We start from the raw sequence: 566,895 nt of genomic DNA, 5'->3' as shown, positions 1-566,895 counted from the left end.
ATTTCTGCGGCTGCTTAACCTAATGCGGACAAGAAATAAAGTGATGACACACTGGCGACTAAACTGAGATGAAGGATACCAGAGCACTTTAAGCAACTCATGATATTTTAGATACATATATGCTATTTATACTAAATAAGCTGTACAGCCTGAACACCCAAGTCCCGCCTCTCTTTATGTCACCAAATCCTGCAGCTAATCGCCATGAAAAGAACTTATTCCTAATTTTCTTTACATCCTCTGCCAAAAACTGGAAATAATTGATTAAGTAGCGTAGCAAGGGAAAGAGACGTGGGTGGAAAGGGGTAAAGATATATTTATAACGAGAGCCAATATTTTATCTCTTATCATCAACAAGAACAAACTTTTCTATCAATAGCGCAGCTTAAATATATACATTTTTAAAAGAGTCTCATGATCAGGGTATGTCCGTACGTTCTTACGTACATAGCAGATAGCTCTTCTCGTTAATGTAGCCATGTTAGAATTGTTCTATCGGTTTCAAACTTTGAATGTTGATTCCTTTCATAGTTTAGGTACTATTTGGAAAGCATTGCAACTCTATAATAGTTATCATTAAGTCTCTACGTTAATTTTAAACATACTGTTTTTTTTTTACTTTTTTTCAACAACTTTTATCCGTTTTATCTTATATTTGGATAATGATTCCTAGAACAACTAAGTACAATATTATAAGCAAAACATTTCTAAAATCAAGGCCTAAAAATTTAATTAAGTATTAAGTTTCATACAGGTAAAATTTATTGTAAGAATTACACATGGTCGGACAGAAATACGTTCGATAAATGCATGATTATTCTTAGCAATAGTTATTATGCCTGTTTAACTATAATTGTATTTAAAACTAACTATAAGGCATTGAAGTCACAACTTTTTAGGATGATGTTGGTAGAGTCGAAAAAATATATAATATCTGTAATTGTGATCAAGAGAGGAATTAATTTTCCAGTGACTTATCCCTGTATCCCTGAGTATAGATTACCTAGTAGATTACCTCGTACGGGCGGGATTACAGTCCAGGACCATTTCGACTTGGTGTACTGTCTAGGTCCTAGTCCAGCAATCCAGGAGAACTAAGGATGACTGTTACGCACCCTTCTCTGTCCAAACACCCAAGAATATTAGGTTAAGTAACATCCAACAGACAACCAACTCTCTGTGATGCACGACCTTTGTCTGAGAAGTCCCAATTGTGCATGGTAACGAGTTGCGCCTGTTTTGGGCCATGGCATTCCCCCTACTCTGACTATTTATGTCGCGCATCTGAACCATTTTAACGTCTGTAGTTATGACGCGGTGTCGGCCCGAGATTCGAACCTATCACCTTCCCGACGACGAGCAGATGCGCTACGTGTTGAGCCACGGTCGTGGGTATCCCTGAGTATAACAAAGCATAATATTTTTAATCCTTAAGCACACAAAAATAGATAAAATAAAAATTAGGAGAGAAAAGAATGGGTTTACATATGTTATCGTACCTAATCTCCATTTCATTTTATAGTAAAACAATATTTTTTACTTCAATTTTATTCATCTTTAACTTAAAATTTAATGCTTTTGCAATCTTCAGAGAGATACTATTGATTTTTGCAACATGATTAGATGATTTTTCAAAAAAAAAATTAGAGGATTTTTCAACATATTTAATTTTTCATAATTTCTCCATTTCTGTATAAAGCTTCTCTTTAACTTACATGGCTTTTGATCAAACCAAAGAAGTTCTAACGTATTTAAGACACATGGCGTAGAGCATGGGGAATGCCTTGGCACAAAAACAATCGCAACTAAACTTCGATTTTGGTAGTATAGCTTCTCTATAAGTTACCAGATATCCTATTTTTGATATTTCATGGTAAGTGGCGTAAAGCTTTGGCCAATAAACAAGCGCAACACAAACAGCACAAAAGTTAGGCATAGTTAAAAATTATCTTTCTCTCTTTCCTTTTCTCTCTCTCTCTCTCTCTCTCTCTTTCCATACTTCTTTCTCTCTCTCTCTCTCTCTCTCTCTCTCTCACTCTCTCTCTCTCTCTCTCTCTCTCTCTCTCTCACTCTCTCTCTCTCTCTCTCTCTCTCTCTCTCTCTCTCTCTCTCTCTATCCTTACTTCTTTCTCTCAACTCCACCCTCGAGCATTTTAGAATATAATCTTTATGTAGACCAGGTTTTCAGGGATAGGACAATGATGGTAAAAAAATCCACGACCCTTTCTCCTTTCTCCCTTAGAAATGCAGCAATGTACACATTACAATTTGGGGGGAAGATTTATTTCGTGACCCTGAATCCCTGTATTTTGAAAGCATGGCATATTTTGCTAATATAATGAAAATTTTTATGTGACAGCTACTTTCAAATCTTTCAGGGAAACGGGGATCGGCCAATGAATGATTAAATAATCTTCCTTAAGAATTAAAAGTGTTAAATTATATCCTTTGGCAGCTGAAATTTGGGGGAGAAAGGATTGCAGATTGAGTTTAGCAACATTCTCAACCCTACCTTGCAGATCTCAGAAACTCATCCGTTTTGTCCACGCTTCCTGACTATCTTTCTTTCTAAAAATAATTTCTCCTTTTAAGTTTTTTTTTGAAATATTTGGTTCTATTTAATATTATTTTGATTATGAACTCAAACAAACTTTAAAACTTGTAAAAGAAAGGAGAGATTGTAATACAGTTAAATATAGGAAATCATATTGTTTTATTCAAAAATTCAGCATAATTAATCTATGATAAGCAATACATTATTTACTTCATTTTTAAAATTATATTTTCTAAAAAAAGATTTATATAACTTATTCAATATTTAAGTTTATCATATTCGATGTTATTAGAATTTATTCCCTATTGTTTTCCAAAATATTTTAACCAATCCCCCCAATTCTTAAATTTCTATTCTAAATATCCATTCCCTATAACCTGCAGAAATGATGGACTATAGTTTGGTAGGTAAATTTACAGTTTGTTTCATGTATTTTCAGTACATTTACACAGATATACAATAGTCAGATTGTAATTTTTATTAAATCAGTGAAAAACAAAAAAGCTACTAAACCTAGACCGTTTTTTATTCATTACATTTTTGATCAGTTATGGCTCTGTAGTTATTTTTATGTTTTATTCAAAAAGTTTACATTCTAAAGTGAACAAATCCTTTAAATTTGTATTGTAAGTCGCATACATGCATTATGAGACATTTTATGCTCAATTAGACACTACAGTGCTTTCTAAGACTTAAAAGCATGGCTTGCCAGCCGCGCGATTCATGGTGCTTTGACTTCGGATTGTTGAAATAATTGTGGCTTGGGTGCGGCTGAACCACATGTATGGCGACTGACCTAAGGGTACTGCTTTAGCTGACCATGATTTAGCAGCTGAATATCATGTGAACTGCTACAGCCGCAGCTGAAAATTATAGTAGGCCGCTGCTTGAAACATTATCTTGATAAAGAGACGGCAAAACTCAGAGATAAGACAATGGTCGATATATTTATCTACATTTCCAATAGTGATACAAAAAATTACACCTTTTGTAGATCACCATAAGTGGTTGAAACGTTTGGACAGGCAACTTAATAAACCAACCAATCAAATTTCAATAAAAGTCCTCAAAATTGTTAAGCTAACCAATAAGAAAACGTTAAAACTGGCAAAATGATACAAACATTTTTTAACTTTCCCTTAGCTATTTTGAGATGCGGCTTCCGATTGTTGAAAAGACTCGGTAGAACGTGGCTGCGGCTGCCGAGTCATACTAAACATTTTAACAAAACTTTCCTAGAAAATGTGTAAAAATAAATATATAAGAAAATTAATGTATATTCATATACATATGTTAGTAGCAAAGCTACTCTTTAACTAGAGTATGTCCATTCGTCCGTCCGTTCCTTACCTAATCGCTAAGGTTGAGTGAAATCACTACGAAATTGACTTTATATTTATTATCTACAGGTAGATTTTAAACTTTAAAAAAAAACATAAATTACTTTAATTTAAATTAGATCAGTCTCATAGACAATGATTTATTGACAATATCTGCCAAAATTCTAGATTCTATTATATACTTATTGATATTATATATCAAACTATAAATTGTTATGAATTTATTTGTTCATAGGTATTATCAAACCTAGTTTTTAGTATCTTGTTTTTGTTGTGCAACATATGGAAATGATTGATATAAATGGTATTGTTCTTGCTGCATTACTTCTGGACCTAATTGTCCTTGTAATGTATACTAATGTATAATAATATGTATAATGTACACAAAATATGTAAAGTTTTGTTGACAAGTTTAGATATTGCTGCCGAGGATATGTAAATTCAGTCGATAATGTGAGGTGTTAAAATGCAAAATGGGACAGACCACGCCCACTTCACTCTTGTTCTCCTCCTTTCCAGGAAAAAATACTCTAAAAATACAGAAAATCTTGCAGCATATAATTTAAATGTTTTTTTTGAAACTAAGAAAATTGGTGGTTTTACACAAAGTGCCAGTTGAGCACTGAAGAACTCCTCTTTTATTTTTTTGATTAATGAAAATAAGGGGAAGATATGCCTCATCTCAGCGGAGTTTCCTAATCCTGCTGAGCCTTTAACAATATCGACTTATGTCACAATTATGACGCTTCGGGTACAAGTCATCTCCACGTCACCTTTGAACATACTCTGCATTTTCAATTGCAGTGTAACGCGCTTAATAGCCTATGTTAACCAACACCCATCAGACAATCAACCCTTTGATTGCAAGACCTTTGTCTGAGAAGTCCTAACTAACTGTGTATAATAATGAGTGTCGCATGTTTTGGGCCAATGCATTCCCCCTCCTCAAACTATTTATGTCGCGAATCTTACAATTTTTAACGTCCTTAGTTATGACGCATTGTCGGACCGATATTCGAACCTATCACCTTCCCGACGACGACGAGCAAATGCGATACGTGTTAAGCCACGCTAGCAGGTTTTATGATAAGAAGGATTGCATTGGGCCATCAACAGGCGCATCACCACTCACATGTCTTCTAGACAAATGGACGAACCCCAATCTGTCCTACTTTGAGAAAGACGATCCCAGTGACGTCATATACGTTTAGGGAAGGGGGGAAGAAAATCTCTTCCCTTTTCTCCCATCTCTGTTGAAGAGATTTTCTTCCCCCCTTCCCTTTTTCTTTCCCGAAACGTATATGACGTCACTGGAATCGTCTTTCTCAAAGTAGGACAGATTGGGGTTCGTCGACAAATGCCTTTCAATCAAATAGTTGGTTGGCTTTAGGGTGTCATTTAAGCATTATGATAGTCTCTGTTCCTTGTGGTTCAACAGTTTATTTAATCAAAGAACATTATAGTTCACACAAAGCACACAAAAATGGTTAACCGAAAAACAGCAAATTTAAAACAAAAATATTAGAGCAGAATGTTAATATTTGGCGATATTAGGGTAAACATCTTTGGTAATAATATTCTATTAGCCAAACACTTTTGGGAACTCAATTTGAGGGATTTGGTAAAATTCTTCAAGAGAACCAAAAGATTTAGTTATTTTGAATAAGTCTAAGCAACCATAATGTAAATGTATATGCATATTTTTTTTAGGTAAATACTGTAAACTCTTCTGAGAGAGGAGGAGAGGGAGAGAGAGAGAGACAGAGACAGAGACAGTGGGGAAGGTGGAGAAGATGAGGTATGCGGTGTAGGACCTAGTGTCTGGCCTTGGTGACCATCAAGTTGGCTGTACAGCCCAAGAAGATTACCACATCGCCCGAGGTTATCAGGTAATATTTGTCGATCAGAAAAAGAGAATAAAACCTCTACAAAAAAAATCATTTGTGATTTATAATAAGTTTCAATTACATGCATATATGTACATTGTACAATGTACTGTACATATATACCAAAATAAGAATGATATTATTTCAAACTATTTTTACTATGAGAATTTGTAACATGCTTGCACACTTTGGTTGATTTTGTTGTTGGATCCTGACAAATATTTAATTTGGTATGCATTCATTTACGCATAATATGCATAAAAATATTTCACATAATCACAGCAGGACCGAAAATTATTTCTAAAGCACAAACTTACTTATTATCATTGCTTCTCTCTTATCATGAGACATCTACTCATATTTTTTTTATATTTTGTTCCCTATTGGCAAATACGAACCATTATACGTATATATCAAGATACGGAATTGATAGCTAATCATTAAATGTTCAATAAACATTTCACATGAATGGGACAATAAAATAATCTTCTGTCTGATTTAGATATGATCATAATTCTGCCTTTAATAAAATTTTGGAAAAATTTATGAAGAAGAAAGTTTTGTAAAATTTTAAAATAATGTTTATAAAAATCACAATAGGATCATTTTATGTACACACATGAAAGGTCACTTGAGCGTTGCGGACTTACCATAAGAACGACACCAGTGACTTGTAGATTAGCTCCACTACTAACAAAACTATATTTTTTCCATATTTGTGAATATTTTGAGCATATAAAGCTGCTGCAATTTGTAGCTTTCTGTCAAAGTTAGGTGCGTACTCTGGAATTTTCAAAGAGGGTGCGCGAATTTGATGAAATTTGTAATTATTGTGATTTTTCAACTTCCCTTTAAGTGGCGTGAACAGGTTTTTTATTGCCAGGGGGTGTGTTTTTGTGGGTTTTTAAGAGTTAGTAGGAAGCCCCCCTAATTTCAAATTTAAAGGGGGTATTTACTTGGATAGGACTTGTAAATTTGGAAAAAGGAGGATGTGTACTTTCTTTGGGAAGGAGGTGTTGCAGCTCCCCTACACCCCTCTCTGACACGCCCCTGATGAAAGTGCTGTGTGCATATTCATATAATTTTGTTCATTTTTATCTGCAGCCCTATTTGTGTAAAATTTTGTTGCATTATGCAAAATTTTTAGCAAACAATGTTGCGTCATTCACAAATATTTACACGGCTCGGCAGTAGACAATTTTCGGGGTGCCTTTGGTACTCAAAGAAGATAAAGTATAGAATATAATCCAGGTAGAAGATTCTGCCTGGCTAGCCTGAAGTAAAATTGGAACTTTTGAAAGACCAAAACGGCTACAAGGCTGTTAGTAAATAACATGATTTCAGTAATTATTCAGAAAAAATATTCAAAATAAATTTCTTTTCCAATGATTTACTAAAAGCCATGTAGCCAAGAATCCAGCTTCCTCTTCCCTATACACAATGAATTAAAAATGAATCTAATGTGCATATTAAGCCTTAAAAAAATAATTATGTAAGAAAATTTACAAAAAAATATTGGTCTCAGTATTTATATTATAAAACTAGGTTGCGCTCTTATGTTTCTTATATTAGATGTTAATACAAATTAAACTTTTCTAGTTTTGTTCAACTAGTCATTGTGATTTGTACTTTCATCATTATTGTCTTTACTGCGCAAGTCAAAGATTCCTTCAAATTTCCCAGAAATATTTAGGGTTTTCATTTCTATTCCTCCTTATTCTATGTTGGTACTTTGGCTACTTTTATAGAATTTGATTGGTTGGTTACATACTTAAACAATCTTTTAAACCAATAATTTTGATCTACTCAGGGATAAGGGATAGGAAACCTGGCCATTAATTAGGTCCCGGCCTAGATTCTAAAGGGATATTGCAACTATTACAAATTCCTATCAAACTGGCGGACGCTCCCAAGTAGCTATCGCTCTAAACCTATAAGAATCGGCCTGTTTTTAACAACCAATCACCAATTGGCGGAAATTTTAAAAGCAGACAATTCTAGAAAAAATAATGATTTCGTCTGCTACTAAAAAATAAATATAAATGGTGTTAGATCACATTAGCTTAATTATTAAATCTGCTTAGAGTTAAACATTAAATAAGGGCCATATAGAAAAAACAAAAATAACGGGATTATTTTTTGGAAAGAAGGTAGCTACGAATTTTCATTTGGTAGTTTATAAATTAGATGTTGTATTTTGAATTTTAAAAATTTAATACGGAATTGATACAACACCTTAACCCTAATATATGTACAATACAACACAGTACAAATCTATCACTACATAATAGTATCCAAAGAACTTGATAGAATGTTACCCAGGCCAAGTGCATATTAATTTATTTATTTTGAATTTTAATTAGCAATGAAATTTTCAAATAAAATTTTTACTCATTAATAAAAATGCAAATAATACAAACTAAAATCTGTCTGAGGGAAACCCAACGATAGCTTTCTGACAGTTCAAATTACCAAAGTAAAAGATAAAAAAATTTTGGGAGAGAAAAAACTCCATTTTAACAAAAGCCATTAATATATAGGTTTATAAAAAGTTATATTTTTTACTTTGAACTAGCTACCTGAATTTGATTCTATACACACACAAACAGCTTTTTCATTAGCGTTTTATACGAACCACTGCGCCATCCCAAAACTGGTTTATTAGGCTAGAAATAGGCCTGAAATAATATTTTCCTACGTTTCCCATCCCTTATCCCTGGATCTACTACAGATAGGATAATTTTGTTGATTAACTTTTGGGATGTATGTTAGTTTGACATGAATTCTAAACAAAAAATCATTTTTTATTGTCTGAATAATACAAAGCAAAATGTAGATGCGGGTGCCGAGCCCTGATATCAATTTACAGAGTTTAATAGGCAATATTAGAATTATTAACATAAATATCTAGTTTTAAAAGAATTTTCTTTAATCTTTAACCATTTTATTACATTTTTTAGACTTGTTTTAAAAAAGATGCTTGTAGCAGGCATAGTCTATAAATTAGTCTTATATGTTACAAGGGTTAGTATACTGTTCTTTTCTTCACAAATGTTATACAAATATTTTACAAAGTATTTAGATTTCAATCAAAAGTTGTTAATATTATATTAAGAATTTGAATCTTTATTCTATTAAACCCGCACATCATGTCCAAAAATAGTTTTCACAATTATTTGCATTATTCAAAACGAAGCATTTATACATAAATATTGTGCCGTTACACCATAACGGATTGCTCAAAGTGTAAATCTGGAAGTTATAGTCGTCCTATTAGATTAAATTTTGCTTTGAAAGGGTTGGAGTAACTAAAAACTCATATTTATTGGGTCAACTTTGTTTTTAAAAATGTGTAACTTTACTTACAGAGCTGTACTTTTTGTACTATAAGCTTTCATATTCTTGATATTGGATCCTTTTTTCATAGTCATTGTTATTGCTGCGCTGCTAATAAACATAATTGTCCTTGTTTTTGATGTACTCTAACCTTGGCATATAAGTCAAAATTAACTATTCACTTTTAATTAGTTCACAAGCAACTAAAAACAAATGAAAAATTAAGAATCAAAACAACAACAAAAAATTTGATTTTTACAAGATTTCATTTTGATAAAAGTTTACTCGTAGCTATTCTATACTATATAAGTCCATCCGAAAAGCCTTACATTCAGACAATAACATTACATTTTTTAAATGTTAAGAACGCTATTGTGGCGGTTTCCCTCATATTGCATTTGGACCACATAAACGATTTTTTCATAGTTATTTATCGCATCGTAGCATATACAGCTTTCTGCGGATATTAAATAAAATATTATAACTTTTAATAGCCCCGAGGAACCGAAGTCCCTGGCTAACCAAACTGGTTTTACTTTTATAATTTTAATTCCAATAGTTGTTGAAAATTGTTGTAATGATTTTTTAGTATGTATGAGAACAGGTTCAAATCCAGCGGATATTGATTAAGCCATTCTGGAAAATGCTTAATTTAGGTAATGTCAGGACTCTGGAGGAGTAAAGGTTAGAATTAAATCCCGTAAATGTAATCTATTTTTGATTTGCTGTAAAATGTAAAAAATCTTTTGCTTGTATATGACTAATTGTCAAGTTAACTATTTCTAAAACTTAGGAAAATATAATTTGGACCTTTAAATGTAGGAGTTCTTTCAGGGTTTGGACCTTTAAATGTAGGAGTTCTTTCAGGTTAAGATGGATAAAAAATTTATAAATAAACTACAACTATGATTTTTTAATCTTCCTTTGGTAGTTGGTAAATATTGGGAGGGCTGTAGACTAATTTATTCAAGATTGTCCCCTCCCTCCCTGATTTAGTTAGTTTGAGGCTTTTAGGCTTAACATGAAAAGTGTGAGACGTTTTCAATCCTTAAAGTTCAGTTTTTAAAAACATATTTACCACATAGTTAGTTACTTAGTTAGATCTCAAAACTGTTTCTCAGCGAAGATAGTTTTTTATTTCTGCTTAGCTTTCTATTTGATTGAATAGGTCTGTCTATTTATATGTCTGTTAGTCTATCTATTTGTTTGTCTTTAAACTGTCTGTCTATCTATATGTCTTTCTCTTTTTTGTATGTTTCTCAAAAAAAGAAAACCCCTTTACTTAAAATGCACCTAAAAGCTAGAGGCGGAACTACTTTCAAATAATTTTTAAAGAAAAAAAAACGAAGAAAAAAAACGCTAATCCAGGTATAAAGCTGGGCTCGGCATGACTGCCAGGTGGCTCGTGTCACCAGAAGTATCATATTTCAACTTAAATTTTCAATACTCGCGCAATTTTTAACAATTCAAGCCGAAATGTGAAAATATGCCTAAATCAGCGAGATACATGTTTGGATTACTGAGTATTGTGAGCCTTTGCAATTATTTAAAAATTGAATTTTCTCCTTCTATTTAAGATACATTTACATACGATTGTTAGTAGCGAAACTACTCTATAATTCACTTTGTCCGTCCGTCAGTCCGTCCGTCTGTCAGTCCGTAACGCTATGGGGGAAATGGGATTTACTCAGCTCCTATAAAAGATAGAATGCTGAATTTTTTGACAACATTCCCATCATTAAGAAGCACAATTAAGTATAAAACTTCGATGGCGGTAGGACCGCTTTCAACAGGTTTTAGGCTATTTTTGTATTTTTCACATTTTTCTCCATATCTTCAGTGTTTATGGTGCGATTTTCATAATTTTTTCAGTTATAGATATATAAATTAAATTTCTAGTCGTTTCAAGAAAACAACTATGACGGTCAGACTGCCTTTAAGCAGGTTTTAGGCTATTTTTTTATTTTTCACATTTTTCTCCATATCTTTGCTGTTTATGGTCCGATTTTCAAAATTTTTTCAGTTATACATATCAAAATAAAATTTCCTGTTGTTTAAAGAAAGCAACCATGACAGTCAGACTTCCTTTTTGCAGGTTTTTGGCTATTTATATATTTTTTACATTTTCCCCCATATCTTTGGTCCGATTTTCAAAAAAATTTTAGTTAAAGGTATCAAAATTAAATTTCCTGTCCTTTAAAGAAAACAACTATGAACGTCCTACTGCCTTTCAGCAGGTTTTAGGCTATTTTTGTATTTTCCACATTTTCCCCCATATCTTTGGTGTTTTTGGTCCAATTTTAAAACTTTTTTGGGATATCAGTATCAAAATAATTTTTACCATTGTTATGAGCATCTTTTATGTAATTTACTTTGACCATCATCGTTTACAAAATAAAACAGGGTTTCGTGTTTATTTTCTCCAATAAATCAATTAATAAATACACTTCAAATCTACTTGTACATATTACCATCCATGATTTTATTTTTTGTGCTTCGCTACTTATGGATGTTGTCATCCTTGTTCATAATTATCTTTTAAATCAATGTAGAAATGAGAATCTTATATCTTTGCTTTTTAAAAATACAACGTTAGTTAAAATGCCGATGTAAAAAAAATATCAACCATTTTTCCTCCCAGGGAGTAACATTCATATTCTAAATTTGCCAACTTTTGCAGGAAAAATGTAATAGACGTTTGATTACAGATATATAAGCCCTCTCAATACACAGTAACCCATACTTGTACCTAACTGTAAATTGAAGTAAAAAATGCCTAAATATACATAATCAGTTGATCAGCAAACACAATATTTTTCTTTTTCTTTGCACCTTTTCATGTTCCACTTTAATTTGGGCAGAAATTTAATATTTATCTCTTTTGGAAAGTTATGCATTCTTACATTTGGGGTCGTCCGTACGACTAATATAACAGTTTATGGATCGAACTGTAGTGCTAGAAATGTCAAATCAATTTAAAATCATGTGTCAAAAGTTCGAGGGAAGATTGCGACTTTATAATTTGACCTGATACATTTATTATTTCTATTGATTGATTGATTGAATATATGGAATATTGATTCATAAGAATATTGGGCATGACGTAATAGCGTATTAAAAACGCCTCTATTTTGTTGTGCTTTAAGAATGTTTTCGTACTTGTTTTGCAAACAAATATCCTTTTGACATGTGTTAGTCTTTTTCTAAGGCTTAAGAAACACTAAAACATGAACAATTATGACCATATGAAGTGCAGCAATATTATGAAAAAAACATTATCTATGATTTGAAATAGGCTGTCTTCCGTTGAATGATCTTAATAGCTACTAAAAAAATTAATTTTACCATGTCAGGAAAATCGATCAAAAAGTGGAGGGGTGGAGGATAAACCCCCTAGATTTTTAGGGTCAGGTTTTAGACTATTTATGATTCTAAATCATAAATGGCACTAAACGGTAGGGGCACCTTATCTAGAAGGATTTGTTATACAGGTTATCATGTTAAAAGAGAAGAAACCTAATAACCAAGATAAAGCCTACCTGAAAAGAAACTGTAAATATTCACAGACATACAAACATACAAAATATTACCCTTTGATATTTAGAACTACTAAGATAATCTTTATAATCGTAAGAAGCGAAGATACTCTTGAACTCATTTTGCCTGTCCGTAAGTATCAATGGTAAATTTCTATTGAATGTCTGTAAAATATAACTATTATACTTATTTTTTTTACATAAACTCTCAAACAATTAGTTACACCATATTTCAAAGTAAAAAGATTTGGATTTTATTTTGTTTTAAAAATTCTTTTTTTCAAAGTACTTAATATTTTTAACTTGTTTTTTGTTAAAATTATATTAATTTTAACTAGTATGAGGCTTGTTGTTTTCTTAAGAATTTTTGCAAATATGGTTATTATTTTATAGAATTGAGAAGGCTTGAATAAAGCGAAATATATTTTCTACAAAGAAGTGTGTTCTTAAATGTGTAGTTAGCTCTAGCCGCGCGTTTTTTGAGATTATTTTTAAAGAAACATATTTACGTAATATCATATATGTACTGTTAATGTCTTTCGAAAAAGCATCCATTAATTTAAAATCTTTTATAATTTTGAAAAAAATACACTTATCTGATGATTTTGTGATCCTTGTTCTATATGTTTGTGACTTAATCCTGAGGACGCCTGCATCATTTCTCACACTAGTCATTTAAATCTTAAGAGGATACTTCAAGAATTGTTATTTTACCTCTTCGCGGAAGTTTGCATTTTATACCTTGTTGCACCTAGCCCCTTTTAAAACTAATTTTATCGATATGCAATTTCAAAGGTTTATGTATGCTATATCATTTTAACGAAAAGTGGTCATGGCCGATGTAATAAACACGACATGCTATTTTTGACAAACATTTTATGTTAAAGTTTGCGACTATATTGCTGTCTAATCTATAATACAAAGTAGAATGATGTCTGTCTGTCCGTCTGTCCGTCCCTTAAGATCTCGGTAACCACTGAACCGATCGGATTCTACTCTTCAGGGAATATGTGGTGGTTTTAGACTATTTTCTTGGGGGATTGGACACCCCCAATCCCCCCAAAAACAAAATCCCCCCATTTTTTTTTTGAAGATTTCCTTGGTCCTTTTATGAATTTCGCCAAAAAAAAATTTTATCACCTCTTGGGGCAAAGCCCCTAGAGGCTAGGGGCGAAACCGCTAGTGACTTTATAAACAAAAGTTGACGCCTTTCCTTCGCTTAGTAGTCAGCCAAGAGAACAAGGGGGCTGCGTCACTGCCCTTGCACCATCATCTTACTTGTTAAGATTCTAGCCAGACGACCTTTGATTGCAAGAACGTTTGTAGGATGTCCCAAGTACATGGATGAACCTTTTTTATCAATATACCTCTTGTTCATCCTCTGTGTAAAACATTGGAATATGAAATATGAATTGATTTTTGAATAATTTATTGGTGTCAAAAGTTTTTGTGTGCATTACGCAATAACCTTCAATATCCTCTGCACGCGCCTGGTTTGTTTATTAATTTCTTTGACTAAATAATAAAATAGAAAGATTGTCCTTTTAAAATCAACAATGAAACAATTAAATTGACTCTCTTTTTAATTATTTAATTACCCAATTACTAAATGAATCATTGGAATCAGACAATTTTGAATCTAGTCAACGATAAAATATTGTATGAGAAATAAAGTTCAGTAAATTACGTCATCCAGATTGTAACGCTTTTAAAGCACAAAGTAAAAAAGCATTCCCATATAAACGACCCCTTACATAGTGGATGTAAATATTCATTCCCATATAAACAACCCCTTAAATAGTGGATGTAAATATTCATTTATTTCCCGGAGGTAACCATTTATTTCCCCGAGGTAGTCATTTTTAGAAGATTTTCAAATTTTTTTTGGAAGATTTTTGAATTTTTATTAATTATAAAAAGAAACTTGATATCAGGGATAAAAATGATCATAGCCGGGAAATAAATGAAAATTAAAAACCAAAATTAAACCACATTTTAGCATAAAAAAATGAGTTTTTTGTTTAAATGAGAATGATATTACAAGACAGACGTAAGAACAGAGAGACGGACTGACCAACGTTTTAAAGTAGCTGAATTTCTAAAAAAAAAAATAGAATCTATAATGTTGTCATCCTTATTGGCTATGCTCTCTTTAACATTTATAGTGATTAGATAATAAGATTTTATCTAATATTTCTGTATTACATTTCAATCCTCTTTTTAATTTTCATACATATCTTGACTGTTTTATTGATAACTACAAAATTGTCCTATCATTTCATGAGTTTTTTTTTTTAATAGACCATTTGAATTTGATTACAGCTCAATAGGGGAAAAATTAACCATTTTCCAAATAGACAAGAGTAATTATGTGCATTAGTAGCAAAAAAATAAGTGAATCTAATAAAACAGTAAAATTTAATGTAGAAAATATGAATTTAAGTGGCACAGTTGAAGATATATGTCTTCTTATTTAATAATTTATTCCTTTAAGAACAAACTATACATAATTAAATCACATAGTCTTGAATTATTAATATATACAGTTTATAAAATAGCACATAAATTGTTAATAACAAGCGATATTATAATATATTGTAAAAAATTAACTAGTTATATTTGGAGACAGTTTGAAAATCAAATACTAAAATATTTTGTGTTGTCTTTATATTTCAAAACAAAATTAATAAATTTTTCAATAAGATATGTTGATATACCACCTTTATCTAATAATTTTGAACAGAATTGAGCTAAAAGCAATGTTTGAGAAAAATAATTGTTTTCATTCCATCTTGATAGACAAGGTTCTTTACTAATTTTTAGCGCCTTGTCTTTAGCTGCTAAAATGAGCATCGAAATTTGAGCAAAATCTTCACCTTTAAAGCATTCATAATAGATGTTAAAAAGAAAGAAATTTTCTTTAAGGAAAATGAACTCAGGGCGACCCTGAAAGTAAATTTCATCTAGAAAAATAGCAAGACAATGGGCGAAGTATTTCGGGAATTTGCAGAAAAAAATTGCATGATCTGAATCATTTTTTACATAACATTTAGTACAGATATCACTATCAATTAGATTCCATTTGAATAATTTTGTACAACTTACCAGTGTGCGTATGTATTGTTCAAAAAGGAATCCTTTATAATATAAAGTTATAGGTAGATCAAGAACAATCTTAAAACTATTTTGAAAATTTTCAATATCTGGAAACCATTTTTTATCTACCTTTCTAGTTTCTATTGAAGGATGAATACTGGCAATTTTTTTCTTATGCATTTGTTTGAAAAAAAGCGAAAAAATTGATGGTGTCTCGTATGTAAGATAAAAAAGAGGTTTTTCTGCATTTTTATTCTTATTCAAAGATAAACATTGTAAGGAACTAAACTCAAACTCATTTGAAATGTTTATAACCACCTCTTTTAGTTTTGCATAAATTTCCTGGTGATTGTCTAAATTTTCTATCAAATTTTCTTTAATAACAGGAATATAAAGATATTTTTGCTGAATTGTTATACTTTTTAATATAGAAGCAATAGTCTTTAAATTACATCTATCAAGGATTATACTTTCTCTACTGCTAAATTTAATGTCTTTAGACCAATAGGATGAAGTAATGGGCGATTGCAAGAATGTCTTTGGATTTTTTTCTAACTCTTCTAGAAAAATTTTAGATTTTTTAAACATTGTTTTCCCCTGAGGTGGGTATAAAGACATAAATTTATTACTGTATTTTTTCAACATATTAGAGCCAAAGTTCTTAAGAATAGAAGAAATAGGTACATGCTTTTGTTTTAGAATTATAGCTAGATTTGAATTAGGGTATTCGTTGGCATGTTTGAGGATATTAAAAAAGCTTGTTATCCAAATAGAAAAACTTTGCTGTTCTGGTAAAAGCATATTTAAACCGCCATCGTGAAACTCTGATTCAATTCTCTTTTTAGCTACTTTGTATCTGTGACTTGATCCATTTGACCAAAGAAATTTAGAAGTACTTTTCCATATTTTTTTGCATATCACATTATTTGGTGAGTAAATTCTATATATGTGCAAAGCACAGGAATTCATGAATGAAAGGCACAGATTTCTTCTCTTAAAAATATTTGTTCCATGGTTAAAATGCATATTTTTAGAACGATTATTAAGTTTATTCAATAATTCTTTATATGTTAAATTTAGAGAAGTTGCAAAATCAAAAGACAAGTAAACTCCTAAATGTTTAACAATATTACAGGGTGTTCCCACAGAACTTAAATTTACTGGACAGTTGCCATATGTTAAAATTTTTGTTTTTTTGAAGTTAATTTCTATATTTACTGTTGACTTTAGTTTTTTAAGTAAATCAGATAAAGAAGTCACATCTTTTTCAGTTTTTAGAGTTAAAGCTTTAAAGCCGTCATCGGCAAAAAATATGGCTGGCAAATTGTGTTTTTTGATCTTTAACATTAAGTGTGACATTAACTTACTGTTTAAGCAAGAATAAAATAAGTGATTATAAATAACAAATTTATTTGCACTACTAGGGGCACCCTGTGGAAATCCCAACTTAATTTCATATTGTTTTGATATATGATTATTTACAACCACCCTAAATTTGCCTCCATTAGAAATAGATGCCCAAACTTTGGCAAATTGTGGTGAAAAAATGTGGCTTAGTATCTTATCAGATACTTCGTATAACGTTTGATCATATGCTTTTTTTAAATCAAAGAAAACTAATTGGGAATCTATTTCTTTAGACTTTATATAGTTCATTATAGCAGTGATAGATATTGTAGCAGTAGCCATGTGCCGTTTCTTAATAAAGCCAAATTGATCAGAATGTACAATTTTACTCATGAAAGGAGCAATTTTATTGTTTAATGCTTTGTCCAAAATTTTTTGGCTGTTTTCAGATAAATAAATTGGTCTTAAATTATCCGGATTTGATGAATCTAAATCTTTTTTTGGAAGAAAACAAACATTTTTGATCTTAATAAATGAAAAATCTGAATTATCTAAATCCATGTCGTACATTTGATTAAATGCATTAGTTGCAAACTTAGGGACATTTTGAAAAAGAAACATAAATAAACTTTTTGGCTGTGATGTTGGTCCAGGGCTACTACGATCTTTAAGAGATTTTATGACTTTTTGAAACTCCTTTGTACTACTATATGGAGAAATAGTATTTTGTATTTTAGGAAAGATATCATCCAGCTTTAAATTAAAGGTTTCTAAAAGTCCGTTTAAATCAGCTTTAGGAATATCATCAGGACAGACAGATGAAGCATGAATTTTGCCTAGTTTATTTACAATTTTTTCAGGACAATCAGTCATTTCATTGTCTATTAGTAAATTGTAACTGTTCTTTTTCTTTGGTTTCATATTTTGATATGTAAGATAATTTGGTTTACCATCTAGCAGAAGATATCTCATATAATATATTTCTGCCCTTGAACTAACCAAATTCTTAAAATATTCTTGCTGCGTCTGAATAATGTCCTGAATGCTTTGCAAAGAATCTTTATCAGGAGAAGTTTCAATCTTATTATATAACATATTAATTTGTGAATCAAAATCTTTTGTTTTCTGAAACTCTTTGTGTCTCAATTTTGAGTAAAATACATCGTGTTTTTGCTTTAAATGTTGAATAAGATTGAACATGGTTCCTGTGTATTGATTCTTTGCGTTTAGAAAGGATAAATCATCCACTGAAACATTTGCCAAATTTATATTTTTGTCATCTGAGTTCTTTTTTAGAAACCATTCTGTTTCTGTTTTCATAATATCTAGAAAATTTTTATCTTTAAACAAAAATGGTTTCCATGTTTGATTTTTGTATTTAAATTTACTTTTTTTGGCAACTGTGACAGTTTTATGATCAGAAAAACTATTAAATCTAAATTCTATATGATTAAAGTAGTCAAAATTACAAAAGAAATAGTCAATATTGCTTTTAGAGTTAAATCTTTGCCCTGAACCGCGCCAGGTAAAGATTGGATTGACTGAAAGTTTATTGGCTAAATTAATCATATTGTGTCTAACTAAGAAATCATGCAAAAGCTTAGCCCTGTAAAAATGTCCAGGGTTGTTAAAATCGATATTGAAATCCCCAAAAAAGGTGAATGCTGTCAAATTATGATCCTTTATAAATGTAGCAATTCTATTTAACATATCTTTTAGCTCTAAAGTTGAACAAGATGGTAAATATGTAGGAATTAAATGAAATATACTGTCTCCAATTTTATATTTCAAATACATGCAATGCGTGGAAATTATTGTCCTTGTCTCCAAAATTTTAAATACATTGTCATGATACACAAAAATACCAGCTTTTGGTTCATTTCCGCTTGTTTCCCCCCCGTATACGCATCCCTTGGGAAGTTTTATTTCACGATGAGAGCTTTTTAATTTTGTTTCAAGACAAACAAAAATGCTAGGAACATAATTAGCTGAACACGTTAATTCTTTAATCTTAAAAGGAACCTTAGATAAGTTTAATTTTCCTTTTGAAAAAAAACCAAGACCACGGACATTTGAAAATTTAATATTTAAAGGAATATTTTTATTAGACATACGAATTATAAAACAATAAAAAAATGATAATTTAATTAAAAGAAAGAACTAAAAAAATTCTAAAAATCAATTTGACTTGACTTTTAGCATAAGCCTAAATGAATAAGCCCTTCGGTTTCTTACTTAGTATGAAAAAAGGGTTGAAACCACCTCCCTAAGTTGTGTAATTGTATTCTAAAGGTTCATTTAGCCAGCCTAAAAGACAATGAAATATTAACATTAAGCTATTTATCACTCTTGTCCCCCCCCCCCCCCCCCAACTTATATTTTACTTATTTGCAGACGTATGAGCATAGCTTCTCTAAAATTATGTACATATATTCTTATCTGTATAAATCTAAACTAATTCTCACCCTTGCCCTCCCCCCCCCCCCCAACTTATATTTTACTTATTTACAGACATATGAGCATAGCTTCTCTAAAATTATGTACATATATCTTGCTTTACATTTAAAAAAAATATTATTATAACTGCTTAATATCATATAACTTTTTCACTAGAATAAGGAAATTGTTTTTTAAAACAGTTGACAAAATTGATCAATAACTAGTTTGTGTTGTGATTGATGAATGCATGTGCTATTTGTAATAAAAAGTCCATGCTGTTAGGATTTTCCTGATAGCTTCCATATTGATGTGTTGGTGGTGGAATGCGGGCTGGCGGGCTGCGGAGTGGCGGATTGCGGGCTGGAGGGCTGCGGAGTGGCGGTCTGCTGGTTGGCGGGTGGTAGACTGGTGGGCTACAGGCTTTGTATCTTTCTCTATTTATGTATGAGATATTATGGGAGTGCTTAAAAAATTGTCATTTGAAACCAAAGGCAACTGTATTTATTTGGCAAATACAAGCATAAATGACTCCGTCAGACAGACAGACAGACAGACGGATAGTCGCTATTTAGTTAAAGAGTAGCCACGCTACAAACAAGCCATATTTGCATGCATATTGCATATATTTGTACAATAACAATCATTTTAATCTTTAATCTCTCTAGCTACAATTGTTCATTTTGATATATAGCATAGTTAGTATACAAAACAACAATTTTTCTTACTCTTAAAATATTAACATAAGAATGAAATGAATATACAATGTCATTTGGTAGATCTAGGTTTCTTAATGTAATGAATAATGCATAAATCTATCGTAAATATAAAGCAATTATTCTCCAATTAGAGCAAATGGCAGTTTTTGTTTCCAAAGGATTGACGGACATTTCGAATTATAGAGTAGCTTTGCTACTAAAGTAATTCTGCAAACACGGTACCAATTCAAAAATTTTATCAACTATCTGACCAAACCGATTTGGTATCTTAAACGGTGTTCTTTTTTTTGTTTCATTAAAGAAACGCCATTTTTATTAATATTCTCAAAGCTTTCAAAATATCTCACGCCTTTTGTTTAGAACTAAAATTGAAACAATACTTTATAATAACTACAATACAAACCGTTTATAAAATTTGTCCGCCTTATTGAAATGAATGTTTGTTTTCTTTTACAATTTACCCACCGCTTTGCTGATCTGAGGTGGATTCTTTAAAATAATTAGAATAGCTCTATCGGCGAGGGTCACCAGATCACAAAACTTTATTTTATACAAATTTATCTATAAAATTAAAGAAAAGTGTTTTTAAAAATCATAGAAGGGTTACAAAAATAAGATTTGATTTAATTTTTGTAGATTTTTTATATGATTTTGGACTATTTTTTACAGAAACAATTTAGGTAATATGGCGACCCTATTTTTTTAAGAATCCACCTCTGTTTTGATCTATGGAATAAATGATAGTGGTAAAAGAATTTTAACTGTGTGATTATATCGCATTTTTAATTCTGAATATTCAACGTTATCTTCTATAAAACAAGGATGACAAGATACATAAAAACGAAGCTTTGAAATGGTAGAACAAAAGAACATTAACACTTGTAAAGTGTCACAACTGAATAAGTAGAATTTAATAGTCGAAACAAAATTGTAACTAAATTTGTTACAAAACTACTCAAATACTGGATACTTGCATCTTTAGGTAAGGATCATAGCGATTCTTTGCTTATAACAGTGTACTTTTTTGTCCTAGGAATTAGTATTCCAAAATTTAGATGCTGCAGCTGATCCTATAGAAGAATGCGGCTGATTTGCGGGTGTGGAAGTTTATGTTTTGTCAATACAGATAGCCGAGGCTGTTTGGTGGCTACAGCTTGCCAAAATTAAACAAAATGGAACATTTAGCGAATCCTATACCAAAGATCATTGAAGTAATATAAAAATACACTCAATTGGTCAAAAAAAATAATCAACCCTAAAATTTCACTGTACATAAATGTGCTGGTTTGTCTTCCAAACCCAGAATAAACGTTATTTTTTCTCGGTGAATAGTCATTTTGTAAATGTTTTGGCATGGGTGTGTATGTTCGTCTGTCTGTGTGTGTGTGTGTGTGTATGTGTGTGTGTGTGTGTGGATGGTTAAGCTGAAGTCAAAAGAAGCTTAAGATCCATAACTCTAAAGTTGAGAGACATTTATTATGACATCAATGACAACCACAAAAAGGTTGAATTTGAGAAACAAAACCTTTCTCACGTAAAATAAAATCTACCTATCAAAATATGGTGAAAACAAGGATGACAATTTCTATAAAAGCGTAGCTCAAAATAATAAAAAAGGAGACAAATAAACAGTTACAATAAGGACAAATCATTGATTTAGATTTTATTGTAAATAGCTCAAAATTTGATATACCTATTTAAAGTTATTACTTTTATATACTGTATGGTTTCAGAAAAAAAACCTTTTTATTAAAAAATGCTAAGTATGATTCTAATAATGTCAAATTTCAAAATGGAAAATAACTAAATCTGTCGTATTTTACTTTTACCTTATAATTGTAATGCGTTTTAAATATAAGACAATTCTAACATGACTTATAAACCTAAAAGCGATCAGTTAGGCAACCGAATGGATGAACATTTATAAGTCTTTATCAAAAGAGTAGTTGCGCTACTAAAATGAGTTGGGTTTGTTTAGGGGTGGATAGGGGGTGGGTGGGTGGAGTTTTTAAGATTTTGTAAGATGAGATTATTTGGTGAGATATCTCGTGTTCTCGGATCATAAATGGCCAGGATGAATTTAATAACAATGTTTTATGCCAAAAAGAGTGGACATTTTACATTTGTAAAATATGAAGAAAAAAACTTGTGTAAAATAATATAATGTTGATTTATATTAGGGAAAAATATTGTGAGATATCCCTTTTCTTTAATCATAAATGACCAAGATAATTACAAAGCAAATGTTTTTATGTAAAGTATTGCAAAATCCATAAAATCGGAGCTCTAAAATCAGATGAAGGTTGCACAGGAGGGTTTTCTGTGTTCAACAGACACTAAGGGAAAGTACCATCAAGCAAATATCTAAAGTTTTGGGGACATTCTATTCAAAATTACTCTTTCTATGAAAAATAGAATTGATATAAAAGAGTGTTGTGCCCGCTACACACACACACACACACACACACCAGGGAGGTAGGGGACATTGGGCTCTTTTTTGCACTTGTCCCCAAAGTTTTTTTTTCACGTTTTCTTAATCGGTGAATTAACAACTTTGGGGACTGTAGTGAATTTTGATTGGTTGCTACATTAAGTTGAGTGTTTGAACGTTTCAACCACTAATTTTAACCTACAGAAGGGGCAATTTTATGTATCATCATTGGGGATGTACATCAATCTATTGGCCATTGTCTTATCCCTTTAGATCCCTGCACACACACACACACACACACACACAGATGTAACACGAGTTTGGTATTATATCCTACACATGATCGGGAGAGATTCACCAACAAGCAGGGACAAGGGAAGTATTCTCTGACCAAAAAGTCTATTAAAATCACGCAATCTAATCACGAAACCTTTATGAGTGTGTAATATTATTGATGATTCAACTATTATTAAAAGGGGCTTGTAGTAATTATGTCTGAGTATAAGTTCGCTAATCTAAATTCACTAAACCTCATCAAATGTTTGTAGATTATTAACAGGGATCGGCAGCCGCACGTAAGCCGCGTGTAAGCCTCAGTGATATTGTCATTTTAATACTATAATATTCAGCTGGATGTATAAAACTTCTCTTTAGCAGACAATCCTTCTTTCTGAAATTTCTTTTTCTGCTCACAAGCAGGTTTAAAAGTGAGGCTGAGGCGCGGCTGCCGAACCCTGATTATTAATGTTATTAGCAGACCGATTTAAAAAAAATAACACAGTAGGGAGATTAAAAAAACATTTTTAAATACTTCCTAAAAATAATATCTTTAAATATTTTTCCTACCCATAAAATTTGTAACTGTTTAAAGACGAAAAACAAAATATTTTGACAAATTTTTACTTTGGCTCATTTTCAAACACTTCCTAATTAACCCTTTAGAGCAAGTTAAAGTAAAAGTTTCAAATTGATTCAATAACTTAAAAACATCTTACTTTAAAGCTCAAAAATTAAATCCTTTGCTCATTACTTATTAAAACAAGGATGACAACATCTATATAAGCGAAGCTCTGAATTGGAAGGAAATCGAACATTAACACTTATAGAGTGACAGAACTGAATAAACTGAACATATGTCTATGCAAAATTGTAAGTAAATTTGTTGCAAAACTTATTAAATACATGTTACTGTTTAAGGACATACTAACGTTTTTAAGACTAGTTATAGAGAAGCTTCGCTTATAACACTATACCTTGTTGTAATAGGAATCAGTATTAAAAAAATCAGATGACTAGGATTATTTGAACATATAAAGATTTGTTGTAAAAAAAGTAAAAAATCAGCTTGTTTTAAATAGACGTACGGACTTTCTAGTAATGATTATAGAGTTGCTGCGCTTATCAATTTGTACCTAACTGCTATAGGAATTAGCATTTGAAGTTTGAAATCGAAAGGACAATCCTAACCTTTTAGATTAACGAAAAAAGCTAACTGTAACGAATGGACGTACGGACGGACTTACGGACCGACCCTAATTATAGAAAAGCTTCTTTTAAATAGACGTACGGACTTTCTAGTAATGATTATAGAGTTGCTGCGCTTTCGAATTTGTACCTAACTGCTATAGGAATTAGCATATAAAGTTTGAAATCGAAAGGACAATCCTAACCTTTTTAGATTAACGAGAAAAGCTAACTGTAACGGATGGACATACGGACGGACTTACGGACCGACCCTAATTATAGAAAAGCTTCGCTTTTAAAAATAAATGACCTAGAAACATAAAGAACTAAATTCTATTTGACGATCAACTTAATTTAATATAAATCATAAAAAACATATATTGGTGCCTTACCACAAAGTTGCCTATCAAGCACTGATCCCCCTCCTTATTTGAATTATATCTTTTGGTTTCTTTAATGCTATACCAAGACTCCCTCCCCTTTGGTCGTTTACAATTTGTTTTAAATTAATGGTCGGGAAAGTGGGGATTCTGTGCTCTACAAGGCACTGTGGGGGAAATTCCCCATATTTTAAATTCTGTGAAAAGTTTGTAAATGTTAATATTCGGAGAAGATTGGTTGTTTTTAGTATTGCAGTACATAATAAATGATGATTTCAGGGAAGCTTCTAATTTACATTACCCATTTCGCCACTTCCCTCCAACTTGTTTCACAATTAGAGGCAAGAAGTTGTCAAGAAATACCAAATTAAACCACAACATATATTATAAAATTTAGGATTTGGAAAAGAATAGTTATGTAGTTCAGAATTTTATTGATAGGTGTCGTAAAAACTTTTTTTATGTAAAATTTTTAGATGAGATAAATATCTAAACAATCTTAAATATTTTTGAAAATATTACAGCTATCCACTCTTTGGGATTTTCAATAAATTTTATTCACTATTAAACATATAATTTACGAGTAGTCTATGATTTAGATAAAATATATAAAATATGTAAAAAGCATTATTCAACTCGTTCATCTCAAAACTAAACATGGAACTAATCTCTGACTCTCATTTTTGCATGGCTTGTAGTAAAGTGAGCAAAAACTAATATAATAATGCTTGAGATTCTTATCAAATTCTGCCAAAAGTTGCATAATCTCATCATCTAGTTTTAACTGGAAATCTATGAAATCAGCTCTAAAGCATTGTTTGCCAGAATAGCCTTCCCTTGTCCCTGACCAACAAGGCAGGGAGAAAGGGAGGGGACAATGGATCGAATATCCAATTTTTAAGGAGTCTCAGACTTTGGGGACTGGCTTAAAGGGAATGTGCACGAATACAGCAGATTCTTACTGATTTTGGGGACTTGCACATCAATGCCCCGCTAACTAGCTGAGCTAGTTTTGAATATGCAGACAGAAAAATTTGTTATTTATCGCTTGTTTTAACAACTATTTTTTCCCAAGAAAATGTCTTTTCATGTATAGAAACTCTACTGTGATATTTATGTATTAAATAATCTAAGAACCGCTTGAATTTAGGGGTCAGTTATAAATATATCAGAAGGGTTGAGGTAGTTCTAAACAAGATTTTTCTAGTGATTAATTACAGAATGTTTACTACATTGTGATGTGTTGATAATTTAATTTTCAAGTAAATGATTTTTTTTCTTAGAACTAATTTTTTTCTAAATTAGGTTACCATGATCCCTTTACAATTTTGGTAACATTTTCTTGATAAATCTGGTTTTCATTGCTTTTCAGCGAACCCTCTTAAATTGAATTAATTGCCCATTGTCCCCTCCCTTACTCCCTGCCAACAAGGGGTTGGTTGGATGAAAAATTGATGTATCATCTTTTTTGGGGACCCACACACTTACACACACACACACGCAGGTCTTTGTGGGAATATTTTTGACAATGGAACGTCCATATTTTAGCCTAAAAGGTCGGGAAAGCGTGGTTATGGTCAATGTTGGGATTTAAAGAATCTTAAAAGCCAGCATCACAAAAAAATATTATTTTTTAGTTTCACATCTTTCATGAATCTTCATAAAAAATAAAACCTATTTCAAAAGAAAATAATAAAATATCCAACAATTTTAATACCATTTGAAGTCAACCTAATAAAACAAGAATGACACCATCAACAAAAACAGATGTTTTGAAATCGGAGTTAAAAAGAATATGCAAAATGATTAAAACGACCAAGCTAATATTGTTTGATTCACTTCTACAAGAGACAAAATTAATTGAAAATGATTGCTAAAATCGAAATTTATTTTCATATCTTAGAATAGTGTATTTATTATTAAGAATAGGTTAAAACATTCTAAATTTAAAATGAATTACAAGGATAATACTGTACATTAATATATAATAATTTAGTTGATAAAAGACAGTAAAGTGTAATGCATTAAAAGTAATGAAAATCTCGCAAAAGTCTTTGAGCCTTGAACAGTTGTTTTAACAGCATGTTAGTTTGTGTTCACCTCCCAAGTGTTTAATAATATACAATACACTAAAAAATAAAATCTGTAAAAAATAACAAAAAAATCTTGAAACTTTTATTACAGATGGAATTTTGTTTATCTGTGCATTCACTTCCGCATAACATCATATCATCATAATATTTTATAATTGCAAAAAAACAATAGCAAAAAGATTACTAACATTAGAGTAAAACACTAGAGGGATAAAGGGTTAAATAAACTGTATCTCCCCATCGCAACCACCTTGTGCAACCTTTCTATTAGGTCATTGAAAATCAATCAATTGTATCGCTTATATTAATACAGCCAAGTAGCAGAAAATAATTTAGAAGCAGGCGAAAGAGGTCTTTGAAAAAGGAAGGTAGGTAGTTGTCTGTATATACATCTATACTTTAGATCTGTTTTACTGACAATAGGAGTGTAGCAAAGGGAAAAGGGCAGTTTTTAAAATGCGGTTATGATGATTTGATAATGTGATACATATGCAGAAGTAAAGTCACACTAACTTTTGTTTATCTGTAAGTGAGAGAAATATTTAAGAAAACGGTCATTTTAGCATCTTTTTCTCGGTATCCTACACATTTCCCTAATTTTATTCCCACTGTTTAGATTCCCACAAACGGATTCCCTGAAATCTGATTCCCCTAATGTTAAATATCCTTTGTTATTCTTTTCCCAATGACACTTTGGCCTGATGCACTTAGCCTAAATGTCTTAAAGCAATGAGATCAAATTCCCTCTTCTACAAATTGCCGCATCTAAAGATATCCATTAAAACAACATTCTTTTATTGGCTCAAGTATTCTCTTTTGACATATGATTGTTAAATACTCTAATTACAAATCATGATATTTAAATGGCAGGAAATTTAATAAGTTCAATATGACCTTGCTGGGACACTCACACATTATTTACTAAGTATATTTGCGATATATAAACACTTATGGCTTTAACACAGCCAGAGGTGTGCATGAAACAAGAACTGTTGGAACTGATGCTCAGTTTGCTCAGTTTACTGAGAATATGAAAGATGATGGTGAAACCCGAAAGGAAGCTATCAACTTGATGACAGGACCAATAAGTTCTAAGCAAAGCTGTAAGATAGGAACCTGGAATGTTAGAACAATGTATGAGTCAACTAAAGCAGCCCAAGTAGTTAAAGAAATGACAAGTTACAATATCGGAATACTTGGAATTGCAGAATGTAGATGGACAGGACAAGGACAAACCACAACCAAAGATGGCCACCTAATACTTTATTCTGGTCATGAAAGTCAACATATGTATGGGGTTGCTATAATTATCCAAAAACGACATGTCAATTCACTAATAGACTGGAAACCTATATCAGACAGAATAATTAAGGCTAGATTCCAATCAAGGCACTGCAAGTTGACCCTTATCCAATGCTATGCCCCAACAAATGACAAAAGTGAAGAAGTAAAACAAGAGTTTTATGATCAACTGCAATCAATCAGAAACTCAGTACCCAAACATGACATGTGTCTAGTTCTTGGAGATATGAATGCTAAAGTAGGAACTGACAGGACTGGAGTGGAAAATGCAATGGGACACTTTGGCATAGGTACAAGAAATGAAAATGGAGAACTTTTACTTGAATTCTGTTTAAATAATGATATGGTCATAGGAGGTACATTATTCCAACACAAAAACATTCACAAATATACCTGGACAACACCTGATGGACAAACAAGAAACATGATTGACCATATTATGATCAATAGAAAATGGGTCAAATCAATGCAAGACTGTAGGAGCTATAGAGGAGCCGACATATTCAGTGACCATGAACTAGTTGTCAGTAAGATTAAATTAAAGCTGAAGCGTACTGGCCATGATAAAAAGAGTGAGATTGGCAGACAATATGATTCTTCAAGATTAAAGGACCCAGTGATAAAGAATGAATTTGTCTTAAAACTCAGAAATAGATTTCAAGTCTTAGAGGACCTAAATGACGAGACTGAGATCACTTGGACTTCAATTAAAGAAAACTTTCAATCTACTGCTAAGGAAATCCTAGGACACAAGAAACCAGAGAAAAAGGACTGGATCTCTGAAGAAACATGGAACAAAATAGAAGAGAGAAAGAATCTTAAAAACAAAATTCATAATGCTCAACATTTGGCTGACATGGGCAATTTAAGAGCTGAATATACTGCTAAAGACAAAGAAGTCAAAAAGCGCACAAGGAAAGACAAGAGAGATTACATTGACAATCTGGCTGAAAAGGCCCAGAGAGCAGCTGACTTCGGTAACATGAAAACAGTATACAACATAACCAAGCAATTAAGTGGCAAATATAACAAAAAGAGTGGTGAAACTATCAAGGCTAAAGATGGTAAATTACTCACTACAGAAAAAGAAGTTGCTGAAAGGTGGAAATCGCATTTTGAAGAAGTGTTGAACAGACCTGAACCTGAAATTACTGCTGAACCAGAACCAGGACATGAAATAGACATAGACACAAGACCACCAACTATCCAAGAAGTTAAAGCTGCTATACATAGTCTAAAGAACGACAAAGCACCTGGACCTGACTTGATAACTGCTGAAATGCTTAAGGCAGACATAGATCTTTCTGCTAGGACTCTGACTGATCTCTTTGATAAAATTTGGAGACAAGAAAAGATACCAACTGACTGGTCTAAAGGTATAATCATAAAACTACCTAAGAAGGGAGATTTGAAAAATTGTGATAATTGGAGAGGAATTATGCTGCTTTCTATCCCAAGCAAGGTCCTATGTAAAGTTATTTTAAACAGAATTGATGAGAAAATTGACAATAAACTAAGAGAAGAACAAGCTGGGTTCCGTGCTGGAAGAGGCTGTGTTGACCAAATTTTCACCCTTAGGACAGTTATTGAACAATGTGTTGAATTTAACAAGCCACTCCATGTAAATTTTGTTGATTTCTCTAAGGCCTTTGACTCCATACACAGACAAACACTCTGGAAAATACTAAGAAGTTATGGTATACCTGAAAAGATGATAATTATGATAACTAAATTTTATGACAACTTCCAAGCCTGTGTTTCAGTTGGAAACAATAAGACATCTGATTTCTTTAAAATAAGCACTGGAGTTAGACAGGGATGCATTTTATCACCTATTCTATTTATATTGGTCATTGACGGGGTGATGAAGAAAACCACAGAGGACAAAAAACGTGGTCTCCAGCTGGGCATACTAGGACACCTAGAAGATCTGGACTTTGCTGATGATCTGGCACTGATTTCAGAAACAATTAAACATCTACAAGCTAAGACAGATAGACTAGTCAAATACGCAGGACAAGTCGGGCTCTTTGTTAATGTCAAGAAGACTGAAATTATGAATATACCTACAAACCCTGATCAAACTATAACAATAAATGGTGAACAATTGAAACAAAGCAACAAATTCACCTATTTGGGGAGTGTTATCAGCAGTGAAAATGGCTCAAAAGCTGATATTAAAACCAGGATTGATAAGGCTAGGGTTGCTTTCAACAGTCTACACAACGTTTGGAATTCAAAGAAACTTGCTCTGAAAACAAAAATCAGACTTTACAACAGTAATGTAAAATCAGTTCTTCTTTATGGAGCTGAATGCTGGAGAACTGTGAAAACTGAAACAAATCAACTTAATGCATTTCACAATAGCTGCCTAAGAAGAATTTGCAAAATATTCTGGCCAAACAAAATATCAAACATTGAGCTGTATGCTAAGACCAAGTGCAATAGTATTGAAGCAGAAGTGAAATTTAAAAGACTAAGATGGCTAGGACATGTGCTCAGAATGGAACAAAATAGGTTTCCAAAAAAGTGCTTAAAATGGAACCCCACCACTGGTAAACGTAAACGGGGACAACCAAAAATGACCTGGAGGCGGAGCACTGAAAAGGACCTCTTTAATTTGAAATTAACATGGGGAGAAGCTGAAGCACTTGCCACAAAAAGGAATTCATGGAGGAGCAGGGTGGCCGTATTCTCTGGACTCCACAGTCCAAAAGAGAGACGCGACTGAACTGAATATTTGCGATTACTTTTATTTAATGAAATCTTCCAATTTTTAACATGTACAAAACGGCCTGCTTAATTGCTTCAAGATCCATGTCAGATCTATATAGGAAATAAATGTCTATAAACGAGCTCAAGTTTTCCAAGGAATATATGATTAAAACTCATAGTGCTCCAATAATCCATAATAAACTCTCATTGCCCAGAATGATAAGACCCATTATTTTACTTTATTAAAAATAAATTCATTTTTTTCATTTCATGTTGCTATTTACCTTATATTGATGTATTTAATTTCTAATCATAAAAAAGAAAATCTAAATTTATAATATGATAAATTTAAGAAAACTATGTTTTAAAAGAATTCGATAGTGGCGACATTTTGTGTGTTCAAATATTAAACTAAAATTGTAATCATCATCATTAACCCTTTGGTGATGGTAATGTAAAGAAAAAAATATAATTTAAAAAAATCTTTTAAAAATCATTTAAATTATTAAATATTTACTTTCTTTTAGATAGTAATGCCGGGTGAGGAAAATAGATTTATTGAGAAATAGATATGCATATAGAAAACTAGCCAATAGGGAGATAATTATATCGAGCCAACTCTAGTAATATTATAAACTCAGCAATTTTTAGTAGCAAAGCTACTCTATAATTCGAAATATCCTTTTGTCCGTACGTCTGAAACATTTCTTGTCTCCATAAAATATTTTTATAAAATGAATCTTCATTTTAAAATTTCCTTCAATATGTAGCATAATTAGGTAAACCATTGCGGTCGGACTGCTTTTAAGAAGGTTTTTAGCTACTTTTATATTTTTCAATGTTAAACGGCTCCTATAAAAGATAGTAATTTTAATTTTAGGGTGGGGGGGGGGGGGGTATTTACCTGCTTTTCTACTAGAAATTGGAAATGTTCACAAATATGTAATGAAATATAAAGAAAATCCTTTAAAATAATTGAGTGCAAAATCGGAAAATTATAGGCTTAACTCAAATTTTTGTCTGATTCTACCTTGTTAATTCAAAATAGTGAAGCTAATTAACATTAAACATTTTCCTACATTATGTGAGATAAACGGTAACTTAAAAAATTTTTTTTTTCACTTTTACCTGTACAGAGACCACCTGGAGGCCTGCAGCTCCTGAACCTGAAGGTCTATCCAAAAAAATTTAAAACTTCGTGAAATTCATCTTATAAGAATGATTTTATCTTTAATAACCTATCCTCTCAGTCCAAAGATAAAGCCTAGGTACCAAGTTTACGCAAATGTGTCAAAACTCCCCCCCCCCCCCCCACTTAGTTATGACACTCTACAAGTGTTAATTTTGCAATCCTTGTTTAAAATTAATATCAAAGAAATATAGTCCCTTAATTCTGGTGAGAAAAGATTGAATTCGTTAATGTTATAATAAAAGTATTAGTATGTCTTCACTTGCGCACTTTCAATTGAAAATTTAAAAACAAAAAAAATATGTTGGGGAGGTAATTTTGGGTGATTTCTAGTGGGAGATTGGTGGTACCCTCCCTTAAAATAGTTATAAACCTTCCTTGGACCTATGAGAAGCTACCTTGTAAAGGATAACCATATCAATTCAGTAATTAGCGAGATCCTTCGGTACAGACATAAAATGAGATACCCAAACAAAAATCCTATAAATTTATTATTCGGATTTGCAAAAAAAAACTAAGTAACTAGAACATATATGGTGTTTTTGGGCGAATGGAATAACTATTGTAAAATCTTGTTACGATTTTTAAAGTTTGATACATATGCGGAAGTGAAAGTACACCAAAAGTGTAGTGTTGTAAAAATAATTAAGAAGGAGGAGAAATAATGAGGATTTGTATAATTTGGTAAGACACATAGGAGAATTCTTGGCTCTACTTTACAATACCCGCCCCCTCCCCCACCCAAAAAAAAAATTAAAAAAAGATTGTGATTCTCCAGTGTGGTTTTGCGATTCACAAGTTTTTGGGATAATTCAACATGGTTAATTTAAGTCTTAAAGTTTTATACACAGTTGATCATGTTGATTTTTTAACTTTTTGACAATATTTTTATATGTTATATAATTATCCTATTTATCCGAATTTTTCAAATATTAATTCCCAGGACAACAAAGTACAATTTTATAAGCTAAGCATCTCTATAATAAGTCCTAAAAATGTAAGTATGATCTTAAACAATATCCTTTATTTAACCCTAATCGACCGGAGGATGTCGGGCGTTTTTGCCTTCTTCTGTCATTTTTTTGCTCTTTTTTTTCTAGGCATTGTACTTAATTATGCTCCATATTAAAAGGAATGTTAACAAGAAGTTTTAGCTTTCTAACTTTTATAGGAGATGAGTAAATCCCATTTCTCCCTAGCGTTATGGACTGATGGACGGACAGACAAAATGAATTATAGAGTAGCTTCGCCACTAAAAATAATAGTTAATATCAATCTTATTTTTGTTGCCATAACACTCTGTCTGTCCGTCTGTCTTTTCTTATATCATTATACTTTGTTGTCCTAGTAATCAAATGATTTTATCAGAAATCAAATGCAAAGTTTGAAATAGATAGGACAATTCTAACATGCCCCTATTAACGAAAAAAGCTAACCGTTACGGACGGATTGACGGACAGACAAACCTTACATTATTATAGAAAAGCTTCGCCTTAAAAAAAAACAAAGCTAGAAGAATTAAACAGTAGATTATAAAAAGTATTGGAAAACTGTATCCTCCGTCCGTAACGATTAGCTTTTTTCGTTAATTTAGGCATGTTAGAATTGTCCTATTGATTACTAACTTTGCATTTGATTCGTGTAGTAGTTAGGTACGATTTAGAAAGCGTTACAACTCTAAATTCGTTACCAGAAAGTCCGTACACCCATTTTAAACATGTTGATTTTTAACTTTTTTAACAACAAATTTTTATGTGATAAAATACTCAGATTAAAATGTAAGTATGTATACAATTACAAGGATGACAACATCCATAAAAGCGAAGCTCTGAAACGGTAGGACAAACGGATATTAACACTTATATGATGTCAGAACTGAATAATCAGTATGTAAATGTATAAGAGTCAAAGCAAAATTGTAAGTAAATTTGTTGAAAAACTGCTTGATACAGGATAATGTTTATGGACATACTTACATTTTTAGGACTTGATTATAGAGTTGCTTCGCTTATAATATTGTACTTTGTTGGTCCAGGAATCAGTATACCAAAAATCAGACCAATCGGATAAATAGGTTACATAAAAATTTGTTGTTAAAAACGAAAAAAATCAACATGTTTAAAATGGACATACGGACATTCTGGTAATGATTATAGAGTTGCTACGCTTTCAAACTCGTACCTAACTTTCTAACTCGTACCTAACTTCTACAGGAATCACCGTACAAAGTTTGAAATCGATAGGACAATTCTAACATGACTAAATTAACGAAAAAAGCTATCCGTTAAGGACGGACGTACGGACGGACCGACCCTAATTATAGAAAAGCTTCGCTTTTAAAAAGTGAAAGTGGACAGTGCTTAATTTTATCCTTTTCAGTCTTGAACATATACTTCCACTATTTATCTATGTAATACAATACAACCCCTTTCGAATAGGCAAATGAATGTAGAATTTGAGCAGTTTTATTGGTTTAGCCCCCCCCCCCGCTCCCTCTTAATTTAAAGACAATTAATAATTTCTAGGGTATTTAAGAAGGATATCAAGGACACGTGGAAATGTAAACTTTAGGATATATGATCTGTCGCCAAAGTGTAATTAGGATGAGTGCATTTTGGATATCATAATTTGGGGGAATAAATTTTAATGGGAATTTAAATTGGGGGAATCCGTCACTTTGGCAAAATGAAGTTTGGGAATTTAAAAGAGGGAATTCGATTATGGGGAATCGATTTGTGGAAAAGTACCTAGAACCCTTTTTCTCATGCCTAGGTTTTGTAGTAGCGCAGCTTCTCTTCAAATAACTCTTTGTCCGTCAGTCTGTCCGTCCATTCGTCCATAATTCAATTACCTGTCTACTAATTCATAATCTTATGAGAGACTGTGATTTCTATTGATAAAGGGCAATGGATGACGAGAAATTCTGCTTTTGGAAGCTGGTAAATTAAGGTTTTAAGACTTAAGTTAAATTATCCGGCAATGTCGCCTCCCTAGCTGTAAATTTATATTCATCAATATATAATTGTTCACTTTATTATCTATCTATTCTTTTTAAAATTACTTATCAATTCCGTTTTAGATTGTTTTATTGAGTCAATCATAGGTTTAATTCGTCATACATACATTTACTTTTCGATATTTATCTATTTTCATTCATTTATCTATCTTAAATCTAAATTTTTTCATACTATTTTTCTTTATTTTCCCCCTATTTATTCTTAAAAGCGAATCAATTTTCAAACTATTTCTTAAATAACCTAAAATGCGTTTTACATTTATTTTTTCATTAATTTTTTATGTAAATTAAAAGTGTTTTTTTTGCGTTCATTGAACCTTATATACAAAAAAAAGCCCCCTAAAAGCGCCTCAAAAATCCGCTAAAGCAATTTTATATATTTCTAGTATTTACCCCCTTTTTATAAACATTTTAATATACCACTTTTCTTTGGTCCAAACCACTTTTTTTCTCCCTCTATTATTGCCTGGCTTTTTAAATTATCTATCTATGTATCATTGTATACTATAGGTGCTCAAAAACGCTGTTAAAGTCGGGAAACAGATAATTATTAAAATTGGTTTTGTGGCAATACCATTGGTTATTGATATTTTACAAACTGACCTGAAATTTAAAGGTTCGACCCCCTTACCTCACTCAACCCCTACCCCCTGCTGCCTAAAGATCCTTGACTTTAACGTATTCTAATCACCCCAATTTTGTATTTTTTATGTTCAAAATTCAATATATGTATTACAATACAAGGCAGCCCAAGCCACCAATAAAAAGTTGGCCCCCCTACGGCTCCCCTAGTCTACACATATAATATCATTTTTTTCTTGAACAATTTAATATTTTTAGCGGCAAAATTATTGTGGTAAGATTGTTGCAGCCAATAGCAGGAGAGTAATATTTTACACAACAAGTTATGACTGAGGAAATATGAAAGTGTGTGTGTGTGTATGTGTGTGTCGCTGCGTAGAGTTCTTCAATAATATTTTTACGTTTATATTTGTTGCTCTAATAAATTTATTGGTATTTGCATAACCAAAAAGGATTTTTAAAAGTAATGCAGCTTTTCTATTTTCACGGCATGTCTGTAATTTTTTTGTGTTTACTTTATATTACATCTTGACCGCAAATGATTTTTGTTTTGAAAAATGTATTATTGATGCTTATTTTGGTAGAAATAAGGTGTTTTTTTTAAATTGCATATGGACAGAAAGACGAAATCATGAAAATTGAAAGCACCGATTTTCTCCGATTCAACGTCAAAGTAAGCTTTATAAAAGAATCTTTTTTTTCTAAAAAAATTTAAAATACTCTACAACAAAAAAATATTGGCATAATCTTATAATAAAAGTGAACAAAATATACAATTTTGTTTTATTTTCTATTATAAATTTTATGACCTTAACCTTAAATGTAGCATAGCAAAAAGTACAAAAAATTAACATTGACATTTAATTTCATGTATGAAATGACGTAACTGCTCTGCAAATATGGCATGTCTGTATGTCCACCATGGAGTAAAAATTCCGTTAAAAATTATGTAAATTGGATGATTTTACAAATATAAATAAACTATAAAAAAAAACTACAGTCTTTTATTGACAATACATGATCAATATTTGCTTTATTTTCTTTAACTTCTATTTATTATTTAATTTTAGAATTAAGATAAGTTTTATTATGGCTTTTTCAACAAAAAAGATAACTTATATTGCTGTGCTACTAATGGATAAATTTAACCTTTATATTATTTTCTAAAATAAATTGATAATCAGATTTCGATAATTCGCAATTTCGTACAAGTACATACGTTCTGCAAAAAGCATATCTAAAATCTATAAAAATACGTCATTTCTATCAATTACATCTTTTATAATAAGAAAATTAAATGATGCTGTGAGTATTGGTTTAAAAAATATGACGTAACAAAAAAAATTAGCCAATGAGAGGCCGTTATTGACCAATGGCGGCATGCGTAGTGGACTCTCATTGGCTAATTTTTTTTGTTACGTCATATTTTTAAAACCAATACTCACAGCATCAAATTAAATTGATTTCCTTCTAGTATTGAGAAATATACAAATAATAAGAACAAATTAGATTTTTTATAAAATTGTTAAAAATGATTTTATAGCCAAATTAACTGAAATTTTAATGAAAATGACAGCAAAAAAAATAATTGATATTGTCAAAAAATTACAAATAATTACACATCTATAAGATTGTTAATATAATTTTTTTTTTAAATAAATAAACAAAAAGGTAACTATTTACTTGCTTTATTTGACAAACAGACTGACTGACTAAGTAATGTACTTATGTATAGAGTAGCTGCGTTTCTTTAAAAAAAAAACAATTTTCTTGATGAATATTTTTTTTTTAGATATGATATTTTGTAAATAATTTTGTAAGAGGTTTCGTGATTTTTAGATTAAACATTTTATGATTCTAAGTGTTAATATTTTGTTCAATAAATATCCAAATATGAAAAAAGGAAGAGGTCTGACTGTTTATGTATCTGATGTCCTTTAAGATCTTGTAAATGACTTAATTTGGTTAGTTAGTTACATTCAGGAAGATTTGCAGAGTATATATACTGTTGGGATCATAAAGGATAATACAATAGACAAAAAATTGATGATTAAACCTTTTATAGATTAAAATTATTGGTTGAAAAGTTTAGACACTATAGTTTAGTACACCCCGATCATGATTTGATAAAAGTCCCCATAGCATTTAAGCCAACAAATGAGAGATCGTGTTTACAAAGCCTTGGATAAAAGTATAAATTACGGATCATGTTACTTGTCGATGCAGCGCTTATCACATGTTACTTGTAGATGCAGCAAACTCATACATGTTACTTAAGATGCAGCAATATCCCCGCTCCATTCCCTATAGAGATGCTAATATAATTATAAATAGAAACAATTAAGATTAATTCGTTAGCTAAACATTTATTAGTAATGGTTTTGAATATATGCAAAAATATTATTAAATAATTACACATGATATTGAATAGCAATCTGGTTGCACAAATTGTAAAATACATTATCATTATAGCGATCCCTCCACATGTATTCATCCAAATAACTTTGTAAGAAGGTTCAAGATGAAGGATGAAGGAAGTTGTTTGGGGTTTTGAAGTTCTTTAGAAATGACTAAAAAGCTTATTTTCAATAAAAAAATATAACTAACATTGTCTGCCTATCTCCTTTTTTAATCTCCCTTTAACATGTTACTTGTAAGTGCAGCAAAGTTAAACATGTTACTTGTAAGTGCAGCGCTGCATCGACAAGTAACATGATCCTAAATTACTGTACAAAGTCTTCTAACCTATTATGAATAAAATTTATATTTTTTTTAATATAGGCGAAATTTTTTTAGTTTATTCAAAAAATATGCTCTATTGAAGATAAAATTACAGTTTTCAGTTTAATGCCTTGATCCTACGTGTTGACCAGTACTACACAACCTCCCCTATTTAAGGGGTTTCAAAAAGTTGTTTAAGCCTCCATCGATAGCGTTAACACTTCTGGGCCCAACAAATGCTTGACTTGCATGGCACAACTAGCACCTAATAAAAAAGTATGTTTTTGGTCCTCTTTTAGTTTAAGGAGAATTTTCCTGTAATCCATTCGTGTACCTAGCTGAAGGACATTTCCAGAATTGTGGCGCACCAATTTGGCGGCCACACATGACCGCCAGGACGCGGGCACCTTGGCCAGAAATCCAGGTAAACAGACACAAATATATGTAAACACATGGCAAGCAGGGAGTGGGAGGACAATGGACAATGAATTGATCTTCATCTCAATTGTATGAATCTAAATTATGCTCGTAAAATTTTTTAAATATATAATAAGTAAGAACAGTTAACAGATTAATTTTTCTACACCAAATTCTACTTAAACAAGTTATTAAAGGTTATTATTTTACATTTAGGAGAATATTTTTTCATTCGGTGTCTTATACCTGTGGGAAGGCATTCTGAGGCATATTTTTGATTATTTTTGAAGTGTGGATTTTGTGTGTGGCAAAAGCAAACATTCTGTCTCTCCATATTTCAACAACAAAAGCGTCTTTCATGACAGAAATAAATATTAAACAAATTTTTGAGAATTTAATGACATGCATGTTATTTACATAAATAACCAGATTTTTCTGTTTTATTCTTATTTTGGCAATAATTTGTTGCCTTATTAGAATAATGGATTTGTTATTACTCGGATAATCAGATTATCATGTACTCAAATAAAGTGAAACACGTACCATGCTAAAATAACGACCACCCACACCCCATCCCATCCCCTCCTATTGTATGATCGACCTGACCAATAAAAGATGTCCATGTTAGCAACCTAAATTGACAAAAAAAAGTTACCCTGTCATAATATCCACGGAGAAAGCGCAAAATGGCAGCAAATAAATGACGTCATACAATAAAGTTGTCCAATGAGAGGTCAGTATACATTGCAATCGACTAATGGTAAAATATATACTCGCCTCTCATTGGTTATTTTATCGTATGACGTAATTTTTTTGGTGCCATTTTGCGCTGTCTCGTAGATAACATTATTAATTGTTTGTCAGCATATTTAATGTCATGCATTCAAATTGTATTTGAACATTATTGGCCAAATCCTATAAGTTAGCCTAGGAATCAAAGTCTTATGTAATCCATTTTATCTATATAAGTCTAAGGAAACCCTAACAGATCCTAGCCTAGCCAAGGAAATTGTTTAGAATTTTTTGTTTCCAATTTTGACAACAAGTTTTGATTTTATTTTATACATTTTGCAATGGATGCTTTTAAGGAAGGTTTAAAAATACAGAAATAAAATCAACTCAACACTAAAAATAAATAAAGGCTTCTTGTTAGTTTTCAAACTCAAACATGAAATTAAAATTTGATTTAGATTCAACAGGGGTTAACTTTACTAAAAGCCCACACTTAAATGTATCTAAAAGTATATAGCCGCACACCCACACGAGGACAACTATGTCCATAGATAGTGCAGCAAAAATAAACCAACCCCCCTAAGGTTTTTAGCATTAAAATAGTATCATTCAACAAACAGGGACCTAAAAGAATAAATTGATGTACATCCACAATGATGAAACACAAATGTAGATTACAATAAGTTGTTGAATTTTGGACACTGAACTTAATGAACCAGCTGATTAAATTTAATTAAGTTGTTAAGTCAACGAAAAAGAAAACCTAATAATAAAACTTTTGAGACTGTGGATAAAACAGCCCATTGTCCCTTTCCTGTCTTTCAAATGGTAAAAATACTCAACTTTTATCAAAAATCATTTTGGATCCATCCATTGGAACAGCCACAAACTCAATCAGGTGATTATTTTTTATCTCTTAATATGTATATACAAATGAACATATTCTACCTATAGAGTAGCTTTGTTACTAAAAAGAATTCGTCTTTTGAATGTATTTATTAATGTAAGGGAAACCTGGATGATATTCCTTAATATTATATTGGACCACTTAGTTCATATAACCCCACCTTTTGATGAAAAACTATGGGATAATAGGCTCTTATGATCCAATTAACATTAGCAAACCTTATCAAAGAACCATTATTATATATACGTTTTTAAAAGTTGGTTACCCCTGCTTTGCTTCTTATTGAATTAAAAATGTGTGTATCACTTTGCGATTGAAGGGATAGTGCCTTAACCTGTAACGGGTGTTTTGATACCGAATATTATGTAAACAGAGCTCTGCAGGGCCCCAGCAGGCCGCTGTGCCGGTGTCTGCCTGGCCTAGCCGTGCCGACAAACACGTTTGAGGCAACTTTTTTGTCCATATCTGTTATGATTTCCCTTCGCTTTTTTATGCAAACAAACTCTTGTATTTATGTATATGCATGTATGCAGGAATTAAGGTCAGTTGAATTTGAGTTGCCGATTGTGTACACAGTTTCCTCGGTGTTTCTTAATCCCATCTCAATATTTACTACTGGCTAAAAAACTTCAAACTTCCCAAAAAAATCTAAATTTAATTGTATAAACGATTTATAATTTATACATTATTCAAAATTTAAATTTTTCAAATTCTGTTTTTTTTTGGGAAGTTTGAAGCTTTTTTAGATAGTAGTAAATATTGAGATAGGATGAGGAAACAGTGTACACAATCGACAACTCAAATTCAGCTGACAGGAATTAATCTTCACACAACACGGCAAACAGTTGTATGCAATAAAATCTAGTTTTTTTGAGAATTCAGAATTTAAATGGGTTCTGTTTTATTAGAGGTTAAAAAGGATTAGTCAAATTATTGTCTACAATTATGGTTGTCTGTCAGTATGTTCATGTGTAATGAATAGCTCTTATATTAAATTTAGGCTTGTTTTAATCGTCCTATATCAATTAAAAAACTTTTTGGAAGATTCCTGTAATGATACCAACGTATATTCTAAACATGCTTATTTTTTTAAAAATTATATTTATAACCTAAGCTGGACCTTTAAATCATTTTTGTGGTGAGCCAGATCGGGGTGAGCCATCTTTCCACCAATGAGAGCACAGCATTTTATGAAATGCCGCGCTGTGATTGGCTGAAATTCGGCTCACCCCGATCTGGCTCACCACTAAAATGATTTAAAGATCCAGCTCTACTCATGACTGTCAGACGAAAATAAATTGACTTTTTTTTTTTTTTTTTTTTTTTTTTTTTTTTTCTTATTTAATAATTTATTCCTTTAAGAACAAACTATACATAATTAAATCACATAGTCTTGGATTATTAATATATACAGTTTATAAAATAGCACATAAATTGATAATAACAAGCGATATTATAATATATTGTAAAAAAATTATCTAGTTATATTTGGAGACAGTTTAAAAATCAAATACTAAAATATTTTGTGTTGTCTTTATATTTCAAAACAAAATTAATAAATTTTTCAATGAGATATGTTGATATACCACCTTTATCTAATAATTTTGAACAGAATTGAGCTAAAAGCAATGTTTGAGAAAAATAATTGTTTTCATTCCATCTTGATAGACAAGGTTCTTTACTAATTTTTAGCGCCCTGTCTTTAGCTGCTAAAATGAGCATCGAAATTTGAGCAAAATCGTCACCTTTAAAGCATTCATAATAGATGTTAAAAAGAAAGAAATTTTCTTTAAGGAAAATGAACTCAGGGCAACCTTGGAAATAAATTTCATCTAGAAAAATAGCAAGACAATGGGCGAAGTATTTCGGAAATTTGCAGAAAAAAATTGCATGATCTGAATCATTTTTTACATAACATTTAGTACAAATATCACTATCTATTAGATTCCATTTGAATAATTTTGTACAACTTACCAGTGTGCGTATGTATTGTTCAAAAAGGAATCCTTTATAATATAAAGTTATAGGTAGATCAAGAACAATCTTAAAACTATTTTGAAAACTTTCAATATCTGGGAACCATTTTTTATCTACCTTTCTAGTTTCTATTGAAGGATGAATACTAGCAATTTTTTTCTTATGCATTTGTTTGAAAAAAAGCGAAAAAATTGATGGTGTCTCATATGTAAGATAAAAAAGAGGTTTTTCTGCATTTTTATTCTTGTGCAAAGATAAACATTGTAAGGAACTAAACTCAAACTCATTTGAAATGTTTAAAACCACCTCTTTTAGTTTTGCATAAATTTCCTGGTGATTGTCTAAAGTTTCTATCAAATTTTCTTTAATAACAGGGATATAAAGATATTTTTGCTGAATTGTTATACTTTTTAATATAGAAGCAATAGTCTTTAAATTACATCTATCAAGGATTATACTTTCTCTACTGCTAAATTTAATGTCTTTAGACCAATAGGATGAAGTAATGGGCGATTGCAAAAATGTCTTTGGATTTTTTTCTAACTCTTCTAGAAAAATTTTAGATTTTTTAAACATTGTTTTCCCCTGAGGTGGGTATAAAGACATAAATTTATTACTGTATTTTTTCAACATATTAGAGCCAAAGTTCTTAAGAATAGAAGAAATAGGTACATGCTTTTGTTTTAGAATTATAGCTAAATTTGAATTAGGGTATTCGTTGGCATGTTTGAGGATATTAAAAAAGCTTGTTATCCAAATAGAAAAACTTTGCTGTTCTGGTAAAAGCATATTTAAACCGCCATCGTGAAACTCTGATTCAATTCTCTTTTTAGCTACTTTGTATCTGTGACTTGATCCATTTGACCAAAGAAATTTAGAAGTACTTTTCCATATTTTTTTGCATATCACATTATTTGGTGAGTAAATTCTATATATGTGCAAAGCACAGGAATTCATGAATGAAAGGCACAGATTTCTTCTCTTAAAAATATTTGTTCCATGGTTAAAATGCATATTTTTAGAACGATTATTAAGTTTATTCAATAATTCTTTATATGTTAAATTTAGAGAAGTTGCAAAATCAAAAGACAAGTAAACTCCTAAATGTTTAACAATATTACAGGGTGTTCCCAAAGAACTTAAATTTACTGGACAGTTGCCATATGTTAAAATTTTTGTTTTTTTGAAGTTAATTTCTATATTTACTGTTGACTTTAGTTTTTTTAGTAAATCAGATACAGAAGTCACATCTTTTTCAGTTTTTAGAGTTAAAGCTTTAAAGCCGTCATCGGCAAAAAATATGGCTGGCAAATTGTGTTTTTTGATCTTTAACATTAAGTGTGACATTAACTTACTGTTTAAGCAAGAATAAAATAAGTGATTATAAATAACAAATTTATTTGCACTACTAGGGGCACCCTGTGGAAATCCCAACTTAATTTCATATTGTTTTGATATATGATTATTTACAACCACCCTAAATTTGCCTCCATTAGAAATAGATGCCCAAACTTTGGCAAATTGTGGTGAAAAAATGTGGTTTAGTATCTTATCAGATACTTCGTATAACGTTTGATCATATGCTTTTTTTAAATCAAAGAAAACTAATTGGGAATCTATTTCTTTAGACTTTATATAGTTCATTATAGCAGTGATAGATATTGTAGCAGTAGCCATGTGCCGTTTCTTAATAAAGCCAAATTGATCAGAATGTACAATTTTACTCATGAAAGGAGCAATTTTATTGTTTAATGCTTTGTCCAGAATTTTTTGGCTGTTTTCAGATAAATAAATTGGCCTTAAATTATCCGGATTTGATGAATCTAAATCTTTTTTTGGAAGAAAACAAACATTTTTGATCTTAATAAATGAAAAATCTGAATTATCTAAATCCATGTCGTACATTTGATTAAATGCATTAGTTGCAAACTTAGGGACATTTTGAAAAAGAAACATAAATAAACTTTTTGGCTGTGATGTTGGTCCAGGGCTACTACGATCTTTAAGAGATTTTATGACTTTTAGAAACTCCTTTGTACTACTATATGGAGAAATAGCATTTTGTATTTTAGGAAAAATATCATCCAGCTTTAAATTAAAAGTTTCTAAAAGTCCGTTTAAATCAGCTTTAGGAATATCATCAGGACAGACAGATGCAGCATGAATTTTGCCTAGTTTATTTACAATTTTTTCAGGACAATCAGTCATTTCATTGTCTATTAGTAAATTGTAACTGTTCTTTTTCTTTGGTTTCATATTTTGATATGTAAGATAATTTGGTTTACCATCTAGCAGAAGATATCTCATATAATATATTTCTGCCCTTGAACTAACCAAATTCTTAAGATATTCTTGCTGCGTCTGAATAATGTCCTGAATGCTTTGCAAAGAATCTTTATCAGGATAAGTTTCAATCTTATTATATAACATATTAATTTGTGAATCAAAATCTTTTGTTTTCTGAAACTCTTTGTGTCTCAATTTTGAGTAAAATACATCGTGTTTTTGCTTTAAATGTTGAATAAGGTTGAACATGGTTCCTGTATATTGATTTTTTGCATTTAGAAAGGATAAATCATCCACTGAAACATTTGCCAAATTTATATTTTTGTCATCTGAGTTCTTTTTTAGAAACCATTCTGTTTCTGTTTTCATAATATCCAGAAAATTTTTATCTTTAAACAAAAACGGTTTCCATGTTGGATTTTTGTATTTAAATTTGCTTTTTTTGGCAACTGTGACAGTTTTATGATCAGAAAAACTATTAAATCTAAATTCTATATGATTAAAGTAGTCAAAATTACAAAAGAAATAGTCAATATTGCTTTTAGAGTTAAATCTTTGCCCTGAACCGCGCCAGGTAAAGATTGGATTGACAGAAAGTTTATTGGCTAAATTAATCATATTGTGTCTAACTAAGAAATCATGCAAAAGCTTAGCCCTGTAAAAATGTCCAGGGTTGTTAAAATCAATATTAAAATCCCCAAAAAAGGTGAATGCTGTCAGATTATGATCTTTTATAAATGTAGCAATTCTATTTAACATATCTTTTAGCTCTAAAGTTGAACAAGATGGTAAATATGTAGGAATTAAATGAAATATACTGTCTCCAATTTTGTATTTCAATTACATGCAATGCGTGGAAATTATTGTCCTTGTCTCCAAAATTTTAAATACATTGTCATGGTACACAAAAATACCCGCTTTTGGTTCATTTCCGCTTGTTTCTCCCCCGTATACACATCCCTTGGGAAGTTTTATTTCACGATGAGAGCTTTTTAATTTTGTTTCAAGACAAACAAAAATGCTAGGAACATAATTAGCTGAACACGTTAATTCTTTAATCTTAAAAGGAACCTTAGATAAGTTTAATTTTCCTTTTGAAAAAAATCCAAGCCCACGAATATTGGTAAATTTAATATTTAAAGGAATATTTTTATTAGACATGCAAATTACGAATTATAAAACAATAAAAAAATGATAATTTAATTAAAATAAAGAACTAGAAAAATTCTAAAAATCAATTTGACTTGACTTTTAGCATAAGCCTAAATGAATAAGCCCTTCGGTTTCTTACTTAGTATGAAAAAAGGGTTGAAACCACCTCCCTAAGTTGTGTAATTGTATTCTAAAGGTTCATCTAGCCGGCCTAAAAGACAATGAAATATTAACATTAAGCATATTTATCACTCTTGTCCCCCCCCCTCCCCCCCCAACTTATATTTTAATTATTTGCAGACATATGAGCATAGCTTCTCTAAAATTATGTACATATATTCTTATCTGTATAAATCTAAACTAATTCTCACCCTTGCCCCCCCCCCCCCCAACTTATATTTTACTTATTTACAGACATATGAGCATAGCTTCTCTAAAATTGTGTACATATATCTTGCTTTACATTTAAAAAAAATATTATTAAAACTGCTTAATATCATATAACTTTTTCACTAGAATAAGGAAATTGTTTTTTAAAACAGTTGACAAAATTGATTAATAACTAGTTTGTGTTGTGATTGATGAATGCATGTGCTATTTGTAATAAAAAGTCCATGCTGTTAGGATTTTCCTGATAGCTTCCATAGTGATGTGTTGGTGGTGGAATGCGGGCTGGCGGGCTGCGGAGTGGCGGATTGCGTGCTGGCGGGCTACGGAATGGCGGATTGCATGCTGGCGGGCTGCGGAGTGGCGGTCTGCTGGTTGGCGGGTGGCAGACTGGTGGGCTACAGGCTTGCTGGTTAACTAAATTCTGCCTTAGGTTTGTTTTTGGTATATTTCTAAACCTGTCATTGTGTTGTGGTTTAGTTGAATATCTTGATTTTGGTGTTCTATGCATATTATCATCCTTGTTTTCATGAATATAGGGCTGACCTAAAGATGTGTAATTAAACACCTTTGCCTTCCCTTTTCTCCTGCCACCTTCTCCCCGCGCCCCTATCCATTCTCCCTTGCCACCGTCTCTACTGCTAACACCTCCCCCTCCGTTGACTCCGTTATGCATTACTCTGACCCCTTCGCCTCTCCCCTGTAGCCCCCTACCCCCTGATCCCCCCTCCTGTGTCCCCTTACCCCCGCCATTTTTAACCTCCTTCCCTTTACCTCCCAATAGTGCAGTTTTATAAGATTTACTCTTCTTTTGTTTATACTTGTTAATGATATGTTGTTTGGGTTGGTTCATTGGTCTGTAAATCTTGCTGTCCTTTCTGATAACATCTAAATCCTTGCACTGCACCTTTTCATTTGCTGTAACTTCTATCTGTTTACTTCTTTTATATGTCACCTCAGTCCAGTTGTTGTCTGTGCCTGTCTTGTCTATCTCCTGTTCATCTTTTGGAAGCCTTTCATAAACAAATTCCCGAATAGTTTGTTTAAAAAACAAATATTCATCTGAAGTCATATCTTTGTCCTGCTCTGGTATGTATAGCCCAGAATGGTACAATGAATTGGTAGGGCATTCTTTGTACTCCGTTAGACCTTCGGTTCCAGGTATCTTTACAATGAACATAGGAGCCAAAAAATCCGCGTAATTGGTGGCCATAAAATCATTGATGTGGTAAAATTCAATTTTACCCTTATCTTGTAAATCCCTGAGAATTGTGGACAGAATGTGAACATTGTGTTTAAGAGTTGGGTATCTGAACAAACTGTACTGAATTGGAAGCGATATTTTATTCCTGTGGCAGTGTTGTTGAATCTTCTTGACTGCAATCTGTCTCTTTAGAGGTGATATGTACATAACATTTACAGGATATCTCAACTTGCCATTCTCCTCTACAGGTGGAAGCTGTATAATCTCTGTTATATAATCACACCCTGGTATGTCAGTACCACCTATGATCGTGGCCAGACTTGCATAGTGTGAATATGGTGTGCTCCATGATTTAGTATTAATTGGCACAAGCCTTTGTGCGTCAATAATGTGTAATGTACTAAAGAGATCAATAAGCTCTGGCGTTTTGTTGTGGCTGTACTTGTGGATAGGTTCCTCCTCGCTGCCAGAAGTAAAATCTAGCCTATTTAGAAGAGCCATAAACTTTTCATTAAGCCTAGAGCATTTAGCTTTCACTTGCTCTACATCAGCATGGCTACTCTTATTTAGCTCCTCAATTTGTATTTTAATTTCATTTATTTCACTTAGGCAATTTTGCATATCATTCTTTAATATGCACTTTTCACTTCCTTTATCACAAATAATTGCCCCATACTTAAAGAATTTATATTTGTTATCCATTGTGGAATCTGTGTTTTCACTCATGTTGCCTAATGGATTAGCCTCCATCACTAGATATGTTGTTAACCCGGGAAATATTTTATATTCAAATTTTATGAAAAGCAAACTACATAAAAAAACGAATTTTTGTTGGTATTATTGATGATAAGATAGTTCAATTCACACTTTTGTACATTAGGTGAAATTTTACATGCTTAATGCTATATAACATAGGCAAATAAGCCGGCTAAATGGGTAATTGACCTTAAAGCCGAACTAACATATGGGCTAGCTTAGCGGTCACGCGTCTTACCCTCACAAAGATAATGACACAACTGATTGACATTTTTTAAGATAAATTTTGTCAGACGAAAAAGTCCATCATTTATGTGGTCATTGATATATTTAGAATATTTGAAGTAAGAAAGCACATTTTGCTGACAAATATTTATTTTAAATCATAAACAACATATTCTTTTTAATTTAAAATAGAATTATAGTTTAATTTCTTACCAAAAATTTCTTGGTTTATTATTTTGTTATTTTTTTTGTAAATATAAATATAAAAACATAATTGCATAAGATTATTATTATTATCTTGCACATATGTACAGATTAATGTAATTATAGATATGCTACGTTAGTTTAAGAAATTGTATTATCTCACTAGAAGCTTAATATAGGTCCTGCGCATTTTGTTTTTATCCGTTTTGTAAAAGGTTTAACTCAAAGAAAATCGCCCTTCGAAAAATATCAATCACAAACAAAAGAAACCTAAATGAAAGGTTGTAATATTATTCTCCTAGCTGTTCTTTTTAGATGCCACTTTATGCTATGGGCGTAGCCAACAGTTCTTTCAAAAGTAAATGTAATCATGAATGACAATATACAAAGATTTAAACCCCACCGAAATTGATCCTTTGAAATGTTTATGGAAAAATTTCCAATAAAAAAGTTGATTTTCTATGATAAAGGAATACTTGAGATATTTCTATTTCAGACCAAGGATACAGGGATAGCACAATTAGCGATAAATTTGACTACCCCCAAAATTTTTGTAGCTTACAATTATTGAAGAAAAGAGGGATGTTGATTAATTTAACCGTAATTGTCCCAGGTGCTGTTTAAATGATTTATTCATATTATGGAAAAATCATACATAAAAAAAATAATAAAAATATGTCCCAGGTTTAAACATATTTCTCTAGACTATTGGATAAAAAAGATTGATATTTTCAGCTAAAGAGTGTTTATCAATCTGTTAACTATATTGGGTACTGGGTAGCCCCGCAGGGTTAGCACCAAAGCTATGGCCCCCCGGCCCCCCCCCCCCTGCAGGGGTTTGGGATAGGGGAAAATTAACACCCCTAGTTTTACTAATTAAAGATGAGGGGGGAGGGGAAAGTTCAGTGCAATAGCTACCTTTAAGAAAAGCACCCTTTAGATATATTACAGCTAACTGTTCGTTATTGTTGCTATATTATTTACTTACATAACTCCTTAGCAAAATTGTTTTTAATATTTAATTTAATATTATTTTGTCCCTTGCTGTAAATGTTGTATTACCCATTACAGTAATATTAAACCTGAAAGAGATACTACCAACACAATATTACTTTTTAGGAGCGCAGCTACTCTTTTAATATAATATTATGTAAATCCCTCAGTCTGTTCGTCTGTCAGTTTTTAGCTTATTTCTACGGTTATTTTTCAGGGCAATTAACAACAAATCAAACTATTAACTTTTTTTTAAAGCTGCATTAATACCTTACTATATATTCTAAAATTATCATATTTATTTAGGTTAAGCATTGCTTTAATGAATCTTATCATACTTGTTTTTTAGAATATTTACTTGTGATATGAGTAAAAGACTCTTATTATTGATCAAAAATTTAGTTAGCTTGTCATTGCTGCGCTACTTATGTACATTATTGTTCTGGTTTTCCTTCTATATTTTCAATCGTGAAAGAAATAAAAAGAGTTTGATGTTCTTGCTTTATTACACACTGTATACATATATAAATATACTGTAACAGAATACAGTATATATAAAATGTATTTGCTTTGTTTTTCTACAAAATAACACATTTTTGTATTTTTGTGGCGCAATTCATTTTTAAAGAGAATGCCCAAAAGTCCGTCAAATACTTTTTGGTGACTTAAACCTGCGGGCCATATACCTGAGATGCCTTAATCCTGCGGGGATGCATGCCGATTACCCATAATAACATAAGTTAACCTGACCTGAAGTACCTAATAAACAAACAAACAATCTCATGGATTAAATGTAATAATAAAATTGCATAAAACTATCCTGAATGCATCTAGGTGTTTAAGATCTTAGGAGATTGGTGGTACCCTCCTTAAAAATAATTACAAACCTTCTTAGGTCCTCTTAAAAACTATATTGTAAAGAATATTGTTCAGCGGTTAGCGAGATCCTTCACTACAGACAAAAAAAACTTTTTTACTTTAAAGAATTGGATATATTAAAAATCTACTTTCCCTTTATATAACAAATATTGTTATATATAAATATTTTATAAAATATATGCTATGATAGATATGGTTGGTATATGTAGAAATTATGTGTAGATATAATCTGTAATCTATCAAATATTTTTATTATAAAAAACCCTGTCCCCTTATTTTCAATTTATTTTAAAAATAAGGAGGGGGACGTGCTTGAATCATTTTGGAAAGAAATGATTTTACTCTATTAAAAGAAAGAACATACTTCGATTATAGAGTAGGTATTTAACTTATACTTTAATTTTTTTCAGTTCAAAAAAAAGCAAGGTTGTTAAAAAATCATTTAGGTATATTTCTTTATATTATGTAAATGTTGATAATATAGAATAATATTGAAAGCAAGCTTTGCAGCAAAAACTCAATGATCTACAATTCTCAAGACCTCCAGAGGTACAAGGATAGGTAAATAGAGGATAAATAAACCTACTAAGTAAAGAATCCATTACCTGGCCGAAAGATACCATATTCGAATATCGTCTCAAAAAAATTTAAAGTTTTTGGACCGGTCAAGTGAGGTAACGAAATTCACCGCTTCTCCCCCATTTTCAATCTTCCTAAGCTCGGCTAATTCTTCTTAACCTAACCTAGCCATCCTAAGCTAAGCATCTAAAATATCTTTTTTTGTTTGTTGTTCAATTTCAAAAGGTTATGTCCTACAAAAGGTTATGAAAGTAAAGTTTTTTTGTGCAATATCTAAAAAAACAGACTTGTTGAATATTTTAGACTTTTCCCATATATCTTTAATCTACAATAGGAGGAATTTAGCTAATCTTAATTTGAAAGAAGATTAATTCACCGTCCATTGTCCTATCCATGAATCCCTAGAATACAGACCCCACCCTTCAACCTCCCCCCCCCCCCAGTCTGCAGTAAAACTTCAATTTAGACCAATTTTTGTAAACATAAACGTCATCGGAAAATTGGTTCCAAGACAATGGAACAAACTTTAAATTACAGGGACGATACAAATAAATTTCAGTTTTGAATTGCTTTTTCTGGCCATTGCCCACCCCCCTCTCAATCGGTACCCCCTAGTGCTCGTACCACCTCCCCCAATCTTACTTACCAGTATTCTTTACTTACATTATTGTTAATAGCAAAGCTTTTCTACATTTATGATCTGTTCGTCCGTATGGAGTAACAGAAACCCATCCTGTAATCAAAAAATAAATTGACAATAAGCAGTTATGAGGTATTAAGCATAGTGTTTGTGTTACATTGGGTACACTGTAACCCTGCAGGGCTCGGGCCCCGAAGGGTTATGGCCCTCCCCAGGGAATAGGCAAAAGAAAAAAGTAAGGGAGGTCTGTAATTTTTGGCCCTTTGAGAAAAAGCACCTCTTTTTTTATAAGTATTCAATTTTAAACCAGTTTTCCATTTAAAAGCATCACTAACAGCTTTGAGAATCACCTTATTGATTTTAAACTGACCATGGTGATTCTTATCGAAAAAACATTATTGTGTCATCTTCCATGACTCTTGTCATCCTTGATACCTGTTTGCTCTTTAGTTTACCCCCTTATTTCGGCCCCCTGTATATACATCTATTTACAGGGTGCGCCACATAAAACCGGACTTTTTTTAAACGGTCATAGCATCAAAACTACTTGACCAATCAGGATGTTTGACCCAACTATAAAAAGCTTAGGTAATGACCTTTTAGCACAAAAAATCTTTGGACAAAGATGGGCTCGTACTGCGAGCTGGCCGCACTTATATTCAACAAGGCAGATTCGAAACGCGCTGGTGATATAATCTGGATTCTCGACTAGGGCCTACTAAATCAGACCTCAGCCCATCTGTAGATGAGGTAGAGTTATGCAACTTGCTGGGGATACTGTTAGATACATAAGTAAGACACTAGAAAAGACTAGAGCTCTCTATCTAAAATGGCTTGGCTGTAGTACTTCGGCAAAGTGAAACGTGGCAGATTTAGAGATGTCAAAAACGTCCAAAATCGTGTAACATCTTGAAAATTTCTCGGTTCTCGACGTTAAAGACCCATATGGAACTAAAAAACTCATTTTAGACTATGCATTGCGCTGACAACCCTAGCTGAATCTTCATGCCATTTCCAAAAAGGTATAGAACGTCGTTCTAGCTCAACTGTGGTCCAAATAAAGGCCTCCGTGTCAAATAAAGGGTAGCGTAAAGTAGGGTGAATTTGGATCCTGCGGTTACTCACAATCCTAAGGAAATGTGGCCTCCCAGCAGCCCGAACTTAATTCAATGGAATTTAGGGCCTGAAGCTACTTTGAAGCATGCACCAATAGACGTGCTCATACCACAAAGACCTCACTCATTGCCACTATCAAGGAGAACTTCGCCATCTTGTACAGGTACATTTTGACCTGGTACTGCCGGTGGTTGAGGAGGCGGGTAGAAACGGTGATTGATGCTGGCGGCGATTTTATTCAATGATCTAATAGTCATATACCTAGTTTGCTTGCCAGTTTTTAAAATTTAATAAAATCTTTAAAATTGACGATTTTATGTTCATTTGTTTACAATTTAGAAAAAGTCCGGTTTTATGTGGCGCACCCTGTATATTCGCTTTTTGAAACCCTATCTGAAAAAAAAGCTATTTTTTTGAATATATCCTAAAGCAATTTTAATTTAAAAACTAGAAACAGGGGTAAACAAACAAACAAATATTTTTTAAAACTATTAAATTTTTTTAGAAATATTGCATAAAAAAGTGAAAAAAGGTTCTTTAGAACTATTTATTTATTTATTTTTGCCCTGTAAACCAATAATGAGTTTTTAGGGCAATATTTTTGCCAATTTAAAGGAAAAAAGGTAAGCGCTCTCATACTTAAACATCTATCACCAAAACCAGAGCTAAATATATTCTACAGTAATTCAATAATTTTATTGTAGCTTCGCCAAATATTATTTATATATATTCAAAAACATTTTTGATAGTTTCAGAGAGGATAAGGGTTCGAATCTCTTTAAAACTGTTTCTTAACAGCTGACAATAAAGTTATGAATATGGATGCTTTGTCAGACATGTGAAAAGAAGTGAAAAAGTGCCTTAGCCCAAATATAGCCCAACCAAGCAGTTCAGGCTTCAAGACAAATGTATTGGAATCAAAAACAGGTAATTTGTCGTCTATAAAAATAAAACACTGCAAATCTGCCAATAAATCATGGTTGACCATTTGCATTGGTCAGAACAAGTCATCACTTAGGTCACAATCATAATCTTAAAATTGACAAGAACAAAAGTAGTTAGTGGAATGTTAATATTTTTATAATTTTAAGGGATGAAATGACCCCCTGTTTATGTTGGTATCTATCTGTATACTCGTCACACTGTTTACCTACAGAACCTGGATGTTTGAAAATTCATTGATCAATATTTTAAAAAATCAACATTAACTTGTTCTCTAAGATCTTTGGAATGACTGGATTGCTAGTTCTAAGATTTACAGAGAAGCTTCTACTTGGACGAATGAAGGCAGAAATGAAAAAAAACATGATTACTATTTTTAATGTTTCTGTGGCCAATTTGTATAAATGGATCAGATTTCTAATAATTCATCCATTAAGTTTATTTAACATATTTTGTCTGTCCTTAAAGTTCCCAAGAACTACCTACTGGACACTATTAACATATGACTTCAAAATGTGTAAACACCAAAAAATGCCCCTAAGATTTTGTTAAATTGAGAAGCAAAGCTATTTTAATAACATTGAGTTATGGCTCAAATCTTTATCAGCAAAAAAATCTTACAAGAAATGTAAAAATATTTATGTCTGTTGTATACCATTTGGTGGAAAAGTAGCTAGCTACTCTATAACATATGGTTTGTCCATACGTCCGTTTGACCATCTACTATCTTGCGGTACTCATGTCGTCGGTAGTTCTGTTTTTCGTCTTACCGACCTTTCACCCAAAATTGTCTTTATTTAGCATAATTATTTTCATAAAATCTTGTAATTGCTGCGCTACTTATGGACATAATTGTCCACCTATACATATACACATAAACCCATATCAGTAAATATAATCTTTGGTTGCAATCAATCCCTTTTCAACAACAGAAAAAAATTCATGGTCTTTTTTATTTGGGAGACTTTGAAGCTTCAAGGTCACGCGGGAACCAATTGTAGAAAATATTCGTACAATTATACTAAATGGATATTCAAAGTTGGGTGTTTCATCGCATCCGCAAAAATTTTAAGTTTTCTCTTAAAAATACTATTTAAAAAAACATTATAATATAAAAGATTTAAAAGCTCAGAATATCATATAAAAAGATTTGTTACTTTATGTTTACAAAGAACATTGCTTTATAAAAATAATATTAAAAGATTGCTAATATAGACCTCATTTATTAGTCAGTTCATCCAGTAGGAGGGGATGAAATGGGGGTATCATTGTTTCAGCCAGCTGCGAGTATCACTTTATTTGAGTACATGTAAATATAGTGCTATATCCAAGTAATGATAAATCGATTATACTATTACATTCTGCTATATAATATACACTTATTATTCCTGCACTCATGGTTAAAACATTATGCTAGTAATAAAACAACTGTGGAAGGGATGAAACACCCCGAAAGTGTGCATGCTGTTTATTACATAGCTCAATGCTTACCTTTATATTGTGGGGGGGGGGGGAGTGGGGTGCGCAATTGTTGCTTTCAAGAAAATAAATATATATAGTAGGGGGGTATGGTTGTTGTAGGATATATTAAAACAAGGACAATTATGACCAAAGGTTGCGCATCAATAACAGCTAATAATAATCAACAGATAAAGACAGTTGACTGTTATAGAGTCTTTAACCTAAACTTTAAAGACTCGTTCTGGTATTGGTTATTTTAATATTCTTTTCCTTGTAATGAAAAGAATGAATTGCTCCTTATAATCTACCAAAGGAGTAATTTTGATTTTGATTACACATTTTTTTTGTCAATAAATAAAAAAATATGGCAATTTGTAAATTTTCCTTTTAAATTATTTTTCTAATTTTAATAGAAATGTCCCCTCCAAATCTAGTCAAAATTATTATTGGAACAGCTGTCTTTGACGTACGTACATACCCACATAGAGTAGCTACGCTGAATGCGAAGACAGCATTTGTGGTTTTTATGCCGAAAAAAAGAGTAGTTTGGTCATTTCAAACTTTTTGGAATAAATGAGGAATAAAGGAGAAAAGGGAAATGAGACGATGGGGGGGGGGGAGAGGGGATAGTTGACCTTAAAAAAATGTTTACGATTTTAAAACTACTTTTTGGAGAATAGGGGTAAACAGGCAAATAATGATTATAGAGAGAAGGAATAATAGCCACGGTATTCTGGAATATAGGGATGGGTCAAGAAAAGATACATTATTATTCCTCATAAATCGAGTTTCCAAGGTATTAATCCTATTATATAAAGTAGTAAGCGTTTTTTGTCCGTCCCGAAGGATCTCGCTAACCGCTGAACCGATGTTGTTCTCCTTAACAGTGAAGCTTCTTATAGGTCCTGGGAAGGTTTTAAATTATTTTGGGTAGGGTGTCTTCACCCCCCTCCCCCAAAAAAATATTTTTTGTACTCTTTTGAAACTGAAATTTAAAATGGGATGAGTTCGACTTTTCCTACCTTAAGTGCCCCTAGAGGCTTCTAGGGGGCGTAGCCGCTAGTAATGTTTAAAGCAAAAAAATGGACAATTATTTCCATAAATTGCAAAGCAAATACATTAATGTATTTTTTTATATTAAATAAGAACAGTGAACAATTAAAGAGTACTAATAAAAACAAAATTTTCAGGCAAGTTTGGAAAATCATCTTTGAGAGTTTCATAATACTATCCAGGGAGGTACATAGGGGAGTGTTACCACCCCCCCCCCCCAAATTTTTTATCTTAGAGGGTTTCCTTCTTTTATTTATTTACCCAAAAAACATCCTACCACAATTGAAATTTATTGTGCTTACCAATTCTAATTTTATGTTGTGTACAGAAGGACAAACAAACATACCATATTTATAAAGAAGTTGCACTAATAAATTTCTAGGAAAAGTTTATTTTCCATTGACCTAGCCCTAAATCCCTGCCACAGATCTCTAATCAATTCCAAACAGATCTTTGAAAGTGTAATAAATTGTGAAATACCTGAACAAAAAAATAACATGGTCCTTTATTTTGGGCTTATTTCAGGGCTTTTCTAAATATTTATTAGACTTTTAATACTAAAATTCTAATTAAAATTAACTGTTAAATTTGCATATTTTAAATTAAATTTTAAAAAAGAAATTTATTTATATTCTAATGATTCCAGTTTTTAATTGAAATTAAAAATCATTATTATTAGATCAGCTTTAATACCTAAATTTTTTGTCTATTAATTTTGGGCGAATTTTATGGTATCTGGAATTAAATTTTTTTAGTTTTTTTTCGAATACATATAATTGTAATCATAAAGGAAATAGTCATTTTTTTAAATTTAGATATTAATATATAAATAAGTCAAGTGTCAAAATAAATACTGACTGTGACTTTTTCATATTTTAGCATTGAAAAGTTTATCCATTACTATTATCTTTCTTTAAATCAGACTGACACACAAACAAACAGACAGGTCGTAGTTATAAAGAAAATTCTCTAGGTAACGAAAGCGCTTCATAATCTTAAGAAAGATACTGTTGACAAGTAAATATAATCATACAATTTGTACACACAAGGATGACAACACCCACATAAGCAAAGCTCAACAACAAGAGGATTTTCAAAATTGCAAAGTAATTATAAAACATCTTTTATTACATCTTGCCAAATCATTATAAATAGATCAGTTATACGATAAAAAATGTTGGTTTCAACTTAGGTAAAAAAAATTTGATTAGATGTTTTGACTTGGCAATGATTATAGAGTTGCTCTAATACCAAGATCTTAAACATCACATTGTTATGTTAATTTTTCAGCAAGATTTAAAAGTATTGGGACATTCTAAACTCTAACTTATTATTAAAGATCATAGAGAGAATGCTCTTTTAGGCAAGTTTTAAATAAATAAGACAGTTCTATCGTGTCCAAATAAACTACCCGTTATGAACGAATGGACACCAGCCAAATTTTAAAAAGCTGCGCTTTTAACAAGAATGTGTAAATTACATTTTTATCAGCTCATACATATGGCCTATACAACATAAATCAAACAAGGTATGCACATATTATTACTAAGGTATAATCCCACAAGTCTTTATTTGACCCCCCCCCCCCCCCCCACCTCCCCATCACACTTATTTTCGTTTTTACATGGTTATTTGATTGGTTCAGAAAACATAGGATACAGAAAAATCCGACTGATAATCCAACATTTTCAGTTTGCCTAGACTCTGAGCGAAGCTTTAATCCTGCGGGGATTCCCTGTACCCAATTCAACTTTTTAAAATCCCATTGTCCTTATATAAAAGTAACAGGATCCGTGTGTATCTGTCTGTACCGAAGGATCTCCCAAACCGCTGAACCGATATGGTTCTCCTTTACAATGAAGCTTCACATAGAACCTGGGAAGGTTTATGACTATTTTGGGGGAGGGTTCCACCAATATCCAAAGAGAAATCACCCCTAAAAAATTATTCTCCCCCAAAAAAATAAATCTTTTTACTTTTTCTTCTTAAAACTAAAAAAGTAATTTAACTCCTACTCAACTCCTACTCAAATGCTCTTAGAGACCTCTAAGGTTTGAAGCCGCTAGTTTATATATATTTGAAAACTATAGAGGGCGTTTTTAAGTGTTTCAATGGGGACTTCTAGGAATATTGCACATATTATTACTACTCCGCTTCTATCACCCTCAAAGTATGTTCAAAATTGAGCTATAAATTTCATTTGTAACGACCGTAACACAAAAGTATTACTTGAATTATCATTTCTTTTCTTCTTGTAAGGAGTGCTGTAATGTCAACATTATCGTATGGCAAATGTGTTATAAAAAAAGAATTATTGCTAATGAGTAAGGTTGAAAAAGGGATCTATGGCTAGAAAAGTAATTTTACCCAATAAAGTAGACGAAAATTATACATGGATAGGTTAAAATGATGGCAATAAAGAAAATTATTTTGTTTAAAAAAATTACCATACGATAAATATATATTCTTTTTTTTTTTCTTGTCTTTTCTTCTGTAAGCCGCCGCCGCAGTTAAAAATAAATATTTCCATTATTACTCACTCTAAAAAATTAGCATTCGCGAAAACTTTGTCCAGATCTTAAAATTATTAGATCCATTAGCATTCACCAGACAACCAACCCTGTTTTATATCTTTTGAGGGCTGCTGTATTTTATGCTTCCCTTTTACATTTTGTCACAAACCCGACTTAGCAGCCGTATCAATTTAATACTTTTTACTATAACTAGCGGCTTCGCCTATAGCTTCTGGGGGCTTCGCACCGAGGGTGCAGTGGGGGTTCCAATACCTCGCTTATTTGAGTTAGTTTGGGGGGGATCTTTTCTTTTTTGGGGGCTGGGGTTTCTCACCCCCAAGAAAATAGCCTAAAACCACCACACGACCAATAGGTATATTTCCTGAAAAGAAGAACCCAATCGGTTCAGCAGTGCCCGAGATCTTGAGCTTCATACAGACAGACAGATTATAGATATAAAAAAAACAATATAAAATAATTTTGAACATTTTATTCATATTTTAAAAATTTTAAAGTGAATGTTTGAAATGTGTAAATATTATTGTTTCCCGCTCTTAATCAGATATTTCCCGGCACGTGCCTACCTTACAGTACCTAGAGTTAGGAGGTAGAACATATTTATATTCTCTTAATCAGATATTTCCTAGTACTACCTATAGTTGGGAGGTAGAACATATTTATATTCTCTTAATCAGATATTTCCTAGTACTACCTATAGTTGGGAGGTAGAACATATTTATATTCTCTTAATCAGATATTTCCTAGTACTACCTAGAGTTGGGAGGTAGAACATATTTATATTCTCTTAATCAGATATTTCCTAGTACTACCTAGAGTTGGGAGGTAGAACATATTTATATTCTCTTAATCAGATATTTCCTAGTACTTCCTATAGTTGGGAGGTAGAACATATTTATATTCTCTTAATCAGATATTTCCTAGTACTACCTATAGATGGGAAGTAGAATTTATTTATATTCAGTCCTTACTATAGTTAGGAGGTAGAACATATTTTATTCTCTTAATTAGATATTTCATGACGTGTGACTATTTCATTCAAGTGAAATAATTACCATTCTTAATAGAATAGAATTTATTATATTCCCCCTACCGTACTATGTAAAATATCCTAATCTTTATACCTTTACTTATCAATTCCAAAATTTTTATGGATTTTTTTTATTTTCGATAAAAATATTTGGAAATAATAAAAGTTCATGTTTCGTATTAGAACTAGCGGCTTTGCCGTTAGCCTCTAAAGTATTTTAGACACTATAAAGAGGCGGGGGAAATGCAGAAAGGGAGGAGACATGGGACTGTAAATTACCTGGTACCCAAATTTTATAACCAATTTATCTTATTGGTTGGCTTTAAAACTTTGGGTACTTTTATTGAATTTTGATTGGTTGGTTCCAAACTGAGGAGAGTCAAAACATTTTTCAACCAATAGTTTAAATTTATAGAATGGGTAATTTTGTATATCATTGCTGAGGATGTATTTCAATTTATCGTTCTTTGTCTTATTGGTAAAAGTAAAAAAATGGAAGTGGTAATAGAATCTCCAAAAATAGATATGCTTCTTTTTATTTTATGCTAACTAGTTTGATATATTAAAACTTGTTTGTTTGTTTAGCAGATAAAAATTAGCTGTAAGAAAGAAACACCTTACATGATATCCGCCCATAGGATTTGAGAAAGATTTAAAGATTTGATATCTCAATTATCTTTATACAGATCTTATTACAAATAATTTTCTTATCTACAATATATGATTTATTTATCATTTATGTATATTCTTTTATTGATTACTACCGGCTACAACTCTTAAAGGCCTCTAAACACTATATAATACAAAGTGTCTCAAATATCAGCCACGTGACGTCAAATAGTTATAAACCTTTACAGAACCTCTGAGAAGCTACCCTGTAAAATAGAACCAAATTGATCAAGTGGAGAATGAGATGTTTTGTTTCAGACAGACAACCTTGTTTTAATGAAATAATATGTTCTCTAGAAGTGCAGCTATTCTGTAACAATGGATTGTCCTACTGATATATTCCCTTAAATATTTAATTAACCATAGCTCTAAACAAAAAATCTTCACTAATGTAAATTTTCGTCTCTATTTTATGACCCTCTTTCTAAAAAATGTATAGATGTTTTAGTGTGAAATGATAAAAGAAATAATTTTCATGAATATCCCTAGTTATAAACCGTGGCCTAATTTTGAAGGTTGTCTTTTGTACCATGAAATCGACGGCTTCTTTTAACTTTTTACTTTTTTCATAATTTTAAGAGTACTACTATTAAAATAAATGAATTTTACTATTATCTTTAATAATTATCTACTATTTCTATGGATTTGCATTCAATAACAGCAGTTATTATCCTTCTATTTTTTTGTATATTCCAAGCTGCAGTCAGCTAGCCTCATCATGATCAACAGCCGCGGCTGGATGCCATTATCAACTATATTTAGTTCTGCCGCAGTCCCTTTCAAAATAAAACTTGGATGACAACGCCTCTTAGTCTGAAGGGGCGTTTCATCGTATTTTCACAGTGGCTTTTGAAAGGTTACTTTAGGTTAGGTTAGGTGATTGTTCCACAGTAATAGGCAATTGGCCCCGCAGGGTTAGAGCCCGTTGAAATAGGAAAAAATATCGAAAAGCCCCTTAAGAAGCGTTGTCACAAAAGGGACTATGCCCTAAAATTGGAATTACAGAAGCAACAGAAGGCTGATACTAGCCTTTGACAACATTCTAAAATTTTATATACTCAGCAAGTTGTTTAGTTTGGATTATCTGCAGCCACTATTTCAAACAACCTTTCTGTCCCCCAATCTTTTAGGGCAGAAATTTATTCATTATATAGAATTATATGGAGAAGGTAATTTATTTCCAATTGTCCTTTTAGGTATTCCTATATATTATCTGTCATCTATCTACAATGTACATGTACAATACTATTTCACCCCTAATAGAATTTAAATAGTTTAAACAAGAGCGTTATTTTCAAAAAAAGAAGAAATTATTTTAAAGAAGGTGTATCAACTATTTTTTTTATAGCTAGCCGGTTCTTTTAGTAAGTATTAGATGTAAAATTTTTCATAGAATTCAGATATGCAATCGGTTTTTTTGTAGACCTCTTATTTTTTAAGTAATTTAAGTTTAAAAAAAAAAAATTAAGTCGATTTTAAGGTACTAAAATGCAACAAAAAAAAGAAAGAAAATGGTCATTATGAACAAAAATAGTAAGATCTTTAATTTGACACCTTACTTTTTCAATTCTGTCAGGTAATTATTGAAAAAATCGATTTTTTTAAACCCACGAGAATAAAAACTTTGAACTTAATTTTATTATTTTACAAATAAAAAAATATGGGTTCATATATACCATTAGAATCAGAAAAATATTACGAATCCATTGTAAGCAAAATTGAAAAAAAAAGTTTACAATATAGTATATAAACTACAATAAAAGGAATTATATGAAAATATCATATTATGTTGTACAGGCAACGTCTTAATTCTTCAATTGAGTATAAAAATGGGAAGGGGGTAAAGAGGGGGTAAAGAGGAGATAAAAAAGGGAAGACAATAGTGTTGTCTGAACAAAAAAAATAATTGGCCATTTCTGTAATTTTTTAATTTTTTAATTTTTTTCAATTTTGCTTACAATGGATTCGTAATATTTTTCTGATTCTAATGGTATATATGAACCCATGTTTTTTATGTCTGTTTGAGAAAATATTTAGGTCTAAAGTTTTTATTATACCGAGGTTAAAAAAATAGATTTTTTCAATAATTACTCAACAGAATTTTAAAAGTAAGGTGTCAAATTAAAGATCTTACTATTTTTGTTCTTACTGACCATTTTCTTCTTTTATTTTGTTGCGTTTTAGTACCTTAAAACCGACTTAATTATTTTTTTTAAAAACTTAAATTACTTAAAAAATAAGAGGTCTACAAAAAAAACCGATTGCATATTTGAATTCTATGAAAAATTTTACATCTACTACTTACTAAAAGAACCGGCTAGCTATAAAAAAAAAAGTTGATACAACTTCTTTAAGAGTTGCTTCAAATCTAGAGTTACTAGTATAATTCACTTATATTTTTTTGTTTATTTGCCAATCTTAAAAACTTATATGACTTTTAAAATAATACAATTGAGATTTTGTAACCACTTCCTCCAAAAAAAATATGGTCGTTCTTGCCCCAAAGGCGCCCCCACCCCTTTTTTCATGCAAATTTCTTAGATCTATGTCCTAATGTTGTAGTAATTAAGGTAAGGTAAGTTTAGTTTCAGTTTAGAATACCTGCAAGGTTTTCTAAAGCCCTGGTGAGGTTTTTATAGTTGCGCTTCTTTCCTTAAAAGCGCCTTAAATAGGAGCTTTGTTATGCCTAGGAAAACAATTTCTATGGGGTCATCACTATCACAAAACCTGGTACACTAAATAAGTATTGTCTTTTTTTTGATTGAAAGCTTCTCCATAACTCACTTTATCCGATTGTACGTCCGTTCATCCGTCTGGAAGCAAAGCCCCTGAAAAATATGATCTTCTCGGCTGTTAATAAAGACAGATGTCTGACTTTTTTGTGCCTTTTATCATTGCAAATTAGCAACTAATACTTAGCTTTTTCCCATTAATGCTTAAATGAGATAAATATGATTTTCTCAATTTTAACTAAAGATAGATGTATAAATTTACAGTGAAGATTCCTATAACAAATGAGCAATAGACTTTCATCCTTCTGTTTGACTGTTTATGCTTTTATACAAGACTGTTTTATATTTTATATCCTTGTTTTTTCTCCATGTCACTTTCGTACCTCCTAAATTTTCTCCAAGTTAAACCTTCAATTTTCATCGGCTATGTATGTTATGTTTGTTTGTATGTCCTATCGTGCTATATACCCAATGTGGCTGCCAAAGAAAAGAATTAGTTAAAACATTTTTACAATTCAAAAATTTGATTACTAAGTATTAACTTTAATTTGATTTATCTATATTTTTTCGCAAATTGTAAGATATTATCAAATCAAACTCCTGGCAAAAAAAACACATATTGAATTGCAATTCAATTTTAAACATTGTACTAATAGACAAGAATACACCAGAACATTAACTCATGTCGATAATAAGTCAACCATGCCCAATTATAGTACACTTTTAAAAAAAAAACCTTCGTGACATGTCGCTATTGTGTCAGAAATCACTACTTTTATTTAGAACAGGAAATTCAATTTAAATTATGAAATATCTACACATAGCATTAAGTTTTGATATAAAAAATGAGAAATATTTGCGGACACGCTCGACCACCGAATACAAAACTATAAAATGTATAAGACAAAGATGGTTTGGACGTTATGGTGCTAGGAAAAGGCCTTTAACATGGTATTATTTCTTCCTTTATGGGTCCAGTTGACACAGTAATGGTTTTCTAGCCAAGGATTTATCTAATGTTGCAATTCATCCACCATCTCTCTCTTTCTCTCTCTCTAACACACACTCTCTCCCTCCATCTATCTCTCTCTTTCTCTCGCTCAAGCAGAATGTTTTTTGTATCTACTGATTAAATCATTAATTTTTCATTCTGTATTCACATGAGAGATTTTTATTATTTTATTTAATTTGAGTATTTAAACGTTATATACTGACAAAAAATCTTAATTTGAAGATCAACAGAGACAATTTTTGTTCAAAAATGGTCTTTTAAAGAAAAAGCAAATAAAAATATTGTAGATGTTAACCTACTTTAAAAAATAGGTTAAGGCCGGTTAATTTATCAAATTAAAAGGAGGAAATCAATAGTTTTTCGTTATTTGTTAGGTTAGGTAATATAGAGGTAATATAATGTGAAGGGTTAGGTCCCCGCCTGTATAGAGGCCTCACAGAGTTAGAGTTACTTGCATTGCAGTGATTAAGTATAGGAGAAAAATGCCCCCCTCGGGCCTCCCCCCACCCCTATTTTTTTATTTCAAGAATAATGGTTTCAGTGATCGACAGGCAGTTTTTAGGGATAGCACCTGTGGATTAAATATTGTTTAAAAGAAGAAGGTTTTTAAAAGAGTGTATTACAAATACTTTTAGGTTTGAATTGGATGTCATACAGACGGGTGCATGTATAGAAACACCCTATTTGTAGAATAGATTTGCTGTTAAAAGAAAGAAAATCAATAAATCCAAGAAAATACCGGTTCACCCTTAAAAATACAATTTTGATACCTTACGATACAAAATAAGTATATATAACAATGCAATGGTAAGAAAGGAGAGGAAAAAAGGGAACAATAAATAAATATTCAGGGAGCCAAGGATATGATAATGGACATAAATTAGTTTCCCCCCATTTTTATGTTTGCCATTTTGCTTTATAGGCTTGGAAGATAAAGTTGAAATTTATTCATATGCTATTATCCTTTTCCTCTCAGATATTTAACAACACACATAGACACATACACACACACAAACATGTTATAAATAAATAACTGAATGGGTTTATATATATTTACAGCTATTGATATTTATGTAATCTACAAATGTTTTTGGATATCTTATTCTACAACAAAAAGAATGAGTGTGTCAAAAGGTAAAGAAAACTATACATCCCTTATTTATTTCAACAATTCAGGGAAAGGACAATGAAGTTCAGAAGCAGATCAACAATTTTTTTAAATCATTCGAAAATAAAAATTTCATAGATATCTTTACTTGGAAGTACAGTTTTTATGTTGATGGTGTCCAAATTTTTAGATTGGTGGGGGGGAGGGGGGAGATCATCACTTTACCCGCCACCCCCCTCATAAACATCCTTGCAAGCCTATGCAATTTATGTTATTAAAATCAATCAATTTTAGGATCTACGTAGGTACATGCCTGGGTTATCCAACTAAACTCAAGACTGAAGAGGGTGCAATGTCCACTGAAATATATTTCAATAAATAACTAAGAAGTATCAAAGACTTTTTCACTCAGTGAATTTATCATTAAAAACTAATGTTGAACTAAAAAAAAAATTGAAATAAGAAAAAAACAGCAAAAAAACAGCCAGACAAATCAAAAACTGTATATAAAATAATTAAAGAACAAAAATAAGTTAAAGGAAAAAAAAACACTGCTATAATACAGCATAGCTTCACTTCTAAAAATTCCCTTACACAAAACATTGTTTCCTGTTTTTTATATAAGTCTAATTTTGACGTATTTGTTTCTATATTTTCAATGTATTTCAATGAAAAGACAATTTTGTTTTAAAAGGGTTCAAGATAAAAGGTCATAAAACGTTGTGTTAAAATGGGTTGTGTCAATACTGATTATGAAAAGAACAACAGTGAGGTGTCATATCAATTCCGCATAATAACCAGTTTAATAGAAACCCTAAAACGAGAATATCCAGACAGATAGACCTTCTTCACGCCATGCTACAATTGAATCAAAACAAAAGTAAGTGCCGAGCTCTGGGACCTATGTATGGTGAAATTAGACATAAAACCATATTGATTCCAGGTAAAACCAAAATATTTCAGCGGGATCATTTTGAGAAAATTAGATGTAAAAATTTTAAGTTCAATTTTCACCCCCTAGAAGTTGCCGTATAATCATGACAAGAAAAGCAAAGATTATTTATTTAAAATTTTAAACAACTTTGCTTTCATAAGGTCTTTCATAAAACCTCTCTATATATGATTTATTTTAGGCTAAATTTCCATGACCTTAGCAAAGCAACTGATAAAAATGGTCATTAATTAACTCCCTTTAGATGTGGTTTTATGAAGAACTTTATAAAAGCAAAGATGTTCAAAATTTTAAATAAATAATCTTTGCTTTTCTTGTCATGATTATACGGCAACTTCTAGGGGGTGAAAATTGAACTTGAAATTTTCAAATCTAATTTTCTCAAAAAGATCCCGCTGAAAAATTTTGGTTTTACCTGGAATCATCATGGTTTAATGTCTAATTTCACCATACATAGGTCCCAGAGCTCGGCACTTACTTTTATCTTGGTTCAATTGTAGCATGGCGAGTCTTATTTCATTTTTACACAAAATGAAAAAAAGAGTCCTAGGTTCCATTTTCTTGTTATTTACATTCTCTGGACCTATAACTGTAAAGAAGGACCATATCAGTTAAGCGGTTAGCGAGATCATTTACAAATAACATTTTGAAACTGTAATATCAACCTAATACTTTTTTATTGGCAATATGACTTATGGCGCTATCAATATTTATACGGAAATGATAGTACAACATCTAACAAATTGTCACCTGGAGTAGTATCAAAGTAAAGTTTAAAATTAAATTTAGATAAGTGATAACATTTCTGAGGTTGATCTTTAAATCATTTTAGTGGTGAGCCAGATCGGGGTGAGCGGAATTTCAGCCAATCACAACGCGGCATTTCATAAAATGCTGTGCTCTCATTCATAGGCGTCCAAGGGGGGGGGTAATGGGCCATTTGGCACCCCCAAAATTTTGTGAACAATACCCCCCCCCAAAAAAAATTACCCCTACCTTGGGGGTGCCGTAGGCACCCTCAACGATTTTGGGGGGGGTATTTACCCCCCCCCAAACCATTTTGGGGGGGGTAATTACCCCCCCCAAAATAAATGTTCTTTAAAAAAAAATTTTTGGGGGGGTATTTACCCCCCAAATTGAATGTTCTTTAAAAAAAAATTTTACTGATAGTTTATTTTAGGATAGGTTATATTGGTTTAGGTGATTGCCCCACATGGTTAAGCAATTGGCCCCCCGCAGGGGCTAGAAATAGGAGAGAAGCTTGTGTGAAAAAAACGAAGAAACGCCCCTTAAAGAGCGTTGCCACAAAAGGGACTATACCCCAATATAGTCCAACCAGTTAAAACAGTTCTTAACCATGATAACAAAAAATTTAATAGTTTGATCATGTTTTATTTGCTTGGGCCTTTATAAGGGCTAAAACCATCCCGGGGATCTATGATGTAATTGTAAAGCACTGAAGATTCCATAAAATAGATACCTAACTAAATTAAATATTTCATTAAATAATGAAAAAGAATTTCTATAGGCGATTTCTTTTGGGAGGATGTCAGGGTGTCTCAAAACTAGTTATAAAACTTACCAGGACCTATAAGACGCTTCACTTTAAAGTATAATCATATTGGTTCATTGGTTAGTGAGTTAATTATTGTATTTTTAGGTTCTAAAGAATGAGATACTACTATATATTTGAATAGTAGTGGCGCCCTTAGCATCTAAGAACTCGTGTTTTCTAAAGGGTAAAAAGGGAGGAGAAAAATAGCCTAAAACCACTCAAAGGATTGACCTATAATAGTGTGGAACCATCATGGGATCTATGTGAAGCTTTCCTAAAAAGGAGAACTCAGTATTAAAAGTAATGAAATCTGAAGCTATAGTCAAATAAACCTTACTTACTACTTTATGTTATAGGATAGTACTTATTAACTTAATAGATTAGGTAGTTGCTTTTTTTACATAATTAAATTACCCCCCCAAAAAATTTTACCCCCGGGGTAAATTAGTTTGGGGGGGGTAATTACCCCCCCCAACAGATTTGGGGGGAGTATTTACCCCCCCCAACAGACTTTAGGGGGGGTAATTACCCCCCCCAATCAAATTTTACCCCCGGGGTAAAAATTTTGGGGGGGGTAAAAAAAAATTTCGGCGCGCTTCGCGCGCCATTTTACCCCCCCCAAACACGAATTACCCCCCCCCCTAAAATTTTTTACCCCCCCCAAAAAAAAAAGCTTGGACGCCCCTGCTCTCATTGGTGGAAAGTTAGCTCACCACGATCTGGCTCACCACTAAAATGATTTAAAGATCCAGCTCGTTTTATGTTTTAGTAACGAAGCTATCCTATAAGTAATTAAGACCAAATTGCATAACCAATTTAGGAAGAGCATGATAAATGAAAGAAAGGTAGACACAAAAGAAAAACAAATGAGAACTGTTCATAGGTAAAATTTTTAATAGACGACATGTTGAAAAAATATATCTAAAAGGTTTCGTGAGTAAGAATAAATAAAAATACTAGGTTATTAAAATCGATATATAATTTCTTGGATATTGTACCAGATTTTTATCTAATAAAGTGATGCTCCCAGCTGGTTAAATAACGATACCCCCAGCTGGCAAAATCCCCCACATCCATCCCCATCACCCCATCCATCCCCTTCAACTGGATGAACGAACTGACTAATTAATGAGGTCAAATTAATTACCTAAATTGACGACAAATTTTCCCCGGTCAATACATCCACGTATTTTGTATCAATTGTTATTATTTACTCGGTAATGAAGGAAAATTAATCTGCTTGATTAAAAAGCCTAGTAAAAGCCTAAAATAAGGATAATACCCAGGTAATTCAGGTAAAGAACAGTGGAGGCTAACATAGACGTCCATGAAGTAAAGAAGTGTACCCCGCTCAAACCTTTAGACCTCTAATTTAACCCCAATCAAAAAAAGAGAGGACGTCATTTAAGGCTAATCAAACATTTCCTCCTAATTATTGGTTATTTATATTATATTTATATATTGATTTATGTAAATGATCTAAATGTAGTAATAATTTTATTTTGAAATAAACAACATTTTTCGCCGCAGAGTTTCTTTTGAAGAATTATCTCTGTAATCACCACGGGGCGTTAAAATATTTAAAGGACTCTCCGTCTCAAATAAATATCAAGCCAAAAATACAACGACTCTTTTACTTTAACCGGAAGAGGACAACAAATAAAAAAAATGTAATAAAAATAATTGCTTTAGGTTAAGGTAAGTTTGATATAAGAACCCCGCAGGATAATACCTTTCCGCAGGTTAATACTAATGCTAGGGATGTGATGTGGTCAACATGTCGTATCAAAATATCTTAACAATTTTTAAGCTGATTGAGAATGATTTTTTTAAAGTATCAACGTAGAGTCCTTTTAAATCCTTCCTAAATACAAATGTTAATTTTCTTGCTGTTATTGTTAAAGCATAACAAGTCATAAAGGTCATGCCAATAGCATGTGCTACCCTTCCAACTTCTTACAAGGGAGTGAGAACAAAACTTTTTTATAAACTATTCATTGATTTAAAGTAGAGATTGTCAGAGAGAGAGAGGGGACAGTGGCCTGTTTATTACACAAGTCTCCAAAGTTTTATGATAACGTTTTCTTATTCAACAACTTTGGGGACTTGAAGTTTAATTAGTTGGGTTATTTAATTGAGTGTCCATACGTTTCAACCACTTATTGTAATCTACAGAAGTGTAATAATATTATACATCAATAAGTCAGCCATTGTCTTTTAGATTCTTCGGTATCCTTTCTATACAATAAGAAGTCGCAGAAAGCCATCATTATTTGTCGGCTGCTAAGCCATACTAAAAAATATTTCTTCTCAGTTAGTTTAATGTTGAAAGGATGAACATAAGTATTTAAGGGTACTTATTCATTGAAAGGTATAAAGAATATTAGGCGTGATATTTCAAGGTCTCCACTTATTATTCAATTTTTATAACCGCTTTGTCGTTATTATTGATTTTTCAATTTTTAAATTTTAAAAAGTAAATTTTTTAATTTTTAAATTTTAATTCTACAAAACAAAAATCAAAGCCGCATCTGCTTAAGGCACCTTTTTTTATTGCAGTCTACATATTATTCTGCCTCAAAAATATAAAAATTGCAGCTGCGAGTCTGGCTTACAACAACGGACGGACCGACTCTAAATATAGAAAAGTTACCCTTTCAAAAATCAACTACAAAGAGCTTGATGTGACATTCTGACCCCTATAATATTTATGGAGATATTTTTTTAAACACTTAAGTAATAAAATAAGAACAAATTTTTTAGTAGAAGGAAAAAAATATGGAAAAAACTTAGAACACGATAGCAGAACTACTCTATAACTAGAATTTGTCCGTATAATAGAACTTACTTTGAGCTAATACCTCAACGTTTTTAACCAACAAATATGTAGAATCTAATGTGTTTGGGATTTAGTATAATTCACATTCATACATTGTTTCCAACTAAAGACACTTAGGGTGGTGAAGTTTTGAATATAACTCCCAATTTTTACTTTCTAAAATAAGAAGTAATATTTTTTTGGGGTGAGGGAAAAATCGACCAACCCACATTTTAATTTTAGTTTTATAACAAATTTTGAGGGTTATTTTTGAGGTTATATTTCCTTATTTTGAGGTTATATTTCCTTTATAGGGGCAATTCTTCTTGGGAGGATGTCGGTACCCTCCCCAAAATAGTTTTAGACCTTTCAGGGACCTATGAGAAGCAACCCTTTAAAGGCGAACCCGATTGGTTCAGGTGTTAGAAATATCCTTCCGTACAGACAGACTTTCATTTATCTAAGGATTACTGACTTACAAAATTGTCCTATCTATCCTAATATATAAAGTAGTAAGCTTTTTTGTCTGTAGGATCTCGATAACCGCTGAACCGATATGGTCCTCCTTTACAGTGAAGCTACTTATAGGTCTCAGGGGGGTTTTAGGCTCATTTTTATGAATAGTCCGGGTAGGTATGGTTTTAGGCTATTTTCTGCTCTTCAACATTACTTCGAATATTGAGCCCCTTGTGCTAGGGGCGCAGCCGCTAGTAATACAAAATAGAACGAAGTCTGTCTGTCTGTTTGTTTGTTTGTAACGAAGGATCTCGCTAACCGCTGAACCGATCGGGTTCTCCTTAACAGGGTAGCTTCTCATAGGTCCCGGGAAGGTTTATAACTATTTTGGGGGAGGGTAACACCAACCTCCCCGGAGAAATCGACAAAAATAAAAGAAATGCCCTGCAGACATTTTTTTCAATTAGCTAAAAACAAAACTAACACCATCTATCAGTGAAAAAAATATTTTTGGTAAATAGCTGATTTTAAAATTGATTGGAGAGAAACAATTTTACGTGTCCCTAGAGGCCTCTAGGGGCGTAGCCGCTAGTAAACTATAAAATCAAAGCCTAATACCTTAACAACCATGAAAGTGACCTTTTACCAAAAATAGGTCAAAATTTTAAACATTTTTTGTAACCTTGGTATATTTTAATGCGAGGTGGCAATAAAGTTTAATTTTCTCCGACAGAGGTGGCTTCACCCAGGGATCTAAAGGAATAAGACAATGGTCAATAAATTGATGTACATCCCAAATTATGACATAGAAGATTATCCCTTTTGTAGATTACAATTTACAATTAGTGGTTGAAATGTATGGACACTTAAATTAATGAACTAACCAATAAAAATCCAATAAAAGTTCCCAAAGTTTTTAAGCCAACGAATAAGAAAACGTTATTATAAAACTTTGGGGACTAGTTTAATAAACAGCCCATTGTACATCTCCCGCCCTGAGCTTCATCAGTAGTAGACATGCACACATCCCCTGAACAAAATTTTAGGTTTCATGGATTACAAAAATTTATAATATTGCAGCATTCTGTAACTGATGTAAACAATGAATGTAAAGTGTCTCAAAAATCAGCCATGTGACGTCATAAAAGTGAGGGATATGAGAGGAGAAGTGGGTTACAGAAAACCCCTAAAAAAGAGATGGATAATCCCTCATTTTTATGACGTCAAATTATTATTTTTTTAGACTCTTTGTAAGTAACTAAAAAATTATAGTGCCTCAAGGCTCAAATAAAACTTTATCAATTACCTAGAAGGGGATGAATGGCAGCTGGCATTCTTAGAAGCTGCAAAGTTGTTTGTTGACTACTGAAAAATTTGAAGAAATAAGATTCCAATTGTAACAGAAAGGAAAGACATACAAAAAAACCAGAGTTATGATTATCAATAGTTGTGTCTGAAGCAGAAGGAAATTAGCGAACAACTTTTTGTAGCTATTGGTTGATTTTTTTCAGATTCAACAACTGCAACATGACAGTTTTTGCTACATTAAACATTTTGATTAGTACAATTAAAAAATGCCAGTGGAGGAACATTTGAAAAAGCATGTCTTTTGAAACCACACAAAAAACAGCAGCTATGAATTTGAACGCTTTAAATCTTGTATGCATTATGATATAGTAACTTTTTTTTAAATCCAGTGTTCTATTAAGGAAGAGTGTGATTTAGGTGTTGTTAACCAATTGTTCTGCCTATAACATTTTTGGCTGTTTTAGTAATATACAAAATTGTTGACGGAGGTATAATAAACTTTTAAAGAAACTTTTTTATGTACATCTGTTTTTAATAAAAAAACAGGACATTTTTATAATTTGAGTTTTTGGCCAATAGTTTGTAAAATATGGGAAGGTTGCGTGATAAAAATCTTATGACTAATATACATTTTATTTAACTACTATTATCTTTGTGCCATTTGTTCCCCAGACATTCTTTCCCCTCTACATCCCTACGTATATAAGAGCGGAAATATTGGCAGTTATCAGAGGATCTATTGTGATACAAATAGTCATATTCTATAGTTTAGCATATGAACACAATACTGATATAATTAAGCTGAAATATTATCAGTTATCAGAGGATCTATTATGATACAAATAGTCATACTCTATAGTTTAGCATATGAACACAATACTGATATAATAAAGTTGAAATATTATCAGTTATCAGAGGATCTATTATGATACAAATAGTCATATTCTATAGTTTAGCATATGAACACAATACTGATATAATTAAGCTGAAATATTATCAGTTATCAGAGGATCTATTATGATACAAATAGTCATTTTCTATAGTTTAGCATATGAACACAATACTGATATAATAAAGTTGAAATATTATCAGTTATCAGAGGATCTATTATGATACAAATAGTCATTTTCTATAGTTTAGCATATGAAAACAATACTGATATGATAAAGTTGAAATATTATCAGTTATCAGAGGATCTATTACACTGTGGGCTACAATTGAATCAAGACAAAAGTAAGTGCCGAGCCCTGGGACCTATGTAGGGTGAAAATAGACATAAATCCTTGATGATTCCAGGTGGAGACAAAATATTTTTTTTTTGTTTTTTTTTCAATTTAAAGTTCTGAAAAAAAATTGAAAAAAATATGAAAATCTTTAATAAAAAACAAACAAAAAATAATTTTCAATATTTTTGTTTACTAAAAGATACAAACAACTTATATAAATACTATAAGCTTTAAAAAAATCACAATTTTCAAATTTAGACTTTCAATATAAAGATTTGTAGAAAAAACCTAACAACAAATTCTAACATATTTCTGATCAACATAGCAATAAAACGTCTTTTGCAAAATCTTTATCATCAAAAATAAATAGCACTTACTAAAGACTTTTTTTCATTTAAACTTATACTTTTCACATTAATTAACTTAAAAGATTGATTTTTTCTAAAAGAAAGGTTGCATGATTTTTTTATTCATAATTAATTGCCTAATTTTGAGATTCAGATAAAAAACCTTACTGCTTTATATCATTGGATACTCTACTACAGCGGCTACGCCTCTAGAGGCATATAGGGACCCTTAGGTTGGGGGGGAAGACGAACCCCCCCCTTACAATTACAGTTTTTTTTAATGAAAAAGTTAAAAACATTTATTTTGGAGAGTTAATTCTCTTGGGATAGTGATGGTACCCTTCCCCAAAATAGTTATAAACCTTACCAGGACATATAAGAAGCTACCATGTAAAGGAGAACCATATTGGTTCAGTGGTTAGTGAGATCCCTTGGTGCACAAGACTCACATAGAACGTGTTACTTTATTATAAAGATACATATATACACAGAAACTCTACAATCAGAGTATGTCTGTTTGTTCATCTGTCTGTATGAAAACATTACAGAATACAGGGTGCACCTCTACCCGCCCCCTAAACCGCCCGCCGACCTTGGTCACCATGTCCCTGTTCAAGCAGGCGAAGTTCTCCCTGATAGGAGCAATGAGAGAGGTCTTTCGGTATGGGCACGTGTATTGGTTCATGCTTTAATGGCGCTCCAGGCTCAAAAGTTCATTGGATTAAGATCGGTGCTGCTGGGAGGCCACATCTTCTTAAGGAGTGAGTAACAGCAGGATCCATATTAACCTATCTTTAAAGCTACCATTTGACACGGCGGCTCTCATTTGGGCCACAGTTAAGCTAGAACAATGTTTTATACCTTTTTAAAAATGGCACGAAGATTAAGATAGGGTTATCAGCACAATACATAGTCTAAAACGAGTTTCAAGGTTCCATATGAGCCCCTGAAGTCAAGAACCGAGAAATTTTCAAGATTTTTGACGTTTTTGACATCTTAAAATCTACCACAATCCACTTTGTCGGAGTACTACAGCCAAGTCAGCTGGGATAGAAAGCTCTAGTCTTTTCTAATGTTTTCACTAGGTATCTGATAGTATCTCCAGCAAGTTCCATTAGTTCATCTCACCTACAGATGGGCTGAGGTCAGATTTAGTAGGCCCAAGTCATATATCCACGGTAACTTATCTGCGCAATACGAATCTGCCTTGTTGAACATATGCGCGGCCAGCTCAGCGTACATGTCCTCCATCGTCCAAAGATTATCATGGGCAAAAAGGTCATTACCTAAGCTTTTTATAGTGGGGTCAAACGTCCTGATTGGTCAAGTAGTTTTGGCGCTATGGCCGTTTAAAAAAAGTCCAGATTTATGTGGCGCACCCTGTATATTTATTTGGTACTAGCGGCTACGCCCCTAGAGGCCTTTAGGGGCACTTGAGAGGGGAAGAAGTGGTTGAATTCTACAACTAGATTTTTATTTTAGACTTAAAAAGAAAAAGTTATTTTTTGTGTGTGAAATGGGGTCCTTTTTTAGGGGTTGATTTCTCCTAGGATGGTGGAGGTACCCTCCCAAAATAAGTTACAAACCTCCCAAGAACCAATGAGAAGCTACATAGAAAAAAAAGAACCATTGATCATTTTTAATTACTATTCAGGGATCTAAAGGGATAAGACAATGACCGCTAAATTGATTTACATTCCCAAATATGATACATGGATAACCCTTCTGTATGTTTCAGTTAATGGTTGAAATGTTGGGCACTTAATTTAATAATCCAACCAAACAAAAATCGCAACAGGTCCCCTAAGTAGTCAAAACTTCTCAGGACCATGAAAAACTTGAACCAAGAAGAACTATATCAGTTAAGCGGTTACAAAGAATCTTCAGTACAGACAGACACCCTCACACACACACACACACAAACAGACAGACACAGAAACTGTTACTTTTATATAAGGATTAATAGACACTAAACTACTCCTTAATATGTTGATCCTATTATCAGTCTAAAAGATAGGTCAATAAAGAAGAACCAAATTGGTCCAGCGGTTAGCAAGAACTTTAGGCACAGACAGAAAAAACACACAGACATCCTATCTTTTTTATACAGGGATATAACTTTTAAACCATAGGAAATTTTTTTTTTCCAGATGATATTTCTCTCCCTGCTTTAAAGCACTATTTATGATACAAAATAGATTGATGTCTGTTTGTCCATCTTTCTGATGCTTAAGAACTGATATGGTTCTTTTTTACTTTACTATGTAGCTTCTCATTGGTCCTTGGAAGGTTTATAACTTCTTTTGAGAAAGAGAAGAGAAATCGCCCCTTAAAAAAGGACCACAACACACAAAAAAACTTTTTCTTTTTAAGCCTAAAATAAAAATATAGTTGTTGAATTCAACCACTTCTTCACCTCTTAAGTGCCCCTAAAGGCCTCTAAGGGCGTAGCCGCTATAGCAAAATAAATATGTTCTGTATTGTTTTTATACAGATGGATGAACAAACAGACATACTCTGATTGTAGAGTTTCTGTGTATATATGTATCTTTATAATAAAGTAACAGGTTATATGTGAGTCTTTGTGAACTATGGTTCTCCTTTTTCATGGTAGCTTTTCATATGTCCTGGTTAGGTTTATAACTATTTTAGGAAAGGGTACCACCACTATCCCAAGAGAATTAACTCTCCAAAATAAATGTTTTTGACTTATTCATTTAAAAAAAACTGTAATTGTAAGGGGGGTTCGACTTCCCCCCCAACCCAAGGGCCTCATATGCCTCTAGAGGCGTAGCCGCTGCTATAAGATTATCTAGTAATATAAAGAAGTAAAGTTTTTTATCTGAATCTCAAAATTAGGCAATTAATTATGAATAAAAAAATCACGCAACCTTTCTTTCAGAAAAAATCAATCTTTAAAGTTAAATAATGTGAAAAGTATAAGTTTAAATGAAAAAAAGTCTTTAGTAAGTGCTATTTATTTTTGATTATAAAGATTTTGCAAAAGACGTTTTATTGCTATGTTGATCAGAAATATGTTAGAATTTGTTGTTAGGTTTTTTCTACAAATCTTTATATTGAAAGTCTAAATTTGAAAATTGTGATTTTTTTAAAGCTTATAGTATTTATATAAGTTGTTTGTATCTTTTAGTAAAAAAAAATATTGAAAATTATTTTTTGTTTGTTTTTTATTAAAGATTTTCATATTTTTTTCAATTTTTTTTCAGAACTTTAAATTGAAAAAAAAAGACCCCGCTAAAATATTTTGTCTCCACCTGGAATCATCAAAGATTTATGTCTATTCTCACCCTACATAGGTCCCAGGGCTCGGCACTTACTTTTGTCTTGATTCAATTGTAGCCCACAGTGATTATGATACAAATAGTCATATTCTAAAGTTTAGCATATGAACACAATACTGATATAATTAAGCTGAAATATTATCAGTTATCAGAGGATCTATTATGATACAATAATGGTCGTATTCTAAAGAATAGCTAGTGAACAAAATACTGATATTATAATACAAATAATTACCATGTATTATCACTCTTCTCTATATAATATAATATCAGTATAACCCTCATAAGCTTCAATAGAGCATATATTATGGTACAAATAGTTACCATGTATCATCACTCCTCTCTCTATATAATATCAGTACAACCCTCATAAGCAACACTATAGCGTATATTATGATACAAATAGTTACCATGTATCATCACTCCTCTCTCTCTATATAATATCAGTACAACTCTCATAAGCTACACTACAGCATATATTATGATACAAATAGTTACCATGTATCATCACTCCTCTCTATATATAATATTAGTACAACCCTCATAAGCTTCACTAGAGCATATATTATGATACAAATAGTTACCATGTATCATCACTCCTCTCTCTATATAATATTAGTACAACCCTCATAAGCTTCACTAGAGCATATATTATGATACAAATAGTTACCATGTATCATCACTCCTCTCTCTATATAATATTAGTACAACCCTCATAAGCTTCACTAGAGCATATATTATGATACAAATAGTTACCATGTATCATCACTCCTCTCTCTATATAATATTAGTACAACCCTCATAAGCTTCACTAGAGCATATATTATGATACAAATAGTTACCATGTATTATCACTCCTCTCTATATATAATATTAGTACAACCCTCATAAGCTTCACTAGAGCATATATTATGATACAAATAGTTACCATGTATTATCACTCCTCTCTATATATAATATTAGTACAACCCTCATAAGCTTCACTAGAGCATATATTATGATACAAATAGTTACCATGTATCATCACTCCTCTCTCTATATATAATATCAGTATAACCCTCATAAGCTTCACTATAGCATATATTATGATACAAATAGTTACCATGTATCATCACTCCTCTTTCTATCTTCCGGTATGGTTCAACAAGGATGAAATTATAAAAGTTAGAAATAGTAAAGAAAAGCTAATGACTGGGATTCTTAAGCTTTGATTATTAGAAAAGCTTTTGTATGTTTCCTGTGGTTTTCTGAGTTTTTTTCTACAACAGCAAGTAGAATGTATATTTTTGGTCTAAAGCAAAAGATCAACAGATTATTTTTTTTTTACTCTGATTATTCTTAGTTTTCAATACTGCACTGTCCTACTTTTTTAGGGGAGGGGGGAATACTGAAAAAGCAAGGGAATGTAGTTGTATTTGATTAAAACAGGTTAGAATCCTATCTTAATATGGATATTCTCAACCTTTAAGAGAGATAACCTTGTGATGATTATGTGACGTCATATCCATCAGGTTGGTGCTTCCGGTTTCATCCATATCTACCTCTCGGAGTTTCAAGGGACACTTCTAGATTTTTTAACAAATCTTTTTTTCTGCAGTTAGGTTGGTCCGTCCTTTCAAGTGAGAAAAGTCCTATCATTTTCAAAAAAAATGTTAGTTTCCTGAGACAGAAAATGTCCTGTTAACGTGATTTTAAAATGGTTAATTAAAATATGGATTTGATAATAAAAATATACATTTTTTTAAAATGATGAATCCTTGGACTAGTGTCCCCTTAACTTACGTTGAGAAATACGGCTGTATTTCCGATGTTATATCATAAATAGATGCTAAATAGAATAACATCATAAATATATGTCGTATTACATTACATGGGGATTACGAAGCAAAATGCAAATTTCAACCTACCTATCTTGTTACATTATAAAAATTTCTTTATTGAGCAAATCAGCCGTACTTTAATAAGTAAAAACAAACTTTTCAAATTTAAATTAACCAGCACAAACTTATGTTTAAAATGTAATACAGAAAGCACAACTGAACACGAAATTTTTGAATGCCTGTTTCCAAAAATTTTTAGCCACAAACTTGCACTGTTTCTTGACGTTAAATATAATGAAAGCAGGCCAGAATTTATATTTCTTAAAGATACATTTTATCTGTATAATATGTACTATGAAGATTTTTCAACCAATGAGTATATTCAATTATCACACCTTATATTAGCTGCTAAAGATAGATCAATGAAAATCAGTAAAGAAGAAAAATTTTTAAATTGGAATGAAAATAATTTGTTTGCACACTCTCTGTTAGTAACTCAATTTACCTTTAAACTTCTTGAGAAAGCAGGCCTAGAAAACGATCTCATATCCAATTTCTCAAAATGTCTAACTGCATAAGTCATAATATTATATTATTAAAATTACCATTTGTAAAACTATCTTGTTAACTTAACCCAAAATCTATAACCTTACTATTAATTTTTTCTTGTATATTGTTTCAAAATGAAATAAATATTTTAAATGTGAAAAAAAAAAACTTTTGTTTATGTCTGTATTAAGACGTTTAGATATTACAAGCGGCTACGCCTCTAGAGGAATCGGGAGACATTTGAGGGAAAGGGGGTGAGAAGTCAATTCTCCACTTTAATTTTTGCTTAAGAAGGAAGATTTTTTGGGGGGAGGGTCATTGTTTTTTGGAGGAAAGAAGTACTTACCTCAAAAATAGTTATAAAACATCCCTGGACGTATAAGAATCTTTACTGTAAAGAAGAACCAACGCTACCATAGACGTCCAAGGGGGGGGGGGTAAAGTGGGGATTACCCCAAAAAAAAATTTTACCCCGGGGGTAAATTTTTGGGGGGGTAAACCAAATTTACCCCTGCCAACAGATTTCAGGGGGGGGTAATTACACCCACCAAGCAAATTTTACCCCCGGGGTATAAATTTTGGGGGGGTTAAAAAAATTTGCGGAGAGCTTCGCGCGCCAATTTATCCCCCCCCCCCTTAAACAAATTTTACCCCCTCACAAAAAAAACTTGGACGCCCCTGAACGCTACACACTTATTGATATCCTGTTAGTTTAACAAAAGAATACATTAAAAACAAATATTTCAATTACAATTTTTAATAACATTAACCTTTTGTAGATGATCTTATTTGTGATAAAAATAGTTATGAGAAAGATAATTTCTAGTGATTCTTTAGTCTAGAAAAACAAGATCAATTTTATTTGAAAGTAGCATTGTAAATAAATCTTTATAAAACCAAAAACCATTACAAAAATCCCTAAAACCTTCCTTAATTTTGCCCAAAAGATGCATTTCTACATTTAATATGCATCTGTCTGTAAGTTCATATTGGATAGTCCATATCGTATATTTCGACGTGGTAAATAGTATTGAAAGCTTGGCAACTCATATCATAACTTTTAAGTTTTTTTATTGATTTCAAACATTGATTTTTGGATTTTATGCCCAAAATTGTGGTTGAAATTTTTGTAATATTAGTTTGAATTATATTTACGAGTCCTTAGGCGATTAAGCATTATGTTATCAGATTAGCCTCTCTATAAATACTTTCTTTGTCTGATTTGTTAATCTTCGCTTTCATGGATGTTTCCAACGTTGTCTTTCATTACTCTTTGCCATTGGTTTGATTTCTTACTATTTCGCAGACAGAAATACAGAATAACCGAAAAGCTTATAGAGTATCATCGCTACTCTATAACTGATGATGTTGTGATCTGTGTCTGTTATCCGGATATTAGTATCAATGTGAATGAAGACATATATAATCATTACATTTCCGATACACGTTCTATTAACACACACACATACACATACACACCAACAAACACACCCACATACACATACACACACACATACACACAACTAAACATATACAGTATACACACACACAAAAACACACAAACTAACATCTAATTCTACAAGAATAATTATGTCCATAAATAGTGCAGCTATAATAAGCTAGTGTACTTTTTATTAATAAAAAATATTAAAGTTGGCAATTTTTTGTCTAAAATCAATGACACCAATGTTTTGGTTAATTTTATAGAATTTTATTTTAAATCATAAAAATCCACGAACAAGAAGTTATTATAATTTTAAGGTAGTGCAGTTCGCGGACGTCAGGAAAATAAAAAAATGTGAAATGTGCTTTTTATAGAGAAACTGTGTTACTTACAATAATTTGTGTGTCATTATTACAATGAAATTTGCCATTGTATTTATAATCAAAGGCTTTGTTAATATCAAAGATACGTATTTTAGTAACTGTAATAAGTATATTATATGGATGTTGTGATTCTTGTACATTTGAAATTAATTGTTGCTCGTAATAGTTTTAAGAATTATACTTGTAATACAATAACAAGATATTTGTCTGTACCGAAGAATCTCGCTAACCGCCGAACCGATATGCTTCTCCTTTACAGTGTAGCTTCTCAAATGTCCTGAAAAGGCTTATAGCTATTTTGGGAATGGTTATTGGTTACCACAACACTCCCAAAAGAAATCGCAAAAAAAACATGACTAACCTATCTAACGTTCAAAAAATATTTTTTTGGTAAATATAAATTAAAAGAAAAATATTTTACATGCCCCCTAGCGGCCTCTAGGGGCATTGCCAATAGTCAAAAAAAAGCTAATAATGTACTATTGTTAATTGACATAGTTTTTATGCAGAAGAGTATTTGATTTTGTATCATGTCGGATATCCGAAAGATAATCTTCACATTATATTATTCAGGTAAATAACTGTTGGCTGAATGGGTAAGCAACCCCGAGGCCTTTACGGAATCTCAAAAGAGGGGGGAAGTCGACCCTCCACTTTCCAGCTTTTTTTTTATTTCTAGGGGAGGTATATTTTTCTAGGGGCCAAATCACCTGGGAGTGCGGAGAAACCCTCCCCCATAAACAGTTTAAAAATTCGGCCTGGAGCGATATGAACCTTCACTGTAAAGGAGAACCATTTCGGTTCAGTGGTTAGCAAGATCCTTAGCTACATGTATACAAACATACACCATGTTACTCATACATAAGAATATCCGTTCTGATCCTAAATAGTACATGCTTTCCTTTACATTTTAACACAATATTTCATCTCATTTAAGCAGACAGATGTTCTCAGCTTCAGGTGGACCAAATTTCAATTAATAAATTTTATTTTAAGTTTCAATTAAAATTATAATAAATCTTTAATATCTTATTATGATATATAAAAATTTAAGTGTCATCAAATCTTTAGACTGATTTATAACTAACTAACTTAATCATTTTAAAACCTGAAATCTGTAAAAATTATAAAAGTTTAATAATTTTTTGGTCCGCCTACTATGAAAATTTCTAGTTGCAAGTGCTAGATGGCCCAGTAAACAACATACAACTTTCCTTTCTTACCCCAAATTTTTTAATATTCTTAATTCTTACGCATTTTATTAAAAACTCTAGTATTTTAAAGACTTTATTTATTTGAAAATTTGAAATTATTGTTAGCTTGTTATTGCTGCGCTTCTAGTTATTTTATTATTTGATTTAAACAAATAATATTTTTTTAATTTGATGTAAGGTAAAATATTATCAATTTAATATTTCAAATATTACAATGAAAATGGTTTTAAAAACCTGGTATACATGGGAAAAAGCATTAAAAAAGTTGTGCATTAAGTTAATCAGACACACTGTGCTTCAAAACAAACAAAGTTGAAGTATAAAGTTTTCATAAACCTAAAGAAATCCACTGGATTATGAAGATGATGACGTTATACGATAGAATAGACAATGAGAGGCCAGTATACACTGTAATTGACCTATGGTAAAATGTATGCTGGCCTCTCATAGGTTATTTTATCATATGATGTCATAATCTGTTGAGGGACTTTAATAATCTTCCTTGATTATTGCATTTTAGTTTAGAATTTCTGATATTTAAAAAATATATAATTGCTTCACAAGATATTTCATATCTTAATATTCTATACCTTCTATTGGTACTTATTTTTTAATTTTATTTTTTTACAGTTTTTTTTTCTTTTTGCTTAACAACTTTCTTTCATAAATGCTTAGAATATGGCTTTTATTATATATGCATTGTTGATTTAATAAAACCAAAAAAATAATATCTAGGTGAATATTTGATTAACATAGTACATTTAAAGTTTTATTAGAAAATTAAACACCAAAATATAAGAATATTGACTTCTAAAATTCTTTTTAATGAGAAAAATATATTTGATGTTCTTAAGAATATTTTTTTTATGAAAAATCTGAATGGATTTTTGTTTTGAAAAATCCTAAACTCAAACATACAACTGTAGTTTTCTTTCGTAAAAAGGGTACATTCAACTTTTTTATCTAATAACACATCGTGTGAGACATAAAGAGTGTATAGTACGCGCACTCATACACACACACACACACACACACAGTAGCTAAGCAGAGGTCAAGCATTGACATTCACTATGTGCGCCAAGTAAACATCTAATTATAACAGTGCGCAAATATTAGTTTTTTCTCAAGTGTACATTGACGTAAATATGATTGAAAAAGCGTCAGTCGGTGATGACGCAAATGATAGTCTAGTGTTGTTGCCTCGCAATGATAATAGTGTTGATGGTAATATGAAGGAATTAAGTAATGGTGATGTTGTCTATGATAAAGTGGCAGAGGAAGGTCAGCCTATCAGGCCAGGTATACTATATTTTACTAAATATTATAATATCTATTATATAAAGTAGTAAGGTTGTTTTATCTGAAGCTTAAGCTTTTGATAACTACTGAACCGATTTTGTTCTCCATTCTTGGGAAGCTTCATATAGGTTATGGGATGGTTTAAGTTATTTTTCTGCCTCTCCCCAACCCTTTGAAAACAGATCACCTAAATTCTATGGGGCAGCCGCTAGTATTACATAAACTATAGAGATTTGATATGTGTCAAGTAAGATGTCATTACGGATGAAACTTAGATTATTTAATTTTTAGTAATGGCCAGGAAAGTTTTTGGCTATTCTGTTTTAGTTAAAATCCCTCAAATGACAATCAGTCTAATATGGTTCTAATTTTCTTTTCTATGAAACAGTTTTTCATACTTTTTTTCTTAACTGGTTATCTTAACAAAAAAGTGACCTTAATTAAAAATTAAACACATATAAAATTGCTTTGAATTAAGTGCAATATTATATCAAACAAAACTTTCATTTTGTTTTAACATATAAAACTATACTTTGTATAGCTATTTATGTCTGTTAGAAATTTTTTATTACTTTATTTTCATCTGTATTTTTTCAATTTGTATAATTGTATAGCTAAAGTTAATTTAAATTACAAGGACAAATAAGCCCATAGTTAAGGAAGCAAGGTCAACAACACAATAAATAACAAGGGGAAAATATAATAGCCAAGGTTAAATCTTTATAATTTTAGGTACAGTTAGGAAAGTAAAGTTGCATTTATTTTATAAAGACAACCGAATACAAATATAGTCAAATATATTTGAACTAATAGCTTCTCCCTTAGACTCGAGGGAAGGTCGGAGTATGTAAGGAAAATAGCCTAAAACCATCCCAAGACATTTATAAAGCTTCCCTAAAAAGTGCAACCAATTCGGACCAGTATTTTCCGAGATCATAAGCTTCAGAAAAAAAACTTTATTACTTTTACTTTAGGATTATATAAATTCTGCCTCACATATGTATATGTACTAAAGCTTAAATGCTAATTTTGATTATTTGAAAATATTAATTTAGGTTCTGTGCTGGTACGCTCAAAACCATTTGTTTTTGCAATACAACCAACTCTAAGAAACAAAGTCTGTGAAAACTGTTTAACATTGTAAGATTTTAAATAAATTTGGAGCACATCTACTCTAGAACTAGGGTATTCTGTATTGGTCCGTACTAACCTTTTTGAGTTTGCGATACAACCATCTCTAAAAAACAGAGGTCCAGATTTTACTGAAAGAAAACAGTGAGTACTAAAATAAGAAATTCCATTTTAAGTAGAATGGATTTTTTTGTTTTAATTGCCATCTTGGTTAATACATCTATTTGATGTGCAAAAATTATAATTAATTAATGATTATAAACTTGCTTTTATTTTGTTAAATTCTAGCCATGATGAGTGGAAGGGAATAACTCTCTGTGATAACTGCCATCTAATTGGATATTGTAGTGACAAATGTAAACTTCAGCATTTAGAACAACACAGGTAAAATTAACTATCATTTAGTTAATTTTTCTGAAAATTTATATTTTTATGCTGTATCTCTGTTTCTTAGTCAAAATGTACCAATCATAACATTTTAAATGCCTTTTCCTAATATTTCTTCTTAAACATCTTATACTACAACTAGCACAAAGGAGGTATTTAACTTTAAATGAAAAATAATATTGCCATTTGGATTTTAGATTTAAGATAAGTATAGATAAAGAAGAAAATTATAATAAAAATGCATTTGCTAACAGGGTTGAGTGCGAGTTATGTGTATTAAGAGAAAAGAAAAGTCTACCACACAAGTAAATTTTGTTGCTTTGTTATCAGGGAAACTATTCTAGAACTAGGGTTTGTTAGTCTGTATGTCTGTATGTCCCATCACAATATCTATCAATTGTTTTAGATTAATCTTTACAACAAAACTTCTCTCTCTCTCTCTCTCTCTCTCTCTCTCTCTCTCTCTCTCTCTCTCTCTCTCTCTCTCTCTCTCTCTCTCTCTCTCTCTTCTCTCTCTCTCTCTCTTTCGTCTTATTTTCACAGTAGATTTCCGCTATTTCTAGCTCCTGCGGGGGGCTTTAACCCTGCGAAGCAATCACCTAACATACCAAAACAAAACCTAACCTTTTTTTTATTTTCATAATTTGTACAATCTAGGGTGTGGTATGTAAGTCGGGCTGTATTACGGGTTCAAGTTGAAGGATATCATCAATTTGAAAAGATTAATAACATCAGATCAAGAGCGTTCTACGATCTTATGGACCGTAAGTATCACATGAAACAGCGTAATAATACAAAGTACCAATGATAGGCCAGTATAAATTGTAATGGACCAATGGTAAAATTTATACTGGCCTCACATTGGTCACTTGTATTGTTTGAGGCCATTTTTTGGCGGCTGTTTCGTATCACATTAACAATTTATCAGAACAGAAGGCTAGTCGAGCACTGAACCCAACCTCCCCTAATTTTGAAATGGCGGGGAGGGGTAGTTTTTCTTTTGTTTGTTTATTACTGTAGGTCAGGTAAAGTTAATACTGGGTAACCCCGCAAGGTTTGGACACGACATGTATAAATTCTGCAGGGATAGCCCCCCTACGGAGGGGTACAGCATAGGAAAAATTTCACCCCCCCCCCCCCACGAGGGGCAGTGCTCGATTGGCACTTTGAGGGAAAGAATCTCGAACCACATATTTCAACAGCAAAATTAACCTTTTCCCTTAGTTTCTCTCTCGTTATGAAACATTACTACTTTTCTATTTAATTTGTATTTTTTGCGAATATGCGACAGAATGCAGATTTGAGGAAGTAAATTTATTTTAGATTATGAGGATATTACAACAGATAAAGAAAAGAACAATTGTTATTATACAGTAAGCATATTTATATTTTCGCTGTTACTCTCTAACCAAGGTATTTTTGTCTGTAAGAATGGTTATGACACATTCATTGGTTTGTTGTAAATACTTTAAATATTTTTCATTGATTTTTAATAAACAATTAATTGTTAAGAAAATTAAAAAGAATGTTTTAAATATTTAGGAGGTTTCTGAGTTTTTGGGTTCTTTAATGCCTGAAAAAGAGGTAAGATTTTAAATTCAAGATTATTTAAGATCTCAGGAAAACAGCCACAACCCACACAACAAATGGAAGGGGCTGACTTAACCTAATCTAAAACAGACTAAACCTGCCCAGGATCTTTGAAGCTGTCATGAAAATATTAAATTAATTTGTCAAGTAGTTAGCGAGATCATAAGGAACATAAAGGCATAAAATATCTTATCTGTTTTGAGCAATATAACAAGGAAGGCGACTTTCAAAGAAATGTGTATAATTATGTTTCAGGAATATTTACGAATCTATGGAAGACTGGCGGTCAATTCATTTGCCATGAGGATTTCTAATAAAGGGGATGAAGAAAACGTAGGAACAGGTACAATGATTTAAAGTAACAGGATGTGTATCTTTTACTTTTTGTATATCTTTACCATAGACGTCCAAGCTTTTTTTTTTTGGGGGGGGGGGTAAAAATCTGTTAGCAGGGGAATTTAGTTTACCCCCCCCCAAATTTACCTCCGGGTTAAAATTTTTGGGGGGGGTAAATACCCCCTCCTAAATGGTTGGGGGTGCCTACGGCACCCCCAGGGTAGGGGAAAATTTTAAATGGGGGGGGGGTAATCGCCCCATTACACCCCCCCCTTGGATGATCTTTACAAAAAGCTTGATTAAATAAGATGCCTTTTTTTGGCTTACGTCAGCCCGACCGTCCTAACATTACAGTATCTCAGCATTCCAGACCCTCAGGGATCTAAATGGATAAGACAATGGCCATTAAATTGATGTACAATGTACATCCACAAAGATGATAAACAAAATTATCCCATCTGTAGATTACAATTAATAGTTGAAACGTTTGGACACGCGACTTATTGAACCAACCAATCAAAATCCTATAAATATCCCAAAAGTTGTAATCCAACGAATAAGAAAGTTATTATAAAACTTTGGGGAATAATGTAATAAACAGCCTAATGTCCCATCCCTCCCTTCTGACTCTACTCTGAATTTTGATAGTTTTCTGGACTTGCATTTTTGGTGCGCTGCTTGTCAACATGATTGTCCTTGTTATTTTTTAAGCATTGTACAGAGCTGCCTCCATATTTGATCATTCCTGTGCACCCACCGCCACCACAATTTTTGGTCCAGGTAAAATTATTTTTCACGGATTTACTTGGATCATCATTTAAGCAGAATAGGGCCCATGTTTATGTCATTGAATCAAATCAATCCTTATACAAAAGTAACAGAATGTCTATCTGTTTCAAAGAATCTCACTAACCTCTGAACCGATTTGGTTCTCCTTTACAATGTAGCTTCTCATAGGTCCTTGGAATTTTTCTTTTTAAATCTTAAAGAAGATGATTAAAGTTCCTCCACAGATTATGACGTCATATGATAGAATAGCCAATGAGAGGCCAGTATACACTGTAATTGACCAATGTTTGTTTGTTTTTGTTTTTGAAATGATTTATTCGTTTTATAGAAAAAAATCATACATGAAATAATAAGTAAAATACGAAAAAAGTGATAAAATATTAATAACTAACATATTAAACTAACTACACAATTAAAATATTAATGTTTCATTTGGTTTGATGTTTAAGTTTCAGTTTGTTAGATAGAGTTGATTGGTTTGATTGATAGCAAGCATTTTGGGCAGGAGTAGGTTAATGGAGTTGGTGGGTTCCAGTTTCAGCTTACTGGGCTCTTTTAGGGACTTACAAAATTGAGGAAAAGTCAAAATTGTAAGGCAGTCTTAAAATAAAAAGACTACAAAGGTTCTTGCCAAAGATTTCTTAAAATTCACAATAAGTGATCCCTGCTCCTTGGCACAGGCAGGTAACGGGTACCCCATTTTTGGGGGAGTCTCCAACAGAATAAAAGGGTAACATTTCCCTTTTTCACACCCTATATAGATTATAATTGGATAACAAACAATTCCAGGCGCGCGGGAAAAGCACATGATTAACACAGGTGTATAGAAGGGGTGATGGAAGTGTGGGTGGGGGGAGGTTGATGAGGAGGTGGACATCTGGCCGGTTAACTTGGCTTGGCTTGGTGTTATATTACCAAACAATGTTTCAAGAAAGTAACAAAGGATCTCAAAAAAAAATCTTGAATCGATAAAGCAGGAAAAATAGATTCAGGCAGACAGAAAAAAATACTGTTTCTTCTTCTCCAATGATGGCAGAAATCGTCTGTGGCCGATTACCAACATTTTCTTTAAAGCATCTATCGGAAAACTGAGAAGATTTTGTTATCGTACATATAACAAAGAATATTGACACATATAGCGCGTGTAGCGGTTAGAGCACGACACATGGTGCGTGTTACTCCTTCCGCATCCTATAGAAGACTGAATTGACCAATGTAAAAATTTATGCTGGCCTCTCATTTTTTATTTTATCGTATGACGTCATAATCTTTGAGGGACTTTAATAATCTTCATCTTAAAGCTAAAATTGATGAGCCGACCTCACCCACCTGCAACCTCAAGTGCTCATAGAGGCCTCTATTATAAAATCAATGCTAGTTTTGATGGCCGATGACTTCAGATCCCTCGGAGCCAACAAAACTGTAATTAATTTAATAATTTTTCATTTTACTATCCACGGAACGCTATCTATAATACGAAGCTATTAATAACTATTAAAAATCTTTTTAGGTGGAACCTTAGAAATAAAATCTGTGATCTCTAGTGATAGTTTAGATCTATCCTCCATGTTTATATCCTACCTGGATGAAGCTGACCGCCGGATAGCCAGGATGGCAAAGGTTACACTTTCATTTGTTTACTTTTCATGGTATTCTTCAAGGGAGATACGGAAAGTGTCAAGTGTGACGTCATAAAAATACGTCTAAAGATGAAGGATGAGAGGAGAAGTGGGAAGAAAACCTCTAATAAAAAGATGGATTTAGTCTATTTTTATGACGTCACACATGACACTTTCCTTATCTCCTTCTTCAAGTACTTATATTTGTTTTTTACATTGTTGGAGGGATTCTATAGTTGCTATTTGTTGGTCAGCCTAGTGTAAATTATCATGATTTTGAGGTACTCATTATCAGGGACGTCTAAGCCTTTTTTATGAGGTGGGTAAAATACGGGGTTTCAAAGTTAGAGAGGGGTAATCTCAAGTGTTTTTTTTGGTTCCAGGACAAACGCAGGAGTCCCAAACGTCGGAGTGGACAAACGCAGGAGTGTTAAAGTATTAATTTAAGTAAGTATTTCTATACAGGTTAGGTTAGGTTAAGATATGAATATACAAATAAGCCCCCCGCAGGTGTTAGGCATTTAAAAAACCTAAAATATGGTTAAAGTTGGTTAGGTTAGGTTAAGTGCCCACTCCTGCGTTTGTCCACTCTGACGTTTGGGACTCCTGCGTTTGTCATAGGACCTTTTTTTATTTGTAGGGAGGTAAAAGAAGGATTTTCAATGTTTGAGGGGGGGGGGGGGAATTAAACACCCTTTTACCCCTCACTTGGACGTCTCTGCTCATCATAAAAAAAAAAATATAATATGTTCATGTTTTAAATATTTTTCAGGCATTTTAAAATAATAAAGTTATGTTTTTTTAGTTAAAGAAGACATGGTACTTTGACTGCCTATGTCCCAGGTAAAATTATCCTTTAAAAATTTTATAGACATAAATAATTCCTTATTTTATTAAGATAAACTTCAAAGTTATGATTTATATTATTGCATTTTAAACTGAAGCAGCTTATAGTGCCTATAAAAAATAATGTCTTACAATACAAATGACCAAAAATAGCCCAGTTTACATTTTACCATTGGTCAATTAAAATATATACGGGTCTTTTATTGGTCATTTGTATTATATGACATCATTTTCTTATAAGGTACTTCTTTTAAAATAGTTGATTTTTTTGTGTTTTTAGATGCATAGATGAAGAATCTGAAATGTTGAATCATGCTGCTAGGTAAAATAATAATTTGGCTATCAAGTTAGACAAAAATCGTCTTCTACAGCTCAATTTCAATATCATTAGTTGTTACGAAAAACAAAATTCCCTGATGTTTTGACTCATGTTTTATTTTCTGAAAACATTTTTTGTTACTCCTCGTTTTTTTTTTCATCCTTTTTTATTTTCTATCTTCCATCAGGGAGGGAGGGGACATTGGGCTGTTTATTTCACTAGTCCACAAAGTTTTATAGTAACATTTTCTTTTTCGTTGGCTAAACAGCTTTGGGGATTTTTATTGAATTTTGATTGGTTAGTTTTTGAAGTTGAATGTCCAAACTTTCAACCAGTAATTGTAATCTACAGAAGGAGTAATTTTGTGTATCATCATTAGGGATGTACATAGATTTATCGGCCATTGTCTTTTCCCTTTAGATCCCTGATCTTCCATAGTGACTTTTAAACCACATATAAAGGTGACATATTGAGTGCTGAATTAGATTTTTTAAAACTTTCAGTGTTATTTGGCATATAGCGGTTGCGCCCCTAGCATCTAGGGGACTCTGTCTTTAAAGGGGTAAGGAGGTGGCAGAAAAATAGCCTTAAGCCATCTTAAGTCTTAAATCTAAAAATAAAATAGAATAAAACCATCCTATGTGAGTCTTCAGTGTAAAGGAGGACCATATCGGTTCAGTGGTTATCGAGATCCTTCCTATGTACAAAAAAGCTTACTATTTTATGTAATAGAATTGATGATGTTTCTTACTTTAGATGTGAAACAAGCACATGTTCAGGGGAAGTATTAGTAAATCCAGAAACATGGTCAACAAAACCTTGCTCAATATGTCACAAAAATCCAGGTATAGTAATTTGATTGCAATGACAAAGAAAACGTTTTTTTTTTATTTGTAGTTTGTAAAACTCCCTGTACCAAATTTACCTATTAATTACCTTCGAGGCTGCTGTCTTCGTCACTCTAAAGTCAGGTCTAATAACCAAAGAGCCAAATCTATCCTTTTCTGTCCAAGCACTTGGGTTATATGGGTAAAACACCCATCAGTTTGTGTAATGTGAATGAAGGTCACAAGCCCTTTAAATGTTAGTGGTATATGTTGTTAAACTTTAAAAAGATAATTTCCGAAAGTAATACTTCTGTATTATTTGATCCATGCTTAAAGCTTCCTCTTGATTGTATTCTATAATATATTTTGTAAAAGGATATATAGATATGTACATATATATATAGCTATTAAAGTTTTAATAAAAGTTCACAGAGACACTTTTTATACCAAAATCATTATAAAAAAGGCAAAATAAAACCCAGCAGCCAAGAAAAACGTTTCTTGGAAAAAATCATAGTAGGGAAGGTACAGCTACGATTTAAGTAAGAGTGGTTTTGAACTCACAATACCTTCCTAAAACACCCCTTCTAGTTAGTTTCTTTGTCGAGCTAGGATAAACCTGTACCTGGCTTCATCTAGCTGGATGAACTACGTGTTGCGCTATTAGCGGGTTGAACTTAATGCTCCTGTAATTTAAAATTGCTTTGGTTTTAGACTCTGAATACATAGAGAAGTACAAAGATACTTATGAGTTGGTGAGAACTGTTAATGATGAAAATGGTGGAGAATGTAGATGTAAGTATCAAAATATATCTCATTTTTTCACTATTTGATCATAGAAAATAGGCAAGGATCAAAGAGATAAGACAATGGCCTTTTAATTGATATACATCCTCAATGATGATACTCAAAATTACAACTTCTGTAGATTACAATTAGTGTTTGGACAATCAACTTAATAAACAAACCAATCAAAATTCATAAAAGTACACAAATGTTAAGCCACCAAATGAAAAACGTTATTAAAATACCTTGGGGACCCTTCCATCCTGGAAACTAATCTCTAAAGAGTTATAAGAAATTTTCATGTTATAAAACAGAAAAGATTTTATTTCTAAATATTGAGCTTATTTTTCTTGTGTTGTGTTGTTGAGTTGTATTGGAATCTGAGATTTTACTGAACACCTAAAAAATCTTCTTGTTAATATAGGATATTTATATTATATATTTTAATTTAATTTTTAGTTACTGATGTAGCAGAATTCCTAATAAGACAAATGAATCCAATATTTTCCCCCAGTGATGTTGATTATATGCAGGTAATATTCATTTCAACAAGGATGACAACATCAAATAATGCAAAGCTCTGAAACAGTAGTACTGGATAAACGGCCCTATCAATAAATGCGCGGGCAAATTGCAACTTAAATTGACAACAATTTTTCTCCTGTCATAATATTCACGTATATTCTACATCCATTTCTGTTAGTGTATATCAAATTTAACATTTCTGTTAACAAAATAAATGATTTGCTATTGTTGCATTCCATATTTTTGCAATAACTTATTGACACAAATTTTTTTTTTTTCCAGTATGGCTTTGAAACTGATTATTATATAGTTGATTAGAACTGGTTCTCAGGCATACTGAAATATCATATATAGCATCGTATTACAGACAATTTTCCACGAATGTTAGAATAAAAATCCAAAAATTAATGCCAGTTTTGTTATTGTGTGCCTTCGGTGCCTTAGGGCTGACAAAACTAATTTTAATATCCAGGTAAAGCTGTCTACAGTACGATCCGATAAATAACTATTATTGCAGGCAGCTATGAGTGCAGGACAAGGACACTATGAAGATAGGAATTGGCTCAAGTCTTTGCACTATTACCAGCTAGCTATTATAGGAATAAGGTAATTAATTAACAAGGATGACAATATCAATGAAAGGGAAGCTGATACGGTAGGACAAAATAACATTAAAACTTGTAGAGTGTCAGAACTAAATAATCAGAATATAAATGTATAGTTGAATCAAAATTGTAAGTAAATTTGATGAAAATCGCTTATAGAAAGGATGATATTTAAGGACATACTTACATTTTTAGGACTTTATTATAGAGAAGCTCCGTTCATAACATTTTACTTTGTTGTCCTAGAAATTAGTATTACAAAAATTAGATCAATCGGATGATTATATATCATAAGAATTTGCATGTTTGAAATGGATGTTTGGACATGTTCTTGGTAACGATTATAGAGTTGCTATGCTTTCCAAATCGTACCTAACTACTACAGGAATTGTTTGAACTCGATAGGACAATTCTAACATGCCTAATAGATAATTATATATTTTTTTATAGAAAAGTGTATAGCCTATATGGTGGATACACAGGACCAACTTTACAGAAGATGGCAGAGTGTGCCTACAATCTAGGACATTATGACACAGCTAAATCATACATTCAGGTAAAATTTATTTTTTTTTAAAAAGGGGATGTGCTTTTACACTTTTAGCAATCGGTGGAGGTTAAATAGTTCGAAGGATTTAGAGGTATAAGTCAGTGGCCTTAATGATAATTCTGTAGATAACATGCAGTGCTTAAACACTCAACTTAATGAACTTAAAGTCCCCAAAGTTGTAAAGCCAACGAATTTAAAAAAACGTTATTATAAACCTGTGGGGACTTTTGTAATAGATAGCCAAATGTCCCCTCTTTTCCTGTGTAGTTCACTTCTCCTGATTAAAACATCTTCAGTGAAGGAGAGAAAGAAAACAAAATGTCTTAAATGATTCCAGATCTTCAAAAATAAACTTTATGCCAAAAACTTTTAGCAGGGACGTCCAAGCTTTTTATTTTTAGGGGATAAAATGAGGAGTTTCAAAGGTTGGGGGGGGGGGTGGTTGTTTATAGTCTTTTAAAAAGAAAACATTCGACTAAAAAAATGAGTTGGTAAAAGTTTTAGGGGGAGAAACACCACTTCACCCCCCCCCCCCAATGGTTGTTTATGGCCAAAGGATCATCACAACAATCCCTTTCCTCTTGGTGATTTTTTAGCATTTTAAAACTTTTTACTTTTCAGGAATCCCATGAACTAATGAAACTGGTCCCTGGAGAGAATTCCCACTTGTACCAGAAAAACTTCCTACCTCTATATCTACAAATTATCAAACATAAATGACATCAATTTATTTTATCATTAATTAATATCATGAAAAGTACCAAAAATATATAATATATCTATCTATTAATACTTTTTGATCATTACACATTACAGAAGAAGCTCAATATTTGTTATTTTTTATGTCTGTCGTTTAGAAAAAGCAATGGTTTTGATCAAGAATAAAACATTTCAGAAAATACTTGTTAGAACAAAGCGAAATAGCTGGTAAATTATGGTTTATTTATAGTGATAAGAGCTAGCATTAAGTTTTAAAAATATAAGGGACAAGAAATGTCAAACTCAGCTGTTTTCACAGATGAATAATTCCATTTTCCTATGATGTAAAGAATGGATATGTTATTACTTGGATCTTACACCAGATTTTTGTGTTCTGTAATAAAGTGAAACATGCAGCGGGCTAAAATAAATATACCCCCAACCACTCCCCTTCTACTGGATGAACGAACTCGAGCTCGTTGGTCAATATTCTAGTCATAATGCTAGAAGCCAAGACCCTAGCCTGTTGGGAAACCTCTGAGAGCAGAAGGGTAAACCTCAACCACTTTCATTTTGCCTTTTAAAGAAAACAAAGTTTTACTTTACTTTATACACCATTTCTTAAATAGATCAAAACAGCCAAAAACTCATAGGAAGCTTTCATGTAAAGGAAAAGACAAAAGTTCATTAAGATTTTCGGAGACAGACAGACATACAGCATCTCAAAAAAAACACTGCAATCTCATAATTCCTTTCCTACAATAATTACCCTTCATAAGAGTTAATCTTTACAGAAGGAGTTAAACAATACTTTAATGCACCCCCCCCCCCAAACCACATTAGCAAACATAATGTGCACGTCCTTGGTAGGAAACTTTCTACTAGACCAGGGGCGTCCAAGCTTTTTATTTTGGGGGGGGTAAAATGGCGCGCAAATTTTTTTTACCCCCCACAAAATTTTTACCCCGGGGGTAAAATTTGCTTGGGGGGGGGTAATTACCCCCCCTGAAATCTGTTGGCAGGGGTAAATTTAGTTTACCCCCCCCAAAATTTACCCCCGGGGTAAAATTTTTTGGGGGGGTAATATAAATTTTATTAAATATATAGTATTAAAAATGCGAGCGAAGCGCGAAAAATTTTTTTTGGTAGAGATTTTTTATTTTGGGGGGGTTATTTACCCCCCCAAAATTGTTTGGGGGGGGGGTAAATACCCCCTCCTAAATAGTTGGGGGTGCCTACCCCAGGGTAGGGGTAAATTTTAAATGGGGGGGGTAATCGCCCCATTACCCCCCCCCCTTGGACGTCTATGTACTAGACTATTTTATCTTCTAATTTTATTGATTCTTTGATCTTACATCAGGTTATCATGAACTCTAAAAAAGTGAAACTTTTAGCTGGATAAAATAATAACCTCCCAATTACAACCTGTACATCATCCCCTCCCCTCCAACTGGATGAACAAACTGACCAATAAGTGATGTCTATGTTAACGACAATTTCTCACCTTTCATAATATCTTTGTATATGCTATATCCATTTATCTTCTAGTTGAATCTGTGTCTGACTCTGGGTTAATTAAGATATTTTTAAATTTCCCCCCCCCCCCAAAAAAAAATACTTTGGAGGTTAAATTTATACATTTGGGTTGGAGGGAGGTAGTAACACTCTCTAAAACATATGGGTAGGGGGGGGGGTTGAAAACCACATTAAAAAAATATGAGAGATACAAGTAAATTTATTTTCGGTGGGGCTTCATAATTTGGTCTATAGCATAGAACAGCCTATTATTTAGATAAATAACATTCAAGAATTAACTACAATCATTTAAACTTGACAAATGAACGCCATATTTATACAATGGATAAAGAATATGCGTGGATATTGTGACAGGGGAAAAATTGTTGTCATGGACATTATTTATTGGGCAGTTGTTCATCCAGGAGGGGATGGGGGAATCGTTATTTTAGCCACCTACAAGTTTCACGTTATTAGAGAACATAAGATAATCCGTGATTTATTCAAAGCAGGAAGAAAAAAATTGCTGATATACGCAATCTATGCTAATTTATCTATGAAGTAATCTCAGAGAAGTTTAACTACAAAAATGCATTTATTACATAAATAATGTAAGAAAATAATAAAAATGTAATTATTTCTTTATTTTTTGTGTTCATTAAAAAAATGAAAAAATATTCGCATAATAATAATGAAATTTTCTGTGTGCCGTAAGAAAAATGCGCGAAATTGTAGTTGCGCCCTCTGTATATAGCTGCTCTGCTAGGCTTAGAGTATGATCAGCTGTTTTTGTGTTCATTCTGCAATACCTTTGTTTCCTCATATACACCAACACTAATACTATATGCGTAATAAGCTTATTTTTAACATTTTTCAACATATTTTCATATATTTTACCCCAAAAATTGTTATTTTAATTAATAATCTTACTTAATGTATTTTTTAATAGTAATAAATAGTGATTTTTATTATGAAAAAGGCATTTTTTTGTAAAAAAAGAAATTGACTTTTTTTGTGAGAATTGTGAAACTAGGCCATTCAACCACTTATGGGTTTTTATTAGTTTTTTTTATATGCATAATTTCAAAATGTTCTTTTGACTAATATTAAAGAATATTTCAAGGTAGGTAGTTATCTAAATATATATAAATTAAATTTAAGTTTTTTTTGTATTTTTTTCAGATTATGTATAAAATGATATAGCAGATTTCTTCAATAAGAATAAATATACAAGAATTTAATATTAAATATAAGATAAGAAAAAAACAGAATAAAAATGGAATTTTCAGGTATTATTATTTTATTTGAATAATAAAACTATCGGCTAAGCCCTTAATACGTCCATGGGTTGGGGCAATGGGGTGTTTACCTCCCTCAAACTTTGAAACCCTTCAAATTACCCCCATAAATAATTTTAAAAATATAATAATAGATTAACCCCTCAAATCTTCTGTTGAAACCCTCATTTTATCCTCTTTAAATAAAAGTTTGGATGGCCGTGGCTGGGCCCCTAGTAATATCTAGGGATCTGTATTTGAATGGGGAAGAAGGAAGCAGACTTAAGTAAAGTAGCCCGAATTTATTCGATGATTTCCCAAATTAGAGAACCCAATCTCTTCTGTAGTCAGCTAGGAAACAAGATTTTGTAATTTTTACTAGAGGCCACCACATATCCTTTAGGTACCTCTCTATCTTTCAGTTTCCATAAGAAAATGTAAAAACATTTTGTGGGGAGAGAAAACTTCTTCTTTGTTTCTTGATCAAAATAGATAAAACCTGCTCTGAAGGTCATTCAAGGTTTTATCATTTGTGAGATTTAAATCAACAGAATGGCGGATAAAGTTTGAAAGATTTCACTATATCTGTAAAAACGATTTATCATGAATAATCACCTCCTTCCTGTTATAGAATATGACTACGGGTCTCCCAGTCAGAACCCCAACCTGAGCGTGGATGAGAGACTTAAAATTCTGTATCCGTTCGTCAAACAGGATGAGACCCCTCTACCAAGGTCTTGGTCTACTAAGGTAAGTGCTGTTAGGGTCTCCAGATAAAGGTCGTGCGATTTAACGTACATCAGACAAAAGTAAAGATGTTTTTTTCAAAATGTTTTATTCATATATCCCATGACAAAATTCTTAGGACAAAAAAATGCCAGCATTAGATGTACATTTGACATACAGGGGGACACTCATATTGGCTATTTATATAACTTTTCTTATATGTGGCAGGTGTTCTACATAACGTGACACATCTAAATTTATTCACTTAATAGATACCTATTATCATGTGCCAACGGAACTTTAAACAAAGTTTAATATACTTAATATTTCCCAAACAACATCATCAAAGTCATAAAATCAGATATTTACATACCTACCTAGTTAAGGAAAAAGGTTTTAAATACTTTGAATAATTTCAGGATAAATACAACTACATTGGCTTGTCCCAGAATAATCTACGTGTTCACTACAAGGGCCATGGAAAAAATCACAAGGTTTTATTTATTTTTACTTATTTGTGTCCCTACCTTGTGATCATATGTAAGTTTGTTTTTAAATAGATTTAGTACAAAAGGAATAATTTTTGGGCTATTTTGAAGGCAATTCTATCACGAAACCTATCTCCACATAATACCTACCCTTTCCCGCTCTAAAACGTTTTCAAACGGTTCTAGCCGGTAGTTGCTGGTACTAGAAATCTAAAAAATGTTTTTTTTTGTATCATTTCGCATGATTTAAAGCAAAAATATGTTTCAAAAAATTGATTCCTACGTAATTTATGACAGATTTGCCCTAAAAATAGCCAAAAAACGGCTAAAAGGCTAAGCCATTAGCCGTTACTTTTTCAACTTTTTGTTCGATTTAGGGGAAAAAACCTACCAAGGATTACTCGTGCAAAAGTTCAGATCGAAATTCGAATTCTAAGTGCCATTTATACATTGATTACGAGATGGTTGCACTAAAACCTCCCCCCCCCCCCCTTAGATAATAAGAGTTTATTTATGCTTTAAAAAATCGAGAAAGGGGATTGTATCTGCTTTTCAATGTTTAATAGGTAGGTAATCATATTTTTTTCATGAATTTAAAATTATCATATGTTGACCTAATTCATGCTTTTAATCTTTTTATATAATTCAAATACGTTGGTATATAATTCTCAAACTTTATATTTGGATAGTACTTGCATTAATTTAAATGTTTGCAATCATTTAGGATGCAAGCAGCGTCCGAGCCACGAACCCTATCCCCGCCTCCTGCGGCATCTACTACTTCGAGGTGAAGATAGTGAGCAAGGGGCGGGACGGGTACATGGGGGTGGGCCTGTGCGCCCAGTCGGTCAACATGAACAGACTGCCCGGGTGGGACAAACACTCGTATGGGTACCACGGAGACGATGGACACAGTTTCTGTAGCTCTGGCCAGGGACAAGCTTATGGACCAACATTCACTACTGGAGATATTATTGGTTAGTAATATAGTAATAATATAATAACTAATCTATAGGTTTTTTTCAAATTTTTTTCTTGATTTCACATGGAATCTTCTACTTAGCGTCTTTTTGGCACTTAAAATCAATCATGTGGTGACTCAATCAAAATGATTTAGTTTGGCATTAATTGGTTATTAGTAGTTATGCTAATTTTTTGAGAGGAGGTAACCAAAAATAAGAATTCCATCTTTTTGTCTAGTGATAAATTTTAATAGTAACACCTTGCTAAAATTAGTTTCAAAAACAAATGAAAGAAATTTATAAAAACTAAAACAATAACAATATTTAGGCTGTGGAATAAACCTGATAGATGGTTCCTGTTTCTATACAAAGAATGGTCACCATCTAGGTGTTGCTTTCAAAGGTGGGTGTTAGATAGATAGATAGACAGAGAGGTAGCTAGATGTTCTTGTTTCTTTACAAAGAATGGTCACCATCTTGGTGTTGCTTTCAAAGGTGGGTGTTAGATAGTTTAAGTTAGGTAGACAGGTAGATAGATTGACACAAAGACAGCCCAACTTATTATTTAATAATATCAAACATTCTACAGACGTAGGTACCTATTGACTTAGAAAATATTTATTGATTATCAAAAAAAAATGTTTTTGTTCAGACTTGCCACCTAACCTGTATCCAACAGTTGGATTACAAACTCCTGGAGAAATGATTGATGCAAACTTTGGTCAAGAACCTTTCCTTTTTGATATTGAGGTAATTTTAACTTTAAACAAGGAAATTTTTTTCCATGTAGAGAGCTGCTATAGCACACAATTTTGATAACAGTTAGTAAAGTGCCATAGAGGGGTATCAACAGTAACACCCCCCTTAAAATTAAAATTCTGAAAGTATGCCTTACTCCTTTTTCACCCCCTAATGGTTTCACGCCCCCCTAGTGAATCACTGCCCGTCGCTGATTGAAGTATACACCTAAAGCAGATAAACAAGTGTAGGTATAGAAATTAATAGAATTAAAATGAAAAATTAATTAAAGATAAGGACTTCCCACCCATTTGATTGCACAACCCTTGTTTCGAAGTCTTATGGGTCTAATCATAACTTATCTTCTCATTCTATATCATTTGTTATTCAAAATGCAGATATAGTAACTCTTTAATGACTTTAGTTTAGACACAATATTAGCTAAAAATCGAACCTAACACCCCCAATAAATAAACGGATGCGTCATTTCATGTTTATCTTATTTCATATTTGATTGTAGGGAGAGATGATTGAGCTGCGCCGTAGAACCCGTTCCGTTATCCGGGACCTGACCTGGCCCAAGAAGTATGGAGATCCTCAGACTGTCCTCAGGAAAATGGTTTCATCTTATCTGGTCCATCATGGATATTCACAGGTAATGGTTATATATATTGGCACAAGTTATTTACAATTCTAAAATACCTATATATAAATCAAATCTTTCTTCCCTCTCTTTGAAATAATTACTAGTCTCTTTCTTATTAATGCATAAAACACGTTACTTATATTCAAAGAGGGGGGGGGGGGGGGGAGAGAGTCTTTATCCTCCAGTACTATATCCCTATATCCCTAAGTATCCGATTATTGTGTTTGATGGTTTATGTGTAGCCATAGTTTCTTAGTGTTAAGTTGTCATGGAGTAGGTCAAGACACATTTGTACAGCCACGAGGACAATCTCAAGCTCACGTTTAAGAAACATTGTAAATTTTAGACACTATCTCACGGAAGCCTCTCTTTTTAACATCACTCTTACTTAGCTGCCCGTGTACTGTAACTATAGAATCTTGGAAAAATGAAATTAAAATACACAAATAAAGAAACTTAATTATTTTAGACTGCTGAAGCCTTCGCCCGTAGCACAGGAGAGGAGATATCTGAAGAGTTAGCGAGCATGCGCAACCGTCAGGCACATATTCAATGCCAGCTTACACTAACAATGAAATTAATTCAGAAAAGAATCAAGAAACCTATGCGTAATTTCAGCTGTCCTGGTATAGTAAAACTGACGACCTTCACATCTGCCCCCCAAATCTTATTTTAGATTTATTTCGCTTTTTGGTTATACCTACATATTTTAATTGTGTTATAAGCCGAAATGTTTTTTTTTTATTTTAAAGATAAGGGCTAGTTGGGTTAAAAAAAAAACAGATACATCCAGAAAGGTTTAACTCAATAAGAGAGATCCACAAAAAAATAAACCAACCTATTGTTGGTATTTAATTTTGTACTATCGGCTACGCCATTAGTGGCACTTTAAATGTTTTTTTTTTATATTTAAATATGTCTATGTTGCGTTTGACGTTTATGTTTTGTTAAACTCTCTTTGTTAAATCGAGAAACGTAAAAGAAATTTTGATTTTTTGTTATTTCTCTTGGGAGGGTGGTGGTATCTTCCCCCAAAATAGTTATAAACCCGGGACCTATGAGAATCTACCCTGTTAAGGAGAACCCGATCGGTTCAGCGGTTAGCGAGAACCTTCGGTACAAACAAACACACAGACACACAAACAGACATCCTGTTACTTTAGTATAAGGATGGATCCCACCCTCTTCCTCACCTAAAACTCGTACTGAATATATGTATACCTGTTAGGCCATCCAGAAACTTGTACTAGATGGCAGGATCGGAGAGGCCATCTCTCTCACACAACAATTATACCCAGGCCTTCTTAGAGACAATGTGGAACTTTTGTTTCGTCTTAAAGTAAGTAATTCAACATACCTACCTTATCAATATTTGTATAATTCTTATCCTATACCTAAAGTACTAAAGTTAAAGCTACTGACCTCGGAAAATAAGATACTGGTCCGGATTGGTTTTACTTTTCAGGGATGCTTTATATATGTCTTAAGATGTTTTTAGGCTATTTTCCTGACTTCCCCTGCACTATTCTACCATCATGTAAAGTAAAAGGATTTCTGTCGGGACTGATATATTTCTCCTTTACTATGAAGCTTCTTTTAGGTCAAGGAAAGGTTTATGACCATTTTTGATGCTGGTACCGCTGCCCCTCAAAGATATATCCTTCCTGTAAAAATTATCTTTTTTACTTTTTCTTTTTAAAACTAATAGAAAATTCAGGGGCTTACTGGTAAATGATATTTTTTTGTTTCAGGTTAGACAATTCATAGAGATGATATCTGGTGCTGACACTCTGGAGCTGACTGCTGCCAATAATACTGGTGCAGCTGCTGCTCCTGCTGCCAATAATATTACCGCTGATGATCCAACTCACATGGACACTGATGCCGAGACAGACAATATGCTTAACAATGGCAATACTATCAGGTTTGATCTTTGTAAATACATTGATGATAGAATGAAACAAGATGATAACAAACAACAAATAGTGTGACATGGTGACTAAACAGAATATTTTTACATTCATGTAAATCTGTCGTGAAATTTCTTGAAACATATAGGAGAGGAATTATTCCTAATATTGATGTACTTTCATTATTAGAATTAGGTTGGCTTAGGAGTTTGAGTGATAGGCCAATTAACGATAAATTGATGATACCCCTTAAAATTGTTGGTGGATGAGTTTGGCCACTCAAGGTTTTGTAAAGCCCAATCAAGATTTAAAGTAAAAAATATGAGACCCGGTGGTTAAAAAACTTTTGTGGCTAAAACAGAAGACTTTATTAGTTTAAGGCTACCTAATAAAGGTAAAAGTTTATACTTGAGAAAGAATTTCCAATGACATATGTCGAAACAAAAAATGATAACTAACAATTTGAAAAAGAAAAATATTTTTTATTAGCAATGGAAGCTGTGAAACCCCGAGTGAGAGTATGGATGTTGACTCCAGGTTTGCGGAGGCGGACTCCAACAGTAATGATACCAATGCAACCAGGAATTTATTTATCAATTTTAAAACATTTCACAGTTCCGTCAACGACAAAGAAATCATGAAATTGCTGTTTAAAATGATAGAAAAAAATGTTACTTCTATTATATTTGCAAAATTTTAGTTTTTATCACCAAACAAAATTTACGGATCATGGAAAGAAACGAAGTAGAAGGTTCGTCGTATTTACGCAGTAGTTTTTGTTCTATTTTTAGCCCCTGCGAGGAGCTCTAATTCTGCGGGGCCAATTTCCTAACCCTGTGGGGAACTCATTTACCTAACCTAACCTAAAATAACCTATTAAAAGCTACTGTGAAAATATGACTAAACCTGCTACTTCGTTTTCTTTCTAAATTGTATTATTTTAAGCATAAAAAATATGCATTTTACCAAAAAAAAATTGGAAGAATATTGATGTATGAATCCTGCAGAGATCCTGCAGTCCACCAGGCTCCAGGTGGAACAAATAATTCCAGCAACTCACAGCTAGAAACAAATCATAGCTCAATTCTTTCCAGGTATCATCCCGCTTCTTTCATACCTAGATAAGATTTTAATTCAAAATTGATTATTTTGGTGCTTTCTCACAAATGACCGGTTGAGCACTTCCCCCCTCCCCTTTTTTCCCCCAAATAAATTTAATTTTTTCCTATGCCTATCCCTTACGGGGTGTCCTAATCCTGCGGCGCTACTTAATACACAATATAACCTAACCTAAATTAAAAATCAGTGAAAACAAAAAACTATCTCTCCCTTATTTAAGGAGGGTGTTATCAGGGCACAAAAGGGTTCTTTGTATTATGACGCCAATATAGTTTACCACAATTAGTATCAATGCTTTTAAAAATGTTTTATTATAGTCCAACCAAATTTGAAGCCCTGTTGAAGTTTGGGCGTAGTTTACAAGAACTAGCTCAGCAGGTATGTACCAAGTCTTATAGTTAAGCAGCTACTAAAAAAAACAATGTTTGGTTATTTCAAAATAAGCTGTCACTTTTTATAGTAAGGTAATAATGGGCGAACAACCAACCAATTAGGTATGATTAGAGTTTTATACGGGGGGAGGGATTTGAAATTTAACAAGAGGGGGGGTTTGTGTAAAACAAGATTTTTAACCAAACCTACCCCTTCACCACCCACAAAATATCTATTCACGCACATTAATGTACAATAAATATTTATTTTTCGCAAAAGTGTTTTGTCATTTAAATTATAATTTTGCTACAAATTTTCATATTACTAAGGTTGACCAAGATCATGTGCAGTTGCTGCAGGAAGCTTTCTCCTTGCTGGCGTACGCTGACCCATGGGCAAGTCCTGTGGCCGACCAACTTCAAACCAAAGGCAGAGAATCTGTATGCCATTCACTCAATTCTGCAATTCTTGGTAAGTTTTTTATTTGTCCTTGAAAATTTTTTTGCATCTCAAAAATCTCATCATCAATCCAACAACGTTGAGGTATACACTGTAGAATTGACAGAAGACAGAAGGATAGATAATTCGAATTAAACAGATACGGTATCCTTTTAGACTTTGCCTAAGGCATCAGGTTCTTTTTATTTATTTTCCCGCCTCACTTTATTAGAGTAGTATGGTGCAAGATCCAATACATAATAAATCCATTTTACATCATCTAATTATAGGTACATAACATATGTTATATATCCAATCCGCAGTATATAAAAAAACTAACTCTGTTCAGAATCCAAGTGTCAACCTGGAAGGCCGCCGCTGGAGATTGCCATGGCACATTCCAAGCAGCTCATCAAACTCATGGCTAACAAGGTAATTATCACAGTGTATATTGCCACTCGAGAAGTAACATGTTAATCAAAACCAACAAGGAAGACATCATTCATTAAGGCGAAGCATAACAAATTGGGAGAATAAACGTTCGTAATAGCACATTAAATATTGCAGAAATAGATTTAGATATCGGAACGAAATTGTTGTAAAAAATCAACGTGTTGAAAATAGACGTAACTACGTACTTTCTAGTAATGGTTATATTGTTACTTTGCTTTCAAAATTATATCTCATTGCATTCTAGGTTTTAAATTGATAGGATGATTTTTAACATGCCTGGTTTTACGACCAAGGCAATCCGTTAAGTATGGAAAGACTCCAATAATAGTAATTTATCGTATCGTATTGTAGACAGATTTCCACGGATATGAAATTAAAAAATATAAATTAATTCAAGTTTTGTTGGCCCTAAGGTCAAAAGTGTCTATAATATATTTTACGATACATGATTTTTCAGTATGGCTCTAAATCGAGTTCTAATCCAGTGGATATTAAACGGTTTCGAAGCCATACTTGAAATATCTTTTTAAAAGAATAGTTATTTCTCGCATCATATTATAAACGGCACCTCGGGGCTAAAAAACTGGTTTTAATCTTAAAATTGTACATTTTTATATTCGTAGAAAGCTAGATATAATACGATGCTAGACATAGTTTTTTCGTATGGTTGAGAACCTGTTCCTATCCACCGGATTCGAATGAATACGAAAATAGTTATTTCTCGTATCGTATTATAAACGGCTTTCCGCGGATATAGAATGTACAATTATAAGATTAAAACTAGTTTTTTTTAGCCCCGTGGTGCCGAAGGCACCGGCTAAAAAAACTAGTTTTAATCTTATGATTGTACATTTCTATATTCGTAGAAAACTGGATATAATACGATGCTAGACATAGTTTTTTCGTATGGATGAGAACCGGTTCCTATCCACCGGATTCGAATGAATACGAGAAAGTATATTCTAATTTAATTTGTGTTTCAGGATCTTGGGGCCTGTGCTTTCGCGGACACACAAATATTGAATGATTAAAATAAAATAAGCTCACACAACCTTTTTTATACAGTCTTCTTCAAAATAAATACATAATATACAATGATACTTTACATGATTACATACTGCAGTTTAATATACAGCTGGGAGCGCGAAACCAAATATTACTGTGTAGGAACATTTTTAAATTAAAATAGGTTGGATAAATTCGCAAATTTCGCTTAAGTTACATAACAAACGATTCATTTTGAAGTAAAATCGCCCTTTTCAACCACAAAAAAGGGACAAAAAATCAAATACTTTTTGTTTTCATAGAATTATTTGGTTTCGCGTTATCAACTGTAATAACTTGGTAGTCAGGTTTGTGACTAGGGAGTTTGTGTACGTACAGTAACTTTATATTTCTCCGCTACAAGTTTTATTCTTGGTTAAATAATAGGAAAAAACATTATTATAGTGTTTTAAAAAAAGACAAATTATACATATAAGTAGCGTATCATCAACAAGCTAACAATATTTTATAATAAAAAGAAATATGAATTACTTACATATTGATTATTTGTAATTGTTATTAAAAAAGAAATAACTTTTTGCAATATAATATTTCCTAGGTATTTAAATTTATTTTTTGATTATGAAGCATATTTATGATAACCTGTTTTGTTTGTGCGTTCAATTTCGAATTATTGACAAACTCAAGTTATAGAGTAGCTACAAAATAGATTAATATTTTTTTTATAAAATAAGTGCCACTAAAGTTTTTCATTCTCTACACTAAAGGTTGTTTCTTACAGAAGAAAATTCATTTTTGAAAACCTGAAAATTTCCGTCGTAAGGCTTTTGATTTATTTTTCAAAACTTTCAATATTCAAGCTAGGATTTTATGGAACTGTAAATAGAAAAAATATTTTAATTCTAAACTGTAAATAAAATGTCTAGATAGATGTATTTTTTGATACAAATTTATTAGTAATCTTATGTTTGTCTTTTTTAATAATGATAAGATGTAAATTTTCTTGAGTCTATTTATGTTTCTTTAACTTTTTTTTTGTTGATTTTTTATGTTTGACTAATTAGTATTATAATGAAATTAATCTAAAACGCCAAATAATTTCCCTAGATACCCTTTTCTTTCTTTCTCTAACAATTTGTTTAACAATTATTTTTTTAATTACCTACCTAACAAATGTTTTTATATATTATTGTATTTCGCGCGTTTTTTTAAACACCAAAAATATAAGTTTTCTTGAAAAAACTTGTTTTTAAAATGTACCTAGGCAAATTAAAATAGGCTATTTCAACTGCTTAGATATAATTTTCATTAAAAAAACACTAAACCAAAATTATGATTAAAAATGGTTCAACTTTTAAATGAAGAAAAAAATATTTTTTTTAGTCCCATAACTGTAAGCCCTTAATGTAACTTTTTAAAACTCTAGTTTATTATTTGAAGCATGTTTAAAATGTTTAATTTAATTCTGAATAAAATATAGTATATTATGTATGCTTTGCTGTAAATGTGATTTTTCTATCTATAATAATATAAATAAGAATATTTCTTTTCACTATATAATATTATCGCCATCTAAATTTATAGTATTTACGTTTATGTAAATTTAAAATAAACTATAGACTGAAGTTCTTCTATATGATTATTATTTTAATGTTATAATAGTTATTTATTGCATCGCATTAAAGGCAGGTTTCCGCGGATAGTAATGTAAAATTTATAAGATTATTTCCTTCGGCCCCTCGGGCTAACTAAGGGGGGGGGGGTTAATGCAACCATCTCGTAATCAATGTATAAATGGCATTTAGAATTAGATTTTCGATCGGAAATTTTGCATGAGTAATCTATTTTTCCTAAATCGAACAAAAAGTTGAAAAAGTAACGGCTAACGGCTCAGCCGTTTAGCCGTTTTTTGGGCTATTTTATGGCAAATCTGTCATAAATTACGTAGGAATCAACGTTTGAAACATATTTTTGCTTTAAATCATGTGAAATGATACAAAAAAATATTTTTTTTAGATTTCTAGTACCAGCAACTACCGGCTAGAACCGTTTGGAAACGTTTTAGAGCGGGAAATAGTATTATGTGGAGATAGGTTTCGTGATGGATTTACCTTCAAAATGGCTAAACGGCTGAGCCGCTAGCCGTTAATTTTCCAACTTTTTGTTCGATTTAGGGAAAAACGACCTACTAAGGCCGGATTACTCATGCAAAATTTCTGATCGAAATTCGAATTCTAAGTGCCATTTATACATTGATTACGAGATGGTTGCATTAAAAAAAAACCCTTAATTTTATGTTTTTTTTATTTCATTATTTATATTTTTATTTGTCTTATATACGATGCGATACATGATTTTTCGGTATGGGAGAACCGGTTCTAATCCTGCGGATATTAATCGGTTTCGAAGCCCTACTGTAATTCAAATTATTAGTTTCAATTCTGATGGTGTGCCATTATTTCCGCCAATTGTTATTTTCGAAAAAGGTTTCAAAATTGTCTAAAATAATACAAATAAACTAGAGGAAGTGTTAAGCATTGAGGAATGGCTACTTTGTACTATAGTAATAATTTGCGATTTCATTATTTTGATAAAATACCAATAATAAAATTTAGCGGAATTCAAGGCACACCTAAATGGATAGGACAATACTATAGTATTAATCATCCTTCATATTTAAATTGCAGGGAGAAAGGGAACATGGGGCTGTAAATTACATTCTCATAAACATGATATTCTAGTCGAGGTTCGAAACCTTGAATTGAATTTTGATTTTTTGGTTCCAAACTAAAAGTGACCAAACTTTTTAACCAATAATTTAATCTACAGAAGGGGTAATTGAGATGTATAGTGTATACCAACTATTTATATTTTCCTTTATCCGGATTAGTTTGATTCTGGTATTTTTTGTTTTTTTGAATATTTTACCACTCTATAAAATCTCAATTATCAAGTTTCTAAGCCGTTTTCACACAGAGATAAGAGATATTTCATTTTGAAGACTTGCAATAAAAACTTGTTTTCATTTAAGATATTACATTTGCATATAGATTATTAATCAACGAAAAGAAATTTCACATTTCTTTCTTGTAGCTACTCTGTACATGTCATGTCTGTCCGGTGATTATAATTAATATTTGCCAATGCTGTTTAGCACTTTACTGTTCTCTTTTCAGCAAAAAATGTTTGCTTGTTATTGCTGCGGATTGCTGCGGATTAAATGTACTTGTTTCAGTTCCAATTAATATTGTATACTGCTAAAAATCTGTGAAAATGGGCAGGGAGGGAGGGTGCATTGGTCTGTTTATTACACTAGCCCCCAAAGTTTTATAACAACGTTTTCTTATTATATTATTCGTTATATTGCATTTTGATTGGTTGGTTCAATAAGTGTGTGCCTAAACGTTTCAACTGTATTGGGGTAGAAGGGGTAACTTAGTGTATTTTTATTGTAAATGTACATACATTTATCGTTCATTGTCTTATCCCTGGAAAATAGGGTCTACACAAAACATTATAAAGCACATGATCTTTGGACCCAAAACAAGTTATTTTCTCTACTCCGTTTGTATTCAAGTATTGGTCAGTCTGCCAATTTAATTCGAATAATTTGGTTAAAATTTACGTTATGTTGAAAAGAAATTGAATATAAAATTACCTAGTGATTTCAATATTTTGTTTACATTTCTTTCATGCGGTTTTAAAAATAAGTCTACGTTTAATTTATAACTACCTAATAATTGTTTTAGGTATCTCAGTTCATCAAAGCAACTAACCCAATTTACGAATTTAAATGTTTCAACATTTTGATAGAATTGGGCTATGGTATAAAAACTTGAATTATTTTAGAATATAAAAATGGCAGCTCTAAGAGGACTGGGGCGGATAAATGCTAAGACAAGTGCTGTATTTCTTTGTGATATGCAGGTGAGAAATTAAAAAAGGATGACGATATCCGCATTAGCAAAGCTTAAAAATATGACCACGACCTAATTTATCAAGGAGAGCATAGCAAAATGATTAATATAATAGACGTGTATAGTTTATAAGAATAATAACAAAAATGTCAGATATATGCAATAACTAGCGGCTAAGTCCTTAGAGGCCTCTTGAAGCAGGTACATTCCCCCCAAAATAGACATAAAATAAGCTTCATGGGTTAGACATAAGGTAGACCAATCCTTTGCCACAGACAAGTATTCTGTAATATTTTTTAATATAAACTATAATTTTTTGTCAGGCAAAATCACATTGTTGAACTATCTATAATACAAAGTAGAACGATGTCTGTCCGTCCGTCCGTCTGAAGCTTAAGATCTCAGTAACCACTGAACCGATCGGATTCTACTCTTCAGGGTATATACCTATTGGTTCTGCGGTGGTTTTACGAAATTTACGAATTTTACGAATTTTGCGAATTTAATCGCAAAATGTTTTCCTGCTGGGTAGGTGCGAAAATTTGTGATCCGTTCTGCTGGGTAAGTAATAGAAGATGTAATTATACCTCTTGGGGCAAAGCCCCTAGAGGCTAGGGGCGAAGCCAGTAGTCCTATTATATAAAGTAGTAAGCGTTTTTTGTCTGTCCCGAAGGATCTCGCTAACCGCTGAACCGATAGTGTTCTCCTTTACAATGAAGCTTCTTATAGGTCCTGGGAAGGTTTTAAACTATTTTTGGAGAGGGTGTCTTCACCCCCCCCCCCCTCCAAAGAAAAATAATTTTTTACTCTTTTAAAACCCAAAATTTAAAATGAGATGAGGTCGACCGTTGAGTGCCCCTAGAGGCTTCTAGGGGGCGTAGGATGCTAGTCCTTATAATAAAGTAACAGGATGTTTGTCTGTTTGTACCGAAGAATCTCGCTAACCGCTGAACTGATATAGTTCTCCTTTACAGGGTAGCTTCTCATAGGTCATGGGAAGGTTTATAACTGTTTTGGAGGAAGGTACCACGATCCACCACCCTTCCAAGAGAAATCACCCCAAAAAATAATTTTTTTGTTTCTTATTAAATCTAAATTTTAAAATTAGGTCATCTAATTCAAATTCCTCCTCAAGTGCCCCTAGAGGCCTCTAGGGACGTAGCCGCTAAATATTGATATTTCACCTGCAATTTGTTTTCAAGATATGTAAAGAAGCAAAAGTTTGTTGAATGTCAATCTGTATTTTAGGAGAAATTTCGGCCCATGATCTCCCATTTTGACCAAGTAGCGCACAACAGCAACAGAATTCTCAATGCCGCAAAAATATTTGAGGTGCCTGTCCTAGCCACAGAACAGTACCCAAAGGAATGAGTTACAAGAATTATTAGTTTTGACTTTTGTTTTGCCTGTTGATTTTTGTGTCTTTATGTAAAAGAATGAGATACAAACTAGGATATAAAGGAAATTAGTTTTGGTACGAGATTTGCGTCATGTTATTAAGCTCATAATTTTCCTAACAAGGCCTTATGGCAGGTGTAATTTTTTATTCTAACTAATGACCAGCTCCATGAAATCCGATCGTATACGACTCTAGTGAATAGCTTAACTCAAAATAAACTAAAGAAAATGAAAAGACTCATTAAACATAAAAAGGGGGTTTGCCTTCAACTTTTCTGCCTGTCGCAGTAACAATCGGCGGCTGCAGCGTTGTGGAGCCGGAGCCGTGGAGACGCCATATTTTGCTGAAGCCGTAATTTTCGTTAAAAAACTCCGGCTCGGGTTAGCTAAAACAGAGATTTTTTTATTAATTTTAATTTCGTTACTCTGTTGTGTCGTGTGCAAAAGCCCCTTTTAAGTTTTTCAAATCCATTTTTATCAAAATTTAACTTTTAAAACCTTCAAAAGTCAAAAATAGACTTCGCAAACAAAAAATGTTGAGTTTTTCTTGATTTTAGGTCAGAGCCGTCGTTTTCCCTTGCGGCGCCGGTGCCTCACCAAAATCAAACGGCTCCGCAACGCTGGGCGGCTGTCAAGCTCAGCAAATTATAAAAGGTTTAATCTGTTTGAAATAAATGTCAAAATTGTAACTCCTAAATCAGGGTTTGGGGCATACCGTACCTGAAATAGAGCTTGCCAAGTTTGACATCAAACCGCACGAGAAGACCTGCTTCAGCATGGTCATACCTGACCTCATGGCGGAGCTGAATGCCGCGCAGCCTGACACAAAGTCCATTGTGCTGTGCGGCATTGAGACGCACGCGTGTATTCATCATACCACACTTGATCTTCTTGAAAAGGGATATCAGGTAGATTTTAAGGTGTACGGAATGAGAAATAATTCATTAAGTATAGCTTTAAGTTTCTCTTTATATTTTCTTGTTGTTTTTACCTATTTCTTAAGGTACTAAAATTGAAATAGTATATAAGAATTAAGTAGAAATTTCGAAATTAATAGGTTCAACAAAGAAGCAGAAAAAAATTTGAAAGTCATTTTATTCAGCCGGTTGATGAAAGTTTTTTTGAGTAGTGTATTTCAAAAATGGTTCTTAAATGAGCTCTTTTTGTGTTGTATGCAGGAACTGTTGTATGTAAGGGGGGGGGGGGGGGGGGGGTTAATGCAACCATCTCGTAATCAGTGAGCAAATGGCACTTACAATTCGAATTTTGATCTGAAATTTTGCATGAGTAATCCTTGGTAGGTCTATTTTACCTAAATCGAACAAAAAGTTGAAAAAGTAACGGCTAACGGATCAGCCGTTTAGCCGTTTTTTGGATATTTTTAGGGCAAATCTGCCATAAATTATGTAGGAATCAACTTTTAAAAAACATATTTTTGATTTCAATCATGTGAAATGATACAAAAAAACATTTTTAGATTTCTAGTATCAGCAACTAGCGGCTAGAACCGTTTGAAAACGTTTTGGAGCAGCATAGAGTATAATGTGGAGATAGGTTTCGTGATGATTTTCCCTTGAAAATAGTTTTTAAAATGGCTAAACTGCTGAGCCGCCAGCCATTACTTTTCCAACTTTTTGTTCAATTTAGGGAAAAAATACCTACCAAGGATTACTCATGCAAAATTCCAGATCAAAATTCGAATTCTAAGTGCCATTTGCTCACTGTTTACGAGATGGTTGCATTAAACCCCCCCCCCCCCCCTTTTATTATTAATTTTATGTTTCAGGTTCACATTCCAGTTGATTGTGCTAGTTCCAGAACTGAAACAGATAGAAGGTATAATTTTAAAATATACTTTTTTTGTCAAAACTATGGGAGGTTAAAAAAAACTTTTGATATAAGTGTTTCTATTTTTTTTCTCTTCAATTTACTGTCATATTTATCTTGTATGCATCCAGACTAGATTGAAAAAATACACGAATCATCCCAAGACCAAAATCTATAAGTAAAATAGCCTTAAAAGATCGCACCCCTTATGTATATCGTCATTGGAGAACTCAATCGATTCGATCGATATTAGAATCTTAAGCTTCAGACAAAACAGACTACTTTATACAATTTTGTTACCTAGGTAACTAGTTAAGTAAGGATGTAAACATCATTATATTAAGATTTGCCTTGGCGCGTTTGCGGGATGTTGGAGCTTACCTGACCACCAGCGAGTGCATCATCCTGGGACTGGCAGCTGACAGCGCCCACCCCAAGTTCAAGGGGCTCCAGAAACTTGTGATGAAGTCGGCCCCTGATACCGGCCTTCTGAATTTTAACCCTCTCAATGTTTAAATAGCTAGTTTTATAATAAAATTTATCTTTAGTGTTTTAACTACTTTTCCTACTATTTTTATGTATTAATCAGAGATAGGACAAAGGACTATAAATTTAACTTTCTCTCAAATTCAAGTATGCAATTCTCTAAATCACGGGGCTATAGACAAATTTGTTGTTCATTGACCTTTCTTAACCCTATTTCCATAATTCCTGTGACAAATGCAACTAAACCTAGATTTGTGATCCATAATGCTGTGAGTAGTTATTAATAAATATTTTTATTAATATTTGGTTTTATTGTTGACTGTTCAGTCTCTTATAGCCATAGAATAAGGAGGAATAGAAATGAAAACCCTAAATATTTCTGGGAAATTTGAAGGAATCTTTGACTTGCGCAGTAAAGACAATAATGATAAAGTACAAATCACAATGACTAGTTGGACAAAACTAGAAAAGTTTAATTTGTATCAACATCTAATATAAGAAACATAAGAGCGCAACCTAGTTTTATAATATAAATACTGAGACCAATATTTTTTTTTAAATTTTCTTACATAATTATTTTTTTAAGGCTTAACATGCACATTAAATTCATTTTTAATCCATTGTGAATAGGGAAGAGGAAGCTGGATTCTTGGCTACATGGCTTTTAGTAAATCATTGGAAAAGAAATTTATTTAGAATATTTTTCCTGAATAATTACTGAAATCATGTTATTTACTAACAGCCTTGTAGCCATTTTGGTCTTTCAAAAGTTCCAATTTTACTTCAGGCTAGCCAGGCAGAATCTTCTACCTGGATTCTATTCTATACTTTATCTTCTTTGCTTATAGCTTATGGTAGATGAGATACACCACGAGATCTTCTTTTGTTGTATCTCTGAACTTTATCTTTGTTTCGGTACGCATGCCTTGCCGTACACGAAATCTTAATCTCCAAGCCCTCCGAATGACCAACATGTGAATGTTTACAAATGTGTATTTATTACCATGAAAACGGTGAATCTAAAACAAAAATATAAAAATTAATTACATAGTATTAATGGTTTATTATTTTTGTAGATCGAGGTTGCGTGATTTCAATTTAATTAAAAATATAAAATTTCTAAAAAACTTTAAATTGGCACGAAACATATTAAACAGCATCAGAAATTGATAATTTTAGATTCAAATGATCAATAAAATTAAGGAAAATATTCGTATGTCAAAAGTTAGCAGTTAAATGGTCTATTTGTTGAAAAATTAATGTTTTAAATTTCTTCGTAAAAAATACCATACTACACTTATCATTAAGAATTAAGATAAATTCTTACCACATTATGATGTCAAACTAAGCAGAAGGCTTATTTGAGATATTCCACACATCAGAGCACATGTATATTCAAGCAATACATTATTTTCAATCACGTAGCTCCTCATGTGGGACTAATCAAAGAAAAAGTGCGCGTTTCTTTTGTCTGTTTACAAGCCACGCGCCGCGCGGAGATAGTTAGGAATGCCGCGTAACACACTCATTCTCTAGGAAATTTGGTGTAAGGAAACAGGGATTAATGGGTTCGAACTTGCCAGGGAATACAAGAAAACATACCGAAACACACCCGTCTATTCACTGGGAATCGAACACAATACCTCATCTTTGCAATATGCGTGCAGACAGTGTCCACGAAATCACAATCTCACAACACATAAACCACAAGAGTTTAAAATGTTATGGCCATAAGGCCTAAAATTAATTATGGTAACTCGCGAATACCACAATAACTCAAACCGAGTCCACTACCACATAAGGATAGGAATAAGGAATGGGAAAAGCATTCAACATTCATGAAATGCACATTTACCACTCACACATCTCATTAATCATGGCCTCATAATCTCAATTAAAGTTAGAATTACAGACCATGTAATTGCGAATACATGAATTAATAATCAATAGTACCTAAACTTTGATTAGGTACCTACATAATAATAGGCAAATGATTTTTATATAAAAAATCGCATCAATAATTAAATAATCAACTCAAACTTTTAATCAAAAGAAAGAAAGATTAAATAATGACATTTTTTCTACTAAATCTTTTTGCTAGAAAAGAAAATAGAATTTTCATAAAAAACTTCTCAAAATTAAGCATTTTCTCCAGCGGAAAAATACTCGGGCTTACATCTAGACATTCTTAGATAAATAGGTAAATCCTTAAATCTAACATGTTTAATAAAATAGATACTTAAATCTAAATAAAATATGACTGTGAAAAAAATCATCAAACATCGGAAAATTAAAATCTCATAATTTTAAATCTTCGTGAATCAAAATTGCGTAAAATAAAATTGCAATTGAAATATGCAAATTAAATTACCAAAATAAAACAAAAGCTCAATTATAAGAAAAGAACTTCTCTAAATGCTGAGTTTGCAATTTCTCTCTGTTTTAAGAAGAAAGCAACTTGTACATGTTCATACAGTCAAAATTAAGGCAATTTGGGGCCTCAGTTAGAATGAACCCCTCAAGATACAAACTAACCAATCTTTCAAATATTAATAATGCCATGTTCCAGCTATCCTAACGGACGTTATGTCTTTCCATCACAATTTTTTGATACTGCATAATTTCCGACAGGATTTCTGGCGCAGGGCTCCATCAACTGAAAATAAACATAATTAGTGATGTTTAAATCAAATCAAAAATTAAAAGAATCATGAATAATTCAAGAAACTTTAGAATCATCAATCAAAGCAATCAAAATAAAATTATCTTATGCTTTAGTTTTGCCGTTCTGTAGTATGTCTGGCCGAGGTAACAGAGCTAAGATACACTATGGAGCGGTCTTATTAAGCTTAAATCTTCGAACTCAAAGAATCTACTTAATTCAAGACGAAAAAAAATCTGCATTTTTCTTTAGGTACATCGGTTAAGAGGTAAATAGAAATAATTTTAATATATATGTAATATTAAATTATCTATGTGATTATAATAAATCTTAAAGAAATATTTGTATGATGTAAAAAATCTCATTGTGTTACTTTTTATCATATCGAATTTCAATCAGACAAGGATAAAAATGTTCGTATTTGCGTAGGTACCTAGGAAAATTTCCGCGAAAAAAATCCCTGGTCCCGGAAAGACTTAAATCATTGAAAGAACTTGCGTAAACGTATAAAAAACTTAAGTTTGCATTTCAAATGAAAAAATCTTGCATCGATTTGAAAGTTTAAACGAAATTGTATCAAAATTTGCGTTACTTGTAAATCTTAAGAAATGTTACCCATTTCTTTTTTAAAAATACTGCTTCAATTTTAATATATGCGATAAAAATGAAGGTAGAGTTAATTTAAAATATGCATAGTTTATCTTAAATTAATTCTGTGATATTCAAATAAAATATTAATCAATATTTTAATAATATTACACATCGTGTTCATTATTATAAATGCTAAACATGAACGAAAAATATATATACCTAGGAAAATAATTGCTATAAAATACTTTCTCAAGGTTTAAAATTGTCCGAAATTGCTAGGTACGTATATTACTACGAATCTCTGCTCTCGGAATGAAAAAAAAATCTTTACGCGTGGATTAATGGAATCCCAGCTTCCGGAGTGAACAAAAAAAACTTTGTACATGAATTGTTAAGAATCTCTGCCTCCGGAATGAAAGAAAATCTTTGATTTGCTTACAAATTTAAACAAATATCTTGATTTTTTGCGATAATCTTTTAAAATAATAATGAGGAATATCTTAAACATTATCATAATAATATTACATGTTGTGTTCTTTACTTTAATGCATTATTTCATATGAGAATCTGAGAAATAACATTTTTTAAGTAAACGTGAACCATAAAAAAAAACTAGAAAAATAATTTGTAAAAATCTATCTTTCTCAATTTAAAATCTGCAAAAATCATTTCACGAACTTTTGCTTTTCAAAATCATACTTAAAGAAACAAAATCTTTTTAAAATCTGCTTTAAAAGTCTAAACAGTTTTGTAGAATTTTTGTGCTTAGGTATGAACAATAAAAATTAGTTGAATAATGAATACTTATTCTTTACAGAACCGATTTAGGTTCCTTTCACAAGCTCAACATAAAACTTGCAATATTTTTTCTTTAAAGATCATTGTCACATAAATAGTTTATGTTGTGGATTAGATATGTGTGGTTTGAAAAATTTCAATGACTTTCTGGCGGCAACACCCGCCATTTTTCCAACCGCCATTGGCAGGCCTCTTACCCTGCGTCGGGCGGCCAGCTTGGCAGCAACCAAGTCGATTCTTGATTCATAACACCACCAGGGCACGTAATAAAAGTGTGGCTGTCATAAAACTTAGAATCATCTACTGGCTTTTGTCCGGCCGGAACCGAAACTCCCGTCGGCTCTTGTCCGGCCGAGACCGAATATCTTATCGGCTCTTGCCCAGCTGGAACCGAAACTCCCGTCGGCTCTTGTCCAGCTGGAACCAAAACTCTGATCGGCTCTTGTCCAGCCGGAACCGAAACTCCCGTCGGCTCTTGTCCGGCTGGAACCGAATCATTCAGCGGCTCAACACCCGCCGTAACAAAGTTATCAACGACTACAGTATCGTTACCAATATCATCAGGAATAACTGCAGCACAACTAACATCATTATCAATATTAGCCACGGCAACACCCGCCGTAGCCATGTTGTCAACGGCTGCGGCACTAGCAGAACCAAAAGGTTCATCAGCCGCGTTACAAGCAGAACCAACAGGTTCAATAATAACATCACAAGCAGCACCAACAGTCGGCTGCGGCTGAACATCTGAGCAGACAACATACCTACTCTTTGCTAAACCATTAGCACTAACAGCAAAATATCCAGATCCAAACAGGCTGGAGTAAAGCATGGTTTCTCCTACTGAACGTTCAGAGTAGGGAAACATCGATGGGTGCAGGTGCCCTACGAGCAAATCAACCTGCCCATTAACCAAAGTAAAATCTTCAGGTTTCATATCAAACAAAACAGCTGCCTCCACAGGATTTATGGAGCAGATCGCCTCTTTTGGACCAATGAGAGGCACTACCACAGGTTCTAATATGTGATAATTTTTGTGTCGATCAACTAAACATAACTTGACCGTCGGGAGACGTTTAACTTCACCGTCAGCTAGAGAAATTCTTGCTGAACGTCCAGTAAAAGGTAACTGAAGTTTATTAACAAGTGACTGGGTTACCATTGTGGTAGTTAAACCAGTGTCCCACATGGCGTTCACTGGGACCTTCTGGTGATTAATGTCAACGACGTCTAACTGTTGTAACATTAACATTAGGTTCGCCTCAGGGGAAGTATGTACTTCATAAACGGCGGCGGCCATATCAACACTTTCATGCAAAAGGTTGTTATGGGCCTGACCACAGTTGTCCACTTTGCAGCCGCCTATTACATCTGCCTTCGGGCAATCCACAGATTTATGCCCTTTTTGCAAACAAATCCAACAGCATCCAGCACTCTCCACAATACTCTTCCTGTCTGACACTGACAGGTCATGAAATTTTGGGCACTTGTAAAGTAAGTGCATATCATTACAGCCATTTACAAAACATGACTGTTTCATCTTAGATTTACCAGGTTTACCTACGGCGGTAGCGGCTGTCGCAGGGTTACCTTTCTTCTTAGAGGGGGTGTCCATATCAGTCGAACACCTCATTAAAATGGCGCCACGCTGTTCTTCAATAATCTTTAACAGCTTTGGGACGTTTGGGACATCCATCGAGCCCAATGATAAATTGAGCTTATCTTGAAAATCACGTGGCAACTTCTTGGATAACATCTCAAGAAGTATCACAGTCAACCACTGGCTAGTGGTAACTTCATCATCTTCATCATCTTTAGTCAGCTGCTCCAGCTGGCTAACTGCTCCGCCAAACTCTGCTAACACAGTCACAATCTGGTTGGAGTCCGACGGTTTAGACTTCTTCTCCCATTGGTTGAAAAGGCAGAGCATCTGACGTGTTTTGGACTTAAAACGTGCGTCAAGGTAGGCCCACTGAGATTCATGCGATTGAATCTGAATTAACTGGAGTCTCAGCTCTTTATTTTTACAGACCTTTTCACTGCTTAACAATAACTGTAAATACGACGGGTCTTGTCCTACAGTAAGCTTTTTAAAAGTGTCTTTAAAACTTACGTAGGATGCTTCCAGGCCGTCGAAGCTGGGAAGAAGACGTTCGTCGACACGATTCATATATCCTGGCGTGAATATAGAACCGGCGGCGAACTGTGGTGTGCCAAACGGTGACACAAATGGCGATGCTGTCGAGGCACCCGCCGACGTTGTAGGTGGCTTCACAGGTTCAAGCTTAACCTCAGCCAAACGTTTCATCAAAGCAGACAAAGTGTTTATAATTGCATCAGGTAAGGGAAAATATGGCCCTTTAATAACTTTCACAATCTTCAAACATCGATCATAAAGTTCAGCCTGATGGTTAGGCAAATTATCACCAACGACATCAACAACACTTTGAATGTCACTAAGCTCTTCTATAGCATCAAGAGCATCTTTCAAGGCACTATAGTCTTTTTGTACAGTAACTATATCAGAATAAATGTCACTAAACTCATCAAGCTCTTGGATTCTCAAACCAAGCTTGCTAAAACCGACCATGATGCTGTCAAATGTCTCGAACTTGTCATGGACAAGGATTGATTCCTTAGTGAGATGTCTAACATTAAGTTCTGAAGTATCACTGACCAACTTCATCACTCTATTTAGCTCACTGGTTAGGGCATCAACGGCTGGACGCAGCCGCTTACTCAATTGTTCACCTTTATTCTTTTTAGGACCCATAATTGTCACTAAAGTTAACTGTACTGATTATGACTATAATAATAATGTGTGGTAAGGTATCACAACCAACACATTCACAAAACTTCACAGAATGTTCTTAGCTGCATCTGTTCTGTCTCGTTTTCATTGTTTCGGTACGCATGCCTTGCCGTACACAAAATCTTAATCTCCAAGCCCTCCGAATGACCAACATGTGAATGTTTACAAATGTGTATTTATTACCATGAAAACGGTGAATCTAAAACAAAAATATAAAAATTAATTACATAGTATTAATGGTTTATTATTTTTGTAGATCGAGGTTGCGTGATTTCAATTTAATTAAAAATATAAAATTTCTAAAAAACTTTAAATTGGCACGAAACATATTAAACAGCATCAGAAATTGATAATTTTAGATTCAAATGATCAATAAAATTAAGGAAAATATTCGTATGTCAAAAGTTAGCAGTTAAATGGTCTATTTGTTGAAAAATTAATGTTTTAAATTTCTTCGTAAAAATATACCATACTACACTTATTATTAAGAATTAAGATAAATTCTTACCACATTATGATGTCAAACTAAGCAGAAGGCTTATTTGAGATATTCCACACATCAGAGCACATGTATATTCAAGCAATACATTATTTTCAATCACGTAGCTCCTCATGTGGGACTAATCAAAGAAAAAGTGCGCGTTTCTTTTGTCTGTTTACAAGCCACGCGCCGCGCGGAGATAGTTAGGAATGCCGCGTAACACACTCATTCTCTAGGAAATTTGGTGTAAGGAAACAGGGATTAATGGGTTCGAACTTGCCAGGGAATACAAGAAAACATACCGAAACAATCTTGCTTAATCATTTAAAAATCCAAAACAAGGGTTTCTTGAGGATTTTTCATGGTTTTTCAGATGTGGAGTGATAAATCACAGACATCGAATACCGCTATAACAGCAAAATAAGTACGAAATGATGCAAATTGATAACAAACCAACAGTTTCAAGGTCCAGGGAAGGGACACAAGACTGTAAATTAACCTGGTCCTCAAGTTTTATAACCATGATAAATTCATTGTTGACTCAAATAATTTGGGCAGCTTAGTGGATTTGAATTAGTTAAGTATTAAATAATTTTTAACTGCAGAAGGGGTAGTTTTGTTTATTAGCATAAGTATGTATCAATTTGTCGTCAGTTATCCTTTTTATGATTATTTCAATTCTCAAAACCTTTAAAAAATGACAGCTAGTTCTTTAGGAAAATAAAAAGTAACAAATTCAGAAAATAACATTTATTAAAAAAATAACAAAATTTAATGTCTCCTCTTGTGTTTGTGCTTCTTTTTCTTCATATTCTCAGTTTCGTCCTCTTTGAACAAATTTTCCTTAAATAGAATTTTAAATTAACAAGGATGACAACATCAATAAATTACGAATCATTAAAATCTAAAAGAACGGAAAAATTACGAACCTAAAAAAGTAATGTTTCCCTTGAAGAAATAGGCATTACAGACTGACAAAGTATTACTTAGAATAAGCTTAAAAAATCGAATTATACATATCTGAGAGCATTACCGATTGAGTTATATTCTGATTGCACACTTATTCAGGGAATCTTCACAACAAATTTATCCACCCATTTAAAATCGCTGAAATCACGTTTTTCCCTAACGACTGACGGACGACAATTTTGTTCATTTTATTAAATTATTAACATGAAGAGAATAGTCATTTATCGCATCGTATTATTAACAGCTTTCAGCGGGTATAAAAATGTAAAATTAAAATAATTTTTTTTAGCCCAAAAATGCCGAAGGCATGCACTAAAAAATTGTTCGTTTCTTATAATTGTAGATTTTTATAATCGTAGAAAACTGGATTAAATACGATGCTAAACATAATTTTTCAGTATGGCTAAGAACCGGTTCTAATCCACCGGATATCAATCAGTTTGGAAGCGATAGTAAATTTCTTACATAGTCAGGGTTGTTCTCAAGTGGCCTCTTTTCTCCTGTCTTGATACTCAGGTTTCCTTCCTTGGTTGTAAGCAGGGCGTTCTGCCAATCGCTGTCTGACCCCTAAACATTATATAGAGAAAATAATAAAAGAGAGGAATCAAGGTATCTAGAGAACGAAAATAGGCAGTGGGCCGATAGGCCTTTTTCGCTATTGCCGCGTTAAATTAAATTGTTATTCCACCTCATTGGAAAAAGGGAGTATGTTAAAAATGATGTATATTCTAGATAGAGGGGGGCGGGGGGGGGGGGGGTCGTAATGACATTTAAACTTAAACCGTGGTCTAAATATTGAGCTAGACACTTGAAACTTGGTACATAAGCCTAGTTCTATAGATGAAATGAAAAAAAAATTATTTTAAGGTTAGGTAAGAAAACCCTCGGAAATGGGATTTTTAGGCCTTTTTGGCCTGTTTTGGTGTAATTTGATGTAAAAACTCACTTTTAATTGTTTTTTCTTAAGTTTTTTACTGTATGTCTAATCATAAGGACATTATTTAAGATGATTCAGCAAGTTTGGGACCAAAACTCAAAAATACTATATTTGATATCTGAAAAAATGCACTTCAGTCCTGCGAGCCACCCACCTAGCCCGCTGGGGTCGGTCACCGACTTGCTGAATCATCTTAAATAATGTCCTTGTGTATAGACTCAGTGTATTCTAGGGAAAAAACCTAATAAAAAACAATTAAAGGTAAGTTTCTAAATCAAAATATACCAAAAAGGCCTAAAAACCCCATTTTCGCCTATTTCCGCAGGGTTTTTCTTACCTAACCTAACCTAAAATAAAAAATTTAGACCATTTTGCTCACGGTCTAAGTTTAAATGTCATTACGCCCCCCCCCCCCCCTTTACATTGCCTGTTAAAAGCATACATCTGCGTTTTGAGAGAAATTTGTGAATTATAAATAATTCTGACTATAATGTTTATGAGTGTAAAGAGAATGAGACTTTTTATTGTTTTGTGTATTTTTTCACCAAAGGATTTTTTAGGATTATATAATGGATCACTAAATTTCAAAATATTTTTAAACCCCCCTCGTTAGTTAAGTTTAGTAATTGGTGAATAAAAATAGGAAGCCAATTACGCTACAACCATTATAAGATTCTAGTGACTTCGCCCTTAACATCTAGAAATTTGTGTTCGTAGGGGTAGGGAATGGCAGAAAAATTGCCTAAAGCCATTTGAATGGTTAAAATTAAAAATAAAATAGCCTAAAACCATCCAACGACCTTCCCTAAAAAGGAGAACTTTAGATATAAATTCAGTACTTATTGAAATCTTAAGCTTAAGACAAAAAACCCTTACTTTTTATATAACAGGAATAATACACACCTTGATAGCGAACTGTTCCAGGTCTTTAGGAATAGGCAGGTATGCTCTGGCAGACTTCATCTGTTTTTCCTCCTCCAGTTTGGCACCTTCCTCCAGCTCCTCATGTAAACCTGGCAACCTCTCTGCAAACATATCTTTTCCATTCTTGGTTGGGCCTAACACCATCCTACAAATTTTAAAAGATGATAGCAGATGATTAATATATGAGGATACTCATGGAAGGCATATAAATAAAGGTAAAGGGAAGTGTCTTCTTAACAGAAATTCCTATCAAAACCAAGATAGCAACGAACTCAAATTGTAATCGGTTTCGGATCAATCCGTAATTTTTACGAATTCGAAATCCACGATGACTATTTTAGAATGAATAGTGGTTCGCCCCTCGCATCTAGAGCAGCTGTGAGTCTATATGAAAAGGAAAAAGGAGAGGGGGGCAAACCAAATTCTTTTTAATGAAAAATATTTCGCTCAGAAAATTATATTACCCATAAAATTGGAATGCCTCTAGAAATTTACATACGAAATAAGTGAGATATGGATGAGATACTTAATGGTAGCGCTGAAAATCGTCAAAAAAAAGTTCCATCATCAATCTTACGGCTTTTAAATCCTATTTCTCAGGCAATCTGACGTAGTTATAAAGAAGCTTCGCTCCTAACAATGGTTTATATTACCTTGATGCAATATCCTGTTCAATAATATTTCTTAGGGCTGCGGACAATTTTTTGATGGCTCTGTTGAACAAGGCTAACAGCTGATTCGATGGCAATTCAAGCTCTACTGTCAAACTAAAAGAAACAAATTTAGAAATAAAGATGTATTGTTCACATTAGGTACAAAATATCACACAAGAGAATCTACTTTACACATCCTTATAATTAGTTTTAAAAATTAAAGGTACCAATATTTGTTCTCTTTTTCTACTCTAAACGTCCTTTTTAGTATATATACAAGAATTGCACTTAAAAGTTTTACGAATTGTGCTCAAATTGCTTTTTGGCCATTAGTTTATTCCTTTCTTTTTACAAATCACTCTCAATTCTGAATATACTCTTTCACGAGGAGAGTCGGACGAACAAATCGACCAAAAAAAGAGTAGCTCCGCTGTAAAAAAAACTTCTTACTCATCAACAGTTTTAAACTGAAGTCCAAGGCCAACCAGGATTGCCTGCTGAACAGGAGTCATTTGTACCTAAACAAGAAATTTCATACTAAAGTTATTATTGTATGCTCATTTCTCTCCTTTAACATGAATAACAGACAGACGGACGGATGGATCATAAAGAGAGGGGTAGGTTTCTAATAGAATCCGTAAAGGTATGTGTTTTAAGGCTTAAAAATAGTAAAAGAACGATAATATTCACTAAATATGTGATTGTGCATTTCTTATTGAAAAGAACTATAGACAAATTTTTTTTTAAAAAAGTTAACATAAATTTTTATCGTTCTACTACTGTTTTTAACTTATAACACATAACCTTTACGGATTTTACCCGAAACCTACCCCTCTCTTTATATACAATATATATACATCCCCTATGATGAATCTTTAGGTACTAGTGTAATTTACATTTCAATGTCCTCTCTCAACCTAGAAACTATATTATAAATCAATTTCTCAATTTAAAATGTTTTGGATATTTTATGGTGCATTACCTGACCAAACTGATCATTGACAAGACACTTGGCCAGGGCGGGCACAAGGTCTATGATGAGATGATAATCTACCAGGTTGTTGCTGTACATCTCCAGCCTCTTCACGTCGTACGGGGTCATTAGCACGTTTAGCTGGGATGGGGTCAGAATGGAGGCGGAGTCTTTACAAAAAAAAACAAGATTTTAATTCAAAAGCTGTTAATACTGGTTTTTTTATTCTAGAGTTAAAATAAAAAGTGACAATTAGCTGGACGTAACAGATAGATAAAAGGTAACAAGTTATCTGTACGTCTATGAATATAAATGGGTGTGACTTTGATGGGGAGGGGAGAAGCGAGGGATAATTTGATGAAAGGGAAAGTACGTAAAGACGTAGGGATCCTACTTATAAAGTAGCAGTGCTTTAATAGTTATTTCTTTCATCGTATTATAACCCACTTTCCGCGGATATAGAATGTACAATTGTAAGCCCGTGCTTCGGCACCTCGGGGCTAAAAAAACTGGTTTTAATCTAATGATTGTACATTTTTATATTCGTAGAAAGCGGTTTATAATACGATGCTAGACATAGTTTTTTCGTATGGATAAGAACCGGTTCCTATCCACCGGATTCGAATGAATACGAGAAAACAAATTATTATACCTGGCTTAGCTTCCTTATTATGAATGATGGAAAGAGCCAGAGTTGGGGATAATGTTCTCAATTCATAGCCAAGAAGAGATGAAACTCGCCGTCTATACAAAAATCATTACAAAACACAAAGAAATAAACTAAATGTCTATTATGATGTTAAGTCTGTAAAATGTACGGATTTTAATGGATCCGACAAAGGAGGATAAATGCATGATAAACAAAATTACCCCTTTTGTAAAATAGAATTTATGGTTTTAATGTTCGGACATGGTGTTTGGGACCTAAAATCTTAATTTCTCAAAAATACCACAAGTTTTAGAGCCATATTATATAGGATGATGTGGTTATAAAAATTTGTACCCCACTGTAGTTTGCATTGCAGTCAAATGTCCCCTTCCTCCCTTATAAACACAAGCGGGTTTAAATTTGAGGTTTTGGTGCGGCTGCCGAGCCCTGATTGTTGAAGTAACGGCGATGAGTTTTTAAAAATTGTATAAAGTTTGTACCTGAAATCTGAGAAAAATGCGGGCAACCATTCGGAGTTCTTGTTATTTGACAATGACTGAAATAAAATATGAAACTATATTTAATCCTAGCTAATTTTTTTAATGATAACAATGACAGCATGCTTCAAAATGATAAGGTTTAAGCAAACAATATATTTAGTCTCAACAATAATCATTTGTGACAGAGGTGATATATTTGCTTGAAAGATTTTCTTCAAAGGGAACCATCCACGAACGAGAGCAAGTGATTCTAAGCACCTTCCAGCATTGATTCAGTATTTTTTTTAGTGAATATATGTACTAGTTTTATTTTAATATTAGGTTTATCAACTAAAAAGTTAGGTTTCACCATGGTTTTATATAAAAAAACTTTGGGCAAAAAAAACATTTTTTGGTGCAATATCATCAAATGTTTTGAAGAGTTCAAACTATTTTTTAAAAGCTTTGACACAAAAGTATATTATTTTGATAAGGTAAAAATGTATTTTTAGAAAAAGGGTTGGTAACTTGTAGTATTGTAAACAAAACAGTTTAATTAAAGTACTTTTGCAATTTACAGCAATTTTCTACCGTATTATTTATTTTGTCCTTTGAACTCAACAAAGCATTTGATGATTTTGTATCAAAAAACGATTTACATTTCAAAGTTCTTTTTTTATATATAAAACCAAGGTGAAACGCAACTTTTTAGTTGATAAACCAAATATTAAACATAAACCTAGTATATTCACTAATAAAATACTATGGGTCAATGCTGGAAGGTGCTTAGAATCACTTGCTCTCGTTCGTGGATAGTTCCCTTTAAAATTAGTATTACATTAGTAGTATAACTACTCAATGACTATAATATGTCTGTCGGTTAATGTATATTCAACGTAAACGTTGTCTTTCGGTATAATTGTCAACCCTTCCATTTTTCAATCCGCAACGCTATAGAAAAATGTGATTTTCACATTAGAAGGGAAGCTACTCTAAAATTCACGTTGTCCGTCCGTCAGTCAGTCTTTGAAGATGGGTTGCTGAAATCTTTAGTGGAGATTCCTATTACATATGGGCATTAGGCATCTATTCTATATATTGATATGTCTGTCTGTCGGTCATGGTTCAAAAGACATAAACCTTGCTTTTAATTTTTGCATGTTATATCACTGTGGGCTACAATTGAATCAAGACAAAAGTAAGTGCCGAGCCCTGGGACCTATGTAGGGTGAAAATATACATAAATCCTTGATGATTCCAGGTGGAGACAAAATATTTTAGCGGGGTCTTTTGGTTTTTTTTCAATTTAAAGTTCTGAAAAAAAATTGAAAAAAATATGAAAATCTTTAATAAAAAACAAACAAAAAATAATTTTTAATATTTTTTTTTATTTAAAGATACAAACAACTTATATAAATACTATAAGCTTTAAAAAAATCACAATTTTCAAATTTAGACTTTCAATATAAAGATTTGTAGAAAAAACCTAACAACAAATTCTAACATATTTCTGATCAACATAGCAATAAAACGTCTTTTGCAAAATATTTATCATCAAAATTAAATAGCACTTACAAAAGACTTTTTTTCATTTAAACTTATACTTTTCACATTATTTAACTTTAAAGATTGATTTTTTTTTAAAGAAAGGTTGCGTGATTTTTTATTCATAATTAATTGCCTAATTTTGAGATTCAGATAAAAAACCTTACTGCTTTATATCATTGGATACTCTACTAGCAGCAGCTACGCCTCTAGAGGCATATAGGGATCCTAAGGTTGGGGGGGAAGACGAACCCCCCCCTTACAATTACAGTTTTTTTTAATGAAAAAGTTAAAAACATTTATTTTGGAGAGTTGATTCTCTTGGGATAGTGATGGTACCCTTTCCCAAAATAGTAATAAACCTTACCAGGACATATAAGAAGCTACTATGTAAAGGAGAACCATATTGGTTCAGTGGTTAGTGAGATCCCTTGGTGCACAAAGACTCACATAGAACGTGTTACTTTATTATAAAGATACATATATACACAGAAACTCTACAATCAGAGTATGTATGTTTGTTCATCCGTCTGTATAAAAACATTACAGAATATATTTATTTGGTACTAGCGGCTACGCCCCTAGAGGCCTTTTGGGGCACTTGAGAGGGGAAGAAGTGGTTGAATTCTACAACTAGATTTTTATTTTAGACTTAAAAAGAAAAAGTTATTTTTTTTGTGTGAAATGGGGTCCTTTTTTAGGGGTTGACCCTCCCAAAATAAGTTATAAACCTTCAAAAAACCAATGAGAAGCTACATAGAAAAAAAAGAACCATTGATCATTGTTAATTACTATTCAGGGATCTAAAGGGATAAGACAATGACCGCTAAATTGATTTACATTCCCAAATATGATACATGGATAACCCTTCTGTATGTTTCAGTTAATGGTTGAAATGTTGGGCACTTTATTTAATAATCCAACCAAACAAAAATCGCAACAGGTCCCCTAAGTGGTTAAGCCAACGAATAACAAATTCCTATATTAAACTATGGGGACTAGTCTAATAAACAGCCCATTGTCCCATCTCGCTCTGATTAATATATTTTTGTATCTGTATGTTACACTTCAAGATATTTTCTTTATTTGTATTCTTTTAAACTTAAAAGCTTCACTAATTATGGATGTTGTCTTTTTCCCTTGTTAAATCCAATTACCTAATTCTGGATATTCTTTGAGGTTGATAATTACAATTATATTTTATTAAATGGAAAAAGAACAATTTAATCATAATTCAAGATAAAAATTATTTTATCACTAGCGGTTTTGCCCCTAGAGGCATCTAGGGGCCCTTGATAAGTGGGGGGAAGTTGACCCCTCCCCTACTTTCAGTTTTAGTATGTGAAAGAAAAAGTTTTTTTTTAAATGTTGGGTAGGAACTAATTTTTTCTAAACTCAAAACTTCTCAGGACCATGAAAAACTTGAACCAAGAAGAACTATATCAGTTAAGCGGTTACAAAGAATCTTCGGTACCGACAGACACCCTCACACACACACACACACACAAACAGACAGACAGACACAGAAACTGTTACTTTTATATAAGGATTAATAGACACTAAACTACTCCTTAATATGTTGATCCTATTATCAGTCTAAAAGATAGGTCAATAAAGAAGAACCAAATTGGTCCAGCGGTTAGCAAGAACTTTAGGCACAGACAGAAAAAACACACGGACATCCTATCTTTTTTATACAGGGATATAACTTTTAAATGATAGGAATTTTTTTTTCCCAGATGATATTTCTTTTCCTGCTTTAAAGCACTATTTATGATACAAAATAGATTGATGTCTGTTTGTCCATCTTTCTGATGCTTAAGAACTGATATGGTTCTTTTTTTATTTTACTATGTAGCTTCTCATTGGTCCTTGGAAGGTTTATAACTATTTTTGAGAAAGAGAAGAGAAATCGCCCCTTAAAAAAGGACCACAACACACACAAAAAAAACTTTTTCTTTTTAAGCCTAAAATAAAAATATAGTTGTTGAATTGAATATAGCAAAATAAATATATTCTGTATTGTTTTTATACAGACGGATGAACAAACAGACATACTCTGATTGTAGAGTTTCTGTGTATGTATGTATCTTTATAATAAAGTAACAGGTTCTATGTGAGTCTTTGTGAACTATGGTTCTCCTTTACATGTTAGCTTTTTATATGTCCTGGTAAGGTTTATAACTATTTTGGGAAGGGTACCACCACTATCCCAAGAGAATTAACTCTCCAAAATAAATGTTTTTGACTTATTCATTAAAAAAACTGCAATTGTAAGGGGGGTTTGTCTTCCCCCCCAACCCAAGGGCCTCATATGCCTCTAGAGGCGTAGCCGCTGCTAGAAGATTATCCATTAATATAAAGTAGTAAAGTTTTTTATCTGAATCTCAAAATTAGGCAATCAATTATGAATAAAAAAAATCACGCAACCTTTCTTTTAAAAAAAATCAATCTTTAAAGTTAAATAATGTGAAAAGTATAAGTTTAAATGAAAAAAAGTCTTTAGTAAGTGCTATTTAATTTTGATGATAAAGATTTTGCAAAAGACGTTTTATTGCTATGTTGATCAGAAATATGTTAGAATTTGTTGTTAGGTTTATTCTACAAATCTATATATTGAAAGTCTAAATTTGAAAATTGTGATTTTTTTAAAGCTTATAGTATTTATATAAGTTGTTTGTATCTTTTAATAAAAAAAAATATTAAAAATTATTTTTTGTTTGTTTTTTATTAAAGATTTTCATATTTTTTTCAATTTTTTTTCAGAACTTTAAATTGAAAAAAAACCAAAAGACCCCGCTAAAATATTTTGTCTCCACCTGGAATCATCAAGGATTTATGTATATTTTCACCCTACATAGGTCCCAGGGCTCGGTACTTACTTTTGTCTTGATTCAATTGTAGCCCACAGTGATATATCTTTCTATCTAAGTTTCTATTATTTATTAGATATCAACATCTGCTCTAAAACTTATTTTGTCCGTTTGTCAACATAAATGGTCTTGTCATTACTTCTCGCACGCATAATTATCCTTTCTTTGATAAATAATAAGTAGGTAGCCTTGAAGAAAAATAAACAAACCTTGAGCATAATATTTGTATGCTCGCCAGTCAGAGCATTCTTAGTTTGTCTCAGATAGGTTGGCATAAAGCCAGCTTTCTTCCAGAATCTGAGAAGGTTGGCGGTCAACCCGTACGAGACACCCAGGTACTGCAAATCTTCTGGTGGCCTTTCACCTTAAAAAGGAAACAAAAATGATCACCTGATAAATTAATAAAAATTAAAAGCTCCTTTAAGATCAGATCTAAATCTAGATGGATATATACAAGTTTATTGAGTTGAAGGGTCGTAATAGGAAACTAAATTAGAGATACACACAATTTAGGTTAGGTTCAAATGGCAATTTTTACATGGATATCATTACCTATCAATCGGAGCCAAACTAGCCTTTAATTTAGGTCTTTCTGCTACATTTAAATAACATTTCACAAAGTAATCCATTATCAATCAATTATTAATACAATCATATTTACCAAGTTCAAGAAGAAGAGGGGGCAGATTCTTCCTAGGAGCCAGTGTCTCCTCGAGTAGGTCTACTTCAGTATCATCTACAGATGGTATCTCTGTCTCTGCGGAGGTCTTCTCTGCTAGGTTTACCATTTCTCCCTGAATAAGAAGTTAGTTTTTGTGTCCACGTCCAGTTTACAAAAAGACTTAGGTGTTTTCCCCCATCAAAATCAGAGAGTGGAGCATCTCTTGCTACATTTAACAGATGGATATATTTCTAAACAAGTTGAATTATTTTCACCGACCCCCTTTCTATTTTTTCCCATATTGATTCATATCCTATTATATATTATAATAAGCTTGTTTTGTCTTGAGCAAAAGATCTCGATAACCGCTAAAATTAAATGGTTCTCCTTTTCAGTGAGGCTTCTGTTAGGTCCATTGAATGTTTATAACGATTTTTGGGAGGGTATCTCCACCCTTCCAAGATAAATCACCCCTAGAAAAAAGTTCCCAAAATTAGTCTCATATTTTTGCAGTAAATGCATGATTCTAGAAATGGCGTTCCGTTCAACTTAGTTATAGAGATGTTATGCTACTAATCCTACCAACCTCATAATATTTCTGTAGAAGTTTCATAGTCCTTAATCCGTATCCCATCCTCTGGTACTCTGGATGAGTGGCTATCCGTACAATTCTGGCGCCTACAAACAATATTCTTCCTTGTTAATATTTCCCTTTCTGCAGATTTTAAGTGGCGGAATCATATTTTCGTTCATCCAATAGGAGGGGAGGGGATGGGGTAAATTGGATGGAGGGGGAGAATCGTTATTTTAGCCCGATGCGTGTTTCATTTTATTAGAGAACATGAAAATCTGATGTAAGATCAAAGTATATCCATTGATCCAAATAATAATATATCCATTGTTATAAGAGTATGTACCTTTCTTTAAATGTTATATCCAATACCTGACAACTGAGGGAAATTATCGTCCTGGAACTGTTGTGCCATGGTCCATGGAATGAGATCCCCGTTGGCTCTCTGACCTCTCCTGAGTCCTGCATTTATACTGTTCTTGGATATTTCACCCTCCAGGCATACTTGGACAACACACAACACCTAAAAAGTAATAATATTGTGCATAAACAAAAAATTAAATATGAACTTTGAGTGTCCAAATGTTTCAACTACTAATTGTAATCTACAGAAGGGAAAAATTTGAGTATCATCATTGGGGATGTACAGCAATTTATCGGTCATTGTCTTATCCTTTTATACCCCTGTTAAAAGGTACTTTATAAACACATGGACTTCCAACTACTTTAGTATATGAGATGTACAATGTACATACCTCTGGCAGAGAAGTAGAATTTTCAGAGATAGGACCCAGTAGACAAAAAATATGATGGGCCGGGGCATCTGATAACATCTGTAAGTCATTTGGAGAGTTCTTGTAGTGACTGGCCACAAACAAGGCCATTACCCTGAAGAATAGTTATTTCTCGTATCGTATTATAAACGGCTTTCCGCGGATATAGAATGTACAATTATAAGATTAAAACTAGTTTTTTTAGCCCCGTGGTGCCGAAGGCACCGGCTAAAAAAACTGGTTTTAATCTTATGATTGTACATTTAATTTTCTATATTCGTAGAAAACTGGATATAATACGATGCTAGACATAGTTTTTTCGTATGGATGAGAACCGGTTCCTATCCACCGGATTCGAATGAATACGAGAAAAAATTTTAATTTCTTATATAAAAAAATAATCACGTTCAACCAGTGGCGTGCAAAGGGTTTTGCATGAGGGGGGGGGGGGGGGGGGAACATCCATAGAAAATAAGAACAGCCAAACAGATGATCGAGTAGATTCACATTAGTTCGGCTCATCTTCACTTTAAAATTCGGCCGTTTATTTATCATAAAAATATGAGTAATGATGTATCCACATTAGAAAGATTGGACAAAGTTAAGATTGAAAGAGATTTGCAACAAAAGAAAAAAAAATAATAATGACCTGTGTAAAAATTCTTCGCTGGCGGCATGATAGCTGAACAGTGTATCTCTGTTGATGTAGTATAAATCACAATCCTGAAATACATTTGTTATAACCTATATATGACAAATTACATACCTAACCATATATTATAGTTTAGGGTATTATCCTCTTAGAAATATTTTTTCTATTTTAAAAATTTTTAAGGTAAAGGTTTACCACCAGGCAGATGTGTATTGGTGGCCTCCAGGCATAACTTACCTTTGGTAAAGGTGTGCCACCAGGCAAATGTGTATTGGTGGCCTCCAGGCATAACTTACCTCTGGTAAAGGTGTGCCACCAGGCAAATGTGTATTGGTGGCCTCCAGGTATAACTTACCTCTGGTAAAGGTGTGCCACCAGGCAAATGTGTATTGGTGGCCTCCAGGCATAATAGACTATCACCAACTTACCTCTGGTAAAGGTGTGCCGCCAGGTAAATGTGTATTGGTGGCCTCAAGGCACAACAGACCGTTCAACCATTTCTCTACCTCATCTCCACTTCTGTATCTTATACTCTCCTACAACAAATATAAATGGTTACTTTGAAATACATTTTTAACAATGATAATAACAAAAATGTTTAAATAAACCGAACATCAATGTATTGAAGTAACAGGATGTTTGTTTGTCTTTTTTTCTGTCTGTATGCACGGAAAGCTCATAGGTCCTGGAAAAGTTCAAGAGAAATCGTATAGAAAAATCCTCTCTAATTTTTAAAACTTAATCTTTTTAAATCTGAAATAAAAAATGGGTTATCGACTTCAAATCCCCCCTCCTCAATCAAACGTTTTACCTTAAGTTCACACTCGTGAAGAGTTCTAGTGGCTGATCCACCATCATTAGCCGTCACAGCCAGTCTGTTACTCTGCTGTCGCAGCTGTTCCAACAGCTTCAGACTCAAGCTGCGGCCAGTTCCTTCGTAGCCGTTGATGGTTGAGGCCATAAAGACAAGATAGGGACCAAGAAGCTTCTTGACCAAAGGCAGGGGGATGGCGGCTGCCTCGTCAATGACAACAAGCTCAGCTTGACTCAACTTCTCAGCATCTCCTGAAAGGGAAACAAGGATTATTTGGTAAGAACAAAATAAGCATAACTAGTTAGAAAAATAGCTAAACGTTAAGTACTAAGTACTAGACATTGACAGTTTTTACAAAATAAAAAAAGATTAATTTAAGAAAACTAGCGCTTTTGTGAAAAGTTTAGTATCGTCTTTTATGAAGAATGGAATTTTACATGGAATGACTAGAAATTCAATTCTAATAGTCTTATTACCAAAATCTATGACTACCTAATATTCTTAAATAACGGGCGAATTCACCTTAAAGAACTTTTGTTTCGAGACTTAAAATCTTTCATGTTAAATTATTTACTCATTGCTGTTGAATAAATTGAAATTTGTAAATAAAGTACCTTTTACAAGGAAGTAAAAGTAATGAATAGTTACCTGGATGTATGTATTGGATAGTTTGTCTGTGATCATGGAAGATATTTACTCTTACAACAGCCTATATATAAAATCATTAGCTTATGATAATGAAAGATATTTACTCTTACAACAGCCTATATATAAAATTATTAGTCTGTGATCATGGAAGGTATTTACTCTTACCCCAGCCAATATAGAAAATTATTAGTCTTTAATTATGGAAGATATTTACTCTTACAACAGCCTATATATAAAATTATTAGTCTATGATCGTAGAAGATATTTACTCTTACAACAGCCTATACATAAAATTATTAGTCTATGATCATGGAAGATATTTACTCTTACAACAGCCTAAATATAAAATTATTAGTCTATGATCATGGAAGATATTTACTCTAACAACAGAATATATATAAAATTATTAGTCTTTGACCATGGAAGATATTTACTCTTACAACAGCCTATATTTGAAATTATTAGTCTTTGATCATGGAAGATATTTACTCTAACAACAGACTATATAATATATATGATTATTAGTCTATGATCATGGAAGATATTTACTCTTACAACAGCCTATATATAACATTATTAATCTATGATCATGGATGAAATTTGTTCTTACAACAGCCTATATAGAAAATTATTAGTCTTTGATCATGGAAGATATTTACTATAACAACAGACTATATATAAAATTATTAGTCTATGACTATGGCAGATATTTACTCTTTGAAATAATATGAAATTATTAGTCTACAAGAAAAAAATAATATTTATTAGTGTATTTTTATTATTATTTTTATTTATTGGTAATATCAATAACCATGTCAAGATTAATAAACATAAAGAATATATATAGGTTTAATAATAACTGTAAATTGATATTTTTAGAAGCGTAGCTACTCTATAATTCGAATTGTCCGTCCGTCTGTCCGTTAGTCACGAGGTGGGGGAAACGTGATTTTCTCAGCTCCTATAAAAGATAGAAGGCTCAAATTTTCAGGGATTAAAATGTTAATATCCTTCATATTTTCACCTAGTTTCATTAATATTCGTCAATTAATTGGGGCGCTAGATCGATTCCTACATTTTTAAGTTTCAGGATTTTCCTAACTCCTATTCGAGATCGACAGCTGATATTTTTAGGTATTAAATAAGTTAACAATTTACATATCCCCACACAATTTCAATATATTGCTTAGTGGTTGAGGTGCTAGATCGATTCCTAGATTTCCACGTTTTAAATCTTACAAGGTTTCGTGATTTTTTTAGTTTAATATTTTTTTGTGAAACTGCTCTGTAGTTCATTTTTTTCTGTATATTTATCCATAATTTTTTAGCTTAGCTACTTATGAATATTGTCATCCTTGTTATAATATTATTTTCTTCATCTACTTTTACCTACACTGAGAGCTTCGCCCCAAGCGTTATTTAAATGAAAAACATGGTGAGGGGGGGGGAGATATTACAAAATGAACTTGACATTTTGCTAAAAATTGCATACTATAATTTGCTTTATTGTAATAGTTTTATAGGGTGCATAAGTAACTTGGACGCCCAAGGGTGGAGATTAAAGGGGTCTTAATTCCCCTTAAGAATTGAAACCCCTCATTTTACCCCCCTAAATTTCTTTAAAAATACATTAGATTACCCCTTCCTGAAACCTTTACCACCCTCAAAATAAAAAGCTTGGACGTCTCTGCATAAGTGGATGTTCTATAATGTTACCTTGTTGAATTCAGGATTTGTACTTTGTACCAATTCATAGTCCATATGTTCTTCATAATTCAAGGCATCGAATCCCTATAAAAAAAATTATATTAAATGATACAGAGTAGCGCAGATACCCTATAACCAAATCCTGCTTGTACGTACGTGTCTGCTAGTGAAATAACAATTTTCTTTTGATTTCTATAAATAATGAAGATCAAAGGAGGGGGGGGGGTAATGCAACCATCTCGTAATCAATGATTAAATGGCACTTAGAATTTGAATTTCTACCTGAAATTTTGCATGAATAATGCTTGGTAGGTCTATTTTCCTTAAATCGAACAAAAAGTTGGAAAAGTAACGGCTAACGGCTGGCGGCTTAGTGAAAATAGCCCTACTAAGGATTACTCAAGAAAAATTTCAGATGGAAATTCGAATTCTAAGTGCCATTTAATCATTAATTACGAGATGGTTGCATTAACTCCCCCCCCCCCCCTTTTTTTACTAGGAGGCGTATTTGTTTCATTATTTTCTTGTGTTGATTCCCTGAATTATATGGAAAGTTTCATTATGATATGACATTGACTGTCAGACAACTGCTTTTTTGGATGCTTTTAACGAAAGAAGAAAGATATATTGTAGTAGAATCTATGGGCGAAGCAACAAGGGAAAAAGAGTTAGGGATGGCAATCCGGATCCGGAATCCGCCCAATTTTTGGGCAAATTTTGGAATCCGAATCCGGAATCCGTTTTTTAATAGCGGATTCCGGATTCTTAATTGGTAGGCTAAAATTACAAATACAAATACAAATAACAGTTTTTTTTCAGACCAAACTTATTTAAAATGTGGCAGACATATACCTAAAAAGTATTTTATTGTTTCTTCGTAACTAAAGGTATATAATGGTATCTATCATCCAAAGTTGCGTTTTTTTGTAAGTATTTATTTTCATTTCACAGTTTTTCATGCTTCATTTATTTTTTTTTAAAAAGCCTTTTAAGATACTGCTAGAATCCGGAATCCGCCAAAATTAGGAATCCGGAATCCACCACTTTTTTGACGGATTCTTTTAAGAATCCGGAATCAGAATCCAGCCCAAAAATTCGACGGATTGCCATCACTAAAAAGAGTATTTCTTAATTTCTTAATATTTTACCAACAACAGATATAGTATAGGGACAATATAAATATAAATAATTCTCTTTGAACAGAACATAAGATTTACTTAACATAATATTTTCTTTATGTTTGGACATTTATTATATAAACGTCTTACAACTTTATCAAATAACTTTCTTCGTCAGAAGAGAAATATTTTTATATTTTAGGGTTAAACATAACCCCATAGCTTGTTACAACTTTGTTTTTAAAAGTGAAGCTTTTCATTTATTAAGGCCAGTCCCGTCTGTCACGGCCGAATTGCTCTTTTCGTTAATTTAGACACGTTAAAATAGATTTAAATTTGAAACAAGAATCATGTATCAGAAAGATAAGATTTAGGAAGCGAAGCAACTCTATAATATCAATCGTTATTAAAAAGTCCGTACATACATTTAAAACATGGTAAATTTTTACTTCTTTGACAACAACTTTTTTATATGATATAATAATAATCCCATTCATCTGATTTTTGAAGTAATAATTCCTAAAACAACAAGGTTCGATATTATATAGGCGAAGCATCATTATATTTAAATCCTTAACAGTGAAATATGTTCTGTACAGTATATTCTGACATTACAAGAGTTATTGTATGTCATTCCTTCCTAAGAGCTTTACTTTTATGAATGTATAAATCAGCGTTGTGGAGCCGGAGCCGGGAGCCGTGTAGCCGCCATATTTTGCTGGAGCCGTAATTTTCGTTAAAATACGGCTCCGGCTCCGGACTAGCTAAATAAAGAGATTTTTATTAATTATAATTTGGTAACTCTGTTTTGTCATGTGCAAATGCCCCTTTTACAAGTCCATTTTTATCAAAAATTGGACTTTTAAAACCATAAAAAGTCAAAAATAAACGTGAGTTTTTCTTGATTTTAGGTCAGAGCCGGAGCCAAATCCGGAGCTGAAGCCGCACCAAAATCAAACGGCTCCGCAACGCTAGTTGTCATCTTTGTTTACATATGTTACCAATTTTAATATATGATTTTCAATAAAAAGAAATTCAGCCAGTTAAAAATTCATTTAGGAAAAACCTACTTATATAGTAGCTGCGGCACTGACAATGTATATAAATGGTGTTAAACGGAGTTTCATTTTTAACAACGCATTTGACACAGTCAAACATGTTAACAACAATTTGTATTTTTCCATATTTAAATCTAGGCTTAGCTTCAGCATTTTCAAGTTTATAATGATTCAAGGGAATTTCTTTATGTGATTATGAGAATGAATAATACAGAAATAAATATAACAATTAAGGGGGGGGGGGGGTTAATGCAACCATCTCGTAATCAGTGATTAAATGGCACTTAGAATTCAAATTTCTATCTAAAATTTTTCATGAGTAATCCTTGGTAGGTCTATTTTCCCTAAATCGAACAAAAAGTTGGAAAAGTAACTGCTGGCGGCTCAGCCGTTTAGCCGTTTTTTGCCTATTTTCAGGGCAAATTCATCATTAATTACGTAGGAATCAACTTTTTAAAACATATTTTTGGTTTAATTCATGTTAAATGATAGCAATAACCAATTTTTAAATTTCTAGTACCAACAGCTACCAGCTAGAACCGTTTGATAAGGTTTTTGAGTGAGAAAAAGTATTATGTGAAAATAGGTTTCGTGACTTTTTTTGCTCTTAAGATAGTAATAAAATGGCAAAACAGCTGAGCCGCCAGCCGTTAGCCGTTACTTTTCCAACTTTTTGTTCGATTTAGGGAAAATAGACCTACCAAGGATTATTCATGCAAAATTTCTGATCGAAATTCTAATTCTAAGTGCCATTTAATCATTGATTACGAGATGGTTGCATTAAACCCCCCCCCCCCCTTATTAAAATGATAGCATTCGTTAATAAGTTCCATCCTATTACTAATTCGTCCAATTTTAAAAACTACATGGTAAAAATAGTAAAATTGTTACCTTAAAAACAAAGTCAAACAGAGTGTGCAGATTCTCCGGCGAGGGTGAAGTAACAAAGATGTTGGAATACCCAAAGCCGACAGCAGCTGCGATGGCCAGGCCTAGAGCGGCTGATTTACCTCTACCTCTAGCGGCTGTTAAAGACACTGTACTCCTGTGTTGAAAAATCAAACATTAGGACATTTCGCAAAATGAAGAAAACCAGTATTTGAATAATCATTGAGTTACTTAATATACATTTACTTTTTGCAAAAGCCCTTTTATAATCAGAGAAAAAGTGGATAAAGGGGGTCAATTAATCTACAGTCCTTGCATTATCTCAAACTTTGACTGTGTAAATTACACTGATACCATTATTATTTGCTAGCTCAAAATTATATATATTGAATTTTGATTGGTTCGTTCCCAACACGTCATTTCCAAACAAATATTCATCCCTTAAAATCTTTGAGTACAAAAGATGAAAAATTAAAATTCCCCTTAAATATTGTCTCTAAACTTCTGTCATTGGTGGCTAGTAGACATTAATAAGAACAATTCAACCTAAATTGTCTCCTTTCTCCTTGCACAATTGACTCTTTCTAAATTTATTCTTAGCTGGATTTTTAAATCATTTTAGTGGTGAGCCAGATCGGTGTGAGCTAACTTTCCACCAATGAGAGCACAGCATTTTATAAATAGCCGCTCTGTGATTGGCTGAAATTCGGTTCACCCCGATCTGGCTCACCACTAAAATGATTTAAAGATCCAGCTCTTATTCCTCACTAAGCATAAGCAATGTTTGATAAATTTCCTGAGTGTTTTCTCTGAAATGGATTCTATAAACTTTAAAAGTGATTTAGCCTGATCCAGAGTCCTAAAAATAAACAATATATATAATATCATAAAAAAAGTATTTAAAAATGTTAAGAATCATACGTACCTCATTTATTGTAAGTTACATTTTTCAGAAGAGTGGGTTTAAACATTAAAAAGAACTTTTTTGAATGATACAGTAAATTGTAATACAGTTAAAATAATGAGATGTTAAGAAAATTAAAGTTTAATGTTAGCACAGCTATTAAAGGTGTTCTAGTGTTATATAGGTTTAAACGGGTTAAAGCGGAAGCAAAGATTATAAACAAAAGAGATAGTTGGCTTACTTACTCGGACTTAATGACTATCATACGGTCTAATATAAGTTATAGAGTAGATATATGCGGTATTAAAATTCGAATGTAATGCTACAAAAAATGCGACCAGAAAAATGTAAATTTTTTTTGCATAGAAACTGAATAAAATAATGTTGCAATCATCTAATCATATATTTATTAATAACATACAGATACTGCATTATGTACTTACTTATACATCAACTATTTGACCAGTTGACTGCGACTACGTAAATTTATTATAAAATACTCAAAATACTATTAAAATATTATGGTCTTACAAGAAATATATAATAGTAATTTGTAAATATACTAAAAAAAAAATATGAACACTATTTAAAATATGTATATTTATTTTGTTGTAATTATAGATATGATTTTCAAATTCTAATATAACATATATAATATAAAGTAAGCTCTTATACAAACACATTACTAGCTTCAAATTCTAAAGATAGATATTTCATACACCAATATGCATTCAAGATTTAAGCACTGAATATGGGATTAAGCATAACAATAAGCAGTAATGCACAATATAAACATGTGCACAATTTTGGCGGGTAATTGAAAATAAACACGCGGCATTGTTGCAACCGCTGCGCTCGAGGTTGCAGGAGAGGCCGGGGGAGTGCAGTTCTGAATCTTGGTGGTGTTAAATCTGTAGGAACCCTGAATAATAAGAATAATAGATAATAGAAATGGTATGTATGGGTAGGTAGAGTGCATCCAAGGTAAGGTTAAACGCCAAAATCCCCCTCTTTGATTATTAACCACCCAGAAATCACTTCCCCCCCCCCCCCTTTAATTAAACAATCTTAAGATAAGGACAAGCATTATATATAAAAAAATTCCTGAAGGGAGCAATTTAGAAACTTCTATAAAGTAAGGTGGAGGAGGGAGGTTATTTTGAGTAGTCCAATTGTGTAATAAGGGATCCTACCGGTTTAACATATTTGCACACAAATTCAATGTTAAATTCTAAAAGTTAGGTTTGACATGTTTGCTAAAATTCAATATTAGGTTGCGAGGGACTTTTAAAATTTAAGTATTTTGACGTTTACGTAACAATGAAGTAAGGAAATGTCAAAACTTTTAGATTTTAGCACATTTAGTTAGAAATATTCATTATTATCAAAACTTCAGTCACAAGGGAGAGGGAAGGGCTATAGCAGAGATCACGTAATAATTTAAACTGTGTTACTAATAACTAACTTTTAGCTCTGACACAACATTCTATAAAGGGAAACAGGATTATTTTTATCATTCTTGGAATCCAAATTCTTTGAGAAACCTAGTTCTTCCAAGAAATTTCAAATGTGATTTCCTAGAAAAAGGTATGAAATTTTTACCTAATTTATATAATTTAAATTGACACCAATTCTTTGATTACGAGATCTATAAAATAGTCAACACCCCCTCCCCCGCCCAACTTAAGAAAATCAAATGCTAGTACCTGGATACCAGGGAGAACACTGTGCAGACACCTGGATTTGCCAGCTGACCAGGTAAAAATATTTCCCCCCAGGATTGTGTATACAAAGCAAGCACGCCTGGGTATACTCCTACCATCTAGCTCATATTCTATTATATCAGTTCTCTTTTACAAATATCAAATTCTAACATTGTAAAGATGATAGAAAACTATTTTAGGTGCACTATTTTATTTGAGGATAATTTTTCTCTCAATTTTTCACCAGTGAATAATAATAGTTGCATCATTCTGATATTGAATTTCATAGACAGGGAGAAAAGAGAGACCAAATAATCCTTTGCCATTCCCAATATTTTCAGACAAGGCGCCTTTACTCTTATATCACTTTTGATGGTATAAGAAACCCTTAGATGTAGAGGATAAAAATCTATATTCTTCCCTCCATTTTTTCTCCACAACACAAAAGATAAAATTTCACATTAAAGGGGGGGGGGGGGGAAATGTGGTGACTCGTGCCACGACATACCAGCAATTTTATTTTGGGTGCTACTCCCTTAGTTTTAGAGATAATTGGGTGAAATCTTTTGGGCTGGGTCACTAATTACCCCAACTAGAGGTATCTTTCAAAAAAAAACGGCGGCGGGTCCGCCGTTCGCCGCCATTTTCCGCCGCCGCCAAAAAAAAAATTTTATTGCATTTCTCGCCGAATTAGGCAATTTGGAATCATTTGAGACCATGTTATTTTTTTCAAAAATTTTTCCCCTTATAACCAACCCTGCAGGGGGACTTAGTCATTTTTTTCAAATTCTCGTTTATTAAGGTATATCTTAAATTCAGTGCCTCTCCTAAGCTTTTAAAGATATTGAGACAAAACCTTTTGAGGTAAATCAGTAAAAAATATTTGAATAAAAAATGGCGGCGGTACCGCCGCTCCCGCCGTCCACCGCCATTTTCCGCAGCCGCCGCCAAAATTTTTTTTATTGCATTTCTCGCCGAATTAGGCAATTTGGAATCATTTGAGACCATGTTATTTTTTTCAAAAATTTTTCTCCTTATAACCAACCCTGCAGGGGGACTCAGTCATTTTTTTCAAATTCTCGTTTATTAAGGTATATCTTAAATTCAGTGCCTCTCCTAAGCTTTTAAAGATATTGAAACAAAATCTTTTGAGGTAGATCAGCAAAAAAATATTTGAATAAAAAATGGCGGCGATACCGCCGCTCCCGCCATCCACCGCCATTTTCCGCCGCCCACAGGAGGGCTTGTAAGGGGAAAAATTTTTGAAAAAAATAATATGGTCTCAAATGATTCCAAATTGCCTAATTCGGCGAGAAATGCAATAAAAAGTCCCCCAGCAGGGTTGGTTATAAGGGGAAAAATTTTTGAAAAAAATAACATGGTCTCAAATGATTCCAAATTGCCTAATTCGGCGAGAAATGAAATAAAAAAAATTTTGGCGGCGGCGGCGGAAAATGACGGTGGACGGCGGGAGCGGCGGTATCGCCGCCATTTTTTATTCAAATATTTTTTACTGATCTACCTCAAAAGGTTTTGTCTCAATATCTTTAAAAGCTTAGGAGAGGCACTGAATTTAAGATATACCTTGATAAACGAGTCCCCCCGCAGGGTTGGTTATAAGGGGAAAAATTTTTGAAAAAAATAACATGGTCTCAAATGATTCCAAATTGCCTAATTCGGCGAGAAATGCAATAAAAATTTTTTTTTGGCGGCGGCGGAAAATGGCGGCGAACGGCGGACCCGCCGCCGTTTTTTTTTGAAAGATACCTCTAGTTGGGGTAATTAGTGACCCAGCCCAAAAGATTTCACCCAATTATCTCTAAAACTAAGGGAGTAGCACCCAAAATAAAATTGCTGGTATGTCGTGGCACGAGTCACCACATTTCCCCCCCCCCCTTTTTGATTTATCTACATTGTCCTATTTGAGATCGTATTTAACAAAGTTAATTTATTACTGAAGTTAAAAATAATTAAGAGAACTTTCCTGGTTGAGCAATTATAAATCCTAATGTTAAATCAACATATTCATAATCTTCAGATCTGATTAAAATTATAAATGATATTTTATCTTTGAGCTTGCACACAATGTAACCTATTGTGCATAGATAATTCCCCAGTCCCCTTATGTTAAAAATAAAAGAAAATAAGGGGGTTGGTTAATGGGTAGTGCCCAGGGTTTCGGATCCGCATTGATTTTATGCGGATCCGGATCTGGATCCTCAAATTTTGGTCAGTGCGGATCCGGATCCGGATCCGGATGCGGATCCGGATCCTACTGGATCCGGATCCGGATCTTTGACAATAAAAATAAAATCACCAAATTTTTCAAAAAAATTTTATTCTTTAATTCGAAGTCAAAAATACTTTTAATTTTCAAGTCTGAACCTAAACCTTAAAGATTGGCTCTCATCAAGAGAATGTCTGAGATTTTATATAAATTTAGGTAGATTTTTCCATTTTTTCCGCATTTTTTGGAGTCTAAGGATCCGCATTTTTTTGCGGATCCGGATCCGGATCCTTGGACTCAAAAATATGCGGATCCTTGCGGATCCGGATCCGGATCCAGATCCGGATCCGAAACCCTGGTAGTGCCACAGGGTTAGGGCCCCCAACAGGAGTTGGGCATAGGAAGAAAACACTAACCTTACTTAAAATTAATTATTTAATTCAGTTTATAGAATAGTTAAAATTAAATAAAGTAAATTATGCAGGTTAAGATTCTATTTTTGTTGGAATGCAGAAATTAAAGCAGTGGTAAATCGATCTCTAGTTATTAGAAATATTAATATGATATTAGCAAGAAAATTGGGCCAATAAAACATATTAAACTAATATCATTTTCATATACAGAGCAAAGTATATATAATAAGAAGTTAGTTATAAGAATGGATTACTTAAAAGGGAACAGCTAAAAAGTGAAAGAAAATTACAATTTCTAAACTACAGTCTCAAAAGAGATTCTATTATCATAGTTTTGAACCATGAAAGGCACATTGGGGTTGTTTCACGAATTTAGATTAGGTAATAGAAGTTTCTTCATAGCAATAACATAACATTCTTGCTTCAATCTATTGTAAATAATAAGTAAAGAAGCTTTCCTTATACACAATACTCCAACTGTGTATCTAACTATAAAATATGTTGATAGCATAAATATTGAGTATATTACTAAATAATTAGAGCAAAAATAAGTACAGAGAGAATATAACATTTCTTTCCCAATACACAATAGTCCAACTGTGTATCTAACTATAAAATATGTTGATAGCATAAATATTGTGTAGATTACTAAATGATTAGAGCAAACAGTGGAAGATGGATCAGAGAGAGAATAGATGCCTTGGCAAACATGTTTATTTACACGGACAGGGAGAGAGCCCAGAAAGATATTTTAGTGCCTCTAACTTGTCCGCCAGTAAAAATGATCATCTTATGTAACAATCTTATTTTCAAATGGCATAAAAGAAGTGTGAGGATGTTGATTTTAGATTTCTAAATGAATTAAGTCTCATTTGGTTACATATGCCAAATTGGAAAATGCCCCTCCCTTACATCTTTTAACCAATAAATGTCTCTATGTACAGTTAGCTTTTTTAGTCAAATTAGTTTTTCTTTAAGTGTAATATCCCTGAAAATGTTTAATTAGTGGTGTAGAGGAAATATTTCCTATATTGCATTTAAGGTTTGCTAATAGGAGGGAAAAGTAACACTACATTATTATCAGAGATATATAGATAAAAGACAAAAAAGTCTGTAAATGAAAAAAGATAATTCTCATAAAATTTAATGAACGCAATTAAGTGGGAAAACATTCTTTAATACTTTTGGTTTAATGGAAAAATTAGGTATTATATTCAAAAGACGTAAATTTGTAAGTTTCTTTTAAAACAAATGAAATTATGTTAAAAGCAAAAATGCCTAGACTTTATGTACAATTTCACATAATCTACCAATATAATATATATAAATAGAAAGAAAGGGAGAGTTGGTATAAGAAATCAAAGCTTCTCTTGGCACCGAACAATGTTTATGATTCATTGTTGGAAATGCACACACACACACGCACAAACAAACACAAAATTAAATAGATAACTATTAAACTGTACACAATTTTTAGTTCGCATCTAGTCTAAAAGTAGGGTTCTTTGTTCGTCAAACAGTTTGTCGTTCATTAGATGTCTTACAACAGAATCACAGAAATTTTTCTCTGTAAACACTTTTTTCGCTTTTACAAAATAACTGTATTTCAGTTAGTTTTGCGCTATCCATGTACAAACTTCTATATTTAAGAACTATTTTCTTAATTGAATTAATATCATTTAAATTGCCTAGAAGAGGCTAAAGATTCATGATGAGGAAGTTGCTGGTGTTGCTTTTTTCTTCTTAGTCTGTTCACAATTAATATGTATATATTTGTATTTTGCTGGAATTATTTCTATTAATATGCATGCTACATCCCACTATTGTCTTCTGGTGTGCTATCACTCCCACATATTGTAATTTTCTAAAAATTCTCATAGGACTAAAGAAGACTGAATGTTTAATGACGACAGTGGATGGCTGTTTGTGCTGTAGTGTGCTATTCTATTAGGTAGTTTTATAATATTAAAAATTTTGCATAAGTGAAGGCACACCTTATTTTCTATTCTTTGACACAGTTCTCTTGAGTTAAATAAAGGTTTTTGGAGAGTTACAAAAATCTCATGAAAAAAGTTCAATCTTATTTTAAAGTTAAAGACCTTATTGGCTTATGTCATTTTACCAGTTATATTGAAATTATTTACATTATTATGTGAAATATTTTAACTGTTTTTGCACTTTGGCCGAATACTGTGTTATCTTAATATCCCCCCCCCCCCAAAAAAAAAACCTATATATGATCAGAGTTACGTGAAATATAATTTTTCAGTTTAAATTGAAATTAATATACATTATACTTTGTTTGAATAAAGAAATAAAATAAAGATCCTGTACTTTAATAAAAACAGAATAAAATAATGTTAATTTAATTGCTTTATTAGCAGAACAATTAATTAGACTAATTAACCTTCATGATCATGAATATAAGAAAAAGAATACCTAGTAAATTGAATCATTAATTTAAAATATCAACATTAGTTTTTTTTGTTTACATACAGGCATAGTGCAAGAGAATTTAAAATGAAAGTGGCTTAGTTACAGAAAAATAATCAAAGAAAAATTTCCTAATATATAGATCTCAATAAAAACACAATTAATATAGCTCAAATTTTCATATGATTGGACTAAACAATAAACATTAAACAAGGACATACTTTTCACTCCAGGTTTTTTATATCTATTTTCATTTCTACTTCTTTTTTTGGCACTTATGGGACAATTCCTAATCGTTTTGCAATCATTTGTATATTATCTTTAAAACACCCAAAATTAGATTTAAGCAGTTTTAAAATTTTGTTATTTTGTTAATAAATACACAAATATCACTCTACAAAGGTTATTTCCTTTTACTTGTGTCTTTTTAATCAGTCGTGTATAATAATGATGTTTGAAGAATTATTCATCTTTTTACCTATCCTTTTAGCCTAGAGCAAATATACAAAAAGATTCCTTGCTGGTTGTGTCCAGGCGCCGATGCACAGATATGATGAGGTATTTGGATTCTCCTGACACTCACGAGAAAATTCAATCTCATTTCTCCTAACAAATCACAATATCATGACGGCGGTTGTACAACTTTTGTGCAAATAATAAAATGCAGAAAAGTTATGTCAAGTATCCAGTAAAAACTTTTAACTTGTTGTTTAAATTTAGAAATAGTTCAAAATATTGGACATGTGGTGACTATCCATTGTTTAAATTCAGACCAGTGGCGTGTATAGGATTTGATACTTCCCTTAAACCAAAATCGAGTAAGGTGAGTTTTAGAGGTAATAAAAAAATCTGAGGGTTGTTACCTATGTTTTGCTAGGTTTATGTCCACGTCAAACCCCCAACAAAATTAATATAATCAAGGGTTCTAAGAACACTTCTGATTGAGTCTGTATCTTTGAACATAAAAAAATTGTTTAAAACCACCTTAATTATTAATAAATCTCTATTCCTTAACTTGACCAATTTATTACCTCTTACAAGCAAATGCTAGTCGATGAAACCAGAACTGGTTACACATGTCTGAATTTCCAGCAATGTACAGTGAGGACAGGTTATGAAGCCCTTCAGCAAAAATATTACATAATTACAATAGAATTTTTCTACCAAAGCTTGGATTAGCATATTACATAACTGAAATTTCCCCTAGTTAAAATCGTACTGTAAAAACTATATACTTTAAGTCTTTAAATTAGGGATCTAAAGGGATAAGACAATGGCCGATAAATTAATGTATATCCCCAATGATGATACACATCGTTACCCCTTTGGTAAATTACAGTTAGTGATTGAAATGTTTAGACACTCAACTTGTCAACCAATCAAACTTCTATAAAAATCCAAGTTGTGGAACCAATGAATAAGAAAAAGTTATTATAACACTTTTGACTAGTGTAATAAACAGACCAATGTCCCCTCCATCGATGCTTAAAATAAATATTTTTTTTATAAATAGCGGAAAAGACAACACAGGTAAAATTTTGTTTGATCAGGTTCTTGAATAAAATTAAACTAAAGAAGTTGTATCAACTTTTTTTTTTATAGCTAGCCGGTTCTTTTAGTAAGTAGTAGATGTAAAATTTTTCATAGAATTCAAATATGCAATCGGTTTTTTTGTAGACCTCTTATTTTTTAAGTAATTTAAGTTTTTAAAAAAAATAATTAAGTCGGTTTTAAGGTACTAAAACGCAACAAAATAAAAGAAGAAAATGGTCAGTAAGAACAAAAATAGTAAGATCTTTAATTTGACACCTTACTTTTAAAATTCTGTTGAGTAATTATTGAAAAAATCTATTTTTTTAACCTCGGTATAATAAAAACTTTAGACCTAAATATTTTCTCAAACAGACATAAAAAACATGGGTTCATATATACCATTAGAATCAGAAAAATATTACGAATCCATTGTAAGCAAAATTGAAAAAAATTAAAAAATTAAAAAATTACAGAAATGGCCAATTATTTTTTTTGTTCAGACAACACTATTGTCTTCCCTTTTTTACCCCCTCTTTACCCCCTTCCCATTTTTATACTCAATTGAAGAATTAAGACGTTGCCTGTACAACATAATATGATATTTTCATATAATTCCTTTTATTGTAGTTTATATACTATATTGTAAACTTTTTTTTTCAATTTTGCTTACAATGGATTCGTAATATTTTTCTGATTCTAATGGTATATATGAACCCATATTTTTTTATTTGTGAAATAATAAAATTAAGTTCAAAGTTTTTATTCTCGTGGGTTTAAAAAAATCGATTTTTTCAATAATTACCTGACAGAATTGAAGAAGTAAGGTGTCAAATTAAAGATCTTACTATTTTTGTTCATAATGACCATTTTCTTTCTTTTTTTTGTTGCATTTTAGTACCTTAAAATCGACTTAATTTTTTTTTTTTTAAACTTAAATTACTTAAAAAATAAGAGGTCTACAAAAAAACCGATTGCATATCTGAATTCTATGAAAAATTTTACATCTACTACTTACTAAAAGAACCGGCTAGCTATAAAAAAAATAGTTGATACACCTTCTTTAAAAGAAAAGCTTATCATTATAATTGTCGATTTAAGTAAAAGCAAATTTGCATAGAGGTTTTTTCAATACTTTTAAATTCAATATAATAAGAAAAAAATAAAAGAATGTAATTATGCCTAGAAGAGGGCAGGCAGAGGAAACTGGATTGTCTTTGACAAGAGTGATTATTTTGTTATGTTTCCGATATGAATAAGATCCTGTTTCAACAGTATGCTTGTAACTGCCAACAGCTGTGGAATGAAAATTTGATTGAGCACAGGCGGCTAGCCTTACCAGTGTTTCATCACCCTCCTCTATCTCAACAATGTTCTCTGATCTCTTGGTAAATACTGTACACTTGTACAGGCTTTCACAGTTGGTTACAGTTCTTCAATAGCAAGATCTTTAATGTCTATTTGTATTCCTTACCATCTTTATCAAATTTACTTATGTGATTTAAGTGATAACTAGAATTATGATTAACTGACTTGTTTGGCAAACATATGAATGGATGAACTAAACAATAACTAGAATATTATGTTAAGTTAACCAAAGCAGCCAAAAATGCCTTTTATACAGAAAAAACATGCAACAAACCTACTTACTAAGTATTTATAGTAATTGTAAGTACTATTTAATCACACATGTAAGGGGGAAGGCGGATGTGCCACTTTTTGAAACCAAAAGTCAACAAAGGAACTCATCTAAAAAAAGAGTTACAGGTCTGAGATTTTGCATGGCAGTTGCTTTATAGGGGTACAATATGGAACTGTGAAGAAACAGCGGCGCAACCGCCGAAAACCGGCGTTTCCCGCCGATTTTTTTTTTGCCTTTTCTCGGCGGTTTTCGGTGGTTGCGCCGCCGTTTCTTTACAGTTCCATATTGTACCCCTATTAAGCAACTGCCATGCAAAATCTCAGACCTGTAACTCTTTTTTTAGTTGAGTTCCTTTGACTTTTAGTTTTGGTTTCAAAAAGTGGCACATCCGCCTCCCCCCTTTAAACAAAGGTCGTGAGAAATATCTCCCTAACTCTTTTTGTAAAGGAAAATAATAGAAAAATGAAAAATATTACAAAATCAAACATCAAAATATCAAAGTACATATGAAAGATCAAACCTAGAGATAACTTTAACAGACATTTCAGTCTCATCAACAATTTCAACACAAACTTCTTTGGATAACAACTTCTCACTTTTGTCAAAAAATGAAAAGTTTCTGATCTCAATAAGTGGACTGTGTGGTGAAAAATTGTACATGAATTTGTGATCTAATGTATAATATGTTCTAGGATCTGTTAGCCAGGTAGGAAATGAACACTCTGATGAATAGGCAGGTGAAGTTAGGTTGTAGGTTATAGATCCAAATGAATGGGAACTTAAACCTAAAGAAAATTATAAAGTCTTTATATTACTAACTTAATTGAATATCATATCATATAAAATAAAAATAAGTACAAAGAATTTATGTTCTTAAACCAATATACTAGGTTTACATTTATTATAGTTATAACGATTAAAAAAAAAGTTTTAAAATGATTTTAGATCAAAAAAACTTTGAAATTATAAGCATTGTTTGATGAAATATCATAAAATGTTTTGTTAAGTTCAAACTGTTATTTCAATAGCTTTGACTCAAAAGTATATTGTTTCGATGAAAAATATATGTTTAGAAAAAGGGTAATATTATTAACAGTTTAATTAATGTACTTTAGCAATATACAGCATTTGATGATTTTTTGGCATGTTATTTTATTTTGTCCTTTGAACAAAACAAAACATTTGATGATAATGCGTCAAAACATACTTAACAGTTATCTTTTATATAAAGTGAAACCTTATTTTTTATTAATCGATATAACTGTATTAAACATAAACCTAGTAAATCCACTAAAAAATACTAAGGTTCAATGCTGGAAGGTGTTAGAATCACTTGGTCTTGTTTGTGCATAGTCCCCTTCATTAGAACGCATTTAAGAGTTTTGATTTTATTGTATGAATATTTCCTTGTGTAATTATTTTCAAACAATAACCTTGACATGATGGACCTTCTGATTGCAATAATAAATATCCATTTGTAGTATTTTTCAACAGAAAACATCTTATTCTCTCCTCATCTCTAATCCTATTTCTGATAATGGAAATCATTTAGTATGTAATAATATGCAATATTGTTGTAATTTTATCCTTAACTACAAATAGATAAGTAATACTTGTATTAGTTTCATCCAAATTAAATTATCTATTTTACTTCTTGACCTATATAGGATAATATATTCTTTTCCTATTATATTTGAATATGTTATTATAGATACATAGCTAAAAAAATATTTCAAAAAAAAAGAAAGCTGTGTTAAGATTTATTTCTTTACAAATAATTGATAATGATATGATTCCTATGATCCCAGGTTGCCAAGAGAAATGTCTGTCCAGTGTCAGTTACCCAAACAGCTTTACATGTCATAATCTCATCTTCAATAGAATAACAATTAATTTCCTTAGACTTAAAATAGACAAAAGTTAGGCTTAATTTTAAAAATGCACTATTTTAGGGAATTATTTATCCTAATAAATTATTTAGAGGGTGGTTAACTTGTAATAAATCAAGACCCATATTTTAAAGATTTATTCAATGGTATCTGCAAATCTTGGAATCTGTATATTTCATAATCTTGAATGTTTTAAAAAACACCACATAAAAACTATAACCCTCCTTAATAATTTTAGCACTTCTAATAATTTGAAATAAAAGGTTGATAAAATTCCTTGCCTTTGCTGATTGAGAAATAATCTTCTTGACATGACTGGAAGCTGAACATGAGCTGTGAATCCTGGAGGCATTGTGACACCTCTGACTGGGGACTTCGACAACCTCCCAGACCACCTCTCAGAGTGTAAGAGAAGTCAAGAGGTCCAACAAATGGGCACTCTGTGTCAGGTCCATCTTGAAATTTTAAATGTAAATTTTAAACATTGATTTATTTTTAGGTATATCTTAGCTTTCATGTAAAATCTTGAAATTAAAATACCTAATTTGACAAGCATATGTTTCTTGTCATCTGAACTTGTAATGCATTGATTAACTTCATCCAAAGAGTAGAAGATACAACCACCAGCTTGAAACTCAAGCACATTGGGGTGAGGGTGGTCCACTTGTATACATCTGGGACACTGCTCTATCTCATGTTGAACAATGTATGTTCCAGACTACACATTGTAAAAAAAGGGAATATTCATGTTGGATTCATGTGTAGTTAGGTGTTTTAAGGATATTATTAAAATTTAAATTCTACATTACTTCTTTTTTAATTTTATGACAGTTAATAAACTAAAGTCAAATTATTTATTTAGTATCAAAGCTACTCTGTATCTCAATTAATAGGTCCATATATCCATTAGTAAATGTATTTTCAGTCTATAATTTTTACTAAAGATAAGTACTAAAAGTGCCTAAATAGTTTTCTCCATTTAATAAAAATTGGAGAAGCCAATGTTTTTATGTGATCTTTTTGAATGGATACCTGACTCTTGATGCATGAACCATATGATCCAAATCTATTCTCAGTAATGTTAAACCTTTTCAGTCAAAGATTCCTTTCAAACATTTCAAATGTGGAATTGAAAATTAGGATAAGAGATGAGAGGGGGGTGGTTGAAATTGAAAGGTACACAAAGTTTTGAAAGATTGTTAAAGTGAAGAGAATTCTTTTCCTTGATCTGTGACCACTGAAAAGATAAAATGTTTCAAGTAACTGACCTGACAGAGTTTTTATAAAGTTTAGAAATCAATGAATTTTTGTTAACACACTTAGAATCTAACATACCAAAATTTCTGTATTTTAAGGCATTATTTGAAAATAACTAATGAATTAAATTCAAAATAATTTACTTGAATAGCTTAAATATATAAACAGTTTTGATTGAATCACTTTTATCATTTTATAAAAAAAATTATTTTGATTTCAAAAATAAAATGAATTAGGTAGTTTTTATGTATTTTAGTCATTACCTAAGAAACCAGGAGCCAATCCAATCCTCTGGAAATTTGCAAACTAAGAAAATAAAACATTGACCATCTTAACTGTATTCAATAATAATTTTTTAAAATATTAAATTGAAGGAGGTCTTAAGAATACCTGAGCAGATTTCATGACACAGCAGTAACGTTAAAATTATCAATCGCATCTTAACCTACATTCTTTAAAGGATTTACAAATATATTAAAATATCATAACTTTACATATGGAGAAAACAATTAACACTAAAATGTGAATAAGTGAACTGTTCAATTTATAGAGAAATTAAACACAATTTTGAATCAACTTGCTAAAGCAATATAATGATAGTAATTTAGTATTATTTCAAAATAAACTTATTATAAGTAAGCTAAAAGGTTAAAAATGTCTAAATAATAAATCTATGTTTATTAATCACATTGTTAATTTTGGCATATTTGATAAGAAATCAAAACCTTTAGCATTATTATTAAGTTGAGAATTTTCTAACCATATAAAATTATTTGAATAAACTATAAGCAGAGTAATGTATGTGAATATTGATACATTAGTTTAATGCATACAAATTTGAGAATGTGTATATTTAGTAATGAAATTGTAAATGCTACATATTTGCTTACAAATGTAAAATCTATTGTGTCTCACAAATGAGGCAAACAAGAAGCAAGGGAGTAAGAGAGTATGCAGCTACGATCATTCATTTGTTGAATATAATTATAAAACAAATAAAATTATTTAGAATAACATTTGGCTAAGTCCATAAAGGCAAAAATACTTAGGAATAATTTCATTAAGTTGTTTTTAGCTTAAGAATGATAATATACTCTGCCTAATAATTAACTTTTAACAATTCAAAAAGACTAGATACATACACACCAAAATGTTGGGTGTTATGCCACTATTTGTTGAATGTAAACTGCAGACTTTATTCCGACAATATCCTGAGAGAAAATGAGTCTGTGAGTTGGGTATACTATTTCTAGAGGCCAAACCAGGCAGTACTATTGTACTCTCCCCATCTTTACAAATCTTACTCTCAATCTCACACTCTCATTTAATACAATCAAAACATTATGTTATATCAACAATGTAGACCAATTAAGCTTTAATTTACCATTTAACAGTTTTAAACAATATACAAATTTGCTTAAATGCTAACTAAGTTTTTCATTGGACTTTTTGGTGCTGTTTAATGTTTTGATAACATTAAAGGACATTCTTTTGAAATCCAAGCGCTTGTACCTAAATATATTTCTCAATTGAGACAATGTTACTGGATTGTTTTGCTAATTCTGTAGACTTATTTATTAGCACTGTTATCTTCCATATTGTCATAATTTATTTAGAACATAGTTTCTTTTTAATCTCAATCGTATTTGTAGTTTATAATAAACCTTACATCTGGGGGTTCTGTAAGCAAATGGGTACGGAGGGGCTGAAGTAAAGCCTAAGCCTAATCCCATCTTACCGACTTAAAAATAAAAACAATATAGCCGAAAACATTAAAGGACATATGTAAAGTTTTCCTAAAGTGGAGAACAACATTGGTTCAGTGATCAGCAAGAACTTTTGATAGACTTAAAAAGCTTAATACTACATATCATAGGATTACTAATAGTTGTAATTTAAAGGACTGTTCAATAAATACAATTTGTAGTAAAATCTTGTAGCTTATTCAGAAAAGGTTTAAAATAAATCGACATTAAATTGACGGACGAACATATTTTAAATATATTTTCAGTAAAAATTACAAATTATTTTAAAGCAAAGGGCAATGTAAAAAAATAAGCAATTTGTAGTTGTTTTAACGTTGAAAATTGTCTCAAAACTGTGCCCCTACTTAATCTAAAGAAAAAAGAATAAACCCTGTTTTATTTTAAGCAAGAAATGGTTCATTAGACTTCAATGTAATGACAGAAAAAAGAAAACAATAGAAAAAAAATAATCTACAACTCAATCCCATACACTAATTGTAAATCTTCTCTGGACTTGTGAGAAGCTTCACTGTATAGGTATATATTGGTATAGTGGTTAGCAAAATATCAATTTATAAATAGTTGTAATAGGAATCAGTATACCAAAAATCAGATGAATCGGATAATTTTAACAAACAATAAGGGGGAGGTCATTTTCTAGTAAATTCCGTAAAGGTGTGTGTGTTATAAGGCCTAAAAATAGTAGTAGAACGATAAGGTGCTCTATATATTTGTATTCCCTACTGAATAGAACAATAGGGAGCACCTTATCGTTCTACTACTATTTTTAGGCCTTATAACACACATACCTTTACACACCTTTACGGAATTTACTAGAAAATGACCTCTCCCTTTGTTGTCAAAAAAGTAAAAACTCAGTATGTTTTAAATGGACGTACGGACTTTCTGGTAACGATGATAGAGTTGCTGCGCTTTCAAAGTCATGCAAAGTTTGAAATCAATAGGACTATTCTAACCTATTTAAATTAACGAAAAAAGCTAACTGTAACGGACGGACCCTAATTATAGAAAAGCTTCACTTTTTAAAACCTTGTAAATGATTTCTATTGCGCCAGTCTTAATAGGAGTAATAAAAATATTAAATATTCTTTTGGTAAAACCACATAAATTCCGAATTGTAAGAAAATATATCACACAAAATATTCTTAAGATTTTATCCGGATTTTTAACAAGTAACACAAATTCTCCTCAGTAATATTTAGAATTCACCCAACTTTTAGTTTTATTTCTCTACGTCTAGAATCAGATTTAATAGTATTTCTAAAGTTAAAGAAGTTTTTATTTTAACCATTATAAAAATTTGTATAAGGAATAATGTTCAAAGCTATGCTAAGATAGATTACTATACTTTGAAATTTAGTGTAAGTTTGGTTTATCAATTATTGACCTATCACTGTTTTCCTGCATAGACCTTCATTCAAACATGTAGTCGGTACACGGATATTTCACCCTTTCATCTATTAATTGACAATCTAGTTATTCTAAATCTATTGATTATGCCCTGCCTGTCATAAATCTTTTATTCATGTCAAATACCAGGTTTAATTCAGTGGGCTGGTTGAACAGCCGCCAGGGTGGTGAAGAGGGCATAAAATAAATCTACATTCATATCTTCCTCTAATATCAAAAAGTTACTAAATGCAGTATGCGATCAGATAAAGAAAAATTAATCATCAATTGTCCTCTCCCTGTGTCCCTGCCAGCCACAAATCATGACAATAGGAATCATGTTCTTTGTCCGACTGGATTAAAGGATTTTTTTCCGTGAGGAATTCAGGTTAAATAACAAGATTTATGCACATTTCGAACTCAATTTGTCATTTTTCATACCTAACACAATCATATAAAGAGAGAGAAGGGACATTTCTTAAAAATTGTGTCTTTTCTACAGCTTTGATAAATGGTCTAAATAATACTGCTAAAATATAAAGTACCTTACACATAACAGAAAATACAAAATTAGTACATAATATGATATAACACATACATAAATAAATATAATACATCAAATTTTGATTGCAACATGATCTTTTTTTCAGAATCATTTGGAATATATTACTCAAAGAGTACTAATCAATTCAACTACAAGTGGACCAAAGACAAAATATTGAAAGAGAAACATAGAATATTTTTTTTATGTTATAGGTTGTTGATATAGTTCAACTAAATAGGGTTGGTTGGGACACCCCGCAAGGTTAAAATAGGGGGAAAGGTCCCTGGTCCACTTGCATGAATATTTGATAATACAACATCTGCTTCACTATTCCTGGCTGGCACTAACCTGCAACAGTTGACTAGAGAACCAACAGGTTGAGTGTCCTGGAGGCTTGTCTTCAACTCTGCCAGCTCATCCTCGTGGTCACTCACAGGCATCAATCCTAAGTATTTACAACTTATTGCCTAAGTTTATAACGCAAAAAATTCCTGTTCATTAGCGACAGGTTTAGTGAGGGATTTTGGTACATTTCCTCAAAGTACCTTTCGAGTATTGATACCCCTCCCTTTATTTCAATAATTAATGTTAGATTAAGTTATAATGGGTCAGAGTAGCCATGCAAGGTTTAGCCATAAGAAAAAATTATCCTTCCCTTATTTCAATTCATTTAATGGTTGGGGGGGGGGGGGGGGCGGGAGGGGGTTCTGTGCTAAATAAGAACTTTGAGGGAAATACAGTAATGGCAAGGAAAAGGAAAAATCTCTTACTTTATCTTCTACTAGCGGATTCGCCCCTAGCCTCTAGGGGCTTTGCCCCAAGAGGTTTGATCAAACCAATTTTTCGTATTTTAGATTTGAAGGAAAATTTTAAAAAAATATGGAGGGGGAGAAATTTTTTTTGGGGGGGGAGGGGGGACAGGGTAGACGACCCCACTATTTTAATTTAAGTTTTAGATCAAACCAATTTTTCGTATTTTAGATTTGAAGGAAAATTTTTTTAAAAAATTTGGAGGGGGAGAAATTTTTATTTTTGGGGGGGGTTGAGGGTGTCCCACCCCCTAAGAAAATAGTTATAATCCTTCCCGGGACCTATGAGAAGCTACCCTGTAAAGGAGAACCCGATCGGTTTAGCGGTTAGCGAGATCCTTCGCTACAAACAAACAGACAGACATCGTTCTACTTTGTATTATAGATTCACTGAGTGAGAAAAACTAAGCTTAATATAACACTTTGTGAACAACTAGCGGCTACGCCCGTAGCATATGATATACTGGCTCTGTATTCAAATGGGAGAGCATAATAGCTTTAAACCGTCCTAAGGCTTAAATCTAAAAATAAGAGTCTTAAATCATCACAGGACATATGTAAAGCTTAACTTAAATAGAGAACTCAATCGATTCAGTAGTTATTGAGAACTTAAGCTTCAGACAAAAAAATACCCTTACTACTTTATATATTAGGATACCAATGGGCAATTAATATGAAACCTGGTGGGCACTTCTCCAGTGTCTTGACATGGCTGGATATAGGAAGAATATTCAGCTTGTCATCAATGAAGAGAGAGGCGTGATTATTCGCCAGAGAAAGGATAAATCTCTCGTTAAATCTGTTCACAACGTCAGTATGGGATTCTGTTCTGTACCTAAAAAAGAAAGAAAAAACGTAATTAAAACCAAAACAGGATCAGTATATTTAATTCTTGAGCAGGGGTGTATATTTTGCACAAGATTTATTTTTTCTTGTTTTTTCATCAAGGAGGGGGGGGGGGGGATATGGAAAAAATGTTTTCAGTTTTCTTAATTTTTGATTTTTTCCCCCTCCAACCACTTATTTTTTATCCCCCCCCCCCTTCCCCCTGAGCTGGGGATCCCATGTAGAATATACACCCCTGTTCTTGAAAGAAAAAAATAATCAGTTGAGAAGTTACCGATATCCTAAGGTTTCAGTCGACCGTTCCATTTAGTATCATAAATTTGGATGATTATGCGATGTATATATATACGTATATCTACAATTTATTTAATCAGAAAACAAAAAGAAAAAGGGGGGAGGGGGTAATGCAACTATCTCGTAATCAGTGAGCAAATAGCACTTAGAATTCGAATTTTTGCATTAGTAATCCTTGGTAGGTCTATTTTCCCTTAATTGAACAAAAAGTTGGAAAAGTAACGGCTAACGGCTCAGTCGTTTAGCCATTTTTAAAAACTATTTTCAAGGTAAATCATCACGAAACCTATCTCCACATAATACTCTTTGCTGCTCCAAAACGTTTTCAAACGGTTCTAGCCGCTAGTTGCTGGTACTAGAAATCTAAACATGTTTTTTTGTATCATTTAACATGATTTAAAGCAAATATATGTTTAAAAAAGTTGATTCCTACATAATTTATGGCAGATTTGCCCTAAAAATAGTCAACCAAAAAAAGGCTAAACAGCTGGGCCGTTAGCTGTTACTTTTTCAACTTTTGTTCGATTTAGGGAAAATAGACCTACCAAGGATTACACATGCAAAATTTCAGATTCGAATTCTAAGTGCCATTTGCTCACTGATTATGAGATGTTTGCATTTAAAAAAAAAACCTCAAATATCTCATTCGTTTTTTTTAAATAGACTTTTGAATGTCCCTATTTTTACTGATCTGTGTTTTATTTTATGTCAATACTAAGTCTTGATATTTCACTATTTATAACATAGTTTAACTTTTAAGTAATTCTTCTATTTAAAACTATACCTATGAATAAATGAATCTAGTTGCGCAACATTGAAAAAAATATTACATTCACTAATTCTAAATCCACAATAAAAATGTGGTTCTGTTTAAGGAATGAACAATGTTTCTTTTAAGACATATGATATCAATGCTCATCAAAATAGTGATATCCGACAAAAAAAACTTCGTTTTAGGGTTTTTCGAAACAAAACAACCAGTAGAAGTAAAATATTTGTGCAATGTCAATGAATCAAAAAATACGTAAAAAAGTTTATACCTCGCATGAACATCCATGGTCATGGTAAACAGCTGTTTCAGCGAAGTAACATCCTAAAAACAAAAGAAAATATAGTATATAAAAGAGAAATGTAATTGAAACTCTTAGTTGTAAATCTGAGCTAGATCTTTAAATGTGTATCCGTTGCCGTTGCCGTAGCCATGTCCGTGGCTGTTTTATTATTTATAAAAACCTCAATTTCAATGGTCTTCCGATAAAAATATTAAAAGTAGCTGTCTTTGTGGACACGTGTAGCCAATTTGATTTAAAGATCGCTATTAGGTTAGTGGCTGTACCTCTGGCAGCGGCAACTGCTACACTACACATTTAAAGATCCAGCTTTGGTAATCCAGTCATCAGTTTTTAAGTCACATAGAAAAATCCAGCGAGCGAGGGAACAATGGCTATTTATTCACTAGTCCCAAAGTTTTTAAATAACGTTTTCTTATTCGTTGGCTTAACAACTTTAGGGACTTATACTAAATTTTAATTGGTTGGTTAGTTAAGTGTCCGAACGTTTCAGCCACTAATTGTAATCTAAAGAAATGGTAATTTTGTGTATACAATCTAGGGTGAATTTCATTGATAACGACATTTCAGACTAAATAAGATTCGTTTCTAAATTGTTAAAAAGTATAGATTTTACCTTCAATACGAGGACAATAGCTCCACCTCCCTCTACAGTTTCGATGGTTCTAGCCAACAGATTTGGTGTTAGGGCTTCAAAGTCTTGTAGAACACACATACCATAAGTATTACCTTAACAGAAAAAAATTGAATAATTAAGAAAAGTGTTTATTATCATTATTTTAATTTAAAATAATTTCTTTACTTAATTTAAATAATTATCACAATTTTCTGCAAAAACATAAGCTTTTCAGGAATGATTGAAAATAGTTTTTACTTAACTTATGAAAGAAGCGGTAAGAATATTCTCAACAAAGTAAAACACGATATGTTCTTAGCACAGTTATGGAATCTCGACCACAAAGATTTTTTTATCCAATCTTGACAAGTGAGGTATTTTTGGAAAGAGGAATATACATAGAAAACGCCTATGTAAATTAGAAAATCCGCAGAAATCATATTTGCAAGTTATTTGCAAAAATCTGCAATGTTAATTTGCAAAATTAATTTCATGCCTTAAATGACAAATTTAGAAAAAATCTTTTTATGAAATGTGTTTATCTATAAGTTTAGAACATACTTAAGGCCAAAAAAATTTCTTTAGTGTTACTTTTTTCACCTTATATATGAAAAAAGCAGTTTCTCACATTTTATGATAAAAAAAGGTATAGGAACTAAAAATATGTTTTTTCTTGATGTAAACACAATAATTGGCATAAAATATATCATCCTAAATGTAAAAATCAGATATAGAATCCTTTTAAGAGTCAATATAGTGCAAAAAGTAACCAAGACATTTTTGCAAAGTATGAAAATCTAAAGAAAATAGTTCTTTTTGCTTTTGATATACATATCAGATAAATGTATATAAAATTAGTGATCAAAAACTATAAAACATGTTGTAAGTTTTTTCAACACTGTCATTGATAAAATTGCACATTTAGGTTTAAGAATTACTGAAGTAGTGCATAAAAACTATTTTTATGTAGTAATCAAACAAAATAAATGCCAAAAAAACAACTACAAAATGGTCTACTGCATTATGAAAAAACGCCTAATTGTTGATTTAAATTTATTTTGTTTAATAACTTAAAAAAAAAGAGTTTTTATGTGCAATTTTGGTAATGAGTAAACCTAAAAGTGCATTTTAATCAATGATAGGGTTGAAAAAAGTTATAACTTGTTTTATAGTTTTTGATCACTAATTTTATATACATTTATCTGATATGTATATCAAAATCAAAAAGAACTATTTTCTTTAGATTTTCATACTTTGCAAAAATGTCTTGGTTACTTTTTGCACTATATTTGCTCTAAAAAGGAGTCTATAACTAATTTTTACATTTAGGATGATATATTTTATGCCAATTATTGTGTTTACATCAAGAAAAAACATATTTTTTGTTCCTATACCTTTTTATATCATAAATTGTGAGAAACTGCTTTTTTCATATATAAGGTGAAAAAAGTAACACCAAAGAAAATTTTTTTGCCTTAAGTATGTTCTAAACTTATAGATAAACACATTTCATAAAAAGATTTGTTTCTAAATAAGTCATTAAGGCATGGAGTTAATTTTGCAAATTAACATTGCAGATTTTTGCAAATAACTTGCAAATATGATTTCTGCGGATTTTCTAATTTACATAGGCGATTTCTATGTATATTCCTCTTTCCAAAAATACCTTACTTGTCAAGATTGGATAAAAAAATCTTTGTGGTCGAGATTCCATAACTGTGTTAGGTTTGATTAAGTTATTGTACAAATTGGACGACAGAATTAACTACTTTTTGTTATGGCAAGTTTTCCTTGCCTCTAGGCTGGAGGGGGAGGATAGAAAAAAGCTCAAAAACACCCTTAGACATTTCTTAAGTTTCTTTGAAAAGTACAACCAATTCGGACCAGCATTTCCGAGATCTTTCCTTCAGACAAAAAAAAATTGCTTATTTGTTTTAGTTTAACATGTAGCTGCTTTGCCCCTAGACGCTAGAAAACAAAGAAATTTAGTCTATTGTGGTAAATTCATTCATGTTAATGATATTATTATTATTGTTGCATCATTGATATGTTATGCATTGTGACAATGAGTGGATGGAAAGCTACAGAGCATGCCATACACTCATTGATCTTCATGTATAAATACTGATTGATGTCCTGATTTGAGTTTTGTCTTCTGGTAATTGCTACGTGCACATTATCGGATTGAACATAGGAGCTCTAACCCAAGTCAGGTTAGCCTCTTTTAAATGTTTAGTTTAAGCTATTACATGCCCCTACACTAAAATACATTCCTATTGCACCTACACTGTACTACTACTACTACTACTGCACTACAGGTGATTTAGATTATTAATATTCGTAGCAAAGCTACTCTACAATTAATACTAGTCGTTAGTAATAAGACTAAGGGGCGGTTTATCTCACTATAACAACATAAGGCATTTAAAAAGGATTCCCAGTTAATAAATCTTTATCGGGACAGCCATTTCCAAGATCTTCAGCTTCAAACAGAATAACCTTACTACTCTATATTATAGAATAGGCTCTTACCTTTTCCTCTAGAAGCTTTGTTATCAAGTTAAAATAGCCTAAAACCAACCAGTATGTGATAAAAATAAAACGAACCTAGAATTTTATGTGTCTCATGGTAGTAGGCATATCTGATGTTTGTTGACGCGATGAACAACTCAAATGGATTGTCTTCATTTATATCAACCTTTCCAGTCTTGATCTTCTTTTCTATCTTCTTCATTTTCTTCCTTCTAAAATGAATTAAGGTACTTTAAATTTTAACGCGATAAAAATCATAACATATATGTAGTAGTAAGTTTTTTTTTGTCTGAAGCGTAAGGTATTATCCTCTTAGAAAGTTTTTTTTCAATATTGAAAATTTGAGTACCCCCCCCCCCCCCCCCCCGACAGCGAACTATGAATTCTGGCCGCAGCGCTCGGCTCCCTAGCCTGCCTAGCCGCAGCGCTCGGCCCCCTTGCCTGCCTAGCCGCAGCGATCGGCCCCCTTGCCTGCCTAGCCGCAGCGCTCGGCTCCCTAGCCTAAAACCTAACCTAACCTAAAATAGTTGTTCGTCGGTAGTCGGGGGGGGGGGGGGGGGGGGGGGTACAAAATTGAAAAAAATTGAAAAAAAAATTTCTAACAGGATAACGCCAAGCGTAATATTTCGATAAATACAGGGGTGTATATTCTGCACAAGATTTTTTTTTCCCCGGCGACAAATTTTTTTTTTCTCCTAGTTTTTTCTCACCAAGTAGGGGGGAAAATAGAAAAATATATAAAGTACATTTTTTAATTTTTTTTTCACCAAGGAAATGGAAAAAATGTTTTCAGTTTTCTTAATTTTTACATTTTTCCCCTCCAACCACTTATTTTTTATTCCCCCCCCCCCCCCCTGAACAGGGGATCCCATGTAGAATATACACCCCTGAACTAAACTGATTGAGTTCGTCATTTCATGGAACCTTCTTAAAGGTGGTCCCTGGTTTTAACCTATTTAATTTTTTATCTAAGTTTGGATTTAGGCTATTTTCCTTTCTTTACTGCTTTAAATTCAGAGCTGCTAGATCATTATATTATATAGGTATTATAAAATCAAAAAAGATACGGAGACGTATTTGAAATGTAACATAGTTCGTATATATGAGTTTAGACCATTTTATATTATTTATAACTTTTTGTTACCTAATTGAAGCATTTAACTTTTTTTCCCAAATAAACTTGACGGGTATTTCTGGCACCTTTTTAAAGAATGGAGTATTTGATTAGGAAAAAAATGTGTAGGTAGAACAAAAGCCAGATTTAAAAAAAAAATTCTCATTACCTGTGGTACCCGAAGTCCAAGTCTTTCTTATAACACCATAGCACTAAACAAAAAGAAAACAGTGAAAAAAATATTAATATTAGTGCTTCATGTCTAATTTAATAATCCTTAAATAAAAGTAACCAATGTGGTTCTCCTTTACAAAGTAGCTTCTCATATGTCATTGGAGGTTTATAACTAATATGGGGGAGGGTACAACCACATTCTAAAGAGAATTCGCCCCGAGACAAAAAATTCCCACATTTTTTGATAACTAAAATTGAGAATAGTCGATTACTCCAAAAGTGCCCAAAAGTCCAAATGGCGTAAGCACCAAACAAACTCAATTAACTTTTGAGTTAAACAGTTTTCCCTAAATATTCATCGTGAAAACTTGATCTGAACTTGAATTGAATTGAAGAGTCAATAAGTATGCATGATATATAAACGGCTTTTATTCAGATTAAAATATCCTTTTTAAAATTCACACGAGTAAGGGAAAAATAAATGTTTTGTACCACTAATTTCCACTAAAAAAGTTACTATTTACAAGAGACAAGAAGTCACTTTAAGGAAAAACAAATTATCGTCCATTGTCCCCTCCTAGCAGATTATGATACATACCTGAAGGTCTAGCCTTTACAGATGCCTTGCTAAGCATATGATGAATGATGACCACCTGATCTTGGGCTTTCTCACCAACCACAGCAATTAAAGATCTGATATGAGCATACAAATTTTGATACTTTTATCAAATAAGGTGTATAGGTATTCTGCACAAGATTTTTTTCTCCTGCTACTGCAAAAAGTATTTCTATTTTTTGTTTCTATGAATGAGAGGACAAGTAGCTTTTGGCACATTTTCAAAATAATTGTCCAATCTTTGGTGTTTTTGGTCCGATTTTAAAAATTTTTCTGAATATTAGCATCAGCGGATGTTTTCGGTACACTTTATATCAGGGGTGTATATTCTGCATGGGATCCCCGGCTCAGGGGGGGGGGGGGAAGTAAAAAATAAGTGGTTGGAGGGGAAAAAATGTAAAAATTAAGAAAACTGAAAACATTTTTTCCATTTCGCCCCCCTCCTTGGTTAAAAAAAACTAAAAAAATGTGTGGTAGGAGGGATAAAATAAATAAAATATAGAGTTCTTTAAATATATTTCTATTTCTCCCCCTACTTTTTAAGAAAAATCTAGGGGGGAAAAAAATAAAAAATTTTGTAGGAGGGGAGAAAAAATAAATCTTGTGCAGAATATACACCCCTGCTTTATATTTTCATTAAATATTGTTTTAACTAGACTGTTCAGGAACCTAGTTTACCTTCTATAAGAATTATTTTTAAGCTTAACAATGCGAGGCATTTGAAAAACGTGGCTGCTGGCTGTCTAATTCGTATCTGCACTTTGTCGCGTCACAGTGTATAATCAGATGTTAAAAATTAAACCCCTTGCTTTTGTTTGATGCGAAACATCAAGAATAGTGGAAATGCAGGAGCAACATATAAAATTAATCATTAAATTCTTCCAGATAAAATCGCTCAGTAAAAGGATTAGTTGTGTGTTACGATTGTCTAATGTCTATATGGATAGAATGCTAGGTCGCTCGAAACGAAAAAACTTAGAGAGGGGGGGGGGGGGCGACGGGATATAAACTAACCCGTGGAAGGAGAAGACATAATTAAAAAATGGGTATGCTTCCCTGTGTCCTTTCTGTACACAATTCTCAATCAGAATCCTGATACGATTGTCAATTTTCTTCCTCATGATGCCGTTGATTTAATCAGTTATCACAAAATCAAGCTTACTCTTCCTTGTTTTTCTTCTACTAATGGTCGAAATAAGGTTAATATCTTTAAATCATTTAGTGCCAATATTAGCCTATAAAACAGCATTATGTCTGACCCTTATTTAAGTATAAGTTCAATAGCAAACGATGTTTTCAAAAAAATATAGAGTTGTAACCAAATTATTTGCCAATGACAATTTTGTTGACAAAATATATCTTTTATACTTTTTGTTGCTTATGATTTCTAACAAGATAGTTTAACTAGTAATAGGGCGTCAAAGTTGGAATAGGAATGAGTAGAATGATACGCGCGGTGGGACAAACTAATAATAACAATAGTCACAACTCCCAAAGTAGAGTTTAAATAAGAAAACAAAATTTGTGAGTTGTAACATTGTCAAAAAGTTAAAAGGGTGAGGTAGGTTGTGCTAAAATTTCGTAAATGTGTGCATTTTAAGAATTTAAAATGGAAGTACAACTCTAAAATGGAAGTACAACTCTAAAATTTTGCATGGCAGTTGCTTTGATGGGGTATGATGTGGATATGTATTATGTACTATATTAAAGCAACTGTCATACAAAATTTTATTGTTCTATTTCTGTTTAAAATTGTTAAAACTCGCACATCTACGGAATTTTAGCACAACCTACCTCCACCTTCATGTTGTAAATGGACGACGTAACTATTAGTGATAAATAGTACCACACTGATATCATGAAAAAAAAAAGACTTTATACGAACGAGAGAAAATGACGTCAAGCACCTTCCCGCGGTGACGTTATGCAATTTTGCAGGTTGATACATTGATTTTGTTTCTGTTTAATAGGGCTTAATGAATGAAAGAAAAAGTAAAGTTCTACAATAATCTTTTGTAGTAAAAACTTGATATTATAGATTAACCAAGGGTGACAAGTTAACATCCATACAAGCGAAGCAACGAAATAAAACGTTAGAACAAAAGAACGTAGCATGTCAAAAATAAGTATGCAGAATTAATATTAAAATTGTTGCAAACTAACGTAAATACAAAATCTGATTAAGAAATACATTTAGGGCCTTGAGTATAGAGAAGACTCGCTTAATAAATTGCCGTCTCTTATGAATCATTGCTTTTTTAACTGAAAAGGACAATTATATTATTTTTCATGCATAAAAATTGTTATCCAACAAGTTAAAAATATACATCTTAAATGTTCGTACGAACTTTAGTTACTTTAGTATCGGTTATAGAGCTGCTACACTATCTAATATATACTTAATTATTCAAAATTTTAAATCGATAAGACAATTCTAACATGCCGGAATTACCGATAAGTGCTAGTTATGGAGTCAAGCGAAACTTTTCATCATTCCAGGGGTGTATATTCTACACAAATCACCCTGCTAAGGGGGGGGGGAGGGGGGGGGGGTAAAAAATATATGGTTCGGGGAAGGATGTGAAACTTACAGGGTCAATTTTGCAGAATATACACTTCTGTAAAGAGCAATTGCTGCACGTGACAAACAAGTTTTCAACCTTTCCTGTTAATAATCCAATTCTTAGCAACTGCAGTAGACAGTCCAAAACATTTTACAATCCAATTATCTGAAATCATCAAGAAATAAGACTCAAGCATATCATTTTTATAGATATTTATTTACCCAATTGAGTTTACGGCATGTGTAACAAGATGTAATCATGAATTATAAGTGTGAAGGGAACAAAGTTTACAGGTAGCCGTAGGTCTTCATGATGGCCTCGTACTCTCCGACCTGCTTCTTGAACTCGGGATCCTCGGTCACCTCCTTCTTGATAGCCTTGACGGACAACTTTTCCTGGAAGTAGGCCTCGGATTCAACCTTTCTCTTGGCTTCCATAGCAGCAACAACGTCCTGGTACTTCCACCCGACCTCGTGGGCCAGTCTGCCAAGGACAGCCCATTTACGGCCAGGCCTCAATCTTACCATCTAAAAGTAAAAAAAGCTTTCAGAAACAACTAAGAAATGTCTTATCATATTTTGCACGAACATTTAACGTATGAAAAAAATCACCGAAGGAAAGAAGTTTAGTTTTAGCATGTGATCATATTTTGATAAAAAAAATTGAATAACCATTCCAGCATGATCAATATTACGATTAAAAAATATATTCTACTGCAGCTTCTATCAAAATAAATTTCTATTTATAATGTCTCCTAAAATACGTCTAAAGCCAAATAGTATTTTTCAATTATTTGAAATAATATAAAACTACTTACCCTGCAGGCGTTGGGGATGACCATCCTCTTCTTCTTGTCATAGGGGGCGGGGATACCCTCGAAGACAGAGAGGCGCTGGGTGATCGCGATCAGACCGCGCTTGGTTCTGTGGGGGATCATACCACGAACGGTACGCCAGAAAATCTTGGAGGGGGCACGGAAATGGAATGGACCGCGCTGGGGGTTAACGTTGCACCTTAACAGAAAATTTATCAATTACAATATTATATTTATCACTAGTGGCTTCGCCCCTGGCCTCTAGGGGCTTCGCCCTATAACGTAATGGAAAGTCAACCCTATTATAGGATTTTTTTTCAGAGTTATATTTTCAAAATGTTTTTTTGCCAAATTACTCTTTGGTAAAATTAATCCCAGGTTGTGCGCCGTATGCACAAAAAATTCAATTTGTAAAAATTAAAACCAGATTGTTCGCCATAAACAAAAAAAAATTAAAACTGTAAATTTTACTTAGTACCTATATGTGCAACAACTTTTAAAAGTTGTAAATTTTTAAGTATTGCAAAAAGCCCAATAATTTTTTTGGGTGAAATTTTTTTTTTTTTTGGGGGGGGGTTAATGGTGCAGTGGGGTTCCCCAACCCAATTACTGGCTTTTGTTAACAAATTTTAAAATAAAAAAAATGGCAATGGCAATTTTTTTTTTTTTGGGGGGGGGGGGGAGTTGGGGTATCCCACCCCCAAGAAAATAATCTAAAACCATCAGAGGATCAGTAGGTATAATCCCAGAAGAGTAGAGCCCAATTTGTTCAGCAATATGAAATTTTACAAAGAAAAATTTTTAAAAAAATTTGGGGGGGTGGTTTTTTTTAGTTTTTTGGGGGGTTGGGGGTGTCCCATCCCCCAGGAAAATAATCCACCACAGGACCAGTAGGTATAAATATTCCCTTATGAGTGGAGCCCAATCGGTTCAGCGATTACCGAGATCTTAAGCTTCAGACAGACAGAAAGACATCAAGCTAATTTGTAAAGTCTAGAGAGGTGTAACTGTAATAAGCAACAGCTCTTAAGTTAGCGTGAGATTTAAAATCAAGAAAGTAGGACATAATAATGTAACAAAATTAAATAGACATATTGACGTACTCTTGGAAAACATAAAATAAAAAAAAGACTTATCTTACCTCTTTCTCAAGAAGTCGAGGTACTTCAACTTGTTCCTGTAGAAGTTACCGGAGATGTTGATCTCCTCGCATCTAACGACAACGACGCGCTTGCCATTCAGGATCATCTTGGCAACATAAGAGGACAGGCGACCCAACATGTGGTCTTTGGCATCAATTATTACTGGTGCCTTTTTCTTAAATCCCGGTGATCTCGAAACATTTCTTACTCCCTTGGGTAAAAACTTCATTTTACTTCTGAAATTTTAATTCCGGGTTAAAGAGTGAATTTTCATGTAAATTACAAATACATTACATAAATATTTCCATAAACTTTCAAAAACGAATTTAAAGAACAATCATATTTTTAAAATTCAAAAAATAAAATCGTTTTTGCAAGGTAAGATTAGATACTAATAAATTTAATCATTAATGCACAATTTCTTGGCCTTTTTAGCCTTCTTAATCAACCTCTCACGAGCTAATCTAAACTCCTCTTTTCTTTTCATCAGTTTCTTTTGTTTTTCAGCTTCCACCTTGTCAGGATCGAGTCCCTTCTCAAGCAGTGCAAGGCGCTCGTGGACTTTTCTTCTCTCATCAAAATCTTCGAATCCCACATCAATCATACACTCTCGGACTATCGTATTCACCTTAACAAATAAACTCAAACGTCTAGATGTATGCAATTTAGTACAAATAGTATTATTTTCTAATGCATTTAAATGGTGTATTATTTTACATCCCCTACTAAAAGGGGGTGGGGAAATAAAAAATATGGGGGGAGGGGAAAATCAATAAAATAGAAGATAACTGAAAACATATTTCAATATGTCCCTCACTTTGGGGGGGCAATGAAAGTTATTGCAGCGGGGGAAAATTTTTTTGTGTAGAATATACACCGCTGTTGCATACATCTATCAGAAAATCAGGTGAAAATCACTCAAGGGCTTAATCTAATTTATAAGGACCATTAATATGGAAGTCTCTAAAGCTTTACGCAAGGGTTTATTCTTCATGGGATCCTCAGCGGTTAACGAGATCCTACAGTAGACATTTCCAGTTACTTATAGAATAACATAACTTGTATGTTCCCAAAAATATTGTACTTTAATCCAAGCCACTTACTTGAACCATCATTACTCCAATCTTAGAATCGTCCACCAGCATTTCTGTCATTCGAACCATGGTTAATTCTTCCACAGCTAATGTCAACACAACCTAATCAAAGTTAAATTAAAGAGACTTCTAATAACTAAAGTTTGAAATTAGCTCCTTATTACTTAACTAGTTATCAGGGGTGTATATTCTGCACAAGCTTTATTTTTTTCCCCGGCTACAAAATTTTTTATTCCCCCCCCCCCCCTAGTTTTTTCTCACCAAGTAGGGGGCAAAATGGAAAAATATTTAAAGATATCTATATTTCATTTATTTTATCCCTCCTACCATACATTTCTTAGTTTTTTTTTCACCAAGGATGGGGAGAAATAGAAAAAATGTTTTCAGTTTTCTTAATTTTTACATTTTTTCTCCCTCCAACCACTTATTTTTTACCCCCCTCCCCCCTGAGCCGGGGATCCCATGTAGAATATACACCCCTGCTAGTTATTAAATCGAATTTAATTCATTTTTCTATTAGAAAGACTTTTAAGTTTGTACTAAACAGTTTTGTTTGTAACCTTTGGGTTAAATCCTAACATTAAATTATTTTAATAGTTAATCTAGCTCTCGATTTAATAATCTTTACCAGAGAAATCATTCGGTTTCTAATTAAAACTATTTTATCAAAATTTAAATGTAAAAATTATACTACACTAATCTAAATTAGTAATTCTTGAGTCAGAATATTGAAAGAGTACTCTAGGGGCGTAGCCGCTAGGACAGAAAATATTAGTAAAAAGCACCTGTGAAGGATCAACAAGGGTAACAGATCTGCCAGACCTTCCAGCTCGAGCTGTTCTACCAACTCGATGCACATAATCCTTAAAATATTTAGTATTATACTAAATGTAAGCAAAATATAGATGTGGCTTGGGAGTATTTAGGGTGCTCTCTTGCTGACAGGGTGCATTGTTGGCCCTGCTAAAAGAGAAGGGAGGGGGGAGTGAAAATTAAGAGAAATGAAAACATTTTTCCATTTTCCTTCCCTCCTTGTTGAAAAAAAAAATAAAATAATATGGTGGGAGGGGGATCATATGATTATGAATAAAAAAAAAAAAAATTCTGAAAATATTTTTCCATCTCACCCCCCCCCCCCCCCTTCTTTGCTGGAAAGAACGAAAGTTGAAAAATTTTGCAGCAGAGGGGAAAAAAATTAATCTTGTGCAGAATATACACCCTTGCTTGCTGATCTTAACAAAACGGCAATTTTGATTCCAACAATCTTTCCTAGAACACTAGCTACAATCCTTAAAACGATACGTTAGTATCCCATCTTAATAGGTGTACCATAAATATAAAAACTCTGGCTTAGTGGACTTGTTTCTTACCTTCGGATCTTGGGGAACGTTGTGATTGATAACAAGTTGTACTCCAGGTATATCCAGACCTCTGCTGGCAACATCTGTACATATCAGAACCTAGGAAAAGAATGCGCTGATTGATAAGTTAATAAAGTTCCATTCACTTTAATAGGTTTAGGCAAGACACTTGCTATAATCTGATTAACCAATTAAATAGCGAAGAGATATTAAAAGAAAACTTTTTTTCTTTTGTATTCAATAATAATACAAGAAAAAAATAAATCTATAATCCAACTCAACTTAAAAAAGAATTTCTATGTTCTTATTGGTTCAATATACTACTAGTTACTTGGATCTCCTAGATTTATTATAAAAACAAGCCCTCATCTCGAAAATATATTGATAACAAATATTTAAAAAGTAAAACCTTGACATGATTGGATTTGAAAGAATTGAGAGCCTGTACTCGTTTCTTCTGTGACATCATACCATGCAAACATTTGGAGGATATATTAAGCTTTCTAAATAAACATGTTAATGTGAAAAAACTAAAGTTTTAATTTAAATTGAAACAAAAAAGGGGGAGGAAGGTTGTGCTAAAATTCCGTTAAAGTGCTGTGTGAATTTTAAGGCCTAAAAACAGTAGTAAATATTTCTTTTATGGTTCTTTTCAATAAGAAATACACATTATTTTTAGTGAATATTATCGTTCTACTATCGTTTTTAAGCCTTTAAACTCATACCTTTACGGAATTTTATCACAACCTTACTCCCCTTTATATGAAGCAACTTCTATTTAAAAAATAAAAAGTAAATAAATTAGCTTTAATAAAAATCTTACTTAAATGCTCTGTGCAAAACTTCGGCCTGTTTACAGCTTTTAACAAATATCATTATGGATTCTTTTGGCCGAGACTCCCTAAAAATATAGATATTGATAACAAATCATTTAGTTTCAATTTTTTACTTTTATCCCAAAAGGGTTAATTTCAAGATTATTTTATTAAAAATCTGCTATAAAAAAACGGATTCCGGATTCCAAAATTGGTCGGATCCCGGATTGCCAACCCTAGTAAAGAATTTTAAAGTATATGGCAGCAAGAAATTTTTAAAAAATACCTATTTTCAAGGACCAAATAAACCAAGTAGACATCCTTGGTTTCTTTCGGGGTTAAAATATACTTCTGGTCCAGTGTACCCACAGTTTTCTTCTCGTTCATATCCTCACTCTCGTACACGAACGGGTTGTTGGGGCAGGCAGCGATTGTCTCGCCGACAATAGGCGTGTTGGTGGCAGTGAACAGCAAGGTTTGACGTTTCTTTGGCAGAGCTCCAATAATTTTTGACAAATCTCTTGTAAATGTTGGATGATCTAAACAATATTATCAGTTTGTGAGATAAATCTTTAAGTATTTTGTTCAAATAAAATACCTTAGCTTTTAACATAGTCCTTGTATTATCAGAACTATCCCTCCTACCACACATTTAGTTTTTTTCACCAAGGAGGGGTGGGGAAATGGAAAAGATGTTTACAGTTTTCTTAATTTATACATTTTTTCCCTCCAACTCATATTTTTTATTTTTTTTTCCCCCAGAGCATGGGATCCCATGTAGAATATACACCCTTGTGGGATTATATGGAAAATATTCACCCCTGAAATACCCTCTCAAGAAGTAAAATTTGAGGCACTGACCTGCTTCCAGTAATCTATCAGCCTCATCTATAACCAGGTACTTCACTTTGTGTAGCGAAAATGTTGAATTTCTTTCCAAATGGTCCGCTAGTCGGCCAGGCGTTCCAACAACAATGTGAGGCCTTTTGTCCAAATTCTGAATAAAACGGAGTCTTTATTTACTATCACTCATAAATGTAAGAAAATAAAAATTAATAACTTAATGCAAGTTCTTAAAATTATGGTAATTGTAAATCCCACTAAAAATTTAAGCTTCTTGTGAACAAAACTAAAAATAGCTTACCATAGACTGTGCAATAGTACAAATACCACCCACTATCAGGGAAGTTCTTAATCCCATCGCAACACCCACCACATTCAGCTGATCATTGATCTGATAGGCCAGCTCTCTTGTTGGGGTCAATATCACCGCATATATGCTGTATGGGTCTTCGGAAAGAGTTTGTAGAATGGGCAGGGCGAAGGCTAAAGTTTTTCCAGAACCGGTTTTGGCAACTCCAATGCAATCTCGCCCGGCTAGAATTTCAGGTATACATGCAGTCTGTACAGCCGTAGGTTTGCGAATACAGATCTTAACATAAAACATTAATAATTCCAATAATTTTTGTTCTTTTTTCATAACAGCTATGTAAATCATTGAAAAGAGTAGTATGGATTTATTGAAGTCAGGGGTGTATATTCTGCAAATTTGACCCTCTCTACCCTATCTCTAGATAAAAAAAATGTTTTACCTCATTTAGCTGATTCTGAATCCAATTTCCTAGGCCTAACTTTCCAAACTCCATTTTATATTACTTCAGATAACGATTCTTTTCCACTAAAACATTTAAAATCTGAAAAAAAACAGAAAATATAATAATGGTTTCTTAAAACTGGATGCAATGTAAAAGTCTGCAGGATACTCTTATTTTAGTTCTCAAAACACCACTCCACCTATTTTTAAATGCTTTGTTGTTTCTTTGCCAAATATTTGAATATCCTCAAACTTTTTTCAACAAAGACTTTTCAACTCTATTACTTTGAGTGCCCATACCAGCCGTTGCCACAACCAGGTCTATACACCCCTGAAGTTTAGTCAACTCTTCTGAAAATTTTAACATTCTTTCCAACTTGGACTCAAACCGAAGAAATTTCCTGTTTATCACATTAGAATTGTTAGGTTTGCCCATATACATATCAATAACTTTACTTGCAACATAGACCAGCACTTGTTGAAATCTCAAATCAGTTATATTGCTTTCAATAAAGTCTAATAATTGTATTAAGGATTCATCAGTACGTTCGGCCAAGGCAACCTCAAGGCCTCTTCGTCTGATCAGCTCGTACATAACACTAACACAAATCGCTGGATTCCTGCTAACCACATTTTTGACCAGTGAATAATTTAAAGCTTCCGTGTACTCATAGCGCCTGAAGAGATAATCATGCTTTAACATCCATTTGTTACGATCCTGAACTAAGACATCGCCGTCAGAGGGAACAAAAGCGCCTTCCATAAATCGAGATTTTCTCCGACGCCCACCTTCAGGCCCTTCTTCAGTAATTTGAGTGTCCTAAAACAAATATAAATAATAAGGACAAGTACTTTCAGGCAGGGAAGGGGGAGGGGAGGTTAAAATTTCTTAATTTGGTGAAAAAAGCACAAAAATCCCCTGTTGCGCCAAATTTCCCCAGTCCCTCTTTGTCCCTGATGAAAAAGTCGCAGTTCTGTGCAGTGACACATTTCTTTATAATAGACAGCAGAGATGAAATCTTGAAAAAATTTGCCTCACTAAAATCAGTGAGGCTCAATAAAAATTTAGAGGGGATAATTTTGCCTCACTAAAAATTTTAGTGAGGCAAAAGTATTTTTAAGAATTCACCTCAGGTATATTTTGTAACAAATGAGTTTGTCCCCCTCCCCCTCTATTTTGTCCCCAAAATATTGAAAGGAAAGGGAAGCTGGGTAATTTTGTGTTTATTAACATATCATTTCAGCTATTTTAGTTTGCAAGCTACCCCCAAACACAAAATTTTTATTTTTGAGCTTACAAGCCCCTAGAAGTAAAGTGCAAAAATGTAATATGAGGTGGCTAATCAACTCATATGTAAGAAAAGGTTCCATTTAAATAATCAGCTCGATATTAAAAAATAAGCTCATAACTTAATATTTTAGTGTTTGGAGAGTCTTTTGCACCAATAGCCCCTTGAAGGAAAGTCCCAAAATTCAATTTTCAAAGTTTTACAGGTAGATCTCATCATATTTGAGAGTTTCCAAAAATAATTAGGTTGATAACTATAAAAACAAGCCCAAAATGCCAGGGCAAAATTTGATACTGAATTTTCATTTCCTATAAGAGTACAAGCTCCCTTCCCCCCCATACAAACCTTAGGATCTATGAGAAGCTACCCTGTTAAGAACCAGATTGATTCAGCGGTTAGCGAGATCCTTCGGTACAGACAAACATCCTTTTACTTTATTATACTTAATTCAGGTTTATTTCAGACCAGTGGCCTTACATGTAAAAAAAAGCTTCGTTTTTATACAAGAGAAAAAAAAAAACATAATATTAACCTTCTTCCTTTCAATTATTTGAACAAGACCATCCGTCATGCCAGCCACGACATACTTGTTCCCGAGGTCCACATCTACACTCAGCACAGAGCTGGGGAAAGCTAGAGCACCAGTGATTTTAAAATTTGATAAACTTATGCGTTTCACCTAAAATAATTGTAGCAATGTAGGTAGGGTTGGCAATCCGAATCCGGGATCTGCCCAATTTTTGGTCAATTTGGGAATCCGAATCCGGAATCATTTTTTTAATAGCGGATTCAAATTCTTAATTTGTAGGCTAAGATTATCATCATTATATATAATATCTTTTAAAATCTGGTTCGATTCTCGAAAGTGAATCATAGAGAACACCAAGAACATTAATTTTTAGGAGATATGTAGCACTTAAATTTTAAATTTTTTTAAAAAGCCTTATAAAATATTTCTAGAATCCGGAATCCTAAATCCAAAACCTGCCAAAAATAAGAATCCGGAATACGCCATTTTTTGGACAGATTCTTATAAGAATCCGAATCCGGTCCAAAAATTCGACGGATTGCGGAAGTAGGGTTTTTATTAAATCCCCCCCCCCCCCTATTAAATATTTTTAATTTTTCTTATCAAAAAGAAATAGATCGAATGTAACAAAGTTCATAAGTTTCTTTCGAATATTATCAAAAGAAATAAATAATACTTGCAATGGTAAATAATCTAGCACAGGACTGGCCAAATATTCAACTGAGTGAATAGATGGAATTCCGATATTCTATGCCAGGTGGCAAATCCAACAAAAAAACTTAAATTAAGAGCTACCATTATCGCTACAAAATGAAAAATTAAGCAGAAATGTACCAAAGTTCATAAGTTTCTTTAGAACAATATCAAAAAAATAAATAATACTTGCAATGGTAAATAATCTAGCACAGGACTGGCCAAATATTCAACCGAGTGAATAGATGGAATTCCGATATTCTATGCTAAGTGGCAAATACAACAAAAAAACATTAAATCAAGAGCTAAAATTATCGCTATAAAATGAAAAAATAAGCAGAAATGTAACAAAGTTCATAAGTTTCTTTCGAATATTATCAAAAGAAATAAAAAATTACTTGCAATGGTAAATAATCTAGCACAGGACTGGCCAAATATTCAACTGAGTGAATAGATGGAATTCCGATATTCTATGCTAAGTGGCAAATACAACAAAAAAAACATTAAATCAAGAGCTACAATTATCGCTATAAAATGAAAAAATAAGCAGAAATGTAACAAAGTTCATAAGTTTCTTTCGAATATTATCAAAAGAAATAAAAAATTACTTGCAATGGTAAATAATCTAGCACAGGACTGGCCAAATATTCAATCGAGTGAATAGATGGAATTCCGATATTCTATGCCATTCTTACCACTATTAAAGCAGCGAAAACAAGCTACTTGAAACAAGTTAAACATTTTTCCAAATATACTAGATATTTGTGATTTAAAAGACGCAATATAATAGTTAAGAGTAGCTGCGCTACTAATAATCCATGTAAAAATTACCTGTCTGTCTAAAGACCCAGTTACCAGAGACTGGCCGTTATCCGCCAGGCACATTGACGTAACCAACTTGTGATGGGGACTCAAACTGCGAAGCATTTTTCCGCCATTTGTAATATCCCAGATTTTAACCATGTTTCCACCAGCCGTTACGAACATGGAGTCTCCATTGAGTATAAGCACGTCTTGCACCTGTTATAATGTGAATATTACAAGCTGAATCGAATCAAGTATGTGAGGGAGTAAAAGTCCAGGGGGGGGGGGGGGAATCATAAACCATCCTAAGACACATAATACAACACTTTAACCCTAGTAATGGCCATAAGGACCAGAAGCAAATAAATTAAGTACTTTAAGGGCAGTTACAAGTCAGAGTACAACATAAAAGTTATTTAAGGAACAGGAAGATCGTAAAATGAAACAAACATAAGAATTACTAAATATTAAGTATTTATAAGTGATTTATGATTTTCAGTGTTCAGTATACTAACATTTAAATAAAGGCATTTTAATTTATATAGAACTAAAATGAAAGGATATACATTGTAAACGCCCTATGAGTAATCGAGATTCTTAGAAGAAAATATAACTTACTGGAGCTCCATGATTTACTTTCAGGACAGGTTCCTCTTTAGTTCTCCTATCCCACAGTGCAACAGTTTCATCATATGATCCAGACAACAGTAGATCAGAATTCGCATTAGCAGTAACGCCACACCTAACATACTCCTTGTGACCAGAAAATGTGTCCAGCCTAGTTTCCGTCGCAAGATCCCAAACACCTACAGTCTTGTCGTCACTGAATGAGGCTACATGAACATTGTCGGCGGTAAACTCGCACTGGCGTACTGCGGCGCTATGACCCCTAAACACTCTCAGCATAGTCTTGGTCGAAATGTCGAAAACTTTAACTTGTCCCTCTGTCGTTCCCACACAAAGCAGCTTGCCATCTCGACGAAATTTTCCACTGTAGGGATTGTCTTTAAATTTAGACAATGTTTTGAAAACATCTTTGATCACAGGATTGTAAATGAGAACTTTAGAGGAGCTGGTTATGGCAAAATAATTTGGCTCCACTGGTGAAATGCTGATTCTATTAATGGCTCCATATTCCTTGACAAAATAAATAAAAATGAAGGGGTCTATAATTATAGTTTAAAATATGGAGAGGGCGACCTTAAATAAATCCGAGCAGTATTTAAAAGGCAACATATTCAAAGAATAAAAACAATAGGTACTCCTTATAAAAAAAACGTAATTAGTCACACTTTTGCCATAAAGCCAATATTAGAATACTTTCAATGTTTAAAGAGATAGCTATTAATTTGTTTTTGATTCCATATATATAGAATTACATACCTGGATTGTTACTGGCTGTTCCCATATACCCCAATTTTTAGCTCCACCAGTCTTTTTTCGTGTTGTGTAATGTATAATCGGAGTTTCCTTGAAAGCAGTCATATTTTAATATTTTTTTTCTGAAATTGAATTGATACGATTTTTAACCTAGTCAAATACAAGTGGTGTTTTTTTAAACTTTCAAGGTCTTAAGGTTTTTTATTTTAGATAACAAGTTTAGGCTTGTACAGCAACAGGCTGCTGGTCAGGCTTCATGACCTTTGACTCTGAGGTGGGGGCAGCGGGGATGATCTCCTCCTTGGGCTCAACAATCTGGATATTGTCAGGCAGAGGCTTCTTGGGTCCGATCTTGCCAGTAGGGTCCCAGTTCAACATAATCTTGACCTTAATAACGAACAACATTGTAAAGGTGTAGTTTTAGGATAAGAAAAATCTTAAAGAGGCTCATTAAATCCAAATATGCGTACAAAAAAAAAAGAAAGATTATTATTAATAACTTGCTACCTAGCACAATTAAATACTTTTAGTAGAAGCTTCAATAATATTTTCTAATAATATTTTCTCACTATCTACAACATCAAATTAACAAGCATTAAACTAAACTTTGGCAAAATTAGCAATCAATCAATTACCTTGATACCAAGGACACCCTGTCTGAGCAGGACGTGTCTGCAAGCGCTAGACACATAATCGTGGACTGGGGCACCAGAGTGGATCATAAGACCATCAACGAACTTCATGGACTTGGCTCTCTGACCACGGAGCTTGCCAGAAACAACGACCTCGCAACCCTTGGCTCCAGACTCCATGATGAATCTGAGGACACCATAGCAGGCCCTACGCACAGCCAGACCTCCGATCAGCTTGAATCTTAGAGATTCAGCCTAAATTGTAAGTAAAATATAATGTATGTCAAAAGTATAATGTATCTTATGAAAACGCTTATAATATTTAATTAATATTTATCTAGGTTTCCTTACTAAAACAGAACATTATAAAACTACGATAGAACGGTTAGAGTTGATTTGGTTGCATTACAAAAAAAAAATATTTTAATTCATAGAATAATAACTAAATAATATACCTACCCTAAAAATATAATTTTTTGGAAGGTGTCACTTGAAATGTATTCATTTTTTTTGCAAAATAATTTTAAATTAATAGTCTTAACGCCCTCTAAGTAAATGCAAACATTTCTTACCTGGGCAATGGCGCACAGACCTCTGGTGGCAACCTTCTCGGCGTACAGCTCAACGCTACCCTCGGGGAAGCTGAATCTCTTCTGGACGACAGCGGTCAGCTCTCTGATTCTCTTGCCCTTCTCACCGAGGACATTCTGTGTCCTGGTGGCCATGATAATAATCTCTGTCTTGCCAGGGGTAGTGCGCACCTCAACACCAGAGTATCCATCCTCAGCCAATTCTCTAGTTAAAAATAATATTTATAATCACCAGAAAACAAATCATATGTTAAAATGAACACTAGCGTTAAACATTAATTTTATACTTCCTTCACAATGGGTCTGAATATTCGTAAAAAAAAATACTTTAAATAAAGCATTTAAAGAATGAGAAACGAAAGACACATCTCTTATGCAGGCAATAACAAACAAATTTTAAATTACAGCAAAATACTAATGCGTGGCCCAAAATTTAAGTTAGGTCTTTATAATGAATTTTATCTATCTTAAAAATAGAGACAAACAAACACACATTAAGATACCAGAAGATAAATTATATCCTTAAAGAATAACATAATAATCTATAGCTAACCAACATAATAACGTACAGAGCTGGATCTTTAATTATGTAGCCATTGCCGCTGCAAGATGTACTGTACAGCCACTAACCTAATAGCGATCTTTAATCAAATAGGGTACGCGTGGCTTCGGATTTAAATTTTAAAATCATAACCACTATTAAAATTTTCAGTAAAAATATTAAAAATATTAATAATCAAAACTTCAAACATATAAAATCCATGTTTTATTAGCAGCACTAGTGGCAGTGGCGACGGCTACAACTAAGGCCGCGACTACAGCTACACTTTTAAAGATCCAGCTCAGAGCTACTATGGGGATTTAGGGATTCAAAACAATGTGCATTTACTGCTTAGACACAAATGTGAAATATTTTAAGGTTATGTAATTTTCAATTTATAGGCTTATAGCCATATTAAGAAATAATATTACATACCTGGTTAAAAATTCGTTCAATTCCGCCTTGAACACCCCCTGCGCAACTGTCTTGCGCTTCCTTGAGACGGGAGTAGCCATTTGTACTTCTGAAACAAAATGTAAAACCTTTACATTTATTTATTAGACAAAGCAGAATATGGTGATCGCGTAACCTTTAAGTCACTAAACAAGATGCATCACCTTAATACTTCCAAACCTATTAACTAAAAACTAAAAATATCGTAGTTAAAAAACAAAATCACTTTTCAATTATCAATTTATCACTAAGGAGCAGAAGAAAAAAAATCTACAGCCACACGTCTCAACAAGTAAAAATAAAAAATTATGAAATTGTAATAAGATAAAATTACGCAATACATATATACTTGAATTACTTCACAAAACAATTGCAGCCTTAAATTGAACGCCCGACCCCCTTTTTAACATTGTCAAAAGAAATGCCACATGTCCTATCTTTTAAGATACCCTCTAAATCACATGTGACTGCCTTAAATTTAACTGTTACTAATTAGGGAGAAAAAATAATTTTAGAACACTTTAATCTTAATTATACAACAATGCCGGAGAGACTATTCAAGATCATTACAAAATAATTCAGAAAAATCACTACCACGATGGAGCAAAACATATGATTGAACCTAACAAAAATCATACGTATTTTTAAGTAAAATAGATCACGATTGCATAAAAATTAATCATTTATTATCACAACATAAGCAATTTCATTGTTTCACTTGTAAAATCACGAATAAACATACTTGCCGAAGTCTCACATGCACGTGGAGACATCATATGCGCAGTAATGCCGCTGAATTATTGGCAAGAGCGAGCACGATAACAAAGCTGCCAAACATGAAAAGAAATTATGTGCCATTATTAATGTGCTGTCGCACACACCAATGCCTCTAGAATCTAGACCTTTACACCATTTATTTATAAAGAGGCTACTCTAATATTCAAGTGTTGATGTAAGTTTAAAAGTACATAAAAAGTTTTCTTTGCAATTGACCTAATAAATATTCGGTTGGTGAAAAATATTCTTTGTCATAAATGTCGTCTTCCTTATATAATTTCTAGAAAGGTATTAATGATAAGGATTTTTGGGGACATTGGAAAATAGAGAAAAATTGCACAAAAATACATATTTTTTGTATCCATTAAGTTAAATGTGAAATATTTAAATAAATTTAAGATTCAAACTGAATTGAAGTTTAAATATCAAAGTTTAGCTTATTCAAAAACAAGGATAACATCAACAAGTAGCGAAACACTTTTCTTAATTTTCTCAACTAACAAAAGTTCATGTTTAAAAAAAAGCGTTTACCGTTTCTTACAGACATACTTATTCGAAAGGGCATGCGGAATTTAAGAGAAAGTCAAAATTAAAACATCTATTTTACCAATCATTCTAGCGAATTTTAAGCAACCGTGCATGATAAGTAAGCAATAAAATAGCAGTTTGTACTTCCTCTTTTAGAGCTACATAAATTTTACTCATTTCGTTTTGATGAGAAGATTAAAATCTTTCATCCAATCAATCACAGAAATACAATAAGACACTCTATGTACTTTTTTTTATTAATTTTAAACATTTTACTATTTTCACCGTCTTTTTCAGAATCATTCAAAATTTCAAAAGTTTTTTTATGATAAATTTAGCAAAAGCACGCAATTTAACACAAACTAAAAAATTGCAATTTACACATATAACATTTTTAAAATCACAACCCCTTGAAAATTTAACACAACCTTGAATTAGTTTACAAACCATTTAAATATTCAAATTTTTGGTAGGATCTCTCTAATCAATAGGTGAACATATTTACCTCCTCTTTTAATGTACTCCAAGATGACTCGATTAGGAAGAACAAAGAAATATTTTAGGCTATTCAATCCGCATAAATTTGAGGTTTTCTCCTTTAGCGAATTGACCCCTACCCCCCCCCCCCCCCCCCCCTAGATAAAAGATTAATGTTTGGCTGACATTGCCTTTCCCTCCCCCATAATTTATAAACAAAAAGTTTCGGGTAGGATTTGCCCTAAAATACCTTAACTCTGCAGGGACCTTCTAAACTTGACTATAGACTTAAAGAAGATTCAGGGGCGTCCAAGCTTTTTATTTGGGGGGGGGGGGGGTAATCTTTATTTCATAGAGGCATTTTTTACTTGGGGGGGGGGGCTAAAAATTAAAATTTCCAAAATTTTGGGGGTGCCTACGGCACTCCCAAATTAATTTTTTTGGGGGGGAGGGTAATCACCCCTTTACCCCCCCCTCCCCTTGGACGTCTATAAGAAGATTCCCTAAAATATGTTCTTATTTTCGAATATATAAAAATTGGGCATAGTCCCTTTCGTGGCAACGGGGCGTTTCTTTGTATTTTCACAGTAGCTTTTCTCCTATTTATAGTACCTGCGGGGGGCTCTAACCCTGCGGGGCAATCACCTAGCCCAATATAACCTATACCTAAAATAACCTATCAAAAGCCATTTTGAAAATACGACCAATGGCCCCTTACGGGGAGTTGCCACGAAAGGGACTATACCCAAAAAATTAGAGTTAGGGGGTATGCATATTCCACATACGATTTAAGGTAGATTACCATATTTGAAGATGAAGTGCACAGTAACAACAATTAGAATTGTTCAAACAATTTAATTGACACTGATGAAAATGTAAATTTTTAATGACGACAACCAGGGAAAAAATGGATATTTAATCGAAAGAAAATTATTTTACACAGATCTTTCTATGATAATATAGAATCTAATTGTACTTTTTTGTGTTGCCTATAAATGATTAATAGATGCAAATAATTGAAAATCTCCAACTAAAATAAAATTGGGTTTGTTAGCCTTGAGGCGCCGAAGGCCCAGGCTATCAAAACTTGTAATGAATTTTTAGCTTAATATTCGTAAAAAATTGTCTCCAATACGATGCTATCCTTATACTAAAGTAACAGGATGTTTGTGTGTTTGTGTGTCTGTACCGAAGGATCTCGCTAACCGCTCAACCGATCGGGTTCTCCTTAACAGGGTAGATTCTCATGGGTCCCGGGAAGGTTTATAACTATTTTGGGGGAGGGTACCACCACCCTCCCAAGAGAAATGACAAAAAAAATCAAATTTTTTAAAAATATTCAGGAGACTTCAACGTAACATAAAGAGATATAACATAAAAAATTATCGTAGAGACTTTAACAAACAAAAACATTTAAAGTGCCACTAGAGACCTCTAGGGGCGTAGCCGCTAGTCCATATATAAAAGTAATAGGATGTCTGTACTGAAGGATATCGCTAACCCGAACTAAAACTATCTATCTATCTAACTAAAATTGTAAATGGGAGGATGGTTGACTTCCCCTATTACCCATCTACCTAGTATAACAAAAGAAACAGGATGTTTATTTATCTGTCTTTATATCTGCCTGTAAGATCTCGCTAATTGCTTGACCGATTTGGAAGCTGCTCATTGGTCCTGGGAATATTTATAATTATTTTGGGGGAGGGTACCTTCAACCTTCCAAGTGAAATTGCCACTGAAATAAAAATACCACCCCTAAATTTTTAAAACTTTCTTTCTTTAGAAATAAAAATGTAAAGTGAAGAGTCGACTTCCCCCCAACCCACCTTTCCCTCAAGTGCCCTTAGAGGCATCTAGGAGCGTATCCGCTATAATATAACACATAGCAATTCTAGAGCAAGAAACTTTAACTTTCAGCAATCAACAAAGGAAAACTTCAGTCCTATGTAATTTTGGGTCCAGAATCATAATCTGTTAAAACTAAAATCCTATGTCCTCCTTTTTGCAATAAAATCGCATTCAAATTGTAACAAATATTCGCGATACCTTATTTTCATCTTATAAGAAACAATAATGCATTTTGCTAAAACAAAATTTAAAGTTAACCATTTATTAAATACTTTCATATCTTTATATTTGCAAAGAAAATATTTTTTTGCAGAATAATGCCATTTTTGTCAGCGATATAGAAAGTCTCCTAAAAAAACAGATTGTTAGAAAAAAAGTAAATGTAAGGATTATAATATGTTTTTCTGAAATCATTTAATAAATTCATACAGTAAAAACCAGAATTGTGCAACTTATTTGAATGAAAAGCCAAAAAACGTAATTTGCAAAAAAATTGCAACCCCTAAATCACATAGAAAAATAAACTTTTAACCAATCTAAAGTAATATGTTTTAAAAAACATTAAAAAATATTAATCTTTTATAAAATGAAGTTTGTTTGAAAAGTTCTAATCAAATAGAACAGGGCAAAATTATTTTTTCAAAATGCAAACAAACACTTAACTTTGAATATTTCTATAGTTTTTCTAAAACTTAAAAACCAAATCGTACTCAAAATCAATGTTTTGTTTGTTAAATCTTCTTGTGGCGAGATTTTTAAATGTTACTTTTTCATATGTATTGAATAATCATAGAAAAAAGATAAAAAATTGCATTAAGCCGATTCAAATATATTAAATATTTCCTTATTAAGGCAGCAAAATAAAAAAAGGTGTAAAATAAAAATTATTTATTTTTATTTCTTAAGCTGTATAACTTTTTAAAAAATTTTAAGACATGATTTTTGCAAAAAATACATATTTTTTCATTAAAAGGAAGTATTGTTTATCTAATCAGCTGTTATCATAGAATATATCGTTTTCTTATGTTGGGCTAAGAATAGTAATTTCAAGGGATCGACAGCCGCACACAAGCCTCAAATTCCGCAGGTGTGCAAAATAAAGATTTTAACCAGGAAAATGGCTGTAAAGAAACATGTTTAGATATCCAGCTTAATTTTAAAGTTATAATATGACGATTTACTGAGGCTTTACCGCAGCTTCTGAATCCTTTTAATTTCAATTAAAAACTATATTTATATTGATAAGATTAAGTTTAAAAATTGCAGTAACATACTAGGATCATAAATTTAGATCGCACTCTCATTTTAATTGTGTAATAGATAGAGTTATGTCCCCTGTTCCCTCCAAACAGTAATTATTTGGACGCCTCAAAAATAGACATTAAAAAACAAGAATGACAACATCCATAAAAGCGAAGCTCTGAAACGGTTGAAAAACGAAGTTTAACACCTGTAGATTGTCAGAACTCATTAATCAATATATAAAAGTCGAAAAAATTGTAAGTAAATTTGTTAAAAACTGATGAAATACAGGATAATGTTTAAGGAAATACATACCTTTTTAGGAGGTGAATATAGAGATGCTTTACTTATGAAATTATACTTTGTTGTCCTAGGAATCAGTATTCCAAAAATCAGATAAATCGGATAATAACATCACATACAAATTTGTTGTTAAAAAAGTAAAAAAAAACGACATGTTTAAAATGGACATACGAAAATTCTGGTATTGAATATAGTGTTGCTACATTTTCTAAATTGTACCTTACTACGAAAGGAATCACCTATGAAGTTTCATATTGATAGGACAACTCTAACATGCCATAATTAACGAAATGAGCTATCCATTCCGGACTAACAGACTGACCAACCCTAATTACAGAAAAACTCGCTTTAATAATGATAAAAAGCTTCGCTCTTTGATATATACAAGCGGCTGCGCCCTTAGCATCTAGAGGCTCTATTCCAAAGGATAAATAAAGGCAGAAAAATAGCCTAACACCATACCCAGACTTTATCTATCAAATAGAATAGCCTAAAACCACCTCAGGACCCATATGAAGCTTCAGTGTAAAGGAGAACCATATCGGGTCAGCGATTAGCAAGATCCTTCGCTACAGACAAAAAAAACTTACTACTTTATATAATACTAGTGGCTTTGCCCCTAGCATCTAGGGACTTCGTATTCAAAGGATTAGAGAGGGGAAAGAAAAAAAGCTATCACAATACTTTAGTTGAAAAAAAATAGGCTAAAGCCTTTACAGGATCTATGTGAAGCTTACCTAAAACAGAGAACCAAATGGGTTCAGTGGTTTCAACAGATCTTAGGCTTTTGACAAAAACTCAAACTACTTTATATAATAGGAAGATAATCACATTTTAATTCAATAAATTATGGCCTTTCAATTAGTGTTAGGAGGGGGGGGGGGGGGGGGAGTTCTGACACTTTTGCGTAAACAGTGATTATAGGCTTCGTCTTTAAAGGAAGAGGATAGATTATTTTACAAAAAAGTTTCCTTTTGGGATGTGGTTTTCCTATTTTTAAAAAAAATAATTTATTTGGCCTCCAGGTTTAGATACTGCTAGCCTCCAGGTGGATTTTAGACAGGTAAAAAAAATTCAAGTTAGAAAAAAACTTATTTAACTTACTTTATGGATAGTATGAACTGATTTAAAAAAAATTTAAAACAGGCTCCAGTTTCAAGAACTGCAGGGCTCCAGGTGGATACTGGACAGTTAAAAACTGAAAAGTTTTACTTTTGAAGTGAGAACAAAACTTAATGAACAAAAGTTGCTACTTTATGGATGGTATGAACTAATTTTAAGAAAATTTTGAAATCAGGCTCAATTTTCAGGTACTGCACGCCTCCAGGTGGATCCTGGACAGTTAAAAACTAAAATTTCTACTGCTTAAGTTACTAGCGGCTTTGCCCCTAGCCTCTAGGGGCTTTGCCCCAAAAAGTAATTTTAAAAAATGTAGTACATGGGGTGAATCTTCATCATCATTAGCATCATCAAAAAAACGAGGCCCTGGCTCTGCATCTTCAAATGTGGTATTCGGCAACCGTGAGCCATGCCTATGGCACCCCTGATCTAGGGTTCGGTGGAGGGTCAATGGCCCTCCCCCGAGTCCTGGGGAAGGGGTCTAGCGACCCCCTCCCTATGCTTAAAATTAATGATTGAATCTGTCATGTTTATTATGGTTAACTGTATTCTTAATTCTCCCCCACCCTTTTCAGGGATGGGGGATCATTATTGCCCAAACTGACCATTGTATATGTATTATGATGCTTTTATGTTATGACTATTTATTCCTATCCATGTAATTATTGTTTGTTGTATATAGCTTTAGTATCCTTTAAACCTTCAATAAAGTGACAACTGAAATAGATGTTGATCATTATCTAGTGAATGCTAGAGAAGCGTAGCTTCTCTATAGTAAGGTGTCCACGTCTGTCACACTGCCGTAATCTAATTGAACTCCGGTGTCTGCCATTTATCCTCGGCGGATACCACAACTTTTGGTGACAGCTGTGTGAGATTACGGCGAACCACAAGTGTAGAGCAGACGCGCATCTGAGGCTAAGGTACTCCCAGCAGTGAAACTGGCAAAACTGACGCAAGCAACCTGAATTACCCACCCTGGACAGCAAAGTTTAACTCTGCATCCGGCAGTTGTGGAAGCGAGACAGCGAAATTTGACGAATAACCGCGAGCAGCGCCGATATCTAACGGAGAATTGAGCGCTCAAAGGGCTGAAACAGGCCTGCGGACCGGCTGAAACAAGCCAAATAAGTGTAAATGGCTGGAAATAGGCCAACTTTACTGCAAGAAATAGCAGGATCAGAACCAGTGGCGCTAGCAGGACGGGACATTCCCTGCCGCCATCAGCCGGATTTGGATCAGCGGCGCTAGCAGGACGGGACATTCCCTGCCGCCGATAGGCTGAAACATGCCACATAGCTGCAAGCTGCGAGCCAACATACGAGTGTAGTGCACCAGAACAGAGAAAAACTACGTCAACTCCAAGTATCCTGAGAGGCTACAACGCAGCCACCCATCTAGAAAAACAGATATTATGTTACATTGCAGGGATTACCACCCTGGTGTGATGGCTAAACAATAGATTTATGAGCAAAGCTTGGCAAACAAATTGTTGTGTTGTGATAAATCTAAGAATAGAACAGGCTTGGATTTATTGTGTATTGTGATAACAGCTAAAAATAGAACAGGGTTGGTAAACAAATCTGTTATGCAATTGTGATAAGGACAAAAATAGAAGCTAGATGTAATATAATAAAGACCCTGATATACAATCAAAACACCTCAAGCCCACAGCACAACAACAATACACCCCTTATTCCAAGGGAAAGGGAGGAGCCCCTCTCCATTGAAGGCAAATACAATCAGGGTGATATAATAGATAAGCCTAGGATTAAGAAGAAAAGGCACTATTACACCAGCACACAGTTACCTCCCTCCCTCACAGGGGAAACGGACGGAGTTACCCCCGTCCCCTCACGCGCTTCCCCCTTCCTACCCACACTAGACTAAGTCCGTCTGTAGTGTGGGGCTAGCGATCGGACCCACAGAGCGCCATTCACGGGTAGCGCAACAGAGTGCGGAAAATATCATAAATTCAACGGACGAAGCGGACCAATGAGAGAGCGAGTTGAGGGGTGAGAGCGCGTTTTCCCCGTGTGCGCGGATTTGACGGTGCGGACGCGCGTTGCAAGGACAGGAGATTTCACGCACACACACACACACACACCGGAGCGGAGCTACTCCATAGCATTTAACAGGGGTATTTTTAGCAAATAAAGAATTACAAGCTTCTCTCCTTCTAGCTCTAGTGTGATAAAGGAAAACCCAATCAGTTCCTGACAGCAGTTCAGACCCTCAACATCTATCTACCCCTACCAGCCTACCCTACAACCTCAGCACCTAACTAGTGATAAGTACAGCTAAGTTATATCTTTGCAACTAAACTACCAACCTAGTGATACAAACAGTGTTGGCTGTTAGGCTAGAAAGCCTCAAGTGACAAACCATTCATCTTAGTACTGTATAACTTTGTGCCCCGCCGTTAAACCGTTGACCCAATGGACCAGCCGCAAGCCCCAGGAGGTGACCAAGCCCCAGGATGGCTCCAGGATGACCCTCAGCCGGCCCCAGCCGAGTACCGCAAGCTGATGCTGAGCAATCTGCCGGAGTATAGAGGGCCGCCCAAGCAATCCTGGTCGTCACATATCCGCAGACTCGAGATGTCATGGGCGGCTTACCGCGTGCCACCTCATGATTCCCTCAACCGCCGCAACGCCCTCCTACTGTCACTGGTAGGGCAAGCGGCGGAAATGGCGTCCCATCTGTTTGGCGAGGCAGGCCAAGCCTTGACCTACGAGCAGGTCAAGGCCGAGTGTGAAATGTTATTTCGTCCTGCTTTTGAATCCCAAACGCTTAAACAAGCGTTTAGGGATTACAAGCAACACTCGACAGAACCGATACAGGCGTACATATCCACTAAATGTGCCCTGTATCGGGACGCCTATAGCCATGAGGATCTTGAGTTGTTGGTGGACGAATTAAATCGTGGAATTCGTAACGCCAATGTAAAACGCATCATGATGGGTCATGAAATTACGAGTGTACCTGAGTACACTCGTAAGGCCATGTTTACCGTCACCATGATCACAAAGCAACTGAAGGAAGGTGTGTGCCTAGTGGACTCTACCGACGGGCTGACTGGATCCGCCAGCATCCAGTTAACCCAGTATGATGATTCGGAGCCAATGGAGATTGGCGCCTTGGCTCCGGGTCTCCACCAGATGGGGAAGGTCGCTCCAGATGACAAGGTTCCAGGACGCTGCTTCCGCTGCCAGGGGAGAGGCCACCGAGCTCGAGACTGCCCAACGCCTGTGGAAGTTAGCCTAGAGGAGAGACGTACCAAGCCACGCCGTGACCGTTCTGCCAAGTGTGAGCGTTGTCACTATGACGGTCACACGGCGGCCGACTGTAGAGCTGACTGGGCCCAGGTAGCCAGCCGCAGGCGCACCGCCGATAAGGGCGCCCCTCCAGGGAAGCCCAGCAGAGTGGTCCACATGGAAGGGAGCGCGCCCCCAGCACCACCGCAGCAAGCAGCCGTGCCCAAAGCTGTGGACCGAGCCGATGGGATGCCGCAGTTTGGGACTGTCCCAGCTAGGATCAACGTACTGGGCGGCGCGGCTGAACCCAACCGGGTTGGCCTAGGCTTCAGCCTCAACCATCTGGGGCCAGAGCTGATACAACCCAACAATGTCGCCGAGCCAGAGATTCTGAGGCCCCAGCCTTTTAGCCTCAACATGATGGAACCTGCCCGACTGAGCCTACCCAGCAAGAGTGGAGGGGCGCTGCCCAGCGTCCCTGAGACGGTGTACGGGGAGGCCCTGGCAGCCGCCGAACGAGAGAGGCAGGAGGTGCTAGCCAGCGCCTCTGCATCGATGTATGGGACGCCACCCGGCATCGCCACCTGGGATGATGGGGGGGTGCTATCCAGCGCCTCCCACCTGGTGCCTGGGGCGACAACCGTCGCCGCCACCGAGATACCTGGATCCTGGAACGAGCCAGCCTCCAACCTGATGTCTGGGGCGACAACCGTCGCCGCCACCGAGAGACCTGAGTCCTGGAACGAGCCAGCGGTCCCAGAGGAAGGGGTGACACCCGTCACCCCCAGTCAGCCAGCGCCACCAGCCTGCAGGGAGAGTCCAGCTACATGCCATCCAGAGCCCCCTGCCAGCCAAGGGAACTCAGCTGCTCAACATCAGGATAAGTTGAATTTGTTAAATGTGTTGTATCCAAGATATTGTAAAAACCCAGCCTTGCCTGTGCCCCCTGCACCAGAGGCTGGGGAGATTGAAATTTGGGAAAATAAGGACTTGCCTGTGCCACATGCACCTGAGTTCCTAGGGCAGGGGAGGGAAGTGAGTAAGGGCGAGCCTGTGCCACATGCACTTCAGCCCCATGCCACTGGGCATGCTTTGGACAAGGGAAGGGAGCACTTGGGGCTAGGGGAGCCGACACCCAGGCAAGTGCCAGTCGCTTGCCAGTCTGTCATTGGGGAGGGTATCGGGGTGCCCCGGCCGCATACAGATAACGCTCAATGGAAACTTGTATCTAGCCAGGAGCAGCCCAGCCGTGTCCAGTCCCAAGAAGCAGCCGTGACCAGAGCTGAAGATCCCCAGCCGCGTGTACGAGGAAGATGGTTGCCTGGAAGCCTCTCCCATTGGTGGATGGTCCTGTGGGGCCTCCTGCTGGCAGCCGTGTGGCCTACAACCAGCTACGTCCTGGTGGGATGGGACTGTGCCAACCCCACCCATGTCACATCCTACAATAAAGAAAAGATGTGTAACACGGAGCCCCTACACCAGGAGGTGCCCCTGGGCCATGAAGTACACGTCCTGCAGCAAGTCAAGGTGAGGGAAACCACCGGGTACAGTTGTCAGCTCACCGTGTCCCAGTGGACATTCAGGTGTGGAGTATGGGGTCACCTCAAGGTGACCTCGGTCCCCACCCTCATGAGGCCAACCAAGATAGACCCAGAAGCGTGCCGAGACCTGGCCAGGAACCGAGTCTACACGTTGCCAGGCAAGACCCAGCCACTGACTTTCCAGCTGAACCATCCCCTGTTCTTCACCATCGATATGGTGGGCGCCCTCGTCAACAGCCCCGAGGGGGTGGGTTGTGAAGGGGAGGACGTCCACTTCGAGGGCCAGCTATACCGCAACGAATTAGTGCTCCAGGAGCGACGGCTGCTGGTCAAGGAGGAGACCTATGTGGTGGAGGATGGACGGGTGGAGTCCCAGTCTGACCACCTGACCCTAGAGTGTCCCCATTCTGAGCTGTCCTGCATCACTGGGGAAGCAACCTATGTGTGGGACCACCTGGGAAGAGATTGCCCCTTGAGGCTGATCCGCAGCCTCCAGCCCAGCCTGGTGATGGATGCATATCTGGTTGACCATCAGGCCCAGTTTTTCATCAACATGACCAACCCCACCTCGATTGTGAACTGCGACTTCGAGGCCCATGCCACAAACCATCCAGCGTTGTTCGTGGCAGCTGACCCAGCCGCGGCTGCGCTGCCCAGAGTGTCGGCCAGGGATGTTGACGTTCCCCTTCAAGCCCAAATACATGCAGGTTATATTGGGTTTACCCTGGAAACGCGCATGAAAAGCACCGCAGCAGAAGAAGTAGCGGCCAACTGCTGGAAGCTCCAGCAACTAGACCCGGCCCACCCGGTGCGTGTCCAGGGGAGCACGTTCTCGGTACTGAGGGGAGACATCCTGCTGCAGCTGACCTGCCAACGCCATAAATACGTTGTCCGCGAACACAAGGAGTGTTGGGACAAAGTGCCAGTAGAGCCCACAGGTTTTGTAGACGCTGTGACACGGGTATATAGTGAACACGCCACCAAGATTCCCTGCTCCTCCACCTACCCCCTGACTGTGCACGCGGAGGAAGGCTGGATAGAGTTAACCCCCGCTCCCAAGAAAAGGCCACCCCGGCTGGATACGCCTAAGCAATTGTTGACAGAGCCCTTAGATGACTTCAGTTCAGGTGGCTTGTATTCGCAGGCTGAGTTGAACGACTGGCAACAACTGCTGGCGTTCCCAGCATACAAGAGTGCCATGCTGACCGGCCTATCCTATGGCTCCTGCGTTCAGCAAGGCAGCTGTTCGGCCACAGGAGACCATGGGATAGTGTCCTACAACATTGACCGACTGGCGGAGGAAGGAGAGGCAGCCCTGGATGTCTGGGCTGGATTTAGACAAGCCATCCACGAATGGGGAGATGGCGCAGCCATACTGTGTTTGCTGTTGTTGATCCTCAAACTGCTGGGGGACCTAACCATCATTTCCCTGGCAGCAGCACAAGGAGGAGTCCGGGCAGCCCTGAATGCGATATCACAAGTGTTCCTGTACCATCCAGCTTTGTATAGGAAAGCACTGGCTAGAGCCAGGCTCAACCATGCCAAGTCCCGGGACTTTTCAGTGGACTGGGATGCCATTCCCATCGGCAGGGAAGCAGCCGAGGAAATGGTGTCTATGAAATCAACTGACAGCGGGCATGACCGCCCAGGTAGGCCAGGACCGCCCTCTGGCAGACCCCGCGGCCCCTCAGGAGGACAGGCCGCTGCTCAGACGATCAACCTGGCAGCCAGCGCCCCAGCCGCTGCCAACAACAACCAGCAGGCCCCACTGCTGACCGTTCCAGCAACAACTGTGCCACCAGCAAACCTGATACCTGCCGGCGCTGACCAACGTGTCCAACCCAAGCCAGCCTCTGCCTTCTATCCCACATTGGGAGCCCATCAACCCTAAGAAGACACTCACCACTAGGATTCCATTGAATCATTATCGTTTGTATATATATCTTAGCCCTAAGGAGCGGACCGAAGGCCTCAACCACTGTCGGAAGTCTGGTAGGGAAATCATCTCCCAGCCTTCCGAGGGGAGAGTTGTGGTATTCGGCAACCGTGAGCCATGCCTATGGCACCCCTGATCTAGGGTTCGGTGGAGGGTCAATGGCCCTCCCCCGAGTCCTGGGGAAGGGGTCTAGCGACCCCCTCCCTATGCTTAAAATTAATGATTGAATCTGTCATGTTTATTATGGTTAACTGTATTCTTAATTCTCCCCCACCCTTTTCAGGGATGGGGGATCATTATTGCCCAAACTGACCATTGTATATGTATTATGATGCTTTTATGTTATGACTATTTATTCCTATCCATGTAATTATTGTTTGTTGTATATAGCTTTAGTATCCTTTAAACCTTCAATAAAGTGACAACTGAAATAGATGTTGATCATTATCTAGTGAATGCTAGAGAAGCGTAGCTTCTCTATAGTAAGGTGTCCACGTCTGTCACACTGCCGTAATCTAATTGAACTCCGGTGTCTGCCATTTATCCTCGGCGGATACCACACAAACTCTGGAACTGCATCTTCAAAAAAAAAAAAAAATGGGGTATTTTTTTATTTTTTTTTTTTGGGGGGGGGGGAGTGTCCCACGCCCCAAGAAAATAGCCTAAAACCACAACATGATTAATAGGTTTATACCCTGAAGAGAAGAATCCGATTGGTTCAGTGGTTACCGAGATCTTAAGCTTATCAGGTAATACTAGCTAAAAAGTAGCAGATTTTAAAATAAGGTTTGTTCTAACGTAAATAGTAAAAATTTTTAGTTATTACTGTCCAGGATCCACCTGGAGGCCTGCAGTAACTGAACATGGAGCCTGATTTTAAAATTTTCTTCAAGTTAGTTCATACCATCCATAAAGTAGCAACTTTTGTTAAAAATAATTTTTCTAACTTTAATAGTGGAATTTTTCAGTTTGTAACTGTCCAGAGTCCACCTAGAGGCCTGCAGTACCTGAACATGGAGCCTGATTTAAAAATTTTCTTCAAATTAGTTCATACTGCCCATAAAGTAGCAACTTCTGTTAAATAAGTTTTATTCTGACTTTAAAAGTAAAAATTTTCAGTTTTTACCTGTCCAGGATCCACCTAGAGGCCTGCAGTACCTAAACCTGGAGCCTGATTTCAAAATTTTCTGCAAATTAGTTCATACTGCCCATAAAGTAGCAACTTTTATTAAATAAGTTTTGTCCTGACTTGAATTTTTTTTACCTGTCCAGAATCCACCTGGAGGCCAGCAGTACCTGGACCTGGAGGCAAATCCTAATTTTTTTAAATAGGAAAACTACATCCCAAAAGGAAACTTTTTTGTGAAATAATTTATCCTCTCACTCCAAAGACAAAGCCTATAATCACTGTTTACGTAGAAGTGTTAAACCCCCCCCCCCCATTTATAAAAATTTTAACATTCACCCTAGGTAATTCAAACTATCCTTTCTGACTAGTGCATCTGGGCCCTATTTTTAAAAGTGAGGCTTTTCTATAATTAGGGTCGGTCCGTCCGTCCGTAACGGATAGCTTTTTTCGTTAATTTAGGCATGTTAGAATTGTCCTATCGATTTCAAACTTTGCATGGTGATTCCTTTAGAAGTTAGGTACGATTTAGAAAGCGTAGCTACTCTATAATCATTACCAGAATGTCCGTACGTCCATTTTAAACATGTTGATTTTTTTACTTTTTAACAACAAATTTTAATGTGATCTAATCATCCGATTGATCTGATTTTTGGTATATTAATTCCTGGGACAACAAAGTATAATGTTATAAGCGAAGCAACTCTATAATAAAGTCCTAAAAATGCAAGTATGTCCATAAACATTATCCTGTATCTAGCAGTTTTTCAACAAATTTACTTTCAATTTTGGTTTGATTCTTATACATTTATATTCTGATCATTCAGTTCTGACACTATACAAATGTTAATGTCCGTTTGTCCTACCATTTCAATGCTTCGCTTTTATGGATGTTGTCATCCTTGTTTCATTTGCAAATTGAATACATGTTTGCGGGAGATAATTTAAATTTCGTCTTGGTTACCGCAAAAAAAATGCGGCACTGCTATGGCTGTAATAAAAAAAATCCAATGATTACATATGATTATATCGTATAAAATCAAATACGTAGGATATTACATTAAAAATCTGTTATAAATTACAACAAATTAATATTATTTTTTTACCACTGGGAGTTATTTATGTAAATGTTATGGACATTTTAGCAGACAGATATAAATTTCAAATTCAGTAAGGTAAAATTTGCAGGGATATTAAAAATAAGTGTATAATTTATTTCATTTCAAAAGTTCATCTAATTAATTGTCAATAATCGTATTTCAATATAAAATATTTTTGATAGGCAATATATTAACCCTGAAAATTAAAAGTCGTTGTTGTTATTTTAATGATAAGGATTTTAATTTTTTTTAAAAACTTAAATATCTCTGAAGAAGGGGAAAGAAGGATTTAACTGTAAACGAAAACATGAAATATAGGCCTTAATTTTATCGCCACACTTTGCGGATTCTTGCGGAGAGGTGTGGATAGTATAATTCGCCTCTGCATTTGGGTGATAAGTAAACATAAATACTAGTGTTTGATAAAACATATGTTTTCTGTTTACTTTTCTTTTCTTGTATTTTATTGCTTGTTTTCAAAACCAAAATGAAGATTTCATAAATCTATTACGTTTTACTTACATATTAATTATGTATTGTACATGTTTTCTCATTAATGAGGGTTAGATAACTTTACATAATAGCATTCATGTTTTCATGCCTTTTTCAATAGCGCAGTTACTCTATAGTAAGATAGGATAGGCCCATAAATAAAAGATATGTATTTACTTTATAGCTAGGTTATGTATGTATGTTTGACCGATTGGTGTTCACTAAATAGATATTTCCATTTCTCGTATTCATTCGAATTCGGTGGTAATAAACCGGTTCTCATCCATACGAAAAAACTATGTCTAGCATCGTATTATATCCAGCTTTCTACGAATATAAAAATGTACAATCATAAGATTAAAACCAGTCTTTTTAGCCCGTGCCTACGGCACCTAGGGGCTAAAAAAACTGGTTTTAATCTTATAATTGTACATTCTATATCCGCGGAAAGCCGTTTATAATACGATCAAAGAAATAACTATTAAACTATTTGTCCTAATTAGTTTACCCGTTTTTTTATTCATACAAACAGACAGACCGACATTGTGTTCCTTTTATTTAAAGATTAAGCGTAGCCTCTCTATAATCCTGGCAAGATTTCCTTCCCTGGTTGCTGTCATCTGTGCTTCTCACTTTAAAAAATCTTTAAATGCACAATTATTCAAATTCATTTTTTTGCATTCATGCTTAACATAATACAAGTTTCATAATTAATCGTCAATTTTTGGCTGATTACTTTTCTATTGTTAAGCATCTACAGTAAATTTTATAGATATGTAATTTATTTACTACGCTGTAAAAAATGTTTTCACATTCAAAACTTTTGTTACAATCCTTATACTAAAGTAACAGGATGTTTGTCTGTGTGTGTGTCTATCTGTGTGTACCGAAGGATCTCGCTAACCGCTGAACCGATCGGGTTCTCCTTAACAGGGTAGATTCTCATATGTCCTGGGAAGGTTTTTAACTATTTTGGGGGAGGGTACTACCACCCTCCCAAAAGAAATGACAAAAAATTAAAAATTTTCTTAAAATCTAGGAGACTTCAACGTTACATATGGTAGGTATCGTAACATAAATAATTAACATAGACTTTAACAAACAAAAACATTTAAAGTGCCACTAGAGGCCTCTAGGGGCGTAGCCGCTAGTTTTATATATTCCATTGGACACTAATAAATTTGAACAATGTGAAAATATTAATTAGTCTCTAAAAACTTATAAAGCTAAGGAACAAAAACTACATCCTATCAATTATCAAGTATGTAAATCTCTGTTTGTCAATGTTTCAAAATCAACTTAACTAAATGGTCAACATTTTTAAAAGCTTAGTACTTAGGTTTTAGGCTATTTTAAGGGTGAGAAAACTAACCCCCACCTTATTGAAATTGCCACATTGAAAACATAAACCCTCTAAAACTTGAAAATATCTTTTAAAACAAAATCTCTATAATTCAGGAATCAATTATATTTTTAAACAGAGCATTTTTTTACAGTGTGATGTTTTTGTTAATGTTGCAAAGCTGAAACTAAATGTTTTTAAATATGCAGTTTAAAGTATATGGTTAATGGTTATTTTGATGAACCATATGGAGCACACCAGATTATGTATACAGTTAGTTACATGAATGAACTATGGTGTACTTAGAAAGAAATTACCTATCCTTAGTTAAAGTGTTTATAAGCTGATGTAGATTATTTTTACTTTAATAGGAAGGAAATCAGTAAGTAGTAATTTGTAAAAATCTTATAAAGATAAAAAATTATTGACAATTATCCACAATACATTAAAGAGTATCCAGTTCACTATTATGCATTTGTGTATCTAACTCTTTTTTGTTGAACAACAAAGCTAACAAATTAAAGTTGGTAAATGTATAATCTTTAGCGACGACAGTACAATAAAACATTGATTGGTTTTTAGGCAATTTTTTTTTGTGTGGATTCGTCGCGTAATTCAATTTTTAGTCACATACATTGAAAAATACTTAGGAAAAGGAAAAGCTGTATAAAACTTCAATTTTGGAAAATTTTTTTCATTTTAACGCAGCTACTAGAATATGTCCTTCCTATGGAATAACTATAACTTACTTAGTTATTGATGGATTTTTAAAATTCATAAATGGCTTCGCATTAAACGAGCTGCGATCTTGATGAACATATCTATTCTTATAAATTCTTATTTTTGTGATAAAGTAGACATTTGATAAATTTAACAACAGATCTATAGTATAGATTATACATATAATTACCTCCCTCCTTTTTTCAATGACCTTTTTCGTCTGCTACCAAATTATTTTCTGCTACTTAGCTAATATTCCTGTTATCATTTGTTAATTTTTAATGACCCAATTGAAAGTCGGCACAAGGACACTGCGATGGGGAGATACATTTATTTAACTCTTTCTCCCTCTAGTGTTTTACTCTAATAATTTAACAAACCTTTTTCATAAACTTTGACTGGAGCAAGGTCGAGATCTGAGATGTTATTCTAATAATAATAAGTAGCTGTTGTTTCTACTATGTACTAATGTTTATTTTGTAATTCTGTTACATAAATTAATATTTTTATTTATATATAAATAAACAAGGATGACAACATCCATAAGTAGCGATGCACAAAAAAAACATGGATTGGAATACATATAGATTTAAAGTGTATTTATTAAAATTAAGAATAGATGTTTTGGAGGAAATAAACACATATTTTGTATAATGATGACGGTCAAAGTAAATTACATAAAAGATGCTTATAACAATGGAAAAAATTATTTTGATACTGATATTAGGGCGGGTCGATTTGCATGCTTTTTGGGATTTTCACATTAGTACACATTGGCAAGGGTTACTGGGCCAATATAAAACTCTGTAAGACTTGAAAGAGGTTTTTAATCCAAAAACAACGGGCGTGCGGTGGGTATAAAAAGTGCCTACCCCTTATAAAACCAAAAATTGAAATTCCTTCAAACACAGGCATGTTGCATATCAAAATGACCGCATTGAAATGCTCATTACGAATCCGAAAACTGTTTTGAAAATATTGGTATTAGTTCAAATTAGATCTCATTAAGTACCTAAAAACATTAAGTACAAATCGTTATTTTAGCCCGCTACAGAGTTCACTTTATTATAGAACATGAAAATCTGATCCAAGTAATAATAAATCCATATTCACCGAGAAAACAAATATTTTTGTTAAGCACAATATGCCTGATGTACGGAAGTGAGGTGACAATTAATGATTTTTTCCATCATGTATACAGGAATTTGTATTTTTCGTGGATTTTTTGCACTTTAATAAAGTTGTTTGTATCATATGCTGTCAAATATCATTGGCATTTTAATTGCGGCCAAAATAAAATGTATTTAACTTTTTTTATTTATTCAAAATAATTTACCATCGATTTTTCTTTTTTCTTTAAGGATTGAGAGATTTAAATATTTAAATGCTACTAATTACAAAAAAAAACGAAATTACGAAATTAATGAAAACTTGACTATTTATTTTAATTAATTGTGATAGGGGAAATTTGTTGGTTTTAAAAACAAGGATGACAACTTCTATTAAAGCGAATCTCTGAAACGGTTTGGACAAACGAACATTAACACTAGTAGAGTGTCAGAACTGCATAAACAGAATATATATGTATACTGTTGCAAAACTCCTTAAATAAGGAGACTGTTTAAAAACATCCTTACATTATTAGAACTTGGTTATTGAGATGCTTTGCATATAACATTAGAAATTAAAACATTGTAAAAGAAAGTTGTAGAGCAGCTTCGCTTTGTGATGTTAAATTTTTCTTTAGTGCATATTTTGTAGATTTAGAACCTATTGTGTGTAAATGCCAACTCAGTAATGAAAGATAACATTGTCTTTATTAGATTTAACAGAAATGACAATATTCATAAATGCAAAGTTTTGGAATTAGGTACAACTGTACCAAATAAAGAGACTCAATAGTTCTGAAAAAATAACTCTTAATATATTAAAGGGGAAGGGTGTATGTATGTTTTTCAGCAAAGATCTCAATAACCTTTCTAATGCTTTGGTTTTACTTTTTAGAAAGCTTTGTAGATGCTTTGGATTGGATAATTATAAAATTTTGCTGTCAAAATGTTAAAAATCAGCAAATTTTAATTAGATGTACGGGCTTACTGATGACGATTATAGAGATGCTAAACTTGCTAAATCATACATAACTGTTAAAGGAATCATCAGGCAAAGTTTGAAATTGGTAGAACAGTTCTAACATGTATATATTAACAAAATGTTTTGCTTGCAACGTAAAGACCACAATTTTGGAAAATACTCGCTGATAACAAACTTCTTTACTCCTTTGATGATGATAAATAATAGTATAACCCAAGGGGAAATATAAATGGTCCAATTTGTGTAATTTCAACGGTTCATTGTTGATTTTCCTTTTGCAGATTTTTTTGCATAACCTTTTACAATGCACAATAATTTGGCAAATATTATAAGCATGTAAAATAATGCCAATTTTCTAGCCGACACAGGGAAAGAAAAATGCAATTTTGAGTCAGTAAAATTGGTGATATTTTCTTATCAAACGAATTGATGAGAGGAGAAGTGAGAAAGAAACCCACTAAAAAAGATGAATAATTACTCATTTTTATGACGTCACAAGTTTTTTGAGCGACTTCCTCCATTTACAATTTTTTTTAAACAGACTGCTATGAAAATCTATTAGACAAGCCATTGTCCTATCCTTTCCTCCTCTGTTGATACTAAAATCAAAATTTTCAAATTGTTTTTCTCTCTGCTTTATATTCCTTTATATTGATGGATTCATTATTACTTGGATCTTACACCAGATTCTCATGAAATAAGTGAAACTTATATCTGGCCAAAATAACGACTCACCCCCTCCCCTTACAACAACCCCATTACCCCAAATCCTCCCCTACTACTGGATAAATGAACTGACCAATAAGTCCATGTCAGCAATAAAAACAACCGACAAATTTTCCCCTATCATAATATCCACGTATATTCTATATCCATTGTTGACTAATTAAATACAAAGGTTCCGCTTCTTTTGGACGTAATCGTCTTGGTATTTAAATGTTTGGTTATTAATTGATTTTAAATTGAATAATAACAAGTTGAATTTAGATTATTAATTCATTGATAACTATGAATTAAAGAGTTTAGTTATTAATTGTGGGAATAATATTAGATTTAATGAGAATAACATCTTCAATTATATAAAAACAAGGATTGTTTTGTCCATGTCTAAAGCAAAAAAAGCAAATTGACAACATTTTTTGACGAAACATGGGTGACAACACCCATAAAAGCAATGCCCTAAAATGAGACGGTATGAAAAACGAACAGAACTTGCAAAATTCGTAGGTACAGGCTACTGTTTAAGGACATACTTACATTTTTAGGACATACGTTATTTCTGGTAATGATTATAGAGTTGTTACCTATGCTTTTTAAAATCTTACCTAATTATTTCATCAAGTTTAAAACCGATAAGAGTTATCCGTTACGTACGGACCAATCCTAATTAAAGAAAAGGTTCGCTTTTAAATAGAACAGTAAGTATCATACATTTATATTGGGAAAGAAAAGTCTATGTATAGTTTTGTCATTAGATTACTGGAAATAAAGATTTCATTTTATAGCCTACTTCGTTTAAAATTTAGAATAATCTTAAGACATAAACTAGAGTTTTGTCTATTTGATTTAATGACTTGGTTATTAATATCAATTTGTTTACCGGAGAGATTTTACTTACAGAGTAGCTGCGATTCCAACAATCACCATGAAGCCTTTATATTCATATTTGATATTTTATCTTGTTATTAAATGTAAAACTAATTAATAATTGTCTCAGAAAGAGTGGGTACAGAATGGCTGAAATAAATATTAGAGGCGCTTTAAAGTTGGATCAACATTTCACCCTCTTAGTCATTTTACAACATACAGAAAATTGTAGAGTAGCCCTGCAAGGGAGAAAAGTAGATCCTGATTTAACTTCTATATTATTCTTCAAAATTTACAAAGAAACATCTAGAAAATAAATAATCCAGATAAATCCAGTTATGTTTAAAACTATCAACAATTATATGCCTATAACTTTTCTACCAGTAACATATGCTTAATATTTTGCCTTCCCCTTTATATTGAAATCAAAATATTACCCTTTTTCATAAGCAAATATCTATAAACATCTGGTTAAGTTTGAATTCAATAGGCTGAAGGCCCCAATAAAAGTTTTCCACGAGTTAACACATGAAAAAATATGCCCTTCCCCATGTCATGAGGAGGTGGTTAACAATAATTTTACCCACTTATATGTGCAAATTAACATAATATCCTTCCCTTTTTGTCTTTATGCATTTAGTCTTTGAATCAAAACTTAACTCTTTTTATAGTAATTGCTACAAAACAACAAAAAATAGTTAAAATAATAGTCAAATATTTTTCTAGTTTAACAATAACATTATTATGGGATTTCTGGTTTCAGAAAGCCTCTGTTTAGGATCTAATACAAGTTTAATAGTTCTTAAAAAACATAAGAACAGATATTGGCTAAAATTTCCTAAACATAGGAATCGTTGAAATCACTAATTCCATATCTTCATTTTTAATATGCAGAAATTATATGTGATCACTTTATAATCTTTAATTTGCTAATTAGTCACATTGTAACAACACTCGATGATTTTTCAAATGTCTCAAAGAAAAGGGGAAGGGAGAACTTTTGGTGATATTTTGCCTAGATAGTAGGATCTGCCTGGCTAGCAGGCTCCGCCTGGATAGCAGGCTCTGCCTGAGTAGTAGGCTCTGCCTAGTTAGCTGGAAGTCAGGCCTATAAAAAGCAGCCCACTCGGGCTCAATTCCTCAGTTGTGATACTACACTCTATATCACCAGTCGAAAATCTTAAGGGTTAAGTCGGGTTATAATCTTTGACAGAATTTAGCTTGAGTAAACTTTTCTTTGAGATTTTTGGCCAAAACATACCTAAAATAAAATAGATTTTGTTAATTAAAAATTATTCCATTTACTTAAAAATAAAAATCTGAGATATTAAAAAACTTTGTTTATGTATTAGGTATAGGGGGGAAGTAATAGGGTTTAAGCCCTTATGGGCAAGTATTGATAAATAGTCATTGAAATTAGTTTACAAGGAGTAAAATTTGCTTAGACCTTAAGATATCACAGTAGAACCCATAATAAGGGATCGCATGATGGATCTGAGGTTCTGACAATTTTATTTCTCTAGTAGTATAATTCCAGAACCAGAAGATAACACAGTAGACTAACCACGTAAAGGCGTCGAATGTTGGTTAGCAGGCCCCCACTAGAGTGGATGTCTTCTCGGAGATAAAGAGGCTAGCTTATTCTGAGGTTGAAAGGAATTTATTTCTTTATTATTTTGTGCTAGATTTTGAGATAACACAGTAGACTCACCACGTAAAGGCGTCGAATGATGGTTAGCAGGTCCCCACTAGAGTGGATGCCTCTTCGGAGGTAAAGAGACTAGCTTATTCGATAAATCTCAGCATAAAATATTAGGGATTCTTATTTATTTTACGCCAAGACTTTAAGATAACACAGTAGACTAACCACCTAAAGGCGTCGAATGTTGGATAGCAGGTCCCCACTAGAGTGGATGCCTTTTCGGAGGTAAAGAGACTAGCGCAATCTATAGATCTTGGCCTAAAATATTTATTTGAGTTTTATAGGTTACCAATAACTTAATAGTTTGATTTCCAATAAACGTATGATCGTTGATATACATTCCTGAAACCACCGATAGCACATTATTTTCGGAATAGGGTTTTTAGGTAAATTATATATCTACTGTTTAGTAATCTATTATCTAGTGATTTGGTTTGAATATAATTAGTCATTTCATTGGATAGTATTTCTAATCAGACAGATATTAGTGTTTCACTGAATCAGGCTTGGACTGTAACAGGAGGTGAGAGCGCTGCGCCTTAATCATAGTAGTGTGATTAAAGGGTGCGACTGTTTCGAGGACCAGGTTGTGAAGCAAAGTACTCAAGGTTGACATTATGCCTAAATATTCACTTTGGCTATAGGAATCTCTAAAAAAAATCAATCATCTAAGAAGAAGATAAGATCCTGTTTTATCAGAATCGCTTTTTAAAAATTCATAGATTAGCTTCGTTGTAAAAAAAGTTTAATCAGTTAAAATTAAGATTCTCTAAATTAATAAATTGAAGGCGTAACGCCGTAAAGCCTGATGACAAAAAATTGTGTAAAAATCATTTTTATTAATTCTCATAATATTTAAGGAGATATGACTGTATTTCTAACATGCATGAATTAAAGATATCCAGACAAGGACAAGACAAAGCATTTATTTTTTGTCCTTTTAATAATTTATTATTCTGGGGGGTGGAGGGATATATAGTTTTCCATCATTCCAATTAGCATTAAACTATTCCTTGGACAATCGTTTACAAGATCTTAGCGGACAGACATCAAGTTACTTTAGTTAATAGGATTATTACATAAATCTTTTTTTGTGTTAAATGATTGTAATGACTTTAAATAACATTATTTAAGTTTTGAGATGAACCATCCATCGCGAACGGACATACTATAGAAAAGTCCTGCTTTCAGCAACGTTGAACAAGGATGCGAAGCACTGAAACGGCAGTTCAAACGGACATTAACACTTGTATAGTGTCAGAACTGAATAATCAGAGAATAAATGTATAAGAGTCGAAGCAAAATTGTAAGTAAATTTGAGGGAAAACTGCTTGATACAGGATAATGTTTATGGACATACTTACATTTTTAGGACCTTCGCTTATAACATTATACTTTGTTGTCCCAGGAATCAACATACCAAAAATCAGACCAATCGGATGATTGATCACATAAAAATTTGTTGTTAAAAAAGTAAAAAAATCAACATGTTTATAATGGACGTACGGACATTCTAGTAATGATTATAGAGTTGCTACGCTTTCTAAATCGTACCTAACTACTAAAGGAATCACCATGCAAAGTTTGAATTCGATAGGATAATTCTAACATGCCTAAATTAATGAAAACAGCTATCCGTGTGTGACGGACGTACGAACCAACCCTAATTATAGAAAAGCTTCGCTTTTAAAAAACGCATCTGGACATAAGAGACGGGGCGCGGAATGTGCGTCAAAAATTTCCATGTTGCGCGCACATTTTATTTTGACGGGAGCGCACAAGAGCGAAGCTGGGGGGGATGTGCACTCTTAAGTAGGATGCAGTTAGTACTTGGATTTGATGCGGAGCGTAGAAGTTGATAATTAGTAATTAGATGGTTATATACATGATTAGATTTGTGTATATTTGGTGCGATAATGTGATATCATCTTTTATAGATCTTAGTGAACATATTTTCAGTTTTAACGCTAATTAAATATAATAATTTGTTTCTTTCTATATTTTTCTCATTTTAATTAATATATAAATTATTTATTTTTAACTTTTACGACGAACCATTGGACGAACGTTCTTTAAAAAATAAAATTCTGTGAATCATCTACATACAATATAAAATAGTTTGGTTTTGTCTAAAGCTTTAGATTTCAACAAATACTGAAATGATTGCGTTCACCTGTTAAGGGAAGCTTCATAAAGATCGCGGGATGGTTTTAAGCAACTTTTCTACCCACTTCTTACAGATTCAGAACCCCTAGATGCCAGGGGCGCAGCCTTTAATATATTTAAGTATGGAAAAAAATTCATAAATTTTACCTATATCCAATTTTGAATAATTTAATATTGAGGTAAACTGTCAAATCTCAAACCCAAAAAAGTAAATAAAATAAATTCGCACTACAATTTAACAATAAGCCATTCATGTATCCAACTGTTTTAAGTATGTGGTGTAAATAATTAGTGATTAAAGACAAGTGTCGATATAACATGTTGTCTATCAATTATGGTGTTGTCGATCAATTATAGTGTATCTTGTTGTTCATAATTAATAATAGTTATTATATTTGTACCAGGAGAGGTTTTAAACAGAGAGAGGGGACAATGGGCTGTTTATTACACAAGTAGCCTAAGTTTTCTTATTCGTTGGACTTTAATAAATTTTGATTAGTTGCTTTATTAAGTTGAGTGTCCAAACGTTTCAATAACTATGTATAATCTATAGAAAAGGTAATTTTGTGTATTAAGATTGGGATCTACATCAATTTTTCGGCCATTGTCTCATCCCTTTAGATCCCTGGGTTTAAACTAGCAGACATATAAATTAATGGAGGACTGCCATTTACACATCCAGCAAATTTACAGTGGATGTACATCCAATACTGGCAAAAATACATCCAATATTTTTATACATGTCAAAAATACATCTGACACTGGCATTTACACATCCATACTTTTTCAATTATATGTCATAAATACATCTGGCATTTATATATCCATAGAAATTTAATGTAAAATAATAAGACATGCACTCGACGGCTGGTTTACTATCTCCTTTTTTAGTTATGGATCTAAAGGGATAAGACAATAGACGATAAATTGGTTTACATCCCCAGATGATAAACACAATTATCCATTCTGAAGATTAAAATTACTGGTTGTTAAGTTTGGACATACAATAATAACTAACACATCACAATACCATTAAAGTACCCAAAGCCAGCAATAGCGTGGTTTTCTAACTTTGGGTACTAGTGTAATTTATAGTCCAATGTCTTCTCTGTCTTAAGTAGATTTCAACATGCCTATATTTGATTATAACATTGCTTCTCTGAAAAGAACAATGCAGTCAGAATCAGATGAGCATTTTGGAACATGAAATAGATTATTACGATTTATTGTTGCTTATCGTATTTTTAAACTGTAATTTCATTTAAATAATATCATTTATATGTATAAAAATGTAAAATTCGATTTTGTTTATTGGTAGCCTAATTATGATTCCCCCCCCCCCCCCTCCTATATTCAGAAAAGTCCTAATTAAATTTAATGTTCTGTTAAGTAAATAACTTATTGTAGTATGAAAAAAACAACGTCAAGCAGTTAAAATATCATTAAGCAATAAAATTCTTAAATTTGCATCTGGACTTCCCAAAGAATAATTTTTATAATTTCCAAGCTCTACAGAGTCCTTATACCCAGGGATATAAAGGGAAAAGACAATAACTGATAAATTGGATAAAAATCCACTATGATCATACACTAAATTACCCCTTCTGCATATCACAATTAGCGGTTGAAACGTTTGGACACTGAACTTAATGAACCAACTAATAGAAATTCAATAAAAGTCCCCAAAGTTGTCTAGCCAACGAATAATAAAACTTTGGGGACTAGTGTAATAATCATCCCAATGTCCCCTCAGTCCCTGCCTAATACCTCAAGCAATATTAATTATTAGCAACTGTGACTTAAATAGCTTATATAATAAATAATGTGGGGTGGCCTAATCCAGACATGTTAAAGTGTATAGAATGTATTTTTAGATACACTGCATCTTTTAAAAAATCAAATTATCAAGACCTTTCCCTTTTATATTTTCTATCCATTTGATTACAATTCACAGATTAAATTTATTAGGCGCTGTCATTCAAATCTATTTCCACACCCACACCCTTTTCTCTTTGATTTAGGAAAAAAAATAATTCTAGGTACTGGAGGGCTTATCTAAACTTTGCTTATTCAGACTAACCTAAGATTGGTTTTAAAATAATGTTTTTATAAAATGTGCGTTAATTGTCCTACACTATCAGAAAGATAATATACCGACCCACGGGTCTATTTGTAGAATAGCAGCGCTACGAAAAAGAATTTATGACATAGAAAACAAATAATAAAAAAATCTGCGAAAAAACATTCAATGTTAGAAAATAGTTATCTAATATCATGATGACATATAAAGCAAAGCTATATATCATTTTGACAGTGCTTTGCTACGGTCCATTGGCTTCTGTTATCCTTGTTAATTTTATCCCGTTTAAGTTTATAACAAGGACAATTTTTCTCATAACAAGGATAAGATTTTATATATCAAAAGAACAGTGAATTGTAATACAGTAATACAATCTGGTTTTATGCGAATATAATGTTTAAAACTTTCCTTAGAAACACATCTAGATCATATGTGCTGCAAATTTCTTAGAGCCCGAAAAATATCCTAAACCTACCCAAAGACATTTGTGATACTTCCCTCAAAAGTTCAATTAATCATAACCAGCATTTTTCGAGATTTTTAGCTTATGACAAAAAAACTACTTTAGGCTATAGGATATGAATGATCACTAAATGAAAATTAAGCTAGCACACGTACAGACATACCCTACTTATAGATGAGCTACGCTCCAAACAAACAAATCATTAGCCAGTGATTATAGGGGACGGATTTTTCTTTCGAGATGTCAACAATCCAAAAGGTTTCTGCGAAAACTTTTGCAAATTCAGTGGAAAATGCAAAATTTCAGCGTAAAAACAAACTTAATTGGCACTAAATGCACAATGACTCCTGTTAACCTTAGATGCTGTTATTATCCTTAGAAATTAACATGATGTCTTTCTGCATATGTTTATCTATTTGTACTAAAATATCTTGGAAATGGCTTAACTGATATGGTTCTCCTTTATAATAATGCTTCTTATAGTTCAAGGAAAGGATTTGGACTTTTTAAGTGGTACCTCTACCCTCCCCAGAAAATTACTCCTAATAAATAATACCCCCCCCCCCCTCCGAAAAAATATATTGTAGTTACTTTTCAAAACTAGTAGTTTATGTTGACATGCAATCTCAAAGGTTGATATTTTTTGATAACACTAGCGCCTACGCCCCTAGAGGCCTCAAGTGGCACTGTAAATGTTTTTTGTACCAGTCTACGATTCCTACCAATGTTGCGTTTAAGTCTCTACTACGATACCTATCAATGTTTCGTTCAAGTCTCTCAAATATTTATAAAAAATTTCGATTTTTCATGATTTCTCATGGGAGGGTGGTGGTACCCTCCCCAAAAATAGTTATAAACCTTCCCAAGACCTATAAGAAGCTACCCTGTTAAGGAGAACCCGATCGGTTCAGCGGTAAGCGAGATCCTTCAGTACAAACACACAAACATCCTGTTATTTTAGTATAAGGATATATATCAATAATATTGTATTGATTATAAATCTATATCACCAAGGTTGAAAGGAATCAGCATGTAAGTTATATATCAACAATGGATACTTTTATTAAATGTCACATAATCGACTAAAATCATAGAAATTGAAATCCTTCTTTGTTTAACAGTGATGTTTCAGTTTTGCTTCAATATTTCTCAAGAAAAATTTACGCATTTTTTAATGTTGATTATTTTATGAATGATTTTGCATATATTTTTTTGTGCAAGTGCAAATATTAATAATCTTATTAGAAACTTATTTGTTGGTAATTGTTTCCGAGATCATACGAGACACACAGACAAGCACACATTATGTTACTTTAGTCAAAGGCAGTATTATGAAAATATTATCAATGCAATGTCTGAAAAGATTTTGAACAATATACGATGAGTTTTAAAAATATATAATAATGTAGATTAGATCAAGTTTTGTATGGGTCAAAACAAAGACGTCCAAGCTTTTTATTTTGAGTGGGGTTTATGAGGGGTTTCAAATGTTTGAGGGGGTTAATCTAATGTATTCTTAAAATCTTTAGGGGGATAAAATGAGGGTTTTGAAGTTTGAGTGGGGTAAGCTCCCCTTTACCCCCACTCCTGGACGTCTATGGGTCAAAGTCAAGCTTCAAAATTGCTTAGCAGATTTAATATTTTAGCGGTTTTTTAAAAATCGGTAGTTAAGTCACACATTAGGCTTGTACAATATAACAAGCGCAGCATTACACAAAACAATTAGATAAACGACATCTTTTTAGAACGCACTAGATATCACACCTTGCGTTTAAAAATGGCGCTCGGGTGTATTATCATATGAAACTTTTATGTTTTTTACGTTGTCATATGCCATGCAAGTTGAGCTTTCACTTCCGCATGCATACCATCAAACTATTGGAACCACAAAATTTGACAATCGCACAAACTTTTCCTTTCCCTATTCTTATATCAATATATCATTCAACCCCCCCCCCCCCCTATCATAGGCGTTTTCTGAGATAGGCGTTTTTTGAGTATAGCCCATATTTGTTGTTGCGTCTTTTTAGAAAACTAGCGGCTTCGCCTCTAGCACAAAACGAACTGTGTTTAATCAACCAATTTTTTGTATTTTTGACTTGAAAAGAAAAAGTAAAAAAAATATTTTTTTTTTCGAGGGAAGGGGTTGTCGTTTTCCCCTCTTTTTAAATTGTAGTTTTTTTTAAGAGGGGTGATTTTTTTGGAGGAAGGTGTGTCCCACCCTCCAAGAAAATAGCTTAAACCAGTTACAGGAGCAGTAGTTATAATCCATGAAGAGTAGAGCCCAATCGGTTCAGTGGTTACTAAGATGTTCTGACAGACGGACAGACAGAAAGACATATATCGTTCTTCTTTGTATTACAGATATAAATCTCTATTGATATGCGATAATCCTTATACTAAAGTAACAGGATGTTTGTCTGTTTGTCTGTACCGAAGGATCTCGCTAACCGCTGAACTGATCGGGTTCTCCTTAACAGGGTAGATTCTCATAGGTCCTGGGAAGGATTATAACTATTTTGGGGGAGGGTACCACCACCCTCCCAAGAGAAATCACAATAAAATCGAAGAAAATTGAAATATTTCCGCCGCATAGTGTCGCTAGCGTAGTGGCGCTGCGTGGAGATATGAATTTAACAGCTGATTGACCATAGACAAATTATTTCTCAAATTAAATATTTAAAATAAAATAAAAATTTAAATGCCACTAGAGGCCTCTAGGGGCGTAGCCGCTAGTATATAACATACGGAAGTGAATGTATATTTTCCCCCTTTTCTGTTGTGTACTATGTAGTGTAGATGTTTAATTAGGCATAATAGCCGATTATCTTTGGGCATCTTAATGCAATAGAGTTATACATATTACTTCTAGAGGCTTGAGGTGAAGGAGGGGTGTAGATAACTCAGCCTTCCGCTCAATTTCAATTTTATTTTTAAGAAGTAAAAAGTAAGCAAGATCATTCAGTTCACACAGACAGACAGACATCCTGTTACTTTTATTTAAGTATTAATATTTTAATTAGACAAAGGACACCAGCCAATAGTTTGTCTACCTCTAAACCTATCTCTCCATCTTTAAGATTGTTTATATATCTATCTACCTTTCTACTAATTTTCCTTTTATCCATCTTTATAACAATCTAATTTCGTCGATTCTTCTATGTGTATGGATTTCTTCAATTTAATAAGATAATGTTTTCTATAATTAGGGTTGGTCCAATTGCTCTAACAATTTATTTAGGCATGTTAGAATAATTCTATCAATTTAAATTTTACATATGATTCCTGTAAAAGTTAGACATAATTTAGAAAGGATAGCAACCCTATATAACTAGAAAGTTCATGCGTCCATTTAAAACATTTTCTCGTATTCATTCGAATCCGGTGGATAGGAACCGGTTCTCATCCATATGCAAAAAAAAATATGTCTAGCATGGTATTATATCCAGCTTTCTACGATTATAGAAATGTATAATCATAAGATAAGCAGAAAGCTGTTTATAATACGATGAAAGAAATAGCTATTACTTTTTTGACACAATCTTATTACATGAAATAATTACAGTTTCTTGTGTTTTTTTTGGAAAACCAATACTTTGGTCTATTATGCATTATTTGTTAAAAGCTAAGCTGAACATTCTAAACATTATTTTAGAGAAAAAAGATAAATTTAATATCGAAGCATGTTAAGGAAGGTCCAATATTAATTGGTCTTTTGATATTTTCTAGTGAATAGCACATTTTTTGTCAAGTCATAATTTGTGCATTCAAAAATCTTTACAAAGCCAAAGAATAGGTATTATTAATAGGCCTATGCATACAAAATCATTTAAGAATACTAGCGCTTTCCCTCAAAATGCCTTGTTAGGTAACGAACCCCTCCCCCACAGTGCAGTGGAACAGATTCGGCTTCGTCTTAGCTTAGCAATTGGGACTTTTATTTAATTCTCCTCGGTTGGTTCATCTAGTTGAGTGTCCAAACGTTTCAACCACAAATTGCAATCTACAGAAGGGATAATTTTGTATATCATCATTGGGGATGTACATCAATTTATCGGCCATTATCTTATCCCTTTAGATCCCTGGTTGTATGAAGCAATCTATAATACAAAGTAGAACGATGTCTGTCTGTCTGTCTGTTTGTTTGTCTGTCTGTTTGTTTGTAGCGAAGGATCTCGCTAACCGCTGAACCGATCGGGTTCTCCTTTACAGGGTAGCTTCTCATAGGTCCCGGGAAGGTTTATAACAATTTTTTCTTTTTAAAACTAAAATCAAAATAGTGAGGTCGACTACCCCCCCCCCAAAAAAAAAAAAAAAATTCCCCCCCACAAACAAATTTAAAAAAAAAAATTTTCTTATAAATCTAAAATAGGAAAAATTGGTTTGATGAAACCTCTTGGGGCAAAGCCCCTAGAGGCTAAGGGCGAAGCGGCTAGTATAAAAAAAAACAATAAACATGAATGCCAATATTATTTTCTAATGACTTATGGTTTTTAAGTTTACCACTTTTATTGAATCTATAAATAAAATAATGATCATAAGAGAACGATTAAACGCAAAGATTTTCTATAATTAGAGTTTCTACGAGACTACGTCAAAAAAATTTAAAACTAATACAATCCAAATATTGTATATCAGGAATCAGGTATAGCCAACAAGCAAAATAAATCTAAAATAATATCAGGGTGGAATATAAAAAAAAGTTGGCTTTACTTCAAAGTGTTGCCCCCCCCAAAATCACTAAAAAATCTGCTGAAATTACCATACATTTTTTCAAATTAATTCAGTTCTTGGTTTCGACATTATGAATACGTTTTAATATTTTTATAGGAACTTATTATAGCTTCGCTACTTATAGACATACTTGAATTTGTTGTATTTATGTATAAATATTAAATAATTAGTTTATGTCTGTAAAATAATCACTGAATATTTTAAATACCACCAGGAAGAATTGCCGTATCATTTCAGGGATCTAAAGGGATAACACAATGGCCGATAAATTAATGTACATCCCGATTCCCCAATGTATATTACAATAATTGGTTAAAACGTTTGGACACTAAACTTAATGAATAAGCCAATCAAAATTCATTAAAAGTCCCCAAAGTTGATTAATTAACGAATAAGAAAACGTTATTGAAAACTTTTGTCCCCTTCTTTCCTGGTCTCATTCAGTAATTTAGTCATTTGTACAATATTATGGTTGATATTAATTCTTTACTGTCTAGGTACTTTTATAGTCAAGGATGCCTTGTTAAACATTTTTACAAGCTGTTGCGCCCCTTGCAGCCAGGGGAAGGAAATCAGTATGATATAGCCTTAAACTATGCTAAGACTTCATTTAAAAATAAAACATTCCCGGACTTTAAAAGCTTCCCTAAAAGTGGAGAAATCATTTGGTTCAGTGGTTAGGGGTACGACTTTCCTTCCCCCACCTTAAGAGCGCCTAGAAGCCTCTAGGTGCGTAGCCGCTTGTATATAATATACCCAATAACAATTGTGTATAACAATTACTGACTTATTATAGAAAAGCTTTGCTTTTAATTGTTGACTCACTGTGTCACTAATGGCGGAAACTAATGAGATTAAAAAGTGATATTAATCATTACTTTATATCCAGAGGCAATATCTTAGGAAACAATAATTAATTATTACAAGATCATAGCTTATTGGTAGGAATCTAAGAGACTTTAACGAAAACAAAGAAGATATCAGTTTTTATTTAGGTCTGTCACATTTGAGATTTATAGGATTTTTACTAGGTTTGCGCGAAGGATTATGACTCATTTAAACTCCATTCCCCCCACCCCCTTCTTACCATTCCCCAAACACATCACTCCTGCACCCATTTAAGAGTAAATCTACAAAAAAAAACTTTGCTAGAAAAATCTTCTTAATTAAAAAACCCCATCCACCTTGGGATCGTCCTTGTTTGAAAGTAATTATTCTTGTTGTACTGTTTCTGCTTGGCTGCAAGTGATTAAGAAAAAAATCATGCAAAATCCAAACCAATGAAAATAAATTAGAAATGTATGCACCATGATATCATATGTGATTGTGAGTGTACTATTGTACATTATATTCATGGTAAAACCACAAACAATTTGGTCCTTTCCCGCAAAGTACCCATCGAGCACTGAAAATTTTCTACCCCTAGATTTTAAAAAGAGAGGAGGGATGAATAGTTTTTTCCCTTTGCCTAACCCTTAAATTTCAGGGCAGTCCCTTAACTCTGCCGGTCTACCCAGTAAGCAATGTAATCAAACCTAACCTGATGACATAAAGTAATACCCCCGAAAAAATACTCTCCTGCCCCAGCCATTAGCTTCGAATTGCTTCAAATAATAGGGGGGCAAGGGGGGGAAATCTTATATGTGCGACTAGGTACTTCGAAAAAAAAACATTTTTGGAAACAGTTTTAAAAGGGTTATGAAAGCCCTGCAGGACTTCTAATGGTAAATATTAAAGAAATTTAAGCACTAATTAAAAGCAATAATAAATATAAAACTACATTTATCCACATAGTTTCAAAGTATCAAAAAAAGTATCAATTTTGCTGTTGATTTATTATCATTTTCATATTTTCCCTAATTAAAAGAATGTAAATATAAGCATAATTAATTTTTCTCAATTCTTAAACTTGAATCGACTAAACAGATTTATGTTTTCTTGAGTTAATATTTAAACCAAATTGAAAATTTTAAAATTGAAAAGAGAATCATAAGAAGTTTTGAAAATTGTATAGCATGATTATTATCAAATCAAATGTTAAAAAGATTTCATTATTTAAAATAATTATTTTATCTTGGACATTCTATAAAAACTCTATTATTGAACTTGAAATAAAAGCTACAAGCATACCATATTATACCAAACACAAATCAGAATATCTAATTTAGCAAGTGAACCACCGCGCTTACCCCTTCTCCAGTCTTAAAATATGATTCTAGCCCCTGGCTGGATCTCCAACCACATTGGGCCCATAGCTCGAGATACTCTAAATAAAATGGAATGTCTGTCTGTTTGTAACATAAGATCTCGCTTCCTTCCTACAAAAGTTTTTCATAGGACCCTGGCTGTTTTTATCTGTTTTTGAGGAAAGGAAAGTCACCCCTCCAATGAAAATTTCATAGCCCCCTTCAAAACCAGCAAAAAAAGATTTTAGTTTAAGAACAACAAAAAAAATATGTTAATGAAAGGGGAATGGGGGGAAACCGTACCCCTTATATTAAATCATCTTTGTGAAACAGGGTGTTCCTCTATCGGATAAATGAATTATTCCCCACAAATCTGTTGAATGAAACTAACAACAAGATGGATGAAACCACAAAATTTTCCTCATGATTAGAATTGATAATATGATAATATGCAAGCATGCCAACTCAGGGGTGGAATTATTCAATGTGAATTAATACCAGGGCTCGGCAGCTGTATTTAAACGCGCGCCTTGAAGAAGTCGCAGACGCTTAACTGGTGCTTTCCCTCAAAGTGCATATTGAGCACTGAAACACCTGCCCCTTATTATTAAAACAGGATAAGAATTAGGATGAGAAAGTTTCTTTTGCCTAGTGTTGGCTCTTTTACCTAAATTAATAAACAACAAAAGAAAAACTACCCTCCCTCTTACTTTCAATACATTTGAAAAAAAAATATTTCTTTGCCTAATAAGACACTTTGAGGAAAGACGCCGTTCGTCTTAAATCTAAAAAGAGCCAAATCCGCGATGCTTAGATATAGAATAATCCACACTAAGCTTCGTCAGTCAGTGCTGCTTTTAAAGAAAGCAGCAGTCGGGCAGCCTAATGTTATATTTTGCCGCAGCCAAGAGACAGGCTTGCTGTTTATCTTGTCCTACTAACAGTTGTGCAACTCTCAATAGGCGAAATTCTCGAAACAACAGCTAAAGACAAGACTGCCGAGCCCTGATTAAAACCATGTAGAAAGAGGAGGGAAAAAAATAAGATTATCCTTGACATTGCTTACCCCCCTGTTCGTCTGTGCAGTTCTGAGAGACTGTTGTTTTTAAATGTGAAGCTTCTCTGAAAAACACTGTGTTAATAGGTCTTCTGATCTATGGCAAATTTAAGAATCTAAAGGGATAAGACAATGATCGATAAAATGATGTACATCCGCAATTATGATACAAAAAAATACCTTTTCTGCAGATTAAAATTAGAGGTTGAACCGTTTAAACACTAAACTAAATGAATCAACTAATCAAAATTCACTTAAGTCCTCAAATTTGTAAAGCAAACAAATAAGAAAACGTTATTTTAAAACATTGGGGACTAGTGTAATAAACAGCCCATTGTCCCTTTTCTCTCTGGGAAAATTTAATGTTTTAGCAATCTTCTATTTTTTCTAATCTTTTTGTTTTAAAATACAGTTGAATCAAATAAAAGTTTGGTTTACCTGAATACTAATATAGTTAAACAAAATGCGCATACCTAATTTTTTTTTATCATAGATCTTTTTTATTTTAAGCAAAGTTGCTTCTATTTGACATAATCGTCCTTGTTTATTGACAACATGAAATAAAAGTATTTAGGATTTCCTTTCACTGAATTAAGCAATGTTTTTAGAATAAGCGAAAAAAGGTTAACTAAAACTTAAATTCTTTTAAAAATAAAATTAGGTTTTGTAAATGCACGTTAATGTTGTTTGTATGAGTTATATTTTGTTGAAAACAGATTAAATTGTATGGCTTAAAATTATTTGAAATATTTCTATTCACAGCGGAGCTACTTCAAACAATTCTCAGGAACAAGGGAAAGGGATTCTGACAAAAAAATGTAAGTGAAAATTGTCCCTCAACCCACTTCCTTCTTCTCCTCCTTCTTAACCACTTTCCTTTAGTTATACAGCACAAAACAAGTTTTACGCCAAATTAATACGACATAAAAATGGTTCCAGGACAAACGCAGGAGTCCCAAACGTCGGAGTGGACAAACGCAGGAGTGTTAAAATATTATTTAATTAGGTATTTTTTTTTCAGGTTAGGTTAGGTTAAGATATGAATATACAAATAAGCCCCACGAAGGGGTTAGGCATTTAAAAAACCTAAAAAATGGTTTAAAATAGGTTAGGTTAGGTTAAGTGTCCACTCCTGCGTTTGTCCACCATAAAAATAAATTGATTAAATCTTATATGAATCATTGAATCAAGATCTAACATTAATCAATATTAAGTTAACCTTTTCTAAATCTAATTTCTAAAATATGGCTTGACTTTTTATACATAAATTTGGATCATGGAAAGAAAACGAAGTTGCCGGTTTCGTCGTATTTTCACAGTAGCTTTTTAAGGGTTATTTTAGGTAAGGTTAGGTTAAGTAAACGTTCATGATTGCCCCGCAGGGTTAGAAAATATGCCCCGCAGGGCTAGAGCCCCCCGCAGGGGCTAGAAATAGGAGAAAGGCTACTGTGAAAAAACGACGAAACCGGCAACTTCGTTTTCTTTCCATGATCCATAAATTTTATTCATAGCTTATATTGTTTGTACTACGCTACTAATGTAAATGTTCTTGTTTTAATTTATGGCTATAATAATGGTATATTCAATAAATAAATGTCCAAAAGCCTTGAAAAAAAGTGTTTAATGATTTTATATTCACATATAAATTCTGCAATTAATAAAGCTATTAATCCGCCACCAATAAATCTTATTTTTTTCAGATATGATTCAACTGTTAATTTACGACTGCTGAAGCGATAAAATCTGACAATAAAATGTGGGAAAAACAACAAGAACGCGCGGCTTTTCCTTCTTTTCCTGCTTTTTCACAGCACATATGCCTGCAATGAAACAGTGTCAAGTAAATGTTAAACAAAATGTGAGAATTCATTAGAAAAAAGTGACTATTTGATTAAATATCATATAAAAACAACAATACAATATATACAGGGGGAAGAAAAAAATTATATGTAAAAATGAGAACTTTACACAGTGCGTCAAAGGCAGCATGCGGCGGACGGGGCAACAACCGGAAACGGTTGACAACTTGTGTTCTAAGAATTGGACTGTGGTTGATATTGATATTGGTGTATGCGGCTAATATGCATTCCACAGAGGCAGCTATTTATACAAAATGGAGGATTCAATCAAATTTGCCCAGGTATCTTTCATAAAGGGATATATAAATTCATTTGTCAGTCTGTAGATTAAGATCTCCTTAACCACCTGATCGATATGTATCTCCTTTACAGTGAAGGTTGTTATATGCCCAAGGGTGGTTTATAAATATTTTAGAGGAGGGTACCACCACTCCCCTATGAGAAATTGCATCATGAAGGTTCTTAAAGGGTGGTGTTGTGGGGTTGACATGTAGAATTGTGTATCGACCCCCCTTTATTTTTCCAGTGGGGATTGAGGGGGTGGATATAACCTCCTTCTCACGATTCTGCTTTTAATATTTTGTTCAAATTTCAGATACAGAAGAAACTGGAATGAAGCCATTGTAACAAGCAAAACTGTTATGCAGGAATTTATAATACATTTTCTCGTATTCATTCGAATCCGGTGGATAGGAACCGGTTCTCATCCATACGAAAAAACTATGTCTAGCACCGAATTATATCCAGCTTTCTACGAATATAAAAATGTACAATCATACACACTGGTTTTAATCTTATAATTGTACATTCTATATCCGCGGAAAGCGGTTTATAATACGATGAAAGAAATAACTATTAAAACGCTTTTAAAATAAATGGACAACCAAAATTCCCTTATTAAAATATTAAAAAGACTCAAATAGGCGATTCATAACACTGTCTTTTCTATAATCCTTACTATCTTTCCTAACCCTTACTTAATATAACCTAACAAAATAATTTCTTTTAAAGTACATTTTTTTTATTTGTGGTCAATATGAAATACGATTGATACAGCTAAATAAAGTATCATTTTAAATGAGATATTTTAAACATTTAATCAAATTTATTTTGAAACATACTAAAATGACTGTAACATAATTTCAATTTTACATCAACCCAACAATTACAAAAAAATCTGCTTTGACTCAAAAAAGTAGGAGTTTTAACAAAACCTAGAAAAAATATTCTTCATTTTTGTGTAATAAAAATCCTAAAAAAATGTATTAGTATTTTGTTAAATCTTTGTAATATAATTAATTGGCAAGTCAATTTACAAAATATTTATTGTATTCAATAGATTTAAGCTAAAGTATAAAGGTGGGGAAAATCAGTTGGCAAAATCTGTGTAGTATTAAATAAACGCCAATAGGGTTCGATTTATAATTTCCTTTCTTGAGCATGAGATCTAATGTGTGTTTTGTAATCATCAGGGATTCATGGATAGGACAATGGATGAAAAATAATTTATTCCCTAAAGTCCTAGATTCTGCCTTTGGTGGGTGGTTTATTTCTTTAGGGCGAGGGGGGGTGGTGTAAGTTACAATAAACCAATAAATTAAGCTGCCATTCTTCGGTATTAAACCCAATCTATAAGACACCACTTAAACGTTTTCATTAAGAGAAGCTTTTCTTCAAACAAGGTATGTCTGTACGTCTATCAGTAACAAAAGCATTTGACGTTAAAATAGAACGAAACAATTGCCAGAAAGTTTGCACGATTATCTTAACCATATGATCTTTTTTATATCTTTTTTTGGCCCCAAATTTGAATTGTCCCATCAACTTGATTTTCAAAATAATTCCTGGAGCAATGTGGTATAAAATTAAGTATCCTGTAATTTTGCTACTGATCATATTTGAATTTTTAATCTTATTGGTGGCAGTTTGGTTTATTGTCTGATTTGCTGAGCTCTAGTTTCATGGTTGTTGTCTTGTGCTTAATATCAGTTTTTGCAGGGTGAAGGTCGTTACTCACTATAATGTGTTTAAAATTATATCTCTTTTTTGGGTACTTAATCTAAGTTTCCGTGTTTTATTTTGGGACTGAAATAATAAATATGTGTTGATTGGGTTGTTGTCTGCGGATACTAAAATGAATAATCATATTTTCGGTATGGATTCCGATTAATATCTGCTGGATAAGAACCGGTTCTGTGCCACACTGAAAAATCATCGTATCGTATATTGTAGACAAATTTCCACAAGTAATAAAATTATATGTAATTATTGATACTAATTTTGTTAGCCCGGGCCTTCGGCCCCTCGGGGCTAACAAAAATGGAATTGATATAAGAGTTATTTGCTATCCGCGGGAAGCTGTCTATAATACGATGCGATTATTTACTTTTTGATAGACAAAGTTAGAAAAAAGAAAATTAAAAGTTTGATTTTGAAGTTTTTTTTTGTGGACACCAAATGTTTCCTTATATTTGAACTAAAAAATATCCTTGAATTGTAAACAAATTTAGCAGAATTTAAATATTAACCTTTTTCGCACAATTGATTTTGGTGGCATAATAATTTAATCATTACTTTACAAAAATCTGTTAACCTCAATAATAATAATAATAATATATGGATAGATAGATATGCATTTAAACAAGGACAATCATGCATATTAATCTCTATGAAAACTTTTTACAGTGAAAATAAAATAAGCATATTAATAAAAACCACTAATGTTTATTACACAAGTCCCCAAAGTTTTATAATTACGGTTTCTAATACGTTGGCGCAACAACTTTGGGGACTATTATTGAATTTTAATTAGTTGGGTGTCCAAACAGTTGCAACCACTAATTGTAATCTAAAGAGGTGGTAATTTTTATGTCATCATTGGTTATGTTCACCGATTTATCTGCCATTGTCTTATCCCTTTAGATCCCTGACTAATGAAGATTGGTATGAACTACCCCATTTGAAAGCAAAAAGTTTTCATCCGACCATAAAAGCAAAGATAAAATAAAAAAATCTTATTATTCATTAGCTACAAATATAATCAAAATTTAAAATAACAAATGAATGGGATAAAATAATTACTTATATGCACTGAACTAGTTTTAAGTAGTTTTCTATCTATATTTTTTCTCGTTTTAGTAAAATTAGTAACATTGCCCCTATTAAGTTCTCCAAAACTATGACATGTACTCCCTGAAAAGCAGAACCTATCTCTCCTGTGGTTGTAGAGATTTTTTGCTCAACCAGAAAGATGGACGGACGGCTAGACAGACATCGTCGTACTTTTAATCATAGATTAATGTTTATTTAATATCCAGTGAAATCCAGCAAAAAATAACCAGGAATCGTCCATACTTGACTGAGCTTTGACTGGCTCACATTACATTATGGTGTGCTATCACTTCTGCAAAATGCATCACTTTATCAAATCATCAATTTATTTCCATAGTATATATGTAGTTTGCTTTTCCACAAAGTGGCTGTCGAGCATTAAACTCCACTCCATTATTTTAAAAATTAAATTTAAATAGTGGGGGGGGGGTTGTGTGATTATTTTTCCTGTGATTAAATCCTGCGGGGATTCCTAACCCGGCAGGGTTTATACTTGAAGTCTTTACCCTGTAGGGATTCCTTGCCATTGTTTCTTTTTTGGGAAATGAGAAAGCGATGGCTTATCCTTTATTGTTTAGCTGATTTTCATATATTTTAAGGTTATAGTTTTAAATAATCATCGATACAAACATAAATTATAGCTACTGTATAACAAGGGTTGTCCGTACGTTCGTCTATACAATGGCTGCTTACTCATTTGTCAAGAAACAAATGTCTAAGGGCAGTTTATCGTTTAAAGTCAGATGAATATCTCTCTCTCTCTCTCTCTCTCTCTCTCTCTCATATTTCTCGAACTGTTGGTTTACTATAATAAAAATATTTTTTTCACGCAATTTACAAACACTACCCCTGCTAATGTCTGTATATTAGTTATGTAAATAAATGTAAAAAGTAACATCTTAGGTTTGTACAATTGTCTTGCCTAAAGCAAAATGAGTTCATTAGCATTGAAATGATTTTTAAAATGTTGGTTGCAATTTTTTTTCTAATTTTTCAAAATAATTAAATGAAATTACACGTTTTTACTTTGTTCTCATTAATTTTGTGTTAACTAACTGGCCAGTTTCATGGACATGAATAGGGCACCAGATAAAATACTCTCATATTTCTATTTGTTCTTATTGTCAAACATAATTATCCCTTTTACATTGCCTATAATTATCTTAAATGCATGCTTTGGTAGACTTTCAAAAAAAGCCAAAACATATTATTTCAATAATGATTTTGAAACAAAAATAAAAGGTTGGGGTACTGCACTTTTAGATATGATCTTCTATCAAGACAAAAATTATCATTATTTAAACAAAACTAATTATCACTGTTCGGAATAGCATTCTGAATAGTTTTATAGATAATTAAAGTTGTAGGCAAAATAATTGTTCTTCTTAAGCTCTATTCCTGTCCCTTGGTCAATTCTAACTATCTCAGAATTATGGATGGTTAAAACATACAAGAGCATTCAAATTCAGGGATTCAGGGATGAGACAATGGACGTCAAGAATTGTTCTCCTCCGCATAAGAGTATTTTTTATAAAATTCTAAATTGACTTTTTTTAGGGGGAAAAAGGGTTGTAAAATACTGGCTCCTTTCGCTCTGAATAATATTACATAAACAGTGGGAGGAGGGAGAATGTGAATATAAATATGAAATACATAGCACAAATGAAGTATTTTTGATTTTAATAACCAACATGCCCATTTTAAAAATGCTTGATTAACATTGTCTTTCATTAATTGGTAATTAGAGAATTTTATCCGTGTGTTTTTATGTTGTAGGAATTTTAAGAAGTTAGCGACAAAGATTTGAAAATTATATCTTTTAATTATGCTAGTTTTCCATTGCTAAGTTTATTTGGTAATATTATTTCATATGTATGTTTTGAGTTCTCATGTTGTTTAAAACCAAGTACAACAAGTCATGTTAAAAAATTCAAAGCTGAGATCGCAAAGCGTGATTATGACTGGTGTAAATATATATATTCGCATTACAACATCTGATTCTTAAACACCAAGGCAAGGCCATACAATTGTGGATTCAGTTTTGCATAATTAGTCCAACACTTTTTTTCCAAAAAAGTTCAGATTTCTATAACTATTAAAATTTAAAGTTTTCTATAATTAGGGTATGTACATCAGTGCGTCGTTATAATATCATTTAGAAAATTATCAATATCATTTTTAAGGTGATTTTTTTAATAGGAAGCATGTAAACCTATTTCATACATATTTTCAGTATCAAATACATCTTAAAGTGCATTTTCTCTACTACTAAATATTTAATTAACATTTTTTAATGAAATTAATATTGATTGTGATTTAAGAAATAAATTTTTATCACCTATTATAAAGAAGTTTATTCTTTTCAAGTATAATAAAAAGAAGGTTTTAGTTAATTTAAATCACAAGTTTCGCTTTTATGGATGGTGTCATCCTTGTTTCTTTTGATAAATATATTTTCAAGTTAGAGGGTAACTGTTCTCTTTGTCTTAATAATCCGAGATTATGAATAAAGAATAAACTTTTTTATCATATATTATTTATGAAATTCTGTCATTTGTAGCTGGTATAATTTTGGGGTAAAGAAGGGTTGTAAATTAATAAAACTGGCATTATTCCCTGCCTCACATGCTGCTTCATATAAAGTGAAGACATATGGACTAGTTTTAGTTACTTTAATTTACCTATTTAAGCAATTTTTCTTATCAGGATAATAAATCATTCTCGTTAGTTTTTAAAACAAATTTAATTAGGAATCATAATTTGCATTCACAGTTTTATTTCTAAACATGCAGTTGAGAAATGAACAATGAAAATTTTATTTGGAAAAAGCTGAATAAATTAAAAACAGTAAATTATAATTAAGTAATAAGACATAAAAAAATAACTTTGGTTCTTTTAAAAGATTATTTTAAAATAAATTGTTTTCTCGTATTCATTCGATTCCGGTGGATAGGAACCGGTTCTCATCCAAACGAAAAAACTATGTCTCGCAACGTATTATATCCAGCTTTCTACGAATATAGAAATGTACAATCATAAGATTAAAACTAGTTTTTTTAGCCCCGAGGTGACGAGTCACCTCGGGGCTAAAAAAACTAGTTTTAATCTCATAATTGTACATTCTATATCCGCGGAAAGCCGTTTATAATACGATGCGAGAAATAACTATTATCACTTTCATTGAATTTTTGATTGATTTTTTAAAAAGCTTAGAAATGTTTTCAATGGACCTACTGACTTTTTGGTAATATTATAGAGTTGCTATGCTTTCTAATTGGACCTTACTGTTATAGGAATCATCATGCTAAGTTTGAAATAGAAAAAAAAGTCTAGCAAGCCTAATAAATGAACATAATTATAGAAAGGAAGCAACATAAAAGATAATTTTGATTAGAAATGTATTTCAAATTAAATTGCAGGATAAAGATATTTTCCAATTAAGTCCTAACAATCATATAAAGGTAAGATTTTTTCTCGTATTCATTCGAATCCGGTGGACAGGAACCGGTTCTCAGCAATACGAAAAAACTATGTCTAGCATCGAATTATATCCAGTTTTCTACGAATATAGAAATGTACAATCATAAGATTAAAACCAGTTTTTTTAGCCGGTGCCTCCGGCACCTCGGGGCTAAAAAAACTAGTTTTAATCTTATAATTGTACATTCTATATCCGCGGAAAGCCGTTTATAATACGATGCGAGAAATAACTATTCTTAATTTTGTTAAATATAGCCATTCTTATCCTATATATTAAAGTTGCATGATGTTTATTGTTTATATGTCTCTTTGTCTGTCTGAGTGTCCGCTATAATGCCACAAATTCGAGGAAAGTCTACAAAAATACAAAAAAATGACTTGAGGGGGGGGGGGTTTCATTTCCTTGAAATTGTGGGTATATTTATTATAAGTAAAATAAGTATCAAAGCAAAAACAAGCTTAACTACAATTAAGTTTAATTGCCCTTGATCATTGCGTTGATCATTTCATTAAAAAAAAATTCTATTTCTAATTTTCTATTTTACCCCCCTTTTATCATAAATAATATTAGAAGCAAGATATTCGCTACAATAAATGTCCTTGTTTAAAATTTGAATGACAATGTAAATTTTTTATACTAATTTTAATTGGAACTAAATATGTTGTTGTTACAGAGAAGTGGAAGTCTGCACAAGGAGGAAAGTGACACAAAAATTTCTACATTTCCATCATTAATGGTGAGTCAATGGATGTACACAATATACGTGGATATTATGACAGGGAAAACATTTAGGTTGCTAACATGGAACTCTTTTATTAGTCAGTTGGTTCATCCAGTAGGAGGGGAGGTGAAAGGGTAAAGAGAGTGAATGGGGGATATCGTTATTTTAGCCCGCAACGTTTTTCACTTTAATAGAGAAATTAAAGATCTGGTGTAAGATCAAATTAATAATATATCCATTAGTATGTCTATAAATCCATTATTCTGCAATAAGTTCACTCATATCACCCCTCACAAATTTGTCATGGTTATTTACTGAAGGCAATTGTGAACTCACTGACACACTTACTCCAGAGATGATTAATAAAAAGTGCTCTCATTTGTTCAAAGAGGTTGGCTAGCTGTTAGTTTATTATTAAATTTATTAGAGAAATTTCTATTTCGAAATTTGAGTATTTGAGGTTTTTGTCTTTTTTTTTGCCGTCTTTTGATAAAATTTTCCGTGTTAAAGGTTTAAACAAGCATGGAGTTCCAAGCTTTTTATTATGAAGGGGGAGTGTTTTAAAATGATGGTTTTCAAATATATTGGTGGGGGAAATCTAAGGTAGGTGGCGTTAACACCCTTACCCCACCCTCTTCTTAGACATTCTTGTAAAAGACATTCACTTAAATTAAGCAACATTGGGGGGAGGGTTGATTTTGTCTATACTTAGAAAATAGAGAATTCTCCCGGTAAGTCTAGATCCTTTAATAAAAAGTTAAGTATTTCAATAAAAAGGTAAAGGGACAAGATATAAACCACTTAAGGAGACAACTATTTTTCATCACCTTTCCTCAAGTCTAAAAGATGGTTATTATATTATTGACACAATAAAATCTATTTAAATTGTAAATATTCTTAAATGTTTATTTTGAAAAGAATTTCTTAGGATTATTATCCCTCTTGTCCCTGCAAGAAGTTTTTACCCATACAATTATTATAAATAACATTAGTTGACACAACAATAAGTATTTAAACACGTGGAGCAAAAATATTGCTCAATTAGTTAAATGAGGAAAACCCAGAGCTCGCCAGCTACTTTTTAGTTGGGTTTTCTGGAACTGCAAATTTTGTCAAAAAAAGTTGCTGTTTAGTTTTGATTTTTCACACTCTGGCGACTAAAAAACAACTGCGGCTTTAACTTTAATATAACAAAAATCTTAAAATTTAAGAATTCTAGTTAACAAAAAAAAACAGGGACTAAGGTTGAATTTTAGAACCAAATAGGTGCAGATTAATAAGCATGAAAAGAGCGGTTAGAACGACTGTTAATTGTTCAAAAACTATGGCGTATGTAAAAAAAATAAGCTAACATTATTTGCTTTAGCACTTTTTAGAAATACTAGCGGCTGCGCCCCTAGCATCTAGGGGCTCTTTATTCAAAGAAATTGCAGAAAAATAGTCTAAAACCATATAGAAACTTTTTAGGTATGAAAATAAAATAGCCTAAAACCATCCAAGGACCTATAAGAAGCTTCAGTGAAAAAGAGGACACTATCGGTTTAGCGGTTAGAGATATCCTTCGCGACAGACAAAAAATGCTCACTACTTTATATACTAGGATACTAGGAAATTAATATACTTTTATTAAGAATGTTCCACTAACATTTAAGCCATTTAGTAATTTTCATTTATTTTTCGCCATCATGATAAATTAGAATTTAATTTGTATATATATTTATATTCATGGATGGATAAATATAAAAAAGATACATGATTATTTTGGCTTATAATTGAGGAGGTTTTAATATCTATAATTTGTAATATTTTTTATTAATAATATATGATAATTAATTATTTAATGAATAAAGCATTTGAAGCATGATTTTTAAAGCATATATTTTTCATCTCTCTATATTTGAAAGATATCAGTAGTCAATAATATTCTACTATCAGATTCTTTTGGAAGTTTCAGGCTTTTTTTTCAGGGGGAGGGCGGGAATAACCCCTTACTTATGCAAAAAAATAATTTGAACATTTTAAAAAGATTATCTAATTATGTTATGTTAAAACTAACAAGGATGACAACATCCATAAGTAGCGAAGCACAAAAAATTGTGGATGTGAATACGTAGAAGTAGATTTAAAGTGTATTTATTAAAATCAAGAATAGATTTATTGGAGAAAATAAACACGAAACCTTGTTTTATTTTGTATTGTGAAGACGGTTAAAGTAAATTACATACTAGATGCACATAACAATGGGGGAAAAAAATTTGAAACTGTTAATGCAAAAAAGTTTTAAAATTGGACTAAAAATACCAAAGATATGGGGAAATATGTCAAACATATAAAAATAGCCAAAAACCTGCTAAAAGGCAGTTTGGCCGCCATTGTTTCTTTTCTTAAAACACCAGAAATTTAATGTTAATATCTTTAACTAAAAATTTTTTGAAAATTGGACTATAAACACCAAAGATGTGGGTAAAAATGTGATAAGTACAAAAATAGCCAAAAACCTGCAAAAAGGCAGTCTGACAGTCATTGTTGTTTTCTTCAAATGACAGGAAATCTAATTTTGATATCTTTAACTGAAAAAATTTCGAAAATCGGACCATAAACACCAAAGATATAGGGAAAAATGTGAAAAATATAAAAATAGCCAAAAACCTGCAAAAAGGCAGTCTGACCGTCATTGTTGTTTTCTTCAAATGACGGGAAATTTAATTTTTATATCTTCAACTGAAAAAATTTTGAAAATCGGACCATAAACACCAAAGATATGGGGAAAATTTGGAAAATATAAAAAATAGCCTAAAACCTGCTAAAAAGCAGTCCAACCGCCATTGATGTTTTATAGTTAATTGTGCTCCTTAATAATGGGAATGTTGTCAAAAAATTTCAGCTCTCTATCTTTTATAGGAGCCGAGAAAATCACGTTTCCCCCAATTCATTAATTACGGACGGACGGACGGACGGACGGACAGACGGACGGACAGACGGACGGACAGACGGACAGACGGACGGACGGACATTGTGAATTATAGAGTAGCTTCGCTACTAATAACAACATAAATATATCAAATAACAAAATAATGTAAATAAATCAACAAATAAGCAAAGCCGCGTACTTTTTAACATCATAAAGAAAAGGCATAGATTAGCTAAAAGTATTTTATTATTTATTGTTGCTTGTGAAACTGCTTAATATACATTTCTTTGTGTTGACTTTTTTCGACAGACTTTCGGTCTGACAGTAAAAGTACGAGGGGAATGAACGTACGGACATAACCTAGATATAAAGTAGCTAAGCAAATAAGGATATGATTAAAGATGTGTGATTATTGATCCGTTACAACACAATGTTGCCTCGGTCACACTATGGTGGTGGTATGCATTACTTCAGGGATACAGGGATAGGAACTGTTACAACACAATGTTGCCTCGGTCACACCATAGTGGTGGTATGCATTACTTTAGGGATACAGGGATAGGATCCGTTACAACACAATGTTGCCTCGGTCACACTATGGTGGTGGTATGTATTACTTCAGAAATACAGTGATAGGACAATAAGTTTCTCTTTAAGTTCCAATTGTTTCATTAAGCTCCAGTAAACTTATTTTGATTAATTCTATCTTTTACTGTAGCCTACAAATAGCAACATTTTAACATTTTTTGTCCCCCAATACAATAAACATAGGTAGAAAATATAACAGTTGCACCTGATCTACCCCAAATACAAGAAATATAAGCAAAAAATATAACAGTTGCTTTTGATCTCCCCCTGTAGAGAGAATATCAAAATTATAGTATTTATGAAAATTGTTTTAATCCTGCATCCCTGGATCTAACTTTATTCATCTTTTCCGGGATAAACATAAAACAACAGCCAAAATATATTTATTTAAATAACAAGGACAAATATGTCAATAGTTTGCCTTTAACAATCTGTGTATATAAGTAACAGAAATAGTGCCTGTTTGTCTGTGTGGATCTCTTCTGGGGGAGGGTACCTTCAACCCCCCCCCCCCAAAAAAAAAGAGCATTCTTTATTTAAAGCAGTATACTTGAACCAAACATTTTTTAAAAGCTTTTCTTGTTATATTTTGAATTATCTTGTCAAAGAAAAGCTTTTTATATTTTTATGGATTTTGTCATACTTGTTTTTAAATTTTTTTTTGCATATTTAATAATAATTATAAATATTTATTGTCTGGTTACAAGTTGTACTGTTCAATATTGTATCAATCAAATATGATATGTATATTTGAAAACAAGGAAGATAATATCCAGCTCAGCAAGACTATTAGGTGATTTAAAGGATGATCACATTTACATGTAAATAATGGTAACATTGGCATTACCGACAAAAAGACTAGGGGTAAAGTTGAAGACAAAAGGGAAGCTTTATAAATATCCCAGGATGGTTTTAGATTATCTTATTTTTAGATTTAAACCTTGGGATGGTCTTAGGCCATTTTCTGCCCCTTTCTTCATCCACTGAAGACATAGTCCCTATATGCTAGGGGCGCAACAAAACAATACATCCATGCTTTATGCAATCAAGAAATAAAAAGCGCATGTTTCTTAAAAAATTCTTGTAAAAGCTTATTGAATTGAGTTTTAACTGTAATTTGAAACAATTAAATTGCATACAACAGAATTGTGCCTTGCAACCTTTCACTAACCCTACATTCAAAAATATTAAACAAGGATGACAACATCTATAAATACGAAGTTCTATAGTTGTTAAAGATATTATTACTGCACTTGATTTACTTGTCATGTTATTCAAAGTTTTAGAATTGAAACATCATGAATATGTTTTAATAAGATTATTCTTTTAAGAAAATCTTTGATTACATAGTTGATGAATAGCTTCACTTTAAAAATATTTTCTGGTAAAATCATAGAGAAAAAAATAAAAGAGAGGAATCGAAGCAACTAGAAGACGAAAATAGGCAGTGGGCCTAGAGGCCTACTCAGCGCTGTTGCCGCGCTAAAATTTATTGCTATTCCACTACTTTTTAAATGGGAGGATTAAAAATTATTAAAAAAAAATATTTTTTTACTTTTTACTATTTCCATATTTAGGGCAAGAATATTAGATTAGATATTTTCGTTTTAATGTTTTAATTAAAAATTACAAAGAATTTTATTTTTATTTTAAAAAATTTGTTCATGAATGATGAATCCTTCTATTTCTAAAAAGGGGGAAATTTTTTTCATAATGAACATTCAGCTGATTCTGACCGCCCACGGCTGTTTGCTAAATATCGCTTTTCTTTTTATTCACATTATTATTTATAATTGACTTACAAAAAGCCCTGGGCGGTTTTTGATTTTCGTCTGCTTCTAAATTTAGGGATGGGGAAGTAGTATTTTACCATGAAAAAGGGGTGAGTATTCATCCTCTTATCCTTTTTCCTTATGGGTAAAATTAATTTCCAGACATGCAAGGCTAAGATATGACGGCAATATCCCATCAACTGTTTGTAGACCAATAGTAAACCTGTTTTTAAAAGTTTTATAATGATTATTTTGTTAGGCTAAGTAAAGATTATACCTTGCCAGATAAGCTAGAAATAAATATTTATGTTTTAAAACTTTAAGATTTTAAACTCTTTAAAGATTTTTCTAATGTTTAGGTTCCCCAAAAGTTTTACCATTCATAAAAAATAAGTGAAGTAGAGAGTAAAAAATTTCCGGTGCGCTCCGCGCACCAAGTTACCATTCCCTTTATATAGGTTTGCTCTCCCTAACTTCCCCCAAAGAAATAAAAAGGCTTTAGGGCGCTTTGAGTGGATGTTTGTCAGGTTCACTAAGTTCTAAAAATTGCCCATATATATTATATACTATACTGTCTACTGTGTAATATGTATTGTTTCATGTCAGATTAATTGTTGCCTTTTTTCACACTTCTACTAACAAATCAACTTCTTCTGTCCTTCTTAACATTAATTTGCAATACACATTTTATTCGAAAATTACAAACATGCAATAATTGTAATTTTTTAATCAATAATATTTCTTATGATTTAAAAACGTCCTATTAAAGCGAGTTTTTCCTTATAATTCATCTTATTATACAAGGTAAGGGGTTAAAAATAAAAAGTTTAAAACAAATTTTTGGGTGCGGGGTAGGGAGATTTTTTCCAGGGGCAATTTCTCTTGGGATGGTAAAGGTACACCTCTACAAAATTATTATAAACCTTTCCTGGATCTATAAGAAGCTTGATTATTAAGGAGAACCATATCGGTCCAGAAGTTAGAGATATCTTAAGCTACATACATACAGATGGACACACAAAGTCAAACAGACATCCTGTTACTTCTTATATTGATCCCCAAATGATCTATTCTCCGTAGATGTGCAAAGATTTTCATTCTTGTTATGAAATATCATGTGCAACAGTGTAATGCATTCCAGGGATTCAGGGTTGGGACAATAGAAAAATCAATCTTTCCAAAATTTTCCTGTTTTATATTTTTGGTAACATATTTCGTGGGGATGAAAGGGATGTAGCTATATTTTATCACCGTTGTCCTTCCCCTTCCTGGGAGTATCTAAATAATTATAGTAGAAAAAATAGTTTTATAGCCTTAACATTATAAACTACGATAATTGCACTTACAATATGTTTCTTTTAAAATACTTTTTATTGCCCTTGTTTTTTTTTTACCTTTGTCATTTAGGGGGTAGGTAGCAAGTTGTCCACATTTTAATTGAAAAGAAAATGGGTCGAGATATTTTATCTTGGTGTCATTCTAAGTATCATAACCAAGACGTTAAAAGTGGTTTATATTAATGCAATGACAAATACGTTACAATAAGGGGAATGCCTTGACTAAAACAAGCGCAACCATGTATAGTTAGGACTTCCAGACAAAGGTCGTGCAATCAAAGGGTTGGTTGTCTAAAGAGCGTGTGACCATATTACCAAGCACAGCGATTCCGCAATATTTAGTTCAGAGATTCATCAAAGTAAGATTTCGAGGTGTATCCCGTCCTCTAGGCTGTCATATATTTTATGGGGCAAATTAGGAAATAATACGTTAACGTTGCCAGCCAATTATCCGCAATGGGTACTTGTAGATTGTAAATTTGTAGGTATTTCATGACATCCGCAAAAAAATGACAATAGCAAATAGATTATTAGGATGTTTAAATTGTTCAATGATGATAGTGTAAGGAACTGGGACAGTGTTTGCTGTTGTAATAATTTCCAATGGCGTTAGATAAAATATGTTTTTTTTGTAGTGAAAATTGAACACCAAATTTGCAGTGCATTGCATACTAATAACCACCAACTGACTATTTTCTGTCTGTTTTGGTAGCAAAGCCACTTTGTTAGTGTTTGGTGCGTAAGCAAAAATTTATCATTGAGATAGATAAAGAAAAGGGTATACAAAGAGGTTTATCTTAAAAACATATAAAAAATATTTTCTGTGCGGCTATTCTTTAATTGTTTTTTTAAAATGGTAGTGTGTTTGTTTGTGTGTTTGTTTAGGATATCAGAAAGTGGTACTTAGACTAACCCTTACCCCACACCCTCCCTTTAGCGGTTTCTTTACCCAATATCTTTAAAAACCGCCAAGGTATAAAAATCTCTTATAGAAGCAGCCTATAGTGTCTCCAAAAAAGGACAAATGTTACAACGCTTGGCCGAACTATCCCAATTGACGGCATACATTAGAAGGGAATATGATGACGTCAATCAAAATACTTCGGCAATCGTTTGAACACTTTTCATGGAGACAATATAAGCTGCTTCCACTTGTAAGATAGTTCGTTATTATTCTTTTGTAACATTGAAGCTAATTTTGCTGCACTATTATTGGACAAAATTGTCCATTTTTTCTTGTTACTAAAATAATTGTTCTTTTATTTCAGAATCCAATCACGGCGATGGTTCAGCTTGTTCAAACAATGATTTCCCACATGTTCTCTCCTTTTAGAATGGCATTACAAAACTAATTCAAATAATGAATTTTACCTGTGTGATTTTTTTACCAATAAACTAGTCAACGAAATAACTATGAACGAAAATGAACTAGTCAACGAAAATAACAATGAAAAGTGAACTAGTCAACGAAAATAACAATGAAAAACAACAGACTATATAAGTGAAGAATTTATGCAAGGTGCGTGCACAGTTATTTTCTAGGAGTGAGTGCATTAAAATGCAGGGAAAGGCAGTCTTCTCAGGGATATAAAGGGATAAGACAAAGGCCGATCCTAATTGTTGATGCACAAAAATTCCACTTCTGTAGTGGTTAAAACGTTTGGGCACTCAACTTAATGAACCAGCCAATTAAAATTCATTAAAAGTCCCCCAAATTGTTAATTCAACGAATAAGAAAACGTTATTATAAAACTTTAGGGACTAGAGTAATAAAAAACCAAATGTCCCCTCCCTCCCTGCAGTCTTCTACCTTTCTATTTCTCAGAGGGATGTTCATTAACGCCAACAACCCCATAAGCACGCCTTTAGCAGTGAGCACACCTTTGCTGGAAAGAAGTGAACAAATTAAGTGTACCTAAAATGTAACCATATCATAGTCATTTGATGCTAGTTGAAATTTTAAAGTTTAATGATATTTTGTGATTTTGCCTATTTTTAACAAAAGTCTTTTTAAGTTTATAAAGTATATATGAAGCAAAAGTTTATTAGATTTTAAAAAAATAGATAAGAAAATTGTTATAATACTCATATTTTACCAATCCATTATTGCAATTTTTTTGATGAATTTAAATTTAAATGATTTTTATAAATTCTACATAACACATAACCAAAAGAAAAATAACTTAAGGGTAAAATTGTTATATGGCGAGGGGGTTTCAAATCTTATATATTTCCAAAAATAACACCCCCAAAATTGATGAGGGGGAAGGAGAATAGTCATCCCTTTTCCCTTGCTTATCTTATAAAAAAAAGTCCTGCCACTACATGATGTAATTGTTCTTGTTATTTGTTTATTTCAATTTAACTCGTATAATGTATTTTTTGTTGTTGTTAATAAAATAAAATTATATTTTTTAAATTAATCTTTATTCTAACAGTTCATGATTAAACAAGGATGACAACATCCATAAAGCAAAGCTCTATAATCAAAAGTAAGGACAAACGAACATAAAGACTTGTAGATTGTCAGAAATCTATAAGCAGAATATAAATGTATAAGTATAAACAAAATTGTAAAGAAATTTGTTGCATAATCGCTTACAGTATATTGTTTAAGGACATACTTACATTTTATGACTTTTATGACTTTATTATAGAGAAAAATTGAAAAATTGATGTCAAAAAAGTTGAAAATCAACATGTTAAAATGAATGTACGGACATTTTGATAACGATTATAGAGTTGCTACGCTTTCTAAATCATACCTAACTGTTGTAGGAATCATCTTGCAAAGTTTGAAAATATAGGACAATTCTAACCTGCCAAAATTAACGAAAAGAGCTAACCGTTACGGACGGACCGACCATAATTATAGAAAAGCTTCGTTATTTTTATAAAGATTGCAAATGTCATTTCAAGAACACGTATTTTACCCATTTAAAATATGATGAAATATCTATGTACAATTTACTATAAATAAATATATGACTCATAGTGGGTCATTCAATTAGTTCCCTGTCAAACAATAATTTGTTATCTATAATACGAAGTAAAACGATGTCTCTATTTATCTTCTTTGAATGTCTGTCCGTCTGTCTGTCTGTCCGTGTGAAGCTTAAGATATCAGTAACAGCTGAACCAATTGGGATTTACTTTTAAGAGATGTGGGTCTTTTGTGGCATGACCTACAGACCAGTTAAGTTTTGCTCTTTGTAAAGAATTCACAAACAAGACGGAAGGACAGACATAGTGTATTATCGAGTAGCTTTACAACAAAAAAGGCACTTGCATTTGAAATCAATACTTTTATGTACTGTTTAAGTTGCTATGCATTAGAAAGCTAAATATGTATTATTATTATCTTTAAAGTGAAACAAGGATTTTATTAAAGTAAGAAAAAGAAATTATAGCAAAAAATGCTCTGAATAATTAGAAAGTAATTGTTGGATTTCATTTATAGAAGCTTAGAAAAATTTTAAATAAATTCAGAATTGTAAAGCAGTTAAAGAGCAGTCAAGGAATGGACTGTCTGCCAATGTTTAAATAAACAAACATGCCCAATAGTTCGGGGAATCTACACTAAAAAAATCAGACTTCTATCTGTCATAACACTGAAGGAATTCTAATTTCTGTTAACGAACCCTGATGGAAGAACGTTCGGATAGACTGACCATAGACGTCAAAGGGGGGGGGGGAGGCAAAGGGGTGATTACCCCCCCCCCCCCCCAAAAAAATGCCTCTATGAAATAAAGATTACCCTCCCCCCCTTAATGAGCTTGGGAGTGCCGTAGGCACCCCCAAAATTTTTATTTTCAAAATTTTACCCCCCCCCCCCCCCCCAAATAAAAAAGCTTGGACGCCCCTGGGACTGACCCTAGTTAGAGTGTAACATGGGCTAATAAAAAATTGTGGCTCAAGGACAAATGTGTATATTAGTAGCGCAGTGGAAAAAGAGATCAAATTTAATAAGAAATAAACTGTATAGCACTTTTGGCAGGTAACATTAAATTTCATTTTCAACAACCTATTTTTATAAATTCATAATTTTATTACGAAGGAAAAGAATTTTTTCTACGAACACAACGTAAGGGCATACCTAAATAAGAAAAACATTGCCTCGGTTAAAATATTTTTTTTTGTAGTTTTGTAAGAAGACTTTTCATCCACGTAAAAAGCTCCACGTAAAAAATGTATTGTTGGAATATATGAAATTTAAAAAAAAAATTCCATGTTGGAACTGATGAAATATATTCTTCATAAATATAGAAATTTCGTATTCAAAATGCATAGTTATATTTTGAATACTCAAACGAACTCAAGGACAAAAGTCAGACAAATAAAATGGGTATCCTATTTTCAAGCCTTCTTGACAGATTTTTTGGTAACAGGTAAGCGGTTATTTGGTAATTGGTTTAGTTATCAAAAAAGATAATTATCATATCATGGACTCTATATTTTTATATGCTTCTAATTCAGATAGGTAACAGGTATAATTCTTTAAAAAATCATTTCTTCTATATTATTATCCAGCTATAATATATCAGTTATAATATATCCAACTATCTATCTATATAATTACTAGTGCCTATACCTCTAGAAGTCTCTAAGGGCACTTAGGAGTGGGGTAGGGGATGGGATAATGTCTGAGGGTATTCTTGCAGAGATAACTTCTCTAGGGAGGTTGGAGGTGCCCTCCCCCAAAAGAGCTATAACCCTGACCTTTACCTACAAGAAGATTCATTATAAATGAGAACCATAACCAGTAAAGCGGTTAGCGAGACCTTAACTTACATACACACAGACAGACAGACATACATACTGTTACTATAATATGAGGATTTATCTATTTAGGCAAGCAAGGATTGCCATGCTAGGGCTGGATAATGCCGGGAAGACGACCATCCTTTACAAGTTAAAATTGGGGGAAGTGGTGACAACTATCCCAACTATTGGATTCAATGTGGAGACTGTAGAATACAAGGAAGGTTTTACTCTTCATATTAAATACAAATTTGTTCCTAGTTGCCAGGGTCATTACCCAATTAGAGAGGTGGCACCCCCCCCCCTCTATATTAGATAGCAGAAAGATATTTTTGATAACCCACCTTTAATAGTTTTTAAGTGGCAGGGGGAATATTCCAACAATAATATAGTAGATCGGTAAATTGGACAAAGTGATGGAACAATCTGGCCATATATTTAGTTTATGACGTGTACAAGTAAGCTCTAAATAGTTGAATTTTTTAGGATAAAGGCTTTCAGAAATTTATATTGTCAAAAGTTTTTGCTGCTTGTATTCATAGAATGAGTCATATTGGAATTTTAATGAATCATATGTTGACGGATTTTTGTATCTGACAGCACATCTAGGGTTCTAAATCTATTACTCCCACTCTCCTTCTACTCTATTAAATTTCTTAACAAATTGAGTGAAACCCAAATCTTCTCAACAGAACATCAGCTTCAATGTTTGGGACATTGGGGGCCAGGATAAGATCAGACCCTTGTGGCAATACTACCTGGAGAATTTGGATGCCTTGATCTATGTCGTAGATAGCAATGACAGGTATCAATCTACCTACAGGGATCTAAAGGGATAAGACAAAAGCCGATAAATTGATGTCCATCTCTAATGATGGTTCACAAAATTACCCCTTCTGTAGTGGTTTAAACGTTTAAACACTCAACTTAATTAACCAACGAATCAAATTTACTAAAGTCCCCAAAGTTGAAGCCAACGAATAAGAAAACGTTATTATAAAACTTTTGGGACTAATGTAATAAACAGCCCATTGTCCCCTCTCTCTCAGTTATCTATCTGTTCAACTATCTGTCTGTTTATCTATTATATCTAACCATCTGTCTTTTCTACAATCTATCTATCTGTCTTTCAGAACAACTGAGGTTAATGGAAAGGATACTAGGTGAAAATTAGTAGGGATTTTATTTTGAGTGAAACCAAAACTTTTCCCAGAATGTTAGTTTTAATGTTTGGGATATTGGTGGAGGGCCGAAGATGAAAAAGTTATGGCTACAACACATGGATAATATTGATGCATTCATCTATGTCATAGATAGCAATGACAGGTAGCTGCTACCTAATTCATGGACAACCTTTTGTGCAATCTTCAGTTGCAGCCGCAACCTTTTCTAGCTAGCTATCTATCTCAGAGAGAGAGGGGACAATGGGCTGTTTATTACACTAGTCCCCAAGCAGTGGCGTGCGAAGCACTTTGTCTAGGGGGCAATTTGCTTTTTTTTTTGGGGGGGGGGCATTTTGATTATGTATACTAATTTTAAATAAGGGCGTTTTAAGGGGTGGGATTATTTGATTATGGGCCTTTTAGTTATATTATATTATACAAAATAAAATACTTACTATCCTATTACCTGGTTTGTTACGTTCAGCGAAAAGAGATAACCTAATTTCTACACTAGTTAAAAATTTGTTAAGGTTAAATGAAAAGTAACTGTCTGTTTGGGTGTCCAAACATTTCAAACACTACAGGCGGTGTATTTTGCATTCGTGATCATTCGGGATTCACATCAATTTATCGGCCAATGTCTTATCCCTCCAGATCTATCTACATATTATTGGAGTTATAATTGATAATATGACAAGATGAACTATCTATCTACTTATCTGTCTATTAAGGAGAAAAAATTAAGAGGATATAAAAAATTTAATAATGTTCTAAGTGATGAACTATGTATATCTATTTAGGGAAAGAATGCAAGAGGCTAAAGGAGAATTGGATGGAGTTCTAAGTGATGATAGAACTAGAGACACTACTCTTCTTGTTTTTAATAACAAGGTAAAAGTATCAATTAGAAATATTTAAACTGAATGAATTGAAAATACGAGGGAAAGGGTAGTTTTTGAGTTTGTTTATTACTTGTGGTAAGGATATATTAGGTTATAAGGGGCACTCTTAGGCCTAAAGAGTAAGGCCCCCCGCAGGGCCAGACAAAAGAAAAAACATCCACCCCTCTCTTATTTTATAATTTTAAATATGAGTATCTGTGCTTGAAAGAACTAACTATGTTAATAAAAGCTGGGATAAGCACCACAGCTTTTAATGAAGTCTTCATAAATCTGCGCATGGCCCATTGAAAATCTTATGAAATATGAAAAGAAAAATTCAAGCTTAGCTATTTTCTTTTTGTATTGTGCTGTCCATCTAAAAAGCTATCAATCTATCTAGGTTGACCTACCCCACAGCTGTACTACCTCCGAGGTCACCAGCTACCTGGGCTTGGATAAGATGCGCGGACGGGAGTGGTATATCCAGTCTACCTGCGCTGTCAATGGGGAAGGAATCGCAGAGGGCTTGGAATGGCTGGCAGAAACTATTAAGAGAAGACCAAGAAAATCAGATTTTTAGATTTTAAAATTTTTCGAAAGAATTCTTAATATTACCTATCATACTTTACCAAAAGAATAAAAAATGTAAAAATATGTGATTTTTTTCCTGTGATATTGTATATAAATACAAAATTATTTATCTAAAAACAAAGTTAAGTGTAATTAAATAATAAATTTAATAATTCTAAACAGTTTTATAAATTATGCCCTTTACCTCAATTACCTCATACGGACGATGCTGCTGTCCATGACACTCTAACGTCAGGTCCAACTACCCAGACGAACCCCAAACTGTCCCACTTTGAGAAAGACGATTCCAGTGACGTCATATACGTTTAGGGAAAGAAAAAGGGAAGGGGGGAAGAAAATCTCTTCAAAAGAGATGGGAGAAAGGGGAAGAGATTTCCTTCCCCCTTCCCTAAACGTATATGACGTCACTGGAATCGTCTTTCTCAAAGTGGGACAGTTTGGGGGCTAACTAAGGTGAGCCAAATCTCTCATTTTCTGTCCAAACATCCGAAATTATTTTAAGTAACACTCGTCAGAAAACTACACACAAAAATTATTTTTATTTGAAAATTTTTTTAATCTTTCACAATTTCTGAGTGATTAAAACACTAAGTCAAAGAGATAGGGAGAAAAGGGGGGAGGGAGAGAGAGATTGAGGGAGATAGAGAGGGAGAGAGAGAAAAAGTGTGAGAGAGAGAAATGTATAAAGAAGAGTAGATCTAATTATGAGTATGGAATGTGCATTTAATTGTTGTTTGTCTTACAAACCAATTATAAGCACTTAAAGCAAGTTATCGCCAGAAGCAAAAAGCAGTTTATACATTTCATTCTAATAAAACTTATTTATTGACTATTCCCCTAACCTTTAATGCTAAAACTTTTTAAAACCAAGTCCAATCACTTTTTAAAAATCCTTATATAAAGGCAACAGGATGTTTGTCTGTAGCTGTATAAAAGGATCCCAGTAATCACTGAACCGATACAATACAATGTAACTTCTCATAAGTCCTGGAAAGGTTTGTAACTATTTTGGGGAGTTAACTACTCTACCACTGCCCTCGCCAAAAAAATTGTCCTAGAAACACCCCCTCTCCTAAAAAAAGAGTTTTCTTTCTATTCTTAAACTAAAATTGAAAATTTGTGGGGGAGGGTTTATTTCTCCACCCCTTCCCACCTTGAATTCCAACTAACTTAATCTTTACACTTAGTAAATATTTTCCATTTCTGACAAGGTTAAATATTTTATCCTCTTTATGAAAAAGATAATCAAGTTCAAACTACTGTGCTAATTCATGACGTTTTTGTTCTTGTTTTCTAAGAAAACATTCGCAGCTAGCCAACCTTGCCTTGCAATAAGCAAACAAGAATTGTAGGGATGTTAAAAGTTGAAAAATAACTTGCCTACAACTGTGGTATCCGCCGAGGATAAATGGCAGACACCGGAGTTCAATTAGATTACGGCAGTGTGACAGACGTGGACACCTTACTATAGAGAAGCTACGCTTCTCTAGCTTTCACTAGATAATGATCAACATCTAATTTCAGTTGTCACTTTATTGAAGGTTTAAAAGATACTGAAGCTATATACAACAAACAATAATAACATGGATAGGAATAAATAATCATAACATAAAAGCCTAAATAATACATATACAATGGTCAGTTTGGGCAATAATGATCCCCCATCCCTGAAAAGGGTGGGGGAGAATTAAGAATACAGTTAACCATAATAAACATGACAGATTCAATCATTAATTCTAAGCGTAGGGAGGGGGTCACTAGACCCCTTCCCCAGGACTCGGGGGAGGGCCGTTGACCCTCCACCGAACCCCAGATCAGGGGTGCCATAGGCATGGCTCACGGTTGCCGAATACCACAACTCTCCCCTCGGAAGGCGGGGAGGGGGTTTCCCTACCAGACTTCCGACAGTGGTTGAGGCCTTCGGCCCGCTCCTTAGGGCTAAAATATATACAAACGATAATGATTCAATGGAATCCTAGTGGTGAGTATCCTCTTAGGGTTGGTGGGCTCCCAATGTGGGATAGAAGGCAGAGGCTGGCTTGGGTTGGACACGTTGGTCAGCGCCGGCAGGTATCAGGTTTGCTGGTGGCACAGTTGTTGCTGGAACAGTCAGCAGTGGGGCCTGCTGGTTGTTGTTGGCAGCGGCTGGGGCACTGGCTGTCAGGTTGATCGTCTGAGCAGCGGCCTGTCCTCCTGAGGGGCCGCGGGGTCTGCCAGAGGGCGGTCCTGGCCTGCCTGGGCGGTCATGCCCGCTGTCAGTGGATTTCATAGACACCATTTCCTCTGCTGCTTCCCTGCCGATGGGAATGGCATCCCAGTCCACTGAAAAGTCCCGGGACTTGGCATGGTTGAGCCTGGCTCTAGCCAGCGCTTTCCTATATAAAGCTGGATGGTACAGGAACACTTGTGATATCGCATTCAGGGCTGCTCGGACTCCTCCTTGTGCTGCTGCCAGGGAGATGATGGTTAGGTCCCCCAGCAGTTTGAGGATCAACAACAGCAAACACAGTATGGCTGTGCCATCTCCCCACTCGTGGATGGCTTGTCTAAATCCAGCCCAGACATCCAGGGCTGCCTCTCCTTCCTCCGCCAGTCGGTCAATGTTGTAGGACACTATCCCATGGTCTCCTGTGGCCGAACAGCTGCCTTGCTGAACGCAGGAGCCATAGGATAGGCCGGTCAGCATGGCACTCTTGTATGCTGGGAACGCCAGCAGTTGTTGCCAGTCGTTCAACTCAGCCTGCGAATACAAGCCACCTGAACTGAAGTCATCTAAGGGTTCTGTCAACAACTGCTTAGGCGTATCCAGCGGGGGTGGCCTCTTCTTGGGAGCGGGGGTTAACTCTATCCAGCCTTCCTCCGCGTGCACAGTCAGGGGGTAGGTGGAGGAGCAGGGAATCTTGGTGGCGTGTTCACTGTATACCCGTGTCACAGCGTCTACAAAACCTGTGGGCTCTACTGGCACTTTGTCCCAACACTCCTTGTGTTCGCGGACAACGTACTTGTGACGTTGGCAGGTCAGCTGCAGCAGGATGTCTCCCCTCAGTACCGAGAACGTGCTCCCCTGGACACGCACCGGGTGGGCCGGGTCTAGTTGCTGGAGCTTCCAGCAGTTGGCCGCCACTTCTTCTGCTGCGGTGCTTTTCATGCGCGTTTCCAGGGTAAATCCAATATAACCTGCATGTATCTGTGCTTGAAGGGGAACGTCAACATCCCTGGCCGACACTCTGGGCAGCGCAGCCGCGGCTGGGTCAGCTGCCACGAACAGCGCTGGATGGTTTGTGGCATGGGCCTCGAAGTCGCAGTTCACAATCGAGGTGGGGTTGGTCATGTTGATGAAAAACTGAGCCTGATGGTCAACCAGATATGCATCCATCACCAGGCTGGGCTGGAGGCTGCGGATCAGCCTCAAGGGGCAATCTCTCCCCAGGTGGTCCCACACGTAGGTTGCTTCTCCAGTGATGCAGGACAGCTCAGAATGGGGACACTCTAGGGTCAAGTGGTCAGACTGGGACTCCACCCGTCCATCCTCCACCACATAGGTCTCCTCCTTGACCAGCAGCCGTCGCTCCTGGAGCACTAATTCGTTGCGGTATAGCTGGCCCTCAAAGTGGACGTCCTCCCCCTCACAACCCACCCCCTCGGGGCTGTTGACGAGGGCGCCCACCATGTCGATGGTGAAGAACAGGGGGTGGTTCAGCTGGAACGTCAGTGGCTGGGTCTTGCCTGGCAACGTGTAGACTCGGTTCCTGGCCAGGTCTCGGCACGCTTCTGGGTCTATCTTGGTTGGCCTCATGAGGGTGGGGACCGAGGTCACCTTGAGGTGACCCCATACCCCACACCTGAATGTCCACTGGGACACGGTGAGCTGACAACTGTACCCAGTGGTTTCCCTCACCTTGACTTGCTGCAGGACGTGTACTTCATGGCCCAGGGGCACCTCTTGGTGTAGGGGCTCCGTGTTACACATCTTTTCTTTATTGTAAGACGTGACATGGGTGGGGTTGGCACAGTCCCACCCCACCAGGACGTAGCTGGTTGTAGGCCACACGGCTGCAAGCAGGAGGCCCCACAGGACCATCCACCAATGGGGGAGGCTTCCAGGCAACCATCTTCCTCGTACACGCGGCTGGGGATCTTCAGCTCTGGTCACGGCTGCTTCTTGGGACTGGACACGGCTGGGCTGCTCCTGGCTAGATACAAGTTTCCATTGAGCGTTATCTGTATGCGGCCGAGGCACCCCGATACCCTCCCCAATGACAGACTGGCAAGCGACTGGCACTTGCCTGGGTGTCGGCTCCCCTAGCCCTAAGTGCTCCCTTCCCTTGTCCAAAGCATGCCCAGTGGCATGGGGCTGAAGTGCATGTGGCACAGGCTCGCCCTTACTCACTGCCCTCCCCTGCCCTAGGAACTCAGGTGCATGTGGCACAGGCAAGTCCTTATTTTCCCAAATTTCAATCTCCCCAGCCTCAGGTGCAGGGGGCACAGGCAAGGCTGGGTGTTTACAATATTTTGGATACAACACATTTAACAAATTCAACTTATCCTGATGTTGAGCAGCTGGGTTCCCTTGGCTGGCAGGGGGCTCTGGATGGCATGTAGCTGGGCTCTCCCTGCAGGCTGGTGGCGCTGGCTGGCATGTAGCTGGGCTCTCCCTGCAGGCTGGTGGCGCTGGCTGACTGGGGGTGACAGGTGTCACCCCTTCCTCTGGGACCGCTGGCTCGTTCCAGGACTCAGGTCTCTCGGTGGCGGCGACGGTTGTCGCCCCAGACATCAGGTTGGAGGCTGGCTCGTTCCAGGATCCAGGTATCTCGGTGGCGGCGACGGTTGTCGCCCCAGGCACCAGGTGGGAGGCGCTGGATAGCACCCCCCCATCATCCCAGGTGGCAACGCCGGGTGGCGTCCCATACATCGATGCAGAGGTGCTGGCTAGCACCTCCTGCCTCTCTCGTTCGGCGGCTGCCAGGACCTCCCCATACACCGTCTCAGGGACGCTGGGCAGCGCCCCTCCACTCTTGCTGGGTAGGCTCAGTCGGGCAGGTTCCATCATGTTGAGGCTGAAAGGCTGGGGCCTCAGCACCTCTGGCTCGGCTATGTTGTTGGGCTGTATCAGCTCTGGCCCCAGATGGTTAAGACTGAAGCCTAGGCCAACCCGGTTGGGTTCAGCCGCGCCGCCCAGTACGTTGATCCTAGCTGGGACAGTCCCGAACTGCGGCATCCCATCGGCTCGGTCCGCAGCTCTGGGGGCGGCTGCTTGCTGTGGTGGTGCTGGGGGCGCGCTCCCTTCCATATGGGCCACTCTGCTGGGCTTCCCTGGAGGGGCACCCTTGTCGGCGGTGCGCCTGCGGCTGGCTACCTGGGCCCAGTCAGCTCTACAATCGGCCGCCGTGTGACCGTCATAGTGGCAACGCTCACACTTGGCAGAACGGTCACGGCGTGGCTGGGGGCGTCTCTCCTCTAGGCTAACTTCCACAGGCGTTGGACAGTCTCGAGCTCGGTGGCCTCTCCCCTGGCAGCGGTAGCAGCGGCCTGGAACCTTGTCATCTGGAGCGACCTTCCCCATCTGGTGGAGACCCGGAGCCAAGGAGCCAATCTCCATTGGCTCCGACTCGTCATATTGGGGCAACTGGATGCAGGCAGATCCAGTCAGCCCGTCGGTCGAGTCCACTAAGCACACACCTTCCTTCAGCTGCTTAGTAACCATGGTCACGGTGAACATGGCCTTGCGAGTGTACTCAGGTACACTCGCAATTTCATGGTTCATCATGAGGCGTTTTACATTGGCGTTACGAATTCCACGATTTAATTCGTCCACCAACAACTCAAGATCCTCATGGTTGTAGGCGTCCCTATACAAGGCGCACTTAGTTGATATGTACGCTTGTATAGGTTCTGTCGAGTGTTGCTTGTAATCCCTAAACGCTTGTTTAAGCGTTTGGGATTCAAAAGCAGGGCGAAATAGCAATTCACACTCGGTCTTGACCTGTTCGTAGGTCAAGGCTTGGCCTGCCTCGCCAAACAGATGGGACGCCATTTCCGCCGCTTGCCCTACCAATGACAGTAGTAGGGCGTTGCGGCGGTTGAGGGAATCATGAGGTGGCACGCGGTAAGCCGCCCATGACATCTCAAGTCTGCGGATATGTGCCGACCAGGATTGCTTGGGCGGCCCTCTAAACTCCGGCAGATTGCTCAGCATCAGCTTGCGGTACTCGGCTGGGGCCGGCTGAGGGTCATCCTGGAGCCATCCTGGGGCTTGGTCACCTCCTGGGGCTTGATGCTGGTCCATTGGGTCAACGGTGAAACGGCGGGCACAAAGTTATACAGTACTAAAATGAATGGTTTGTCACTTGAGGCTTCCTAGCCTAACAGCCAACACTGTTTGTATCACTAGGTTGGGAGTTTAGTTGCAAAGATATAACTTAGCTGTACTTATCACTAGTTAGGTGTTGAGGTTGTAGGGTAGGCTGGTAGAGGTAGATAGATGTTGAGGGTCTGAACTGCTGTCAGGAACTGATTGGGTTTTCCTTTATCACACTAGAGCTAGAAGGAAAGAAACTTGCAATTCTTTATTTGCTAAAATACCCCTGTTAAATGCTATGGAGTAGCTCCGCTCCGGTGTGAGTGTGTGTGTGCGTGGAATCTCCTGTCCTTGTAACGCGCGTCCGCGCCGTCAAATCCGCGCACACGGGGAAAACGCGCTCTCACCCCTCAACTCGCTCTCTCATTGGTCCGCTTCGTCCGTTGGATTTATGATATTTTCCGCACTCTGTTGCGCTACCCGTGAATGGCGCTCTGTGTGTCCGATCGCTAGCCCCACACTACAGACGGACTTAGTCTAGTGTGGGTAGGAAGGGGGAAGCGCGTGAGGGGACGGGGGTAACTCCGTCCGTTCCCCCTGTGAGGGAGGGGGGTAACTGTGTGTTGGTGTAATAGGGCCTTTCTTCTTAATCCTAGGCTTATCTATTATATCACCCTGATTGTATTTGCCTTCAATGGAGAGGGGCCCCTCCCCTTCCCTTGGAATAAGGGGTGTATTGTTGTTGTGCTGTGGGCTTGAGATTGTTTTGATTGTATATCAGGGTCTTTATTATATTACATCTAGCTTCTATTTTTGTCCTTATCACAATTGCATAACAGATTTGTTTACCAACTCTGTTCTATTTTTAGCTGTTATCACAATACACAATAATCCAAGCCTGTTCTATTCTTAGATTTATCACAACACAACAATTTGTTTGCCAAGCTTTGCTCATAAATCTATTGTTTGGCCATCACACTAGGGTGGTAATCCCTGCAAATGTGATATAATATCTGTTTTCTAGTTGGGTGGCTGCGTTGTAGCTTCTCAGGATACTCGGAGTTGACGTAGTTTTTCTCTGTTCTGGTGCACTACACTCGTATGTTAGCTCGCAGCTTGCAGCTATGTGGCATGTTTCAGCCTATCGGCGGCAGGGAATGTCCCGTCCTGCTAGCGCCGCTGATCCAAATCCGGCTGATGGCGGCAGGGAATGTCCCGTCCTGCTAGCGCCACTGGTTCGGATCCTGCTATTTCTTGCAGTAAAGTTGGCCTATTTCCAGCCGTTTACACTTATTTGGCTTGTTTCAGCCGGTCCGCAGGCCTGTTTCAGCCCTTTTGGCGCTCAATTCTCCGTTAGATATCAGCGCTGCTCGCGGTTATTCGTCGAATTTCGCTGTCTCGCTTCCACAACTGCCGGATGCAGAGTTAAACTTTGCTGTCCAGGGTGGGTAATTCAGGTTGCTTGCGTCAGTTTTGCCAGATTCACTGCTGGGAGTACCTTAGCCTCAGATGCGCGTCTGCTCTACACTTGTGGTTCGCTGTAATCTCACACAGCTGTCACCAAAGTTGTGGTATCCGCCGAGGATAAATGGCAGACACCGGAGTTCAATTAGATTACGGCAGTGTGACAGACGTGGACACCTTACTATAGAGAAGCTACGCTTCTCTAGCTTTCACTAGATAATGATCAACATCTAATTTCAGTTGTCACTTTATTGAAGGTTTAAAAGATACTGAAGCTATATACAACAAACAATAATAACATGGATAGGAATAAATAATCATAACATAAAAGCCTAAATAATACATATACAATGGTCAGTTTGGGCAATAATGATCCCCCATCCCTGAAAAGGGTGGGGGAGAATTAAGAATACAGTTAACCATAATAAACATGACAGATTCAATCATTAATTCTAAGCGTAGGGAGGGGGTCACTAGACCCCTTCCCCAGGACTCGGGGGAGGGCCGTTGACCCTCCACCGAACCCCAGATCAGGGGTGCCATAGGCATGGCTCACGGTTGCCGAATACCACACAACTACAAAATTGCTTCAAATGTTTTATGAATTCTTTTTACTGAATTCATTCATCGCATGAAGATGTTTTCAATTGAGAATTAGAAGAAAATGTCCCGGATCTCAAGGGATAATACAATGTTTGATAAATTAATGTACATCCCAAATAACGAGACACATAATTAACCCTTCTGTAGGTTACAGTTATTGGCTGCAACATACAAACACTATACATAATGAACCAACAAACTAAAATTTAAGTCCCAATAGTTGTTAAGCCAACGAATAAGAAAATTATATTATAAAACTTTAGTAACTACATAGTGTAATAAACAGCCGTGTCCCCTCCCTCCATAAAAAATCAACATATTTTTTTCAATGATTTTTAATGAGATGCCCTATCCCTCCTAGAATGCGAACATACATACATACATGCATACTTTCATACACAGTACAAAACACAGTATGCAGCAATTAAGTACAATTAGTTTTTAGTTCTATTGTACTCTTTTATCCTTACATTTTCACTTGAAAGGAGACTCTGACTAATTATTAATGTTCAATAACATTTAAAATAATGGCAGACAAATGGATGTAAATACTCAATGATGATACACAAAATTCCCCCTTTTGTAGATTAAAATTAGTTATTGAAACGTTTGAACACTCAATATAATGAATCAACCAATCAAATTTCACCAAAGTCCTCAAAATTGTTAAGCCAACGATAAAGAAAAGGATCTTATAAACCTTTTGGGACTAGTGTTATAAACAGCCCATTGTCCCCTCTCTCTATGCTTACAATTACCTTTTTCTTGTGTGTGAGTGTGTGTGTGTGTGTGTGTGTGTCCTTAATGATCTTGTAAACGGAAAAAGTTTTATCTACTACTGATACGTCAGATACGCAACTTGATAGTCATAAAAGGGGGAATTCCTTTTCCCAGAACAGGCGCAAAGATACCAAGTTAGGACTTCCTGAAAAGTGTTGGGCAATCAAATAGTTAGTTGTCCACTTGAAAGGTCTGACCATACGTTGTTAATCAAGTATGTTAGAATTTGATAAAATTAAATTTCTATACTTAAATGGTTAATTATCTCATCTGAAATTAATTTAAACTTTTATATTGGTCTAATAAAGATTCTAAGGACATGATTTACAACATAAATACCTATTTAGTAGCGAAGCTTATTCAATTTGTCTGTCCGTCAGTTCGTATGTAACACTATGGGATAAAATATGATTTTCTTGGCTGTTATTAATGATAGACTGCTGATTTGTTTTGTCAAAGATACTCTATACTAATGGTCATCCAGTAAATAAATTGGTCTACACTTGGTCCGTTGGCCTATCGGTCATGCTACAAAATATGAACAATGAACATTTTCTTTTTAACTCACTTTTTCCGCTCATTTTTGTGCGTCGCTAAATACAGATATTGATACCCTTGTTAAAAGTGATTCTTTTCTATAATTAGGGTCCGTCCGTAACGGATAGGTCTTTTCGTTAATTTAGGCATATTAGAATTGTCGTTGCTTTTTAACTTTTTTAACAACTAATTTTCAAGTGATAAAATTATCTGATTGGTCTGATTTTTGGAATACAGATACTTAGGACCACAAAGTTCATTGTTATAAGCGAAGCATCTCTATAATCATTAATCAAGTCCTAAAACTGTAAGTATGTACTTAAACAATATCCTGTATTTAAGCATTTTTTCAAGAGATCTACTTACAATTTTGTTTCATTCGACTTTAATACATTTATATTCTGATTATTCAGTTCTGACACGTACTACTCAAGAGTTAATTATTATTTGTCCTAACGTTTTAGAGCTTCGCTTTTATGGATGTTGACATCCTTGTTTTATATATGGAGCAAATGTTCTAAAAACATCGGTTTATTAATTACTCAAATTAAGGATTATATATAAAGCAAGAACAAATTTGTTAAGAATCAGCGAAGCCTATAAAAATTTGCTTTGTAATATTATTGATTAAAGAGATATCCTATAATATAAAGTAGTAAGCTTTTTTTTTGTCTGTAGCGAAGGATCTTGATTACCGCTGAACTGATGTGGTTCTCCTTTGCAGTGAAGCTTATTATATGTCCAGGGAAGGTTTTAAACTATTTTGGGGGAGGGTATCTCCACCATCTTCTAAGAGAAATCGTCCCTAGAAAAAAAGTCTGAGCCCCTAAAAAATACAAAAAAATTTAAACTAAAATTTAAATTGCAGAGTCGATTTCCTCCACCCACCAATACCTAAAGTGTCCCTAGATGCCTCTAGGGGCGTGGCCGCTAGTATATTATATACTCTTGAAAAATGAAAGATTTTTGTTTTTACTTTACGGAAAAAATGAGTTATATAAAAGATGCTCTGCAGTGATGATAAACTTCAAAGACTTTTTTTAGCTTAAAAACAAGCCAAGTTTTTTTTTGAGGTGGGAGGAGATTTTTAAAGGATTTTTCTTGTGATGGTTGTGGCACCTTCCTCCCAAAACATTTATAACGGTCCTTGGACCTATAAAATCTTCCCTATATAGGAGAACAATGTCGGTTCAGCGGTAAGAGATATATTAAGCTACAGACAGACAGAAAGACATCCTGTTACTTATTATAAATGAATATAAAATATGCATAAATTATTTCAGTACTATTTCTAAAAATTCAACCAGAAAATCCAATTTCTCCATACTCATAGACGTCCAAGGGGGGGGGGGGGGTAAAGTGGGGATTATCCCCCCCATTTAAAATTTACCCCTACCCTGGGGGTGCCGCAGGCCCCCCTAACCATTTAGGAGGGGGTATTTACCCCCCCCCCCTCCCCCCCCCTCCCCCCCCCCCCAAAAAAAGAAAAAAAAATCTCTAACAAAAAAATTTTGCGCGCTTCGCGCGCATTCTTAATACTAAAAATTTAGTCAAATTTAAATTACCCACCCCAAAAATTTTATCCATGGGGTAAATCTTTGGGGGGAGGGGGGGTAAACAAAATTTACCCCTGCCAACAGATTTCAGGGGGGGTAATAACCCCCCCAAGCAAATTTTACCCCCGGGGTAAAAAATTTGTGGGGGGTAAAAAAAATTGGCGGCGAGCTTCGCGCGCCATTTTACCCACCCCATTAACAAAATTTTATTCTTCCCCAAAAAAAAGCTTGGACGCCCCTGGCGTTACGGACCACCCAAAAAATATTCAAAATACGCCTCTACTAAAAATAATTGATTGGGTTGTCCTTGATCTTCTTAGAAGGAAAACTAACTTAAATTAATTTATTATGTCATACAGCTAATCAAGGACATCTACACCACTTTATTGTCTCCACCAATATTTACAAACTAGTGAGGGAGTGAAGGGATAATAGCAGATAAATTAAGAAATATACCCGTTTCTTTCCCCTTAAGTGTTCACGAATTACAAACTACTCATTTTTAATTATAGATAGAAACACAACTTATATTTTAAGTAGCGAAGGTACTCTATAATTTGAAAGTCCGTCTTTCCGTATATTCAACTTAAACGTTTGGGGGAAAACGTGATTTTCTCGACTTCTATAAAAGATATAGACAACTTAAAACTTTGACCATCAGTCTGTCAGACATAAAAAAATATAAATATTAAAAAAATATATTATTTTATAAGAAAGGTCTAACGATTTTTGGCGTTATCCTCTTAGAATTTTTTTTTCAATTTTGAAAATTTGAGAAACTCCCCCCCCCCCCCCCCCCCCCGACAACGACGAACAACTATTTTAGGTTTTAGGCTAGGGAGCCGAGCGCTGCGGCTAGGCAGGCAAGGGGGCCGAGCGCTGAAAAATTTGAAAAAAAATTTCTAAGAGGATAATACCCGATTTTTTTTTCTTATAAATCTATTTTTTGTGCTTCACTTCTTATGGATGTTGTCATTCTTGTTTAAAATTATTTTTTAATTAAATACATTAGTTTTACTTGCTAAATAGATCATTAGTTCCAATTAGATTTTAAACAAGGAATTAAAGAAATAAATTGTCTTTGCATTTTGAATCTAATTATGGACATTTTCTACTAAGTGTTGGACCCCAACGACAGATTAAATTACCTATAGGTTTCGTGATTTTTTCCCGAATTAATTTCGTTTCTGGTATAAGCTGGGATGAAGGAACAAATGGTAGATAAATCAATCTACACATCTTTCTTCCACAACTGTTCACAAAATAAAAGGTGATGTTTGCAGTAATTTGCACTGCAAATCCAATGATATTAAGTGCAAAAGGATGTGTAGTATATCTGTCGATGTATATAGATTGTATGAAATCCCTCCTTTACAGTGAAGCTTCCATTAGATCCTTAACACTTTTAGGGGAGTACTCAGTACACTTCCACTAACGTCCTTAAAAATTGCCCATAAAAAATAATTCTAAAAGAGTCAACTAGGGGCGTAGCCACTAGTACCAATTTTAATTTCATGGAAATCTGGTTCTATTTTAATATGAAATGTATATCAATCAATTCATTGTTAAATGTTTTAAATCAGTAAATATTTCCCGAAGTAAGGGCAAACCACATAAATTGGAAGAAATTGCTTCACAAAATTGGGATCCACCCTTCTTATATTTCTGTTTCATGTCATTTTTGAAAACTTCTTTACAAAAACAATAAAATTCTTACTTTTGAGCGTTAAAAAACAATAGAATTTATTAATAATCAATTTTAAATTATAAAAAAATACATATAAAAGCTTAAATTATTTAAAATTGATAAAAATGTAATATTTTGCTTAAAGTTGACTACCCTGCCAATATAAATGAAATAATATACAAAAACTTAGTCACCCAGAAATTGGCCAAACCAAACCCTCAATTGAAAGTTGCTGTTCGGTGATACTGACAAAAGTGTTTTTGTGACTTTTTAAAATTATGCTAATACTTAAAAATAATAATAAAAATAAATAATTATTATCAGAAAATGTTAAGTATATTTGCTAATAATGCCTTAAATAGTTATTATACGTGAAAAAGTTATTAGAATTGGTTATTAAAAGTGAATGAAATTTTGTGGCAGGTTATTTTTTTATTCAAACGTACAAATGAATAATATATATTTGTAAAAATTTAATGTTTTAGTAGCGAAACTACTCTATAATTCACATTGTCTGTCCGTCCGTTTGTCGTTAACGCTGTGGCTCTGATAAATCATGATTATCTTGGATAGTAAAAAAAGATAGAATGCTGTTCATTTAATTATGTGATTGTCAGATATATACTATCTACTATTTAATTTAAATTTAAAAGTTCATTAACTATCATTAATATTAAGAACTTATGCTACGTGTACTCAGAGACAAAATTAACCTTGTTAGTAACTTTAAACTCAATAATCTATCGTAATAAGTAGCTTTTTACCTGTTTATTTTTTTAAAATCAGGGTACGTTAATAATTCAACAAGAGCTATTGTGTGAATCGAGCACATTCTTATGAATCAAAATTTATGAATTAAGTTTGTTTTGAGTTTACATAATAACCATATAACTTTCTATTTATTTGCAAAATCATATGTACTTATTATCGAATAAGTTTCAAGATTCAAAATTTAGTCATATAGTTAAGTTTTAATTGAATTATATTTTATTATATTATATTATATTTATATTATATTATTATATTATATAAGGCTATCCTGTAAAAGTAGATAACCTCACCCTAACACAAACTCATGAAACCGCCATTTAATTCATTTACTTACCTACTTAAATTCATATTCTTTTCATATTGTGCTTTTATTAATTGTGCTACGCTAAGAATAATCGAATTTGGTTTATTTGATAAACTAAGGATTTGATTGATATTTTTTCAGAGTTATATTGCTAGACATGCTAAGAAGAATGTCGTTGGCAGAAGTGAAAGATATTTTAAAGTCATGGCGTGAAGACAATACGAGGAAAAGTGACGAGATTATCGAGTATTGGGAGGATACTCTCAGGGATGAAATTGATGATTTAGGTAAATGCCTTTTCCTTATTACTTTATAACTAGCGGCTAAGCCCCTAGATGCCTCTAGGGTCATGTAAAATTGTTTCTTTCAATCAATTTTAAAATCAGCTATTTACCAAAAATATTTTTTCTCCGATAGATGGTGTTAGATATGATTTTAGCTAATTGCAATTAGCAATAATTATTTTTGTTGATTTCTCTGGGGAGGGTGGTGGTACCCTCCCCTAAAGTAGTTACAAACAATCCCTAAACTTATGAGAAGCAACCCTGTTAAGGAAAACCCGATCGGTTAAGCGGTTAGCGAGATCCTTCGGTACAGACACACATACAGACAAACAGACAATCACACATCCTGTTACTTTATTATAAGGATTTTTGTAAAAATGCTTTTGCTTTGTTTTTTTTCTCAATTAAAAGTTTCAGAATGTGATGCTATCTGTACAGAAAGATCTCGCTAACCGCTTGAATTAATCTAGAAATTTACAAAGATCGTTCATAAGAGTAAAACACTTGATGGGGAAGGGGTTAAATAACTGTATGTCCCCATACCTAGGACCTTGTGCCGACTCTCAATTGGGTCTTTGAAAATTAAACATTAGCGTCGGGAATATTATGACAGCCAAGTAGCAGAAAATAATTTGCTTTTCTATTATTAGGCGAGGAAAAATGGATGATATTGGAGCAAGTTTGTGTGGCTGGGTTTGATACCTACAGACCTGATGTTGTTGATGATACCCTATGCTTACTCATTGAACAATTCACTTCCTCTAGTCTCAGAGTTAAAAGGTAAGGGAAGGCTTATGGTATCAAGTATTAAAGTGTAGAGGGCAACAACTTTCAATTGCTTGGACTACGTCAAAGCTTCCCATAAAATTTTGACATGGTGATAAAGAAACGGCAAACGCGATTAGATCCACCTAACAAGTTCAACTGAATAGTATATATGGTAAAGTTTACGATAGATTAAGTACCTTTATTGTAGTTCCCAAGCAGGGAGTAAGGGAGGGGACAATGGGCAATTAATTCAATATAAGAGTTATCAAAGAAAGGGCATGAAATCCAGTTTAATCCAATAAATTTGTAGGAAATTATAAAGGGATTGTTAATTGAATAATAGATTTCCATAGCGTCATGTAAAGTGAAATCACAACTTGTTTTTGATGAAATATATTGAGGTTTTTTGGTGTGATTTTTTATATTAAAAGATTATTGGACCCGGCCAGCTGCTAGCAAGAATATGACTGCCCCTTTTTATTCTGTTTATTTCCCTTGCCCCTTGTTCCACCTCCCTTCTCCCTTCTCCCCGTCTGCTACATTCCAAACTAACACAACGAGTGTTTATTTCCCTTCCCCCCACTTCCCTTATCCCTTCTCCCCGTCTGCAATATTCAAAACATACATAACGAGTAGCGGCATTCTATGCGCAAGTCCCCAAACTCAGTCAGAAACTGCTAAATTCTTGCACATTCCCTTTAAGCCAGTCCCCAAAGTCTGAGACTCCTAAAAATTGAATATTCGATCCATTGTCCCCTCCCTTACTCCCTGGTTCCCAAGGCACTAACTTTCCAACTAGTACAGACAAAGACAACCTACCGTCCTACCCTTTGATTTCACGATCTTTATCTGAAAGTCCTAAATTTTCATAGGTGAAGTTCAGTTCGTATTGGTTTAGTTATGTGTTGATTTTGTTTGGGAAAATTAGTTTAAATTAGATTAGTTTCTGGTAAGCTTATGTTTATTCTTTTTCGGGGTTACTTTTAGTTAAATAATACAACGAATATAAATAATTAAGTTAAAAATTATATGTTTTACATAGGTTAATAGCCATGAGATATGAGATGAGAGAAGAATGGGGAGAAGCTTTACAAGTTCTAGATTCTATTTTAGAAGAGGATGAAGCAAATAGCTCGGCAAGAAAAAGAAAAATTGCAATTTATAAGGTAGGTTACTTTCATAAAAATAAGTAATATGAACTTACGTTATCTAGTTTTAAATAATTTTACCATACCTAAACATTTCAATGACATGCCTCTTGATTTAATGCATATCTTTATGGAGCGAAGTCAATACATCTTTGATTGATTATTATCACCCAAATAACCCTTTTCAGGCACAGGGGGATGCCAGCAAAGCTGTTGGGGAATTGACCAAGTACCTGAAAGTGTTCCAGTCAGACCAGGAAGCCTGGCAGGAGCTCTGTGATCTTTATATCCAGGAACAAGATTATAATAAGGTAATAATTTTTTGTACTTTCGAGCATATTTTTAATGAATTGAAAGTAACGAATGTCGGTAGTGGATTTTTAGATATTTGAAAAGATAAAACATTATTTTTTAATATGTAAATTTTGTTTGAAAATATTTTTATATTGCAGGCGAGTTTCTGTTGTGAAGAGCTACTCCTCCACAATCCCCACAACCATTTATACCACCAGCGTCTTGCTGAGATCAGATACACTATGGGTGGCTTTGAGAACCTAGAAAATGCCAAGCAATACTTCTCACAGGCCGTCAAGTTGGCACCATCCAACATGAGGGCGTTGTATGGCTTGTTGTTGACATGTACACAGCTGGCCTCGAGTCCGAAGTGTCAGCAGACAAAAAAGAAAGATTATGCTAAGGTATAATAATTTTTGAAATGTTAAAGTTACGTATATAATCTTATGTTAAGGTCTGTCGTGTCCGATCGAAACCAAGGACCTTTAAGGATAAGACATTTTAAGATTAATAATCAATGCAATGGCCCCAATTGTGATAAACAAAGTAATACTAGGACATACGTGAGGTTTTCTTAAAATAAAGAACTTTAACAGTTTACCTACCTAGTTAAGAGAGAAAAATCGAACAAACAAACATCATACTTTTGTAAAAAAGAATATGATCCTGTCCAAGATTAATATATTTTTATTTTAGATAATATTCTGGGCGAGTAAACAAATATCAGGCAGATACAGCAATGCTGGATTAACAGACAAACAAAACCAACTACCTGGCCTAGAAGCTATGATAGGCCAGCTTGATTTAAGTGGAAAACAAGCCATTCAATAGATATCTTTGTCAGGAACTTTGTAAGAGCTTTTTATATTATATAAAGTTTACTGGTGAGAATTTTGTTTACCCTTACAAGTTTTAAAGGTATTGATCTCATTGATAAATCTTTAAATAGACTTTTTTGTATGCTCTCATTTTGTAAGTTTGCAAAAATTGCCCAAGTGATAAGTCTTAATGACGCCCAAAATCGATCAATTGGCCGAATTTTCTATCTTTTTTTACTTTTTTTCTTTGAATTTTAATGTCATTGATTTAAACACTTGGTTTATTTTGGCACATATGGTAAGATATTGTCCCCCCTTGAAATTTTCAACTTTATGTAAAAAAAATCTTGTTTGTTTTGTTTTGTCAAATGTTTATTATCGCAGAGTTGTTACCTACCTTATTTTTCTTTGTTTATATTGATATTAACCAACACCAGTTGAATGGCATTTTTTTCTAAATCAAAATCTTTGGTTCCAAAATAGCAAACTAGTCACTGGCTATTGAAAACTGAAACCTATTATTTCGAAGGGGGTGGACATTTCTCACCATTTGTACTTTTTGGTTCGTCGTATTTTTCAGTTTCTACCCACAATGTAAAATTTTTGTATGGATAATATACTAGAGTAAATTTCGGCCGTTTGGTGAGGAATATTCCCCTCCTCTCATTAAAAACTAAGTTTGTGTTGGTATAATTATATTCTTATGTAAGGTTGTTAATTCATAAAAAATTTTCCTATTGGTTTTAATTATATATGCATAATTCACCCCTTAATTTAGTTAATCTATGTATTGTTTTTTATTCATCATCAAAACTTTAGATAAAATTTTTATAATTGAAAATAAATTTCAGAAGCAAAACTTGGTGGTAGAAAAATGTTTTATCACATCTCATTAGACCATGAGATTGTGCTCCACCCGAGATACTTTGGCCCCCAACTGATGGACACAGTTAAACAGAAATTATTCACAGAAGTTGAGGGAACATGCACAGGTATAACAAAGATTTTAGTAGCGCTGCAACTCTATATCGTCTCTATACCTGTTCGTCCATCAGTACATACAATTTAATTTTTCCTAAACAATCTAGTTTCCTGTTCTTATTTTATAGAAATCACACTTAAACAAATTACTAAATTAATCTGAACTGAGGGGACATTGGACTGATAAGTTCACCTGTATCCAAAGTTTTAAACGACAAAGTACAGTGTTTGTGTAAGTATAGTAGTTTCTTAGATTTTGAACAAATTATTTAATTATAATAGTTTTTTGGCCCATTTAGGTTTTTGTATCAATTTATCGTCCATTGTCAATTTTATAAGATCCCTATGTTTTATTAATTAGAATATATTAAAGTAGGTCACCAATATTATATATTCCTCTGCTTTTTATGGCTGTAACTTATTATTGGGCATAAAATGACTAACCGAAAAACTACAAGGGTAACTATGATTTATATAAATAACATTGGTTGTTATCTTGTTTAGGAAAATATGGTTTTGTGATAGCTGTAACAACAATAGACAGTGTTGGTGCCGGACTAATACAGCCTGGCGAGGGATTTGTTACCTACCCTGTCAAGTATAAAGCTATTGTCTTCAGACCTTTCAAAGGAGAAGTTTTAGATGCTGTTGTAACCCAGGTTTGCAATTATATTTATAGTACCTATGGTTTTGTAGACAATTGTCCACGGATACGAAAATGAAAATAAATAGGTATAGGAGTAATATCTTTCATGTTGTCCCTTTAAAGTTATTATAATGTTCTTTTGAATTTAACATTACTATTTTAAACAAGCCGTTTTTAAGATAATAATCGACACACACGAACGTCGAACACATCTAGTAACTTTAGCTTTGTATATTTAGTTGTTTTCACCCTTTTGGTTTAAAAAGTTGGGGTTTTCACACACATTAAACCCGTTTGGTTTTTCCCATTAGACAAGGCTTTGTATTCAAGTCTAGCTGTTAACGCGATTTTAATCGACACTCGCTCACAAATTAAACTATTTTGGAACAACAATGTTTTTATTTCCAGGTGAACAAAGTCGGTCTTTTCACAGAAATCGGACCCCTGTCCTGTTTTATATCCCGTCACTCTATACCTGTAGACATGACCTTCGACCCCAACTCAAATCCTCCCTGCTACAAAACAGCTGATGAAGATATGGTCATCCAACAAGATGATGAAATCAGGTGAGATTGTTGTCCGCGATTATGAAAATAATTTACTTTTGAAAGTTTAGAATAATGAAACATTGACTTTTTGGACATTTCTGTGAAAATTCTCGCCAAATCCAATGCGAAACGTGGATTTTACTAACGATTTAGTGTTAGTTGGAAAAGAAGAAGCTTAAATATTGTCTTATTACAGCATTTAATTAATTTTGTTTCTTAGATATATTTTTATCTCTTAAAGAATATTACATTATTTAAAGTAAATGTAAAGTAACAATTTTGAAAACATTAAATTCTCAAGTTACGTGTGAGAGTCAGAATGATACAAGAGTTCATTTTCTCTTTCATCTTGCTTCACAATCTTTTAACAGTTAGATACACAAATTGACTTCTGTATATTGGGATATCAAATGTACAATTGTAGTAATAATGTTTTTAAGCCTTTAGGTATTAATAAGTATCTTACATTTTTAATCTTCATACTAAATACAATTCGTCCATTATTACATCAACATTTTAGGGTTTTAAAAACTGTAAATTCTTTCTTTGCCCTCTTAAGAATGGAATAAACTTGGTCTTATTTTAAGAACCATGAATCATTAATTTTGAAATGTTTAGTTTGGCAAACCATAATAAACATAACCAAGATAATATCTTACACTACAAATATACATTAATCCATTCTTTTACCTAACTGTAATGATCATACGGAAACGCCAAATTTAGACATTCAAAGTGAATATTTTTAGCTTTGTTTTGAGGAAGTATTTTTAGACCTTGTGTACATTTTTCAAATATTTTAGAATACTTTTAAGAATATTAATATTGTTTAGGCACTTTAGTTTTCCTTAATCTTACACACAGACACTTATATCTAGTAAGTATCGCAGCAACAACAATTTAGTAATATTTAAACTTTATCTAGTAATGTATAGAAATATTAAATGACAAATGTTTGATAGACAATTAATGTAAAAGAATATGAGCTATATGCAACTCTACCCACGAGGTGGGGACCCTGTGTCGAGTTTTCATTAGATCTGCGAACATCATCCAATAGCATTGGAAATATAAACACAGCCGATTCGCTACAAAAGAGCAGAAAGCGTTTTGCTGGCAGTGGAAAAGGTCCCCACAACTTGGGCCAGGTATAGTAGTTATCTGGGTTATACTTCTTTAAATATACATTAAGTATAGTTAGTTGCTTACAAAAAATACCATTTTTATAGAGTAGCTGCTGATATTCCAGAATCCAACCATACGTATCTACCCAATTACAGCGTAGCTGCATTACTAAGAATACGCCTTTTATTTACCAACTTTGAATATACAACTTTTTAAAAATCAAAGTTATTAATATTGCATTGATATCATTATGGATGTTTGTTTAGTTTTCAAACAAGGCATTACAAGATAAAATGTTAGTATTTAGACAAGCAAAGCTTTCTTATAATAAGGGGTCTTAAAATAGTTAGGTCTATTAAATCTTATTAGGGTGTTTTTATGTTGCAAATCTTCTCTAAAATTGCAAAAGTCCTGTTAGTAGGTAGGCATTGTACATTTTTGTTGTTAATAGCTTAATAATTCTTCAGGCTTATAAGTTTTTGAAAGACTGTAAAGACTATGAAAAGAGCAGCAAAAATAGTTGAGCCCAATAATTTGTAAGCTTTGCTCTTATGGATGTTGTTAAATATTTATCCTTGTTACAATGTATGATATATGACCTTATTTTTTTTGTGCAACTTTGTAAAAAAAAGCGATGAAAACATTTGAAGTGAAAGTATTTTTATGACGTGAATAGTAAAGGTATGCTGTGTGCACCACGGATATAGGGATAGGACTTTTAAAGAGTTCTTATTTGTAAAATTCTGTCTTTGGTCACTCATACCTAAGAATTTCAGGAATGAAGAATGAATGTAGATTAATTTTCCCAACTCTAGTCCACCTGTTTCATTATGCACATATCTTTTATACTTACATTTACACACACACACACACACTCACACACACACACACACACACAACATTGAGTTTTAGATTACAAATAAGCGAGTTATCCATCTAATTTGAGGCTGATTAATGCATCAAAACATAAGTTTTACTTCAAAGCAACTGAAATTTCGGACCTTTGATAATTATGTTCCATGGAAGCGCAGCTATAACAAGCTAAAAATATTATGAAAAAGAACATAGTATTATAGATAGAAGAGACTTTCTAGATACTTGCAAAGACTGCAGACTGGGTAATTTAATAGTTGATGAACTTAACATTCTGTTGAAAAGATTTTATAAGCACTTAATGGACTACGAACACAGCCTAATTATAGGACAACTTTTCTAAATAGGATATTACTAAGTACTATTTACTATTATATTCTTATTTCTTAAGAAATATTGACGTAACAGGAAAAATAAATATCCTAATTGTCCAAAGATTTAATGAAAGTATTTTACAGAAAATAAAAAAAGAATTTGATTAATGATTATCTCTTTTACATACCTAGAATCTTTATCTTTTTACTTAATAGTTTTTATCATCTTACAGAAAAGGGATATTTATGTAAAGGTATTTAATGTTATAGGCTAGTTAGCATTAAATGTTTTTAGTGTCAGATTAGTTAGAATCAGTATTATAGTAGGAGACAAAGGGGGGGGGGAAGGGTGGATTTATTTTTCGCCCATTTTTTACCATTGTTTCCTTAATTTGTTTTAGTATTATTTACATAAAGTTTTTATTATAAAAATAGAAGATCATTAGGATTTAATAAAATCATTTTCCCTGGAATTATCCCTTCTATTAAACATGAACTACAAATAAGTTTTGTTTGCCTAATTATAGTTGCGCCCATTGCAAATATGCAACATATGCATATATACAGAGGGATAGGACAATGTTCGATAATTAATTTACATCTTTTATCCTCAATTTTTTATAAGCTACCTAAGGCATAGTTTAAAAATGAGAATATGTGAAGATTAATTTTTAGGTATCTACCCTCCGTGAATACCTACCTAAAACAGAATGAATGGGCTTAATATATAGTTACAAATATTTTGGTAGAATCTATTAAGTTCTAATAGGAGCACATATTACCCCTCCTTTTTTGCTAAAACTGATTTTAAATGTGGGGATTCATCCTGCGGCAGAGCGCTTAATCTGATTCTTTCTTATCTTAACATTATCTTAAATAAATTTGGATGGCTGGCTATTTTAATCCACTTAAAAATTAAAGGATTTTCCTATTTTTTCCTGTCATTTTTGTCTTGAAGAAACGTGATAATGATCATTTGCAACAGATACTAACATCCAAATTTGCATTTTATTTATTTACATTTTTGCATGAGACAAAATAAAGAGCTTTGTAGATTTATATTTATAATTATTTCTTCGCCTAGTATACTTTCGGTATTTTTTAGATAAACTAAAATACAAAGAATGCGTACCTCGACTTAATATTTTATGTTTAAGTTAATTACATAGGTATGTAATTTTAACAAATACGTTACAAAATATACCTTTTTTGCATGAATTCTTGAGTAATGGCATCTCGGCACCAAAAAAGATCCTTGTCGATCAAGTTCTCATTAATACCTTAATAGACCCCCAATAATAAAAATTTAGAATTGAAATGTTTGTTTGACATACTGACAAACGCATGCTTTAAGGTATTAAACAGCACGAGAAGAACTAAAAATCCATGTGTATTTGCAGTATTTTTTTTTATCCATGCACAAGCAAAGTATGTAATTAGAATGTACTACTTATTACCTGTTCATAATTATTCAATTTTCTTTGACAAGTGGCTCTGCTCCTAGCCTCTAGGAGCTCGTCTCAATAGTGAGAGTTGTGATTGACCGTGAATCTACTCTTGAGTTTTTGAGTCTTGTACAAAAATGCTCCATTTAGTCTGGTCGGTGTTGTGGTTTCTGAGATCTTACCTGACCATAAGGAAAAAGGATAAGAGGATGAATACTCACCCCTTTTTCATGGTAAAATACTACTTCCCCATCCCTAAATTTAGAAGCAGACGAAAATCAAAAACCGCCCAGGGCTTTTTGTAAGTCAATCATAAATAATAATGTGAATAAAAAGAAAAGCGATATTTAGCAAACAGCCGTGGGCGGTCAGAATCAGCTGAATGTTCATTATGAAAAAAATTTCCCCCTTTTTAGAAATAGAAGGATTCATCTTTCATGAACAAATTTTTTAAAATAAAAATAAAATTCTATGTAATTTTTAATTAAAACATTAAAACGAAAATATCTAATCTAATATTCTTGCCCTAAATATGGAAATAGTAAAAAGTAAAAAAATATTTTTTTAAATAATTTTTAATCCTCCCATTTGAAAAGTAGTGGAATCGCAATGAATTTTAGCGCGGCAACAGCGCTAAGTAGGCCTCTAGGCCCACTGCCTATTTTCGTCTTCTAGTTGCTTCGATTCCTCTCTTTTATTTTTTTCTCTATGTACCTGACAAATCCAGCTTATTTAATATACAGGCCGGATGGTTCTTAATTTTCATATATTACTATTCTTATAGTATTTGGAATCAAGTTTCAATAGAGATCTTTTTATAAATATAGTAGAAAAGCAATGGATATAGGATACAAGTGGATATATTGACGGGAAAAAATTTGTCGCTAATTAAGCTTGCTAATATGGTTCAGTTCGTTCATCTCCTAGGAAGGGAGGGGATGTGGTAACGGGGTTGGATGGGGGGTATCTTGTATTAGAGGACATGAAAATCTGGTGCAATATCTAAGTGATAATACATCAATTAGAAAAGCACACAAATTTAAGGTAGTTAGTTCAAATACCCCCATTGTAAATACACTCGTTGTTGATTTAGTAGTAGGAAAGCATTAGTGTGTCTAATCTAGCAATATTTGTTTATGAGTATAAGCTTTATATCATGTACAAATATATCATAAATAACTATGATAGTTTTAATCAAAAGCAGTGAAGCCATAATAAGTTATCTGGGTCATGGAAAGAAAACGAAGTTGCGGGTTTCATCTTATTTACACAATAGCTTTTGAAAGATTATTTTGGGTTAGGTTAAGTTAAGTCATTGTTAAGTAAATGATTGTCCCATAGGGTTAGAAAATATGCCCTGCAGGGCTAGAACCCCCCCCCCCCCCCAAGGGGCTAGAAATAGAAGAAAAGCTACTGTGAAAATACTATGAAACCCACAACTTCGTTTTCTTTCCATGATCCAGTTATCTATGTCATGTGTATATAAATGCTTTTAGAATAGTGTTAGACAATAGAGGCAATTTAAGGCGAATTTTTAATGATATTAATCAATCAATCATTAAGCAAACTCTACCAAAATATTTATTACAGACAAAATATTCAATTTTTGCAAGGCACTTATTAATTTTATTTCATTTTGAGGCCTCTACTACATGGATAAAAAATGTCAACTTGCGGACTTACAGAATGTCCTTTGATATAGAGTAGATGCTTTACCAAAAAAGTGAATAATTGTGGTTATTTATAATGACAAATGATAAGCTATATTAGTAGACCAGCTGCTCTCAAAGTAAGGCTTATCTATACGTCCGCAAATGAAGCTACCGTAAAATGACACCGTTTTAGAGGCATTTTAATAAAATACTTTTAATTTTTGTCGGTTTTTACTTTCGTAATGGCACTTTTGTTGTTTATTTATATCTCAGAATATTGTCAGCTTTTCATGTCGTGTACATAATCGTTCTTTTTTCACGTGACTTTCAAATTTCCTAAGTTATACTTACTTATTTTTTACAAGTATTACACCTCTGTGTGTAAGATTTATAAAAACAAATAAAGGCCTTAAAAATGTAACATTAATAAAAGAAGCTACAAAATGATTTCCTATTAGTCCTTAACATTCAAAGAAAATAATTTAGAAGATTAGAGCGTTAAAAATTGACACGATAATTGGGAAAATAATTAGATTACAGATGCTATTTACCTTCTACAGTAAATAGAAAAATTATAGCTAAGCTTAGCTACATGAACCTAATCATCCTTGTATATGTTCTTATATTTTTTTCAGATTGAAGATCGTGGGTACGCGAGTGGACGCTTCAGATATCTTCGCTATTGGCACCCTCATGGACGACTACCTGGGTCTTGTCAGCTAGACAATACCTTGCCTTCTTATAGTATTATTGTATGATGTTATCAGGGGTTCGGGGATAGGTAAATGGAAGATAAATTGATCGTCTCTCAAATAACTTTTTAATTCTCAGGTAAAATGACAACAAAATTTTTTTTCTAAATTATGAGAAAATGAATGAGAAAAGTTTAAGGACAAAATACAAGGGGTTAGATTAAATTTATCTTCCATAGACCTATCCATAAATCCCTGGATATTTATATGTTTCATTGTCAAGATCATGCAGCATTACAGGGATTTTTAAAGACATTTTTTACCTTTAAAATCAACAAAATAAGATTCTTTCAAAGAAAGCATATTCCTAGATTTAAAATAAAAATATCGTAAGGTTAAAAATCTTTTTTTAAGGAATTAAAAAATCTTTTATTACAATGAATCTAAATCTGATCCCTGTAAAGGCTGACTCAAAACTATTGCTGTCGAAGTATTTATTGATCTCTGTACCTCAACTAGACTTGTTATAATGTTAGGGATTTATTTTTTCCTTTTAGTGAGTTATATATTATAAAGGGTAATTACATGAACAATATTTTAATAACATAAATTCTAATTCTATATGTCAAATGATGTGAACTATTTTACAATATGGTTGGGGGGAGGGGGGGTTGAGTGTATTTTTATCACTAAACCTAAAAAAACAATTGAACTCTAATCAAAAAAAGGGTCACAGCACTGGGATTTGGCATGACAGTTGCTTTAATGTGCTTTGGTTGTTTTTGTTTGTTATGTTTTAGATTTGGTAAAAAAGTGTCTCATCCGCCCCCCCCCCCCCCCCCCCTTTATTAGCTTTGTTAAATACTTAATATGAACAAAACCCGGCCTTATAGCTTACAATATTCCTAAAGTAAAAGTCCCTAACAGTTGTTTTTACTATTCCATACTTTAGGATGGCATTATATGATACTTATGTAATTGTATATATATAACCACCATTCTATCTTGCTAGAGCCAAATTATTTTTTAATTTAATAATAAAAAAAAACTTATTTCAGATCTAATGTAATATTAACAATGTTATTGTGATACACAATATTCCGTCCATTTCAAATTGTGATAAGCAGCTTCTTTTTCAAGGTTTTATAGACAATATCTGTTTAGAGGCTGCTGATAATTAGGTTTTTAGTTACTAGACACAAGAAGGAGAATGATTCCTTTGAAAATGAAATAGCTAGAAAGGTAAGTAAGTCGTTTTAGTATAACAGAAAATAATAAATATTCTAAATTACTTTAAGATCCTTTTGTATTGGTGGATTTATTGAATTTGAAAAAATATAGGTCGCATAAAATGATCGAATTCATTAAACATGCAATTATTTGTTGATATTACCTACCTAAGTGTCATTAGTAGTGATGGCAATCCGTCGAATTTTTGGGCCGGATTCGGATTCCGGATTCTTGAAAGAATTCGTCAAAAAAAGTGGCGGATTCCGGATTCTTATTTTTAGCGGATTCCGGATTCTAGCAGTATTTTAAAAGGCTTTTTAAAAAAATAAATGAAGCATGAAAAGCTGTGAAATGAAAATAAATATATTTTGGACAATGAGAGCTCTGCGTTACCAGCTGATCTCTCAACTTCGTGGCTTATGTGGGAAGATATGAGTGGTGGGGGGGGGGGGGGGGGGGGGAATGGTTGTGTGTGTGTGTGTTGAGAAAAAACTCAAGACGCTAATTTTAGCCTACCAATTAAGAAACCGGAATCCGCTATTAAAAAACGGATTCCTAAATTAGCCCAAAAATTGGGCGGATTCCGGATTGCCAACCCTAGTCATCATTATAACTATTGTAGCCTTGTTATTGCTGAGTCATATCAGTGATCAAGATTATTTACAGTTTATGTTTTTCTTACCTGAAATATTAAAAATGATTTAAATGTTTAAATAGTAGGGAAAAATGTAAGGTCCTTAATTTCTTTTGATTTTTCAGTTTAGGACCATTTAGTTGTTAAATGTCAACTAGTAAGTTATTGACTTATTAATAAAATGTTCCTTTTATTTTAGTTCTATACAAGAAGGAGTCAAAACAAGAAAGGTGGCGAAGGCGGCGGCGAAAATGGAGGACGAGGACCGGCGCAACCGGCTGGTCCAACTGGAGACGACCATACAGGACAACCGGTCCATCATCAATGTGGACTGCCTGTTGGACGCCATCCAGGCCCTGGTGGCTGATTGTGACCATCCGGCCATCAGGAAGATTAAGAATGTTGATGCTTTTGTCAACAGATGTAAGTTTTTAAAAGTAGCGTAGCTACTCTATACTTCAACAATTTTGTTCATTTGTTACACTTACAATATTTGATTTGATTGATTAAATTGTCTTATAGGCCTTATTTTTAGACTCCCAATATGGTAGGTATAAGTAGGAAACCTGCCAAATTAACTACACTAATAATATTTGTTTGACGTTACGTCAAGTACTTAAACGCTATGTACATGCAGCGATGTTAAATATTTGTCGTAAGGTGTCGTTTCGTTTAAGTTTTTTTAATTCAAGTCATAAAAAATCAATGTTGGCTATTATTACTATCATATATTATTATCATATATATTATATATTATCTGTTTTTTTGTTCAGATGTTGACATATCAAAAGAGGTGGTTGAGAAGCGAATGAAAGCGGATGATTTCAACCTGATCAAAGTTATTGGCAGAGGTGCATTCGGAGAGGTTCAACTAGTCAGACATAAATTCACAAATAAGGTATATTTATCTTAATAGGTATTTCCATGAAAAGATGTTAGGTAAAGCTGTTTACTTGTAGTGTTTGAAATATACCAAAATCTTTTTTTTTATGCATTTATAAATGTTTTTGTTTTGTAAAAGATTTTTAAAATCATATTTTTCCGGCAAAATGTGCAAAAAATCTTATGTAAGGAGTGAAAACTAAAAAAAATAAATTAGTTTGAAAATTGTTTCTTTTACTGAGAAAGACTGAGATTATATAGAAAAACTTATTGGTTTTGGGGACAGATAAAGAAAGATAAATTGAATTGTTACGTGTGTATAAGAAAATGAAGCTTAACCACATTTAACTATTGGTTGCTTATTATTGTAGTTTAGTAGCAAACCAACTTTACAAGTTTTAAGTGAACTTGTGTAAGGTGTAAGTTAGGGTTGGGCCGGATACTTTTTTGGCCGGATACCGGATATCCGGCCCAACCCTAGTGTAAGTATAACCCCACTTCCCCATTCTCTTAATTTTGAAATAAATTGAAAATAATGGGGAATATTTTTTAATTTTTTTATTTATTACTCTTGGTTTGGTTAAATTTGGTACTGGATAGCCCCACAGGGGTGAGGCATAAGAAAAACACCCACCCCCCCCCCCTTATTTTCAGCATATTTAAAAAAGAGAGGGGTTAATGGTTATCAGTGTACAACAGGCACTTGGTGTGAAAGCACGTCTTACTTTTCAAAACTGTATGCTATTGTGCAATACGATGCCTGAAACCAATTATTTTAATTCAATTTATCTTTGTTAACTCTTATAAAATATTAACGTCCTATTAAAGTAAAAATATTTATGTTTTAACAAATATATTTATTTAGGTGTACGCCATGAAACTATTATCCAAGTACGAGATGATAAAGAGGTCAGACTCGGCTTTCTTCTGGGAAGAAAGAGACATAATGGCTCACGCCAACTCAGAGTGGCTTGTCCAGCTACATTTTGCATTCCAGGTAAACATTTTTATAAGACATTTAGCTGAGAGGTCCTTAAAGTTTGACTGTCAACAAATAATGCAGCAGATAGTCTTTTAATAAATATTTTTTTGTTTCAATATACAGTCAACTTTTTATTCAATTTAGAACATCAATAATTAAATATCGACGATGGACTACATGTCATGTGGTCCTTATTTTTATGTGGCCAACAATCAACTGATAACTTTGTTCAGGACAACAAATATTTATACATGGTGATGGACTACATGCCTGGTGGTGACTTGGTGAACCTGATGTCCAACTACGATGTGCCAGAGAAGTGGGCCAGGTTCTACACGGCGGAGGTGGTCCTGGCCCTTGATGCCATACACAACATGGGCTTTGTACACAGGTAAAGTATTTTTGTTCATTATTAAAAAAATACCTAATTTAAAAAATATATCTTTATTTTGTTAAGCAGAATAAGATTTTGTTGGCGGCTTATTATAAAGTAATAAGAAAAAAGGATAGTGTCTTAGTAAAAATCCATTTTAATGACTCGATAAATCATAGTTTAACCACTATAGCCCCCTTATTATTTAAACCACATGAAACCTATGCCTTAAATCATAGTATTGGGTTTAGAAAAATGAAATATGAAACATGGTTCAACTACCTACTGAAAATTCTCTACAGTTTAATTTCTTTATATCTTCAATTTCTTTCCCTCATTTCTTAAGTAAAAATACGAAATATTTCCGTTTTGTGACTTGTGGAAAATATAGACCCCTGTAACTTTATACACTGTTGTTTGTAGGGATGTTAAACCTGACAACATGTTGCTGGACGCCCAGGGTCATCTGAAGCTGGCCGACTTCGGCACCTGCATGAAGATGGGCCCTGACGGCATGGTCAGGTCAGAGACGGCTGTAGGAACTCCAGATTATATATCACCAGAAGTATTAAAGTCACAGGTATAGTATTCATAATCATCATTAAAAAAAGGTTTCTTATGATCTTTGGAACTGAAACCTATGATTAATTTTTATAAACATAGTTATGGATATAAAGATTTACTATTTGAGTGAGAATGGTAAAAAGTTCAAACATTAATAAGATTTTGAAAGCATATTTTTACTTTTCAGGGAGGTACCGGTGAATATGGACGTGAATGTGACTGGTGGAGTGTGGGAGTTTTCCTTTACGAGATGCTAATTGGAGATCCCCCCTTCTATGCAGACTCGCTAATAGGAACATTTAATAGCATTATTTTATATAAAATTTTGATTGCAACACAGTGAAATGGCTAAGTTGCATTTGGACCATTGAACTTGTCTAAGGATCTTTTTGCCCTTTACAGTAGCTAGGCAATGTGAGGGGAGGGACTTGAAAATAAGTTATCCATGTAAAGCTTTCCTTTATTCTATTTATTAAGGATTGAAAATTAGAATAGTTATGGAAAGGCAAGGACAAGTGCAGATTGTTAAGACTTTGTTATAGTTAGATTAGCCAAGCAATGACAAATCTTTTATGAGACATTTCTATGATAATAATTCCAATGGTTTTTAAAAATCATTGAAAAACTACTAAAAATAATGCGAATACAAATAACAGGGACATACCATCAAATTATGGACCATCAAAATTCTCTGAAATTCCCAAATGACGTGGAAATTTCTAAAAATGCAGAGAGTTTGATACGTGGCTTTCTTACAGATAGACATTCTAGGTTAGTTGCCATTTGATTAAAGGAAGACTACTTCTTCCTTTAATCATAAGTACATTAGTTTGAATTTATATGTTTGGTTTGTAAAATTAAAAAAACTGAAACAAATTGGAAAAACTATAAGATATACCGTAGGTATTAAAAGAAAATGAAAAAGTAGGGATGGGAATCCGTCGAATTTTTGGGCCGGATTCGGATTCCGGATTCTGAAGGAATCCGTCAAAAAAAGTGACGGATTCTTGCGGATTCCGGATTCTTATTTTTGGCGGATTCCGGATTCGGATTCCGGATTCTAGCAGTATTTTAAAAGGCCGTCCGTCACAGAGGGATAGCTTTTTTCGTTAATTTATCACTATGTTACTTGGTTGAAGCCTTGATTTGTTTAAAGTGTTGACTTTCAGCATAACTAAAACATTTACATCACATTAGTAATTATTAAAATTTGTTATGTAGAAAATTTTTTTTTGATCTTTGCCTTCAAACAGAGGGAGTTGTAAGAAAAAAGACGGTAATTTTAGCCTACCAATTTAGAATCCGGAATCCACTATAAAAAACGGATTCCGGATCCGGATTCGGATTCCAAAATTGGGCGGATTCCGGATTCGGATTCCGGATCCGGATTCCCATCACTATGAAAAAGCACCAAAAAATCTTCACTAGGTATAGGATGATTAAATGCATGGGGTATATATTCTGCAGGGGTTCTTAGGCTAAGAAGGAGGGGGGGGGGGGGTTATGAAAAATATGTAACAGGGAAAAAACTTTAAAATAAAGTGTACTGAAAACTTCAGGTGATACTATTATCCATAAAAACTGTGAAAATCCGGCCAAAAAAAACAAAGATATGGAGAAATATTTGAAAAATCAGCTAGAAGCTACTTATCCTCTTTTCTACAGACCCAAAAATCCCTTAAAATAATGGGAATTTTAATTTAAAGTGGGGGGGGGGGGGGGGTTCAATGTTTTTTTTTTGCAGCAGGGGAAAAAATTAATCTTTTGCAGAATATAATACACCCATGTTAAATGCTAAAAGTAATTCTATTAAAAAGTAAAATATTATGGAATTTGAAAACTTGTTAGATGAAAATAAAATTTTTGTTTAGACTCGGTAAAAATGGAGTTGAAGAGATCATGAAGCATCCCTTTTTCGCCAACGACCAGTGGGATTTCAACAGCATCCGTGACTGTGTCCCACCGGTCGTACCAGATCTTACTTCTGACGATGACACTTCTCATTTTGAGGTGAGTTCTAACTTAAAGGAATTGGCCATTATTTCAAGGTTTATCTCATTGCTTTAATTACATGACATTTTTAGAAGCTATAATTTTACTTTTTTTGGTTGAACTTGTTCAAGAGTTTATTGTCTTCCAATTATTTTCAAATATTAATTCACACACACCTGACATAGTAGCATAATGATATTTTATGTTCTTAGAGGGATTTATATTTTTCATAATTACCTCTACGGCTAAATGTTAATTTCTTCTGAATTTAAACTAATCAAAATTCCTACTTAAAATCAAACTTGAGGGTTTGCATAATTGCTATTTTTAGAAATCTATAAAAAAAACCTATTAACATTAAGCCTATTTAACCCTTATTGAATTCAGGACGTTGTCAATGACACAATCGATGAAAACTTCCCGACACCAAAGGCCTTTGCTGGCAACCACCTGCCCTTCGTGGGCTTCACCTACAGCAAGGACTTCCAGCTGTTAAAGCAGCTGAGTGGGGTGCCACCTACCAGCCAAGTTCCTCCCCGGCCGCCAAGGGTAAGATATTTAGTATTTTTTTCTAAAATTTTTCATGACTTCGAATCTTAAGACGGAATATTGATTTATCTATCATTAACCTTTCCTTTCTGATATGATATTGCATCTTAAATCTTTACTTTGGTATTTTGTAGGTGCAATTTTTAAAAAAATAAGATGCTGTTTTAGAAATGATATTAGGAATCCTACTCAAAAATAACATACAATTTACAAACAAAGAAAATATTTTACAACATAATATACATAAGTAGAAAAGTATAAATAGAAGAAAATTCTTTTTCTTTTCTATTTTTAATATTTTCTTTTTTTTCATGTGCAGAAAGATGTCATCGATGGGGTAAGTCAATTTGTATTTTCTTTTTTTTCTAGTTTTGCAGCTACTTTATAACTAGTTTGTTTGTGAATGTATGTCCGGCCGATGGTCTTTTATAGATCAAAAGTAACATGAATATGATTTCTATTATTTAATGTCTTCATATTCAGTAATTTACTGACATTACCTACAAAAAGTTTCCATACTGGTGCTAATTTAAATTGTTCATTTTCAAAAGAAATATTGTAAGCTTTTTATGAATTTTCCAATATCTTAAAGCATACATTATTAATGCCTTCTTTTATTGCAATATCAACAATAAAGTCGTTTTCTAGTATTTATAACGTTTTTTGAATTTAATCAGTGTTCTTTCAATTTTTCCTCAAACCTTTTTGGAATCAAGTCCACTATGCAAATGTAGGTAGATACTTTTAGTAATTTTGAAGACTGCTAACAGCCTTACGGCTTTAAGCACAGTATATCATGCAAAATAAAATCGGTCTGTTTTGCGCATTTACGTGGGCTTCTCGCTCCCTTAAGATTGTACTTAAAAAATGCCATCGTTAAAAAAGATGGCGTTTTTTTTACATATATTTGATGATTGGTTATTTCACGCCTTGATATTCTAAACAAACCGATAATGATCATTAACTTTTCCTCATTTTACTTTTACATAGGCCTTACGTATATTACAGACCTAATCCTTTTTAATTAATCGAATTAATTATCCGAACAATAGAACCAAACAAGATTAATACAATCACAGAGATGTTGTGGTGACTCGAAACACACATTTTATTTTTATAGTATAAAATAAAAAAGGTTCAGGAAAATGGCACATCTAAAATGGCTAGGTATCTATTTGCCTCCATTTTAATTTTTTGTTATTTTATTCATATTAAACAATGGATCATTGCTAAAAATAATATACACTTATTATTTACCCCCGTAATTATAAACTTAAATAATTACTATACCTAATTTCCTTGGTCATACTTTTTTTAACGCTTTGACTGTTGGAAAAGTTGAAGGGCCAACTATTTTCTTCAAACTAAATATAAAACGCTTATCAGATATGAATAAAACAAGCCACTTATTTATATTTCTTTTTTACATTTTTAAGAAAAAGGAAATAAATGCATGTTTAAATCAAAATCTCGGTGAGGAAGAAAATATTTTTGGCACGAAAGCGCAAATCATTATTACAAGAACTTCTGCATTTGATTGATTCTTAGATACGTAGCGACTCTATAACTAAGCATGTCCGAGACTGTACGTTCGTCCGATAGTGTGGTAACGTTGAAATGACTAGTTGATATATTAACAAATGGCTTAAAATTGATCATGCCAGGTATCAAATATAAATAATATATTCAGTTATTTATTGACAAATCATGCTTAAATTAAAAAAATATTTGTAAAATTGGCTTTGCTTTATTTAACACTTATTTTTTATATTAACATTTTGCTGAAAAGTTTTCTCTATTCATACTGTAAAATACTCTAGATACTTTTCCTTTTATCAAAAGTTTTAGCTTGCTGCTGCTGCTCTACTTTTGGGCATAATTATCCCTGTTTTGTTCTTACTTGGATCTGGTTGGGGCGGGGGGGGGGGGATGCAAATGTTCTAAAACATTTTCAATTATTCTTGTGATCCCTCACTCTCTTGCCAGCAGATGTATTTCTCTCCACTTATTGATCAGATTCATTTGTCACAAACATTGCCCAATAACATTTGTGTGCAATTGCTTCCGCATAAATATTTCATCTTTGGAATAATAGATATATAGTGTAGATGTACATACAGATAACTACCAGCCCCCCTTTTTCATTGACCGTTTTCGTCTGCTGGGAAATTGTTATCTGCTACTTAGCTGTGTTAATATTCCCGACACTATTGGTTGATTTTCAAAGACCCAATTGAGAATCGGCACAAGGTCCTTAGGGTGGGAACATACAGTTATTTAACCCCTTCCCCCTATAGTGTTTTACTCTATTTTTGAAGCATTAATTGCTTAAAAATTATAATATTTGTTGTAGAATAAAATTAAGATCTAAATTCCATAGAATAGGGTGACTCGATATTAGAATATATTAAACTGCTAAAAAATCATATATAGCTTCCTATAAAGTTCAATTGATATAAGTATCTAATTATTGGCCATTAAAATAGCACAATTTATCCTTATTTTTTTTTATTTATTAATATCAGAGGATAAGTTTTTTTGTGGGGGATGCGATTGAACACTGATTAGATTGCACTTTTTGTCCTATTAGAATTATTGTGCACTCTACATGTATTGTCCCACATGGTGTTATTTTTTTTTTTACAAGAGAATCTTATTTTCCTTTAGAAATCGTTGAAAATTCCTATGTCATATTTTTTAGTAATTTGAAAAAAGAATTATATTGCTAAAAAACAATTTTTGCTTTTTTTCAAGGTTTTTCCTCCCAAGTACTTTTTTTCTGGAATCTGTACAGTGCACAATACATTATTGGTCATTACAGTATACAAGCGCTCTGATTAAATAATGATTCTATTACATTTTTCTTCTTATTGAGCATTAGTTTCATAGTTATACTATTACCGAGATAGATATGTGAAAGTTAAATTAATCTTATTTATCTTTTATTGACCTATCTATGTTTATCAGCTGAATGTGTGTGTTTTATTATTATCAGTAATCGCCTTTCCACAAGTTAAACATGAGCCAATTTTTTTTTATAATTCTCACTTCCAATACCATAAAAAAGGGAATTCTATGGCTTTCACAGAAATTATTGTTTTCCTGCTACCTAATAAAGATGTTTTATGCTCATAATGTATATTATTAAACATAAACATATTTATTTGGGCATAAAAATTAAACATAGTCATAAAGACAAAAAAATATAAAACACAATTCAAATTACTATAACAATAAAACAACCTAAATCCTAATCAGTTCTGCCCGGGTAACCATGAATAGATCACTAAGGATTATCAGAAAAAAATAGATTATTATTTGAGAAGAATCCTTTATAACCGGCGTAAAAATGAGAGGCAAAATAGGTAACTAGATTTGTCATATTCTGTAATCTATGAAAGTTAGTTATATCAATTTTATATTTCTTTTTTGTTTTTTTAGGGTAACAGTTTTCACGATGGAGCAAGAGCTGATGATTTAGCTGATAGATTAGGTGAGTGAAATATCCATCTCATTTGTAGTGGTTTGTCTGCAGTCAGGCAAAATAAAATGACAAGGCATAAGAAATGTATAAAGAGTCTGATAGCTTTTTAAAAAGTAAGCTATTAAAATAGAAGAAATAGTTTTACTTGCCTGTTAAACAAATATATTTTTACACTGCCATAGTCTTTAGAATGGTTAAATTTATTTGAAGAAATAAAAAAGTATCATAAGTATTGTAATTAGGTAAATGTTATACCTAAAGCATTTGATTTATTGTTTTTGATAATTTCAGGTAAAACATTGCAACAGCTGGCCGACGCCAACCAACGTGAGGCCGAAGCACGCCAAGAATATGTGCGCGTCGAGCGCGAAATCGCCATGGCGCGCCATGAGGTCAAGGAGGCCAACCGACGCTTCGACACGGAGGTCGAAAATCGGCGCAAGGTGGAGGCCGAACGGACAGAGCTGCGTAAAAAGCTGGAGGATGAAACCAACAGACGCACCAAGGAACAGAATAATAACAATCATGTGGTGGAGAAGATTAATAGTCTGGAGAGAGAAAGGAGCCAGCTACATGATAAGCTGAAGAAAGAACAGGAAAATGTGGAAAAATTAAAGAAAACCATTGCTGAGCTACAGGTAAAAGTGTTATGTTTATTTTTTTCAATAAAAATATCTCTATACTTTTCAACAAAAAAATCTCTATACTTTTCAACAAAGACTTTCAATCAGTTCTGGATCTTTTATGTTCAAGTATCAAACGTGTTTGCTAAGTAAAAATACAAAAAATAATATATTTTAAAACAAGAATAACAACATTTGTTAAAGCGAAGCTCATCACATCAGACTCTGAGTGCGCTTTAGATATTAAATAAACAGAATATTTAAGTACAGGATATTCTTTTGCCAAATTAATCATTTATATACCTAATTCTTCGTTTTCGCTTTTCTATTTCAATTAAAATCTAAATATTTTTAATTTATTACCCTAGGTATACATATTCATTTTTATTTCAGGTTGGATTAAGCAGTTCTGAGTCTCAGAATGCTGAGCTATCAGAACGCATGGCATCTGTATCTGAAGAAAGAGACACTTATGAAAGAGAAACAGCCAGGCTTCAGAGCCAACTGCAAATGGAACAGGTATGCCTTGTTTGTGTGAAGATTAAACTCGTTTTTATGCTTGTAAAGACAAGAAATAAGATGACAACAAATTAAAAGTTGTAAAGTGTGAATTTTCAATAATAAATTTCATAAATATTTACAAGGTTACAATCTAGTAGGTATTCCAACAATTCAGATAAAAAACAATATCTTTAAAGAATTTCTCTCAAATTGCCTTGCCTAACACGGAATTTAGAATTTAAAACAAAAATGGGAGGAAGGGTGGTTATTTTTTCAGGTAAGGTCTGGTATATTGGGTTATTGTTTAGCCTTGCAGGGTTAGGGCCCGTATGTATAGGCCCACACAGGGTTAGGGTCCCAGCAGGAGTAGGCAAAGGAAAAAACCACACGCCCTCCTTATTTTCAATATTTTAATAAATCAGGAAGTGGAGGTTTCAGTGCTTGATTTTTGTCTTGTGCTAATCAACAAACCAAAAAATAAATCAATAATAAAAGAAAATTCAGGGCAAACGTGCAGAAATGGTGACACACTCCAAGGAGCTGGAGTCTCGGCTTAACCAGATCAAGTCAGACTTTGAGCTGACCCGCGAGCGCGAGAACACCTACGCGCGTGAGCGCGCAGAGCTGGCCACTCAGCTGGCCGAAGCACAAAAGGCCAAGGCTAATGTGGAGTGTGAACTAGAAACACATCAAAGGTGAGTTCTACCTAGGCAAACATTATAGGTAAAAAAAGAACGAAAAATAACACTGTCATTAAGATTTTCCATTCGTTTTTAAATAGCTACCTTTTCCTAACTTTAAAATTTACTCTTAAAATATACATTGTTGTTATCCCCTATTTACACTTCTAGAGACGGTTGATAACAAAACCTTTTAGGCATTACATCCCATTCCAAACTGTTGTGGAAAATAACCCTGCGCATATTTTAGGCCAAGACATTCCCCTTCTCTTATTATTAATGTCGCGCATATGTCGCTCTTTCAACGTCTTTAGTTGAAACGAACCTATCACCTTCCTAATAAGAAGTCGAGTGGATGCGCTACGTATAGCGCCAAAGTTGAGGGTTTATTTGGATGAAAACATAATCAGAAATTATGATGACAATTTATTTAGACAATACGAGCAGCTTGTTGCCCTGAAGGAGAAGAGCAGACAAGGAACTCAGGACAGTGCTAGCCAGGAACATATCAGAAATATTGAAACTAAACTAGATCAAGAAAAATTGGGCAGACAACGAGCTGAAACATTGGTAAGTGATTTTATCTTTTGAGTAGCGCGGCTACGCTATAAGTAGAATGTTTCCATACGTCTGTCTTGACAAATTAACAAAAATATATAAAGTTATTCAGACACGAAAAGCTTTCTAAATTCAATATTAAATTTTCTAGGCTTTGAAACCGATTAATATTCGTTGGATTAGAATTGGTTCTTAGCCGCGCCGTACTGAAAAGTCATGTATGTTATCGTATTACAAACAATTTTCCAAGATTATTAAATAAAAATAATAAATTTAATACCAGTTTTGTTGTTAGCCCAGGATTTCGGCCCCTCGAGGCTTAGATAACTGGTTTTATTCTTATGATGTTTCATTTTAATATCCGCGGAAAGCTGTATATAATTTGATGTGATAGATAACTATTTAATTTGATTTATTTAGACACAACATTGTTAGTAGCGCAGCTACTCTATAATAAGACTAAACCTGAACAATTGCTTGATTATATTTTTATTCCTAGACGCAAGAGAAGAGTAGAGAACTGAGTATGTTAACAGTTGACAACAGACAACTACAATATAGACTGGATAAACTCGAGGCAGACTACAGACAAGAATCAGAAAAGGTAGGCTTTAATCACTTATTTTTAATACACTTTGTTTAAAAAGATTTTTAAAGTTTCTATTGCTTTTTATTAAAAAAAAAGAAATTTCTTTATTTTAAAAAGTCTTGCATTTGTTCCTGTTTAAAGGGGTAAGATTGGTAAATTTCTCGTAAGCCCGGATCTTTTTCAAATATTCGTTATTGACATTGCTTTATACTCTGAAACAAAGTAGAAAGGTTTTTCTGTCTGGAGCTAAAGAAATGGCTTGACTGAGTAGCTTGTACTTTTCTGGAAACCTACAAAATGTATTGGGGTGGGTCTAGGCTATTTTTCTGATACTTTTCTCCCGTCCCCTAGAGTTGAAGCAGCAAGTTTAAAAGTAGCAGAATTAATTTCCATATTGGCAAAGATCATTAATTACGAAAAGTCAACCAAATCCCACTCCATTATTAAAATTTTTAACTTTTTTGATGTTAATTCAACATTTGTTTTCATTTTAAAATGCTTCCTTCTTGCAATATTCTTTATATTGGCTGGTGTTAAGGAAGACCAAATAATTATTTTCAAATGCTTAAAATTAATATTAATATTTTAAAAAGCTTTCTTCACGACGAAAAGGGTAAGTTATATTTCTTTTGCCTGCTTATCATACTTTTTGTCTTGCTTTTTATTATTATACAATTTGTTTGGTGAGTTTGTGAACTTTTTGTTATTAAAAAACTTTTTAGCATATTGCAGATATGATAGAATGTTAATTTTTCTTGGTTTTGTGTTTTGTATACATTGTGAATAATCACGAAACCTCTAATAATTAACTAGTTAAGAAATCTTTTAAAAGATGAGGGGGTGGGGGAGATATTGCAGAAATCTCGTAAAATGTGGACATAAAGTAACATAAGCTCCTATTAGAAGTAGATAACTAAGCAACTAAATCAGAAAATTTAAATGTTTTTTTCTGCAAAATTATATATTTATAGTTAAATTGTAAAGATATATAACGTTATTTTTGCTTTTTTTGATAATTTTTTTGTGCCTACACGACTTGGATTGCGAGATTTATCATTACAACCCCCCCTCCCTCCAACTACACTTCTTTTTCAATTTATATAGGTAGTGATTTTTTTTGTTCAGTGTGTCTTTGTGTTAATTAAATCAAATAAACTAAAATAACTACTCGTAAGAAAAATAAAAAGAGAAAAATAAGTATATTTTGAAGAAAGTTAAAATTTGAAGGAAGCTGCTAGATAGATGCAAAATTGTTAGAATCAGGAATAACTGTATTATGACAATGACTGATCTAATATTTTGTTTTTGGTGATAATGAAATATGAAGCATATAAATCCACCCAGTTGGTATATTATTGATATAGGTTAAGTAAACCTTGCATATCAGATACTTTCTAAACTCTAAAGGTTCAGACCCTTTGTGATTTAAGATCATCAAAACAATTGAGAGGAAGATTGGGATGTAGATTAATTTATGTGCAACTATCCTTTACCTCCCTGGTTAAAATGCATGCATACACATGTCAAACTTACTTAATGTAATTCAAAAAGGAAAATTGGAAATATTCAGTTTAAATGAGAAAGATGGAGAGAATTCTTCAGATAGATACATACTTACACTTACAGTTAGGTACAAGTATGGGATACTGTGTATTGGGGTTCTTCAGATAGATACATACTTACTCTAACAGTTAGAACAAGTATGGAATACTGTGTATTGGGATTCTTCATATAGATGATACACACTTACAATGACAGTTAAGTACATTCATGGACTACTGTTTATTGGGATTCTTCAGATAGTAAGATACATACTTATACTACCAGTTAGATACTTTCTTATACTACCAGTTAGATACATTTATGAACTTCTGTTTGAAATATTTTAAAGGTTAAGTAACAGTTTAAAAGAATTTTAAAATCATAATTTTGATAGAATCTATAGGTGTATGTAAAAATCCTTAACGTGCTTTGTCTGAAATTTCCTGAAAAAGAATCTTATTAAATGATAATAAATTATCTCTTCTGCAAAACAATAATCCACCCATGTATCAACCTGACTAATGTATCAACATTATCTCTACCGCAACACAATAATTCATCCATGTATCTACATGACTAATGTATCAACTGTATATTACATTTACATTTCCATCCAATCAATTTTCTCTTTTAAAAATAAATTTAATTTATTACTTGTAGATGGTTAAGTTAAGGGGCTTTTACATGAGAGTTTCTTTAAATTAAAAGATGTATATTTGTATTTTTGCCACTGAACATAAAATAATTGTATTGAAAATGCCAGTGATAGTTGTATATTTGTCAGCATACCTTTAAAATCCAGCAAATATACTATACATTCACAATATAAATCTTGACAAAAATAATACCTTAACCCCCTATTAATCTATTTAATTTTATTATCCTTTTTCATCTTTACCTAAAGAAATTGTCTATTATTATTAAAGGAAAAATAATTTGCCATAATGTTGAGATATTATTGAAGAAATTATCCAGCAAGGTTATACACAATACACATTCACACACACACACACTCAAACACAACAAAGATGACAACATTTATAAAAGCATAGTCTTCAAATCATACAATAAATGACCCGTTCAAACAGGATTGCTTGAATTTTGAAGCGCTGTACTACTTAAAAATTTCTTTAAAAATACTTAAAGTCACACACAATGTCGTCTTAAAAAGTAAGGTAGAATATCAAACCATTAAATTTTTGAAATAAAAGAATTGGTTTTAACTTAATCAAAGTTTTGTTTGATTTGTTAACAGGATGTCCAGACATAAGGACTTAAATTAAACATAGAAAAGCTTAGCTTTAAATAATAAAATACAGCTTGCTAAAGATGTAATCAATACCAGCTTTTCTAAATCTGTTGTCACATAAATATAATTTATAGCTGTAGAGCTGGATAAACTATTTAATCTGTGCTCCAGGGGTCTTTCAATTTCCCAGTTTTTTTCTGTCCTCAGCTTTCTACCCCTCCCTCCTCCCCACTTTCTTTAGAAAACAGTGCAATTTTTTCTTTAGAAAAATAAATAGTATAATAGTATATGTCAAATCCTGCCAAATTAAGAAAAAAACAATGATTTAAAGCTTATTTTCCCCCATTTACCATTGTCCATTTCCCCATCTCTGTTGATAACAAGCCTAATCATCAAAAAAGACCCATTCATTCAAGTTTTATGCAGTATTTAAAACGTATAATAATGTCATTACATCTCAAATACATTGATTTAATAATGCTTCTTTAATATTCTGTTTGTTGTGAGAATATTCAACATTTTCGTTTTCTAATGTTTAATTTCATCAACTTAAGACACAGTGTTTCTTGTTAAATAAAAATCAGGTTAAAGTATTATTCATGATTCTTCTTTTACACTTTACCTTAAAAAGAAACATATTTTGTACTTTTTGTAACTTTATGCAAAGAAAAAACAACATTGTCTAAACTTTTAAGAAAGAGTAAAATTAATAGTTTTAACTTTTTATGTTTCAATTGAAGTCCAAGGAGGGTGGGGACATTCTTACACAGGAAAATTTACAACACAACCGTTCCTTAAATATTTATAATTTTTAAAAGCGCAGCAACTCTATAATCGTTACCAGAAAGTCCGTACGCACATTTAAAAAATGCCAATTTTTTTTACATTTTTGACGACAAAGATTTGTATGTTAGAATTATCCAATTCATTTGATTATTTGCATACTGATTACTATTACATCAAGGTAAAATATTATAAGCAAAGCATCTCTATTATCAACTCCTAAGAATGTAAGTATGTCCTTAAACAGTATCATGAATTTAAACAGTTTTGCAACAAATTTACTTACAATTTTGTTTGGACTTATTCAATGAATAATATTCATTAACATTCTGCTTCTTCAGGTCTGACACTGTTCGTTTGTCCTTCCATTTCAGAGCTTTTATGGTTGTTGTCATCCTTTTAAAGCTGAATTTACGCATAATAATTTTGCCATTGTCTTATCCTTTATCCCTGACTCAAGTCTCACATTTACAAAAGAAGAATTTTAACTTTTAATTTAAAGTTTTCATTGTTTTGTAAAAACTTTAAATAAAATTTTAAACAGAATTTGTTTTCCGTATAACTGATTATGAAACATAATTAAATGTTTTTGAAACTGCACTTATGATTTTCTATATATGTATAGTTCAATTTTAAAACAAAGTGGTACATATTGATGTGTATTTTTGAGTGTTTTAATTCAGTAACTAGATAATCTATGTATCGATAGTGTAACTTTAAATCATTGTGTGCATCCCTAAAAAGCCAAACCAAAGGGGGGATGATTGATTATTTAACACTGGCGTACTCCTTTCTTTAAATCAGTCCATGAAACTAATCTTAATATTATACAGGTGAGAAACTTATCAGCACAGCTGGAGCGAGTGTTTGAGGAGAAGTCACTGATCCAGTCGGACCTGTCCGTAAAGACCAGTGAGATCACCCTACTCAAGACCAATGAGAAGAGGTTGATCAGGGACAGCACAGAGTCCAGGGAGCGGGCAAAGTCACTCGAGGAGGAGCTACAAAAGGTATGTTATTTTTGGTTCGTATAATTTCTATATAGGAGAATTTTTGCTATTAAAAATGAAGGCATGAATTTTAAACTTTACATTATTAAAAGTGGGTTTTTATTTCTAAATACTCAAAAAATATTCAGTTTTGATCCACTATTTAATGTTTTTTCTTATATAGTTCATATGTTTCTTTTTTGTTATATTGCTGTCTAAATTTCCCTAAAGGCTAAAACCCAATGAATCAGTTGATAATTTCCTGCTATGGCACTATCTAAATTGAGTAGCCTAAAACCCACATAAGATCAGCGGTTAATTCCCTGGCTAGTTGGCCTTTAACATTATCTTTTGATGTATTCGGATACCATTGATTTTAAATATTCTCTTTAATCAAATCATTACAAATATTGTTCTTTAGAAGTTCGGTCATCTAAGATAATAAAAGATTATTATACAACATACATAATACATATCCCAACTTTTTCTAGGTGCGAAGTGCTAGAGCCGTAGAGGACCTGCAGCGTAAAGAACTGGAGGATCAGCTGGAGGCTGAGGCTTATTTCTCTGGACTTTACAAAACTCAGGTATTTAAATAGTTATATTGAGATAGAAGAAATTAGAATACTTCAAGTGATTAGTATCAAGATTTAGCTAGTTTGCATTTTTTACTATATTTTTTTATTGGGATTAATGAAGTAAAAAGAAAAAATGAAAAAGAACTTCTATTATGACCAAAGGAAAAAAATATCTTTTCAATATGTTTTGTTTTACTTGGGCGTAAAAATATTTAAAGTATTTTTAAAGGGGGCTAAAGTAAAGATAAAACATAATAAAATCAAATAGTAAATAGTTCATGATCTGATTGTGTATCATTTTTAGTTTTATAATTTTGCTGAATAGGTTCGAGAGCTTCAAGAAGAGGTTGAAGAGGCTCGAACCCGGTGCCAAGAGCTGGAGGTTGAGATCAGAGATGTCCAGGACAGACTTCATAACTCATCTGCTATCCATGAACAAGAGTCTATTAATAGGTAAAATCATTTAATTATTGTAGACTACGATATTTATGTTCTTATGTAGAGCAGCAGAGATAAACTAGTTTTATTTCAGATGAATAAGTGTTAATTAAATATTAAATTTAGGATGGGATTTGAACATTCAGCACATTAATGTTTATTTGTGAAATTTAAGCATTTATCAAACATTAATAATTAGCATTTAAAAAATAAATTTTATTTCTTCACCAATTCAACTTTTAAAAGGATTTCTCGTTATTTGTATGGTCCTAGGGACCTCCAAAATAGAGGTTTCCAAAAAGTTTATGTGTAAAACACTTAACAATACTTTGATCCTCAGAAGTGCATGTGCTCCTTTGCGATATTTTATCTAATTTTCATCGTTCTGTTATGAGGCATAAAGTTTTTTGTCTGTATTGCGAATATTCACTATTTTCTTCCAAAATGCATAATTTTTTATGAAAACTAAACTTTTTTTTTATCATACTTAATTATTATCAGGAAAAAGATGGAGGAAGAGTTTGCAGACCTGGAAAAGGAGAAGGTGATCCGGGAGCTGGAGCTGAAGGAGATGATGGCCAAACACAAGACAGAAATCCGCAACCTGGAAATGCAACTATCCAGCCTCAAGGTAGGAACTAGTCTTACTTTACAGCTGGAATAATATCATGGCCTTTGTTGTATGATATTATGGTTGATGATAAAATAACTTGTCGTTATTATTGCTACTCTCGGCTACGCCCCTAGAAGCCCACATAAAAACGTGTTGAAGTGGGCTGGAGAAAGTTAACTTTGTTTTAGTTTTCAACGGAAAAAGTAGCAATAACAGTTATTGTTTGGGCGAGTTTTCTTGAGAGGCTAAAGATAACCTTTCCAAAGTAGTTGTAAAACCTTTTCTGTTTCGATGCTTCACTATTATACAAGGAAAACCATATCGGTTCACCAGGTGGCGATATCTTAAGCAACAAACAGACATCCTGTTATTTATTTAAAAATTATTAAGATACATATGATATATCTTCTTGAAGTTTAACATTTGTGTTCAGCTAATGATCAATCCCTTTATTGACAAGTCTCAAATCCTCTCTTTATTCATGCTTTTTTATATTTTGAATTTATATTATTTTAATTTAGGATAATGAGAGTGATCTGTTGGGAAGACTTGACAAGCTCCGAGAGGAGAGAGAAGAGAGAGAGGGAGGCAGAGATGAAAATAGAGAAGAAGTTGAGAAATTACAAAAACAATTAAGAGAGGAAAAGTTGAAGAAAGATCAGGTGAATAATATTAGGGAGACAGGATTAATGTAGAGAAATTGATGTATAATATACGTGGATATTATAACAGGGGAATCTGTCTAGTAAGGTTGCTGATATTGTACTCTTGTATAAGTATTGGTCAGTTCGTTCATCCAGTAGGATGGGCGGGGATGGGGTAAAGGGGGTTGATTGGAGTAGTATCGTTATTTTAACCCGCTGTGATTTTCACTTTTTTAAAGAAAATGAAAAAATCTGGTGTAAAATCCAAGTAATACCAACTATATCCTGTTGTAGAGATCTCGTAAAACCAACAATAAGCTAATCTTAAATTGAAATTTATTTACTCTTAATTTTTGGTTTCTATTTATTCCAAATATATTGTACTAAAGTTGCGGTACTTGAAATTCAAAACTTTAAATATTTTTGCACAAACAAATACACACACACACACACACATATACTTACAAGCATCTAAAGCATAAATTCATACACTGAATTACACCCCCTTTGCTGTACTGCATTTTTGCATACGTATATAATACAGGGATAGGACAGTGGCTGATTAATTCAAAATCATCGTTTCCCGGATTTTTTCGAACTACCTTCACTTGAAGCTCAAAAAACATTTTATAAAAATCAAGAACCTTAATATGCAGAAGTTTTGTTTAAATAATCTTGGGGAAAGATTAATCTGTCTCCCATTGTCCTCTCCCTGAACATAATATGATTCTATTGGTCCTTATGCATGCAGAACTGCCAATTTAATATCTTTCCTTTAAACCTTGCTCCTTATTTATTCCCTCTACATACATGTTTTTAGTAGCTTAGTCAATATATAACAAAGTAATGTCTTTTCGTATTTATAGTAAAGAAATTTATAGCTTTCTAAAGGTTGTAGGTTAATTTAAGCTAAAATCACATAAACTCTTGTTTTTATAAGTTTGTTATTGTTGCGCTACTTAATAGGGATCTAAAAGGGATAAGACAATGGCCGATAAATGGATATAAATCCCCAATTATGATACACAAAATTACCCCTTCTTTAGATTACAATTAAAGGTTGAAACGTCAGGACACTCAACCAACCAATCAGAATTCATTAGAAGTCCCCAAAGTTGTTAGGCTAACTTCTAAAATATTAAAATTTTACAATAATCTTCATATGTATTTTATTTAATTTTAAGAGTGTATGTTAACTAAATATACATAAAGTAAAGCATATTAAAGATATTTCACATCTTGCAAATCTCTCCTTTAACACAGTTGCCTTGGGCTTAATGTAGGTGTTTTCAGTATCCAAATAGATGTAATATTGTTTTTCAAGGGCATCAAATACGATTGAAAGGTTTATGTTCATATTGTATTGCTATTTTACTTTTTTTTCATGGTTATTAGACATTTTTAAAGAAGAAATTGATTTAATTTTTTGCTTTAATAAGGAAAACATTCTACTCAACAAAAAACAGTCGATTCAGTTTGTTTAATATTTTCTTTTATATAAAATCTAGTTTTTGCTCATGACAACTGTACCCCCCCCCCTCTCTCTCTCTCGCTATTCCTCTCTTGCATAGAGGAAAATAATATGGTATAAATTAATATTTGCAGGAAGCTATTTGCTTACACATAAATCTTTCTTTTTAAGTGCAGTACAGCATCAAATATTTTAAACTTTTCATTTTATATATTAAATATGATAAATATTTTATACTGATTTATGAGATTAAAAAAACAAAATTATATTTTTGCAACTTAATGCTTCGATACGCTTTAAATGCTTTTAAAAACTCTCCAAGGTGGGTAAAAACTATCAGTCCGTTTTTAGATCTTTTGGTTCCCCTCTAAAAAAATAGTTTTTGTTTAGGATTAATATAAAGCCAGGCTTGATTTGTCAAGTGGTTTCCAAAAGCGTTGCGGAGCCGTTTGATTTTGGTGCGGCTCAGGCTCCGGATTTGGCTCCGGCTCCGACCTAAAATCAAGAAAAACTCTACATATTTTTTTCCCCACGTCTATTTTTTACTTAGGTTTTAAAAGTTCATTTTTGATAAAAATTGACTTGAAAAACTTAAAAGGGGCATTTGCACATGACAAAACAGACTTACGAAATTATAATTAACTAGCGCCCCTAGATCAATCAAAATCAATACGCCCCTAGAAGCCTCTAGGGGCACTTAAGGTAGGGGGAAAAGTCGACATCATTTTAAATTTCAAAGGAGTAAAAAAAATATTTTTGGGGGGGTAGGGGGCGAAGACACCCTCCCTAAAAATAGTTTAAAACCTTGCCAGGACCCATAAGAAGATTCACTGTAAAGGAGAACAATATCGGTTCAGCGGTTAGCAAGATCCTTTGGGACAGACAAAAAACGCTTACTACTTTATATGATAGGATAAAAAATCTCTTTATTTAGCTAACCCGGAGCCTGAGCCGTTTTTAACGAAAATTACGGCTCCAGCTCCGGCTCTGGCTCCAGCAAAATATGGCGGCTCCACGGCTCCTGGCTCCGGCTCCACAACGCTGGTTTTCAAGATCACTGATATTTATTACTTCTATAGATGTTTTCAGGCCATTGCCTCCCCCCCCAAAAAATGAACCACTTCTAAATTGATATTCATTTAATAAAGAATACCTCTATCAATAATATGATTTTTATTAAGGCCATCAACAAGCTTGCTGAGATGATGGTACGTAAGGATGTGCAGCCGAAGCAGGGCAGCAAGAAGGTCTCCGTCGACGAACTCCGCAAGAGGGATAAGGAGTGCAGAAGGTATTTTTTTTCTCATCATTTTGTATTTTTTTTGGAAAAAATAGACGAGATCATTACAATTTTTGTGATATCATTTGATTTTAATTTAGTTAAACATGTAATGTTTGTGTAACTGTAGTTTTTAACTTGCTTCCCCTCATATCCTCCTCCCTTTTATATGTATTCATTGAGAAGAAACTCTCAAACAATCCGGGTGAGATAGGGCAATAGAAGAAAAAGTAATTTCACTATGTTCCTTTACTATGTTTTAATTCTTTAAATGTTTATTTTTCCAGATTTTTTGTACTATTCCTACCAATCCTAGATCATCATAAAAATACATAATTCCAATTTTTGGATCTAGTGCAGTTCACAGTAAAAATGTTTTGGTTACGATTATTTCCAAAAAATCTACCAACAGCTGCAAAACGACTGAATGTACATGTCATAGGGGGTATGTTATGTTAAGCGACATAAGAGGACCTATAAATGAACTGCATATCCCAATTTATAATGATATGTATTATTAATTTTTTTTGTTTTTAACATTGGGTATTTAGTTTTGCTTTAGCATTTACCTAATTGTTTGAATTGTTAAGGTTAAAACATGAGTTGGAGACTGAAAAAGAAAAGTTTAATCAGATGGTAGCTAAATATCAAGCAGATCTTCAAAACTTACAGGTAGTATTATTAGTAGTAGAAAGTATGTCTGTCCGTCTGTCAGACTGTCATTAATGCAAACATTTAAGTTACAGAGGCAGATATGTTTTGCGTTTGCTATCCATCACATGAAACATTTAAGATGTAAAAATAAGAAAATTTATTAAATAAAGCTGATCAGACACAAAGAATAAATTATACAAACTTTTTTTTGTGTCGGTTTAATAAACTTAAGTCACCAAACGTTTCAATATTATTTTATTATTGACTACAGAAAAACGCTTAATATAATGTAAGGTATATATTATAGAATGATACTTTTAAAAAGTTTTACAAATCCTATCCTTTGGTTTTGAGATCTTACTAAGCACTTAATGGCTAAACACTCACATCACACACACACGCACTACTTATTACTTATAACCTTTTTTTTGTAGGCAACCTTGTATGAAGAGAGCCAGGCAAGACTAAAATTATCAATGGAACTCGACACTAAAGAAAGCGAGGTAAAAATATGTTGACTCGTTATTTTATTAAATAACTATTGGATAGGAAATATACTGAGAGCTATAGATATTGTATTTGTCTTCAGCTCTGCTACTCTATAAACAGGGTATGTTAGTACATCTGAGTGTGACAAGAAATATGAGGGAGGGAGGGAGGGGACATAGGGGTGTTAATTACACTGGACCCATAAACAAACTTTCTAATTCATTGACTCAAAAAATTTGATACTTTGTTGGTAAAAGCTTTCAGTGTCCAAACTTTTCAATCAACCAATAATTTATACCACAGAAGTGGTACCAATATTGATGATTGACACTAATTCATCTTCCATTGTCTTATCCCTTGCTCTCTGACCTTCCTTGTTTATTTTATGATCTAAAAAACTTAAAGACAAAAATTGATTAGAGTAAGACATAGATTTAAATCATTTTAATTTCAGGTTGAGAACTTACAAATGAAAATAACGCATTTGAACATTGACGCTGAAAGTATAAGTAGCGGAACAGGTATTATGCTATTTTTTTTATTTTGCAGTCGTTTTAGTGATCTTAAGCAACAAACTGATGAAATTCCTCTAGAAATAGCTGATAATAACTAGGGGCCAGATCTGTTTAGTTAAATTCCTCTATTTATAATAACTTCCTACAGGTAACAAGTCGTACAGTTGCGCTTGTGTAATCTCCAATTTTAAAGTTAAGCAGCTGTAGTTTAAATTTTTAAAATCCTTGTTTTTGTTCCTTTGTTCCCTCAAAGCGATGCATATTCATTGTTTGCGAATATATGAAAAATTATACTATGCGGAAGTGAATGCGTACCCCCCTAGCAACATCATTTGTAAAAAAAAAGTATCCTGTACTCCTTGTACCCTGGTAGTACCCCAGCCAAAACTAGACACTAGGAGGCAGAGGACAATGGCAAATAAATTAATTTTTTCTTAATATTTTATATCTACCAAAGACTGTTTTTATAGCATTTTGCCGGGGGGAAATTTAATTTATTGCCCATTGATCTATCCCTTTGTCCATGACAATACCTAATGCAATTTGGTTGTCTAATCTGAGTTTGTTTAGTAGAGGTGGGATCCTCAGGTACCAGGTACAACTATGCATTAGGGGGCAGGGCGGGTCGGCTACAGTTATATTCTGGTGGATTTAGAAAAAGTCTTTTGACAGTTGTTTGATACTTAAATAGTTTGTTAGAAGAAAATTTTCTAAATAAATTGGACTGGCCATTAACTTTCTGAACTATTAATTTTTTTCTAAAAATACATTTTATTTTCACCGTGAGCAAAATTGTCCTACCTATCCCTAGTAGATAGAGGGGTTGAGAGAGAGGGTGTAGTTTAGGGATAACGGGAGCCATTTTGGTAAACTTCAAGCCCTGTACAAAGTACACTGGTGGAAATAAGTTTGTGTGTGTGTGTTTGTACTCACGGATTTATATCATGTTGGAGTTAAAAAACTGGTCATGATATTCCGATAGCCCCAAGTCTATTATGCACTTGTATCTGAAAAATTTGTCCATACGTTTCTGGTTCAAAATCACATTCTAAATTTTGCTTGCTTCTCCAATTTTTCTAGGTAAATGTACTTTAGTTTTTTGATGCATTTTTTGTCCAGTCTTTCTATTCCAACTTTGTGAAATCCGTGGGTCCCTCAGTGTGTAGGAATTGAAAGAGGGGGTTGCAGGGTTAAGATGCAATTTGGTTTATGGTTGTTTGCAGGTGGAGAACAACAATGGTGTAAAAATGTAATCCCCAGCATCCCCCACCCTAATATTTACTAGTCATAAAAAGGCAAGATGGAATTAGAAATTGGGGAAAATACTAATTAATCTTCTATTTTGCTATCCGTGTGTCCTTGACTTGTTGTGCTTTGGCTGGGGAAGTTAGAGCATAAGAGGGTAGAATTTCAGAGGGATATTTCAAATTGCTTTGAGTATGAAACCATTATGGAGGGAGGGAAGGGATGAAAACCTATTAAATCAAAATGGACCACTATCCTATCTTAGCTTTTTATTTTTTGATTACAAAACTTGTGAAATCTATAAAATGTTTAATATGTTAGGAAAGACAAAGAATTCTCTTTTAAATCTATTGTACCTCGTTTTAAAATATTTACTCCTTGCCCAATAACCTAAGATAAAGCTTTACAGAAAACACTATTGCTGTGAAAGCGATTATTGAAGGGAGGGTTCAGTAGCGCTGTAAGGGATATTGGCCAGGCAATCCTGCATCAACCTATTCATAAAGCCCTCACACAACATTCTCAGGTGCCAACACAAACTTTTTCAGTTTAGAAAAAAATAAAACTTTTAAATCATTTTCCTATTCCTTCCTTTTTGGCATCACCTGACTTGTGCAGCTAACAAAAATTTGTAGGAAGAGTCAAAAATTGTTTTTAGTAGCACAGCTACTTAAACTTACAGAATTCCGTATGTCAATCAATGTTCAATTTATCTCTTATTAGCCTTAGCATTTCATAATAAACTGTATTTCCTGTTAACTTTAAGTATTCATTCACCGGCCGACCCTTAGAAAATCCCAAACTAGGAGATTATATGTTTTAGCACTATAATATGTTAAACAGTCTTGACTTAACATTTACGAATATTTCACAATTTTTAGTATGATACAATTTATAACCTACTTTTCCTTTGCAATTGAAATATTATTGGCTTGTTTCTATTGTCCCAGTTATGGATTACCTTTTTCTTGTTATGCTTTATTGATGTGGGTTTTATGATTTTTTTAAATGCATTTTTAGATGAAAGGATGTTAGGTTTTGATTTCTAAAGCTTCTTGAATTAAGCCTTAATACACTTCAAATTAGTTATTATAGCTCCTATGTAATAAGACGTAGTGTAGTAATATTTAAACCTATTCCAAAGCTGTGGTTCCCAAAATATTTTTCTGTTTCAAATATTTTGTTCCAAGTTTTCTCGTATCTAAATCTTTTTTCATATTTGCCATATCTCCTCTTAATTTCTTTTTTAAATTTTATATTTATTATGGCATAGTATCTAGGCGAGAGCTCAGGGGATCAGGATAATAGCCTTAACCAACTCTATGACATTTATAAAGTTTCCCAGAAAAGTACAACTCATTCAGACCAGCAACTTCTGTGATCTTTAGCTTTAGATAAAAAAAAAACTATTTGTTCCTATGATAGGATTATTTAATTTCCCATTTCATATCTAAAAAAATGTTAGGATCTGTTCTTGATGACCTTCTCATGGACACAATTTCCTTATTCATCCTTTTTATTCATTTTTGAAAAAAAACATCTAGTGTTCACTTTTTCCACCAATTCAAAAAAAATTTCTCGTCATTTCTATTGCCTTGTGGACCTTCAAATGGATAGTCTCTAAAATTGACGTCTGTTCTCATGAAAACTAATATTGTTTCAATGGGTTTAATTTTTCAGGTACTGATATGGATGGGGATGCAGAGACAAGCCTGGAGGGATGGCTACACACACCCAGCAAACAAAATATCAGGTAGTTACACCTAATTTTTAAATGAAAACGAACTAAAGTTCTGATAAGATTTGAATTGATTCATGCACTAAAAGGCAAAGAAATAGCAGTGGGATAACATGAAATTAACCTTTACTAGGACTAGGAAGCTTCTAAGGCGACTTTTTAGAGTATTAAAGACGAACACATGTCATATTTATATTCTTTAAAATGCTTTACACAAGCTAAATTTTTTTATTATTATGCAATATTAATTTCTGTTTTGACTAGGGTTGGCAATCCGGAATCCGCCCAATTTTCGGCCAATTTTGGAATCCGGATCCGGAATCCGTTTTTTAATAGCGGATTCCGGATTCTTTTTTGGTAGGCTAAAATTAGTGTCTTGAGTTTTTTTTCAACTCCTCCTCTTTGAAGGCAAAGATTTTCATCATTATCTATATAATATCTTTTAAATTTTTGTTCGATTCTCGGAAGTGAATTATAGAGAACACCATGAACACTGATTTGTAAGACATATGTTGCACTTAATTTAAAAAAAAATTAAAATCCTTTTAAAATATTGCTAGAATCAGGAATCCGCCAAAAATAAGAATCCGGAATCTGCAAGTAATCCGCCACTTTTTTGACGGATTCTTTAAGTATCCGGAATCCGAATCCGGTTCAAAAATTCGACGGACTGCCATCACTAGTTTTGACCATTCTTTGTCCTTTGTTATTTAGTGGCTCTTACCTTTATCCCCCAGAGAATAAAGATGATTTTAGATTATATATCTGAATGCATTTATAGAAGCAAAGCTGCTCTATAGGCCTTGTCTATGAAATAGTCACTGACATTACTAAGAGGGGAAAAATTGTCGTCAATTTAGTTTCCTAACATGGATGGACAGTTCGTTCATCCAATTCGGAGGAGAGGGAATGTGTAAAGTGGGTGTTTATAGGGGGGGGGGGGTCATTGTTTTAGCCAGCTACAAGTTTCACGTTTTAGAGTACATGGTAATCTGGTTTAAGATTCAAGAAATAATAAATAATTAAATTCCTAATGAATTTCATCTAAAATTCCTTTACAAAGGGGGAGGCGAATGTGCCACTTTTTGTAACCAAAAGTAAAACGTGAAGGATCGCCGCCGTTTCTTCACAGTTCCATATTGTTCTCCACAAAAGCAACTGCTGTGCCGAATTTTAGAATTATAACTTTTTTATGGGCTGAGATCATGCACGTTTTACTTTTGGTTTCAAAAAGTGGCACATCCGCCTCCCCCTTTTGTCTTTGTGTAGCTTAAAAATATTATGAGGAGGATTAATTTGTTGTGTTATTAAGACGGCATGGCTGGAAGAAACTGTACATTGTGGTCAGCTCCAGGAAGATCATTTTCTTCAACTCAGAGACAGACAAACAGAACTCAGATCCTAGTCTTATCCTTGATCTTAACAAGGTAATATTTATTTGTGATAGCACAGCTACATTATAATTATAGTATGTCTGTACACCTGTCCATCACAGAGACAGACAAACAGAACTCAGATCCTAGTCTTATTCTTGATCTTAACAAGGTAATATTTATTTGTGATAGTGCAGCTGCACTATAATTATAGCATGTCTGTACATCTGTCCATCACAGAGACAGACATACAGAACTCAGATCCTAGTCTTATTCTTGATCTTAACAAGGTAATATTTATTTGTGATAGCGCAGCTACATTATAATTATAGTATGTCTGTACACCTGTCCATCACAGAGACAGACTAACAGAACTCAGATCCTAGTCTTATCCTTGATCTTAACAAGGTAATATTTATTTGTCATAGTGCAGCTACATTATAATTATAGCATGTCTGTACACCTGTCCATCACAGAGACAGACTAACAGAACTCAGATCCTAGTCTTATCCTTGATCTTAACAAGGTAATATTTATTTGTGATAGCGCAGCTACATTATAATTATAGCATGTCTGTCAGGGTTGTCGAATTGGGCACTTTTTTTTATATTGGGCGGCCCAATTGCCCAAAAGGGTTTTGGGCGGGTTTTGGGCGCCCAAAAGTGGTTTTGGGCGCCCAAAAGTGGTTTTGGGCACCCTTTTTGGGCAAATGTCGTAAAAAGCATATAAAAAGGATATAAAATAGCCTAAAACCATACTTAGACTTATTATTAGAAATAAAATAGCCTAAAACCATCTCAGGACCTATAAAAGCTCCACTGGAAATGGAGAACCATATCGGTTCAGCAGTTAGCGAAATCCTTCTCTAGATACAAAAAAGCTTACTAATTTATATAGTTAACTAGCGGCTACGGCCCTAGAGGCCTCTAGGGGCACTTGAGGAGGGGAGAGTCAAATTTGATAATCCAATTATTATATTAGAATTGAAAATAAAAAGTAAAAAAAATGGGGGGGGGAATAAATTTTTTTTTTTTTTTTTGGGGGGGGGGGGTTTCCTCCCCCCATTTTTATTTTTAGTTTAAAAAATTTTAAACAAAGTTTTTGGTGGAGTGTAATTTTTTTCTAGGGGTGATTTCTCTTAGGAGGGTGGTGGTACCCTCCCCCCAAATAGTTATAAACCTTTCCAGAACCTATGAGAAGCTACCCTGTTAAGGAGAACCCGATCGGTTCAGCGGTAAGTGAGATCCTTCGGTACAAACACACAGACACACAAACAAACAGACACACATCCTGTTACTTTAGTATAAGGACTAGCGGCTACGCCCCTAGAGGCCTCTTTGGGCACTTGAGGAGGAGAGAGTCGAATTTAATAATTCAATTTCTTAGTTTAGATTTTAAAAGAAAAAGTAAAAAAGGGGGGGGGGTAAGGGTGCCCCCCCCTTTATTTTTAATTTTAGTTAAAAAAAAAAAAAATTTTAGGGGGGGGATTTTTCATTTTTTGGGGGGGTTTGAGGTGTCCCACCCCCCAAAAAAATAGTTATAAACCTTCCCGGGACTTAAGAGAAGCTACCCTGTTAAAGAGAACCCGATCGGTTCAGCGGTTAGCGAGATCCTTCGGTACAAACATACAAACACACAAACATCCTGTTACTTTATTATAAGGATATCACCCAAAAAATAGGCCCGCCCCCCCCTCTTTTTTAACCCCCTCCCCTTTTTCTCTCCCCCTAAAAGGGAGGTGCACAAAACTGCCCAAAAGGACCTTATATTGGGCGGCCCAAAACCGCCCGCCCAAAACTGCCCGCCCAAAAGCGCCCGCCCAAAATGACAACCCTGATGTCTGTACACCTGTCCATCACAGAGACAGACATACAGAACTCAGATCCTAGTCTTATCCTTGAACTTAACAAGGTAATATTTATTTGTGATAGCGCAGCTTCACTATAATTATAGCATGTCTGTACACCTGTCCATCACAGAGACAGACATACAGAACTCAGATCCTAGTCTTATCCTTGATCTTAACAAGGTAATATATATTTGTGATAGCGCAGCTACACTATAATTAATGCATGTCTGTACACCTGTCCATCACAGAGACAGATATACAGATTTCAGATCCTAGTCTTATCCTTGATCTTAACAAGGTAATATTTATTTGTCATAGCGCAGCTACATTATAATTATAGCATGTCTGTTCATCTGTCCATCACAGAGACAGATATACAGAACTCAGATCCTAGTCTTATCCTTGATCTTAACAAGGTAATATTTATTTGTCATAGTGCAGCTACATTATAATTATAGCATGTCTGTACATCTGTCCATCACAGTGACAGACATACAGAACTCAGATCCTAGTCTTATCCTTGATCTTAACAAGGTAATATTTATTTGTCATAGTGCAGCTACATTATAATTATAGCATGTCTGTACATCTGTCCATCACAGAGACAGATATACAGAACTCAGATCCTAGTCTTATCCTTGATCTTAACAAGGTAATATTTATTTGTGATAGCGCAGCTACACTATAATTATAGCATGTCTGTACACCTGTCCATCACAGAGACAGACACGGTATCGACTAAAATAGATTATACTCTATTCTTGTATTGGATATCATTTAACATTATATGATTTTTGAAAGAAATAATTTGGTTTAGAATAGTGGCGTGCACATGGTTTAACAACTGGAGGTGGGCGTGTAAAACTTTTGGATGGTGAAAAAGGAGAATTTAGTTATTTCTATGGAGGGGGGGGGGATGTAGATAGACAATACACTTATGGTTTTGAATTATTACCGATACCAGTGGTGTAAATACACATACTTTTGACGGACCATATACTTGTTGAGTTTGCATTGGCTTCTAAAACTGATACTTTCTAGTCCCCCCCCCCCCCCTCCCTATATTTTAAAAGTACAAACAGATAAAAGAATTATGTAAGATTTAGAATATGAATTTTGATTTGCAAGTTAGCCCCATTCTTTATTTCCCTATTCTTTCTACTATTTAGTAGCGCTGTAACAAGGTTATTTCCTTACTTACATCCTTCTTATTATTGGACATTTAATGTTACTAGTTCCTGCGTTAGGGGAAAGCAAGGGATGTCAGAGAAATAACCTAAAACCATCCTAAGACATTTTTAGAGATCCATTGAAAAATACCCATTCTGACCAGTAGTTTTTGATATTTTAAGATTCGATTTTGATATTTTAACACACACACACACATACTCGTTCTTGTGTTGCATTGATTGATACGTTCAAAAAGCTTTGATATTCATATAATTTCAGAAATGTAATTGTAGTACAAAATGCTGTTAACTTTTATTTTTAATACAAAGTGTTGACTTATTGCTGCGCTACTTATAAACATAATTGTCCTAGTTGTCTGCACATATTGTATTCAGAGATACCCCCGGCTTTTTGACGGTTTCTTTTGTACTGAAATCCTATTAAATCAGCACAAACTATGTGTGTGTGTTTTTGTGCTGTGTGGTTTAATAAATGGATAGGTAGGACAATGGACGATAAAGATATTGCTACCTTCAATTAATGATGTAGGGCCAAAGAAAGGGAGTATGTTTTTGGTAGTTGTAAATTCTATTTTTTCCAAGCAACTTATGCATTTTGAACATTTTTAGAAGATTTGACAGAAATACTTTACTAAAATGTTTGTGAAAACAGAACAGCTATATAGGTTACATGTGTCCCAAAAATTATGATTTTCAAGTCTTGATATTTTTAAAACTACCTGGAAGAAAATCGAAATTCTTTCAAAAATAAGTCCTATAGATGTAGTTTAAACAGAAAAAAAATATGCAGTTCACTAAATTCAAGTTTAAATGCACTTCGACTTCGTGCAACTACCCCTTTGGGCTTGCTTGGAGAATTTTACTTATCAACCAAAAAGTTCGTCCTTTAATTATTATTAAATCATAATTGACTAAATATAAACATTAAACAAAATACTGTCGTATTAAAAATTCCATTTTTCACTGTCTCGTATTATTGTGTCTGATTGACTATCTAGAGAAATAACTTTGTTCTTGATTCTACACTTTTCTAGTTGGATTATTGTGTCTGATTTATCATCTAAGGAAATAAATCTGTTCTTGATTCCTACATTTCTAGAATACAAGTTGGATTATTGTGTCTAAGAGACCATCTAGAGAAATAAACCTGTTCTTGATTCCAACATTTCTAGAATACAAGTTGGATTATTGTGTCTGAGAGACCATCTAGAGAAATAAATCTGTTCTTGATTCCTACATTTCTAGAATACAAGTTGGATTATTGTGTCTAAGAGACCATCTAGAGAAATAAACCTGTTCTTGATTCCTACATTTCTAGAATACAAGTTGGATTATTGTGTCTAAGAGACCATCTAGAGAAATAAACCTGTTCTTGATTCCTACATTTCTAGAATACAAGTTGGATTATTGTGTCTGAGAGACCATCTAGAGAAATAAATCTGTTCTTGATTCCAACATTTCTAGTTGGATTATTGGATATGTATAAGTACGCCAAGATTTACATACTTTTCTAACATCAAAATTTCTCAGATTTATGCTTTTCGGAAAGCATAGCTTTTCTACAATTATGATTCCTTTTCCTAAATGTCCAGGTTAAATGTAGTTGTAGTTCGCCTGGATGATTTTGAATATAGATGTAAATATTAATACATCTTGCGAGCACGATTTTAACTTTGGGAACTGTGTATTTTCCTTTGCTAATTCTATAATAAGAATTATTTAATTACATACTTGCATATAATTACATATAGAATTGCGTTGATATTGTCATCAATTTAGGTTTCTAACGTGGATATCTGACATCTATTATTGGCCAGTAGGAGGGGAAGGGATGGAGGATCTTTATTTTAGCTAGCTACAAGTTTCACTTTATTAGAGTACATGATAATCTGGTATAAGATTTACTAGCGACACTAATACATTTAAAGCTATAATATTTTTAACATTCCTTCAAATAGCCTCAAACATATGTTTAATGAAATACCAAAAGCAAAAAGTATTTCATAATTATATCAATAATGTATGCATGATGGTATAAGAAGATGGATAACAACCTCCAAAAGCAACAGTTTATAAATAGAAATAGGAAAAATGGTTTTGTTGATTTTTCATTTACCAGGCGTCACCTTTCTATTATTAAAGCCTTAATCCAAAATTAACTTTTCCTGGTTTTCTTGCATAAAGAACCGACAGGATATATTATATAAAACAGCTACGTCACTAAATAGTCTTTATGGATGCTTTCCTTTTAAGTGAATAGCGACCACAATCCCCGCCCCTCTATAAATTCATAATATTTAAGGTTATTTTTTATACCTTCCACTGGCTACAGGGTGAGCTCTGTACCCATGTTAGTAATTTAACCTAATACGACCTAAGGTAAAAAACTAAACCACGAAAAATTTATTCACACAATCCCTTACTTGCAATTTATTTTTAAAAAAAGGGAGGGGGGTGGCCATTCTCGACCAGGCACTTTGAAAGAAACCGCCTGTGAATGCCTGCAGTAGTGTAATGTTGCGTGTTGTGTGGCCCCAAACTAAACAGGGCACTTTTTGTCACATCATAACTTTATGAAACCAACTTAGTATTTTCTTTTTCATATTTACACTATTTTACCGTCTACCATAATGTAATCATAAAGTAAAATATTTACAAACAAGAAAAATTATTAATTCCTATGACGTTGCCAACCAAAAATCCGGAAAAATAACCTATATAATACATCAATAAATAACCAAAAGTATGAAAAACATGGAAATAAAAATCTAATAAAATTATTGTTATCTAAGTTAAGTAGGTACAAGGATAAAAGATATAAGCTTGTTATATTCAAAATATCAAGTGGTTGTAGTGCTTTATAATCTAAACTTGTAGGTTTAGATTATAATTCTAAAAATTATCATCAAACCTTGATAAAACCAATCCTTTGATTGCAAGGCCTAGGTTATGACTGTAACTGCATAGTAATGAATTAAGTCTGTGTATAGGCTAATGCATTTCTCCTACTCTCAATTTTTATGTAACTCGTAAGAAAAAGCTGCAATAGGAATTTTACTCGCCTCTTATATGACGCGGTGTTGTTCAGACTCGAACCTTCACCCCCCTGACAAGAAAGATCAATCAATAATGCATAAACTTGAAGTATCATGTATCCCTTTACACCTGTAAATTAACATGGTATAATATTTCAGGTATTCCATGTTCGTAGTGTAACTCAGGGAGATGTGATCAGAGCAGATGCCAAGGAAATTCCAAGAATTTTTCAGGTAATACACCCTTATTGTTGCTTAACCCCTAGCCTCTAGGGGCGGGAGTAGGAGGTTAGGAAAATAGCCTAAAACCACCCAAAGACACATATAAAGCTTTACTGTAAAATACAATCATTTGGGATCAGCTGTTTTCAAGACTTTTAGCTTTTGACATAATATCCTATTATTTTAAATTGTAGGATTATATGTTTTTCTTATTAGCGCTGTTTGTTGGCGAATTCTTTTATTAATTATCTAGGGTTTGATTATATTTATGAAGTGTAGCCTAGATGAATAGGTCAAATAAAAACCTTTAAACAAATGGATATAGAAAATACGTGGATATTATGACAGGGGAAAAATGCTAACTCATTTATTGGTCAGTTTTTTCATTCAGTAGGAGGGGAGGAGATCGGGTTAAGGGTTTTCGTTCGTTATGCCCACTGCGAGTTTCACTTTATCAGAAACATAAACATTTGGTGTAACATCCTAGCAACAACATATCCATTAAACAATAAAATGTTGATCCTATTTTACAAATTATAAACTTAAAAACCGTTTGATTTTCTATTATTTTTATTCTGTGGCAAGGTTTATTTTGTAATGGAATCTCTGGATTTAGCAGCGGGATACCCTTCATCTTCCTGGCGGGAAGCAAAATACTCTATTTTACACTTTTTAGTAGCGCAGCTGTTTTATAGGGTGGGTCCGTCCGTCCGTCCGTCTGTTTTTCTTGATTTAATAAGCGGGAAGCCAAATAATCTATTTTACTCTTTTTAGCAGCGAATCTTCTCTATATTTTGAGTCTGTTTTAGGTTCGTTTGTCTGTAGAAAATTTAAGCACTGCCTGTTCAATTAAAAGAGATTTTATAAGATAAATGAATTCAGTTGGTTCAGTGGTTGGGCTGTATACTTTCAATATCCGGTATCCTGCTGGAAATTGAAAATGGCCGGTTATCTCACCATACCGGATATCCGGCCCAACCCTAGATAATACCCTTTAAAAAATAAATAGCATTGCCGTTAATTATCTCCTTTGAACAGCGAACAAAGTTTTTTCTCAATCTTTTGTTCATTTTTAGCTTAATATGTCAGTGTTATCGAAGGACAAAATTATCCTTGTTGACTTTTTACTCTGTCTGGTATATAATATAGCATTTATTCTGTTTTATAACTTTGTGCTTTATATTAATACTTTTATTTTTGATATTTTATAACTATATTATGTAGAAAATTTTGCATTTAGTCCTGAAAGTATCATTTTTCCAAACACATACAAAATTTGACTTATTAAGTAGTACCTAATCAGCCCAGGAATGATGAACAAGAAAAGATGTTGTGCATTATTTGATGGCACAGTGTTTACCAAAAAAATCCACAAAATATTCGAACACAATCCAATTGAATTTCTTCTAAACCACCTCTCACAGAAAACCCTTCATAGAACTTTAGTGTTATTAAAAGAATTTCCCTAAACATACTTGCCCTGTGTATCTGTAAGATAAATTTTATTGGCAAAGTGTCAGAAACAAAATCCAAGTTTAATAAAAATATCCAGAAAGATGATACCTGAAATTTATCATAATTCAAATTCTTTACAATTTTATTTCAATTGCATATGAGAAATATTTTATGTAAATCTCTTTCTTTAAAATGAATTTGAATAGAATGATTTCTTGTATAATAAAAGTCGGGGCGGAGATATTTTAAATAAGTTTTGTTTTACAAATGTAATTAAATGTAGGAAGGGAGGGATCAATGAGCCGTTTATTACACTAGTCCTTAAGTTATATTAACGTTTTCTTATTTGTTGGCTTAACAACTTTGGGGACTTCTATTAAATTTTTATTGATCCAATGCAATGGTTCTATACAAGGGGTAAGTTTGTGTATCATCATTGGTGATGTACATTAATTTATCGGCCATTGTCTTATCCGTTTAGATTCCTGAATTAAATGGCACTTGAGAACATTGAGAACAACCCAATTTTTTTTATTACGCTTTAAATATTAAGTTTACTTTATATCAAAAACCCAATAAATCACATTTGGACACCTAACTCGAATTTTTCCTTAACATTTGGCAATTGCTTGTCTAAATAACAGATCTATAGTATAGATGTATATACAGACAACTACCTTCCTCCCTATTCCAAGAACCTTTTTCGTCTGCTAGCAAATTGTTTTCTGCTACTTGGCTGTGTTAATATTCTCGACACTATAGGTTGATTTTCAAAGACCCAATTGAGAGTCGGCACAAGATCCTTGGCATGGGGACATACAGTTATTTAGCCCCTTCTTCCTCCAGTTTTTAACTCTTACGTCAAAACACATCATTAATATGGGAAATAGTTTAAAACCTGCTTATGGTAAATCCAAAGTAATTCTTATGAAAATGCAACCAGACATCCTAAATCTTATTTTTACATTTTTCAAACATAAAAATGTTTTCATTACTTTGTTATTTTTCATTTCGTAAAGGTAAAGAAAATATAGAAAGTATATTATGTGGATTTATTTTTCTTTTTTATTAGATATTTGATGGATCTTTCAGTACAATTCTAGGAAAGGGTTATGGCATCTTAATAAATGACTATTTTGCCTTTTACAGGGTAACATTTATAATTTTCATCTTAATGATACTACTGCACAATCAAACATATTTTACATTTTATTTTGTCAAAATGTTTTTTTTACCTAAAACGAATTTTGTTCAATATCAAAATACTAGAGCTTCCCATTCTCAACGTAACTATCATTTTAGCTAAAAATCTACGTTTTATAGTGATATTTGGTTAATTATGATTATTTTGTTAGTTTTAAACTAATTGAAAATTCAAACTAAAGTTAAACAAAAAAGTGGAGACAAAATAGTCTTTTTTCAGTTGGTAAATTCTTGTTTCTTTTGCACCCATCCCCCTTCCCGGCCCCTGTGGCTTCAATCCATTTAAACTTCCATACTTTTTATCCCATGAAAGGGAAACTGCATTCAAGATGAATTATATTGCCTCTATCTTTTCTGCTAGTCAAATGGATTAATATGGAGATGCTGTTAACTTATGTATCATGCACATTAGAAACAAACTTGGTGCTATTTTAAAAAGGAATAAATGGTGATCAGTGGTCTGCCGATATAATTTTGATACTAATCAACTTTATTTGTTACTTAATTTACCTTGTAAACGATCCCAATTGGGTTAGGCTAATGTGTGTATGACATTGTAACGTCAGGTCCAACAGATTAGGCTAACTAAAGTAAGAAATTTTTGTCCTAATACCAAACACCAAATTCAATTAGCAAAATCAGAAAAAATTCCAGTCCAAATGTTGTTTATACCAATAAAAGTAGAAGTCCAGTGTGTATTATGGGAGCAGAGTCAGAGATCTAAAGGGATAAGACAATGGCTGATAAATTGATGTACATCCCCAATGATTATACACAAAAAATATCTCTTATGTAAATCACAATTAAGGGGGGCGTCGGATCTGACACTTTTGCGTAAACAGGGTGCATAGGCTTTGTGTTAGGAGTTAGAGGATAGGTTATTTGGGAAAAAAGTTTACATTTGGGGTATATTTTTCTTATATTTAAAAAAAATTTTGATAGGTATCCAGGTTCAGGTGCTGCAGGCTGGAAGGTCGTTTCTGGACAGGTATAAATGAAAAAAAAAATTTATTTGAAGAGTTAGAGATCAACTTATTAATCCAAATATGCATCTTTAGGGATGTTATGAGCATATATGAAGAGAAAATAAAAATCAGCCTCCAGGTTCAGGTACTGCAGGCCTCCAGGTGAATTCTGGACAGGTAAAAACTGAAAATTTTTACTTTTGAAGTTAGAACAAACCTTATTTAACAAAAGTTGCTACTTTATGGATGGTATGAAATAATTTAAAGAAAAATTTGAAATCGGGCTCCAGGTTCAGGTACTGCAGGCATCCAGGTGGATCCTGGACAGGTAAAAACTGAAAATTTTCACTTTTAAAGTTAGAGCAAAACTTATTTAACAAAAGTTGCTTCTTTATGGATAGTATTAACTTATTTGAAGAAAAATTTGAAATCAGGCTCCAGGTTCAGGTACTGCAGGCCTCCAGGTGGATTCTGGACAGGTAAAAACTAAAAAATTTTACTTTTAAAGTTAGAGCTAAACTTATTTAACAAAAGTTGCTACTTTATGGATAGTATTAACTCAATTGAAGAAAAATTTGAAATTGGGCTCCAGGTTCAGGTACTGCAGGCCTCCAGGTGGTTCCTGGACAGGTAAAAACAAAAAAATTTCACTTTTAAAGTTAGAGCATAACTTATTTAACAAAAGTTGCTACTTTATGGATAGTTTTACCTTAATTGAAGAAAAATTTGAAATCGGGCTCCAGGTTCAGGTACTGCAGGACTCCAGGTGGATCCTGGACAGGTAAAAACTAAAAATTTTTACTTTTGAAGTTAGAACAAACCTTATTTAACAAAAGTTGCTACTTTATGGATGGAATGAACTAATTTAAAGAAAAATTTGAAATCGGGCTCAAGGTTCAGGTACTGCAGGCCTCCAGGTGAATGGTGGACAGGTAAAAACTGAAATTTTTTTTTTTGAAGTTAGAACAAAACTTATTTTACAAAGTTTGCTACTTTTTGGATGGTATTAACCAATTTGAAGATAAATTTGAAATCGGGCTCCAGGTTCAGGTACTGCAGGCCTCCATTTGAATTCTGGACAGGTAAAAACTGAAAATTTTTACTTTTGAAGTTAGAACAAAACTTATTTAACAAAAGTTGCTACTTTATGGATAGTATTAACTCATTTGAAGAAAATTTGAAATCGAGCTCAAATTTCATATACTGAATGCCTGCAGGTGGATTCTGGACATGTAAAAATTAAAATATTTAACTTAAGAGTTAGAACTATATCTATTTAACTAATTCAAAGAGAAATTTAAAATCGGGCTCAAGGTTAAGTTAAATCCAACCATTTTGTTACATTTTGAATTATTTCTGCAAAAATAATATTAACAATCGACTAGAATAAAAAAAAAAAACATATTGTCAACAGGTCAGTCACTAAAGGAAGCCTGCGGTAAAAATCCAACAAGTAGACACAATACCATTAATTTGATACAAAAAAGTTATTGAAGTTTAAGGCTTCGAATTCGGGGAATTAAGCCTAATTGTGGCAGTCTTTCAGCAATTAGAGCCTCGTATTTCCTGCAGGCTTTCTTCAACTATCAAGTATAAAAAAAAGAATATGAAAACTTTCTTACATAATTAACTTAAAAGTAACAAACAAACCAAACAAATTTTGTTAAAATAGACAAATAGAACTAAGATGCAAGTTAGACATCATCTATTCATTGTCATATTGAATTGCCAATAAAACCACATGTTTCTGCACAAACATCTCATCAATCTCATGAGGAGCATGAGCATCGTCAAAGCTGTCAAAGCTGTCAAACTCAAAAAGCAATTTTAAAAAATAAGTTTTGCTCTAATTATAAAGTAATTAAGTACGTTCATTATAAAACTAACCAGAATCCAATTGGAGGCCTAAGCACCTTAACCTTGAGCCCGAAATTTAAATTATTTAATACTAGCCACAAAGTAGCAACTTTTGTTTTAACTTCAGAGGTATTATTTTTAGTTTTTACCTGTCAAGAATCCACCTGTGGACCCGCAGTACCAGAACCGGGAGCCTGATTTCAAATTTATCTTCAAATTGGTTAATACTATCCATAAAGTAGCAACTATTGTTAGATAAGTTAGGCTCTAAATTTAAAAGTGAAAATTTTTAGTTTTTACCTGTCCAGGATCCACCTGGAGGCCTGCAGTACCTGAACCTGGAGCCCGATTTCAAATTTATCTTCAAATAAATTAATACTATTCATAAAGTAGCAAACTTTGTAAAAACAAGTTTTGTTTTAACTTCAAAATTAAAAATTTTCAGTTTTTACCTGTCCAGGATCCACCTGGAGTCCTGCAATACCTGAACCTGGAGCCCGATTTCAAATTTTTCTTCAATTGAGTTAATACTATCCATAAAGTAGCAACTTCTGTTAAATAGGTTATGCTCTAACTTTAAAAGTGAAAATTTTTAGTTTTTACCTGTCCAGGATCCACCTGGAGTCCTGCAGTACCTGAACCTGGAGCCCGATTTAAAATTTTTCTTCAATTGAGTTAATACTATCCATAAAGTAGCAACTTCTGTTAAATAAGTTATGCTCTAACTTTAAAAGTTAAAATTTTTAGTTTTTACCTGTCCAGGATCCACCTGGAGTCCTGCAGTACCTGAACCTGGAGCCCGATTTCAAATTTATCTTCAAATAAATTAATACTATCCATAAAGTAGCAAACTTTGTAAAACAAGTTTTGTTCTAACTTCAAAAATAAAAATTTTCAGTTTTTACCTGTCCAGGATCCACCTGGATGCCTGCAGTACCTGAACCATGAGCCCGATTTCAAATTTTTCTTTAAATTAGTTCATTCCATCCATAAAGTAGCAACTTTTGTTAAATAAGGTTTGTTCTAACTTCAAAAGTAAAAATTTTCATTTTTTACCTGTCCAGAATTCACCTGGAGGCCTGCAGTACCTGAACCTGGAGGCTGATTTTTAATTTCTCTTCATATTTCCTCATAACATCCCTAAAGATGCATATTTGGATTAATAAGTTGATCTCTAACTCTTCAAACAAAATTTTTTTTTCATTTATACCTGTCCAGAAACGACCTTCCAGCCTGCAGCACCTGAACCTGGATACCTATCAAAATTTTTTTAAATATAAGAAAAATATACCCCAAATGTAAACTTTTTTCCCAAATAACCTATCCTCTAACTCCTAACACAAAGCCTATGCACCCTGTTTACGCAAAAGTGTCAGATCCGACGCCCCCCTTGAAACGTTTGGACTTTATGAACTAGCCAATCAAAATTCAATTAAAGTTGTTGGGCCGTCAAATAAGAAAACGTGATTTTAAAACTTTGGGGACTAGTGTATTAAACAGCCCAAGGTCCCCTGCACCCCTGGAAGAGAGTAGTAAACAAAGTCTAATATAGAAATAGCAATAATATTATTAGCAATAATATTATTAGACATATATAATATGATATATATCTGATAATAAAGTTATGAAATACCTACTACGTCTTTTTGAATATCAAGAATTAAAATCGTACTCAAAATATGTATTTTTTACTTTCCTAATTATCAAATCTTAAACAATCCTAAATTAGTTTAAAACGTCGTTTTATAAGTTTAGTTTCTTAGTATCAAGACTTAATAGATTTTAAAAGATCACAATGATTATTGATTTTTGTTGATTGGTGGAATGTTACTAAAATGGCAACTAGAAATATAACGCCATCTACACGAATACCTTTATTTATTTGATAAAATATCCAATTTCTTTCACCTTTCACTTTTCTTACACTATACCTTATACTTCTACATCTTTTCTATATTTAGTTTCAGCCATATATTTATGTTTACTTTATATTTTTTATTTTTTACTACCTAGTAAATTTCCTAGTCTACGGGTTGACCGACTTCCTCTCACCCCCCGGCCCACATTATATTTTACAGAAATTGAATTTAGACATTTTTCTATTGTCATATCTGCTAAAATGAAGAAAAAACGAGAAGTAGTATGCAACTCCCTCCCCCCCCCCCTCAAAAAAAATATGAAAATAATTTGTCTTGTAGGTACTGTATGCTGGTGAGGGGGAGAGTAGGAAACCCGACGAGAACGCCACACCCCCCGTCTTGAACACAGATGCGGAGAAAATTCAGGCAACAATTGTCATGAAGGTACTGTTTGTTTAAAATTAACTTAATCTTTAAAAAATAATAATACAGCGTTGGAATTTTCTATAAGAGTCTCTACTGCCAGTAAGTTAAGTTTATTTTTAATAGAAGATAGATCGTGTAAATTTAAAGTTATTTACAAGAAAATTCTTGTAATATGTAAAATTACTTAAATTTATCCTTCAAAAATAATGCTGTAATTGGTAGTTTCAAAACGTATACCTACTCTCAAACTATTTTGTTTATTTTTTTATAATAAAATATTTGTTTAGGGCCATGAATTTGTGCAGATAAGCTTCCATATGCCGGCCAGCTGTGAGAGCTGTACCAAACCCCTCTGGGCTCCATTCAGGCCGCCACCAGCGGTAGAGTGCAGACGTAAGTATTAACAACCACAATCTGGCATTTGCTGGTAAAATATATAAGAAACTAGTGCTTTCCCACGAATTGCTTATTCGGCACTGAAGTACTTTTTTAGGATAGCCGACACACTGCGGGGCTACTCAGTACCCAATATAACCTAACCTAACATAAAGTAATATATAAGTAAACGAAAAAATATTTTTTTAAAATAAGGTACCAATTTCAAAGGGGGCGGGAGGTTTTTTCGCTCCTAAGCACCTAAAAACCGTTATATAACCACTGTTAAGTTTAAAATTTGAATATATCATAATTATTTATATGTTTTAGTATACAATACAAACTTGATGGTATAAAATTGATAATATCTTTGTTTAGGGTGTAGAATAAAGCTACATAAGGACCATACTTCTGGAAATGGAGAGTCTGTTATTCCTTGCAAGGTAAGCAATTGTTAAATTGTTTATTTTACGCGGATAGTCCTTATGAGCAATTGTAAAATTAATTTGAGTTTTTGGGTCACAAGAAGCGGAAAACTGGTACTTTGCTCTTAAAACGATACGATACATGATTTTCCAGTATAGCTCAGAACCATTATAATCCAGCGGGTATTTATCGGCTTCAAATATTATATAATAGCAATCAGTGTTGATTTCAACTGTCATGTTTTAGTCAAACTAACAGGAAGTTTTAACATTAACAAAATCATTGATTACCTATTGCAATTAAAAGATATTAATTAATGTATTTCAAAGGTGAGCTATGACCCGACCACCGCAAAGGAGATGTTGTTGATGGCCCCGACAGTTGAGGAGCAACAGTTCTGGGTGGCCAGGCTACTCAAGCGTATCCAGAAATCTGGTTACAAAGCCGCTGGACAGGTAAAAATTTCAAGTTTTGCTTGATATATTCATGGTTTCTTAGTTTTTGACTCTAAGTCATTGTGGAGTAATTGAGATAATTTTTTATAGTCACTAGGGCCAGCTTAAAGTCAACATTCAAGTTCTAAAAGTGTTAAGATATCCAGGGAGGGAGGGGACATAAGGCTGTTTATTATACTAGTCCCCAAAGTTTTATATTTGTTGGCTTACCAACTTTGGGGACTTTTAATGAGTTTGATTGGTTGGTTATTAAGTTGAGTGTCCAAATGTTTTTAACACTAAATGTAATCTACATAAAGGTTAATTTTTTGCATCATACACTATTATTATTACAGGGTGATACTGGTAGTGTGAAAATATCCCCGCAGGAATCTATGAGATCACAATATAAACCTAACCTATTATTATAATTACAGGGTGATACTGGTAGTGTGAAAATATCCCCGCAGGAATCTATGAGATCACAATATAAACCTAACTTGCAGGTAAAAGAATAGACAGCATTAATGGATATATGGAATAAGTGGATATTGTGAGAGATTTTTGCATACCCTGATAAAATGTTTCTACCAGCTGGCTAATATAACAATACCCTACCCCCTCATGACTACCCCATCCCGTTCCCTGACCATACAGTGAAGTATTGACCAATATCTGAGGACTATATAAGCAACAAAAATTGGAGTCAAATTTCCTTGTCACAATATCCACGTAGTCATTTCCTTTAATAGGTATTATTTACCTAATCTTTTTTTATAGCCCAAAATTTTCATAATAATATGATTTTCATTTTTTAATTGGAATTAAATTGCCGAATTTGAGCTCCTGATGAAATGCGCAAAAAGTAACTAACGGATGGACAAACGTTTGTTCTTATCATATCTATAGTAAAGAATAAATCTTTATAATAAAGTAACAGGATGACATTGTCTGTGTGTTTGTTCGTCTGTCTGAAGGATCTTGCTAACCGCTGAACCAATATGATTCTCCTTCACGGGGTAGCTTCTCATAGGTCCAAAGAAGTTTTATAACTATTTTGGGAGAGGGTATCACCACCCTCCCAAGAGAAATCGCTTTTTTATAATTTTTCTTTTTGAATCAGAAATAAAAAAATGGGTATTAACCCCCCCCCCCCCCTACCACTCATGTGCCCCTAGAGGCTTCCAGGGGGGGGGGGGGGGTTGGCATAGCCTCTAGTCTTTAATAAAGAATCAAACATAATAATCATTTAATTTAAACACAGAATTTAAATTAGGCCAAGTCTGCCACACTTCCAAACAGTCAACAGAGTTCAAACAAGAAATAAAGAGACACCCACAACCCTACCAGACAACCAACACATGATTCAAACTTTCTGATACAAGTCCTCCATTAAGCAATCATTTCTGATTTCATCTTCGTTGAAATAGAATTATTGTGTCATCAAAATAGAAAAAAATTACAACCTGCCGAATAAACAATTCTCTTTTTATTTAGCTTTAAGACAAAGTTACTGTTAGTGTCTTTTAATATTATTTTTATAGCAAAATTGATAATAATCTTGATTTTTGTAGGTATATTTTTTTATTCAATGCATAATATTTATAATCACTTTGGAAAGTATGTTGTTATGTAATATTTACCCCACAAGAGAATGTTTTCAATTGTACATTTTTAATCTTTAAATAATATCATTCCTCAATATCAAAATTAAAAATAATTTAACATTTGTTTTTTAACTGCTACTCAATAATGGAATATTATTATTTATCTAATATAAGCACATAGATTATTGTATAGGCAATTTTACTTAAAAGAAAATATATTAATTAAATTGTCCCGGATTAAAGTCATTGCCTTCAAAAAAAATTATTCAATCCGAAATGTTGGACGTTTGCGCAAAGAAATTAGCCTTTAATGAACTAAGCTAAAAGAAAATATCAAAATTGTTTAAATTTCTTAAAAAGCTTTATTTGTTTTTATATATTTTTGAGTTGTAAGATCAATGTAGAGGTTTTCTCAATTCTTTTCTGAGGTTTATAAAAAAGGTTTATTTTTCACCTTAATTTTGATGTGGGCAGAAATTTTATGGCAATGACTTGGGAACGAGACTTTTTACGAATATTTTATGTCCGGTATATTTTTTTACTTGGTATACGTTATCCATAGTATTTTTATTTTTCATGTAAAATATTTGTTATGTCCAATCAAATGAGAATTTTTTCAATTCCGATTTAAAATTCTTTTTTAATAAAAGGATTGTTGAGTTTTATGTTTGTTTTATTTTAACTTTGGTACAAACCAAATATCCAGTTATTAACTTAGCATTTTTACCTAAAATCATTATACTACTGTACTTAAATTGGTTAGGTACACGAATCAATTGCTGTGTATTAGGAGGGCTAATATGATTGAATCTTTTATAAATCTTGGTTGTGTGAAAAAAAACTTTTGTTTTGAAGTCTTTTTACTATTAGTTTTATAAATCTTATTTTGATACCTTTGCCAAGTAAATTCTTCATTTTAAAACAAAGATTTTAAAAAGATAAATATTCAATGACTCTCCTCATACACAATGATGCATTCGTGCATCTAACTATAAATCCAGCCAATTGTGTTATGGTTAGACATTTCCTTTACTAATCTGACCGTAAAGCGTAGCAAGCTGTAATTTTGAGCTTTTAGATCATAAAATATATTTATTTTTAGTATTTCATTTTCATGTTAATATTTTAAAGCACATTTTAGCCAGTTGAATTCTTTTTAAAATGATACATATTATTTATTTTTAAATAGATTAGAAAAAGTATTCCAGTGGTGTATGTATATTTGTGTCGGGTTCAGAATAATGTAATTAAAGACAAACTATTCTGCCTCTAAATTACGGTAATGATAGGAGATAGATAGTTTTTCTTTAAGTCCATTTTTCCCGTCAGTGATTTATACCATTTAATCATCTTTTGTACATAAAAAAAGCATATTTTACTTAATATTTTAATATCAAAAGCACATAATCCGGTTTTAACGTTTTTTTTGCTGTAGAATATTTTTTATCAAAAAATTGAACATTTTTTTCTCGATAATTATATGGACTGCTAGCAGAAAAATAACTGCTAGATGTAAAGCGGCTTAACAATGTCGAAATTAATTATCCAGACTCAATAATGCGCAGCCTTTTCTGGTTAATGGTCAGTTATTTGATGAAGCTAGCAGTCTCTGCGATTGTCATAAAATACCTTTCTTCATATTTCTTCAATTTTTTTAAGCACCCAAGATTTGTTTTAGTTTCTTAAATATTAAATATTGTTACATATAAATATTATTTTATTATTAATTTATTATTAAAATCAAACAGTGCTAATAATTTTGTATTGATTGCATTTCTTTGAATTATCTTTGTCATCATGAGCCAATTTAATTTAATTTAAATGTACAATGCGAAAAATTATGAAAAAAATATTTAAAAAATGATTTAAATCCAATGGCATTCGGTGATTTTTTGTCCTTTTTTTTTCTTTTTTAAAGTACATATAATATTAAAGTTTTATTTTAATTTAGTGCCATAGTTACACAGTTACATAGTTACACAGTTACATAGTTACAAAACAGTTTTAAATAATATAAATACATTTTTTTAGTTAACGAAATCATTTATATGTACTTCCAGTTGAGCAAGAGGATATTTCATGAAAAGGATTTTAGGGTTTTGTTACTTAGTGTTATGAATAGTAACTTTACTTACACCTGGTTGTGGATCATATCCTCCTAAAAAAACAATTCCTAGGTTGATCAGGCCTTTTAAGCAAATTAATACATAGCTTAAAGGAGGTTACAAAACTTTATATTAACTTAAAGTAAAAGTATCGATTTATTGTGTTAAGTTGTCAAAATCTAACTACTTTTCATAAAAAGTCCTCTTATATGAATATATATATAAAAAAACCTATTGTGGAACTTTATTTTTCAAAGTACCTATGAAGAATAATGTTCTTCTGATTATTTTATTTAATCTTAATATTATTTTAATTAGAATTATTATTTTAATTTTAAAAAAAACACACCAGTTCTAATTCTATTCTGTTAGATTATTTATTATTAAAAAAAGAAGCATTTAATATTTTTGTTTGTATATGTGCTTGAATTAAAATTTGCTATAATATAAATATTTTAGTGTAGATTTAGCCAAATTTGTATGTGGTGGATCCACAGATGGAAAGGGATAAAAATGGATGGTTTAACAGTATGTATAAAAAGAATAATTCATAATTTTAGAGATTTTTTAGTTTATTCTTCTAGATTACCCTTGTTTTGTAAAAAAAACATACTATTTATATGTTTTAGATACATTTGTTTTAACTTTTTGGTATTAAACCATCAAAAAATGAAAAAAAATATTGAAGTTATAACTTAATTTAAATTTTAAAAAAAATATTTTTAATTTTATTTCGTGTGCCACAAATATTCAATTAAAATAATATTTCTATAAGCAGCTTTCAAATAAATTGTACATTAAAACACTTTCCCTGTTAACAAAAAATATTTTTGTTGTGGTACCCTGTTAATTTTCTCACTGTGATAAGATTTTGTGCCTTCCCTTTCTCTTTCTCTCAAGGTTGGCTATAGAGTAGCTCTATCACTAGCTTTAATGCAATTAACTTAATTTGACTTATACCCGAGTATTACTAAAGAAAAAAATCTATTCAATTCTGGAGATAGACTATTTGTTTTTATATTAGTTTCTATCATGACTTCTAGTTTTATTTTAATTGTCCATGGAAACGTAAATAAAAATTCCTAGGGTTTATGAAAGTTGCTTGCATTAAATGAGTGTGCGAGAGGTTCTAATGGTCACCTTTTGTTTGATAAAAACATTGTAACATCTAAATATTATTATTAAGAAAAGGTTCTCGTTATGAATAATAATTTCAATAAACAGTATCCTTAATTTAATTTATTATTTTTTATTGATTATTTTGTCTTGTAACTATGGTGTGTCAGTCTGTCTGTAATTAAAATCGTCTTCAGGATGATACTTTTCAGGAAGGCCCAAGCTTTTTTATTTTGGGTGGGAAGGGGGTATTTTAGTGAGTGATAGTTAAGCTTCTTTAAATTTATTGACTGAAATGTGTAAAATTGACCTCATACTTAAAGCCAAAGCTTAAGTTTATGGAGTTTTTAAGAGGTTTAGGGGTAAATTATTCCTTCCCCCCCTAAAAAAAACCCTAGCACCTAGGAGCTCTGCATTCGAAATGATAGGAAAAGCCGAAAAATAGCTTAAACAAACCCAAGACTTGTCAAAAATGTAAGGGAGAACTCAATTGGTTCCAGCTCATACCAATAACGAAATTAATTCGGAAGAAAATCACGAAACCTATACGTGTTTTTCAGCTGTCGTTGGGGGGCAACACATCGTAAAATTAAGGACCTCTCCATTTGCCCCCAAAATATTATTTTAGATTTATTTTGCTTGTTGGTTATACCTTATTCCTGAATTGGTTCAGTTATGGAAATCTTCAGCTACAGACTAAAAAGCCTTACTGCTTACTCTATACACTAAATATTTGAGTTATTTCTTAAATGTAATAAAGCAAACTTAAGTAAAACAAAGAACAAAAGAAATAAAAAGTTTATTAAAACCAAATATTTTCACTATATGGTGAATTTTCAAATATTATAAAATAGTAAGGCTACAGTTTGATGTTTAATAAATTAAAATGTCTCTTTACAAAATGCTACTTATCACAGATATAAATCACATTTTTGTTAAGCACTTTACACACACAAAACTGAATAGGGTCAACTGAATTTGAGTTGCCGATTGTGTACATAGTTTCCTCGGTGTTTCCTCATCCTATCTCAATATTTAAAAAAGCTTCAAACTTAAAAAAAAAAATTAATTTTAAAAATTAAAATTTTGAATGTATAAAAGATTTATACATTATACATTTTTTTGGAAGTTTGAAGTTTTTTAGCTAGTAGTAAATATTGATAAAGGATGAGGAAACACCGAGGAAACTGTGCACACAATTGGCAACTCAAATTCAGCTGACCCTGAGAAGCAATGACTAAGAAAAGCTTAAGCAAATGCTAGGAAAATCAATTTCGAGTGTTTACCATATTAAAAAAAAAACATTCAAACGAAGATTAATAAGTTAAAAGGGTGTAATTAATTAAAAATTTTAAAATGGCTCATTTCAATAAATTATATTTAGTTCATGAGATTTAAAAGGAAAATTTAGAATCCTGATGGATTTCACATGCCAATTTTAAAAAGTATTTTTTGGTAAAACTCAAAATATCGTTGTCACATATTTTATAAGCACTTAGGGCAACATTGTACTTTTAAATTTGTTACATTTGCAAAAATTAAATTTTATATAAAAATATTACTTGTATAATCACAATAAAAAACTTCTAAATATTGCAGAAGAAATGTATAAACATAAGTACAAATTCAAATATGACTTATTTGTTATTTATTAAACATTAAATGTACTCAAAAGCTATTTAAAACGGTTACCTTTGGTTATTATTAAATTGTAAAAAAAACAAGGAAATTGCACCTTGAGAAAAACTTACATTGTCTATATTTTTAAAGTGTATGGTAGTTTAAGAATAGTTATTTCTTTCATCGTATTAAAGACAGCTTTCCGCGGATATCAAAATGATAATCATAAGATTAAAACCAGTTTTGTTAGATTCGAGGGACTAAAGGCCCGGGCTAATAAAACTGGTATTAATCTTATCATTTTTATTTTAATATACGGGTAAAATTGTCAAAAAACGATGTAACTGGTTCCCGCGGGTATTAATTGATTTCGATGCAAGACTAGACAACACTATCTTTGCGACACTAGTTAAATAAAAGGCGGAAACGATAAAATCAAAATAGTTGTTCTCAAGGTGCAATAATCCTTATGCAGTAGCCGACAAAAGTTTAAGAACAATGCCGTTGTCATTAATCACTTTTACTTCAACTAAAAAATTATTAATTCAATCCAATAATATTTTATTAATGTCGTTAGAAATCTTCTCTTTTTTTCAAAAATACCTTCCTTTGATAGCGCAGCCACTCTTGCATTAACCTGCGCCGCCCGTCCGCCTGTGCATGCAAGTTTCAGCCAGTTCTTGGGAAAGGAAAGAGTCCACTTGATGGTTTGCTTCTGGAACCTTGCTGGCCTTGTCGAGTCATTCCAGATCTAAACACAAATAATTAGATATTTTTTGGCTGCTGTAAAGGGGAAAGGGGGAAGTTTTGAAACATTTGCGTAAACCTGGTACCTAGGCTTTATCTTTGGACTGAGAGGATAGGTTATTAAAGATAAAATCATTCTTATATGATGAATTTCACGAAGTTTTAAGATTTTTTGGGTAGACCTCCTGGTTCCGGAGCTGCAGGCCTCCAGGTGGTCTCTGTACAGGTAAAAAGGAAAAAAATATTTTTAAAAGTTACAAATTAACTTATAAATCAAATATGTAAATAATATTAAAAAAGATGCATATTTTGTTTTATAAGTTGACCTGTAACTTAATTTTTTTTTTCATTTTTACCTGTAGTACAGAGACCACCTGGAGGCCTGCAGCTCCAGAACCTGGAGGTCTATCCAAAAAATCTTAAAGCTTCGTGAAATTCACGATTTTATCTTTAAACTGTTTTTAAAGTATTTTTGAATGGGGGGTCAAAAATATACTTCGCCACATTTAGAATAAGACTGCAGAGCCTAAATTTAAATTAGGCCCCAAAGTAAGTTTTTTTTGGGATTTTAAAAATCATTTTTTATAGTGGATTGGTTAATTTTTACCCCAGCCGATCGATTATTTATTTTGTGGTTAAATTGTTGCTTATGGAAGCATTTTAGTAATTCACTTTATATGCATAGCATACAAAAACAATGTACTCTGTTAAATGCAAATAATATTTTTTCTTAAAAAATGAATTCAATAGAGAAAATTAACATAATGAAAAAAAGTTTAATGGCCAATTATAGTTATAATAATATGACTAATCATAAGACCATATGAATTAATTGTTTCCGTTTTTTCTCTATATTTTTACATTAAGGAAAATAGAATAAATTGGGGGAAAAAATGTACAAAGTTATCTATCCAGAAACCATATAAAATGGTGCGGATACACGTAACGAATATTCTTGTATTTTTTAAACCCCAAAAATGTTTTACAGGGAAAAGACGATAAAATTATGCAATGAAGAAATTGTCCAAAATTCCTTTTATTTACCCGTCCTGGTTGTTTCGTTAACAAAAATGCAGATTATATAGCTGAACGATATTCTTAAACCAATGTATTTTACTTTCATAAATATTTTTTATTTTATACCCAATCAAGGGCATAGTAGAGTGTACAAATGAAAAGAAAGGAAGAAAAAAGCAATTAAAATCAAAAATGCTTCCGCTTTTGTAAAAATTACCCAATCTACTATAAAAATAATTTTTAAAATCCCCAAAAAAACTAACTTGGGGGCCTAATTAAAATTTGGGCCCTGCAGTCTTGTTCTAAATGTGGCAAAGTATATTTTTGACCCCTCATTCTAAAATACTTTAAAAACAGTTTAATAACTTATCCTCTCAGTCCAAAGATAAAGCCTAGGTACCAGGTTTATGCAAATGTGTCAAAACTCCCCCTCCCCCCCCCTTGTCTGCAGGGGGTTCGTAATACACTTGTAGCGGGACGAGAGGCGTTTAAGCCACGGAGCTATGGCAGAGGTACACACTCGACAATTTTTCATCAATTTTTATATTGTTTAATTATAAGATTTAGGAAACAATTCCTGTGGGTTTATATGACTGTCAAAATGGCATATTTATTTTTGAAAACTAATTTTGTTAAACAATGAAAATCGAAAAATTATTGAAGAATTGAAAAAGCAATGATCAGGTATAATATAATTTCTCGTATTCATTCGAATCCGGTGGATAGGAACCGGTTCTCATCCATACGAAAAAACTATGTCTAGCATCGTATTATATACAGCTTTCTACAAATATAAAAATGTACAATCATAAGATTAAAACCAGATTTTTTAGCCCCGAGATGCCGAAGGCACGGGCTAAAAAAACTAGTTTTAATCTCATAATTCTACATTCTATATCTGCGGAAAGCCGTTTATAATACGATGCGAGAAATAACTATTACCTTTTCTTTCTGAGCAGAACTCTGGTTTCATCTTGAATCTTCAAAATTTCAAGAAGTACTAAGGATAGCTTGGCATCTAAGTCTAAATAATAAAAAAAATTATCTGGGTTTCTAGATAGATGAGTATTACTATACAGAAGGAAAAATTTGTAAAATAAAGTATTAATCTCTAAAAGTTGTTGATTCTTTGTGACTGATCAAAATGTTTAAGACCCAATACTTTTTTCTTCATGTGCTATTTTTAAAAGCGAAGCTTTTCTATAATTAGGGTCGGTCCGTCCGTCCGTAACGGATAGCTTTTTCCGTTAATTTAGGCATGTTAGAATTATCCTATTGATTTCAAATTCTGCATGGTGATTTCTTTAGTAATTAGGTACTATTTAGAAAGCGTAGCAACTCTATAATCATTACCAAAATGTCCGTACGTCCATTTTAAACATGTTGATTTTTTTTTACTTTTTTAACAACAAATTTTTATGTGATCTAATCATCGGATTGATCTGATTTTTGGTATATTGATTCCTGGGACAACAAAGTATAATGTATTAAGCGAAGCAACTCTATAATCAAGTCCTAAAAATGTAAGTATGTCCATAAAAATTTTCCTGTATCAAGCAGTTTTTCAACAAGTTTACTTACAATTTTGCTTTGACTCTTATAAATTTATATTATGATAATTAAGTTCTAACACTATACAAGTGTTAATGTCCGTTTGTCCTACCGTTTCAGTGCTTCGCTTTTATGGATGTTGTCATCCTTGTTTAAAATATCAAACTCTAAGTGAAAAAGTATTTTTGGGGGGGCCTAGCATAATCCTATTATCTTATAATGATAAAATTACAAAATTGAATCTCACCTATGACAGAATCTGATCTCTTGGATTGATTCAAGATGTTCTCTATCGCCAGAAACATGTAATCCCTCCTCCGTGATTCATCAGGGAAAATTTCAGATTGACTAATAATTTCCTTGGTTTCAGCTCTGGCACTTTCTTTAGTATCAATATGTTGAGTAGCATCTATGACAGGGCTACCATCGTCAAGTATGGCTGCAAAATCTTTGCCATTCTGTTCAATTTCTTTGGCTAAAACTTGGCGTTGTTTCTCAGTTATGACTGGCTGTTCCGTTGGTAAATTGGCATTTTCTGTTACTTGGTCGTTGGTTGAAAAAAGTTTTTCGACAATAGAATTGTCATTGTCACTTTCAATGTTATCATTATATAAAAGTTTATCATCAGAACCAATAATTAGCTCATTGTTATCTATTTCATTAGATACTTTATTGTCTAAACTAAAATCTGTTTTTTGACTATTAAATTGTCCGTCATAGGGCAGCATATTGGGTAAAATTGTACGGGGCATTGCGAAAGGTAAAACAACACACAGAACTAAAGTACAAGTCTGTTCATATCCTCCCATTTTTGTGCTTTATTTAGTTTCTTAAGTTTGTGTGTTTCTGTCACGATTGTTTGTTGTATACTAAAAGTAATGGTTTAATAATCAGAGGCTGTGTTCATATTATTAATGACGAAACAGAAATTCTAAGAACCATCAGTCAAATTTAAAATTTCCAAATGTTTCAATCATAAAGTGTCCAAAGCTATTAAACCTGGGGGCACGCTTTCCTTGAATGCAATCATGATATTATGACACAAAACTATAAAACCTAACGAATTTCTTATCATAGATTGAAAAATATCAAAGATGTTATTTTTTCAATTGCTACTGATTTTCATATGTATACAACATCAAAGGCTTTGCAAAGGTCAAGGAAAATGAAATATATACATTTTTCTTTTATCATGTTAATTATGTTATAATTAATAGTAATATATGAAATAATTTAGAATAATAACAAGGATGTCAACATACATAAGTAGCGAAGCACAAAAAAATATGGATTGGAATACGTACAAGTAGATTTTAAGTGTATTTATTAAAATCAAGAATAGATCTATTGGAGAAAACTTACACATATTTTGTATAATGATGACTGTCAAAGTAAATTACATAAAAGATGCTCATAGCAATGGGAAAAATTATTTTTATACTGATATCCCAAAAAGTTTTAAAATTGGACCAAAAACTCCAAAGATTTGGGGAAATATGTAAAACATATAAAAATAGCTAAAAAACCTGCTAAAAGGCAGTCTGACCATAATGGTTGTATTCCTAAAACGACAGGAAATTTAATTTTTATATCCTTAACTTAAAAAATTTGGAAAATCGGACTATATACATCAGAGATATGGAAAAATAAGAAAAAATTTAAAAATAACCAAAAAACTGCTAAAAGGTAGTCTGACTGTCATGGTAAAATTACCTCCGAGTTGGGGATGTCATAGGGTTTCCCTAAAAATACTGGGAGGGATTTATCTACCCCCCCCCCTAAATATTTGTAAAAAAAAATTCTTTGATATTTGACAGGAAAAGTCTTGATTATATTAAAGTATCGGGTGCTGGGGTAAAATGAGCGGCAGCGTAGTGATGATGATTGGTGTGGAATACAAATATGGAAAGTCAAACAGTATCCTATTTATTTCAGATGGCCCCTATAGAAAACATACCATTCTCCTGGTAGGTTGGAATTTCTAGTCTATGAGCAAAAGTGCCAGAATAGATAAAGGGAGGAGTAGTTTGCGCTATAAATCTGTAAAGGTTGTGAGTTTTAAGTTAAAAACAGTGGAAGAACGATAGAAATTTTAGTTAACTTTAAAAAAAATAGTTCTTTTCAATAAGTAATACACATATTTAGTGATTATTACCGTTCTATTACTATTTTTAAGCCTTAAAACTCACACCTCTACGGATTTTTAGCGCAACCTTCTCCTCCCTTTTATTCAAATTACTATATCATATTAACCTATATTTTAAAATCTTTGTAAATAACCTCGCAAAGGGCAAAACTAATAATGTTTTAGAATTTATTTGTTATCAAGTGATTATAAGTCTGACTAGAGGTTATTAAACAAGTACTAATAAATAAAACTGATCACATTTTATAATTAGAACAACATCTTAATGCTGGGGTAAATATCTTTTGAATCTATTTATATCGATTGAAAAGCTATATTTTTTTGGGACAATATAAACTGTAGGGTAGTTCAGTAGCTGACAATTTTCAAAATTAATTATTTGTTAGAAGGACACCGCAAGAGTAAATAAAACAGTTTTATGATGATTGATTTTGTCTTAACGGCTTTTTTCATTAATTTATCAAATAAAACACTGTAAACAAGTATTTTTTTCTTACAAATTTTGATTACAATAAAAAAAAAGTACACCACATAAATGTTACTATCCTCTAGGGGCAAAACTAAAAAAAAATTAAGAGAAATATTCTCTTAAAATAATTTTCTCTTTGAGGGTTGAACTACCCAATCAATTAAAGATAAACAAGGATGACAACATCCATAAAAGCGAAGCTCTGAAACGGTAGGACAAACGGACATTAACACTTGTGTAATGTCAGAACTGAATAATCAGAATGCGAATGTATAAGAGTAAAAGCAAAATTGTAAGTAAATTTGCTGAAAAACTGCTTGATACAGGATAATGATTATGGACATACTTACATTACTAGGACTTGATTATAGAGTTGCTTCGCTTATAATATTGTACTTTGTTGTCCCAGGAATCAGTATACCAAAAATCAGACCAATCAAATAATTAGGTCACATACAAATTTGTTGTTAAAAATGTAAAAAAATCAACATTTTTAAAATGGACGTACGGACATTCTGGTAATGATTATAGAGTTACTACGCTTTCTAACTCGTACCTAACTATTACAGGAATCACCATGCAAAATTTGAAATCGATAGGACAATTCTAACATGCCTAAATTAACGAAAAAAAACTATTTAAAAAAGTAAAAAAATCAACATGTTTAAAATGGACGTACGAACATTTTGGTAATGATTATAGAGTTGCTACGCTTTCTAAATCGTACCTAACTACTAAAGGAATCACCATGCAAAATTTGAAATCGATAGGACAATTCTAACATGTCTAAATTAACGAAAAAAGCTATCCGTTACGGACGGACGTACGGACGGACCGACCCTAATTATAGAAAAGCTTCGCTTTTAATTATAGAAAAGCTTTGCTTTTAAAAACGTGGAGATAACTGTATAAAGATTTACTGCAAAAGTACAACTTGATCAGTTCTTTCTATGCAAATAGAGATAGATAGAAATCTACTTCTTATTTGATACAATTTTGAGAAATTAAAAAGTTATTTAGTTTTTAGACAAAAACAATAACAAATTAGGAGAAGTCTTTTACAGTGTCCTGTATGTGATATTTAATATAGAAACAAACAAAAGCGTAGCTACGCAAACTTGATCAATAATTAAACAAATTTATTAAAACAAGGAAAATTTATTTTTTTTAGATTTTGAACAGCCCATATTCTCGCTTATTTGAAAGAAAAGATATCTAACAAAATTGGAAGCTTTTGGTTTATCCTTCAATGTATCCCACTTTTCTCTTAGATAGCTTAAAACTACTGCAGATTTTTAGGAGCAACTCCATAATTCACTTTGTCTATCTATCCGTTCACCAGTAAGTAATGTTACGGGGTAATGTGATTTTCTCGGCTGCTTTTAAAGATGGAGTGCAAATTTTTTTTTATGACGATACACTTTTTTCAAAAATAGTAATAAAGTGTCAAATTTACCTGGTCAGTCAGTCTAATACAAAAGACATCTTTTTTATAAAGGTTTTGGGATTTTCTGATATTTTTATATCCTTCTTAAGCACCCTTAAATTTTGGTACTCCCGCCCCCCCCCCCCCCCCATTAAAATTTTTAACACTTCCCTAGACCACAATTGAGGGTGTGTGAGATTTACGAGGAGGGTGTAAATTCATTAACAGGGGGTAAATTTTGCAAGGGGTTGGTTACCTTTCCCTTCAGAACGCCTATGGTTTTATAGCATCACATTTTTTTATGTTTCACTACTTCCTTGCTAAGAAAAGCGCCTAAAACTTTTACAAACCGCAGCCACAGCCATGCTGTTCTATAAAAGACCGGATGCCTTCTTCATTGCAATAAAAAGGCCAACAACAAATTTAAACAATGACGAAACAAATGGTTATTATTTATGAAACGATAAATTTTTAATTTTTTGATCATTTAAATTTGACCAATTTAAGCAAATAAAGAATTTGATGGTTTGGAATTCCCTCCCATTAAATAAATAATAAAATGTTAAATATGTTTATAGTTTTTTTTAAAGGAAAGCTTTTCTATAATTAGGGTTGGTCGGTCCGTCCGGAACGGATAGCTTTTTTCGTTAATTTAGGCATGTTAGAATTGTCCTATCGATTTCAAACTTTGCATGGTGATTTCTGTAGTAGTTAGGTACGATTTAGAAAGTGTACCAACTCTATAATAATTACCAGAATGTCCGTACGTCCATTTTAAACATGTATTTCTTCTGTACTAATTACAAGACTGGGAAAAGTTTGTAAAATTGAACTCAATGAAGGGATCCCATCACTAATTTTAAAGCCTTAATTGGCTTGATTTTTTCACTCCTACTTTAATATTCTGTACTTGGTATTTTTGCATTACTAAGAAATTATATTTTGAATGTAATTATAAATATTTTATTAAAAATAATGTTTTGCAAATAACCTTGAATTGAAAGGTACTGTACATTCTCTAAATTAGGGAAATCCTATATGGAAATTATATGGATTTATAATGGTTTATATTTGGTATCTTCTCCCTATTTTTTTTTAGCGGATACGCCCCTAGAGGCCTTTAAGGGCAATTGATGGAAAGGGGGGGTTGGGTTGGCGGGTAGTCGCTTTCTGCTCATTTTCAATTTCATTTTTCTAGGGAATATTTCTCTTGTGAGGATGGTGGTACCCTCCCTAAAAACAGTTATAAACCTGCTCAGGACCCATGAGAAGCTACACTGTAAAGGAGAACCATATTGGTTTAGCGTTTTACGAGAGGAAAGATAGACAGACACACAGATCCTATTCATTTTGATTGTTTTATTTCTAGCTAGGCTATAGGAACAAATTTAGACATGTAGCTCATTTTAAAGAACCCAGTAAAAGTGTCTGACTATGACGTCAGAAAAAATTAAAATTAACCAATGAGAGATCACTATATATTTTACCATTGGTCAATTACAGTGAATACTGGCTTCTCATTGGTTAATTGTTATTTTTTTTCTGACGTCATAGTGTGGTAGTCGGACAGACAGATTGGCCTTTCCTAGAGCATGCTATGCTCCGAGACTACAGATAACACCCAGACGTTAATCCCCTCCTTAACACAATTCTAGCCATTTTCTACCTAACCCATTATTGTAATTTGTTTGTATATAAAGCTATTAACTTGTTGTATATATTCAGTTCAAATATAACTTTCAAACAGTAACTACTTGTAGTACTTTATTGATAGAATCCTTAAGGCTAGGGGCTCTTTTAATCGAACTTGCTTTGTAGGGTTGAACCGCTTCACCCTACCACAATAGTTCGACACTTTTACGAGGTTCCATTTTAAAGCTATGAAACGTCAATATCTTTGCGGGTTTCATGTGGCTGGTGCAAGGTTGTATGAGCCCTGAGGTGAAGTCTTAAAAACTTTTTTGGCTCACAGCCTCACTAAAATCAGTGAGGCTCGCAGTGAGGCAAAATTATTTCCACCTAATTTTTAGCGAGCCTCGTTGATTTTAGTGAGGCAGTGAGCCAAAAACTTTTTAAAGAATCCACCCCTGGTTAAAACTAAAAGCATTTAAAGTCCAAATCAAACAAATGCATTCCTGACAAGAAAAATTAAATTTGGAAATATGCATATATTTATTATTTCTATAAAATGACTTTTGAATATTGAGATATCATTATCAATTAAACTTTTAATTAAAAAATAAGTAGCAAAAGCATTGGAAATTTATAAGTTGATCATTTAGTGACTTTGGTTTTGAGTAGCTTCTTTACAGTCTGTCTTTTTGTTCTTATTAGGTACAGAAAATCTAAAATAAGAATGTTATAAATAAAGAGTAAACTCACTTTGATATTCAACAAGTTTTGAATTTAAAGGGCAATTCTAACACATTTAGATTGACGATAAGAGCTATTCGTTACAGACGGACCACCTTCATTTATAAAAATTTTGCTTTTAACAAGGATGGGACATATTTGGGAAATCATCGCCACAAAATTTCAATACAATTAAATGTTTTTTTTCAAAGTCTGTATATGTCAATGGCCTAGCTTTCCCAGCACATAAATCAGACCATAGTTATAGAAAAGCTTCTCTTTAATAATAAATAAACTGACCTATTAATTGCTTTATTCAATCAGTCGTTGTCTTTAATCTAAATACAATTATAATAGTTAGTTAAATGAACAGTTTCAACAGTTGATTAATAATTTAGGGATATTAGAAAATAATGTATGTTAATAATATAATTATAAATCATAAACTCATAGAATTAATCACTTAATTATAGCTCTTTTTAAAATATAATTGAATAGCTATATAATTAGTGCCTTGAATATTAATTTTTATCTATAATATCAATTAGATATAAATTACATTACAAAAAAAGTAAACAAAAAATTTTAAAGAAATATTATTTAGTAAAAAAAACAATGTATTATTATATTTAGCCAACAAAACAGAAATAAATCATGCAATTTTTATTTTCCTATCCGGGGACAATTGTCTATATTAATACAATAAGATATATACATTACCTTCTTAGTTTACTTTGTAATCTCTCTTTTTGTATTAGATAGATTAAGGAGTTGGTTAACTTTGTATCTATTCCTAAATAAAATGAATAAATAAATTTTAAAAATCAACGCTCCTAAATTTAAACATTTCTCATAGTGAGCGATTTGTACTTTTTGTATCCTGGGAGCATTATATTGGTCCTGTTCAGTTTTTTTTGTCAATTATGGTGGAATTATGATAGCACAATGGCAAGACTTCACAATAGAATTTTTAATTTTGATATTAACATATACAGTCTTAAGGATACTAAATCAAAATGATATGGTTGTTGCCTTTCCATTAAAAATAAGATAATCCTGAAAAATTTATAAATGTACTCAATGTCAGAGAGGAAAAGAAATTAAAATTTTCTTTATTCGCCCTATAAACATCCAAACCCTCTGATTGCACGACCTTTGTCACACACCTGACTTTGAAACAGTAGGAACTTTACTTAACGTCTTTAGTTGTGACACAGTGTGAAGACGAGATTCGAACCTATCACCTCCTTGTCGATGAGCGGTTGCGCTACTTTTTAAGCCATGATAACCATCTTACCATCATCAGGTTGAAGCTGTTGAAGATGCTGTGGATCCAGATTATTGTAATCCTCAGGGTTATAGTCATAATAATCATTGTAATATTCAGGATCATATTCAATGCTGGTATAGTCTCCTCCAGCAAACGCTGTTGATAGATTTATAACTTCATCCATGCTTTCTGTAAAATAAAATGGTTTCCCTCAAAATGCCTGGTCGAGCACAAGAACTCCCCTCCCCCTCTTTGAAATAAACGGTAGGGTTTGTTTTTTGTTAGTTTGTTTTATTAATTTACATAGGTCATGTTAAATTTAAAAAATAAGGTGAGATTTGTCAGTGCTTGATAAGCAATTTGAGGGAAAGCACTCAAAATAATTATCATAATTTTATTAATCCTTAGTCACTTATAGCTAACTAGCGGCTTCGCTCCTAGCCTCTAGGGGCTTTGCCCCAAGAGGTGATAAAATTTTTTTTTGCGAAATACGTAAAAGGACCAAGGAAATCTTCTACAAAAAAAAAATGGGGGGGATTTTTTGTTTTTGGGGGGGTTGGGGGTGTCCCACCCCCCAAGAAAATAGCATAAAACCACCACAGGACCAGGAGGTATATTCCCTGAAGAGTAGAATCCGATCGGATCAGTGGTTACCGAGATCCTAAGGGACGGACGGACGGACAGACAGACAGACGGACGGACAGACAGACAGACAGACAGACATCGTTCTACTTTGTATTATAGATAACCTCAAGAGGATGGGTACACAACAAAGTATGTTGTTATTAGTGTACTTAGGAGATGAAAAAACTGATTGATGAATGCAATGATTTGTGACTGTTTATTTTTATCTATGGATTTTTCCATGTTCAGCTAAGTTTGATGATATATCTTGGGTCATCATTGATTCCCCCAGAAAATTTTATGAAAAGAAATTTTGTAAACTAATTAAAGTGGTATTATCCCCTCCCTCCCAAGATACAACCTAGTTATAAAGTACCAGTACTAGAAAAAAATGTATACCTGTTGTATCTGGAACATAATCATCTTTAGTCACGATAAGCTCTTTTCTGTTGGGTTTTCTTGCTTTGGTGCCAGTACGCTTTATAGGATACAACTTATGATCAGAATCTTCTCTTATCCTGTAAGCCAACAATGTACTCAACTGAAATATTAAATATACAAATCAAGGACGTACAAACTTTTTAAATTTTTTTTTTTTGGGGGGGGAAATAAAAATTTTATTTTTGGTGGGGGAGGGGAGGGGTGGTAATCACCCCTCCCCCCCCCCCCCTCTTGAATGACCCTGATAGAAATTTATAAAAATCCATCTATGGTTTGTTTTATTGTTAGTCTAGAGGTAACTTTAACTTACTTTTTTTTTTTATAGATTCACATCTTATTTATTACTGTTTTTGTTCAAATTGAGAGGTTTATTTACAAAATTAGGTTTTAATGAAAAATAATTTGTAGCTTCTTAATAATTATAAATTATTTCAATCATTAAAGTTTTAATTTGATCAGAATTATTGTCCTTGTTTAGAAAAACCAGAGAGAGGGGACAATGGGCTGCTTATTACCCTAGTTTCCAAAGTTATATGATAACGTTTTCCTATTCGTAGACTTAACAACTTGGGGGACTTTAGTGAAATTTGATTCCTTTGTTAATTAAGTTGATTGTTCAAACGTTTAAACCACTAATTTTCATCTACAGAAGTGGTAATTTTGTGTATCATCATTGGGGATATACATCAATTTATCGGCCATTGGCTTATCCCTTTACATCCCTGAGAAAAACAAACCTTTGATGTTTCATTGAGTAAATCTGTCCAGTTCATACTAAAAGTTGATGTTTCCTCCCCGACCTTGTTGGTGATGGTAGCTTCATAGCTCCCATAATTTTGTAGATTATTGTGATATCTTGTCTTGGGGGCCAACATTCCTGGTAAAATTGCACTCAGACTAAAAACAAAGCTATTATCAGAGAAAGACGGGACAATGGGCTGTTAATTACACTAGTCCCCAAAGTTTAATAACGTTTTCTTATTTGTTGACATAACAATCTTTAGGGACTTTAGTGAATTTTGAAGGGTTGATTCATTAAGTTGAGCGTTCAAACTTTTCAACCTCTAATTTCAACCTAAAGAAGGTCTCTTTTTGTGTATCTTTATTTGGATATAAATAAATTTTTTGACTATTGTCTTATCCCTTTAGATTCCTGGCTATTATTGTCCAAAAGTTGCGCAGCAAAATATGTATCATGTTGTATAAATAGAAAAATGACAATTAAATCAAATAGAAGCGATGCTGTTTACAATTAAAAGCAAAATATATTGAAAAAAGAAACGAAAACTTATTGAGTAGCTTCGCTACTATTGAAATTTAAATCAAATTGTATTTTTAATTTGTTTGTGATAGTCGTGTCGGACAGACATATAGACTTTGCAGAACTGCCCTATTTAATTCTTAGACTAGTTGAGCTACTATAATATTAGAGTACAACACTAGAGGGGGAAGGGGTGTTAAATAACTGCATGTCCCCATCCCAAGGAGCTTGTGCCAATTCAAATGGGTCTTTGAAAATCAATCAATAGTGTCGGGAATATTAACACAGCCAAGTAGCAGAAAACAATTTGCTAGCAGACGAAAAAGGTTCTTGACAGGGGGATCCAGGTAGTTGTCTGGTTATAGATCTATACTATAAATTTATTACTAAAATAGTTAGGCTTTTGATTTTTAAAGAAATGGCACATAAAAAAATTTACTTTTATTTATTTTTTTATCCAAATAAAATTTACCCTAGCATGCAGTAATTGTTATCATTAAAACAAAAGTATATAAGAAAATAACGAATATTTTATCTATAATACAAAGTACAACGCTGTCTGTCTGTCTGTAACCATTGAACCGATTGGGCTCTACTCTTCAGGGAATATACCTACTGGTCCTTTGATGGTTTTAAGCTATTTTCTTAGGGGGGTATGACACACCCAACCCCTCCAACCCCCCCAACCCCCTCCAAAAAAGGAAAAATACCTCACTCAAAGATAAAATAAAAACAAAAAAATGTATAATTTGGTAAATACCTCCACCAAAATATTTATAAACTTCCCTGGTCTTATAAGAAGCTTCGTTGTAAAGGAGAACCATATCGGTTCAGCGGTTAGCAAGATCCTTCGCTACAGACAAAAAAGTTTACTACTTAATATAATACTAGTGGCTGCGCTCCTAGCACCTAGAGGCTCTGTATTTGAAGATTAAAAATAGCCTGAAACCATCCAGGGACTTAAGTGAAACTTCCCTAAACTGTAAAACTCAAATGATTCAGTAATTATTGAAATCTTAAGCTTCAGTCAGTAAAACCTTTACTTTATATCATAGGATGGTAGTATTAAGTCAAGTATTTGGTAAATTGGTAATTTGATTAAAATTGAGATTTAATTGGATATTAACGGCTACGCTTCTAGCCAATTATTTGAGCCAATTATTTGAGCTATAATTTCGTGAAGGCTTTGATTAAATTCGAGTCAATAGATACGCTGTAATATACAGCGCATATAGAAATTTGTTATGTGCAAGAATTTAGACTTGCGATATTTATGTAATAAACAATCTGTAACTTTTAAACGAAGAAGCAATAAACAGAACGACTATTTAAGACATAAAGTACTACTTGCTTTAAAATATTTAAAAATTAAAACAAAAGTTTTACTGTTTAAATTTGAATGATATATCTTGATAATTTACATTTTTCAAACATCATTTTGTACAGTTTTTATTGTCTATATTATATTAAACCTTTATTAAATGAGACTTCTAGCGGCAAAAAATTAAACTACATATAATGCAATTTGAGACAATTTCCTCAAATTACTTGATCTATCATATATGCATAATAAGCCGCTAGTCAATATAAAAGTAACAATATGTGTGTGTGTCTTTACCGATGGATCTCGGTAACCGCTGAACCGACATGCTTCTCCTTTATAGGTTGGCTTTTCATAAGTCCTGGAAAGGTTTATAACTTTTGTGGGGGAGTTTACCACTACCCTCCGGCCCGTAGAAAAAAAATTGCCCTCCCACCCAAAATTTTAAAAAGGAAGGGGTAGGGGTTCGCCCATTGCCCCCAAATCTTTTTAAAATTTTTCTTTTTAAATCAAAAATTGAAAAAAATTAGTTGATCAAAGTTAGACCCCACCCCTTCTCAGGTGCCCATAGATTCCTCTAGGGTCCTAGTCACTAGTAAAAAATTAATTACCTAAGGTTAGCAAAACAGACTAGTTTTATGAATAAATGTATTAATTCTTCTCCAGTCATTTCTTTTCTAAAAATATAATGGATTTATTATTACTTGGATCGTACACCAGACCAGATTTTCATGTTCTATAATAAAGTGAACTCTGTAGAGGGCTAAAATAACGATTGCCCCATCCCCCTCCTTTACCTCATCCCTTCCCTCCTAGTGCATAAACGGCCCGACCATTAACTACGAGGGGACATTGCAACCTAAATTAACGACAATTTTTCTCTTGTCATAATAAGCAAACTTTATAATGATTCTATAAATTCTATAATCAATTTGATAATCACTACATACATTCATAGATATGAAGTTGTTAAAAAATACAAAAAAGAACCAATAAAATTATACAGTGAGTGGGAAAAATATAACAAAATATAACAAATAAGATTATACACTTTAAATGTAACATACGGACGAACAGACGGACATTTATAGAGTAGCTTTAATAGTTTGTAATTTAGTGAATTAATTAATCATAAAGCAAGAAAAAAATAACATCTATAGAGACGTTGCGCACTAAAATGAAAATAAATAAAATGAATATGGCGTTTTTTTTCAGCGACAAAATATTTATATAAATTTTTATATTATCAGACAAAATTCAAAAAAAACTGTTGTTTCAAATGTCAAAAAAAACTGAAAGAAAATCTACTTTTCTTGAGGCTATTTTTACAAAAAAGAAAAATTATATTATTTTGATTGTATTAATTTCAACTTGTTAAAAAAATAAACATCTATTATTATATCTATTGCATTCTTAAAAGCGTCTGTAACTGATAGCCTTTTTCGTTATTTAGGCATGTTAGAATTGTCCTATCGAGTAATTAGCTACGGGTTAGAAAGCTTAGCAACTCTAAAATCGTTACCAGAACGTCCGTAAGTCCATTTTAAACATGTTGATTTTTAACTTTTTAACAACGTTTTTTTATTTGATATAATAATCCGATTGATCTGATTCTTGGAGTACTGATTTCTATTACAAAAAAGTACAATATTACAAGCGAATCAAGTCCTTAAAATGTAAGTATGTTCTTAAACAGTACTCTTCGCTTATATGGATGTTGTAATCCTTGTTAAAATATAATTTTGCATAGATTTTGCAAAATGTCTCCTTCAATTTTTGATACAATTTATGTAATATAAATGCAAAAAACCCATAATTTATAGATAGATAAACCTAATCTAAAAATACCTAATACTAAATCACAGAATAAATATTTGGTTATTATTATAAGAAACGGATTATACATAACTTATATTACATTCAAAATTAATACTTGACATTGATCTCTACAAATTTGCAAGGCGAATTTCACAATTCTATCAAATTCTATGGCATAAATTACATTTTTACATGAATCCAACATCCGTCTCAACCAAAAGTCAAGCCTAAAATGCGCTAGGTTTTCATTATTACCATCTATTTATATGATTTTATCTATTTTTACACTTTCTAGAGTTTAAAAATAGTTGTGATTAACAACTGGTTCAAGTTTTTTTATATTCATTTTTCAGGGAGGGAGAGGACAATAATGGTTAAATTAACAACCAATTTGTTTTCAGAATTAAACTTAGATACTAAAAACAGAGTTTCGCACTAAAAAACTTTTTGGAAGATTAATTGTATCACCGTATGATATCCCTGGCATCAACCCAAAATTAGAACTTGTAGGTTAAAACAAGAAGTTAATGACGTCATCAGTCAACGGTCGTCACGCTTCATTAGAACAAGAATAGAATGATGTTTATTTGTTGCTGCAAAAATTGCGGCAATAGCGTATAGGTAGAATGCCTGGTTTGGGTGTCAAGTTCAAGTCTGTGTTTTAGAAAATGGCACCTACTGCTGCTATTTTTTGTGCGTGATTCTAATGGTTAGATTATTGTCATATTTTTTTTTATCATGTTTAATACTTGTTTTTTTTGTTTGCCATCTCCCTAACCACTGAACCGATGGATTTCTCTATTTTAGGAAATCTTCAAATACGTCTCGGGATGGTTTAATGCTATTCTAGCTTTAAATTTAAGTCTTTAGCTTGTCCGAATACAGAGAGCAACTAGAAACTAATGACACACATAGATAAGTATACAAAAATAATATTATTACACATATTTACATAATTTTTATGCATTGTTTTGTACTTTCATAACCTGTTGCAAAAGCTGAAAAGACAATAAATGTTGTCACATTTTCACGGGAACGCAAAAACACTATGCATTATGCATAGCGTAGATTATATCAATCTATGTTCACTGTACGTACTTACGTACACGTTGTTACCTTTAACCCGGTGAATAGGTCAGGACAATGGCCGGTTCGTGCATTATCACAACATAATCTGTGCTTGAAGCTATGCCTTTAAGAAGGGGGTGAAGAGAGGTTGTACATTGATAAAACCAGCATTGTTTCCTACCTCCTTGCTTTAAACAACAATAAATGTAACTCTACAAAGTGTCTAAAAAATTAGCCATGTGACGTCATAAAAATGAGTGAGATGAACGGAGAAGTGGGAAAGAAAACCCCTAAAAAAGAGATGGATAATTACTCATTTTTATGACGTCATATGGCTAATTTTTCAGACAAAGGTAAAATTACCAATAATTTTTTTGCAGCTGGCTCTGGCGGCTGGCTGCTGTTACGGCAAAAATAACTTATTGGCCGCTGCTTTGGAATCTTGTGATTATTGTTGTCTTACTGTAAAAATAAACTGTAAAATCTATTTTTGTGAATGAAACTTTTGTAAAAAAAAATCCTGGCCTTAACCACTTAATAAGCATGACTATCTACAGTTATTTTTAACCACTGGCCTTTTAAAAACAATATCCAACAAGCATCCATAACCTACTGCAACCGCAGACGCAAAATATCTTTTTTTTATGTTTGTAACTGTTTTTATTTATTCAGCATAATATTTACCATTTCCTATTAGAATCTTCTTTATCCAGTTCCTTAGTTTTCTGAAAGTATATTTTCCATCGTTGGATGTATCTAGGAATATCCTATTATATAAAGTAGTAAGATTTTTTTTGTCTATAGCGAAGGATCTTGCTAACTGCTAAACCGATATGGTCCTCCTTTACAGTGAAGCTTCTTATAGGTCATAGGATGGTTCTAAGCTAATAATCTTTATTAAAAAAAAGTCTGGGTATGATTTTAGGCTATTTTTCTACCAATCCATATCCCTTCTAAAATGGAGTCCCTAGATGCTAGGGGCGTAACCTCTAGTAATTGAAAAGTACGAATGTGTAAATGTCAGTTTGAGATGTTTTTATGACAGAAGAAAAACGATAAAAACAGTTTGCCAAAAATCCATTATTTGGCAATTTGCGGGATGTGTAAGTGCTATAGCCCCTCGATAAATTTCAGTAAATCTACCTATATTCCTCAGCAGAACCGCCAACAAACATGTGTGTAGAGTTGCTTCGCGCGTAAAAACCCACGGAGTAAAATATATGATTTTAAATAGAAGAGTGGGACAACTTTATTTCCAACTATACATCAATGTCAGTCCAAAAAGACAACAAAACAACCATATCACTTTTAGTGGCGTGCACTGCAATTTTGTATGAACGATATTTTACAAGAGAGGCCTTAAACAAAGGGATGAGATTGGGGATAGTCAATTTTTAAAGACTACCATAATAAAGGGTGGGGTATTTAACAGACTCTCAGAGGTGTGACAAATCCCTCTGCAATATAGCATAAAACCTACCTGATATCAATTCTAAACTCCTCGAATATTATTGGATTGGTTTTGTCATTAACAAGAGTGTGGAGTTACATAATTAAAAATACACTACTTTATACCACCCACCTTCTAATCTCTTTTTTCTTAATTTCAGATAGTAAGTTAGGGGAGGGAGGGGGGGGGGTGACCCCCCAAAAAATCCCCCTTGTAAACGCCTATGCTGCTTACCTTTTAATACTGCATTTATACTTTGATGTATGGAGACAAAAATAGAAATCATTAATCTTGCAACATACAAACATTAATGGGTACAATCCTTCAAATTTAAATTGGGGTACATATAACCCCCCCCCCCCATACATCTATATAGAGAAAACTAAAAGCCTAACAAAATGTTATATTTCGAAGCAGCTTATAGTGCATAATAAAGATGACGTCATATAATACAAATGACCAATAATAGGTCAGTATACATTTTAAAAATTGTCAATTACAATGTATAATGGCCTATCATTGGTCATTTGTATTATATGACGTCATTTCTTTTATATATATTCTATTCTTATATTTCTCTTTTAGAGGTATGATTAGGTAAAGATAAAGACGCTTAAAACCTGCAGGTTATCAAGTATCTACTTAACCTAACAAAACAAACACAAAAAGACAATTAATAACACTATAGCCGACTTTTATCCCATTACAAGCGAGGGGGTTGTTTATGTGCTTTTCTGACGTTTTGGTGGATATTGCTCATTAATGGCATAAATAATATTTATTTTTGTTCATTAATGTTTATTTTACAGGTTTGGTCTATTTTTGAACAGTTTTTTTGCTATTTTATTAACAATTTCATAAGTTTTTGATGTATTAATTATGTATTTTTATTATTTGAACATGTAAAATACTAATAAAATTTCTATTAATAATAAAACAGTCTAAAAATAGAGTAGTTAATTATAAAATTTTGTCTAATTTTATGAAATAATATATTCATGCAATGTTTTAATTTGATTTACATTTTTATAATATTAATTTCAATTGTACAAAATGCTGGAAAATCTTTATTAGTAGCCAGGGATTTCGAGGGATAAGACCATGAAGGGTAAATTAGTTAACGTTAGAGTAAGTTAAGTAATAGTTATTATAAACACCTTTCCGCGGATATAAAATCTACAATTATAAGATTAAAATCAGTGTTTTAGCCCCGAGATGCTGAAGGTTTTATAATTTTAATCTTATGATGGTAAATTTTTATATACGTAGAAAACTTGATATAATACGATGCTAGACATAGTTTTTTCGTATGGATGAGAACCGGTTCTAATCCAGCGGATATAAATCGGTTTCGAAGCCATACTGGATAAACTAATAAAAACCAAAAAGGGAAGAAGTTTTGGCAAAATTTTGCGGTGGATTAGGGACGTATATGCTTTTTATTTATAAAATGAATGGTTTTTGAAGGTTTGAAATGGTTAATCTAATGAATTTTGAAACTATTAAGGGGTTTCAAAGGTATATAGGGGGGTAAACACCCCTTTTCCACTAACATTGAACGTCTATGGAAGGGATGAATGAGTGAGTTAGTCAATGAAAAAAGAAGGGGTATAAGAACTTAATCTAACCTAAAATAATCTATAAAAAGCCATTTTAAAAATACGACGAATCGCCCCTTATGGTGCGATGTTACGAAAGGGACTATTCCCAAAAGAAGACACTTAAAGAGATGGTATGCATCTCTGAAGGTAATAAGATAGAGGTGATAAGAATCCTTTACCATGGTGTCCTGTGCATGGGTATGTACTGTAAGTACAGTATGACACCATGAAAGAAATTCTTTCAGTTTTGGGACATTTTCTGAATATAAAATATTGGATTTTATAATATATTTATTTATTTGATAGTATAAAATTTTATAATATAATAATATTAATCAAAGATAATGTGTGTAATTCTGTGTCCGCCAAGTTAACAAGAATGACAAAATCCATTTGTTCTGAAACAATTCTGAAATCAAACGTTTGTAGAACAAACACTTGTCGTGTGACAAAATATTATAAGCAGAATATTAATTTCAGGGTATACCAAAATTGTAAGTAACTTTAAAACATGATTATGTTTAAGGATATACTTACATTTTGGGACTTGATTATCGAGATGCTTTGCTTAAAATATTACACCTTGTTAAAATAATAGTTGTTAAAATAATCAAATAAATAAGATAATTATATGATACAAACAAATTTAGTCAAAAATAAAAAATAACAACATGTTTTAAATTGTCATACGGATTTTTGGTAACGATTATAGAGTTTCTACTCTTAAGTACTTACACCCCCTAGTTAAAGAATAGCCTCGCTTATAAAAAGCATATTTTAGAATAGTTGCAAATTACTACTCTTGATATTTTTTTGTTCATACTGTAAGTATGTGTGGGCGTGTGGTGTGTGTTTGTGTGTAAGTGCGCGTTTGTGTGTGTAAAAGTGTGTGCACCTAATAGAATGGCATTATTTAGAATAGGTGCAAATAAATAATCGGTTTTTAAATTGAGTTTCGGAGAGGTGCAATTTTTGGTGCAAGATACCTTGGGACATATTCTTTAAATACGGCCAAATATTTTCCAAGATTTCTTGATGGAGTATCTACTCTAAATAAAGGTACTATTTCTATTCTACTATAAATAACTAAACTAGTTTTAATCTTATAATTGTACATTCTATATCCGCGGAAAGCCGTTTATAATACGATACGAGAAATAACTATTCTCGTATTCATTCAAATTTGGTGGATAGGAACCGGTTCTCATCCATACGAAAAAACTATGTCTAGCATCGTATTATATCCGGCTTTCTACGAATATAAAAATGTACAATCATAAGATTAAAACCAGTTTCATTAGCCCGTGCCTTCGGCTCTTCGGGGCTAAAAAACTGGTTTTATTCTTATGATTGTACATTCTATATCCGCGGAAAGCCGTTTATAATACGATGAAAGAAATAACTATTCCAACACTCTTTAGAACTTCAACAACCTTAAAGTAATATACTTGAAATCGTGTTTTTTTTATGCGCATAATTTTGTAGTGACGCTACTCTATTACTCTCTTAGTATACCAGTCTATTCTTCCTCCCGTTTGTCTGTCTTTTTATCCGTCCTATAGAGTAAATATGATTTAATTAGCTGCTATTATAGTTAGACGGCCGATTTTTTTGTGTGAATCATCTTCCAACCAATGCCACGTCCGTTGATCTCTTTTTAATTTTTTTATGATGCGGAAATTTTGTATAATGTCCGTTTTTAATAAATTTTATAGAAGCTTACAAAGTACACACAATTATAAATGCCAATAAAATATTGTATTGTGTTATTTAAAGCAAAAGCTTCTCTGTAATAAATCTAATCGTCCTTGTCTTAAGTTAAGTTTCTAGAATTTGTATTCTGGTTTATGCTAGTAATGATTATAGCTAGAAATAAAGATAGGTAGATAGATATAGTATTTGCGGGAGAGAAAAAAAGAAAGAAAAAAATTTATAAGCAAGGATGATAATATCCATAAAAGTAAAGCTTATAATTAAACAGAATTGTAACATTTAGAAATAAAAAAAACGGAAGCAAAAAAGTGGTCATCCATGTAATTACAATCAAATTTTCATTAAATTTGAAAAAAATGAATTAAAAAATAAATAAATGTCAAAAAAAATAATTATTAGTAAAGAGATAATTAAAAGAACAAAAATTTGTTATGTTAGACGGACAGACATCCATAATTTTGATAATACTTTCTAAGAGAAATAGATATAAAATTAAAGAAAGCTAATATAAAAGAGAGAAATTAAGAGAATAAAAGATGATATAAAATGTCAGGTAGATGGCAGATTTTTTTTACTAACTTCCATTAACTTTGGATTTTGGAGGATTTACTTATTTTAATAATAATTTTCAATTGGAATAAAAATCATAAAAGCTTTGAATGTAGCCCTATCTATTACAGATTAGTCGTTGATTTTGTATATTTAAAAAGCAAGCTTTATCCTAATTATACAATGAGTGAAAAGGCTTTTATAAAAAATGACGTCATTCAATACAAATGACCAATTATAAGCCAATATACATTTATATTGACCAATGGTAAAATGTATACTGGCCTGTCATTGGTCATTTTTATTGTATGACGTACAAGTATCTTGAAATTATGCTAATTATCCTCAGCAACCTTAAAAAATTGGCTTTCAAAAAACTTCAGGGTATTCTCAAGATTCTTATTTTTTTTAAATATGGAATCAAACCATTCAAAGACTCAAGAACCAACCAATCAATTATGTACTTTGTTCATTAATTTGAATTAAGTTGAATACAAAATATCCTCTTATATCATTAATTTTGGAATATAGTGGTCTTGTTTTCAACAGAGTTTTAATATAAAAATCATAAAACAGAGATTTAGGGATAATAACTTGAATTTTTCAGATGTCTAAACCTAAAAGTAATAAGGTTTATTTTTGTCTGAAGCTTAAGATATATATTAGAGTAAAACACTAGAGAGAGAAGGGTTAAACAACTGTATATCCCCATCGCAACCGTCTTGTGCAACCTTCCTGTTTGGTCATTGAAAATCAACCAATGAAGTCGCTTATATTAACACAGCCAAGTAGCAGAAAATAATTTAGAAGCAGACGAAAGAGGTCTTTGAAAAATGAAGGGAGGTAGTTGTCTGTATATACAACATCTATACTATAGATCTGTTAGATATATGTAACTACTGAACTGATTGAGTTCTTCTTTTTAAGGAGGCTTTACATAGGTACCCGGAAGGTTTTGCTATTTGTCTGCCCGCTTTTGATCCCTCTAATACAGAGACCTTACCTGGGGGCGAGATGCTGTCTTGGGATTGAGTCCTCTCAGCAAACACCTTGGTCCATTCACCGCGTTCGGAACTGCGGCGTAATGCGTCCATGCGTCTGTAAAATACCTCCTGTAGGCAATATAATACAAGGCCTTAGATGCTAGGTCCACAGTTTTTCATAAATGTAGCTATATGAATATATGAACTTGATTGCCTCCCATTATTTTGAATCAGCAATCTGCTAATATAATTAGATAGATAAAGGCATTGGCACACCATCGTGATTGTCAAGGCACTATACCTGAACTGGCTAAATTTTTTACGTCCACGAGATCTTTATTTGCAACAAAGGCAATTCCTCCACCAGGACAGAGTTAAAGACAGATTTTTTATGAACAGATTTATTTATATCCGTTTATAATACAGTTTGACTATACAGTAATTCTATCAATCGAATCATTACTCCAATATAAAAAAAACTAAATCAACCAAGACAAAAACAAACAAACATATTTTCCTATTTCTATATCTCTGTTATAAAGAGAGATGAATTGTGTTTACATGTTTTCATCTTTAGTCTCTCCATGACAACTATTAATACTATTAATCAAAGGTATATTATTTATTCCAGTACACTGTAAACCATAGTGTATCTAACTATACAGGTACATAAGCATTGTAATATTTGTGCATCTAACTGTAAAGTTACATTACCAATGCACAGTATACCATAGTGTATCTAACTTATTAGCTTCATGTTTATTAACATTACCTAAACACAATAGACCGTTTTTATCTAACTTATTAATTACAGGTTAATTAGCATCACCACTACATAGTAATCTATCGTGTATCTAACTAATTAATTACAGGCCATTAGCGTTACGAATATACAGTAATCTATCGTGTATCTAACTAATTATATACAGATTCATTAGCATCCCCAATACACAGTAAACCTTAGTGTATCTAACTTATTAGCTACAGATTAATGAGTATTACCACTACACAATAGACCATTGTGTATCTAACTTTTCAATTATAGGTTTATTAGCTTTACCAATACACAGTGAATAATCGTGTATCTAACTGTAATAGTTAAATAATATTTCCAATTCTTTTTAAACTAGGATCACCAAATCCATAGTTTTTTTTAATTCTTTACCAAATTGCCTAAATACTGGATACTGTTTTAAGACTTGATTATATAGAAATGCTTCGCTAATAGCATTATATCTTGTTGTCCTGGGAATCATTATTCCAAAAATCCGATAAATAGGATAGCATATTGATCTTTTAAAGATCAATATGTTTGAAATGGTCCTACAGACTGCATGATAACGATTATAAATATGCTACGCTTTCTTCATTGTACATGTAACAGACAGTGGCGGGCGAAGCACTTTGTCTAGGTGGGGGCATTTTGAAGATTTTGTAAAATTTTGCCCCCCCCTAAATCAAAGTGCCCCGGGGGGGCACTTTGCTTTAGGGGGGGGCATTTTGATTATATATACTAATTTTAAATAAGGGCGTTTTAAGGGGTGGGATTATTTGATTATGGGCCTTCTAGTCCTTATCCCTTCTTTCCTATCCCTTCCCCCATCCCAATTTCCCATTTAAATCCCCCATCTCTTCCCCCCCCCATCTCTTCTCCCCCATCCCTTCTCCCCACCCTGCAATGACCGAAGGGAAGGGAGCTAGAAAGCATCTTCGAAAAAAAAGTACAGAAGATAATTTAAGTTTTAACCTTCCCCCCCCCCCCCACCACAAAATTTATGGGTGGAAGGAGATGTTATAAAATTTCAGCAGGAAGGATGAATAACCCCATTAAAAAAAAATTGGGGGGGGGGGAGATAAAAACACTCATTTGGAAATAATTTACCAAAAATTAACCTAATATGTAAAACTGGTTTTAAATATTTCTTTATTGTATGACAACAAGGATGACAACATCTTTAAGTAGCAAAGCACAGAAAAGCATTAATAAGAATACAGACAAGTAGATTTAAGAGCACCTGTTGAAATAAATATATATTTTAGGTAGAAAAAGTCACAAATCCTTTTTCCTGTATGTTGTGTGATGACAGTCAAAGTAAATTACATACTGGTTGCTGGAAACAGCGAGAATTTTTTTTTTTTAATATTATAATCCACAAAGAAATTTATCGTACCATAAAAACCAAAGATATAAAGAACTATGTAAAAAATAAAAAAAATTACTTGTCCTTTCATCTACAGATATATAAATCTCATAGAAATATGGAAAACTTTGGGGTATAGTCTCTTTTGTGGCAACGCCTCTTAAGGGGCATTTTGTCTCATTTTCATAGTAGCTTTCAATAGGTTATTCTAGGTTAAGTTATGTCAGGTGATTTCCCCACAGGGTTAGGCAATTGGCCCCACAGGAGCTATAAATAGGGGAAAAGCTACTGTGAAAATACGACAAAATGCACCTTAAGAGGCAATGTCAGAAAAGGGACTATACCCGAAATTTAAAAGATACAAAAATAGCCAAAAACGTCCTGAAAAGCAGTCCGACATCCATGAATTTTTAATAGTTAATTATACTCCATAATGATGGGAATGTTAACATTAAGTTTTAGACTTCTATCTTTAATTGCAGTTAAAAAAATCACATTTCCCCCTTAGCATTACGTACTGACAGCCATAGTAAATTATAGAGAAGCTAAAAAGTCATATCAACATATCCTACCCTCTTTAAATGGCACTTTAAAACTCTGTTAATTTTTTCATTAAGTGGTGTTTCCAAGGATTTATAAGGGCGGTGCGTGAAGCACACCTAAAAATATTTACTCCCCCTTTGAACTAAAATCAATTAAAGACAACAAGAGTGGCGTATTTTATCAAGTTAGGAATATAGAGTGTAGTTAGTTTTAAGGGTTTTTAATGAAAATTGCCATAAAAAAACATGTCTTTTTGTAAGGGTATGTACACAAAAAAAAATGATAAACTTATCCTAAAAATAATATGACATCATATATAGTTATTCATTTAGACAGACATACAGTGTTGAGAAAAAGGCTTAGATAAATATCAATGCTGTTTCTTTTTTATATAAAATAACTTTTTGATTAAATATTTGTTGTTTTTATAGTTTTTATAATGTTTTTATAGAAATAAAAACAAAATATACAATGTGATAAAAAGCAGAAACCATTTGGAAGTGCGCAAAGCGCAATTTTTTTTCTTCAAATATGCAGGGAGGGAGAGGTTTTTGGGCTATTTATTACACTAGTCCCCAATATTTCATATAAAATTTTCTTATTCGTTGGCTCAACAACTTTGGGGACTTTAATGGAATTTTGATTGGTTGGTTAATTAAGTCGAGTTTCCATACATTTCATCCACTAATTGTAATCTATATAAGGGGTAATTTTGTGTATCATCATTGGGGATGTACAACATTTCTTTGGTAAAAAGTTTATATTATACAAAATAAAATACTTCCTATTACCTGGTTTGTTATGTTCAGTGAAAAAAGATTATATCCTAATTTCTAAACTAATTAAAAAATTTGCTAAGGTTAAATGAATAGTAACTGTCTGTATGCGCCAAAAATTTTTTTTTTTGAGTATTTCTTGATCTTTTTTTTGGAATCTGGGATAGTTTTGCTTTTTGTAGGGTAGGGGGCAAAAAGGGGCATTTTTGTTGACCAGGGGGGGGCAAAATGGGGCATTTTTCAACATTTAGGGGGGGGGGCAGGGGGGGTGGTGGCTAGGGGGAGGCAGGGGGGGCGTTTTGGTCGCTAGGGGGGGCGATTGCCCAAAATGCCACCTTCGGTTCGCACGCCACTGGTAACAGAATCAAGATCAATAAGCCAAGTTTGATAGGCAAATTATTAACAAATAATAACAATCATACCGACCAAAAATATAAAAAGCTTTGCCATTAGAAAATATCATAACATTCATAGTATTTCGCAGAAGAAAATCTACACCAAAAAATTCAGATTATCATATCAATTCATTTCAAGAGAGAACAAGGATGAAAAATCCATAAATAGACAAATCAATGGCAAATTACTTACTTACGTGTTAAAAAAGTGTGGGTTGATCTTAAGTATTTATTACAAAAAAACTAACCTACAATTATATTATTTTAAATAAATCCGACATTCCGATTGAATAAAACCAGTGGATTAAACTTTGGTTGCTCCATACTTTTATATAGGGCAAAAATTGTCGTCAATCTATTTAGCTTGCTAACACGGAACTCATTTTTTGGTCAGTTCGTTCATCCAGAAGGAGAGGATTGTCAAATGGGGTGGATGGGGGAATCGTAATTTTAGCCCGCTACGTGTGTCACTTTATTAGAAACCATGAAAATCTGGTGTAAGATCCAAGTAATAATATATCCATTTATATTTTAATCATTATAGAAACAATTTCAAGGACTTGATTATAAAGATGATTGACATATTTTTCTAACGATTTTTTTGATAACGATTGTTGAGTTGCTACGCTATCAAACTCGTACCTTACTGTTACAGGAATCATCATGCTACGTTTAACATCGATATGACAATTCTAACATGTCTAAATCAACAACAAGAGCTATCAGTTACGGGCATACTTACCGACCCTATTAATAGAAAAGCTTCGCTTTATAAAAAAAGATCTGACAATGTTAAATTTTGTAAGGATTCTTCAAACACATACATTTTGATTATTTGTACTCAGTGAATTACTTAGCTCCGTCTCATATGTATTCAAATCAGAATCATAATCCAGCAAAAATTGATCCTACGTGAACTAGATATCAGTATTTCTCACTTCAGCAGTGCACCTGCTCTATAATTGTGGTTGTAATTTAGGATGTACAGCCTGCTACATCAACTTGCGGTGGAGAAGGGTTCGAAATGCGGTAAGCATTTTTTTTATTAGTATTAAACGTTTCCATATTATTTTAGATTAATAAATATATAGAAAATCTAGATTCTTAATTAATTAATTAGACCAATAAGAACATAGTTTAGAAACAATCTGGCCTCATCATTAATTAGAATGTGTACAGATTTTGGTGCGAAAGGGCAGTTATTTTATATATAATTAGTCAGCTAGTTATAGTTAATCTCCTAGGATAAGTATAACTTTCGGAAAATGAAATCGTCCTAAAATTTAAACAAAAATCTTCGTCTGCTAAAAATTCCCTTTTAAGTTGTACAAATTAATATTTCTGAGTAGTAAATCTATTGTTTAAGTGAATAGATATAGTCATATAATAATCTCGAGGTTCAATAAAGAAAATCAGCTGAAAGTCTATACCTGTTTATATCATAGTAATTCATTTAATTAAATTTCCAAGCAAACGCAGATAAGCCGCAGTTAATTTGCGGCTTATCTGCGGCTTAAAAGTTCTGTTTCCGAAATTTTTCAATAATTTTTTAAATAAAGAACTTACATATATCTTATTGGAATTTGTAATGGCAAAAAATAATTTTTTAAATAATAAGTTTTATCAATGAAATATTTATATACCATGGGATTTTAAAATCTATTATTGCTACTTATTGATATATTTTTTCTTGATATACTACATAATAATCACTAATATATCAGCTAGAATTTTCCAGAAGAACTTTATCCGTGCTTCTTATGTGATTAAGACTATATCATTTGAAGTGAAGCTTCTCTATAATTCAAATATTAAAGTTTCCACAATTTGATTCTCAATGATGCGGTTAAATAGTTGTAAGCAAACAATAGCTTATTTAAAGCGGATGCGAATTGTTGAAAATATTTTCAAGACAAAGCCCAAATTGTGTCAAAATTTTGTCAAAAAAGATCCATGTGACCTAAAAAAAAAATCAGGGAGATGAGAGGAGAAGTGGAAAAGAAAACCCCTAAAACAGAGATGGATAATCCCTCATTTTTATGGCGTCACATGGGTGATTTTTGACACAATTTGGGCATTGTCATTTTTTTTAAAAATGTGGTATATAGCTGCGGATTATTCAATTACTGGCGGCTGCATCTGTTTTTAATCAACCTTGCGGATTAGGATAGTTTAAATATTGGACAGCTTTGGTGTTCGATTCTTGATTTATTTTGACTATAACTTTAAATTCAGCTTAACTTTCAAATTATATTTGGTTTCATGCTTTTTTTGTCATACAATCATTCTTGCTTATATAGGATTATTATTATTATTAAGTTCTTGATAACATTACAAAACTAACATTTTATAAAAGCAAAAATATCTATAATTATCAATCCTTATATAAAGGAAAAGTAAACAAGGACGAAACTGTTGATTAGTATCTTATCAAGAGCATAGAGATTCATTTTTTAAAGGGGTAGTTGCACGAAATGCATTTAAATTTGATTTTAATGAACTGTATTTTTTTTATTTTCTACCATGAAGTTTAAAAAATATTAAGACTTGAAAATCGTATTCTTGTGATATATGCATTTTTTTAGCTGTTTTTTTCTCACAAAATGACGACTAATTTAGAGATGTATAATTGTAATACAAAATTATAAATGTTTGATGGTATACTTGTAACTTATGCTTGAAATCATTTTCTAAAATGCACTTCAAGCAACTATCCCTTTAATTAGGTTAACATCATGTTGTAGAAAAAGAAACAATCCAAAACTCGCAGTCTTACTAATTGAACTGAATTTTTTTTTATGATTATCCAGAGATTTTTAAAAATAAGACAATGGGCGATAATGATAGAAAAATTTAGCCACAACTAGTCTGGAACTAATCACTCAAAAGAATAAAAAAAAATACCATAAGTTGAAGACGAAGGAAGTCCCTCAATGGCGTCATAAAAATAAGGGATGAGGAGAGGAGGAGTAGGAACGAAAACCCCTAAAAAAGAGATGAATAATCCCTAGTTTTTTGACGTAATATGCTGATTTTTTGAGGGACTTTCTTCGACTTCACTAAGTTTCTAAGCTAACGAATAAGATAACGTGGTTATAAAACTTTGGGTACTTTTTGATGTCCCTCAATCCTAATAATTCTCAAACTATTTAGGAACCCAGAAAGAATTTGAGATGACCGCCACTCAATTCATCAACATATGGAACCATTTTGACACTGACGGTAAGTCTGACATTTTTTCGTTCAGGATTTCAGAAACCGCTGGACCGAAAGGGTTTTCCTCAAAGAACGGAGTTTTATTTAGTCAATCTCATTTTTTATTTCTAAGACTTTAACTTAAGCTTAAAGGAAATTATGTGTTTTTTTTTTCATTTATGAAATTTTTTGTAGAAAATATAAAATAGAAGGCGTACCAAAATAGTAAAAGTGCCAAACCTATTAAAAAGTTTGACTATACATGATTTTGTTAGAATTTTGAAACTTAAGTGTATTTAACAAATTCTGACAATTTCGTCCTTTTGCTGGTATCATGAAAAAAGATTTTCCCCCCATATTTTTTATATGCATAGTCTACATAAACTACAAGTTTTGATAGAATTCATTTTCGCACCCTGTACTGAATATCAATATTAGAACTTTTGGTACTTTCCCTCAAAAAGCATGCGAGCAAAGAATCTACTCCCATTATTTTTCTTTAAGAAAATTTATAAATTGAGGGGGGGGGGGCTCTCTTTATTTCTAACCCATAAATGGGGCTGAAACCTATACATGCGGTGCCCTAGCCCTATAGTCTATTAGGTATTCAAAATAACCTAACCTACCTAACCTAAACTTTCAACTTATTTGAAAATAAGGTGGAAGTCGGGTTTCGGTGCTCGACTCGGCACTTTCAGGAAAACCCCGCCAAACTTTTAGATTTTGTGCAATTGATATTATTCACACTTTTTATACTTTTTACCAAAAAAAGTTTTGAATAATTCCAGCAGTAATTGAATTTACCAAGTTTTTATTTCTTTATATGTATAGTTGTATACATAAACGTATTATAGTATACTCAAGTGTCTTTATAGATCTTAATTTTTTGGTAAAAATTTTGCATAAGGATCTCGCAGCGCAAGAAAATACGCGAAAAAGACTGACGTTTTTTCCTAGTCCTTTGCTTAATGAGTATTGACCTGGATATTCAAAATTATTTTAGTAAACATGTTCTCAAATTTCCCATTTCTATATTTAATTAAGATTAAGATTTTTAGAGTTTTTCAATCACTATTTACTCCCCCCCCCCAAACAAATAAAACTTAAGTAATATTTTATTCATTTATAACTAAAACTGTTTTATATATATGTATTAAATATATTGCCAAAAACTTGAACAAAGCTATGAATAATTTTATTATTATAAAAACATTTTATGCAAAAAGTTGCATAAAAGAATTTTGTTTAAAGTTTCAAAATAGGAAAACAAAAAATTAAACTCTGTGAAATAACTGAATTTAAATATTGATAGCGTCTAATGTAAATTAACGATTTAAAAAGATTAAAGAATTTCCAGGGTTGCAATAAAGATAAGGATTGTTATTTATTGCATCGTATTATAGACAGCCTTCCGCGGATATTAAAAAGAAGAATAACAAAACTGGTATTGATTTTATGATTTTTATTTTAATATACTTGGAAAATTTCTGTATGATGCTTTACATGATTTTTCAGTATGGCCGAGAACTGGTTCTAATAAAGCGGATATTAATCAGTTTCGAACATTTTTATTTCAAACGAAAATTTTATTTATGACGGTCAACTCCAATCCACTCTGAGAGGCTAGAGGCTCATCCTTTATATTAAAAGAAACATAAATTTCGTAGAATGCATAAAATATGTTTTGATAATAAAACAAGATTGTTAAATAAAAAGACATATTTATGGCAATAATTCAAATGCTTTGACATTATTCAATATTTTACTACAACAAGATAAGGTTGGCACAGGATTTATTAGCATTATATGCTTTATGTATACATTTTTATATTCGTAACATCTCCATAAACCTATCTGACAACCTGAATGGAAATTTTACTAACACATTGCCAAGGCCCTCTGGTTTATTTTCGAAATCTTCACGTTCCTGCGGATATTTCTATAAACAAAACATGATATCCAAAATATACATTTTAAATTCCATAAACCGTAAACGTTAAAGATTTAAATTATTTTCAAATGATCTAAATATTCTGTCCATAAACATCAAATGTTTTTGATATACAAAATACACTTTTGGACGAAGGATATATATGTAGAATGAGGGAAGCTAAGCTTTGTGTAACATGGTTTTCGTTTGATATAACAATAAACTGCGCTAGTGTTAAAAAAACACAGAGCTCAAGAGTAGGAATATTTTTCGATTAGTTACATTTAATCCTTGTAAACCTTCTATGTTCCTTTCTGTACATTTTTGTTTTTAACTTTCGGATCATGGAAAGAAACAAAGTAGTGGGTTTCGTCGTATTTTAACAGTTGCTTTGGATTTTATTTTAGGTTAGGTAATGTAAATGTTAATGATTGCCCTTCAGAGTTAAAAAATTGGTCCCACAGGGTTAAAGCCTCCCATAGGGACTAGATACAGGAAAGTTACTGTGAAAATAATACAAAAAATGCTTCTTTGTTTTCTTTCCATGATCCAAACTTTCTTGTTAATAATCACAAATACCTTATTGAAAGTAAATGATTTTAGGTAATGGTTACATTGAAGATGAAGAATTGGACGATTTTCTGTTTGAATACATTGGAGTTGTCCTCCCTGATATTCAACATCTGGTAAGTAGAGTTGGCCTCCCTGATATTCAACATCTGGTAAGTAGAGTTGGCCTCCCTGATATTCAACATCTGGTAAGTAGAGTTGGCCTCCCTGATATTCAACATCTGGTAAGTAGAGTTGGCCTCCCTGATATTCAACATCTGGTAAGTAGAGTTGACCTCCCTGATATTCAACATCTGGTAAGTAGAGTTGGCCTCCCTGATATTCAACATCTGGTAAGTAGAGTTGGCCTCCCTGATATTCAACATCTGGTAAGTAGAGTTGGCCTCCCTGATATTCAACATCTGGTAAGTAGAGTTGGCCTCCCTGATATTCAAAACCGCCAAATTTCCTTTTGGCGCGACGTCACATGGTTTGAAAAGAATTTAAATATTTAAGGCAATTATTACCAGTTGACAATTTTTTGAGGGAGAAAAGGGTTGAGGGGTAAAATCTTAAGATTCCCTTATTGCACTACATTCAAATTGCACTCCTATCCAAAATATTTTTTTGAGGGGGGGGGGGGAGGCAAAATAAAAAGCTTGGACATCATTGATCATGGTGTTAAAAATAAATATTCTGTAAGGTGTAATAATTATATGTATTTTAGCTAAATGATACGGACATGTTGACAATCAAAGAACATTTTCTCAACACATTTGATGAAAACGGAGATGGTAAAATTGACATCAAGGAGGTAATAAGCAAAGAAAAAATTTAATCATCCCCCCTTCTTTTAATAGGACAGCTATTATTTCTACTTGACTTAGACTTGTAGGAAGTTGATTATCATATAAGAAATATTAGATCTGCCATGTAAGATATTTTAATAAACCATATTTGTATCTGTCTGTGTGAGGTTGTCTACGACAATGTTTTAGAGGGAAGTTAACTATAGAAACTTGGTTCAGAAAATTATTTTTTTTAAATCTGAAGAAAATTTGGGACCATATAACCCTGATTAAAAAACAAACATGAAAAACCCATATAATTTAAAATTTATTTAGAATAAGGAAGATTGGATTATCAATTCAACTAAGCACTTTGAGGGAAAAGAAAAAAAATATGCTGCCTGTCCGCAACCAATTTACAATATCTTATTTTAGTTGGGTCAGCTGTTACCTGTGGAGGAAAACTTCTTACTCTTGTTCAGATTCGACAATCCTCTTGACTCCAGCGTAGAGTTTATGAAGGTAGATAACCCGTGGCATTGCTCTTAGGGAGGTGTCTGGTGCTAGTCTGGTTCACACCGCTTCATACTAAAGTCTATAAATTTGTTACTTACAACTGCTATGTCTGACATGTGAGAGTATGGTGGCAATGCCTTGGTTCATAAACAGGCACAAATCATTATCATGCAAAGAAGGACTCCACACAAAGGTCGTGCAATCAAAGGGTTAGTTTTCTGTTGTCTGTTGCATAACCTAATACAATTTCGTGTTTGAGTATCGTATCGTATTTAACTAGGCAAGTTAAGGTTATGAAGGTAGGTCATACTCATACCTTTAATCTTCAGATTTCAATAGTAATTTCCATATGTTTTCCAGCCTAAGACTAGAAATTGTGGATAGCAAATCTCTGTACATGCTCCTAGCTTTGATAATTTTGGACCTTTTTTCTATAATTCTTATTTTCTTTTTTCCTTCTTGTTGTGAAAAGGTTTTGTAGCCTAATTCATAATCTAGGAATACAGAGATAGTTCAAAAGAAAATAAAAACAAACTCCTCAAACAAAGTGTATTTTATCTGATAAACAGGCATAAGAACATCCAAAAGTAGCGAAGTGACCTAATGATTTATCTGTCAACAAATATTTTCTTTCAAAGGGTGGTTCAAAATATCAAAGGAAAGAATTGGGGTGTAAATTGATTTATGTCTGATTGTCCTATCCCTCCCCCTGGAGAATAGGTAAGTAAAGGTGAGGAAACTTTCAACTCAATAGAATCTTGATTACTTGTCCCATAGTGATTACACACACAAACATACACACACACAAACTCACGCAAAACACACACACACAAACTCACACACAAACACAACCACACACACACAAACACGCATACACACACAAACTCACACTTACACACACAAACTCACACACACACACACATAAACTCACACACACACAAAACTGATTACTCCAAAATACCAAGGATTGAGGGGACATTGTGCTGCTTATTACACTAATGCCCAGAGTTTTATAATAACATATTCTTATTCGTTGGGGCAACAACTTTGAGGACTTCATTTAAATTATGATTGATTGGTTCATCACGTTGAGTGTCCAAACGTTTCAACAAATAATTATAATCTACAGAAGGGGTTATTTTGTGTATCATTATTAGAGATGTATATCAATTTATCTGTCATTGTCTTATCCCTTTAGACACCTGTTAAAATACAAAGAAAAACCTACTCTGAAAAGTACACTTACACAAAGTTACATAAAAGCTAATAATATAACATTGATTCTTTTTTCATAGGAGAATCTTCACTTAAATTTAGAAGCATATCTCAAATATGGTGATACATAGATAGTTGATAAAGTAGAGTTTATCTAAGATATTCTGCAGCCCAGTAGCTCCCCTTTGAGCATATCATTAGAACAGATTGATATTGGAATTATAGATAAGATTTTCTACTAGAATTTGATAACAATATTCTGAGGAAAAAATAGAAAAAAGAGTTTTTTTTTCAGGGGATGAAAAAGTACATGATAATAATCTTAACATAACTTGTGTGTATACACTGTACTTTTACATTTTTAGATGTAAATGACAAAAAAATAAAAACACATTAGTTGACCAGCGAAAAAAAAGTACAGCCAAATTAGATATACATAATTGAACTTATCAAGATAAAGGTTTCGTGTTTTTATTTTAAGTTAATTCTATTTATATGTTACTTCTATTTATGAATGTAAAAATGATCTTTTTGTTTTAATTAAGGACATGTTTTCTAATTTATTTTAACTCGTACATTTCTCTGTCCTATCTTTTTTCTGTATCGAACGAAGCTACACTATCTGTTTATCCGTCCGTAACGTTATTGGGAAAATATGATTTTCTCCACTGCTATTCAAGATAAACTTTTGATTTTATTTTTAAATATACTTCTTTACAAAAGATCATAGAAAGAAAACGAAGTAGCGGTTTTCGTCCTTTTTTTCACAGTAGCTTCTATCCTATTTCTAGCCCCTGATGGGGACTCTAACCCTGCGGGTCCAATTTCCGTACCCTGCGGGGCAATGATTATTGTTTATCAAATCCAACCTAACCTAAAATAACCCTATCAAAAGCAATTGTGAAAATACGACGAAACCCGCTACTTCGTTTTCTTTCCATGATGCAATGTCTTGTACGAAGGTTTTGTGATTTTCTTAAATTCTTTATATTTTAATATGTTTTTCAACCTATTTTAAAAAAATTACACTATTCTAAGACATGAAGATATATTTCGATTTTAGCAATCATTTTCAATTCATTTTGTCTCTTGTAGAAGTGAATCAAGCAATATTAGCTTGGTCTTTTACTTTCTGTTTAATTCTTTCCCTCCCTCTTTTATTAACACCTGCCATATGCTCTCAATTACTTTGTCTGTTTGGCAACCAATGATTTTTTTTATGCTTTGCTATGGATGTTTTATTGATGTTGTCATCCTTAATTATGTCTTACATAACCTTTGGCCTTGAAATCTACAAAATTTAAGGTTTTTCTTTTATTCTTATTCAATTCTCTTTAGTTAACTTATCAAACAGCTAATTTTGAATATCTTCATCTCCTAATTTTTTATAGATCTGGAATGCGTATGACAAGGATGGAAGCGGATATCTTGAAGCAAATGAACTCAAGGTTTTAATTTTAATTATGAATATTTTTTAAAAAAGTTTTTGTTGCTTTCCATAAGCTAGCAAAACCCAGAAAACACTTTCAACAGCTATAAATCTATCATAATCATAACATTTAAAATTAGTAACTACTGCTGCTTCATAACGAAATCAGAGAAAAGGGAATGTGATTCTGAGTTCTGACAATTTTGCGGTAATTTCAATTGGAATTAATTGTCAGAATAGCAGCCCCTGAACGACATATATTTGAAAGAAAAAATCTTCATTGTCAATCGCATCTCTTAATAAAGTGAATCAAGCAAATTTAACTTATCATCGGATAAAGAACACTGAACCCATAGAAGTTAAATTACAGAGTTCAAATTTAATTGTCTGGTTGTCAAATTTGTTTCTTTACACTATGAAACTTTTTTATTGGGTCCTCCAAAACAATGAACTCTTTGGAAAGTTTGTCTGTTTGTGTGTGTTAGTGTGCCCTTTTTTTGTGTAATGCTTTTTAGTGTGTTGTGTATCCTACTCTTACGTTTGTAATTTTGTACACAAACATACATATCGTTTTTTCATTTAAAAAAGGCATAAGTTTTCATAAAAAAAAATATTCTGATTATTTTTCTAGAATTTTCTGCGAGATTTATTGAAAGTTGCTCGAAAGTCTCACGAGGTTTCAGAGGACCAACTCATTGAGTACACAGATGTTATGGTAATACATTTTTTATCTATAATATAGAGTAGTAACGTTGTTTTGTCTGAAGCTTAAGATCTCAGTAACTAATGAGCCGATTGAGTTATAAATTTCAAAGAAGCTTCATATAGGTCTCGGGATGGTATAAGGCTATTCTTTTTTTTAAATTTAAGTCTTAGGATGGTTTTAGGCTTTTTTTCTGCCATCCCTACCCCAAAAATACAGAGCCCCTAGATACTAGGGGCGCAGCAGCTAGTCTTCCTATAAAGTGTTTTCAGGCTGGGGACCAAATTATAATTTAATTTTGATCTCCTTTTCAATATTTTCAAGCTACTAGTGTATATTTGAGCAAATTTGTTTTTTACTTTGTATTAGTATCTCTTATAGTATCTGATATAAAGGGGTTAAAATAACAAACAGCTAGGGTCCCAATGCCTGAAACTGGAACCTTATCTGGAGCCCTAGGACGCCTAAGGGGGTAGATGGTGTTTATCTCCCACCCTTCCCCAGACAAAAAAACTTGGACGTCTATGCTGGAACCGTGAGGCTCAGTCTCTATATCTCTAGAACTTGCCTCTATACATACTTTGAAATAAATTCTAAATCTACTTGCAATAAATATTCCTGTTATCCACAAAAATTGAGTTTTTACCAAGGACACGGCAGATGCAAATTTTTAAGACGGTTAGCTACCGCTATGGTCGGAAAGAATAAGGGCGGCTACACATAAAATCTAAATGATAAATGTAGATAAGTTTAGGATTTATTTTTCTCGTATTCATTCGAATCAAGTGGATAGGAACCGGTTCTCATCCATATGAAAAAAACTATGTCTAGCATCGTATTATATCCAGCTTTCTAGGAATATAAAATGTACAATCATAAGTTTAAAATCAGGTTTTTTTAACTCGTGCCTTCGGCACCTCGGGGCTAAAAACTACATTCTATATCCGCGGAAAGCTGTTTATAATACGATGCGAGAAATAACTATTACTGGTTGGCTAACTTTGGACTTACTTATGTATATAGATTTTACAAACATTGTTAGCTTCAGATCATAACTATGGCTGCCGAGCCCATATTTTACCTTTAAACTAAATTACATACCTATTTGAAGAAATATACATTTTCACAGGGATAAATAGATATCACAATGTATAGGATGTTAAATTTGTATTCGTAACTGGACAAAGTGTTTCAAAAATCAGCCATGTGACGTCATAAAAATGAAGGACTATCCATCTCTTTTTCAAAATTTACCCCTACCCTGGGGGTGCCGTAGGCACCCCCAACCATTTAGGAGGGGGTATTTACCCCCCCAAACAATTTTGGGGGGGTAAATACCCCCCCAAAATAAAAAATCTATAATAAAAAAAAAGTTTTTGCGCGCTTCGCGCGCATTTTTAATACTATATATTTAATAAAATTTAAATTACCCCCCCCAAAAATTTTACCCCGGGGGTAAATTTTGGGGGGGGTAAACTAAATTTACCCCTGCCAACAGATTTCAGGGGGGGTAATTACCCCCCCCCCAAGCAAATTTTACCCCCGGGGTAAAAATTTTGGGGGGGGTAAAAAAAATTTGCGGCGCGCTTCGCGCGCCATTTTACCCCCCCCAAACACGAATTACCCCCCCCCTAAAAAAATTTTACCCCCCTCAAAATAAAAAGCTTGGACGCCCCTGTCCTCAACCTCCCTGAAATAAATACATTTTTCAAGTAGCAACATTCACTTTTTCTCCACGGATGGAATGGATCTTAGTAAAAAAATGAAAATAGTTTTTCTTTTTTTTTACTTTTATTATGCTATTAAAGTCATCGATGAAAAAATACAGCACGGGACTTTCCCTAAAAAAAACATATAGAGCTTTGAACCACCACAACCGTTGGAAATTATCTTTAAAAGTACCTTTTTTACTGGCAGAAAAGCCAGAGGCAAAATAGTTTTTATGAGTGCTACATACCCTTCCCTCACTGATATTCTCCATTTGCTAAACCTACAAAGTAGATGAAATCTAAACATTTCAGTATCAATAACATGAATGGGTTATTTCATATTAGAATAGTTATTTATCGCATCGTATTATTGACTGCTTTCCGCGGATATTAAAATGAAAAATTATGAGATTGAAAACAGTTTTGTCAGCCCCGAGGGGCCCTAGGCCCAGGCTAACAAAACTGGTATTAATTTTATGATTATTATTTTAATTTCCGTGGAATAATAATATGCCATACATGATTTTTTACTATGGCTGAGAACTGGTTCTAATCCAGCAGATATTGATCGGTTTTTAAAGCCATACTGAAAAGCCAATAAACTTAGGAATACCTATCTATGCTAGTCAAATACAAAATGTCAATTTTTAATTCTTTATCAGCCTATTACATTAATTTCATTAGCTTCTCCATACTAGTAAATAAAAAATTATACATTAACAGTAATAAAAATTTCTTTAATACTGTTTTTTTCGGACAATACCCTATAGCATTGAGTACCTTGTATATAATTTACTTGCCCTGTCGGTCTATCGGTCATTCTCTAAAAGACCAATACATTTTTTATTCGTGATTTTATATCTTTTAATGATTATGTGCTCTGTAACTCACTTAGGGTTCGTTTGTCTTTCACAATTAATTGTGCTTCGCTACTTATAGATTTTTTCATCCTTGTTTTCTAAGTAATAAATAAAAATATTATTCTTTTACAGTAGTTTGTTGATAATTTAGTTTGCAATATAGAAATCCAGAAAAATTATAGAAAAGTTATCCCAATACTCTATATTCCATTCGTGTACCTTACTATTGTAAATTCTATTAAATGTAAATACATATTTTGTACTTGATAAAGAGTAGAAATGATTTTATATCTTAGATATGTTGCTGTGCAAAATGCATAACATAATATCAGAAATATAGGGATAAGACAATAGAAAATAAACAATTGTCTATGATGACCTCTAGGGGGCTTGGTGTCGCTTCGGCTTCTATAACTCTCCACGCACTTTGAAACATACTCTACGTATTGATTGCGGTGTAAAGCGCCCATTTGCAATATAGACAACCAACCCATTGTCTTAGAAGTCCAAACTGTGCATGATAATGAGTTACGCCTGTTTTGGGCTAAGGCATTCTCCCGTACTCTTTATGTCACGAGCTTGACATATCAGCAATAGGAACCATTTTTAAAGTCTTTAGTTATAACTTATCACCTCCCCAGCAACGATCGAAAGCACTACGTGTTGGGCTACGGTCGCAGGTTTTACAATTGCTTATGCCATGGAGAACAAGTGTCAAATTATTTAAATATTTATTTCTATTTAGCTTGGATTATTTGATGAAAACGGAGATGGGAAGCTACAACTATCTGAAATGTCAAGGTATATCTTTTTTCTTTAGTTTGCTTTCTAGGGAAGTATCAAAGAAATAAAGTGCCTAGCGAGTACAGAAAACTCTCCCTCCCCCCTTAATTGTGAAATGAATTGATTTTTCTTTTTGCCTAATCCCTGTAAAGGGTCTTAACACTGCGGGGCCTATTTTTGCGCTGCCCTAAGACAGCTGGGCTACCCTGAACCCGATAAACCAAGCTTAAGGTAAAACCAGAAAAAAAATCCTTTTGTCAAAATAAGGGATGAGGTGGGGTATTCTGTGCATTCGACTGGGAAAGTAAAAAATATTTTACCCTTAAACCTATTTTTGATTAATCATTTTTGCATGAACTAAAGTAATCAACGGTTCAGTTAAAACTAAACTGTTCCATTTCTATCATAAGCTATAATTTGAAAATTTTACTATTTAGATTGATTCCAGTAAAAGAAAACTTCCTCACAAGACAGATTTTCAAGGTAAAAGTTAGTTTATTAGAATCCACAGAGACGTCCATGCTTTTTATTTTGATGGGGGTATAATTAGGGGTATCAAAGCTTTGAGGGGGGATAATCTATTGTATCTGATACAATTTTAAAGGGGTAAAACTTTGAGGAAGTTTTACATTTCTTGAACCGCACCCTTTGACGTGTACGGTTCCCCAAACTGTAAGAGGAATAAATTGTCAACTATGGTTTAATAGAACTTATCCACTGAAACGTGAATATAATATGCTTCTCCAGGGATGGGGTTTTAAAAAATGCCGCGTTTTTTCGACATTTTTTAGACATTGATTGATTGAACGAAGACGATGGAATTTCAACACAGAGTATACAACTTAAGAATTCCAAATTTCCAAATTATTAATTTAGCCATTTGTATAATGTCTAATACAACTTAAATCCATTTTTGCTGCATATTTATTAATGCATCTTTTTAGATCTGTGTATTAGACATTATACAAATGGCTAAAATAATAATTTTAAAATTTTGAATTCTTAAGTTGTATACTCTGTTAAAAACCTTATTTGATCTTGAAGATCAATGCCCTGTACGATTTTAACAGAGTATACAACTTGTATATTCTATCTAGTCAATCAATCAATCAAGAAACGCGGCATTCATCTTTCAAAAACCCATCTCTGAGGACGTTCAAGCATATTTTTTTAGGAGGGAGGGGGGTATTCAAGGTAAGAGGGGGTTAAAAATTGGGCAAAAAAAGATTTTGGGTTGCCTATGACACAATTTTGGGGTAAATATTTTAATGAGCACATCACTCATTACCACTCATTAAATAATGGCTATTTATATTCATTTCTTTATAAGAATTTATTAAATTCTGAATCAGTATCAAGGGTAAATAAATCATAGTTATATCTAAAAAAAATTTATTTTGGAAAAATAATTAATTTTTTTCTCGTATTCATTTGAATCCGGTGGATAGGAACCGGTTCTCATCCATACGAAAAAACTATGTCTAGCATCGTATTATATCCAGCTTTCTACGAATATAAAAATGTACAATCATAAGATTAAAACCAGTTTTTTAGCCGGTGCCTTCGGCACCACGGGGCTACAAAAACTAGTTTTAATCTCATAATTGTACATTCTATATCCGCGGAAAGCCGTTTATAATACGATGAAAGAAATAACTATTCTAGGGCCCAAATTCAGTGACAAAAGAAGATGTTGAGAATATATTTTATCTCTATGATATGGCAAGTATTCAACAAATATTTATATCGTACATATTGAAATGTGTAGCGCAGCAATAAAAGGCTTAATTTTTTTTTAAAAGTTTCATTTTTACTCAAAAAATGCATGAAAGTGAAAGTGATTTAAACGTATTAAATGACTTTTCTAGTGCCTTACCAAAAAACAGACAGGTAAAGTAAGAAAATAATTAGGGATTTTGTTTTATTAATCGGATCAAGTCAAGCTGAGTATGCCAATAGTCTTTTTTTGGTTCACGCTACTTGACTTGGGGGAATATTGGCATACTCTACTTGACTAGGGGGAAAATTGGCACACGCTGCTTTACTTGGCGTAATATAGGCATACTCTGCTTTACTTGTCAAGATATGCTTTTTCTTAAATTTTAAAATAATTTATGTATATATACTAGCGGCTCCACCCACGACCACCCCCCCATGAATGTCTATACGGGCATTTGAGGGAAGGAGAGAGCTGAAAATCTCCTTTACATTTAGGTTGTAAATCGAAAAACTATTGTAACAAAATCATGGTATTTTAAAGGACCAATAAGAAGCTTCATTGAAAAAGGAACCATATCAGTCCATCGATTAGTGAGATCTTTTATTTTTAAATTTTGGAAAATATGTTAAATTCATCTTTTTTTATTTTTTTTGTCATGCTGCTTTGTTTGATAAACTATTGGCATACTATGCTTTACTTGATGAAATATTGGCATACTATGTTTTACTTGGGGGAATATTGGCACGCTCTATTTTACTTGTTGCCATTGGCACACTCAGCTTGACTTGATCCTATTAATCTTCTTTACTCCATTTCCTCAGGGAGGGAGGCGACATTGGGCTGTTTGTTACACTAGTCCCCAAAGTTTTACAATATAAGTGGTTACAATTCGTTGGCTCAACAACTTTGGAGACTTTGAATTTTGATTGGTTGGTTAATTAAGATGAGCATCCAAACGTTTAATACACTAATTGTAATCTACAGAAGGGGTAATTTTGATAATCATCATTGGGGATGTACATCAATTTATCTGCCATTGTCTTATCCCTATAGATCCTTGCCTGAAAAAATAATCAAGATAGTTGTGTGTCTGGGAAATATATGACCTGTAACAAAAAATTCATGACAAATGGTTAAAGGATGACCCACACAAATACACACCCACACACACACATACACACACACTAACACATACACATATGTATATGCACAGTATAAATATATTTATAATGATACATTGTAGTCAATGAAAGTCTTACTTGTATAATAACATATTATTAATCTATAGGAAATATAAGAAAAGAAAATATTTAACAATATATTCATGACAAATGACCAAACAAACACACTGTCACACATGCTGTGATAGAATAAGGACCAACTACTAGTATATCAAGATGACTTTTATAGGCTAAACTGAAATAAATATTTTATAGGCTTTACTGTATTATATAATCACAATAATTCTACTTTAGAATATCAATACAACATTTATTAGCCCCACTGTAATATAATATTGTATATTATGGTAATATATCCACCCTAGAGTATAAATACGACTCTCACAAGCCCCACTGTAATATATATATTGTATGGGATGGTAATATATCCACTCTAGAGTATCAATATGACTCTCATAAGCCCCACTGTAATATATATATTGTATAGGATGGTAATATATCTACTCTAGAGTATCAATACGACTCTCATAAGCCCCTCTGTAATATATACAGTATGACCCTCGAAAAAGTATTTTTAAGCATCTGCAGCCCTTATTTCTCAATGAATTATTAAAAAATGCATATGTCCTTGTTCTCCATAGTATTCCACGTAAGTAGATATAAAAATATTTTTTTTACCTCCATTAACACCGGAGATTTTTAGAGCTAAAGTTTTGAAAATGTGACTGAGAAAAAGAATTTTTTTTGTTTCTCTTATTTTTTGGATGGTTATATTATGTTTTTCTGGCAACTGAATAATGAGACACAAAGAAAAACAAGTTAACTAAATATTTCTTTTTTATTCCACCAAAAAATATAAATTTTTAATGGCAAAAAATACTACTGAATGAATTGATTATTTGCAAATTTTAGGTTATTTATTAACCCTTATTTATAGAAAAGGATTAATTATGACAGTTGCTCCGCCTACTTTTCTGACATCTCAATTATTTAATAGGGGGTAAATTAAGCTTTTTAGACTAAAAAATCATTATGTTTTATTTTTATTTTCTTTATAACTTTTTTGTTATTAAAGTTAGGATTGTGAAACAAAAACAATTTTCCTGCTATATTCATAGAGATTTATTTGTTTTTTTAATCTTAAACAATTTTGCCTAATAAGTAAGTTTTTCAAAATATCATTAAACTAAAAAGACTCAAAAAATATGTGTAAAAAAATGCTTTTTACTCAAAAACTAAATTTTTTATTTCATTTTTGTATAAAGTTTCTGCTAGTAACAAAAATAAAAGGATTTCTAGCTTAATTTTGCTAAAAAAGTCGTTTCATGTTAAAAGTTACTTTTTCCTCAGTCACTTTTTCAAAACTTTAGCACTAAAAATCTCCGGTGTTAATGGAGGTAAAAAAAATATTTTTATATCTACTTACGTGGAATACTATGGAGAACAAGGACATATGCATTTTTTAATAATTCATTGAGAAATAAGGGCTGCAGATGCTTAAAAATACTTTTTCGAGGGTCATACTGTATATTGTATAGGATGGTAATATATTCACTCTAGAGTATCATTATAACACTCATGCGTCCCACTGTAATATATATATTGTATAGGATGGTAATATATCCACTCTAGAATATCAATACGACTCTCATAAGCCCCACTGTAATATATATATTGTATAGGATGGTAATATATTCACTCTAGAGTATCATTATAACACTCATGTGCCACACTGTAATATATATAGTGTATAGGATAGTAATATATCCACTCTAGAATATCAATACGACTCTCATAAGCACCACTGTAATATATATATTGTATAGGATGGTAATGGATTTATTGACAAGGAAGAAATTGATGGTTTTCTCAAAGATTTGCTCGAACTTGTTAAAGAGGTGAGGGTGTTTTTTTAAGGGCATAGCTAATTTATACAAGTAACCCATGTTGGTCTGTCTGACTGGTAGCAATCATCTTCTTTTATTCTTTGTTATCCTAAATAAAAATAATTTTTTTTGTTATATCTAATGTTTGTAGTTTAAGGTTCGTATTTTATCTAAAAATTTATCATTTCTGCGCTACGTGTGAACACAATATAACTGTCCTTGTATCTTTTTAAGATGTTGCAAAGAAGTGGATTGGATTAATTTTGTCGATAAAAACATCTATCTTTCAGTATTAATTTCAAGCTTAAGATGGCTTGATTATTTTTTGAAGATTCCACTGACTTTACTTAATTGCTAACCCGCGTCTGTGCCGCAACACGTAGCGCATCTGCTTGTTGTCTGGAAGGGGATAGGTTCGAATCTCGGCCCGGCACCGAGTAATAAATAAAGACCTTAAAAATAGTTCATACTAGGTCAGGCATAGGCGTCCAAGGGGGGAGGGGTAATGGGGCGATTACCCCCCCCCCATTTAAAATTTACCCCTACCCTGGGGGTGCCGTAGGCACCCCCAACCATTTAGGAGGGGGTATTTACCCCCCCCCCCAAACAATTTTGGGGGGGGGGGTAAATTTTGGGGGGGGTAAACAAATTTTACCCCTGCCAACAGATTTCAGGGGGGGTAATTACCCTCCCCAAGCAAATTTTACCCCCGGGGTAAAAATTTTGGGGGGGTTAAAAAAAATTTGCGGCGCGCTTCACGCGCCATTTTACCCCCCCAAAAGCCGAATTACCCCCCCCTTAAAAAAATTTTACCCCCCCCTAAAATGAAAAGCTTGGACGCCCCTGAGGTCAGGTGCTGGAAATAAATAGTGAGAGTAAAGGTAATGCCTTGGCCTAAAACAGGCGCAGCTCATTACCATACACAATTAGGACTTATCAGACATATGTAGTGCAATCAAAGCGTTGGTTGTCTGATGGGCGAATGGACACTTTCCACTGCAATCATAAGACGCGGAGTATGTTTCAAGGTGCGTGGAGAGGTCTAGAACCCGAAGTTACACCAAGCCCCTTAAAGTCATCATCATCTACTCGATTGCTTAAACTGTCAATTATTCTGTCTGTAAGTCTGTAGGATTCATTGAATTTTTCAAATTTGTTTTCTCTAGTGCTACTAAAGATAGAAGCTATTGATTTTTTTATGAATATTTATATGACCATTTAAAATCATATCTATTACTTATTTAAAAATAAGTCTGTCTCAATTTTTTGGGGACTTTCTCTAAAGATGTACTTCAGAAGTTTCTTGTAATGATTGCCAAAGATAACAAGATCACATGATCATTACTGACTTAGAGATAACCACAACTAATGATTCATATCATATAAATATATTTTTGTTTTTGTTTTGAAAGTAAATATACTGTATTATGTTTTATTAATAAGCAAGTACATTACTCTCCATGAGAAGCGGAGCAACAAAATATCTTTATATGAAAGTAACATAATGTATATCTATGTGCCTGTAGCTTAATCACTGGACCGACATGGTTCTCCTTTACAGTGACACTTGCTATGGTCTTAAATATTTTTTGAGAAGGTACCTGCACTCTCCAAAGAAAAAACACCTTTGGAATAAATCGTCCCCCAAATAGTTATAAAATCTTTTTCAATTTAAAACTAAATCGGAAAGAGGTGGGCCCACTCTTAAGTGTCCCTACCGTTACCGTTTACTAATAAATTTCCATAGACGTAAACATTCTCAGAACGAATGGAATTTTAAATCCAAAAATTTACTACCTTTATATACAAGAACTGAAAAAAAAACCGACTCCCTTACAAATTTTCTTTTTTGTCATCTTCCAAAACTTTTAGGTTCCTATTTCAACAGCCAAAAAATACTATTCTTATTATTAGACTTGGCATGTGCGTACTGGATCCAAGTTACAGAGCAGCTTTGCTAATCTAAGAAAAGAAAAACTTTTATGGAAATAATATGAGACACAAAATAAATATTTTTCCTACCATTCACTTAAACACTCTGATATGAAAAACAAAAAGTTTATATTAGGTCGGAATCATGAAGAAAGGACATAATTCAAAATAGATATGGAAAATCATTCAACTTGTGGAAATTTTAAGTCAAATCGTGGAAATTTTTATTGATATGTGGAAATTTTAGGTCGAAATGTGGAAATTTTGGGGTCAACCATGCAAATATTAAGTTGACCTGTAGAAGTTTTAAGTTTATTCATGGAAATTTTAGGTCGACCTATGGAAATTTTAAGTCAAATCATGGAAATTGTAGGTCGACCTAGGTGAAAATTAAAAGTAAATTGTGGACATTTTAGGTCAACCGTGGAAATTTTTATGTTAACCTATGGAAATTTTAGATCAATCTGTGGATTTTTAGGTCAATCCAAGGAAATTTAAAGTCGAACCGTGAAAATATTTGGTGGAATGTTAAGTTGTACTTGTTAGTTCGACTTAAGAGAATAGGTTATCCTCCAAAAGTCTTTTGTGAACTGAGTTTTTCAACAACTTCAAATATCGGCCAAACGACAGGTCGATTGCACATTGTTAATACCAGCATAATTTAGCATCCAAATAATCTTGAATAGTTAAAAATGTATCAACTGCAGTTCACGGTAAAATATTCCTGGTAAGGAATATTTACAAAAATCTATGAATTTTAAAGGCTGCTAGCTGCCATATGGCTAAACTTACAGATCATGCCTGCACACAGTTTTAAGCGGCATAAGAAGGACTACAAATAATCTAGAATAGCCATAAATCAATAATGCATAATTATCTCGCAGTGCAGAGAAATGCGCAAAAAAGAACTATTTTATGCGTTATTTCTTCAGTTAAGCTTTCCCTGTGCATCATTGGATCTTGGTTATTCCAGAATATTTATAGGCCTTCTTATGCCGCTTAAAATAGTTTGCGGGTATGATCTGTACGCACAGCCATTTGGCAGCTAGCAGCCTTTAAAATTCATAGATTTTTGTAAATATTCGTTACCAGGAATATTTTATCGTGAACTGCAGTTGATCCCTAAAAATATATAGGATACCAACAGCGAACGTAAATAAGCAAAAAAAACGACTGATTATCGCTATGTCAATGTTCTTTCAATAGTTTGGCCACTAGCAGCCAAAATGTAAACAAAAAAGACCTTTTTCCTATTTCCAACTTGATCCAAAAGTTTTGTATATCTCCAGAATTGTTACAGAATATTATTTTTTTCTACTTCTTAATGTTATTTGATGATTATGTAAACTAATTGTTTATGCCAGGTTTCTCTTTATTTTGTGTATCTATCAGATTAATCAGTTAGGTACACCAATTGTTTTTAGTGTATTGATTTTTTGTTTTGTAGATTTTGGATTTATGAAGATTTATAACTTAAATAAAAATAAGGAAATTATCTCCTTAATATCCTCAAATAAAATAGGCAAGATATATTCCCTTGTGTCTGTAACGAAATATCTCGCCAACCGCTGGACTGATATTTACATCCATTTATGATTCTTACAGGTCCCTAGAGGGTTTTATAAAAAAAATATTTTGGTGAAAATTACCAACCTCAGCCAAAAAAGAAGTCACTTTTTTATTGAAAAAACTAACAAAAATTACAGATTGGCTGACAACGACATTATAAACACTTATAGAGTATCTTCACAATTATCTAATAAAAGATTAGCTAACCCAGGGCACAGTTATCCACTCTAGTACCTTCCTGTTATAGATAAATTGTTATTCAGGCAGCGTACAAATCTAATTATAATGAGAGTTACATATCTTAACATTGTCCATACCTCGTATTCTTTTATTTTCTTTCTTACCAGCAATTTGATTTAATTGTGAAAACTCCCCTAGAAAGAAATAACTTCCTCCCCTCCAACAAAAATGATGAAATGTTTTCAGTTCCTCTAAAGGGTGTATAGAAACCTATCATTTAACGCTAATGTAATAACATTCTAACTATTACAAAGCTGATATAAAACAGATTCATTGTTAATATTATTACGGGGGGGAGGGGGGTGGGGGGCTTTTAGATCACCTTCCCCACGGATGGGTGTTAATTGGGCACCAACCAGTGCAGTGTTATAAAGATATCTCAAAGTGGTTTCTAATCATTTACTTAAACTTATTTTAAGTTTTATCCTTATAATAAAGTAACAAAATGATTGTTTGTTTGTCTGTGTGTCTGTTTATAACAAAGGATCTCGCTAACCGCTTAACTGATATGGTCCTCCTTTACAGGGTAGCTTCATAGGTCCTAGGAAGGTTTATAACAATTCTGGGGATGGGTACCACCACCCTGCCCAGAAGAATCGACAAAATTAAAAGAACGCCGCCCCGCGGACATTTTTGCAATTAGCTAAAAACATAACTATTACCATTTATCGGCAAGAAAACTATTTTTGTTAAATAGCTGATTTTAAAATAGATTGAAAACTAAAGAAACAATTTTAGATGTCTCTAGAGGCCTCTAGGGGCGTAGCTGCTAGTGTAGTTTATAAGCAAATAAAATTTATAGTTAATCATGAATCTGAATAGATTTCATTGCATTGGTTATGATGTAGAATAAAAATAAAAAAAGAATCATTACTGTTATTACTTATATTTTTCTGATGTATTTTTGTAATTTGGGGAGTATATTGAGTCTAGCATATCGTGTCCACTCTACAACAGTATGCATGCTAAAAAATTTAATCTTGCCCGTTTTTCCTACATAATTAAGTTAAGATCCTTTATAAACGTAACAATATGTCTGCCAGCAGCAATGGTTCTAGCAAACCGCTTAACCGATATGGTTCTCGAATCTCCTTTACAATGATGCTTCCAGCTATTTTGGGGAAGGTTCCACTTCCCTCCCAAGAGAAATAACCCACCATAAAACTTCTTACTTTAAAAGAATTAAAGTAAAGATTAAACTTCATCTTTTTTAAAGTGCCCCTTTAGGTCTTTAGGGGTGAAGACGCTTAACATAGAGTGTTAAGTTATTTGTACTATTGTATTTCCCTTTCCCTTATTTTCCTTATGCTGAAAGCTGCTACTAGATAAGGGAAAGGGAATGTGTATCCTATTATATAAAGTAGTAAGCGTTTTTTGTCTGTCCCGAAGGATCTCGCTAACCGCTGAACCAATATTGTTCTCCTTTACAGTGAAGCTTCTTATAGGTCTTGGGAAGGTTTTTTGGGGAGGGTGTCTTCACCCCCCTCCCCCGAAAAAAATATTTTTTTACTCTTTTGAACACAAATTTAAAATGGGATGAGGTCGACTTTTCCCCCTCCTACCTTAAGTGCCCCTAGGGGGCGAAGCCGCTATTTTTTATATAAACTACTAAAATAATTCTATATTAAACAATAAGGAAAGATATTTTTGTAAACTATAACCAACAAAATTTACTAAAACCATTTACCGTGTAACCACAAAATTGCGGGTTCAGATTGAGTGCGTTCAACATTTACACAATTTGTGTTCTTTAGATTTTAACAAAATGTTCGATAACTTTAATTTATTATTGTTTGCACGGTATGTGTAGAATATATGTGGATATTATGATAGAGGAAAAATAGTCGTCAATTTAGGTTGCTATTTAACATGGAACTCGCTTACTTGTCAGTTCGTTTATACAGTAGGAGGGGAGAGGATCGTTATTTTAGCCCGCTACAAATTACACTTTATTAGAGAACATGAAAATCTGGTTTAGGATCTAAATAATAATTGTTTGTTTTTAACAGTTTAACTTTCAAACAAATCTTAGACTTGGTTACGATTGGAATCTTGAAACAATACTCTGTCTTTGATTTACTAGCTTTCTATGGCTGTATCATTGCATGACTTAGCAGATAAACACACACACACATATATTATGGATATATTAGGGTATATTTTATAATTTTTTTTTGTTTTCCTATCAAATGATGTTGAATTTTTCTTTGAGAGTTGATATTTGTGGTTTGATATTAAATAGTCAAAGTAAGCTAAAAATCACAAGAAAATGTTTATCTTGTCTAAATACTCGACTAATCTAAACCATACGAAAATGTATATTAGAAAAAACCTTTCCCCATATACGATAAAATTGATATCATATCACATCATACAAATAATAGTTATTTATCATAGTATTATAAACAGATTTCCACAGATATTAAAAGGAAAAATTATAAGATTAAAACAAATTTGTTAGCCCTGAAGGGCCGATATCCCAGACTAACAAAACAAGTATCAATTTTGTGATTTTATTTCAATATTCGTGTAAATTTTTCAATATGGCTTTGCTAAGAACCAGTTTTAATCCAATAGATATTAATGGTTCAATGGGAAGCCAAACTGGAAAATATATTAGACAATTTTTTATAGAGGTAAGAAACTCTCAAATATTATGAATCTGTTGTAGAGTAGTACATTCTTGTAATGACAACAATTTATACTTGGCAGTGTCACACACTAATACACATAAACACTAGACCTGTTCAAAATTTATACTTGGCAATGTGAGACACTAATAGACATAAACACTAGACCTGTTCAAAATTTATACTTGGCAATGTGAGACACTAATACACATAAACACTAGACCTGTTCAAATTTTATACTTAGAAGTGTCACTCACTAATACACATAAACACTAGACCTGTTCAAAATTTATACGTGGCAGTGTCACACACTAATACACATAAACACTAGACCTGTTCAAAATTTATACTTGGCAGTGTCACACACTAATACACATAAACACTAGAACTGTTCAAAATTTATACTTGGCAGTGTCACACACTAATACACATAAACACTAGACCTGTTCATAATTTAGATTATCTTCAAACGGTGCATGTGAAATTTGTTCAAAACCTAAAATTTAAAAATTGAACATGTCTACTACACAGGCAAAAAGTAAAATATCTGGACACATGGGATGAATGTGTGGATTATTTGGTCTCACTCACAAGGTTTGGGGTCTGTAAGTAATGGGGTAGCTTTACAAAGTGTCTAAAAAAATCAGCCGTGTGACGTCATAAAAATACGTCTAAATCCATCTCTTTTTTAGAGGTTTCCTTTCCCACTTCTTTCTTGGATATAATTATACATAAATACATGGATATATGTACATATTGGCAGGGTAAAACTTGTCCTCAATCTAGGTTTCTAATGTGGACCTTATTTATTGGTCAGTTCCTTCATCTATTAAGATGGGAGGGGCTGAGGTAAAGGGGGTATGATTTTTTAGCCACCTTGAAGTATCATTTTATTGTACAGAAAAATCTGGTGCAACATCCAAGTAATTACATATCGATTTTGATAGTCATTAAAACAGTTTTTTGTTGTTGTAAAAGTCTTTATTTCCCAATATTGCAGTTTTTTGTGCAAAGCTTTACAAAAATAATCATGTTTTTCTGTCTTCTCGAGAAATTCCCCTGATTGATAATTATCTTTATAATTTTTAAATTTTTGTTTATTTTACTGTTCTTCGCTACGTGTGGAACTTATTATATTTGTTTTAAATGTGAATATAATGGTGAATATATGTATGTATAATTATTTCTTCTAATTAAGCAATACGATTGTGAAGACATGAAAGAATTTCACACCATCATAATGAGCGGATGTCAATCTAAAGAACGGATTTCAAAACAGGTATGATATAAAGAAGCTAAGCTTCTCTGTTAATACAGGGTGTCCTGTGCAAATTGTTTTTTTATTCAACCAGTTATTACCTCGTAGATTTTTTTCCTGTTATCTTTGCGGATTTTTCATTGTTATCCCATAAAACGGTCGGTAGTAGCATGCTATAATCTTTTTATTTTATTAAGCTTAAATATCAAGGTAGTAATTAGCATTTAAAAATACAGTTGCGCGGGACACCCTGTAGATAACTAGGACTAATCAGCTTTAACTAGGGCTGTATTCACCTCTCCGTTCGCAAATTAATTAAAGCTTATCTAAGCACTACAGCATATGAATAGTCTTGAAAAAGGAAAAAAGGTAAATATTTCATGAATGGCCATCATCGAGCCTAATTTATAATTTTTATCTGTAAGTTACTGCTGTACCAAACCACTTTTTTGATAGAATGTCAATTCATACGAAAGAACAAATTATAAATCAATCAATAAGCTAAAAAACCATAATGAAAGATAATAGATATTCAATTTGATATGAAAAAGATATTGTTATTTTATGAATTTCTTTTTGTGTTTGGGAGAGAGAGAGAGAATGTGTTGATTTAAATGCAGGGATAGGGGAGATTATAAATATAACTAAAGATATAACAAAAGTCAGAAAGGTGATGAGTTCGAATCACGTTTTGAACGTAGAATAAAAGGAATGTCTTATCCTTTAAAAAGTTACCTAGTAAGTCCATACAAATGATGAATAACCATTAAGTTTTTTTTTTTTTTGGGGGGGGGGGGGGGCGAATAAGTTGTAAAATAGAGCCAATGGACAATCAATCCTGCACAGATTTTTTTTATTTTAGACATTTTTAAGGGTACAATCTCAGATTTCTCCTCCCTGTTGAATAAGGGTGAATGTTTTGTTTGTTGATATCCAAATCAAAACTAGAATTCATTTTTTCCTTCTAAAATTCAGGGCTGTATGAATAGGAAAATGAAAGGAAAATTTATTTATCCCCCCATAAATCAAAGCAGAATTTTACAGAGAATGAGAAAACAATCACCAACCCCCCCCCCCCTAAATTTACCAAAGGTAGAATTTGGTGCTTAGGTATTTAGAAACATAGTTTTTCTTTGGTAACTTGCAAATGTCAGGAAAAAGGGATGCATAATTATTTATCTTTTACTGTCCCTTTCCCTCTGATAAAAAAGAAATATTTAAATTTTGTTTTATTTTATCTTTGAGCTTAGTCAAAATTATAACCGTTAGTTTGTACCCTTGTAGATATAAAGAACTATTAATGAGAGTATTTTTTCTATTCTACTGCATTTATAACTCCCATTTTTTAACACAATGTCCCTTATTTTTTTAAGCAATTTTTTTTTATAATTATGATCGGTCAGTCCGTCCTAACGTCCTCTTTTCGTTAATTAATGAATGTTAGAATTGACTTATCGATTTAAACTTGTCATATGGATTATGTACGATTTAGAAATCACAGTAACATATAATTATAACTGGAATGCTCGCATGTCTATTTAACTTGATAATTTTCTAACTTTTTGACAACAATTTTTACTTGGTATGATTTTTCTTAGGACAACAAAAACATTGTTATAAGCTAAGCATCTCTATAATCAAGTACTAAAATGTAAATATGTCCTTCAACAATATACTGTATTCACCAGTTTGCAACAAATTTACTTACAATTTAGTTTAGACTTACACATTTATATTCTGTTTATTATGTTCTGACACTCAACAAGTGATTGTTTGTCCTACGGTTTTAGAGCTTCGCTTTTATGGTTGTTGTCATCCTTGTTTTTATATTATTGTATATAGAAAAGTTATTAATTAGAATGTATTTTGTTTCAGGAGCTGACCATGGTTTTAATCAATTTATCTAAAATTTAAGCAGAACTACAGGAGTTGGCTAATGGAAGATACATTTTTTCCTGTTCATTTCTATGAGTATCTTGAAAATATTATTTAGATTTTTATAGTTTGGTGCAGTTTTCTGTAAAATGTAGCAGGAATCGATTATTTTAAAAAATATAATGAAGTACTTTAAAGGCTAATAGCGGCGAAACGGCTGTTTTTCATTGTAACCGAAAAAAACGCAAAAATTCGCGAAAAAACATATGTTTTGCATGTGTTTTCTTTAGTCATGCTTTTTGTGTGCATTATTGGATCTTGGCTATTTCAGATTTTAATGCCTTTTAATGCCTCTCATATTATATTTACGTTTTCTAGCTAGCAACCCTTAAAGTTAATAGTTTTCGTTGTTGAGATAATGGACCAAAGGAACATTTTAACGGTAACTTCGCCAGATTTAACTTTTCTTCCATGTATAACTTCTTCTTTTTGGATATTTAATATCAAGATAATATTAAAGATTTACACATCATTAACATACCATCACTTTTATCATCTTTTATTTTTATGTTAATTTAAATTGATTTTATTAATGTTGTTATGGTAAATATGTTTCGTAATATAAGAACTGTAAAATTCAAAGCAGATTTAATTAAATTTACAGAAAATAGCAGAGTTTTTCAATAGTTTTCCTAAAAATTACAAAAAAAAAAATATTTGATAATGTAACTTTTTAAAGACACACAGACAAATCAATTGATAGTTGGATGTAAATAGATTGTTTTTATATTTCATTTTTACAATTACAAATCATGCTTCAAGGAACCAGCTATTTTAGGAAAAGAACTATTTTTAAAATCTTATTGCAATTTAGATTATCCCTTTATATTGCAGCTAAGATTATATAAATTGCTTTACATTTTGTGCTTGCTTAGTTCCAGCTTGGATGAACTGAATTTTAATTTTCGAATGTGTACACAGTTTCCTCATCCTATCTCAATATTTACTGCTAGCCAAAAAAGCTTCAAACCTCCAAAAAAATCTAAATTTTAAGAATTAAGATTTTTATTTTATTCGTATATACATTCAAAATTTTAAAAGTTTGGAAGTTTGAAGCTTTTTTAGCTATTAGCAAATATTGAGATAGGATGAGGAAACACCGAGGTAACTGTGTACACATTCGGAAATTAGAATACAGTTCATCCCAGCTTGTGGACATACACTGTAAAATTTACAACCAATTTAAAGATTTATTTTTTCTTTCTCTTTAAATAAACCAACTGATGTTAAAATTAAATAATTAAACACTGTGCATTGTTCTTGTAAAGTAAAAATAACATGCTTATTTTAACTGTGTTGATCACTCTATGTTATAAATAAATATTATTAAAATTATAAAAATTGCTACTATTATTTTGTGCTTAGTTCGAGCTTGTTATTTTACATATATTGTAAAAATTGTCTAGAGTTTTAAAAATAGTATTTGTAGCATTTTAATTTTAATATTTATTTTCTTTCAGTTGCTCTTAACTTTATGGTTTATTGCTATTTTTAAGCATTCATGCATATTCATTTCCATTACATGAAAAATGTTAAAATAAGAATTGAAAAAAAAGTTTTAAAACTGGAATATTTTTATACAGTGTAATTATTACATTGTCCATGGATGCAAGGATACGATAATGAACAATAAATTAATCTTCTTATCAATGAAGTATATAGTAAAGTCTTTAATTTTATAGCTTGTATAGACGGAGGAAAAAGGCTGTAGATTAATATCTATAACTGGCATTATCACCTCCCTCCCTCCCTGTATAATATCTCTGTTCCTCGCTATTTGCAGTTTAAATAGCTCTTTGCAATAAACTTAAATACTATCAACCAGGGAGGGAGTGGACAATTGTATGATGATTTAATCTCTCGCAGTTGGTCCCCCTATTGATTTTAACTTAGCAAAGGCAAAATTGTAATTTTAAGAATTTGAGGGAATATTTATTGTCCAATATCCTATCCCTAAATGCCTGCAACAATTCCAATGCATTCAATCTTTTTATCCCTGGTCATCTTGCCAACCAGGGACAGGCATATACCATCTGAAGAAAAACTGTTTTCCCTCAGTCAAAAGATTATTACCCTCAAGATTGACAACATAGACAAACAAAGTCTAAATTTTTCTGTTGTGACGTTATAAATTTCGTGATTGGAGAAGGAAAGGGGGGAAAAATATCTTCAAGGGAGATGAGATAAATGGGGTTCTCCTTTCCCTTTATGACGTCACAACAGGATAATATGGGCTTTGTGACAAAACAGTATTATTGTTTTTAAAAAGTAATATATCTATAAACCTGGAAGGAGTATGCAATTATACAATTTAATGGTCAGTGTCGACAATTATTTAATAAAAGTGGACTTGGCTGACATATTTACGACATTCCTACAAAAGTGCTGATTTGTCTAATATTTACGTTGACATTATGAACAAGCTCACTTTTGAAAGACAACAAAGAAACTATACAATTTACGACTGTAGGGTAAGTTGAAGCAAAATAGTTTTTCTTCATTTGCCACATTCCTATCCCTGTCATAAGAAAAACTCAACTTAATATTTAAGCCAGTTAAATTTTGTTTTCGTATTATTATGTTATATTGCAAATGAAAGGCTTTGCAGTGTCTTTTTGGACAATTTATGAGCTTTTCAAATTTGTTGTTTGTCATAGTTTTCTGGAATCAAATACAAAATTATACCTATCTAATAAATATGCCTTTAACAACATTAGAGTACATATCATAGTAGTAAGGTATACCTACTGTGGCGTTGCTACAAAAGGTCTACTCCATAAAAGACATACTCTACAAAAGACCTACTCTACAAAAGACTTACTCTACAAAAGACCTACTCTACAAAAGACCTACTCTACAAAAGACCTACTCCTACAACAGACCTACCCCTACAAAAGACCTACTCTTACAAAAGACTTACTCTACAAAAGACCTAATCTACAACAGACCCACCCCTACAAAAGACCTACTCTACAAAAGATCTACACCTACTTTTTTTATTAATTTGATAAATAGCGATATAACAGTAGACCATTTGAAGCATTATTTTTTGCAAATCGATTTTTTGTAGGTGTAGGTCTTTTGTAGAAAAGGTGTTATGTAGGGGTAGGTCTTTTATAGAGTAGACCTTTTGTAAGTATGTCTTTTGTAGAGTAGGTCTTTTGTAGCAACGCTTACCTACTTTTATATGATTTATAATTGAATGAATATATGTTCTCATGTATCATTAATTGCTAAAATGTCCAATAGTTAATAAATTTGTTTTTTTTTACAATTTTGTTACTTTTGTCATAAATTATTGTAACTATTAATTTTATGTTTCTTGAAAGGAAAATCATTTTTAAAAAGCTTTATAAACCTTAAAAACCTTTATTTTAATAAAGTTTCAATCAATGATCTATTTTAATATAGGTAACAAAAAGAAAACAAATTTTAGAGTTTAGAGATAAATAAGCGATAAAAAATATAAAATTTAAAACAAAATTTGAAAAATTACGGTTGTTAATTTTCTAAATATCTAAAATCCAAATAAATGTTTGTTTTTGACGCTCTCTCTAAATTGACTGGTTTCTTTTATATTTGAGCAAGGACAATTATGATCATAAGTAGCACTCCAGTAAAGCATTAAAATAATTTAGACAGTAGACCTTAATTAAGAAATGTCTTAAAAGACTCTTTACTTAGTCAGAGTCATACCCGCGACCGTGGCTCAACACGTAGCGCATCCGCTCGTCGTCGGGAAGGTGATAGGTTCGAATCTCGGGCCGACACCGCGTCATAGCTAAAGACGTTAAAAATGGTTCCTACTGCTGCTATGTCAGATGCGCGATATAAATAGTTAGAGTAGGGGGAATGCCTTGGCCCAAAACAGGCGCAACTCGTTACCATGCACAGTTGGGACTTCTCAGACAAAGGTCGTGCATCACAGAGAGTTGGTTGTCTGTTGGATGTTAATTAACCTAATATCCTTGGGTGTTTGGACAGAGAAGGGTGCGTTACAGTCATCCTTAGTTCTCCTGGATTGCTGGACCAGGACCTAGACAGTACACCAAGTCGAAAAGGTCCTGGACTGTAATCCCGCCCGTACGAGGTAACGAGGTAGTCAGAGTCATTATCTGTAACGTGCAAAGCATTTAATAAACGTGTATGTAAATGTTGGAACATTGGATGGACGTAAGTACACACATACTATCCTATGTATTGTACTATCGGCTTCGCCCCTGGCCTCAAACGGTTTCGTACTTTAGATTTAAAAGAAAAAATTGTTGGGAGGGGGAATTTTTTTTTGGGGTGGGGGGGTATTCGACCCCACTATTTTAATTTTAGTTTTAAAAAGAAAAAAAATTGGGGGGGGGGGTATTTTTCATTTTTTGGAGGGGTTGGGGGTGTCCCACCCCCCAAGAAAATAGTAATAAACCTTCCCGGGACCTATGAGAGGCTACCCTGTAAAGGAAGACCCGATCGGTTCAGCGGTTAGCGAGATCCTTCGCTACAAACAAACAGACAGACAAACAGACAAACAAACAAACAAACAGACAGACATCGTTCTACTTTGTATTATAGACTAGCGGCTTCGCCCCTAGCCTCTTGATCAAACCAATTTTTCGTAATTTAGATTTTTATAAATAAATATAAAAAAAATTTCTTCGGGGGGGGGGAATTTTTTTTATGGGGGGGGGGGGTAGTCGACCCCACTATTTTAATTTTAGTTTTAAAAAGAAAAATTTTTTTTTTTTTGGGGGGGGTATTTTTAATTTTTTTGGGGGGGGTTGGGGGTGTCCCACCCCCCAAGAAAATAGTTATAAACCTTCCCGGGACCTATGAGAAGCTACTCTGTAAAGGAGAACCCGATCGGTTCAGCGGTTAGCGAGATCCTTCGCTACAAACAAACAGACACACAGACAAACAGACAAACAAACAGATAGACATCGTTCTACTTTGTATTATAGATAGTATCTGTGAAACTTAATAAAAGAGGATAGATCTAGGTTTAGATCAGTTTATACCATAAACAAAATTCGAAATCTATACTTAAATTTCAGCTGACGTTGGGGGAAAACACTTAGTAGAATTGACAACCTTTTTATCTGCCCTCCAAATATTATTTTAGATTTATTTCGCTTGTTGGCTATACCTTACTCCTGGGTTTCAATACAGCTATAATACACAAAATCTTAAAAAATATATCAAATTTGATCAAAATTAAAACCGACAAAAAACTAATATTTTGTGTCAAAGAGTTCATTTGAATGTCAGCCAGTCAATACAGATATACATATAATCAAGAATCTAAATAAAAATTATGAAATGAAAATAATAGATTTTTCAACCTTGGGTAGCAGAACAATGTCTGACTGTACGACTCTTTTACAAGATGTATATATGGCTCTATAAATCATTATTGCTTCTACAGATATCATAATCATAGTGTACATTCATTCCACATAATATCAGAAAAGCGCTGGAAAGTGTCGCGTGTGACGTCATAAAAATAATAGAAGTAGGAAAAGAAACCCCTGAAAACGAGATGGATTTAAACTTTTTTTTATGACGTCACATATGACACTTTCCAGACCTTCAATATCAGATCCTCTTGTTTACACAAAATCAAAAAAATAAGAGGAGATGTTTATTGATAATAAAAAAGAAAAGGGAAAGAGACAGTTTTTGCAATAGTGGTAATTGGCAATGTGATACATTTATGTATGCGGAATTGCATAAACACCAGCATAATCATACTTTATTTCTTATCATTTCTTTCATATGATAGAGTTTGCGAGCTTTTCTTTCAATTATGTATGAATATTTTGTGTATTTTTATCAATCACATTGTATAAACAATTTTCCAAGGGTAATGAAATAATAAATGTTCAAATTGATTTCACAATTATGTTCAAAACAAAGCAATTATTTGCTAGCTGGTTCTCCTGAAGATGTTTTAGCTCCAAATTTGTAAGCAACGGTAGTTCCTTTGTCACTCACAGATTATATCGAATCCAATCTAATAAACTAAAGTTTATAAAGAAATAATATCGAAAGCTGTAGTTCTTTAAATCAAATGCAAAATGAACCTAAAAAAATAAATGTTCTCAACAAAAAAATATTCTTATAATTAATCGGCTTTGTACTAATACTGATAAAGCTAACCAATACAACTTTAAAATTTTAAATTAGCCACTAATGTATGAGTTGAAATCAAGAAAAAATTAGTCATACAGGACGTAATTACTGACGATATGAGCTCCCTAACTCAAGTTTATGTAGGTATTCAATTATAGAAAGTAGTAATTTTTTTATCTGTAGCTTAAGATTTCGATAACAGCTGATCCGATTGAGTTCCCTATTTTAGAGAACCTTCACATAGGTCCCGGGATATATTTAAGCTATTTTATTTTTTAAAGCGAAGCTTTTCTATAATTACGGTAGGTCTGTCCGTACGTCTGAGATGGATAACTTTTTTCATTAATTTAGGCATGTTAGAATTGTCCTATCGATTTCAAATTTTGCATGGTGATTCCTGTAGTAGTTAGGTACGATTTAGAAAGCGTAGCAACTCTATAATCATTACCAGAATGTCCGTACGTCCATTTTAAACCTGTTGATTTTTACATTTTTAACAACTAATTTCTATGTGATCTAATTATCCGATTGTTTTGATTTTTGGTATACTGATTCATAGGACAACAAAGTACAATATTATAAGCGAAGCAACTCTATAATCAAGTCCTAAAAATGTAAGTATGTCCATAAACATTATCCTGTATCAAGAAGTTTTTTAACAAATTTACTCGCAATTTTGCTTTGACTCTTATTCATTTATATTCTGATTTTTTAGTTTTGACACTATACAAGTGTTAAAGTCCGTTTGTTCTACCGTTTCAGGGCTTAGCTTTTATGGATGTTGTCACCCTTGTTAGATTTAAGTCTAGAATGGTTTTATGCTATTATGAGTTTAAGAACTCATTATAAATGTATAGATATACAATGATTTTTATTATATATTCGTTTTCCTGATATTATAATAAATTACCTATTACATATTACACAATAATACTATTTATTTATTATTTGTAGGTGTGTGTGTGTTAAGAAATAAGATAATTTGTACAACAAAGCAAATATATATTTACCTTTATAGCATTAATCTCGGAACAATCTATCGCATTCATCATGGGAAAGAAACTTTACAGGATATATTCTTTATCTACAATATTATTTGAGGTCCAAACAGTATACTGACTGTTCCCCTTTACATATTTAAAGAAAAGTCACCAATCTTTGTTTCAAAAAATAATTTAAGATGCCAGTAAAAAGACTATTCAACTAATTATCGACGTTTTTTTCAATAAGAATTAACAGATTTCTTTTTAATTCAAAGTTTTTTTTTCAAAAATGTTGTTTTACTTTAATATTTCCCATTTTTAAAAGTTACAGCCTTAACATAATGGCATGATCGTATGTTTTTTTAATTATTTAACAAAAATACTATAAATGTTGCACTACTTCTAAACATAATTGTCCTCGTTCTACATTGATTTACAGAAAATTGTTTGCTTTGGTTGTTTACAAACAAAATTTAATGGTTAGATGAACACAAAAAATATTATCCTTTCATTTTCTGGTCTGTCCGACATAATTTTCTTCTAGTCATCTTTCAAAACATGTTGTCCTGAAATAGGTTTTCATAAAAAGAATGCCGCGTTTTTTCGATTCGCGAAATTTAAACAGAGTATACAACTATTTATTTAATTATTTCGCTTTTGTTGGTACGGCCTTCATAGAAGAAAAACAATTTATCTTCAATCCATTTTTGCTGCATATTAATTAATGCATCTTTTTAGAGCTGTATTAGAAATTATACAAATGGCTAAAATAATAATTATAAAATTTTAAATTCTTAAGTTGTATACTCTGTTGAAATCCTATTGTCTTCGTTCAATTAATCATTGTCTAAAAAATGTCGAAAAAACGCGGCATTCATCTTTCAAAAACCCATCTCTGTTTGAGTAAGAAATATTTTTATCCTCTACCTGGTTGGGATAAAATAAAACACAGTCTCAAAATACATTTGTGCTAGTCAACTAATTTTATGTTATGGTTTTACTTTTTGTGTTATCATATTGTGTTGTCTGCAAGTTTTAAAAAGGCTGACTAAGATAAAAATGCTTTGCATAAATTTTACTAAGCATGGCTTTTTTTTATATCAGCATTGTGTCGTCGGTCTGGATATATTTGGAATTTTTCCAATATTGTTAATAATTTTAGTAGCAGAATTTAAACAAAGTGAATTGACTGCTTAGATTAAAACTAGTTGCTTCGAGCCTTCGTCCCTTTTAGTCCGATCGAAAAAAGCCTAAAACCACACTAAGACATTGATAAAGTTACCCTAAAAAGCACAATCAATTTGAATCATTTTTAGAAATATTAAGTTTAAGCAATTAAAACCTTACAACTTTATATTACAGAACTAGCGGCTGCGCTTCTAGCATCGAAGGATTAAGGAAAGTAGGAAAATAGCCTAAAACCAAACTTAGATCTAATAATTAAATAGCCTAAAACTAACTAAGGACCTCTAAGAAGCTTCCATACAATAGAGAACTCTATCGCTTCAGACTAAATCTTAAACAACAATTTAATAAACAACCTTACTTCTTTATATAATTAACTAAAATCCTATTTATTGACAATCCTAAAAAAAATTTTTCCCTTTTCTCTAAAATTAATTTATTTATTATTTAAAGACTGAATTGTTTTAATAATCTATTTTTACAAATCTTATAAAACTAAATTGTTAAGTACGTTTTGGTAAGAAAAAATATTTGGTAATATTTATTTATACTGTTGCGTATAATGTATTTTATTGTTCTATTCATATATGTTATAAAAAAAACAAGAATAAAATCATCCATAAAAGCAGACAGATTGACAAAATTGGAAAACGAGTAGATGTACATTGTACATTGTCCCCAACGATGTTTTATACTGATGGTTGATCAAAGTTATGTACAGAGTATATGCTTATTGTTCACGGAGCAAACATTTGGACAGCCAGATATTTCTAATTATAGAGTAGCTTCACTTCTAAAAATAATAAAAGAAAAAAGTAACATTGTTATCAGTGTCTCTGTGCGTGTGTGTGTGTTTGTGTGTGTAATATATGTACGTGTAAGTGTATAATAAAATGTCTATTCACACATCTATAATGTATTATTTATGTTATTACGAGCAAAACTACATATAAAAAATTGTGCTTTTTTTCCTCATCAGAAATTTGGATACTAAAAATTTATGTCTAGGTTTTGAGGACCCGCGACCGTAGCTCAACACGTAGCGCATCCGCTCGTCGTCGGGAAGGTGATAGGTTCGAATATCGGTCCGCCACCGCGTCATAACTAAAGATGTTAAAAATGATTTTTACTGCTGATATGTCAGGTGCGCGACATAAATAGTAAGAGTAGGGGGAATGCCTTGGTCCAAAACAGGCGCAACTCACTACCATGCACAGTTAGGACTTCTCAGACAAAGGTCGTGCAATCAAAGGGTTGGTTGTCTGATGGGCAAATGGATGCATTACACCGCAATCATAGGGCTTATGGCTGACAACCCTATCCCATATCCATAAAAAGCCACATTGTTACAGAAACACTGACAAATTGTCAGCGGCCTATGCTCCCCCTGTGGAGTGTAAAGGGCTTGTTATTGTTATTGTTTTTTTTTGTTTTTTTTGAGGGCTTTTAATGACTATAATCTTGATGGAAGGAATTGGGGGAGGGTTGGATAAGAGATAGCCTTTAACAACTAAACCCTTCCCACTTAAAATTTTTGGAAAAATGCTATTTTGTCTTGGACTATCCTGTTATTTAAAATATTCCATTAAATAATTATAAAAATTACTGCTAAAAATTATTATTATTAATGTTAAATTGGAAGATAATATGGATTTTCTCATTTTGAACATAAGCTTTTTCGGATAAAAACCTCCTTGTTACCCGACAGAAAGATTAGAATAATGATTGTGATTTCTTCACATTAGTGCCAAACTTTTTTTTTTCATGGTGTGACCTTGAGTCCACTTTTATTTATGTCTTTTTAGTAGCGAAGCTGCTCTATAAAAGTTCGTGTTTGTCTGTAATATCAGTTTATCCGATTTTCGCCAGAGTGGAGTCAGATACCGTCGCATTATATAAGTGCGCTTTTTCTTTTTTTTGTTAATACTATACATATGATTTGTGATCTAATATTATTTCTTTTTGTCCCTTTTAAGTCTACTTTTTTTCTATCTGATTTTAAATTTTGAAACACTGATTCCTAGAAAACAAATTACAATGTTAAAAGAGAAGCATCTTTATAATCAAGTCCTAAAAATGAAAGTATGTCCCTCAACAGTTTCCTGTATTTAACAGTTTTGCAACAAATTTACCTACTTACAATTTTATTTAAACTTATAAATTTATATTCTGCTTATTCATTTCTGTTCGTTTGTCATAGCTTCGATTTAATGGATATTGTCACCCTTGTTTTCTCTAATATTATTTTGCTTGACAAATGTGCTTGACCAATGCAAAAATACCTAAAGTAGCAAAGCACAAAACTTGACTGATAAACGGACAAATTGAACCAAACAAATGTCCAGTGATCATAAAAAGAGGAAGAAAGAGAAGGAATAAAAGATATTAATAATGATAGAAAATCCGCGAATTTATCATCAAATATATTTACATGTCTTTTGTTGCATGACTAATGTACTGGCAGACAAAGTAAGTTGTATACTGGTTGCTCTTTTGAAAATAGTAGCTTCACAAAAAATCCGCAATTTATCTTTAACAGAAGCAAAGAAAGTAAAAAAATATCTGAAAAATTTGTAAAACTTCATTTTTTCATCCATGATAAAAAAAATTCCCATAGAACTTCGGGAAATTAGGTTTGATACTATTACCCACAAATAATTTGATAATCGGATTAAATTTACCAAAAATATGTGGAAATCAGTAAAAAAGTAAAAGCGGCTAAAAAAGCAGCTTTAAAGCAGTCGGACTGCTATAGATGCTACTTACTTAATTTTGCACCATATTAATGGGAATGTTGACATTAAAAAATCACAGGTCTAGCTTTAATAGCATCTGTATAAATCCCATTCCTCATAGTGTTACGGACTGACAGACAAATAACAATTATAGATTAGCTTCGCTACTCAAAAATGCATTTACACAGAGATAGAAAATTTGTCATTGAACAATATATAATACAAGATAAAGATGAGGTGCTGATAATAAAATATCTGAATATATCATTTGGGATCTTTTCAACATGTGTCTACAATGGGTATTCTTAGCGAGCATATTGGAACCAATTTGGGATAAAATGTTTTAGCCAGGAATAATGGATAGATATTTGCTTTTGATTTTTTAAAATATAAGAATCAGATCTATTTTATATCTTAAAGTTAGTTTAAAATACACTACTCTAAGATATGAAGATGTGTTTCGATTTTAGCAATCATTTTCAATTCATTTTATCGAAAAAATATAGGTATGAGACATTAGATATCAGCAAATATGATCAAAGCAATTTTACACAAATTTATATAAAAAGTCACAAATTATTTTAAAACTTATCACCAGGAAATACAAATTAAATATGGAGAAGTTTGAACACCAGAATTTAATTAAGGATTTTTATGAGGTAGAGTTTAGGAATTTAGGAGTTAAGAATGAGATCGTATTAACTGTTATATCAATAGTCTTTTATTAATATAAAATTGAATGAAATTATTTTCCAAGCACTGCTTTTGCTTTGCATAAAGAAATGGTATGATATAATGTATATGACTTTTTTCTTTGAGTTTATTCCTATATCCCTGTATGTATTTCTAGCGGCTTCGCCCCTAGCCTCTAGAGGCTTTGCCCCAAGAGGTTTGATCAATTTTTTTGTATTTTAGATTTAAAAGAAAAAAAAATTGTTTTAATTTTAGTTTTAAAAGAATTTTTTTTTTTGGGGGGGGTGACCCACCCTCACCCACCCCCCCCCCAAGAAAATAGTTAAAACTTCCCGGGACCTATGAGAAGCCATCCAAAGGAGAACCCGATCGGTTAAGCGGTTAGCGAGATCCTTCGCTACAAACAAACAAACAAATAGACAAACAAACAGACAAACAAACAGACAGACAGACAAACATCGTTCTACTTTGTATTATAGATATATATAAATTTTCTCTTTCTGTTATAATCTATACTAGTTATTTATCGTATTATATAATAAACAGCTTTCCGCGGATATTGAAATGAAACATTATTAGATTAAAATAAGTTTTGTTGTACCCAAGAGGCCAAAGACTCGGGCAAACAAAACTGGTATTAATCTTATGTTTTTTTTATTTTAATATTCATGGCAAATAGTCTGTAATACGATGCTATACATGGATTTTCAGGCTGGATACTATCTCTACTTTCTAAATTTAGAGTTAGAAAATAAAACTTTAGGTCAGTTTTAGACCATTTCTAATTTGGGCAGAAAAAGAGCCACAGTGAAAAATGTAAGACATTCCCCCCCCCCCCTCTAAATTTTTTATAAAATATCAAAAACCAAAGTAAAACGATGGGGGTGGGTTGGAGTAACCTAACGCATAGGGCACACATTATCAGTATTGTTATCCCATTCCCTAAATTCAGGTGATATATATATTTCCTTTTAAACAAATATCAGATTATATTTCTACACACTTTTCTTAGCTAAATTTGGAAGCTTTTTATAGTGCCTATATAAAAAAGAAGCCATACTGGCCTACCATTGGTCAATTAAAATGTATACTGTCCTGCCATTAGTAATTTGGTCTGTGTATTGGCCTAATATTGGTCATTTGTATTGTATGACGTCAGTTTTTTTAAAGGCACAATAAAATTATACAAACCTGTTCTTGTTGCAGCACGAATAATAATCTTGTATACTTACTCTTTTTACCTGCACTTGAATCTTGTTTAAGATGCATCTTTATACATAAATGCACTTTCTTGGTAATTTATCTCAAGATGATAGTGGAGCAACAACCCGCTCTCCTATGCAGCTTAATAAAGATACATATAAAAATTAGCTTCAGTTGATTTACCTACCTGCTAACAATTATATTAGTAAAGCTAGGATTTATTTCATTTTTTCGTGTTTCGGCCAAGGTTAGACAAGGTTGAGTTTAATTTGGTACTGGTTAGCTTCCCTCAGAAGCTAAGTATGAAGAAAATATTATATTATCAACCTGATATAAATTTGTAGGCTTTAAAAGTGGAGTATTGGGTTTACTTGTGGCAGTCTTTCAGCAGTTAGTTCGCTATATTTCAAGAAACCTTCCTTTAATAGACACAATAAGTAGACCTTATTATGTTTTTGAAAATAAGCCTGTCGGAATTGAAACTGATTTATTATTACTTGGATCTTACACCAGATTACCATGTATTCAACTTCCATCCTACTGGATAAACGAAATGATCAATAAATGATGCCCATTTTAGCAAGCTAAATCGACGAAAAGTTTCCCACTGTCATAATATCTACGTATATTCTTTATCCATCAATTGATTGTACAATGGCTGAAAATGGGAAAATTCCAGTTTTCTAGATACATACCATGTACTGCATATTTTCTACATAATTGCCATAATTTTTACAGAGTACAAACAATTTTGGTAGCGCAGCTACTCTACTGGAATTACAAAAAAAGTGAAATAGAACACAATTTTTTTTTGAAAAATAGTAATGTTCCTTCAATGTCCATTAAGATTTAATATTTTAGATTGTCTATAGATAAATACTGGAACGTATTTGCTTTCGTTTAATTGAACATAATCTTTCTTGTTTTAGCTAAATATCATTCCATGAAAACTCAAAAGTTTAAAAGTAAGTAACTTTACGTAAAAATATTATTTTTTCCAAGAAAATAACAATGATTGAGTATCTCCATGTCCAAATATGATTAAAATATTATTTAACTATCCCAATATATAAAGTAATAAGGTTTTTTTTATGTTTGAAGCTTATGATCTCATTAAATACTGAAGGTTCTCTCGTTTCAGTAATCTTCCCATAGGTTCTGTGATAGATTTATTCTATTTTATTTTCAGATTTAATTCTTGGGATAGTTTTAAGCTATTTTTCTAGCTCCTCTCTGCCCTTCAAATACTTAACCCCTGGATGCTAAGCAGGGGCGTCCAAGCTTTTTTTATTTGGGGGGGGGGGTAAAATTTAGAAAATATAAATTTTGGGGGTGCCTACGGCACCCCTACGCTCATTTTCTTTTTTTTTTGGGTGGGGGGGGTAATCTTTTTTTCATAGAGGCATTTTTTTTATTTGGAGGGGGTAATCACCCCTTTAACCCCCCCCCTCTTGGACGTCTATGATGCTAGGGGTGTAGCCACTTGTTTTATTAAAAGAGAAGAAACATTTCATATGAGGATAAGAAATCATTAATTACATCATCCCATATACATATAACAATTAATTTGAATATTTTTGGTCATTTCATATTTATCCTTTTTTTGCTAAGAACCTGATAATTTTTTACCAGCGAAGCTTCTATATAATTCGAAACGTTCTTCTTTTTTTGTGGTTGTTAACATGTTTACCTTTTCAAACCTAAAAACAGGGCTCGGCAGCCGTCTGTAAGCCTCAGGGAAATTAACCTTTTTACAATCTTTAAAATAAGCTGGAAGTCTAAACATCACCCAAATATGACAATCCCCCCTTTAAAAATGTGCCAAAGCATCCAAACGGGTTACAATTTGATGCTTAGTCGCGGCTGATGCGCGGCTGACGAGCCCTGCATAATAACCACCAAACTAGGCAAAACGAATATGTTTCTTGGGTTTTCAGGAAAGGGATGAGGAAAGTTTTATTACTCCACTTGTATACTGTCATTATTTTCAATCCTTATATACAATTAACAGAATCTGTGTATGTTTGTGTGTCTGTCTGTTCCGAAAGATCTATTAAACCGCTAAAATGAAATAATTCATTTTTGTTCTCCTTTTCATATTTTCAAAATACCTCTTATCTAAGTAAGTGTAGCTTGATCAGGGGCGTCCAAAAAAAGTTTGGAGATGCCTCACCCTCAAATTCGTTTGGGGGGGGGGGGTAATCCCCACTTTACCCTCCCCCCCTCCTTGGACGTATATGCTTGATATTATTTTTCTTTACAATACCCCGGCCCCCCATCCCCTCCAAAAAAGGGTAAAAAATACTTTCTTGAGATGGCATATCCCTGTGCACGGAGAAGGAATGCAATCAAACAAAATCAATCTTGTGCGGGTCTTGACATAACATTTCTGTTTCCCTCCCATCTCTCCACTCATCTGCCCCAGAGAGAGTCCCCAAATTTTTATAATAACGTTTTCTAATTCATGAGCTTAAAAACTTTGGGGTCTTCAGTGAATTTTGATTGGTTTGTTTATTAAGATGAGTGTTTAAAAGTTTCAACCGTTCTTAATTTTAATCTACAGAAAGGGTAATTTTGTGTATCAATATTGGTAGATGGACATCAATTTATCGGCCATTGTCTTATTCTTTAGATCCCTGTATCTGCCCGCCCATTTGCCCGCCCATTCGCCCGTCCATCTGCCCGTCCATGTGCCCGCCCATCTGCCCGTCCATCTGCCCGTCCATCTGCCCACCCATCTGCCCGTCCATCCACCCGTCCATCTGCCCGCCCATCTGCCCGCCCATCTGCCCGCCCATCTGCCCGCCCATCTGCCCGTCCATCTGCCCGCCCATCCGCCCGCCCATCTGTCCGTCCATCTGCCCGTCCATCTGCCCGTCCATCTGCCCGTCCATCTGCCCGTCCATCTGCCCGTCCATCTGCCCGCCCATCCGCCCGCCCATAGCTTTGTTACATAATTGCCTTTTCTTCCTTTTCCGACGTTATTTACTAAAAGCGAAGCTTTTCTACTTTTGGGATAAGTCCTTCTGTACGTACGTAACGGATATCTTGAACATGATTAGTCCTGTAACTAAAAGAAAAGCTACTCTATAATCTTTGCTATCGATATATGAGAGCAAAATATTTCACATGTTTTAAATGCCATTGTCCTATCCCCAAATCGCTGGTCAATACTTAATCTTCTATTGACCAAAAGGCTCCCCTGATACAACACCTGTACAGCACCAAAAGAAATTGTATAATTTTAAAAATTAAACCTCCGTTTGTCAATTTACCCATCAAATGACGATTGTATGACTTTTTAGTATGCTGATTATGCAGGGAGATATATCCCCCCCCCTCCCCGATAATAAATAACACCTCTTATGTTGTCTATATTACACCCAACTCAACTTTTTTTTTATCTAGGTGTAAAAATTGCGGGTTCAACTCGCGCACTCCCCTGGCCAACCCCTGTGCACGCCACTAAATTGACATATCCCTGAGACCAACTGAAAATGGATTGCTTATTTCTTCCCTAATTTCCGAAGTTGTACAGCAGATAAGCCAAATATTGCAAAACCTATTTTCAGCTACTCCGATCAAAGGGAAAAGCGATATAATGTATAAACGATTTATACATTCAAATTTAGATTTTTTTGGAAGCTTAAAGAAACTCAAATTCAGCTGACCATCCCTGATACTTGTTCAATATATTAGTTTATACTGTAAGATTATCGGGGGGAAGATAAAGTGGGATATTCGTATTGACAGCAGACAACATGGATAATCCTACAATTAATATATACATATACTAGCGGCTACGCCCCTAGAGGCTTTTAGGAACAACTATTTTTTTCTCTCGCCTAAATGGTGTTATTATGTTTTAAGCTAATTGCAAAAATGTTCGCAGGGCGGCGTTTTTTTATTTTCATCGATTTCTCTGGGGAGGTTGGTGGTACCTTCCCCCAAAATATTTATAAACCATTCCAGGACCTATGAGAAGCTACCCTGTAAAGGAGAACCATATCGGTTTAGCGGTTAGCATGATCCTTTGGTACAGACACACAGACAAACATCCTGTTACTTTAAAATAAGGATAGATACACAAACAGCTAATTAACCAATGGCGCGAGATCCCATTAGAAAAACTCTTTGTCCACTCTTAGCTGACACTTAAAAAAGTGGATGAACTACAACCTAATATTCAGGTTTTATCTAAAATAGATGTATTAAAGTAGATATCCAACAAAATAAGTTAACCAATAGCATGAGATTGAGATTGAGAATTAAAATTTTTTTCAATTGATATACCTCCATTTAATTCGCCAATGAATTGAGAGAAATGACAAGGATGGCAATATCCATAAGTAGCGGAGCACAAAAACTCATGGATTTGAATATGGACAAAGATATTTAAAGAGCATTTGTTAATATCAAGATTCAAGAATCACGAAACCTTCCTCGTATAAAATTATATTTTAACATTTATATTTTGTAGCATTACTGACAGACAGACGGACAAAGTAAATTACATTCTAGATGCTCATTAATATTGGGAATCTTCACAAAAAATCAGCCGTCTACTTTAACAGCTTTAAAATGAAGATTATTAAAGTCCCTCCACAGATTGTGACGTCATACGATAAAATAACCAATGAGAGGCCAGAATAATTTCAACAATAATCAATTACAGTGTATATTGGCCTCTCATTGGCTATTCCATCGTATGACGTTATAATCTGTGGAGGGACCCTAATCATCTTCTTTAAAATCCACAATAGTGTTGCGGACTGACAGACAGACAAAGTGAATTATAAAAAATAACAGTTAATTATGGGAAAGGGGGGAATCTACCCTTTAAAACCCCTTCTCTTTGGAGCTCTTAAAGATAAAGGGGGTGTTGTTTTGGCATATTTTCTGTAAAGTTGAAGCCATTTAGTCAAATGCACTTATAAAGTCAAACTGTTTTTAATTATGACAAAATGTAAATGCATGAAATGGTCATAACTGAGAACTGTTTGACTTAACTCTAGCACATCTGACTAAACGGCTACACACAACTTTACGAAAAATACACAAAAATTACCATTATTAGAGGAAAAAAATATTTTTGTGGTATTCTTTGTAATTTGGTCAATTATTCCTTAAAAATAGATAAAGGTATACTAATTAATAAGGTATACCTTTATTAAATGCTTATGGCTAATTTACATCTATATCTGTACCTCATATTATACACGTATTAATACAAATATCTTCTTGTCAATCCATCCACAAAACAACACCAACATAACACCAATAGATATTAGTAATCTTGCTAACCTAGAAAAACTACCTTATACATGTAACATATATTAAAGGTGTGTGTACAGGATTTTGCCAAGGAATATTGAAAATTTATGGAGTTTGTATTTCTATATTACTAGGGGTCTCACCTCTAGTATGTAGGGGCTCTGTATTTAAAAGGGTAAGAAGGGTCCAAAGAAATAGCATAAAAAATCATCCACGAACTCATGTGAAGCTTTCCTAAAAAGGAGAACTCAATAAGTTAAGTAGTTATTGAAATCTTAAGATTCATACAAAAAAATTATATTACTTTGTATAATAGGATTTGAGGGTTGGACTACACCCGGAAGACACCATGGAAACTGTCCCAATTTTGTATAACTTTTGCGGAACATGTTCCAGTTACGTCATATTTTTCTTTCCCGAAAAAGGGAAGGGGGGAAGAAAAAAGAGATGGGAGAAAAGGGGGTTTTTCCCATCTCTTTTGAAGAGATTTTCTTCCCCCCTTACCTTTTTTCGGGAAAGAAAAATATGACGTAACTGGAACATGTTCCGCAAAAGTTATACAAAATTGGGACAGTTTCCATGGTGTCTACCCGGAATTTTTTCTATTTTATTTGCATTTTCGGATGGAAAGGTTTAACAGACCCCCCGCCCAGTAAAAGCTTCGAAACCGATTGAAATATGCTGGATTAGAACCAGTTCTCAGTCATATTGAAAAATCACAAAAAAACATCGAATTACATAAATTTTCCACGACGATTAAAATAAAAATAATAAAGCCAATACCAGATTTGTTAGCCCGGGCCTAAAAAATTAAGACACAAATTTTTAGAAAATTAGAAAATAATTCTATATTTTCTATTTGGCGAATTCAATAACTAATTTTGTTTTACCTAATTAATTTTGTTTAAATATTGAATATCGGGGAAAAAAACTGGTGAAAGTATTTTAACCAGTTTTGGCTAGCACAGTGTTATTTACTAACATTGGACAACTATAACTCACACTTTTTTTACCCAATATTGCTAAAACTTTGGGATCATGGAAAAAAATCGAAGTAGTGGGTTTCGCTGTATTTTCACAGTATCTTTTGTTATGTTATGTTAGGGTAGGTTAGTTTAAATGTTAATGATTGCCCAAAAGGGTTAGGAAATTGGCCCCGCATGGTTAGAACCCTCTAAAGAGGATAGAGAAAAGGAGAAAAAATACGACGAAACCCGCTACTTCGTTTTCTTTCCATGATCCAAACTTTATTATACAGGTTCAGGTTATGACATAGTTATATTTTTATGTTACAGAATTTATAGTTATTTCTCGCAACGTATTATAAACAGAATTCCGCAGATATAAAATGTACCATAATAATATATCGGGATAAAAAACGTAAACTTTAATATCCTATTATATAAAGTATTAAAGGTTTTCATGACTGAAGTTTAAGATTTCAATATCTAAATCCTGAACATAAACCACAAATAATATACTAAAATACGAAGACGAAGAAATTCCCTCCAAAAATCAGAATGTTACGTCATAAAAACGAGGGATTATCCATCTCTTTTTCAGAGGTTTTCTTTTCCACTCCTCCTCTCCTCATCCCTCATTTCTATGACGTTATTGAGGGACTTTCATCGTCTTCTAAAATACTTTTAAACATTACTACACTTTTGGACATTATCACAGCTGTATTAAAGATAGATGGCTAGAAAAAATTTTTCTAGCCTAGTTCATGTTTTTTTAGGGAAAAGTTTTATTAAATAATAAGGTGCTTTCATGTATACCTATAAATGCACTACCCTGTACTACCATGAGTCTGCATTTCACCCTCCCCCCCCTCACTCGTTCCTCGTTTATTTTTGATTAATGTAAAAACTAATTCTAGTCCCTATGGGAACTTTTTAACAATTGTAGAACTCGATTGCATGTTAATTATTAGATGCAAAAAATTGTTGGATCTGGATAATGTTTTCCAGTATGGCTTCGAAACTAATTGATATCTACAGGATAAAAATCATTTCTCAGTCATACTGAAAAATCATGTGTAGCACCTTATCACAAACAATTTATTAACAAAACTTGCGTTAATCTTATAAATTTTCATTTTCGCGGAAAGCTGTTTATATTACAATACGATAAATAACTCATCTAAAATATTTAAAATTCTAATGGAAAAGTGTCCTAATTGACCAACGTCATTAAAAGCGAAGCTTTTCTATAATCAGGGTCGGTCGGTCCGTCCGTCCGTACGTCCGTCCGTCCGTACGTCCGTCCGAGATAGATAGCTTTTATTCGTTAATTTAGGCATGTTAGAATTGTCCTATCGATTTCAAACTTTGCATGATGATTCCTGTAGTAGTTGGGCACGATTTAAAAAGCGTAGCAACTCTATAATCATTACCAGAATGTCCGTACGTCCATTTTAAAAATGTTGATTTTTCTACTTTTTTAACAACAAATTTTCATGTGTTCTAATTATCCGTTTGATCTGATTTTTGGTATATTGATTCCTGGGACAACAACGAACAATATTATAAGCGAAGCAACTCTACAATCAAGTCCAAAAATGTAAGTATGTCCATAAACATTATCCTGCTTCAAGCAGTTTTTTTCAACAAATTTACTTACAATTTTGCTTCGACTCTAATACTTTTAAATTCTGATTATTCAGTTCAGATACCATACAAGTGTTAATGTCCGTTTGTCCTACCGTTTCAGTGCTTCGCTTTTATGGATGTTGTCATCCTTGTTGTAACTAAGATTTATATGAACATACATGTAAGGCTAAAATGTTTGTGTATAAAGTGTAAAGAAAAAGAATGTAGAAGAAGAAAATCTCAATTACCATGATTTGTTGTAAAAAGAATGTACATTTTTCTCTCTCTCTCTACATATGTAAATGTAAATACATTTCAGACGGGCTAATTGGACCTTAAACAAAAGGAGATTTTTCTACACAAAACTGTCTTAGGTTACAAATTAAAGAGTAGGATTGCTTATTGATCAAGCCCATTTATAAGCAATTTTAGAAGCAATTCATAATTAAATAAGCTGAATTTATCAAAAATGACATGCCCCTCAATTTTAAAAATGAAAACAAAAACCTCCACAAATTGGGTCGGAGCCATCATAAATATAAAATTCTACCCATCTCAAAAAAAAATTACAGGGGACTTTTGTAATTGTCAAAATTTGAAGTTTTTGGGAAGTAAAAATTGTTTCAATTATAGGCATAAAAACATTGCAAATTTCAACATAAAAAAATGGGACTTCCCCTTTTTATTGCGTAAATCCCCTAGAGGCTAGGGCAAAATCACTAGTTATGTAGTTACTCTAAACAGTCTCCTTTGCAACTGTAGGCTGGTGTGCATATTGCTGGTGGAAAAGAAAATGGTTCTACTTATGGTCATTATTGGAACAAATAATCTGGGCTAGGCTTCAACCAATTTTATAATGCCTTTGTTTTACAAAATAGATTCTCTTACTTTGACTGTCCGTATGTAAAGTTATGCTATTTTAATTACATATGCATTTTAATCTTTAAATGTAGCAAATCTTGCACCTTGAAGTTAAAAGTTCAAAACCTGACAAATTGAATATTTTGTTTTAACATCAAGAAATCGATTGATTTAGATATTTTTTTTATATATATAAGAAGTTCCTAATCAGTTAAATTTAAATATGCTTTGCTCTGAGGATTTTAAACTAGGGACTAGGGTAATTTTCTTTGCAAGGAAAAGCTTACCCAAGCATTGTGCAGAGTTTTGTCTGTTTTTTTTATTCTGATTATTAACCGTAAGTTTTAATTGTTTTTTTTCTGTGCTTCTTTAAAAAGTTAATCCTTATAAGTAAGTAACAGTATATCCGTCTGTTTGTCTGTATGGTTGTGTGCATGTTTGTATCGAAGGATCTCGCTAACCTCTGAACCGATTAGGGAAGTTTTTAACTATTTTGGGGAAGGGTGCCACTACCCTCCCAAGAGAAATCACAAAAAATCGAAAAAAAATGCTATTCTCGATTTTACGTAGAGACTTGAACACAGCATATTTTGAATAAAAAACATTTAAAGTGCCACTAGAGGCCTCTAGGGGCGTAGTCGCTAGTATTAAATATAAGAACAAAAATTGATTGTATCATTTTCTCCATGAAAAATTGTTAGCCATCCTTTAATAGATAATCATTAACGTTAAATGTTTGTCGTCTAGGCATAAACAAGGACATAAATAATTTTGTCCATAAGTAGCGCAGCAACAACAAGCAATAAATATTCTGGATTACTTAAAACATATTCAATTAGTAAGAGTAAGCTTTTTAAACACGCAACGTCATACTTCTTTACCTGTAGTCTATCAACTGTAGACTAAGATCTTTTAGCAATCAGTCTTTGATAGGATTATGTTTTTACAAACGTTTTTGGGAGTTTTTTTTAACCATGTTTAATATTTTATTTCTGATTGTAGATTTTTCTACAAGAAAAAAGTTTTCTTATCTTTTTTTTACAAAAGTAGGTGGATGTTTCCAATAAGTTCTCCTAAACGTCTATTACTTTTTAAAATTTTAAGAAACATTTAGTCTTTAGTGGCTAGTTAGTTATAGAGTAGCAATGTTACAAAATATAAGCCTTACATATATCTGCATTCACATATTCAATGATTCATATGCATAGAGGCAACCATGTTAGAGTTCCGATACCGGACTATTGAATTATCACAAAACTGAACACAGTAATAGTGTCTGACTGATTATGACGTAACAAAAAAAATTAGCCAATGAGAGGCCACTATAAATTTCACCATTGGTCAATAACGGCCTCTCATTGGCTAATTTTTTTTTGTTACGTCATAATCAGTCAGACAGTATTACTGTGTTCCACAAAACTTTAAGTGATAAGACTTCTGCAAAGCTGTTCTGCCTTCAAATATCCTAAAATACAATTGTTTTAGTAAAAGTGCAATTCTAGTCTTGCATATAAGTTCGGTAAGATTATTTTTTGCAATATTTTTAATATTATATGGTCTAGTTTTTGCAACACAACATGGATAGATTCGTGGATACCCAAACATACATGTATAATATGATTTGATATAAGCTCATGTAAATGATATACCATGATGAATAATGATACAACATTATTACAAGCGCAGCTTCTCTACTATTTTCAACTTTCTTTACGTTTTTCGGTTATACGAATTAATATTATAAGTGGAAGCATATCCAATCTATATTTATGATCAATGTATGTAAGTCTTTTTCATTTTTATTCATTTTTAAATTATACATATAGTTAGCAGGGTTATTTTTTAGTTTAGCAGTACTTTTGTCATCCTTGTGATATATTTAGAAATTATATATGATTATGAATATTATCATCCTTGTTATTACTAGGTCTAGTCTTACTTTCAAGGTCCTAGTCAGATAAGAAAAATAAGATGTTTCCCTTAAAGCGACTTGTAGAGCACAGGAACCCCACTTCACTTTATTAAAAATAAAATTTAAATTAAAGGAAGGTTACGTTACTTTTTTCAGGTCAATTTAGGTTTGGTTATATTGAGTACTGGCCAGCCCTGTAGGGTAATAATAATGGAAATGGGCGTCAAGTTAACCCACTTTACCCCTTATTTATAATTGATTTTTAAAAATAAGGATGGGAAGGGGTTACTGCTCGACAGGCACTTTGAGGGAAAGCACCGCAAAATATATTCAATATTACAAGGAAATAGTTTTAGGAAATTGAGTTAGATCACTTTTTCATTGAGGATGCTTATAAATACATTTATAACTTACCTAACTTTGAAACTGAACTATTTTATTCTTCTTATTTTATGTACATATTAACCTTCAAATCTATGTTGTCAGTATATCTATTTTAATAATAATTTCCTTTTTTTTAAACAAGTAATTTATATCAGAATTTAAAAATCTTTCATTCAAACTTCAAATATTGATGAAGAAACTTCCTATTTCGTTTCCAAAACGTAAGATGTAGAGTCGCAACAGTTTATCATAGAGTTGCTACACTTTTTTTAAAAAGTTGTTTGATGTTTTGTTTAGGTCAAACTAACTAAAAAGTCTCACAGAATATTAGGGATAGGGAACTGGACAATAACTAGATAATCCCCAGATTTCTATGAATGAATTCTAGTAAGAATCGGGTACAGATTATTTTGCCTGCCATTATTCTTTCCCTCCATGAAAAATCAGGACCTGAGAGATAAATTAATTACACTTTTTCTACTGATTATTTCTATTCAATAAAAAGAATCAAGTGGTTTTTAGCCGCGCTAGTTCTCTTCAATTGTGTATGTCCATCCGACTTTCTGTAAATTCAAAACCCATAAAATAAAACAACTAAAAACAAAAATATCATATGCTTATTGTTAATGACAAAACCAGCCAAGCCAGATAGGTTTTTAAAAAATATTTTAAAGGGGCGGAGGGGAAGAGGACTTAGTCTTCATATGCCCAACCTCTGTGCGAGGCTCTAATCCTGATGGGCTCCCCAATATAGCTTAACCTAACCTGATCTAAAGTAATAAACAAACAAACAAAAAAATACTATTCCATTATTCTCATGTTATTATAAAAAAAGTAAGGAGGGGGGTGGGAAAGGGTCATTGATCAAAAGGCACTCCAATTGTTCTTAGTTTAACCTTACATTTATGACCTTTAGCATAGGTCACGAAGATTCAGAATATAATGTTTGTTATGGATTCGTTACAGATGAACATACTTGTTCTAGTTTAGTGTTTACTTTTATCAAGTGACCCCTGTTGCCCAGGTCTATAGGTTTACAAATAAATCTAATTTCTTGGTGATAGTTACCCAGCAGTCTGAGAATTAAAGTAAGTTAAGAAAGTAAGAGGGCAAAGAAAATATACTCTGCTTAAAAGTTTATTTAATATATTTTTAAAAATACACATTAGAAATTTGTTCGGACCCAGAATTTGTCTAAATTAAATTAGTTTCTTAACACGTAAGAACACACTTAACATGGAGAAACTTAAGCAATAGAAATCCTTAATCTTTCTGTTTTTTTATTCAGAGCTTCGCTTTTATTGATGATTAAATTTCTAACACTGCATACTCGTCATTGTTTTTATTTATATTATTCATTCATTCATAATTCATATAATATATTTATAGATAATATTTATTACAGAAAAAAAACCATAAAAAAGACAATCTTATATTTTATACAAAAAAGTTTAGGCCTGTACGTCCGCTCTTGTAGATTCGATCCTATAACCATTGATCCACTATACAACTATAAAAAACACTATTGGGGGTATCCTTATATAAAAGTAACAGGAAGTTTATCTTTCTGTGTGTATGTAACAGGTTTCTTTAGAACAAAGCTTCTGTAGGTACAGGGAAGGATTATAACCATTTTGGGATAGGGTCCTTTACTCTATCAACTTTTTATTTACTTTTTCTTTTAAAGCTAAATTTGAAAGTGGAGGGTCGACTTATCCAACTTACGTGAGGTGCACCTAAGGCCTAAAAGGGTGTAGCTGCTAGTTTGAATACATAGGACAACGGAATAACAATTTTTAAAAAGTAATTGACCTTATATATATTCAAATGAAAATGAAAAGAAGAGAGTACAAAAACGTGGAGGAATAAAGTAACTCATAGAGTAGCTTTGCTTCTAAAAAATTCATATTTGTTGAAGTTTTCAATATGAGATATGAAATATTCCAATAAAAATATATGTATCCATCAATCCTATCTAAATTTTTCTCCCTTTTAATATGTAAAAAGAATAATGTTTCACATTTATTTATTTTTTATTATGAATAATCATATGACAGATTGAACCAGATGATTCAATTTTAAAAGTAAAACCGGTCTTGACATATCGATCTGTAATTATATTTTTTTCAGCATTGCTATTCTAAAACTCAAAATGTCCGTTTGAAACGATTTAGGGGATAACTAAAGTATCAAATCTCTAAATTTAATTTTCTATTATTCTATCGTTAGTTCATTAAAGTAAAAGAATGGAGGGGACACAAGCTAAATGTAACTCCATAAGGCTGGGGACCCTTTGCCAACTTTCTATTGGGTATTTGAAGGTCTCCAACACTGGGGCCAGGTAGTTGTCTGGTTTATACATCTATACTTATACATTTATTGTATATTCAAACTAAAGAAAATAGGGAATTTATATTAAAGAAATAAGTTATGAGAATGAATTAAGAAAATTATGTAAATACACAATCTACAAAATAAATACATAATTTTACAAGGAACATAATTACAGCACAAAAAGAAAAACTACTTTTCCTCTAAATTTTTCTAACAATGTATTAATATTCTGTATCTTTTGTACAGTCATGCATTAGCTTACAAATTTAGATATTTAAAATTGCAATTAAGCTGAATTTAAATTAAAGTAAAAGAATAGATCTATATGTATTATGTAACTCTACCAACGGGGTGGGGACCCTGTGTCGTCTTTCAGTATCAGCCAATGGCGTCGGAAATATTAAAACAGTCAAAACGCTACAAAAAAAGTGCTTAAATCAATTTGCTAGCAGACGAGAAAGGTACCCACCACTGAGGCCAGGTAGTTGTCTGGGGTATACAACTATACATTTATTAATGTATAACATGGATAAAATTTTACTATGCCTTTTAACAAGACTTATATAAAAAATTGACATAGTTATGAACTTTATGAAGTTTCTTTAAATAGACGTATATTAGAACAAATCCCATTATTAAAGAGTAGCTACGCTGCTAAAAAGGAAAACCATTTATAAACTTGACTCTTGAGTACACAATTTCTTTAGATACACCAGAGACATAAAGAAAGAAAATAATTTAATTTGTTACAAAATCTTTACTATCCCCAGGGAGTAAGGGAGGGGACAATAAGCAATTAATTCAATTTAAGAGTTTTCGCTGAAAGGCCATGAAATCCAGATTTATCCAGAAAATTTGAAGAAAATTGTAAAGGATGTATAAATCAAATTTAGAAAACTAAAAAATAAGAAAAAAGTTCTAAGTAAAAAAAGCATTCATTTGTAAATTTTATTACCAGTACATCAGACTGACGTAACCATTCTGTAATTAGTTACTAGAAAAATCTCCCTGGAACTCATTCAACTCCATATTCCTCAATTTTAAAATGTCACTAAGAATTAAATTTAAGAGTTCATAGAATGTTTATTACACAAATATCACAATAAAGTTTTTTATCTATAAAATTATATTTTTCGGAGAATTTTTTTTAAACCAGCCATCTCATATCAAATTTTTCTGTCTGCTATATTCTCTGCAAGTTATCTGCAATGATGCGCTAGTACCCAAAGTCAGTCAGAACCTGCTAAATTCTTGCACATTCCCTTTAAGCCAGTACCTAAAGTATGAGACTTCTAAAAATTGAATATTCGATCTATTGTCCCATCCCTTACTCCCTGACTATCCCTTTACAGGTATAGGGATAGGACAATGAAAAAGATTAATCTTCCCTAATATTTTAAGTCCACAATACATATGTGATATTTAACTTTAAACTATTAAGTTGACATACACATTTTATTGTTTAGGTGATGTAAATAGATGTCATTTATGGCTGCCATATTGAGCTATTTTGTCGACAGTATAACCAACATTAAGTGTGACTACTTGTTATAAATTATATTGTATTTTATTTACATAAAAATCATTATTAAAAATTTTTGTACCAACTAATCAAAATTTTAACGAAAGTTTTCAATGTTCAAATTAGATAACATGTGTATAAATCTTAGAGGACCAGTATAATATACACTCCAGTTTCCCCAGTTTACATTTTAATGTATCCAGGAAAGCTGTGCGGAATTTATTATCTTTCAGTTACCTACCCCTTCATCCCAGTAAATCATCCCAACCTGTCTCACCTTGCTTTATATATTTCCTTTCTTTTTACCTAGTTTTCTTTCAGGGATTAAGGGAAAGGACAATGGAAGTTTAATCAATCATTCCCCAAGCCTCGAAGGACGGGATACACCACGAGATCTTATTTTTGTGTATCTCTGAACCAAGCCTTGCTTAATGCCATGCATGGTTATATATGGTCTTAGGTCCTTCAGATAACCAACCCTTCTATTGCACTACCTTTATCTTAGAAGTCATAACTGTGCATGGTAATTAGTTGCGAGGCATTCCACTTACTCCAACTATTTATGTCTCTTGCCTGATGTAGTAGCATTAGGAACCATTATTAAAGACATTATTTATGACGCAGTGTCGGGCCGAGTATCTAACTTATCACCTAGCATCTACGGGACCTATGTATATTCGAAGGGTTAAGGATCAAAGACCAGAAAAATTGCTTACAACCACATCTATAAATTTGATAGCCTAAAACCACTCCTGGACATATGTGAAGCTTCCCTAAAATGGAAAACTGAATCTGTTCAGTATTTTATCGAAATCCTACAATTCAGTAAAATTTTGACATTTCACACATAAAATTTTTTTTCGAAATTTTTACAAGAAATTTGACAATATGTTTCCTGCGTCCCTGATCTTCCTATAGACATTAATGTGTTTTGACTTTGTTTCTTATATATTTTCCTTATCTGTCACAGGAAAGAATTCAGTTTAGTTTTTCACATAATTTTTATATTTGATTATATCTAATGAACGTGTGGGGACCCTTTGCCAACTTTCTATTGGGTATTTGAAGGTCTCCAACACTGGGGCCAGGTAGTTGTCTGGTTTATACATCTATACTTATACATTTATTGTATATTCAAACTAAAGAAAATAGGGAATTTATATTAAAGAAATAAGTTATGAGAATGAATTAAGAAAATTATGTAAATACACAATCTACAAAATAAATACATAATTTTACAAGGAACATAATTACAGCACAAAAAGAAAAACTACTTTTCCTCTAAATTTTTCTAACAATGTATTAATATTCTGTATCTTTTGTACAGTCATGCATTAGCTTACAAATTTAGATATTTAAAATTGCAATTAAGCTGAATTTAAATTAAAGTAAAAGAATAGATCTATATGTATTATGTAACTCTACCAACGGGGTGGGGACCCTGTGTCGTCTTTCAGTATCAGCCAATGGCGTCGGAAATATTAAAACAGTCAAAACGCTACAAAAAAAGTGCTTAAATCAATTTGCTAGCAGACGAGAAAGGTACCCACCACTGAGGCCAGGTAGTTGTCTGGGGTATACAACTATACATTTATTAATGTATAACATGGATAAAATTTTACTATGCCTTTTAACAAGACTTATATAAAAAATTGACATAGTTATGAACTTTATGAAGTTTCTTTAAATAGACGTATATTAGAACAAATCCCATTATTAAAGAGTAGCTACGCTGCTAAAAAGGAAAACCATTTATAAACTTGACTCTTGAGTACACAATTTCTTTAGATACACCAGAGACATAAAGAAAGAAAATAATTTAATTTGTTACAAAATCTTTACTATCCCCAGGGAGTAAGGGAGGGGACAATAAGCAATTAATTCAATTTAAGAGTTTTTGCTGAAAGGCCATGAAATCCAGATTTATCCAGAAAATTTGAAGAAAATTGTAAAGGATGTATAAATCAAATTTAGAAAACTAAAAAATAAGAAAAAAGTTCTAAGTAAAAAAAGCATTCATTTGTAAATTTGATTACCAGTACATCAGACTGACGTAACCATTCTGTAATTAGTTACTAGAAAAATCTCCCTGGAACTCATTCAACTCCATATTCCTCAATTTTAAAATGTCACTAAGAATTAAATTTAAGAGTTCATAGAATGTTTATTACACAAATATCACAATAAAGTTTTTTATCTATAAAATTATATTTTTCGGAGAATTTTTTTTAAACCAGCCATCTCATATCAAATTTTTCTGTCTGCTATATTCTCTGCAAGTTATCTGCAATGATGCGCTAGTACCCAAAGTCAGTCAGAACCTGCTAAATTCTTGCACATTCCCTTTAAGCCAGTACCTAAAGTATGAGACTTCTAAAAATTGAATATTCGATCTATTGTCCCATCCCTTACTCCCTGACTATCCCTTTACAGGTATAGGGATAGGACAATGAAAAAGATTAATCTTCCCTAATATTTTAAGTCCACAATACATATGTGATATTTAACTTTAAACTATTAAGTTGACATACACATTTTATTGTTTAGGTGATGTAAATAGATGTCATTTATGGCTGCCATATTGAGCTATTTTGTCGACAGTATAACCAACATTAAGTGTGACTACTTGTTATAAATTATATTGTATTTTATTTACATAAAAATCATTATTAAAAATTTTTGTACCAACTAATCAAAATTTTAACGAAAGTTTTCAATGTTCAAATTAGATAACATGTGTATAAATCTTAGAGGACCAGTATAATATACACTCCAGTTTCCCCAGTTTACATTTTAATGTATCCAGGAAAGCTGTGCGGAATTTATTATCTTTCAGTTACCTACCCCTTCATCCCAGTAAATCATCCCAACCTGTCTCACCTTGCTTTATATATTTCCTTTCTTTTTACCTAGTTTTCTTTCAGGGATTAAGGGAAAGGACAATGGAAGTTTAATCAATCATTCCCCAAGCCTCGAAGGACGGGATACACCACGAGATCTTATTTTTGTGTATCTCTGAACCAAGCCTTGCTTAATGCCATGCATGGTTATATATGGTCTTAGGTCCTTCAGATAACCAACCCTTCTATTGCACTACCTTTATCTTAGAAGTCATAACTGTGCATGGTAATTAGTTGCGAGGCATTCCACTTACTCCAACTATTTATGTCTCTTGCCTGATGTAGTAGCATTAGGAACCATTATTAAAGACATTATTTATGACGCAGTGTCGGGCCGAGTATCTAACTTATCACCTAGCATCTACGGGACCTATGTATATTCGAAGGGTTAAGGATCAAAGACCAGAAAAATTGCTTACAACCACATCTATAAATTTGATAGCCTAAAACCACTCCTGGACATATGTGAAGCTTCCCTAAAATGGAAAACTGAATCTGTTCAGTATTTTATCGAAATCCTACAATTCAGTAAAATTTTGACATTTCACACATAAAATTTTTTTTCGAAATTTTTACAAGAAATTTGACAATATGTTTCCTGCGTCCCTGATCTTCCTATAGACATTAATGTGTTTTGACTTTGTTTCTTATATATTTTCCTTATCTGTCACAGGAAAGAATTCAGTTTAGTTTTTCACATAATTTTTATATTTGATTATATCTAATGAACGTGTCCTAACTTTGTTATTTTGTTTTGAAAATTTAAACTAATTAGTGACGAGCTAACAAAGTTCAAAGTTTTGATTCAACGGGGTTCAACAAAATAGATTTTTGCAATAATTACTCAACAGAATTAAAAAATTAAGGTGTCAAATTAAAGATCTTACTATTTTTGTAATGGCAATTTTCTTCTTTTTTTGTTGCGTTTTAGTAACTTAAAACCAACAAAATTTTTTTTGAAAACTTAAATTACTTCAAAAATAAGAGGTCTACAAAAAAAACGATTGCACTTCTAAATTCTATGGATCATTTTACATCTACTACTTACTAAAAACACCGATTAGCTATTTTAAAATATCACAAAAGTTAGAACAAGTTTTTTCTAATATATAACTAGGTAAATTAAGATGACTCATAGAATAGCTGTAATGCAACCAATATAAACAAAAAGAGGCAAAGTTGTATAAAAAAGTAATAGTAATTGTATTGTTCCTTATTAATCTCTGAAAATAGATTGAGTTATTCCTCTGATGGCTCTGATGTTACCTCCGTGATGGCTCCTCTGAGATATACCACAAATAAATCAGTCCTAAAAGGTGAAATGCTATTTTTTGACGGATGGAGCATATCTACTTCCCCTACCATACTTCAATGATTTTTATTTAAACTTCACCACAATTATACAAAGATTAAAATGATGTTGTTTCCAGTATTGCTATGAAATTGATAAAAATCCACTGGATTAAAACCGGTTGTCAGCCAAAAAATCAGAGATTACAGAAAAAATTTTACGAATATCAAAATAAAAATCATAAAATTAATACCAGTTTTGTAAACCTAGGACTTCGGCCATAAGGGGTTGACAAACTGGTCTGAATTTTATGATTTTTCATTTTACTATCGGCGGAAAGTTATCTATGATACGATGATATAAATAACTATCATAATGATGCAGCCTAATTCCATCCTTAAGGAATGTATGTGCTTTAAAAAATATTTCTTGGGAGTGTGAAAAAACCCCATCTTAAAGGAGTTAAAAATCTTCCTATCTATAAGAAGTTCCACTGTAAATTAGCAGTTAAATTAGTAAATCTTAAACTTCTATTACGTCAAGATTGCATAGAAATCAAATGGTTCAAATGGTCTTTCCGCCTCACAGTTATGTTGATGTCGTCTATCAGTTTTCTAAAAATTTCTAATATATAACCAGTTAAATTTAGGTGACTCATAGAATAGCTGTAATACAACCAATATAAACAAAAAGTTGTAAGAAAAAATAATTGTACTGTTCCTTGTCAATCTCTGAAAATAGATTGAGTTATTCCTCTGATGGCTCCGATGTTACCTCCGTGATGGCTCCTCTGAGATATACCACAAATAAATCAGTCCTAAAAGGTGAAATGCTATTTTTTGACAGATGGAGGATATCTACTTCCCCTACCATACTTCAATAATTTTTATTTAAACTTCAGCACAACTATATAAAGATTAAGATGATGTTGTTTCCAGTATTGCTATGAAATTGATTAATATCCACTGTATTAAAACCGGTTGTCAGCCAAAAAATCAGAGATTACAGACAAAAAAAAATCAAAATATAAAAATCATAAAATTAATACCAGTTTTGTAAACCTAGGACTTCGGCCATACGGGGTTGACAAACTGGTCTGAATTTTATGATTTTTCATTTTACTATCGGCGGAAAGTTATCTATGATACGAAGATATAAATAACTATCATAATGATGCAGCCTAATTCCATCCCTAAGGAATGTATATGCTTTAAAAAATATTTCTTGGGTGTGTGAAAAAACCCCATCTTAAAGGAGTTAAAAATCTCCCTATCTATAAGAAGTTTCACTGTAAATTAGCAGTTAAATTAGTAAATTAGAGTCATTTCGGTCAAGCGGTTAGTGAGCTCTTTTTATACAGGCAGATACCTAGATTCAAATATTGCCTCTTCAATAATGGGATATGAGGCATAAAATTATTCGGCCTGATTTTAGCCTCACACATAAACTTTGTTTTTTATTTTGGGTTCTAATCAAGAGTGATATTTAGTTGGGGGTGGTTTAACCCACTTTCAGAAAACAGGATTACCCCAAGAAAATATATTCTTATACAAAAATAGTATGTGCCTTATTTGTGCTTTTTCTTTTTTCTTACACTATACTAGTCTTCACCTACTGTAAAGATTTTCAAGCTACATAATCATAATGATTACAATGAGCAACGAACATCCAACAATATTCCTGAGTACTTCTTTATTTTTGAAAGTAAAGGTTCTACTTAGATAAGAAATATTTTATATTTAAAAATCTTTTTTTTTACAGGCAAAGCCCCTGGGCAAAACCAAATTATAGAGTAGCTGTTAAATATATATTGGTGAACAGCAAGATATACATATTAAGTCAATAAAATAATATTTTTCTTTTTTTTGTCAAATAAATTATACATTTTTTTGTTTGTCTATTATTGGGACTAACTAAGTTATTTCAGCTCATTTCATATTGTATTATTTATTCTCAATCAAACAGCTCGATATTAGAATAGATTATTTTGTATTGGTGTTGTATTTTCTTTTTGAAATATGCAGAAGCGAAATTCTTATTCCATTGCTATTACATAAAAAATACATTTTCTATTTCACCTCCAGTCTCTTGGGTCCATTTCTCAAAAAAGCTGATAACCTAGCACACGAAGTACAAAACGCCTCTTGCTAAAAATCAGACTAACGGTCTGCCAGATCTTTTATTACATACTGACAGACATCCTGACACTTTTTATATCTGGACAAACGGTGTATTAAACACTGGTAACGAAACGTAAATAATGTAATGTATTCTATTTTAATGCATAGAAATCTATTCGTGTACCTTTCTGTAAAATATGCTTTTTTGTGATTATCTAATTTGTAGTACAATTATTTATTTATTATGTCTCTTTTCATATATTCTGGCTCATTGGAGAAATGATAAATAAATGTTTATTCTTGTAGAGCAGCAATAACTATTGACTGTCCATGAAGACGAAGAAAGTCCCTCAATGACGTCATAAAAATTATGGATGTGGTGAGGAGGAGTGGGAAAGAAAACCCATAAAAAATGATGGATAATCCCTCGTTTTTATGACGTAAAATGCTGATTTTTTGTCGGACTTTCTTCGTCTTTACTGTCCATACGTTCAAATGACCAATTTACATGAAAAATATATAAAAATCTTACACTGACTCTGTAAAAATAATATGATAACTCTAATTGAAACATTTCTAGTTTGTTCTTTCTGCACTTCTCTTAATTATCATAGAATCATATAAAATAATCATAAAGTATTTTCAGATAGGTTTTAATAACTATAAACAAATAAAACTCAAATTAAAACAGACATCAAACTCTTATATTGCACAACTCTTGTCTTTGGGTCCTAAATAAGATCGAACCAAATATTGTTTTAAAAACTTTCTATGAGCTAAATTTTAAATATGTGTAAAATATGATAGAAAGTACAGTATAAAAAGGACAATAATATCCATTAGTAACGCAGCGTTGACATCTAATAGCTCTAAATTTATTTTTATGTCCTGATTATGAAACAGTACTTAAAATGTTGATTGAATGCAAATTATCCCTTGATTTTGTGAATGCAGTGATAAAAGGAGAAGTAGCTTGTGTATGTATTGCGTAAAATCATGAGTAAGCTTCAGTCAAAAGCGATTATTAAGTCTAAGTGTTCTTAACATTGACAAAACGCATAGTATAATCAAACGCATATTTAAAAACACTTAGACTTAATAATCGCTTTTGACTGAAGCTTACTCATGATTTAACGCATTACAAGAACAAGCTACTTCTCCCTTTTTTTTCTTGTGACAGCCGGACAGACGAAGGCACAAAGTAGCTGCGCTACCCATAATAAATATTGTGAAGCACTGAACCAGGTATGTTAGCCCCTGGATTTAGGCGTCCAATCATTTCCGCTCTGATGGTAAACCTTCAAATTAAGATATCCGCGAGTTTTATAAAATTAAAGGTTTACAAGTTTAAAAAAAAACAGGTAAACTTTGTAGCCAGTAGCATAAATGATTAGAAATTAAAATTTTTTTTGCAATCTTTAATCAGCTTCGGCAGTCGCTTACAAAAATATTGTTCGTCTGCAGTTAAATCAATCTAGACAGGTTTTCAGCTGCCTAATTAGTTACCACATTAAAAGTTTTATACTGTCGTGTCAATAAAAATATGTGTTTTCTCGGAAACGATGGATCACCCCTGGATTTAAACTATGATGAAAATTTGCATTAAGAATACATTTTCAAGCCTATAGAATCTGATAAATGTTGCAATTTAAAGCATTTCTGCCTACTTTGTAAGGAATTATGCTTTATTTCACATGAAATAGAGGTTACAGAAAGAACAATTAGGTGTGTTGATTTTATATTTCTTTAATTTTAAACGTACTTTTCATTTTAGCTCAGAAGCTCCCTAACATCTATGTTGATATATTTAAACAGTTGTTATCTTCTTTATAACTAAATTAATCCGTCGGTTTGTCTGTAATGCTCTGGTGAAATTAAATCTAACTATCTAAAATGTTTTTTTTTTATAGCTTTTGATTATGATAAATGGCTTTATTTTTGTTCTAAACAGATATTTCAGAATCTAGAATCTTCTCTATACCTTACTTGGACCGTCGGTATGCTTGTATAGTTAATAAGCATACCAAATTTCTTTTAAAAATTTATTTTTTCTTAAAGAAGGCGTATCAACTTTTTCACTTTTTATCTAAGATAGCTAGCCGGTTCTTTTAGTAAGTAGTAGATGTAAAATTTTTGATAGAATTCAGATATGCAATGGTTTTTTTTGTAGACCTCTTATTTTTTAAGTAATTTAAGTTTTTAAAAAAAAATAATTAAGTCGGTTTTAAGGTACTAAAATGCAACAAAATAAAAGAAGAAAATGGCCAGTATGAACAAAAATAGTAATATCTTTAATTTGACACCTTACTTTTAAAATTCTGTTGAGTAATTATTGAAGAAATCAATTTTTTTAACCTCGGTTTAATCAAAACTTTGAAGTAAAATATAATTTTCACAGGCATAAAAAATATGGGTTCATATATACCTTTAGAATCAGAAAAATATTATGAATCCATTGTAAGCAAAATTGAAAAAAGTAAAAAAATAAAAATAATAAAAATGGCCTAACGTATTATTTTTTACAGGTAACACTTGATTGTAACTATTAAACTAGCCAATCACAAGTCTCAAAAATTGACTAATCGGGAAGCTTCACCTCAAAACCTCAACCAATAGAATTGACAATAAAAAAAGGATAATGTTCATAGAATATATACAATAGATACTACAATGAAAATATTGATACTTACAAAACATGTAAAGAACGAAAAATTATGAACAAATATGCTTCAATCTGTTTATAAACTTCAAAACAATGCAGTTAAAAATGCTTTATTGTTTCTTGTGTTTAAAAAATATCTGTTACATTGTATGTATATTTATTTAGGTTTATTTCAAGTTTCAAGTTTTCAAGTTGTTCAACCCTTTAAAGCCGAAAATTATGATTCTTAAAATAAAGTTATATTTTTTATTATAGTTTTATAAAACTTTTTCATTTTAGCTTACAATGGATTCAGAATATTTTTCTGATTCTAAAGTTATATGTGAACCCATATTTTTTATGCCTGTGGAAGATTATATTTTACTTCAAAGTTTTGATTAAACCGAGGTTAAAAAAATTTATTTTTTCAATAATTATTCAACATAATTTTAAAAGTAAGGTGTCAAATAAAAGATCTTACTATTTTTGTTCATACTGGCCATTTTCTTCTTTTATTTTGTTGCGTTTTAGTACCTTAAAACCGATTTAATTATTTTTTTAAAAAACTTAAATTACTTAAAAAATAAGAGGTCTACAAAAAAACCGATTGCATATCTGAATTCTATCAAAAATTTTACATCTACTACTTACTAAAAGAACCGGCTAGCTATCTTAAATAAAAAGTGAAAAAGTTGAAACACCTTCTTTAAAAAAGTCCATTACCGCTGAGTATCTATTCTATAAATCAGTATGTCGTTGTTTTGTCCGTAAATGAAATTCTATTCTTCTTTACACATGTATGGTTCAAAGTTCCTTGCAATCATTTTGTAGCAAAGGTATTCTTTAACTCCAATAGTCTGTAAATCAATGGCACAGAAATAATTACTTTTACTTTAGAAAATCAATATGTAAAGTATTAACGCTGCTAAAAAAGAAGAATACAAATAAAAAAGCACAGTACATACATTATTAATTAATGTATATATCATATTGACTTGTCTGTATAGATATATTCTGTAAACAGTATTAATAAGAAACACATCTCTTTATTATTTACTGCAGTTGGGTGGTTGAATACATGTCTCTTCTAATTGTAGTCTAATAGTTGTAGTTATCAAGTTGAGAATATTTTTCCAAATATATGAAGACTAGTGGCATCATCTTTAGAAATTAGGAGAGGGAGTAAACATATAGCTTAGAACTATTCCAGATAGCGATCTTGAAATCAAATTGGCTACACGTGGCCATGGCTATATGCAATCTTTAAATCACAACCACATTTTGAATTTTCAGTAAAAATATGAAGAAAAAAATAATAATTTAAAAGTCCATGTTTTATTGGCAGCACTGGGATTGGCGACGGCTACGGCTACAGCTACGGCAACGGCTACACATTTAAAAATCCAGCTCAGGACTTTGAATTTAGAAATAAAATAGTCATTCCAGTAGCTATGTAAATAATTCATAAATTCAAATTTTCAATTGGTAAGCGAGATCTTAACAGACAAACAAAAAAACTCTCTATTTATATAACTAACAGAAGAAAAAACTTACCAAAAGATCCCTGAGTAATTGTAATTAAAAGACAATTGAAGCAGTAAAAGGAAAGTATGTTAAAGGTCTTTTAAAACTCTAATTCTCACTTTTCTCTCTTTTTACAAAATGTTTTGAACTTCTTCAATTGAATTAGGCTTATAATAAAAATGAGCTGTTAGGCATAAGGGCTTATCACTATTAACAATATAGAGAAATTAAGTTGGCATATATTTGCTTATTATTAGTTGTTTTGGCAGGTTTTGCAAAAAACAAATAAAAAAAATAATAAATAAATTTCTTTCTTGAATTTGATTGTTGTTCTTGTCTTATAACACTTTACCATTCCTTTTCTTGTAATAATTTGGTATTAGTAATGTAGGAATAATAAGATAAATAGTAATATTTTTCCTCTTCCCAACTATATTAATAGAGATAATCATTTAATGACACAATATGGGATAATATTCTACTATTATTATCCCATCCCCAAATATTTTCCTGTCATAGAGTAAATAGAAAAAAGAACACAGTATGCCAAATATTGTCTATATTGGTGATAATAGACAATAAGATTAGTTGGTTAGCCAATATTTAATTGATTCAGTATACATCAGAACAACAACTCAATTGCAAGCTTTTTATAATATTTGTAACTAGTTACTGTTAATTTGCAGAAGAACTATGTTTTGATGATAATTTTCGAGAAAAAAGAAAAGCCTTTAATAGTTATTTATTGCATCATTTTATAGACAAATTTCCACAGATATTGAAATGAAAAATTGAAAGATTAAAACAAGTTTGGTAGCCCCAGGTGGCCAAAGACCCAATCTAACTGGTATTAATTTAAGATTTTTTTATTTTTAGTAGAAAATTGTTTGTATTAAAATTTGACACATGATTTTTCATTTTTGGCTAAGAACCGGTTCTAATACAGTGTTTATTAATCAGTTTTAAAGCCATTCTGGAAAAAAATTATGCTGATTATATCAATTAGAATAATACCAAGCATTTTGGCCTCAAAGACTAATTCTATCATATGATAAAGAAGCTTTGTTATTAATTAATTAATTCCAATGACATAAGATTTTATATTTTATTAGCATACTTCATTTCTTATCAATTTGAACAAAATACCAAAGATATTATAACAAGTAGATCAATTACCACGACATATACACAAAACTCACCCAGACATACTCATAAATAGCCACTATCTTCACATAAAATACATATAATTATAATAAATTGAGAGAAAAAATATAAATAAAATCTTTGATAATTTGTTATATGTACACATTGTACTGTACAAACCCATCAGGGCCTTAGATGTGGCTCAGTGGTTGCTTTTAGCATTAGACTAGTACATTATAAACCAATGCAAAAGTGCAAAGTTTTTCAAAAAGCACAAAAAGGTGGAAATGGATGTATTTTGTTCAAAATCAGCAAATAAAAAGCTGAAAACGATCCTTACTTTGACAAAAATTTGGGGAACTGTGGCAGTGTCCCACATAACATATATGGATCACAGAAAAACTTTAAATAAGAAATATTATGATACTAATTTTAGGTTTTGTAAGGATTGAAACAGCCCTTGCAGGAAAATTAGACTCTAGGGATAGGAAACCATAAGGTTAAATTAAATTCTCCTATTGAACTAAAAACATGTTTTCTTTAAAAATTAAGAATGAGTGCAGTGGTTCAGTGTTCCATTAGTGAAAACATAAAAATTGTGAAAGTAGAATACTCTTAGAGGATTAGAAAATCTTCTTCTGAACTATTTGAGTACTGAGGATCTAGGTAAACTCTAATATTGATTTGTGCATTTCTGTAATAGATTTGTGCATAATACAGTAAACATATTATCAATTAAGGGGATGAAAATATTTCATATATTAAACATTTTTCTTTGCTAAAAAGTAAAGAAAGATCTGTGTTCAGATGTTTTATAAACTAAATACATAATAAGGGGGTGAAGCAAATAAAAGGTTTATTGTTTAAAATCTCAAGGACAGAATTGATTTTTTCTTGGTGGGGGGGGGGGGGGGGCGGGAATAAGAGGTATAATTCTACGGCAATATTCATTACCGTAGAATTAATATTTGCACTTTGACGAGTGTCACCAGTCAATGAGCCAAGGCACTACCCATTGATATTAAATGCCACCTCTGAGAGGAGAGCCCATCTGTATGTAAAATTTCAGCCTCTTGAATGGTATGATACTTCTAGAATAAAAAGTTTCCCCTTGTTTGGATGACAATTAATTATAATTATGCTTAAAAGAGAAAATTTCTCACCCACCCAACTAATGACCACATTAATTGTTTCCAGATATAAGAAGTTAGATCGATTATTATCACATATACAAATACATTTTCTACAACATTGTTATTATTTACATATATGTAATGTTGTTGTTGTTTTTTAATGGTACCACTTCGCCAAGTGTGTAATAAAAATATTTATAGCTGTAATAATGCCTTGACGCGTAAACAGGCGTTAGAAGTGTTGGGTCTCTTTAAGATAGGAACAAAGATTATTAGAATATTGATTATGTAGAGGGTGGATGCCGTGGACATAGAGGAAGGTTGATACACACCCCTGACACTAAAATCGCATCCCTCTTGTGGTAAAAAAAGCTCACACCTCCCTTGATTTTTGTTTAAGATGGGTGTAAAAAATTTCGGGTCCGCTTTAGACATCCCTCAGGCAAAATCCTCTGTACGGCGTTGTTGATGCAAAAGCATATTTTTTAAGGAAGTAAAATATGGCTGCAACTATTGGACTAAATCGTCTTTGGGTAGAAGATATGATGTCATGGTAGGATCTAGAATACTATAAATGGAGCTTTAACACCCAACCAACATTTTTAAACAAGAAAAAAATATTTTTTATTGAAATGACCATTTTTGTTAGTAACCATGTACCTTTTTACTGGTATATCTGACACAATTCTTTCTATTAAAAAATAATATCACTTTGCAAAATGACTTTGGTTTGATGAAATTTCCTATAAAGTTCTAACTGCATAGTATAGAAGTTGTGTCAGGGTATCTAGTTGTTGTTGGGCTGAGAATCGAACTCATTACCTACCCGACAACGAGCGGTTGCTGGATATATAACGCCAAAGTCACGGGTCTGTTACTGAGACTTTGAGCTACTAATGTAATAAGATAAATAAAAAACACGAAACCTTATAAATTTGTTGATGGTCTAAGAATCGGTTGGTCGGCCAGGCATATCATGATCATAAACAGCTACACCTCTAAGTAAAAATAAAATATAAAAACTAGTTTTCCTAAAATTAAAACTAAGGACAGTTGGGTTTGGTTGATACAATCTACAGAAAAGATATTTACCAGAAAAAAAACTGAGGATTACCTATGGATTTTAGAGATTTAAGATATGATTGATTGAAACTTCATGCCTCTTCCTACCTACTTCATATAGTATATCATTTTATATAGTTTTTTTTCTTATTATAGGATGTTTTATAAAAAAACACGACTTTAAAACCTGTTTTTAAAAAGTAAGTAATTCATTAAAATAGGAGATTACGGTTTGAATGAAGCAGTAATTGGATAATATTTAGCAAGATAATAAAGATAATAATAGTCAGTAGTCATGGGTTAATACCCTAAAATAGGTAATATTTTTAATCAAATAAAAACACACCGTATAAATATTTAAGAAGTTGGGTGTGTTTTAGTTTTTCATAGTTGTTTATCCAGGTAAAACTAATAAGATAGGTTTACATTTATCAGGAAAGCTTTCGAATGTCCACGGCTGCAGTTAGTTGACTTCTAAAGACTGCCAACTATTTAACTCTTATTCTTGGTGGATTGCTGCTATTGTAGTTGTGCCCTGTACTAAATATGCAGACTGCAAAGCTCTGAAAAAAAGATAGATTGGTTAAAAATATTTCTTTAAAAATATAACAACTTAATTTGCAAATGATAGTATAAGTATGATAAAATAAACAAACATATGTATAAAAATGAGACAGGATAAATTATTATGCAAACAAAAATAAATACACTTGTTACCACATACAATAAACAATTCTACGTCAATAGAAAAAACATCAGGGGTCAGGGATAATGCATTTGAAGAAAACTATTTCATGCTAATTTTTCACAAGTGGAAAGGAAGTATATAGACTTAATAAAATCTTTTATGCTGTTATTAATAATAAAAGTTTATGCCGAATAGTGAAAATTAGGTGAAGAACAACGTTATGATTCTTCAGATGTATTATATTTGAATATTTTTATTAAAAGATATTAAATAGTATCCTTAAAATAGACAACTTCAAGAAATTTAAATGTTGTCTGTTATATTTACGACCGATCATTTGTGCGTACATTAATTTTAATTAGTTATAATTTAATTACTTAAACCTTTTATCTTAATCTTAAAAATTTGATTATCAATACTCGCAAATGCAGCCGTATTGATAAGCCACAGTTTTTTAAATAGCTAAAACTGTAACTGTCTATAACAATTGTATATGGCCTTTATAGCCATCACTGCTAAAAATACAACTGTACTAGTTCAATTTTTTAGGGTGATCTTCAGACTAGCAATCCTAAAAGTGCTCGTTTGAAACCCTGCCTTTAATGAAACTAATTTAAATAACATCAAAATTTATTAATAGGGGGGGGGGGGGAATGTAAAAATGGTCTATTAAAAATTTTTTTAGCGTAAATAATACCTATGCAGAATATCTTAATAGATAATATTAACAGATGAAAATGTTGTATAAACACAATTTTTGTATAGACAACAAAAATACAAAAGCCAAATAAAAATAAAAAAAAAAAACAAGGATAATACATGTCAGTAACACCAAACACAAAAATGAAGAATATGCCCAAAGAAAAATAATTTTATTTTATTCTTTAAAATTTTCTATTATAAAAATGTTGCAGAAAATTTGTAGTCCATAAATCAAATAAACTTTTTTCATTAGAATTATAAAAATCTGCCAAACAATTTAAAAGGCATTTTTCATGATTATTGTTGTTCATTTATCACAGAGTGGATTCGATACTTTTAACAACATTTGGCTTAACTTTTTAAAATGATTTATAAAAAGAATATTAATTTAAAATGAAGGAAAATATTATGTCATTGATTTTTCAAACCTCTCAAAAAAATTCTAATTAGTATTTGCAAAAATGCATTAAAATATAAATGCAAAAAGTGTAACACTCTGCAATTTAAAGGTAGACTAAATAATGAATTGAATTTATAAATAAAATGATTTATTCCAAACTGCATAATGATTTAAAATTAAATTAGGTATATATTTCGAACTACGTGGTATTCAAGTGATGAGTTTAAATAAATAATTTGGTTTAGTAAAAAGTTGGCAAAGTAAAATAAAACTGTAATGTAGCAGAAACATGTTAAATTGCAGATCGATTGACAATACTTTGTAAGAAATCTTTTCATTCATGCTATATCTCCCTTCTTCTTCGTTGCTTGTATTTTTACATTTCTTCAAAGAAGCGTAGCTACTTATATCTCAGGTATGTCAGTTAAAGTATGTTAAGTAGAATAATAGAGTAAAACACTAAAGGGGAAAGAGATTATATAACTGTATGTCCCCATTCTTAGAACCTTGTGCCGACTCTCAACTAGGTCTTTGAAAATCAATCAATAGAGTCATAATTATTAACACATCCATGTAGCAGAAAACAATTTCCTAGCAGACGAGAAAGGTCCTTGGAGAAAAGGTAGTTATCTATTTATAAATCTATACTTAAGATCTGTTTGTAAAATCAACTTTAACTTTTGTCTCTACTAACATAAAAACATGAACAATCTTCAGTGTTTTAATGTCAACTAGTGGCTTTGCCACCAGTATTACAGCTCTAAGTTTGAAGACAAAAATAGCCTGAAACCATCCCAGGTTTTAAAACGAAAAAATATGAAGCTTTCCATTAATAAAAACTCATTCGGTTCAGTAGATATCGAAATCTTAATCGTCAGATAGAAAAAAAACTACTTCTTTTTATTATTGGACACCTGACCTAATACTGTTCATTTTTCTTCCTGTATTAAACTAAACTATCCTTATATAAAATCAAAGTAAAAATATTATTGTCGCGCTACTCGTGGACGTGATTATCCTTGTTTATAAAGAACTTTAGTGTCAAGAGTTTTCATATTCAAAACTTCACTTAAACTTTTGCCAATATTCTAAATTTATGGTTTCCTCAAATCTCAAACTTAAAAGTGTGTGTGTATGTGGGTGGGTGTATGAGTGTGTGTGTGTTTACAAACTCTGTATATAAATAGGGAAATGATAAAAGATAAGGAGAGGAAAAATCTTTTGGGTATAGTCCCTTTCGTGACAACTCCTTTTAAGGGGTGTTTCGTCTTATTTTCACAGCAGCTTTTGATAGGTTATTTTAGGTTAGGTTAGGTGATTGCCCCGTAGGGTTGGGCAATTTGCCCCGCAGATTTAGAGCCCCCCGCAGGGGCAAGAAATAGGGGAAAAGCTACTGTGAAAATTCGACCAAACGCCCCTTAAGAGGCATTGCCACGAAAGGGACTATACCCAATCTTTTTATATAGTTAACACTAAGTTTTGAACAAACTTGGACACTTCAATCTTATTTCGTCAAAATTTCCTTAACACGTTTGATAAAATTTTGTTGCATTTCTTTTAAAAGTATACAATAAGCTAATATATTGGTTGGGTCTTATCATTATTGTTTGAACCTACTAAAAAGGTAAATATTGTTTTGGATGCTGTGAGTATTGGTGCAAAAAATGGAGACAAATTTTAAATTGATTTGGCAGGGCTGATTATTTACGTCACAAGTGAGGGGAAAGAAAAGGGGAGGAGGAAAGAAACCCCCTAGAAAAGAGATGGGGGTATGACGTCACACGCCAAAACAATTTGAAATTTGTCCCCATTTTTTGCACCAATACTCACAGCATCATTGTTTTGTATTTTTGATCTATTCCTAGAATATAAGCATTTCAAAAATATTCTTAAAACTGGGTTCAATTGCCATAAATTAGCCTATGATCGTAAAGGGATCTTATTGGAATGGTAAAAAAATTGAGTTATTTCAAAGATATTCAGACATAAAATCCTTACTACTTTAAATTACAGGATAAATTATATAGGCTTGATATTATGAAAACTATATGAATCCTGAACAAATTTCCAAAAAATACTATTTTATCTTAAGTTAAACATTAGTTTTATGTTACCAAATGTTAAAATGACATTTTATTGAGATTATAATAAGATCTTGAGAGCAGTTGGGAGGAGCAGTTGGGAAAATGAGTAGATTATTATTATTATCAGATTAATTTCCGGCGGATTAGAACCAGTAATGAGCAATACTAAAAAAATATATCGTATATTATTCTAGTAAATTTTCCAAGAAAGATGAAATTGTACTATATGTACATTATAAATGTTCTTATTTTAGATGACCAGAGGCACACCCATGAGAAGCAAAGCAAGCCTAAATAAATTGTTTCATTCCTGAGCATACCCCCCCTAAAATTTTTCCCAATTACTGAAAGTCTTGTACTTTCAGATAACACAAAATGACAGAATCTTAAAGTTCAGGATTGGAACAGTTTTTTTTCACATCTTTTTCCTACACTTTTGTATCTATTTAAGAACACAATGAGTAGATAGTTGTGAAGCTACCTTACAAGGGCTTTAAGACAGTCGGATGAATTATCTGATTATTGAGGTGAGACATTATCAGGAAATAATTATCCCTGACAGTGAAAAAAAACTGACCTATGGTAGAGAACATACTACCTATAGTTAGTTATAAAGTCTTTCAGGAACCCTTGAAAGACACCTGTAACTGAATGTTGACATTTAACAGCATTAGGTTATAGTAAATATTATAGTTTGTTTTCAGGCATTACCTCAGGAGTTTGGAATCGGATCAAGATTCTAAATTTGCTGTACACAGCTATAATCAAATGAGGGAGATCTGGACTACTAAACAGTCAGAACCATCTCAACAAGCAAGCACAGACACCCCTGCTCGCAAGCGATCTGTTAAAAACTAGAGTTTAGCAGATGTAAGTTAAGACGAGGAGTTCCTGTAAAAAAGAACTCCCGACCTCTCAGACAGACATTGTCTGAATCTGAAGTTTTTGCAGGTGAACCAAGCCAGCTAACTGATTATATTCTTCATAATTGTGAAGAAACTGAATCTGGACCAGTAACTAGGTCCAGAAAGCGTACTTTACACCCACCATTGGACTTCTCTAGAGTAAAACTAAAGAGAAGTGTATCACTAGGCAGTGTCAGAACCAATGACACTAATCTGGCTAATATTGATGGCCAGGAACTAGTACCAGAACAACCATTAAGTGCTAGTACACCATTTGGATCACAGCTCCAGTTTGAGGCTGATAATCCTGATCATCTATCTGATACTGATGATAGAGAGGATCTAGATTGGGATCCATTTTCCCCCAAACTTGCTTACAGTAACGTACCATCTATTGTTGACTCTGTTTTTGAGGACACATTAGACTTAACTGAAAGAGGTCAAGACGAAGACCTTCCTGGAAGCCTACCCAGAGCTTCCACTAGTACCCATAACATTTCTGTTGGATCCTTGAGTAATATTTCTACAATGGCTTCAAGGGATCCCAGAGAACTAATGCTTGAATGTGATGATGCACTCACTTTAGATGTATATTGTGAAGTTTTCATTGCAGACCTTCAAAGTCGGACCCCTGACTTTCTTAATAGTCAGATTAAAGATATTGACCTGGCTATAAAAAGGGTTGGATCTAACCTGAATTTTTTCAGAAGATTTCCAAATCCTGAATTTACACCTGATGATGTAGATAAAGGAAAGGTGCTAGTAAAACGCCTAATGGATTAAAGCCTTGCTATTCAAGCTCATTTGAGCAAACCTGCTAACTCAGAAAAAATCTCTGAGGAGTTAGCTGTTGAACAAATTGAAATTCCAAAATCTGCAGAAGATCAACAATCTGCTGGTAATAGCAATGACAATGGTCAGATTGGAAATAATCAAGGCATAGGATCAGTACCTGCCTTGCCACCAACTGTCCCAAGTCATCCACCTTTGGCTCTCAGACCCACAGACAGCCAAACCAATCATTTGACTCTAGCAATTAAAAAGGCTAGAGTTCATCAAAGACGAGATCCTATTCTAGTAGAAATAGCAGATCTTGGAGATTCTCTTGCTGAGTTGATTGCAGTAGATTGCAATCAACTTGGCAAATTTAACAAAGTTCACAACAGGTTTAAGGAACTTCTTGATAAGAGCCTAAGAGCTTTGAAAAAAGCTCGCGACCTGTGTGATGATGCTATGGCATGTGAGTTAGCAAAGGATGCTCATAATCTTAATGAAGCATCCACTCAACTTGAAAGTTTAATTTATGAATGTGAGGGCCATGTTGACAACCAAAAAGAAAGACATGGATTCTCGCATGGTAATATGCCTTTAAAGGACAAGATGGCTACCTTACCATTACCCAATTTTTCTGGGGGAAAGGATGATGCTCTTAACTTCTACACTTTCAAAGAGAAGTTCGAAGCATATATAGACTCATTTCCCTCCCTTGCTAACTGTGAGATTTTGTCAATCCTTAAAGAGAAATGTCTTCAAGGAGTTGCAGCAAAAATGGTTTCTTCTGAGAAGACAACTGTTGCTGTAATGGACAAACTTGCAAGCTTTTATGGCAGTAAAGACCTTATTCTTGCCAGAAAGAAAAAGCAAATTCTTGAACTAGGGCACTGTCCAACCTCAGGTTGGGAGCAAAAATTAACTTGGTTGGTTGAGGTGCGATCCCAGCTTGAATCAATCCAAGACTTTGCTATAGAATTTAAAGCTGAGAGTCTGTTGTATAGTAAAATTGATCTTGCCAATGCTGTATCAGGACTATTGATAAAAAAGCATTTTGAAGAGATCACCAGAACTTTCAGATCCCAAGTAAGTATGGGACTCTCAGATGGTGAGTTGTGCTATAATGCTTTGATGCGGTATTTAGATGAAGAAATTCATCAGCTATCATATTGGCTTGCACACAGCGAGAGTAGATCTGTGCTGCAGTCAGCCCAACCCCAAATCCAATCTAATAATAATGGAATTAGGGGGGCCAGGAACCCACCTAAGGCCCAAGGTGCTACATATGTTTCTACAGAAACATCTGCACCATCAAATAGTACTCAAATATCAAATATTGGTACCCTAACCCCAGCCCTATTATACACAGGGGCTGACAAGAAACCAACTCCCATGAAATGCAACTTATGTCATGGGAGACATACTCACATGTACAATTGTGAGCAATACATTCAAGCTCCTATTAAGGATAGGAAAAAGCTTAATGTATCAACTAAGAGCTGCTACAGGTGCTTGCGACTGGATGCACAGGTAGAGTTTACTTTAATTGAAGAATAGTGGAGCAAACACAAGAATTATTGCAGAACCAACTTTACCTGTAAAGTTGGGAAATGTCAGTATTCTGTCCATAGAATGCAAAAACATATTCTTGTGTGCGCTACTCATGGTGATGCTAATGCTTAGAAGATGAATGAGTTCAAAAATTCACTTCCAGTTGGTCAAATACCCAACACCTCTCAAATAAATTATCTTAATGGACCTACTCTAACTGATAACGAAACAGTTAATGCATTAGTTCCATCTGAAGATGGTACTATTCCAGATGTAGGAACACCTGCCATATTTATGTGCCAGAAAATAAAGGCACTAGATGGCTCCCACATATTTGTCTTCTTTGACAGTGGCTGTGGTGCCGCAGCTATATCTACACAGACTGCCTCCAAAGTAGGCAGCACAGTGTTTCGCCCTGGCCCTACTTCTATGAATGTAGCAGGGGGTAATACCATAATGCTACCACATGGTAGTGATAAATTCTACCTGCCTATGACAGAATCCCAGGTCAAGGCCACAATCATTGCTACCAAGATGGATTGCCTTACTGCACCATTTCCTGTCTGGGAATTGCAAGAGGCCTATCAAGATCTTGTCCGCCACTACAAGGGCAATGAAATCTTACCTACAGTACCCAGCAATATAGGGGGCTGTGAGGTTGATATCATATTAGGTATCAAATATAATACCTATTATCCATACTTGGTATGCACACTACCCTGTGGGTTATCACTCTATCATAGTCCATTTGATGGAGTTGATGGCCATGCAGGTGTTCTTGGAGGACCCCATCACTCTTGGGCAAAAGCCAAGGAAACTGTGTCCTTTATAGGTACAGCCTCATTCTTTACCAATGAACTTAAGGCTTACAGATATATTAACAACTCATTGCTTGAATCCGGAAAGTCTTGGATTGCTGCTAATGAGGATGAGTCTTGGGAAAATATAGACTCAAATGAGTTGGTTTACAGCAATGAAGAACCTGTAAAACTCAACAAGGATTATGACCTTCAAGATCTCAGTGCCAAGAAAAAGCTCAAACGTTACCTTGAAATTGAGCTGCTTGGTACAGAGGCCTCATACAGGTGTATATCTTGTAGAGGATGTGTGGATTGCAAGCATGGAGACAAGCTTGAAGCCACCAGCCTTAAAGAAGAGTCAGAAGATGCTCTTATACAGTCAAAGACCCATTATGACATTGAAAGGAAGAAAATAACTGCTTCCCTTCCATTCACCTCAGATCCTACAAAGGATTCAGCCCCGAACAGGCATATTGCTCTGAAAATCCTGAAAGGGCAAATTAAAAAGCTAGCTAAAGACCCAGAAGCTAAAGATCAGGTCATAGCCAGCCATGAAAAACTTGCTAGTCGTGGATCCAGTTGCAATGTTACAGATTTACCTCCAGAGCACCAGAAACTATTGGTGGATCTGCCAGGTGAATATTACCTCCCTTGGCGATATGTTGCCAAAGAGGGCTCTCTATCAACTCCCATTAGGGTGGTTTTTGATGCATCATCCCGAACAGCAACTGGAAAATCTTTGAATGATGTCCTTGCTAATGGATCAAATAAGTTGGAAAAGATTCTAGATCTCAACTTAAACTTTAGATCTGGCCCATATGCTTTCTGTAGTGATATTTAGATGGCCTACAACCAGATTGCGCTGAACCCAGAACATTACAGGTGGCAGCGATACCTCTGGTATAAGGACCTTGATTCAGATGGTCCTATTGAAGAGAGGGTTATTTTGACAGCCATATATGGTGTCACTTCATCTGGAAACCAGACCTATGAAGGTATCCAGAAACTTGCAGATCATGTGATCAAGAATCACCCTCAACATGCTAAGGGTGCAACCACATTAAAGAACAAAACATATGTGGATGATACAAATGATACTGCTTCATCAAATGAAGAACTTGATGAGATTATTGGTGGTCAGGTCTTCACTCTTAAAGAGGGTGGAATGGCTGCTAAATCATACACTAGAATTGGAGATCCTCCAGATGAAAGTGTTTCCAAGGATGGAGAAACAGTATCCTTTCTTGGCTATCGATGGAATCCTGTCAAGGATTGCCTTATGTTAGATGCCAAAGAACTCTATTTTGGCAAAATCAAAAGAGGCAAGCGCCCATTGCCAGTCCAAGGCAATCTTAAAGATGCACTTGCATTGACTTTTACTAAGAGAACCCTTCTTAGTAAAATGGGTGGCAACTTTGACCCGATTGGGTTAATTACACCCTGTTCAGCTAAATTTAAATTCGATTTTCATGCAATACTCCATGAAGGTAAAGGTTGGGATGATTTGTTACCAGAGAAGTATCTAGATGTTTGGGTTGACAACATTAACATGATGGTCCAAGTCACTGATATCAAGTTTCCAAGAGCAGTCATGCCCAAAGATGCCTTAGAACCCATAGACCTCTTTGTTAGTATGGACGCTAGTCAGCATCTTGCTATAGTTTGTGTTCATACCAGAACTGAAAATAAGCATGGACAGGTATGTGTCAGGTTAGTTGCTGGCAAGTCTAAAATTGTCAGTGGCTCTACTATACCTAGAGCTGAGCTAAAAGCTGCTGTAGCTGGTGTTACCCTGGCTGACACAGTTATCAAAAATTTAAAAGGCAAAGTGCGAAAAGTCACTTATGTTACAGACTCCTCTGTTGTTCTGTCCTGGATCAGTCAGGACACTAGACCAATGTCACTTGGCATCAGAAGCTCTGTTATAGAAATCAGACGTTTTTCTGAAGTAGAACAATGGAGACACATACCATCAGCAGAAAACATTGCTGATTTAGGCTCCAGGATGAATGCATCTGTGAAAGACATCGATGAACATTCAGAATGGCAGAATGGTAAGAGATGGATGTACTTAAAGTATGAGGACATGCCACTCAAGAGAATATCTCAGATAAACTTGGATAAGGAAGCTGAAGTTGCTGTCAGCAAAGAGATATCAGTGAACTATACTGATCCCTTACCAGGTAAGTCTCAAATTGAGGAAAGGAAGGTATACAGTAAGTATCTGTACCTACCTACAGCCTTACCATGGCGCAAGGCTGTTAGAGTCATTGCAATCTGCAACAGATTTTGCAAATATGATTTTAAATCCAGGCTTAAAGCTGACCAGCGAGTTACTCGTAGTAGCAAGACCAAAGCTGCTGTAAAAGCCATGTCACTTGCTCACACATTTACACATGATGAGTTAGCAGAAGCAGAAGATTACTTCTTTAATAAAGCAACAAAAGAAGTATATCGCTTTAGTAATCCCAGGGAGTACAAAAATAATTCCTTAGTTAAGAAAGGGATATTGCTGTATTCTGGAAGAATTTTGGAAGGACAAGCTATCAATGATGTTGAAAAGATCATGTCTGACATAAGACCACTTAGTTTTATCAGACCAATCATTGATAGGTTTTCACCTGTGGCATACAGTATCATGTTATATGCTCACAATGAACTTGTTCACCACAGATTCACAAATGCCACATTGAATGAGTCTCGGAATATTGCCTTTATATTAGGAGGCAGAGACTTAGCAAAGGAAGTAAGAGCAGCTTGTGTGCATTGCCGCAGGTACAAAGCTCGCCTTCTTGAAGCTGAAATGGCACCAGTCCATGAAAATCGACTGACCATAGCACCACCAGTTTACTTTACACAGGTGGATCTTATGGGCCCATATACAGCAATCTGTGAACACAATCACAGATCATCAGTCAAAATATGGGGCATGGTAGCTAGAGATCAATCATCTGGCGCTATAGCTACCCATGTAATGACTAAATATAGTACTGAAGCCTTTCTACAAGCCTTCATGCGATTGACACATCGCTATGGAGTACCTGCTAAAGTTTTTTCTGACCCAGGATCCCAGTTGGTCAAAGCAGGCAAAGATACTAAGTTGTCTTCTGCTGACATCACTCGTACCCTTAATGGTAAATTTGATGTCACTTTTGACCATGCAGTAAGTCCTACTGCTACCCCAAACTTTCAAGGTTGTGTTGAAAGAAACATTAAGGAGATTAAAAATATTTTTCACCAAACTTATAGTGGTTTAAAATTGGATGTTGTTTCATATGAAACAGCATTTAGTTATTGTGCAAATGAGCTCAACAACATACCTCTATGCCTTTCATCTAAAACAGATGATTTAGGACATGTTGACCTGATAAGTCCTTACAGACTTATAATGGGGCGCAACAACCGTAGAGCCCCTACTGGGCCAGCATCACTAGCCCAACCAGGTAGACTGTTAAAACAGATCCAGTTAATGACAGAATCCTGGTGGAAAGTCTGGCGAACTGAACATTTAATGATTTATGTTCCTAGACCTTCCAGGTTCAACAGAACAACAGTTCAACCAGAAGAAGGTGATATTGTAATCTTTAAGAAAGATCAGGAAGAACTAAGTTCTGATCATATTTGGCGTATTGGACGTGTAACTGAATGTATAGTGTCTAAAGACAACATTGTTTGCACTGTTCGCATCCAGTATAGAACAGACTGGAAACCACTAGAGGAACTAGGAGTATCGCCAAACTATTTGCTGAAGATGAGATCACTTTCATTGATCAGCTTAATGAGAGTAGCCTTCATGCTAACGCTCTCTATTTCAACTATCTGAAGACCAATCAGAAAGTTCATGATTTTAGGCTACCCATTCATTCTACCCTTACCATGGGAAGAAGACTAATTATGATTGTATGATTCATGTACATAACCTTTAAAACATAAAAACAAAACTAAAAATATCAAAATACTAAAAAAAACAAATATTTAACATTGTTTATTAATTGTGATAAAATATTATAAAATAAAAATTTAAAAATATATTTATTATTATTTGTTATATTTCAGCTTGCAATCATGGGAGTACCTACTGGTCATTTCTCCCGCCCCCCCAGTGTACTATATGTACATTATAAATGTTCTTATTTTAGATGACCAGAGGCACACCCATGAGAAGCAAAGCAAGCCTAAATAAATTGTTTCATTCCTGAGCATACCCCCCCTAAAATTTTTCCCAATTACTGAAAGTCTTGTACTTTCAGATAACACAAAATGACAGAATCTTAAAGCTCAGGATTGGAACAGTTTTTTTTCACATCTTTTTCCTACGCTTTTGTATCTATTTAAGAACACAATGAGTAGATAGTTGTGAAGCTACCTTACAAGGGCTTTAAGACAGTCGGATGAATTATCTCATTATTGAGGTGAGACATTATCAGGAAATAATTATCCCTGACAGAAATAAATCTATTAGAATTAACCCTTCAGGGCGAATAAAACAGACTCGAAATTGATCTTATAGTCTTATTATACTACCAGCGGAAATCTGTTTACACTGCTATAATTATGAATATATATAATTCTTGGTCATCGCTGACACACTATAAGCACATATTTATTAAATCATTGACATTTCGACTGAATTCAATTAGGTAAAAGTGATCACAAATGACATTCTATCAACATAGTCTTATACTAATGACATTACGACTTCAAACTTAGTTAGATTACATATAAAATTTTGAAGAAAATACTATTTGGTTAAGAAACCATATATCCACTTAATTTCCACACCCAAGGTTTGCAAGAGAAAGATATAAAATAAACAAAGATATCTTGGATAAATATTTTATGATAATGTTATGTTGATAACTTCTGTTATAAAGGGGCACGGGGATAGGACAATAGACAATAATCTGATCTTTTCTTAAATTCTGTCCTTGGTAGCTTGCAAATATTGATGGGAACAATGGATCTAATTTTTCCCTGGTTTTCTATGAAAATTAATATTATTTTTCTGGCTTTCTGTTTTCTGCTTTAATTCAAATACTGTTGAAATAAAAATTTGGGTCGCTACTCGCTGGTGAGGCAAGATTGGTACGTGAAGAAAGTCGCTCAAAAAATCAGCATGTGACGTCATAAAAATGAGAGATTTTCCATCTCTTATTTAGAGGTTTTCTTTCCCACTCCTCATTCATCATTCATCCTCCAAAATCCTCACCAGCAAGTAGCGACCAAATTTTTTTTAAGAATCCACCTCAGGTGTAAGAATAATGATGTGAATTAAAATAACGATCAATTTTGAGGATCTCCGCGCAAATTTATATCAAATATGTAGATCAATTTATCTGTATTATACTGTAAAATGAATAAACAACGAAACTTAAATGCAAAAATGATTTTTATAACATTGTTATTCTTCAAAAAGCAATCCTTCTTCATACATTAGGTTTATTGTTTATATTAAAGTAATAGAATGTATTTCAATTTGTCTATATGTTAGCTAAGATCTTGTGAAGGGTTTGACTGTTTTAGGAATATTTAGGCCACTACTATACCTTCCTCTTCCTCCATTCCTAGGAGATAAAAGAATCCCCAATTACAATACACAAAATTACCCCTTCTTTATATAAAAATAAGTGGTTACAAAAACTTACAATGTTTGAACACTCAACCTATTAAAATTCACAGAAGTCCCCAAAGTTGTTAAGCCGACGAATATGAAAACGTAATTATATAACTTTGGGGACAAGTGTAATAAACAGCCCAATGTCCCCTCTCTCTCTTTCTGTATAGGGGTTCATCTGTGGAGTGATTATCTTGAAAATTAAAAACCTTATTTCATTTGTTACCTTGGCGAATATTGAAATCAAGTTTGGATTTAAATGAAAATACATTTCTACCTGTTAAACTTTTTTGCTGTTATTATATCAACATATGACTTTAAATTTAATGTGTCGACAGAAAATTAGTCTTTACATCAACAATTTGGTCGATAGAGGACGATATATAATCGTTATTTGATCTAAATGTCAACACAAAGGTTCCTGGTCTAACAGGGGAAGTGTAGAACTACCTTTGCTGGAGAAATTAATTAATCCTGGAGAAGTTAACGGTTGGATGCCTTCCACACAATTACAGAAATGTATAAACCAGTTTCACATACCTTTCAACTAAGCAAGAATTTTAACTAAATTAAAAATAATTAAACATATAATATTTAAAGATATCCTTTTATATAAAGTAGTAAGCGTTTTTTGTCTGTACTGAAGGATCTCGCTAACTGCTGAACCGATTTTTTTCTCCTTTACAGTGAAGCTTCTTATAGGTCCTAGGAAGGTTTTAAACTATTTTGGGAGAGGGTGTCTTCACCCCCCTCCCCCCAAAAAATATCTTTTTTATCTTTTTGAAACTCAAATTTTAAATGGGATGAGGTCGACTTTTCCTCCTCCTACCTTAAGTAAAGTGCCCCTAGATTCTTCTAGGGGCGTAGCCGCTAGTAATATTTATAATGCACCAATTGAATGAATATTTTTCCTTGAATTTTGCTTATATGCATTTTATTGTTTTCTTTTTCATTAGAATAAAAAATATACCCAAGAAATTAAAGAATAAACAACAATATATAAAATATATTTTGAAACGGGCAGAAAAAATGGGCAAAATTCTTTTCATCGGTAATTTATTTCTTCCAAGATTAAAAGAGAGCGTTTTTTAAAATCTGATTTTATATGACCATTAATTATCTTTATTATTAAAACAAGGATGACAACATCCATATGAAGCGTGCTAGGCACAAAAATCATACAAACGGACAAACGGGACAAAGTGAATTATAGAGCAAGTGTTCCTTCGTTATAAAAAATTAAACATTAGATGTGAATATTAGTATAAAATCGCGAAATTTTCCCAAAGATAAATAAATTGATTACTGGATGTACTTTGGTAAGTAGTATTTTCGCAAAAAGTTCAGCAGTCTATCTTAGATAGCAGCTGGGGAAATCACATTTCCATACTATCTTTGCGGACGGACAGATAATGTGAATAATAGAGTAGCTTCGAATCTAAAAAGAAAAAATAATATGTAACATTATGACGAACTTTTGATAATCTTTCCAATGATGGAAGGCTAAACACATTGAGTATAAATGATGAGAATATTGGTTATCATATCCTATCATGTGGTGGGGCTTGCTAGGGTGTAGGGTGGAATAATCCTATTCATATGCAATTCAACTTCGACTCTCATTATCTCCTTATATTTAGGCGTATGTGGGTGTGTATGTGTGAGTGTTTGGGTGTGTGTATGGGTGCGTTTTAGTGAACGGCAGCATAAAAGAGGTGATTTTCAGTATGTTCCTCTCTCCATAATAATCTTATCCCCTTTTTTTCTGGCCTTATAATATGCGTAGATATTTGTGTGTGTGTGTGTGTGTGTGTGTGTGTGTGAGGGTTGTGAGACCCAGTATGAGCGGATAACCTGGATAAGGAAGGACCCTGAATCTGGAACTGGACCAGAGTGTCCGAGTGCCTGCCTGCTTGGAAACTACGCGGTAATAGAAGTATGTGCTTGGGAGTGGAACACCCTACACCCTCCACACACACACACACACACACTCCTCTAAGCACCCTGGATGTATGGATGGATTAGATCCTACTTGGGACACCCAGAAATCTTTTTAGGAGATTTAGGGGGGCAATTTTTGTGATGGGGGTTTGGGAGGTTAGAGGTACAGCACCAATACTCCCTTTGTATCTCTCTCTCTCTCTCTCTCTCTTTTTCTCTCTCTCTCTCTCTCTCTCTCTCTCTCTCTCTTTCTCTCTCTCTCTCTCTCTCTCTCTTTCTCTCTCTCTCTCTCTTTCTCTCTCTCTCTCCCTCTCTTTCATTACTAGTTTTTTCTCTGTAATCTGTATAGAAATGTGTGTGTGTGTGTGTGTGTGTGTGAGTGTGTATTGGTACAGTAAAGAGCATCCTGAGTTTTCAATCCGTTCAAAGTTGTTCTCAGTTTACTATCCTGCCACCTACCCTACACACGCACACACACAAACACCCCTCACACATTCTAATTTTATTATTCTTTGTGTGATTTATTTTAGGTATTTTAGCTGGCCTGACAGGCAAATAAATATTTCTATATCATAACATTTTAACCCCTACTATAGTAATATATTTTTCTTGTCAAAAATTCCATTTCAAAATGGGTTTTTGGATGTCAAATATTTTTATTTAAGGATAGCATACAGTATTGTATGATTTTTAAAATTTATTTGACAATTTTAACAAATCATTTTAAACAAGGACATTCATGTTTATATTCGAGGAGATATAACAAGCTTACTAAAATAAGGATATTATTAATAATGTACTATGAGATATTAATAATAATGTACTATGATATACAAGTATAAAATCATACTTACTTTTAGGCAGATAATGTCAACAAATCACAAAATATTTTTTAGAAATTGGTAAAATTGTACACTATTTATAAAGCAGAAGAAATATAAATTAAGCAAGTATGAAAATATCCATAAAAACTTAACTAAACAAATGAGACAATGGTACAAACGAAAGTAAACAAGATTATGTCAATTTAAGGTGTCAAGGTATTTTTTCGTTAATTTAGGCATGTTAGAATTGTCCTATAGATTTTAAACCTTGCATGATGATTCTTGTAGTAGTTAGGTACGATTTAGAAAGCGTAGCAACTCTATAATAGCTACCAGAATGTCCATACGTCCATTTTAAACATATTGATTTTTAACTTTTTTTAACAATTTCCTATGTGATATATAATCGTCCAATTGATCTGATTTTTGGAGTAATGATTACTATTACTATAAGGTACAATATTATAAGCGAAGCAACTCTATAATCAAGTCCTAAAAATGTCAGTATGTACTTAAATAGTATTTTGTATTTAAGAAGTTTTGAATCAAATTTACGTATAATTTTGTCAAAACTTAAATATTTATATTTTGAATATTCAGTTCTAACACTCTACAACTCTACAAGTGTTAATGTTCGCCTGTCATACCGTTTCAGAGCTTTGCTTTTATGGATGAAGTCATTCTTGCTATGAATATATTCTTAGCTACTACAAACGTTTAATCAAACGGACTAAATATAGGAAAGCTTTTAAAATATGTTTTGAATGACAGATATTAGATATGTTGTCAATGTGTTATTTTATTTCCCTATTCTTAGTTTTGCGTCATTTTATCGACAACACACATATTGTGTTAAAATTTTGTCAAAAATAATTTATGTGACGTAATAAAAATGAGGGATTATCCATCTTTTTTTAGGGGTTTTCTTTCCCACTTCTCCTCTCATCTCCCTCATTTTATTACGTCACATGGATAATTTTTGAAAAAATTTTAACACAATTTGGACTTTGTCCATTTTATCAATTCCTTTAAAATTCATTTTTAGAGTTTCTTAAAATGTTTTCGTTTTTATATTAAAATCCTGACACGTACATGAAAATCCCTTGGAATTTAAAACAAAGGATTTGTGGACATCAGTCTATGAGAAAGACTAAAAATTTTAATTTTATGTTAAAAAAGTTTTAACACTACTCGTTCTGAACTAACCAATTTAAAAGAACCTAACGTTTTGAGGCAATTCATATGAAACTTTGGCTACCAGTGTAATTAGCAGCCCAATGTCCCCTCCTTCCCTGACAATGGTATATTTGCTTAATTGTGTTAAATTAATAGCAGTTTGACTAAATCAAAGCTTTTGATACAATGTAACTATTAAATCATATTTTGTAAATTCGTTGATTTATAACTTTTTTTCCGAAAAAAATATTTTATAATATATGTTTTGACAATTTAAAAGGGGCATAAAGAATTATAGAATATTGGTTAAGAGCAAGAAATACACACAAACATAAGGAACAAGAATCGAATAAAATCTATATATTTGTAGGGTAATCTGTAAGTATAGATTCAAATTTTAAAAACATTATTTCTATTTTTTGATAGTTTTTCTTTTATACAATATAGTTTGTATTTTTTTCCAATAATAATAAATTAATACTTCTGGGCAATTGCCTGCACATTCTATTTTTTTAAAGGTCGTCTTTGGACTGGTTTTTAAATTGTAATTTTTATAAGAGTTAACACAACAGGGTTAGGGATTAAGCATTAATTAGTCAGTGTAATTGTAAATTAGGTGAAGGAAGTCCAAGCTTGTTTATTGGGGTGGGGGGGAGTAATCTTTATATCATAGAGGTAAAAACGTCCAAGCTTTTTTTTTAGGGGGGGGTGAAAATGAAAAATCTGAAATTTTCCTTTTTTTTTAGGGTGGAGTGAGGTTGATCACCCCTTTAATCCCCCCCCCCTTCATTGGACGTCCCTGGTGCCTTTGTCATTTTTCTTGTTTTATATTGGTTGTGGATATTTTTATTTTTGTTTAATGTCAAAAATCTCAGATTTATTCTGCGTCTCTTTCTTGTTCAACATGCCAAACCAATTTTATAAAACTTTTTGATGGATTAGACCAATTCTTTTATGTATTCAAGTTCGGATATTCAATGTTGTAAACAAGAACAAAGCATTTGCATAGTTTTGGGGTAATAATAAATACAAAAATAATGATAGGATAAGGCAAAGAAAAAAATATACCTCAAACCCTTAATTTCAATTTTTTTCAATGAGGGGGGGGATAGTGCTCGAAAGCCAGTTTGCAAGAAAGCAACGTTTTGTTCTATTTTTATGCTTTTTGGACTGAATTATTCTTGTTGTACGTACAATACCTTGTTAATAAAAGCATTACTAATTTCTAAGCATATGAGAGTTAAGCCAATATATTCTTAATTAATGGATTAGATTTGCTTTGTTTTATTTAGTAATTAATCATGTATATTAATACAATTAGGTATACTCGACTATTTCAACACTAACTGTGCGGCTGCGCCTTTAATACATAGGTTTTCCCATAAAACATCTTAGAAATACGGTAATAGTTTTTAAGGGGTTGAATATATCTGGTGAGTGGACCTACATTGACCAAAACAAGAAAATCTTTGTAAAATTTACATAAAGCTACTCTATGTCAACTCATAATTTTAACATTGAATATTTTAAAAATGGCCTTGGCTGACATTTTATTAACATGCTGATATTATTCTATTTATATCGACTGTAGGATAACATAAAAATAATATATTATCGAACAATTAAGTTATTTTAATCAAATTAAAACCAACAGTCTGAAGTTCAAAAACAGCACAACAAATATTACAGTGTGTATACTTATAAAAAAATGTCAAACGTATCTTTTGTAAAATTAAATGAAAAAACTATTTTGCATAGTTTTAATAAAACTTAAACACTTTTTATTTTCGCTTACAAATCAAAATAATTTATATCAAGTCCGAAAATAACAAGGACTTTTATTGTAAGAAATTAAGAAATATTGAGAAAATAGTTAATCTCTGTAGGAAAAGTTTAAGGCATAATAGCTTATTAGGTCACACAGTTAATTGTTTAAAATGATAACGTTGAAATCATTAGCAGATTAGCAAATTTTTGACTAAATTTTTAAAAGTCCACATTATACATATAATTTAATCAAGATAAAAACATCTTTGTTTAATAATAAATGTGAATAAAAATGGTTTTCCTTATGTTCCCTGTTAAACTTTATGCTGTTAACATACCGACTTTAAACTTGTCTCTATAATGACTTCAATAGTTTGATCATAAATTTTGTCGACAAATACATCAGGCATTATAAATGCATATCAATAATATGACCACTATTAATGCATGCCAAGTAGTCGACACATACTAATGTCAACATGATGCTTCCAGCTTCAACCTGGTAAATTCAAAAGCAGAGAGAATTCATCAGATAACAGTACCACATTTAATAACTTGAAAACATCAAAGAAAATTTAAAATATTTGAGTATTCTTAAATTCTTTCCGACGGTATACACCAAGGGTTTGGTAGCCGCTAGGGTTGGGCTGGATATCCGGTGTGGCCGGATATCCGGCCATTTTCAATATCCGGCCGGATACCGGATATTGAAACTATCCGGCCGGATATCCGGCTCTATAATTTTTTATACTTTACACCAAAAATCTCTGCTTTTTAAATTTTAAATGGCTATAATTTTCTTATTATTGAAGCTAGAAGTACATTTTTTCTGATCAAGTTTAACTTTATGTAAATTTATATAAGATTTCTGATGAAATTTTTTTTTGCTTCTTTAATATCTGGTAATTTGGCCGGTTATCCGGCCGGATATCCGGTTATTTGGCCGGATAACCGGATATTTGCCGGATATCCGGCGTTGGCCGGATATCCGGTCGGTTACCGGATATCCGGCATTTGAAATCATCCGGATATCCGGTATCCGGTATCCGGCCAAAAAAGTATCCGGCCCAACCCTGGTAGCCGCAGCAGTAAACGGCAATTTTACACAATTTAAGCCGCTACAATTGGTTATAATATCATAAAAATCTCAAGGCAACAGTTGAAATATTTACCATGCTAAAAACTAATACTTTAAAGCAACTGCAAGTTGCCAAATTTTTGGACAATGATTGAAGCTGTCGGCGATTTGCAATAATTTTGTCAGCTATTTTTTTTGTAAACAGTAAATATTTAATTAGTAGTATTACTAGCCGTTTCCCTAACTTAATAAATATTCAATAGCTGCAACCTTTTTTTAGTTGTAGCCGCCTTTCACAAAATTTGCGGCTGCCTAACCTCAGTATACACACAAGGTTTTAATGACATGAGATATTCTTTCATCTATATAATAGTTTTATATTTTCTTTTCTTATCAAACATTTCTTTCCAAGCAGTTATACAACAATGGGCTGGTTATGAAATAAATTTCTTTCGTATCAAATCAGAAATGGCTATAATGTACTTTAATTAAATAATTATTGCATAATTAATTATAAAGATAAAATGTTATTGGTTAATAGCTAGGAAATAATATAATATTCCTCAATAATAATTCCAATGCACTTTGAATTGTAAATATCTATGATTTTATAGACGACATGACCACCAATTTTGATAAACAAAAAAATCCCTTGATTGTAGATCATAATAACTAGTGCAATAGTTAGGACTCTGTTAAGTTTTACATCCCAATAAAGATTTTAAATGTGTCCCCAAAGGATTGTTAGCCGAGCAATGAGGGAATGTGTTTTTAATACTTTGAAGACTATTTTGATTTACAGTTTTAACCTTTCCTGGAAATTACCTATAATTAGTGGTTGAAACATTTAGACACTCAAAGAACCAACTAATTAAATTCAGTAGAAGTCTCCAAAATGGTTAAACTAACGAATAATAAAACATTATCAAAACTTTGGGGACTAATGAAACAAAATACTCAATGTCCCCAACCTCCCAGATTTTGTTTAAGTACGTTATAACCTCAGGGTTCAGTTTGCATGAATTTTACCAAAATTTTGTTCAGAGGCATAATAAATCTCTCTGGATTTTAAGTCATTGTAAATTCAGAATATTGTACAAGCACTGTTTGACTTGGCGATAGTGTGTTGACACACAAATTTATAGTTAATATTTATAGTTTATTTATTAACGATGATCAGTAATGACAAACCAATGCCAAATATTTACATCAACTGTCTTTTTAAGGATTAAGCATTACCAAAAAACGAAATTTAATGGTATTGAAACAATAAAATTGATTAAAGCAGTTAAAATTGATAAGGTATAATATCAAGTAAATGACAACTTTGCTTTTTAACCTTATAACAATAGTTGGTCAGCTATTACCTCCTAAATGAACCCAATGACCCTCCCCCTCCCCCCTATGCCTTCTCTTTACACGCCCCTGAAATAAGCAAATTTTGGAGGTTAAGTTAAAAGTTGGTTGCCACCATTTATAAAAGTTGTTGATATGTAATTGTGCATTGCAAATCTGTGTGCAGAATACCTGGCAAATCTATAGATAGCTGCCCAGGTACCTTATTTACAAAAAATGTTTTTATAATCCTATTCTTTAAAGAAAAACTAATCCCCTGATAAATATATTTCTATATATAAAAAAATTTTAGCCGTCCATTTATTCTATTTTTATTGGTATTTTAGCAGCACTTTAAAGTTTTCACTTTTTGGTGATGAGTAACCCAAACAAATCTTACAATGGTGAAAAACTTTTTAATCTATGCATTTTTCAGTTCACAGACCAAGAAGGTCTTCTTAAAAACTGAAGTAACATTATCATCATGGAGGGAGGGGACATTGGGATGTTTAATACACTAGTCCCCAAAGTCTTATAATAATGCTTGCTCATTCGTTGGCTCAACAACCTTGGGGCCTTTATTGAATTTTGATTGGTTGGTTCATTTAGTTTGTTTCAACCATTATTTGTAATCTACAGAAGGGGTAATTTTGTGTATCATCATTGGGAATGTACATCAATTTATCGGCCATTGTCTTATCTTTTTAGATCCCTGCATTATCATCTTTGGACAAAAAGACATTTACCACTTTAAAAATAAAAACCGAATTTAAATCATACTACTTTTTTGGGGTATAGTCCTTTCCACGACATCCCTCCATAAGTAGCGATTCTTCGTATTTTTCACAGTAGCTTTTCTCCTATTTCTAGCCTCTGCGGGGGGCTCTAACCCTGCGGGGCCAATTACCTAACCTTGTGGGGCAATCACCTAACACAATATAACCTAACCTAACCTAAAATAACCTATAAAAAGCTATTTTAAAAATACGAAGAATCGCTCCTTATGGAGGGATGTTGTGGAAAGGACTATACCCCTTTTTTGTCTCTCTAGAAAAAAATATATGAAATAAATTTTTACAGTAAATGCAATGGTTTGGTAAAAGGGTAATGGTAAATGATAAGTTTATACACACACATAGGGTTCAGATTAGAGACCAAACTTTGGTCTTGAGTTTCATTCAATGCAAAGCATCATGTCAAGCGTTGAACAATATACAAGTTTTTTTATTACAAGTTTATAAAGGAATCAGTTTACTAATTAAGTATTTCTTATGCTGACCACATCAAATTTTTTATAATTTTTCTACTAAGTTTCCTTTGACTGTTTAAGAGTTATAATTTTTTTAATGAACCAGACTAGAATTGATCTTGCTATTTTAAAAATAATAAACCATTTGGTAACATAACATATTTTTTTACAACTATATCTAACTTCAGTCAATTAAATATTTGAAATTTTCCTATGGACACTTCATATTTAATGATACTAGCACTAAAAGAATTTTTCACAAACCTTTCATAAAAAATTGAAATGATTACCACAATTATTTTCTTTATTGAATTACTCTGTGGATGAAGTTAGTTGCATGGGTTCAATGTTGAGGGATGGCACCAAATAAAGTTAAAGAATAGAGATTCAAACAGTTAGAAATGCACTTGCCAAAATTGCAATGACCTTATCAAAGAAGCATATTAAATTTAAGCAATAAATCATGTCTTTATTAATCCTTACTCTTATTTTAGGGATAACATTTTTTACCGTCCCTAATTATGAGCATGGTTATTTCAAAATACCCTATACCACATCTCTTTTCAAGGGGGTTTCTTTCCTCCTTCCCCTTCTTTTTCCCTCTACTATGATGTCAATAGAATAGGTAGGCCAAAAGCGTTGACATCTATCCCCATTTTCTTAGGGCACTAAACACAGCTACAATGTTTTTCATTTTATTTACTTCTATATATTGATCATTTAATTTTTGTTCACTATTATATTCTTAGTATTGATCTAGATGAATAAATCTATTGTCTCCCCAGCTTGCTCTGGCAGGCATGGCATATGCTTCATTACAATGCATACACTCATTTCAACTAAACTTTCCTAAGCACCAATAGAATACAAAGTACCAAATTATCATCAAATTTTGTACAAAACTTTGTTGATTTCTAAGTCAAGTATGATAATTTAAGACATAATTGCCTATTTGGCCAAAAGTTGTTGTAAATACAGCAAGCAAAAATCTAAAATAATAGTATAGTTGCGCTGTTTTGAAAAATGTGGCATAACAATTCTAAGATCCTTGCTGTTGGTTGTTCAAAAATATGTGTAATTCATATGCGATTTTTAATCTTGGGATATTTTATTCACCATAAATTTTTAAAAGCGTAGCTTTTCTATAATTAGGGTCGGTCCGTACGTCCGTCCGTCCGAGACGGATAGGTTTTTTCGTTAGAATTATCCTATCGATTTCAAGCTTTGCATGTTGATTCCTGTAGTAGTTAGAAAGCGTAGCAACACTATAATCGTTACTAGAATATTCGATTGTTCTGATTTTTGGAATACTGATTCCTATGACAACAAAATACAATATTATAAGCGGAGCAACTCTACACTGAAGTCCTAAAAATGTAAGCATGTCTTTAAACAATAAGCTGTATTAGCATATTAGAAAGTAGAAACATACCCTTTTAATTACATTTTGTCCCTTTTCCTAATACCCAAATACTATAACAAGTACAAAGAACGACAAAGTAACATGACCAGTTTTAATGGCAGGATTTTGGTAAGTCAAAAAGATATCATCGTTTAAGTAATACCTGTAAAGATTCAAAGTAATAAAAGTCATGTAAACTGTAGGCTTACATTGAGCATTCAGGTTGACTGTGTATAGAGTAGTTTCGCTACAATAAGTACATATAAGCCTTAACATCTCTTAACCAATCTACAGACACTTGAGTGATATTATTTTAGATTTAATTCTGGGGGTAAAACCAACATTGACAAAGTGCTGTCAATCAAACAGTATTTTCTTTTTGGGTAGCCCAGCTACTTTACATTAACGTGTGAGTATGTCCGTTCATCCGTATATGATGATTTGTAGCAAATTTTTATAATAGAAAATCTTCCAATTAATTTGATTTTTGAAATTATTATTTATAGGACAATAAGTTAGCAACTATAAAACTTCAGCTCAAAACTAGTATTTAAACTTTCATTTAATAATTAAACCATTTAATAGTATAACAGCAAATAAGTTTCATAAGTTTTAATCTTTGTCTTGTAGCAGCCACTTTATAACTAGGGTATGTTTTTCAATCTACATTTATTGCAGTCACAAAAAAAAGAGTTTCTTAGCTGATTTGCAGGGCAGAGGCCTAATTTTTCATGTGCAGATTCACCTATTTTTGTCCATGTTGCTAAAAGCAAAAAAGGGCCTTTATTGCGTGTTTCAATTTTTAACAAAAAAAAATAATTATCAATTGTAGATTTTACTAGTTACTGCTTAACATGTAACAATAAGATTTCATTTTATATATTATAATGTAAGATTTTGAAGTTAAAATAATATCAAAATTGAGTTTTTATAAAATTAATTTTGTGTGTTTAGATCTATTTTACTTCTTTTGGACATTACTTTCCTTGCTAGCTAATAAGCCATTAATTAGATTGGAACATTTTGTTTTGAACATTTGTTACTTTTTATTTATTTATTTATTGATGCTGTCAACTTTAGGATAACATTTAAAGTTCGCTGGCTGTGACATTTTAACATTGTTAACGAGAAAAGTAACAAGGCTGAACTTTATTTGTGGGGGCGTAGAAAAGAACTTTTACAACGAGAAAATATTACTCCTTGATCAAAGCTGAAGCTGTTTTGTTCTTTTTTAATTTAAATGTGAAAGCTAGGGACATATAAAAGTATAAAGGTGTATCAATATATCACATAGGTATGACTACTGTCTTCTTTATCTGACAATTTAACTTAATTAATTATAAAAGGAACAAGGATTTACTTTATTAAAAATTGCTCAGCAATAAGCAAAGTATTTTTAATCAGGAAGTAAGAGAGGTGACAATGGGCAATTAATTCAATTTAAGAGTTTTCGCTGAAAGACCATGAAATCAAGATTTATCCAGAAAATGCTAAGGAAATTTTAAAGGAGTGTTAATAAAATTTAGAAAACTACAAAATAAGAAAAAAGAATCATATAAAAAATTGCAGATGTATTAAGATATCATATATTCATAGGCGTCCAAGGGGGGGGTAATGGGGCGATTACCCCCCCCAAACGAATTTGGGGGTGCCGTAGGCACCCCCAAATTTTTTTTCATTTTACCCCCCCCATTTAAAATTTACCCCTAACCCTGGGGGTGCCGTAGGCACCCCCAACCATCTAGGAGGGGGTATTTACCCCCCCCCAAACAATTTTGGGGGGGTAAATACTCCCCCCAAAATAGAAAATCTCTAACAAAAAAAATTTTTGCGCGCTTCGCGCGCATTTTTAATACTAAATTTTTGATAAAATTTAAATTACCCCCCCCAAAAATTTTACCCCGGGGGTAAATTTTGGGGGGGGGGAAACGAATTTTACCCCTGCCAACAGATTTCAGGGGGGGTAATTACCCCCCCATGCAAATTTTACCCCCGGGGTAAAAATTTTGGGGGGGGGTAAAAAAAATTTGCGGCGCGCTTCGCGCGCCATTTTACCCCCCCCCCCCAAAACCGAATTACCCCCCCCTTAAAAAAATTTTACCCCCCCTAAAATAAAAAGCTTGGACGCCCCTGCATATATTTATATCTCTCTACTGTGTGTCTCAATACACCAAAAATAACAATTTAATTTGATTAATGATAAAAAGAACAAGGATACACTTTATTACAAATTGCTCAGCAATAAGCAAAGTAATTTTTAATACTAAGAATAAGCCTAATCAAATAAAATTTTAAACAAATATACTGAAAAAGTTTCCTCATACTCAAATATTTAAGTATTTAAACACTCTTGTGTACAAATGTTATTTACAGTCAAATGTCCCCTCCCTCTCATGGCTAACTAGATATAGAAATCTTTGTTTTAGAAAAGGATAAGCGGAACAAAATTGATAAATCAACGGGTTAATTTGTAGAGAAGCTACGCTCCCTAAAAATCTACGTCTATATTCTATAAATTATTTTCTTTATAGTTTATTTGTAAATACTGTTTAAAACACATGTTATTACAATTGTTTTGTTCAGAAATAAATAATGTGGTTAATACGTCAATGAAAAATTTCCAGAAAAAACTCTAGAATTAAATTCGAAAATAAATCACAAATTTTAAGTTATTCTAAGATCTTTATTTCATCGATCTTGTTTTCTTAAAAAAGAAAATATTAAACCAAGGACGTCAAAGCTTTTATTTTGAGGGGGGTAAAATAAGGTGTTTTAAAGATTTAGGGGTATAATCTAATGCACTTTTATAGATCTTGAGGGCGTAATATAGGGCGTTTTAAAGTTTGAAGCCTCTAGCCTCTAGGGGCTTTGCCCCAAGAGGTAATTTAAAAAAACAAATTAAGTACCTCTGGTGCTGCGACCACCACATTTTAAATTAACTGCCTAAAAAATGGAGGGGATTTTTTTTTGTTTTTGGACGGGTTGTGGGTGTCCCCCCCCCCCCCAAAAAAAAATAGCCTAAAACCACCACAGGACCAGAAGGTATATTCCCTAAAGACTAGAATCCAATCGGTTCATTGGTTACCGAGATCTAGGGACAGACAGACGGACAGACAGACATCAAGCTACTTTGTATTATAAATATGAGCAACTTATGGATTTTTACTTTCTTTTATTTAATGATATATTTTTTCAGACAAATTTGTTTTGTTGGAAGGATAATTTGCTTATACTAAAATGGCTTCAATCAAGATTAATTTAAACGGGCAAAACAGCTTCCTAAGCAAGCTAAAGGTAGGTCTTAATCTTTGTCTTGAGTTCATAAAGTTCATCTTGCCATTGTTCTAATGATTTTAAAAAGAGAAAAATGTTTAAAGGTCTAAAACTAGAAAAATCTAAAGCATTTATAAATTTTTTTTTTTAATTTCATAATTTGATTTGTTGACTGTACCTTCTAAAATTTAAGGACTAGAGAATTTGTCAGCAGCTATATTTATTAATTAACTTATTGTTAACAAGGATGGTAACTCTGCACACCTAGAGAAGCTGTCAGCAGCTATATTTATTAATTAACTTATTATTAACAAGGATGGTAACTCTGCACACCTAGAGAAGCTGTCAGCAGCTATATTTATTAATTAACTTATTATTAACAAGGATGGTAACTCTGCACACCTAGAAAAGCTGTTAGCAGCTATGTTTATTAATTAACTTATTATTAACAAGGATGGTAACTCTGCACACCTAGAAAAGCTGTTAGCAGCTATGTTTATTAATTAACTTATTATTAACAAGGATGGTAACTCTGCACACCTAGAAAAGCTGTTAGCAGCTATGTTTATTAATTAACTTATTATTAACAAGGATGGTAACTCTGCACAACTAGAGAAGCTGTCAGCAGCTAGGTTTATTAATTAACTTATTATTAACAAGGATGGTAACTCTGCACACCTAAAGAAGCTGTCAGCAGCTATATTTATTAATTAATTTATTATTAACAAGGATGGTAACTCTGCACACCTAGAAAAGCTGTTAGCAGCTATGTTTATTAATTAACTTATTATTAACAAGGATGGTAACTCTGCACAACTAGAGAAGCTGTCAGCAGCTAGGTTTATTAATTAACTTATTATTAACAAGGATGGTAACTCTGCACACCTAGAGAAGCTGTCAGCAGCTATATTTATTAATTAACTTATTATTAACAAGGATGGTAACTATGCACATCTAGAAAAGCTGTTAGCAGTTATGTTTATTAATTAACTTATTATTAACAAGGATGGTAACTCTGCACAACTAGAGAAGCTGTCAGCAGCTAGGTTTATTTATTAACTTATTATTAACAAGGATGGTAACTCTGCACACCCAGAGAAGCTGTCAGCAGCTAGGTTTATTAATTAACTCATTATTAACAAGGATGGTAACTCTGCACACCTAGAGAAGCTGTCAGCAGCTCAGTTTATGCAAGTCTGGGAACATTATGATGAGGATGGTAAGATTTTTGGGGTATAGTCCTTTCCACGACATCCCTCAATAAGGAGCGATTCTTCGTATTTTTAAAATGGCTTTTTATAGGTTATTTTAGGTTAGGTTAGGTTATATTGTGTTAGGTGATTGCCCCACAGGGTTAGGTAATTGGCCCCGCAGGGTTAGAGCCCCCCGCAGGGGCTAGAAATAGGAGAAAAGCTACTGTGAAAAATACGAAGAATCGCTCCTTATGGAGGGATGTCGTGGAAAGGACTATACCCGATTTTTGTTATTAATTTAAGCCTAATTTATCAAACTCATGTAACTGCAAGGACAGTTGTATCCATATGTGGCAAAGTAACAGTAACTTAACTACAGACTTGAATTAAAAATGAAAGTAATCAAATTTTATTTTTTTTCCTAAATATTAAAGTAAGTCTATTAAATGAAGTCAATTTATTCACACTCAGTATGATACTGTCTGGCATATGAACATACAAAAACAAAGAGTAGCTTCTCTACCAAAAAAATACTACTAAATAAATTTCAATGAATTCAGTGTATATTTACTTGTATAAGTTGATTTTTTCTAACTTCCCTGATAATGAATAGAATTTTGTACCATTGAATTGACTTGAAATTTTCAATATTTAAATTAATTAATAGTCTAGACAGACATGTCCACTTTTGGAGTAAAATGTTTTTAATAAGTTGAAACGTGCCAAGTTTTTAATATTGCTATAGTAGTTTAAGTCCAAAAGTTTCATAATGATACAATAAAAAAAAATTAACTTTATTGAGTATTAATTAACATTGCATTAGATAGTCTAAGAACTATTTTAGATTTTACTAATTGATTTTTCGAGCTTTGGATCAAAATCAAGTCTTTTACGTTAACATAAATTGCAACTTGAGCATTATATTTATAGATAGTATATTTTATCAAAAAGTATTGCTTAATTTAACCCACTCACTCATGACAGAAATTAATCATTAATATTTCTTTTTTTCTTTCATTGGCTTAATGAGTTTCGTAGATAAAAGTTCATGGTTGGTTTTTAACAAAACCTGCTTTTCAAAGTAATTGATTCTGTTAGGATTAATTCTCAATTAATCTCCTTTAATGGACTATCAGTCTGTTTGTTATACATACTGACATCTTTTTGTTTAGGTAATGGATATATTGAGGGATCTGAGCTGGATGGATTCTTGAAGGAATATATCACCACTGTGGATGCTGATGGAGCTGTCAAATCTACGGTAAACATCTTGGACACCAAATTAAATATTTAATCTTGTTTTTCAGAGTTTTGCAGGGATATTAATGGATAGGACAATGGGCAGTACATTTATGGGATCAAGTCAAGCTGAATGTGCCAATGGCAACAAGTAAAACAGAGCGTGCCAATATTCCCCCTAGTCAAGTAGAGTATGCCAATATTCCCCCAAGTCAAGTAGCGTGTGCCAATATTTCATCAAGTAAAGCATAGTATGCCAATAGTTTATCAAACAAAGCAGCATGACAAAAAAAATATAAAAAAAGATGAATTGAACAAATTTTCCGATTTATTTACCAAAGGACACAATTTTATACATAAATAACAAAATAAATTAAACTTTTAATATCATATTTAACGTTTATAATACGTTTAAGTTAGTTTGTCTGTGGGTTTGAGCTTTTTTGCTTCGCTTTCATGGATGTTGTCATCCTTGTTATTGATATAAATATATGTATGTCTTAAAAGGGGGCGGAGATGAGAATTATTAAGAGATTAGGGGATTAATGTTTCCCGTAACTGAATGGTTAAAAAAGGCTGAAAAAATTATGGATAAGGAAATGGAAATTTAGAAATTGTTTTATATAACATATTGGAATTTATTACAAAGGATTATATTATTGATATATTGAAGTTCTGTCTAAAGTCAAATAACAACATGTAATATTGTCATATTTAAAGGTATAAAATCGAAAGTACATTTATTTAACATACGAAAATTGGCTACTTAATGGACTGACTCTAAATTTGTGGAAAAAGTTTAAAATGATAGACTGCACGATTAGAAAAAGTTAACTATAGAGTAGCTTCGCTACTTGTATGATCATGACTCAGGATTTAAGAATATTCATTTAAGTCTAATATTTATTATATAGGTTGTCATCTAATTCAACCTACAAATACTACTTTATGTACGCACTAGCGGCTTCGCCCCTAGCCTCTAGGGGCTTTGCCCCAAGAGGTGATCAAAAAAAAAATTGAGGTGAAATTCGTAAAAGGACCAAGGAAATCTTCTGCAAAAAAAATAAAGGACCTAGGAAATCTTCTGCAAAAAAAATAAAGGACCTAGGAAATCTTCTGCAAAAAAAAATAAAGGACCTAGGAAATCTTCTGCAAAAAAAAAAAAAAAAAAAAAAAAAAAAATAGGGAGGTGATTTTTTTGTTTTTTGGGGGGGTTGGGGGTGTCCCACCCCCCAAGAAAATAGCCTAAAACCACCACAGGACCAGTAGGTATATACCCTGAAGAGTAGAATCCAATCGGTTCAGTGGTTACCGAGATCTTAAGGGACAGACAGACGGACAGACGGACAGACATCAAGCTACTTTGTATTATAGATAATATATAAAATAGCAGTTGCGTCCCTAGCATCTAGGAGCTCTCTATTCCAAGTAGTAGAAAAGTTACGAAAATTAGCCTAAAACCATTAAAATTTCAAAATAAAAGATCTCACTAATCGATGGACTGTTATGATTCTTCTTTCAATGAAGCTTCTTATTTGTCCTTCAAAATACCATGATTTTGTTACATAGTTTTTCTTTTTAAAACTTAAATGTAAAGGAGATTATCAGCTCTCTCCTTCCCTCAAATGCCCCTAGAGACATCGAGAGTGGGGCGGGGGTGAAGCTGCTAGTATATATACATAAATTATTTCAAAATTCTAGGAAAAGCATATCTTGATAAGTAAAGCAGAGTATGCCAATATTCCCCCTAGTAAAGCAGAGTATGCCAATATTCCCCCTAGTCAAGTAGAGTATGCCAATATTCCCCCAAGTCAAGTACCGCGTGCCAAAACAGGCTATTGGCATACTCAGCTTGACTTGATCCCATTTATGTACCCTTCATTAAGATAATCAAAATTGTTGGTGTAACTGTTAAGCCACTGTTATTTGGTACAACCCAATCAAGAAGTCCCCAAAGTTTTTAAGCCAACAAATTAGAGAACATGTTTCATATTCTAATGTACCCTACCTACTTGGTATTTTGATCTACAAAACAATATAATTAACCTACAATCTTTGTTTGAATAAAAATATTTAATTGTTACTAAACAAAAAAATCTATTTTTTTACCTAAAAATACAAAACTCATCTTTTAATTCCCTATTCTTTATAAATGCACAAAATATAATTCAAAAGAAGCAACATCTTCTATTATTATAAATGATATTTAAAAACTAAACCCTAACCTAAAAATCATTTTTGATTATATCCATAAATTTGGTTCATTTTTACTAGTCATTATTCAAATGCAATTTTTAATTGATATTTCATATTAATCAAAGGATGATTTATCTCAATAGTAGCAAAGCTTTAAATTTAAATTAAACCCCTTAATTTCCTTAAATAAGGTGTGCTTAAGGACAAAACGGAAAACTAATCTAAATACTAAGAGAAAACTATGTATAACATAAGATTTTCCCTTTAAAGGGCAAAAAAGGATAAATGAAGAGAACAAAGGGAATTTGGGAAGACAAATGACCGATATATTGATATGAAAATCCCAAATGATGATACACAAAATTACCCCTACTGAAGTTTACAATAAGTAGTTGAATTGTTTAAACACTCAACTTAATGATCCAACCAATCAAAATTCAATAAAAGTCCCCAAAGTTGTTAAGCCAACGAATAAGAAAGGTTATTATAAAACATTGGGAACTACTGTAATAAAAAGCCCAATATCCCCTCCCTCCCTTATCACCACCTGAAAAATAATCTGATTTTTATTAATTTGATATGTTCTAGTTCACTGACAAAGAGTTGCAAGACTTGAGGGAGAAGTTTATGGAGGCCTATGATGACAACAAGGATGGAAAAATTGAAATCAGAGAGGTAGGAAACATTATTTGGGTATAGTCCCTTTCGTGGCAACGCACCTTAAGGGGCGATTCTTCGTATTTTTCACAGTAGGTTTTCTCCAATTTCTAGCCCCTGTGGGGGGCTGTAACCCTGCGGCCTAACCTTCTGGGGCATTCACCTAACTCAATATAACCTAACCTAACCTAAAATAACCTATAAAAAGCCAATTTAAAAATACGACAAATCGCCCTTAAGGGGGTTGCCATGAAAGAACTATTCCCGATTAATTAACATTCTGGCACGCGCCAGACATTACAGAAGTATATTACGGATGTGATAACAAAGACAAAAAAGAGGAAACTTTCACTCAAAGTTCCTGTTGATCACATATTAACCCCTCCCCAGAATACTGTAAATGAGAGGGGTAGATTTTCCTATGTCTAATTCCTGCGGAGGCCCTAACCCTGGAAAAACTATACCTGTGTTGCCTTTATATTGCGTGGAGGGTTTAGTGCTCAACGGGAACTTTAAAGGATACCACTAAAAATTGATATCAGTGCACTACCCTTATTACTCTCTTATTTTTTTTATAATAGGGGTTTGAAAATTAAATGCGCGAAGAAGTTAATAGTGAATAAGTTATCTAACAGAATTTAGATTACCAATTAATATAAAATACCTACTGACTAAATTTATTGAATCTTATCATTGTTGGTCTACTTCTAGACTTATTAATCCATGTTTTATCCCTTCTGTACTACATGTTGCTAGAAAATCCACTAATCCACAGGATGCAAAAAATACAGGGGGGGGGGGTATCCACAAAATTTGTTCACCTCCTCCCTCCCCCCTCCTATATTTACCAATTAAAATTGTATATTTAAACATTAGAGTGAAGAATTTTTTCATTTGTCCTATCACCGTATCCCTGAAAATAAAGAAAAATGCTGGTTTATGCATTTTACAACAACAAAGATATTTTGAAAAGAGATTAGTGTTTAAAACTCCAATTCACAACCTTAATATGCGTGGATTTATTAATCTAAGAATTTTTAAAGAAACAGCTACAAGTATTTCAAGTGTTTTACTTAATAGTTTTGGAAAATATCGAGCCAAATCCTATAAAAATTCTTTAGCTATCCTAGAAGCTAGGATGTCCTAAGTCTTACATATTCCTTTTTATTGCTTCTTTGTTTATCTTACATAACTATTAACCAAAGAAAAAATATGCTAAATTATGATAGTATACAAATATTATATTACCAATTAATAAATATACTATTGGAATAATTGTGAAATAAATAGTTTTATGAATATATGTACATAATATTTTTTATAATTAATCTTGCTTAGGATTTATTCCTTTTTGAACATAGAAATTTCCAGAGATAAAGGGATTGTACTATGGGCAATTATTTACATTTTTAGTTTTGGTTTAATATTGTTCAAATTCTATATCCCTGGGAAATTTTACTTTTCTGTCTAAAGGTTAAGATCCCGAAATCTGTCGGTTCTTTTCAGAGAAACTTTATAAATTTGGAGCGGTTTTAGGCTATTTTCTTGACATTTAGAGTCCTCCTCTAGAGGCTACAGGCGAAGTTACTAATTTAGTATATTACAACTGGATTAAACGCCAATTATTTGATTCTTATGGATCCCCAGTAGACCTTCCAAAGGGCGAATTGGGTGTTATTGAGATTGTCTAATAATTTGTATTTGACGTCTGCGGCTTTTTCTGCTGTTAAACAAAAGCCTTATCAAATACGTTTGACTTTTATTTGTGGCAATTTTCGAAAATATACGGTCAAAGATAGCCTGAAACCACTGCACCAAACTGTGAATGCACAAGCCTTAAAAATATTTAAAAATTGATTACCTACTAATTTTATGTTTGTACCATGTTAATTTTTTTTCACGCAACTATTTTTCAACTTTTTACAGTATGATACTTGTTTAATCTAAGTCAGCAAGATTCTTTTTGTGTTGAATAGGAAAAAGGTATAAAACACCTGATGAAAACTATTAGCTATTCATCAAAATTTACATTATGTACAAAAAATTACAGCAATATATATTTATCAGCGGCTCCTTTTTTTATCCCATTGGGACATTCTTAGATTTTTTTAAAAATTGAAAGACATAAAAGAACGCCCAAAAAAGTCTCAATACTTAACATAGCAGGTTGATTTAAAAAAAACAATTAAAATGGATAAACATTTTTGACTGTCATACAATTTATTTAAATTAGTTATATTAGGTGCATTAATTCTTGTCCCTACAAATACTTCTTTCAGTTTTAGCCAAAGTTAATTTTGTATTTTCATGCACTTGCAGTTGGTATAACCCAATTAACCAATGAGTGGAACACTTATATCCCCCCCCCCCCCCCCCTCCATATTTATAAATTTCATAGAAAAAAACCTGCATAGTGTTATAACCTCCTCTAATGAGCAAACCTAACCTAAACATCAAAATATGTTTTGTTTTTTTTTCTCTCGAAAGTTTGTATCTGGTCCACTCTGGGTAAAAGTGAAATTGCCATAAAGTTTGTGACCATTAAGTTGTTACTAACTGCAACTTTATTACACAGCTACAAAATACATTGTAATTGCCAGTGACATGGATGGACATATATCAAGCCTTTTTAATCATTGTATAGGCTTGGCAGCCGCAACCGCTAAATACAGATGCACTTTAAATTAGTAAAATCTACAGCTACCAGAAACATACAATTAGTTAAGTTGAAATTCTCTTATGACTTACCCAAAACGTCTATAATGTTGTCTGGATTTCCAAAATCTTTTTGGAGATAAAAAGGGTTTGAATTTTTTCGTGCCTAAATCTATCCGCTATGGACATAATTAATGACTGTTTTGAAAACGAGAAAAAGGGAATTTTTGAGCAACATAACTGTTCTTATCTAATTGTAATTTCATATACTTAATATATATTACATTTAGTCATAATTATGAACAGTTTGACTTAATAAGCGCATTTGACTAAACGGTTACACACGTTACAAAAAAAATATGCAAAAATGACCCCCTTTATTTTTAGTTGGCCCAACTGTTGCCCATGGAGGAGAACTTCCTGCTTTTGTTCCGCTTCGACAACCCCCTCGAGTCTAGCGTCGAGTTCATGAAGGTAAGTTGGTTATTTGTATCAAAATTACTCTATAAGGAACACGGTTAGTCAGTCAGTAGGAAATTTAAATTATGGGATATGTATTTAATAGTGTATTGATAAGTTCATAAAAGTACAATATAAACAGCACAAAAATATTTAACTAACGCCTTTGATCTTTCTTACAATTTGGTATTTTAGTTTTTTAATACTTTTTTTCAAAGTTTTTTGTAATTAAACTTCTCATTTGGGTCTTATCTTAGACATTCATAAAATTACAAAGTAGCACCCTCTGTCGACCATCTGAATGTTTTATTTATAATATTGTGTATTTTCAATATAATTTATTGCTATATTTAATTTCAAGTTTAAAGTAATGTTATTTGGGAGAAAATATCCTATAAATTGAATATATTTGAATCTAATGTGTAAAATAGATAGATTTGAGATATATTGGCACAAATTCTACTCAAGTCAAATAGAAACTTAAACATATTTCCTTTATTTCTCTTTGTAATTTATGCTTTTATATCAATATCAATTTTCAATTTGATTACATTAAAGTAAGGTATATCTAACAATTGTTTACCTATATATGTATTACTTATTTTTTTCTATTTGATTTTCTTCAGAAGAATGCTAAAGGGGGTATAAGGATGTGTGTTCATCGTTTTTGGTATTTTGATTTATTCTTTATGCCCTCCCCCGACCCTTAAATAGAATGATTAGTTAGTTACTCGCCCTATATTTCCAGGGATTGTGAATTTTTAAAGCTCCCCCCCCCCCCCCTTGCAAATTGTCTTTATTTTCGTAACTATATATTTAATTTTGTTTAGATTTGGAAGACCTATGATACAGACCACAGTGGTTATATCGAAGCTGATGAACTCAAGGTTTGTTTCTAATATCTTTTCCAGTATGGCTTCGAAACCGATTAATATATGTTGGATTAGAACCGGTTCTTAGCCATACTGAAAAATTAATGCATCGTATCGCACAGTGCGTTTGAAGGTGCTTTGACTTTTGTGTCAGAACCTAAATTGGGACATAGTGCATTTCATTACCCTAGGTTAGGCAACTTCATATTACTTTTCAACAAAATCTAAAATGCAGCCGTTTTTGAGAAAATTAGATTTTAAAATTTCAAGTTCAAAGCAAAGTTCAAAGCAAAGTTCAAAGCAAAGATTATTTATTTTAAATTTTGAACAAGTTTGCTTTTATAAAGTTCTTCATAAAACCACTCCTGAAGTGAGTTGATTCATAGCCCTTTTTATCAGTTGCTTTGCTAAGGTCACGGAAATTCAGCCTTAAATAAATCATATATAGAGAGGTTTTATGACAGACTTTATAAAAGCAATATTGTTCAAAATTTTAAAGAAATAATCTTTGCTTTTCTTGTCATGCTTATGCGGTAACTCCTAGTGGATGAAAATTGAACTTGAAATTTTCAAATCTAATTTTTTCAAAAATGGCTGCATTTTAGATTTTGTTGAAAAGTGAAATAAAGTTACCTAACCTAGGGTAATGAAATGCACTATGTCCCAATATAGGTTCTGACACAAAAGTCAAAGCACCTTTATACGCACCGTGATCGTATTATATCCAGTTTTCTTCGAAAAAAAATGTACATTAGTAATGTTGAAACTTGTTTTGTAAGCCCGTGCCTTTGGCATCTCAGGGCTAACAAAACTGGCTTTTAACTTATAATTGTACATGTTTATATCCGCGGAAAGCTGTTTATAATATGATGCGATAAATAACTTTTCTTGGTCAATTATATATGATCTCAAATGAATAAACTACAACTTTGCCTAAATTTTCTCCATCTCTCTTTCCTTGTGCTTCTTTTCTCTCTTTCCCTAAATTTATTCAATTTGTGCATTTTATCTCCCTCATTAAAATACCAACCATATTTCTCGAATTTTACTTCCACATACATAGGACCCATTTTTGTGCTTTCACAGAAAGTACCATGTTGAGCACTGAAGCCCCCTCCTATTTGAAATAAATTGAAAATAAAAAAAGACAATTTGTGTTAAAGCACCATTTTTAAATTATAATTTCAAACGCAAAATTTGATTAAATATTAAAAATATTAAATGATTAAAAATATGATTTTTATCAACGTTGTGTTCATTTTAAATATAATGACTTGTTATTTTTAAATCTCGATTATAACTGGTTATATAAAAAATTTTGCGGAAAAATGGCATAACCGTGAATCTATCAGGGAATAATAATGGAACAGTTAAACAGTAAACACTCCCCCTCCCCATTCCCCCTATCTTAACTTTCTGTCAAATTTGGCAAATACAGAACATTACACTTTAATTGGGATATTAGTTCATTGTACTTATCCCTTTAACCCTGCAATTTACGAGAAACAAAATAGCCTTAAATATATTAATAGAAAAGGAGTTAGATTTTTTTTATTTAATGGTATAACAAAATATAATGTTTTTCCTACAATAGATAGATCCACGAACAAAATTTTGTTTAATCCTTTAGCAATTGCATTCTTAAAATTGGAAGAAAAAGACTTTAAAACGCTGAGATTATTTCAATACTAACTTAGTACCATTTTAACTTAATATAAAAATTCATTTTAAATTTAACTAAGTAATAATGCGTTTCATGACAGTGTGGCTTTTAGAAAATAAAATACAAGTGAATTTTATTTATAATAATATTTTCATGTATCTTACTGTTAGAAGCATGAAGATACTGCAAAACTATTTTGTTCGTGTACCATTCTACTAAAAGCCTGAAGATTACTCGTTCATACTATTTTGTTTGTGTACCATACTGTTAGAAGCCTGAAGATTACTCGTGCATACTATTTTGTTCGTGTACCTTACTGTTAGAAGCATGTAGATTGCTCGTGCATACTATTTTGTTCGTGTACCTTACTGTCAGAAGTCTGAAGATTATTGGTGCATACTGCAAACTATTTTGTTCGTGTACCTTACTGTTAGAATCCTGAAGATTACTCGTGCATACTACAAAACTATTTAGTTCATGTATCATACTGTAAGAAGGATGAAGATTTCTCGTGCATACTGCAAAACTATTTTGTTCGTGTAACTTACTATTAGAAGCATGAAGATTACTCGTGCATACTGCAAAATTATTTTCTTCAACAAAATTGATGTTAGCTGAAACAGAATCCACCATAAAAACAGTGTATTATATTTCATGGAAGTATTCCGCCCATATTTGATAGCGAAGCTACTCTGCATTGTTTATATTGCACGCTCTTATGGACTTTAGTGTTCTTATTAGATAAAAAGTTTATTTTTAATAGACTATAGTAAAGAATTCCTATTTTTAAAAGATTAATATTAACATATCTACAAGGATCTAAAGGGATAGGACAATGGACAATAAATTTGTATCCCCCCCCCCCCTCCAGTTATGATAAATAAAATCATCCCATTTCTAAATTATTATTGGTAAAGTGTGGACAATGTTATTTGCACAGTGCACTCCAATAAAAAAATTCATAATAACGGACATAGGTTTTCAGCCAACGATTAACAGACCAAACTTTAGGGGCTAGTATAATTCTAATCTTATAAGTATTAGTATTGCAGTTTAAGTTATGATTTAGTTTTATTAGTTTTAATATAGCTTAACTCCAATGTAAAAAGAATGTAATTAGTAGTATAAACCAATTTGAGGGTATAAGATTATATAATAATAAATGTGGTGTGTATATGAAAATGCAATTATTACATCATAAATAAAACTGAAAATTTCTTCCCACCGATAGTGTGACATCCCCATCCCTCCTTACTTAAAACAAGGATGACAACAGCCATAAGTAGCTTTTTATATTTCTTACCTAATATAAAAGATAGAAACCTAAAACTTTGTATTAACCTAATTTTAAACAAGATATCTTCTTATTTTTGGACATGTTTAAGTGTGTTTTCATGTCATCTTATGAATTTTTCTCCTATTTCTAGCCCCTGTTCGGGGCTCTAACCCAGCGGGGCTAATTTCCTAACCCTGCGGGGAAATTATTAACATTTATCAAAACTAACCTAAAAAAACCTATCAAAAACTACGAAACCCACTACTTTGTTTTCTTTCCATGATATTGGTGAGGGGTTACATAATATTCTGCCAACAAAAAAGAATATTCCAACTTTTACCACCTTGCACTTGATGCATTCAGGGATCTAAAGGAATAAGACAATGGCCGATAAATTGATGTACATCTCCAATGATAATACACAAAATAAATTTTCATAAATTAAAATTGGTTGAAACGTTTGGACACTCAACTTAATAAATTAACCATACAAAATTAATTAAAGGTTCCCAAAGTTCTTAATCCAATGAATAAGAAAACGTTATTGAAACTTTGGGGACTAGTGTAATAAACAGCCCATTTTCCCCTTCCTTCCTGTAATGCACTCTAATTTAGTCCTACACAGAACTGTTTCTATGCATATTTACAAACAATGAAGAAACAAGCTTTTATAGAGTACCTTGTGATTGCGCCCAAAGGGGGATTAGAATGTATCCCGATACATTTTTAAGAACAACTGGAAAGTGTCATTTTTGACGTCATAAAAAGGAGAGATGAGAGGAGAAGAGGAAAGGAAATCTCAAAAAAAAGATGGATGATACTTAATAGATGCATTTTTATGACGTCACATATGACATTTTCAAATTCCAGCGCTTCCATTTTCAAGTTAGCTTCATTCTGGTGAAATATATATCACGGGATTTGACCTTCACCTTTCAAATTGGCTGCTAAAGACCATTACTAAGATTACCGAGAAAGTGAACCGCCCAAACTGTACGAAATCGCATTCTTATACATACAACATATAATTTTGGCATGAAAATAAAGAGGAAAAAATAAGTAATTTCATTTAATCAAAAAGAAAAGTATGAAAAGTAAAAAGAAAATAATTAAAGCCTGCTTCTAATAACTTCATTGCAATTCTTTAATTTCTGCAACTTAATGGAAAGAAAGCGACCTGGGTGGGGGTAAGGAAACAATTGACTTAATAAAGAAAGGAAGGCTACTTATGGGGTAGGGAAGAGGGGTACTGACTCTGATTCATGATTTTAACCATATTGCGCTAACTTGCAAGTGATCCTATCATTTAAATTATTTTAGAATTCTCAAAAGTAAAAAAAAACTTACTATGAATTAGGAATTTAATTATTTTTTTTATAAAGTTACTAATTTTTATTTTTCGGATACAGATTGCTTAAAAGCTAAGGGGACAACCGCTAGTTTAAGTAAACTAGATATTTGAATTAGAATCAGTTTGACCTCAACAAAAGGTTTGACATCAAGAAATAAAAATATTATTTATAACTCATAATATTAATGTTGAGTTTCGTTTCCAAGATGTAATAATCATAAACTTGTGAACCCTGAATAGAGAACCATAATCGATAACATAAACTATTGTTCTACGATGATAATAAACAAGAACAATTATTTCAATAGCTAGTAAAGCAATAACAAAATAACCATATTTCAGATTTAAAAAGCCAGTAAAACGCAGAGAGAAAGAAAGGGTACAATGAGCTGTTTATTACACTAGTCTCCAAAATTTTATAATAAGGTTTTCATTTTTGTTGGTCAAACTACTTTGGGCACTTATTGATTTTGACTGGTTGGCTCACTAAGTCGAGTGTTCTAACGTTTCAACCACTAATTTTTATCTACAAAAGGGTTAATTTTGTGTATTATAATTGGGGATGTACATCAAGTTATCAGCCATTGTCTTATCCCTTTAGATCCCAGAATAAAACGAGATGTATTGCACAGTAAATTCAAAGGCGAATTTTTAAAACAAATGCTTTCTGAGCATATGATTCGCTTTCATGAACGGATCCTCGCACAAACCTACATGCATGCCCTTTTAGAGTAGCTTCGCTATTAAAAATTATATTGATATTTTTCTCTTGATATGCCAAATCTACAGTGGGCTAATAATTTATAAAAAAGTATGTGTTCAGACTCTGTTCAGGCTAAATATTTATTTACCTCTTGTGTAAGATTTTGGCGTCATCCTTTCAACTGCAGATAAACCTCTTTTAACCCTCCTTAATTTGGTTTAAATTTATCTTCGTTTAGGAAAGTGCAAGTAGTAATTTTCTAGTTTTTTTTACAGGTAACTTTACAAATTGTCTAAAAAATCAGCCATGTAAAATTAGGGATTATCCATTTTTTTAGTGGTTTCTTTCCCACTTCTCCTCTAATCTCTCTCATTTTTAAGACGTCACATGGCTGATTTTTGAGACACTTTGAAAAGTTACTTTTTACAGTGATACTAAAAGGGGCATAAATTCCTTACCTCACCATGGGCCATTAGAAATAATAATGGTTTCAGAAGATATTGTTCTATAATTGTTCTACAATAACAATGCATGCCCTAATTATAAAGTAGATGCGCTAGGAATGATATAAGGGGGCCCAATAGTCAATTAGAGATATCTTACCCAGATTTGAGCTGCTAATGGTTTTTCATTTCCTTTTACTACAATTTCTTTACCCGGCCCACTTACTATTCTACTATTCCCCAGCCACTGCTTACATCTCTGCTTAACTATTATAAACACGCCAGTTGTGTTTTACTAACCTTTGCTTCACTACTCCAATGTTTGTAGGCTTGACCAAGTTTAATCTATTTGAGAAGTTCTAAAAAATCCACATAAAGGCAAATTCAGAATTATTACCTGTTCAGCTTTCGTTGAATACAAAAAGTGTTGTTGCATCAATTTAAGTGTCTAAAAATCAGCCATGTGATGTCATAAAAATGAGGGTGAAGAGAAACGAAAAAAAAACCTAAAGAGATTGACAATCCCTCATTTTTATGACGTCACATGGCTGATTTTTGAGACAATTTGTCCAGTTACTCAATTTAATTTAATTTTCATCTTTGCGTGGTATGATCGTACGTGTCCTTGTTGTATACAATTTCCAGATAATAGTCTTGTTGCAAGTATTTACTGCTTTGTATATCTTCATATAATCATATATTATGTTCTTTAATAGTTTGGCATAGCTCTGGTTGTAATATAGGGACTACAATTGATCGTTATGGACATAGTAGCGCAACTTCTATTTGACATAGGATGTTAGTTTGTCCGCTATATATTTTTTGCTTTTTTAAAAATAATGTTTAATTTTCAAGATTTAATTTTCTGCTTTAAAAGTAAAGGATTGCACCAATTTATTTCTTGAGTTCAGAGTAAAATCTTAAATGGGTAAAATTTTAACGGAACTACAAGACATAAAGTAGTCAATTTTTTTTATCTGAACCTTAAGATCTCAATAACTACTGAACTAATTGGGTTATCTATTTTAGGTAAGATTTTCATAGGTCTTATGATGGATTTAGGTTATTTTATTTTCAGATTTTAGTCTTAGGAAGATTTTAAGCTATTTTTCTATCTACCAATTCGAATAAAGAGCCCCTATATGCTAGGGGCTTAGCCGCTGGTATTTTTGTATAAAATCTTTATTCTTTTTCCCTTGTATTGAAAGGGAATGTAAAAAATTGTGTCAAATGTTGACAGACATGCTATTATATGAAAGAATAAATTTATGAATGAAGAGTAAACATTTAATACAAGAAAACTACGGGAGTTATATACAATATTTTTCAGCTGGTGGGAAGCGCAAAATTTTCGTATTTTCTTGAAATAAAATTATATTAAACTCTACTTATTTTTCATATTTTTTAAATGTGTCGAACCCAGTAATAGTGTCGGACTGATTATGGCGTAAAAAAATTAGCCAATGAGAGGCCATTATTGACCAATGGTAAAATTTATAGTGGCCTCTCATTGGCTAATTATTTTTTTACGTCATAATCACTTTTACTGGGTTCAATGTGTCTTTTTGGTTTTGATGGTATTTTTTTAAGAGCAGCAAAACAATAATCATTATGTACTCAGTATTAATGAATTTACCCCTAGCCTCTAGGGACATTGTCCCGTAATAGACAGTTTAAGAACATGATGTGCCATAGTCGTTGTATTTTTACAGGAAATAAAATTGGGTTCAAAGGTTTATTTGCAAAATAGCTTAAAACCACCGCATTACCGGTATCTATATTCCCTGAAGAGTAATTCCTAACCGCTATAGCGGTTACTGAGATCTTAAGCTTCAGACAGACAAGTTTATTGACGGACTACTTCTACTTTTATTATATTTGTAAAGGACCCTTTTTACCATTTAGGAGGTCCCCAATATATTTTATTATCTGTTCCAATAAAGAAAATATTTTGATCTGCCCGCACTATAATTGTGTGCATATTAAAATTAATAACAAACATTGCTATTACTTGATATTTCCTGTGTTAAAGCTATCAATTATAAAAACTAAAGCCTAATACAAATGTATATCATTAGAGGTTATAACACTAACATAATTTTGTCCATATGGAGCGCAGCTGAAGATAAGAATTACATATAAACAATAACATATGGTTATCTTATTATGAATGTTGGTATTGTGCCCTCTCAATGCTCTATAGGAGTTAAAAGTTAACTGGCCTTAGGGAAAGCTCATAACATCCAATCAAATGAAAAGTAAGGAATACATAGATATCTAAAGTGATAAGACAATCAACGATAAATTGATGTACATTCCCAGTGACGATACACAAAATAACCTCTCCTCTAGATTAAAATTATTGGTTGAAACGTTTGGACACTTAACTCAATAACCCAACCGATCCAAATTCAGCAAATGTCTCCGAAGTTGTTAAGCCAACGAATAAGAAAAATATAAAACTTTGGGGACTAGTGTAAAAACAGCCCATTGTCCCCTCCCTCCCTTTGAGTACTTCTTATTTAAAGGGCAACATATTAGGGGGTAAAAAAAAAGAAGGCTAGGTTAAATATATGTGTTTGTAAACATATGGTTTTTAAAAAGGTTGGCAAAAGTTTGAAGTTTATCCCAATACTTTTAAGAACAGATTTTCGGGGCAGTAGACATCCGGACATACCCCAATACTAAAGTAGTTGCGCTTCGAACAATATATATCCTAATGTTTTCCGACCTGCCCCCAATTAATTTATTACACTACCTGCCATTTATCCTGCTAAAGAATACCCGCAACCCATTCCTTTTAAGTATATACTTATTATCAAGGTTCTTCTGCAAAATAATTTATCATTTGGATAAGATCCTTTTTTTGTCAGTTGGCATCCTCCCCCCCCCCCCCCCTCCCGAATTAAATACCTGAAAATATTAGCGTTAGATGTTAATGTTTTTAGGGATTAAATTGATAGCTTTAATCGTAAATTAATGCATATCAGAATCAACTTAAAAAATGACTAGAAAATGTAGAAATACAGTGAAATCTAACAATAAGTCTGTTAGTTTATTTTAAAGTTGATAAAATTGGAATTGTTAGATTTGATTCACTGTTAACTTTGCTTTCATTGATTTTGTTATCCTTGCTTTAAACTAGAGGGGGATATTATAGACCAAATGAGGAAATTAAAGGATCGTACCTATCATTTTATCCAATATAAGAAAGAAAGGATATAATAACAAACATCGTAAATCTTCATATTAACCCAGGCTAATCATAATCTATTTCAAGTAAAGATTGTACTTTTAAGAAGAAAAAACGTTTGGGTATAGTACCTTTCTTGGCAACGCCTGCTATGGGGCGTTTCTTCGTATTTTTACACTAGTTTTTCGTCTTTTTCTAGCCCCTGCGGGGGGCTCTAACCCTGCGGACCCAATTGCCTAATTATATTGTTTCAAAATTACCTACATAAGGACATAATTACATTTTAGGACCTGATTATAGAAATGATTCGCTTAAAATAGTATACCATGCTGTTCTAGGAATCAGTATAATAAAAATTTAATAAATATAATAATTGTATCATACAAAAAAAATGATTTCCAGATATCATCATGCAAAGTTTAAAATCAATAGTACAGTTCTATCATGTTCAAGTTATAGATGACTATTCGTTCATCTATAACAGACCGACCGTTATTATAGAAAATCTTTTAAAATAAGCTATTTAATATTAATCCTGATTTATTTCAGAACTTCCTGAGAGACATCCTGAAGGGGGCCAGCAAGAGCCAGGAGGTCACAGAGGATATGCTCATTGAATACACAGATACTATGGTAATATTTTTATTAGTGATACATTGATAAGTTAACAGCAAGAGCCAGGAGGTCACAGAGGATATGCTCATTGAATACACAGATACTATGGTAACTTTTTTATTAGGGATACATTGATAGGTTAACAGCAAGAGCCAGGAGGTCACAGAGGATATGCTCATTGAATACACAGATACTATGGTAATATTTTTATTAGTGATACATTGATAGGTTAACAGCAAGAGCCAGGAGGTCACAGAGGATATGCTCATTGAATACACAGATACTATGGTAATATTTTTATTAGTGATACATTGATAGGTTAACAGCAAGAGCCAGGAGGTCACAGAAGATATGCTCATTGAATACACAGATACTATGGTAATATTTTTATTAGGGATACATTGATAGGTTAACAGCAAGAGCCAGGAGGTCACAGAAGATATGCTCATTGAATACACAGATACTATGGTAATATTTTTATTAGTGATACATTAATAGGTTAACAGCAAGAGCCAGGAGGGACAGAGGATATGCTCATTGAATACACAGATACTATGGTAATATTTTTATTAGAGATACATTGATATGTTAACAGCAAGAGCCAGGAGGTCACAGAGGACATGCTCATTGAATACACAGATACTATGGTAATATTTTTATTAGGGATACATTAATAGGTTAACAGCAAGAGCCAGGAGGGACAGAGGATATGCTCATTGAATACACAGATACTATGGTAATATTTTTATTAGAGATACATTGATATGTTAACAGCAAGAGCCAGGAGGTCACAGAGGACATGCTCATTGAATACACAGATACTATGGTAATATTTTTATTAGAGATACATTGATATGTTAACAGCAAGAGCCAGGAGGTCACAGAGGACATGCTCATTGAATATACAGATACTATGGTAATATTTTTATTAGAGATACATTGATATGTTAACAGCAAGAGCCAGGAGGTCACAGAGGATATGCTCATTGAATACACAGATACTATGGTAATATTTTTATTAGGGATACATTGATATGTTAACAGCAAGAGCCAGGAGGTCACAGAGGACATGCTCATTGAATATACAGATACTATGGTAACTTTTTTATTAGGGATACATTGATAGGTTAACAGCAAGAGCCAGGAGGTCACAGAGGATATGCTCATTGAATACACAGATACTATGGTAACTTTTTTATTAGGGATACATTGATAGGTTAACAGCAAGAGCCAGGAGGTCACAGAGGATATGCTCATTGAATACACAGATACTATGGTAATATTTTTATTAGTGATACATTGATAGGTTAACAGCAAGAGCCAGGAGGTCACAGAGGATATGCTCATTGAATACACAGATACTATGGTAATATTTTTATTAGTGATACATTGATAGGTTAACAGCAAGAGCCAGGAGGTCACAGAAGATATGCTCATTGAATACACAGATACTATGGTAATATTTTTATTAGGGATACATTGATAGGTTAACAGCAAGAGCCAGGAGGTCACAGAAGATATGCTCATTGAATACACAGATACTATGGTAATATTTTTATTAGTGATACATTAATAGGTTAACAGCAAGAGCCAGGAGGGACAGAGGATATGCTCATTGAATACACAGATACTATGGTAATATTTTTATTAGAGATACATTGATATGTTAACAGCAAGAGCCAGGAGGTCACAGAGGACATGCTCATTGAATACACAGATACTATGGTAATATTTTTATTAGGGATACATTAATAGGTTAACAGCAAGAGCCAGGAGGGACAGAGGATATGCTCATTGAATACACAGATACTATGGTAATATTTTTATTAGAGATACATTGATATGTTAACAGCAAGAGCCAGGAGGTCACAGAGGACATGCTCATTGAATACACAGATACTATGGTAATATTTTTATTAGAGATACATTGATATGTTAACAGCAAGAGCCAGGAGGTCACAGAGGACATGCTCATTGAATATACAGATACTATGGTAATATTTTTATTAGAGATACATTGATATGTTAACAGCAAGAGCCAGGAGGTCACAGAGGATATGCTCATTGAATACACAGATACTATGGTAATATTTTTATTAGGGATACATTGATAGGTTAATAGCAAGAGCCAGGAGGTCACAGAGGATATGCTCATTGAATACACAGATACTATGGTAATATTTTTATTAGGAATACATTAATAGGTTAACAGCAAGAGCCAGGAGGGACAGAGGATATGCTCATTGAATACACAGATACTATGGTAATATTTTTATTAGAGATACATTGATATGATAACAGCAAGAGCCAGGAGGTCACAGAGGACATGCTCATTGAATACACAGATACTATGGTAATATTTTTATTAGAGATACATTGATATGTTAACAGCAAGAGCCAGGAGGTCACAGAGGACATGCTCATTGAATATACAGATACTATGGTAATATTTTTATTAGAGATACATTGATATGTTAACAGCAAGAGCCAGGAGGTCACAGAGGATATGCTCATTGAATACACAGATACTATGGTAATATTTTTATTAGGGATACATTGATAGGTTAATAGCAAGAGCCAGGAGGTCACAGAGGACATGCTCATTGAATATACAGATACTATGGTAATATTTTTATTAGAGATACATTGATATGTTAACAGCAAGAGCCAGGAGGTCACAGAGGATATGCTCATTGAATACACAGATACTATGGTAATATTTTTATTAGGGATACATTGATAGGTTAATAGCAAGAGCCAGGAGGTCACAGAGGACATGCTCATTGAATACACAGATACTATGGTAATATTTTTATTAGTGATACATTGATATGTTAACAGCAAGAGCCAGGAGGTCACAGAGGATATGCTCATTGAATACACAGATACTATGGTAATATTTTTATTAGTGATACATTGATAGGTTAATAGCAAGAGCCAGGAGGTCACAGAGGACATGCTCATTGAATATACAGATACTATGGTAACTTTTTTACTAGGAATACAGGAAGCTCTTTAATATAATATAAAAAATGACGTCATACAATACAAATGACCAATACACAGACTAAATTATCAATGTTAGACCAGTAAACATTAAAAATGACTAATGGTAGACCAGTATGACGTCCTTTTTTATAAAATAGTTTATAGTTTTATATAAAAAGCTTCGGATACAGGGATATGTTAATAGCTATAGATATGAGGTTACTATAGTATAATTGTTTACGAGATCTTAGTAAACATGTAGTTTTACAGTCTACCTATTTTCATATTAAGATATTTTAAAATAGTACAAGCTTAGTTTGCTTTACATAAATCAAAAAGAAATTCCCAAGAAAACTGTTTTTGTATGAATAGGATTTTTTTTATAAATGCTATTCCAGGAATGTAGTTTCTCCTGTGCCATAACATCCACAAAAAAACGTCTTTATAAAATCGTTAAAATAAGCATAGCAAAACATTATAAAAATGCAAAAAAGATTAGCGTCCAAAATTATTATGAGAGCTTTGATATAGTGCTTAGCCAACAGGTTAGCCATCAGTTAGAATCAAAATGATAATTCATAGCCAAATATCAATTAATATATTAAGCTTTCTATCAATAGTTTTTTTTTAACCTATGCGGGATGCCCTGATCCTACGGGGATATCATGTTGCAAAAAATAAACTACTCTAACCTGAACTAAAGTAATATAATCATGATGTTTACAACAAAGGTTATATCAATTATGAATGTTTGTATTTATGCGGATATGATGGCACTCCGTGGTTTTCTTTTCTGTTTGTTTCTTTGTGTGTTTTGTATGAGAGTAAGTGTTTGGATTTGTAAGGCTATTTTATTGTGTGAAAAAGAGTAAAAAAATAAGATAACCGCTTTTTTCCCCCTGCTATATAAAGTTAGGCTTAACAAAATAAAACAATTTATGATAAGTCTATACTCTGCTGTCTAATATTACTTCCTGGTTATAGTGTGTACTTACCTACTATAAAACAGTCTATGATAGGTCTATACTCTGTTGTCTAATATTACTTCCTGGTTATAGTGTGTGCTTACCTACTATTAAACAGTCTATGATAGGTCTATACTCTGTTGTCTTATATTACTTCCTGGTTATAGTGTGTGCTACTATAAAACAGTCTATGATAGGTCTATACTTTGTTGTCTAATATTACTTCCTGGTTATAGTCTGTGCTTACCTACTATAAAACAGTCTGTAATAGGTCTATACTCTGTTGTCAATTCCTGGTTATAGTGTGTGCTTACCTACTATAAAACAGTCTATGATAGATCTATACTCTGTTGTCTAATATTACTTCCTGGTTATAGTGTGTGCTTACCTACTATAAAACAGTCTATGATAGGTCTATACTCTGTTGTCTATTATTACTTCCTGGTTATAGTGTGTGCTTACCTACTATTAATCAGTCTATGATAAGTCTATACTCTGTTGTCTAATATTACTTCCTGGTTATAGTGTGTGCTTACCCACTGTAAAACCCTTTCCACCATTCTCTTTATGCAAATGTAAAGAAAGAAAATGTAGATAAGATTTAGCTTAAAGACTTTATACTGTTTATCTATAAGGTTTATGTTTGTAAACAAAGATAGATAGATAGTCTGTAATAAAATTTTTCTAAAATAAGCCAAATAAAGAATTAAATCATTACAATTTCTAATATTTTGTCATTATTAGAGTTGCGTTTTGTGGTTCTTTTCTTTATATTATAAAATCGACATAAATCATTGATAGTGCTTTATTGTAAACTTTTCCTCTATGTCATACTTGGACCATAAAAAGAAATAAAATCAAATAATTGTATTGTATCCTCAATCAAATAAATATTAACACAGTATAATAAAAAACATTTATTGATATCTAATAAATCATTTGGTTTTTGTATTGATACTATATTATATAAGTTTGAATTGTATTAATAGCCAAACAAGAATGAAAACATCCATCAATGCGAAGCTTGAATTAGTCTTTTTCGGACAATCTAACATATAAAGAAAATAAAAAATAAATCTTTTTTAAGTCTGTACCACATTTTTTTAACTCTCATAAAAAATCTACTTTAATTTTAAGATCTTTTATAAAAGTTAAATAGTGTCGAAATGTCCGAAATCAAACCATTTCAATTGGCAATATCATTATGGGGTACAATCACTTCAGGGCTCTTCCAACCTTTACTTAACCTAGCAAAAATGTAATAAGCATAAAAATAATACTTTTTCTTCAAAAGGTTATTTGTATTCTATTGCGAAACGAGGGAAATTGGCAAATTGTAAATCTTATTTTGTCCTATTAATGTAACATGTAATAGAATAAAAAGTTTTGCTATCTAATCTAGTTATAGTAAAATAGTTAGTGTATGTAGATTGTCAAAGTTCTCAAGGATACAGGGATCAGACAATTAATGATAAATAAATTTTTTTTTAGAACAAAATTCTGTTCTTGGTACCCTAAAAATATTAAATATGTGAATGTTATTAGTCAAACAAAAAAATAACACAATGGAAGATAAATATACTTCATTCTTAATTCTTAGAATGTAAAATTTATGAATATTGGGGGGGGGGGTGGATTAATTTTCTTCTCCCTTATTCCAAAGTTACTAAATAACTTTCGCTTAAACTTTAAGTATTGATACATAGTGTAAATTAACTTCCACGCATGTTTCAAATCAGAATTGCATATTATTACAGCACAAAATGATTCTTTACCTGTGTTTCACTCTAATAATTAAACAGCTCAAATTATTAATTTGCTATTGGTTCATTCTGCGAAAAGAAAATATTATCTTATTAAATCAAATAGTAAAGTTTTTTGTTTGAACAACTAGAGAACCGATCAAGTTTTCCCTTTTAGGGAAGCTTGACATATGACCGAGAAAGGTTTTAGGCTATAGCTATGATCCCTCCCTACACCTTTTAATAAGAAGCCCCTGGGCCTATATGCTAAGGGTTAAGTCACTAACTAGTATATATTATAAATCAAAGTAGTAAGGATCATTTGTCTGAAGTTAAGATATTATTAACTACTGAACCGATTGGGTTCTCTCTTATAGGTAAGCTTCACATAGGTCCTGTGATGGTTCTAGTATACCATAAAGTGCTATTGGTGTAAGTGAATGTACACCAGAAAATAAAAGTGTATTATCCTACTCTTAACAAACAAACAACTGTGTAACAATTCAGACTGAAAGTTTATCTAATCCTTTTCTCTGATTTTCTTTTTAATTTTCCTCCTGGGAATAGAAAAGGCAAAATTCCTATTGTGAATAGCGTAGCTATTCTATAAATAGGGTATAAAGGGATAAGACAATGGACAATAAATTATTTACATCCCCAATGATGATACAAAAAATACACCTTCTGTAGATTACAATTAGTGGTTGAAACGTTTGGACACTCATTTTTATAAACCAACAAATCGAAATTCAATAAAAGTCCAAAAAATTGTAAAGCCAACGAATGAGAAAACGTTAAGATTTTGTAATAAACAGCCCAATGTCCCATCCCTCCCATTCAAAGCTAGATAGACAATAACCTTACAGGAACAAATACTGTTCTTTCTTAAAAATTATTAATTGATCGCTCAAGCTATTTACAAGATCATATTAAACATACTATTAATATATTTAAGAAGTTCGGGGCAAAAATAAATAGTTAGATAAGAGCAATAAAAGATTATGACTTTATCTTTGATTTATTTATGTAGAAAGTTATTATATTTTTCTTCTATTTCTTTTATTTTTTATTTTTTCAATTATTTGCAATAAAAGCAATTAAGATATATAATTATCATATAATATTATTAACCTATTAGATAGGCATACCAATCCATTTGGGAGACAGATAAGTCTGTTTTCTGTTCTGATTCCAGGTAGTAAATCCCAAGCGTTATTTCTTCACGTATCAATTAATTAGTAAATAAATACAGTTACATTAACATGGCATAATTAATTAACAAGGGTCCATACGACCATAAAGGAAATAAGAATTACAATATCTATAAAATAGAAGAAAGGACAAACAATAGTAACTCTTGTAAAGTGTCAGAATTTAATAAGCTGAACATTAATTTGTTGCAAATTTGCTTAAATGCAGGATACAGTAAAAGGACATACTTTCAATTTTTAGCAGGGATCGGAAGCCTCACGTAAGCCGCGCATAAGCCTCAGTTTTAAACCTGCTTGTGAGCAGAAAAAAAAAATTTAAGAAAGTAGGATTGTCTGCTAAAGAGCCGTTTTATACATCCAGCTGAATTTTATAGTGATAAAATCACGATTTCACTGAGGCTTACACGCGGCTTACGTGAGGCTTCCGATCCCTGATTTTTAGATTTAATTATAAAAATGCCTCGCATATTATATTGTACCTTGTTGTCCCAGAAATCATCATTCCAAAATTCAGATGAATAGAATGATTATATCATACTAAAAGTTGATGTCAAGTAAGTTAAAAATCAGCATGTTTTAAATGGAGGTACAGACTTCTGGTATAAACTCAAAGAGTTCATAATCTTTCTATATAAGTCCTAAATGTTATAGGAATTAATCATAAAATGGGTTGAAGGAAAGCATAAAAAAATAGAACTAAGTTGACTAGAATATGTTCTGCGTGCCAAGAAAATCCATAATATAAGGTAAAAACTATTTAATTGACGTAAACAAATCAAGGTCTTTGCTTAATTGAACTAAACATATTCAGCAAAACATTTTGTCATGGATTAAGGATAATTTATCGGCGTAAAAAATATTTATTGTTTAAATATATATAACTATTAAATCCTATTACTTTACAATACCTGCTGATTTAGAAAAAATGGATCTACTGCAGTTCACGGTAAAATATTGCTGGTAAGCAATATTTCCAAAAATCTATGAATTTTAAAGGCTGCTAGCTGCCAAACGGCTGAACGTACAGATCATACCCGCACACCATTTTAAGCGGCAAAAGAAGGCCTACAAATAATCTGGAATAGCCAAGATCCAATTATGCACAGGGAAAGCTTCACTGAAGAAAAATAATAGGTCTTTTTCGCGCATTTCTCTGCACTGCGAGATAATTATGCATTATTGATTTATCGCTATTCCAGATTATTTGTAGGCCTTTATATGCCGCTTAAAACAGTGTGCGAGATTTACCTATTTTTTATTCTCCCCTTTCCCTGTATCGCTGGGAAGAGCAATGCTTATGCCAAGAAAGAAATATAATCTTGTATAATGTATTATTTAAGGTGTGCCAACACCGCCGCATTATATTATATCCACAATGCCAAGTGTTTTATAACCGCAAAAAAGACTCAATATTAATAAAATGAAAGTGGATAAAGTAAAGTTTGGTACTAAACAGAGGTAGATTCTTAAAAAACATTTTGGTCCAGTGCCTCACTAAAATCAGTGAGGCTCGCTAAACATTAGGTGGGGATAATTTTGCCTCACCGAGAGCCTAACTGATTTCAGTGAGCCAAAAAAGTCTTATAAGAATCCACCTCAGTTTGAACTGTAGTATAAACTTTCAATTCTGATGATTTGATAATTTGATGCATATGCGAAAATGAAGACACATCGTTATTTCTAGATATATGTACATATATGTTAACAGTCCAATAGTTTGTGACAATATCAATATTATATGGTAGATAATGATTTTATCATGTACCTGTAGTACACCTACACATTTTAATAGAGCAGCTACCCTATAACTTAGTATAATTAGTTAGCTTAAATAATTAATGTGATCTTCTCAGCTATCTTGCTATATAGATCTCTGTAGTTTGTTTATTTCATGAATAAAAAAAGAAGAAATCAATGATCTGCAAAAGAAAATGTGGCCAATGAAAACGACGGTATTTGTCTGTAGATTACAATTGTTTAATTATAGTTATTTTTTTCATCGTATTATAAACAGCTTTCCGCGGATATAGAATGTACAATTATAAGATTAGAACCAATTTTTTAGTCCTTAGGTGCCGAAGGCACGGGCGAAAAAAACTGGTTTTAATCTTATGATTGTACATTTTTATATTCGTAGAAAGCTGGATATAATACGATGATAGACATAGTTTTTTCGTGTGGATGAGAACCGGTTCCTATCCACCGGATTCGAATGAATACGAGAAATACATTTATTAAATTTCTCTGCTTGTTTCAGAGATAATTATGTATGCTTAAATGTGTGAGTGTGTTTATTTGCGATTATATGTTAGGAAAGGTTGAAATTTTTCTAAAGAAAATTTTCAATTAGAACAATTTTAAAGCAAACTTATTCTTTATTCCAACCTATTCTAATTAAACTAAGTTTCCTTTCCTTTCATTCTGTAGAGCTTCCCAAAAGTTGAATTAAAAATTTGAGCCGCAGTTTATAAAATTGAGTCATGTGGTCCTATTTTAGTGGGTGTGCATTTATTTCCGCATTTGTGTCACATTATCAAATAATCATAATTGCATATTATTACTACAGCTCCAAATTACTTTTCCTTTTGTTTTACTTTCTTCGGAAAACTCATATTCTTAAATATTTGCATTCGATTAATAAGAAAGGTCTTGTAATGCACAAATCTGTGGAAATGAATACACACCTTTTTAGCTAGTGACTATATCCAACCTATCCATCCAAGCGAACAGCACACACAAAGTTGGAGAGAAAATGTGATCATAGTCAATTTTTACTGAAGAAAAGCAACTACCAACCGCCCCTCCCCCCCAAAAAATATAAATGTGGTTTATTAAGCTTGTAAGATAGGTCTAAATCGTTTTAAACACTTTTCTACTTTTGAGTTAAATAATTGTTCTTGCTCAAAAATAAGAGAGAGGAGTTGGGATGGTTGTTAGCGGGGTTATTGTGCTCCAATTGTAAAAAGTTGGTCTCAAAGAAAATATGGAAGCAATTTTACTAAACTTAGTGAACAGAGTAATGTACATTGTACAAAATTTTAAGTTAACTTAGGCCTGAAGGAATGGTTACTGTATTGAATAAAACAAGGACAATTTTGTCGCGGAACTACATTAAAAAAAAAAAGAAATAGCAGTAAATAATTTAATCAATATACCATAAAGCGTTTATGTTTTTTATGAAGCTACTGAATAATTTTATTTCTGTGTAGCTTCATAACTAAATATATTAATTGTTGTAGTAAAAAAACTTTAAATAAATTTTACCTTTGGTCAAATAAAGTGTATACTGGCCTCTCCTTGGTTAACTTTATTGTATGACGTCATTTTTTGGTGTAACTTTACGCTGTCTCTGTTCAGATCTTTTAGGATGTTCCTCTAGCGAAATAGAAAGGGGGTGGGGAAACAATACCTACCCCCACCCTGTAAGTGCCCAGAACATGAATAAAGCTTCCCTAGAAAATGAGCACATAATCTGTCTAGCAATTGATATGATCTTAAGGATCTCACAAACAGTCACATCCTAAACTTTTTATATTTCTTTTTATTATTTTTAGTTGAACGTGTTTGATACAAACAAGGATGGCAAGCTCCAACTTTCTGAGATGACAAAGTAAGATTTTTAATTTAGTATAGTCTTATAGACAGCTGTCCGCGGATATTAAAATAAAAAATTATAAGATCTTGGCCAGTTTTGTTTGTCCCGAGGGGCCGAATTCCCGGGCTAACAAAACTGACATAATTTAAATTTTTTTTAATATACGTAGAAAATTGTCTGTAATACGATGCTTTTCATAAACAAAAATTCTTTAATAATTTTTTGGAAATTTCCTTTCTATATTTATGTCTTTTCTATTTCCCCAATGTCAACTACTCATTTCCTGTAAAAAAATTGATTATCTTATTCAACTAAATATTTTTTTTTTATATAAAGACATCTTTCTAGAAGTGCATCTTCTCTTTGAGCATTTCTGTTTTTACACTAATACAATACGATATGTTTCTCCTTTACAGAGAAGATTTTCATAGGGCCTTAGAAGGATTATAAGTATTTTGGTAATGGTTCCAACATCATCCTAAGAGAAATCGCCCAAATAAATGATGCCCCCACATTCAAAATTTAAAAAAAGATTTTTACTTTAAAAAATTAAAAGTTGGGCTGTCGAAGCATGTTAAAAAAAGTATATACAGTCTATTTTAACTTCTTATAAGTGGATTTGGTATGATTTTCGCTAGTTGTTAGTGAGGTGTTGACGTTCTACCGGCATTTAATTTAAACTCGAATCAATCCCTTATACTCATGAATGATTTTATTTTAGACTTTTGCCTGTTAAAGAAAACTTTCTGACAAGACAAGTCTTCAAGGTAAAACCTAATTTACAGTACTTTTCTATTTCTTTTTGGTATCTAGAATTTTGTCGCTTAAACCAGGAATCGGCAGCTGCTTAAACAGGGGCGGTAGCTGCTATGCCATCAGTAATTATTTTGCCATTAATAAACTACTTGTCATTGTCACGTACATTAGATAAATATGGAGGGGAAAAAAACATTTTAACCTATTGATAGTAATGATATAGTTGTCTTTTTGCCTTTGTTATATGTTCCAATTTTTTTTTTATCAGCAAAAAAATGCTTTTAAAATTTAAAATGCTTTCGAAAATTTGGTGCAATAAAAAACTACTTACAAAAGATAATATAACAGCCTGTCAACGAATTAATTTACTTTTTATAAAACCTTGCTGTATAAATACTTTACCTGTAAAATTAAATATTGAAGGATATGAAGTATCTTGGAAGGGGTATTTGATTTCACATGAACCAATATTAATATTAGAATATTTCAGGGTTCTTCTGGAGTTGGAAAAGAAGATATTGAAAAAGTGTTCGCTCTCTATGACAGGGTAAGTTTAACATTAATCTTTAACATGCAAAAAGGATGAAAGTGGTGAACAAAATAAAGGATGTTTTTTTTTATTAATGATAATATTGGTTATTTTTACCCATTTATCCTTAACAGAATTTAATTGTAAATTCTTTCTTCCTTCATTTGCCTTTTTTTGCCAAAGTTGTTTCATTAAAGCAATTCTTTCAAATTAAAAAAAAACAGGAACCTTTTCTTAAAGTGCCTAGCGAGCACTGACCCCCCCCCCCCTCCCCCCGATCACATAGAAATAAATTGATAACTGGAAGGGTAAAAATTTTATACATATGTCTGACCCCTGCAGGGAGCCCTAACCCTGTACGCATCATAACATTACCGTAGTTTGACATTAAGTAATAAACAAACAATAAACTACCTCCCTCCCCTCCCCCCTTAATTTCTAGAACCTTATTTTATTCAAATAATAAGTAACATCAATCAATTAATAAAAAATATTCAAATGCTTTATTAAAGTCAGGCTGACTTTTTGAATTCACTGTGAGATAAATGCAAAACAAGGATGACAACATCCATAAGTAGCGAAGCACAAAAAATTGTAGATGGGAATACGTACAAGTAGATTTAAAGTGTATTTATTAAAATCAAGAATAGATTTATTGGAGAAAATAAACACGAAACCTTGTTTTTTTTGTATGATGAAGACGGTTAAAGTAAATTACATACCTACTAGATCCACATAACAATGGGAAAAAATATTTTGAAACTGGTAATGCAAAAGAGCTTTAAAATTGGACATAAAATACCAAAGATATGGGGAAATATGTCAAACATATAAAAATAGCCAAAAACCTGCTAAAAGGCAGTTTAGCCGCCATTGTTTCTTTTCTTAAAACGCCAGAAATTTAATTTTAATATCTTTAACTGAAAAATTTTGAAAATTGGACCATAAACACCAAAGATATGGGTAAAAATGTGAAAAATATAAAAATAGCCAAAAACCTGCAAAAAGGCAGTCTGACTGTCATTGTTATTTTCTTTAAACGACAGGAAATTTAATTTTGATATCTTTAAATGAAAAAATTTTGAAAATCGGACCATAAACACCAAAGATATGGGTAAAAATGTGAAAAAATATAAAAATAGCCAAAAACCTGCAAAAAGGCAGTCTGACCGTCATTGTTGTTTTCTTCAAATGAAGGGAAATTTACTTTTGATATCTTTAACTGAAAAAGTTTTGAAAATCGGACCATAAACACCAAAGATATGGAGAAAATTTGGAAAATATAAAAAATAGCTTAAAACCTGCTAAAAAACAGTCCGACCGCCATTGATGTTTTAAAGTTAATTGTGCTCCTTAATGATGGGAATGTTGTCAAAAAATTTCAGCTCTCTATCTTTTATAGGAGCCGAGAAAATCACGTTTCCCCCAATTCATTAATTACGGACGGACGGACAGACGGACGGACAGACGGACAGACGGACGGACGGACATTGTGAATTATAGAGTAGCTTCGCTACTAAAAAGAATATGCTTTGCAAATATGTGCGCCAACCAATTAGAGAGGGATTAAATCAGGGATTCAGGGAAAAGACAATGGATAATGAATCCCCCCCCCCCCGGACTATACAGAATTTATTATCTGACAAAATTGAGGGGAAATAAAGGGATGATAGATTAGTTTAGCTGCCATTGTCCCCTCACTCCCTGAATTAATAAAAAATGAAAATTGCAGATATTCAAGTTGGATGATTATGAGAATATTGAAGGCTTTTCCATCATAAGAGCATAAGCTGATAATGTTTTATTAATATAATTAATAAATATAATGTTTAAACATAATAATACAAAATTCACAAAAATGTTAGTAAGTGACAGATTGGTAGAAAGAAAAAAAAACCTATTTATATAACTAGCGAATGCGCCCTAAGAATCTAGCTAGGGGCTTTGTATAAGAAGGGATAGAGTAAATTAGTATTTAGTAAAATAGCCTAAACCCATCCCAGGACAAAAAAATTAATTAGCCTTAAACCAAACTCAGGGCCTATGTGGAGCATTTAATCAGTTCAGTGGTTATCAAAATCTTAAAATACAGATAAAAACTACTTTATATAATAGGGCAGCAGCAAAATACTGACTTTCTAATTAAAAAAAAAAAGATTAATTGCGACTCACTATACCTATATTTCTCAAATAAGACATGTTCATCTAATATTTAGCAAAAAACAGTCTATAACTTAGCATTTCTAATTACATAACCTTTTATAAAGATGCGATGCATCTCTACAATTCTTCAAATCAAAAAGAAAAAAAAAGAAACGTTAAATATCTTATTCAGATTCTTCAAAAATAGACTTTTTGTATGTATTATTTACTGATTTGTGTTTTTGTCCTTTACAGGACGATTGAGAATGATAACCTTAGTTATTGAAATATATACATGGCCTGTACAAAGATGTTAGTTTGATAAAGTAGTCTTGGGTTGAGATGGATCAATAGCTTTTAAAACTATAACTTAGAAATATTGTTAGACATTTTGTTTTACATCAATTTGGCTGCAATTAGACCATAGGGAACCTAATATATCATCCTTTTACCCAAAATCATTTAGTATCTTACTATACAATTTTGTATGGTTGGTCTATTTACAGCTAAACTACTATCAAACAAATATGCGAATCTAGATAGATAGCGTCACCCCTTGTTAACACAATTATTCTTTTTATCTCCCAAACTGTGAGCATGAAAATATGCAAACGGCAAATTGGATTATCTGTATATTTGTATTTTTACAGTTATAGAGTTTAGTTTATCTCTTAAGTTTTGGCGAGCAACCATATAATATTCAGCATAGTCGTTGAACAGATAAATATAAATTCAAATTCTTTTATTCTATTTATCTTGAATATTTCCTTTTTTTCCTCAAATAGATGACAAACATTTAGATATTGGAATGCAATGGTGAGCTATTAATTATCTATTAATTATTTCTGTCATATATGAATTTAATACTAAAAATAGAGAATAATACTAATGCTACATGGGATGAAAATTTTTTTATACCTTTTCAAAAAAAATACCATTCACAAATAATTTCAAAAATTTCTTGTAATTAATATGGCCATATTAATCCCAGTTAATAATGGATCATCATTTCTGTAAGGTTCAAAGTTACAAAAAATTACAATAAACTGTTAACTTTTTGTTAGAAAATTATATCTAACTGATATTAGATGTAATCTAATACTCAAATTGAAACCCAGTTCAATATGCCAATATACATATTTTAGAATTTATACAAGCCTTGAGTTAGTAGAAACTACAATATATACACTTAAACGCACATTAATTCAATTTATATCAAACCAAGCCCCTGAAATTACTGATGGAGGAAATTTAGAGCAAAATTTGAAACATTTGAATTTTTCCAACTCTTTCACCAAATTTAAATTTAAAAAAGTTTGAAAGAAGAGTGTCAAGTAATTGAATCTGGATTAAATTGTCATTCAAGTGTGAAATATGATAATATTTTCTCTGATAGACACAGAAAACCGAGTGAAAAAAGATATGATGAATTTTTAAAAAAATATATAGCTTCTAAATGAGATTGTGTACGTATTTCATGCACTTTGTTAATAAAATTGGTTTTATCTTTTGAACATAAATCATTTAAAAGTTAAAATATATTTTACACAAATATTCTTTACAAGAGATGTGCTGCATATAATAACAAAAATGACAACATCCATAAAAGTGAATCTCTAAAAGCAGACTGTGGGACAAACTAATTTTAACACTTGTAAAGTTAAGTCTAAACAAAATTTTAAGTAAAATTTTATAAAATGCGTAATTAGAGGATTCTGTTTTAGAGCATAATTAAAACTTTGCTTTGCTTATAAATTTGTACCTTGTTGTCCTAGAAATCATTATAACAAAAATTTTAATGAACGTTTAGACATTCTTGTGACACTAATAGAGTTGCTGCTATGTCTAATTCATATGTTTTGAATGAATGCTTGGACATTCTTGTGACAATAATAGAGTTGCTGCTCTGTCTAATTTATAACTAACTTTCAAATGAAAACTTATGCCAAGTTCAAAATTGATAAGACAATTTTAACATGCCTTAAATAAACTATCAATTACAGATGTACAGACAGAAACAACATATATTATGGGAAAGCTTTGCTATTAAAGAGTATATAAAGCTAAGGATACACTTTGCATAATTGATTTCAATGAGTTATGTTAGATTTATGAGCTGTGTTTCAATCCATTTCAATATTAAATAGAGCAGTTTGAGAATATAGTAAAACCATTTTAAAGAGATAATAAATATAAAATGTGAATAATGTAATACTGTAATAAAATGTAACAAGATGTTTGTATGTCTGTAACTAAAGACCTCAAAAACTACAGGACTTATATGACACTCCTTTAATTAATCCAGAAGGTTTAATCTGTTTTGTTTTGGGGTATCTGCATCCTTCTAAGAGAAATCTAAGAGAAATCCTTCCTCCCAAAAAATTACTTTTTCTAAAACTAAAATTTAACCCACCCCCTTCTAAATATGCTTAAAAGTACAGCAAGAGATCACTAGGCTATTATTCATTCCAAGAACTGCACCCATCTTAAATAGTCATTAGATAGGATGAAAGTTCATTTTATTGATAATAAGATAAGCCAGCTTAGTCCTACTTTGTCTTCACATGGCCTTAGGTGCAGCAAAGAGTGGGAAATTAAGTTGGTAAATTTACTTACAATTAGTATTAACTTGCTTTAAGAAAATGAACAATGTAAGATAAATTTGATTTTATGAACTAGATAGGTTTTGTGTGCTAACTATGTTTCAGTCAAGATTTATATTCACCCATGTGCTTCATACTTAAAATTCATTTCACAGGTTTTAATTTCAAGCTTCATTTTACATTTCATACAAGATCTTGATTACATAATTTTAATTCTAGTCCCAAGATTTCCGTGCTTTATATTAATTTTTATATCATAATTATAAACTTGTAATGTTAACAAATCTATGCTTTATTACACTTTAAAATAGTATCAAGGCTTAAAGCGAAATAACTCTAAACTGATATTTAGGGGGCCAGATAAAATGATTTTTTTCGAATTAATTCAGTTCTTGGTTACAGCTGCTTTATAACATTTGGAAAGAAAGTAATTGTAAAATGTAATAATATAGATATAATAAATATTTCAAAAGTTATTACAAAGACTTTTGGAAAATAGTGTCATAAGCGCTAAAATTTAATTTGTATTGAAATATTTGAGGATCTTTGCTGCGAGCGTTTATATATTGAACATGTGGATATTTTAGTGCATAAATAAATGTTGTAAATATTTGTAGGATAACAGCGGTACCATTGAAAACGAGGAACTTCACGGCTTTCTGAAAGATCTCCTGTCTTTGGCGAAGAAGGTGAGCGCTTATTAATAAAAAAATAAGCCTTGTTTCCCTAAACAATAATCCCCCCCGCCTAATAATTTTAAAGTTTAGAGTGAAGGAAGCAAATAATTTGTTTCAATGCATAACCCCATCTAGAAGGCCCTAACCCTGCGGGGCATTTATCTGCAGGGCCTTAACCTAACGTTACAAAAGTAATAAACAAACAACGAAAAGCTACATCTCCCTACTCCTTGTTTTCAATTTGTTTGAAATTAAGTGACGTTGGGGTCTAAAAGACCTACAAATGATTTGTTTGGAAGTTTGGTAAAAGACAACTTCTTTCTAAATTTATTTGAAGCTAAGGACAAAGGGAAAAAAAGCTATATAAACAGAATATGCCTGATTTGATCAATTATAATCTGGTTAAAACTTTCTCACTCTGCCAACACTCACAATTTATACAAGGAACAAGGAACTCAAACAAGCGAAGCTCAAACTATAATTTTGTTCATTTTTATTCAATTGTAGAAATGCTACTGTTGTAACGCAGCTATTCATTTCAAAATTATTAAGCAAAATAGTAACAAAACACACAATGAAAGAACTAACTTACTCAGACCGATATATAGAAATTGAAATGAGTATTACCAGATCAACATGACTAAATGCAAATTGAGGACTAGCGTTAAGAAAAGTCGGATGGACTGGACACAACAGAACCCAGTAAAAGTGTCTGACTATGACGTCAGAAAAAATTAACAATTAACCAATGAGAGACCGCTATATATTTTACCATTGGTCAATTACAGTGAATACTGGCTTCTCATTGGTTAATTGTTATTTTTTCTGACGTCATAGTCCGACACTTTTACGAGGTTCGACACAACATCTTAAACGAAGAAAAGCTTTGCTGTTGGGCAAACTTTGTTTTCAATAGAATTTATTGAAGATTGTGTGTAAGCCAACAATTTGTTTTCAAAATAAATAATACAGAGAGAGAGAGAGAGATTCTTCTTTCAATTCCAAATACAATTAAAATATTTTCAGTTGGACACACAAATGGATTACTATGTATTAGAGGGTGGGTTTTAATAATTGGGTTTAATAAGCTATAATTTTACACACAATAGTGATTAAACAAGATATAGTATTAGTATTGTTTTCTTTAAAAAAAGATGTCTTCCACTTTTAGAGTTTTAGGATTTGTTTGATTCGTTGCTTACTAGTAGAAAAGTTTTTAAAAATAAACTACTCTAAAATAACTTATAAAATGAACAATGTTTTTTTGGAATATCAGGAGATATCAGTTAGAACAAGAATCTTATTTTAACAAGGCCTAAAATTGATAAATATGAAAAATTTAAACTATCCTAATACACAGTAATCAATGCATCAATCTAACTGTTAAACTCTCTCTATTGGGCTTGGCCTCATAGTTACTTTAGAAATAAAACTTAATTAAAGATTAGATAGAATGGCTTTGTCTTTTATTCCTATTTTAATAGTTGGCAGCTTGAAAAGGTGTATAAATCTAAAAAGTTGAGATTAGATTAAAAAGTCCATCCACCCTTCTTGACTTTTCAATAATGGTTATTTTTTTGTCTAGTTTAAATTAGATGTAACCACTTTAATACGAATAATTGTTATCAAATTGGTTTAATTAACTCAGAATTTTGTTCATATATAGCAATTATGACAAAGTGTTCATTTGTAACTGGAGACTATATTATCATTTATTTATGACTATTAATATGATTGATAGTAATCTTACCAATAAAGTAAAAGAATAGAGTTGGGTATTGGTTAAATGACTCTATATCCACGGGGGTGGGGACCATGTGCCGACTTTTAATTGGGTCTTTCAATATAAGCCAATAGCGTCGGAAATATTACCACAGCAAAGTCGCTTCAAAATAGCATAAAGCAATTTGCTAGCAGACGAAAAGGTCCCCACTACTTGGACCAGGTAGTTGTCTGGGTTGTACATCTATACTTTTACATTTTTTTATCTAACCTATGTAAAGTAAATAATCTGTCCAATCTCGGGTTCAGGTGGGAGTTCCAGTTGATTGAGAGTTTTTTTTGAAAATGTTACATTCAGCAATTTATTGACAATACTGTCCATAACCAAGCTTTCTTTTTTTTATTTACTGAATATTTAGCTATGTTAGTTAATTGTCCTTATTTCAGGATTATGACTCTAAAGACTTGAAGGAATTCCATGATGCCATTATGAAGGGATGTGACTCCAACAAGGATGGAAAGATCTCTAAAAAGGTAATAGCGAAGCTTGATTAATTAATTTTTACCGGTTTTTGCTTCTAGCTGAATATTTTATTTCGTGTCTTTACATACTAGAAGGGACTATCACCTGAAGAAATACTATATTGTCTCTATCTTTTTTTGCCATTTAGAATATTGTATTATTATACTTATGTGAAAGTAATAAGATGTCTTTCTCTCTTTTTAGTGTAGCTTCTAATATGCCCAAGGAAGGTTTTAAACTATTTTGGGGGATTGTACCAAAGCATTCCAAAGAGAAATTACCCATGAAAGTTTTTTTCTACGTTTCTTTTAAAAAATTTATATCAAATTCGGAGGGTCGACGCCTCACCTACCCCCCCCCCCCATCCCCTCCATTCAGATATCCTTAAATTATTGATAAATATAATTTTAGGAGTTGACTATGATTCTTATGGCCCTGGCAGAGCAGACAGGCGGACAGTAAATCAAAACAATTAAAGAAAAGCTTTGCTTTTAACAATAATTACATTAAACATCTACAGTTCAACTTAATAGCTCATTTAATTCTGAGAGCCTATTACAAGGCATTTAAGACAATTCCATCAAGCATTTATGATTTTTAACATTTGTGAGCTCATCCAGTTAGATACATACATGGATAGCTGTGTATTGGAGGCGTATATATACTTTTATCTTTTACATAAATATATTTTGTTTCTCAAAAAGACGTAAAATAAAACTATTATCTATCAAAGATGATAATACATTAGCGCTCCCAATACTCAGCAATCCACTCATGCATCTAACTTTTATATTTTAAGTTTTAATTTGATAAGGCAGATAATGCAAAATAATTTTGATATAGAAATGTTTAAAGTTAAATAAATTTTGTGAGAACTACGCCCACATCTTTGAATTGGTCAACAAAAGTTTAGCTGAGTTTGTTTAACTAGACATACACTGGGTAAACATTCGTAAGAATTTTAATTTTTTTTATAAAGTCACACAAATAAAGCTATTTTTCGGGTACGGTAAAAGGATAACATTTCAGTGCGTTTAGCCGTTTTGCCGTAAGAATCCTTTTGACGTTTTAAACTAAATATTTTATCTAACTAAATTAAGAGAAGACACGGGACAGAATATTATAAAAAAATATTGATGTTTATCTTGCCAATTTTAATGAAAACTTCGTCATATCCTAAAATATATATTTATTATTATTCATTTTAAGACTTTTTATCTGCATTAAATCTAATTATAAATTACTTTAATACCAAATAATAAATTTATGTTTATAAAAACTTAAAATTGTGAGTAATGTATAAGTGTATACTTTTGTTGGCCTTGTGTGCAACAAACATTATGTGCACGCTCTCCTTTTATTCAATTAAGATATTTCTCTTACATCCAAAATTTATTATTCATTTATTAATCCATTAGTTATTAAGGAATCATTCATAACATAAATTTGCTTTCTAAAATAATGTTTTAAAGAAAATCTCACAAAAATTTCAAAAGGGCATTCTAATGTAAATTTTCTTGTGTCAAAACAGAACTTCTTGATTGAATTAAGGGCAGCGTGACTGATGTACTGTAGGCCTGGTGCAAAGCAATGTATCACAAAATAAACTTTTCAAAATACATCACAGTTACAAACTTTAAACGATTTAACTTTGATTAAAGTTTGGCTTATTTCACCAGAAAAAAAATGTCATTGCAAAGTTTTTTTTGTTGGCTTTTTTCCCTAAGCCACCTGAAAAATTGCAGAAAGTAAAAATAATTAAAAAGTACATTGATTACAATTTATTTTTAGACAGAAAAAATTATTCATTAAAAAATTTCTGATAAGCATAAAGAATATTTCTCGTGATGTCATTATTCTAATTAATTCTACATCTAAAAATATTCATCTTATTTTTTAACATATAAATAACACAATTAGAAGAAAAAATTTTTGACAAAATATCTAAAAATATAAAGATACAGAACTACCTAATGACTGAGTTTGATTATTTAATTTAAATTAGCTTGAATGTATTTTGTGCTGTGTAGACTGTAGAGGATAGATTGAACAATTATGTTAAAAAAACAGCTCTCGTTAAAAAAGTTCAATAGTCTAAATAATAAATGAGTGTATGTATGTTAAAACGATATTTACTGTTTATATGTGTTTTGTTAAATATTATTACCAAAATTTATGAATTGATTTAACTTAAATAAGGATCAGTCTTAAAATTTTATTCTTTATTCTCTATAAAATAAAATAAAAATATTTTCAGATGCAAACTTTGAATCTTTTTTTATATAAAAAAATAACAATTAATATTTATTCTGCAACAATCATTACATATTGACTTTCAAACATTTTACAGTTTGGGCCGCGAAACCTTCAACTAACCGAGGTTTGGTTTCATAGTCCCAACTTGATTGAGAAAAAAACTCCAAATTGCAAGCAAACTCTAACTTATATGATATTCATATGTTTTTAGCATCTTTATCTCGTGTTTGTCCCAAGTAGGTAATCTAATCTGGAATCTTATATAAATATATAGGTATACCTATCTTAACTTTGGTATTCCTTCAACTTACATAGGTATACCTAGCTTTTATAAGATTCCAGCTAATATGTCAATTCTTAGAAAAGTGCTCTTAGATTCTATAATTACAGTATATAAATAAAATATACAAAAATTTTAAAAATCTTTCAACATGTAGTTATAAATCTTTAATTCCTATAAATAATATATCAAAATGTATTGTTTGATGAAAATTATTTTGCTGTTGGAGAAATAGTTTTGCCTTTTTGGAAGGAAAAGTTTACAATTTGCATGCTCGAAATAATACAATTTTTTGCATTTCAGTGACTACAGGGTCCTCAACCTATTTTGTACAATTTTTTAAAGATTAACTTAAATTAGAAAGTATTACAAAAGAGTTTTATTTATTTAGATTTTTTTCAATCAAAATTTCAATTTGTAACCTAGTTCTAAAATGTCTAAGAAAATTTTAATGTAAAATTTTGGCAGAATTGACACTTTAGCTTGCTTTCCCTGTATAGCATGATACTTAACCATAGTTTAACTCCCTCTTTATGAGTCAGAATTTACCTTAAAAGTGCACTGAACAATAATATCATATTTTTATGCTAAGAATGAAATGCTTTTAAATGTAATTTTGATTTAATGAAGTAAACTAGAAGATATCATGTAACACTGAAAAGAAAGGCAAAAATCCACAAAATTTCAAGTGGCTGCAGCTGTTCAACAAATTTTTCAAGTTATAATGTTGAATAATGCACAATAATCTGCAAATAAATAAGTTTAATTAAATATTAGTATACATGCATATATAATATATCTATGAAAAATATATTAAATACAAATGTACATGTGAATCTATTTTTGATCGAAATACCAAAACAGTTGTTGACTTATCATAAAAAAAAAACTTGTAAAATGTTTTTTCCATACATAATATTGTTCTGTTCTATATGAAATAAATTTTTGTTTTTTGTCTCTTAAAAGTTTTGTTTCTATTCTTGTAGCAAAGATACATTACAAGGCTTGGAGTACTGTTAGTCTGTCTGATGCAAGTGCGTTCAATTTCCAAGGCGTGTCTGGTGAAAAAGGAGGAAATACAAAACCTAAATGTTGAATATTTAATTGTTTAAGTCGCCCCACTTTATTGTAATCTACACCAATCTGTAAAATCTACAGCAATAAAACAATAAAATTATTTGGTGATTTCACACAAACCTATTCCCCCTCATTTTCAATTTTTCAATTTCAATTTTTCAAAACTTATTTCTAGCACCTGAGCGGGGCTCTAAACCTGCGTCAAGGGTGAACACCTATTAATGTATTTATACCAAACTAAAGGTAAACTATCACAGTAAAGGATAACCTGGCTTAGAAAATCAAAGATAAGATTATTTATTTAACACTCTTCGGTTGTTAATTGAATAAAGATTAAATTAAATTAATTTTATGCCAAGTGCTTGTTAAGCACTGATAACCCCCCTTTCCCTAATTTTTAAAACAAATAAAAAATAGGGTTACGGTTTCCAAACCCTTCGTGGCTATTACCTAAACCTTAACAACAAAAAAAAACTAAAACTAGCGTCCCAATTATTTACAAATTATTTAATGAATATTATGGGGGGAGGGTATCTACAGTGTTCATTCTAAAAAATTTTGTTCTCTGCTTGGGAGTGCATTTACCACCCTCTCCCTTCCTCTCCACCTTAAAAAAATCTTCAAAAGCACTTTATTTTTACAAAAAAAAGGTAAATTTTACACTTTTATATAAAAAAAAATATCCTACTTATTTTATGAGATTAGAAGAAGATGGGGGGGGGGGATAAACACCACCACCAAAGCCATTGAGCGTGATTACTGTCACTCATCTTTATCTTGATCCAACTCAAAACTGGTGTGAATAGTTTTATGTAAATTTCAGGGATTCAATTTCAAATCTGTAAAAGATCAAAATCTTTATCCAGTTCTGAATGCTTCAATGTTTTCTTTTATTTATTTGAATATTTAAAGAAAATATGAGGAAAATTATTTTATTTCGATATTATATATATTAGTAGAAAATAAGCTAAGCATTGAATATTGTTTATTAGAATCTTTTTTAAAATTCAACATTTTAATATTCTGCAAATTTTCATTTTCTTGTGAATTTTCCACATTTTATAAATCAACATTCTTGGTGCGGGTGATGAAAGTCGATACATCCCATTTCTACATTTTTTTATCTTAATTGTTGTTTGTAAAAGATTAAAGGCTATTAAATAGAAAATTGATTTTTTATTTTCAAAAGGATATTGGAATTCTTAAGAAGTATACAAGCCAATTATAGGTTCCAGGTATGATCCTTCGACGTTTGTTATTTATCTAGGTTTCTGGGAGACCTTGAAAAGCAACTGTAGCAGCAATTGTTACTTAGAAACCTTAAATTTAAAACTTTGTTTTTAAAGGAATATTTAAATTTGTGAAAAATACTTCTTTCTGATAAATCATTAAACTAAGAAAATGATTTTTGGTTTATAATAGTATTTCTCGCATCGTATTATAAACAGCTTTCCGTGGATATAGAATATACAATTATAAGATTTAATTATTTTTATATTCGTAGAAAGTTGGATATAATACGATGCTAGACATAGTTTATTCGTATGGATAAAAACCGGTTCTTATCCACCGGATTCGAATGAATACGAGAAAAAATATCAAATTATGGAAATGCATAAGATAATTAAATGGTTAAATATGAATTATATGTGAAGAAGCTGCTTGCCTCTAACCTTGACTTGCGTTTAGATAAAGTATTCCTTTGAGGTTGAGCCACATTTACACACAGGATTATCTTCCTGCCAAACTATTTATCCTGTCCCCCCCCCCCCACCTCCCCCCACCCCTAAACCTTCATTTTTAACAGAATCCTTTATTCTGACAGTGTACCCCCTTTTTATGTACCCCTCCCGACAATTTTTGTCAATTGATATAAATAAGGCTGAAGTGCAAAGATTGTAAGGTACATCTATTAGGACAAGAAACCAGTGAAATATTTGACCTAATGGATATTATATAACCTAAATAGTAAATATCTCTTCATTAACCCTGCAGGAGAAGCCATGCCAGGGATGTGAAAGCCTTTTATTTTCAGGGGTTTAAAGGTTTGAGGGGGTTTATAAAAATGGGCTGTGTTTTTTTATATTTTTAGGTGTGATGAAATGAGGGATTTCAAAGTTTCAGGGGGATAAACACCTAATTTGTGTTTGCAAAGGGAACCCCCCCCCCCCCTAAACAGCTTTAATAAATTAAAATTGTTTATAATTTTTGTCTTTTCTATCTTGGAGAGGAGAAGGGTAAGAATTCAACTCCTCGTTCCCTTTTACTTTTCCTTGACTCACCTCTTTAGATATTCTTAAGATCTGAGAAGTAGGATCAACTTACGAAATAGGGTATTTTAACCATCCCCCAACCCTCCCCCCTAATTAGATGTGTGCCAACTAAAATTACATGGCTGAGTAGCACACTGCAATATATATTCCCTAGCGGCTTTGCCCCTAGCCTCTAGGGGCTTTGCCCCAAGAGGTGATAAAAAAAGAACCAAGGAAATCTTCAGCAAAAAAAAAGACCAAGGAAATCTTCAGAAAAAAAAGGACCAAGGAAATCTTCAAAAAAAAATCCAATCGGTTCAGTGGTTACCGAGATCTTAAGGGACGGACAGACAGACATCATTCTACTTTGTATCATAGAAACCAGGCAGAGAGTGGACATTGAGCTGATTATTTCACTGTTCCCTAAAGTTTTATTATCATATTTTCTTATTCGTTGACTTAACACTTTGCGGGCTTTTATTGAATTTTGATAGGTTGGTTCATAAAAATTTTTCAACCACTAATTATAATCTACATTAGAAGTTATTTTTTGTATCATCATTGGGGATGTAAATAAATTTATTGTAAGTTGCGTGTTCACTAATTATAATCTACAGAAGGGATAATTTGTGTATCATCATTGGATATGTAGTTCAATTTATCAGCCATTGTCGTATCTCTTTAGATCCATGTATTCAATATTCATATACATTACTACACTATGGACAAAATGGACAAAATTGTAAAACAAGGACGACAAGGTTCAAATAGCAAAATATGTCTACAGAAAACAATATATCCTTATACTAAAGTAACAGGATGTCTGTGTGTCTGTCTGTGTGTGTGTCTGTACCGAAGGATCTCGCTAACCGCTGAACCGATCGGGTTCTCCTTAACAGGGTAGATTCTCATATGTCCCGGGAAGGTTTATAACTATTTTGGGGGAGGGTACCACCACCCTCCCTAGAGAAATTAATTTTTTTTTAAATTTCTCAATTTTAGAAAGAGAGTTCAACGAAAAACAAACATCAAACGTAATTTTTTTTTACTTTTTCTTTTAAAATCTAAAATAAGAAATTGAATTATTAAATTCGACTCTCTCCTCCTCAAGTGCCCCTAGAGGCCTCTAGGGGCGTAGCCGCTAGTAATACATAAATACGTGTAAAAAGTTTTATAATTTTTTCCAATGAATTTTTTTTTCATTTCAACATCTGTTGTTGAATTCCCTTGCAGGATTTTTTGGTACTTCGCAACTTATTGATGTTGTTCTCCTTGTCTTTAATTATATTTTAACAAAGGGTGGAAACTTTTTCAACTTGATGGCAAATTTACATTTACATCATTTATAAAGTTATAGTATAGTAGTTATTGTAAAGTCAAGATAGAAGAGAGAAAGGACTTTATCAGTGAGGAATTTGAATTCACTTATAGTTACTTGCATAATGCATTGCAATTTGTTAATTTCCACAACAGATCTATAGAATAGATGTATAAACAGACAACTACCTCCCTACCTTTTTCAAAGACCTTATTCGTCTACTTCTAAATTATTTTCTGCTTCTGTCTGTGTTAATATAAGCGACACCATTGGTTGATTTTCGATGACCCAATAGAAAGGTTGCACAAGGAGGTTGCTAAGATACAGTTATTTAACACTTTCTTTCTCTAGTGTTTTACTCTAATATATCAAAAAAGAAAAGATGTTTTAGCAATGATCTATTTTCATTTATATAAATTAGTAAGGTGTGTGTATGTATGTTTGCTAATATTGCATATACAACAGATTCTAAGAAGTTTAGTATGAGTCGAGATAAACTTGGTGAGAGAAGGGGATTGTAACCCCATCCCCCTCTACCCCCAACCTAAAAACCTAATTTTTCAAGAAATCATCATGCAAGGTTTGAAATATAAACCCGTGCCTAAATTTAAAACTAGAGCTATACGAACGAATACGTCATAGATTTAGTAAATAATGGTTAAGATAGAAAAATACACCATATTAGTGGTTATCTTAATATTACATGTTTACAAAACCGGAATAGTAGATTATTCTTAACCAACTGACAACAGTTCATTTACATTCCACACTCTATTTAGTGTAAGTATGTCACGCTGCCATTTAATTAAATTAAAACTTGTTGAAAGGTCACTTAACAGGATACTTCAATAACAGATCTATAGTATAGATGTATATACAGACAACTACCTCCCTTCCTTTTTTCAAAGTCATCTTTCGTCTGCTTCCAAATTATTTTCTGCTACTTGGCTGTGTTAATATAAGCGACACCAGTGGTTGATTTTCAATGACCCAATAGAAAGGTTGCAGAGGGCGGTTGCAATGGGGAGATACTGTTATTTAACCCCTTTTCCTTCTAGTGCTTTACTCTAATACTTGAATTGTGTTGTCGTGTAATGATTTTTACAAAGTTGTCATACAATCATTTTTTAGGAAATAATCTTATATTTCTCCCTAAGTAAATTTAGTTTCATGACAAGATATTAAACAAACTATTTCTTATTTCTTGAACAAAATGATTTGCTAATATCAAACATTGTGCCTACTTGTCCTGTGAATCAATAGTATTTAAAAATCAAGTTAGTATCAAAAGCTTAGAAATCATTATGTTAAAAATGGACTTACAGTCACAGAATACAGACCTTCTTGGAATTAGTATAAAACTGCTAAAAAAAACTGCTAAACTTTTCTAAATTGCACCTGACTACTACATGAATCATAATACAAAGTATAGAAACGATAAAAGAATTCTTATATACCAATATCAACGAACACACTTATTGAATTTAACCAACCAAAGATATTTTTATCCAATCTTAACCAGACAAATGCCATCTAGCTAAAAAAGATGCGTAGATTTCATTTCTGGCGACCAGAAAATCCGCAGAAATCGAATTAACGAGATCCAAAAAAGTTTCATTAAAAAAAACCTTACACCAAAAAGAACAAACAATAAATATAAAGACGACTTAGTTTCTTTTTCCTGTTTAATATGAATATTGAAACTAATTATCAGGCATGCATGTATTTTATAATATTCTTTTCTGAGAAACATAAAAAGGATTTTTAACATGAACAAAAAGCTACTTTTAGTTCTAATGAAATATACTCTTTTTTTCTTGTAATAATATTACTTTTGTACATTAAAAAACCCGCATTGTCTCTATTTCATATTTAAACATGCATGTCGTAATGTTTAATAAATTCCAGCCATTTGATATACCTAGAAAGAAAAAGAAAAATTATTTTCTCCCTGTGGGCAAAAGAAATTTTTAATTATAAGGGTGAAAAAAGGTTTTTGAAAAATATAGTGAATTATTAAAAAGTGAGGTGACATAGTAATATAAAAATAATCAGGTAGAGTCCTTTTCGTAACATCGCACCTTATGGGGCGATTCTTTGTATTTTAAAGAGTAGCTTATCTCTTATTTCTAGCCCCTGCTTAACAGTCCGGGGGGGGGAGTGGGCATTGAACATCTCCCCCTCCGTTTTTTTCTATCTCATTTTCAGTGTGTGAAATATAGAGGGATATAACTGAGTGACTTTTTAAATATGTGTATGACACATAACTGAGAGTTAGATTTTTTTTGTATATCTCCACCCAGGCGGGCACAGGATGCCAGCAAACCTGGCAGGGTTATCCAGGTAAAGAGCAGAAATATTTTTTTGACTTAAACAAAGCATTTTATCTTACCAAAATATTAAATATCCTCTAATAGTAAATCCTTTTAGGTGTTTAAGTCAATTTCAGGTTCCAGGTATGATCATGCACGTCCTGATTCTCTAGGTCTCCAGAAATCTTTTTGACTTAGAGACATCAATTTTAAACTTAGCTTTTCTTACCAGTCTACATAACATATTAAAATTTCATAAGTTTTTATCTCCAACCGCTGATTTGGGCGGCTGGCAGCTGCCAAGTACAGCTGCAGCTGCCGAAATTTATGTTTTGAGATTTCTAATATAAAATTTACATAAAAATAAACATTTTAATAAAAAAAGGTTTTTCTATCTTCAAAATAAGAAAATGACAGCTGTTTTAAATTCTTTAGTAAAAAAGGACCTACAAACAAAGGTTATTAAATAAAAGGGCAAAGGAAGCAAAAATTGACTTTCACTCACTTATAGTCGGAAATTCATTATCAAACAGAGGGAATTCACAAAAATTTTAAGCCTTTTAGCTCTAATAGGAAGTGAGATAATAGGGGGGCATTGAATGCCCCCCCCCCCTCCTCCCGGCCGATAAAGGTGCGGCAAGAGGCCCAACTGTTAACCCTTACAGATCGGGTCCCAATTCCCACCTTAATAGATTGGGGGGGGGGGGTCATATTGACCCCCCCCTCTATCTCGGCTCCTGTTACAGTTAGAGACATAAAATTTTTTTCTGGTGGTTTATGTGTATTTTTAGAGAAAATTACTTTTTCTAGTCATAGCAGTCAGACCGCTCCTTAGCCGCTTTTTAGCGGCCAGCCGCTAAATATTGAAACAGCTGTTGAGCGGCCAATTTTGCAGCTAGGATGACAAAATTTTAGAAGGAACTTTTATTTTTCATAACAAAAAAATTACTTTTTCTGATCATCGCCGAAAAACGGCAACCGCCATTTTCGGCGGTTACGGTGGTAAAGCGGCGGTTGGCGGCGCCAATTAATATTTTTATCTGTTTATTGTTGCTCAAGGATTTAACAAAAAAATGCATAGGTCTCTAGCTGTAATAGAAGCCATGATATTCATGATATATATCTGTAGTAAAAGCCGGACAAAAATTGGTCATACAGTCGGTCAGGGAGCGGTCAAAAGGTCATAACACCACTTTTCTCAGAAAGTGCATTGATATCTAAGAAGTCACCAAAAAAATTTTAGGTTTCTACCTTATACACAAAAGTCATAATGTAGAAATTAAGATTTATTTAGAATTTTTTCTAAATTTGGTGCCACCTAACTGAATTTGACCGGACGCCACAACCGACACAGACCAGATATCCTTATAAGATCAACTCTTGCCGACGTATAATTACTAAACTTAAAAAGTCATGAAGTCACAACTCTCTATCTTACCTACAAAAAAAATGACATTGAAAAAACTAGAGGGGGGGTCAATATGACCCCCCCCCCCCCCCCCCGATCTGTAAGGGTTAAGGGTTAAGCTTTGGAAGGGGTCCGACTGTTTAGGTTAAAATAATTTCAATTTAGATATCTCTAGGGGCTCTGTTTTCTGAAGGGTTAAGAAGGGAACGTAAAATAGCTTAAACCCATACCGGGACCAATGTAAAGTTTCCCTAAAATAGAGAACTCAATCAGTTTAGCAGTATCAAACCTTAAGATACAGACAAAATATCTTACTAAGTTTATATAATAGGATAGGCCCAACAAGTGTTATTTATAATTTTAAATTCTATCAGTCTAATAATAAAAGCGGAAAGAGTTTATAAAGACGACACAAAAACATTTATAAAAATTTTGGATCATGGAAAGAAAAGTCATTCCTAATTAGGACAGAAGTCACTGGAAATTGGTCTAAGGAAGGCTACTTATGTCCTTCATCTAACAAAATCTAACTTAAGGGAGGTGACTTATGTCCTTTGTCTGACAAATTCTTACATTAGGAAGGCTGCTTATGTCCTTCATGTTGCAAAACTTAGCTTTTCTGTCCTTCACATAGCAAAACCTCACAAAACATAGCATTTCTGTCCTTCACATAGCAAATTCTTGCAAAACATAGCAAATTCTTGCAAAACATAGCATTTCTGTCCTTCACATAGCAAATTCTTGCAAAACATAGCATTTCTGTCCTTCACATAGCAAATTCTTGCAAAACATAGCAAAACCTCACAAAACATAGCATTTCTGTCCTTCACATTGCAAATTCTTGCAAAACATAGCAAATTCTTGCAAAACATAGCAAATTCTTGCAAAACATAGCAAATTCTTGCAAAACATAGCAAATTCTTGCAAAACATAGCATTTATGTCCTTCACATAGCAAATTCTTGCAAAACATAGCAAATTCTTGCAAAACATAGCATTTATGTCCTTCACATAGCAAATTCTTGCAAAACATAGCAAATTCTTGCAAAACATAGCATTTCTGTCCTTCACATAGCAAATTCTTTCAAAACATAGCAAATTCTTGGAAAACTTAGCATTTCTGTCCTTAACATAGCATTTTGGTCCTTCACATAGCAAAATCTCACAAAACATAGGTTTTTCTGACCTTTTTCTAACAGGAGATCAGAACTAAATCAGAACACACATAACAAGAGTTTTTACATAATACATTAAGATTATCAATTAAACATTTAACTCTGCATAAATTATGATAATTTTTTATTATTACCCCTCCCCCCCCATTTAAAATTTACCCCTGCATAATTTATGATAATTTATGCTGAGTTAAATGTACTGTTTGAACTTCTATCTAACAGGATATAAGAACTTAATCAGAACACACATAACAAGAGTGTTTACATAGTACATTCAAATTAACAATTATTCAATTGGCCTATTTTCAGTCCATCATATGACATGGGAAGGAGGTTGAGGAGCATTTTTATGCAGCCTAAATGCTCCTCAACCTCCTTCCCATGTCATATGATGGACTGAAAAGGGGCCAATTGAATAATTGTTAATTTGAATGTACTATGTAAACACTCTTGTTATGTGTGTTCTGATTAAGTTCTTATATCCTGTTAGATAGAAGTTCAAACAGTACATTTAACTCAGCATAAATTATCATAAATTATGCAGGGGTAAATTTTAAATGTGGGGGGAGGGGTAATAATAAAAAATTATCATAATTTATGCAGAGTTAAATGTTTAATTGATAATCTTAATGTATTATGTAAAAACTCTTGTTATGTGTGTTCTGATTTAGTTCTGATCTCCTGTTAGAAAAAGGTCAGAAAAACCTATGTTTTGTGAGATTTTGCTATGTGAAGGACCAAAATGCTATATTAAGGACAGAAATGCTAAGTTTTCCAAGAATTTGCTATGTTTTGAAAGAATTTGCTATGTGAAGGACAGAAATGCTATGTTTTGCAAGAATTTGCTATGTTTTGCAAGAATTTGCTATGTGAAGGACATAAATGCTATGTTTTGCAAGAATTTGCTATGTTTTGCAAGAATTTGCTATGTTTTGCAAGAATTTGCTATGTGAAGGACATAAATGCTATGTTTTGCAAGAATTTGCTATGTTTTGCAAGAATTTGCTATGTTTTGCAAGAATTTGCTATGTTTTGCAAGAATTTGCTATGTTTTGCAAGAATTTGCTATGTTTTGCAAGAATTTGCTATGTGAAGGACATAAATGCTATGTTTTGCAAGAATTTGCTATGTGAAGGACAGATAAACTATTTTATGCAATATTTTGCTATGTGAAGGACCAAAAAGCTAGGTTTTGTGTGGTGAAGGGAGGCTACTTATGTCCTCCATCTTGCAAAATCTTTGTTAAGGGAGGCAAGTTATGCCCTTCATCTAACAAATTCTCACATAAGGGAAGCTACTTATGTCCTTCCTAGGAAGGTGACTTCTGTCCTAATTAAGGAATGACTTTGTTTTCTTTCCATGATCCAAAATTTTAAATTACTTAATTTTTTCTTTTTTAAAATTCTTTAATGATTTTAACGTTTTTATTATGTAAATGAATAAAGTTTTATTCAAACTTAAAGGATTTAATCTTTTTCTTTGAAGTTTATATGCCTAAACAGTAAAAATATGAAGTTCTTTATTACGAAATCTCAAATCATTAGATTTTAATTAAGTTTATTTATAAAAATAAAGAATAAATTTGGCAAAAAATGTAGCTACAAAAAGGATTACTGCTTTATAAAACTGCCTTGATTGTAGAATTGCATTGATTTTGTTTAATAACTGTAAAAAAAATGAGTTTTTATATGATGCGTTGCTTATAATCAAACCTAAAAGTGCATTTCATTCAATGATAGAGTGAAAAAAACATATACCTTGTTTTATAGTTTTCTTTCTCTCTCTTTTTATTCATTTATATAATATGTATATTAAAAATAAAAAGTATTTATTTCTTTAAATATTCATACTTGCTAAAATGCCCTGGTTACTTTTTGCAATATATTCGCTCTAAAAAAGATTCATTATCTGACTTTTGCATTTAAAATGATAGATTTTATACCAATTATTATGTTGACAACAGAAAAAAATTATTTTTGTGTTTATATGCAATTTTCTATAATAAAATGTGAGAAATGCCTTTTTTCACACGTAGGGCGAAAAACCTAACACTGAAAATAAAATGTATGTCCTGAAAATGTCCTAAACTCATAGATAAAAACTTTCATAAAAACATTTATTTCAAAATATGTCATTTAAGGCATGAAATTAATTTTGCAAGTTAACATTGCAAATGTTTGCAAATAACTTTTAAAAATGATTTCTGCGGATTTTCTAATTTACATACCTAGGTGTTTTCTGCACATTTTCCCCTTTCCAAAAATACCTTCCTCGTTAAGATTGACTTCAAGAAAGTATATACTTTCCAAAAATGAAATGTGCGAAAAGAGCATTGTAGATGTAACTACGAATGAACAGACCCTAGATGTAAAAAGCTCTACTTTAAGAAATTGTCAAAAAAAAACGTTTGTAATTTGTCTTTTAAAAGAAAATGATTTGTTTATACCAATTGTTCAAACACAGAACTGCCTTGAACAACTACAGGCCTGGCGTGTATTAAATTTATTGTGGAAGCTACAAAATCCTTTGTTCGTGAATCGAATTTTAATGTAAGTAAAGTTTGCCAGCAAAAATAATGAATTAAAACAAATATTTGTTCGGAGAACATTCGCTGAAAATTTCAACTTTTCTTTTTCCTTGTGAGAAGCGTAGTTACTATATAATATAGCCTTCCTAACGTGCGGCGTAACTGATATGTTTCAAAGAATAAATAGGAATGTAGTATTTAATATCGATTTCAAACCTTGCTGTTATGTATTTTGTATTTTACAAAGTAATTACAGATTTTTTAATATGAATTTATATTCTTACTAGCGATTACGACCCTAGAGGCCTCTTGGGGGCACTAAAAAGTGGGAGGGGAGTCAACCCTCTTTAATTTTCAGTTTTTGTCAAAAAAAATTGCGGGGGGGGTCTTTTTTCTAGCGGTGATTACTTATGGGAGGGTGGTGGTATCCTCCCCTAAAATAATTATAAACCTTCCCAGAATCTATAGCATTGTAAAGAAAAACCATAACATCCTTAATTTAAATTATGATTATAAAAAGAGTCTAAATACTAAAAGTGCTGCTTCTGTAAAATGTTTAATGATGGTTTTTCCCTTGATTTGATTAGCTTCATTTCTATCATTGTTATCATTCTTGTTGAAAACTGAACTTAGTTAGAATTAAATTTGCACTAGTTTTTAAGGAAATGTTAATCGCCATAACTTTCTAGGCTTTACTTAAAAAGATTTAATTTAGATTTAAATTACGGAGTAAATGAAATTCAAATACTAATTTATCTTTCCCAAATTAATACCTTGATATTCACTTGTTCCACAAGACATAATTTTAACTTTTTTCCTTTAAATAAGGACACTCTTTGGGGGTGTAAGAGGGAGGGTTGTAACCTGGATGTATTTAGGAAATTTTATGCTTCAAAACTGTAGTTTTTATCCCACTCAAGCCCAACCAAATGTGAATTGGGGTGTGGGGGTAATGATCCCCTTCGAGTTAATTTGGTAAAAAAAAAATATTATCCCTTCTATTACAGTAAAACATTAGAGGGGAAAGGGTTAAATAACTAAAAGTCCCCACCCCGAGGTCACTGTGCCGACTTTCAATTGGTCCTCAAAAGGGGGATCCAGGTAGTTGTATGCATCTATATTTATAGATTTATTGCCCTTCTAATGAGATTCTCCCTCCCCCCTAAACCCAAAATATTGGACGTTTTTGGGAAAATAAATTATCTGATCTTAACATATCCCTATATCCTTGTGGAATTCCAATACTTTGCTCAATCGTTTAACATTCAATGTTCGCTTGTTTGTTTTCTCCTGGCTCCTATTTTATACAGGGTTTTCAAGAGGAATGAGTTTTTAAAACTTAATACTTATACATTTGAAAAACCTGTTATGGGCATTTATGTTTCAAATTTTTTTAAGTGATTTTTAAAAACTTAATTATGCATAGAAAAAAGGCATAATTTGTTGAAATAAAAGGTTTTCCAAATATATAAAACATTTTATAAAATTGTTTTTTTCTATGCATAATGAAGTTTTTCTAAAAAATAATATCTCTTGAAACACCCTGTACAATCATTGATTTAATAAAAAAGATAGAGTTTTATTCCGGAAAACTTATGTTTTTTTTTCCTTTTAAAAAATATCATTCAATATATTTAATTATTTCTATTTGTGTTATGTTTTTTTATAATAATGATTTAATTTCTTTGGTTTTTTGTAGGGAGGTAGTTAACAATGGACTATAATTTTCAATGGTACCCAAAGTTTTATAAAAATTTATCCTATTCGTTGATTTAAAACTTTGGGTGCCAATGTTGATTTTTTTAGTTGGTTCCTAACTAGTAGTGCTCAAACATGAACTACAGTTTTTCATGTTTAACTTAAAATGCACCATCTCACCAATTAAATCACTTCACGTACGTTCACTTCAATACACCTTGGGACAAAATTACATTTATTGACTTTTTTACATCAACAATGCAAAATCTCAAGAATATGAAAAAAAATTTATAAGAATTTACTCTGTGAAAGGTTTGGAAGATATGTCAACAAAAATATGTCACAAAAAAAATGTTTAATATCGAGGCTCTACATTTTAAGGCTTAATTATAGGGATGCTTCACTAATTAAAATATACCTTATCTTCTTAGTAATCACCATTGCAAAATACAAGAGATTTGAATAACTGAATCAAATGTCATAAATGAGTAATCTAGGAGTCATCATGTAAATTTCTAACACGTCTAAATTATTGGACGGACGGACAGACTGTAAAAGCAGTAAAATTTCAGAATTTGTGAAAGTTTGTATATTAATTTTTCTTTAAATGTCCTATCCTTTATTTTCTGGGTATATAGCTATGATCTGGATATTTTATGATGACATAAAGATGTGACTAGTAGCGTAGTAAGAGACACACCCCTTTGAACCTTTATATATCCTTATATAAAAGTAATATGGTGCGCATCTGCTCGTTGTCGTGAAGGTGATATGTTCGAATCTCGGCCAGACACCGAGTCATAACTAAAGACGTTAAAATGGTTCATACTTCTGCTATGTCAGGTTTACGACATAAATAGTTATATTAGGGAGAATGTCTTGGCCCGTAACAGGTGCAAATTATTACCATTACCAGTTGGTTGTCTGTATGACGGTGGGCCGTGTAATCATGCAATTCAATAGCAAGATTTGGTTTAGAGATACACCAAAATAACACCTAATAATGTATCCCGTACTCTAGAGGTTATCCAGGTTAGGTTATCTCTATGTCTTTGTGAAATTTAATGTGTTTGTATATTTGTACAGAAAAATCTCACCAACCACTAGGAAATAAAAAAATTAAAATTAAAAATTGACCTTTGGGCAACTTAAGCAGGCCATCAGTCTACTAATTCTTACATCCTGGTGAGCCAGATAAAAAAATGTGTTTGTTTGTCTTGGGCTAAGCTACTTATTTTACTTGTGGAAAAAAATGTCATTGGTACATTTTATCATCATAGTGTTCAAAGAGCAATTTTGCTTTATATTTTCGCCAAAATTTTGGCTAATATTAAGAAAAAAGGTTAAATTTTAATGAAGTTTCATAGGATATATCAAATAGAAAATAAAAGTTTTATAATCTAGAGACGCCCTAAATTATTTTAACTTAGAAAGGGCAAGGGCGTGATTTTTTTCCTTATCTAACTTCCTGTTTTTCTTTTCATCCTAGTCAGTGGATGGAACACAATATTTTGAAGGAAAAAATTGCAAAAGATTTCAATACACGAACAATATCTATAATACAAAGTAGCTTGATGTCTCTCCGTCCATCCGTCCGTCTGTCCCTTAAGATCGCTGTAACCACTAAACCGATTGGATTCTACTCTTCAGGGAATATATCTACTGGTCCTGTAGTGGTTGTAAGCTATTTTCTTGGGGTGGGACACCCCAACCCCAACCCCCCCAAAAAAAAAATCCCCCCTAATCTTTTCAGGCAGTTAATATAAACTTTGGAGGTCGCACCACCACATGTACTTAATTTTGTTTTAATCACTCTTGGGTCAAAGCCCCTAGAGGCTAGGAAAGAAACCGCTAGTGAGTAATACTGTGAGAAAAGGATGTAAGTAAATTCAATATTAGCATCTAGGGTTCCATTTTCGTAGGGCAAAAGATCGGCAGAACCAAAAATAACCAAAAAAAATAAAATAGTATTAATCCATGCCAGGACCTTTGAAGCTTCCCTAAAATAGAGAAGCCAATTGATTCAGTAGTTGTTGATATCTTAAGGTACAGATAAAAAATCTTACTTTTGTATATGATAGGATAGAATAAGAAGCCAGTCCGCCTGTGAGTATGTCTGTCTGTCTGTTCCAAAAGATTTTGCAAACCTATTCACCGATTGGGTTGTTCCTTTCTAGGTAGCTTAATATGAGTATTGTTTTTTGTGGCTTTATAAATGTTTATTCTATCAAAATTAATGAAAATGATTAGTAATGACAGTGCAATTATCATATTGACAAAGTGTAAAAGCACATTGACAAATGAAAATATGTTTATAATTTGAAAGGTTAGTTTAGGCTGCTGTAATAATTACTTTGCAGTACTGATGATCTAAATAATGTATGGTTTGTCAATATGAAAAACAAATACTTTTGTGGAGTTAATTGCACACCCTAAAATATATTAGGAGAGGGAGTAAGATACAAATATGCCTTGGGACATCTGAAACCGGATATTATACGACCAGTTTTTCCGGATAAAAACATTATTCAGAGCCAAGACTAAGAATATTCTGGAATAACTAACTTTGAAATGTTCTATTATATGTTTTGTATTATTATGTTAGGGTTTCGAAAATTTAGATTTATATAGAATAGTTATTTGTTATTATAGACAGCATTCCACGAATTATAAGATTTTAAAACCAGTTTTGTTAGATCCGAGGTGTCTAAGGCCCGGGCTAACAAAACTGGTTTTATTTATGATATTTATTTTAATATTCGTTGAAAATTGTCCTTAATACGATGACATGCATGATTTTTCAGTGTAGCTAAAAACCGGTTCTAATTCAGTGGATATCAATTTACTTTTTTGCCTATCTAGTTTATCGGTGAACTTAAAAGTAAAAAGAAACCAGTTTGTACTAAATTTACATTTATTTGCATATAGTACAAGTTTTGATTAAAAATTTTGAAAAACTATCTAAAATTTTGTTAAAATTTTAGCTGGTGAATAAATTAGTGACACCACTTTAATGAAAATAAAGGTACTAAGAAAGAGAGGGAATGTCTGATTGAGCCAATAGGAGAATCGCATCGGAATTTACATTGGATCTCATTGGTTGAAATTATGTACACATTTTCCTACGAAGGCATGTTTTTTTTCATTTCATACATACATAAAAGTCAGCTGTTAACAGTATATTTTCTTAGTAGAAAGCTTTGCGGAATCAGAATTAATTGCCCAAAAATTTCGTTTACAATTTGAAAGCTTGAAACAAAGTTGGATTCTTAAAAAAAAGTTAGGCTGGCAACTCGCTGGTGAGGCAAAATTATTTTTGTGAAAAATCCTCCAAAATCGAATAAAAAAATTTACAAAAATGAAATAAAATCTTAAGAGGGTTATTAACATATGATTTTGTTTAATTTTTGTAGATTTTTAATGTGCTTTTGGATGATTTTTCACAAAAATAATTTTGCCTCACTATCGAATAGCGAGTCTATCATTTTTTAAGAATCCACATCAGCTTGAGTCGAAAGTAAACAATACTTCTGTCTGCTAGGAATGTTCTCTCTTAGATTTGACGAAAAAAGGGTTCAGAATATTCTTCTACTCTTCTATTTCTATTTTTAATGAACTAAACCATCACAAAACTAAAATATTAAAATTTGTAAAAATTAAATTTTCCCCTATTTTTGGTCGAGCAGCTAATCTACAATTATGATGTATCCATCCGTCAGAAGAATTAAGAAGAAATTTTCAAGTATTACTTCGAAGCCGGCTTATATACGCTGGATTAGAATTGTTTCTAAGTCATACTGCAAAATATAAAATTGTATTATAGACATTTTTCCACGAACAACAAAATAAAATCATAAAATAAATATCAGTTTTGTTGGCCCGGGCCTTCGGCTTCTCGGGACCAACAACTGGAAATGATCTGATAATTTTTAATTTTTCTATTATTGGGAAACATTTTATCAGGGTAGGGCACCGCAGTTATAGGCACCGCGCAGTGTCCGCAGGTATTAAGAAATAAAACTAAGGGGAAGGAAGCTCTCTGTGCTCGCTAAGCAATTTAAAGGAAAGCAGTTAATCTAATATTAAAAATTGGAAAAGTAAATAAAGGAAGTTTTTAAAGTATTTATTATTTATTACTATAAGAACAGAAGAAACCTATAATTAGATGACATTCTAAATAATACTAGATAGAACTAGAAATAACAACAAGTATGTTCATCCTATTATATAAAGTAGCAAGCGTTTTTTGTCTGTCCCGAAGGATCTCGCTAACCCCTGAACCGATATTGTTTTCCTTTACAGTGAAGCTTCTTATAGGTCCTGGGAAGGTTTTAAACTATTTTTGGGTAGGGTGTCTTCACCCCCCTCCTTCCCAAAAATATTTATTTATTCTTTTGAAACTCAAATTTAATATGGGATGAGGTCGACATTTCCCCCTCCTAACTTAAGTGCCCCTAGAGGCTTCTAGGGGCGTAGCCGCTAGTATCTATAAAATCAATAGCAATTGGCAGACAGACACGCAAATTTATATGACTTAATTATTAAATATCAGGGATCTAAACTGATAAGACAAAAGCAGATATATTGATAGACATCCCATTCCCCAATGATAATACACAAAATTACCCCTTCTGTAGATTAAAATTAGTTGTTGAAACCTTTTAAACTCAATTTAATGAATTTACCAATCAAAATTCACTGAAGTCCCCAAAGTTGTTCAGCTAACAGATAAGAAAGCGTTATTATAAATCTTTGGGGACTAGTGTAATAAACAGCACATTGTCCCCTCTTAAAGACAAATATCATCAAAAATATAAAAAATCCAAGGAGTCGCAAAAGCTGAAAGGTTTAATTCCTAAATGGTCGAATTAACCATTTTAATTTTTAGTTTAAGCAATTAATGTTCGATAAAAGTTGGACACTTCTATCATACATAAAACTTTAAATAACTTAGATACATACAGATCAAATCAATGAAAAGCTTCGCTTTAAATAAATAAAATCCTTATACCAAAGGGTAGTTGTTCTAACTTAGATATCCTTTATTAAATCTACCTGCCTTATTCAAAACCATTCACACACGCAAACACACACACACCACAGCAACTTTCCCTTTATCACGGACCAAAACAACAACAATGTCAGCTGCTAGCAGACGATATAGCTTATATGTAAACAGGAGGTAGAGTAGTGGAGGGGGAAGAAACCAATTCTATAAAGGTATGTACTTCTTTATTATATAGAACTAAGCATACGAATACAAGATTATAAAGGCACACGTTAAATGGAACTAAATGTAGGCCTTTATAGTGTAGTCTCTCAGTGTAAGTTTCGTGATGGCTTTAATAGCAGTTGGCTATTTTGGTTACAAGTTATTTTACAAAAAAAGTGTGAAAAACAGTTACAATTTAATTTCATTAAAATGTAAATAAAAGAAATATGTTTCTAAAATTATACATATTTTTGTAAAAATAATGTTTAAAAAAGTTGTACTTTTTTTACTTATGCATGCAATATTCTTCCTTTTATGTTTTTTTTTATTGAAGCTATTATATAAACAGGGTCTCTACGTTCGTACGTCACATAAGCTATTATCGTTATTTTAGCCATGTAAGAATTGTCCAATCGATTTCAAATTTTGTTTGATGATTCCTGTAACAGTTGAGTACGATTTAGAAAGCGTAGCAACTTCCTAATCATTATCAGAAAGCCAGTCCATTAAAAATATGCTGATTTTTAACTTATTTCAATAATATTTTATTCTCCTATCCTTTTTATTTTTGGAACTATGATTCCTAAAACAATAGGTTACGAGCGTAGCATCTTTACAATTAATTCCAAAAGTATGTTTATAAACAGTATAATGTATTGACGCAATATGAATATTACTACAATTTTTAAATACAATTTTGTTTACAATTATAAATCAAATTACTGCTTATTAAGTACTCACACTCTACAAGTGTAAATGTTAATTTCTACCGGTATTATTTTAGAGCTTCGCTTTTAAGGATGTTGTTATCCTTGTTTGAATTAGTAATCTAAAGAAGTACACAGTTTTATCGAATTATCTTGAAAGAAAGAAAATAAAAATTTGAATAATATTTATTTTTGAATCAAAAGATAATTTTCTAAAATTTTTTAAAATTATCTTTTTTTATCTCTTTTTTCTTCTTTATTGTTACATTTTCATTATAAATGTTTTTTTGGTTATAGTGTTGCGCTACTATGTACAAAATTGTCTAAATTAGATTTGTGTTATGTAGACAAAATGAGGATTGTTTTATAATAAAATGTTTGAAAGTAGTCATTGGACTCCATCAAAAATGGATAAATATAATAGATTTGGCCCAAGGTAGTTTCATTTAGTTAATTTCGGTGCTTAAAAACCAAAAAAAAAAGTTATTTATAGATGTATTGGTCCTTATAAGAAAAGAAAGACTGTATTCACATATATATATAATTTCTCCTTTGCAAGGAAGCTTGACAGCGGATGGTAATTAATCCTCCCGGCCAAGAGAACATCTCCCTTTTTATATTTTTTTTTATTGAAATTCAAGTGATTTAATGAGTAGACTATATACTAAGAAATACGAGATTGTTCTCCCTACTGAAAAAAATGATCGTCAATAATACTAATATCTGTAATCCATTATCAAACAAGAATATTTGAAATAACACGTAATTGTTTATCTGGTGAGTGTTTCTAGACAAAATATTTTTTTATAGTAATTTTTAAAAAAATCAAACAAGGATAATAAAGTCAAAAAGTAGCATATCCAAATGAAGTGATGTAGGTCATACAATCTCCTAGAAAGTATTTTTGCTTTTTTTTATAGATGTTTGTGTTTGTGAACCATTGAATTTTTGTTCACATTTATAACAGACATTTTATAATATTTGTTTGCCAAATTTGCCATTTAATTTTATGATAAAATTAATGTATTAAACCTTAATCAAACAATAAATTTTAGCTTAACAACAACGAAGAACTGTTGCTGTTTTTAATTACAAGGATGTGGCAATGAAGGATAAATTAATCCCCCCCCCCCCCCCTAACTATTATAATTGAATATCTTTGTATTGTAGCTTGTTAATATTGGAAAGTTTATGGTGTAGGTTGAATTATTCCCCATTGTCCCCCTCTATCCCCGATTATTTTAGCAAATACAAACAACAAATTAATTTAGATATTTTACTAAACTGGTCAAAATTAGTTTGTGAGTGTGTATTTGTGTGTGTGTGTATATGTGTTTGTGTGTGTTTGTATGTGTGTGTGTGAGTTTATAAATATATATAATGTATATATTTGGTTGAATGGTTTTAAATGAAAATAGATTTGATTATATTCAAAAACTTCTAATTCAGCTAAATTTCTGGATTTATCTATTCAAATTTAAATAATATTTAATCTTTTACAACCATGAACACATACAAAACAAGGATGACAACATCCATAAAAGCGAAGCACCGAAACGCTAGGACAAACGGACATTAACACTTGTATAGTGTCTGAATTGAATAATCAGAACATAAAAGTATAAGGGTCGAAGCAAAATTGTAAGTATATTTGTTGATGTATATTACATTTTTAGGACTTGATTATAGAGTTGCTTTGATTATAATATTGTTCTTTGTTGTTCCAGGAATCAATATACCAAAAATCAGATCAAACGGATAATTAGATCACTTAAAAATTAGTTGTTAAAAAAGTAGAAAAATCGACATGTTTAAAATGGACGTACGGACATTCTGGTAAAGAGTTGCTAGGCTTTCTAAATCTTACCCAACTACTACAGGAACCATCATGCAAAGTTTGAAATCGATAGGACAATTCTAACATGCCTAAATTAACGAATAAAAGCTATCTATCTCGGACGGACGGACGGACGGACGGACGGACCGACCCTAATTATAGAAAAGCTTCGCTTTTAAAAAAAAGTAGCGCACCATCTCTTAAATTCTAATGTAGGTATATTTTTTGTTGGTCTGTAATTGGTCATTTGGTTTGAATATGCAATTCTAAATACTAAGTGAAGCTGGATATGATGATCCCTTTATAAAGTAACAGGAAGACTATCCGTTTAAAGCGAAGGATCTCGCTAACTGCTATGTCACTTTTATATAAGGATTGCTACTTTTGGAAGTTATGATTCTTGTTCTGTTATTGCTTTGGTTAACTATATTGCAACTTTAAGAAAAATACGGGAAAATTTGAAAATGCCTTTTCTTAATTTTAAGAGACAAGAGAAAAATAAGTTTAAAAAGTTTTAACATGCAAATAATTTACAAGTTTCATTATTAACCTCAGAATTTCATAAAAAAATATTTTTTTATGAAAACTATCTTTGCAAAGACTTGATGTAAAGATTATTTTAATTGTTTGTTGAGAGTGACTTTGTACATAGTGTACGATTTATCAAAGCTGTGCAGCTGCAGCCGTACTCAGTCACTCTTTTTGGGGGAAGAAAAAAACAAGTTGTTTCGCCCCTAGTAACTAGAGGGGGGGGGGGACAATACAAGCCTATTATCAGTCCAAGACATCTATAATACAAAGTAGAACGATGTCTGTCTGTCTGTTTGTTTGTAGCGAAGGATATCGCTAACCGCTGAACCGATCGGTTTCTCCTTTACAGGGTAGCTTCTCATAGGTCCCGGGAAGGTTTATAACTATTTTCTTGGGGGGTGGGACACCCCCAACCACCCCAAAAAATGAAATTCCCCCCCCCCGAATGATTTTTTTTTTCTTTTTAAAACTAAGATTAAAATAGTGGGGTCGACTACCATTCCCCCCCCCAAAAAAAAAAAAAAATTCCCCCCCTAAATTTTTTTATTTTTTTTATTTTTCTTTTAAATCTAAAATTGGTTTGATTAAACCTCTGGGGCAAAGCCGCTAGTTTATTAAAAAGTAAAACACATTCCGACTAGCATTTTCTGAGATCTTAACTACAGACAAAAAGCTTACTTCTTATATTATTGGATATAAGTGTAACTGCACAAACTTGCTCTTCTCTCATTATTTAACGCCCTCTTTTTGGGGCATACAAAACCCTAAATACCCTAAGTACTGTAGTGAAGCAGGGAGGTAGGAGACATTATGGTGTTTATACTCTAGTCTCCAAAGTTTTATAATAACGCTTACTTATTCGTTGGCTCAATTAATAATGGGACTTTTAGTGAATTTGATTGGTTGGTTCATTAAAATGAGTGTCTATACGTTTTAATCATTAAATTTAATCTTGAGAAGAAGTATTTTTTTGTATCATTATTGGGAATGTACATCAATTTAACGGCCATTGTCTTATCTCTTTAGATCCCGGATGGGAAAGTCTTTGGTTATTTGAAACATTTTTCGTCGAAACATTAAGCAGCCGCATCCAATAGCCCTAAAATTAGCGGCTGCTAAGACCTGTATAAGATATCTTTAATTAATATATAATTTTCCTCTTGTAAACATAGTTTTAAAACAAACTTTGTTCATAGCCCAAACTTTATCTAAAATGTAACCATCAACATTTCAAATTCTAATTTTCTTAAAGAGATTGTTTCATGAAGAGGAAAAGATAAAGATTTGATCATTATTTTTTTCTTAATTCATGATTAAGTAACTTCTTTTTCATGGGTATTTTTTGTAAGAGTTATGTTTTTAACTTTCTTAATTACAAAAAATTATATGTGTTTTGTGGATTCAATGAAACTATAGATCCTAAACTCTCTCCCACACCTGTATGTCTAAACGTTAAATTTGCCTTGCCGTCTTTTTATGCTTCCTTCCTGGGTAAAAGTAGACTTCCATAGCGTCAAAGACCCTTTGCTAATTAGCTAAAGTCGTGAAATTACTTCCAATGAAACTAACTACTTTTACAAAGCAATTATATTTGGTAAGTAGACATTAACATTTCAAAGTTAATTTTTTCATAGTTTTCAAAAGTTTTTCAAAGTTGCATACTAATGAAACTAAGAAACAAGAATTCTAATGTGGAGAACAGCGAAGCTTTAGTTTAGTCAGGCTCGAGCTGCTCTTTTTCCTTCATATAACACAAATAGCGGTTGCACCATTAGCATCTAGCCGCTTGTATTCAAAGGGGTAGGGAAATCAGTAAAGTACCATAAAACTATCTTGGGACCTATATGTAGCTTTCATCAATTAGAATACTAAACTTAATTGAGATCTTATGCACCAGACAAAAAAATTACCATTTCATATGATAAAAAAAAGTTGGTCATGGAACACATAACCTAACCTAAAATTACCTATCAAAAGCTACTGTGAAAATACGACAAAACCTGCTACATTCGTTTTCTTTCCATGATTCCAAAAATTTTATTTTGTGATTCTCAACAGTTGGCATCTACAGCTTCTTAATCTTATTCTTTTTTTCTAGGGATCTGCTGCGAGGAGGACGGTTGGTGAACCTAATCATGGTCGTGCTTCTTATGGGGCTTCTCATCACTGCTCTCAATATTTGGCAGTTGTCAGCATTACAGGTATACTCAAGGCACAACCCCCGACTGAGACGTAACACGTTGTATGGAGTGTGAAAGGTTCGAATCTCGGCCAAACATCGCGTTATAAACAAAGACGTTAAAAGTGGTTCTACTGCTGCTATGTCATTAATAGTTAGAGTGGTGGACTGTTTTGGTCTAAAATAGGAGCAACTCGTTACTATGCACAGTTAGGACTTCCAGACAAAGGTCGTGCAATCAAAGGGTTGGTTTTCTAAAGAGCGTGTGGCCATATAATGATGCACACCAATAAAACAAGATTTGGCTCAAAGATGAACTAAAATAACATCTTGATGTGTATCCCGTCCTCGTAGGCTTTAGGCTATTCTCAAGGCAAAATTACAGAATAGCTGGGATTTATACATAATGTTTGTAAATTGAGGTTAGTACGGCAATGCAGAAAAAGGATAGAAAATGTGATTTATAAAAAAAACTTGTTTGAAAGCTTGTTACATGACCTGCTCAACAGGCACATTACGAATTTTTTATCTGTAAGATTTTTCTTTGAAACAGAAGAAATTGACATAAAAAGTCATATTCTGATAAAAAAAAATTCAAAGTTAGTAAGGCGCAAAAATGAAAATAAAATTTATAAGATTGTAATTATTTGTAGGCTCAACACTACGAGGCTGAGCACGCAGTACCTGAAGGACAAACTGGTGTGGAGAGTGGCCCCATGTATGTTGTGTATGCTAGACATCCGGACTCTGGATATCTTAAACATGTATATAATGTTCTAGATAGAGCAGGTTAGTAATCTCAAACTGGTGTGGAGAGTGGCCCCATGTATGTTGTGTATGCTAGACATCCGGACTCGGGATATCTTAAACATGTATATAATGTTCTAGATAGAGCAGGTTAGTAATCTCAAACTGGAATGGAGAGTGGCCCCATGTATGTTGTGTATGCTAGACATCCGGACTCTGGATATCTTAAACATGTATATAATGTTCTAGATAGAGCAGGTTAGTAATCTCAAACTGGTGAGGAGAGTGGTCCCATGTTTGTTGTGTATGCCAGACATCCGGATTCTGGATATCTTAAACATGTCTATAATGTTCTAGATAGAGCAGGTTAGTAATCTCAAACTGGTGTGGAGAGTGGTCCCATGTTTGTTGTGTATGCTAGACATCCGGACTCGGGATATTTTAAACATGTCTATAATGTTCTAGATAGAGCAGGTTAGTAATCTCAAAATTTAGTCTTTTTAATGTGCAATTTGCCATATTTGTTTCATATCTATTGATTGAAATTAAAGAAGACGACTGATATATTCCAAATATGGATGGTTACCTTTTTACTAGAAATTTTTTTATTTATGAATGTATTTGAAATAGAGAGGTTGGGTAATGGTATCAAACAAGGCTATTTTTCCCATTTTCCGCCCATAAAAAAATTGCATAGCATTTTTAAAAATATTTGATATTAAAAGTCCATAGTTATTTTAGTGTATACTGAGCTGGATCTTTAAATCATTTAGTGGTGCGCCAGAGGTGGTCCAGATTGGCGCACCTTATATCAATCTTTAAATCAAAATGGCATAGGCGATCCGGCGCACCCAGTGGCGCACGTCTGGCGCGGTGGTTACTCTCGTTTAGTGTAACCACTGCGCCAGATTGGGGTGGTTAAATAAATATTAAATGGGGTAAATTGTAATATTTCCTTAAATTGAGAAATATAGTCAAGCGAACTGTACAACAATTTTAAAACCACTGTTTGAGTGGGGGATAGGAATTGAGAAATTAAAGTGTTCCATAACAAGACCGTAAACGGTGTATGTTCGTAGAAATTTATATATAATTTGTGGGAAGGCTAAGGAATGAGTGAGTCGGATACTACGCACCTAAAAATATTATCATGAAATCATTTAAGAATAAATGATTATTGCAGGTTATAGAAGAGGAAACTATAATGTGACCTCAGATTGGGATGTTATGTGGGCCCATGATTATCCTTTCAAGAAAATTAGGTAATCTATTTATTTAATTATTTGTTTAATCCTTTTTTCAATCTTTTTATCTATCCCCTTTTTTTAATATCTTCCTCTTCCTTTTTCTTTCTTTTTCTTTCTTTTTATCTTCTTTTCATCTCTTAAAAAAAACAAAATTGAAGGGGTAGTTTCACGAAATGCATTTGAACTTAATTTAATGAACCGCATATTTTTTGCTAGTTAATGGGTTAAACTATATTTATATGGCATTTTCTACTACGTAGTTTTGAAAATATCAAGACTTGAAAATTGTCTTTTAGTGATATATGCAATTTAAAAAGACGATTTTCAAGTCTTGATATTTTAAAAATTACGTGTTAGAAAATTGAAATTCTTTAAAATATATGCCATATAAATGTAGTTTAACCAATTACCCAGAAAAAAAAGTTCCAGTTCACTAAATTAAGTTCAAATGCATTTCGTAAAACTACCACTTTAACATGATGTTTTCTTTTTAGAAGCGAAGTTACTCTATAATTAATTTTTCTGTTCGTCTATAAGTTTTAACGATATGGGATTATATGCGACTATTTAAGAAACTCAGATGAATTTTTTTGAAGATTCCCTGAACCAATGAGCATCAAGTATGTAATTTGCTTAGTCCGTCGGTTTGTCAGTCAGGCACAAGTTAGTTAGTGCCTCGTTACTTATAAATGTTTTCATCCTTGTTTTATTTCATAATTAAAAGAAGGTGTCTTAACTTTATTGCTTTTTATTTAGAATCTTACTATTTTTGTTCATAGTGGCAATTTTCTTCTTTTTTTGTTGCGTTTTAGTACCTTAAAACCGACTTAATATATTTTTTTTAAAACTTAAATTACTTCAAAAATAAGAGGTCTACATAAAAACCGATTGCATATCTAAATTCTATGGACAATTTTACATCTACTACTTACTAAAAGAACCGGCTAGCTATTCTAAATAAAAAGCAATAAAGTTAAGACACCTTCTTTAGGGATAAAATGTTGAAAATGAAGAAGGGTCAGAAAATCAACAAATTTCCCGGCTCTGGGTATATTACAAATAAGGTACCTATGTAGTGCTGTAGTAGTGCAGCTACTCTATAATTAGGGTCTATCAACCACAGCGTCATTATGCAGAGAGTGAGGGGACAATTGGATGTTTATTACACAAGTTCCCAAAGTTTATGATAACGTTTTCTTTTCGTTGGCTTAACAACTTTGGGGACTTGAGTGAATTTTGGTTGGTTGACTTATTTTGTCCAGTGTTCAAACGTTACAACCACTTAATCTACAGAAGGGGAAATTTTGTGTATCAGCATTGCGGATGGTCATAACGACAAAATGGTTAGGTAAAACAAAAATAAATTCCTTATTTATGAAGTACATCGCTCACTATTGAGTCTTTCGCTTAGTCTCAAACGCCTATATTTGCTTTTAATGAATGTTTCTTCGTGTTTCTTTTTTATTACTTTCTTTAAAAGTTTGTAATGCTATAGTTGTTGCGCTACTTCAAGCATGATTTATCTTTTTATATAACAGGACATACAATTTAGAATAACTTCGCTTGGCAATTACCTAGTTCAATAACCTAACGTCAGGTCCAACAACCCAGGATAACTAAGGGGAGCCAAAGCTGTCCTTTTCTGTTAAACCCATCAGATAACCAACTCACAGATTTCACGACCTTTGTCTGGAAGTCCTAACTGTGCATGGTAATGAGTTGCGCCTGTTTTGAAGCAAGTGATTATCCACAATCTAACTAATAATGCCGCGCACTCGACATATCAGAAAACATTTTTAATGTCTTTTGCTATGACGCCGAGATTCGAACCTTTCAACTCCCTGACGACGGGTGGGCGGGTGTGCTATGTGTTTAACCACGGTCGCTTGTCGAACGAAGAGGTTGTTTTATCCACAGATTTTTTTGTGCAAAATAATTACAGAAATGGTAAGAAATGAGAACAGCAATCGATGAAAACATATAGATAATGGAAAGAATCAGACACACATAAATACAGACAAAGAAACAGCCAGATAGAATAGAGTAGTAAACAAAAGATTTGAAAATAACATTTGGTATTAATGGTTTTGTTTGTTTGAAAATATATTGCCAGACAGAGAGGTAAAAACAAATCATTTTAGAAGACACAAGAACATTTGTTTTTATCCTTTATTTTTTAATTAAAGTTATAGCTTATTGTCAGTTGTCTACGGATATGTTATACTTTTCATAAACTCCTTAGAGCTGGTTTGATTCTTGTGACTTTTTTGAACGTTAAACATAAGTACAAATTCAAATATTATTAATATGCTGTTAAATGCAAAAAGAAAATAAATTGATACATCAAAAACACACAAAAAACGCACAAACTAAGAGCAATTTTGTCCTATGACAGTGTAGCTTTTTGTAAACCTTTCTTATTATTCCCCTGTTCTTCAATGAATTGATTTGCATAAACATTTGACTCAAAGAGTAGCTTCACTGCCAAAAATATTTTTTTTCGCAAAAAAAAATACGCAAAAATGAATGAAAAATTAGTTAGACTTGGGCTAACCAACAAACAAGAAATACAGAGATAGAGCATTGACTGATTTTATCATATTCATAAAAAATAGTGCTTAAGGAGGCAATTTTAAAGTACTGTGAAATAAATGAAGACTTTGATAGAATTTGAAACTTTATGAATTGGTGAGAAGATTATTTTATGAACCCATATTCCCTCTGTCCCTAGAACCAGCACCCAACTATTTCTACTTTCCCATAATCCCTCTGTCCCTGGAACCAGCACCCAACTATTTCTACTTTCCCATAATCCCTCTGTCCCTGGAACCAGCACCCAACTATTTCTACCATCCCATAATCCCTCTGTCCCTGGAACCAGCACCCAACTATTTCTACCATCCCATAATCCCTCTGTCCCTGGAACCAGCACCAAACTATTTCTACCAACCCATAATCCCTCTCTCCCTTGAACCAGCACCAAACTATTTCTACTTTCCCATAATCCCTCTCTCCCTGGAACCAGCACCCAACTATTTCTACTTTCCCATAATCCCTCTGTCCCTGGAACCAGCACCCAACTATTTCTACTTTCCCATAATCCCTCTCTCCCTGGAACCAGCACCCAACTATTTCTACCATCCCATAATCCGTCTGTCCCTGGAACCAGCACCCAACTATTTTTACCATCCCATAATCCCTCTCTCCCTGGAACCAGCACTCAACTATTTCTACTATCCCATAATCCCTCTGTCCCTGGAACCAGCACCCAACTATTTCTACCATCCTATAATCCCTCTCTCCCTGGAACCAGCACCCAACTATTTCTACCATCCCATAATCCCTCTGTCCCTGGAACCAGCACCCAACTATTTCTACCATCCTATAATCCCTCTCTCCCTGGAACCAGCACCCAACTATTTCTACTATCCCATAATCCCTCTGTCCCTGGAACCAGCACCCAACTATTTCTACCATCCTATAATCCCTCTCTCCCTGGAACCAGCACCCAACTATTTCTACCATCCCATAATCCCTCTGTCCCTGGAACCAGCACCCAACTATTTCTACTTTCCCATAATCCTTCTCTCCCTGGAACCAGCACCCAACTATTTCTACCATCCCATAATCCCTCTGTCCTTGGAACCAGCACCCAACTATTTCTACCATCCCATAATCCCTCTCTCCCTGGAACCAGCACCCAACTATTTCTACCATCCCATAATCCCTCTCTCCCTGGAACTAGCACCCAACTATTTCTACTTTCCCATAATCCCTCTGTCCCTGGAACCAGCACCCAACTATTTCTACCATCCCATAATCCCTCTCTCCCTGGAACCAGCACCCAACTATTTCTACTTTCCCATAATCCCTCTCTCCCTGGAACCAGCACCCAACTATTTCTACCATCCCATAATCCCTCTCTCCCTGGAACCAGCACCCAACTATTTCTACCATCCCATAATCCCTCTGTCCCTGGAACCAGCACCCAACTATTTCTATCATCCCATAATCCCTCTCTCCCTGGAACCAGCACCCAACTATTTCTACTATCCCATAATCCCTCTGTCCCTGGAACCAGCACCCAACTATTTCTACTATCCCATAATCCCTCTCTCCCTGGAACCAGCACCCAACTATTTCTACCATCCCATAATCCCTCTCTCCCTGGAATAAGCACCCAACTATTTCTACCATCCCATAATCCCTGTCTCCCTGGAACCAGCACCCAACTATTTCTACCATCCCATAATCCCTCTCTCCCTGGAACCAGCACCCAACTATTTCTACCATCCCATAATCCCTTTGTCCCTGGAACCAGCACCCAACTATTTCTACCATCCCATAATCCATCTCTCCCTGGAACCAGCACCCAACTATTTCTACCATCCCATAATCCCTCTGTCCCTGGAACCAGCACCCAACTATTTCTACCATCCCATAATCCCTCTGTCCCTGGAACCAGCACCCAACTATTTCTACCATCCCATAATCCCTCTGTCCCTGGAACCAGCACCCAACTATTTCTACCATCCCATAATCCCTCTGTCCTTGGAACCAGCACCCAACTATTTCTACCATCCCATAATCCCTCTGTCCCTGGAACCAGCACCCAACTATTTCTACCATCCCATAATCCCTCTCTCCCTGGAACCAGCACCCAACTATTTCTACCATCCCATAATCCGAATAAACAAGTTTACCAAACTTGTAACAAAATCTGCCCAGGGTTAAAATGTAATTTTCCTGTAAAAAGAAAAAGTTTTTTTTCTTTTTCTTGAAAAGATTGTTTACAAACAATACATGGACAACATTGAGTGGGGGAGAGGGTGGGATCTGTATCATAGAAAAGAGGCGTCCACATAATTGAGGGGGAAGCAAAAAGGGAATGGGAGGGTAGGACATGTCAAGAATATAAAATTTTGAAATACCTTTTTGGATGAAGTTTGGCTTATGGAATTTTGATAGTCATGTAGTTACATTTTATATTTGCAATAGAGATAATCTAAAGACATACTCTATAAATCAGCCAATAGGAGAACAGTAGAGGTACATTCCAGACATGTCATTGGTTTAAATTGTGTACAGATTATGCTTGGAAGGGTATCTTTTCATTCCGCTTGAATGCAAAAAATGTTGTTTGTCTGCTATGGAATCCCTTTTTAAGTTTGACGAATTTTGGGCCAGGTGGACACTCTAGAACTATTATGTCTATTTTAATAAATATTTTCACAAACACTAATATAACAAGGACGATTATGGCTATAAGTTGCGCAGCAGCAATTAGCTGAAAAATATAATGATTACGCTGATTTACCTTTTTAATATAATTTTTATGAAAAACAGAGTAAAGTATGGTAAAGAAAGAATATAAATAGTTAGATAGCACTTTTGGTAATATAAATAATGAAGACAAAATGTTATTGAGGGAAAAAGAAACATTATTTACAGAGATACTACGAATTCTTCAATTTGATGATGCAGTAAAAAATGAGAATGTTTAAGAATTAGTTTACTAATTTTCCTTTATGGAAATGAAAAGCGCCAATTTGTACTCCATTTTTTTTGCAATTTAATATAATTTTTTGCACATTAGATTTGTGCAAAATAAAACCTCGTGTACGACCCTCCCTAATAAACGTTGCTTATTAATGTAATCAAGACGGTTCAATAAATCCATTTTAAATAAGAAATAACAATGTAAAACTTTGAAAAGGTTTACTTTTTAGTTTAGATAATTTGTCCTCATTTATCTAATAAAAATATGTATAAATTGAAGAGAAAAAATGGCGAAGGTAGTTTTTTCAATTCATTTCAAACTAAAGGGGTTTCTGTGCTCTACTAGACACTTTTAGGTAATCCACCTTCTTTTTATATTAATAAATTTTAAAGTCTTGATTGCATCACGGAGGGACGTTAAGATTTAACCCCCCCCCCTCATTTTCACCTCAAATTGTTTATTTTCTCTTCTCTTTTTATGCAATTAATTAATATATAATATGTGCTAATTTCCCCAAAAGTAATAAATCTTTGCTACCCAGCAAAATAACACTTTAAGCAGCTCGGCTACTCTAAAACTAGACTATGTCTCTGAATCAGACAATAAGGAACCTAATAGTAACAGATATACTTAAAGGTGTGATATTTTTTATGGTTTCTATGTATGAGGTTTTTGAGAATAAAAAGTGTGTTTCAACTCATTGTTTTTATTGATCACTGTACTGTAACTATTTGTTCAACTTCTTAATATTTTATTATGTTAATTAAATTCTAGATGACAAATTATCGTCACAAAGCGACCCTAATTTCTGCTGGGTGTAAATCCTGATAGTTTGTGTGATTGCGGCATTGTGCGCCCATCTGCCCCCATAATCTTACCTGGAAATAGATAAAAGTGTCCAGCTCTGGTGGTTCTCCTGGAGTCCTAATGCCTTGTAAATGGTCAAACTTTGTTGATGGATGGATCCTGCAAGTTTTATTTTTGTTCACAATTAATGACTGCCTTCCTAACTATCTAATCCTTCCCCCACAAGAAGGATATTGGAAACCAACTACTGCCAGGAATAGGAGATGGCACCAGAAAAGATTTTTTTTATATCTTTACAAAATTGAATTAAAAATTCCTTTATTCAAATTTCCTTTTGATTTGTAATCATTTTTTGTGATTAAGTTTTTTTCGCTTCAAATACCATATTTTACATGCATCAATCCTTTATTTTAAAAGCAGATTAGAATCTGTGGCTTGATGACGGTTTTTTTGAACCTGTCGATGGTTGAAAGTCAGCTTTTCAAGGGTGTATCCTGTGGCCAAGGATAAAAAGTCAGCTTCAGCTATTATTATAAAAATGAATGACTGTGCTGTAGCTTTCTCTCAAAGTTTACCAACAAAGCTTTAATGGAATTTGTGCTGATTTTGGGAAAGAAAAATACAGAAATTTGGCTGATTGATTTATTTGATGCATTTTGCATTCTTATGTGCATCATCTAGCCGCCTTGCTCCTCAATCCATCCCACCCCACCCCTCCCAGATATATGCACACACACAAATAATAAGAGTATGTATTCATCCCTCTACTCACATTTAATAGGATCTTAAATCATTCAAGTTTGCTCTCTAGCTTTAAAATGCATGTAAATATTTTATTCTTTCCATGTATATATAATGATATGCAGTTTAAAATATTTCCAATTTTCCTAATTATTATTACTTTTTATTAAACACCTGATATTCAGGTGTTGGCATTTTCAGCTGGATCTAGCTGTCAGAAACATTATATAATTACTTTGCAGATTTTTCAAAAAAATATTTATTTCAAGGATATTTATTTGCTTACCTTTGTTCCATCCTAAAATTCAATGTTCGTATTCATAAAAAATAACAAAATTCTAAAAAGAAGAAAATATTAAAAAATGTAAAAGCAAAAATTAGAGAATATTATTAAAAATACTAGTTTTAGAAACAGTAAATTGTTTTTGGTTTATCACAAAATTTGTACAAAAATTGATTAAAACTGTTTTTCCAAAACTTTATTTGAATTTTTAAACAATATCATAGTTTCTTATATCATATCTAAGTAAAGAATAAAAAGTTTTATAGAATAAATGCCAAACTATGATAATTTGTAGTGTAAAAAGTTTTTCTGTTAAAAGTCTAAACTGTTTCTCAAGAGTCAAGTTTTCCTCCAAGAATTGTCTTTTAATATCAATCATATATTATATTAAAGTTGGATATTGTTTTATTTGGAACAGAGACACTCGAGAACAAGGGTTTGTCAGTATAATGGTCTCTGATAGAAACACAAAACAAAATAGGAATTTTCTCCACTGTCATATGAGATAATTGAAAGTATGCTATTTAATCATATCTGAGACATATAAAAAAGATGCCTTTTTATTAAATTATCACCTCTTTTTGTATTTTTCACCAATTCTCATATTTTTTTGTGTTTTCATACTATATCTCAGCTATTATCTATTATAGCTACCTAACCTAGATTCTCCTAATTATTCTGCTTCCTAAAACATTATGTGTTAGTAACAGTCTGACCTCTCCTTTGTTGCCTGATGTGCTGTTTATTGTTGTCTACTTACGAACATAAATGTCCTTGATTTGGAAGCTTTTCTCTGTGTAAAACTTTTCATATTTTTAACATAAAAATATCATAAACCATAGAAATTTTATACTTTTAATAGAAACTCCTCTTACAATCTTGGAATACATATTTTTAATGGGATTTTTTCATAAATCAGAATAGTTGTATGGCTTGGCTAAAACTTACACACACACACACACACATTTCAATGTATTCAGTTGCTTTAAAAGCAGATGAAAATATACAACTTTAAAATACTTTAAATTAAAAGGAAATAATTTTGTAATCTACAACTGACAATGAAGATTGAATTCGCAACATCTCTTTGAGTCTCCAAATAATTTAACCTTTACCATATACAGAATTTTAATCTTGGGTAGGTTAAATAATCCTATATCCTTTCCTTGTAACACTGAATACTATTTTCCTGAAAAGTTTGGAATTGAAAATATTGAAAATTTTCGTTTTCCTTAACCAAAAGAAAGTAGTTGTGGTATGAGACAAATTATACAAAGCTGGCCAATCCAATTATCCAAGGTCTGTCTCCCTGTCTCCAATTGTTGCACTTTTTCTCTTCTTTTCTTGGAGATATTTGAAATTGGCAGGTTTTAGTCTATTTTATGAAGAAAAAAAGACCAGATTTCCAGTAAAAGATGTTTTTAAATTTTAACCCTGCCCTTCCACTTTTTATAAAAGTAGTTCTAAAATGGGGTTGCTAAAAGAGCAAGAAACAAAATCAACATACCTGAACTCTTTCATCAATTCTGTTTACGATGATTATGGTATAGGTTGAGTTACAGGTTTACTATAGGATGCAGAAACTAAATTATGTCCACACACACACAAAACACACATAGATTGATTATAGTCTGCATGAATATTATAGATAATACAATTATAGATTGTCAATACATTTTCAGAAAAATGGTTTCCAACAAACATTTTATCAAATACAGCTGGGGACATGAAACCAAAACTAGTATATACTGTTCAAAATATGGTTGTTAATTATATACAAAATCTCAATAGTAAGAATAGTTGGGGACATTAAACCAAAAGTCCCAAAAGAACAACCTTATTGAATGATTTTAAAATGACAGTTAAAAGCATTGTCATAATAATAAATATAAAAAAAATTTAAGTAAACAGTTAAATTCTTAAAACCTTCATATAATTTTTACTGTTTAATAGCCTGATTTCTCAAGCTTTGTTTTTATGGATGCTCTTATCCGTTATAAAGTACTAGCGGCTTCGCCCCAAGAGGTTTGATCAAACCAATTTTTCGTATTTTAGATTTAAAATAAAAAAGAAAAGAAAAAAATTTTTTTTTGGGGGGGGGGTAGTCGACACCACTATTTTAATTTTAGTTTTAAAAAGAAAAAAAAATTGGGGGGGGGGTATTTTTCATTTTTGGGGGGGTTTGGGGTGTCCCAACCCCCAAGAAAATAGTTATAAACCTTCCCGGAAACTATGAGAAGCTACCCTGTAAAGGAGAATCCGATCGGTTCAGCGGTTAGCGAGATCCTTCGCTACAAACAAACAGACAAACACACAAACAAACAGACAGACATCGTTCTACTTTGTATTATAGATATCTCGATTACAAATATGTAAATACATTTGTGAATTTAAGTTAGAATTTATAGGAATGTACATTTTGATTCTTTACTGTAAGGATTGGTTTAGCAGTCTCAACTGAAATAATGTTTGATTATTTGTTAATGCTTGACTGAACATTTTTACATCTGGAACAGATTGTTTATTCAGTTTTTGATCCCTCTTTAAAAATGCAGCAATATTTTTAGAAATATATTTCATGAAATGCTTCTATTTATTGATTTTAATAGGATTTTAGCCAAAGAAAAAATCATGTATTGTGTTAAAAAGAAAGGATTTTCAACAAAGAAAAAAATATAGGGTTGATCCGTTTTTTATTAGCCTAGTTCTGGCCAAAAACAAAAAGGAATTGATACAATAATATTTTATTTTTCTATCCGCGAAAAGCTGCCTACAATGATACAAAGCAATAAATAACTATTATGATCAATTTTCTATAAAATGTATCGTATCTATTGACAATTCTTCACTAAAGTGAAGGTAAAAATTAATATGGTCAAAAAAAAACTTTTTTTAAACATTTTTGTTTCAGGTGAACCTTGCTACTTCTGGGTTGAGACATGTGCCTCCAGCATTCAGCATTCCTAAAGAAAAAGAACAGCTTCTTCAATATGCTAAGTAAGTTATTATATTTTAAACTAAAAACTTGAAAATGAGTCATGAAAAATATAAATAAATAGGTCGGGCGATTGTAGATATACCATAAGTAAAGGTATGAAGTACACATGAACATCACAAATAAGTACAACTTATCGTCAATTTATGCCTGTTAGAATTGTTCTATACATTCCAAACTTTGCATGCTGATTCCTGTATCAGTTGGGTTTAATTCGAAAGGTGTAGCAACTTTATAATCGTTACCATAAAGTCGGTACGTCCTTTTAAACACAATGATTTTTAACTTTTTAACTAAAACATTTTTGTGTGATATTTAAATCTCCTATTCAATAGTGCAAGCGAAGCATTTCTAGAATAATTCCTAGAGTTTAGAAATGTAAGTATGTCCTAAAATATCGTCTGATTTTAGAGCTTTGCATTTAGGGATTTTTTTTATTAAATTTTCTTTATTTTATTTTATTATCTTTTTCGTCTTTTTAAAGTACTGTACTTTATTTGTATAGTTTATTTTGGCTTTAGCTTCAAATAAATTTGCATAATGTCAATGCATACATATTTTATAAGCAAAACTTTTAGAGAATTCTTTAATACTTTAGTACACAAAGATATTTTTAAATTCTTATGATGTTTATACTTAGCAAGGAACAATGTTTGAATTTATTTTCATTTTTTTTGCATATCAGTTTCATAAAAGATAAATCTTTTCTGGGCTTAGTCGCCCCCTTATTATGAAATTTTTTAACTTTAGGTCAGGTTAGATTAGGTTTTATTGGGCACAGGGAAGCCGAGCATGGTTAGGCAGAGATACTAAATTTAACTTTAGGTTAGGTTATATAAGTTACAGGGTAGCCCAGCGTGGTTAGACACAGATACTAAATTATACTTTAGGTTAGGTTAGGTTATATAGGTTACAAGGTAGCCCAGCATGGTTAGACACAGATACTAAATTTAACTTTAGGTTAGGTTATTTAAGTTACAGGGTAGCCCAGCATGGTTAGGCACAGATACTAAATTATACTTTAGGTTAGGTTCGGTTATATAAGTTACAGGGTAGCCCAGCATGGTTAGGCACAGATACTAAATTATAATTTAGGTTAGGTTAGGTTATATAATTTACAGGGTAGCCCAGCATGGTTATCCACAGACACTAAATAAAGACTACCCCTCTCCCATCACTTTCAATTTCTTTAAGAAATAAGGGGAGGAGTTCTATGCTCGTTAGGTATTTTGAGGGAAGGCGCCACTAAATTTTTTATATCATAATTTTCAACAAAAAATTATAAACACCGAACGTCCTTCGCTGTAAAAGTATTATATCATACTTGTTTTTTTATGCGATTTTACATTTTACATCAAATAGAGCCAATTCAACAATTTTATTTAAAGACCACTTTCCACTGGTATGCAATCATTTCTACACATGTATTAGATTATCACTGAGTCAGAATCGCTTATTATTACAGCAGTAAAAAATGTCTTTTCTTATTTACTTTACTTTTGTTTATAAACATGTTCTTTATTTATTATTTTGTTTTGTTGTCAAAATAAAACACTTTGCGGATATCATAAAATGTCATTTGCTGCTGGTGTGCTATCCCTTCCACTTCTCACGGGGAATTATTTATTGTCCTTGTATATTATAATGTTAAGTGTTTTGCAGAGGTGATTGGCATTTTCTTTTTACAAACATATTCATCAGTAATTCAGTAAAGTTCAAATCAAAAGAAATGATAAATAATTTAAGTAGTTTATTTATTTCTACTTAAGTTCCTTTATTATTGTAATAAAACGTTTTTAACTGATTAAAGCATTTTTAAGAAAATTTTTAAATATATAAGACTTTGTAAATCTTATAATTGTACATTCTATATCCGCGGAAAGTGGTTTATGATACGATGAAAGAAATAACTATTATTTAATTAAGGAAATATCCAGATAAGCTATTTGTGCAGAAGAGCAATAATCATCGAGGAATTCAAATCCAGGTAAGGATTATTTCCAGTATGGCTTCAAAACCGATTACTATCCGCTGGATTAGAAACGGATCTAAGCCATACTGAAAAGTCGTGTTTCATATACTGTTATAGAAATTAGCCGACCCCTTATATTCAATTCTTATTTTAAAAGTCAAAGTCAAAAAAATTGGGAAGTCATTTGTTTTCTAGGGCCGATTTTTTTGAAAGATTGGTTGTCACTAGTAAAATGTAGGTTTTTTAGCCAAAAAGATGAATACTCAGGAAATTCGACCTGTTATCATTTATTTATACCTAAATACAGAGCCCCACGTCTTTATTTAAATCATAAGTGCATAGCCTAATTTTTTCATATTTTTTATATTTTATACCTATTAAAACCCTCTATTTTCCAAAAATCTAACAACATTTCAACAAGTTTTATTCATTTATTTTATATAGGGTTCTTTTAAATCCACAATAATATTTGTTTTGTATAGAAATACATTTAATAAACTAAGATGGCATTCAAAATTTTTTAAAAATTTCAAAGTATATGAAGATTTCAACTAAATTATAATAGCAATTCAGATCCTCATACTGGAATAGGTCACTAGGACAAACAAACATTAACACTTACAGAATAATCATAATATATATAAATGTCTAAAAGTTGAAACAAAATTGAGTAAATTTGTTGAAAATCTTGACGTAAGGACATTCTGGTAACAACATTACAGTTGCTACGGTTTCTAAGTTATACCTACCAAAGCTAAACTACTACAGGAATCACCATGGAAAGTTTGAAATCGATATTAATTCTAACATGTCTAAATTAACGAGAAAAAGCTCTGGACGGACCAACCCTAATTATAGAAAAGTTTCACTTTTAATAAACACATCACTTTAAATTTATAATTCATAGTTACAAATATGTTTTACAATAATTACAAAGACAGGTTGGTTCCTTCAGATTTATTACATCTAAGCCTTCCTTTGCACCAGATTTTACAAGCGTAATTTTCACTATATCTTGGCAATTCTTGTCTTCTTTCACAAGCTACGCAAATTATTTTTCGAGCTTTTAAATGATCTATTGCAAAATATGGTAGTTTGATATTAATGAATCAATCACACTAAGGATGCTGTGAGTATTGGTGCAAAAAATATGACATAACAAAAAAATTAGCCAATGAGAGGCCACTCACAGCATCACACTAAGTATGAATTTTATTACTAACAAGCTTCCCGGATTTTTCATTTTTTGACTCGTGGATTTTTTTTACTTATGTTAAAAACATAAATTTATACCTTTTTCCAAGAAAAAAATATACTCAAGTTCGAATGCAGTATATTTTTTAGGCTATGCACTTATGATTTAAACAAAGACGTGGGGCCCTCTATATAGGTATAAATAATTGATATCAGGTCGAATTTCCAGAGTATTCTTCTTTTTGACTAATAAACCTATATTTTACTAGTGTTGTAACCTCACCCAAAATAGTTAGTAGTTAGCAAGATCCTTCGGTACAAACAGACACACAGACAATCTTAAAGACAGGCAGACAAACTCATAGTCATCCATCCTGTTTCTTTTTTATATAAAAACTAGCGGCTACGCCCCCTAGAGGCCTCTAGGGGCACTTGAGAAAGGGGAAATTGAATTGGATAACCCAATTTCTTAATTTAGATTTTAAAAGAAAAAGAAAAGAAATTTTTTTTTCTAGGGTCGATTTATCTTGGGATGGTGGTGGTACCCTCCCCCAAAATAGTTATGAACCTTCCCAGGACCTAAGAGAAGCTACCCTGTTAAGTAGAACCCGATTGGTTCAGCGGTTAGCGAGATCCTTTGTTACAAACAAACAAACAAAATAGACAGATAGACATTGTTCCTTGTATTATAGATAAATTAGTATATTGATATAAATACATATTTAGGGTATAACCCAGTTGGACCTGGCTACCGAGGGAAGTTTTGTGCAGGAGTATATTGACAAACCATTCCTGATTGATGGTCACAAGTTCGATATTGGTATTTACACAACACTCACCTCCGTAGACCCACTCAGGTTAGATAACATTTATTACCAAAAACTGATATAATTTCAGGGATAGGACAATGCAATATAATAATTCTACCTTCCTTTTTATGTGTTGAATACTTTTTCTTGTAGCTGTGATTTTTTTAGTGGAAAGGGTTTTAGATTGATTTAAATGTCATTTAATAAATTATCCTTGTATCTCTCTTCACTGAAAGTGTAGTAGCGGCCGCAGTTATCAGCCGTTACTGAGTTCGTTTATTACGGCGGTGTAGACAGACGTGGACAAGCTTTGTTATAGAGGAGCTGCGCTTCTCTATGTTTCACCAACAACAACTAGAATATCAGTTAAGGTGTGGATTTATTGAAGGTTCACAAAGTACTAACTATAATAAAACAAAATGATAGATACATGGATTGGGATAATTAATAATCAAAGTCATAGGTTAAATATAAATGTACAAACAACAATAATTGGCAAAAGTTAGCTCCCTCCCTGAAAGGGGTGGAGAATGGCAAGATAAATCAGAATACACACAATAAGGTTGTCAAACTATAAATACTTTAATACATGGGGGGGGGGGGGTTTAATGGCCCCACCTCCTTGTCAAGGGAGATCACTAGGACCGCCCTTAAGTTGGAAGCGAAGCTGACCTACAATTAGGGGCATTGGGTGGTGAATTCCTGATGCCCTGGGCATGTTTATAACTATTTTTCTGGGGAGGATACCACAACCCTCACATTGAAAGAAATAGCCCCTAGAAAAAAATATAATCCTAGAAATATTTTTTTTTAAAACTAAAACTGAAAATGAGCAGGTTTCGATATCCTTTCCGACTCCCCCACCCCTATCACCACCAGCCTCATGTGCCCCTAGAAGCTTATATAAAATATATGGAAGGGGCATTTTTCTTATAGCTTACTAATGCTTAACAGATAACCCAAAAGAGAATTTTTACAACCAATATCAGCAAAGCCTTTCGATGCTTGAAAAATGAAAATAAGGAATTTTAGAAAGTACATTCCATAGATGGTACATGTTTAGATAACTATTAAAGTCCCTACTTGGTTTAAACCATCGTAGCTACACTATGAATCTTAAGGTTAAAGTTCACCTGTCTGACATAGCTAGTAGGTAAACAGTGCAGTAAAATTATGTACAGTAAATTACGTATTAAAAATTCATAATTTTTTTTAGCTATAGTCCCTTTCGTGACAACGCCTTTTAAGGGGCGTTTCGTCGTATTATTACGGTTGATTTTTTCCTATTTCTAGCCACCTCAGGAGGGGGGGGGGTTCTAACCCTGCGGGGCCAATTGCCTAATCTAACCTAAAATAACCTATCAAAAGCTACTACTATACCCAAATTTTCTCTTTTATAACATTCATGCTGACAGTACACCAGTCCTATTTTTTTCTGTATCTTTCATTTTTATACCTGTTACATCTTTATTAAACATTTGTAGGTGCACTAGTCATGAACATTTTTTAATATTCATTTATTGTATAAGTCTCTTTATTTGATAGAAATGTGCAGTACAATGTTTTAACATTTTAGCACACACAATTATTTGAAAAAAATATCATTAGAAAGAACTGCAAATATTTTATTTTATTAAATCTTCAACATTCCATTTTTATGTATATTATTTGCCATCTACTACTCCTGTAATATAATTATGCTTTTTCGAGATTAATGAAAATTCGTTGAAGTAAGTGAACGTCATGTAGTAGTGCACTCATTTAATTCCAGGCCTTTCACCATTTAACATCTACTATACAACCTTTCAAGAATTAAGGGATCTATTATATAACATTTCAAGAATTAAGGGATCTACCATATAACCTTTCACAATTTAACATCTACTATATAACCTTTCAAGAATGAAGCTATCTACCATATAACGTTTCACCATTTAACATATACTATACAACCTTTCAAGAATTAAGGGATCTACCATATAACCTTTCAAGATTTGATATATACTATACAACCTTTCAAGAATTAAGGGATCTACCATGTAACCTTTCAAGATTTAACATATACTATACAACCTTTCAAGAATTAGGGGATCTACCATATAACCTTTCAAGATTTGATATATACTATACAACCTTTCAAGAATTAAGGGATCTACCATATAACCTTTTAAGATTTAACATCTACTATACAACCTTTCAAGAATAAAGGGATCTACCATATAACCTTTCAAGATTTAACATATACTATACAACCTTTCAAGAATAAAGGGATCTACCATATAACCTTTTACCATTTAAAACTACTATACAACCTTTCAAGAATTAAGGGATCCACTATATAACCTTTTATAATTTAACATCTACTATACAACCTTTCAAGAATTAAGGGATCCACTATATAACCTTTTATAATTTAACATCTACTATACAACCTTTCAAGAATTAAGGGATCTACCATATAACCTTTCACAATTTAACATCTACTATAAAACCTTTCAAGAATTAAGGGATCTAACATATAACATTTCACTATTTAACATCTACTATACAACCTTTCAAGAATTAAGGGATCTACCATATAACCTTTCAAGATTTAACATATACTATACAACCTTTCAAGAATTATAAGGGATTTACAATACAACCTTTCACCATTTAACATATACTATACAACCTTTCAAGAATTAAGGGATCTACCATATAACCTTTCACCATTTAATATCTGATGTGCTGAAAATGGATTGCCTATTTCATCCCTAATTTCCATAGTTGTACAGCAGATAACCCAATTTTTGCAAACGCTATTTTCAGCTACTCGGTCAAATGGAAAAGCGATATAATGTATAAACGATTTATTTATTATACATTCAAAATTTTAATTTTTCAAATTTTGATATTTTTTGGGAAGTTTGAAACTTTTTTTGCTAGTAGCAAATATTGAGATAGGACGCTGAAGCTAGGTACACTTTCAGATACTAAAATTCAGTACATCTAATATCTACTATACAACCTTTCAAGAATTAAGGGGTTTACAATACAACCTTTATAAAATTATGGGATCTGCTATAACCCCTTTAAGAGATGAAAGTTATATTGAAAACAATAAGTTTGGAGCATGAACCAATAAACGACCTTTTGGGCATGTTGCCACTTAATACAACTTGAACTTACCAAGACGCAGGTCATGATATTATAGAGGGGAAGTGTTTAAATAACTGTATGTCCCCATCCCGTGGACCCTTTACAGACTTTCAATTGGGTCTTTGAATATCAGCCATTAGCATCTGATATACAGCATGACCCTCGAAAAAGTATTTTTAAGCATCTGCAGCCCTTATTTCTCAATGAATTATTAAAAAATGCATATGTCCTTGTTCTCCATAGTATTCCACGTAAGTAGATATAAAAATATCTTTTTTTACCTCCATTAACACCGGAGATTTTTAGAGCTAAAGTTTTGAAAAAGTGACTGAGAAAAAGAATTTTTTTTTGTTTCTCTTATTTTTTGGATGGTTATATTATGTTTTTCTGGCAACTGAATAATGAGACACAAAGAAAAACAAGTTAACTAAATATTTCTTTTTTATTTCACAAAAAAATATAAATTTTTAATGGCAAAAAATATTACTGAATGAATTGATTATTTGCAAATTTTAGGTTATTTATTAACCCTTATTTATAGAAAAGGATTAATTATGACAGTTGCTCCGCCTACTTTTCTGACATCTCAATTATTTAATAGGGGGTAAATTAAGCTTTTTAGACTAAAAAATCATTATGGTTATTTTTATTTTCTTTATAACTTTTTTGTTATTAAAGTTAGGATTGTGAAACAAAAACAATTTTCCTGCTATATTCATAGAGATTTATTTATTTTTTTAATCTTCAACAATTTTGCCTAATAAGTAAGTTTTTCAAAATATCATTAAACTAAAAAGACTCAAAAAATATGTGTAAAAAAATGCTTTTTACTCAAAAACTAAATTTTTTATTTCATTTTTGTATAAAGTTTCTGCTAGTAACAAAAATAAAAGGATTTCTAGCTTAATTTTGCTAAAAAAGTCGTTTCATGTTAAAAGTTACTTTTTCCTCAGTCACTTTTTCAAAACTTTAGCACTAAAAATCTCCGGTGTTAATGGAGGTAAAAAAAATATTTTTATATCTACTTACGTGGAATACTATAGAGAACAAGGACATATGCATTTTTTAATAATTCATTGAGAAATAAGAGCTGCAGATGCTTAAAAATACTTTTTCGAGGGTCATGCTGTATTAACACAGCCAAGTTGCTACGAAAGAGTAGAAAGCAATTTGCTAGTAGACAAAAAAGGTCCTCAACTTTGGGGCCAGGTAGTTATCTCGATTTTACATCTATACTTATAAAGTTTTTGTCCTGATAATCTTTATAATTGGACACATCTATAATTTAAAAGTAAAATTTCGCTTTATATTAAATAAGTTGAGATTTAAAAAGTTCTTGTGCAACTGACCATTTTTATAGCGAAGCTTTTTTTTATTTTAACTTTCTATTATTTTTTTTAAAAATGAAGTAAAATGTAAAACTTTAATTAAAATAAGATGATTTTTTCTAGTTTTCCCCATCCCTCTGATAATACATGGAGCACTCAGTACACTTGGCAATTTTATAACTTGGTGTTTAATAGCATTTTAGAAGCTGCGCTATTCTGCATTTTACTAATGTCTGTCTGTAGCTTAACATGCATTGCTTTCACTCGGCGTTGAGGAGGTGATTGGTTTGAATTTTGGCTCAAATCGCTTAGTAACTAGAAGTTGTACCTACTACTGCTAAGTATTAATAGAAAGAGGTTCACAAATAGGACTTACAAACAAAGGTCTTGCAATCAAAGGGTTGGTTGTCTGCAATAGTTTAATGTTAGTGCCTTGGTAACTCCTATAAACAAGAATCTTTTCTCCTTAACTTTTTTTATCGTTCTTACCTTTTATATCCACTCACTTCATTCAACAGACCTATAGTATAGATGTATTATACAGACAACTACCACCCTTTATTTTTCAAAGACCTCTTTCGTCTGCTTCTAAATTATTTTATGCTACTTGGCTGTGTTAACATAAGCGACACCATTGGTTGATTTTCAATGACCCAATAGAAAGTTGCATAAGGCGGTTGCGATGAGGAGATACAGTTATCAACCATTTCTCCCTCTATTGTTTTACTCTGATCTTCATTCTACCTTTCCTACTTTGCCATTATCTTTCTTATCCCACGTTTCCTGTATACGTCTTTTTATTTCTATTGCCATACTAATATCAAAACTCTCGTTCTTGTAATTGAGAAGTAACATTTTTTGCTTGCAGCTAGTCTTTAATTAGTTTCCTTTTTACTCCATTTTAAAATGAATTTCAATTCACCATTAAAGGAACAGATTTAGATTTTTTTCTTTAAATATTAGGATTCGTATTTTAAGTTTTATTTGGAAGGGGTAGTTGCAAGAATTGGATTTATGAAAATTTTTGAATTGGTTATTTAATGAAAGTTTTTAAATTAAAGGAATCATGAACTTATACCTGGTAGTTTGAGGCCTCTAGGGGCGTTTTAGGTGGGAAAGGGGGGGGGGGGTTGGTAGAAGTCGAATCCCTTCACCAATTTTATTTTATTTTTTTTTCTTTGTAGGGTGATGAGATTAGGTGAAAAGATTATAAGATTATTTTTTGGTTATTTCTACATAAAAACAATCATGTCTTTTAAGAGCTTTTATTATTTTAATTCTTTTCGCTTTTCAAGGGTTTGATGTTATAGTTACATTGAAAATCCCCAAAAAAATTTTAAATCTATAACAACTAAAAAGGCTTGTAAATAGTTTAACACATCAAATAGGTACTTTTTATGAAACTTCCCTTTTGCAAATATATATTAGTAGGAATATATTTTTTTGATGTAAAATATTCATTATTAGCCACGAATGAGAGGAAATGACTGATCAATTTATCTACACACCTTTTACTCCTCGCATTATGTACAAGTCAATATGACAGAAATACACAAATCGCATTTGCAATAATTATTTTTCTGCTAAATCCCATCCCTGAATACCTAAAAAATATTCATAATTTAATGTTTATATTCAAATAGAAATTTGAATAATGAATTACGAAAATTTGTTTTTCTCCCAAGAGGTCTTTTTCATAATATATTTTTTCAAACATATTCATGTTCTTTAAAATACATGCATATTTTATAAAATTTGGATCTTAAAGGTTTATAATGCATGAAAAAATCTTAAAAGCTGTGCAACATTTACAACGAAAAATGCAACTCATTCTTAAAAGCACAGCTTCTCTATAACTTAAAGGTACGTTCGTGCACAAAGGAAAGCAAAATGGCTGTGCTTTTCCGTTTATTGCGCTAGTAGTATAGATGTATATATAGATAACTACCTTCCTTCCTTTTTCAATGACCTTATTCGTCTGCTGATAAATTATTTTCTGCTACTTGGTTGTGTTAATACACACCACACAATAGGTTGATTTTTAATGACCCAATAGAGACTCGGCACAAGGACAGTGCAATGGGGAGATACAGTTAACCCTTTCTCCCTCTAGTGTTTTACTCTAATATTGCGCTAACTGAGTAAAAAAACATAATATTTATATTTAAAGTTATTAAGAAATCTAAAAGTTATTAAATTTTTAATTCTTTATTCCTAACAACTAATAAAAACTAAGAAGTTAATTAGAATTTTTTATTGACAATACTATTTTTAATTTTTTTCTTGGTAAGCATATTATTACTGCGCTACTGAAGGACATAATCATCCTTGTTAGATTAATGATGTTTAAAATAAAGACATATCTTAAACGTATCCTAAACTAGAGATAGTAATTTTTCACAAGACATTAAAAGATGTGTATTTATATGAAAGGATTAGACGAAAGCAAATTTAACCTTTTAGTTTGAAACAGACGCGTGTTCTATAAAGCTTTGCTTTCCATATTTCTCTTTAAGATTTCGTAGTTCATTGGTCACGAGTACATAAGATTGTAATTTATATTGGTCTCTTAATTGCTATAGATACATTTTTTTTAAATTGAGGACTTTCCTTAAATCTTTGATTTTCACAAACACTACTTTAATCTATCAGAGGGTGTACACAGGGAGGGAGGGGACATTAGACTGTTTATTACACTAGTCCCCAAAATTTGGAGTAACGTTTTCTCATTCGTTGTCTTAACAACTTTTTTGGGACTTCTATTGAATTTTGATTGGTTGGTTTATTAAGTTGAGCGTTCAAACGTTTCAGCCTAAATTGTAATCTACAGAATGTTAGTTTTGTAATTCATAATTAAGATGTACATCAATTTATAGGCCATTGTTGTATCCCTTTAGATCCTTGGGGTGTACAACTATTTATCGTCCAAAATATTATCCCCTATGTAAATATTTCATCTTTGCTTGTTGTGACTACTACAAACAAGCTTATTTATCTGAAATGTCATAACACATTTTATTTAGGATCTATGTTCATCACAGTGATGCTTTGCTCAGATTCTGCCCTGAAAAGTATCATCCATTTGATGCCAGAAACAAGGTGGGTTTTTATATAAATAATTGTAGGGCTCGGCAGCAAAGCGTCAGACGCGACTAGGCCTCAAAGGGATAGTTTCACGAAGTGCATTTAAAAAAAAATTGTGAACTGTAAGTTTTTTCTATTTTAAATAACGTAGTAGTGCATAATATAAAGTTATTGATTAAAATTAGAAGATTTGACCAGGGATTTTCCTTAAAAAATGAGTTTTTCATTTTTATTTTCAACTTTGTTGCATGTTATATATGGCAAAAACTTTTTTGTCATAAATACAACTTTAGATAGCATTTACTAGTTAATAGAACTTCAAACTTTTTATACAACAAAATACACATAACAACAAAGAATGATCAATAAAATATTTAGTATAGTACTTAGAGTAGTGATCTTTTTATATGTCTTAGTAGAATATATTAGGCATTGGATAGATATCATCGTGATAAAGAATTTTAACATTGACCTGACCAAACTTTTTTTATTTGACAATATCTAAAAAAGTTAGTGATTTGCAACATAAAGGGGGGGGTTTTTAATGCAACCATCTCGTAATCAATGATTAAATGGCACTTAGAATTCGAATTTCGATCTGAAATTGTGCATGAATAATCCTTGGTAGGTCTATTTTCCCTAAATCGAACAAAAAGTTTGAAAAGTAACGGCTGGCGGCTCAGCCGTTTAGCCGTTTTTTGCCTATTTTCAGGGCAAATTCATCATTAATTACGTAGAAATCAACTTTTTAAAACATATTTTTGGTTTAATTCATGTTAAATGATAGCAATAACAGTTTTTTAAATTTCTAGTACCAACAGCTACCGGCTAGAACCGTTTGATAAGGTTTTAGAGCGAGATAAAGTATTATGTGGAGATAGGTTTCGTGACTAATATGCTCTTAAGATAGCAAAAAAATGGGAAAACAGCTAAGCCGCCAGCCGTTAGCCGTTACTTTTCCAACTTTTTGTTCGATTTAGGGAAAATAGACCTACCAAGGATTATTCATGCACAATTTCAGATCGAAATTCGAATTCTAAGTGCCATTTAATCATTGATTACGAGATGGTTGCATTAAAAAACCTCCCCTTACATGAGAATGGTCTTTTTATATATATATATGTTGTATGGTTAGTTGGTATTTCCGCGTGAGATAATGTGTATATTGTAAGTAAACCGGACGGTTTTCTTTATTTTTTTAAAAAGAATCTATAGAAATCCTGTCCTATAAAGAACCGGACGTTATTTTTTTATGTTTTTTAAGTAACTTGTCCCAAGGGGAACCCCTGTTCAATTTTTTTATAACTCTTGTGAAATATGTGGAAAAAGATTCTCTTGTATTGGTGTTTTGGCTTTACATATTTGGAAAAAAAAGACCATTCTCATGTAATTTATGTGGCAAATCACTTTAACTTTTTTCGACATTGTCAAATAAAAAAAGTTTGGCCTGGTCAATGTTAAAAATTCTTTAACATATAATCATATCTATCCAATGCCTAATATATTCTACTAAGACATATAAAAGTTCACTACTCTAAGTACCTTAACTCTTTAAATACACTTCATAGAACTATCCCTTTAAATCAGTTTGGACGCTTGAAGAAGGATTTTTATATTTCTGGCAAATTTAGACATTCAGCTGATTATTATAAGTGTGGTTAATTTCCCTGAGGCTTACAGGCGGCTGACGCGCGGCTGCCAAGCCCTAAATAACAGGAATAGGACAATAGTAGGTAAAATAATCTTTTCTCTAGCTCTTTTAGTACTTTTGTAGGTTTAAAGTATCAAGAAAAGTAAAATGTCAATTTTGATTCAACTGTACAGCATATTGCTGTATCTTTGACTTAAACAAAGGACTTAACAGTGAACTCTTTGGTGTCATTTTAAATATCTATAATCTATAATACAAAGTAGCTTGATGTCTGTCTGTCCGTCTGAAGCTTAAGATCCGTCTGAAGCTTAAGATCTTTGTAACCGCTGAACCGAATGGGCTCTACTCTTCAGGGAATATACCTACTGGTCCTGTGGGGGTTTTTAGCTATTTTCTTGGGGGATGGGACACCCCCCCCCCCCCCCTCAAAAAAAATGATTAAAAGATTGAAAAAAAAGCGATATGGATAACCCATAAAATTATGGTTCGCAGCACCAAAATATGTTGTTTTTTTTTTAAATATGTTCGAAATAAGTGGTTGCATCTCCAATTTTTTTTTTAATTGCCTCTTGGGGCAAAGCCCCTAGAGGCTAGGGGCGAAGCCGCTAGTATCTTATAATATATCAAAAATAATATATTGACGGCCATATGCTTCTTAAGATCAACAAAACGAACAGACAAGGGAAACAGGGATAGAAATATGTACTACATACAATACAATATCCATCAATTTCCCCAAAGGCGTTTAAAATAGCTGGTACATAAATATTAGGAATAAAGAAAGGTTTATCGTTTATCTTGTTCGACATTAGAGTAAAACACTAGAGGGAGAAAGGGTTAAATAAATATATCTTCCCATCGCAACCACCTTACGCAACCTTTCTAATGGGTCATTGAAAAGGGAGGTAGTTGTCTGTATTTACATCAATACTATTGATTGATTGATTGTTCGACAATGATCTTTCCTTCGGCTTAAATTTTTTGTAAGGCTTCTTTAAGGTGAATATAAATTACCCAAAGAAACAAATATTCCTAGAATAACAACCCCTCATCCCCCCATACAAAATTTTCCTTGAGCCTTAAGTATGATAGACACATAGGTGGGGGGGGGGGGATTCCACACCCCTTTCCCCCTTATTATCACTCTTTGCCCTCTTATCTTAAGACTATTAATTCCAGTAATTGCATAATTATACATGACCAATAACAAGTACAAATGTAAACATAAAAAGCACATCAACAAAAACAAGGCACTGTTTTAGTTATAAAAGAACAGTAAACTGTTATTTTTAAAAATCCTATAAAAAGTTTTTATTTTTCGTCAGTAATACTTTTAATATGATTTTGTGTCATGAAATTAAACATATTTTTGCATCATTCTTAAGCACTTACAGAAAAATAAGTTTTTTTTAGACATACTTTAGAGTAGCCTTGCTTCATATAATAATTGTTATGTACAATGTTTAGGACAAGTATGTAGTGCATGATGATTATTTACCCTCCTGGAAAATTCCTTCATTTTCCAAGTATATGAAGGACATGGGATTCTCATTTACTGACACATTGAACGCGTATATCAGGTAAAGTACTCGTATATTGTATTTAAGTATACTAGCGGCTACGCCCCTAGATGCCCTTAAAGTTGTAAGGGGGGGGGGGAGGGAGAAAATCATCCCCCCCACTTTCAATTGTAATTAAACAAGGATGATAACATCCATAAAAGCGAAGCACTGATACTGTAGGACAAACGGACATTAACACTAGTATAGTGTCTGAACTGAATAATCAGAATATAACAGTATAAGAGTCGAAGCATAATTGTAAGTAAATTTGTTAAAAAACTGCTTGATACAGGATAATGTTTATGGACATACTTACATTTTTAGGACTTGATCAAACGGATAATTAGATTTCATAAAAATTTGTTTTTAAAAAAGTAGAAAAATCAACATGTTTAAAATGAACGTACGAACATTCTGGTAATGATTATAGAGTTGCTACGCTTGTTAAATCGTACCTAACTACTACAGGAATCACCATGCAAAGTTTGAAATCGATAGGACAATTCTAACATGCCTAAATTAACGAATAAAAGCTATCTATCTCGGACGGACCTACCCTAATTATAGAAAAGCTTCGCTTTTAAAAAGAAAAAGTTTAGGCACCCTTGTAGGAAGGGGAAACCAGAAAGTCATAAAGTGGGACTTCGCAAATATTTGTTGATGATTTCTCATGGGAGTGTGGTGGTACCCTCCCCAAAAATAGATATAAAACACTTCTTGGGACCTAAGAGAAACTACACTGTAAAGGAGAACTAAATAGGGTCTGAGGTCAGCGAGATCTTTAGGTACAGGCGGACAAATCATAAATGACAATTATGTCAATTTGGCTGCACTAACAAGCAAGGGATGACCTCTTAAAATGAAATGAACCACAGAATATTAAAAAAATATCAGCACTCAAATGAATACTAAAGTGTGTTTTTTTTATGAGAACTTTTTTGAAAGCAATTTTACCCCACTTATAGTTATCAGAATTTAATAATTAATGGCTTATTTTCTTCGTTTTTAATGCAATTAATAGAAAGACAAAAAAATATTTCAGTGTTTATTTAAAAAGTACAGTAAAATCAAAAATTCAAAACTTAAATGTCAACATCTAAAAATGGTTTTAGCACATTTTTCTTATGCTCAAATCTTCTACGTTTTCCAAGAATGGCTGCAAAACGCTTCAAAGTTAAAATATAGAGCCAAAAATGGATACAAATACTATTGGGGACATGTACTAGAACATTCCAAAGTTTGAAGGCCATATCTTTTCCAGGGAGTGAGTACTTGCCCCCACAAGTCGACTACTGAAAATCCATTTTTTTTCTTGCAAAGGGTAGAAGATTTGAGTATAAGAGAAATGCGCTGAAACCATTTTTAGATGTTGACACCTAACTTTGGAATTTTAGATTTTACTGTCTTTTTAAATAAAAACTGAAATATTTTTTTAGTGTTCTATCAATTGTCTTGAAAAACGAAGAAAATAAGCCATTAATCATTAAATTCTGATAACTATAAGTGGGGTAAAATTAGTTTTAGAAACGTTCTCATAAAAAAAAACACTGTAGATATATTTCATAGCTTCAAAGCTATAATGCTAAAAATATGCTTTTGTTACATTTTTCAAGAAAGTAAAATGTCAAGTTTCAAGTTCATAAAATAATTCATTCATACCAAAGTGCAACATTTTTTCTTCGCAATAAATTGTTATTTTTTTGTATTTGTGTACTGCTAATAATGAATATGTATACAATATAAAATATATGCAGAATAAAAAATGGTGTTGATCCTTTATAATATACTCTATACAACCATACAAAAGATGATGATATAGAGGGGGGATTGAATAAGTAATACCCCCCCCCCCTTCTCATTAAAATAAAAGAAAATACGCCTATGACATTAAAAAAAAAATAGCAACTACAAATTGTGCCTAATATCCATTTTAGATTATGTTTAATTTTAAAACTTATTAACAAATATAACTTTCTGAGATATGCAAGAGCTTACAGAATTCCTTTATAGAAAATTTTAAGTCCTATTACAATAATTCCCCCCCCCCCCCCCCTACCCACTTCTCCAAAAATACCAACTACGCCCTTTCACCATAATATATGTATTTTCTTTTTATGCATCATGTTGTTTACTATAAGCATCATTCATTTTTACCATGTCAATACTTCTCCTCTTCCATTAGAACTAGTTTTATTCTCCACACAATCTACCCAACACCACCTGTCAGTACAATCAAGATATTTTAACACATGAAAAAATTACCTAGCAGCTATAAGGGATAGTTGCATGAAGTGCAAGTATACCATCAGCCATATTTAATTTTGTATTATACTAATTAACAAACATTTATACATCACTAAATTAGCCGTTATGCTGTATTTGTGAACATAAGCCAGCTGTATAATTTGCATATATCACAAGAATACAATTTTCAAGTCTTTATATTTTTAAACTACGTGGTAGAAAATTGAAATTATTTCAAATATATGCCCTATAAATTTAGTTTAAACCATTGAACAGGAATAAGTATGTAGTTCACCTAATCTATACTTTACAAAGTTATTAATCCAACAGGAGCTAATACATAACCTTAACTAGGCAAATTCATTTTTGTGAGTGTTTAGTTCAAAATTTATGCTTACAAATTTAATTTATGTTAGCCAGGAAGGAAGGGGATATTGTTTATCGTAATTGGAGATGTAGATCAATTTATCGTCTATTATCTCTGATGTTAGCAACCCATTTGATTCTGGAGGGGGAAGGGGGGGGGGAGGGCGGGCTAATTTCTCACAATTGACTAGGATTTTAAAAAATATTGGTTTTAGTTATTTTTTATAACTCAAAGTGAATTTACAGATTAAAAATGTATATATCATATTTTATTAAAGTTCATTTTATGGATTGTTTTACAAAGATCAAGTACCTTTTTTCGTCTTGTTTGCTTTAAGGTATACTGTGTACCCTTTCATATATATAATTATAGTGGTAATGGTTTTTAGCGAGGAAAAATAGAACAATTTCTTATGGTCAATAATCAAAATATATTTATATCCAAATGCATACTATTATAATACATTGATTTTAGTCTTGTTTTAAGATTGCTTTTGTATAAATGAATCGTTTTCTTCATTTAAAACTTGCTTGATAATCCAATAATCCTATTGTTAAAAACAACATGATTTTGCTTCTTATTGCTCCGCTTATTATGGTTATCCTTATTTAATATTAAAATTAACGGCTTCGCCTCAAAGATGGGAGAGGTATTTAATTCAGGCAACATATTTTTTGTTTTGATAATAAAATATTTCCACAAAATCACCAATATCTAAAGATACACATATATAACCCAAAATGCTTGTTAATGCAATAAAATCTTAATTTGCTTTTGTAATGCTAGGTATACATTTAACATAATATTAACATTAAATACAATTTTAGAAGTATAGGAAAAGACCCTGAGAAAATATGGCAAGAAATGTATTCAACAATTTCTGAGGTATGCAAAAAATTTATGTCATTTTATTTTTCTTGTCTTTTGAAAACATATCTTAATAATACATTTTTTATAAAACAAAGTAGAATTATGTCTGGGTGAAATCAAAGATCTCGGAGACCACCGAAACCGATTGCCATTGTGATTTTAGGTCGATTTTTCATAATGTTCACGAATAAAAAACTCTTAATCTTAAACAAAAAATTGTTAATGTTAGTATGGCATTATCGTAGTATTAATGTTCGCTTATCCAACTGTTTAATTTGATGAGCTTTACTTTTATGTATGTTGCCATCCTTGTTCAATGAAGACAAAAGAGTAATATAAGAAAAGTTTGCTTCATTTGCTGTATGTCTTAAGTTACAATAGGTCTAGTTAATGCAAGGCTTTTAGAGCATATAAACTAAGTGTATATATTCATTAAATCTGCTTGTCTGCTGGTCTGCTCTAGGTCATAATGTTAACACTCATTCAGCTTGTCGTGGGACATACTCTGGTTATATCGTATAATGAAATCGTTATAATGAAATTAGACATACTTTTATTTATAACTAAACTGCGAACCAAAAAAATAGGCAAATCTGAATTTTAAGAATAGCAGCTTTATTATTCATTTTGGATAATTTTACTTTTGGTCACTAGTTTCCACAGTTCATTTTTTATTAATCGGCACCAATGAATCACAAGATCTCAAAAACAGCATTTGAGGGAAATACGGGTGAACCAAAAAAGATATGCAAATCCAAAACAAAACAATAAAAAAGCGATTTTTTTTTACTTTTCTCCTTTTTTAAAGATTTATTCTGATAAATTAACAATTTTTTAAGGGATTTATGCATTAATTATTATGAAATATAGTGTAAGGTAGAAAAAAATGATTTTTCTTTATAAGAAATATTTTTTTTTAAAAATTTGACCCCTATCACTTTAGAGGACAGCTGCTGACCTCCAGTCTTATGGATGAAGCTAAGTACATGTTAAAAATAAAAATTACCCTCAAAAGTATACAAAAATGTTTTTTGATATAAAAAAAATCCATTTTAAAATCTAAATTTCGAGAATGATGACATTAAAGATGCCCCTACTGGTGGAAATGGTGAGCCAAGTGTTGTCAAAGTTCATGCCCATGATGACAACTTATATATTGAACTATGGTCCAATTTTTGTATTCATATCAATCTCCAATGTAGCCTACTGCCAAGAAATATAAACATCCTCTAAAAACTACAGTAATTACCTTATGAATTGGAGTAATTAAAAATGCAATTTTTTTCTTCTTTAATACTGCTTGGCTGGAGGCTGCTATGAATACAAAAATTGGACCATAGTTCAATATATAAGTTGTCATCATGGGCATGCACTTTGATAACATTTGGCTCACCATCACTACCCGTAGGAGCATCTTAAAGGCCATCACCCTTAAAATCAAGAATTTAAAATGGATTTTTTAACACATCACAAAACATTTTTGTGATACTTTTGAGGGTAATTTTTAACTTTAACATGTATTTAGCTTCATCCATAAGACTTGAGGTCAGCAACTGTCCTCTAAAGTAAGTGATAGAGGTCGAATTTCTTTTTTCTAATATTTCTTATTTAGAAAAATTATTAATTTCTACCTTATACTATATTTCATAATAACTAAAGCATAAATCCCTTTAAATATCATTAATTTATCAGAATCAATCTTTAGAAGAGAAGATAAGTAAAAAAAAAAATCACTTTTCTGTTGATTTGTTTTGGATTTGCATATCTTTTTGGTTCACCAGTTTTTTCCCCAAATGCTGGTTTTGAGATCTTGTGCATCATTGGTGCTGATTAATAAAAAATTAACGGTGGAAACATGTAACCAAAAGATGCATCTACATTTCATATTTACAGTAAAATCATCCTAAATGAATAATAAAGCTGCTATTCTGAAAATTTAGATTTGCCTATTTTTTTGGTTCGCAGTTTATTAGTCTAAATAGAATGTTAAAGATTTCGTGATTTTTTGTGCTTTAACAAATAAAACATTTAAAGTCCAGCTATTACGTACAATTAAATTATATATACAAACTGCTTTAACTTTTTAAAAAAATTTTAAGGTGTACCTAAAGCACGAGGACCTGTTTATCAAGGCCGTGTCACACTACCCCCACAAGGACGCTTTCTTCGAGATGGTCAGGTAAAAGAATTATGCTAACTTGAATAACCTCTAGAAGAAGGGTAAACCACTACTATGTCTTAAGATCACCAGATCAAAGAACCTTTAATCAGATAGATCACATCTGTATATCTAGACGTTTTAAAGGTTCTCTCCTTGATGTCAGGGTTGAAAGAGGACCTGATGTTAATTCAGACCATTATCTTCTATCTTCTAAAGTTCGGCTTAGATTTAAAAAGCAGGACACAAAGCCTAACCCCAGGAAAAAGTATAATTTAACAACCCTTCAAAACTCTGAAAAGCTACAAGAGTTTAAGCTCACTCTAAAGAACAGATTTGAGTTGTTGACTCTTCAAGAGGATGATGGAGTTGAAGATATTTGGCAAGGTATCAAAAAAGTTTATAATGATACTAGCCAAGAAAAATTAGGTTTTAAAAAGGCTAACCAAAAGCCATGGATCACTCAAAGATCCATTGATCTCATGGATCAAAGAAGAGAGGTAAGACAAAAGACACTCTCCAGAAACTCTCCAGAAGATAAAGACCTGTATAAGATGCTCAGCAGGGAAATCCAAAGAAGTGTCAGAATTGACAAAAAAGAACGCTGGGAAAACCTTGCTATGCAAGCAGAAAATGCTTTTAATCAAAATAGAATGAAAGATGTCTATGAGATTACTAAGAGCATTGCAGGTAAAGTACACAAATCAGGATCACACATCAGGGACAAGGATGGTTCACTCCTTAAAACTGATGAAGATATTCTAAATAGATGGGCAGAGCACTTCACTGAACTGCTGAATCTTCCAGTTCCAGAGGAAGAAACTGAGATTCCACCCTCAGATGCACTTGACATTGACTGTCGAGCGCCAAATCTATTGGAAATCAAGGAGGCCATTAAAAGTTTGAAAAATAACAAGGCCGCTGGATCTGATAACATCCCAGCTGAGGTCATAAAAGCAGACCTAGATACATCTGCTGAGGCATTCCTACCTCTGATCACAAAGATATGGAATGATGAGTTATGCCCAGAGGACTGGAAGAATGGACATATCTCAATACTAGCCAAAAAAGGAGACTTGACCCAATGTGGAAACTACAGAGGGATAATGCTCCTTTCAGTACCTGGCCGTATCCTAAGTAAGATTCTTCTTAATAGAATAAAGAAGAAGGTTAATGAAAAGCTAAGACCTAATCAGGCTGGATTTAGACCAAACCGTTCCACTATTGATCAGATAACCTCTCTAAGAATCATCATAGAGCAATCCAAGGAATGGAACTCTGAGCTTTTTGTAAACTTCATTGACTACAAAAAAGCATTTGATTCTTTAGACAGAAGATCTCTCTGGAAAATCTGCCGACACTATGGCATTCCAGAAAAGATAATCAATATCATTAAAGCTATCTATCATAAAGGAGGTGGAAATGTAATGTATAAAGGTAAACTATCAACCTTTTTTGAGATTGTAACAGGCGTCAGACAAGGATGCCTTCTTTCTCCCTTCCTTTTCCTCCTTGCCATTGACTGGATCATGAAGAACTGTGAAAGTAATGATGGCATTCGCTGGGAGCTATTTGGCAATCCCAAATATTTAGGAGATCTGGACTTTGCTGATGATATCGCTTTGTTAACAAGCAATAGAAGTCAAATGCAAAGAAGGACTAACAGGATAGCTGAAACTTCCAAGAAAGTTGGACTAGAAATAAATGTTCCTAAAACCAAAATACTCAGATTAAATGCAAATTCCCAAGAACCAATTACTATTGGAGACCAAATTCTTGAGGATGTAGATTGTTTTGAGTATCTTGGAAGTAAAATTGATGAAGCTGGAGGCACTTTAACAGATGTTAAAGCTAGAATTAACAAATCTAGGACAGCCTTTGCCAGCCTGAACAAAATTTGGAATTCCAACAACATCTCCATAAAGACCAAGTTAAGACTGTTCAAGTCAAATGTTCTCTCTGTTTTGCTGTATGGGGCTGAAACTTGGTTCCTAAACACAACAGTGGTCTCCAAGCTACAGACATATGTCAATAAATGTCTAAGGAGAATCCACAAGATCTTTTGGCCAAATAAGATCACAAATGCTGAGCTTCTAGAGCGCAGTGATATGTCAGACATTAAACTGACAATAAAACAGAGAAAATGGAGATTGCTGGGGCACACTCTAAGGAAAGGGCATGATGATATAACCAATCAAGCCTTGACTTGGAACCCCCACGTAGGAAAGAGGAAACCAGGTAGACCAAAAACAACCTGGAGGAGGGAACTCTTAAGTGAACTGAAAGAAAAGAAAATTCCATCTTTCAGCAATGCCTCAAAACGTGCCCAAAAAAAGGAAGATTGGAGAACCATTGTGCATGGCCTACGTTCTGCCGAGAACTAAAAGGCAATGATGATGATGATGTCTTAATTAAGTATATCTAGACCATAACTGGTTTAGTGAATTGCATGATCATGTCTCCATCGCCCAAAAGACAACAAACACTTTGATTTCACTACCTAGTGTACAGTTCCCAATTGAAAATGATGATTAGAACAATACACAGGACTAGTGTTGAATAGAGACTATCCACAAAAAAACACACACACAGCTAAAAAGCTTCAATAAATAAGAGCTTCTTAAAAGGAAAAAAATAACCAAAATTGCAACCTTGAACCTTGAAACGTTGTCATAAAATTAAATATATTACCAATTTGTCTGTAATTAATGGTTCCTTTGTAATGTTTAGGTTTGATTTTGTGCTGGATGAGGACTTGAATGTTTACCTGATGGAGGCCAACATGTCACCAAATCTGTCCTCCGCCCATTTTCCACCAAACAGGTAAATTATAAAAACTTAAATTTTAAATTTACCTTTTGAAATTAGGAAAATTTATTAAAGAAAATTAATTTTTAAATATTTGATATTTAATTTTATACTTTTACAAAATCTTTCTTTATAATAAAGAACTTTCTTTAAAAAAAAAACACTTTGGATATAGTCCCTTTCGTGGCAACGCACCTTAAGGGGCGATTCTTAGTATTTTTTACACTAGCTTTCCTCCTATTTCTAGCTTTTCGAGGCCAATTGCCTTATTTTGTGGGGCAATTACCTAACCCAATATAACCTAACCTAAAATAACCTATAAAAAGCCATTTAAAAATACGACGAATCGCCCCTAAAGTGGCGTTGCCACGAAAGGAACTATTCCCAACACATTTGGCTTTTTGTGTCTAATTAATTGTGTCTTTTTTTTTGTGTAACTAATTATTAAAATTACACGAAAAAAGCTTTATTGGAAGACTAGTTTCAGAGTTATTCTAAATTTGTGGACTTCCAAGCAACGACTTTTGACGGGTAAAATCTCTTGGCGAAGTTTAGTACTTTTTCTGTACTAACTGCTAGAAATATTAATCTCCTCTGATCTTAATATGCCTGGCTTATTATTTTAAAGGTCTAAAGGCGCATTTAAAGTTTAAACCTTATCTCTGAATAAAATAATTTTTATTGAGAAAAATAATTTTGTCTATAGGTTGTTGTACGAACAAGTAGTACATTCAGTTCTCAGATTAGTTGGTGTGGTTCAAGGATCAATAAGGTAGACATTTTATAAAGACTATTTAGGTATTAAATCATGTTAAATTTTGCCTTTTTGTTAAAATTGTACAATTTTTCATGCTATTTGTGGTTGACACAACATCAAATTTCCGAATTTACCGCTATAATGAACCAATCCCTACAAAAGAACAGAAAGCAATTTGTTATCAGACGAAAGGGTTAAGTAGTTGGATTATTTTTTTTACATATTTCATTGGGCTTTTTGAAGTGATCTAATTCTAGATGTATTTTTTTAACGACCACCTTTTCATTTTTTTTTATGATAGCAAATCTTTTTATTGTTTTTAGATATGACCTGCTACATCCAGCAAACGACGAAGCCAAAGACATGATTGTGGCTACTAAAGATATTTTAGTGTTCCCTGAACTTTGCTCCAGTGATAAGTGTTCAGGTAGATATGTTGTACATTACAATCTGTTATAGAGTAGATGCGCTACTAACAATGATGATAACGTTATATAGCAGTAAAGTTGTTGCAAATATATTATTTTAGTATGTATATATTAGGTTGCTAATAAACTTCTCAGATATTGGTTAATACGTTTCTCCTTGGTCAGGAGGGGGAATAAAGTCAAAAGGCGGGAAGAAACATTTTATCAGGGTATGCGAGGATCTCCCACAATATTCATGTATTCTACAACCATTTTTTTAGAATTCAGAACAAACATTTAATATTTAAATGGAAAACTTTAGAATTATTTCCTTTTTACATATTCATTTCATTTAATGGTGTCAGATACCCAGTAGTCCGAGAATGAAAGCGAGTTAAAAAAAAAGTACAAGGATAAATAACCACCAAAAACTACTGTTTCTAAAAGTTGAACTAAAATTAGGTTATAAAAATATTTTTGTTTTAGTACATTTTTAGTAAATACTTAGACCTTTTAAAAATTACTTTTAAAACTCGAGAAACCCCCATAAGTACACAATCAGACCCTGGTATTTCTTGGGATACATTTTTAACTTATTAATGCTTTAACTTTTTAGTACTTTCTAAATAGTTCATTTTTATTTAGGTGTAAACTCCTGTGATATAACCGAGTGTAATCTATGCCTGCCATGTTTATCAAAACAGGATATTCTGGAATTCAAGCGTGCCTGGTTAGAACAGGTAATAATTGTCATACAATATTACAATCTTAACAACTTTAACAATATGCAAAAAAAAGATTTATTTATTTTTACAAGCAAACTATTGTTTTGGGTTTCAGAACAAACGTCGGAGTGGACAAACGCAACAGTGTCTAAAATATTAAGTTAATTCAGTATTTATATATGTACAAGTTAGGTTAAGCTAAGTTATGAATATACAAATAAGCCTCCGCAGGGTTTAGGCATTAAAAAAACATACAAGATGGTTTTAAATAGGTTAGGTTAAGTGTATACTCCGACGTTTGTCACTCCTGCGTATTCCAATGACCTTGTTTTATTCTTGGCCTTGCATAAGGATGCTATTTTAGGCAGGGACAAAAAACAAGGATAGGGTGAATGCCTTGACATAAGGCCGAACAAAACTTATCATCATGCACTGAGATTAAAATTTAAGATTTAAAGATCAATTAAGACTACCTAAAAATTTAGAATTCACAAAAAGTTATGTTTTTAAATTTTATAACATTTAAGTTCTAGCATACTGAGTGCAGGTGCTGTTAAATGTAGTGAGACTACTGCATTTACTGACAGACGAACAAAAATGCTCTAGTTAAAGAGTTGATTCGCAACTATTAATATTCAGGTATATGAAGGGATAAGACAATGGCCGATAAATTGATGTACATTCCCAATGATGACACACAAAATTACCCCTTCTGTAGACTAAATAAGTAGTTGAAACGTTTGAACACTCAACTTAATGGATCAACCAAATAAAATTCACTGAAGTTCCCAAAGTTGTTCAGCCAACGAATAAAAAGACATTAATTAACTTTGGGGACTAGTGTAATGAACAGCCTATTTTCCTCACTCTCTCTGATTAATAAGACTGTTTGTCCAGGTTAACAGACATGCAACGCGTAGAATCTTTCCGCTACCAGTGAATACCTCCCGCCAGACTGGGAACAATCCAACCACAAGTTTTCATCACGGGCCGGGGGGAGTGAAGCTCTCCCAAACTAACCAACGGATGGCAAGGTGGTTCCAGGGCAAGTGTGATATGGATGTGAATTGGTGTAATTAATAATTCCAATAAATATGTCAAAGCTGGGTGTTCACTGAAATGATTTGTGATTACTAAGCTATATAAATTGGAAAGATTTTTAACGAATATAATAGATTTGAAATCTGCATACAATTTTAAGGAATTTTTATAAAATTCGTTTTTTGTATAATTCTTTATCTATAAGCGCAAATACAAATTAAGTTAAATAATTTTGACATCTGTGATTGGTGGATTGAAAACTATCTGCGCCCTGATTGGAGAAGCTTAAGTGACGTACATCATTCAACCAATTAGAGCGCAGGTAGTTTCCAATCCACCTATCCTATTAGTCCAAATTTATTAACTTAAATTGGATTTGCGCTTTTAAATAATGAATTATATAAAAAACGAATTTTATAAAAAATCCTTAAAATTTTATGCAGATTTCAAATCTATTATATTCGTTAAAATTCTTTTCAATTTTTATAGCTTAGTGATTACCCATGATTAAGTGCCCACCTCCTTATATTTTAATTAAATTGAAAATAAAGGGTTGGATGTTAGGTCTTCTTCCTTTGTCTAAACCTGTTGAGCTACATTGTACTCATTTTTACCAAACCTAATGTAAATCAATAAACCATTAAGCAATATGCCCCCCCCCCCTCTCTTTTTTTCTTGTTTCATATAAAGCCTTTAAATTCTGTTTTTAAAGAGAACTATAGTTTAGTTAAGACATAATTTGAAGAAAAAAAACTTTGTACAAATATTAGTATAGATAACATTTATCAACTTTATGTGAATGTAACTATTACTTATGTTAAAATACACAGCGCAATCTTTACTTTCATACCCATTAGGGTGGGCCCATTTCACCATTTTTTTAGATTTTACTGTTATCATAAGTTGTGGAAGTCATATATATGTATGGTAAGCCCCATTCAAGTTTCAAAAGTGACTTGGCTTCTATGGCTACCGGCGCGCGGGGGGTATAAATAGTACCCACCCCCTTATAAAACCAAAAATTTGAATTCCTTCAAACACAGGCATATTGCATATCAATATGACCGCATTGAAATGCTGATTACGAATCTGAAAGTCGTTTTGAAAAATATTGCTCCTAGTTCGAATAAGATCTCATTAAGTACCTAAAACCAGCTGATTTGGTCAAAATTGTTCATTTTAGTAGGTTTTTTGAAAATCATTTCAGACTGAATCAATATTTTTCAAAACGATTTTCAGATCTGTAATCAGCATTTCAATGCGGTCATTTTGATATGCAACATGCCTTTGCTTGAAGGAATTTAAATTTTTGGTTTTATAAGGGGGCGGGCACATCTTACACCCCCCGCGCGCCCGTTGTTTTTGGATTAAAAAACCTCTTTCAAGTTTTACAGGGTTTTATATTGGCCCAGTAACCCTTGCCAATGTCTACTAATGTGAAATTCCGAAATCGACCCACCCTAATACCCATCAAATTTCTTTTTTATAGAAGTTTTAGAATGAAAAAATATGATTTTAAGTATTTTCATATCTGACTTAATAGATGAATTTCAAAAGACTAGACTAATCTATTGTGCCTTTTTAAAGAAAATTGTTATTAATTTTACATTTTTATATCTTATAAATATACCTATTATATAGTTAATATTAAGTCTTTTACTGTGATAAATATTTTGGTAAATATTATTTTTGTTTTATTGTATCATTATCTAAAATTAAAAGGATGTTGTCTTCCAAGATCTTGCTATCTTCAAGACCTAGGGAAGATTTTTTTCGGGGTTAATAATAATTTAAACGGTAGTTTTACAAATGATATGATACCTAGTTTCTTAAGACAATCAATGCTTTAAAATATTTAACTTCAGTACCTACAAAGCTGTTTCTACAATAAAAAAAAAGGTTAATAAACTCTTTTTACTCTAAAAATGAAAATTAATCATCCAGATTTAATCGTTTTTGAGCTAGAGAATAAGGAAGCGAGTTGTTAAACTTGGAGTGTAATATTACATACATTACTTTGTTCCCTGGCTACTAGTAAAATTAAACTGTTTTATATTAGACATGTATTTCAAAGAAAGGTAATTTTTACAATAATTTTAATTAAACAGTTTTTAATAGAAATGCAGAGTTATGATCTTTTTAAATGTTTCTTATTTGACAGATTTTAATAGTTTTAATTGAGGTAAATTATTTTTTTGCAAATTTAGTTATTATTAACTAATGATTTATATCATTATAATTATTGCGCCAAAAGTCCCAATTGGATTCACTGCAGCCGAAAATAAAATTAGCGTTTGCTAAATTATAAAATTAGATTTCTTGCAGATCTCTCTGTGTAAGATTCCACCTATACCCAACAAACTTTAAGCTCCCCTGAAAAACAGAACCCCAGGCGTTTTGTGGTACAGTCAACTTACCTACATATATTATAATAAAATGTTGAATGAAATATTAACATGAAGTTAAAAATTACAAAAAGTATCAAGATTAAATATATACACACTTTTATACATAATGTTATGATAATGATTTTTAAGAACATTTTCTTTTTTGTCAAACGTCGAATTTTGATACAAAATAAAAAAAAATGCTTATACTTGTGATTAAGGTTTAATTTTTTCTTTGAAAATCCAGTTTGTATACGATTTTTTTTAGAAATAGATTAAGTTACATGAAAGGACTATTATATACTGAGATAGCTAATATAGTTCGTTTTCTGTGAATTTAGTGATCTATTTTTCTTGGTATTGTATGTTAAAAGGGTTAATTAACTGTATCTCCCCATCGCAGTTTCCCTGTACCGACTCTCAATTGGGTCATTGAAAATCAACCAAGGGTGTCGGTTATATTAACACAGCAAGTGGCAGAAAACAATTTGGTAGCAGACGAAAAAGGTCATTGATAAAGGGAGGGAGGTAGTTAACTGTATATACATCTATACTATAGATCTGTTGGTAAAATGGAGAAATAAATGGTGGCAGCTACAAATATTACATCAACTCTTCAAAAACACAATAATCCATTCATGTAACTATCTGATTATGCAGTTTTAACAAATGATGTTGAGTATTCTATGTTGCGTATCTCTTGGTCCAGAGTCTTGCAATTTTGTCATGCTCCTCTCGGTTCTGAGTGTACTAAAACAAAATTACTATTTTATCCGCTAGTTGTCGGGTTGGATTATGTAGCATACCTAGGCTAACTAAATCTTCCCAATGATTATACATAATCACCCCTTCTGTAATTTAAAATTGATGGTTAAAGGATTAGACTAATTTAGAATCAACCAATCCAATACAATAAAAGTACCTACCCAAAAGTTAATGGGCCAACGAAAATGACAACTTGGTTTAAAAACCTTAGATACCAGTGTAATTAACAGTCCAATGTCTCCTCCCTCCCCTCCTTGCAGAAACAAATTACCTAACGACTTTCAATTACATGAATCATACCTGGGTAGCAATGCTACCAACCAGCGGATCCTTGGGGTTACAGTCAGTGAGCAGGGAGCAGATACTCAACAATACCTTGGAGATGGTCAGGGCTGGGCTCCAGTTGTCCTAGGTAATTCAAAATGAAAAGAGTTCCAGCACTGGAACTTTGTAGGTCAGCTTGGTTTAATGAGGGAAACTGTGATTCATATAACGGCGGTGGAACTGTTTTTGCTTTATTTTCGCCAAATTAGACAATTTGGAATCATTTGTGATTGCTCTACGTTAAAGTAAGTTTTGTGGTTGAGATCCTCTGCATTTTAGGTTTGGTTACAAAAAGTGTCTCATCCGCTCTTTGACTAGGTAGGTATTCTATTTTCAGTTTGAGTTTTATATTTAATGAATATATCATGTAATTTTTTGCTCAACCGAAACATATACCTACAATTTAAAAACATTTAGGTATGTACACAAAAAACTTCAAGTTAACTTTACCTTCAGAATATCCAGACATATGTGTCCCTGTGAGTTGATGTTACAGTGGTAGATTCGGGTTTTGAAGATCACCTTCAAATAATAAAAGTTTACTTTAATTATCCTATCGTAAAAGTAACAGGATCTCTGTTTGTCTGTCTCTCTGTACCGATTCACCGGAAAATCTCGATGAATCGCTGACCCTATTTGGCTCTCCTTCACGGTGTAGCTTCTCATAGGTCCTGGAAAGGTTTGTAACTTTTTTGGGGGGTGGGTATCAGCACCTTTCCAAGAGAAATCGCCCCTAGATAAAACTTTGTATGTTACTATTTTGTTAAGGGTTTCCCCCCCCCCCTCATTTAGATTTTTAGACATCCTTTTAATAAAGTAACAGGATGTATGTCTGTGTGTTTGTCTGTATGTTTGTACCGAATGATTTTACTAACCACTGACCCTATTTGGCTCTCCTTTACGGTGTAGCTTCTCATAGGTCCTGGGAAGGTTCATAATTATTTGCGGGGGTGGGGGGAGGTGGGTTGTATTATGGATCCCCCAACCCCCCTTCCTTTAGAATTTTAGACATATAAAACGTTAATTACCTTCGGTGGTTTGAAGGGATAATCTGGGGGGAAGTGAATGTCAAGGAAAAATGCTCCGCCCTCATACACTGACCCTAGGAAAAAGATTAAATGAATCAAAACAAACAAAAAATTTAAGATCAGTAGGTACTATAAAATATACCCAAGTCAATATTAAGAAATAAAACCTTGTAACAAAAGATACAGACAATATCAAATGATCTTAATCCACACTGTTTAAACCTTTTTTTCGGGTAGATCTCAAATTGCATGAAATTGATTTGGACCTTTTAATATTATCATCCTATGTTAACAGTCTATGCCTAGCTAATTGCACAGCAGTAGAATGTAATTGTACAATTTTTAAGCTATTAGATATGACAAGACCCTGTATAAGATTTGAATTGCTAACAAATAGCAAAAGTGATACCACTAACATTTCTTCATTTAAATGTAAAAAAAAAATTATAACAAAAATAATTACAAAAACATTACTAACCTGCTGGTCCTAACAGGGTTGATACCCATTCGTACAAATTATCTCCTTTCGGTCCAGCACTATAAAATAAAATTGATAAAGATATTATCAGGGGTGAATATTTACCAACCTAATTGAATTTCTATCCCATGTCGATATCTTTCCCTAATTTGTATATCAAAACTATGTAATAATTTTAAATTTATTCCCCCCTCCCCCTTAGAATAGTGGATAATATATAAAAATGATGTAGGTAGGTACCTATTGTTTCTGTAAAATTGATTCTCAAATTAACTATTCTGGAGACTTTATTGTTTTACCTACAGTTAGGAGGTGGATCAAGTGTAATTTCTCCCAGCTCTTTCTGGATCCTTTTGGCGGATGTGCTGTAAGTCTAAATAACAACCATAACATATTAACACATTCAAGGAATCATGAAGAGAATGATTTTTAAGTATTAATATCTTAAGAACTACGTGTTATAAAATCTAAATTTTTGGAATATGTACATAGTACCCTATAAATTAAGTTGAACTGAAAACAATTTTGTAGATAACTACCTAGATAATTTAAGTTCTTATACAAAATAGAGTAATGTACCCCTTCAGACTAAATCATGATCATGTTTTACTAGAAGAACAGATAAAAGCTTTGTTGATGTTTTATTTAAAAGCTCTACCTAGAAAAATGTGTCTTTATTTATAAATTTAAATCTTTGCTATTAAAATCCTCACCTTGGCCATTTTCGGATTAACTTTGTCCTTCTTTGAAGATTCTTGACCATGGAGGGATCTGCCACTTGCAGATTCTGACATTTTAGACTTCAAATTTTGCTCTACACTTAAACACAAAAAGAAATATATGTAAAGGTGTGCTTTAAAGATAACTTTTATGTGTTACTTAGAGGATGATTTTAGACAAATTAAAGCACTTAGAGCCGTGGATATCAAACTCTTAAAGTTTATGTCAAAAAGCAATATTTATTTGAGTTTTATGTTATGTTATAGATCTATTTAAAATATTTATATACATACACACTATTAGATGCGCTCCTAGCATATATAAGAAGGAGTAAGTGATAAAGAAAAATAGCCATAAACCATCCAGAGACTTAAATCTTGAAAATAAAGAGTCTAAAACCATCTCTTGACCTCTGTAAAGTTTCCATATAAGTACTCAATCGGTTTGTATTTATCAAATATATTTAGACAAAAAAATAATTCAGTAACACTTAGATCTATATAATACGTTTATTCCACGTAATGAAAACATAATACTATTACTACAAATATTTACAAACTGTTATTCTTATACGCATGTTATATTGTTAAAGTGCTGCTTACATTAATTTTAATATGTATTAGTTTGATATATGTATAAAAGTACATTTTTAGAAAGATAAAAAACACAAAGACAAATGGAAAAAAATCAATTTCTCTGTCTCACATAAGATTTATTTACATTATGTATTTCTTCTTAAAACATTATATTTAATATTCATAAATAAACATATAAATTTATGAACTTTTTTTTATAATTTTCATTTTCTTTATTTTGTTAACAAAAACAAATCCGGCCGCTGTTTTTTCAACAAATATAATAAGTTACCAAAGCTAATGGTAAACATACCAAATATTTTAAAACCTGCACAACATATCTTTTTAGGTATCAAATATTGGATAATAGGCCGTTGTTTATCAAAATGATAAAAATATAAATCCAATTAAAAAAGAATAGACATTTATATGCAATTATTGGTCATTTCCTCGAAAAAAAGAGGCCTGATTTTATAAGGTATTTTTATATATCAATATAAGAGTCTGTGTTTTCCATTTTCGTAGGATGAATGTAGGCTGTTCCATTTTTGGATATCATTTACGTAAGAAACACTGGATATATTACAACAGATTTTCATGTTCTCTAATAAAGAGAATCTTGCAGCGGGCTAAAATAACTGTTCCCCCTATCCACGGCCCTCTAACTTGATGAACAAACTGACCAATAAATTACCAAAATGTTAGTAGGCTAAATTTACGATAATTTTTCATAATATCCACGTATATATTACATGCATATAAGAAACCCTTCACAACAGATCTACATATAGTATAGATGTATAGTATATACATATTACAGCTATCTCCCTTCCTTTTTCAAAAACCTTCTTCGCCTGCTTCTAAATTATTTTCTGCTACTTGGCTGTATTAATATAAGCAACACCATTGGTTGATTTTCATTGACCCAATAGAATGGTTACACAGTGTATTTGCGATGGGGAGATACAGTTATTTAACCCTTTCTCCCTCTAGTGTTTTACTCTAATTCCTTGACATAAAATTTTGGTCTAAAAAATGTTTAGTTGGCAGCCTTATAGAAGACGACCAAAACATGAATCAGCTGATTGTATATCATAGGAAAGGAAACACTTGTCTGCTAGCAATAATTGTGAAAGTGAATAGGGAAGGAAGTCTTTCTATTATTATTCTATTTTTAAATTGTCTAAATTAGGTTTATTAACACATGTGTGGGTTATTCCTAATTCATTTTTGGATAAATTATAATATATCTTTTTTTTATTAAATATTGTTCAAGTTAATTTTGGTAAAGCTTAAATTATTAGGTAACTTTTGTAAGATATTTATTTTTTATAAATAAGCTTGTTTAATTGAATCTTATGTCGTGATTATTTTTTATTGAATTCCTATATATTATAAAAATCAAGATTTATTAAATATCAATTTCTTATAATGAATGAATTTGATGGATGACTTATTTTTTTAGAATTTAAAGAGTTTTATTATATACGTACAATTATATATGTACCAGGAAACGCCCTTTTTGAACCCCACCCCTTTCTCTAATTTATTCAGTATTTAGTAGATTTAAGTTGAAAAAGGGTGGTTTTAAATCAATTCAACGTCATTTTTTAGTTATTATTCAAATTTATATTCGGTGGCATGCACAGCGAATTATCGGGGGCGTGTGAAGTATAACCCTTGCATGAAAGGGACAAAAATGTAAATTTTAAGGAAGGTGTTGATTCCCCCTTTACAAAACCTCCTTTTGCATACTTAATACTTATGCTTCTTTTTCATAAATTGATTTTCGTTTTCCTACACACTTTTGAAATTTAGTTATGTGGTTATGAGGTTTATGGCCCTTTTAAATTAAGTTCTAACGGGTCTAGTGTGACAAATGGCATACTTATTATTTTTACCAATGTGGAAAGGCAAATATGAGTTAAATTGAAACGAATATTCTTTACATCATAAGAGTAAAACGCTAGAGAGGCCGAAAGGGTTAAATAACTGTATCTCTCAATCAAACCGTCATTGTGCCGACTCTCAATTGGGTCATTGAAAATCAACCAATGGTGTATTAACACAGCCAAGTAGCAGAATCAATTTGATAGTAGACGAATAAGGTCGTTGAAAAAGGGAGGGAGGTTGTTATCTGTATACATCTATACTATAGATCCGTTTTTACATCTATCGATGGCTGTAAATCATCTCTTTACATTTCAGAATACAAGATGGGAAAGAATAAAACCCAGAAGAAAGTGAAGCAGAAGGGAGGAATGTCCATCAACGGACTGGATGCAGAATTGTCCGGTTTGTTTAAAACCCTGCCCCCCATCAAAAGAGCTGAGCTTACTAAGGTGATATTAAGGACAAAGTATTAACTTTAACCAATGAATGTATATAACAAATAAGTATAGAAAAGATTTGTAATTTGTCTTTTTTTAATTATGAAATTTTTAAGGTCAAATTAATTATAATAGATTTTGTAATTAACTTACATGTAAGAAAAACATTTTTTCCGTATAGGTAATTAAGTAGGTACTATAAGCCGATTTTCAAATTTATGTATAAGATATTACTAATTGCTTATTAAAGGGGTGGTGGGAGTTAGTACTCCAGTCCATTATAGTATACTAGAATATCATTTTCCATAATTGAAATGTATCCCCTCCCCTTATATATTTAAATGAGAATTAACCTTAAGCATATTAATATATTTCTCTTTCTTTAAGGTTGTAGAAAAACTGTTCAAAGTTTCCAGTAATTTTGCAAGTGAACCTACAACTCCCGCCAAACAATGGGAAGAGTTTAAAGAGATTGCTAGTCTTGTTGAAAAAGTGCAAGAAATTGAAAGTAAGCACCATTTATGTTAGCTTTTAGTAGCTCAGCAACTTTGTAACAGGATATATTTATTGATTACTTATAGATATACAATAAGAAGCTTTTAAATGATGCAATTATGATTTTCTTAAAGATGTTCTTTAATTTTCGTTTAAGTATTTTTAAATTTTATTTATTTTATGGGGTTGTTATTTATTAACTTAATAGGTAATATATTGTCCTTATTAGAATAGCAACGAGAAAACTATTAAATTTGACAATGCTACCATTAAAGTCTTATTCTTTAAACATTTATTATTCAGGTGGTTACTCCATGTGCCGTCAACTACCGGACCGTAGAAACGCCATCAAACCCTTCCAAGCCTGGCTTACTGACCTCGGTGCTGTCATTAAAAAGGTAAAATTATCTTAAGATACCTATTCAAAGATTTTTTTAAAAACTTCTTTTTTGTCTGTCACAGTTAGTTATTTTCTTTAATTTATGCAAGTTCCAATTGTCCTATTGATGATATTTCCTGTAAGTTAGTTATCATCTAGTTTGTGTAGCAACCAGCGTTTCGGAGCCGTATCTGGAAATACGGCTCAGGCTCCGACTCCGGCTCCTACCTTAAAATTAATATATCAATTTTCATTCATTATTGAATTTGATAAAATAAAATAAGTAATATAAAATATTTTGCTTTTATTTGATTAAAGCTATATAAAAGTAGAAGGATGTGTGTCTATTTGTTAAGTAACAATAGTTTTTCAGTTTATTATATAGAAATAGACCGTTGCCAAATCATAATATTACTTTAAAAAATCATTTTTAGCTAATCTGGAGCCGGAGCCGTTTTTAACGAAAAATACGGCTCCGGCTCCACCAAAAATGTTGCTGCTTCCGGCTCCGGCTCCGAAACGCTGGTAGCAACTGTATGATATTACTAGAAAGAACAGTAATTCCTAGGACAATTTAGGACAATGTTATAGGAGAAGCATCTCTATAATTAAGTTCTAAAAATGTAAGTATGTCCTTAAACAGTATCCTGTATTTAAGCAGTTCTGCAACTACTTACAATTTTGTTTAGACTTATACATAAATATTTTAAGCTTTTTTTAGTTTTGACACTCTACATTTACTATTTCAGATTTTTGCTTTTATGGATGTTGTCATACTTGTTCTACAAGTATTCACCGTACAGGAAATTGGATAAGATATTGAAAATTGAAATTTTTTTTCGACCACTTAGGTTGAAGTGAGTGACTTTGGAGAACAAGGCCTTGGCTTGCGTGTATCCGAGGAAGTCTCCGAGGGCGAGGAGGTCATCCGGATCCCACAAAAGGCCATGATGTCTGTAGAAACTGCCCGCCATAGCTCCATTGGCTTTCTTGTTGAACGTGACCCCTTGTTGAAAACCATGCCAAATGTAGTTCTGTCCATCCACCTGCTAGTCGAGAAAAATTCGCCAGCCTCTCTGTGGGAGCCTTATATTAACATCCTGCCCCACTCGTACAACACGGTGCTGTACTTTACGCCTAGTCAGCTGGAAGGGTTGAAGGGCTCGCCCGTGCTGGAGGACGCCCTGAAGCAGTACAAGTTTGTGGCAAGGCAGTATGCTTACTTCTATAGGCTCTTCTCTAATAATATGCTTAAGGTAAGCTTTTTGTTTCTGAAAATGAACTATTAAATCGTATTGCTGCTCTACAAATTATATGTGTCTGTTTGTTGAAAAACAATAATATAATAAGACCAAGAAAGGAAAGATAAACAAAATATTACATCACTGCTCTCTGTCCTATTTTAGTGACATTATAACAATACCTATACATACATCAAAGAATCAAATGACTTTTATTTTCCGTATAGGTATATATAAGTACAAACAACTTGTATTTAAGTGACTTAGATAACTTTATTATGCGCTTGATACCTATGGCATTGTCTATTTAAACAGGAAGGAAGTGGACAATGGGCTATTTATTACACTAGTCACCAAAGTTTTATGATAATGATTTTTAGTTCTTGGCTTAACAAAGTATGTGACTTTCATTGAATTTGATTGGTTTGTTAAGTTGAGTGTCCATACTTTTCAACCGCTAATTGTAATCTACATAAGGGGTAATATTGTGTATCATCATTGTGGATACACTTAAAAATATCGGCCACTGTCTTACCTCTTTAGATCCCTGCTATTTAGGACTACGTGACCTTTGATGAGTACAGATGGGCTGTGTCAACCGTGATGACCAGACAGAATCTTCTACCTGGAAGCGACGGCAAGGAGATCAACACTCTCATTCCTTTCTGGGATATGGCCAACCATGACCAGGTACTTAAGTCCAGCTGTACCTACAACAAAATTAATTCGGGGAAAAAAATCACGAAACCTATACGACCTCTCCATCTGCCCCCCCCCCCCCCCCCCCAAAATATTATTTTGAATTTATTTCGCTTGTTGGTTATACTTTACACCTGATATGATTTAACATTTATATGAGTAGAAAATAGGTGAACCATAGATACATTAAAATTTTAAAAAATAGGTATTTCTTTTCAGTTTTTAATCCTTTCAGTGCTATATGTTTTTTTCTACTTTCCCTCGTTATTAAGTTCTTAGGTCCTTTAGCAAATTGATTTTAACAGAAAAGTTGAAATAATAGAGCAGTTTTGAAAGTCTTCTCTGTATAATAATAAGGTTTCAAACTATTTTATATCTGAAAGGATTTAATGTAAACTTAAAACTATTAATCCTAAGTTTGTAGGTATGTTGTTGTACAAATCCATTTTGTTTAGGGCAAGGTGTCAACTGACTATGACCCCAGCACAAGTACGTCTGTGTGCTACGCCCAGCGAAACTTCTCTGCAGGGGAACAGCTGACTATCTTCTATGGAGTTAGAGCTAATTGTGATCTCTTTATCCACAATGGCTTTGTATTCCCCGACAATCAGGTTTGGAGTATTTTTAAAAGCGAAGCTTCTCTATAATTAGGGTCGGTCCGTCCGTCCGTCACACACGGATAGCTTTTTTCGTTAATTTAGGCATGTTAGAATTGTCCTATCGATTTCAAACTTTGCATGGTGATTCCTTTAGTAGTAAGGTACGATTTAGAAAGCGTAGCAACTCTATAATCATTAAAAGAATGTGCGTACGTCCATTTTAAACATGTTGATTTTTTTACTTTTTAACAACAAATTTTTATGTGATCTAATCATCCGATTGATCTGATTTTTGGTATGTTAATTCCTGGGACAACAAAGTTTAATGTTATAAGCGAAAAACTCTAATCAAGTTGTAAAAATGTAAGTATGTCTGTAATCATTTTCCTGTGACAGCTTTTCAACAAATTTACTTACAATTTTGCTTCGACTCTTATACATTTATATTCTGATTATTCAGTTTTGACACACATATAAATGTTTATGTCCGTTTGTCCTACCGTTTCAGGGCTTCGCTTTTATGGATGTTGTCATCCTTGTTAGATTCTGTTTTAGTCAAAGTCGTCTGTATTATTACGAATATCTTTCTGCTTAATTTTATTTTTCTTTAACTATAAGTAGCGCAGCTTAATGAGAGTATGTGTGTCAACATACATAGGACAGCATGTCAATCTAATATTGATTAGGTTGATATATCTTTATTCACTTACTCACTCTTTGAAATTACTTATGCATGCACTACATATCAAACTAAAACACTCCCTTTCATTTAAACATACTTTTTTTTAGGAGGATTGTTTAACCCTACGCCTTGGAATAGCCAAGACAGATCCCCTTTCCTCCGCCCGTCTAGATCTTCTGGACAAACTTGGCATAACTAGTCAAAAATTTTATCTCAGGTATCTATCATTTTTAACAGAGACATAAGTAAATTTTTAAACTTTTTTTTCAGAGGTGTATAGGTTTTCTGCATTGGATACCCTGCTAAAGGGGAGGGGGGGGAAGGGGGGTGAAGAAATTTAAAGTCCTGAAAACAATTTTTCCATTTGTTTACCTACCCTTCTTTGATGGAAAAACAAGAAAAAATTATTTTTTTTTCAATCATTTTTAAAAATAAGTAGGGTGTGGGGTTTACTGCTCGTTAGGCACTTTGAAGGAAAGCACAAAACTTTTTGTGTCTAGTTTCAACTCTTGGAATAAGCTTGATTTTTCTGTATTTTCATGAAATTAACCTTCATATTTTCAGTCGCACCGCCCAACCTTTGGATGGCAGGTTAATGGCCTTCCTGCGAGTTCTGCAACTGGATGCTGCACAGATTAAAGAATGGCAGGAGGCTGAATCTCCACACCAGCTTCTGGAAGTTGATGTAAGTTAGTTTTAAATTAAAGACAAATCCGCATGCGGCCACAATATGCATAGTTAAAGAAAATATTAGACAGTCACATTTAACTAACATAACAGTAACGAATATAATACAAACTCTTGAATTCGTTAACTTTGGCCAGGTTTCGAACCTTTCACGTCAATGTACAAATTAATTTAAAATACAAATATGATAGGGAAAGCTAAGATTTGTAGAACACGTCCGACAATAAATGTATGAGCATTGATGTATAAACCAGACAACTACCTGTCCCACGTGTTGGAGACCCCTTTTATCTGCTAGCAAATTATCTTCTGTTCTTTTGTATAGGGACTGTGTTTATTTATATTTCAAACGCTATTTCAAAAACTCAATACAAAATATAGACAGGGTCTCCGCCATGTGGGTAGAGTTACATATAGCTCATATCCCCTCTATTCTTTACTTTTTTTTTTACTTTTTTAAGAATTTTGTATGTAATTTTCAGGAGCGCCTACCTATGGATGGCAAAGTGATGCAGTACATGATAACAAGAGCAGCTCTGCTCCTAAGAGCGTATCCAACAACCTTAGAACAAGATCAGGACACTCTGAAAGAAACTAAGGTAAAGACCTTATATTTTGTAAGCAGCGTAGCTTTTTAACAAAACCGGTTCGTCTTTCAGGAACGACTTTTCATTATATTTCAAAACATCCTTGCATTTGATGGTTAATTTAAAAAAAGATGTTTAGCTGCTTGCTAAATAAATGTTTATATTGGTAGGTATAGAAATATAAAAAGAGAAAGAAAAATGTTAAGATCTAACATATATTTTTTATTGATCCTTAGTCTTTAATTCAAAAGCGTACAAAAAAGGTGCGTTAACACCCTAACACCTAACAATATTGAAAAGGGGTGGTCTTCTTTCCCCTCCTTTTCAACCCCATAAGGTTTACACCTGTGCACCCACAACTTTATGAAAATTACTTCACCAACAATTTTTAATTAATTTCTATTTATCATTAAAAATAAAATAGTGTTCTGCAATAAATTTTGCTATTTTAGGACCAGATAGAGCGTATGACATGCCAGCTGCGACTATGTGAGAAGCGTATTCTTGTTAACTGTGTCGCTTACTGTGAAAATGTTCTTCAATCCATTCAAACTAAACAGTAGAATATTTAGTAATCCATATTGATATTTTTCAGTAAGGTACATAGAAGGATTACTGTGAATTTGAAGAGCCTATGTATTTTTATCTTTTTAAGATATTAAGTTCATAAGAATTTGGTATTGATATATTACATTTCATTTTTATGAAACTAACTTAATAATGCAGTATCTTTTCTCTCTTTGTATAATATTTACAAAACAAAGCTGTAATGAAATAGTTATCTCTCGCATCGTATTGTAAACAGCTTTCCACGGATATAGAATGTACAATTATAAGATTAAAACCAGTTTTTTGATTGTACATTTTTATATTCGGTAAAAAGCTGGATATAATACGATACTAGTCATTGTTTTTTCGTATGGATGAAAACCGGTTCTTATCCACCGGATTCGAAGGAATACGAGAAAAGATATTACCATCATTAGCTCTTCTAATACACAGAAATCTCTTCAATAACCTTATTCTTATTATTTTAATTGTTATTCTTTTATACATAATATTGCTTTATAATGGCATGGATAGATTTTTACTTGTTTTCACCCTTTATTCTTTATTTTTACTAATATATTTACTTTTTTATTATTTGTATATTGTGCTTACAATGACTTTAACAATTTTATTAATCAATTTATTTCTCTTAATTAAATAATCCATAATAACTCATATTTAAACCATGAGATTTTTCATCTTAAGAAAATCTATATTGCGTTCAACTTTTCCTCCTCTCAAAAATCAGGAACTGTTATTTTTGTCTTGCAAAATAGATGGAGGGTAAGGATTAACATTTCTTTAACATTTTTGGAGTCGAACTTCCCCCTGTAATCCATGGTAAAAAATTGGAATAATATTTCCTTTACGGCTTCCAAACTGATTAATATCCACTGGATTATAACCGGTTCTCAGCAATACTGAAAAATCATGTATTGCATCGTATTACAGATAATTTTCCACGTATATTAAAAAAAATATAAAATTGATAACATTTTTGATTGCCTGGGCCTGTGGCCCCTCGGGGCTAACATACTGGTTTAAATCTTATAATTTTTCATTTTAATATCCGCAGAAAGCTATTTATAATACGAGAAATGAGTTGGTTAAGTCTCTCAATCCATCCTACTACTAATGGTGCTTATTATTATTTTATATTTATATGTTTATAATTATTTAAGTATGTATTATCTTATTTTTATTAATTTATGCTTAATAAATTTTTTTCTCTGAACATGTCTTTATTAAAAAAAAGATTTGTTGAGTTTTGATATTTAAGGAAATAAGCAGGCGACATACATCAAATCGAAGCTATAAAATTAAACGAATGAGTGTTGGAACTTGTCAGCAAAATATTAACTTTAAGTCTATTAAAAATGGTAGTAATGAAATAAAGTAATTTTGTCAATACAGTTAGCGGATACTGTTAAGGGATTATAGTTATTATTATTGTAGATATGCTTTGCTTATATTATTGTACCTTCTTGCCTTAGAAGTCAATATTTCAAAAAAAAATCATATGAATATGATAAATTCATACAAAAAACTTGCCATAAAAGCTAAGGCATGTTTTAAATTAACTGACTTTCTTGCAGTGTTGTGGATTCGGATCAGCAAGGATCCGCATTAATTTGAGTCCAAGGATCCGGATCCGCAAAAAACTGCGGATCCGGATCCTGGGGTATAAATTTATGGAAAAATCTACCTAAATTTATATAAAATAGTCACTTACAAATTTTGAAATATCTGGTTAACCTTGTTAAGATCATCTGATTCACTCCCACACTCTTTAGGTTCAGACTTGAAAATCAAAAGTATTTTTGACTTTGAGATTAAAGAATAAATATTTTTTGAAAAATTTGGTGATTTTATTTTTATTGTCAAGGATCCGCACTGACCAAATTTGGAGGATCCGGATCCGCATACAATCAATGCGGATCCGCAACACTGCTTTCTTGTAACGATTATTACATTTTCCCAATAATATGCCCTATTAATATGGTTAAAACTTTAAACCATTAAACATGTGTTTCGCTAAATTAAAGTTCAAATGCATTTCGTGCAACTATCCCTTTAAATCAAGGATGACATTATTCATAAACGCAAAGCTATGAAACGGTAGGACAAACGAACATTAACACTTGTAGAGTGTCAGAACTAAATAATTAAATATAAACGTGTAAAAGTCGAAAAAAAATTGCAAGTAAATTTGTTGAAAAACTGCTTAAATACAGGATATGTAATAATTAAGGACATACATTTTTGGGAATTGATTATAGAGATGCGTCGTTTATAATATTGTACTTTGCTGTCCTAGGAATCAATATTCATTCCAAAAATCAAGTCAATCGGATTATTATATCACATAAAAATTTGTTGTTAAAATAGTTAAAAATCAACATGTTTAAAACGGAGGTACGGATATCCTGGTAACGACTATAAAGATGCTATGCTTTCTAAATATTACCTTACTACTACTACATGCAAAGTTTGAAATCCAAAGGACAATTCTAACGTCTAAATTAACGAAATTGCTATCCGTTTCTATGCTTCGCTAATAACATTGTACTTAGTTGTCCTAGGAATCAATATTTAATAAATCAGGTCAATCGGATGATAATATCACATAAAAATTTCTTGTTAAAAATCATCATGTTTAAAATGAACGTACGGACATTCTGGTAAAGATTATAGAGTTGCTACGCTTTCTAAATCGTACATAACTACTACAGGTAACACCATACAAAGTTTGAAATCGATAGGACAACTCTAACATGTTTCAATTAAAGAAATTGCTAACCGTTCCAGACAGACGGACCATAATTATAGAAAAGCTTCGCAACTAAAAACAAGGATGACAACATCCATAAAAGCGAAGCTCTGAAATGGAAGGACAAACGGACATTAAGACTTGTATAATGTCAGAACTGAATAATCAGAATGCGAATGTATAAGAATCAAAGCAAAATTGTAAGTAAATTTGTTGAAAAACTGCTTGATACAGGACAATGATTATGGACATACTTACATTTTTAGGACTTGATTATAGAGTTGCTTCGCTTTTAATATTGTACTTTGTTATCCTAGGAATCAGTATACCAAAAATCAGACCAATCAGATAATTAGGTCACATACAAATTTGTTGTTAAAAATGTAAAAAAAATCAACATGTTTAAAATGGACGTACGGACATTCTGGTAATGATTATAGAGTTGCTACGCTTTCTAACTCGTACCTAACTATTACAGGAATCACCATGCAAAATTTGAAATCGATAGGACAATTATAACATGCCTAAATTAACGAAAAAAGCTATTTAAAAAAGTAAAAAAATCAACATGTTTAAAATGGACGTACGGACATTTTGGTAATGATTATAGAGTTGCTACGCTTTCTAAATCGTACCTAACTATTACAGGAATCACCATGCAAAATTTTAAATCGATAGGACAATTATAACATGCCTAAATTAACGAAAAAAGCTATTTAAAAAAGTTAAAAAATCAACATGTTTAAAATGGACGTACGGACATTTTGGTAATGATTATAGAGTTGCTACGCTTTCTAAATCGTACCTAACTACTAAAGGAATCACCATGCAAAATTTGAAATCGATAGGACAATTCTAACATGTCTAAATTAACGAAAAAAGCTATCCGTTACGGACGTACGGACGTACGGACGGACGGACGGACCGACCCTAATTATAGAAAAGCTTAGCTTTTAAAAACGAAAGATAAGCATATTTTACATATTTATTGAGTATAATTGAAACAATTAAAAGCAGTAAAAGGAGGCATTATAAAGATATTATTAGTCTTACTATCTTTAATAAATACTGTAAAGCTTTTTAAAAAAAACTCCTAAATCTAACAGATAATAAAAGAATACAACCATTTTAAGTAATACATAATCATTTAGTGTAGAAAAATATAAATTTGGATCACAATATTGGATAGATAAAAAGTAACTAAAAATGTTTAGGGGTTGCCTAGGTGAATATGTAAAAATCTCGCAATATAAGTGCTAATATATTTTTGTGATGGGCCTAAATTACGAGATGTCTACAATATTGACCAATCTTTTGATTCAGAACATCAAGGTTGCCAAAAACGATGATTTGGAGCCGAGTATCAGGTTCTAGACCCATCCCTGCATCCTTTCCGGGAGCTCATGTAGGCCACACACCATATTAGCGGGCAGAGACTCGTCAATCTTCTTAGGATAGGGCAAGTTCAGGTTCGCCATAATCTCAACAAACTCGTCTTCAGTCTTGGTAAGGCGTGGATTGTATTTCTTCTCCTCGGCGACGGTGGTGGCCGTCTGACCCTTGTAGTCATGGGCAGGGTACAGCACGTAGTTCTCGGGCAGGGACAGGATTTTCGACCAGACTGACTTGTACAGCGTGTTGGAGCTGCCGCCCTGGAAGTCGGTACGGCCGCAGCCGCGGATCAACAAGGCGTCGCCGGTGAATGCACACGCTGCCGCGTCGAAAACATAAGTAACACAACCCTCAGTGTGGCCGGGCGTTTCGCGGACAGCTATAGACTGGCTGCCAAACTTAATTTCCTCACCGTCGCCCATTAACACATCTGCCTGACCCTTGCTGCGCTTGCTTAGGATACTTTGACAGCCGGGAAGCAGCTTCTTAAGACGGCCTGTGCCGGTAATATGATCAGCATGAACATGAGTATTTATCACATATTTTAGCTTTAAATCTAACTCTTTCACAAGATTAGCATCACGCTCGGCAAGCTCAATCACGGGATCGATAAGCACCGCCTCCTTGGAGGGCGTGTCGATGAGCAAATAGGTGTAGGTACAGCTTTCTCTATCAAACAGCTGACGGATAGCAAAGTTAGCGCCTGACATGTTGGAGTAATGCCGCAGACGTTGAATTTGCTGAACACTTAATAACTGCGGCAAACAATGATTCAGATCAGTGGCTGTGCTTCGTAATAGTGCCTTACTAACAAGTGATTTTGTTGTTAAATTTAATACTGATCTAATCATGCCTTGTAGATGTATAAACAGACCTTTGAACTTTATGTAAAAAACTGGCTGCTGCTGTGGCTGATATTCTTGTAAACTGGAAAGAAAGAATTAGAATTGTTGATAAAAGTCACGCGTAACAAGCAGACAAATTACTATCTTGCAGAAAGCAAGGATTGAACTGAATGAACTAGTCCGTCTGTCTGTTTGTACAGAAAAGTTAGATATACGTTTGGATTATTGTGTTTCAGAAAATAGAATACTACTTATACACATAATTTTTCTTTTTTTAACTAAGATCTTATCAAAACTATAGTTTAACTTACTTTAAAAAGGTATATATTAACTAGCTGATCTAATATACTACTGATCCATTTGCGTATCTTACCCTAGGAGAGAGGTAAACACAAACACGTATTTTTTTTTGTGTGTGTGTGGACCTGACTTGAGGAGTGTGTGCGACACTGCGACTAACTAAGGGAAGCTGTCTTGCATGACAACATTTATACATATTTTATACACTATCTACCATTCACACTGCGCTGCATTACATTTGGGATAATTTTTTATTGTTTTAAAAGTTTAACATGAACTATTTAAAAATCAATATTTAAATTAATCTAAGTTTTTCAAATTTTTATATGTTTGTGTACTGCTAGGTATATTCTCATATGTGTATATCCTTGTTCAAATTATCTGGGTTAAAATGTACGTACATGTGTTATAATGCTCGTAGCGATAACGTGCGTGATTTTCTATAACCTACTTGCATTTATTCAAAACAAGGATGCAAAAGTCTAATAATTTAGTTAATAATCTAATTATATTCAGGGACTGCTATTCAGCCAATTATTTCCATTTGAAATTATCGAAAAATAATAAGTAAAACCTATTTTTTTGGTGTAACTGAAAGGTAAGTGGATAAGAATGGGGAGAAAAAAGGGAAGGGGGTTGAGGGGAAATTTTCACTTAGAATTGTTTGTCAGAATCACATTCCCTTTTCCCTGATTGTATTGAAAACAGGGTCAACTGAATTCGAATTTCCGATTGTGTACATTACCCCATCCCGTTTTAGAAAAATTTTGTTAAAATTTTGACCCCAGCCAAAATATGGTTAATTTATGCAAAATAATGACCCATGCAAAATATTTTTTCTGTAATGCAAAAATCACGATGGTACAAGCACTGCAAATTTTTTAAAAATCTACAAAAAGACCTATTTTTAAAGCTTTTGTACCATCTCAATTTTAAAGATTTTTACCTTTCAATTCTAGTGTATCATTACAGGAATAAGGTATAACCAACAAGCGAAATAAATCTAAAA

At 32.6% G+C, this 566,895-nt stretch overlaps 23 protein-coding genes and 2 long non-coding RNA genes across 40 annotated transcripts; 14 read left to right on the top strand and 11 right to left on the bottom strand.

Annotated features, from left to right (window-relative positions):
- Nucleotides 1-26,349: 26,349 nt before the first annotated feature.
- On the top strand, nucleotides 26,350-114,396 carry LOC145324438 (isochorismatase domain-containing protein 2-like). The gene is made up of 6 exons (XM_080167028.1): nucleotides 26,350-26,376; nucleotides 110,317-110,393; nucleotides 111,632-111,749; nucleotides 112,484-112,689; nucleotides 113,568-113,617; nucleotides 113,953-114,396. The coding sequence occupies exons 2-6, from the start codon at nucleotides 110,325-110,327 to the stop codon at nucleotides 114,122-114,124; spliced, it is 615 nt and encodes a 204-aa protein (XP_080023154.1). The 5' UTR covers nucleotides 26,350-26,376; nucleotides 110,317-110,324; the 3' UTR covers nucleotides 114,125-114,396.
- On the top strand, nucleotides 83,545-94,908 carry LOC145313367 (histone-lysine N-methyltransferase set-18-like). Its single transcript, XM_080152763.1, has 18 exons — nucleotides 83,545-83,808; nucleotides 84,864-84,948; nucleotides 85,228-85,323; nucleotides 85,581-85,631; nucleotides 85,984-86,090; nucleotides 86,650-86,699; nucleotides 86,869-86,910; nucleotides 87,172-87,259; nucleotides 87,964-88,032; nucleotides 89,552-89,661; nucleotides 90,466-90,503; nucleotides 90,787-90,828; nucleotides 91,582-91,670; nucleotides 92,367-92,447; nucleotides 92,898-92,971; nucleotides 93,481-93,569; nucleotides 94,019-94,124; nucleotides 94,740-94,908. The coding sequence occupies exons 1-18, from the start codon at nucleotides 83,655-83,657 to the stop codon at nucleotides 94,836-94,838; spliced, it is 1,470 nt and encodes a 489-aa protein (XP_080008889.1). The 5' UTR covers nucleotides 83,545-83,654; the 3' UTR covers nucleotides 94,839-94,908.
- On the top strand, nucleotides 97,180-108,093 carry RanBPM (Ran-binding protein M). Its single transcript, XM_080166891.1, has 16 exons — nucleotides 97,180-97,621; nucleotides 98,241-98,359; nucleotides 98,755-98,829; nucleotides 99,548-99,800; nucleotides 100,114-100,188; nucleotides 100,438-100,535; nucleotides 101,044-101,178; nucleotides 101,639-101,710; nucleotides 102,398-102,508; nucleotides 102,921-103,093; nucleotides 103,569-103,661; nucleotides 104,087-104,173; nucleotides 104,516-104,576; nucleotides 104,900-105,041; nucleotides 105,358-105,440; nucleotides 106,445-108,093. Exons 1-16 carry the CDS (start codon nucleotides 97,609-97,611, stop codon nucleotides 106,490-106,492), a joined length of 1,638 nt encoding a protein of 545 aa, XP_080023017.1. The 5' UTR covers nucleotides 97,180-97,608; the 3' UTR covers nucleotides 106,493-108,093.
- Nucleotides 114,397-122,173: 7,777 nt separating the features above from the next.
- On the bottom strand, nucleotides 122,174-168,954 carry l(1)G0020 (RNA cytidine acetyltransferase l(1)G0020). 2 transcript variants are annotated; one of them, XM_080166963.1, is made up of 29 exons: nucleotides 168,759-168,954; nucleotides 167,158-167,280; nucleotides 166,081-166,178; nucleotides 165,478-165,520; nucleotides 164,270-164,406; nucleotides 161,663-161,775; nucleotides 161,017-161,069; nucleotides 159,517-159,671; nucleotides 158,376-158,472; nucleotides 141,130-141,189; nucleotides 140,334-140,490; nucleotides 137,276-137,350; nucleotides 135,560-135,620; nucleotides 134,909-135,162; nucleotides 134,526-134,633; nucleotides 134,095-134,168; nucleotides 133,428-133,560; nucleotides 133,045-133,195; nucleotides 132,688-132,779; nucleotides 132,102-132,234; nucleotides 131,650-131,804; nucleotides 127,044-127,099; nucleotides 126,547-126,638; nucleotides 125,904-126,064; nucleotides 125,372-125,439; nucleotides 124,922-125,035; nucleotides 124,248-124,413; nucleotides 122,873-122,974; nucleotides 122,174-122,281 (listed from the first exon to the last, which is right to left on the bottom strand). In XM_080166963.1, the coding sequence occupies exons 2-29, from the start codon at nucleotides 167,217-167,219 to the stop codon at nucleotides 122,210-122,212; spliced, it is 3,042 nt and encodes a 1,013-aa protein (XP_080023089.1). In that variant the 5' UTR covers nucleotides 167,220-167,280; nucleotides 168,759-168,954; the 3' UTR covers nucleotides 122,174-122,209. The 2 variants fall into 2 exon arrangements, with proteins under 2 accessions (XP_080023089.1, XP_080023083.1); XM_080166957.1 differs by having other exon boundaries at nucleotides 167,158-167,282; nucleotides 168,766-168,954.
- LOC145324430 (uncharacterized) lies at nucleotides 141,820-143,343 on the bottom strand. The gene is made up of 2 exons (XR_013881278.1): nucleotides 142,941-143,343; nucleotides 141,820-142,156 (listed from the first exon to the last, which is right to left on the bottom strand). It is a non-coding gene; the product is annotated as an uncharacterized LOC145324430 (long non-coding RNA).
- Nucleotides 144,908-154,180, bottom strand: LOC145318304 (uncharacterized). Its single transcript, XM_080159641.1, has 11 exons — nucleotides 154,104-154,180; nucleotides 153,612-153,789; nucleotides 153,353-153,526; nucleotides 152,981-153,054; nucleotides 152,616-152,715; nucleotides 151,703-151,967; nucleotides 150,723-150,973; nucleotides 149,042-149,132; nucleotides 148,529-148,616; nucleotides 147,266-147,327; nucleotides 144,908-144,977 (listed from the first exon to the last, which is right to left on the bottom strand). The coding sequence occupies exons 2-11, from the start codon at nucleotides 153,625-153,627 to the stop codon at nucleotides 144,908-144,910; spliced, it is 1,191 nt and encodes a 396-aa protein (XP_080015767.1). The 5' UTR covers nucleotides 153,628-153,789; nucleotides 154,104-154,180.
- On the bottom strand, nucleotides 168,950-170,847 carry RpL13A (ribosomal protein L13A). Its single transcript, XM_080171721.1, has 3 exons — nucleotides 170,618-170,847; nucleotides 169,480-169,675; nucleotides 168,950-169,189 (listed from the first exon to the last, which is right to left on the bottom strand). Exons 1-3 carry the CDS (start codon nucleotides 170,845-170,847, stop codon nucleotides 168,950-168,952), a joined length of 666 nt encoding a protein of 221 aa, XP_080027847.1.
- Nucleotides 170,848-170,852: 5 nt separating this feature from the next.
- Dbp45A (putative ATP-dependent RNA helicase Dbp45A) lies at nucleotides 170,853-354,997 on the bottom strand. Its single transcript, XM_080166979.1, has 11 exons — nucleotides 354,963-354,997; nucleotides 175,481-175,584; nucleotides 175,033-175,320; nucleotides 174,750-174,885; nucleotides 174,175-174,427; nucleotides 173,897-173,974; nucleotides 173,483-173,576; nucleotides 173,083-173,172; nucleotides 172,498-172,575; nucleotides 171,722-171,814; nucleotides 170,853-171,246 (listed from the first exon to the last, which is right to left on the bottom strand). Exons 2-11 carry the CDS (start codon nucleotides 175,532-175,534, stop codon nucleotides 171,019-171,021), a joined length of 1,392 nt encoding a protein of 463 aa, XP_080023105.1. The 5' UTR covers nucleotides 175,535-175,584; nucleotides 354,963-354,997; the 3' UTR covers nucleotides 170,853-171,018.
- Nucleotides 175,582-180,422, bottom strand: LOC145324363 (U3 small nucleolar RNA-associated protein 15 homolog). Its single transcript, XM_080166971.1, has 5 exons — nucleotides 180,181-180,422; nucleotides 179,416-179,934; nucleotides 178,825-179,013; nucleotides 177,304-177,450; nucleotides 175,582-176,302 (listed from the first exon to the last, which is right to left on the bottom strand). Exons 1-5 carry the CDS (start codon nucleotides 180,280-180,282, stop codon nucleotides 175,730-175,732), a joined length of 1,530 nt encoding a protein of 509 aa, XP_080023097.1. The 5' UTR covers nucleotides 180,283-180,422; the 3' UTR covers nucleotides 175,582-175,729.
- RpS3 (ribosomal protein S3) lies at nucleotides 180,397-182,455 on the bottom strand. Its single transcript, XM_080171712.1, has 4 exons — nucleotides 182,376-182,455; nucleotides 181,382-181,604; nucleotides 180,813-181,064; nucleotides 180,397-180,564 (listed from the first exon to the last, which is right to left on the bottom strand). Exons 1-4 carry the CDS (start codon nucleotides 182,453-182,455, stop codon nucleotides 180,397-180,399), a joined length of 723 nt encoding a protein of 240 aa, XP_080027838.1.
- Nucleotides 219,975-236,357, top strand: LOC145324420 (uncharacterized). Its single transcript, XM_080167012.1, has 5 exons — nucleotides 219,975-220,410; nucleotides 220,725-220,778; nucleotides 226,662-226,701; nucleotides 227,395-227,457; nucleotides 235,319-236,357. Exons 1-5 carry the CDS (start codon nucleotides 220,226-220,228, stop codon nucleotides 235,400-235,402), a joined length of 426 nt encoding a protein of 141 aa, XP_080023138.1. The 5' UTR covers nucleotides 219,975-220,225; the 3' UTR covers nucleotides 235,403-236,357.
- LOC145324256 (ADP-ribosylation factor-like) lies at nucleotides 238,287-241,448 on the top strand. Its single transcript, XM_080166881.1, has 5 exons — nucleotides 238,287-238,438; nucleotides 238,902-239,031; nucleotides 239,504-239,616; nucleotides 240,775-240,865; nucleotides 241,256-241,448. Exons 1-5 carry the CDS (start codon nucleotides 238,392-238,394, stop codon nucleotides 241,433-241,435), a joined length of 561 nt encoding a protein of 186 aa, XP_080023007.1. The 5' UTR covers nucleotides 238,287-238,391; the 3' UTR covers nucleotides 241,436-241,448.
- Nucleotides 254,623-259,606, top strand: LOC145324386 (ER membrane protein complex subunit 2-A-like). The gene is made up of 6 exons (XM_080166985.1): nucleotides 254,623-255,733; nucleotides 256,381-256,510; nucleotides 257,541-257,664; nucleotides 257,835-257,957; nucleotides 258,099-258,344; nucleotides 258,637-259,606. Exons 1-6 carry the CDS (start codon nucleotides 255,604-255,606, stop codon nucleotides 258,769-258,771), a joined length of 888 nt encoding a protein of 295 aa, XP_080023111.1. The 5' UTR covers nucleotides 254,623-255,603; the 3' UTR covers nucleotides 258,772-259,606.
- Polr2G (DNA-directed RNA polymerase II subunit Rpb7) lies at nucleotides 259,614-267,859 on the top strand. The gene is made up of 5 exons (XM_080167003.1): nucleotides 259,614-259,750; nucleotides 260,244-260,398; nucleotides 260,794-260,951; nucleotides 266,978-267,123; nucleotides 267,274-267,859. Exons 1-4 carry the CDS (start codon nucleotides 259,633-259,635, stop codon nucleotides 267,063-267,065), a joined length of 519 nt encoding a protein of 172 aa, XP_080023129.1. The 5' UTR covers nucleotides 259,614-259,632; the 3' UTR covers nucleotides 267,066-267,123; nucleotides 267,274-267,859.
- Rok (Rho associated coiled-coil containing protein kinase) lies at nucleotides 267,434-315,501 on the top strand. Of its 10 annotated transcripts, none has more exons than XR_013881237.1 (37): nucleotides 267,529-267,668; nucleotides 267,887-268,276; nucleotides 269,098-269,321; nucleotides 269,672-269,796; nucleotides 270,646-270,777; nucleotides 270,996-271,153; nucleotides 271,559-271,715; nucleotides 271,887-271,993; nucleotides 272,357-272,470; nucleotides 273,571-273,709; nucleotides 274,079-274,240; nucleotides 274,560-274,577; nucleotides 277,682-277,733; nucleotides 278,016-278,362; nucleotides 278,741-278,866; nucleotides 279,353-279,543; nucleotides 279,963-280,098; nucleotides 280,586-280,690; nucleotides 285,083-285,259; nucleotides 285,730-285,825; nucleotides 286,142-286,269; nucleotides 286,756-286,885; nucleotides 287,389-287,529; nucleotides 290,164-290,273; nucleotides 290,852-290,933; nucleotides 291,350-291,418; nucleotides 291,859-291,925; nucleotides 294,845-294,917; nucleotides 296,215-296,329; nucleotides 302,509-302,583; nucleotides 310,250-310,354; nucleotides 310,624-310,729; nucleotides 311,090-311,154; nucleotides 311,467-311,592; nucleotides 312,009-312,077; nucleotides 312,848-313,141; nucleotides 314,180-315,501. XR_013881237.1 is itself a non-coding variant. In XM_080166940.1 (36 exons), exons 3-36 carry the CDS (start codon nucleotides 269,150-269,152, stop codon nucleotides 312,896-312,898), a joined length of 4,026 nt encoding a protein of 1,341 aa, XP_080023066.1. In that variant the 5' UTR covers nucleotides 267,434-267,565; nucleotides 267,987-268,276; nucleotides 269,098-269,149; the 3' UTR covers nucleotides 312,899-315,501. The 10 variants fall into 10 exon arrangements, 7 of the variants coding, with proteins under 7 accessions (XP_080023066.1, XP_080023061.1, XP_080023054.1 ...); XR_013881234.1 differs by having other exon boundaries at nucleotides 312,848-313,936; XR_013881232.1 differs by having other exon boundaries at nucleotides 312,848-313,941.
- On the bottom strand, nucleotides 317,184-322,299 carry LOC145324399 (uncharacterized). The gene is made up of 3 exons (XM_080166994.1): nucleotides 321,582-322,299; nucleotides 320,726-320,807; nucleotides 317,184-318,770 (listed from the first exon to the last, which is right to left on the bottom strand). The coding sequence occupies exons 1-3, from the start codon at nucleotides 322,141-322,143 to the stop codon at nucleotides 318,689-318,691; spliced, it is 726 nt and encodes a 241-aa protein (XP_080023120.1). The 5' UTR covers nucleotides 322,144-322,299; the 3' UTR covers nucleotides 317,184-318,688.
- LOC145313286 (uncharacterized) lies at nucleotides 327,529-333,382 on the bottom strand. The gene is made up of 7 exons (XM_080152652.1): nucleotides 333,256-333,382; nucleotides 330,800-330,959; nucleotides 330,021-330,162; nucleotides 329,025-329,186; nucleotides 328,448-328,520; nucleotides 328,028-328,065; nucleotides 327,529-327,720 (listed from the first exon to the last, which is right to left on the bottom strand). Exons 1-6 carry the CDS (start codon nucleotides 333,312-333,314, stop codon nucleotides 328,044-328,046), a joined length of 618 nt encoding a protein of 205 aa, XP_080008778.1. The 5' UTR covers nucleotides 333,315-333,382; the 3' UTR covers nucleotides 327,529-327,720; nucleotides 328,028-328,043.
- LOC145328120 (calbindin-32-like) lies at nucleotides 346,531-361,137 on the top strand. Its single transcript, XM_080171700.1, has 10 exons — nucleotides 346,531-346,710; nucleotides 348,835-348,903; nucleotides 351,410-351,492; nucleotides 352,083-352,169; nucleotides 352,579-352,665; nucleotides 355,266-355,322; nucleotides 355,935-356,018; nucleotides 359,321-359,376; nucleotides 359,796-359,841; nucleotides 361,024-361,137. The coding sequence occupies exons 1-10, from the start codon at nucleotides 346,662-346,664 to the stop codon at nucleotides 361,135-361,137; spliced, it is 732 nt and encodes a 243-aa protein (XP_080027826.1). The 5' UTR covers nucleotides 346,531-346,661.
- A 2,947-nt stretch (nucleotides 361,138-364,084) lies between these two features.
- Nucleotides 364,085-374,583, top strand: LOC145324276 (uncharacterized). Its single transcript, XR_013881227.1, has 3 exons — nucleotides 364,085-364,157; nucleotides 371,715-371,795; nucleotides 373,650-374,583. It is a non-coding gene; the product is annotated as an uncharacterized LOC145324276 (long non-coding RNA).
- Nucleotides 374,584-424,062: 49,479 nt separating this feature from the next.
- On the top strand, nucleotides 424,063-427,044 carry LOC145328111 (uncharacterized). The gene has a single exon (XM_080171691.1). It carries the CDS (start codon nucleotides 424,063-424,065, stop codon nucleotides 427,042-427,044), a length of 2,982 nt encoding a protein of 993 aa, XP_080027817.1.
- A 15,751-nt stretch (nucleotides 427,045-442,795) lies between these two features.
- On the top strand, nucleotides 442,796-484,349 carry Cbp53E (Calbindin 53E). Its single transcript, XM_080166871.1, has 13 exons — nucleotides 442,796-442,901; nucleotides 444,024-444,099; nucleotides 445,246-445,334; nucleotides 448,097-448,183; nucleotides 451,208-451,294; nucleotides 452,110-452,166; nucleotides 461,330-461,413; nucleotides 471,856-471,911; nucleotides 472,618-472,663; nucleotides 473,143-473,199; nucleotides 478,544-478,615; nucleotides 480,773-480,859; nucleotides 481,260-484,349. Exons 1-13 carry the CDS (start codon nucleotides 442,845-442,847, stop codon nucleotides 481,308-481,310), a joined length of 906 nt encoding a protein of 301 aa, XP_080022997.1. The 5' UTR covers nucleotides 442,796-442,844; the 3' UTR covers nucleotides 481,311-484,349.
- A 19,060-nt stretch (nucleotides 484,350-503,409) lies between these two features.
- On the top strand, nucleotides 503,410-547,735 carry TTLL15 (tubulin tyrosine ligase-like 15). The gene is made up of 19 exons (XM_080171678.1): nucleotides 503,410-503,505; nucleotides 507,536-507,638; nucleotides 508,270-508,405; nucleotides 508,634-508,729; nucleotides 509,547-509,625; nucleotides 510,602-510,674; nucleotides 519,853-519,938; nucleotides 521,863-521,923; nucleotides 523,829-523,959; nucleotides 531,404-531,479; nucleotides 534,583-534,695; nucleotides 538,116-538,173; nucleotides 540,258-540,337; nucleotides 543,047-543,139; nucleotides 543,831-543,896; nucleotides 544,205-544,308; nucleotides 544,934-545,028; nucleotides 545,911-546,058; nucleotides 547,598-547,735. Exons 1-19 carry the CDS (start codon nucleotides 503,444-503,446, stop codon nucleotides 547,693-547,695), a joined length of 1,758 nt encoding a protein of 585 aa, XP_080027804.1. The 5' UTR covers nucleotides 503,410-503,443; the 3' UTR covers nucleotides 547,696-547,735.
- Nucleotides 547,736-548,102: 367 nt separating this feature from the next.
- On the bottom strand, nucleotides 548,103-552,602 carry Ubc2 (ubiquitin conjugating enzyme 2). 2 transcript variants are annotated; one of them, XM_080166861.1, is made up of 8 exons: nucleotides 551,750-552,602; nucleotides 551,336-551,409; nucleotides 551,037-551,095; nucleotides 550,559-550,632; nucleotides 549,981-550,052; nucleotides 549,507-549,614; nucleotides 549,090-549,191; nucleotides 548,103-548,702 (listed from the first exon to the last, which is right to left on the bottom strand). In XM_080166861.1, exons 1-7 carry the CDS (start codon nucleotides 551,828-551,830, stop codon nucleotides 549,126-549,128), a joined length of 534 nt encoding a protein of 177 aa, XP_080022987.1. In that variant the 5' UTR covers nucleotides 551,831-552,602; the 3' UTR covers nucleotides 548,103-548,702; nucleotides 549,090-549,125. The 2 variants fall into 2 exon arrangements, with proteins under 2 accessions (XP_080022987.1, XP_080022981.1); XM_080166855.1 differs by having other exon boundaries at nucleotides 548,103-549,191.
- Nucleotides 552,603-554,520: 1,918 nt separating this feature from the next.
- Nucleotides 554,521-561,813, top strand: Setd3 (SET domain containing 3). The gene is made up of 10 exons (XM_080166795.1): nucleotides 554,521-554,673; nucleotides 555,049-555,169; nucleotides 555,460-555,554; nucleotides 556,387-556,791; nucleotides 557,335-557,466; nucleotides 557,931-558,086; nucleotides 558,864-558,973; nucleotides 559,321-559,441; nucleotides 559,926-560,042; nucleotides 560,483-561,813. Exons 1-10 carry the CDS (start codon nucleotides 554,548-554,550, stop codon nucleotides 560,591-560,593), a joined length of 1,494 nt encoding a protein of 497 aa, XP_080022921.1. The 5' UTR covers nucleotides 554,521-554,547; the 3' UTR covers nucleotides 560,594-561,813.
- Nucleotides 561,814-564,316: 2,503 nt separating this feature from the next.
- LOC145324132 (persulfide dioxygenase ETHE1, mitochondrial) lies at nucleotides 564,317-566,080 on the bottom strand. 5 transcript variants are annotated; one of them, XM_080166772.1, is made up of 3 exons: nucleotides 565,960-566,080; nucleotides 565,616-565,668; nucleotides 564,317-565,496 (listed from the first exon to the last, which is right to left on the bottom strand). In XM_080166772.1, exon 3 carries the CDS (start codon nucleotides 565,449-565,451, stop codon nucleotides 564,720-564,722), a length of 732 nt encoding a protein of 243 aa, XP_080022898.1. In that variant the 5' UTR covers nucleotides 565,452-565,496; nucleotides 565,616-565,668; nucleotides 565,960-566,080; the 3' UTR covers nucleotides 564,317-564,719. The 5 variants fall into 5 exon arrangements, with proteins under 5 accessions (XP_080022898.1, XP_080022891.1, XP_080022904.1 ...); XM_080166765.1 differs by having other exon boundaries at nucleotides 565,595-565,668; nucleotides 565,960-566,071; XM_080166778.1 differs by having other exon boundaries at nucleotides 565,595-565,668; nucleotides 565,898-566,034.
- Between the last annotated feature and the right edge of the window lie 815 nt (nucleotides 566,081-566,895).

Source organism: Acartia tonsa, chromosome 1 (assembly GCF_053477335.1).
Source record: "Acartia tonsa isolate MP-2025a chromosome 1, ASM5347733v1, whole genome shotgun sequence".
Lineage (NCBI taxonomy): Eukaryota > Metazoa > Arthropoda > Copepoda > Calanoida > Acartiidae > Acartia > Acartia tonsa.
Note: the sequence above shows the minus strand (reverse complement) of the source record. Positions and strands in the feature narration are given on the sequence as shown.

What these genes read in the sequence shown, in the direction of transcription:
- LOC145313367 (XM_080152763.1), top strand. Translation starts at nt 83,655, where the DNA reads ATGATTGAAAAAGCGTCAGTCGGTGATGACGCAAATGATAGTCTAGTG. An exon ending in GTTCTACGATCTTATGGACC is followed by an intron (nt 86,091 to 86,649) that starts GTAAGTATCACA and finishes AATTTATTTTAG; the next exon opens with ATTATGAGGATATTACAACA. An exon ending in GTGATGTTGATTATATGCAG is followed by an intron (nt 92,972 to 93,480) that starts GTAATATTCATT and finishes CTATTATTGCAG; the next exon opens with GCAGCTATGAGTGCAGGACA.
- RanBPM (XM_080166891.1), top strand. An exon ending in CAAGGTCTTGGTCTACTAAG is followed by an intron (nt 98,360 to 98,754) that starts GTAAGTGCTGTT and finishes GAATAATTTCAG; the next exon opens with GATAAATACAACTACATTGG. An exon ending in AACAATGGCAATACTATCAG is followed by an intron (nt 103,094 to 103,568) that starts GTTTGATCTTTG and finishes ATTTTTTATTAG; the next exon opens with CAATGGAAGCTGTGAAACCC.
- LOC145324438 (XM_080167028.1), top strand. Translation starts at nt 110,325, where the DNA reads ATGGCAGCTCTAAGAGGACTGGGGCGGATAAATGCTAAGACAAGTGCT. An exon ending in TATTTCTTTGTGATATGCAG is followed by an intron (nt 110,394 to 111,631) that starts GTGAGAAATTAA and finishes TCTGTATTTTAG; the next exon opens with GAGAAATTTCGGCCCATGAT. An exon ending in AGAACTGAAACAGATAGAAG is followed by an intron (nt 113,618 to 113,952) that starts GTATAATTTTAA and finishes CATTATATTAAG; the next exon opens with ATTTGCCTTGGCGCGTTTGC.
- LOC145318304 (XM_080159641.1), bottom strand. An exon ending in TTATTTCTCAATCAGCAAAG is followed by an intron (nt 153,055 to 153,352) that starts GCAAGGAATTTT and finishes ATTCTATTGAAG; the next exon opens with ATGAGATTATGACATGTAAA. An exon ending in CTAGCATTTGCTTGTAAGAG is followed by an intron (nt 148,617 to 149,041) that starts GTAATAAATTGG and finishes GTGATTTGTTAG; the next exon opens with GAGAAATGAGATTGAATTTT.
- RpL13A (XM_080171721.1), bottom strand. Translation starts at nt 170,847, where the DNA reads ATGAAGTTTTTACCCAAGGGAGTAAGAAATGTTTCGAGATCACCGGGA. An exon ending in CTCGACTTCTTGAGAAAGAG is followed by an intron (nt 169,676 to 170,617) that starts GTAAGATAAGTC and finishes TTTTCTGTTAAG; the next exon opens with GTGCAACGTTAACCCCCAGC. An exon ending in TCATCCCCAACGCCTGCAGG is followed by an intron (nt 169,190 to 169,479) that starts GTAAGTAGTTTT and finishes TTTTACTTTTAG; the next exon opens with ATGGTAAGATTGAGGCCTGG.
- Dbp45A (XM_080166979.1), bottom strand. Translation starts at nt 175,534, where the DNA reads ATGGAGTTTGGAAAGTTAGGCCTAGGAAATTGGATTCAGAATCAGCTA. An exon ending in TGATAGATTACTGGAAGCAG is followed by an intron (nt 174,428 to 174,749) that starts GTCAGTGCCTCA and finishes AATATTGTTTAG; the next exon opens with ATCATCCAACATTTACAAGA. An exon ending in GTTTTGCACAGAGCATTTAA is followed by an intron (nt 173,577 to 173,896) that starts GTAAGATTTTTA and finishes ATGTTTATTTAG; the next exon opens with AAAGCTTAATATATCCTCCA.
- LOC145324363 (XM_080166971.1), bottom strand. Translation starts at nt 180,282, where the DNA reads ATGACTGCTTTCAAGGAAACTCCGATTATACATTACACAACACGAAAA. An exon ending in AACAGCCAGTAACAATCCAG is followed by an intron (nt 179,935 to 180,180) that starts GTATGTAATTCT and finishes TATTTTGTCAAG; the next exon opens with GAATATGGAGCCATTAATAG. An exon ending in AAGTAAATCATGGAGCTCCA is followed by an intron (nt 179,014 to 179,415) that starts GTAAGTTATATT and finishes ACATTATAACAG; the next exon opens with GTGCAAGACGTGCTTATACT.
- RpS3 (XM_080171712.1), bottom strand. Translation starts at nt 182,455, where the DNA reads ATGGCTACTCCCGTCTCAAGGAAGCGCAAGACAGTTGCGCAGGGGGTG. An exon ending in TTGAACGAATTTTTAACCAG is followed by an intron (nt 181,605 to 182,375) that starts GTATGTAATATT and finishes ATTTTTAACTAG; the next exon opens with AGAATTGGCTGAGGATGGAT. An exon ending in AGGGTGTCCTTGGTATCAAG is followed by an intron (nt 180,565 to 180,812) that starts GTAATTGATTGA and finishes TTCGTTATTAAG; the next exon opens with GTCAAGATTATGTTGAACTG.
- LOC145324420 (XM_080167012.1), top strand. Translation starts at nt 220,226, where the DNA reads ATGAGAACTTTACACAGTGCGTCAAAGGCAGCATGCGGCGGACGGGGC. An exon ending in AGCAAAACTGTTATGCAGGA is followed by an intron (nt 220,779 to 226,661) that starts ATTTATAATACA and finishes TAAATTGCAGGA; the next exon opens with TAAAGATATTTTCCAATTAA. An exon ending in GTCCTAACAATCATATAAAG is followed by an intron (nt 226,702 to 227,394) that starts GTAAGATTTTTT and finishes TTGTTGTTACAG; the next exon opens with AGAAGTGGAAGTCTGCACAA.
- LOC145324256 (XM_080166881.1), top strand. Translation starts at nt 238,392, where the DNA reads ATGGGTATCCTATTTTCAAGCCTTCTTGACAGATTTTTTGGTAACAG. An exon ending in TGGAGACTGTAGAATACAAG is followed by an intron (nt 239,032 to 239,503) that starts GAAGGTTTTACT and finishes TCTTCTCAACAG; the next exon opens with AACATCAGCTTCAATGTTTG. An exon ending in GTCGTAGATAGCAATGACAG is followed by an intron (nt 239,617 to 240,774) that starts GTATCAATCTAC and finishes ATATCTATTTAG; the next exon opens with GGAAAGAATGCAAGAGGCTA.
- LOC145324386 (XM_080166985.1), top strand. Translation starts at nt 255,604, where the DNA reads ATGCTAAGAAGAATGTCGTTGGCAGAAGTGAAAGATATTTTAAAGTCA. An exon ending in AGGAACAAGATTATAATAAG is followed by an intron (nt 257,958 to 258,098) that starts GTAATAATTTTT and finishes TTTATATTGCAG; the next exon opens with GCGAGTTTCTGTTGTGAAGA. An exon ending in AAAAGAAAGATTATGCTAAG is followed by an intron (nt 258,345 to 258,636) that starts GTATAATAATTT and finishes TTTTTATTTTAG; the next exon opens with ATAATATTCTGGGCGAGTAA.
- Polr2G (XM_080167003.1), top strand. Translation starts at nt 259,633, where the DNA reads ATGTTTTATCACATCTCATTAGACCATGAGATTGTGCTCCACCCGAGA. An exon ending in AGTTGAGGGAACATGCACAG is followed by an intron (nt 259,751 to 260,243) that starts GTATAACAAAGA and finishes TATCTTGTTTAG; the next exon opens with GAAAATATGGTTTTGTGATA. An exon ending in CAACAAGATGATGAAATCAG is followed by an intron (nt 260,952 to 266,977) that starts GTGAGATTGTTG and finishes TATTTTTTTCAG; the next exon opens with ATTGAAGATCGTGGGTACGC.
- Rok (XM_080166940.1), top strand. Translation starts at nt 269,150, where the DNA reads ATGGAGGACGAGGACCGGCGCAACCGGCTGGTCCAACTGGAGACGACC. An exon ending in GACAACGAGCTGAAACATTG is followed by an intron (nt 280,099 to 280,585) that starts GTAAGTGATTTT and finishes TTTTATTCCTAG; the next exon opens with ACGCAAGAGAAGAGTAGAGA. An exon ending in AATATAAACCTAACTTGCAG is followed by an intron (nt 312,078 to 312,847) that starts GTAAAAGAATAG and finishes AATTTAAATTAG; the next exon opens with GCCAAGTCTGCCACACTTCC.
- LOC145324399 (XM_080166994.1), bottom strand. Translation starts at nt 322,143, where the DNA reads ATGGGAGGATATGAACAGACTTGTACTTTAGTTCTGTGTGTTGTTTTA. An exon ending in GAGATCAGATTCTGTCATAG is followed by an intron (nt 320,808 to 321,581) that starts GTGAGATTCAAT and finishes TTTATTATTTAG; the next exon opens with ACTTAGATGCCAAGCTATCC. An exon ending in GTTCTGCTCAGAAAGAAAAG is followed by an intron (nt 318,771 to 320,725) that starts GTAATAGTTATT and finishes ATTTGTGTTTAG; the next exon opens with ATCTGGAATGACTCGACAAG.
- LOC145313286 (XM_080152652.1), bottom strand. Translation starts at nt 333,314, where the DNA reads ATGACTGGAGAAGAATTAATACATTTATTCATAAAACTAGTCTGTTTT. An exon ending in ACAGCTTCAACCTGATGATG is followed by an intron (nt 328,521 to 329,024) that starts GTAAGATGGTTA and finishes CATTTTATTTAG; the next exon opens with GAATAGATACAAAGTTAACC. An exon ending in TTACAAAGTAAACTAAGAAG is followed by an intron (nt 328,066 to 328,447) that starts GTAATGTATATA and finishes AATTGTATTTAG; the next exon opens with ATTAAAGACAACGACTGATT.
- LOC145328120 (XM_080171700.1), top strand. Translation starts at nt 346,662, where the DNA reads ATGTACAGCCTGCTACATCAACTTGCGGTGGAGAAGGGTTCGAAATGC. An exon ending in GAACCATTTTGACACTGACG is followed by an intron (nt 348,904 to 351,409) that starts GTAAGTCTGACA and finishes AAATGATTTTAG; the next exon opens with GTAATGGTTACATTGAAGAT. An exon ending in GTAAAATTGACATCAAGGAG is followed by an intron (nt 352,170 to 352,578) that starts GTAATAAGCAAA and finishes ATCTTATTTTAG; the next exon opens with TTGGGTCAGCTGTTACCTGT.
- LOC145328111 (XM_080171691.1), top strand. Translation starts at nt 424,063, where the DNA reads ATGGCCTACAACCAGATTGCGCTGAACCCAGAACATTACAGGTGGCAG.
- Cbp53E (XM_080166871.1), top strand. Translation starts at nt 442,845, where the DNA reads ATGGCTTCAATCAAGATTAATTTAAACGGGCAAAACAGCTTCCTAAGC. An exon ending in GAAAAATTGAAATCAGAGAG is followed by an intron (nt 448,184 to 451,207) that starts GTAGGAAACATT and finishes CTTTATTTTTAG; the next exon opens with TTGGCCCAACTGTTGCCCAT. An exon ending in TGACAAGACAAGTCTTCAAG is followed by an intron (nt 472,664 to 473,142) that starts GTAAAACCTAAT and finishes AGAATATTTCAG; the next exon opens with GGTTCTTCTGGAGTTGGAAA.
- TTLL15 (XM_080171678.1), top strand. Translation starts at nt 503,444, where the DNA reads ATGTTTGAAAGTAGTCATTGGACTCCATCAAAAATGGATAAATATAAT. An exon ending in TAATGTTCTAGATAGAGCAG is followed by an intron (nt 508,406 to 508,633) that starts GTTAGTAATCTC and finishes GTTAGTAATCTC; the next exon opens with AAACTGGTGAGGAGAGTGGT. An exon ending in ACCTCCGTAGACCCACTCAG is followed by an intron (nt 523,960 to 531,403) that starts GTTAGATAACAT and finishes CATTTTATTTAG; the next exon opens with GATCTATGTTCATCACAGTG.
- Ubc2 (XM_080166855.1), bottom strand. Translation starts at nt 551,830, where the DNA reads ATGTCAGAATCTGCAAGTGGCAGATCCCTCCATGGTCAAGAATCTTCA. An exon ending in TATGTCTGGATATTCTGAAG is followed by an intron (nt 549,615 to 549,980) that starts GTAAAGTTAACT and finishes TGAATTACCTAG; the next exon opens with GACAACTGGAGCCCAGCCCT. An exon ending in TTGGTAGCATTGCTACCCAG is followed by an intron (nt 549,192 to 549,506) that starts GTATGATTCATG and finishes ATTTTGTTTTAG; the next exon opens with TACACTCAGAACCGAGAGGA.
- Setd3 (XM_080166795.1), top strand. Translation starts at nt 554,548, where the DNA reads ATGGGAAAGAATAAAACCCAGAAGAAAGTGAAGCAGAAGGGAGGAATG. An exon ending in AAAAGTGCAAGAAATTGAAA is followed by an intron (nt 555,170 to 555,459) that starts GTAAGCACCATT and finishes TTTATTATTCAG; the next exon opens with GTGGTTACTCCATGTGCCGT. An exon ending in ACCAGCTTCTGGAAGTTGAT is followed by an intron (nt 559,442 to 559,925) that starts GTAAGTTAGTTT and finishes TGTAATTTTCAG; the next exon opens with GAGCGCCTACCTATGGATGG.
- LOC145324132 (XM_080166757.1), bottom strand. Translation starts at nt 565,592, where the DNA reads ATGATTAGATCAGTATTAAATTTAACAACAAAATCACTTGTTAGTAAG.